The following is a 576716-nucleotide window of genomic DNA, read 5'->3' on the forward strand; positions in this document are numbered from 1 at the left end:
AAGGTAGAAGATAGAGCCTCTAGTGCCCAAGTCGATCTGTGGTTAGAAGATAGTTCTGAAAGTTACTAAGTCATGGGGCACTAGATTTCTGCTACTTTAAGAAAATACATTCATGGTGGGGAGTATTTTGCAATACAAAAGGATTTACTTAACACTGCTTGAAAAAGAATTAATTTTTGAAATTCTACTTAGAACTTTTCCAACGGCACAAGGCACATCAAGTGGGTAAATAAATGCACACACCTGCAAAAAAAAAAAAAAAAATATATATATATATAGTGCAATGGCACCCCACTCCAGTACTCTTGCCTGGAAAATCCCATGGATGGAGGAGCCTGGTGGGCTGCAGTCCATGGGGTCTCTAAGAGTCGGACACAACTGAGCGACTTCACTTTCACTTTTTACTTTCATGCATTGGAGAAGGAAATGGCAACCCACTCCAGTGTTCTTGCCTGGAGAATCCCAGGGACGGGGGAGCCTGGTGGGCTGCCGTCTATGGGGTCGCACAGAGTCAGACACGACTGAAGCGACATAGCAGCAGCAGCAGCAGTGAAGCCTATACCTTACCTGAGATATCTTACCCCATTTCTAAATTATTATTGCTTGGTCTGCTTTGAAATTCCTCTTGCCTCCCTAAGCCAAAAAAAAAAAAAGGACAAATATTTTAATGAGAGGGAAGAGCAAATGCAGTCTCCAAAGATGGCTAACTTACAGTCCTGCAGTGATTTGGAAAGGAAAGTCTGGCTACAAACACTGTTGTTTGCTGGCAGAATTTGCAATTGGCTAGGGCCAAGGACAGTGTTTAATGATGACTCAGTTGTATGGTCTAGAGGGATGGGGGAAGACCAGCTAGTCATCCTTCTGACTAAAAGGATTCATATCTGTTTTCTTCACACTGAGGTTCTGCAGCCCCAGAACTGCTGCAACCTGGGAGCGGGTGTCCGAGGGAAAACCGGAGATCCTCAGAAATGCACCTTCAAATTTATCTGGACCCTCAACCCAAACAACCCAACTCCCTCCTTCTCTCCCCGTTCCCTAGCTCAAGGCCACGATTTGGGCAGAGGAGTCCAAGGCCAGGGTCTAAACCGGGGGCCTAGCTGGATGACCTTCGCCAGGCCCTGGAGTCTCCCTTAGGAAGTCCTCGGGGCCCTGCCCGGGTTCTGTAGGGGCCGCCGATGCACTCAGCCCCTAGGTGTTCGGGACGGCCTTTGGGAAGCATCCCGCTGCCCGCTGCGGACCATTAGTCCGTCAGCCCGGACACCCTCCCCGCTTCCCTGGATAGCAGCCCCGATCCCTCCCGCTCGGGTCGCCCCACCCAGGCCGCCAGCGCCACGCCCACCGGGGTCCAGCGCGGGGCAGGGATGCCCTCGCTCAGCCTCGCCGCCGCCGGTCTCGCTCGGGGCTCCCCCGGCCACCAGCCCCGCTCGGGTCCCCTCCCCCGGCCGCCGCAGGCCTCGGCCCCGCCGCCCCTCCCGGGCGCCGCCCGCCGCGGCCGCCTCTGCAGCTGGCCCCGTGGCCGGCCCGCGTCCGCCGCCGCGCGCTGATTGGCTGGCCGGGGCCGGCGGCGGCGCTGAGTGGCCGGGCAGATTCGCTGGGTCAGGGCTGCAGAGGCGCCTGGCGCACCGGCGGGAGCGGAGCCGCGGCGCGCGCTCGCCGGGACGCCGGCCGCCCGCCCGCCAACCCGAGCGAGCGGCCCGGGGCGCCGAGGGGGCCCGCGCCCCACCGGGCGCCGCCGCCGCCCTGGCCGCCATGTGCTCCCAGCTCTGGTTCCTGACGGACCGGCGCATCCGCGAGGACTACCCGCAGGTGCAGATCCTGCGCGCCCTCCGGCAGCGCTGCTCCGAGCAGGACGTGCGCTTCCGGGCGGTGCTCATGGACCAGATCGCCGTCACCATCGTCGGCGGCAACCTCGGTGAGCTAGGTGGGCCCGGGAGGGTGGGGTGGCGCTCCGGGGTCCCCGAGAGCCAGCGGGTGGCCCCGCGCATCGGGCCTCCCCCGGCCAAGTCTCCTTTGGGTCACCCAAACCTGCCGCTCTCCCCCGAGAGACCTCTTTGGTTTAGAGAAATTCCCTAATCTTGGAAGCTTTTTTGACCACCAGCATCTGCCCTGAGGGCAAGATTTGAGAACGAGGTTTAATTCACTTAGGAGACTTAGTCTGGAAGGAACTTGAATTCACCTGAAGTCGCCTGGAGGTCCGAGGAAAATGAAGCTAACCCCAAATTAGCAAATTCTGCTCGCTTCAGTACCCTGCCAGTTTAGATTTATAAGAGCCAACACTAAATTTACAAAATTGCCATTAAGATGAATGTTTTTAAAAGTTTTCCTAGAGTGTCCAAGCATCAGCAGTGCACTGCATAGACTATTATTTCCAAGCTAGAAACTTGCAGATGGGGAGATATCTGAGAAAGATTAGAATTACCTCTCGAGTATAAAGTAGGAGAGGAGACCTTTGATGGGTTTTCTTTAAACTGATCTTCCTCTCTGAAAGTATTAAATTCTGATTCCAGAAAAGTCAAGATTTCAGGTAGAGACCATTCTGGCTGCATTGATTTCTCCACTACTGTGTTCGAGAGATTTGGGGAGTAGGGAATGGGAGAGGGGCGGTAAGACATGGTTATCAGCTGTGACCATGACCTCAAAAGGTTGTGTGTTTTTAGATATTCTTAATTATCCTAATATAAACAGTTTCTGGCTTAAGAATCCTGGTTTAGGAACCTTCCCCTGGCTTACAGTGTTTGAGTCTCTGCAGCCTCCAGAATGGTGGTATCCACAGGGGTCCAGGACTCAAGGAGCTTTGGGCCCACTGAGAGTGTTTCTTGGAATATCATTTATATTGTTTCAACCATGCCTGGTTAAATAAACTCATAATTTGTTACTTTTCTTTGGCAGGGGAAAGGGGTCCCAACTTCTGAACAGGCTACATACATATGAGATTTTGAATATGACCTGTTTCTAAGTGGACCATATCTGTTCCAGATGTTTCATCCATAAATTAATCAAAAACCTTCATAAGTAGTATCAGATTGAATAGTCTGTTGGAGAAATATACTCCAAACATTGGGTGTCATATACATTTAGTCTAAAAGAGTGGCTGTCAACCATAAAGGGCTCCCTCTCTCTAGTCTTGATTTGCTAAAAATTCTCACAGTTAGTTAATGCTGAGCTGGATTGCTAGACGAGGAATCAGCAGGATTGGATTATTACAGTTTTGCTGCTAACAAGTATCTTGGCTTTGCCTTGACCAGGTCTCTTTATGTCTTTGAATCTCAGCTTTCTCATTTATAAAGCTAAGGGTTAGGGTTCCTCCAGCCATATCTGTCAGTACTGTACTTAAATGGAATGATCTGTCGTATTTTACTGATCTAGATCTAGTATATACATCTTTCCACCCCCAAGAGTTTGCTCTTTTTAAATTTTTTTTTCCAGCCTGTAAAGATGCCTTTTTTGAGATACGGGCACATCATCCTACATCATTTTCCTTTTTATAGACCCATCATGCATTCCGTGAAAGAGTAGGGGAATGCTCTCTGTTTTGTATCTAAAACCCCATTTTAAACAGTCATAGGAAAATAGAAAATTAAATTCTAATGCTGCAGGAAACATTTCCACTCTTTTGTTTAGTGTCTTAAAATTTTGCTGAAATTCATGTGTGAATGTATCTCAATCTATTCAGAAGCCAGTAGTTACTTCTTTCTAAACTACAAGAAGATCTACATAGTTATTTGCCTACTCGATCAAGAAAATGAACACAGTTACTTTTTGAAGCAGTTTTAACTTTTTGCTAATTCAGTGATTGCCCCACACAAGTCACAACACATAAAACAAACCTATTAGATCACTGTTTCTGCTGTCCAAAGCAGTCAGAAGACTTATTCGGTGCGTGGTACGTGGGGGGATTAATTAAAGCACAAGTGAGTTCCATGAGAAGACTGGGCTCCTTTGCTTTGTTCAATGCTGTAACAGTGTCTAAATAGCGCCTCTCACGTACTAGGCACTCAATAAATGTGTTTAAATGAATTAAAATATGCAGTCTATTTCCCAGTTTCTTCTAGAGTCAGTTATAGAAAACTGTTGGTAATTTGTTAAGCCAAAGTATTCCTCTGAAATAAACTCTAGAAATTACTGGCTTTGAAATCCAGAAATAGTTACAATGGTACTGATGTCCTTTCCTATTTGAGAATTATTGTGGGAGCTGGGAATGAGTTTGGGATCATCCATTCTGACCCCTTCATTTTATAAATGAAAAGCCTAATGATCAGAGAGATGGAGTGACGGTTAACAACCTACTCTAATTCCCAGCCAGTGATGATGGAATAAGTGTATCCTTGGACATCTGCAACCTATAGTATTGCCAAAAAGTTTGGGGTTTTCTGTAAGATGTTATAGAAGAACTCAAATGAACTTTTTGGCCAGCCCAATACCTTTCTCAGTAGATATGAAATTGAACAGAATTACATTACATTGAGGCTAGACCGTGATGTTGCAGAGTAATGTGATAGTTTAGGAAGTTAAAGTGTCACCTTTACTCAGGCTTCATATCTTTGCTCCTTTCCATTCTTTCTTTAGATTCATGTGGGAGTAGATGAAGGGGTCATTTTGAGACAAGAACGGGCAGTGACTCCGCCAGTTCCTTAAATTCATTGCCCATCTTCCCTCCATGGAGGCTAGTGGGAACCCAAATCCAGAGATAAGAATTTCAGGTTATATATGAAGTAGAATTCAGACAAGAGGGTCAAAGTTTTGGATTTAAACACTGCAATTATTTTAAACAGAATAATACAAGTAAACTGAAGAAATGCTGCAAATGCAAGGTTCTATGGTTATTTAACCCAGTGGTCTGAACTACTGAGCATAGATTCGGGTGGGGAGACTACTGGGAGGAGTGAATGACCTTCAGGTGACTGAAGCAATCCTGTAGAAAACACTTTCCGTTCACCTTCCTGCTGGATGTAGCATTATGAGAATCTGTGCATCGCCATGTCCTTCTTAGAAACCACAAGTTCTTCATTCATTCAACACATTTTTGTTAATTATTCTCAATCGTGAGGATACAGTGGTGGTGAATAATGCACAAAAATGCACGTAGGAATATTCAAAATGAAACACATGGAGCATTTATCATATGCCATAGGCCAAGTTTCTTTTTACATATTAATCTGATAATTATGTGCCCAGTCAGGGTGTCTGGGCATATGGTGCTGGCTGGCAGTTGGGGACCAACACTGAGTAATTCTGGGCTCAGCACTTTCTGTTTCCTTGCCTCCACTCCATCCCATGCATCAGCTGTACTGACTTCACCTTGCCCCGTGCACTGAAATTGCTTCTGCCTGAGATGCTCATCTGGTCCAGCTCCCTGCCCCTTGGGGAGCTCCTATTCACCCTTTATATGCATCTCAAGTCTTTCTTTTCTCTAAAGTCTGTCTTGACTCCTTACCTGGTCCCCAAGCATCTTTCTCTTCCATCTGCTGCCGAGTAAGATAGCATTCATTGTATTTTATTGTAATTTACGTATTTACAAAGTTCATCTTCTCTCACCCCCCAAAATGACTGGATATTGCTCAAATGTATGCTCCAGAACAGGTACGTAGTAGACCTTCAGTTGACATTTGTTAAAGGCTAATGCAGCTATGTGAGAGGCTAATGCAGGTATGTGAGACTTGTGCTGTAATTAGGTGCTGTGTCTGAGATTTCATGACTGGATGCATAACTGTTTTCGTGATGAGGATGTTTATTTATTTGAGGGCAGAGTCATTGGTGCAGATCAAGTGTTTTGACCACCCACAGGTCTTTACAATTAACTGTCTCAAGAAGCAAGTATAGCCCCAAACTCAGGAACAGATACCAAGACAGAAGAGATGAGTCTGACCTGGAAATGAGGATGTGTTACAGTTTGGCTCCTAGGAGCAGGATGATTCAGCATTCTTCCCTTACTTTCAGAGTTAAAACCTTGGTGGCTATATGGCAGTTTCTAGGTCAGGTTCTTTACATTAAGTTGTTCTGCGAGACTCTCACATGGTTCTTTGTAGGAATCAGGTGTGTACGATTTAAAATGTTTGGGTGGGGAGAAATCTTAATTAAATTTGAATGAGAAAATGGTCTTTTGTCAGCCTTCCAAAAGAGGACAGGGGCCTTGTAGAGAAAGGATGGATTCCCATTACTGTGCAAGAAGACACTAGCAAGAAAGCATACCAGGCTCAACTTTGTGCACAAAGGTTGATCTTTAACCTTAGTCCATGCTAAAGGCCTGTGCCTGACACCCTGTAATCCGAATAAACCAGCATCCAGCACTAGTGGAAAGATCAGGGAGTGGGTGGAAGCACCGACCATATAATGTTTCCAGACTGACGTGAGTGCTGAATGGATATGCTCTACCCCGTGGGTCCACATTTATTACTGTGGGCTGACCTCCAGGACTGAGGATGGGTTGAAGTGTGGTTTATGTTGATGTTCCTAACAGCTATTTTTAGGGACAGCTCATGAACTGTGTTGGAAAACATTCTAGAACTAATAGATGGGGGTCCTTAGTGGATCTCAGAGCCCTACTTTATAGGTTTCTGAATCACTTGTTGTTACTACCATACCCTCCACCAAATTGGTTAAGCTTGCCTGGTAGAAGGGATACAGCCATCATCAGAGAGATCCAGGTCATCTGCATCCATCCATCCCCCTTGTCATTCCTCTTCTTAGTAGAGTCCACTGACATCCAGGTACATTACTGCTAGGCTTATCCCCACTCCACCAACTTCTCCAGTAGATAGGTAGGCCACAGTACCTATTTCCCAGAGAGACTTGACCTTATTTGAATTTTATATTGTTTTGTTACAAAACTACAACAGAATCCAAAATTCTCAATCTAATTCTACTCGATCCTTCACTATTAAAAAGTAACTCAAGATTTCGTTGTGAGGAAGGGATACAGTTAAGTTACTATGCATTGAAGAATAAACAGGAATAATGGTTCCTCGTTCCTATAACTCTGGTATTGTAATTGTTGTTGCTATTGTTTAGTTGCTAAGTTGTATCCAACTGTTTGCTACCCCATAAATTGCAGCGCTCCGGGCTTCCCCATCCTTCACTATCTCCCAGAGTTTGCTCAAACTCATGTTCATTGAGTCAGTAATGCTATCCAACCATCTCATCATCTGCCGCCCCCTTCTCCTCCTAATAGTTTAATATAATTTATGTGTCAGTTAATCTTCACAACAATCCTATTCATTTCTTTACTTCATTCCACAAATATCAATTGGGTGCCCACTCTGTGCCAGGCCAGGTGCTGTGCTAGGTGCTGGAGACACAATGGAGAGTAAGAACAGACACAGTCTCCCTCATTATTAGGATTTTGTTCATTCATTTGCTTTATAAATATCTGTTGACTGCCTACTATGTGTGGAGTATTGATCTAGGCATCAGAAGAAAACAGACAGAAATCCCTGCCTCTCGAGGAGATTACATTCTAGATGGGGAAATAGAATACAAAGGAGGTAAAATATATTAGCATATGGTGAAAAGAGCTAAGGAGGAAAAAAGGAAGGAAGGAAGAAGGAAGAAAAAGTAGTGCATTTCTGGGGGCGAGAGAAGGGATTGTAGTTTTAGACAGGGTGGCTGGAGTGGTCTTCACCCAGAGCATGAGGTTCAAGTAAAAGACCTGAAGGAGATAAAGACACAAGCTGTTTGGGATATCTGGGCATAGGGTGGTTCAGGGAGAGGGAACAGCGAGGAAACCAGTGTGGCCAGAGCAGAATGAGTAAGAATGAGCATTAGGAGAGGAGGTCAGAGAGGTGAGGGTGGGAGGGGACCCTGTATATAGGGCCTTGTGAGTCACTGATGCACTTTCTGTCTTACCCTGGAATGAGCTGGGAATCCGCTGAAGACTTTTGAGCAGAGGGGTGATGTGACCTGCCCTACGTGCACAGGACCACACTGGCCGTAGTGCTGAGAATAGACTGATGGCAGCAAGGGCAGAGGTAGAGAGATCCCCTAGGAGGATGTTGCTGCAACTCAGGTGAGAGATGGAGGATGCTGATTGTTGGACTAGAATGATTTCAGGGGAGGAGGGGAAAAGAGACTGGATTTTGGATATGTTTTGAAGACAGAGTTGTCAGGATTTGCCTACTGGATCAGACATTGGACATGTAAGAAAGACTAATCAAGGAGGCCTTCAAAGTTCCAATGTTTGTCCTAAACAGCTGTGAGAATCAGGTTTACTATATTCATATGCAAAGGGTGCGAGGGGAGTAGGTTTGGGTAGGTGGTGAGGATCAGGACTGCCTAAGGTGCCCATTAGACATCCAAATGGAAATGGTAAGTAGGCAGTTTGTCATATCAGTTGCAATTCAGGGGAAAGTCCTGGCCTGAGGATATAAAAAGTAGAATCATCTCCATACAGGTCTCCCAGGAGTGACTACAGACAGAAAAGAGATCCAGGGACTGAGCTCTGGGACACTTCACTGTTCACTGGTTGGGGAGAAGGAGAAAGCATGCTTAGTCACTCAGTCGTGTCCAACTCTTACAACCCCATGGACTGTAGCCCACCAGCTTCCTCTGTCCATGGAGTTTTTTCCAGGCAAGAATACTGGAGTGGGTTGCCATTTCCTCCTCCAGAGGATCTCCCATACTCAGGGATCCCACTTCTCCTGCATTGCAGGTGTATTCTTTACTGCCGAGCCATTGGGGACGCTCTGGGGAGAGGGAGAGGAACCAGCAAAGAATCCTAGGTAAAAGAAGTAAACCCTGGAGAGTGTGGTGTGCTGGAAGCTGAGTGGAGAAAATATTTAAAGAAGGAAGACATGATGAGACTATTTCAGCTGTGGTTGGTAAATCAAGTTAGATGAGGACTGAGAAGTGACCATTGGATTTAAACTATGGGCTTAGCATTAGTGACTCTGATAAGAGCAGTTTCAATGAAGCAATGGAACACAGTGAATACACGCACTGTCTTAGGAGTTTTATTATAATGGAAAGGTGAAGAATGGATTGATAACTTGTATGGACTGAATTGTGTTCTCCCAAAACTCATATGCTGAAGCCCTAACTTCTGATGTGATGGTATCTGGAGGTAGAGCCTTTGAGTCATGAGATTTAGATGAGATCATGAGGGTGGGGTCTTCATGATCCAATTAATGCCTTTATAACAAGAGTTGAGAGAACTTGATCTTTCTCTCTGTCTCTTTCTCCTTGCCGTGTGAGGATACAGCAAGAAGGCAGTATCAGACCCCAATATCAGACTTCCAGTGTCCATAACTGTGCAAGATAAATGTCTGTTGTTTAAGCCACCCAGGCTATGATATTTTGTAATAGCAGCTTGAGCTAAGATATTGCTCAAAGATGAATTTGAGAGGCTTTTATTAAAGAAGAGAGAAATAACACCATATTTTATGTTAGTGTGAATGATCTGATAGAGGGAAATGGGAGATTTAGGAGAAGGAGATTAATTGCTGGAGCATTGCCTTAAATGCCTGAGAGGGGTTGGGATCGAATGCATATTTCAAGAAGTTGGCTTAAGCTAGGAACAAGGACACTTCAGCCGCTGTATAATAGAGAAGGTAACCTATTGGCAAAGGAACAGCTAGGTGAGTAGATGTGATAGTGGAAACTTACAGAGAAGTTCTTTTCTGATTGCTTCAGAATCATTGAAATAGGAAGAGTCAGAATGAGAAGGAGGTAGGAAGAAGTAAAGATTTGAGGCAAGAAGACAAAGTGTGAAATAGTTGTTTGGGGTTGAGGGAGAGTGAGTGGACTAGGGAAACAATGCTTACCAGGCAGCGGTAGGGATGCCCTTGAGACCAGCCAACAGATTTGTGTATTTTTTCTCCAGCCATGCTGCATTGCATAGAAGAACACATGAAGTACGCAGAGTGGGGTCAGGGTTACTGGGATTGTGGTTTAGCCAAGCAAGAAATGGGTGCAAGGACATGAGGGTAATATGTGTGGTGCTTCACTATGGAATTTAAATAGTGTAAGGGCGGAAGTGAGGGCATGAAGCGGGTGAAGGGCAGTAAAAAGATGGGGGACCCGTGCATGGTAGTTCCAGATGGTATCAAACTGTGGCTGGAGTTGGGGTACGAGAGAGTGAGCTGGAAATATAGGGCGCAGTGGTTGGAGATGGGAGTTCTGATCACTGCATAAAGTCTGGAATGTAACTGGGAGTGGTGGCTGGGCTGGGGTGATGGACAGGATCCTTGGAGGAAAGGAAGTCAAAAGATGGAGAGACCTGGGCATCGGAAGAATTCTTTTTTTAAAATTTTAATTAATTGACTTCTTTCTTTGGCTACGCTGGGTCTTAGTTGCAACACATGGGATCTTTGCTCTTCCCTGCGGCATGCAGGATCTTTAGCTGCAGCATGCGGACTCTTAGTTGCGGCATGTGGGATCTAGTTCCCTGCTGCTGCTAAGTCGCTTCAGTCGTGTCCAACTCTGTGCAACCCCATAGACGGCAGCCCACCAGGCTCCCCCGTCCTTGGGATTCTGCAGGCAAGAACACTGGAGTGGGTTGCCATTTCCTTCTCCAAAGCATGAAAGTGAAAAGTGAAAGTGAAGTCGCTCAGTTGTGTCCGACTCTTAGCGACCCCATGGACAGCAGCCTACCAGGCTCCTCCGTCCATGGGATTTCCCAGGCAAGAGTACTGGAGTGGGTTGCCATTGCCTTCTCCACCAGGTATCAAACCCAGGTCCCCTGCATTGGGATATTGAAGTCACCAGTATCTATGACAGTGCAAGAGAGTCAGTGAATCTGGAGCTAAAGCTTCAAGGACAGGGGAGTGACTGGGAGCCTTAGAAGACCTGCACAAGTAGGGAGATGTGGTGTGGTTGGACGAGAGTCAGACTGGGTGTCTTAGGAGGAGAGAAGGGGGATGGTCAAGCCACAGTGAGAAGCAAGGAGCACGTCTCTCCTACCTCCAGGCCCAGTGACCCCCGGCGTGAGAGAGAGAAAACCACCACAGCTTGGGAGGGAGTAAGAAGCAGTGCCACTGGGGAGAGGCAGGGGTCAATTAGACTCAAAAAAGAAGAGGAAAGGAACACTCACTGAAAAGGTCGAGGATAGGGGATTTGCTGCCCATTGAGTCCCATTGACTGAGTCCCCTAGGACACAGGGGAGGCGGAGGTGGGAGTAGAAAAGGCAGTGTCAGAACTGGGGTGGGTGTGGCTCAGAGTCCAGGGACAGGGCCTTGGAGACTGGAGTCTTGAGAGACTGACGTGAAAGGGGGGAAGGGCTTGATGAGGGTTGTCTTTGTGGTTGCAGGAAAGATTGTGTTGGTGAGGTGAGGGAGAGAGGAAGGTTTTCAAGTTGTTCTCTTTTACAGAAGAGCAAACTGAGACCCAGGGACATTTTTTGTCTTGCCAAGCTGTTCAATGACAGCACAAGTTAAATCAAGTCTCTGACGTGGAGGCCAGGACTTTATCCACTTTGTCATAATTGCCTTTCATCTCTTGTGGCCTCAACTTCTTGAAAGGCCTTTGCAAATAGCCCTGGGATATTCCTGAACTCAGTGTGTATGGGTTGTCATGCCTTTGCAACAAGAGGTAGACATAAAGCTTTTATTAGTTACACATGTTTCTTCTGAGCCAGAAGCACTGTGAGTCGACATCTCCTGTCTGAAACTTGCCCTGATTTTCTTAGAAATAATCACCTAGCTGTCCCCTCCTCCTTTGCTGTCACTGTACCCTGATATATATACCTGCGAGAGCACTTCTAATATTGTGTTAGAATCTCCCCAGCCCCTGCCCAAACCAGACTGATAACTCTTCTTAATACCCAGGTGCTCTGTAGAACCTCACTGACATTAATTACAGTTGTCTGTCTTCTTTCTTCTTAAATCTCACGCACACACCTCCGCCCCTGTGCCCAGCCCTTAAGACGGTGCCTGGATGCATGTTCCTTCACTGTCAGAGGCTCTCCCATGGTGCTTTGCTCTTACATTTGATGGCACCCCTACCCCCCCGCCCCGCCCCATCCTGCATCTAACCATCAGTAGTACCTGAATCTCTGCCTGACAGCTTTCTCTGCTTACAGGAGGTCACTTTGTCCACACGTGTATGGTAAGCCAGAAGGGCCAGGGAATTAACACCACACCCCTGGATCCGCTCTCAGCCAGACTTAGAATACATATAAAATTATAAATCACTAGCTCCCTTGCCCCTTGGGTGTGGTAACCAAGGAGTGTGCACTAAACCATTTCTTATTGTTGCCCAGCAGGATTAAGCTCTGGGTGCCAAGGTCATCACTCACTTCCTAAGACACCTTTTATTTGCAGCATTGTCTTCTCCTCTCCCCTCCCAGTGTTTCCTGAAATTACCACCCTGATGATAAACCTCCTGTACTTCAGTCCTTGTCTCCAGGAGTCCTGCTGGGGAAACCCAACTCTTACACTGGGTTTGGCCCAAAGTAGGTGCTCAATAAATCTTCACTGAAGGACTATGTGAAATGATAAATGTGTGTTGAGTGACTGAATGATGTCAGTATCTTTCTCCATAAAGAGACAATAAACTCCTGGTAGGCAGAGACCACCTGGCTCATCTTTGTATTTCTGTGTCTGACTCATTGCAACAGTTCAATAAAGGTTGAACTGAATTAAATGACCTCAAAATAGCATCTGGCGGAAAGAGAAGGTGGCCTCATAATGACTGTGAGTCTTAATGGGGTGGAGGTGCAATTTTCTTTGAAGCATTGTAACAAAGACCTTTAAAAGGAAAGGAAGAGCGGCATAGTAAGAATAAAAATAACTTCCGTATGAGGAAATGCTGGGGGGTAGGGTAGAAAAAGACCGGAGAAAATGTGGAGAATGATTGGGATGAGCCAGATCATGTTTGGGATGACACATATTCCTCCTCACACGACATGGTAGTGCGCAGCACTTGATGGATTATTATCCACTTAATTGATAGTGTTGATTCCTTTCTCAGCTTTACCGCCAACCATGGCTAGTAGTAAACCTGATCCTACTCACATGTAGTGGTTCTAAAAACTCCCGTAAGTGAGGTCCTTTGCTGGCTTTCCTGCTGTGGTGTTCTGCGCTTTTTCTTATTTCTGCCACTTGCTTTGTACATGAAGTGTTTTTTTCCTAGCATTCAAGAAGCCAGTTTAGGGTTTTTTGTTGTTGTTGTTAATCAATTATTTATTTTTTGTCCGTGCTGGCTCTTCGTCGTCGCGTGGGCTTTTCTCTAGTTGTGGCGAGCAGGGGTCACTGCTCGTTGCAGTTGTGCGGTCTTGTGGTGGCTTCTCTTGTTTCAGAGCAGGGACTCTAGGGCACACGGGCTTCAGTAGTTGTGGCTCTGGGGCTCTACAGCACAGACTTCAATAGTTGTGGCACACAGGCTTAGTTCCTCCACAGCATGTAGGATCTTCCCAGATCAGGGATCAAACCCACGTCTCCTGCATTAGCAGGCAGATTCTTGAAGACTGAGCCACCGGGGAAGCCCTGCCAGTTTAGTTCTGAAGCTTGCATTTTTGTTGTGAAGCCAGGGATGTACATGTGTGTATATGAATGAGTGCTCTGTGCCCACACATCTAAAGGGTGGTGACCCACTGGGCATCAGGTCTGTGTAAATGCAAAGACTTTTGATAATCAGTCCAGTACAAGGGTTCATATACAAGATGTCATTTTTTTAAATTAAAGCATAGTTGATTTACATTGTTCTGCCAATCGCTGCTGTACAGCAAAGTGACGGAGTTATACACTTATATACATTCTATTTTTATATTCCTTTCCATTATGGTTTTGAATATAGTTTCCTGTGGATACTCCCACTATCCATAGGATATTGAATATAGTTCCCTGTGCTGTACAGTAGGACCTTGTTCATTCATTCTAAATGTAATAGTTTGCATTTACCACCCCCAAACTCCAGGCCATCACTCTGCCTCAGCAACTACAAGTCTGTTCTGTTTTTTTTTTTAACGAAACATCTTTAATTTAAATACGATAATACATATGAAAGCTCTTAGCCAAGTCCCTCAAACACAAAATGTTAGGCAAATTCAGATCTGAATGATTCTACCTTTTATTATCCTTGACTCTTCCCTGTATTTGTATGAATGATTGAAAATGGGTTTTAATTTTTAGAACTCTGCTTTCCAATAATGACTTATTTCTAAAGCTATTTCTCTGTATTATTATGTGCATTTCTCTGCTGTTGTACATATAAATGCAAAAGTCTAGTTCTGTAGAATTAATTTAATCCAATATATAGGTTAGGAAGAAAAACAGGCTCAATTCTTTGGAAAAGTTACTCACTTTTCTATCTTGTTTTTAATACATTAAACATATCTCCAAATATAAATAATAGAGTCGAAAGGAAATCAGAACGTAATTACCCATGAAAATATATTATTCTTTTTGGAAGTAATATGGAGGAAATATTGTGGTTTCAAAAAGTTGATTTAAGCAAGGTTGGTTATTCATCATTGTACTAACTAGTTTGGGGTCGGATCATTCTCACAATCTTATGGACCTGTTCGGGGACAGAGTAATCATTTTAATTAAAAAAAAAAAAAAAATTGGTTCGAGGCTAAATAGTAAATTTCAAGCCCAGTCTAGGAGCCTGAGAGATCCCAAATATCCCAGAAGCAACTCAGCTTCTTTCCCTTCACCCTGATGTCCAGGTCAAGGTGATACCCAAGAGCACTAGGGCACTTAATCACATGAAATCGCTTGTTATTGAGGGAATGAGCCCCTCATGGTTCGGGCTTTCCTTCCATCCCTTGCCAGCAAAGCAGAAGCCTGCCCTCTCTGAGTTCCTGCATCAGCCTTTCATTCCCTTGGCGTAAGGCCCATAGATTGCAGTGGGAATGTTAATGATCCCAGGAAAGGTGACACATTAAGCTCCATCCTTTCCTGAGAGGAGATATTTATGGGAAGAGGGAGAGAGATTACTAAGTGGTTAAAGGCTCAAGAATTCACTGACAGGTTTGCCGAGCACAAAATGGCAACCCACTCCAGTGTTCTTGCCTGGAGAATCCCAGGGACGGGGGAGCCTGGTGGGCTGCCATCTATGGGGTCGCACAGAGTCGGACACGACAGACGTGACTTAGCAGCAGCCTTAAATCCAAGCTGTTCTTGGCCATGGCTGTGCGGAACTGCCGTTGCTGCTGATGGATGCCATCACAAGCTGCAGACTCTTGTCTCCTGCTTCTAGAAATGTTTAATTTGGACAAGGTGCCGTGACCTGCTGTGCTAAGTTGCTTCAGTCATGTCTGACTCTGTGCGACTCTCTGGACTGTAGCCTGCCAGGCTCCTCTGTGCATAGGATTCTCCAGGCAAGAATACTGGAATGAGTTGCCATGTCCTCCTCCAGGGGATCTTCCCTACGCAGGGATCAAACCCACGTCTCCTGCATTACAGGCAGATTCTTTACCACTGGCACCACACGGGAAGCCCAAGGTACAGACAGCAAAGAAAACGGGAGTGATCGGGGGCAGGTGACGTTGCCCCATAGCATGGATGCTGGAGCTGGGTCAGTGGGCAGAGAAAGAACTGGTTGTACTGATGTTTTCCCTAAATCCATCATGCTCCTCTCTGCACAGAGCTGGAGGCCAGCACAGTCAGAGGCCACATCTGTCTAACTGCTTGCAAGAGCCTTTTCAGCTCCACGTTAATCCATTCCATTCTTCGTTTATTAAAGGCTTCAGTTGGAATGAGCCAGGCCCAAAGATTTACCTTTGGAGAAGAGAGATGAAGTCCTGGTAAGACTTCTAGGTGTACGTGAATCTGCTTGTCGAGGCTGAGCTGTCTCTGTCCACGTGTGGTTGGTATTTCCAGAAATGACTGAATTCTTTTCTTCCCATTTAGAAGTTTAACTGTTTGTCTGTGGTCTCCTGTTAAGATTTAAAAGCCAGATGTTTCTGCTGCTTCTCATCTCTCTAGGTCACTTTTCTGTTGCAAAGCCATTTTTCTCATCAGGTGGTGCAAATCTCCATAAAGTGTCCTACCTTGCTCCGTAGAATGTCTGTGCAGTAAAAATGCCGGTGCCTTGCATATGCATAGCATTTCGTAGTTCTTAAAGCATTTTTGCATATATTACCTCATTATGTAATGTCGTTCTGGGCTGTCACTTTTCCCCTGACTGTTCTGTATTTCCTCACCTTTTTCACCAACTTGAATACTTTTCTTTCTTCTCCTACCAATTTTGAGGATATTACTCAGGGTTTGCTTTTTCCCCCCTTTCAGATTATTTTCCCCAGGGGCTATTAGTGGCAAAGGAAAAAGCACATATAAATGATACTGTTTTCTGATGGCAAAGTGAAGATAACCTGAATGCTCTTTAGACATCATCCCTGAGAATTACGTTCCAGTTCCTTGGGTTCACGCTGTCAACAGAAGTACTGAAAACAATTTAACTTAATGATTGCACTTACTCTCTTTGCTTTAAATTGGTGAAACATCTAGAATGGGAGGAAACTGTGCAAGTTAGATCCATGTAGTCGTTCTGTGGTTTGGGTTTTTCTGTTTGGTTGCTGTTGTTTTGTTTTGCTTAGAGTTTTTGTATTGATATAATTCATCCCTGTATAGAGAAATAGTAACTTCCTTGGTAACTTTTATTTTCTTGAAATTAATATGGTTGTGCACTTTTTATCACTTACGAAATCAAAGGTGCTTTAGGTTAAAGTCTATAACATGGTTCTCGAACTGTGTTTAAAAGGTTTTCTGTGGAGCATGTTAGAGACTCCTTTAAGGTTCACTAAGGCAGACCAAGTAATTCCCTGAACTCACTTCTCATTGCCCTCTCCAGTCCACTTCCTGTCTCTGTCATTGTATCCCCAAATGCTGAGTGCACTGGAGATGCCCAGTTAACTACTAAGAGTAATACAAACCATAGGCTAGCAGGGTTGAAAGAGATCAAGCAGGTTGCTGTGACATTCCTTCTGTGCCATCCTTGAATGACCTAATGAGCCTCAGCCCATTCCATCCTAAGACAGCAGAAAAGTATCCCTTTTGTTGAGCCCATATCTATCTCTATGTAGCTTCTATACAATTAAACAAACATGGAGTGCCTACCACGCACCAGATACTGTTCTAGGGGCTGGGGTCACAGCAGTGAGCAGTCAGACAAAATAATGCTCTTATGGATAGCTCCTCAGCTCTATCTCCTGAGGTCACAGAAGACAAGCCAAGTAATTCTTCTTCATGGAACCCTACAGATAATTGAAGACTGCACTCCTGTTCCTCTGAGTCCTCATCACAAGCTAATACTCCCAGTTCATCCAGTATCATGCAGGTTTAAGTCCTTTGGCTATACAGATCAATTGTTTTGTGATGCATTCTAGTGTTTCTTAATATTAAATTGACTTTTAGTAGATTGATTATTTTTTAAGTTTTTTGTTATAAAGGTAATATACAGTTGGAGGCATTTTGGAAAATATGGATAATTATAGGAAATCATCTATTACCATTACCACTGTTAAAATGTTGATATACCTTTTCTCACTTATATCGATAATTTTGTATTGTTTCTTTTTCACTTAACATTGACATTTTACATTCATTATATTCATAATATTCCAGATGACTTTTAAAGATGAAATCATGAGAGTAGTAAAAATACCTTAAGTGTCTTATACTGCATTCCCTATCATTGTCTCCAGCCTCCTAAGCCACCAAGTTTTAGGGAATACTATTAATAGTGCTATATGGAAGGAGGTACTGCACTATATTATCTCCTGTGGATTTTTCTGACTTGGGTTATTCTCGGTATACTGCCCTCCTCCCCTGCCCCCATTCACTGTTTTGAATTTCCTCAGTGTTCATTTGCTTAGAGTATAAGATGGACAATAGCCTCTCATTACAACAGGATATTCAAGTGCCACTTTCAAGGCTCTTCTTTCTGCTAACTTCAGTCTTGAGGCATCTGTTGGAACCAGTGCTTCTGGTGGGATTAGATGACAGCCAGCACACAGCTCACTTCTTCCTTTGATTGCAGGCCTGCAGCTGAACCAGAAGGCGCTCACCACTTTCCCAGACGTGGTGCTTGTCCGCGTGCCCACGCCCTCCGTGCAGTCGGACAGTGACATCACCGTCCTGCGACACCTGGAGAAGCTGGGTTGCCGCTTAGTCAACCGCCCACAGAGCATTCTAAACTGCATCAACAAATTCTGGACATTCCAGGAGCTGGCTGGGCATGGGGTCCCCATGCCAGACACCTTCTCCTATGGTGAGTGTCCTTAAAATAGAATTGAGCCTTGTTTTTCCAAATTGCCCACATCTCTTATGTTCTCTCTCCCCAGAAGCCCTCTAGTAGCTCTTGTTGGCTTTCAAGGTGAATCTGTTCATCTTAGTTGAGTCAATACCTTGAGTCTGTATCATAGTCATTCCCTCTGTCTGAAATGTCTTTGCTCCTTTTTCTCTGGAATTCGTTCATTAAATATGTAGCTGGGACACGCAGTGTGCCAAGCACCACACTAGGCACTCTGCTTTAGCAGTAAGCAGGAGAGTCCTGCTCTCAAGGCATTTGCAGTTCATCAGGGGCAGAGGACAGCAAGTAAGCAGGCAGTTTCAGGGCAGTGTAGTAAGTGCCAGGATAAGAGTTAGTGCAAGATGGTATGGGTTTGTAGGAGAGCTCCTAATTTAGTTTAGGATATTGAAGACTTCCCAAAAGAGATAAAGCTGACATTATTGAGCTAAAGCAAGGTGGGTAAGGGAGCAGTCTAAGAAGCAAGCAGAATATAGAAAGATCTAAAGGTAAGTGAGAACATGACCGATTGGTGTTATTTTGAGTAATTTGTAGAATATCAGGGAACTAGAGTTGAGGTATATGGCTAGAAAGATAAGAAGTTGCCATCTACAGTATATGAAAGAGGTTGGGGTAATCCTGAGACTAACAGGAAGTTATTGGAGGGCTTTAAGCAAGGAAATGGCCTGATGAGAGGTCAGAATGTCAGTTTGGCTACACTGCAGAGAAGGAATTAGACCAGAGGTAAAGGAGAGACAGGATATATAGTGGTGAAAGTGAAAGTCGCTCAGCCGTGTCTGACTCTTTGCGACCCCATATAGTCCATGGAATTCTCCAAGCCAGAATACTGGAGTGGGTAGCCTTTCCCTTCTCCAGGGGATCTTCCTGACCCAGGAATCAAACCAAGGTCTCCTGCATTGCAGGCAGATTCTTTGCCAACTGAGCTATTAGGGAGGCCGTGTACAGTGGTAGGCTTTATAAATGATGCAGCTGAGCAATGATGGCCGAAACTATAAGGTGGTTAGAGTAGGTATGAAGTGAACAGATTCAAGATTTAAGGAGACAAATATGAGGACATGATGATTGTTTGGGTGTTAGCACAGTGGAGAGGAATCAAGAGTGACTCTGGTGTCTGGTTTGGGCCACCAGATGAGAAAGCAAAAACTCAATGAGTGTTCCAGGGAAGAAGAGAAACAGACGGGTGGGTAGGGCAAGGCATTATTGGGAGAGATTATTTGGGTTTAGGACACATTCTATATGAGGTTTCTACAGTAAGCGAGTAAAAGTATTCAGTAGGCACCAGATAAATGAATCTGGAGCTCCTGAGAGAGGTGTCGACTACGGAAGTAGATGTGGAAACTTCCATTACGTTCAGTGAAATCACAAGAGTGGAGAATATGCAGAATGAAGAGAGGCCTGAGCTGCATGAAATGGTTCAATGGTAAATTTTGTTATGTCTATTTTATCATAATAAAATAATAATTAATAAAAGAGAGTTTGGGAGAGAATCCTTTAGGGAATAGGAAAAGGAAGAAGAACTTATGCAAGAAGCCAAGTGAGAGCAACTGGAAAGGTGAGAAGAGAAAGAAGAAAGGCGACAGACGCCAATGGGAAGAACATGCCACAGAGAGTGGTATAACGAAAAGTCGTGCTTGATTCTAAAAAGACACATGACATAAGCACAGAGACGTGTGTTGGATGTAGCACAGGGCGTTCAATGACTACAGCTTCACTTTAGCATTGGAAAGAAAAACCATCCTGTCGGGGATGAGGAAGTGAGTGGGGTGTGAGGAAATGGAAGCCCTTTGATAGTTTGATCAGAGGGATCAGTTCAGTTCAGTAACTCAGCAGTGTCTGACTCTTTGCGACCCCATGGACTGCAGCACGCCAGGCCTCCCTGTCTATCACCAACTCCGGGAGTTTACTCAAACTCACGTTCATTGAGTTGGTGATGCCATCCAACCATCCCATCCTCTGTCATCCCCTTCCCCTCCCACCTTCAATCTTTCCCAGCATCAGGATCTTTTCAAATGAGTCAGCTGTTCGCATCAGGTGGTCAAAATTGGAGTTTCAGCTTCAACATCAGTCCTTCCATTGAACACTCAGGACTGATCTCCTTTAGAATGGACTGGTTGGATCTCCTTGCAGTCCAAGGGACTCTCAAGAGTCTTCTCCAACACCACAGTTCAAAAGCATCAGTTCTTCAGCACTCAGCTTTATTTATAGTCCAACTCTCACATCCAAACATGACCACTAGAAAAACCATAGCCTTGACTAGACGGACCTTTGTTGCCAAAGTAATGTCTCTGCTTTTTAATGTGTTGTCTAGGCTGGTTATAACTTTACTGCCAAGGAGTAAGTGTCTTTCAATTTCATGGCTTCAGGCACCGTCTGCAGTGATTTTGGAGCCCCCCAAAATAAAATCTCTCGCTGTTTTCCCATCTACTTGCCATGAAGTGATGAGACTGCAGGGCACGATCTTAAGTTTTCTGAATGTTGAGCTTTAAGCCAACCTTTTCACTCTCCACTTTCACTTTCATCAAGAGGCTCTTTCGTTCTTCTTCACTTTCTGCCATAAGGGTGGTGTCATCTGCATATCTGAAGTTATTGATATTTCTCCCACAATCTTGATTCAGTTTGTGCTTCATCCAGCCCAGTGTTTCTCATTATATACTCTGCATATAAATTAAATAAGCAGGGTAAAAATATACAGCCTTTTCCTATTTGGAACCAGTCTGTTGTTCCAAGTCCAGTTATAACTGTTGCTTCCTGACCTGCATACAGATTTCTCAAGAGGCAGCTCAGGTGGTCTGGTATTCCCATCTCTTTCAGAATTTTCCACAGTTCATTGTGATCCACACAGTCAAAGGCTTTGGCATAGTCAATAAAGCAGAAATAGATGTTTTTCTGGAACTCTCTTGCTTTTTCGATGACCCAGAAAATGTTGGCAATTTGATCTCTGGTTCCTCTGCCTTTTCTAAAACCAGCTTGCTCACGGTTCACGTATTGCTGAAGCCTGGCTTGGAGAATTTTGAGCATTACGTTACTAGCGTGTGAGATGAGTGCAATTGTGCGGTAGTTTGAGCATTCTTTGGCATTGCCTTTCTTTGGGATTGGAATGAAAACTGACCTTTTCCAGTCCTGTGGCCACTGCTGAGTTTCTGAGTTTTCCAAATTTGCTGGCATATTGAGTGCAGCACTTTCACAGCATCATCTTTCAGAATTTGAAATAGCTCAACTGGAATTCCATCACCTCCACTAGCTTTGTTTGTAGTGATGCTTTCTAAGGCCCACTTGACTTCGCATTTCAGGATGTCTGGCTCTAGGTGAGTGATCACACCATCATGATTATCTGGGTCGTGAAGATCTTTTTTGTACAGTTCTTCTGTGTATTCTTGCCACCTCTTCTTAATATCTTCTGCTTCTGTTAGGTCCATACCATTTCTGTGCTTTATTGAGCCCATCTTTGCATGAAATGTTCCCTTGGTGTCTCTAATTTCCTCGAAGAGATCTCTAGTCTTTCCCATTCTATTGTTTTTCTCTATTTCTTTGCACTGATCGCTGAGGAAGGCTTTCTTATCTCTGCATGCTGTTGTTTGGAACTCTGCATTCAAATGGGTATATCTTTCCTTTCCTTCTTTGCTTTTCGCTTCTCTTCTTTTCACAGCTATTTGTAAGGCCTCCTCAGACAGCCATTTTGCTTTTTTGCATTTCTTTTTCTTGAGGATGGTCTTGATCCCTGTCTCCTGTACAATGTCATGAACCTCCGTCCATAGTTCATCAGGCATTCTGTCTATCAGATCTGGTCCCTTAAATCTATTTCTCACTTCCACTGTATAATCGTAAGGGATTTGATTTAGGTCTTACCTGAATGGTCTGGCGGTTTTCCCTACTGTGTTCAAGGTTGTAACTAAGGGATGATTCAGGGTCAAGGAATGGGTTTTATTTGTTTAAGATGGGAGACGACTGAGCGTGTTTAAAATACTGCTGCCATTCTGAACTGAGAGGTTGAAGATACAGCAGAGGGAGGACACTTAATATTGCAAAATCCCTGAGGAGGCGAGAGGGAAAGGAGTCTGAGGCCCAGGTACAGGAATGGCCTCAGATAAGAAAAACCCCTCTTGGGACTTGGCTGGCACTCCAGTGATTAAGACTCCATACTTCCAATGCAAGGGGTGCAGGTGCAGTGCCTGGTTGGGGAACTAAGAGTCCACATACCATCAGCCATAAATAAATAAATAAAGGGCCTTCCTTGCATTGTATTCTAGGGAAGGACAAAAAGATCGTTAGAGAGGAGTTACCTTTATCAGTGGGTATCAGGAAGCTAGGAGTTCTCTTCTTATAAAATGTTTTCATGTGATGATGCCCCTGTTTTATCTGCACTGCCTCTGTATGCTGCTTTTCATTTTTAAAAATCATTAGCACTTTTGTGACAGGTCTTATTAGTATTTCAGAGTATTTTGTTTTGCAAAAAATTTGATGAACTATAACACCTGTGGTAGGAAGAATAATGGTCCCCTAAAGATACAAAGGGGCTTCCCTGGCGGCTCAGTGGTGAAGAATCTGCCTGTAATGCAGAGACGTGGGTTTGATCCCTGGGTAGGGAAGATCCCCTGGAGAAGGACATGGCAACCCACTCCAGTACTCTTGCCTGGGAAATCCCATGGACAGAGGAGCCTGGTGGGCTACAGTCCATGGGGTCACAAAAGAGTCAGACACAAGTTAGCAACTAAACAACAACAACAAAGATGCAAAGTGTAGGAAATCAAGGAAGCTTATAAAACAATTTAGAAGGATTTTAATACATATTAATATTCACAGTTTTTTTTATTTTTTTTAATATATATATTCACAGTTTTTAAATGAAGGCTTAAAGGAGTATAGTGGAGCCAATTCAGTCATGCCTTAACCTTGGATGAGACAAATCCCAGACTTGGTTTCTTTGGATAATGGTTTTCTACCTCTGTACAACAATCTACTGAAAACTCGGCAGCTTAGACAACACCCATTTACCAACTCACAGTTTTGGAAGGTCTGAAGTCTAGCTATGGCATAGCCGGGTTCTATACTCAGGTCTCACTAGGCTGAAATCAAGGTGCAGCTGGGCTGAGATCTCATCTGAGGTCTGGGATTTTCCAGGCTCACTGGTTGGCATTTAGTTCCTTGTAGTTGTAGGACTGAGGTCCCCTCTTTCTGCTGGTTGTTAATTTAGGGCCATTCTCAGCTCCTAGAGGCTGCCCGCCTGGCCCTGTCACATGGACTTCTCTCCAGCATGGCAGTTCACTCCCCCAAGGCCAGCAGGAGAGTTTCTCTGCTGCTTCACCTTCTTTTACAGGGCTCACCTGATTAGGACAGGGCCCACCAAGAATATCTCCCTTTTAATTAATTCGAGTCAACTGATTATTAGCCTGATCACAGGAATGCTGTCCCAGCATAGTCACAGGCCCCTCCTACACTTAGGAGGGGGATTATCCAGGGCATGTACACCAGCAGGTAGGAATCTCGGGGGCCTCCTTAGAGGTCTGCCTACCCCAGCCATGATAAGGGAAAAAAATCCCTGCCCTGCCCATGGGCTTGTCATGAGGATGACATGGACTGGAGCACGTGAAGCCTCTGCCAGGTAGAAGCCCCTGATAATGCCACTTACCTTCTCTCTCTGCTCCCACCTTTTGGATGACAGGTACAAATACATAGTCTGTCGGACGGAATGGGTTCAAATTGCCTTAATCAGAGAATTAAGGCCTCTAAAGAATTCCCACAGACCCCCCCGCCCCTCACCAACAGCCTCACCTTCCCTGACTTTCGCTTTTCTTGACAGGTGGACATGAAGACTTTTCGAAAATGATCGATGAAGCCGAGCCGCTGGGCTACCCCGTGGTGGTGAAGAGCACGCGCGGACACCGGGGTCAGTGCCCTCTGCCCCGGCTTCTGGTTGGGCGGCAGCTCTGCGGACGAGACCCTCGCCCCCGCGCTGCAGAAGGGCTGCTCAGAGAGACGGAGCTCCCCCTGGCGGAGCTTGTGGTGTAGTCCTTAGCTCTGTCCCCTTCTCGCTGTTCCCACTGTTGTAGCTTTGTCCACACCCTTCCCGGCCCTTCCCTAGACTCTCGCAGTAGACTCCTGACTTGGTTCTGACTGGTTTCCTGAACTCCACTGCCAGTGCATCCGCTCGTCTTTGTGGGAAACAGTTTCTCTGGAACATAGATCTCTTCTTGTCACCCCTTTGCTGAAAAACCTTCCCAAGAGCTTGTGTTGCCTGTTAGACACAGTTCCTATTCCTCACCTTGGAGGGTGTCCACATACCTTGGCAGCCTTCTCTGGCTACCTGAACACTCCACAATCCATTCTAGCCTAGACTGTCTCCTGCTCTCTTAAAAAATCTTTGTTCTCTTCCCTTTTCTGGGGATGCTGCCTTCCTCTGTGCTCTAGTGAGCTTCTGCCTGGGTGTTAAAGCCAGCTTCACGTCATTTCTTCTCCCTCCACAACCCTGGTCTCTTTCCCTCTCTTCCAAAGTTGATCACTCTTCCCTTCATGTTGCCGAAGCACTTCATCCTTGCCTCCAGCATAGTACTACGCTTTACTACAGGGATAGATTTCTGTGCCTTTTCCCCTTTCCTACTGCAGCTGCTCAGAGGTGGGAACTTGGTCCTGCCCATCTCTGTCCCCAGGACCTCCTACAGTGCTCAGGACACAGTAGTTGAAGAGGATGTGTGCAGCCAGAAGTAGTTCCCCTCCCCTGTGGTATGTGAGCGGGTACCTTCTGATGATACCCAGATGGCATCCTTTACTGCTCAGGGCATCTGGAGTGACAGGAGGTACCCTGGGTGGACATGGAATGAGCAGTTCCCATGAACCTGACACCCAGCCTGCTCTTGGTCTTCGCTGTGTAGAGGGTAGAGACGTTGCATTGCAGGCGATGACCACTGTGCCATGCAGGCCCTAGCGCCTGGTTCAGCCTCATGGAGGGAGGGGCCCGCTCTGCCCTGAGGCAGGGAAGGCTTCAGTGGAAGGAAAGGAGACTTCATTTGGAATCTGGAATTTGAACTGGGTAAGCAGCATGCAGAAGCCGGCGTGGGCAGAGCAACCTGGGAAAGGAGTTGAGAAGTAAGAGAAATGAGTTGGGATGGTGAGGTGGGGCTCTGAATACTGTTCAGATATACTGCAGTGCAAAAATGCAGTGTCGCAACTTGTTTTTTTATTGTGGTGAAATATACGTGAAATAAAATTCAGCTGATATTTATTGAGTGCCCACAAAGTGCTAGGGGGATACAGAAAGGAGCAGAACAAAACTTCCTGCCCTCAAGGAGCTCACACTGTAGAAAGGTAAGACAGATGATAAGTAAACTAAATAGCAGATGTAGTACTTATAGATGTTTTAAAAAGAGATAATTCATAAAACAAAAAACGTACCATTTTATGTTGTACAATTATGAGGATTTTAGTAGTTTTACTCTTCTGTACAACCATTGTGTAAATAAATGTTAGTCACTCAGTCATGCCCGATTCTTTGCAACCCCATGGACTGTAGACTGCCAGGCTCCTCCTCTGTCCATGGAATTCTCCAGACAAGAATAGTAGAGCAGGTAGCCAGTTCCTTTGCCAGGGGATCTTCCTGACCAAGAGCTCGAACCCAGGTCCTCTGCATTGCAGGCAGATTCTTTACTGTCTGAGCCACCAGGGTAGCCCCCACTATCTAATTCCACAATATTTTCATCACCTCCAGAAGAAACCCTGTATTTGTCAAAGATCAATCCCAGTGGTCCCTCCCCTGGTCCCTTGCAACACTAATCTACTTTCTGTTTCTATGGATTTGCCTCTTGGATGTTTCCTATCAATGGAACTGTACAATATGTGGCCTTTTGTGTCTGGTTTCTTTTAGTGTAATGTTTGTGAGGATCATCCATGCTGGAGAATGGATCAGGTTTTTATCCCTTTTTATGACTCAGTAATATTTTATATGGATATGCCACATTTTGTTTATCTGTTATCCATTGATGGGCATTTGGGTTGTTCTGCTTTGCGGCTATTATGAATAATGCTGATGTGAACATTGGTGCACATATGTGTGAATATATGTTTTCATTTCTCTTGGGTGTATATGTACACCTAAGAAGGGAATTGCGGGGTCATATGGCCACTCTGTGTTTAACATTAGGGAAACCACCAATGCTTCCCTACAGTGGTGTTCCACAACAGTTATGCCGTTTTATATCCCTACCAGCAATGTATGAGAGTTCTACTTTCACCACATACTAAGTAAAACTTTTATATTAGGTATATTAATTGGCCTAGGCAAGTGATGTTAAATGGTCACCATACCTCCACAATAAAAACAAGTCACAAAGCAAAAAGAACAAAAATGCATGTTTGCCAAGCATTAGTAATATATAGGTCTGTTTTACAGATTTATTTTTAAATTTTTAAAATCTTTTTTTAATTGAGGTATGATTGATGTGAAACATTATATTAGTTTCAGGTGTACATCATAGTGATTCAATATTTGTATGTATTGCAAAATGATCACAGTAAGTTAATATCCGTCATAGGTACAGAATTTTTTTCCTTATTGTAAAAATGTCTAAGATTTACTCTCTCAGCAACTTTTAAATGTCTAATTTGTTTTTATTATAGCCATCCTAGTGGGTGTTTATGGGATTGTACTATAATTTTGATTTGTATTTCCCTAATGACTAATGTTGAACATCTTTTCAGGTTATTGCCCATTTGTATATCTTCTTTGGAGAGATGACTTTTCAAATTCTTTGCCCATTTTCAGTTGGTTTACTGATCTTTGTATTACATTTTTTAGAGCTCTTGCTGTATTGCGGTTACTACACTCTTACCAGATACATAATTTGAGCATGATTTCTTCCTACTCTGTAGGTTGTCTTTTTGCTTTTTTTTTGATAGCATCCTTTGATGTACAAAAGGTTTTGATTTTGATGAAGTCCAATTTTTTCTTTTGATTACTTGTGCTTTTGATGTCATTTTGTGCTTGCCTAATCCAAGGTCATACAGATTTACACCTATTTTTCTTTCTAAGAGTTTTACAGTTTTAGCCCTTACATTTGGAGTGTTTGATCCATTTTGAATTAATTTTTGTATATGGTGTGATGGAGTCAAATTTCATTCATTTGCCTGTGAATATCCAGTTTTCCGGGTATTATTGTTGAAGAGACTGTTGATTCCCCACTGAATGCTCTGGGAACTCTTGTCAAAAATCCACCATCTGTATGGGGGGTTTATTCTGGGTTCTCAGTTCTGTCTCATTGATCTATATGTCTATCCTTATGCCACACTGTTGTGTGTGCATGTATGTAACAGTCACACAGTCATGTCTGACTCTCTGTGACCTTGTGGAAGGTATGTAGCCCAGCAGGCTCCTCTATCCATGAGATTCTCCAGGCATGGAGTGGGTTGCCATACTGGAGTGGGTTGCCATTCCCTTCTCAAGGAGATCTTCCCGGCCCAGGGATCGAACCCGGATCTCCCGCATTGCAGGCCTATTCTTTTACCATCTGAGCCCCCAGTAGAAAATTTTGAAATTGGGAAGTTCAAGTCCTCCAACTTTGTCCTTCTTTTTCAAGATTGTGTTGGCTATTCAGTTCAGTTCAGTCACGCAGTCATGTCTGGCTCTTTGCGACCCCATGAACCGCAGCACACCAGGCCTCCCTGTCCATCACCAACTCCCGGAGTCCACCCAAACCCGTCCCATAAATTTACATATAAATTTTAGGACCAGTATATCAATTTCTGAAGTAAAAGGAAGCTGGAGTTTTGGTGGGGATTACATTGAATCTGTAGGCCAATTTGAGGAGTATTTCCATCTTAACAATATTGTCTTCTGTTTTTTGAACATGGAATGTCTTTCCACTTATTTCAGTCTTTAATTACTTTCAAAAATGTTTTGTACTTTTCTGTGAATAAGTCTTGAACCTGTTTGGCTAAATGTATTCCTTTTGATACTATTGTAAGCGGAATGGTGTTCTTAATTTCATTTTCAGGTTGGTTGTAACACGCAGCATCTGAGCGACAGTGGATAGGGAGTGAGCAAAGTTGCAGCAGCTGTTAGGCTCTGGTATATGGAAATAAATCTCAAGAAGGCGATGGACTCATGCAAGATGTGCCCTTCAGAAAGTTACTAATCTTGTGGGGCCTAATGTTCCTTTTCTGTCAAACAAAAATAGCTATACTTGTCCTAATGCCTTCACAGAGCTAGCATGAAATATGAAAGATATAATTTTAAAAAATCAAGTATTTGGCGCACAGTAGATGATTAAATAACCTTAGTACTCTTCCCCCACACCACCCTAGTTTTTTCCCTCCTTGCTTTAAAACTGTAGCTCCTTAATTAACTGCAGACTAAGCCCCATATTGGAAGCTCTGTGCCAGGAACCAAGGAACCTGTTTTTAGCCCTCATTTCTGCTGAAAATCCTCCTATCACTGAATCCCAGCCATCTGCTGCCAGACGCCAGATCTCCTGGTGCCAAATGTCCAATGACCACGCCGTGTTTTGGAGGTTACTTCTTGATCTTATTCGCCACTGGGGACTGATACCCATCCCTCTTTTTTTTTTTTTTTTTTTGAGACTTCAGAAATGTCCCACTCTTTCTAAGGTAGTAACAAATCTTAGGAAGACCATCTCTTTGTTCCATATTTGCTAACAAGGTTCAGGGTATAGTATGTTCATGTCAGATTTGTAGGGGAAACCCTTCAGGCCCCCCTGCTCAGATCTGTTAGCTAATGTGCAAATGGAAAGGCAGATGTCAAGCAATTCAAAAGCGTAAGTGATTCAGGCAGAAAATAAAGAATTTGGAATCAAGTAGGAATGCTTTCCCCAGACATCAGTAGAAGTATGGGTCATTCCTTTTAGAATGAAATGGATATAGCCAAATAATACATTTCTTATGTTTGAAAGTTCAGGACATCTGGCAGTGGCTACTTCTTGAACTCCCATAGTATTCAGCACTGACCTCTCCTAATGCCATATCAGGCTGTGTCGTTATCTTTCATGGTCTCTCTCCATCTCAACTGGGAATTTCTCTAAAGTATGTTCAGTTAATTATGTTCCATAAACATTGATTGACACAGTAAGTTTGGGGGATTTAAACAAAAGTGAGTGAGGCATGGACTCTGACAGATCAGCATCCTCCAGTTTTGGAACCGAATTAACTAGATTCTTAAGATTTTATTTTGGCCTCTTCTGTGTGTTTCTGGGATACATTTTGATTTCATTTTGGGAAAAAAAAAAAAAAACATTGTGAACAGAGAGGGAGGTGAGCAAAACCCAGGGAAAATAAAATTTGATGGCCATTTGAGAAGACACAAGAGTCAACTCAGAGAAGTTGAAGGGGCCAGAGTGAGGCAGGTTGGGAAAGAATGGTTGACTCTGGACCGGGAGGTGGGATGGCAAGGACCGTGCTCAGAGGCGTGTCTAACTCCTTTTTTTGCTGTTTGTCTTTCTTCTTAAAGGAAAAGGTGTTTTTCTTGCAAGAGATAAACACCACCTCTCAGACATCTGCCACCTGATCCGCCACGACGTGCCCTACCTGTTCCAGAAGTACGTGAAGGAGTCCCACGGAAAAGATATCCGGGTGGTGGTGGTCGGCGGCCAGGTGATAGGCTCCATGCTTCGCTGCTCCACAGATGGACGGATGCAGAGCAACTGCTCTCTTGGTGAGGCACTGAAGCTCAGAGTGGGACTTTGGTCAGGGGGAAGCCACCGGGGCTTTTCATCAGGATGTTTTTGTTGTTCAGTTGCTCAGTCCACCTGTCTGTGACCCCGTGGACTGCAGCGTGCCAGGCTTCCCTGTCCTTCACCATCTCAGGATGTTTGCACCCAGTCCAGGTGTCTTGATCCCTCCTATCTGGTCAGACCCTCTGCGAGGTGCCAGGATCACAGAGAGGAATTAGAAGCAAGCCTTTTCCCTTAGCAGGAAGCAGTCCAGGTGGGGGACAGGTGGGTATACGGGCTGTGACGGAGGTCAAACCAGGAAATGTCAGGACACTGCGATGTGAACCCTATGTCATAGGCGTTAAGACCTGGTAGTCCCCATTATACAAGGGAGTGACGGGAGGGCTGGTGTTTGAGAAAAACTGACGTCTGGAAAGAGGATGGATTGAAAGCGTAGGAGGGAGGCAGCGGAGCTGAGTTTGGAAACTGCGACAACAGCTCAGGCCAGAAGTAAGGAAAGTCTAAAACTAAGGCGGTGGGGGTACTCCTTGGGGTTCCAGTGGCTCAGACTCTGCACTTTCACTGCTGAGGGCATGAGTTCAATCCCTGGTCTGGGACTCCCTCGAGCAGTGTGGTATGGCCAAAAACAAAAAAAAGAAAGAAAGTGAGAAGTAAACCAAGGTAATGGCAGGAGACAGAGCATATGCTTTTACCTTGCATTGATAATTGACATTGTATTTCTTTTTTTTTTTCTTTAATTGTGTTTTTCTTCTATATTTGATGTTATTAGAAAGCTGCAGTTTGTTTGGGTCAAATGCATAACCCCATCCCATTAACCTTTTGATAAGGCTTGTGTTCTCTTGTGGTGAATGGAGATGGTTCCAAGGGCATGGAAATTCTTATGTTCGTTACAGAAAGCTATTGTCAACTATTGTCATGAGTGGAATTTGTTGGTATTGTGAAAAAATACCTAGTTGTTATTTTCCAAATCACCAGATGAGTGTATCAAGTCTGGTGACTAATGAAGAGGCCGAAACACGAATCCAGTCCTTCAGCTGGAGTGTGGTTGAGCGGTCTCCCAGAGTGGGCTCCAGGGTAGTTGCTGATAGCGTAAGGATTAATGAGAGTCCTTGCCCTCAGGAAGTTTATAGTCCAGTAAAGAAGAAGACGTACGAACAGGTCATCGTAAGATACAGTGACTGAAGTGCTGTGAAAGAAGCAAGTGCTAGGCTGAGGTTGACACTGTACCTAGTACATTATCTCATTTAGTGTTCATGACACTCCTGTGTCTTGCCGCAGTGTCAAACCTTATGTATTATCAGTTTGTCTTTCACAGAATTCATTCTTTAACTGGAAAATACACAGCTTTGTAATTTATCCATATTGCACTTTTTTTTTTTTTGATGAACTGTTTTAAAGCTGTTTAAAACCTTTTCCTCATACAATGTAGTAAGTGGTGGAGAGGCAGAGTTAAGGTTTAAGTCATCAGTTTATGAGAATGCAAGCGTTGCGTTTTTGTCATTTTTTCTAACCACTTGATTTATTTGGTGTGGCTCTGCTGGGTCTCGGTTGCTTTGCACGGGCTTTGTCTGGTTGTGGTGAGTGGGCGCTCCTCCTCCTCACAGTGCGCAGGCGTCTCGCTGCAGTGGCTTCTCTTGTTGCAGAGTACGGGCTCTAGAGTGCCAGCTTCAGTTTAGTTGCCCTGAGGCACGTGAGATCTTCCTGGACCAGGGATCTAACCTGTGCCCCCTGAATTGGCAGGCGGATTCTTATCCTACTGGACCACGAAGGAAGTCCCAAGTGTTATCTTTGCAGGAAGACTAAAGGGAGACAATTAAATCTGAGGTCTTAGCTTTTTAACAAGTACGAGTAAGTAGATTCTATCTTGGTATGGGATTTTTGTCTCACAAGCCTCTCTCAGAAAACAATAAGTTAATTTTGTTTCTTCTAGTTTCTTCTAATGCATCCTCAATGTAGAAAAGTTAGGAAATATGGCAGAGTCAAATGAAAAAAGATGTTTATCAATTAATCCCACCATCTAGAGACAACCACTGTTAACATTTTGGTGGTCTTGTTTCTGACAGTGGGTTTTGGGGTTTTTTTTGCATAATCATGGTCATGCTGCACAGCCTTTATACCTTTTAAGTGTGAATATTTTCCCATGTGATCTCAAACTCACCATCATTTTTAGTAATGGTTGTAAACTATGCTCCTTTCTTCTGCTGTGAGCTACTTAGATGATAATATTTTATTTACTCATCAACAAATATCAAATGACTACTGTATACCAGTATTTTGATTTTCCAGTATTTTGAATAATTGTGCCGTCAGCATATTTGTGCATAAAGCTTTTTTCCCTATTATATAAGGTTATTCCCTTCATGGTGTGACGACTAGGTCAGAGAATATAAACATTTTTTTAAACTCTAAAAAAGAGTATTGCTTTCATATTACTCTCTCAAAGAGTGTCCTGATTTCCATGCAGACCTTTTGTGAGTGATAAAAATGCCCATTTCGCTGCCTCTCGCCAGCATACCCCCCTTCCTTTGAAAGGTCATTTGAGACCTTTGAAAGGTCAGTTGGTGTCTGTATTGTTGCCAAAATTTGGCCTCTGTACGCTGGGACCGGATTAAATCTCGGAGACAGAGTTTTGGGAGAAGTAGAAATTCTACAGGTAACTCAGTTGGTAAAGATCCACCTGCAATGCAGGAGACCCTGGTTTGATTCCTGGGTCAGGAAGTTCCCCTGGGAAACGGATAGGCTACCCACTCCAGTATTCTTGGACTTTCCCTGGTGGGCCAGATGGTAAAGAATCCTCCTGCAATGCAGGAGAGGATCCCCTGGAGGAGGGCATGGCAACCCACTCCAGTATTCTTGTCTGGAGCACACTATGGACAGAGGAGCCTGGTGGGCTATAGTCCATAGGGTTGCAAAGAGTCAGACACAACTGAGCAACTCAGCACAGCACAGCACCAAAAGAAACAGCTTTATTGCTTTGCCAGGCAAAAGGGGCCACAGTGGGCTAATGCCCACAGGACTGTGTGTCCCAGCCTGGAGGGGGTAGTGAGGAGTCTCATAGTATTCAGGGAGCTGAGCATGATCAGCTCATGGACATTCTTCTTATTGATCAGTGATGAGATAATGGGGACTCAGCATCATCAACCTTCTGGTTCCTACTGGTCTGGGGTCTACATGCTGGGGTGGACAGCATATAGTTAACTTCTTCAATCTGGTGAGGGTTTCAGCATTTGCAAAACAGCTCAAAGGACATGGCTCAGAATATTATCTATAGTCCTTGAGGGAAAGCTAAAGTCCTTGCTTTGTTTAATGGCTAAAGTATTATTATTTTGTCTTGCTGGACTGTTTTCCTTTCTTTCTGCATGTTCCCACTTCTCTGATTAAATTTATTCTTTGACTAAGGTTTTTCTACAGACAAAAGGCAAGCGGAGAGCATGGGTGAGGGTCCATTCTGGGAAGCCCCGTAGGGTCCTGCTCGGCCACAGTGTCACCGTCACATCACTGTGGTTTCCCCACAGGTGGCGTGGGCGTCATGTGCCCGCTGACGGAACAAGGCAAGCAGCTGGCTATCCAGGTGTCTAACATCCTGGGCATGGACTTCTGTGGCATCGATCTTCTCATCATGGACGATGGCTCCTTCGTGGTGTGTGAGGCAAATGCCAACGTGGGCTTCCTAGCCTTCGACCAGGCATGCAACTTAGACGTGGGCGGGATCATTGCAGACTACACCATGTCCTTGCTGCCCAACAGGCAGACCGGGAAGATGGCCGTCCTCCCAGGCTTGGCTAGCCCCAGGGAGAAGAAAGAGCCAGATGGCTGTGCTTCAGCTCAGGGAGTTGCAGAGAGCGTCTATGCCATCAACAGCGGGTCTACCTCCAGCGAGAGTGAGCCTGAACTGGGAGAGATCCGGGCTTCCTCAGCCAGCACAGCGGGGGCCCCGGCCCCCATGCTGCCTGACCCCAGCTACAACATTAACACCAGGATTGCTTCAGAATTAAAACTTAAGTGAATTCCTGCTTTTTGGCAGCACTGAAACCAAATCCTACTGCTTCCCTAGTAGTTTTGAGCGAATAAAATCTGGACTAGTGTGATTTCATTTGCACAGAAACTAGAAATCCCATCTGGGCACTCGGCATTCTTTCTAATGATGATTTAAGCAAATGGCCTAGCTTTGTGGTTTTTAGAAACACTAATATAAAAACCCTCACCGAGAACAACATCCCGACTGATTGATTTGAGACCGATGTCTGCCGCGAGCACTTGGATGTTACGGCTGACTTGGGGCACTAACTCTGTGCTGTGCTTTGGCTTTTAGCAGTGGAGCCCATTAAGTTGGAACTGCTTCTGGAGATACTGTACAAAAGAGCAACCACCCGACAGAGGCACGTGCAGAAGAGGTGGAATGTGACTGCAGTTGTGTGCTCTTTATTAAGAGTGTGTGTGTGTGTGTGTGCGCGCGCCTGTGTGTGTGTGAGAGATGCTCAGAGAATACACAGTCCCAGTGCTGTAAAAGAATCAGTCTCTGCTCCCCATCAATCGCCGTCTTGACCATATTTCTCTGACACTCAGGATATGGTGTTTCAAAGGGAGCTTCCTCATTAGCATCTTCAATGAAGCACTTTGTAGAAAGTGAGATTGAGCGTCCTTTGACTTCAGTGGTTGGCAGACATCCTGCTCTGTAACTGGAGCTTTCTACAAACTGCCAAGTATATAGACCCTGCTTCAACTACCGCCAGCCCCAGCAGCCCCTTGCACCTTTGCTGCCTTTGGCCTCAGCTGGAAATGCATTTCAGTGAGCTAGTGGCCACACACTTCCTTCCTTCAGCGTGCACTAGAACACCACGGACTTCTTTTCAGTGGGCTCCTGTTCACTTGACATCAGAAGCCAGTGGGTTTTTAATCCTAGAGAGCTACTGAAAAATAATCATTCCCCCTTCCTCTGCTGAAACTTTGTGTACTTAGCTATAGGAGATTTTCTCATACGAGTTGGTGTTGTGGGCCTGTTGGGTAGATAGAGCCATTGGAAACACACTCCAGTCCCATTGACATACTAGTCTTACCCAGGTTCCAGAGACCTGTCTTTACTCACTTTTCCACACTGGGGAGACTCAGGTATCAAGGATAACTCATTGCACATCTTATGGGGGGATGGTGAAGGGAAGTAGATAATGTTGACATGACACCAAGTACTTTCCATTTTAGCTCTTCTAGCAGAGATGATGACCCTTCCCTTGGGAGAAATCACAGAGATGGAGTTTTCCATTTCTGCTCGTATGAAGTATGACAGAAATGAACACGGCTACCTTTTTAACCAAATAAACTAGAACATATGCACTCAAGAGTCACCCTGTTCGTACTTACTTCCTTGGAAGACCTTACTCTTGAGCTGCAATGTTCCATGTGCCAAGACCACATAGACTTCCTGTTCGGAATTATCTCTGAAGCCATGCAAGAAAAGAGGCCTCACCACCTTATAGTCAGACCTCATTTTTTACATCACTCCTCCCCAGAGGTTATCCCAGGCTCCATCAGTCATTTTCTTAGACTTATCTTCTAATGCTCTTTGGCTGTTAAATCCTTCCTCAAAAAAGAAATCTACCCTTAAAGGACAAACACCAACAACATTAAGGAAGCGTACAGGTGGATGGCTCCAAGGAGGGTTCTAGAAATGTTCTGAGTAAGGCCAGCTTCCCTCGACTAACCACACATCTTCCCAAGGTGACTAGTTTGAAGGCAGCAACACCCATTTGGGTGTATGAATTCCTGAACTTCTGTAATGTAAAATGTGTGTCAAGTCAAACTAGTCCGTTTTCTTTCACAACACATTTAAATAGAAACTGGCTTTGAAAATAACTGTGGCTAAAATCAGATCTCACTAAGTAACAGTTGTACAACTGAAAACTGGAGATGTCGCCCTGCACAGTAGTAGTTTAAATACAGTCAAACAAGGTGCATGCCACTGAGCTGCGACTCCAGTCATGTGTCCGTACAGTTGAAAAATGATAATCCTTCACCTTTAGTATAGGTTAAGACATGTACCTTATCTTTACCACTCAGGGTGGGTTTAGCAGAATGGTTCTCGGTCTGTTCTCGTTGGAATTGGCCAGATGCTTTCTATGTAAACCTTTGAACCAAGTGACGACCTTCTGGAAGCTGCATCCACCCCTTCCCACAGTTTAGTGTAAGCTCAGTCTCTCCATTTTAACTAAGGGGATGATAGTGGGCCCCATCCTGAGCAGAGCAGCTAGAGGATGCTTCCAGAGTTGTCAAGAGGGGCCTGTTTTCCAGCTGCCAGTGACATCTGTAGTCATTGGCATCATTGCTCGGAACCCAGCCCTGTCTAGAAGCAGAGAAAGCTGGGGCACAGCTGGGTCGTAGCCTTGCTCCAGGATTTCCCACTCTGGCTGTGGGCCCTGTGAGCCTCAGCCAGATGGCTGGGTCGACCTCGTCACAGCTGCCCACAGGGCCTGCTGGAGGGAACATGGGGCACAGAGCCAACTCCTCATTCTGATTCTCCCCTTCAACAGCTGATAACCCTATACAATCAAGTTGACTCTGACCTCGATTTTTCCATTCTTCTGATAGGGGATATGCCTATTTTATTTACCTCTTGAGGGCGGTGTGCTTTGAGGTTGAAGTGAGTTAATTAATGAGACTGCATTATATGGGTGGTGGTAGAGAGATGCCTATAGCATCTGGTTTTTAACAGTTTCCTATCACCCCTCCTCTGGGAGGAGTTAAGGAAAGAGACCATAAATTCTTGGCTTTAGCACACTAAACAGTGGTGGGGGGGCTGAAAATGGATGCAGCTTCTCAGAGGTCTTAGGACCTGAAAGGAGTAATGTATTCAGCCTTCTGGATGTATCGTATATAACCTGAAACTCTTGACTGCTATATCAACTAACAGTCTTCCTTATGTAACATAAATTGCGGTGTCTGTATACAGTTTCCCCATTATCTGGTAGTAGCATCTTGAAACTGGTCAAAACTTGAATGCCAATAGCTCAGTCACTCAGAATATATATGATTCTGCACTTGGGAAAAATGTCTTCATGCTGTTTGTCTGATTGCTGAGGGGTATGGGTATCCCCCCTCGAAGGTGGATTTGGGGCTTTAGGTCTTGAGGGTCTGGTCAACAATGTAAGTGGATTATAAGCCATTAGTGTCACAATTGCAGACTCAGTGCCTGCAACTCAAAGGGGATTCCATGACCACTGGGGAAGGGATGAGGAAGAAGGGGAGAGGATGAGGAAGAAAGAGAAGGAGAAAGGTCTGGAATAGTTTTGTGACATTTTGGTGGAAGTGGTAAGTTGGGATCATCTGAAATTCTAGTGGGAAAAGGAAGAAATGGCTCTTTGGTGAGTTTGAATGAAAGAATCATGAATATGCGTTGATTAGAGGTAGGGATCTAACCTACTTGTTAGATTAGAAACTATTCTGTGTAAAGAAAATGAGATACATGGATTCCCATCTACCTTGGCAGAAGTAGGAGAGACACATCCCTTTTTTTTTTTTCTTTTTTTTTTAATTTTATTTTATTTTTAAACTTTACAATATTGTATTAGTTTTGCCAAATATCGAAATGAATCCGCCACAGGTATACCCGCATTCCCCATCCTGAACCCACTGGTGCACTGGGACACATCCCTTTTTTAAGTCCTGATGAAGGCTGGTCTTGAGAACACTCTTAATGTAAATCAGAGGAAGATTGAAGCAGCTAGCTTCAATCACTCAGGTAAGAGCTGACCCTCCTGGAAGTGAATGACCAAGAAAGCCACGTGCAGGCGATCACAGAACCATGTCAGAGCGTGAGTCCAAAGTCAGCAAAATGGTCTAACACTTCTTTTGCGCCCGAGGCTGAGCAGGCTTCTCTCTGCTGTTAGTTTATGCTGATGTTTTGGCAAGAGCCCTGACAGCAGCCCTCCTGTCACTGTCCCTGCAGTTAGCGTTCCCAGACCTGCTGCTGTAGCCTAGTATTAATAGAAAACCTGGGGCTGGTTATGGCTGCTTCTGAAACTCCAGCTCAGACTGTGGCTTAAAATGTTGTACCCAGAAGACCACCCAGTTCAGGAGTATGTTGTCTTAATCCTTTCTTAAAACTGCATTGCATTTTCTTTCCAAGTCTATGGCTACACTGCAGCCCGCCCTTCTGAAACACACAGCTGAGTTTGAAAACCTTGTCCCTTCAAGCATTTCCACTTCCTTCTCCAGGTGCAGTTCCCACACTGACCTGTGGCATGGTCCCAAACCTTGTGCTGGCACTCCAACCTTATTGGGAAGCCTTGCTCTGTCATTTCATATTCACTGGGGCTCGGAGGTGAAACTAAGGTCACCCACCGAGCCAGATTTGAGGCCACAGAAGAGCAGGACTTTGGAACCAGTTCAGTCTTATTCCATAGATGGAAATCTGAATCCTAGAGACCGTGTTCACTTAGCTGGTCAGCAGCAAGGCTGGGACCCAGGCAGTCTGGTTCCCCACTGGTTTGGCATACTGCCAGGGGTGTCTCTGTTCTTCCATGGCACTCAATATTTTCTGCCATCCTGGAGCCAACCTGTACCCATCCCCCTTCTGCTGAGCCTCTGCTCTGGATCAACATGGTGTGAAGGATTCGGTTCCTGGATGTGACTTTCAGGTAAGAGCTGCAGAGGTGTATATGAGATTTCCAGGTGCATGCTGGCTTATCACCTGTGCTTTCGACCAGCCAAGAGATCTTACCCCATCAGTGGTAGGATGTGAGAGAAGGCCCCTGCCAAGCTGACTGAAGGCTTCCTTGGCCCCAGTTTGATTCATGTTCCCTCACTGCAGAATGTCTTGGATTTCCAGAGGCCTTAGTGCCACCCCCCATGGATGCCAAGGGCATAAAGGCCCCAAGCTTCTCCCATCAGGCATACCTGAGGGGGAATCCTGATCGATAAACATGTTAGTTGCAACCAGCTGCAAAGTCAAAGGTTTCCTTCCACTCACAGGTCCACAGACATCCCCCTTACAACCAGCCACTAGGAGAGATTCTTGCCTGCTGTAGCCCATGTGTCAGCTGAGGACACCCTGCTCCTTGAGATCCAGAGAAGTCTGCTGACTGGGCCTTTGGAACTCCGTGATTTCTAAGGGACTTACATCTTGGGCAGTCACTGCTGACTCCAGACTTCTGCTTCCTCATTTAAGCGGCAGTGGTGTCTCATCTCTGCACTGCCTCAGCTGAGACGTGCTCAGTTCTCACCCCTACTTCCACGCACACCAAATTTCAAATGAGTCAGCATGGGCGTGGGTTCCTGTGTGTGTTTTGGTGATGTGGGAGGAAATGGGAGCCTTTACAGCAATGCAGACATGGAGCCCCCATTCATAAAACACTCATTTGATATCCTACAGAAGAATCCACTCACCTTCCACCCCACATAATATCTGTCTCCTTTCTAGGTCGCTTCAGTCGTGTCCGACTCTTTGTGATGCTATGGACCGTAGCCCATTAGGCTCCCCCGTCCATGAGATTCTCCAGGCAAGAATACTGGAGTGGGTTGCCATTCCTTCCGGGGAATCTTCCCAACCCAGGGATAGAACCCACACCTCTTACATCTTCTGCATTGGCAGGAAGGTTCTTTACAACTAGCGCCACCTGGGAAGCCCTTCTTGGGACCAACCAAATTCATTTATGTTTTCATGGATGGCAGCAGAGTCATTCCTTTTTTTATTTGATTTTTTAAAATTTGATTCCTGCCAACACCCCTACCTTCAAGATTTCACTTTCAACCATGGGTGGCTTATTAGAGGCATCTTCCTGAACAAAGATCACTCCCTCCTCAAGAGGAACTCAAATGCTGTCTCTTAGGGTGATACACTGATCATTCCCACTACCCTAGCCAGGCATGACAACCACCATAATCACCCTTAGCTGTCAGGCTCATCATGCTTTTTGGAAGCCAACACAGATGGATGTAAATGGTGCTGGTTTGAGTTACCCAGGTTCAAATCCTGGCTTGATAACTTATGGCTTATGTGACCTCAGGAAAGCCACTTAATCTTGCTTAACCTTTGCATCGTCACCTGTAAATATGGTAGATAAACAGTCTTGAATGTGAAGCTCTTAACCACAGATCTGGCTTTCAGCAGTTTTCCTCTTCTTGCTTCCTTCACTGTCAGCAATCACAAACAGCTCCCGCTTGTGATCATGGCTCAGTGCCAAGGGATAAAAGCTGGCAGACGGCAGCTTTACAGCTGGGAAAAGAGATGCAGGGGAGGGAGGGCACAGGGCTGGTGGCTGCTCAAGCGTGCTGTGGTTCAGGCTTAATGACTGAAAGGTCCCATCTATCCCTGAGATTCTGTGATGCTCTAGTGTGAGATATAGAGGGTGTATCTGGCTTAGAAAAATCCTAGAGGAAAGGCTGCCACAGACAACTGGGAGGCTGGAGAGCAGAGAAGCAGCGTGACCTTGGATGATTTAGCACCTGGCTTCTTTGGCCCTTCCTGTATTCGGTTTACTGGCTTTGCATCAAATGGAAGGAGGAGATGCCAGGGATTTGAATTAAATCTCTCAAACAGAGGCTGAGGGGAGTCAGAAGGCTGGGGGAGGGGGGTGAACTGTGTAGGGAACTCTGAGAGTCCGACAGCACCATCTGGACTTGGCAGGGATGACAGCCTTGAGAGCAGATGGAACTAGCCAGTAAAGCACTAAAGTTCTGCTGCCCTAGGCCTGGCCCCCATCGGACCCCCAGGATCGCCTGTTTAGAAGGAACACTGATTCTACTATCTGGAGAGAGCATGGTCTCTTAGTCTAGAACTAAGAAAGGTCTTCATGGTGGCAGGACCAGGCAGGTGGCTGATTTGTTTAGTTCTACCCAGGGGTCCCCAGAGTACCTGTGGTGTGCTGTACCAGATTGGACCAGCCCATGAGAGCGGATTGTTACCTTTTCAGGAATTTTGTGAGCTGGTTGTTAAAGGCAGCCATCATGCAAGCCTGCCAGGCTCCTCTGTCCATGGGATTCTCCAGGCAAGAATACTGGAGTGGGTTGCAATGCTCTTCTCCAGGGAATCTTCCCAACCCAGGGATCAAACCCAGGTCTCCCACATTGCTGGTGGATTCTTTACCAGCTAAGCTACCAGGGAAGCCCAAATTAAATATATATTATATAAACCTACAATTAAAGTATATTTAAAACATAGGTAAAAAATAATCAAAACTCATCACTGCATAATTATTTTACTACCTTTTACTATTGTCTGTGCCCCTGAGGTTATTGATATCTATTGTGTTTGTATAGTGGAAATGCCACAGAATGGTGTGCAGCTGAGCATCTATACCCAACTGCACTGTTCAGTGACATCACATTGGTAATCTGAAATCAACCATGGTGGGGATATCCGCCTGCACAGAGATGGGCAAACACAATATATCGTTTTCCCCCCTGGGGAGATAAAACTGGTGTTTATCAGCATACCAGTGCCAGTGGGTAACCAAGAAAGAAACTGATATACTGAAGAATTGAAACATCTTGGTTCCACGGAGGTAGCATGTGTGATGGATTCCTCAGAAGCCAGTGTCATAATGTGCAGAACTGACTTGCAGAAAAACACTTGAAAACACAGCTTCTCTGCTTGTTCTATTTTTCTGTTTTTTCACACATGAGAAATCTGTTTGGTTTGCTCCTGAACTTAGGAGTTTTTGAGGCTCTGTCTCACCTGTGGGCTATACTTCAGCTAAGTTCCCCCCAGAAAAGTGAATGTAGTTTTTCTTGCCTAACTAGCAAACGGAAGATGTACCACAAAGAATATATCTCCAGATTTCCCTGGTGGTCCAGAGGTTAAGGATCCGCTTTCCAAGGCAGGGGACGGATGAGTTTTGATCCCTTGTCAGGGAGCTTAGATCCCACATGCCTTGGAGCAACTAAGCCTATGCATCACCGCAACTACTGAGCCATGTGCTGCAACCAGACTCCATGTGCCGCAATGAAAAATCCTGAACAATGCAATGAAGATCCTGCGGGGTGCAACTAAGACCCAATGCAGCCAAATAAATAAAAATAAATATATTTAAAAAAAGAATATATCTTAACTAGTCACCCAAAGAGCTTGTTTCCAAGTGGTTTGAACAGTAATAACAATGTTAACTTCTCCCACAGGGAAGAAATCATTTCTAAATGACTGTTTTGCTGGTTTCGATTTTGATTAAAATTATTGCCATGGAACAGAATGCTTTGTTTGCCTTTGTCCCCAAATCTCTGTCCCTTTTGGTGGTTCTTTTTCAGTAAAAGTCACATGCTGAATCTACATTTTACTATTTTCATATCATAAAATGAGGAAAAGGCTTCATAGAAACTTTGTCCTATTCACTTGCACGCCAGCTGCATTCTGAAAAACCGTAATTTTCCTTTCAAACGCAGAGTGCTGTCTGAATTGTAATGTTGCCAACTCTCAACTGTCAAGATGATGGAGGAAAATACTAATGCAGATGGTATGAGCTTGTCGTGGGCCTGCTCAGCATACTCTCCTGGACTGACTTTAGAATGAATGCAAATAGCAAGTGAGAGCTGATAGCCATTGGGAATGGCTGTGTGGTGCAGGAAGGGTCCCAGGGCACTGGAAGGATCTGGGTACCCACCGCAAGAGCCTTTAGAACTTGTTTGCATGACATTTCCAAAGACTTCCTGGGAGAAACAATGATCAGAGCTTCAGGAACTAACTCCAGGCAGCCCCAGGCCTGAGGACCTTGAACGAAGGCTGTTCCCCAACTGGTGAGGGTCAGGGAGCCCCACCCCACACTGCCTAGGAAGAGAGGCACAGGGATAACGCTTCACTGTGGCAGCCAGGCTGCTGCTCTGCTGTGCCACCCACATTGTCCTTCAACCAAACACTGGGAAACGTGACCCGAACTTCTTTTTTATTTTATATGAAATTCTTCAAATGACATAAAAGTAGAGAGGCTGGTTTAATGAATCCCTCTAGTTTTAAATAATCAAAATTTTCTATTTTTACCTATTTCTTTTCTTAAGCATTTAAAAACAGTTCCCACGCACCATATCTTTTCTCCCCTGCATACTTCAGCAAGCATCTCATTTTTAAGACAGATTTCCAGCACTTCCCTGATGGTCCAGTGGTTAAGGATCTTCCTTCCGATGCAGGGGACACGGGACAGGGCCCCTAAGCCCACTCACTGCACCTACCAAGCCCACGCACAGCAACTAGAGAGCCCACGCGCCGAGTCAACAGAAATTTCCTCAGGATGCAACGAAGATCTCGTGTGCAGCAGCTAAGACCCGACACAGCCAAATGAATATATTTTTTTAAAGTCTATTCCACTGGCTATCTATTTTACATATGGTAACATATATATTTCCATGCTACTCTCTCAATAGCCAGTTGGAATTTGCTACATGTCACAGGGAGCTCAAACCAGTGCTCTGTGACAACCTAGAGGGGTGGGATGGGGTGGAACCTGGGAGGGGGATTTAAGAGGGAGGGAACACATGTATACCTATGGCTGATTCATGCTGATGTATGGCAGAAATCAGCACGTATTGTAAAGCAATTATCCTCCAATTAAAACATTTTAAAATGTCTATTCCACTTAAAAAAAAAAAGAGCGAGATTCCCTTATGCCTATACCACATACAACAAAATTAACAGTAATTCCTTGATTCTAATACCCAGTGCATAGAAACTTCCCCAAGTTGTCTCAGAAGAACTGGATTTACTGCATTGTGGACCAGTGTGCTCGATGGGGCCTGAGGTCCCTGGGAAGGGTGGCACCTGCTTTCCCACCATCCCTTCTGTGGCTCTGGCAGAAACCACGCTGAAGAGGCTCCAGCAGAGAGGTCTTTAGGCTGGCTGCAGACACCTGCCCCTGGTGTTTTAGCTTGGGATTTCCTCTCCCCGAGGAAAAGAGCCAGTGGGACTTCCCCTCCTGGTGTCCGATGGTCCGTTGTCATCCCCTGAGACTGTTCCTGCTTTGTGCTGCTGACACCCACCTGGCTGTCAGGCTGGTTCCCGTTTCACTGCTTTCCCTGCAGCTGTGTTTTTCACTGCAGGAGTTTCCTCAATCAGGGAACAGGCTTCCCCCAAGGATTACCGCTCTTCCCCTGGCCTCAAATCTACGGTACTCTCAGTGAATCACGGTTCTTTAGAGCTCCCAAGAGGCCTTGGCTTCTTCATTTGTTAGAAATTTTGGCTGAATCCCTTCTAAGTCAGACAAGATTTGAGTAGCAGGACCTTGTGTCACATCTAAAGGCCTAAAGAGACAGCAACCGGATGCACTGCGCTCAGGGATGCTCTTTTGCTCTAAAGCGAGGGTCCTAAACTCCGGGATCTAATGCCTGATGGTCTGAGGTGGAGCTGATATAATAATGATAGAAATAAAGTGCACAATTAATGTGTAATGCACTTGAATCATCTCAAAGCCACTCCACCCCCTCTTGTCTGTGGAAAAATTGCTATCCGTGAAAATGGTCCCTAGTGCCAGAAAGGCTGGGGATCACAGCTCTAAAGAGCATCATTATGACAATGGGTGATATCGGAATTAAAGTCTGTATTTCATTCTTTGACAGTATCCTACTAATGATTAATTTCCCAATTTCAATGATTGTACTAACGAGAATATGTAAGAGAGTGTCCTGGTGTTTAGAAGATCCATATTAAGTATTGAGGGATAAAGGAGCATCATGTCTGCAACTCACTTTCAAACAATTCAGAAAATAACGTGTATTTATGGAGATAAAATGATAAGGCAAATATGGTAAAATGTTAATGTCTGGGGAATCTGAGTGAAAGACATATGGGAATCCTTTGAATGAATACTCTGGATAAATCTGAAATTATGTCAGCCTCTTCTCCGTTAAACATTCTGTTTCAGGGCATTTCCTGAGGCTCTTGTCCTTCTTTCTCTTCTCTTCCCTGGGTTGTCTCCTTCATTTTCAGAGTATTAATTACCATCTACATGATGCTCTTGATCTCTCAAACCCAGGCTTCTCTTCCTAATGTCAGATGGCATGTCCAGTTTCCTGCCTTTTCATCGCCCCTCAGTGTTTCATAAGTATCTTTAAACTCACCATGACCCAGTCTGAATTCACATTCTTCTCTCCCTCCCACAAACCTGCTCCTTTTCCAGGCCTCCTCAAGTGAGGGCACAATGCTGACCACATGTTCAGACCAGAGGAAAGGGAAACACCCCAGCAGTCATTCATGGCTGCTCTCCTGCCCCAACATCCAGTGTTTGTTTCTTGTGTAAAATTTGACTTTCAAGGCCTGAATAGTCTTTGCTCGTTGAAAACTTTTCTTCCTTATTCTTGAAGATGTTCTAGGATTGTTTCTTGTTTGCAAGCAAGGGACAACATTTATAATATATAATCTAGGTTTTGTATCCTGATCTCAATAGTAAGATTGCTTACATGCTTTTCAAATCTGCTGTTTATTTAAATATTTATTAATTATTGAAACTGTCTGTATACGCATATATATTAAATAAAATATTTATCTCCATCTCATCATCATCCATCTGATGAATATCAGGAAAGATGTACTTTTTCTAGCAAACAAAATGATGACATTGTTTGTCATTCAAGTAATGCTTCATTATCTTTTCTGAAGCACCTACTTTGCCAGATGTGTGTTCTGTGTGACCTCTTGTTCCTGAGATATATTATGCCTCATAGAGCAGTTGTGAATACAGAAACCTCACTTGCATGGCATACATCTATAGTAGGACCTACTGGTGGCAGAGCACTGTGGTGTGCTAAAGTTGTGCAATGATAAAATATTGGTGAGTGGGTACTCAGAGCAGCTACTCAGTGTCAATCTTTGTTACATAAAGGTTCGTAGACAAAATGACATAATTTGTAACAGTGCATATGTACTTGCTAGTAGAGAACATTTATCCAGCCCTTTCAGAAATGATCCCTCAGCTCCACACCTGCAAATTCTATTGAAGAGGCTTAGGGAAGGTTATCTGGTGGCAAGATAAGAGATAATCTTATTTCCCAAGTGCCGGGAGCCGGCATATTGCATATTGAGTGCAGCACTTTCCACAGCATCATCTTTCAGGATCTGGAATAGCTCAACTGGAATTCTATCACTGCCGGTAGCCAGTGTGAGGAACTCCGCCCATGACAAAGGTCATGAGGAAGGAGGCTCGGCATTCGCAAAGGCGGGATCGAGCTTCAGGAGTCCCCCTGGAAATTCTCGAGCATATACCCCCAAAACCAGAGTCTGCCTACTTTCTGCTTTGTGCTTTCACCTACACCTCTGACTTTACGGGGGGCTGTCCCCCACTACCTCTCTGAAAAAAGAGTTAGCTTACAGCTCCAGTTAATAATTCCTGGGTGTGACGGTGTTTAACTTACAAACTCCTTTGGAAATCGTCTAGCCTGCCTGAATAGGTTTTTCCGGCCACATGTGATTGTTCAGAGCCTCCCAACTGTGAGAGGCAGGAGATGTTCTAAACTGTCTAAACACAGATTCTTTTGAGTAGTTAAAAGATTGATTAGAAATTGTATTGGTGAAGGGATTTTCACTTGTTGGGCCAATGTTTGCTGCTAAGTTTCCATATCCCTTACCTGCTGTGTCCCTGGCAGTGTATTGATTAATATAATTGGTGTAAGTAGTAGCTTTAATGTTTGTAACCTGGGACCCTTGAGTTAATTCTTTTTCTTGTTATAGCCCACCACACCTTTGCTCTGTAGGAATGCAACTTTATCTAATGCTTTTTTTTGGAGGGTGGCTCCTGACCAATCACCTTTAGAGAAAAATAAGTTTTCTGAAGAAAGGGTCTTAAAATGTTAACAGGCCTCCGGCCAGAAGATGATGCAAATCACCTAAGCTTTTGCATGTGATAAGTTTGCAGGAAGAAAGCCTGGTTTGCTGCAAGACTCTACCCCTTCCCCATTATCCTCTATGCATAACTTAAGGTATAAAAACTACTTTGAAAAAATAAAGTGCGGGCCTTGTTCACATGAAACTTGGTCTCACCATGTCGTTCTTTTCTCTTACCTTCTGGCTGAATTATTCAGCCTCTTTTCTCCACTAAATTTCCTCACTGAGCTATCCTCATTCTATTAGCCGGGGCTGGTCTTTATATCCTTAATTAACATTTACAGTTGTTTGGATCTGCCTGCTAATGCAGAAGATGCTGTGATACCTTTTGGGGTTCAATTTTAGTTTCCTGGTGCAGTGGGAAGATCCCTGCTAATTGAGATGCAGGAACTGGGTTCAATCCCTGGGTTGGGAAGATCCCTTTGAGTAGGAACTGGGAACGCACTCCAGTATTCCTGCCTGGAGAATCACATGAATAGAGGAACCTGGTGGGCTACAATCCATGGGATCGCAAAGAATCGAACACAACTGATCATTTATGCATGCACACAAATCACATTTCATAGAGAGCTTCAGAACTAGACTATGTCCTGCATCACTGTATCATGTATGAAAGTGAAATACATTTTCATTGAAGAGTCAAAAAAGAGGGCAAAATAAAACACTTTTGAATCAGTGAAAGAAACAAAATTTGAGAGTTTTCTATCAGCAAACTCTTTATTATTTACAAAATAATAATAATAATTGTGATTTGTGGGTTCAAGATACACATGAAATAAGTAAAAGTAGTGATACATAAGTTGGGGAAAGAAAATGCAGTTTAAAGGTTTTAAAGTTCTTGTATGGTTCAGGATGAGGGTAAACAACCTGAATAACTTTAGACTTTGATAAATTAGGGATGAACATTTGAGTTTCTGGAGTAATCACTTAAAGAATAGAAACACAGTGTATAACCTGCAAACTAGCAGATGGAGATGGGGGAAGGTAGAAAATGGAATGAGAAAAAATACATTATCAGTCTAAAAGAAAGAAGAAGGAAAATAGAACATGCAATACAAATAGAAGACACAGAATAATAGATTTAAATCCAAAAACTTTAGCACAGAAATAAAATGTAAATTGACTAAATGATAGTTTTTAAAACTACAGATATAAAAATATCTAACCATACTATTTGTATGAGAGGTACATACAGAATGTAAGGTTACAGATTGCTTGAAAGTAAAAGGTTTTAAGAAGAAATAGTGTTAGTCAGGGTTTAGTTGGGAAAACGGTAGTTTCCTTAAGCATTTTGAGTAAAGAGACTAATTTTATGTAGGGAATTAGAATCTTACATGATCTTTGAAATGGTTGGATAATCAGGAAGCCAAGGTCAGAAAGGTTCTTTTATAGGAAATCTGCTTTCAGGAAAGCAACAGTGGGTGATTCTCAGGAAGATTAAGGGCTCCTCCTTCTCATCTTGCTTCCAAATATTGTGCAAATTGCCCCTCATTGGCTGAATTTATTCTAGATTCATCAAAGGAAAGAGATAATGGGAACTGTAGTTCCATGCTTCCCCTCTGAAGCAGAGGTAAATGCTTAAGCAGAGGTAAATGATAACACCTAGTTAATAACAAGCTATCCAGCCCCAAAGGAAATAGGCATAGTTATATCAGTATCTGGAGAAGGAAATGGCAACCCACTCCAGTGTTCTTGCCTGGAGAATCCCAGGGACGGGAAGCCTGGTGGGCTGCCGTCTATGGGGTTGCACAGAGTCGGACACGACTGAAGCAACTTAGCAGCAGCAGCAGCATGTCAGTATCAGACCAAAGTATTCTGAAAGAGGCACTCCCCAGGTCAGTAGATGCCCAATATGATACTGGAGATCAGTGGAGAAATAACTCCAGAAAGAATGAAGAAACAGAGGCAAAGCAAAAACAACACCCAGTTGTGGATGTGACTGGTGATAGAAGCAAGGTCCTATGTTATAAAGAGCATTATTACATAGGAACCTGGAATGTTAGGTCCATGAATCTAGGCAAATTGGAAGTGGTCAAACAGGAGATGGCAAGAGTAAACGTCGACATTTTAGGAATCAGCGAACAAAATGGACTGGAATGAGTGAATTTAACTCAGATGACCATCATATCTACTACTGTGGGCAAGAATCCCTTAGAAGAAATGGAGTAGCCATCACAGAAAACAAAAGAGTCTGAAATGCAGTACTTGGATGCAATCTCAAAAATGACAGAATGATCTCTGTTCGGTTCCAAGACAAACCATTCAATATCATAGACTTGGTAATCCAAGTCTATGCCCCAACTAGTAATGCTGAAGAAGCCAAAGCTGAACGGTTCTATGAAGACCTTCAAGACCTTTTAGAACTAACATCCAAAAAAGATGTCCTTTTCATTATAGGGGACTGGAATGCAAAAGTAGGAAGTCAAGAAACACCTGGAGTAACAGGCACATTTGGCCTTGGAGTACAGAATGAAGCAGAGCAAAGGCTAATAGAGTTTTGCCAAGAGAATGCACTGGTCATAGCAAACACCCTCTTCCAACAACACAAGAGAAGACTACACATGGACATCACCAGATGGCCAACACCGAAATCAGATTGATTATATTCTTTGCAGCCAAAGATGGAGAAGCTCTATACAGTCAGCAGAAACAAGACTGGGAGCTGACTGTGGCTCAGATCTTGAACTCCTTATTGCTAAATTCAGATTTAAATTCAAGAAAGTGGAGAAAAACACTGGACCATTCAGGTATGACCTAAATCAAATCCCTTACGATTATACAGTGGAAATGAGAAATAGATTTAAGGGACTAGATCTGATAGACAGAGTGCCTGATGAACTATGGATGGAGGTTCATGACATTGTACAGGAGGCAGTGATCAAGACCATCCCCAAGAAAAAGAAATGCAAAAAAGCAAAATGGCTGTCTGGGGAGGCCTTACAAATAGCGGTGAAAAGAAGAGAAGTGAAAAGCAAAGAAGAAAAGGAAAGATATACCCATCTGAATGCAGAGTTCCAAAGAAAAGCAAGGAGAGATAAGAAAGCCTTCCTCAGCGATCAATACAAAGAAATAGAGGAAAACAACAGAATGGGAAAGACTAGAGATCTCTTCAAAAAAATTAGAGATACCAAGGGAAAATTTCATGCAAACATGGGCTCGATAAAGGACAGAAATGGTATGGACCTAACAGAAGCAGAAGATATTAAGAAGAGGTGGCAAGAATACACAGAAGAACTGTACAAAAAAGAGCTTCACGACCAAGATAATCATGATGCTGTGATCACTCACCTAGAGCCAGACATCCTGGAATGTGAATGGAGAAATTTGGAGAACTCAGCAGTGGCCACAGGACTGGAAAATGTCAGTTTTCATTCCAATCCCAAAGAAAGGCAATGCCAAAGAATGCTCAAACTACTGCACAATTGCACTCACCTCACATACTAATAAAGTAATGCTCAAAATTCTCCAAGCCAGGCTTCAGCAATACGTGAACCGTGAACTTCCTGATGTTCAAGTTGGTTTTAGAAAAGGCAGAGGAACCAGAGATCAAATTGCCAACATTTCCTGGATCATCAAAAAAGCAACAGAGTTCCAGAAAAACATCTATTTCTGCTTTATTGACTATGCCAAAGCCTTTGACTGCATGGATCACAATGAACTGTGGAAAATTCTGAAAGAGATGGGAATACCAGACCACCTGATCTGCCTCTTGAGAAATCTATATGCAGGTCAGGAAGCAACAGTTAGAACTGGACATGGAACAACAGACTGGTTCCAAATAGGAAAAGGAGTATGTCAAGGCTGTATATTGTCACCCTGCTTATTTAACTTATATGCAGAGTACATCATGAGAAATGCTGGGCTGGATGAAGTACAAGCTGGGATCAAGATTGCTAGGAGAAATATCAATAACCTCAGATATGTAGATGACATCACCTTTATGGCAGAAAGTGAAGAACTAAGCCTCTTGATGAAAGTGAAAGAGGAGAGTGAAAAGGTTGGCTTAAAGCTCAGCATTCAGAACACTAAGATCATGGCATCTGGTCCCATCACTTCATGGCAAATAGATGGGGAAACAGTAGAAACAGTGGCTGACTTTATATTTTTGGGCTCCGGAATCACTGCAGATGGTGACTGCAGCCATGAAATTAAAAGACGCTTACTCCTTGGAAGGAAACTTATGACCAACCTAGACAGCATATTAAAAAACAGAGACATTACCTTGCCAACAAAGGTCTGGATGGTCATGGCTATGGTTTTCCCAGTAGTCGTGTATGGATGCGAGAGTTGGACTATAAAGAAAGCTGAGTGCTGAAGAATTGATGCTTTTGAACTGTGGTGTTGGAGAAGACTCTTGAGAGTTCCTTGGACTGCAAGGAGATCCAACCAGTCCATCCTAAAGGAGATCAGTCCTGAGTGTTCATTGGAAGGACTGATATTGAAGTCAAAACTCCAATACTTTGGCCACCTGATGTGAAGAACTGACTCATTTGAAAAGACCCTGATGTTGGGAAAGATTGAAAGCAGGGGAAGGGGACGACAGAGGATGAGATGGTTGGATGGTATCACCGATTCAATGGACATGAGTTTGAGTAAACTCTGGGTGTTGGTGATGGACAGGGAGGCCTGGCGTGCTGCAGTCTATTGGTCACAAGAGTTGGACATGACTGAGCAACTGAACTGAAAGTCAAAAACATTCCTGGAGATAAAGAGAATCACTCCAAAATACAAAAAATAAGGATTCAATTCACCAGGAAAATATTTGAATTTGTATTTGCCTAATAATCAAGTCCAAAAATATGTAATGCAAAAATTGATAGAACTGCAGGAAAATCATATTGGAGGGATTTTATATACCTCTCTCAGAAATAAATTAAAAATTCATCAATAAGATACAGAGTTTGAAAATGTGGGGAAAAAAATTGATTTAATGGACATATATAGGGCCCAATAACTCCATTCTTTACTAGCACACACAAAACAATTACAAATACATATTAACTATACCCTGGGCCATGAAAGAAAACTTCAAATAATTTCTTACAGTCAAAATTGTACACAGAATATTTTATGATCTCAATAAAATTAAGTTGGAAAACAACAAAGAGGTAATTAAAGTCACCATCTTTTAGAAATTAAGAATCATACTTCTAAATGGCTCATGAGTCATAAAAAATTAAGATCTATTTAGAGCAAATGATAGTAAAAATACTTTTAATAATATGTGGGATCAATGAAAGCAGTATTTAGAGATAAAATTATAGCTTTAAACGCAAATCTTAGAAAAGCAAAAAGACTGAAAATAAATTACTAGACATGATGCAAAAAAGCAGAACATTATGGGCCATAACCAAAAGGAAAATCAGTCAACAGGAACAGTAAATTGAAGCAATAATTTTATTAATATATGCAGTGGAGAAGGATTCTTGAAGAAGAATTCAGGTGTGGAAAGAACAGAAAACAGGGAGGAGGGGAAAGAGGCCAGTGACTATCGTAAAGAAGAGAGCTCGAGTTTAACGAAAGGGATGTTGAAGGACTTCTTTAGAATAAGGACTTTCTAATATTTTCCTTTAAATTATCTGCTGAAGAGCTGTTCATCCTTCTCCTCACTCCCCCAAACTTCATTAAAGATCTCTTTGGAAGCGCTGGCTCATATTTGAGGTGAGAATCAAGAAGGAGTTGCGTCCCTAAAGAGATGAAAAAAAGAGCTACAAGACAAGATGTGGGAGGTGTGAAGGTAACTGAAGGTAAAAATGAAAGCAAGAGACAGGTAGAGAAGTAAGGCCTCTGGGACTTCGCAGTCTTTGAGAATCCTAAGTACACCCCAAGGGGATTTTACAGATCCGAAGGGGCAAGGTAGCCAGCGGACTTATTTTTATTCATATTATATGTGTCTGGGTGAATTAATTTCAGTGAGGAATATAAAACTCTCTGATAGGTCCTTTTTTTGGGGGGGGATAGTTAAATTTTTACTGAAGTATCGTTGATTTATAATATTGTGTTAATTTCAGACATACAGCAAAGTGATTCATTTACACAACCATATGTGAGGGAAAATGAGCCATTTCAGGTTGTGTTTATCACCTGGGGAGATGATACAATATACATTTAAAAATTAGGAAACAGAGTGTACGTAAGACTGATCTCTATCAGATATATTTTTATGTCTAGAAAAAATATCCAAAATGTTAGCTATGGCATCTCTGAGGAGTTCTGAGTGGTTTCTATTTCTTCTTTATATATAACTGTCCGTCATAAGTATGAACACTCCGTAAGTATGTATTTTTTTAAAGTTATGTTGAGGTAACATTTTTTTCTTTTTAAAAAGTTTTTTTAATTGGAGGATAATTTCTTTGCAACATTGTGTTGGATTGATTCCATACAGCAACACGAATCAGCCATAGGTATACATATGTCCCCTCCCTCTTTAGCCTCCCTCACATCTCCCACCCCCATTCCACCCATCAGAGCTCCCTGTGACATCCAGCAAATTCCCACTGTTTTACGTACGGTAATGTATATGTTTCCATGCTACTCTCTCAACTTGTCCCACCCTCTCCTTCCACCGCTGTGTCCATAAGTCTGTTCTCTGTATCTGCATCTCTATTGCTGCCCTACAAATAGATTCATTGGTACCATTATTTTAGATTCCATAAATATGCATTAATACATGATACCTGTTTTTCTGACCTACTTCACTCTGTGTAACAAGCCCTAGGTTCTTTCACCTCATTAGGACAGACTCAAATGTGTTCTTTTCTTGTGGCTGAGTAATATTCCATTGTATATATGTACCACGGCTTCTTTATTCACTCATCTTAAAGCGGACATCTAGGTTGCTTCCAGGTCCTAACTATTGTAAATAGTGCAGCAGCGAACAGTGGGATACATGCATCTCTTTCAGTCATGGTTTCCTCAGAGTATATGACCAGCAGTGGGATTGTTGAGTCACATGGTAGTTCTAGTCCTAATTTTTAAAGGAATCTCCATATTGTTTTCCATAGTGGCCATATTGGTCCTTCTTTTTTCTAATTTATTTTATTTTTGGCTGCCCTGAGTCTTCATTGCTGCACATGGGCTTTCTCTAATTGCGGCGAGTGGGGGCTACTCTCTGGCTGCAGTGCACAGTCTTATTGCAGTGGCTTCTCTTGTTGCAGAACGTAGTCTCTAAGGTGGACGGGCTCAGTGGTTGCAGCTCGAAAGCTCTAGAGTGCAGGCTCAGTAATTGGGACACATGGACCTAGTTGCCCTGTAGCATGGGGAATCTTCCCAGACTAGAGATCAAACCACTGTCCACTGCATTGCAAGGTGGGTTCTTAACCACTGGGCCACCAGCTAAGTCCTTTGACAGGTCCTTGATTTGCATATCCTCTCCCTGGTTTAGATCTATCCAGAAAGCCAAGAGCTAATGGGCAGGCTCCTTGGTGAGTCTGGAGCAAAAATGACTGTGCTAAATGACCAGAGTCCTCAATGGGACAAGCTGATAGTCAGGGCCATACCTGGGCCATCTTAGAATGTAAGGATGAGGTTGAGTGTGTGGGGGCAGTGAGTGTGTGGGGGCAGGGGGTCACAGAGCTAGTATGTGAGGAAGCTAGGATTTGAACCAGGCATGTCTGCTCCAGTGCCTGCACTCAGTCCCCGACATCACAGGAGACCTTCCAGAGTACTTCTGCCCTAGAAAGTAGAGATGACTCGCATCCACTTCAAATAACTCTCTGAGGAAAGAGACACCAGCTTGAAAGGGTAATTTAACCCATCTATACTGGAGCTCCTTGAAAGGCCCCATGGGCCTTATCTGCCCAAGACCTACAATTTAGGTCTGCATTTTGCAATTTCCTTTCTATGTGTCACACATCCTTTTTGTTCCTCCATTCCTCCTTTACTGCCTGCTTTTCCATTAAGTGGATCTTTTCTAGTGTGCCACTTTAATTTCTTTGTTGATTTTAACTGTTTTTAGAGTAATCTTCTTAGTGATTGCTCTAGGAATCATAATGGGCATTTTAATCACAATCTACCTCAAATTAATGCTAACTTAATTACAGCAGAATAGAGGAACTTTACTCCAATATAGCTCTAATCCCTACCCCTTTCTTTGGCAAAGAGCTATGAAGCATGAATCACTGGGAGACCTCTGAGAAATAGGATAAACTATTTGCAGTTTAATTATGAATACCTTGTTAGTGAACTGACAGCACATTATTCAAAGTTGTACAAAGTCATAATAAACAAGAGTTTTACTGATCTCTGTGCCAAAAGCTCTACATTCCCCCAACATATGCTGTGTAACAATAAAAACACAGCTACGAATGCAGTCCCAGGGGAATGGGGTGGGTACTTCAGCAATTTATAGCACCTCACTGCCCCTATGCAAGGCTGAAATGTATGAGATGCTCAATCATCCCTGATTGAGCACAGCTCATGGGTCACTAAGTAATGGGTTGAGCTTCCTCAACTGAGATGAGATTTAGTAAGTCTTGAATGGTGTTTTGTTCCTGGACACTCAGCTTCTGTTTTTTGGCTAGATGGAGGGCTCTCAAGGCATATTCCTCTGCCTGAAAGAGAATTGCAGAGACAAAAGGAAATTGTCACAGAAAAGTATTATATTGGAAGCCCCATCTCTGCTCAGCCCCAGAAACACGGGCAAGGATCCTTCAACTTCTCACACCACCCACTGAGCTCTTTGTGAAAACTTGTGAACACATGAACTAGGTCTTCCTAGCTAGCCTCACGTGTGGGATGAGGGTGAGAGAGGTCAGGGAACAGGACAATCTGGATGCTGAATTTCTGAGTTTATAGTGGACAAAGTCTCTTTTCTCCATCTCAGGGCCCTTTGAACCAACACTGAGAGGCATAGAGGTGAGAGGTGCCACCAGTAAATTGCCATCTGGGGAGTCCGGGTGGCCCAGAGTCTTGATTTAGACAGAAGTTTCACAGGACATCTTGAGACAGACTCTGGCTCATCTTTCCTTCCTTGCTACCTTCCCTTCTTTCCTCCCTCTCTGCCTTCCTTTCCCCTTTCCCTCCTTTCTTTCAATAAACATTTATTGAATGGCTACTGTGTTTCAGAGACTGTGACTATAGGCAGAAATTCCTAACCTTGTGAAATTTACTATATAGCAGGAGAGACAGGCAATAAACAAGACAAATAAGTAGAATATGATGGTGTCTTAAATAGTGATTCATGCTAAGAGGAAAAACTAAAGCAGGCAGGAGGACAGAAAGCATTAGCGATGGCAATGCTGCTACTGCTGCTGCTGCTAAGTCGCTTCAGTCGTGTCCAATGGGGGTTGTCATTTCAGACAGAGGACAGGGAAAGCCTTATTCAAGAGCAGATAGCTGATTCCAGACCTGAAGGAAGCAAGGTACCAATCTGAGTAGACAGAGGTGGCCCTTTCTTCTAAGAACCTCTTGCAGATCTAACATCCTTAAAATACCTTGGAGGAATGACTTCTTTGAGTAGAAAATGGGACCCTGAAATGCAGAGGTTTTGTCCACAGTAAACCTGGAAATGCAATGAAAATGCTTCTCTGTGCCCTGACCCCGCTCACCTCCATCCCACAGGGGGTGGCTGTCCCTCCTTCATGCTCCTGAAGCGCCCCAGGCTTTGTTATCTCTGTTGTAACCCTCTGATCCGGAACTCCTCCAGGCCCTGGTGTACAGTAGGTGCTTAGTAAAAGTTTGCAGACAATTGGAAAGAATGAAGGAAGGAAGGCAGGAAGGGAACAGGGGAAGGACATCTTAACTTTTCCCATGTCACCTGCACAAAATTGCCTCCTCCAACCAACCCTCTCTCCTCTTTCCTCTTGCCTGCTTTGTTTTTCTTTGTACAGCTTTTCTCTCTGAAACTATATTACACATTTATGTGTTTGTTTATTGTGACTTCCCCTCCTCCAGAAGAGCATAAGTCCCATGGAAATAGGCAACTTGGCTGGTGGTTCACCACTGTACCCTCAGTCTCCAGAACCATCCTTTGCACATGGCAGAAGTTCAATAAATTGTTGAATGAGTGGATCAATCAATAAATCAAGAAACCTGCGATTTGCCACTTACTCTATAAGAAATTTGGCAAATAACGGACCCATTCTGTGCCTCAGTTCCTTACCTGTAAAGTGGGGATGATAAAAGACTTACTTTGTAAGGTTGATATGAGAATGACATGTGATACTTCATGTAAAGTACTTAGGCTAGTGACTGGCTTGTAATAAGAACTCAAAAATGATTACCTTTGGAATTGTTTCTGCCTGGATCCCTCCAGCAGCAGGGAACTCACTATCACTGTGTAGTTAGAGTGACTGCTCCATTTCCCCAAGAACTCCCCAGAGCCCTTCTTTCCTGCAGGCCTCCCAGCACTGCCCAGCCTCAGTTTACCTCTGTGACCCTAGGGTGGTCCCCTTGAAGGAAGAAGGCAATCCTGTTTTCATTGTGCAGTTGGACTTAACACAGGGGAAATGTCATGAGTGTCTGAACTTTTTTGGAGTAAGGGCTTACTCTGAGGACAAAAGCTAGTGCAGCTGGACAAAACAGCTGAATCCAACCAGAGGAATTTCTCCCTCTGTTTTAGACTTGCTGCTTTTCTAGGGGAACTTGCCTTTGAAGAATTCATCATCAGGAAGTAAAGCATGAACAGAATTTTGAGAACAAAGATCGTTTTTTGGGGGGCTTTGTTAGATGTAGATTCTCGAATGTTCAAGATTGAAGTCAGGATCTGAATAGCTTCTGCTTCCTGGGCTTCATCTGCAATGGAAAGAAAGGGAGAAAAGAGGAAGCAGGCCCTGGGGCAGCGGTGTCTACCCTCAGGGATAAGCACTGAGCAGTTAGGGCACTCGGCCTTCAGGCAGTTCACCAACTTTGTCCAATGTGCCATCATCAGAGTAAACTGAAAGAAAAAAAAAAAGTTCATTCCTACAGGTCCCTGAGTTGCTTAGCTTGCTTTCTTTCAGAGTCCTAGATTTCTCAGGCCCCCAATACAGGGAATTTGTCCTGGTGTGATTCCTTGGGTTCAATTCAGTTTCCACTCTACATCAAGAGGAGGGAGACAGGCTTCTGGCAGCCACAGAATCTTAATTCTTCTTCCCCAAATCCAAAGATGCTTAAGCAACAACCTTTCCACTTTCCCCATGTGAAGCTAAGCTAAGAGAAAAAGACAGAAAATACATACACTATAATGTTAAAGTTGACACTCTTTGGATAGCTATGATTTTCAAGTTTTATGCTTTAACATGAACCACTTTTATAATGAGAGAAAAGTCAATAAAGTTATGAATTTTTTGAAGCTTAGCTCAAAAGTTCTCCTCCAAGAAGTCTTCCTTTTTCAAAACCATCCAACTGTCCTCATTTCTTCATTCTGGGACTCACCTTGTAATATAATTTGTACTTGTTGAAGTTATCTTTTCTTTCACATAGTTCCTGTCTCACTCACTACACTGTTTGTCTCTTTTGAGCAGAAACTAGATCCTGCATCAATTTTTATGATCTCAGAAGGAACGGTGCTGTGTTCAGTCCTCAGCTCTTTGCTGAGCTGAGGATACAGAGATGACTCAGAATCCACCATGCCACGGAGACGCTCACAGTCCAGTAAAGGAAGAGGATGAGGCTCCAGAACAAATGAGCCATTGGACTTCTGTGTGGACACTCATGTGTCCTGGGAGGATAACACATAAAAAAAAATGGATGCTGTGCAAAAATCTCCGGGGGTTCTAGCAGGGTTTTCTTTCCTTCCAAATCTGTCCCTCATTAACCCCACTGGAAAGACTGTGTGTGATGCTGTGGTGCTGTGATGTGTTAAGTCACTCCAGTTGTATCTGACTCTGTGCGACCCTATGGACTGTAGCCCACCAGGCTCCTCTGTCCATGGGATTCTCCAGGCAAGAATACTGGAGTGGGTTGCCATGCGTTCCTCCAGGGGATCTTCCTGACTCAGGAATCAAACCCACGTCCCCTGAATTGGCAGGCAGGTCCTTTACCACTAATGCCACCTGGGGAGCCCATGGGTGCTGCTGCTGCTGCTAAGTCGCTTCAGTCGTGTCCGACTCTGTGCGACCCCAGAGACGGCAGCCCACCGGTAATGCTAGCGACCTGAATTTTTCACAACATTGGCCAAATCTCTTTGATTCCTCTGTCTCAGTTTGCCCATCTGCAAAATAGGGAAGATGGCACGGATGCAGCCCACGACAGGGACAGCTGCTCTCCCTCTGAGGGGCAAAGTCTATGGATCAGAAGAAATGAAGTCACTGCTCTGTTTCCCAGGAAGAATTGCCACTTACCCAAGCCAGTGTCAGTCTCAAATCGTTTGCCCAGTAGATCTATTTGTTGGATGCGAGCCTGTGAGAGGACTTGATAGTGATCGTTCAAATATTTGTTCCAGATCTCAGAGACCTGTTGGGAAAGGAGATGGTAATCAGACAAGCAGGCTGGACTTTAGCCATTGAACCAGCCATTTGAGAGGGCAGAACCTCTGGCCAGGCTTTCTGACCATCTACAGACTCCCCATTTCATTGTGCCTGGAGGCAGGGGGAGCCCTAGGAGCCCAAAGGTGCTTGCCCAAGGTAAGTGTGACAAATGCTGGGCTGCGAAGGGCACATGGCAGGTTGATCTGGGGACAGCCCTGGTGGGGTCTAATTATAACAGCTGCCATGTATGTATGAATACCAAGAGGAGAAAGAGGATGGGATGAACTGGGAGATTAGGATTGACATATACACTACTATGGTGGTTCGCCTGAGCATGCACTCACACATGTTTAAAATAGATAACTAATGAGAACCTGCTATACAGCAGAGGCAACTCTACTCAGTGCTCTGTGGTGACCTAAATGGGAAGTGGCAGCTCTTCCTAGGAAGCAGAGCAGCGACTTCACCTCTTCTGATCCATAGACTTTGCCCCTCAGAGGGAGAGCAGCTGTCCCTGTCATGGGGCGCATCCATGCCATCTTCCCTATTTTGCAGATGTGCAAACTGAGACAAAGAAATCAAAGAGATTTGGCCAGTGTTGTGAAAAATTCAGGTCCCTAGCATCACCCATGAAGGCGATGGCATCCCACTCCAGTACTCTTGCCTGGAAAATCCCATGGACAGAGGAGCCTGGTAGGCTGCAGTCCATGGGGTCGCACAAAGTCGGACACGATTGAAGCGACTTAGCAGCAGCAGCAGCAGCATCCATGGGCTTCCCAGGTGGCGCTAATGGTAAAGAACCCGCCTGCCAATTCAGGAGACATGGTTTTGATTTCTGAGTCAGGGAGATCCCCTGGAGGATGGTGGTTTAGGTGGTGAAGAAATCCGCCTGCCAATGCAGGAGCTGCAGGAGACCCGGGTTCAATCCTTGGGTTGCAAAGATACCCTGGAGGCGGAAAGGGCAACCCACCCCAGTATTCTTGCTGGGATAATCCCATGGATAGAGAAGACTGGTGGGCTATAGTTCATGGCGTTGCAAAGAGTCAGACATGACTCAACACCTGAGCACACATGACTCAACCCACTCACACATGTGTAAAATAGATAACTAATGAGAACCTATGCATAGCAGAAGGAATTCTACTCAACGCGCTGTGGTGACTTAAATGGGCAGGAAATCCAAAAAAAGGGGATATATGTATACATATAGCTGATTCACTTTGCTGTACAACAGAAACGAACATAATATTGTAAACCAACTATACTCCAATAAAAATTAATTTACAAAATAAGGTTTAAATATATTCTTTAAAAAAATGACTGCCATATGTTGAGCACATACAACTTCCTTTACATCCTCCCAACATCCCAACTGAAGTCTTATTCTTATTACTTCCAATTCATAGATAATTAAACTGAGGCTCAGAAAAGTTAAGATCACACTTGACTCTTGGTAAGAGCTGCTATGTGGCACAGCCAAGGTTTAAATTCAAGTCTGCCTGATTCCAGAGCTCTTTTTTTTTTCAGCTACATCACAATGCCTCGTCCTCAGAAGTGGGTGTAAAATATGAATAAACAGTCACTGCATGAGAGCCTCGGAGAAGGCGATGGCACCCCACTCCAGTACTTTTGCCTGGAGAATCCCAGGGATGGAGGAGCCTGGTGGGCTGCCGTCTGTGGGGTCGCACAGAGTTGGACACGACTGAAGCGACTTAGCAGCAGCAGCATGAGAGCCTATACCACATGCAAAAATGGTTATTTGCTAAGTAAGGTGTATATGAACATAACCAACATTTTAATATATTGGAAACAGTTTTAAATCTTTCACAGGTAAAGATGGACATTTTAAAGTGCTTTCCTGTTCTTTGATCCCTTCACAGGACCTTCCCACAATCAATTTTGCTTAAAAACCTAATCTCCTCTATCCCACACTTCAACATGACCACCTTAGCTTGCTGCTAGGGATATGACAGTATGTGTGTGTGTGTGTTAGTTGCTCAGTCGTGTCTGACTCTTTGCAGCCCCACGGACTGTAGCCTGCCAGGCTTCTCTGTCCATGGGATTCTCCAGGAATACTGGAGTGGATTGCCATTCCCTTCTCCAGAGGATCTTCCCGACCCAGGGATCAAGCCCTGGTCTCCTGCATTGCAGGCAGATTCTTTACCATTTGAGCTACAGGGAAACCCTATGACAGAGTATATGGCAGTCTGTTTGGAGGGGTTTTGTTCTTATTGACCCATAATTTGTTATTTGCTCACTGCTCTATGAATGCTAAGGACTAAACTATTCCGGTAGAGGAGAAACAAAGAAAGAGAAGTGGAATATATCATGTATTAAGCTATGTGACCTTGGGCCAGTCACTTCATTCTGTCTGTGTCTCGAATTTCTCATGAATGGTCTGACACCAGGTTCAAGATATAAGGCCTAAGTATCAAGGCTTAGCTCCCGTATTCCCAACTCACCTTGGTGTACAATGTGTCTGCCAGGTCCAACTTTTTAAGGCCATTGAAGATATTAGCCAGGTGGAAGTAGCCGCCTGAGGCCCTGATGTGCTCTGTTCCAAATGCACAACTGGCAAAATAAATCTATAGCAGAAGGAAGAAAGAGAGTGCTTGAGTTTTCTTTGTAAATCATATGTCTGATAAAGGACGTGTATCCAGAGTCTATAGAGAATTTTTACAACGCCTCATTTAAAAATGGGCAAAGGATCTGAACAGACATGTCACCAAAAAGATATACCAATGACTAATAAGTACGTGAAATAATGCTCAGTGTGATTAGTCACTGAGGAAATGCAAAATAAAACCCACAATGAGCTACATCTTTACACACACAATAACGGCTCTAATTAAAAAGACAGAAAATAACATATACTGGCAAAGATATGGCAAAAATGGAATCCTCTTGTCCATTGCTGGTGGGAATATAAAATGATGAGGCCTCTGTGGAGGACAGTTTGCCAGTCCTCAAAAAATTAAACATAGTTTAATCACCATAGTTTATTGACCCAGCAATTCTATTCTTAGGCATATATCCAACAGAAATAAAAACATTCCCTGATAGCTCAGTTGGTAAAGAATCCGCCTGCAATGCAGGAGACCCCAATTTGATTCCTGGGTCAAGAGATCCACTGGAGAAGGGATAGGCTACCCACTCCAGTATTCTTGGGCTTCCCTTGTGGCTCAGCTGGTAAAGAATCCATCTGCAATGTGGGAGACCTGGGCTTGATCCCTGGGTTGGGAAGATCCCCTGGAGAAGGGAAAGGCTACCCACTCCAGTATTTTGGCCTGGAGAATTCCAGGGACTGTATAGTCCATGAGGTTGCAAAGAGTCATACACAACTGAGCGACTTTCACTTTCTTCACACAAAGACTTATATACAAATGCTCATAATCAGTATTATTTATAATAGGCAAAAGATGGAAACAACCCCAATGTCCATCAACTGGTGAAGGGTAACTGTGGTATATCTACATGAGAGTCAACTATAAGATAAATGAAGTATTGATATATACACAACAACATGGGTGAAGCTCAAAATAATTATGCTAAGTGAAAGAAGTTAGATGCAAAAGATCACATATCATTGTTTATATTAAATGTGTATGCTGCTGCTGCTGCTGCTGCTAAGTCGCTTCAGTCGTGTCTGACTCTGTGCGACCCCAGAGACGGGTAAATGTGTATATTAAAAGGTAAATCTAGAGGGATAGGAAGGGGCATGAGAAATGGTTGCAAATGGACATGAGGGCTCTCTTTAGGGTGAACACTGGATTCTGTTGATGGTTACACAACTTTGTAAGTTTATTAAGAAATCATTGAATTGTACACTTAATTGTACATACCATTGAATTTTATGGTATGTATCAATAATTTGGTTTTTTTTTTTAAACTTAGGCTGAGGAATCTGAGCTTGATCTAATGCTAGCTGTGTGGTCCAGCTCAAGACAGAATGTGCTTCTGCTTGATTTGTTGGAGGTTGTAGAGTATAGAGAGGAAACACAAATGAAGAAGTGCATGAGTCAAGCTCCTAGGTGGAAGTAGATGGTACCCTTACAAGTATTCCCTGAGGACGGTTTAATAAAAGGTTTACCTCCAGAGACGTGGAAGGGGTAAGGAACCAATGAGAGTTAGTCAAGCACTGGGGACTGTTCTATTGAGACTGTTACAGTAAGAGACTGGTACAGTCCAAACTCCTGAGAAAACCAGGGGAGAAAGCAGGGCTACCAGAGCCAGAGAGAGAGCTGCAGATGAAGGCTACCTGACGGGAGCTGTGGCTACGAGGAGCACTTCCCTTGCCAGAAGTGCGCTGGTGCAGAAAGGCAGCAGAGAGTAAATACCTCACCCTCTGTCTCCTCAGAACCTCCTCTGCCATGCCTCTCACTCCCCAGATGCAACTGAGGCCAGAGAGCAGTGAAGTCCAGGTTCTACAGTCCATAAAGGTCAGCCTTCCAGGGCTGAGTAGAGCAAAGAATGGATCTGGGGTAAGGGGATATGCAGAATAACCAACATAGCAAGGTTTCCAGCAAATTTAGGGACATCGTTCAGTGGCACGCAACCAGAGGGAAGGCTGCCCAATGGAGAGGCTCAAGAAAGACTCAGCCTTCATTGAGACTGCAGTCTCACCCCAACCTCATCCAGATTTCAGGCTCAGGAACTCCTCTCTGGTAATATTGTCCCATGTGCTGTGCTGTGCTGTGCTAAGTTGCTTCAGTCATGTCCAACTCTTTGTGACCCTATGGACTGTAGTTCACCACACTCCTGTGTCTATGGGATTCTCCAGGCAAGAATACTAGAATGGCTTGCCACGCCCTCCTCCAGGGGATCTTCCTGACCCAGGGATTGAATTCGTGTCTCTTACATCTCCTGCATTGGCAGGTGGGTTCTTTACCACTAGTGCCACCGGGGAAGTCCCAGTATGGTCCAATATTGAAATCCTAATAGAAACCTTTGGAAGAACAGCTCAATCATCACCCTCTAAACCGTCTAAACCGTACAGAGTTCTATAGTTTACAAATCACTTTCACACAACGTCAGGTCATTTAAATGTAATTACCACACTCTGAAGAAAAGATGTTGATGTTACTTATAAAAATAATAGCCAAAGTACTGCACAAAGTACTGCAAAAATAATAGCCAAAAATAATAAGACAGCCAAATGCCCTGCTGTCTTATTCATCTCTGCAATTTCTTTGTGTTTGGACCCAATGAGGCAGAGACTAGTTTATGGTTTCTGTCTTATAGGTGATGAATGACGTGAAATAATTTATCCAAGTCTATGTGCCTGGTGAAAAGACACCACTAGAACGAGAAGGAAAGCCCATAAAGCATCTTAATCAGGATGCTCTTCTGCCTCCCTTCATCATCCTCAGGGCAACTGAGGGTTGGGAAGTGATGTGATGTGGGCAAGGATGTACAGACAAAAAGTGGAAAGTTCTGAACTCAGGTTGTTAGAATTGCGTTCTTGCTAATAGTCCACCAAACAAATAGTTGTAAACAGAAAGTTTCAGAGAAACGCTCAGTAAAAAGAAAACAGCAATAAACAACAACCAAACAGAGGTGTTCGCAGATACATTCAGGTGTCGTAATTTAGCTTGTTTACATCATTGGCCAGATGATAGCGGGCTTCCTCGTAGTTTTCCTTAGCCATGTAGAGAAGTCCCAGGTTCCGATGCAGTAAGGAATGGATGGCATAACTACATTCGGTTGATTTGAGGACTGTCCACTGAGCTTGGGATAGATATTCCTCAGCCTGGACGACCCGGCCCAGACCTGCCCAAAAGAAATAAAGATTGTAATTCATATCCTGGCCAGAGAACACATGTTGAAAGATGAGTCATCACCCATTCACTCATTTACTCATTGACTTAAAATACTGATTGACACAAAAAAACCTGTACCTGAATGTTTTTAGCAGCCGATTCATAATAGCCAAAATATAGAATTTAAATGTCCACCAACTGGTGCGTAAATATACAAAATATGGTCTTTCCATATTTGTGAGTGGCATATCATTCAGGCACAAAAGGAATGAAGCACTGATACATACTACAACACAGATGAACCTTGAAAATACTGTACTGAGTGAAAGAAGTCAGAGACAAAAAGCCACATATTGTACGATTCCATTAATGTGAAATTTATAGAATAGGTAAATCCACAGAGACAGAAAGTGGATTAGTAACTGGCCAGGGACTGTACTCCAATATTTTGGCCACCAGATGTGAAGAGCCACCTCATTGGAAAAGACCCTGATGCTGGGAAAGATTGAAGGCAGGAGGAGAAGGGGACGACAGAGGATGAGATGATTGGATGGCATCACCCACTCAATGGACGTGAGTGTGAGAAAACTCCAGGAGATAGTGAAGGACAGGGAAGCCTGGCATGCTGCAGTTCATGGGGTCGCAGAGGGTAGGACATGACTGAGCAACTGAACAGCAAAAACAGGGACTGTAGGCATGGGGACTGAGGTGTGACTGCCGATGGTATTGGGTTTCATTTTGGGGTAACAAAAATGTTCCTGCATTAGATGTGATAATGGTTGCACAATCTTGTGAATATACTAAAGCTACAGAATGGTACTTTAGAAGGGTGAATTTTATGGTACATGGACTATATCTCAATTTTAAAATATATGTATATTCATATTCAATACCTTCCATGTGCCTTGTGTGAAGTGATAGGAATTCAAGGATGAAATTTTACAGGGAATGAATGAGTGACATGGAAACAAGAATATTCATTGTTGTTGTTGTTCAGTCGCTCAGTCGTGTCCAACTCTTTGTGACCCCATGGACTGCAGCATGCAAGGCTTCCCTGTCCTTTACCATCTTTCAGAGTTTGCTCAAACTCATGTCCAGTGAGTCAGTGATGCCATCCAACCATCTTCTCCTCTGTTGTCCCCTTCTCCTCCTGCCTTCAGTCTTTCCCAGCATCAGGGTCTTTTCTAATGAGTCAGCTCTTCACATCAGGTGGCCAAAGTTTTGGAGCTTCAGCTTCAGCATCAGTCCTTCCAATGAATATTCAGGACTGATTTCCTTTAGGATTGACTGGTTTGATCTCCTTGCAGTCCAAGGGACTCTCGAGAGTCTTCTCCAACACCACACACAGTTCAAAAGCAAAAATTCTTCAATGCTCAGCCTTCTTTATGGTCCAACTCTCACATTCATACATGACTACTGGAAAAACCATAGCTTTGACCAAGCAGACCTTTGTTGGCAAGGCAATGCCTCTGCTTTTTAATATGCTGTCTAGGTTGGTCACAGCTTTTCTTCCAAGGAGCAAGCATCTTCTAATTTCATGGCTGCAGTCACCATCTGAAGTGATTTTGGAGCCCAGGAAAATAAAGTCTGCCACTGTTTCCATTGTTCCCCTACGTATTTGCCATGAAGTGATGGGACCAGATGCCATGATCTTAGTGTTTTAAATGTTGAGTTTTAAGCCAGCTTTTTCACTCTCTTCTTTCACCTTTGTCAAGAGGCTCTTTAGTTCTTCGCTTTCTGCCATAAGGGTGGTGTCATCTGCATATATGAGGTTATTTCTCCCAGAAATCTTTATTCTAGCTTGTGTTTCATCTAGCCTGGCATTTCACATGATGTACTCTGCTTATAAGTTAAATAAGCAGGGTGCCATAATCTAGCCTTGACATACTATTTTCCCAATTTGGAATCAGTCCATTGTTCCATGACCAGTTCTAACTGTTGCTTCTTGACCTGCATACAAGTTTCTTAGGAGGCAGGTAAGGTGGTCTGGTATTCCCATCTTTTTTAAGAATTTTGCACAGTTCTTTCTGATCCACACAGTCAAATGCTTTAGCATAATGAAGCAGAAATAGATGTTTTTCTGGAATTCTCTTGGTTTTTCTATGATCCAATGGGTGTTGGCAGTTTGATTTCTGGTTCCTCTGCCTTTTCTAAATCCAGCTTGAACTTCTGGAAGTTCTTGTTCACGTACTGTTGAAGCCTCGCTTGGAGAATTTTGAGCATTACTTTGCTAGTTGTGAGATGAGTGAAATTTTGTGGTAGTTTGAACATTCTTTGGCATTGCCTTTCTTTGGGGTTAGAATGAAAACTGACCTTTTCCAGTCCTGTAGCCACTGCTGAGTTTTCCAAATTTGCTGACATACTGAGTGCATCACTTTAACAGCATCATTTTTTAGGATTTGAAATAGCTCAGCTGGAATTCCATCACCACTACTAGCTTTGCTCATAGTGTAAATAAGTACACTATTATATTTGTAATATATACTAGTATATTCATAATATCTGTAGTATATTCCTAATATAGTATAAATGCAATCATAGTAACATTATAAGGTTTTCAAGTAGAACAAAATTGTTTAGTCACTAAGTTGTGTCTGACTCTTTTTTGACCCCATGGACTATAGCCCACCAGTCTCCTAGGTCCATGAAATTTCCCAGGCAAGAATACCATAGTGGGTTGCCATTTCCTTCTCCAGAGGATCTTTCCAACCCAGCGATCAAACACATATCTCTTGCATCCCCTGCATTGGCAGATGGATTCTTTACCACTGAGCCACCAGGGAAGTGTTTAATTCTATGGGTAGGGTAGAGGGGGACAATGGAGTGGAGAGAGGCATGGTCAGCGCTTTGGACTGAATGTTTGTGTCTCCTCAAAATTCATATATTGGAGCTCTAATCCCCAGTGAGATGGTAATTGGAAGTTGAGCCTCTGGGAGTTAATTTGATTATGAGGGTAGAGCCCTCATAAATGGGATTAGTGCGCTTACAAGAAGAGACATGAGAGAGATGATCTCGCTTTTGGCCTTGTGAAGATACACCAAGAGAAGGCAGCTGTCAGCAAGTTAGGAATTGGATTCTTACCAGATGCCAGCTCTGCTGGCACCTTGATCTTGAACTTGTAGCCTCTAGAACCGTGAGAAATAAATGTTTGTTTAAGTCATCCAGTCTATGGTATTTTTTATACCAACCAAGCTAAGATAGAAAAGTCTAAGCTAGGCTTGGAAGATGATTATGTTTTCCAGATAAAGAAAAGAGGGCATCCCAGGCAGAATGAACACATACGCAAAGCCTAGAGATATGAAGTAGTATGCTGTGTTTAGAGAATTATACGTTTTTCTGTGAAGCCAGAGCACAGAGTATAAGGGATCAAGTGGCAGGGAATGAGAGTAAAGAGGCAGGCAGGGCACAGATCATGGAGGGCTTAGTAAGTCATGCCAAGGAGCTTGCTGCATGTGGATAAAAATTAGAGAAATTTCAGAAAGGGAGAAAGAACTGGATTTAGATTTAGAAGAATCCTCTGGAACTGTGTGGAGGAGAGATCAGAGGGGAAGAGGAAGAGTAAAACACTCATCCAAAGACTTTTGAAATAGTTCCAGCAAGTACTTGAAGCCAGAACTAAGGCAGTGAATAAGGATGGAGAAAATAAAAAAAGACATTTAGGACCTAGAATGATTTTGGTGGTTAACCATGTCACATGGTTAAGTGAAAGTCACCTTTATTTCTGATAGTCAGATATTCTCGACACCTAAACCTTTTTGTTTAGCTGTAAAGATATATAACAGTTTCCTGCCTACCTGCTTGCCTCCTAGGGAGATTGTGAGAACCGAACAGAAAACTACTCTGAGGGCATCTGCAGAGCAGGAGGCACGACCTCACATGGAATGAAGTATTCCATGTGCTGAAAGCTGCAGGAGAAATGGTATCAGTGAAGGGTCGGAAGATGAGGACCCAGACCCCCCCAAAGTCAACCTTCTGTTCTTGGCACTTCCTCCCAGGCATACTTCATATGTAAGCACTACTTTATTCTAGTCGTAATCATACAGGACTGAATTATTGGAGGAGAGGTGAGGAAGAAGCAGTCAACAAGAAGCAGCAAGTAATTTTGCCTGAGTGATGCTCACACTAAAATTGGAAAACATTAGAATCGAGAAGTCTTGGCCCAGGATCCTGGCTCATGTTAATTAAATAGGCAAGTCACATTTTCCAACTGGATTTTGTCTAAAAATTAAGAGCTTTAGACTGAGGCTTTCTCAAATTTAAAGAAGCAAATGACTCCTGGCTAAGATGTTTGCATACATATGTACTCAGTCATTAAGTCATGCCCGACTCTTTGGGACCCCATGGACTATAGCTCGCCAGGCTCCCCTGTCCATGGGACTTTCCAGGCAAGAATACTGGAGTGGCTTGCCATTTCCTCCGCCTGGGGATCTTCTCAGCCCAGGGATTGAACCTGTGTCTCCTGCAGTGGCAGGCAGATTCTTCACTGAGCCACCTGGGAAATCTAGCTAAGATGTTTAAGCTCAGGAAAAAATTGGTAGACGGTATTGATATCTATTGAAAATTTAAATTTTTCATGTCCAGTTCTCATTTATGGAGATATTGCTGGAAAAAGAAGGCCCCTAGGCCAAGCTGAACCACATTTAAACAAGGATCAGTACCAAAGGAAAAAGGGTATGTGTGAGAAAAAAAAAAGGACAAGGCTGCAAATTCAGAGAGCAGGATATAATGAGGTGAGCAGATCAAGCTGTGACAAGCAGGTCGGAATTAAGACTGTGACCCATGAGTGGGTGAGCTCAGGCATGCCCTCCTCCATACAGTGCTTACCTAGAGAGGTGCAGGGATAGAGTGGAGGTAACAGAGACATCAGGAAGGGAGACTATCCTACAGGGCAATTTGCAGAGCATACACAGTAGAGAGAGAAAGGATGGCCAGTTAAGGAACAGTGGTACTTGTCTCAAGGGGGAGTCAGCAGGCTTACATTGGGTTGTGGAGATCCGAGATATATTATGTGGAAGATTTTGCAGGACTTGGTGCTGAAAGTAAAGAAGCCCAGAATAAAAGTCACGAATAATTCAAAGGTGTGGCTGGGAAGCGCCCAGGGGAAGAAAAAGGAATCAGCATTTAATGAGGGCCTGCCTTACACTATGCCTTCCACTAGCCTTCCACCAGGCGAGGCCACCTGCATCTGTGATTACATCTGCAAACAACCCTGCAAAAGAAATATCAGAGGAGGAAACTGCATGCCTTCAGTTAATCTAAGTTCATCAGATCTGTCCAGTGTCTACCAGTCTGCCAGATGCTCATTGCATGCTGCAGTCCTGACCTTAAGGAGTTTACCGTCCAGTGAAATCATTACACAATAAAGAAACAAAAAGTGAAGCGCTAGGAAGGAAATGAACAGCTGTTGCTGCTGCTGCTAAGTCGCTTCAGTAGTGTACAGTTATCAAAAAAGGCAGGGAGTGGAGAAGGAAATGGCAACCCACTCCAGTATTCTTGCCTGGAGAATCCCATGGACGGAGGAGCCTGGTGGGCTACAGTCCACAGGGTCGCAAAGAGTCGGACACGACTGAGCGACTTCACTTTCACTTTCCCTTTAAGATTCTGGTGATCCACCTCGGTTGCTGAGTGTATCACCAGTCGATTCCTCTTTATTGCTGCCTAGCTTTCCACTGTATGGATGTGCCACAGTTTGATGCGCATTTACCCACCGAGGGACAGCTGGGTGGTTTCCAGTTTTTGCCTGTTATGAATAAAGTGGCTGTGGACATTCATGTACAAAAAAAAAAAAAAAGGCAGGGAGAAACCTACTTTGGATGATTACAGGAGACATCTCTGAGAAGGTGGTGTTTAAGCAGATGCCTGAAGGTTGAACGGAATCAGCCATGTAAGAGGGAGAAACAAGCATTCCAGGCAATGTGTAAGAGAGCCCTAAGGTAAGAAAAAGCTCGATGACTGGGATCCCACAACTATTGAGGAGGTGAAATTTAAACCTAGGTTCTCCCAGTTCCAAAGTGCTGACTAGAGTGAGAGAAGATGAATAAAGTGGCTCCTCTTTGAAGTATTACTGAAAATGTCATTTTCCAGAGGGTTAAAATTCCAAAGCTTTACTTAAAAAAAGACAAATGCCTATAATTTTTCCACTCCAGTCTGGAGGAATCTCTAAGATGGGAGAGGCATGTAGGGGGTGGGGGGCACATGATTTATTTAGACTTTCAAAAAGGTTGGCAAGGTTACAAATCAGTAATGGTGGGAGTTATAATGAAACCTTCCATCTAGACAGCACTTTCCTGCTTGCAAAGCACTTTCATGTTCATGACACACAAATTCATTTAATCCTCAAAACAGTCCTGTGAAGACGACTCAGGTTCAACAAATGCTTACATAGTTCCCATTTAGGTGTCAGGTCCTGTGAGAGGGTTTCTGAGTGCCTTCTCTACACTAAGTACTGTTCTGGATGTAAAGACACTATGATGAGTAAGAATATGCTGCTGCTGCTAAGTTGCTTCAGTTGTGTCCAACTCTGTGCCACCCCATAGACGGCAGCCCACCAGGCTCCGCCGTCCCTGGGATTCTCCAGGCAAGAACACTGGAGTGGGTTGCCATTTCCTTCTCCAATGCATGAAAGTGAAAAGTGAAAGTGAAAGTCGCTCAGTCGTGTCCAACTCTTCGCGACCCCATGGACTGCAGCCTACCAGGCTCCTCGGTCCATGTGATTTTCCAGGCAAGAGTACTGGAGTGGGGTGCCATTGCCTTCTCTGGAGTAAGAATATACACAGCCCCAGTTCTCCCTGAACTTATGGTCGATCACAGGAGAGGGACTTGAATTAAATAAGCTCATCAACAATGTTGTTCGTGTTTAATTGCTAAGTCGTGTCAGATTCTCTTGCAACCCCATACACTGTAGCCCGCCAGGTTTCTCTCTCCATGGGATTTCCCAGGCAAGAAAAATGGGATGGGCCACCATTTCCTTCTCCAGGGGATCTTTCCAACCCAGGGATCAACCTCGCATCTCCTGCATTGGCAGGCAGATTCTTTACCGCTGAGCTACCATGGAAGCCCCATCAACAAATGTATAATTATTATCAAGGTAAGTGCCCAGAAAAAAGAAAGATGTTTCTAACTGCATACACAAAAAAAGAGAATCGACTCAGTCTAGGAGCTTGGGAAAGGGTTCTAGACGGGAGTGGTGACTCAAGCTGAGCCTGAAGGATGAATAGGAGTTAGTCAGGTGAGGGGGAGGGGAGGAGAAGTGGGGAGAGTAGCTAGAGAAGAACCTTCCAGAACAAGGAAGCATCGCAGTGCCAACGAGAGAAGGCCAACACAGCCGAAAGGGAGAGAGAAGATGAGAGGTGAGGTGAGAGAATTCATAAAGGCTGGACCAAGCATGGGCTGATAGGTTGCTTTAGGAACTTGGTCTTTACTTATTGGAGTGAGTTGGTCACATTTTGTTTAGAGACCAGATTAGAGGGAGGCCAGGGAAGATTGCAGAGGCCAGTTGGCAGGGAGTAATTCAGATGAGAGATGATAGGATTTAGGCTAGGGTGACCTCTCCAACATTCCATAGCTAGTCAGTGTCAGAGATAAACAGAGCCTAAGCTGTACTTCCTTGTCCAGCGGTCTTCCACTACTTATGGAGGAGGGACAGGCCAGAATGGGGAGTCGGACCAAAGCAGGGTAAAAAGGGTATTTTTGCAGCTAAGTGGCCTGGGATGAAGAGTCAGAGTGCAAACCAGTGAGGAGGGGGTCCATGCAGAAGAGGCATCCCAGAATAAGGAGTCAGAGCCCACAAAAGGAGAGGAGGGCATCTGAAGGGGAAAGAATAGGATTAGAAATGGGAGGTTAACTCATACAGGGTAACAGATTAAACATATAGATACGTCAGTGAAAATGGAAGCCAACATTCTCACCATCAGAGAGGAGAACTACAAATATAAAATGGGAGAAAATGAGATTGAACCCTGTGGATTTAAATGTAGTCCTAGGGACCCAAGATCATGTATAGAAACAGACGTAGAGAGAGAGAGATAAAGAGATTTAGAAATAATGTGTATATACATATACACATTCAGTTCAGTTCAGTCGCTCAGTCGTGTCCGACTCTTTGCAACCGCATGAACCACAGCACACCAGGCCTCCCTGTCTATCACCAGCTCCCGGAGTTTACCCAAACTCATGTGCATCAAGTCAGTGATGCCATCCAGCCATCTCATCCTCTGTCGTCCCCTTCTTCTCCTACCCCCAATCCCTCCCAGCATCAGGGTGTTTTCTAATGAGTCAACTCTTCGCATGAGGTGGTCAAATTATTGGAGTTTCAGCTCCAGCATCAGTCCTTCTAGTGAACACCCAGGATTGATCTCCTTTAGGATGGACTGGTTGGATCTCCTTGCAGTCCAAGGGACTCGCAAGAGTCCTCTCCAACACCACAGTTTAAAAGCATCAATTCATATACACATTATCATACATATATTTCCTAATTCTGTCCACTGAGAAGCCTGGGAATAGCCATACCTCACTAGCAATGAGTATGTCTAGTGCACAATTCGTGGCTTCTAAATTCCATTTTCCACTAAAAGAAATCAGGGCTCCTTGCAGATAGGTTCCAGAAAGCAGGAAAAGTGATCAAAGAACAATGGGGAGGGAATTCCCTGGCAGTTCAGTGGTTCAGTGCTAATGGGGGACTTCTCTGATGGCTCAGATGGTAAAGAATCTGCCTGCAATGCAGGAGACCCTGATTCAGTTCCTGGGTCAGGAAGATCCCCTGGAGAAAGGCATGGCAACCCACTCCAATACTCTTGCCTGAAAAACCCTATGATAAAGGAGCCGGGTGAGCTACAGTCCATGGGTTGCAAAGAATCGGACACTGCTGAGCAACTAACACTTTCACTTTGACTTTTCAGTGCTAATGGATTCTATGCTTTCTCTGCTGAGGGCACAGGTTCTATCTCTGGTCAGGGAACTAAGATCCTGCAAGCCTCACAGCCACACACACGCACGCACACAACCTCCCAAAAAAACAAACAAGAAAGAAAGAAAGAGAACAACGGGGATGTGTCAAGGAAACACAGAAGCCAGTGTGATGGGCTGCCACTTGCCAAATCAAGGACAGTTTGAACATCAAATTAAAGATACTAATGGATTGTAACCCATTAAATAAAATAGGAAAACAAAGGTCCATGGTGATATAAATATTCACTGAAAGTTTGCTGAGGAATGGGATATTTATATAGTTTCAAATACCTCTCTATAACTTATCGATTGCAAAGAGAGGAAAGATTAACTTTACAGAGAAGCCTGACAGATACCACCTTAATAAAGTAACTTGAACATCATCAATAATGGAACAAACTAAAAACATGTGCCAACTTCTAGGATGAGATGAGAAGAATACAGCGTCACTTCTGTGATATTCCTGCCAAAGACATATCACCTGAGTCCAGTCATGGAGAAATGTCAGAAAAACTCAAATTGAAGGACATATTATAAAATAATTGGCCTTTAATCTTTAAAAGTGTCAACATGGTAAACATCAAGGAAAGCTTGAGAAACTATTCCAGAATGAAGGAGACTAAAGAGCCGAGGCAACAAAATGAGACTGTGATTCTGGGCTCTGTCCTTTTGCTATAAAAATGTGATTGAGACAACTGGAAAAAGCTGAATGGGGTCTGCTTAGTAGACAATCGTCAATAATGACTTTACTGTGGTTATGAAGGAGACATCTTTGTAGGAAATGCACACTGAAGTAGTCAAGGCATAGGGCGTCAGGTACGCAGCTTACTCTCAGATAGCCTAGGGGGAAAGTCCTTTATAGTATTTCCAACTGTTTTACTTTTTTAAAAGTTTAAAAAAAAAAAATAATAATGGCTGCTGAGATATACAAAACAGTAGTACAGTATTAAAGGCAAAAGGAGAAGAGGGCAGCAGAGGATGAGATGGTTAGATAGCATCACCAACTCAGTGGACATGAAGCTGAGCAAACTTGGGGAGATAGTGGAGGACAGAGGAGCCCGGCATGCCACAGTCCATGAGGTCACAAAGAATCGGAAACAAGACTTAGCGACTGAACAACCAAACAGTACCTAAAATGCTGTAGATGCTCAAAAATGTTCATCCCCCTTGAAAACGCTAATTCCCCTCTTGTAGTAACCGCCCTGTGTGCTGTCTGCTAAGTCTGTGCTCGCTGCTCTCAGAATTGCCTCTCCTGTCAGTAGGAGCAGGTTCCTAATTTTGTCTGAACTGTGTGACTCCAACACAAAGGTAGATACAGATGGATACCACACTCGAGCTGAGTCAACACGATTCTTTTTTTCAGGAATTTAACATTGGAAATTAGATGCTGATTAGTTTCTGTTACCCACCTTGAACCTGGAGGATGTGTAAATTCAATGTAAATTCAGCTACATATGATATTTTGAGGTAGCTGTCTTCTGCGTAAGCAGAGGGTAGAAAAAGCTTGTCTGTAGAGATGGAAAATAAAGTAGAATGCAGAGACAAACAGAGACAAGACCCAAGAGAGAGAAACAACACTAACCTTGGCTTCTTATAGCATTCAGAGTTTAGTATCTCACAAAGCCTCCCTTCCTTTAGGACACTTAGTGTCCTAATAAATTTCCTCCTTTTGCTAAGGCCAGCTAGCATGGATATGAGTCAGTTATAACCAAAAGTCCATGACATCTCCTTCCCCACCTTGTGCCAAACTTTACAGCAATCCCGTTCTTCCACAAAATGTGTCTTGGTGCCATTGCCAGAGCTGGACATTTTGGCCATTAATATGACCCAATATGGACTTACCTGGTGGCTCAGCAGTAAAGAATCCGCCTACAATGCAGGAGATTGCCTGCAATGCAGAAGATGTGGATTTGATCTCTGGGTTGGGAAGATTCTCTGGAAAAGGAAATGGCAACCCACCCCAGTATTCTTGCCTGGAAAATCCCATGGACAGAGGAGACTACAGTTCTGTAGTCTCTGTAGCCCACAGGTGGGCTTCAGTTCATGGGGTCGCAAGAGTTGGGCAGGACTTATTTACTAAACCACCACCATCATGACTCAATATAGCACTTCTTACTGGTTCCAGGGGGTGTCTAGTCAGCATCACTTACCAAGACTGGCTTCAGCCAACAGCAAGTAAGCAGGCACTAGCTCAACTGAACTCAGGCCGTGCACATTCATGCGAAAGCGAAGAGAGTGCAAAGCTGCCGGGACAGCATCTTCATGTTTTCCTTCAAAGATATATTTCTGGGCAACGGTGTAACAGAGTTCAATCAAATGCTTCTGTGGAAGAAAAAATGAGGCTATCTGAGACATCTAAGGGTAAAAGGTAATGGTGGCTATAGGTATCCCTGGAGATAAGGGCAACACCTAACAACCTGGTCAAGAGCCCATAGTGAGCCTGACCACATTGAGGTGGACTTGAGACCCAAAATAGGTGATTAGAAAGGAAAACTCTGGACTGTGAGTTCCTGTGACGATCCAAGGTCCAGGGACAAGGATCTTTTCATCATAGGTCAGTACTTGGCATAAATGAGTGCTCAATATAAAATTATTAAATGAATATTATTATGTTCTTAATAAAATTTTAGTTTAGCAAAACTGAAATGTTTCGGGACAGTTTAAAACTTTCTGCCTTTCTGAGTTAATTTTGAGACAAACATATTTTTCCTTCTGTAATTATCCTGCTTAGCTAATATTAGAAATAACTTTGACTCTTCATCATTCTAAAGCCGCTCTCAAGGTGTCACTATACTAAAATCAATGAATCTTTTGAGATTTATGGCTTATAAAGCATTATTTTTTCAGAATAACTGAGATGCTATCAATGCCATAATAATAATTTTCTCAATCTCCTTTATTTATTAACTAGTATATTCATACATCATTTCTTGACCTTCTACTATGTGCCTAGGCTCTTATCACATACTTAGCATGTTAGGGAGCTATGGCTGAATTTTGTAACCCCAAAATTCATAAGATTTATAAAGATTTTTGTTGTTGTTGATGTGGACCATTTTTATAGCCTTTATTGAATGTTACAATATTGCTTCTGTTTTACATTTTGGTTTTTTGGCCATGAGGCATGCAGGAACTTAGTTCCCTGACCAGGGATGGAACATGTACCTCCTGTACTGAGAGGCAAAGTCTTAACAACTGGACCACCAGAGAAGTCCCCAAAATTCATATGATGAAGCCTTATGAATGGGCCTGCATTTGGAGATAGGGCTTTTTAAAGAGGCAATCAAATTAAAATGAGGTAATGGGGTATCACCTAATCCAATCTAGTGGTGGCTTTATTAGGGGAGGAAATTTGGACCCCAGGGATGTGTGCACACAGAGGAAAGACCACAGGAGGACACAGCAAGAAGGCGGCCATCTGCAAGCCAAGGGGAGAGGCCTCAGAAGAAATCAACCCTGCTGACAACCTACCGTTGGTCTTGGACTTCCAGCCTCCAGAACTGTGAGAAAATAAATTTCTGTTGTTCAAGGCCCCCATCTGTGGTACTTGGTTATGGCAGCAGCTCTAGGAAACTAATACTGCAGTGATTCAGCAAATTTGTGGAGAACTGACTGAACGGAACTGAGGGCATAAAGACATAAAACCACACCTCTGCCTTCAGAGGTTGCAGTTCAGTGGCCTTGCACAGTCCCTCCTTTCACTGGGGCCGCTGTGCTGCACCCCTGACTTAAACCTGCAGCGTCCCACAGGCCCTACCTGCCGCTGCTGCAGCTGCTGCAGGCCATGCTGCCGTTCTTCCTCCGAGTTGTAGAAGGGCATGGAGGTGCGCAGGGGAATCAGGAGCTGACATATCTTCTCGTGGATGCTGCCCCAATCAGCTCTTTGATGAACCACACCACTGACAAAGGAAACACGACTTCGTTATCTCTACCTTGGGCTTGACCGCACATTCTCCTGACCCTACTGCTGGCCAGGCCCTAGGGACTAGAAGAGTAAGCTCAACACAGACCAGGCAGGGAGCCTAAAGCCATTTCTGACAAAACTTGCTCTTCCTTCACATGGTGACTGGGTGGTGTAAAGACCAGGGGTGTGTGGGAGGAGTGGGGAGGATATTTCTGCAGGCCGTTAGGTGGTGATGCTGTCTCTGCCTATTCTGCTTTTGTTCTTCATTAGTAACAACAAAGACAACGTTAACACTGTAATGGTCTAAGGTCATTTTCAAAATATCTGAACGCTGAAGCTGATGAATGTAAGGAACTTTTCTTGGGGAAAGGCGCGAGCCTCTCACGAGGCTCTCGGAGACACTTTCCTTACAGCTGGGGCGTGGCTGGGAAGAGCACCATTTGCGTCTTCTGTGCTGGGGCTGGGCGGGGGGGCAGGGGGCGGGCATTCGCATGGAACACACTGTGAATCTCCTCCAATCCTAGCGGCGCAACAGGTGGTCTCACAAGTAACTGTTCAACTTTTTGCAAACAAACAAACAAAAAAAAAAACATTATTTTTTTAAAGGTAAGGAAGCATGGGTATGGAGAGTAAGTAGCTACTCTAGGCCCGTATTCCAAAGCCAGTATGTTTTAGCTCTCCAGAGAAAAGCATTGTGGCAGTTTAGTTTATGGCTTTTCTGACTGTTTTATGTGCATATTTAATATTTTTTAAACACTTAATTGGACAGCACAAATATAGAACGTTTGCATCACTACAGAAACATTCTATTGGACAGCACTTTGACAGAGTCCACTCCCATTCCTTTTATTTTTTTAAATGGCCACATCATGCAGCCTGCAGGATCTAAATTCCCCAACCAAGGAAAGCGCCACTGGAGCACCAGAGCCCAGGGAAGGGACAGGGAAAGTAACAAACCACTGGACCACTAGGAAATTCCCTCCCATTCCTTACACAATTTCCTCTATGAACGACTCCTGTTGCAGTGAAAAGGAAAAAAAGGAATGAGTTTTTCTTTCACTTTCCTGAGAATGAAGAAGAAAAAGAGAACAGTGAGCAGGCCTGAACATTCTTAGTTTTTATGGCAATTGTTGCTAATCTGTAACTGTTTGCTTTTCTGGCCCCTAACTCTGCAGGTGACTGCAGCTATGAAATCCATGAAATTAAGAAGCTTGCTCCTTGGAAGAAAAGCTATGACAAACGTAGACAGCATGTTAAAAATAGACAGTGTTTGTCATCACTTTGCTGACAAAGGTCTTACATCATCAAAGCTATGGTTTTTCCAGTAGTCACATGTACAGATGTGAGAGAGTTGTATGAGAACCATAAAGAAAGCTAAGCACTGAAGAACTGATGTCGTTGAACTATGGTGTTGGAGAAGACTCCTGAGAGTCCCTTGGGCTGCAAGGAGATCAAACCAGTCAATCCTAAAGGAAATCAACCCTGAATATTCATTGGAAGGACTGATGCTGAAGCTGAAGCTCCAATACTTTGGGCACCTGATGCAAAGAGTTGACTCATTAGAAATGACCCTGATGCTGGGAAAGACTGAGGGCAGGAGAAGAGGGTGACAGAGGATGAGATGATTCGATGGCATCACCAACTCAATAGCCTTGAGTTTGAGCAAACTCCGGGAGATAGTGAAGGGCAGGGAAACCTGGCATGCCACAGTCCGTGGGGTCAGAGTCAGACATGACTGAGCAACTGAACACCACCACCACCACCATATACAAAATAGACTCAAAATGGATGTAAGATCAGAAACCAAAAAGCTCCTAGAGGAAAACAGGCAGAATACTCTCTAACATAAATTGTAGCAATATTTTTCTTTGGATCTGTTTCCTAAAGCAAAGGAAATATAAGCAAAAATAAACAAATGAGACCTAATGATACTTACAAGCTTTTGCATAGTAAAGGAAACCATTGACAAAATTAAAATACAACCTAATGAAGAGAAGAAAATATTTGCAAATTATGTGACCAATAGGGGATCCCAACCCAGGGATCGAACCCAGGTCTCCTGCATTGCGTGCAGACGCTTTACCATCTGAGCCACCAGGGAAGCCCAATAAGGGGTTAATATCCATCATATATAAATAACTCAAACAATTTAACATCAAAAAATAACCCAGTTTAAAAATAGGCAGAAGAACTGAGTAAATATATTTCCAAAGAGGACATCAGTTCAGTTCAGTTCATTTGCTCAGTCGTGTCCGACTCTTTGCAACCCCATGAATTGCAGCACGCCAGGCCTCCCTGTCCATCACCAACTCCCAGAGTTCACTCAAACTCATGTCCATCGAGTTGGTGATGTCATCCAGCCATCTCATCCTCTGTCGTCCCCTTCTCCTCCTGCCCCCAATCCCTCCCAGAATCAGAGTCTTTTCCAATGAGTCAACTCTTCGCATGAGGTGGCCAAAGTACTGGAGTTTCAGCTTTAGCATCATTCCTTCCAAAGAACACCCAGAACTGATCTCCTTTAGAATGGACTGGTTGGATCTCCTTGCAGTCCAAGGGACTCTCAAGAGTCTTCTCCAACACCACAGTTCAAAAGCATCAATTCTTTGGCGCTCAGCCTTCTTCACAGTCCAACTCTCACAGCCATACATGACTACTGGAAAAACCATAGCCTTGACCTTTGTGGGCAAAGTAATGTCTCTGCTTTTGAATGTGCTATCTAGGTTGGTCATAACTTTCCTTCCAAGGAGTAAGCGTCTTTTAATTTCATGGCTGGAATCACCATCTGCAGTGATTTTGGAGCCCCCAAAATAAAATCTGACACTGTTTCCACTGTTTCCCCATCTATTTGCCATGAAGTGATGGGACCAGATGCCATGATCTTAGTTTTCTGAATGTTGAGCTTTAAGTCTAGTCAAAGCTATGGTTAAAGAGGACATGCAGATGGCCAATAGGCAGGTGAAAAGATACTCAATATTGTTAATCATTCAGTTCAGTTCAGTCGCTCAGTCGTGTCCAACTCTTTGCAACCCCATGGACTGTAGCACACCAGGCCTCCCTGTCCATCACCAACTCCTGGACTTTACTCAAAATCATGTCCATTGAGTTGGTGATGCCATCCAACCACCTTACCCTCTGTCACCCCCTTCTCCTCCTGCCTTCAATCTTTCCCAGCATCAGGGTCTTTTCCAATGAGTCAATTCTTCGCATTAGGTAGCCAAAGTATCAGAGTTTTAGCTTCAGCATCAGTCCTTCCAATGAATATTCAGGACTGATTTCCTTTAGGATGGACTGGTTGGATCTCCTTGCAAGCCAAAGGACTCTCAAGAGTCTTCTCCAACATCACAGTTCAAAAGCATCAATTTTTCAGCTCTCAGCTTTCTTTATAGTCCAACTCTTACATCCATACATGACTATTGGAAAAACCATAGCTTTGACTAGACAGACCTTAGTTAAATGTGAATCAAAACAGCAGTGAGATATCACCTCACACCTGTTCTAATGGCTATCATCAAAAAAGAACACAAATAACTAATGTTGGCAAGTATGTGTAGAAAGGGAAACTTATACACTGTTAGTATAAATGTAAATTGGTATAGCCACTGTGGAAAATGGTATGGAAAATTCAAAAAACTAAAAAGTAGAGTTACTATATTACCCAGCAATTCCACTGCTGGGTATATACCCAGAAACATTCATTTGAAAAGATACACGCATACACACACACACACACACACTTCCCAGGCGGTGATAGTGGTAAAGAACCCACTTGCTAATCAATGCAGGATACGTAAAGAGACATGGGTTTGACCCTTGGGTTGAGAAGAGCCCCTGGAGGAGGTCATGGTAACCCACTCCAGTATTCCTGCCTGGAGAATCCCATGGACAGGAGCCTGGCAGGTATACACACACACAGACACAGACACAGACACAGACACACACAGACACACACACACACACACACACACACACTGGGATACTACTTAGTTAAAAAGAATGATATTTTGCCAATTGTAGCAATATGGATGGATTTGGAAGGTATTATGCTAAGTGAAATAAGTCAGAAAAAGACAAATACTGTAAGATGTCAATTATATGTGGAATCTAAAACATACAAAACTAGTGAATATAACAAAAAAGAAGCAGTGTCACAGATATAGAGAACAAACTAGTGGTTACTGTTAGGGAGAGGGGAGGGGGAACAATATAGGAGTATGTAGTTAAGATGAACAAACTATTATGTATAAAATATGGTGCAAGGATATATTGTACAGCACAGGGAATATAGCCAATATTTATAAATGGAGTATAACCTTTAACAATTGTGAAACACTATATTATACAATGGAACATACGTATTATTGTATATCAACTGTATTTCGATTAAAAAAAACTGAAAAAAAAAAAAAGAAAAGAAAATCTATTGACCATAGATGTATGTGGGCTTCCCAGGTGGCGCTAGTGGTAAAGAATTTGCCTCCCAATTCAGGAGACATACGAGACCCAGGTTCTTTCCTAGGGTTGGGAAGATCCCCTGCAGGAGGGCATGGCAAGCCACTCCAGTATTCTTGCCTGGATAATTCTGTGGACAGAGGAGCCTGGTGGGCTACAATCCATAGGGTCACAAAGAGTTGGACATGACTGAAGTGACTTAACATGCATAGATGTATGTGCTTATTTCTGGACTCTCAATTATATTCCATCAATCTATATGTCTATCCTTATGCCAGTATCACACTGTATTTCTGTAGCTTTGCAGTAAATATTGAAATTAAGAAGTATGAGTTTTCCAACTTTGCTCTTTTTTGAGATTATTTTAGCTATTTTATGTCCCTTTCGTTTTCATATACATTTTAGGATCAGAGTGTCCTTTAAGGCAAAAATGATGGTTAGAAATTTTAGGGATTGCATTGAATCTGTGGTGGTGGTGGTGGTAGTGGTGATTTAGTCGCTAAGCTGTGTCTGATCTTGCAACGCCATAGACTGTAGCTCACCAGGCTCCTTTGTCCATGGGATTTCCCAGGCAAGAATGCTGGAGAGGGTTGCCAGGTCCTTCTCCAGGGGATAATCCCCACCCAGGGATGGAAGCTGGGTCTCCTGCATTGCAGGTGGATTCTTTATCGACTGAGTCACCAGGGAAACTATTTCATATTAAGTCTTCCTGTCTATGAATATGAAATATATTTCCATTTATTTAGGTTTTGCTTAGTTTTATTCAACAATATTTTGGTTTTTTTTTTTCCAGTGTATGTCTTTTACTTCTATGATTAAATTTATTCCTTTATTTAAAGTGCTATTGTAAGTGGAACCATTGTCTTAATTTCATTTTCAGATTGTGCCTTGCTTGTGTACAGAAATATAGCTGATTTTTGCACACTGATTTTATATCCTATAATCTTGCTTTTTTGTGTGAGGGGTTTCTCTATATAAAGATCATACTTTTACTCCTTTGTTTCCAAGCTGGATACTTTTTATTTCATTGTCTTCCCCAATTGCCCCAGCTAGAACCTCTAGTTCAATGTGGGAAAGAAGTAATGAAACTGACATCTTGCCTCATTTCTGATTTTAGAGGGAACACTTACTGTCTTTGACTATTAAGTATGATGTTACTGTTGTGTTTCGCTACGGTTCTCTTATGGATACTCTTTACCCAGTTACAAAAGTTCATTTCTATTCCCATTTTTTTAGTGAAAGTTACTCAGTCATGTCCAACTCTTTGCGACCCCATGGATATAGTACATGGAATTCTCCAGGCCATAATACCAGAGTGGATAGCCTTTCCCCTCTCCAGGGGATCTTCCCAAACCAGGGATTAAACCCAGGTCTCCCACATTGCAGGCAAATTCTTTACCAGCTGAGCCGCATGGGAAGCCCAAGAATACTGCAGTGGGTAGCCTATCCCGTCTCCAGCAGATCTTCCCAACCCAGGAATTTTGTTAAGTGTTTTTATCATAAAGGGAGTTGGATTTTACCAAATGTTTTTTCTGTATCTATTGAGATGATTGTGTGATTTTTGTCCTTTATTCGATTAAGATGATGATGTATATTGATTGATACTTTTATGTTGAACAAACTTTGAATTCCCAGGAGAAATTCTGCTTGGTCATGAGATATAATTCTTTTTATATTCTGCTGGATTTGGTCTGCTAGTATTTTGGAAAGGACTTCTGTATTTGTATCATAAGCGGTATTGGTCTGTGGTTTTGATGTTTTTCTCTGGTTTTGGTGTTAGGATAACACTGGCCTCATAAAACTAGTTGGAAACTATTCCCTCCTCTTCTAATTTTTTCAGAAGCACCAGGCTCCTCTGTCCACAGAATTATCCAGGCAAGAATACTGGAGTGGCTTGCCATGCCCTCCTGCAGGGGATCTTCCCAACCCTAGGAAAGAACCTGTGTCTCGTATGTCTCCTGAATTGGGAGGCAAATTCTTTACCACTAGCGCCACCTGGGAAGCCCACATACATCTATGGTCGATAGAAGAATTGTTAACACTTCTTTAAATATTTGATAGAATTCACCAGTGAAATTGTTCTGGGCTTACTTTGTGAAAAGCTTTTCTTTTTAATTACTTAGCTAAATTTCTTTAATTATAGATCTACTCAGTATTCTATTTCTTCTTGAGTCAGTTTCAATAGTTTGTGTCTTATTAGGAATATATTTCATCTAGGTTTTCAAATTTGTTGGCATACAATTGTATGTAGTATTCTCTTATAACTCCTTTTATTTCTGCAAAGTTCGTAGCAACGTCTCCACTTTAATTTTCCAATTTTAGTAATTTGATTCTTCTTTTCTTGGTCAGTCTAGCTAAAGTTTTGTCAATTTCAACCATTTTAAACAACTTGTGGTTTTGTTAATTCTGTTTATTGTTTCCTATTTTCTATTTCGCTCAGATGGTAAAGAGTCAGCCTACAGTGTGGGAGACCCAGGTTCGAACCCTGGGTTGGGAAGATCCCCTGGAGAAGGAAATAGCAACCCACTCTAGTATTCTTGCCTGGAAAATCCCATGGATGGAGGAGGCTGGCAGGCTACAGTGCAAAGAGTTGGACACAACTGAGCGATTTCACTTCACTACTTTCTATTTCATTTATCTTTGCTGTAATCTGCACTATTTCCCTCCTTCTGCTAGTTTTGGGTTGATTTTGCTCTTCTTTCTCTTAGTTCTTAAAATGTAAGACTAGGTTATTGATTTGCGATCTTCCTTCTTTTTTAGAGTATTTGTTTACAGCTATGAATTTCCTTCTAGGTACTGCTTTTACTGTATCCCTTCAGTTTTAGCATGTTGTGTTTTTGTTCTCATTTCATTTCAAAGCCTTTTTTAATTTCTCATGTGGTTTCTTCTTTGACCCACTGGTTGTTTGAGTGTATTATTTCTACGTATTCAAATATTTCTCAAATTTCCTTCTGTTATTGACTAATTTCATTCCATTGTGGTTGAAGAACATATTTTGCATATTTTCAATCCTTCTAAATTTACTGAGATTCTTGTATGTATTTGGTCTACCCTGGAGAATGTTCCACATGCATTTGAGAAGAATACATATTCTGTATTCTGTAAATGTCTGTTAGGTCTAGCTGGTTTATATTGTTGTCCAAGTCATATTTCTTTGCTGATGTTTTGTTTAGTTTTTCTATTCATTATTGAAAGGGGAGTTTTTCACTTCTATTGCCTATTACATACTTTTATTTAAAGGTGAGAAAGTTGGCTGTTTGATTCCATTTACACATACTCCAAAATAGGTAACAATAACTGAGGACAGGGATTAGCAAAGCTTTTCTTGGGGCCAGATAGTCAATTTTGGGCTTTGAGAGCCATGTGGTCTCTGTTGCAACTACTCAACTCATTGTTGCATAAAAGCAGTCACAGACAATAATTGCTGCGCTCAAACACTCTCTTGCTTTCCTTTCTTCTGGGACAAAGAAGTGAATAAAGTATTTGCTTTATAAACTGTGACGGCTCTCACACAAGTGACAAAAAGCATTTTAAAGGGTTTTTTGATAGAGAATCACTGTAAACAAATGAATAAAAGCACGTAACAGTCAGAATAAAGAAATAGGTGAGTTCCACAGGGTTTTTATTAAATAGGGGCTTAGTGAGTAATTGTGTGAGCAATGGAAATATTAACTGACTTAACTGCCTGAACTTTTGTTCCACTAAGCACATTTGCATATCTTGCCTTTCTAAAGAAAGGGAGCATATTTTATATATTTATGAGCTTTCTGCTTATTCATCTGTATCATCCCTAACAGTTGTCACAGGGCCATGCATAAAGAAGGATTGGAAAAGTATGCATTCAAATCAGGGATCACAAGCAAATAGCTTGTGGGTTAGACGTGTTTTGTTTGGCCATTCCCATGTTTTTTAAACTGAAGTGGAAGACTGTTAAGCAGGGCCTGAATTCTCCAGTTCACCACAGATCCTACTATTGAATACCACTTGACTGTTATCTCTTCCTACACAGTGAGAGCATTTTTATTTGTGCCCCATTTGTTAAATGAAAGGAAAAATTATTGCAAATTACTCTTATCTCAACGCTACAACTTACTAACCTATACTGCTAAAGCCTCTTTTACCTGTAATGTTGCTGTGTACTTTATAAAATTGCCTTCTCTTAAAAACGCCTATTTCCTGGGAACATTCTCACAGTCCCACACAGAATGATATGCACAAGATTACACAGAATGTAATAAATAAATGAATTTATAGGAAAAGAACATAAGAAAATTCACTAAAATGTGAAGCTATTAATTATCTGGATTGTGAGGTTATGAATTATTTTTCATGTTTATATTTTGTATTGTATTATATATTGTATTCAGTAATTTCAAGTTTTCTGCACTGAGCATGAATTACATCTGCAATCAAAAAATTCTTTTGCAAAAAAATTAACTTCCACAAATTCAAGTTGACTTCCCTTCCTGATCTTTAAATTTGGAGTAAGGAAAAACAATATCTATTGAGTGCCAACTTGATCTCAGGCATGGCGCTAGATGCTTTACATTCAATCGTAAAAACCCTATAAGGGAGAATTAAAGGCCCTCATTTTTGAGAGAGAGAACGACTATCACAGTTTTATTTTCTGGAAAATCATGACCTCTCTAGGACACAAGGATATAGATATCTGGAGAAAAGTTAGGGGGAGAGGAGAAGACCTCAAAAATAATTAAAGGGAGTGAAAGCAGTGAAAGAAAATAATGGAGGATAAGGGCATAGGAAATAATAATTTATTCATGGATTCATCAAATATTTAGTTTCAACCATTTCAAGATATTTTGCTGGAGACCATAGGGTATACACAGATGGGTCTGAAACAGATCAAAGATAACATATGAGAGTCCATCTACATATTAAACATAACACTTCTGCATTAATGGCACGGCATCCTGTATTAATGGAGCATGATAAAATTGAGCTAACAGGCTTGCCAACAACTAAAATGAGTCAGGGAAATAAGAGTCATCTGAAAGATTACAAAGTAACTACAAAGTGAGTTGAGAGGAAGGAGGAATTACTTCTGGGCTTGAGGGATGAAGAGGACAACAGAAGAGGTGGATGCTTGTATCAGGCAAAGGAGTCTTCCCTCTCTCCAGAATGCCAGTCCTGCACTTAGAAGTGTTTACTCAGGACTTCCCTGGAGGTCCAGTGGTTAAGTCTCCATGCTTCCAGTGCAGGGTACAAGGGTTCAAAGTCTGGTTGGGGAACTAAGATCCCATAAACCACACAGCAAAAACAAAAACAAAGACATTAAACAAGTGAGACAAAAATATAAAAGTATTGAAAAAGTGAAGGAAAAATGTGAGAGAGAAAATGAGATAGAATTTAGTTTGGGTTTAGCAGAAATACCTCTTTGAAGAAATAACATTTCTGAGAAGAGAAAGATGAAAGAGAGTTAGGAAGAGCTGTGACTGTAGAGAAAAATTCCCAACAGAGGCAACAGGCTGGGCAAAGAAACTGAGGGAGGAAAGGAGTTGGCAAATTGGAACTGAAAGAAAGCCTCTGTAACTGCATCCAGGAAAAGAAGGGTGAGTGTGGCGGGAAATGAAAGTAGAGAGGCAGCCAGGGCTTTGTAGTTTCTGCTACAAATTCTGAATTGTATTCTGTATGCAATAAAGAAACAACAGTGGAGACGGAGATGCCGCCCCTGCGCTCAGGGAGCATACAGCTCAGTGAGGGGCACAGGCCACTAAACAAATGATTTAAATCTGTCATAAATGTGAGGATAGGGGACATGACGAGTGCTGTGAAAGCACTGAGGAGGGACACTGGATTCAGTCCAAGAGGTGTGTGCACTCTCCACCCGGACCACTGCAATTGAGAAGCTATGTAGCCTTTAGCGTCTACTTTCCAGTCTAGCTTCACGTTGATACCTGTCATCTTTCCGTAATACAAATGAGAGCATGTGAAAACCATCCATGACCCCCCCGAGGATAAATTCCAAACTCCTTGGTCTCGTATCACTGTTTGGCCCTAACTTTTATCTTCTTGGTATAAACTTCTACTATTACCTATCACAATGATTTTCAAACTTTTGAAAAATCAACCTATAGTAGGAAATACATTTCACTAGTACAAACACATATCCACATAAAACACTAAAACACGAGTCTGAAGAAACAATTCAAGTAGGATTACTCTGATACTTTCTAGGTTTGTTTCCCCTTAAAATGCTGGTTGTGATTTATTCATGACCTGCAAATGGGGCCTGGACAGCAAGGTGACAGCTGTGACTGCTCTCTCCACCACTACCTTCTCAACCCACCTCTGAACAAAGTCTGTTCTCTCACTCTTTACCAAAGCAGTTCTGGATGCAAGAAGTGCCTTTCCTTTCCTTCTCCACTTCTCATTCACCTAGCAACTTCCTTCTGATCTTTCAAGACTTTGCCCAAATAGTACTTCTTCAGAGGAGCCTTTGCAGATACCACCCCAGTCTTCATGCTTCCATCCTTAGAGGTCCCAGGGAATAGTACTCCCGGAGTGACAGCACTTGTCATAGAGAGTTATGTTATAACTTACTTTTTTAAACAGGTTAGCCTGCTCTGGACCAGGTTTCTGAACGTCAGCAACCTCACTGTCTTATCTCAGGCCCCAAACAGGGTCCGATCTGAAGCAAAGGTCAGGGGATGTTATGCTGAAGTAAATGAAAACTAATATCATACCCTTCCCATACCGTCGCGATCCTGGCTGTGCACCGACAAACTAGCTTTCTATCTGTTCTTCAAACACAGCAAGGTCATCCTTCCCTCGGAGCCTCACTTCGCCACTGTTCCCCGAGCGTTTCTCCGGCGGGCTGTTCCTACTCAATCATATTCAGGTCCATAGTCTACCCTCAGAGAGGCTGTTTGCCTAACCTCCCAGCACATTTCCTTTGTCTTTAAGGCATTTCGTTGTTGTTATGGCCGACTCTTTTACAACCACATGGACTGTAGCTCGCCAGGCTCCTCTCTCCGTAGAATTTCCTAGGCAAGAATACTGGACTACTCTCTGGAATTGTTTTGTTTGGTCTGTTGGTTTATTTATCTAGCTTTCTCATGACAATATTACTTTTTTGGGAGACGTGGTCTCCCGACTTTCTCCCCAGACTTCAGCACCTAGAACAGTGCAAGGCGCACAGCAGGCGCCCCACAAAACATCTGGTGACGAACGAGCGAGTGCAAGAGGAAGCAAACGCAGACACTTGAAGTCTTAGGGACCTGTCTTGAAGCCTCCTAGACTCTAGAACCTAGAGGGTTCCCTGAGAGGGAGAGGATTGAGGCGCCCAGGGGCCATGTTTCAGGGCCTACCAGTAATAAGTGACTGTGCAGGCCCCGCACACCCGCTCGGCCGGGGCGTCGCACACCTCACAGCAGAGCCGGCGCCCCTTGGGCACCGCCAGAGGGTAGATCACGTTCATGCCGCGGCAGACGGTGTTGTCAGTCTCCAGGACGGTTGCCCGGCGAAGACACACCGGACAGCGGCGTCACGTGACCGACACGGCGCAGCCTCATCCCCCGCATTTGGAGGGTAAGGGGAGGGACGTGTGGCTCGTCTGACAACTTGGGAGTGCGTTTGTAGGTTGTTTTTTTTTTTTTTTAATGAAGGAGGAAAAAAACCAAACAAACAAGCTATCCCTCCACCTCTCCCCCTCCCGCATCTCTCTAAACCCAAAGGTTAAACAACCGGGCAATCATATTTTTAGATGCGGTCCTAGTCTAGCAGGGTCTGTACGGTAGCCGATAAGGATCAAACACGGCCGACCGGACCGTCACGCAGGCTAGGAAACTAAACAAGGGGGTGTGCCTCTCAGCCGAGAACTCAAGTGTCAAACTCGCAGGGTGCAGGGCGGAACCAGCACGTATTTCCAGACAAGCGGAAACCCTGCGCTGACGTCCAGCGCTCCGTAGCCAACCGGCCAGTTACTATTGCGGCTGCGCGCGGGCCAGGTAAGGGGCCAGGGGGCGTGGCGCCGAAGGGCCTAGAGTTTGCGCAGACGCGGAGGCGCTTGGGGCTGATGGCGGCTGTGGACCTGGTTGCCGAGTTTCCCCAGCCGGCCGGTGCTGCGCGCTGGGCAGAGGTTATGGCTCGCTTCGCCGCCCGGTTGGGCGCGCAGGGCCGACGCGTGGTGTTGGTCACTTCCGGCGGCACCAAGGTCCCTCTGGAAGCCCGGCCTGTGCGCTTCTTGGACAACTTCAGCAGTGGGCGGCGCGGTGCTAGCTCGGCCGAAGCCTTCTTGGCCGCGGGCTACGGGGTCCTGTTCCTGTACCGCGCGCGCTCTGCCTTCCCCTTTGCCCACCGCTTCCCGCCCCAGACCTGGCTGTCTGTTCTGCGGCCCTCCAGCCAAGCGCCTTCGGGCTTGCTGAGCCTGGAGGCGGAGGAAAAAGCACTCCCGGGCTTCGCCGCAGCTCTGCGGAGCTACCAGGAAGCTGAGGCTGCCGGCACCTTTCTGGCCATAGAGTTCACCACTTTGGCAGACTATTTGCATTTGCTGCAGGCTGCAGCCCAGGCTCTCAACCCACTAGGTGCGTGCCTTTAGGAGTTCATCGGATGCCAGGAGGCAGAGTCTTTCCCCCTAGACACATAGTCCCTTACTATATACCCAGGGCTCTCACAACGGAGGACCCTGAGTTGAAAAGGAGCTGACTCCGTACCCTTCTCTGATTTATTACACTCTGTGCTTCTTTTTTCAGGTTCTTCTGCGATGTTTTACCTGGCTGCGGCCGTGTCAGATTTCTATGTTCCTGCCTCTGAAATGCCTGAACACAAGATCCAGTCATCTGGGGGCCCACTGCAGGTGATGGGCGCTTCTCTTCCAGAGATCTGATTCCCTATAACCAATCTTGGGTTAATTTCCTTTTGATCTGGAGATGGCCTTTCTGCATTCCGTATGTGCTAGGCACTAGGGATACAGAGATGAATAAGACACCGCCCTCCCTCAAGAACCTCACAATCTGTTGAGGTTGCTGGACACAGACATAATTACAGTACAGAGTGATAAATGCTCTAGTAGAGGTACGTACAAAGTGAAGTCAGAGCATGGGGTGAGTGAATCTTGGGGAAAGTCAAGGCTTTCTGGAGGAAATGGCTTGAACTGGGTTTTAAAAGATGAGCAGAAGGTGTACCAGACCAAGGGAAGATCATTCCAGATAGAGTACACAATTGGAGCTCAAAGATGGGCATTGTGTTGTGAACTGACATTGTCTGGTAAAGCTGGAGAGTGGTGAGGGTGGAGGGCAGACTGAAGGGACAGCTTCCTTCATAGAAAATTTTGTGTTCCTTAAGGAGCTTGAATTTAATCCTATGGAGCCAAGGGAAACCTAAGAGAATGAGATAAAGTTTTTGTTTGTGAAGAACATTCTGGCATCATTGTGAAAAGTGAATTAGCGTGGTGGGGGCAGATTAGATGGTTATTGTTGCAGCTTAAGGAGAAGGTATGGGGAGGGTAGTGGTGTGGTGAAGATGCTGAAATCATCTGGCTTCTTGGAACCTGAGGGAACTCAAGTCTTTTATTGGGTAATACAAGTAGGATTTAAATAGGAGAAACTACCTGTGGAGCACTTGCTGATTCTGTGGGACAGTTCATTTTTTCATTTCTTCAGTAAATGTTTATTGAGTACTTACTATATGCCAGGCACTATTGTAGGAGATAAGGCAGTGAAAAGGAACATATTGTGCCCTGGCTTTGCTTATACTCTGCAGAGGAAACAGTCAGATGCATACTATATTGCTGCTAAGTCGCTTCAGTCATGTCCGACTCTGTGCGAACCCGTAAACAGCAGCCCACCAGGCTCCCCCGTCCCTGGGATTCTCCAGGCAAGAACACTGGAGTGGGTTGCCATTTCCTTCTCCAATGCATGAAAGTGAAAGGTGAAAGTGAAGTCACTCAGTCGTGTCTGACTCTTAGTGACCCCATGGACTGCAGCCCACCAGGCTCCTCTGTCCATGGGATTTTCCAGGCAAGAGTACTGGAGTGGGGTGCCATTGCCTTCTCCGGCATACTATATTAGGTAGTGATAAATTCTAAGGAGGAAAGTAAAATGGGGAATGGGTATGTGATCCCTGTCACTCTTGCTAACTCTTCGAGGGAAAATTCTGATTATTAGCTTAGTGATTTCACACTTTTTAAATTCTGGGAACCTTACTTTATCCTGTAATTCTTAGTTCTGTCTTGTACTTGAAAGTACACAAAACAACTCAGCATTCCCCTTAGAAGGGACTGAGAATGATACTATGGTGTTGATGAATAAAAATAAAATCAATTCTGTTTCCTCAGTGCTAAGGTGTTACAAATGACAGTTTTTAATAGAATCAAATAGCCAGACCACCAGTGGAAGAAATATTTTAGGCTGAGAGATTTAAAAGCTCAACCTTGAGCTTCTGCCAGAGTACCATTTGTATAAACAGATTATTTGTATTTGTTTATTTGAGGGTTTGGTTTAAAAAATATAAGGGAATGTTTGAGAAAATGTAATGCTATTTTTTCAGAGTGTTATTTATGGTAATGAGGGTTGCAAGGCAGGGCTATTTCATAAGATGTGCTTTGCCCCAGAATATGCATGAAGCTTTGAAATCAGGCATCCTTATGAACCCTACAAAGGGAGGACTTTTAAGTAAGCATTTAATACACTTTAAAAAGTTTGGCAGTGAGAAATCCTACTTAAATTGACATGGCCAAACATCTGAGCCCCTGCTTCCTTAATTTCCTTTGAGATTGACCTGGCTGGTAGGTAGTAACCTTGTTTGCTTAATAAGATTCTCTTTTTCCAATACAGATAACAATGAAGATGGTGCCAAAAATGCTTTCTCCTTTGGTTAAAGACTGGGCTCCCAAAGCATTTATAATTTCCTTTAAGTTGGAGACTGATCCCTCCATCATAATTGATCGTGCACGGAATGCTTTAGAAGTTTATCGACATCAAGTGGTGGTGGCTAATATCCTTGATTCACGACGATCTTCTGTGGTTATTATAACCAAAGACTCAGAAACCAAGTTACTGTTATCAGAGGAAGAAGTAGAAAAAGGCATAGAGATAGAAGAGAAGATAGTGGATGATCTTCAGTCTCGACATACTGCTTTTATACATGACAAAAACTGAGGTAAAAAGCCTTTATTTATAGGATCAAAAATTGTTCAGTGGACCAGGGCTCTTATAGGTGGTGAGAAGTAGAATAAATCCTTTGCTTTCATAAAGACAGAAAATGAAGGGGAAAAGCAGTGAGTGGTGGGCAGACTAATGTTGCTCGGTGTCTGTCTTTTAAAGGCCTTTCAGTACTCTCTAAAAATGAAAGCAAAGGCAAATCTGTTATGACCGAGCCACCTGACACACTCACCTGAATGTTATTTGATTTTGAGAACGACTCTAGCTGTTTCTCAGCTTAAAAAAAAGCTTACTGGGTATCATATTCCTCAAAATACACATGTGGGGCCTGAATATCAGCCTTCTTCACACTATAAAAAGGATGATGGATGCCTGAATGGCCATGCTTATTTTGTTGATACCTACTGTGTGGTAGGCCCTCAGGATTTTGTAGCTTCAAAGGTGAATTGTTGTTCAGTCGCTAAGTCGTGTCCAGCTCTGTGACCCCATGGACTACAGCACGCCAGGCTCCCCTGTTCTTCACTATCTTCCAGAGTTAGCTCAAAAAGATGAATAAACATGTCTAGTTTGGGAAATGGGTATATAAAAATTAGTACAATAAATAAAGTGCCCCAAAGTCAATACAATGATGTTGGTTTTTTTTTTTTAAATTTGGTAAAAATGGGTGTAGGAGAGAAGGATACCTCCCCAAAGATAGATTAGCTGTAGATGGATGATTATCCCCCCACATTTACTTCTTGCTGCTTGTCCTAGACTCACTTCATATTTGAGTTAAGAATTTACCTTTCAAATACTTTATAACTGCTATTGTGGGAAAGTTAAGCTGGAGGCCAGGCAGGACCCAGTTGGTGACCACTGCCCTGAAGGAGGTAAAGAGTATGGGTTTTGGAGTTGTCTTAGCCAGATTTCACCCTTCCAGCTGTGCCACCTATTCACTTTGTAAACTTAGATACCTGACTTAATCTCAAGTTTCCTCATCTATAAAATGGTGATAATTTCTCTGCAAAGTAACACCATTTGTTGTGGGGATTAAATAAATGGAGAAGGTAAAGCATGAGTCTGGCATTTGACACATAATTTGCTCAATAAATGGCAGTGTTACTGCTGGTGCCTTGCTTGATTCCTAAATCCTTGAGAAGTTTTCAAAGCTCTCACTGTCCTGGGCTTTGGGTTGGGAGTGCAAAGTAAGTAGACCAGAGAAGTACCCTCAGTGATCCACAGGATGGTCCAGAATGCAGTGTGAAAAACTGTCATTAAGAACTAGGTATAAAAAAGTTCTTGACATAAATGAGTTAAAATGCAATTCATGGAGTGTGTTGGGAAGAGTAGTCCAATGTATCTGTCTGATAATAGAAGTATAATAAACTTTGAGATTTGCACATAAATGCCAAGATATACCTAAACATGTTATCAAATCAGGAAATGTGACTTCATTAAATCAGGAAACAGGAAAAGTAACTGCAGCAATCAGGACTTCTCTGGAAGCAGCAATCCCATTGAACAAAAATTTTAAATTACTTTCTGATCCAAATAACAAAATCTAAAAAGCAACATACTGTAGCCAGTGGCTGCAGTACTAAAGGAGCATGAAGTAAAAGATTGACTTCTTCCCTTCTCTATATCTGTAGGTTCATGTAGATAATGGCTGTCATTATCTTTGAATGTATAATGAGGATAAATGGAGCTAGAACTAATTGTAATGTTTGTTTTTATTAATATCATAATTATTACTCCCCTTGGGAACCATTTTCTATTGTGTTTTGTTAATGCTTAAAAACAGCCTCCATTACCCTAAATGGAATTTAGAATGTTTTCCAGTTCAGTTTCATTTGCATTCAGAGCATGTAAAAATTCCAAGAGGTGGTTTTTTTAGTCAGCAAATGGAAGTGTGTGAAAAAAGCAAGAAAACTAAGAATGAGGGAGTTCCCTGGTGGTTCAGTGGTTACGATTTGGTGTTTTCACTGCCATGGCCCAGGTTCAGCCCCAAGCCAGGGCCCAGCCCCAAACAAAAAACAGAATAAAAAGGAACATAAGTCAATTAGAGCAAATAAGAAGGATCCTGAGTCTAAATTGGAGGACTAAATGGCGTATCCCTAAGGAGAAAAGGACGCTTGAACTGTTAGGAGTGGGTTGAGGGAGATGGTGGTGAGCATTTTAGATCAGAGGGATAAAAAAACACTTGCAAGGGCTCTGGTACCAGAGGGAGAGTTTAGGAAGTGTAAGGGATAAGATCTGTCCAGATAATGCATGTAGAACTGGCAAAGCTTTGGAAAGGAGCCTGTGAGAAACTAGAATAAGGTTAAGAAATGTTAAGCGTATATTCGGGATACCAGAAAAGCATGGGCCCCAAAACATGAGTAAAATCGGGTTTAGGTAAACTAACTAGAATCTTGCGATAAGAGCATTTAAATGAAGAGCATATAAACTGGTCCTTTGTTAAATGTTGTGTCTTTTAGATATTTTTATTTTGCCTTACATAGGTGGAGAATACGGTTCGCGAAAACCGAGTTTTCAGTGCTTAGGACTTCTAAAGTTGTAGTCAAGTTCGGTTTCGTCATTTTTACAATAATAAGCGGGTTCCACAAGTGTTGTGATTTGTCTTAGGTGCCCCACCCAGGTAATGAGTGACAAGTCCTGACCTAAAATTCAGAACCCCTAACCTAGCTCCCCCCAGCCCCCGCCTTTTAAGAATGAAATTACTTCTAGAAATTTTAATCCAAGTTTGTTAGACTGGGGCTCTAGATAAAGTTTGGCAGGAAGCTGAGAACTATTAATGCCCTGTGACAGAACTTGATGTTGCAAATAGGCGCCACGATGTTACCATGGTTACTGCAGAGCCGTTGGGAAGAGCCGTGCCTTCGTTACTGCGGGCCTAACCCAGAGGCCAATGGTCTGCGCCATAGCAATGGTCTCCGGCAGGAAGCGCAGCTCCTGAGCCAATGGCGCGCGTCGTTTCTATGGTTGCCGCCGGAAGGACGGCCAGGCGTCTCCGCGGCGAGCGCGGTTGCTATGATGCCCGGGACTGAGCAGGCACCTGCAGCTCGCACCCTGGCGGCCCCCGAACCCTCGCCGCGCTTTCCAAGAGACAATTTCCGGCTTGGTTCCTGAGGTTCCCGCCGCAGCCCCAAGGAAGAAAGCAGCTATTCGCTCTTTTTCAGCATTCCAGGCCTTTCCTGGCAGGGCCCAAAACGACAGAAGAGCCTCACCTGGCTTGGCCTTTCTAGCCGCGGGCTGGAGGGATTCGGCCTGAGAATAGATCGGTCGGTTTCCCGGGACCCACCCGTCAGAGGCCCTTAGAATTAGGCTGCTGCTTTTCTTTAAAGGGAGTTTAGAACACTCAAGCTGTTTAAGTGGGCGTTCCTTTGCTCACTTTCCAGGCGAAGACTCAGCCCTACTCAGAGACTGCGCGTGAAGGTAGAGGCCATGACAAAGTCCACCGAGCTACGGCATCCTCTGAGTGTCGGCCTGTGAACAAAGAACTGCTGTTTCCTCCTTTTTGCCGTTTGTTCGCCATGCAGAACTTTAATTCCTGATGAAGCTCTGGAGGCCCTTTGTATCCTCAACATCAGACGTCATCAAGTCAGTTACCTTCTGCCTTTCAAGCTACAACCTCATCCACTTCTCTCATTACCCTGAGCGCCAGTTTTCTCATCCTGATCATTGTACCGCCATTCTCACCCTTTCTTGTCCACACTGCACATTCCTGAATGTTCATTCGTCTCCATCACCTCTGTTATCTCTACACCCCCTCCTTTTTTCCTGCTACAATGCTTTGGGTAACTAAGCATTTCACAATCTCCAGCCCTGGAATCATTTGGAAGATTTTCTTTGTGTCTCTGTACTACGGCAATCTTTCTGTCTTGAGTAAACTTGAGACGAAAACGGAAAAGCATACATTGGTAAATACAAACAGTAAATGTCTACAAGTCTGTTGTGTTTTGAAAATGGAGAAGAAAAATATCCAAATGTACTTTTGGACTTATCTTAGTCTTATTTAGAGAAAGATGTTTCTTGTTAAGTGTATACTGTTTTAGGCATTCATTTTAGTGACACATTCACGTATGTGAAAAGATCATTCAGAATGATCATCTAACAACTTCAAGTCCGTATAAACTCAACACCATGACAGGATAGAATTTTCAGGAAAGGAGATGCTTGAAACAATTCTTGTGCCTGCTCTTCATGATGGTTCTTAATCAGAAAACAATTCTTGTGATATAAGATAAGAAACAAAAACAGGAGGAATGATTGAAAATAAATATTTTTTGCAAGGGGGCATGCTTAAAAGCCCTCAAAAGCTTGGAAGAGAGGCTGTAAAAGTAGAATATGATTTCTTTAGATCCAGGGCAATTGTAATTGAGCTTGGAAAACTTTAATTTGTCTTAAAGTATGTGTTTCTTGTTGAGTTTTACTGTTTTATATATATAAAGTTATTTTGAAGATATGCAAAGTGTACATTTTAAATGGGTATTTGTGGGGATAGAATGCTTTAGATATTTTTCTCAGACTGATTTCATCAGTTGTTTGTAATAGTCATGCTCAAAGCCAAGTTAAGTGTCCACATACTCAGAAATTCAGTTTTCTCTTCTATAATAGATTGGAGAAGAAAAATGAGTTCTGTGGCTTTTTAAAATTTTTCATATTAATGAGAGCTGAATAAATTTTAACTCTTGGTAGTAAGGGTTGTTAGATGCTAAATATTAAGGAGTTTTCCCCTTCCAGTATATATTTATTAAACAAACATCATTATGGCAATGTTAACATAAAATTCAAAAAACTGTCCTCTTACCCCTAGCCTAGTGCTACTAAACCTTGGATGGGGCAGCAGGGGGAGGATTTTGCTCCCTAAGAAACATGGCAATGGATGGAGACAGTTTTAGTTGTCACAACTGGTGATATGTAACTGGCATCTAGTTAGTAGAAGCCAGAGATTCTGCTCTCCATTCTTCTGTCCACAGAACAAGAAAGAATTTCTGTCCCCCCACAAGAAAGAGTTGGCCAGCCCTGGATGGCTGGCTGAGTCTGACCGCAGTGCTGAGGTTGGCACATCAATAGTTCATTGTTCTGTTCTGTGTCAGTCCTTGCTCATGTGCGTATGTTTGTTACATAGTTACAGTGGACATTTGCTTCTCTGTTTCACTTAATTTTGTATTTTAAGTGTTTAAACATTGCTACATTGTTCTCAACTTTTTAAAAAGTGTTTTTCTCCTTATTTTATTTGCAAATTGAAAAGAAAAAAACCTGTATAATGGATACTGTATTTAAGACATATTTGTATGTTTTAAATGATATTTGTGTAGGAGGAAGAAAGAAGGGCTAGGATGAATAACCTAAGTGGATTTCTCAGTTTTCATGGCCATACTCTTTACTGTGTTCCCTTATGTCACTCAAAGACCATGGGTCTCAGGCTCATCCTTTGTTCAGCGCCAGGACATATGCGGTAGCACGAGGTATGGTTCTGGACCCTGCCCTGTAGTTGGAGGCACCTACTGCAGCGCTGAGAACAAGTCGAAATGACTGCACTCACTCTTTTGTCCTCTTCCCATTTAAAATTCTTGGCCTCTGTCTCAGTTTGCTCTTACCACCTCATTCTTTACACCTAGTTTTTAGACCTAGGTGTTTTTACCCAAAACACCACAGGATGTGCTTCTTTCCAGACCGTGACTTTTTAAGATACTGAATGAGCATGTGTTCAGTATCTCCTTTTAAAGAATAGTATGCATATATACTTTGTTATGTGGGCAAGTTTAGGCACGGTTTAGATGTCAGAGCATTTAGAATTCAAAGAATGAATTTATATTACCTCAAGATCTGCTTTTTTATAAGTTTCAAATTACTCAACCATTGGGGCTCAGTAAATCCATCGGGAACATGTTAGTTCTGGGATGTCCGAGCAGAACAGGCAAAAGGACCCAGGATTCCAGACAGAGGGACCCAAATATTCAGAGTCATGGAGTAAGCAGCATGATGAGGATCAGTCCATACACTGGCATGAAGGGCTGTCAAGGTGTGGCAGAAGATAAGAGAGAGACATGCAGGGCTCATGTTGTGAAGACTCCCGAGCCAAGCTGAGGATCCAGACTCTTCCTGAAAGCAATGGGAATGTTAAGCAGCAAGTGGTTTGCATTTACAAGGGTTGGTCTGAGAGCTTCATAGAGTACAGACTGGATGGGGGCCAGCCAGGCAGCAAGAAAATCAGTTAAGGACACTGTTACACTAAGTTGGGCAAATGATGAGGTGAGGCTAAACTAAGAGAGGATTAATTAGAAAATGATTGACGAGATGGAATCCACAAATGCAAGGACTGGTTGTGGGATGAATAAGGATAGGCCAAAGATGACTCCCAGATTTCTGACTTGGGAAACTATATTGATAGTGATTTCATTAACTGGGATACAGATGGAAGACCAAGTGTTAAGAAAGATGAGTAGATTTTTCAAACTGAGTTGTACACTAGAGAGTTGGATGTGCATTTGGTCTTAACTAGTAGATTCATTTTGTATTGCCGCCTTGCCTACATCCTCTGCCCTGGAACTTGTACTTTTCTGCCAATCCTTGCTTAAAGGATAGGCTTGGTGGCTGTATTTTTATCCCTACTTCCCACCTGTCCTAGCCACAGCTGACTGAACAAGGAATATTGTACAACTAACTTAAGCGAGAGGGGAGCAATTCATGGGGTGAGCAACAAATAATTGTCTCTCATAAATTTGAACTAAAAGGGATAGATAAAAGAAATGACTTAATCTGAAAAATTACATAGGTTTAGGACTCAGATAACTGTTTTTAGCTTTGCTGTTGAGAACACAGAGAAAGTCCATCCATGTGGAAAATCAAGTAAATGGGAGCAGGTTCATAGGGAAACACAGGCGAAAGACCTTATGGGTCAGGATAGACTAGCAATGACTGTCTAGTTCCATGTCCGTTTTCCATGTAACTAGGTTAATGGCAGCCCACTCCAGTATTCTTGCCTGGAGAATCCCATGGACAGAGGAGCCTGGAAGGCTACAGTCCATGGGGTCGCAAGAGTCGGACACGACTTTGCGACTAAACCACCAACCAAACCAGGTTTCAGTTCAGTTCAGTTGCTCAGTCGTGTCTGACTCTTTGCGACCCCATAGACTGCAGCATGCCAGGCTTTCCTGTCCATCACCAGCTCCCAGAGCTTGCTCAAATTCACGTTCATTGAGTCGGTGATGCCATCCAACCATCTCATCCTTGGTCGTTCCCTTCTCCTGCTGCCTTTAATCTTTCCCAGCCTCAGGGTCTTTTCCAATGAGTCAGTTCTTCACATCAGGTAGCCAAAGCATTGGAGCTTCAGCTTCAGCATCAGTCCTTCCAATGAATATTCAGGACTGATTTCCTTTAGGATTGACTGTTTTGATCTCCTTGTTTGCAGCATATGCCCTTGTATCTTATTCTTCCAACAACCCTCCTGAGTAGTTAGGATTGGTCAGCTGTAAAGGCCAGAAAACTCACAATAATAATGGCTTGAAAAATAAAAGTCAAGAAGCAAGCACCCCAGAACTGATAGGGCAGCATTTTGAAATTGCCAAAGGTTCAGGTTTCTACTCTCATGATAGTATATCATCCGTGGCCTGTGGCTTCCACATCATGGTGTCCAGGATGGATGCTCAAGCTTCAAACTATCTTTGTCTGCATTCCAGCCAGTAGAAAGGAAGAGGATGAGGCCATCCTTTTCCTTAAAGGACATTTCCTAAACTAGGTGGCACACAATTCCATTTACATCCTATTGGTCAGAACTTAGTTACATGGGTGTACCTAGCAGAAGGCAGGCATCCTTGTGACCAGTCCAAAAAAAAAATCTTATTTCTGCAGGAAAAAAGAAGAATACACAATCATCAATCAATTAAAAATAAATAGATATTTTAAAATATATATATATATATATATAGAAGGAAAACTGGCAATTTCTGCTACATTTACTTATTTATATTTGTTCTAACTTCAGTTTTTTGTTTCTTGCCAATTTTTCTAGCTAGACCTGGAGCTTAGCAGAGATGGATTATTGTTTAATTTTCCTAATAACCCAATGAGATTGGCATTACTATTATATCCATTCTCTTTGGGGGCAATCAAAGTTTAAAGAAGTTAGATGACTTGTGTTAGTCACACAATTAGAAAGTGATGGAGCCAGGATTTGAACCAAGTCATGTCACACTCCTATCATCACCATGATAGTAAGAAGGGTGGAGAGCCAAAGGCAGGGTCCTTAGGGATGGTAGCGTTTGACGTGTCTGTTGAAGAGCCCAGGAAGAACATGGGAAAGGAAAGGCCAGGGAGGTAAGAGTGAAAACAGGAAAAAGTGACATCACAGAACAGAAAGGAGTGGACAGATACCACTCCTAAAAAGAGCAGAGACATGTCCAGTTGAATTTGGCATTTTGAGGGTTGTTGCCGAATGAGAGTATGAGTACAGTAGTGAGAAGCCAAATTCTGTGACTTGAGGAGAGTAAGATAGATTAGAAAGAGGACAGTAACTCGAGAGGGGGATATGGTAGGATCAAAGGAGAGTTATTTTGTATCTTTATTTTTACCATCAAAGACATCTTAACCTAAGGACATGACATCAGTTGAGAGGGAGATAGTGAGCCAACAGAAAAGAAAAAAGAAGCAATCCAAGATGGGATCTGGAACACGGGTAAACACTGGAACTCTTCCTCTGAGAAGGGAAAGGGAGCAGGATCTCTAAAAATGGTGGCTAGTGTATTGGTAGTCATAGAAGAAGCTGACAGTCTTATGATGGCCTTAGTTTTTACTAATGCTGTGGGAGACATGGTCATCTACCAACAGAGGGGAGAGGTGGAAGTTCTGAATATTTACTGAGTGAAATGGTAGCAGAAACTAGCCAAGTGCATGGAATGACCTATGCAAGTAGAGAAGCTTGGCTCAGGTGGCAGACCATGGATTTGTCATGGCTCCAGTTTGCATACTTGTTCATTTTTCTCTCCCAGCACTCAGAAAACTAAAATAGGTAGAGACAAGTCAAATGGTCAAACTTTCCCCAGTTTGGATTTGCAGGGAAGATGGGACAAGGGATTAGATAACTGGAAACATTGATGAGAGATTGATTGAGATGAACCACAGTAGGGTCCAGACTCCAGAGAAGGCAATGGCAAGCCGCTCCAGTACCCTTGCCTAGAAAATCTCATGGACGGAGAAGCCTGGTAGGCTGCAGTCCATGGGGTCGCAAAGAGTCGGACACGACTGAAGTGACTTAGCAGCAGCAGCAGGGTCCAGGCTTGAGGGGGAAATAAGTGAAGCCAAAGAGTATCTGGTAGTTTGAGACTGGATGTAATGGTCCAGGGACTGGAGGTTTCAACTGTCATTGTAGAATAGTTTAAGAGAGCAACAACTTCACACCCATTTCTATGGCTATTTTTTAATATATTTATGGCAGTTCCCCAAAAAGTTAATATACATAGATTTATATATCCAAAAATTCCATTCCTAGGAAGATGCCCAAAACAACTAGAGCAGGGACTTAGATACTTGTTACACCAGTGTTTCATAGCAGTGTTATTCACAATAGTCAAAAGGTGGAAACAACTCAAATGCCCATCAACAGATGAGTGGATAACCAAAATACATACAGGGAAATGTTATTCAGCCTTAAAAAGGAAGGAAATTCTGATCCATGGTATGAAGAGGGTGAAACCTGAAGACATGCTAAGTGAAATAAGCCAGAAACAAAAGGACAAATGTATGATTCCACTCATATGAGGTACCTGGAATAGGCACATTTATAGAGACAGAAATTAGAGAGTAGGAAATGGGGTCTCGTTGTTTAATGGATACAGAGCGTATGTTTGGGATAATGAAAATTCTGAAAATGGATAGCAGTGATGATTGCACAGCACTGTGAATGTTCTTAGTGCCAATGAATTCTACACTTAAGTATAATTACAATGGTAAATTTTAAGTTTCGTATATTTACTATACACACACAAAAGAGCGGAAGGTGGTAGAGTGGGACATTTGGAATTTAGAATTGTGGGATTTCAACAGTAGTTTAGGTTATGACAAGAGCTCAGTGGAAGCCAAGGGCTTAGATGACTAAGTAGAATGGAGCTTAAAGGTCTCTGGCTTTGGAAGGGTGCTCAGTCTAGGAGCTTGGATGAGTCATACACTTGGCTATTGACTTGCATCCTATACCTCCCTCCTGACCAGACACGCTTCCTTTTCCTGTATCACTGCTTACCCTCCGATACCCCAATTTCCCAGAAGCCAGGAATGCAAAGGTATTCTCAATATCCCCCATCCACTTCTCCTTTCAACTTCCTCCAGCTTAAGACTGCCCCACTCTACCCCACAACATGGTAGGGTGATGGAGCGTGTGCTATTCTCTAGGGGCAAGCAACTCACAGTGTAGGACATGTAAGAATTCAAACATTTGTCTTCTTATTGTTCATAATCTCACCAATTTATCACAGTTATGTTTTAACATTTGGATGTATTTGCTTCCATTCTTATGTGTCGGATTTTTACATAGTTGTAATAATACCTTTATGTTCTACTTTTTATTATAACAGAAGCATTTTTCTATATTGCCAAATGTAGTGTCTTAGGTCCTCTAATACTCAGAACTAAAACCACAAGGAACTGAATAGTGCTCAGATACCTTGTAGGGAGGAGGATATGAATGGGGACCAGATGATGGGAGTAGGGTGAGGAGGAGCACAAGAAGACTTTTAGCTATAAGTCATGGGGAAGATGTGTGGGGGCACTAAAATTCAGATCTGGATCCTTTTTCTCCTCTAATGTATCAGATGATAATTAACATTTTATATATCATCCACAAAAGCTGTTGATGTGAAAAGAATGAAACTCTGGAAAACTTATCAAGAAAAGATAAAAATAATCAAAATATAGTTTGGCTGTTAAAAAAGCAAAACTGATCATGATTATGTAGACTAACTTTAGTTCAATAACAATTATGCTTATTCCTATAATCTGGGTCACATTAACTTAGTTAAAAGTTATTAATATAATCATACCAGCAAGCCTTATTCACAATTGTTGTTCAGTCTCTTAGTCATGTCCAACTTTTTGCACCCCATAGACTGTAGCACACCAGGCTTCCCTGTCCTTCACCATGTCCCGGAGCTTGCTTAAACTCATGTCCATTGAGCTGGTGATGCCATCCAACCATCTCATCCCCTGTGGTCCCCTTCTCTTCGTGCCTTCAGTCTTTCCCAGCATCAGGGTCTTTTCTAACCAGTCAGCTCTTATCAGGTGGCCAAAGTATTGGAGCTACAGCTTCAGCATCAGTCCTTCGTGAATATTCAGGATTGATTTCCTTTAGGACTGACTGGTTTGATCTTCCTGTAGTCCAAGGACTCTCAAGAGTCTTCTCCAACACCACAGTTCAGAAGCATCAATTTTTTGACGCTCATTCTTCATGGTCCAACTCTCACATTCATACATGGTTACTGGAAAAATGATAGCTTTGACTATATGGACCTTTGTTGGCAAAGTAGTGTCTCTTCTTTTTAATATGCTGTCTAGGTTTGTCATAGTTTTTCTTCCAAGGAGCAAGTGTCTTAATTTCATAGCTGTCATCACCGTCCACAGTGATTTTGGAGCCCATGAAAATAAAGTCTGTCACTGTTTCCATTGTTTCTCTATTTGCCATGAAGTGATGGGACCGGATGCCATGATCTTAGTTTTTTGAATGTTGAGTTTTAAGCTAGCTTTTTCACTCTCCTCTTTCACCTTCATCAAGAGGCTCTTTAGTTCCTCTTCACTTTGTCTGCCATAAAGGTGGTATCATCTGCATATCTGAGATTATTCATATTTCTCCTGTCAATCTTGATTCTAGCCTATGCTTTATCCAGCCCAGCATTTCACATGATGTACTCTAATATAACTTAAATAAGCAGGGTAAGAATATACAGCCTTAATGTACTCCTTTCCCAATTTGGAACCTGTCCATTGTTCCATGTCCAGTTCTAACTGTTGCTTCTTGACCTGCATACAGGTTTCTCAGAGGCAGGTCAGGTGATCTGGTATTCCCATCTGTTTAAGAATTTTCCACAGTTTGTTTTGATCCATATAGTCAAAGTCTTTAGCATAGTCAATGAAGCAGGAGTAGATGTTTATCTGGAATTCTCTTGCTTTTTCTATGATTCAGCTGATGTTGGGACTTTGATCTCTGGTTTTTCTGCCTTTTCTAAATCCAGCTTGAACATCTGGAAGTTCTTGGTTCACATATTGTTGAAGCCTAGCTTGAAGAATTTTGAGCATTACTTTGCTAGCATGTGAGATGAGTACAGTTGTGCAGTAGTTTGAACATTGTTTGGCATTGCCTTTCTTTAGGTTTGGAATGAAAACTGACTTTTTCCAGTCCTATAGCCACTGCTGAGTTTTCCAAATTTGCTGGCATATTGAATGCAGCACTTTCACAGCATCATTTTTTAGGATTTGAGATAGCTCACCTGGAATTCCATCACCTCCTCTGCCTTTGTTCATAGTGATGCTTTAGTGATTCTCATAACACATATATCATTCCATCAATCAGCAGACATTTATCTCTTCCACACCATGTAGTGCAAGCTGTTATGTAGCATGACTACTTTCAAGTTAAAAAAATTAAAGACAGTATCAATGGCAGGCTTAGATCAAGTTTTAGAAGCAAGCTAAATGATTTAGAAGTCAACAGAAGTTATAAGACACTTTCTAGGAGCAAAATAATTCCTTGATAGTAGAGAATTAATGGCTTTCTAGCTCCCAGAGGCATCCTTTTATTTCTAAATACTTAATAGACAAAAACTACTTTGGGATTTATAACATTGCGAGGGGCCTTGGGGAGATTTTCAGATTATTAAATTACAAACTTCAGAACTGGGCAGGCAGAAAGCTTGTATTTTTTAATACATGCTTTTCTTATTTTAGAGGATATAATAGAACTCTTCAAAGCTTTAATTTTTTGTACTTTAACTATTTCATGTATGTGCACATTATAACTTGATAACATAACCGTTAATTAATAGGGAGACTAAGCTATACTTTGTAAGGAGTCTAACTCTAGGCATATAAACATAACAGATTTCTTGCATGCTCAGTTGTGTGTTTGTACATACATACATATGCTTATGTCTTTTATCAAGGGGAAATTTCAATTAGAAGATTTGCTTCACCATCCTGAGAAAGAAGGAATTGAACTGCCTGCCTCGACAGAACAACAACTCTTATTTTGTCTGGTGCTTGTTACAGCAAAGACAGGCTGATGACTGCTTCCAGAGATCTAGAAGAGCTGGCAATGAAGCACATGGAAGAAATTAAAGACGTAAGAACTAATATCATAATTTTGAGATAGCCATGGTTTTGGGATGTCCCTGGTGGTTCAGTGATTAAGACTCTGTTGCTCCACTGTAGGAGGCAAGGGTTCTATCCCTGGTTGGGGAAGTTCCGTGCAATGGGGCCAGAAAGGAAAAAAGAAACTGTGGTTTTGTTCATCATCCTTCCATTATGTTAACATATTAAAAAGCGATATTTGAATATCACTGTGTAGTTTGCAAAGCATTCATGTGTACACTTTTTTTTTCATGAAATATATCCGCAATCTGTATTGATTTCCAATAGAATACATGTATAGGACATTGCCCAGAGAGGACTAGTTGAATATCCAAATAGGTCTGCTGAAGGTGGCTTTCATTATCTTAGGAAATTCATCCTTATCTCAATAACCAACCCTCTAGCTGACTCTCTGGCTAGTAGGCTTAGAGACGTGACTAGTCAGCCTAGAGGGAATGGATCTGCTTCTCAAAGGTAGCCTTGTATTGACCAAACTCACAGAAAAGTTTGTAGAAAAATCGAACCAGTTTTTTAAATAGAAGTAAGAAATATAACTACCAAAGGAACTAGACTCATATATCATGTGGCTGATGCATTTTTCTTCTATAGACACACTACATAGGAAGCCAAATTTTAATCAAATGTTTACTTGCTGAACAAATGAAATGATTCTGATTTTTTAGAGCACCAGCTAAGATAACCATATTTCTACAGTCAGACTATCATCATCAGTTCAGTTCAGTTCAGTTGCTCAGTCTTGTCCGACTCTTTGCGACCCCATGAATTGCAGCGTACCAGGCCTCCCTGTCCATCACCAACTCCCGCAGTTCACCCAAACTCATGTCTGTCGAGTCGGTGATGTCATCAAGCCATCTCATCCTCTGTCATACCCTTCTCCTCCTGCCCCCAATCCCTCCCAGCATCAGGGTCTTTTCCAATGAGTCAACTCTTCGCATGAGGTGGCCAAAGTACTGGAGTTTCATCTTCAGCATCAGTCCTTCCAAAGAACACCCAGGACTGATCTCCTTTAGGATGGACTGGTTGGATCTCCTTGCAGTCCAAGGGACTCTCAAGAGTCTTCTCTAACACCACACTTCAAAAGCATCAATTCTTCGGCACTCAGCCTTCTTCACAGTCCAACTCTCCCATCCATACATGACTACTGGAAAAACCATAGCCTTGACTAGACAGAACTTTGTTGGCAAAGTAATGTCTCTGCTTTTAAATATGCTTTCTAGGGTGGTCATAACTTTCCTTCCAAGGGGTAAGCATCTTTTAATTTCATGGCTGCAGTCACCATCTGCAGTGATTTTGGAGCCCCCAAAAATAAAGTCTGCCACTGTTTCCCATCTATCATACCTGCCCTTATTTCTGGACCTGTTATATCCTAGAACCTCAGTACCAAGCCAGTAGAGGAGCATGTAATGACACCTTTTGACACTTTAATCACTCTTTTTGATGTGTCCAGTACTGATAAACCTACATTCTTACATATAAGATACTTTATTTTTTTTACTCCAGGTACTTACATTTCCTTTAATAAAGTTGTTTCCAACTTCTCAAAATATAAAATAAAAACTCCAGTATAAGAACAAAATTGTATTTCTCTTTCTGGAAATACAAAGATAATAAAAAATAAGTAAAACAACTATCTTTAATGCTTTGCTGATCCAACATTGTCTTGCCTTGAAGGAATGGCTATTTACAGTGTATCTTTAAGTATTAAGTTCAATAGCAGTTAAACATCACTGTGATTTGATTAACAAGGGACATTTCATTGATTGCCTAATGTTTGGCTTTATATCCTGTTTGCTACCTAGGCAGACATCTTCTTTAGTTTTATAAAGTGCCATTTTGCTGTTTGATATTTCTTGAAAACCACACAAAAGAAAGAAAGGGAAAAAGAAAAAACTTTACTAAAGCAAATGAGCCACCTCAAGAAACATTTTTGACAAAGTCCTTGAGTGTACAACCAGCCTCTTCTGTTTGCCCAGTTAAGCTACTTTATTTAAATGAGCTAATAAATTCTCTCAGGTCACTTGCAGATCACTCTGTTGTGTTCTGACAGCTCAGCTCAGCTAACCTGTTGATTTTTAGAGGGCAGTCTGATTCCCAAACTCTTAAAGAAGAGTGCCATTAGCAGAGTAGACCATAAACTTTAACATTAGGCAGGTAAGGGTGAAAAATTGCCTCTGGCCCTGCCTCTCTTGTGTTACCTTGAGCAAGTTACTTCTTTGAGCATAAAATTTCTCATCTGTAGTTTGGGGCTGAAAATAGCTCCTTAAAAAGGATTTGTGAGGTTTACACACAATGTGTATCAAACATTTCACATATGTTCTAGGCACCCACCAAGTATTTGATAAGAGTGTTATTACTAGAAATAGATAGTATTGTTCCTGCCATTTTAAAGAGAAGGAAACTGAATCTTACCAGGAAATGATAAAGTTGGGCTGCAGTTCTGTGTTCTTTCTACTATACCACTCAGCTTTTTGTTCATATTCTGAGTAGTTGTCCCCAGAAGGCTTCAACACAATTCAGCAAAATGCAGTTCTTTGGTAGTCTGCTTCTCAGCAATTTGGTTTAGTAAGAGTGTGAAATCTGGCTCCTGCCTTTCTGTCTTGCTTAACAATGCAACTCCCTCAGCCTCTCTCAGCCTCCTCACTCACCTATAAAGGAGAAGATAACAGTGTCATAGGATTGTGGTGAAAACTCGGTATTTGATGTCCTTGAACAGAGTACCTGGAGCATGTAGTTTGCTTTCAGTCTATTATTATTAGCCACACAGAAGTACCTTTTGTGAAGCTGCCCTGTTAATCAGAAACTATTTTTAAAGAATACCCAATAGTTTATTTTAATAAAGCTCCTATTAACATTTCATCATTTTTTAACCCAATTTTAATTTAAATTAATAGTTAATTAAAATAAGCAATTATTATGAATGAAAAAAATTTCAGACATCGTAATCATGAGTTTTGCTTAAGAGTATAAATAATTATTGTGTAGCTATTTCTCTGTTCCTGAGTATCATGACAGTATTTCCTAAACCATAGTTAAGGAGACTTAATTTGAAACGTGAGTTGTTCATGAAAAAAAAATCAGAAATTGTGATTTTCCCAGAAATTTGTAGTGATGTGTCATCCTATCTGTGGGGAAACAGCGTCTGATAATGTAACAACAGGAAGTTTAGGGAGAGACATCAAATACTGAGGCCATGCTTAAGCAAAGTTGAGTTTTCTTTTATTTCTCAGATTATAAACATTAATAGTACGGTGATCTCTTAATGACTCTTTCACTTAATAGTTTGGTAAGAAAATGTATTATTTTCTTCTTAGGTGGAAAACTATGCAAACCATGTCTGTGACTTACCAGAGGAAAAAGAAGCATTTTCTCATAGTTATGAAAAGGAAAACAAACAGCCTAGACATGAATTTAAAGAGCTCCAACTCAAACCAGGTAATTTTTCCTTTTGTTAAAAAATGTAAATTTTTTCTTTAATAAGTAGAGTTTGACAATTATAGAAAATTTGGAAAATGTATAAAAACAGAAAGAAGGAAAAAAATTACTACATACCCTCCACCTCAAGAAAAGTATTGGTAATGCTTCAGGTTTATTTTCTGCCTCTCTCTTTAAGGTATGTATTCTGAAATGTGTGTGAGAGAGTGCAGGATGCTTATTTTCTTTAATGTCAGTTATACCACTTACCGCACTAGGTCATCATGACCTGTGTCAGCTCTTCCGGGGCAGAGGTCACGTCCTAGTCTCCCTGGTTTCTGTGTTCTCGACACCCCCAACCTTGTAAAGTACCTAGCATGTTAAGGGCTCAGGAAATGTTTATTAAGTACTCCAAAGCTACAAAGGAAGATACAGACAGGACCCCTTTAAAATATTGTATTTTTTTTTAACTCCATAAGTTAGCTTTTATTATGATAGTCAGTGTTTATTTAGATTTCATTTCAGTTCAGTCACTGAGTCGTGTCCTATTCTTTGTGACCCCATGGACTGCAGCATGCCATGGGGTCATTTTACGCCAGTAAATATTTATATTTACCACACATTTATTATTTTCTTTGCTTAGCATTTTTCTTTCATTTCAGATATCCTATTTGGAATCATTTCCCAGTTTTTCATTTTAGAACTTTCTTTCACAAGGGTCCGTGATGGACAGTTTTCTGTATTTTAAATCTCAGGTGCAGAGTAAATTGAGCTAATCGTAAGATGTAATTCATTTGTACTTCACTCTAGTTTCAATTTTTCCCCCCTTTTTTGTTTTCCATTGGATAACTGAGTTTTATTCTGCTGGCTCAAAAGCTTGCATTCTAGTTGTGTTCATATTCTGATTGCATTTTAGGAATTTTAAATTTTTCCTGGCATTTTTAGTTTTTCTCAGCTGCAAGGTTGTTAAGGGCTCTAATCTGCCTTGCTGTAAGAAGCAAAAGCTCCTCTGTGGCCTGTTACTAGCATAAATTAATTAGCTCGTGAAGGATTGGGAAATAGGGGAGTAATGTCACTACCATGGGAGTTATATGTGGAAGTTCACGTATCATTTTCCCCAGCATATTAATGATTTGTATTCCCCCAGGATATTAATGATTTGGGTTCACCAACAAGCCATGTAGTTTATACCTAAAGCCTATTCATCCCACTTTGCTCTTCTGGGCTCTTTGGCCACATATTTTGCCTTGAAAGTGCTTATTGCAAAGATATTCCTAATCCTTTGCATTTTGCCTTTATTTTACCCTGCAGGCTCAGCTCTTTCTTTATCTCATCTTTACAGCAAACCTGATTTTTAAAAAGAAGACAGAGTCCTATATTTGCTCTGTATATGTGTATGTGTGCTCAGTTGTAGTCTGACTCTTTGCTATTCTACAGACTGCAGCTGTCGGGCTCCTCTATCCATGAAATTTTCCAGGCAAGAATACTGAAGTGGGAAGCCATTTCCTACTCTAGGGGATCTTCCCAACCCAGGGGTAGAACCCATGACTCCTGCATTGGCAGGCGGATTCTTTACCACTAGTGCCCCCTGGGAATTCCCTATACTTGTTGTGTGGTTCAGTTGTTCAGTCATGTCCAACTCTTTACTACCCCATGGACTGCAGCCCGCCAGACTTCCCTGTCCTTCAGTGTCTCCTGGAGTTTGCTCAAACTCATAGCCACTGAGTCAATGATGCCATCCAACCATTTCATCCTCTGTCACCCTCTTCTCCTCCTGCCTTCAGTCTTTCCTAGCATCAGGGTCTTTTCTACTGAATTGACTCTTCACATCAAGTGGCTAAAGCATTGGAACTTCAGCTTCAGCATCAGTCCTTCCAATGAATATTCAGGATTGATTTCCTTTAGGATTGACTGGTTTGATCTCCTTGCTGTCCAAGGGACTCTCAAGAGTCTTCTCTGGCACCACAGTTCAAAAAAATCAGTTCTTTGGCACTCAGCCTTGTTTATGATCCAACTTTCACATCTGTACATGACTACTAGAAAAACCATAGTTTTGGCTATGCCCTTGTTGACAAAGTGATGTGTCTGCTTTTTAATATAATGTCTAGGTTTGTCATAGTTTTTCTTCCAAGGAGCAAGCGCCTTATAATTTCATGGCTACAATCACCGTCTGCAGTGATTTTGGAGCCCAGGAAAATAAAGTCTGCCACTGTTTCCCCATCAATCTGCTATGAAGTGATGGGACCAGGTGCCATGATCTTAGTATTTTGAATGTTGAGTTTTAAGCCAGCTTTTTCACTCTCCTCTCTCACCTTCATCAAGAGGCTCTTTAGTTCCTCTTTACTTTTGCCATTAGGGTGGTGTCATCTGCATATCTGAGATTATTGATATTTCTCCTGACAATCTTGATTCCAGGTTGTGCTTCATCCAGCCAAGCATTTCACATTATGTACTCTGCATATAAGTTAAATAAGCAGGGTGCCAATATACATCTTTGACGTACTCCTTTCCCAATTTGGAACTAGTCCATTGTTCTATGTCCAGTTCTAACTGTTGCTTCTTGACCTGTATACAGGTTTTTCAGAGACAGGTAAGGTGGTTTGGTATTCCCATCTGTTTAAGAACTTTCCACAGTTTGTTGTGATCCACCAAGTCAGAGGCTTTAGCATAGTCAATGAAGCAGAAGTAGATGTTTTTCTGGAATTCTCTTGCTTTTTCTATGATCCAACAGATGTTGGCAATTTGATCTCTGGTTCCTCTGCCTTTCCTCAATCCAGATTGTACATCTGGAAGTTCTTGGTTCATGTACTGTTGAAGCCTAGCTTGAAGGATTTTGAGCGTTACCTTGCTAGCATGTGAAATGAGTGCAATTTTGCAGTAGTTTGAACATTCTTTGACATTGCCTTTCTTTGGGATTGGAATGAAAACTGACCTTTTCCATTCCTTTGACCACTGCTGAGTTTTCCAAATTTGCTGGCATATTGAGTGCAACACCCTAACAGCATCATTTTTTAGGATTGGAAACAGCTCGTTTGGCATTCTATCACCACCACTAGCTTTGTCTGTAGTAGTGCTTCCTAAGGCCCACTTGACTTCAGATTCCAGAATGTCTGGCTCTAGGTGAGTGATCACACCATCGTGGTTATCTGGGTCATTAATACCTTTGTATAGTTCTTTTGTGTATTCTTGCCACCTCCTCTTAATATCTTCTGTTTCTGTTAAGTCCATACCATTTTTGTCCTTTATTGTGCCTATCTTTGCATGAAATGTTCCCTAGGTATCTCTAGTTTTCTTGAAGAGGTCTCTAATCTTTCCCATTCTATTTTCCTCTATTTCTTTACATTGTTTACTTATATTTGCTATAGTATTCCCTTAATTTTTTTAGGAATTTGACACATCTCTTTAATGAACCAATATAATTAGGATTCTCAGTGTTTTTTTATAGCATTAATTATGCAATGATAAAAGTTTTGAGTGCTCCAAGCCAACATTTTTCCATAAGCTACATTATTTTTAGTGAGCATTTTTGTGAAATACAGATCTGCTTGTTTATTTTAGGAACACATATGTCAATCACATCAGAAATGCATCTGTGATTAAAGGATGTCTTTTGAAGGTAGAGCAAACATGATTTGATAATGGGTTTTTTGGAACCCTATACCAAGGTCTTCCCTTGGGGTTTCCCTTGTAGCTCAGTTGGTAAAGAATGTGCCTGCAATGCAGGAGACCTGGGTTCAATCCCTGGGTTGGGAAGATCCCCTGGAGAAGGAAATGGCAACCCACTCCAGTATTCTTGCCTGGAGAATTCCCATGAACAGAGAAGCCTGACAGGCAACTAAGCACAGCACAGCACATACCAAGGTCACAGATTTCATGTTGGGTGGGAGAAAAAGAGAGAAATTACTGGTGACCCCAAGCTCTTTGGCCTGAGCAGTTGGAATACTAGAGATCCTAACTACTCAGATGGGGTAGATGTGGGTGGTCCTATTTAGGGAAGACAGTAGAGAGTTTGCTCTTGGACATCTGCATTTGGATGTGAGTATTAAACATCTGAGTGGAAAAGTCAAACAGGCAGTTTTGTTTATGTCTGGAATGCATTATGAACTAGAGATGTAAATTTGGGAGTCATCAGATATAGCAGATACTTAAAGCCTTAGGATGGTAGGAGATACCCTAGGGAGTAAAAAGAAGAAGTTTCAGAGCTGGGCCCTGGTGTGTTCCAGTGTTCAGAGGTTAGAAAGGTAAGAAGTCAGCAAAGGAGTCTGAGAAGGAGTGGCATGAAAGCTAAGAGGAAACTAGCAGAGTGTGGTGCCCAAGGAGAGAAATGAGGAAGGTGTTTTCAGAAAAGGAAATGAGCAATTGGGCCAAATACCATTAATAGGATATATGGAATGAGGACAGGAGATTGACCACTGGATCTGGACACATGGAGCTCACTGTGATTTTGAGGAGAGCTGTTTCTGTGGAGCAGTGGATACAAAAGCCAATGAGTGAATTCAGGAAAGAATGGTAGGAGAGGGAGAGGACATGGCTATGGTTGATCCTTTCTTGAAGTTGTACAGCAAAGAGGAATGAAGAAATGGTGGAGGAGCTGGAGGGCGACATGAGTGTGAAGCAAAGTTTTTGTGGTTTTCATCACTTTTTTTTTTTTTAACTTTCTGTTTTTTAATTTTTCAGCCATGCTGTGTGCAGCATGCAGGATCTCCGTTTCCCACCCAGGGATCGAACCCACGCCCCCTGCATGGAAGCATGGAGTCCTAACCACTGGACCATTAGGGACGTCCCTATCACTGCTGTTTTTAATGGGAGATATTATACCATGTTTCTAAGATGAAAGCTCCATGAGACAGCAGAGATAAGAGTCAACCTCAGGAGCTTGTGTTTTTGAGAGGAGAAGGAATGAGATCCAGTGCATAAGGGGAGGGGCTGGCCTTAGGAACAAGGGTGGCTTGTTTAATCTCGCAAGAAGGAAGAGTACCAGAGAGCTGGCAGATTTGGTAAGGGGAGCTCGTGGAAGTTCTTTTCAGAGTACTTTTCTTTTCTCAGTGAAATAAGAAGTCAGTTATTCAGCTGAGAGTGAGGATGGTAAGGAGGTATTAGAGATTTGATGAGAGAGAAAGATGAAATAATTGTCTAGGTCTCTAAAAAATGAGAGAGAAAGACAAGCAGGGGAATGCAGGAGGATTGCTGAGCAGCAGTAGGGGCCCACTTGAGGTTGGTTAATAGTCGTGAGTCTGAAATGAAACCAATCAGCACTGTGTAGTTTTCTTTACCTACATTCAGCTTCTGGAGTGCACTGGTGAAGTGTTGGCCTTAAACAAGTTGAAGTTTTGTCACCAAGTATAATGGAAGGAAAGGAGGCAAGAGAATTGTGAATATTTTCAGGGGAGTGATTGTAATGATGGGCTGTAGAATCTAAGCTGGGTAAGAGAAGAAATGAGAATAGGGATGGAATAAGGAATGCTGAAAAGTCTTCATAGTCAATGGATGCTAGTTTCCAGTATGGTCAAAAATTGTTGAAATTGAGCTCCTAGTACAAAGGGTTGGGAGGGATGATTGGAGAATAGAATGTTTGAAACTGAGGCTAAGGAGAGGCTATAGAAACTATACAGGCTAATGTCAGGGTCTAGGATATTACTACGGAGTAGGTGACTGAGATGGGATAGAGGACTAGATTTCTGGAAGTTAGCTGGTAAAGGAACTGAAAGGACAGGCTCCTGGAATATAATCATTTACCTGAAAATTGAAATCATCAAAAATTTTGGCAGGATTAGCTGAGTGACTGTGGACAAGTTTCTTAGTGCCTGAGCCCTCATCTCTTAAAAGTGATAATATGACTCCTACCTCACTGGATTAAATAAGATAAATTTATCTCAAATACTTAGTATAATACCAGCCACATTAGCAAACACTAGCTGAAACAACAGTACACTTTAAAAGTTCAGTTCAGTTCAGTTCAGTCGCTCAGTCGTGTCCAACTCTTTGCGACCCATGAACCACAGCACACCAGGCCTCCCTGTCCATCACCAACTCCCACAGTTCACCAAAACCCATGTCCATTGAGTCAGTGATGCCATCCAACCATCTCATCCTCTGTTGTCCCCTTCTCCTCCTGCCCTCAATCTTTGCCAGCATCAGGGTCTTTTCCAGTGAGTTAGCTCTTGGCATCAGGTGGCCAAAGTATTGGAGTTTGAGCTTCAACATCAGTCCTTCCAATGAACACCCAGGACTTATCTCCTTTAGGATGATGTAAGGACAATTTTAAACTTACACAGGTAGTAAGAATATCTAGAATACCAACCTAGACAGCATATTAAAAGGCAGAGATATTAGTAGTCACTTATGGATACGAGAGTTGGACTATAAAGAAAGCTGAGTGCCAAAGAATTGATGCTTTTGAATTATGGTGTTGGAGAAGACTCTTGAGAGTCCCTTGTACTGCAAGAAGATCCAACCAGTCAATCCTAAAGGAAATCAGTCCTGAATATTCTTTGGAAGGACTGATGCTGAAGCTGAAACTCCAATACTTTGGCCACCTGATACAAAGAACTGATTCATGAAGAAGACCCTGATGCTGGGAAAGATTGAAGGTAGGAGGAGAAGGGGACAACAGAGGATGAGATGGTTGGATGGTATCACCGACTCAATGGACATGAGTTTGAGCAAGCTCCGGGTGATGGACAGGGAAGCCTGGCCTGCTGCAGTCCATGGGGTCGCAAAGAGTCTGAAACAACTGAGCGACTGAACTGAATTGAAGAATATCTACTGCTTTTGAGAACCTTTTCCCACTACTTTTTAGTTATTTGCCTGCATTTCTTGTAACAGTATTGTTTCTGTTATTTGTTTCTAACAGAAATGCAAACAAAGGAGGTTGAAATGTATCAAGAAGGCTTGTCTACAGTGGCTCTGAGCAGCCCATGTGAACAGACTACACACTTAATCATGGAAAGAAGTATACTCTTGAGGAAACTGGAACTTGGGAACCCCAAGCCAGAACCACAAAGATGTCTGAGCCATAACCTGAAGAAAGACTTTCCCCAGGTATTCCAAAATTGACTACAGAATTGAATAAGAAGCAGGCTAGTTGAAAAATGCGTGTGTTTATTTAACCTTTCATACATTAAAATATCAGGAAGCCAATTTTGATAGTGCTTAAGAATATAGACTTTAGGTTTGAATGGACCTGCTCTGCCCCTTCTGAGCAGTATGTCCTTGAATAACTTACTTAATTTTTGTGAGCCTCAGTGTCATAGTCTGTAAAATCTGGAAGCAACTCACCTACTCCACAAGATGATCATGAAAACGAAATGAAATTGCTTAATATATGTATAGCTCTAGAATGAAACCCCACATGTTAATTAGAATTATTGTTATTGAGAACCTCCTGTGTGCCAGGCTTTGTGCTAGTAGATGTAGGAACAAGGTCAAATTAAACATGATCTTAGACTTGAAAGGAAAGAAAAATGAAAGAAATAAATGAAGCTAATGAAGGAAAGAAATAAACTAGTAGTTATAATTCAGTGTGGAACGTTCTTTAGTAAACTGAGGCACAGAAGGCTAGGAGAACCTGGGGGAGAGGCTCAGTCAGGATGGATAGAAAAGGCTTCCAGAAGAGGTGGTATTGAGTAGCATTTTGAAAGCTGAGTAGGTGTGAGCTGGATGAAGAAGAAGGGAAAGGCATTTCTGGCAGAGGAGACAGTGTATAACACATACTGGTTCATGTGAGGCAATGCTGAGAAACGCACCCGGAGATATTTTCAGAAACCACTTCATGGTGAGACTCATATGCTAAGCTAGAGAGTTTGGACTCAGCACCCAGCAGTGTTCCTGGAGCATACTAGAGGCATAAAAATATTTCAAATTGATTAATAACTGACTGCTGTAAATGGTCTGGCGAGTCACTAAATGATTTTAAGAGAAGAGTGACATGCACACATGCACAGCATGATCTGATTCGTGTTTTAGAAAAATCACTGTGGCCATCGTGGAGAGATGGATTGGAAAGGGGCCAGATTGGAAGCTGGGGTTTCAGGAGATGTTAAATAATAATTAATTAAAGAATGAGAACCAAAAACAAGACTCAAAGTGTAAATGAAGAAGGGAAGATGAACTAAGGAGTTATGAAGGAGATGGAATCTATAAAACAAATTGAAGGTGAAGTCTTAGATGATTTTAAAGCTAAGATCATAGTTTACTTAGATCACTACTAAGTCATAGTTTTACAACTCATGGACAGAAAGAATTAAAACAGATACTATGAAGGATTTTGTTATTATAAAATGTAATTCATAACATTTCTGTCACATTCTGATTTATATTTTGTTTAAGCTAATGTTGTCATTTGCCTGAGCATAAAGTAATCAGTAGAGTCACTTTTTTGTAGAAATTGACAAGCTGATTCTAAAATGGATAAGGAAGGCAAAGGAACTAGAATAGCCCAAACAACTTTGAAAAAGAAGAACAAGTTGGAAGATACACTCTTCCCACTTTCAAGACTTACCATAAAGCTGTAGTAATCAAGAATGTGTGGTATTGGTGTAAAGGTAGATATATAGATCAATGGAACAAAATAAAGACCCACACCTGTAGGGTAAATTGATTTTCAAAACAAATGGGAAGGTAATTTAATGGGGAAAAGATGTGCTTTTCCACAAACAGTGCTGGAACAATTGGATAGGCATATGCAAAAAACAAACAGAAAAAACTCCCTCAACTCCATTGAGTCCCCTTCCCCACTGGTAAAGGAGGGAATCCCTACCCTAAATACTATGAGATAGTCAAACACATGATACCCAGCTTTGGACAGAGATGTGGTTCATAGTTAATCACAAAGACTTACAGCCCAGTGGAGGACACTGCCTGTCAGGCAAGGCCACAGGGGGTTGTATTCAGGAACGGAGTGAACTCACAGGACCCGTGGGAGACAGAGTTTGTGGTAACAGTAGGAGAGGTGCCCCTTTGTTCCTGTGGGAGGATATGACTGGCTTGTTTAAAAAATTTCATGGGTTGGCAGCGGAATGACAGTCGTTAAATGGCTGAGGGCCAGGTAGACTATAGCTGTTCTGGCTGATAGGGGAATTAGCTGGGTAGGGAATCTTTCCTGTCAGATGGGGGTATGTCTGGCAAAAGCAGGGGAATTCATGGATAGGCTTTTGGTGCACTGTGAGGTACAAGGGTGTGAAGGTAACACATGAAATTTAAGGCTTTATAATACCTTTATCCTATCCATATACAAGAATTAAGACGGTTCATAGATCATGTAGGAGATAAAATCTACAGAAGAAAATTTTAGTGACCTTGGGTTTGGAAAGATTTTTATCAGACAGGAAGAGCACAGGGTATGAAATTGGATTTTATCAAAATTCAGAATGTCGCTCTTCAAAAGACAGAAATAAAAGAGGAAGGCACAGACTGGGAGATAATTTTTTTTTTTAAATGTGTCCAACAAAATCTTTCTATCTAAATATATAAATAACTCTTATAACTCAATAATAATAACACATACAACCCAACTGAAAAATGGGCAAAAAATTTAAAAGCAACTGTACCAGAGAAGATATACAAATAGTAAATAAGCACATAAAATAATGCTTAAATTCATTTACTATTAGGAAAACACAAAAATCACAGTGAGTCACCACTATCAATTTATCAATATCAATGAATGCCCAGAATTAAAGACTAACCATATCAAGTATTGTTGACAATGTGAAGCAACTATAATCCTCATATTCTACTGATGTGAATATAAAATGATACTACCACTTTGAAAATTACTTAACATTGCCTTAAAAAATTAAACATGCAACTGTTACATTCCACTTCTAGGAATATACCAAGAGAAATGAAAGCATGTGGCCGTGTAAAGACTTACACATGTCACGGCAGCCTTCATTGTATAATCAACTCAAATGTTCATCAGCAGGTAAATGTATAGACCTATAGAATGAAATATTACTTTATAATAAAAAAGAAAAAATACAAAACAGATATATCTCAATTATCTGAGTGAAATAAGCCAGACCAAAAAGAGTACATAGTCTATGGTTCCATTTGTTTAAAGCAGTAGGAAATGCAAACTGGTATATAGTAACAGAAACACATCAGTGGTTGTCTGAGGACAGTGTTGGGAAAGAATAAATTTAAGGAAGCATATGAAACTTTTGCCTGTGGTGGATATTTTCATTATCTTGATTGTGGTGTTGGTTTCATGAATGTATACATGTAACAAAAAATTGTACACTGTAAATATGTTCAGTTTGTTGTATATTGATTATACCTTTAAAAAACTTTAAAAAAATTTTTTGCAAAGATCTTATTATTATGAACTGTAGCCTGTAAAAATTTCATTGCCTCCCTAGTTATATTTTACATACACTAATGTTGGAGAAGGAAATGGCAACCCACTCCAGTACTCTTGCCTGGAAAATCCCATGGATGGAGGAGCCTGGTAGGCTACAGTTCATGGGATCACAAAGAGTTGGACACGACTGAGTGACTTCACTTTCAATGTTGAACTAACCTGTGCATAAAGTAGATGAGAGAATCATACCTACCAAAATGGGACCACATATGATGACTTGAAACCCCAAGAAGTTTTGCAAGGCCTGATCTACATATGAACTACATTTTATTTAACATTAGTTTTTATTTTTTTATTGGCTTTTTAACTTAATATAGGCACATAGTAAAAAAGGATTCAAGCACTATAAAATAGAATGAAAAATGAGTTATCTTCTCACCTCAAATCCTCAGTTCCATACTGTTAAGCAACCACTGCCAACAATTTTTTAATCTATCTTTCCAAAAAAATTTCCATTCTCTTAAAATTCAAATTATATTCCATTATGCCTATTGTTTTCAGTTTCTGTAATAGCATGTAGAGATTTTCCTTTGTCTTTTTGATAACATATATCCTTTAAATGGCTTAAAGCTCAACATTCAGAAAACTAAGATCATGGCATCTGGTCCCATCACTTCATGGGAAATACATGGAGAAACAGTGGAAACAGTGTCAGACTTTCTTTTTTTGGGCTCCAAAATCACTGCAGATGGTGATTGCAGCCATGAAATTAAAAGTTGCTTACTCCTTGGAAGGAAAGTTATGACCAACCTAGATGGCATATTCAAAAGCAGAGACATTACTTTGCCAACAAAAGCCCGTCTCATCAAGGCTATGGTTTTTCCAGTGGTCATGTATGGATGTGAGAGTTGGACTGTGAACAAAGCTGAGCGCCGAAGAATTGATGCTTTTGAACTGTGGTGTTGGAGAAGACTCTTGAGAGTCCCTTGGACTGCAAGGAGATCCAACCAGTCCATCCTAAAGGAGATCAGTCCTGGGTGTTCTTTGGAAGGACTGATGCTAAAGATGAAACTCCAGTACTTTGGCCACCTCATGCGAAGAGTTGACTCATTGGAAAAGACTCTGATGCTGGGAGGGATTGGGGACAGGAGGAGAAGGGGACAACAAAGGATGAGATGGCTGTATGGGATCACTGACTTGCTGAACATGAGTTTGAGTGAACTCCGTGAGTTGGTGACGGATAGGGAGGCCTGGCGTGCTGCAATTCATGGGGTTGCAGAGTCGGACATGAATGAGCGACTCAACTGAACTGAACTGATCCTTTAAATGGATATATCAGAATTTGTTTAACCACTTTATTGTTGCATGGGGCAGAGGACCAAGAGATGACTTTTAATGCCAGGAATAATCAAAGTTTTTTTTTTTTTTAATATTTTACTGTGGAATATGACAGAATATGTGCAGAAAAAAGATAACACTGTAAAAATACAGTTTGACAAATAGTTACTGAATAAACACCTATGTAAGCACTGGTCCTGTTAGGAATACAACATTGCCAACTGCCTCAGTTCAGTTCAGTTTAGTCGCTCAGTCGTGTCCGACTCTTTGCGACCCCATGAATCGGAGCATGCCAGGCCTCCCTGTCCATTACCAACTCTCGCAGTTCACCCAAACTCATGTCCATTGAGTCGGTGATGCCATCCAACCACCTTATCCTCAATCGTCCCCTTCTCCTCCTGCCCCCAATCCCTCCCAGCATCAGGGTCTTTTCCAATGAGTCAACTCTTCTCATGAGGTGGCCAAAGTATTGGAGTTTCATCTTTAGCATCAGTCCTTCCAAAGAACACCCAGGACTGATCTCCTTTAGGATGGACTGGTTAGATCTCCTTGCAGTCCAAGGGACTCTCAAGAGTCTTCTCCAACACCACAGTTCAAAAGCATCAATTCTTCGGCACTCAGCTTTCCTCACAGTCCAACTCTCACATCCATACATGACCACTGGAAAAACCATAGCCTTGGCTATACGGACCTTTGTTAGCAAAGTAATGTCTGCTTTTGAATATGCTGTCTAGGTTGGTCATAACTTTCCTTCCAAGGAGTAAGTGTCTTTTAATTTCATGGCTGCAATCACCATCTGCAGTGATCTTGGAGCCCAAAAAAAGAAAGTCTGACACTGTTTCCACTGTTTCCCCATCTATTTCCCATGAAGTGATGGGACCAGATGCCATGATCTTTGTTTTCTGAATGTTGAGCTTTAAGCCAACTTTTTCACTCTCCTCTTTCACTTTCATCAAGAGGCTTTTTAGTTCCTCTTCACTTTCTGCCATTGGAGAAGGTGATGGCACCCCCACTCCAGTACTCTTGCCTGGAAAATCCCATGGACGGAGGAGCCTTGTAGGCTGTAGTCCATGGGGTCGCGAAGAGTCGGACACGACTGAGTGACTTCACTTTCACTTTTCACTTTCATGCATTGGAGAAGGAAATGGCAACCCACTCCAGTGTTCTTGCCTAGAGAATCCCAGGAGCCTGGTGGGCTGCTGTCTATGGAGTCACACAGAGTCGGACACGGCTGATGTGACTTAGCAGCAGCAGCACTTTCTGCCATAAGGGTGGTGTCATCTGCATATCTGAATATCTGGAAGTTCACGGTTCATGAATTGCTGGCCAACTGCCTAGAACCTTTCTTATCTGATCACAACCCCTTTCTCTCCACAAAGATGTGCATCCCTAAATAATATATATAGTAGTTTTGTCTATTTATAGTCAAAATACTATTTGTCTATAGTAGTTTTTGTCTATTTTGAATATTATATACAGGGAATCAACTTTGGGAAGTGCTTTTTGGGAAAACATTATGTTTATATTATTTATTTTTAGTTAGCTTGTCATTGCTATATATTATTCCATCATGTGAATATACAGCATGAGACTATCCACTCTATGCTAATTTGGGTTATTTCCAATTTATTGTCTATTTTGAACATATTTTAATTTTATCAGTTATGCTGCTGTGAACATTCTTTTGTGTGTGCATTCATTTATATAGGGTATACAGCTAAGAGTAGATTTAGGAAATTATAGAGTATGTGGATCTTCAGCTTTACTAGATAATGTCAAACTTTCTTCTTAAAGTAGTGGTACCAGTTTATTCTGGCACTAGTACTGTATGAGAATGCCTTTGCTTCTCATCAACCCCTGATGTCTTCAGACTTTTAAATTTTTGCTAAACTACTGGGTGCATAATGATATCCCATATTGGTTTTAATTAGCATTTCCCTGATTACAAGTGAATTTAGTGTAATTATTTGTCACTTGAATTTCCTATTTTGTTAGTGTTTATTCAGGTCTCTTGTCCATTAAAAAATTGAGTTGTCTGTCTTGTTATTTACATGTATTGTCTATGTTCTGGTTTCAAGTCTTTTTATTGATTGTGTGTGTCACAAATGCTTTTTCCCTACTCTGTGACTTGTCCTTTTAATATTCTTAAAAGTGTCTTTTAATGAACAGAAGTTCTTAAATTTAAGATTGTTCAATTTATCAATCATCTGTTTTATAGTTAGTGTTTTTCTGTCCTGTTTAAGAAATTCTTTCCTTCTGGGGTTTTGATTTTTGGTTGCATTGACTCTATAAGTCTGTTGGAGAGGAATTGGCTATCGTAAAATACTGATGTTATCTGTGATCATAGACTATCTCTCCATTTGCTTTTTAATGTATATAAGTAAAGTTTTATCACTTTTTTCACAAAATCTTGCACATTTTTTGTTACATTTATTGCTAGTTACTTCATATTTTTGGATGCTGTTAGTAATGAATGCTGTATGTTTTTTGAGAATTTAATTTTCTGATTATCTATTGCTAGTATTAAAAGTATAATTATTTTTATATATTGACTATATTTAGCAATATTGCTGAAATTTCCCATTCATTTTAATAATTTATTTGAAGATTTTGTACTTTTTCCCCCTTATAGTCATATCTGAGAATAATGATACTTTTGTTTCTTCCTTTCCCATCTTTATTCCTTTAAATTTCTTTACTTACTATACTGACTTCGATCTTTAGTATTATCTTGAGTAGCAGAGATACTTGTCTTGTTAATAATATCAGAGAGAAAGTATTCAGCTATTCACTAGTATGATGTTTGATTAAGAGTTGCTGTTTTTTCAAAAAGTTGTCTGATTTTTGCAAAAGAGAGAGGTTAGATTTGTATTATTCATATTTTCTTTTACAGTTCTACAATTCCATCACAGTATTTTTTTAAAATAAGTCAGGAGTTTGAGGTATATTAGAAAAGAAAATAAGTTATGTGGACTGTAAATGTTTTAAATTTGTAAGATTCTATAAATAAACCTATATTCTGTAAAAAAAAAAAAAGTTGCTTTTTTTTAAAGATAGACTTTATTGAGTTAAGAAAGTTCTCTTTTATTCCTGATTTGTTCAGAGCTTCTATTAGGAATTAATGTTGAGTTTAGAAAATGTTGAGTTTTTTCTATAGCTATTGAAATGATGAAGTCATTTAGAACTTTTACCTGTTAATGTGAGAATTTCATTGATTAAATTTTATAATGTTAAACCTATCTTGTATTCCTGGGATAAATCCAACTCCTTCATGATATGTTATCCTTTCTAAATGGTATAGATTCAGTTTGATAAACTTTGCTTTAAATTTTTGCATCTATGTTTATGAGTGAGGTGGCCCTGTGATTTTTCTTTTTGTGTTACCTGTGTCAGGTTTTAATATCAAGATCCATCTAGGCAGTGTTAGCCAGCCTATTTTTTCATTATTGCTTCTATAATGAGACTTTTTAAATAATTTTTTCTATCACTGTCCCATGAAATCTTGATGGCACTGATATAAAGTAATTCTATATATGTACCATAGACATCTGTACTTTGTACTTAAAAGGGTAAGATTTCCCTGCTTAGGAATCAGTCTGAACTCCCGTGGGGGCAGTATTATCTCACTGAGAATGCATGGTCTAGCCTCATAAAATTGACTGGATTGTGCTCCCTCTTTCTCTACTTGATTATATTTTTTTTAATTTAAATGACATTTTTAAACTTCCCTGGTGGTTCAGACGGTAAAGCATCTGCCTACAATGCGGGAGACCTGGGTTCGATCCCTGGGTCAGGAAGATCCTCTGGAGAAGGAAATGGCAACCCACTCCAGTACTCTTGCCTGGAAAATCCCATGGATGGAAGAGCCTGGTAGGCTACAGTCCGTGGGGTCGCAAAGAGCTGGACATGACTGAGCAACTTCACCTTACCTCACCTTTTGTTCATGAAGCCAATTGATATAATATTCATTTACCTCATTTAGGAGAAACTTGAACAAACCCACCAGCCTCTGCAAAAGGAACATCAGAGACATCAAGAACCTGTGCATCAGTCTAAAAAAAGTCTGAATGAGGTAAGAAAAAATTTACTATCTTTTGCTTAATAATAATAGGTAATTACAAGTTAGCTTTTACCTTGGAAGTATTTTGTTTGAATACATTAAAATGTATAAATCCATGCTGTAAAAGATATCAGTTGTGCATAAGAGTATTATGAACACATCATAGAAATTTGGGAAGAAAAAATAAATTATTTAACACAATAGCTGATTTTTATTGAATGTATCAAAATGTAAGCAATCAATATGTGTTATGTCCTTTGAAAAATCACCTTGGGACAGTACACACTTCTTTCCAAATATATTTGAAGCTTCTTTTTGCGGGGAGGTCCTTTAAAATGTGTTGCACATTATTTTAAGTATAAGTAATTCTCTTTGTGGAAATTATTTTTGATCTAGGGAAATGTTATTAAGAGTTAAATCTAGTGAATAAAGTATATATAGAGAATTTAACAATGGGGAAAAACCCAAGATAAATATATGTGGATGAAACCATGGTATTATTTTCAATAGCAAAAATGGAAAACTACCAAAGTGTTGAAATGATTACATAAATTATGTTGCACTCACTGGAACATTATATAGCCTCTAAAAATTATCATTACAAAATCTATACAGCAATATAAAAAAATATTCCTTGTATAATGTTAAATGAAAAAGTCAGACAGAAATGTGTACATAGATTGAGATTATGACTATGTTAAAAATGTATGTAAATGAAAAATCCTGCAAGGAACTACACCAGTAAGCTGAAGTAGTTTTGTTATGTGGATGGTATTAATGTTTGGTTGTTTTCTTACTTTTTAGGAAAATTTGTATAATGAAATTATAATCTTATATGAAATACATATCTTAGGGATCAAAAGCAAAATATAATTAAGATTGAATTTCTTACTTAGCTTTTAAAATGCTTTAAAAAGAGTTGTAGGAAAGGAGCTCTAAACATGAATTGAGCCCTAATTGTTCCAACTTTGAAATGAAATAAAATTTAATGTAAAGGCATTTTACAAGCTGTATTTAATTACCATATAAATGAGGACTATTTTCCCTCTTTTTTGCCAAAGATTATTTTTATGATTAAATTTCTAGTTTTTGAAATAATTATATAACCATAATCTCTTAAGTATTTTGGGTTCGAAGGTGAAATTGTATAAAAACAATAAAATATCACCAATTTTATATGGTTCAACCTAATAAAAGAAATGCACATAAATAATCTACTCTTCTTTATTGGCTCTCAAACACTTATAGGGCAATATCCTGAGTATATTTACTTTTCGGTGTACTACTAACAGCAGTTTTATTTCAGTCCCATAATGAAGATCCAGAAAAAGATAAAACACCACAAAACTGCAGAGAGAGAGATTTGGAGGACGTAGCACGGCAGTTAGAGGTGGCCCACGAAGAGATCCGAAGGCTCACTGATGAACTGCGAGGGAAGGAGAAGGTACAGCGCAAACTCGGTAAGCTGTGCTGACGGTGAACGTCTCTGACCATGTGGTAAATGTAATGGTCCTGCTAAGGGTAAGACACAAGTACACTGAGAAAAAAATCTAAGATAAACACATAAAAGTCTGATATATAGTCTCATTTTCTACAGTGTCCAGAAGTTTTTGTCGAAGCATATCATAACTACCAAGAGGTGTACAACTCCAATACACCACCCAGTGCAAGAAATTTCCAGTGCTCCAGAAGCCCTGTCTCTTCTCCCTATGTCTACTTACTCTCTCCTCCCGCAAAGTCATGACTAGTCCTAACTTTTAAGGCTATTTCTGCGTTTTAACTGCAGGGAGTATACATTCTTTAGCTTGTTTCTTTTGTTCAATATTATATTTGTGAGATTCATCCGTATTGTTCCATGTAACAATACTTTGTTCACTTTTGCTGTTTGTACTCTAGTGTTTCATTGAATAAACATACTCCACTTATTTTATTTATCCCTTCTACTGTTGATAGACATTTATGTTGTCTCCAGTTGGTCTCTTATGAACAGTGCTGCTCTAAGTATTCTTGTCTTTATCTATATATTTCTGATCATGATATACCTCAGTAGAATTATTAGATCAGATGGTTAAGGATTTGTTCTGTGTTGGTAAATTACTGCCATGTTGTCTTCCAAATAGTTGTACTAATTTAAGCTCTGCTCAGTTGTGTATGAGTTGTTAGTTACTTCACATTCTCTGTCAGTGCTTGGTATTGTCAGTCTTACTAATTTTACCTTTTCTGGTGAGTTATGTAGTAGTATTTAACTGTGGCTTTACTTAACATTTCCCTGACAGTTAACATTGTTGAAAATCCTTTCATATGATTGTTGTTGTTGCTTACTTAGGTATCAATTCAGTTTGGTTCAATTGCTCAGTCATGTCCGATTCTTTGTGACCCCATGGACTGCAGCATGCCAGGCCTCCCTGTCCATCACCAACTCCCGGAGCCTACTCAAACTCATGTCCATTGAGTCGGTGATGCCATCCAACCGTCTCATCCTCTGTCATCCCCTTCTCCTCCCACCTTCAATCTTTCCCAGCATTAGGGTCTTTTCCAATGAGTCAGTTCTTTACATCAGAGTATTGGAGTTTCAACCTCAGCATCAGTCCTTCCTATGAGTATTCAGGACTGATTTCATTTAGAATGGACTAGTTGGATCTCCTTGCAGTCCAAGGGACTCTCAAGAGTCTTCTCCAACACCACAGTTCAAAAGCATCAATTCTTCGGCACTCAGCTTTCTTTATAGTCCAGCTCTCACATCCATACATGACTACTGGAAAAACCATACTTTGACTAGATGGACCTTTGTCGTCAAAGTAGTGTCTCTGCTTTTTAATACACACTGTCTAGGTTTGTCATAGTTTTTCTTCCAAGGAGCAAGCGTCTTTTAATTTCATGGCTACAGTCACCATCTGCAGTGATTTTGGAGCCCAAGAAAATAATGTTTGTTACTGTTTCCATTGTTGCCCCAACTTCTTGCCATGAAGTGATGGGGCCACATACCATGATCTTTGTTTTTTGAATGTTGAGTTTTAAGCCAACTTTTTCACTCTCCTCTTTCACCTCCAACAAGAGGCTCTTTAGTTCCTCTTCGCTTTCTTCCATGAGGGTGGTATTATCTGCATATCTGAGGTTATTGATATTTCTCCCGGCAATCTTAATTCCAGCTTGTGCTTCATCCAGCCAGGCATTTCACATTATGTTCTCTGCATATAAGTTAAATAAGCAGAGTGCCAATATACGTCTTTGACATACTCCTTTCCCAATTCGGAACCAGTCCATTGTTCCATATTTAGTTCTAACTGTTGCTTCTTGACCTACATACAGGTTTCTCAGAGGCAGGTAAGGTGGTTTGGTATTCCCAGCTATTTAAGAATTTTCTGCATTTTAATGTGATCCACATAGTCAAAGGCTTTCGCATAGTCAATGAAGCAGAAGTAGATGTTTTCAGAAATTACCTTGCTTTTTCTGTGATCCAGCAGATGTTGGCAGTTTGATCTCTGGTTCCTCTGCCTTTCCTCAATCCAGCTTGAACATCTGGAAGTTCTCAGTTCATGTACTATTGAAGCCTAGCTTGGAGAATTTTGAGCATTACTTTGCTAGGATGTGATATGAGTGCAATTGTGTGGTAGTTTGAACATTCTATGGCATTGCCTTTCTTTGGAATTGGAATGAAAACTGACCTTTTCCAGTCCTATTGCCACTGCTGAGTTTTCCAAATTTGCTGGCATATTGAGTGCTGCACTTTCACAGCATCATCTTTCAGGATTTGAAATAGCTCTGCTGGAATTCCATCACCTCCACTAGCTTTGTTTATAGTCATGCTTCCTAAGGCCCACTTGACTTCACATTCCAGGATGTCTGGCTCTAGGTGAGTGATCACACCATAGTGGTTATCTGGATCATGAAGATATTTTTTGTATAGTTCTTCTGTGTATTCTTGCCACCTCTTTTTAATATCTTCTGCTCTTGTTAGGTCCATAGCATTTTGTCCTTCATCGTGCCCATCTTTGCATGAAATGTTCCCTTGGTATCTCTAATTTCCTTGAAGAGGTCTGTAGTCTTTCCCATTCTATTGTTTTCCTGTATATCTTTGCATTGATCACTTAGGAAGGCTTTCTTATCTCTCCTTGCTATTGTTTGGAACTCTGCATTCAGATGGGTATGTCTTTCCTTTTCTCTTTTGCCTTTCATTTCTCTTTTCTCAGCTATTTGTAAGGCATCCTCAGACAACCATCTTGCCTTTTGGCTTTGCTTTTTCCTGGGGATGGTTTTAATCACCATCTCCTATACAATGTTACAAACCTCTGTCCATAGTTCTTCGGGCCCTCTATCTATCAGATCTAATCCCTTGAATCTATTTGTCTCTTCCACTGTTTAATCATAAGGGATTTGATTTAGGTCATACCTGAATTGTCTAGTGGTTTTCCCTGCTTTCTTCAATTTAAGTCTGAAATTTACAATAAGGAGTTCATGATCTGAGCCACAGTCCCTGGTCTTGTTTTTGCTGACTGTATAGATTTTCTCCATCTTTGGCTGCAGTGAATAGAATCAATCTGATTTCGGTATTGACCATCTGGTGATGTCCATGTATAGTCTCTCTTGTGTTGCTGGAAGAGGGTGTTTGGTTTGCTATGACCATTGCGTTCTCTTGGCAAAACTGTTAGCCTTTGCCCTGCTTTATTCTGTACTCCAAGGCCAAACTTGCCTGTTTTACTCCAGGTATCTCTTGACTTTCCACAATAAACTGTGGAAAATTCTGAAAGAGATGGGAATACCAGACCACCTGATCTGCCTCTTGAGAAATCTGTATGCAGGTCAGGAAGCAACAGTTAGAACTGGACATGGAACAACAGACTGGTTTCAAATAGGAAAAGAAGTACGTCAAGGCTGTATATTGTCACCCTGTTTATTTAACTTATATGCAGAGTACATCATGAGAAACGCTGGACTGGAAGAAGCACAAGCTGGAATCAAGATTGCCGGGAGAAATATCAATACCCTCAGATATGCAGATGACACCACCATTATGGCAGAAAGTGAAGAGGAACTAAAAAGCCTCTTGATGAAGGTGAAAGTGGAGAGTGAAAAAGTTGGCTTAAAGCTCAACATTCAGAAAACGAAGATCATGGCATCTGGTTCCATCACTTCATGGGAAATAGATGGGTAAACAGTGGAAACAGTGTCAGACTTTATTTTTCTGGGCTCCAAAATCACTGCAGATGGTGATTTCAGCCATGAAATTAAAAGGCGCTTACTGCTTGGAAGGACAGTTATGACCAACCTAGATAGCATATTCAAAAGCAGAGACATGACTTTGCCAACAAAGGTTCATCTAGTCAAGGCTGTGGTTTTTCCTGTGGTCATGTATGGATGTGAGAGTTGGACTGTGAAGAAGGCTGAGCGCCAAAGAATTGATGCTTTTGAACTGTGGTGTTGGAGAAGACTCTTGAGAATCCCTTGGACTGCAAGGAGATCCAACCAGTCCATTCTGAAGGAGATCAGCCCTGGGATTTCTTTGGAAGGAATGATGCTAAAGCTGAAACTCCAGTACTTTGGCCACCTCACGCAAAGAGTTGACTCATTGGAAAAGACTCTGATGCTGGGAGGGATTGGGTGCAAGAGGAGAAGGGGACTACAGAGGATGAGATGGCTGGATGGCATCACTGACTGGATGGACGTGAGTCTGAGTGAACTCCGGGAGTTGGTGAGGGACAGGGAGGCCTGGCGTGCTGGGGTCGCAAAGAGTCAGACACGACTGAGCGACTGATCTGATCTGATCTGATCTCTTGACTTCCAACTTTTGCATTCCAGTCCCCTATGATGAAAAGGACATCTTTTTTGGTGTTAATTTTAGAACGTCTTCATAGAACCGTTCAGCTTCTTTGGCATTTGTGGTTGGAACATAGACTTGGATTGCTGTGATACTGAATGGTTTGCCTTGGAAATGAACAGAGATTATTCTGTCATTTTTGAGGTTGCACCCAAGTACTGCATTTCGGACTCTTTGGTTGACTATGAGGGCTACTCCATTTCTTCTAAGGGATTCTTGCCCAAAGTAGTAGATATATTGGTCATCTGAATTAAATTCACCCATTCCAGTCCATTTTAGTTCACTGATTCCTAAAATGTCGATGTTCACTCTTGCCATCTCCTATTTGACCACTTCCAATTTACCTTGATTCATGGACCTAACATTCCAGGTTCCTATGCAATATTGCTCTTTACAGCATCAGACTTTTCTTCCATCACCAGTCACATCCACAGCTGGGTGGTGTTTTCGCTTTGGCTCTGTCTCTTCATTCTTTCTGGAGTTATTTCTCCATTCTTCTCCAGTAGCATATTGGTCACCTACTGACCTGGGGAGTTCCTCTTTCAGTATCATATCATTTTGCCTTTTCATACTGTTCACGGGGTTCTCAAAGCGAGAATACTGAAGTGTTTTGCCATTCCTTTCTCCGTGGACCACATTTTGTCAGAAGTCTCCACCATGACCTGTCCGTCTTGGGTGGCCCTACATATAGCATGGCTCATAGTTTCATTGAGTTAGACAAGGCTGTGATCCAAGTGATCAGTTTGGTTAGTTTTCTGTAACTGTGGCTTCCATTCTGTCCGCCCTCTGATGGATAAGGATAAGAGGCTTGTGGAAGCTTCCTGAATGGAGTGACTGGCTGGAGGGGAATCTGGGTCTTGCTCTGATGGGCAGGGCTTTGCCTACACAAATATTAACTCAAAATGGACCACAGAGCTAAATGCAAGAGTTAAAACTATAAATGTTTAGAAGAAAACATAGAGTGAATTTTTATGATCTGGGCATAGGCAATTATATGTTAGATATAACCAAAAGCAAAAGTGATAAAATAAAACCTAATAAATTGTACTTAATTGAAATTAAAATTTCTGTACTTCAAAAGATACCAATAGGAAAGTAAAAAGACAAACCGTGGACTGAGAGAAATGTTTGCAAATCATGTGTTTGATGCAGAACTCATATCCAGACTATATGAAGAATTCTTACTTATATATATTCTTTTATGTTGGAAAAGGCAATGGCAACCCACTCCAGTGTTCTTGCCTGGAGAATCCCAGGGACAATGAAGCCTGGTGGGAAGCCTGGTGGGCTGCCGTCTATGGGGTCACACAGAGTCGGACATGATTGAAGCTACTTAGCAGCAGCAGCAGCAGCAGCATTCTTTTATGTTATTATAAAAAGACAGTCCAACTTTAAAATGAACAACTTGAGTAGACATTTCTTTAGAGAAGGCATGTGAATGGCCAAAAAGCACATGAAGAGATGCTCAAAATCATTGATCACTAGGGAAGTGCAAATTAAATCTACAATGAGATCCCATTCCACACCCACTAGAATGGCTATAATAAAAAAGATAATGTCAAGTGTTGGCAAGGATGTGAAGAAATTGGAACATTGTTGATGGGAATATAAAATGGTGCAGACACTTTGGAAAACAATTTGGCATTTTCTCAAGGTGTTAAGTGTAAAATTATCATGTTACCCAAGAGAAATGAAGATATATGTCCACTAAAAAGCTTGTATGAGAAATTAACACAACATTATAAGTCAACTATACTTCAATAAAATACATTTAAAAAAAAGTTGTATGTGAATGTTCAAAGCACTATTATCTACAGTACTAGCCAAAACATAGAAACAACTTAAACATCTATCATTGGTGAGTGGATAAACAAAATGTATATCCATCCTGCACAGAAAATAGTTAAAATAGAAGACTTGACCCTGCTGTCCTTAGAAACTCCTGTTTGTCAGGTTAGCCCTTGGCTAGCATCTGAGATGGAGAAGGCAATGGCACCCCACTCCAGGACTCTTGCCTGGAAAATCCCATGGATGGAGGGGCCTGGTAGGCTGCAGTCCATGGGGTCACTAAGAGTCAGACACGACTGAGCGACTTCACTTTCACTTTTCGCTTTCATGCATTGGAGAAGGAAATGGCAACCCACTCTAGTATTCTTGCCTGGAGAACCCCTGGGATGGGAGCCTGGTGGGCTGCCATCTATGGGGTTGCACAGGGTTGGACACAGCTGAAGTGACTTAGCAGCAGCATCTGAAAACTTGTATTTGGAGAAGGTTCCCTCCCTCCCCCAATTTATAACAGTGGCTCACTGTGCCTGACCTGTTTGTACAATGTGGTTTATGCTAAAAACCTGCTTTCCTTCTGAGAGTCTGAAATTCTGGTATGTTCTGGGCAGAAAAGTGAAATCGCTCAGTCGTGTCTGACTCTTTGCAACCCCATAGACTGTAGCCTTCCAGGCTCCTCTGTCCATGGGATTTTCCAGGCAATAGTACTGGAGTGGGTTGCCATTTCCTTCTCCAGGGAATCATCCCAACCCAGGGCTCAAACCCGGGTCCCCCGCATTGTAGGCAGACGCTTTACTGTCTGAGCCACCAGAAGGTGGTGTCTATGTAAGTAGCACCCAATAAAAACTTTGGCTGCTGAGTCTGTAATGAATATTCTTGGCAGACTTTTCATGTGAATTGTCAAATTCATTGCTGGAGAAATTAAGCCCATCCTGTATGACTGCTGAGAGATGACTCTTGGAAACTTGTGCCTGGTTTCCTCTGGACTTTGCCTCATGTACCTTTTCTATGTGATTGGGAATGATCTCTTGTAAGATTCATGTTGGTCTCTTACTTCTGGGAGATTCCTCAACTTGCCATTATAGGAGGCCTATCAGCTGTAGCATTGGTGATGAGTAGACCACAGGAGGCAAAGTGATAAAACCTGGGTTAGAGAACGCAAATTCAATAGACTCCTGTGCCCCATATACTTTCTGTATGCCATTCTGCAATCCTCATACAGTTCTTGAATAGTACCAAAAGTTATTTCTGAAATTTTTCTATTTTGCTATTTCTAGGAACAACTGGTGAAATTCTAAGTATTATTAATTTCAGACATTAATTTTAAGTATTTATGCATGTAATTTCTTTTTACTAAATTTGTAATACCATGCTTAAAAACTTTTAGCTATTCCTTTTGTTTACAGTGGTCCAAACTCTTTAGCATAGAATCTGGTTAGGGAAACAGGGAAAGATTACATGATCAGACAATATCAGGGATAGGAAGAAACCTAAGATGTAGTAGGAATAGTAAGAGGGGACTTTGGGAAAGCTTCCTGGAGGAGGTGACATTTATGCAGAAACTCAGAGGACAGCCATCAGAAAGTATTCCAGAGGGTCACTTGAAATTTGATTGCTAATCATTTGCTCCTTACACAATTATCAGATCAGATCAGATCAGATCAGTCGCTCAGTCGTGTCCGACTCTTTGCGACCCCATGAATCGCAGCACGCCAGGCCTCTCTGTCCATCACCAACTCCCGGAGTTCACTCAGACTCACGTCCATCGAGTCAGTGATGCCATCCAGCCATCTCATCCTCTGTCGTCCCCTTCTCCTCTTGCACCCAATCCCTCCCAGCATCAGAGTCTTTTCCAATGAGTCAACTCTTCGCATGAGGTGGCCAAAGTACTGGAGTTTCAGCTTTAGCATCAGTCCTTCCAGAGAAATCCCAGGGCTGATCTCCTTCAGAATGGACTGGTTGGATCTCCTTGCAGTCCAAGGGATTCTCAAGAGTCTTCTCCAACACCACAGTTCAAAAGCATCAATTCTTCGGCGCTCAGCCTTCTTCACAGTCCAACTCTCACATCCATACATGACCACAGGAAAAACCATAGCCTTGACTAGATGAACCTTTGTTGGCAAAGTCATGTCTCTGCTTTTGAATATGCTATCTAGGTTGGTCATAACTTTCCTTCCAAGCAGTAAGCGTCTTTTAATTTCATGGCTGAAATCACCATCTGCAGTGATTTTGGAGCCCAGAAAAATAAAGTCTGACACTGTTTCCACTGTTTACCCATCTATTTCCCATGAAGTGATGGAACCAGATGCCACGATCTTCGTTTTCTGAATGTTGAGCTTTAAGCCAACTTTTTCACTCTCCACTTTCACCTTCATCAAGAGGCTTTTTAGTTCCTCTTCACTTTCTGCCATAAGGGTGGTGTCATCTGCATATCTGAGGTTATTGATATTTCTCCCGGCAATCTTGATTCCAGCTTGTGTTTCTTCCAGTCCAGCATTTCTCATGATGTACTCTGCATATAAGTTAAATAAACAGGGTGACAATATACAGCCTTGACATACTCCTTTTCCTATTTGGAACCAGTCTGTTGTTCCATGTCCAGTTCTAACTGTTGCTTCCTGACCTGCATACAGGTTTCTCAAGAGGCAGGTCAGGTGGTCTGGTAGTCCCATCTCTTTCAGAATTTTCCACAGTTTCTTGTGATCCACACAGTCAAAGGCTTTGGCATAGTCAATAAAGCAGAAATAGATGTTTTTCTGGAACTCTCTTGCTTTTCCCATGATCCAGCGGATGTTGGCAATTTGATCTCTGGTTCCTCTGCCTTTTCTAAAACCAGCTTGAACATCAGGAAGTTCACAGTTCACATATTGCTGAAGCCTGGCTTGGAGAATTTTGAGCATTACTTTACTAGCGTGTGAGATGAGTGCAATTGTGCAGTAGTTTGAGCATTCTTTGGCATTACCTTTCTTTGGAATTCTAATGAAAACTGACCTTTTCCAGTCCTGTGGCCACTGCTGAGTTTTCCAAATTTGCTGGCATATTGAGTGTAGCACTTTCACAGCATCATCTTTCAGGATTTGGAATAGCTCAACTGGAATTCCATCAACTCCACTAGCTTTGTTCATAGTGATGCTTTTAAGGCCCACTTGACTTCACATTCCAGGATGTCTGGCTCTAGATGAGTGATCACACCATCGTGATTATCTGGGTCGTGAAGATCTTTTTTGTACAGTTCTTCTGTGTATTCTTGCTACCTCTTCTTAGTATCTTCTGCTTCTGTTATGTCCATACCATTTCTGTCCTTTATCGAGCCCATCTTTGCACGAAATGTTCCTTTGGTATCTCTGATTTTCTTGAAGAGGTCTCTAGTCTTTCCCATTCTGTTGTTTTCCTCTATTTCTTTGCATTGATCGCTGAAGAAGTCTTTCTTATCTCTTCTTGCTATTCTTTGGAACTCTGCATTCAGATGTTTATATCTTCCCTTTTCTCCTTTTCTTTTTGCTTCTCTTCTTTTCACAGCTATTTGTAAGGCCTCCCCAGACAGCCATTTTGCTTTTTTGCATTTCTTTTCCATGGGAATGGTCTTGATCCCTGTCTCCTGTACAATGTCACGAACCTCATTCCATAGCTCATCAGGCACTCTGTCTATCAGATCTAGGCCGTTAAATCTATTTCTCACTTCCACTGTATAATCATAAGGGATTTGATTAGGTCATACCTGAATGATCTAGTGGTTTTCCCTACTTTCTTCAATTTAAGTCTGAATTTGGCAATAAGGAGTTCATGGTCTGAGCCACATTCAGCTCCTGGTCTTGTTTTGCTGACTGATTGCTCTTTTTTTCTTTTAGCTTCTGCACTTGAGAAGGCTCAACTAGAAATTGAGAAATTGAAAGAAAATTTGATAAAGCTGAAAGAAAATGGTGAGTAATTTTAACAGATATTATAATATTTGATAATAAAACAAACAATAATATAATTTATGTTAAGTAATAGTATTAAACAAAATTTAATAATCAATGATATTACTACTAGTTCTATTATTACTATCTCTACCGTCCTATTATGCTTACTATCACTTGTTGCTTACTAACATATACTCTATCGGGCATTTTGCATGCATTATCTCTAATCCTAATATCAATGCCAAGTTGTAGTATTATTCTAACCATTTCATAGATAAAATAACTGAGTTGTGGCAAGGTTAAATGAATTATCCAGTAAGCTACATTAAGTATTAGAGCTAAATGTCTGACTACAAAACCTTTGGTTAACACAAACAATACGTGTTTTACTGGGACCACTGAGGTTGCTGCTACTAAGTCGCTTCAGTCGTGTCCGACTCTGTGCGACCCCACAGACAGCAGCCCACCAGGCTCCCCCGTCCCTGGGATTCTCCAGGCAAGAACACTGGAGTGGGTTGCCATTTCCTTCTCCAATGCATGAAAGTGAAAAGTGAAAGTGAAGTCGCTCAGTCGTGTCTGACTCTTAGCAACCCCATGGACTGTATACAGCCTACCAGGCCCCTCCATCCATGGGATTTTCCAGGCAAGAGTACTGGAGTAGGGTGCCATTGCCTTCTCTGACCACTGAGGTTAAGACACTGTATAATGCATTTAACAACACCTCTATGGGGTCGCACAGAGTCGGACACGACTGAAGCGACTTAGCAGCAGCAGCAGCAGCACCCTCACTTGGCTATGTATAAATGACACTAGCTATAGTGAAATAGAATGAAATTTGAGTATTATAATGATAATAGCTACAAAAATAATTTAAAATATGTCTACTGGTTTTAAATAATTATAAAACTAGGTTTATTTACCCTGTGATGTTATAATCTATAGTAAGTAACATGTATTTGGTCTTCACCTAATAAAGGTGTCTTTTATCATGACATGAAGACTTTTGGAAAGTCCCTAGGTAACCAAAGGATAGGCTTCCCTGGTGGCTCAGTGGTAAAGAATCCACCTGCAGGAGATGTGGGTTCAGTCCCTAGGTCGGGAAGATCCCTTGGAGGAGGAAATGGCAACCCACTCCAGTATTCTTGCCTGGGAAATCCCACAGACAGAGGAGCCTCGTGAGCTACAGTCCATGTGGTCACAAAGAGTCGGACACAACTGAGTGACTGAACACACACACCCACACACACACACACACACGTTAACAACATTATTTCAGGTCAGGGTAGTTAAGGGTTGGATGAGAATATCTGCTCTGAACCTAACTGTATAGGTTGATTTTTAAAATGTAATTTTATTTATTTATTTATTATTGACTGTGCTGGGTCTGTGTTACCTCACGAGCTTTTCTCTAGTTATGGAGAGCAGGGGCTCCTCTCTATTTGCAGTGCGTGGGCTTCTGTTTGTAGTAGCTTCTCCTTGTAGAGCATGGGCTTTAGAGTACCTGAGGTTCAGTAGTTGCAGCTCCCAGGCACTAGCGCACAGGCTCAATAGTCATGGTGCTCGGGCCTAGTTGCTCTGTGGCATGTGGGATTTTCCTGGATCACAGATAGAATTCATGTCTGTTGCATTGGCAGGCGTATTCTTTACCGGTGAGCCACCAGGGAAGCCCTAGCTTGATGTTTTAAAAAACAAAAAGCCTATATTCCATTTGTGATAAGCAGAACAGTACTAATTTTAGTGACCTATGTAAAACTGTATTTTGAAGATTTGTGAAAATTAAAAATACTGGTAATATATACTATAGAGAAATAGACAATGCCATTGTGAAAGTATAGCTTTGTACAATCTTTCTGAAGAATAATTTGGCAGGCTCTGTCAAATTTTTTAAATGCGCATGTCTTCTGATCCAGCTATGTCATTTCTTTCTAGGGATTTATTTTTGGGGAAATAATGTCATAAGGACTTAGAGATTGATGAACAAGGAAAATCCTTATATAATTGTTTACAAGAATAAGCATTGGCAGCAAACCTAAATCTTCATCAGTAGGGGGAAAGTGACATTGAAATGGCAATTTGGACAGTGGCTTACTATGCAGAACAAGATGAGGTACTGCATTAACAAATCATGGTATGTTAATAAGATGGACTCAAAAGGAACAAATTATCAACAAAATACAGGTGAATCCCCCCAGTACTGTATATATTGAGTGAAAGTAGCCTGAAACAAACATGTGTATTGTAAGATTTAATTTATATGAAAACCAAGAATGAGCAAAACTGTTAATAGTCTCTGTGATAGAAAGTGGCTGTAGGGTTGGGTGGGAGTGGAGAACCGACTGAAAAGGATTTGAGGATATATTATGGTTTGATGAAAATGTTCTGTATCTTTTGGAAGGCAAATTCACAAGTATATAAAATTTTCAAAATTCATTAAACTGAGCACTTAGGATATGTTTGCTATATGGTGTATAAATTATACCTCAATTAAAAAATAGTTCCACATAAGATGACACTAGGTATACTATCCTGTAAAGATGTCCCTGATGTATTCACAGGCGGTAAATTTGCAGACGGTGTTGTGGAGCACTGTTCGAATTTTTTTAAACTGCATATGCAAAGGTTAGAACAAATCTTGCCTTCCATATATGTATATGGATTGTGAATTACTTTTTTTTTCTTTTTGGCATGTTTTCAGCATTTTTCAAGTTAAAAATTCACATGCTAAGGAGAAAAGGGGGATAGCAAGGGAAACAAAAAAATTAAGAAAGAAAAAATCAATACAAGTTAAAAACCAAACAGGCAAGGAAGAAGGAAGACAAAGGAAACTTTATAGCAGAAAAAGAAAAATAGGAGAAACATAAGTGAAAAAAAGAAACAGCTGCTGATCCAAGAAAATTACTAGCAACAAGTTTATACTATTGAAACTTTGATGAGTGCTACAAAGAGCAGATCTCAACATGAGGTGCTGAGGTGAGAGTGGCCTACAGGCAGAGGAGAAAGATGATTTGGGTGAATTAATCTGATTTCACTTGGCCAGTCTGTTCACTGCTCCTAGCTCAGTGCATCAGCTGTCTGTGGGGTCCTACCGTTAACAAGTGCAGGAGAAGTACCAAGGAACACAAGAGGTGTGTAAGAGAGACTTCCCAGGTGGTGCTTGAGGTAAAGAACCCACCTGCCGATGCAGGAGATGTAAAAGCTGCAGGTTCAATCCCTGGGCTGGGAAGATCCCCTGGAGGAGGGCATGGCAACCCACTTCAGTACTCTTGTCTGGAGAATCCCATGAACAGAGGAGCCTAGTGGGCTACAGTCCATAGGGTCACAAAGAGTTGGACATGACTGAAGCGACTGAGCATACACGCATGTAAGAGAGATGGGACCACAGGAGCCTAGGAAGATGATTTTCTTGGTCATTTGGGTTTTAGAAGGCCGGTTCAATTGTTTTAAAATTCCGGTTCCTGGAAGAACCTCTATTGCTGGAAACACTGCTCTGAAAAAGTCCAACTCACTAGACCGGCATGAGAATTGACAAAACATTCTGTTCTGTTTCGTGAGTTGGTACAACATTCTAGGGCTGGACTTGAGAGTCTAGCAGCTCTTCTTTGCGGAGAATCACATGTGCAGAGACATGGTAGAACTGACAAGAAGAGCAGGAAATAGCACTTCCTCCATTTTTAGACTTAATGCCCCCAAATTAAAACTTCAATCCATGGACTTCTTTGGTTGTCCAGTAATTAAGAATCTACCTGCCCATATAGGGGACACAGGCTGGATCCCTGTCCAGGAGGATCGCACATGCCATGGGGCATCTAAGCCCGTGTGCCACAACTACTGAGGCTCTGCTTCACAAGAGAAGCCACTGCACTGAGAAGCCTGCACACCTCAGCGAAGAGTAGCACCCGCTCTCAGCAGCTAGAGAAATACCACGCACAGCATCGAAGACTAGTGCAGCAGAAAATAAATAAATTAATTGGAAAAAACTTCAGTCCAATTGAATCAATTGCATTTTCTTTGTTTTAGACTCAGTTGACCTACGGAAAGCAAAAGAACATAATCAGAGACTGGATGAGGAAATTCTGGCTCTAAGAAATCGGGTTCGATCACTTGACTCAGAAAAAAAAGTACTTGGAGAAGAGGTAAGTTGTTTAATTAAATTTGTTCCTAGAGTTAATTTAAATGTGTATAAACTAACAGCAGTTAGAGCCGCCTAGATGGATAATACATCATCCATTGGTCATTAGTGAAGTCTGATTCTGGTGGCTATAACATGGCAGGTAGATGCTATACTTTGACCTGGACGCTTTGTATCAGTGTTTCTGCTTCATACATTTTAACCACATATGCTGAACAGTAATGTTATTGCTATTGTGCTTCAATAGGATCTTTTCTTTTTAATAAGGATTTAGATAATAGTTTATGCTTTTTACATTTACCAAAGTTTGAGTTTGTTAATACTAAACACTTAGTTGTATTATGTTTTTGAATCATTTTTAATATGCACTTCCAGGTTCTAGATATACTATGCTGCTGCTGCTGCTGCTAAGTTGCTTCAGTCGTGTCCGACTGTGCGACCCCATAGACAGCAGCCCACCAGGCTCCCCCGTCCCTGGGATTCTCCAGGCAAGAATACTGGAGTGGGTTGCCATTTCCTTCTCCAATGTGTGAAAGTGAAAAGTGAAAGTGAAGTCGCTCAGTCGTGTCTGACTCCTAGCGACCCCATGGACTGTAGCCTACCAGGCCCCGCCGTCTATGGGGTTTTCCAGGCAAGAGTACTGGAGTGTTATGTCACTTCAATTTTAGTTCTATTCATTTCACAGTCATCTCTCTGGTATGTAATACAATGCCTGGCACACACTCTAAGTGCTCAAGAAATTTTGTTGCAAGAATGAGTAGTTATTCATTAGGATGGCTATTATCAAAACAATAAAAAATAACAAATGTCGATGAGGATGTTGAGAAATTAGAACCCTTTGTATATCGTTGTTAAGAATGTAAAATGGTTCAGACACACTCGAAAATGGTATGTACTCCCTTTAAAAAGTAAACATAGAGTTACCAGCAGTTCTGCTTCTGGTTATATACCCAAAAGAATTGAAAGCAGGCACTTGAAGAGATTTATTCACTCATATTCATAGCCAAAAAGTTGAAGCAACTCAAGTATCCATTGACAGATGAATGGATAAACAAAGTATGGTGTGTGTGTGTGTGTGTGTGTGTGTGTGTGTGTGTGTAATAGGGCCTTAAAAAGAAAAGATATTTTAACATATGTTACAGCATAGGTGAAACTTGAAGCCACTATACTACTTAAACAAGTCACATAAAGACAAACAGTGCATAGTTCCATTTATATGAGGTACCTAAAGTGGTCAAAAATCACAGAGATAGAAAGTAGAATAGTGGTTTCTGGGGGGCTGTGGGGAAGGGCAGGATGAGGAGTTATTGCTTAATGATTAGAGTTTCAGTTTTGCAAGATGAGAAGAATTCTGGAGATGGATGGCGGTGATGGTTACATAATAATGTGAATGTGCTTAGTGGTTCTCAACTATATACTTAAAAACGGTTAAAATGGTAAATTTTGTGTTATGTATATTTTATCATAATTTTAAAATGCAATCATAAGAATAAATAAACACTGTTCAAGTTGTCTAAATCTCTATAAATTTGTACATATAATACTGATAAAATATATTCAATGTATTTTAAACATGTTTGTATATGTTTTACATATATATACATATATTTGGACTTCCCTGGTGTCTCAGATGGTAAAGCATCTGCCTATAGTGCGGGAGACCTGGGTTCGATCCCTGGGTCAGGAAGATCCTCTGGAGAAGGAAATGGCAACCCACTCCAGTACTCTTGCCTGGAAAATCCCATGGACGGAGGGGTGTAGTAGGCTACAGTCCATGGGGTCACAAAGAGTCGGACACAACTGAGTGACTTCACTTCACATATATATTTATATATGTTTGCTCAGTCGTGTCTGTGTCTTTCTCAGCCCCATGGACTGTAGCCTATCAGGCTCCTCTGTCCATAGAATTCTCTAGGCAAGAATACTAGAGTGGGTAGCCATTCCCTTCTCCAGGGGATCTTCCCAACGCAGGGATTGAACCTGGGTCTCCTACATTACAGGCAGATTCTTTACCATCTGAGCTACCAGGGAAACCAGCCCCCCACACACACAGAAAATATATATATATACACGCACAAAGAGTTGGAGATGACTGGGCGACTGAACAACAACACACGTACATACATGTGAGATAAAGTTAAGGAAGGGTATATCTGAAACATTGTTACTTCTGGAAAGGGAAATGAAATTGTGGCACAAAGTTATGTGAAGGAAAAGATCACTTTTTAGTCTATATACCTATATATTGTTTAAATTTTTCGCACAGAGAATGTATTCATGTATAACCTATCTATTTTTTAAATAAAGCAACCCCCTCCCACTTTGTATTTAAAATGCTTTTGTATTTCAGGTTGAACAACTTAAAAGACGAACTTGTGAAGCTCAAGAGAATAAGCATCTTGGAAACCACTCTCCTGGAAAACCTGTGGGTACTGAACAGAAAGTAGAGGTAGTAAAGTTCTGTTATTTCTGACTTCTCATTTTGAAGTGAGCTGCATTTTACAGCTGGGCGCTGAGCACGTGCTACTCTTTTCTTGCCCGCCTTTTCCTATTGCCTTGCCAGAGTGTGGAGAAAGAAATTTGAGTATAGAGGATAGGATATGTTTCTATTCACTTCCTCCCCACAGGGAATGATTAATATGAAAAATATAATGGGTTTTGTTAAAGAAAAAAGAGTCTTACAAAAATATAACCAATATGGGCATTTTTAATCGTCAAAATGAAGTTGCTTTATAGCCTCAACCAGTGGTGAGGAGTGGGGAGTGGGAGCCACATATCAGAGAAAACTAAAATATGGTTTAGGCTCCAGTGTGTACAGCTTCCAGTCTTTTCAGCACAGTCAGCCTCTGAAGTGGTGGGCAAAATGACCAAACCCAAGGCAGATTGTAGCAAGAGCCAGTGTGTCATACAGAGGGTGGTTTCAGACTTTCCGCTCAAAGAGAGGTGGTTTTGCTGCAGCCTTTGCTCTTGTACACCTAAGACGAGTAACGTTGCTTGTTGCTGAGCGATCTCCTTCACTGGAGCTTGTCTTTTTTACTGTAACTCCCTGGGCCCTACACCCCCCACCTCCTCAGTATCAAGGAAATTATAGCCACTGGATTTCTTGATGCCCTACCCAAGGAGCCAATGTTCTTCTTGTCTTCCAAAACTCTTTCCTAGGCAATAATGCATTTTGTAGGAAGGAAGGAAAGGAGAAAAGGTAGGAAGGAAAGAAGGTGGAGGAAGAAAAGAATGAAGGAAGGAGGGTGCTGGAGGGAGGAAAGAAAATGAGGAAGGAAGGGAAGAAGGAATTTCCAGGCAAGATTTCAGGAGTCTTTACCAGAATTTCTCCCAGGCAACCCAGAATGGTGGCACTCTGATTTAAAGTTGATTTAATTAACTTCTTATTTATCCTTCTTTATGAATAAAGGTATACATATGTTCATTCATATAGAAGGATTTTGAATATTTATTCAGATTTCCTCCTTTCCTTCCTTTTCTTTTTTTCTTTCTGTTTTTACTAAAATGCCTCTGGAGATCCTTCCATATCATACAGAGAGATCTCCCTCATTGTTTAGAGCAGCTAGCATTCTGTTGTGTGGATGTACTATAATTTATTTAACCAGTCTCCTGTTGATGGGCACTCGAGTTATTTCTAGTCCTTTGCATATTTATACAGGTGTTTCTGTAGGATAGAGTCACAAAAATGGGATTATAAGGGTGGAGAGTAGATGCATCAGTCATTTTGGTCAGTGTTGCCAGATACTGCCCAGTGGAAATTGCATCATTTTCCTTTTCCCTCAGCAGTGTATGAGAAAGATAGTTTCCCAAAGATTCACTAACTGAATATATTGTCAAATATTTGCATTTAGTAAACATGCAAATGTTTATGAAATCTTTACCAAATGCAAATGACAATGGGTATCTCAGTGTAGTTTTCATTTCAGTCATCTAATGGTAGTGAGATTGAGCATTTTTCAAATGTTTAAAACTTATTTGTTGCTTTTATAAAGTTAATTTCACTAAATATTTAATACAGTATAAAATACGTATTTTAAGAGTTGCGTTCAATGTGCTTTGATAAAGGCATACACCTGTAAACTGCAACCATTGCAATCAAGAAAATAACATATTCGTTAACCTAAAACCTTCCCTCACCTTTTGCTATCAGTGCCTCCCACTCTACCACTTTCTATGACCATACCATTTCTAGAATTTTAAATAAATAGAACCATCTAGTATATACTCTGTGTTTGGCTTCTTTCACTTATTAATATAATAATGCTTTTGAGATTTATCCATGTTGTTTCTTGTATCAGTAGTTCATTTTTAAACTGCTGAGTAATATTCCTGTATGTATAGATATACTATCCATTGTTTATCTAGCCACTGGTTAATAGATAATCAGGTTGTTTTCAGCTATTATGAAACAGCTGCTAGTATTCACATACCAGTCTGTTTTTTCCCTCTTAGATAAATACCTAGCAGTGGAATTACTGAATCACAGAGCAAGTGCATGTTTAATTTTATAAGAAACTGTCAGACTCTCTTCCACTTTGTGGTGAATAATGCTGGTATGAACATCCATGTACACATTTTTGTGTGAACAAGTTTTCATTTTTCTTCAGTATGTACATAGGAGTGGAAATGCTGCGTCCTATATTAACTCTATATTTAATTTTTTGTAGAACTGCCAGACTATTTTCCAAAGCAGTTGTACCATCTAACATTCCCATCAGCAGTGTATAAGTGCTCCAGTTTCTCCATGTCTTACCAACACTCGTTACATTTTGTCTCTTTTATTATAGCCATCTTAATGGGTATGAAGTAATATCTCAGTATAGTTTTGATTTGCATTTCCTGATTGACTATTGATACTGAGTGTATTTTCTTATGCTTATTGGCCATTTCTTGAGCTCATCATTACCTTGCACAGGTCCACATTTCTATCTGGTACCATACTTCTTCAGCCCAAAGAACATTGATTAACATTTCTTCTAGTGCAGATATAGTGATAAACTTTCTGATTTTGTTTTCTTTACAGTAGTAAAGTACATATAACAGAAAATTCACTTCGTTAATGATTTTTAAGTGTACAGTTCAGTGATATTAAGCACCTTCATATTGTTTTTCACCCTTCACCACCATCCACCTCTAGAACTTTCTTCATCTTGCAAACCTGAAGCTCTATACCCATTAAACAATAACCCCTTTTTTTGCCCAAAGTTTGCACTTTCTTTCATCTCAGAGGATTTGTTAACAAAATAAGCCACTCGTTATATACAAATAAATAATACAGATATATGTTAGAGAATTATCTAGCTTACTTTCAACATATTAACAGAGAAGAGAAATAGAAAGAGCAGAGAATACATCAACAAAGTGGGTTTTGACCAACATCCAGACTTAAACAGCGCTGGAAAGTCCCGTGTCACAGCACATCTGGAGTCCCAGTTGGGAAAGGGTCCCAGGCAGCATGTTGGCTCCGTGTGTGAGACTTGAGAGACTGCAGTTCAGGGTTCCCACTTATAATCCCAGGACGGATGCAAACTGATATCGTCATCAATCTGTGACCAAATTGCAAGCCTGGTTTCCTGTTAATGCTGTTTGTTTTGTTTTGTAAAACTTGAAATGTTGCTAAGCCTGGGGTGAGATGGTTGGATGGCTTCACTGACTCGATGGACATGAATTTGAGTAGTCTCCAAGAGTTAGTGATGGACAGGGAAGCCTGGCGTGCTACAGTCCATGGGGTCTCAAAAAGTTGGACATGACTGAGCGACTGAACTGAACTGAACTGAAGCCTGGGGCTTGGTTAGCCAGGACCCCTTCAGGGGCTCAACAATCTCAAGATTCTTCCCCCATCTTATCTACGGTGCTGCAAGTTTTGCTCTCACAGCAGGCAGTCATTCCCAGTCAGGGCAGTGTCCAGGCAGGTTAGAAGCAAGGTCAGAGGCCTTTGTCTCTGAAGCCTAAACAAGACTATTTATTTAAATTCCCTAACACTCCTCATTCTGCCCTTCCCTCCCAGCCCTGGCAACCACCATTCTACTTTCTTTCTCTATGGTTTTGACTACTCTGAGTACCTCATTTAAGTGGAATCATACAGTGTTTTTTTGTGACTTTCTTATTTCAGTTAGCATGAGGTCTTCAAATTTCATCAGTGTCATAACATATATAATTTTAATATGATGTATTAATCTTTTAAATCATATTTAAAAAAGTGGTGTTTCAAGCCATTGTTAAAATACTACTAGCTTTTATAATTGTGCCTATATTTACCTCTACTGAGATCTTTATTTTTTCATATGGCTTTGAGTGACTGTCTAGTATCCTTTGATTTCACTCTATATGAGTCCCTTTGGGATTTCTCATAGGGCAGGTCTAGTGGTAGCAAAGTCTCTCAACTTTTGTCAATCTGTGAATGTCTTCATTTCTTCCCCACTCTTGAAAAGACAGTTTTGCTGGATATGGGATTCTTAGTTGACAGGTTTTCTTCTTTCAACATTTTGAATGTATCAGCCCACTGCCTTCTGGTCACTAAAGCTTCTAATGAGAAATCTGCTGATAATCTCATTGAGGATCCATTGTATATGACGAGTCACTTCTGTCTTGCTGTGCTTTCAAGATTATTTCTGTCTTTGTCTTTTAGTAGTTTGATTCTACTGTGTCTCAGTGTGGGTCTCTTTGAGTTTATCCTTCTTGCAGCTCACTGAACTTGTTGGATATTTATATTTAAGTCTTTAATCAAATCATCATTTTCTTTTGTTTTTAATGGTGACCATGTTTGTGGCCCATCCCTTGTTCTGTCATTCATAAATCAACCTGAAGGAGGCTGCTCTAGGAAGCAACACCAAGATGAACTTAGAATTACAAGAGTTGTTCTTCACAGGGGTGATACCTGTGAAGGATAAAAGGAAAGAGTAGACATGGGCAGGCAAAACCTTCAGGTCATAATATAGTTCTCACATCTGTTCAAGAAAAGAGAAAAAGAAGGAAAATCGGTTAAGAAGAGCCTCAGACAATATTGCAGCCCTGAGAAGTCTAACCCAGGCCAACAGGCGGCTTTGGCACAGTAATAACCTGTAGAAGTTCCACACTGGCCAGAAATGGCCAGGCTTTATTATTCTCACTATGCTCAGTCATTCACTGGAGGCTGCCTAGAAAGAACATGGCATGTTCTTTCTTGAAGTGAGATATGATACCATGTGGCCCTCTGTATCGTAGAATTCTTGACAATAGAGAAGACCCTTATAGAATATTTGGTTAATCTACCTTCCTCTATGATAGACGTTTTCTATGACATTCTGGATAAATGAGAATCTATCTTATTTTTAAAGATGTTCCAAAAAGAAGATCATGCAGTTTTTCTCCCTAAAGTATTAGAAAATTTTTTCTGTCTAATCTCAATTGTCTAGGCTATGATAGAAACCAGTTTTCTTTTCCTTCTCATTAAGGCTTGAAATATGTGTGGGTTCCTAAAATAATAAAGCTTTATATTGACTCTCAGTGATCCTGTCACCTACTTCATCCCAGATAGAGCCAGCTGGAAAGGGGCACTGAGGAACACTGTAAGTAAATGCTTCTTCTCTATAAAGTAGAAGGTCTCTAAAATTAGAGAAGTTACTTAAGAAATAAGTAGTCAATTATACTTAAATGATTTTTAAAGCCATTTCCTGAGGAAAGAGGATGTAACTATAAATAGGTTTTTGCTTTCAAAGTTCTCTCTTAATCTTTCATGAAGAAAAAAACCTCAAGCTTCCTTGATTATGTTTAGTAGCTGGATAGTGGTGATATCAATAAGTATTAAGTCAAGGGTGTTAGCAGGGGAATGAAGTGAACTGAGTACTGTAATCAGTAGGTAGAGAATAGCAGCACTTCTCCTTGAGCTCATTTCCAGATTTTGACCTAGTGCCATGCTTTCCTTGTCATGGATCTTCAGCTTTCAGACAGGTCTTGGGAAAGTGAAAGTTACTCAGTCGTGTCTGACTCTTTGCAACCCCATGAACTGTAGCCTGCCAGGCTCCTCTGTCTATGGAATTCTCCAGGCAAGAGTACTGTTGTGGCTAGCCTTTCCCTTCTCCAGGGGATCTTCTCAGCCTAGGGACTGAACTCAGGTCTCCCACATTACAGGTGGATTCTTTACTGTCTGAGCCAGCAGGGAAGCCCAAGAATACTGGAGCGGGTAGCCTATCACTTCTCCAGGGAATCTTCCCAACCCAGGAATCAAACTGGGTTCTCTTGCATTGCAGGCAGATCCTTTACCAGCTGAGCTGCCAGGGAAGATGCCAGGTACTCAGTGTCTCATGCAATTATCCTGACCTATAGTTACTTTATTTTCTGTGTCCTACAAAAAAGTAAGTAAAAGGATAGAAACTAATATTTGAGTACCTATAATGTTTCAGTAACTTTACTGGGAGTTGGGGCGGGGGGGTTGACATAATTCGCTTAAGGTTAGCAGGCCTTTGGAGAGCTTAGGTATTGTTCACCTTGCTTTACAGGTGAGGAAACCAAGATCACAGATGCACAAATGTAGAAGTCAGGATTTCAGATTTCCACTGACTTCAAAGCTCTTTTTTTTGCCAGTATAATTTCCAAACTGTGTTTTAGAGATTCTTGCTGTTCATAGGTCCAAATCTTTAGGTGTTCTACCTCCACATCAGCCAGAGACACCTCCGTTTGTGGGTACTCTGCAGTTTCTCCATAAGAATTCTTCTGAAGATAAAAGGAAGCGAGAAGCCCTGTAACTTCAAAAGGTTAAGTAATTTAGAAAACCACTCCCTTAAGTCAAACAGACTCCTCCATATATGACTGTGTTCTTTATCCATTTTTACATGCAGACAGATTTACCATTAAATAGGCTGTCTTAGTGCTACCAGTATGCATGTTCTCAAAGACACTGCTTAGTTGCAGCATGTGAACTCTTACTTGCAGTATGTGGGATCTAGTTCCCCGACCAGGGACTAAACCTGGCCCCCTGCATTGGGAGCATGAAGTCTTAGCCGCTGGACCACCAGGGAAGTCCCAGAAGATGCTTAAAATGGAAGATATACTAAGTATCTGGCAGGAATAAAAAGTAGTCATGATGTATTTATCATCGGTCACATGTGTGATCTTGTTTTACTAACATAACCTTATATAATCCTTATAACAGCCCTTCCCGTCGTGATTAGGTATGTTCTGTTTCATACTTGAGTAGAGGAACTTGATAACTTAAGAGGCACAACCAGGAATTGATCCAGGTCTGTCTGGCCTTAGAGACCATTTTCTACATCATACCAACTCTCTTGAGTATTCATAGAGGGAGCATATGATAATGCACGGGGTCTACAGCACACCCAGCGCGGAGCACGTCCCTGTCTGGAGGTGATGACCCGGCAGCATTTTATTCTCTGCAGCGCCTGCATCCGCCATCTCCTTTGATTGTGCCCATGAGAGAGGAGAGCATGGCACAAGCACGTGCTGGGGGTGGAGGGTAGGGGACAGCAGTCATTCTTGTCCATACGGTGCCTGGGAGGCACAATTTGGCTCAGAGTGTTAGATAGCCCCCACCCTTCAGATAGTAGAACACTGCAAGTGGAAGATTCTGAGCTGTTATGTGTTCTCCAGAGTTGTTGGCAGTTACCCCGTGCCAGTGAGGCGATCCCCTAGAAGTCTGTTCATTCACCTCTTTGCTTACTGCTGGCTGACAGGTGAGGTAGGCTCCCTTCAGTTGTCTAGAGATCACTATGTCCATTGCTTATTTCCCACAGTATTGTGACCCCTTTCCTGTGTTTTTCTGCTTTAAACTTTGATCATCAGTCTCATGAAATACATAAATCACCTAAATGTATGGCTGTCTTTAGTATGCCACAAACTATGGTAAATTTCAAGTATATATCCTTTTGAAAATCTCTCTCTTGGAAGTTATAGCATTTAAGTACATGGCATTCTTGTATAGAGAAAACACAAAAGAAATGGGCAGAGCACTCATTTTTAAGAGTTGAAAACATTTTCTGCACCTGGCACTCGGTCATCTCAGGAGGTGCATGGGCAGGGCTAAGTAGACTCCAGAGTGTTAAGTGCATCAGTATGTCATGTGTGGATGTGCAGAAACGTTAATCAGTGCATATGGCAGCTGATGAACAGGGAGAAGCTGACCTGGGGATAAAATATTTTCTTCCCTGTATCCTTGTGCATTTCTGCTAGGAAGTCAACATGATTCTTTAGTAGGTCTTTTGTCCATACTGCTAGGTAGGAGGATACGTAAAAGCTACACTTAGGTTTCAGCATCGTTTTTCCAGTGGCATTCCCCATTTTTCCCAACTCATCAATGTGAAATTTCTATTACTATTTCTATTTTATTGATATTTAACATGAGGAAGATAAATTATTGATAACCAACTTTACTGAATTAATGGATTTATTTTTTTTTAATCTGTAGATTAAGTTAATACAGTCTTTGCAGTAAGTTATGAACCTGGGAATATAAGCAAACTCCAGAATATTTTCCCCCAAATTTGATTAGATAAAAATCAATTACTTCCTTTCTTCAGCCTAGCAAAGGAATATTTTTATCTCTGAATTAAAAAGTTCAAGTTGAAGTTTCTGTTGAAACCTAATTCTGAATAGCAGTAATAAGTAATATCAATGTTGGTGTCTCCTGTTTCTAAATTACATCTGCTGCTGCTGCTAAGTCGCTTCAGTCGTGTCTGACTCTGTGCCAGCCCACCAGGCTCCCCCATCCCTGGGATTCTCCAGGCAAGAACACTGGAGTGGGTTGCCATTTCCTTCCCCAATGCATGAGAGTGAAAAATGAAAGTAAAGTTGCTCAGTCATGTCCGACTCTTAGCGACCCCATGGACTGCAGCCCACCAGGCCCCTCCGTCCATGGGATTTTCCAGGCAAGAGTCCTGGAGTGGGGTGCCGTTGCCTTCTCCGAAATTACATCTGCTGCTGCTAAGTCACTTCAGTCGTGTCCGACTCTGTGCGACCCCATAGACGGCAGCCCGCCAGGCTCCCCCATCCCTGGGATTCTCCAGGCAAGAATACTGGAGTGGGTTGCCATTTCCTTCTCCAGAAATTACATCTAAATACTCATAAACCTCCTTTGCATTTAATTTTATTACTGGGCCAATCAGCACTAACAAGGAATAATTAGGGAGTTTGAGAAGGTCACGTACACACTGCTAAACTCAAAATGGATGACCAGCAAGGACCTGTTGTATAGCACATGGAACTCTGCTCAATGTTATGTGACATCCTGGATGGGAGAAGGGTTAGGGAGAAAATGGATACACATATATGTATGGCTGAGTCCCTTCACTGCTCACTTGAAACTACCACAACATTGTTAATTGGCTATACCCCAATACAAAATAAGACATTTAAAGTTTGATGAAAAATAAAAGTTAAAAAAAATAAGGTAAATTATCAACTTGATTAATTGAGAATCATCAGGATTCTGTAGTATGTTTTTCTAATAGTGCTTGTTCCCTTTGGTTAAGTTGCCAAACAGAGCAAGGACTGAAATATATCTTAAAGCAACTCTCCAAAGGATCCAAGACCAGATAAAAGATGGAATTGCTGGTATAGGAGGTTTCAAGGCTGTAGCCTCCGGAAGAGATTCTTAAGAAATGTAGCTTATCTTTTCAGCATTTTTTAAAAATAGCAAATATATGTTTGTACTTTAGCTGACGGTTTATTTGGATTAAGATTTCCCTCTTGGAGCCTGAATTATCAGATAGAAAGACAGATGAGAAACCAGCATGAAAGGTCAAGAGACAGTGAAAGTACAAGATTTGAATGAAGTAAGAAATTAAAAGATGATTTTCAGTTACATTTTGTAATACAGATGAGGCAGACTGTATAAGGATGCTTAAGAATTACTGAAAATAGATGACGTGCTGGTTGCTCAGTTGTGCCTGACCCTGCAACGCCATGGACTGCAGCCCTGGTGGACTCCTCTGTCCCTGGGATTTTCCAGGCAAGGATACTGCAGTGGTCTGCCATTTCCTTCTCCAGGAGATCTTCCCCACCCAGGGATCAAACCCTGGTCTCCTTCACTGCAGACAGATTCTTTACCAACTGAACTACGAGAGAAGTCCCCAGAATAGGCAAAAAGAATGGTAAATTTACATCCTATGATCGTGATCAGTGGTTATAGAAAACCTTCCAGGATTAGTCATTCAGGAAGGAGCCCTTTAAAACTGTATTTAGAATAAACTAGTATATTGAAATTGTAAGGATGACGCCTGCTCTTATGGCTATAATGTACATAGGACAAGTCTTAGTTCCATTTTACAGCTGAGAAAAAGAGGCTTAGAGAGAAAAACCCATCTTATGAGCTATGGTACCATGATCTAGTTTTGCCAGGTTCGTCTCTCCCCATATGACTTTATAATTGAGTTAGGCAGAAAAGTATTATCAAAATTTATAGGATACATGACTATTGTATTGAATACATAGAATTAATTATCTAAAATACTTTTTGCAGATATTGAAAATGAGCCAAGAAAAAATTGAAATATTTGAAAGTGAGTTGTCAGAAGAGAGAAAAACAAAAACGCAGTTGACATCTAATCTTAATACAGAGCAGAGAGCTTTGGAAGTTGAAAGTGAGGTATTTTGCCATTTAGGATGTTATTTTTCTCTTTTTGCATTTGCAGTTAAGGGATTTCATATTATTTATTTTTATTTTAAAATAAATTATAGCTATAGAATATTACTTATATTAGGAATAATAGGGTGACTGTTTCTCCAGGCTGAGTTCCAGCACTAGCCAAAGAGTCCTTTAAGTAGAAGGGATTTGATTATTATGATGATTGTAGAGTCCTGGGCTTGTCTCTCCTTTTTACTGCTGGTAATACCATCTTGGAAAGGTCCATCAGGAGACATACCAGCCTATATTTGGAAGAGAGACCTGGAAGTGAGTTCATCAAGTCTAGATCATTAATTCAGAGGATGGTGACAATCAGTTTGCAGGGTGGGTGAGAGCTGGCACAGTGCCCTAAATCTCATGCTAATGACCGATAGGAATTTTCCACGGAGTGAGGTAGGACACTGATAGCACTTGCCCTCTCACTATGGTTTTGGATGGCCACTCCCTACCTTCTCTCCTCATCAGCACTTTCCTCCCTTTCTGATCTCAAGCCTTTGGGAATAGTAACAAGTATTGCATGCTTTGTGCTAGGTTGCTTCAGTCATGTCTGATTCTTTGCGACCCTATGGACTGTAGCTTGCCAGGCTCCTCTGTCCATGGGATTTTCCAGCAAGAATACTGGAATGGATTGCCATGCCCTTCTCCAGGGGATCTTTCCAACCCAGGGATCAAACCTGTTTCTCTTATGTCTCCTGCATTGGCAGGCAGGTTCTTTACCACTAGCGCCACCTGGGAAGCACCACAAAGTAAATTTTATGTTATCTGCTCCCGTTATAGGGAGCTACACCACAGCCTGGCTCTCAGGCCCTGTCATCCACCAATCAAACGCTACATATTCTATGTCATCAATACAGAAACTTAATAAAAATCTACATCTAACTAAAGTGTTTTCTCTCATGAATATGGAAAAAAAATCAGAGGGTTAGAGGAATCCCTAGTTAAGTCACTGAATATGCATGAAGTAAGACAGCATAATTTGTCATGAAGAGCAGTGTTTGAAATCAGTTTGAATCCCAGCTTTATCACTTCCTGGCTATGTGAATAACAAGATCATTTACATTCTCTGAGCCTCAGTTTCAATAACCCTACCTCATGGGGTTGTCATAAGGTTAAGGGTAAACAACATAGCACCTGACCTATAAAAAAGTAACTGTAAAAGAATACAGTTTAAGGCAGGTAATATAACTAATGCAGGAATTGCTGAAGAATTTATCTCTACACACCTTAAAGTGTATAAAGTGGGGATAAATAGAAGCCCAGTCTTTGAACCTATCAATGATAGATATTAAGAATGCTAATGGCGTGTGACCCTTCATAGCCACGACTGGTCCAGGACTGCTTTCCGCTGCCTGGGCACCTAGTGCAGAGCTGGGGCCTTAGACTTGGCCTCCTAGAGGCCCTGTGGAGCCCAGTTCCCTGATGCCTGTGGAGAAGAGCTCTTTAACAAGACCAACAAACACCACTTCTTACACAGTCCGGCCCTGTTAGGGTTGTCCCCGTATAGAAACCGCCTCTGGGCTGGTTGCTGCTAGCTTCTGGAACTACCTAATTCTGTACCAGCTTGTACTGCCAAGCTCTGAGTAGAGACCCCAGTACCCAGACATAGGCCCCCTATGAGAAGGAGCATTAGGCTCTTTCTTGGGCTCGCTTGCCTTGGCTCTTTGAGCTTCCTCGTGTTAAATTTCTGGGTGGTTTTTGCTTTTGTTTTTTTAGCAGGAAGATTAAAAGAGAAAGACAAATTTAGAAAAAGAATGCTTAATTTTTGACTTAAGGAATCTTTTCTTTAACTATAATAGAGAAAGGAATTTGTCTGCCAGAGGATAAATTAAAATATTTAAAGCAAAAAAGTTGTCAGAATCTTTTCAAAGATTCCTTTTTAGCAGTAGTATACATTTTCTATGGAAAGCCATGTTTTGTTCTACTAAATATTGTCATTTCTTAAATCAGGAATTGCAAAAATCAAAGTCCGAACTTACATGCCTTTATCGTGAAATTCAAAGTCTTCCAAGTGCAGCAAAAGACAGAGACCATTTTTTAATAGCATATGACATGCTACAAAGAGAGAATTCTGAATTAGAAACAAAGGTGAGATTGAATTATTAAGTATTTAAATGTTCTATGTATGACATGTCTTTTATGAAGATGACATAAAAGGTAACTAACTTCAGTAAGAGATGACTTGGAAATCGGAGTTTCTTTTATTATTATAGAACAAATTGCCACATAGTGTGGATTATAAGTCAAGCTGTATTTCAGGGTAAATATTCGGACTTCAGCCAGGACTTTACTCTTTATTCATAGGATTAACCTATGAATTTGTTAGTTTACAGAAGCTTCCCAATGGCTTAGTTTTTAGAGCACATGCTGTATGGTATTTAGTTGCTCAGTCGTGTCCGACTCTTTGTGATCCCATGGACTGTAGTCCACCAGGCTTCTCTGTCCGTGGAATTCTCCAGGCAAGAATACTAGAGTGGGTTGCTATGCCCTCCTCCAGGGGATCATCTAACCCAGGGATCAAACCCAGGTCTCCTGCATTGCAGGCGGATTCTTTACTGTCTGAGCCACCAGGGAAGCCATAACATAATGTAAAAGGTGAACTTAAAAACAGAACTGTCATATAACCCAGAAATCCTGCTTCTGGATAAATATGCAAGAGAAAGACTTAAACAGATATTTGTATACACATGTTGAAAGCAGCATTATTTACAATAGCTAAAATGTGGAAGCAACCCAAGTATCCATCTGTGAATGAATGATTAAGCAAAACATGGTATATACATATAATGAAATATTATTCAGCCTTAAAAAGAAGGAAATTCTGCAGTATGCTACAACGTGGATGAACCTTGAGGGCATTAAGCTAAGTGAAATAAGCCAGTCAGAAAAAGACTGATAACTATTTGATTTCACTTACATGAGGTACTTAGAGTAGTCAAAAATCATGAAGACAGAAAGTAGAATGGTGGTTACCAGGATCTGTGGGGAGGTAAGAATTGGAGAGTTGTTGTTTAATAAATACAGAGTTTGTTTTACAAGATGAAAAGAGTTATGGGGTTGGATGGTGGCAATGGTTGCACAACAATGTCGATATATTTAATACTACTGAAGTGTACACTTAAAAATGGTTAAGATTGTAAATTTTATGTTTTATATATTTTATCACAATAAAAAAAAGCAAAAACAAACAGATGTTTACTAAAATGTCTTCAACTTTAAAAACTTAAAGCATCTTTTCTTGCTCAACATCACTCATTATCAGAGAAATGCAAATCAAAACCACAATGAGGTACCATTTCATGCCAGTCAGAATGGCTGCTATCCAAAAGTCTACAAGCAAAAAATGCTGGAGAAGGTGTGGAGAAAAGGGAACCCTCTTACACTGTTGGTGGGAATGCAAACTAGTACAGCCACTATGGAGAACAGTGTGGAGATTCCTTTAAAAACTGGAAATAGAACTGCCTTATGATCCAGCAATCCCACTGCTGGGCATACACACCGAGGAAACCAGAAGGGAAAGAGACACGTGTATCCCAATGTTCATCGCAGCACTGTTTATAATAGCCAGGACATGGAAGCAACCTAGATGTCCATCAGCAGATGAATGGATAAGAAAGCAGTGGTACATATACACAATGGAGTATTACTCAGCCATTAAAAAGAATACATTTGAATCAGTTCTAATGAGGTGGATGAAACTGGAGCCTATTATACAGAGTGAAGTAAGGCAGAAAGGAAAACACCAATACAGTATACTAACACATATATATGGAATTTAGAAAGATGGTAACGATAACCCTGTATGTGAGACAGCAAAAGAGACACAGATGTATAGAACAGTCTTTTGGACTCTGTGGGAGAGGGCAAGAGTGGGATGATTTGGGAGAATGGCAGTGAAACACATATAATATCATATGTGAAATGAAAAAAAAAAAGAAAACCGCCAGCAGTTTAAAAAATAAATAAATTTAGACAGTCTAAAAAAAAAAAAATTTAAAGCATCTTTTCCAATTATACTAAACTTAGAATTAGGAAAATGGTGTAATGTCCTAACTCTAGTAAATTCCCCAAATATAAAAATGGCACTGCCAGATTAGGGGCAGTGCAACACTAAACGGAGAGGTTGCCAGCTGTGTAATTTCCAGAGTCCTACCTATTAGGTTGTCACCAACTCCTGGCTAAAAATTCCCACCCTCAGTTACTCTCTTATGTTGATTAAAATGGTAGGAAGGACTAAAGGCTTGAACACAATGGTTAAAATATGTTGATTTATATTTTAATACAACACGTGAGGTAGATGACTAAATCAAGGCCTAATTTATCCTATCTGAAGTTGTTACTCTGAAATCACAGAGTAAGTTGCTGAGGAACTGGGGCACAGATCAAATAATATGTGACCTAGGGAGAGAAAGGTCCAGCCAATAGGGTAATGTGTTGGCACAGCCTACATCTCAGCTTTGTTTGTGGGACCTTGTCAGCAAGATGCATTTTCATCACAGTATACAACTGAAGGATCTTGTTTCTCAAAATATCATCAGAAAACTTAACATAGTTTTAGCCAGTGGTTTACCCAGTCGTTCTCTGAACCCCCGGGTTTCACTTTCGTGGTTTCACATACTCGGATTCAATAACGAAGGATCCTCCGTTGGTTGAAGTGTCATATGGAAGCCGGTTCAGGCCTCAGTGTCTCAGAGAGCAGGCGCCCTCTCAGCTCTTCCTCTGGAGATTCCGTATTTAGCTCGATCCTTCCCACTCCTTTGCAAGTTTCCCAGATCTTGAGACTCAAGTCTTTGAATAACAAGAGAAACGTTTCATCTTTAACGTAGATGTTTTATCAATGGTGCTGTATAGAAGGAGAAGTTTTGAAACTACTGTAAAAATAAGACCAATAACTGGAAGCAGGAGGCTTAAATCCAAACCCTGACTCCAGGGAACTCCTGACTCCAAGGAACATTAATTGACAGGAGCTCATCAAATGCCTCCATACCTACACTGAAACCAAGCACCGCACAAGGGCCAACAAGTTCCAGGGCAAGACATACCAAGCAAATTCTCCAGCAACAAAGGAACACAGCCCTGAGCTTCAAGATACAGGCTGCCCAAAGTCACCCCAAAACCATAGACATCTCATAACTCATTACTGGACACTTCATTGCACTCCAGAGAGAAGAAATACAGCTCCACCCACCAGAAAACCTACACAAGCTTCCCTAACGAGGAAACCTTGACAAGCCACCTGTACAAACCCACACACAGCGAGGAAACTCCACAATAAAGAGAACTCCGCAAACTGCCAGAATACAGAAAGGACACCCCAAAATCAGCAATTTAAACAAGATGAAGAGACAGAGGAATACCCAGCAGGTAAAGGAACAGGATAAATGCCCACTAAACCAAACAAAAGAGGAAGAGATAGGGAATCTACCTGATAAAGAATTCCAAATAATGATAGTGAAATTGATCCTAAATCTTGAAATCAAAATGGAATCACAGATAAATAGCCTGGAGACAAGGCTTGAGAAGATGCAAGAAAGGTTTAACAAGGACCTAGAAGAAATAAAAAGGAGTCAATATATAATGAATAATGCAATAAATGAAAGTAAAAACACTCTGAAAGCAACAAATAGTAAAATAACAGAGGCAGAAGATAGGATTAGTGAATTAGAAGATAGAATGGCAGAAATAAATGAATCAGAGAGGATAAAAGAAAAACGAATTAAAAGAAATGAGGACAATCTTAGAGACCTCCAGGACAATATTAAACGCTACAACATTCGAATCATAGGTGTCCCAGAAGAAGGAGACAAAAAGAAAGACCATGAGAAAATACTTGAGGAGATAATAGTTGAAAACTTCCCTGAAATGGGGAAGGAAATAATCACCCAAGTCCAAGAAACCCAGAGAGTCCCAAACAGGATAAACCCAAGGCGAAACACCCCAAGACGCATATTAATCAAATTAACAAAGATCAAACACAAAGAACAAATATTAAAAGCAGCAAGGGAAAAACAACAAATAACACACAAGGAGATTCCCATAAGGATAACAGCTGATCTTTCAATAGAAGCTCTTCAAGCCAGGAGGGAATGGCAAGACATACTTAAAATGATGAAAGAAAATAACCTACAGCCCAGATTATTGTACCCAGCAAGGATCTCATTCAAGTATGAAGGAGAAATCAAAAGCTTTTCAGAGAAGCAAAAGCTGAGAGAATTCTGCACCACCAAACCAGCTCTCCAACAAATACTAAAGGATATTCTCTAGACAGGAAACACAAAAACGGTGTATAAATTTGAACCCAAAACAATAAAGTAAATGGCAACAGGATCATACTTATCAATAATTACCTTAAACGTAAATGGGCTGAATGCCCCAACCAAAAGACAAAGACTGGCTAATGGATACAAAAACAAGACCCCTACATATGTTGTCTACAAGAGTCCCACCTCAAAACAGGGGACACATACAGACTGAAAGTGAAGGGCTGGAAAAAGATTTTCCATGCAAATAGGGACCAAAAGAAAGCAGGAGTAGCAATACTCATATCAGATAAAATAGACTTTAAAACAAAGGCTGTGAAAAGAGACAAAGATGGTCACTACATAATGATCAAAGGATCAATCCAAGAAGAAGATATAACAATTATAAATATATATGCACCCAACACGGGAGCACCACAATATGTAAGACAAATGCTAACAAGTATGAAAGGAGAAATTAACAATAACACAATAATAGTGGGAGACTTTAATACCCTACTCACACCTATGGATAGATCAACTAAACAGAAAATTAACAAGGAAACACAAACTTTAAACGATACAATAGACCAGTTAGACCTAATTGATATCTATAGGACATTTCATCCCAAAACAATGAATTTCACCTTTTTCTCAGGCGCACATGGAAGCTTCTCCAGGATAGATCACATCCTGGGCCATAAATCTAGCCTTGGTAAATTCAAAAAAATAGAAATCATTCCAAGCATCTTTTCTGACCACAATGCAGTAAGATTAGATCTCAATTACAGGAGAAAAACTATTAAAAACTCCAACGTATGGAGCCTGAATAACACGCTGCTGAATAACCAACAAATCACAGAAGAAATCAAAAAAGAAATCAAAATTTGCATAGAAACGAATGAAAATGAAAACACAACAACCCAAAACCTGTGGGACACTGTAAAAGCAGTGCTAAGGGGAAAGTTCATAGCAATACAGGCATACCTCAAGAAACAAGAAAAAAGTCAAATACATAACCTAACTCTACACCTAAAGCAACTAGAAAAGGAAGAAATGAAGAACCCCAGGGTTAGTAGAAGGAAAGAAATCTTAAAAATTAGGGCAGAAATAAATGCAAAAGAAACAAAAGAGACCATAGCAAAAATCAACAAAGCCAAAAGCTGGTTCTTTGAAAGGATAAATAAAATTGACAAACCATTAGCCAGACTCATCAAGAAACAAAGGGAGAAAAATCAAATCAATAAAATTAGAAATGAAAATGGAGAGATCACAACAGACAACACAGAAATACAAAGGATCATAAGAGACTACTATCAACAATTATATGCCAATAAAATGGACAACGTGGAAGAAATGGACAAATTCTTAGAAAAGTACAATTTTCCAAAACTGGACCAGGAAGAAATAGAAAATCTTACCAGACCCATCACAAGCACGGAAATTGAAACTGTAATCAGAAATCTTCCAGCAAACAAAAGCCCAGGTCCAGACGGCTTCACAGCTGAATTCTACCAAAAATTTAGAGAAGAGCTAACACCTATCCTGCTCAAACTCTTCCAGAAAATTGCAGAGGAAGGTAAACTTCCAAACTCATTCTATGAGGCCACCATCACCCTAATACCAAAACCTGACAAAGATCCTACAAAAAAAGAAAACTACAGGCCAATATCACTGATGAACATAGATGCAAAAATCCTTAACAAAATTCTAGGAATCAGAATCCAACAACACATTACAAAGATCATACACCATGACCAAGTGGGCTTTATCCCAGGGATGCAAGGATTCTTCAATATCTGCAAATCAATCAATGTAATACACCACATTAACAAATTGAAAAATAAAAACCATATGATTATCTCAATAGATGCAGAGAAAGCCTTTGACAAAATTCAACATCCATTTATGATAAAAACTCTCCAGAAAGCAGGAATAGAAGGAACATACCTCAACATAATAAAAGCTATATATGACAAACCCACAGCAAACATTATCCTCAATGGCGAAAAATTGAAAGCATTCCCTCTAAAGTCAGGGACAAGACAAGGGTGCCCACTTTCACCATTACTATTCAACATAGTTTTGGAAGTTTTGGCCACAGCAATCAGAGCAGAAAAAGAAATAAAAGGAATCCAAATTGGAAAAGAAGAAGTAAAACTCTTACTATTTGCAGATGACATGATCCTCTACATAGAAAACCCTAAAGACTCCACCAGAAAATTACTAGAACTAATCAATGATTATAGTAAAGTTGCAGGATATAAAATCAACACACAGAAATCCCTTGCATTCCTATACACTAATAATGAGAAAACAGAAAGAGAAATTAAGGAAACAATTCCATTCACCATTGCAACGGAAAGAATAAAATACTTAGGAATATATCTACCTAGAGAAACTAAAGACCTATACATAGAAAACTATAAAACACTGGTGAAAGAAATCAAAGAGGACACTAATAGATGGAGAAATATACCATGTTCATGGATTGGAAGAATCAATATAGTGAAAATGAGTATACTACCCAAAGCAATTTATAGATTCAATGCAATCCCTATCAAGCTACCAACGGTATTCTTCACAGAACTAGAACAAATAATTTCACAATTTGTATGGAAATACAAAAAACCTCGAATAGCCAAAGCTATCTTGAGAAAGAAGAATGGAACTGGAGGAATCAACCTACCTGACTTCAGGCTCTACTACAAAGCCACAGTCATCAAGACAGTATGGTACTGGCACAAAGACAGAAATATAGATCAATGGAACAAAATAGAAAGCCTGGAGATAAATCCACGCACATATGGACACCTTATCTTTGACAAAGGAGGCAAGAATATACAATGGATTAAAGACAATCTCTTTAACAAGTGGTGCTGGGAAATCTGGTCAACCACTTGTAAAAGAATGAAACTAGAACACTTTTCTAACACCATACACAAAAATAAACTCAAAATGGATTAAAGATCTAAACGTAAGACCAGAAACTATAACACTCCTAGAGGAGAACATAGGCAAAACACTCTCTGATATACATCACAGCAGGATCCTCTATGACCCACCTCCCAGAATATTGGAAATAAAAGCAATGTATGAAACGAGTTGCCAGTCCAGGTTCGATGCACGATACTGGATGCTTGGGGCTAGTGCACTGGCACGACCCAGAGGGATGGTATGGGGAGGGAGGAGGGAGGAGGGTTCAGGATGGGGAACACATGTATACCTGTGGCGGTTTCATTTTGATATTTGGCAAAACTAATACAATTTGTAAAGTTTAAAAATAAAATTAAAAAAAAAAACAAACCTGAACCTTTTAAAAAAAAAAAAAACTTAACATAAAGAATGAAAGGAAGTGAGAAGAATATAATATAAAGCCAGAGATCCAGATCACTATCCTGATAATGGGACTCTCTCTCCCTCTCATTTAAAAAAACTTTTTATTTTGAAATAATTTCAGATTTACAGAAAAGTTGCAAAATAGTATAAGGATTCTCCATAGTCTTTGACCTCTCCAAATGTTAACATGGTACCTATTTGGTTTTATCAATCTCTCTTGCTCTTGCTCTACACACATACATACACACTTTTTTCCTGAACCCTGGGAGTGAGTTGGATACCTAATACTCCTTTAACCCCAAATGTTTCCATGTGTTTGCTAAAAATAGTGACATCTTTTTGTCACAGTACAAGTCTCAAAATCAGGAAATTAATATAGTACTATAATCTACAGCTCTTATTCAAATTTCACCAATTGTCCCACTCAATAGCAAAAGATATTTTTTTCCCTAGTCCAAGGTCCAATTCAGGACCATACATTGCATTTAACTGTCATATCTCTAAAGTTCCTTGAATCTGCAACAGTTCCTCATTCTTTCTTGTTCATGGTTTTACTCTCTTTGAAGAGTACAAATCATTTGTTTTCAAGAATGTCCCTCAATTTGGGCTTTTCTCATGTTTCCTCACAATAAAATTTAGATTACATAATTTTGGCAAGAATACTGCAGAAGTGATGCTGTATCCTTCTCAGTGCATTGTATCAGAACAAAAAAGGGTATCCTTTTGTTCTATTTACTTTGGGTAAGGTACTATCTGTCGGATTTCTCCACTATAAATTTATTACAACTGCCTTTGCAATTAATAATTACCTGTGGGGAGGCACTTTGAGACTATGGGTATTCTATTTCCCATCAAACTTATACTCATTAAAAGTTTCAGTTTTGAACCTTTGATTCTTTGATTATTTTCTAGTTTCTCTTTATAACGTAGAGTGCTTTAGACTTAAAGATAGTCTTGCTGCTGCTGCTGCTACTAAGTCGCTTCAGTCATGTCCGACTCTGTGCAACCCCATAGACGGCAGCCCACCAGGCTCCCCCGTCCCTGAGATTCTCCAGGCAAGAACACTGGAGTGGGTTGCCATTTCCTTCTCCAATGCATGAAAGTGAAAAGTGAAAGTGAAGTTGCTCAGTTGTGTCCAACTCTTAGGGACCCCATAGACGGCAGCCCACCAGGCTCCCCCATCCATGGGATTTTCCAGGAAAGAATACTGGAGTGGGTTGCCATTGCCTTCTCCGAGTCTTGCTAAGAGTGACTAAAAATTGTATTTTATGTATTTATTGAAGCCCTTGTTTTATAGGCTGTTGAGGCTGTTGTTTTATTTGGGCCACAGCATTTTAGAGCCAGAAGAGGGTGGATTCACGTAGGCCGCCTTCCTCAGTTTACAGATAGGGACACCAGACTCGGAATAATGAACAGGTACCAAGTTGCCTGGTGTTTCTCAGCGTGATCTCTGTCCTCACTCCTCTAGAGCCTTAAGCAGAAAGTGGAACAAACAACTGAATGCTTTATGGTACTTCGACATGGCTGGTTGTGAGATTGAGCTATGTCACCAGGATAAAATTTCGGTAAGGAGGAGCCTGTGGAACAGTTACTCCTGTTCCACAGCATCTGTGCCATGAAGGGTCCTGTGGACTTAACTGTCTTCATGATAAAGAGCAAAGCTGACCACTTATAATATCCAGTGACTTGGTCATTTGAGAATCCAGAATACCTAGAAAGTGCTTAGTGTCAAGGTCGCCTTCCACTTTAGAAACCATCAGCAATTCTCACTTTGCTAGAATGACAAGTCTAAATTCTGTTCGACTTTCTTTACTTCTTTTTTTTAATTTAAATTTATTTATTTTAGTTGGAGGCTAATTACTTTACAATATTGTATTGGTTTTGCCATACATCAACATAAATCCACCACAGGGGTACATGTGTACCCCTTCCTGAATCCCCCTCCCTCTTCCCTCCCCGTACCATCCCTCTGGGTCATCCCAGTGCACCAGCCCCAAGCATCCTGTATCCTGCACTAAGTCTGGACTGGTGATTCATTTCTTATATGATATACGTGTTTCAATGCCATTCTCCCAAATCTTCCCACCCTCTCCCTCTCCCACAGAGTCCAAAAGACTGTTCTATACATCTGTGTCTCTTTTGCTCTCTAACATACAGGGTTATCGTTACCGTCTTTCTAAATTCCATATATATGTGTTAGTATACTGTATTGGTGTTTTCCTTTCTGGCTTACTTCACTCTGTATAATAGGCTCCAGTTTCATCCACCTCATTAGAACTGATTCAAATGTATTCTTTTTAATGGCTGAGTAATACTCCATTGTGTATATGTACCACTGCTTTCTTATCCATTCATCTGCTGATGGACATCGAGGTTGCTTCCATGTCCTGGCTATTATAAACAGTGTTTTTGCAATGAACTTTGGGGGTACACGTGTCTCTTTCAATTCTGGTTTCCTCAGTGTGTATGCCCCAGCAGTGGGATTGCTGGGTCATAAGGCAGTTCTATTTCCAGTTTTTAAAGGAATCTCCACACTGTTCTCCATAGTGGCTGTACTAGTTTGCATTCCCACCAACAGTGTAAGAGGGTTCCCTTTTCTCCACACCCTCTCCAGCATTTATTGCTTGTAGACTTTTGGATAGCAGCCATTCTGACTGGCGTGAAATGGTACCTCATTGTACCATTTTGATTTGCATTTCTCTGATAATGAGTGATGTGGAGCATCTTTTCATGTGTTTGTTAGCCATCTATGTGTCTTCTTTGGAGAAATGTCTATTTAGTTCTTTTAATTGGGTCATTTATTTTTCTGGAGTTGAGCTGTAGGAGTTGCTTGTATATTTTTGAGATTAGTTGTTTGTCAGTTGCTTCATTTGCTATTATTTTCTCCCATTCTGAAGGCTGTCTTTTCACCTTGCTTAGAGTTTCCTTTGTTGTGCAGAAGCTTTTAAGTTTAATTAGGTCCCGTTTGTTTATTTTTGCTTTTATTTCCAATATTCTGAGAGGTGGGTCATAGAGGATCCTGCTGTGATTTATGTCAGAGAGTGTTTTGCCTATGTTCTCCTCTAGCGGTTTTATAGTTTCTGGTCTTATGTTTAGATCTTCAATCCATTTTGAGTTTATTTTTGTGTATGGTGTTAGAAAGTGTTCTAGTTTCATTCTTTTGCAAGTGGTTGACCAGTTTTCCCAGCACCACTTGTTAAAAAGATTGTCTTTTCTCCATTGTATATTCTTGCCTCCTTTGTCAAAGATAAGGTGTCCATATGTGCGTGGATTTATCTCTGGGCTTTCTCTTTTGTTCCATTGATCTATATTTCTGTCTTTGTGCCAGTACCATACTGTCTTGATGACTGTGGCTTTGTAGTACAGCCTGAAGTCAGGCAGGTTGATTCCTCCAGTTCCATTCTTCTTTCTCAAGATTGCTTTGGCTATTCAAGGTTTTTTGTATTTCCATACAAATTGTGAAATTATTTGTTCTAGCTCTGTGAAAAAAACCATTGGTAGCTTGATAGGGATTGCATCGAATCTATAGATTGCTTTGGGTAGTATACTCATTTTCACTATATTGATTCTTCCAATCCATGAACATGGTATATTTCTCCATCTATTAGTGTCCTCTTTGATTTCTTTCACCAGTGTTTTATAGTTTTATATATATATATTTACTTTTTAAGAAACTAACATTGACTATTTGTAATGTTTAAGTTTTTACAATGACTATAAAAATCAGTGATTTAAATAGCATCTTGGAGTCTGTCTTCCTGTTCACAAAAGTTACACAAGTTTGTTAAGAAAATTACTGTCTTTCAGGTCTCTTCATCATCTGATCCCTCCCCTCAGTCTTGTCTTACTTCCTCAGCTCCTCACCTTGTAGCCTCTACTCCAGGAAGACCATCCTCCTCACTTGAGCAAAAATACTCCCTGCTCAGTTACACACTATGCCTTTGACCATATTGATTATGCTTGAAATAGTCTCTTCTATTACTCTCTTCTAAATGCTTGGTATAGTCTCTTCTTCACCTGTCTGTATCTTCCCACCTCCTAATTCCCAGTGTAAGAGCAAATTTCTCCCCTGGAGAGGTTATAATCCATATGAGATTATATATATAGCTTTATGGGATTATAACCCATATCACACACTGTGGTCTTTCTTCAGAAAATTGAAAAGGCCAAGAAGATAAAAAAGATTCAATAAAGTAACTTAAATTGATCTTTAGATTGTGTTCTTAGAATCAAACATATTAATAATAACTATAAAAACTTTGCATTTTCAGAGAGGCTCAGAATGGGAGTCAGACAGGTTGTTGTCTCTCTTCATGCAATACTTGAATGGAGATTCATCTTCCATTCTTGAAACTATCCCCCATCCACCCTTTCTGCTGCCTTCTGGAGGCATTTTTTCATTTTACATGAAAATATGCATTTGAGGAAAGGAATCTGTTTGTCAAAAAACAAAACAAAGCAACAAAACCTGGCCAAGTATTTTGCCAAACTACACAGCAGAGCAATGACTCTCAAAGCATCCACTAGAATCAGAATTGTCTGGGAGACTTATTTGAAGTGCATGTTCCCATTTCCCAGCCCATACCACTGACCTGAATCTCAGGAGTGGGGTGTCGATGTGAGACCGCATTTTTTTTAACTCCTTAGGTTATGCTCTTATTAGCTAAAATCTGAGAATCACTACAATAGTCTGGGAATCCTTACACGTTCAAGTGTTTCCAAACAAGTAAAATCTGATTGGAAGACTTCTGTGCTCTGTCATGTATAGCTAATATTATTTCTAATGTTTTCTTGCAACAGTATATTATTGCTTTTCAATAAATGAAGTACACTGTAAACTTGAGAACAGAAATATGTGATAATAATGCAAAAGCTCTAATAGGGTAACACATCTTTTTGCTTGTTAAAAGAGCACAACCCTAAACAGCACTCTAGGAAGCTAATCCCAGAGACCCAAAATACCCTCTTTTCTAAAAACCGTGGACTTAATGCACTCCTATGCCTATGGTAAAAATGAGTTAGATTAGGTAACAACTGCAAAGTGTTAAATTGGAATAAGACTTCAATTTGGATGCAGTTTATGTTATTTAAGCTAATAATCATTTAAGCATGTAATGAAATCAACATACTTTTTTACAGTCACATATAAGAGTATACAAAATAGAATATTTGTCTTTTTACTTAACAGGTCTTGAAGCTTTTACAAGAATTTGAGCAATTAAATCATTTTACTGTAGGTAAAAAAACTGCAGCTGCTAATTTAACTTCAAGTGAAAATACCTGTAAAGATCTTATGCCTAAACTACCAATTTTGGGAATAGAAATTCAAAGCCTGAAGGAAGAAAAAGAGGAACTCTGGTAAATGGAGAAAAATCTCATGTCACCTTAATTATTTGGGGGGTATAATTATATAATTTTGATATTCATTTTCAAATGATGTGCATGGAAAAATCAGTTCAAAAAAATTCCCAAAGCTTGGCTTTTGATATGTTATTACAATCTCAAACTTTTGTTCCTTCTTTTAAAAATAAATATATGCTTTTTTGGAAAATCTGGAAAGCATGGAAAAGTATAAGGAAATTATAATTTCCACTATGGAAAAATGTTAATGTCCTAATTCTTTCTTTCTTGTCTTTTTTCCCATACATATACATGTATATGGGGCTTCCCTATATTCTTTCAGACTATAAAGGATCTCCTGCAATGCAGGAGACCCAGGTTCAATCCCTGGACTGGGAAGATCCCCAGGAGAAGGGAATGGCAACCCACATGAGTATTCTTGCCTGGAGAATTCCATGGATAGAGGAGCCTGGTGGGCTACAGTCCATGGGATCACCAAAAATCAGACATGACTGGGCAACTAACACTAACTAATACAAATATATGTAAAAAATATGTATTTTTTACATATTAAGACCATACTTTTCAGAGAGGTTTGTTTTTTGCTAGTTTTATTTAACATTATATCTGATAATTGTTTTGAGAATTTTTTTCTTTTTTTTTCACTGTTGTTAATCTTGCCCTGTAACTGTTGTGTTCCTACTTTTCCAGCCAACGTATCTTTTATTTTTGGTTGCGCAGTTCAGTTCAGTCACTCAGTTGTGTCCGACTCTTTGCGACCCCATGGACTGCAGCATGCCAGGCTTCCCTGTCCATCACCAGCTCCTAGAGCCTACTTAAACTCATTTCCATCGTGTTGGTGATGCCATCCAACCATCTCTCATCCTCTGTTGTCCCCTTCTCCTCCTGCCTTCAATCTTTCCCAGCATCACGTCTTTTCCAGTGAGTCAGTTCTTTGCATCAGGTGGCCAGAGTATCAGAGTTTCAGCTTCAGCATCAGTTCTTCGAATGACTATTCAGGACTGATTTCCTTTAGGATTGACTGATTTGGATCTCCCTGTAGTCCAAGGGACTCTCAAGAGTCTTCTCCAACACCACAGTTCAAAAGCATCAATTCTTCGGTACTCAGCTTTCTTTATAGTTCAACTCTCACATCCATACATGACTACTGGAAAAACCATAGCTTTGACTAGACCAGACCTCTATTGGTAAAATAACGTCTCTGCTTTTTTAATATACTGTCTAGGTTTGTCATAGCTTTTTTTCCAAGGAGAAAACGTCTTTTAATTTCATGTATGCAGTCACCATCTGCAATGATTTTGGAGCCCAAAAATATAAAGTCTCTCACTGTTTCCATTGTTTCCCCATGTATTTGCCATGAAGTGATGGGACCAGATGCCATGATCTTAGTCTTCTGAATGTTGAGTTTTAAGCCAACTTTTTTACTCTCTTCTTTCACTTTCATCAAGAAGCTCTTTAGTTCTTCTTCACTTTCTGCCACATTAATCTGTTTCCCAACCAGGGATGGAACCCAGGTCCCCTGCAGTGGAAGTACAGAGTCTTAACCACTGGACTGCTAGGGAAGTCCCATCAGAAGTATCTTGCACAGAAACTTTTGAGATTTAGACAAATGCATTACTATGTTTTGGCACAAATGCTATAGATGAAATCAAATTTTGTCTAGACAAAAGCCTAGAATTAGATCATCAAAAGGAAAAATAGATGACATTTTAACTTATATATCATACTAAAGGATACTTTGTCAGTGAGTTGAGAAAATATGGCCTATATATAGCCAAATTTGTCTTTATTCTAAAATAGAAGGGACTGTTTTGCCAGTTTCAGGCCCCTGAATTTTATGTCCTCTTAAAAACTGGTTTTAAGTCTATAGTGAGCTCTAAGATTCAAAATCATGAGCCTTAGTTGCAGAAGCAGAATGAGATACTAGGGAGGTGTTGGAGAGCAGGTATCATAGTGATCACAGGAGCAAAGAGCCAAGAAGCCAGATCACGATGTGTAGGTCTGTTGTAGGAGTAAGAAAAAGAAAGTCTAGTTCTGAGTACTAAAATAGTGTATTACAAGACTTTTGGGGGATATAGGCCTAGTAATTCTATTAGATGAATTGAGAGGAAAGACCAGTTAATCTAGATATTAGCCACAGATGCTGCTGCTGCTGCTAAGTCACTTCAGTCATGTCCAACTCTGTGCGACCCCATAGACAGCAGCCCACCAGGCTCCTCTGTCCCTGGGATTCTCCAGGCAAGAATACTGGAGTGGGTTGCCATTTCCTTCTCCAATGCATGCATGCATACTAAGTCGCTTCAGTTGTGTCTGACTCTGTGAAACCCTGTGGACCAGCAGCCCACCAGGCTCCTCTGTCCCTGGGATTCTCCAGGCAAGAACACTGGAGTGGGTTGCCATTTCCTTCTCCAGCCACAGATTAAGAGATAATTTAGAATGAATAAGTAACAATAGAGATGAAATAGCCAATCTGAATGCTTTTCAGAGAATAATTTGATAACGGTAATCAAAGCTGATGAAAATCCACCCAGCTGATTTGGGATAATCAGCAGAGATACTTGCCATAGGGAACAAGGCTGTGGCCTTAATTCATTTGGAGGTGGAGAACCTTGCCATGGAAAAGACACTGGACTTCTCTTTAAACAACTTCTTACAGCCACTTGTTTACACAGCTAGGTCGAAACTGCTCGCCATTGCTAGGATGGTAAGAAGTCCACTTATCTGCCGTATGTTTTCTTCTCTCCTCTTCTCATAATGTTTCCCTGTTTGCTTGTCTTCTGTGCCTCACTTCACAGCCCCCACTTATCTCAGATCCTTACACAATCACATTCAACAATAAATTGCTTATCTATCATGTGCCAGATACTGTAGGTAGATGCTGAGGCTACAAAGTAAGATAGACATGGGTCCTATCGTTAGAGGAGTTATGGTGCATATTGCCTGATGGGGGAAAATAAATCATTAAACAAGGAGGTCTTGGATGGGAGCACAAAGGAGGGGCTCTGGCCTAGTTAATGAAACAGAAAATATTCTTAAAGGGAACTGATAAATTGAGTCCTGAAGTATGAGTAATCAAGGGCAAAGCAAAAAGTTGGGAGAATAATTTCAGGGAAGATATGACATCTGCAAGAAAAAGCTTGGTTTGTTTGAGGAACTAAAAGTGACATCAGTGGTGCTGTAGCATAGAGTATGTAGAAAGGAAATGAGGAAGGAGATGCTGAGAATGAAGAGGAAGTCAGGGGTCTGATCTTGAGGGTATATGAATGCCTACCCTAGGGAATTTGGACAATGGGAAACTCCTGCAGGATTTAGTAACATAGCAGAGACATAGATAGATTTGTGCTTTAGAAAAATCACTCTCCCTGCTGTGTGGAAAGTAGATGGTTGGTACCAGAATGAAAGTAGCAAGACCAATTAGGAGGCTGTTACTGAAATGATGTTTGTGAGGATAGAGAAAAGTAGATGAAATTGAGAGGAGGCAGAATCAATGAAACTTGGGGATTAATGAGTATAGGAAGTAAGGAAGAAGGTACTCTAGGCAGAAGTTTGAGTATGAGAACAGATTAAGGACAATTTCATTTTCTGGTTTGATGGAATCATTCACATAATTTTGAGAGAGCGTCTTTGGAACAACCATGTGTGGATTTGCAACAAATAGTTTGACTTATGGGTTTGGAGGTCTGGGCTGGAGATAAATGTGAGGATCATCAATAGGTAGATGGTAATACAAGTCATATGATGGATATATTCCCATATGTTGCTTGATGAAAACACTCAAAGGCAGAAACGTAAGGAAAACCTCTCTATATGGATAAAAGGAGTACTTCCAACAGCTGAGACAAAACAGCTAGAGAAGTAGAAGAAAAGTCAAAAGCGTGTGTGTTACAGAAGCTAGATTAAAGAGTGTTTCAAGAAAGAAGTAGTCAGGAGTATCATATGCTACCAATGAGTCAAACAAAATAAGGGATAAAAAGTGACTGCTAAATTTAACAACCTGAAGGTGACTGGAGACTTTAATAAGAGCAGTTCCGATGAAGGGCAGAAAACACATTGCTTCCTAGATAACATGCCATGGGATGGTGAATGGGAGTGAGTTGAGAAGGGCATATGAGATGAGCAAATGGTGACTGTAGATAACACTTTCCAAAAAGTCTGGTTTCAAAAAGAAGAGAATGTGGAACCGAGTTAAAAGGAAATTCATGTATGTTTGAATACTGGTGAGGAAGTCTCCAAAAGGGCAGGTTTAGGACTCAGAAAATGGCTGGCATTAGTCAGGAGATCAACCTTGTCCACTGTAACAGGAGAAAGAAAGGGAGGATGAACAGAGATCCAAATGGTTTTTTTTTGGCTGCTCTGGGTTTTGGTGCCATGCGCAGCTTTGCCATGGCTTCTCTTGTTGCAGAGCACCGGCTCTTTAGTAGTTATGGCCCATGGGCTTAGTTGCCCCATGGCATCCCAGACCAGGGATTGAACATGTGTCCCCTGCATTAGCAGACAGATTCTTAACCACTGGACCATCAGGGAAGTCCCAAATGGGTTTATAACTTGAGAGGAAATCAAAGGACTTGTTCAGTGGTTTCTATGTGCTCTGAAGTAGGAAGCAAAGTTATCTGCTAAAAGTGAGAGAGAAAGAGAAAGAGCAGTGTTTGCAAGAGAATGAAAAAAGTTTGAAATAATCACTGTGGAAAATGGAAAAGAAAACTGACTGGGGAGAGCAGTTGGTATGGAGAGCCCAATCAAGGCCTGAGACCCCACCTTTATGTTTATTAACATTTAGTATAGACATGAGAAGATGGTTGAGTTTATCCAGGGTTGAGGTTTTGCCACATGAGTGGAGTGGAAGGACGATGGGGCAAGAGAATTGAATATTTTACTTAGACAGTGATTAAAATAAGGAACTCTGTAGACTCTGTGTTGAATAAAGAAGCAAAGTAAAGGGAACTGGGCAAGTAATTTAAGGTACTTATGATTGTATTGAGTACAAATTATGTAAAAAGGAGAAACTGGAATCCAAATATCTAATTTTAGTATTTCAGAAGTAGAGCAGTTATTGATGATACAACTCATGGTGTCCTTATACAAGTAGTTGGCAAAGTGGGAGAGAGGAGACAGTCATTAGAGATAAGGAGACTGAGGAACTGAGATGTCAAGACATTGGTGGGTGATCTCTATGGACCTTGGAATCTTCCAGGATGATGGCAGGACTTGGGATGAAGAAGATGCCAGAAAGCCATGAACCCAAATCTTCAACTGAAGAGAAGTAGGGAGTGTCACAGCACACCTAGCATGGTCCCATGTACACAGAAGCTGCTCAGTAAGCCCAACTGATTGATTCTTATAGTATATCTCCTCCACTAGATTTTAAGCTCCATTTAAGGTAATGGACTGTGTCTTGTTTTTCTACTGTTCTACCAGGCTTCCCTTGTGGCTCAGCTGGTAAAGAATCCGCCCACAATGCAGGAGACCTGGGTTTAATCCCTGAGTTGGGAAGATCCCCTGGAAAAGGAAAAGGCTACCCACTCCAGTATTCTGGCCTGGAGAAGTCCATGGACTGTATAGTCCATGGGGTCACAAAGAGTCAAGACATGATTGAACGACTTTTACTTTTCACTTTCATTAGACTTTAGTTCATTTTAACTGTACCCTGTCCTTTTAGGTTATCAAAATTCTTTCACATTTTATTTCATAAAATCCCAGCAATCTTATGAGTAAGGCAAGAAACTGAGACTCTGAGAGATTTTGCCGTACCAAACATTGCACAAGTGGTAGGTGGAAGATTTAGGACTAGAACTCATGACTCATACTATTATAGTCTCTTTCTTCAATCTCTATTCTCGTTCAAGACTGCCATGTATCAGGGCTACTAGAAAAGGAACAGGATAAGGATGCTGCCTAGGCACCTCCTACCAGGTGAAGAGCGAAGCCAATTACAAAGTTATAGAATGGTGTAAAAGTAACAGGGGATTGGTTGCAGTCAGAACTCAGTAAATAAATATTAAGAGCTGTGTTAGAGGGGAGGAGAAATTTGAGAGTCATGGTGGGTTTTCTAGTCCCTAGGCTGTAGGTGTACTGACTGCAGGGCATGTTCTCAGTTCCATGTCATTTTTGACTGGTAGTCTGCTTTTACCCATGCAACTTTTACATCATTATTATCATCATATAAAAATAATACAGTATACATAGTAGTATTTGGATAAAGCTTTTTTCTTGTTTGTTTGTTTTTTCATTTTGTTTTTTGGCCACATGGAATGTGGGATCTTGATCTTAGTTCCCCAACCAAGGATTGAGCCCCTGCTTACCTGCAGGGGAAGCACAGAGTCAACCACTGGGCCTCCAGGGAAGTTCCTGTATTACTCTTAAAAACCTGTTCAGTTTTCTTTTCATTTCCAAGTCATATTTTCTCTTATACCTTTTAAAAAGATAAAGCGTTTTCTTTTTTGGAGAGCATTTATTTTAATGAATCTTTGTCTTAATATATTAAGATTACTTGAAATTAAATTCCCCTATTCTTGGGTATTGCAGTTCTCCTTAATTAATTCATATGAATACAGTTCATTTATCCAGACTATTAATAAAGATGTAAAATGGCATTATCCCAGGATTGTCCCTGGGAAAGAACTGCTCATCATTTCCTCCAAGTCAGAGAAGACTCACTGACTGCTGTGCTCTGAACAAGGGTTTACAGGCACATCTTATGGACCTACCTAAGAGGAGGACCATCTAAACTTTATGGAAATATGATGAAGGCAGCTTCTCTTCTCCTGTGACTGCATGGCCACAATGCAATTATAGAAGGAAACCATATTAGGTCTGGCTAAATTTACTCTTTATTATTCACTCCTCTAAATATGAGAAGTCAAGCACCTTCATAAATAGTAAATGGGCAGTTTATAGATAATTTTTCATTTTTAAACTAAACTTTTGAGACAATTGTGTATCCACATGCAGTTGTAAAAAATAATAGCAATCCCCATTTATGCTTTACCAGTTTCCCCCAATGGTAACCTCTTGCAAAACTGTAGTACAGTATCATAATCTGGATATTGACATTGACACAGTCAAGATACAGAGCATTTCCATCACTCCAAGGATACCTCGTGTTGTCCTTTTACAGCCACCCCCACTTCCCTCCTACTTCACCCCTTCCTTAACTCCTGGCCCTGTTCTGTTCTAATTCTAACTAGTCTATTCTCCATTTCTGTAAGTTTTTCTTTTCAAGGATGTTATATAAATGTAACTATATAATAAGTAGTATTTTAGGGTTGACTTTTTTCACTCAACATAATTCTCTAGAGATTCATCTAGGTTATTGCATATATCGATAGTTGGATACTTTCATTGCTGAGTAGTATATCCTTGGTATGGCTATACCACAGATTTTTTTTAAAGCTTTCATCCATTGAAGGACACCTGCGTTATTTCCAGTTCTGGCTATTATGAATAAAGCTGCTATAAATATTCAAGTTTTATGGGAACATATTATTTTTTCCTCTGGGATAAATCCCCACCAATGCAATTTTGGGTAACCCAGGTACTCACATATTTAGTTTTAATTAAACTTTTTAAAATAAATTGCCAAGCTTTTTCCAGAATGACTGTATCATTTTACATTCCCACTAGGTGTGTGTAAGTGACCCAGTTTCTCTGTATCCTCACTAGCATTTGGTGTTATCACTTTTAAATTTTAGCCATTCTAATAGGCGTATAGTAATAACCCATTGTAGTTTTAATTTGCATTTTCCTAATGTGTAACATCTTTTTGTGTATATCTGTGTATCCTCTTTAGTGAAGACTCCTTTGATATGTTTTCCCTATTTTCTAACTGGATTTGTTTTGTTAATGTTAAATTTTAAGAGTTCTTTTTAAATTCTAGATTCTAGTTTTTTTGTTGGTTATGTGACTTGCAAATATTTTTCCCAGTCTATGCCCTGTCTTTTCATCCTCTTAACAAGGTTTTTCCCAGAGCAAAAAAAATTTAATTTTGATGAGGTATCAAATTTCCCTTTTACAGATCATACTTTTGGTGTTAAATCTAAGAATTCTTTGCCTCACCTTAAATCTTGAATATTTTCTCCTATGTTTTATAGTTTGTGTTTAAGCTCATGATCTATTTTGAATTAATTTCTGTATAAGGTATGAGACTTAGATGGGATTCTTTTTTTTTGCCTATAGATATTCAATTACTTTAGCCTCATTTCTTGAAAATACTGTCTTCCATTGAATTGCTTTCACTCTTTGACAAAAATGAGTTAGGCATGATTGCGAGCTTCTGTTTCTGGTTTCTCTATTCTATTCCATTGATCTGTGTGTCTGTTCCTCCACTAATACCACACAATTTTGATTACTATAGCTATATAACAAACTTTGAAATTGGATAGACTAATTACATTTATTCCTTTTCAAAATCCTTTAACTATCTAATTCCTTTGCCTTTTCATATAATTAATGCTGGAATAATCTTATCTGTAACTGTAAAAAATCTTGTTGGAATTTTGATACAAATTGTTTTAAACCTGCATATCAATTTAGGGAGAATTCACATCTTTCCTATGAAGAATCCTCCAATCCGTGGACATAGTATGTCCTACATTTCTGTTTAGTGAAGTGAAGTCTCTCAGTCGTGTCCAACTCTTTGCGACCCTGTGGACTGTAACCTACCAGGCTCCTCCGTCCGTGGGATTCTCCAGGCAAGAACACTGGAGTGGGTTGCCATTTCCTTCTCGAGGGGATCTTCCCGATCCAGGGGTTGAACCCGGGTCTCCCGCCTTGCAGGCAGATGCTTTAACCTCTGAGCCACCAGGATTTAGATATATTCTTTTATTTTTTTTTCATCAGTTTATTATGGTTTTCATCAGACAAGACTCATACATGTTCTGTGTATATATACCTAAGTATTTCACTTTTCTGACCAATTGTAAATGGTACTTGAAATTTCAGTGTTTATGTGTTCATTGCTAATACACAGAAATAACAATTATTTATGTTACATTCTGGGACCTTGCTGAACTTGCTTATTTGATCTACGTTTTTTTTTTGTTTGTTTTAAAGATTCCTTGGAATTTCCCACATAGACAATTATGTTATCTGAAAATCATGACATTTCAGATTATTTCATCTTTTCTGATCTGTATGCCTTTTATTTCCTTTTTAGCCAACTTACATTAACTAGGACTTTCAGCAGTATGTTGAATAAAAGTAGTTAATATGAATATCTCTGTCTTGTTTCCAGTCTTATCCGGAAGGCATTTGGTTTTCACCATTAGTATAATGTTAGCTGTTGGATTTTGGTCAAATTAAAGAAGTTACTACTTCGGTTTCTTTAAGATTTTATCATAAATTACTACATTTTATCAAATGCTTTTTCAGCGTCAACTGATATAGCTGATTTTCTATCTAGTTCTATCACTTTTTGCAAAAGGATTGTTAAAATCTCCAACTGTAATTGTGATTTGTTTATTTCTCCTTTTAGTTATTCAGTTTTTACTTTTGTAGCTTTGTTGTTTGGTACATACACATTTTAGGATTGCTATGTCTTCTTCGTGGACTAACCCTTTTATCAGTAAGTAATGTCCTTCTCTCCTTTTAATTTTCTTATTTCTGAAATCCATTTTATCTGATGTAAATATAGATTCTCTTGTTTTCTTTTTATTAACATTTGCATGGTATATCTTTTTCATCCTTTTGCCTTCAACCTGCTTTTATTACTATATTTGAGATGAGTTTTTGTAAACAGCATATAGTTAGGTCTTATTTTTTAATCCACTCTGCTAGTCTGTTTTAATTGGTGTGGTTAGGCTATTTACATGTAATATAATTATTGATCTATTAGAACTTAAGTTTGCTATTTTTTCATTTTTGGTTCTCTATTTGTTCTCTCTATTGTTTGTATCGATTTTCTGTTTTCTGCCTTCCTATGAGTTATTTGAACACTTTTTAATAATTCCACTTTGATTTTTATAGTGTTCTTGAGTGTACTTCTTTTCATAGCTTTACATTGGTTGCTCTGGGTACTGTTTTACACACATACATACATACACACAGTTTGACCAATTTGAATGAAATGTAGAAACTTTACCTCCTTTTATGTCCCTTTCAATTTAGTTCAGTTCAGTCACTCAGTCATGTCCGACTCTTTGTGACCCCGTGAATCGCAGCACGCCAGGCCTCCCTGTCCATCACAAACTCCCGGAGTTCACTCAGACTCACGTCCATCAAGTCAGTGATGCCATCCAGCCATCTCATCCTCTGTCGTCCCCTTCTCCTCCTGCCCCTCCCAGCATCAGAGTCTTTTCCAATGAGTCAACTCTTCGCATGAGGTGGCCAAAGTACTGGAGTTTCAGCTTTAGCATCATTCCTTCCAAAGAAATCCCAGGGCTGATCTCCTTCAGAATGGACTGGTTGGATCTCCTTGCAGTCCAAGGGACTCTCAAGAGTCTTCTCCAACACCACAGTTCAAAAGCATCAATTCTTCGGTACTCAGCTTTCTTCACAGTCCAACTCTCACATCCATACATGACTACAGGAAAAACCATAGCCTTGACTAGATGGACCTTTGTTGGCAAAGTCATGTCTCTGCTTTTGAATATGCTATCTAGGTTGGTCATAACTTTCCTTCCAAGGAGTAAGTGTCCTTTAATTTCATGGCTGCAGTCACCATCTGCAGTGATTTTGGAGCCCAGAAAAATAAAGTCTGACACTGTTTCCACTGTTTCCCCATCTATTTCCCATGAAGTGATGGGACCAGATGCCATGATCTTAGTTTTCTGAATGTTGAGTTTTAAGCCAACATTTTCACTTTCCTCTTTCACCTTCATCAAGAGGCTTTTTAGTTCCTCTTCACTTTCTGCCATAAGGGTGGTGTCATCTGCATATCTGAGGTTATTGATATTTCTCCCAGAAATCTTGATTCCAGCTTGGGCTTCTTCCAGCCCAGCATTTCTCATGATGTACTCTGCATGGAAATTAAATAAGCAGGGTGACAATATACAGCCTTGACGTACTCCTTTTCCTATTTGGAACCAGTCTGTTGTTCCATGTCCAGTTTTAACTGTTGCTTCCTGACCTGCATACAAATTTCTGAAGAGGTAGGTCAGGTGGTCTGGTATTCCCATCTCTTTCAGTTTTCCACAGTTTATTGTGATCCACACAGTCAAAGGCTTTGGCATTTACCTTTCCCTATTTATAATTGTCTTAAAATTTTTCTCTACACACATTTAGAACCGCATCAGACAGTGCTATAAGTTTTGTTTCATCCATTATACAGAATTTAGGAAACTCAAAAGTGGAAAAAGTGAAAGTGAAAGTTGCTCAGTCATGTCCGACTCTTTGTGACCTCATGGACTGTATGTAGCCCACCAAGCTCCTCTGTCCACGGAATTCTCCAGGCAAGAATACTGGAGTTGGTTGCCATGCCCTTCTCCAGGGGATCTTCCCAACTCAGGAATCAAACCTGGGTCTCCTGCACTGCAGCCAGATTCTTTAGCATCTGAGCCACCAGAGAAGCCCAACAAAAGGAGATGGAAAATGTATTTATCCAGATTTTTACTCTTTCTATACTTCCTTCCTTACTGATGTCCCAGTGTGCCTTCTTTAATCATTTCCTATGTATATATAGAGTTTCCTTTAGTCATTCTTTTATAGTACTTCTGCTAGTGGCAGATTCTTTTGATTTTTCTTCATCTGAGAACATCTTGATTTGCTTTTCATTCCTGAAGAATATTTTCACTGGGTATAGAATTCTAGGTCAGCACTTCTTTTCTCTTTCAGCATTTGAAAAATGTTATGCAAATTCCTTCTTGATCTCTCTGATTTCTGATGAGAAGCCTGCTGTCATTTGAATTGTCTTTCCCTATTGATAAAGTAGTGTTTCTCTCCTGTTCCTTTCAAGTTTTGATTGTCTTTGTTTTTCAGAAATTTGACTTTGATGTATTTTGGTATGGATTTCTTTAGGTTTATCTTGTTTGGAGCTCACTCAGCTTTTGAATCTCTGTGCTTATGTCTGGGGGAGTTTGTAACCATTATTTCTTTATGTACTTTTTCAGCCCTACCTATTCTCCTCTCTTTCCAAGATCCAATAACAAAAGCATTTGATCTTTTGCTATAGTCTCACAGTTCCCAGAGGAACTCTTTTTTTCCTTCCCCCCCCCGCCCCACCCCACCCCGCAAGTCTGTTTTCTCTCTGTTTTTCAGATTGGGTAATTTGTATTGTTCTGTTTTCAAGCTCACTGATTCTTTTCTCTGCCCCCTCCATTTTGCTATAGATTCTATCCAATAAGTTTTTAATTTTTGGTTATTGTATTTTTAAATTTTAAATTTCCATTGTTTTTTCCTATATCTTCTATTTATTTTTTTAAACATTTATCATTTCTTTATTATTATTATTTTTTACTTTACAATATTGTATTGGTTTTGCCATACATCAACATAAATCCACCACAGGGGTACACGTGTTCCCCTTCCTGAACCCCACCTCCCTCCCCGTACCATCCCTCTGGGTCATCCCAGTGCACCAGCCCCAAGCATCGTATATCCTGCATCGAACCTGGACTGCCGATTTGTTTCTTATATGATATTATACATGTTTCAATGCCATTCTCCCAAATCATCCCACCCTCTCCCTCTCCCACAGAGTCCAAAAGACTGTTCTATACATCTGTGTCTCTTTTGCTCTCTCACATACAGGGTTATCGTTACCATCTTTCTAAATTCCATATATATGCATTGCTGCTAAGTCACCTCAGTCATGTCCGACTCTGTATGACCCCATAGACTGCAGCACACCAGCCTCCCCCGTCCCTGGGATTCTCCAGGCAAGAACAATGGAATGGGCTGCCATTTCCTTCTCCAATGCATGAAAGTGAAAAGTCAAAGTGAAGTCGCTCAGTCGTGCCGACTCTTTGCGACCCCATGGACTGCAGCCTACCAGGCTCCCCCGTCCATGGGATTTTCCAGGCAAGAGTACTGGAGTGGGGTGCCATTGCCTTCTCCGATATATGTGTTAGTATACTGTATTGGTATTTTTCTTTCTGGCTTACTTCACTCTGTATAATAGGCTCCAGTTTCATCTACCTCATTAGAACTAATTCAAATGTATTCTTTTTAATGGCTGAGTAATACTCCATTGTGTATATGTACCACTGCTTTCTTATCCATTCATCTGCTGATGGACATCGAGGTTGCTTCCATGTCCTGGCTATTATAAACAGTGTTGCAATGAACATTGGGGTACATGTGTCTCTTTCAATTCTGGTTTCCTCAGTGTGTATGCCCAGCAGTGGGATTGCTGGGTCATAAGGTAGTTCTATTTCCAGTTTTTTAAGGAATCTCCACACTGTTCTCCATAGTGGCTGTACTAGTTTGCATTCCCACCAACAGTGTAAGAGGGTTCCCTTTTCTCCACATCCTCTCCAGCATTTATTGTTTGTAGACTTTTGGATTGCAGCCATTCTGACTGGCGTGAAATGGTACCTCATTGTGGTTTTGATTTGCATTTCTCTGATAATGAGTGATGTGGAGCATCTTTTCATGTGTTTGTTAGCCATCTGTATGTCTTCTTTGGAGAAATGTCTATTTAGTTCTTTGGCCCATTTTTTGATTGGGTCGTTTATTTTTCTGGAATTGAGCTGTAGGAGTTGCTTGTATATTTTTGAGATTAGTTGTTTGTCAGTTGCTTCATTTGCTATTATTTTCTCCCATTCTGAAGGCTATCTTTTCACCTTGCTTAGAGTTTCCTTTGTTGTGCAGAAGCTTTTAATTTTAATTAGGTCCCATTTGTTTATTTTTGCTTTTATTTCCAGTATTCTGGGAGGTGGGTCATAGAGGATCCTGCTGTGATTTATGTCGGAGAGTGTTTTGCCTATGTTCTCCTCTAGCAGTTTTATAGTTTCTGGTCTTACGTTTAGATCTTTAATCCATTTTGAGTTTATTTTTGTGTATGGTGTTAGAAAGTGTTCTAGTTTCATTCTTTTACAAGTGGTTGACCAGTTTTCCCAGCACCACTTGTTAAAGAGATTGTCTTTTCTCCATTGTATATTCTTGCCTCCTTTGTCAAAGATAAGGTGTCCATAGGTGGGTCAGTTTATCTCTGGGCTTTCTCTTTTGTTCCATTGATCTATATTTCTGTCTTTGTGCCAGTACCATACTGTCTTGATGACTGTGGCTTTGTAGTACAGCCTGAAGTCAGGCAGGTTGATTCCTCCAGTTCCATTCTTCTTTCTCAAGATTGCTTTGGCTATTCGAGGTTTTTTGTATTTCCATACAAATTGTGAAATTATTTGTTCTAGCTCTGTGAAAAAAACCATTGGTAGCTTGATAGGGATTGCATCGAATCTATAGATTGCTTTGGGTAGTATACTCATTTTCACTATATTGATTCTTCCAATCCATGAACATGGTGTATTTCTCCATCTATTAGTGTCATCTTTGATTTCCTTCACCAGTGTTTTATAGTTTTCTATATATAGGTCTTTGGTTTCTTTAGGTAGATATATTCCTAAATATTTTATTCTTTTCATTGCAATGGTGAATTGAATTGTTTCCTGAATTTCTCTATTTTCTCATTATTAGTGTATAGGAATGCAAGGGATTTCTGTGTGTTGATTTTATATCCTGCAACTTTACTATATTCTTTGATTAGCTCTAGTAATTTTCTGGTGGAGTCTTTAGGATTTTCTATGTAGAGGATCATGTCATCTGCAAACAGTGAGAGTTTTACTTCTTCTTTTCCAATTTGGATTCCTTTTATTTCTTTTTCTGCTCTGATTGCTGTGGCCAAAACTTAAAACTCTGTTGAACAGTAGTGGTGAGAGTGAGCACCCTTGTCTTGTTCCTGACTTTAGGGGAAATGCTTTCAATTTTTCGCCATTGAGGATAATGTTTGCTGTGGGTTTGTCATATATAGCTTTTATTATGTTGAGGTATGTTCCTTCTATTCCTGCTTTCTGGAGAGTTTTTATCATAAATGGATGTTGAATTTTGTCAAAGGCTTTCTCTACATCTATTGAGATAATCATATGGCTTTTATTTTTCAATTTGTTAATGTGGTGTATTACATTGATTGATTTGCAGATATTGAAGAATCCTTGCATCCCTGGGATAAAGCCCACTTGGTCATGGTGTATGATCTTTGTAATGTGTTGTTGGATTCTGATTCCTAGAATTTTGTTAAGGATTTTTGCATCTATGTTCATCAGTGATATTGGCCTGTAATTTCCTTTTTTTGTGGCATCTTTGTCAGGTGTTGGTATTAGGGTGATGGTGGCCTCATAGAATGAGTTTGGAAGTTTACCTTCCTCTGCAATTTTCTGGAAGAGTTTGAGCAGGATAGGTGTTAGCTCTTCTCTAAATTTTTGGTAGAATTCAGCTGTGAAGCCATCTGGACCTGGGTTTTTGTTTGCTGGAAGATTTCTGATTACAGTTTCAATTTCCGTGCTTGTGATGGGTCTGTTAAGATTTTCTATTTCTTCCTGGTTCAGTTTTGGAAAGTTGTACTTTTTAAGAATTTGTCCATTTCTTCCACGTTGTCCATTGTATTGGCATGTAATTGCTGATAGTAGTCTCTTATGATCCTTTGTATTTCTGTGTTGTCTGTTGTGATCTCTCCATTTTCATTTCTAATTTTATTGATTTGATTTTTCTCCCTTTGTTTCTTGATGAGTCTGGCTAATGGTTTGTCAATTTTATTTATCCTTTCAAAGAACCAGCTTTTGGCTTTGTTGATTTTTGCTATGGTCTCTTTTGTTTCTTTTGCATTTATTTCTGCCCTAATTTTTAAGATTTCTTTCCTTCTACTAACCCTGGGGTTCTTCATTTCTTCCTTTTCTAGTTGCTTTAGGTGTAGAGTTAGGTTATGTATTTGACTTTTTTCTTGTTTCTTGAGGTATGCCTGTATTGCTATGAACTTTCCCCTTAGCACTGCTTTTACAGTGTCCCACAGGTTTTGGGTTGTTGTGTTTTCATTTTCATTCGTTTCTATGCAAATTTTGATTTCTTTTTTGATTTCTTCTGTGATTTGTTGGTTATTCAGCAGCGTGTTGTTCATCCTCCATATGTGGGAATTTTTAATAGTTTTTCTCCTGTAATTGAGATCTAATCTTACTGCATTGTGGTCAGAAAAGATCTTTGGAATGATTTCTATTTTTTTGAATTTACCAAGGCTAGATTTATGGCCCAGGATGTGATCTATCCTGGAGAAGGTTCCATGTGCACTTGAGAAAAAGGTGAAATTCATTGTTTTGGGGTGAAATGTCCTGTAGATATCAATTAGGTCTAACTGGTCTATTGTATCATTTAAAGTTTGTGTTTCCTTGTTACTTTTCTGTTTAGTTTATCTATCCATAGGTGTGAGTGGGTTATTAAAGTCTCCCACTATTATTGTGTTATTGTTAGTTTCCCCTTTCATACTAGTTAGCATTTGTCTTACATATTGTGGTGCTCCTATGTTGGGTGCATATATATTTATAATTGTTATATCTTCTTCTTGGATTGATCCTTTGATAATTATGTAGTGTCCTTCTTTGTCTCTTTTCACAGCCTTTGTTTTAAAGTCTATTTTATCTAATATGAGTATTGCTACTCCTGCTTTCTTTTGGTCTCTATTTGCATGGAATATCTTTTTCCAGACCTTCACTTTCATTCTGTATGTGTCCCCTGTTTTGAGGTGGGTCTCTTGTAGACAACATATATAGGGGTCTTGTTTTTGTATCCATTCAGCTAGTCTTTGTCTTTTGGTTGGGGCATTCAACCCATTTACGTTTAAGGTGATTATTGATAAGTATGATCCCATTGCCATTTCCTTTATTGTTTTGGGTTCGAGTTTATACACCCTTTTTTGTGTTTCCTGTCTAGAGAATCTCCTTTAGCATTTGTTGGAGAGCTGGTTTGGTGGTGCTTAATTCTCTCAGCTTTTGCTTCTCTGTAAAGCTTTTGATTTTTCCTTCATATTTGAATAAGATCCTTGCTGGGTACAGTAATCTGGGCTGTAGGTTATTTTCTTTCATCACTTTAAGTATGTCTTGCCATTCCCTCCTGGCCTGAAGAGTTTCTATTGAAAGATCAGCTGTTATCCTTATGGGAATCTCCTTGTGTGTTATTTGTTGTTTTTCCCTTGCTGCTTTTAATATTTGTTCTTTGTGTTTGATCTTTGTTAATTTGATTAATATGTGTCTTGGGGTGTTTCGCCTTGGGTTTATCCTGTTTGCGACTCTCTGGGTTTCTTGGACTTGGCTGATTATTTCCTTCCCCATTTTAGGGAAGTTTTCAACTATTATCTCCTCAAGTATTTTCTCATGGTCTTTCTTTTTGTCTTCTTCTTCTGGGACTCCTATGATTCGAATGTTGGGGCATTTAATATTGTCCTGGAGGTCTCTAAGATTGTCCTCATTTCTCTTAATTCGTTTTTCTCTTTTCCTCTCTGATTCATTTATTTCTACCATTCTATCTTCTAGTTCACTAATCCTATCTTCTGCCTCCATTATTCTACTATTTGTTGCTTCCAGAGTGTTTTTGATCTCATTTATTGCATTATTCATTATATATTGACTCTTTTTTATTTCTTCTAGGTCCTTGTTAAACCTTTCTTGCATCTTCTCAAGCCTTGTCTCCAGGCTATTTATCTGTGATTCCATTTTGATTTCAAGATTTTGGATCATTTTCACTATCATTATTCGGAATTCTTTATCAGGTAGATTCCCTATCTCTTCCTCTTTTGTTTGGTTTGGTGGGCATTTATCCTGTTCCTTTACCTGCTGGGTATTCCTCTGTCTCTTCATCTTGTTTATATTGCTGAGTTTGGGGTGGCCTTTCTGTATTCTGGCAGTTTGTGGAGTTCTCTTTATTGTGGAGTTTCCTCACTGTGGGTGGGGTTGTACGTGTGGCTTGTCAAGGTTTTTTGGTTAGGAAATTTGTGTCAGTGTTCTGGTGGGTGGAGCTGGATTTCTTCTCTCTGGAGTGCAATGAAGTGTCCAGTAATGAGTTATGAGATGTCAGTGGGTTTGGAGTAACTTTGGGCAGCCTGTACATTGAAGCTCAGGGCTGTGTTCCTGTGTTGCTGAAGAATTTGCGTGGTATGTCTTGCTCTGGAACTTGTTGGCCCTTGGGTGATACTTGGTTTCAGTGTAGGTATGGAGGCGTTTGATGAGCTCCTTTTGATTAATGTTCCCTGGAGTCAGGAGTTCTCTGGTGTTCTCAGGATTTGGACTTAAGCCTCCTGCTTCTGGTTTTCAGTCTTATTTTTACGGTAGTCTCAAGACGTCTCCTTCTATACAGCATCGTTGATAAAACATCTAGGTTAAGGATGAAAAGTTTCTCTACAGTGAGAGACACCCAGAGAGGTTCACAGAGTTACATGGAGAAGAGAAGAGGGAGGAGGGAGTTAGAGGTGACCCAAATGAGATGAGGTGGAATCAAAAGAGGAGAGAGCAAGCTAGCCACTAATCACTTCCTTATGTGCGCTCCACAGTCTGGACCGCTCAGAGATTTTCACAGAGTTATACAGAAAAGAGAAGAGGGAGGAAGGAGACAGAGGTGGCCAGGAGGATAAAAGGGGGGAATCAAAAGGAGAGAGACAGATCCAGCCAGTTCCCTAAGTGTTCTCCACTATCTGGAACACACAGAGATTTACAGAGTTGGGTAGAGAAGAGAAGGGGGAGGGAGGAGACAAAGGCAACCTGGTGGAGAAAAAGGAGAGTCCGAAGCGGGAGAGAGCAGCCAAGCCAGTAATCTCGCTCCCTAGTGAAAATGGGTACTGAAGATTGGATTCTTAAAGGTACAAAATTGATAACAAATACCAAAAAGCAAAGATTAAAAATCTAGAATAGAGGTTGGATTTTCAAAAATACAATATTAAAAGAAGAAAAAAAAACAAAGTCACAAAAATTATGTTAAAAAAATATGTATATATATATGAAGTTTGATTTAAAAAAATAGGGTCTTTTTTTTGCAAAGTAATAGTAGGTTATAAAAATGAAAATTAAAGGAGTAATAGAAGACTAAAAATTTTAAAAATTAGAGTAAAGAATGATCATAAAAATAGTAAAAATATATCTAGGACTTTCTCTGGTGTTGTTGTGGGCAGTGTGGGGTCAGTTCATTTTCAGATAGTTCCTTGGTCCAGCTTATATTTCTCAAGGTCTATAGGCCCCTTCCTATGTAGTCGGTACTAACTACAGGGTTTTAACCTATTGCATCTGTCACTTCCAAGGCAGTTTCCTCTGTTCTAGCTTCTTCTGTTTGCTGGTCTCTTCAGTGTCTGATTTCTGCCCTGACACAAGGGGGTGGTGGTGGACACTTTTTTTAGGCTCACTTGTTCAGTCGCGCTGTGGGGAGGGAGGGACGCTGCAAACAAATAGCACTGGCATGTGCTCGCAGTTCCTCAGCCACACTGGGCCTGCCCCCGCTCACGGCATGTGTGCCCTCCCTGCCCACACTGCTCAGGCTCTAGGTTGCTCCACTGGGAACCGTCCGAGGCCGGCCCTGGGCTGCCTGCACCTCCCAGGTCTAAGCCGCTCAGGTTCAGGCACTCGGGTAGTCCTCAGAGGCGCAGACTCAGTCGGGCCTGCATTTTGTGCCCTTCCCAGGTCCTAGCAGCTGAGGTGATGAGGTGTTTGGCGAGTGCCGCTGGGACTTATCGCCTCCCCTGTCCCTGCCACTAGGTTTTCTGGGTGTACAACCGGCGCACCTTCGCAGGCGGATGTCCAGAACCCCAAGAAGTCTTAGTTAGCAAAGAAGCCTGCTTGCAGTTTGGTAGATAATGTCTTTCTGGGGCTGCGATTGCCCCCTTCCAGCTCTGGCTGCCTGTCACCGGAGGGGGATGGTCTACAGCCGGCTATCTCTGTTCAGTACTTTGTTCTGTGCAGGGGCCTGGCGGTGTCTTAGATTAGGGCTTCGTGAGTGGTAGCTATCCCACAGTCTGGTTTGCTAGCCCAAGTTAGTTCCCTCAGATGGTATGGGGAGGGAGGAGGGAGGAGGGTTCGGGATGGGGAACACATGTATACCTGTGGCGGATTCATTTTGATATTTGGCAAAACTAATACAATTATGTAAAGTTTAAAAATAAAATAAAATTAGAAAAAAAAAAAAAAGTTAGTTCCCTCAGATTGCCCTCGGGGCATTCAGGCTCGGTCCTTACTCTAAGCAATGCAGCCTACCCAGCCCCTGATTGCTAGTGGCGGGTACAGGTGTCTGCGCTGCTTCTCCGCTGGGGGAGTTACCGTTGGGCTTGTAATCTGTGGCTTTTGATTATTTATTTTTCCTCCCTGTTATGTTGCTCTCTGTGCTTCCAAGGCTTGCCACAGACTCGGCAGTGAGAGAGAGTGTTTCCTGGTTTGGAAACTTCTCTCTTTTTTAAGACTCCCTTCCCGGGACGGAGCTCCATCCCTTCCTCTTTTTGTCTCTTTTTTTGTCTTTTATATTTTTTCCTACCCCCTTTCGAAGACACTGGGCTGCTTTTCTGGGTGCCTGATGTCCTCTGCCGGCATTCAGAAGTTGTTTTGTGGAATTTACTCAGCGTTTAAATGTTCTTTTGATAAATTTGTGGGGGAGAAAGTGGTCTCCCCTTCCTATTCCTCTGCCATCTTAGGACCGCCCCCTATATCTTCTATTTCTTTACTGAGACTTTCTAGTTCTTTTCAGACTTTCTACCTTTTCATTTGTTTCAAATTTTCATAATTGCTCTTTGAATTACTTTATGAGGTCTGATTTAAAATATTTTTAAATAATCCTGACATCCTGGTTTGTCATCTATTGTTGCCTTTTCTCATTCAAGTTGAGATTTCTGGTTCTTGCTATGATGAATAATTTTAGAATGAAATCTGAATATTTTGGGTATTATGTTATAAAACTCTACACCTTGTTTTATTTAATCTTCTGTTTAGCTGGCTTCTTATGATTCCACTCTGGGGCAGGTGACATAGAGGAGTATATTGTCTCATTACTACCCCAGGTTACAGTAGAAGTCTCGGTTCCCCCCTCAGCCTCTGTGAACACCCAAGGAAAGAAGGACTCCTCATTACTGCTGGTAATGATAGGAGTTACTACTCCTCAGTAGGCCTCTACTTGTACTGCACTGACTGTGACGGAAGGGATGTCTTATTAATGCTCTCTACTTGGCCCCCATGATATCATGAGCAGGGCAGTGGTGAAAGTCCTGACCCTCTACTAGGCCTCCTCTGAAACTACCCCAATAGAGAGAAAGGTACCTCCTTACTTCCAGGTAGGGGTGGAAGTCCATATTCCCCTGTCTAGTACTACCTGGAAGATGGAAACCCCTGCTTCCCACTGGCCTCTGACACTATCCCCAGCAGAGGAGTTGAGGTACCTTCTTATATCTGGTGAAGGTGGAAATTTGGTCTCCCATCTTGACCTTTGCTGACATGAGTGAGGTAGAACCAGAGTTTTTTTCTATGACATTTGGCTGGGGAAAAGTGGATAATGTCCAAAAGTTTTCTTTCTTGCTTGGTTGTCCATTTCCTGGTCCTCTGTACAGAGTAAAAACCCTTTCATCTACACTTCTTGGTGTTGTCTGGGTTGCCAGCTTCTTCAGCACTAAGTCGCGAACATACACGGCTACAATATGCATACCCAGGAAACTCATAGACGTGTCATTCTTCAAGTCCTGAGTTCCCAGCTGATTTTACTTCTTCCTACTTTTCAGAGTCTTCTTATATTTGTTTTATATATAATGTCCAGAGTTTTTAGTTGTACTTGTTGGGAAAAATAGGGAAAAGTATGTCCTCTTTATCTTCCTGAATGCAGAAGTCAGTTTTTCCATTTTTTAAAAATATTAGGTATATGTTTGCATTTTCCCAGTCTGAAGACTTCCTTTGAGAGTAGGAAAAGGAAAAGAGTTTATGGAGGATGGAAGGAATCATTATTTTATCAGAAATTTATTTTTAAAACATTCTACTCTTTATCTCATGTTTTTTATCATTTGAATATATTCAGTTCAGTTCAGTCACTCAGTCATGTCCAACTCTTCGTGACCCCATGAATTGCAGCACACCAGGCCTCCCTGTCCATCACCAACTCCCGGAGTTTACTCAAACTCATGTCCATTGAGTTGGTGATGCCATACAGCCATCTCATTCTCTGTCGTCCCCTTCTCCTCCTGCCCCCAATCCCTCCCAGCATCACGGTCTTTTCCAATGAGTCAACTCTTTGCATGAGGTGGCCAAAGTACTGGAGTTTCAGTTTTAGCATCATTCTTTCCAAAGAATACCCAGGACTGATCTCCTTTAGAATGGACTGGTTGGATCTCCTTGCAGTCCAAGGGACTCTCAAGAGTTTTCTCCAACACCACAGTTCAAAAGCATCAATTCTTCAGCTCTCAGCTTTCTTCACAGTCCAACTCTCACATCCATACATGACCATTGGAAAAACCATAGCCTTGACTAGACGGGCCTTTGTTGGCAAAGTAACGTCTCTGCTTTTTAAAGGAATTTTAAAAGGAAAAAAAACTCAATAGATAAAATTTTTCCTGTGTTCTTTTCCAGTTTTTTTCTGTATATACCTTTCCCATATGTATGATGTTTACACACAATATATATATATATTATTCATTGTTCCACAACTTTATTAAGTATTTAATGTTGATGAATAGTCTGCATACCACTTTCAAGTTGGTTTATCTTTAATCATCTTAGCCATTTCTGTGTCTCCACTTAATCACTGTTTTAAATACTGTGGTTATGAGCATTATTATATATTCAGCTTTTTTCTTCTTGCCAACTATTTTATACCAGTAAATTCACTGGTATGCTATTATTCAGTCAAAAGATCTGAACATTTTTATGGTTCTTGATGTACTGCCAAATTGCCTTCTTAGAGAATTTGAGCACCAACTATAACTTGTGAAGCATCTTGTGCTAGACCCCAAGGTACCGGAAACAAATTTAAGGTTAATGGAATAAAAACAAAATGGACTTGTTTGTGTTCACTTTTCATTCACGCTGTCTAACCATGGAAGGTATGTTCCCTCCCTTGGCTTCAGTGGCTCACAGCCTTTTGGTTTTCCTCCCCCTACTCTGGCTTCTGAGCTTGCTCTTCAGGCCCCTTTCCTCTGCTTGTTCCTCACAAGGCTTTAGGCTTCTGACTAGATTGATCCTCTTCCTCTTACTTTCCCCCTTCTCCCTGGCTCATTAATCCCAAGGTTTCTGCTCACATTCCTCTGTATCTGTATCTTCACCCCAGGCATCTCTCCAGTGTATACCTACATTCTGTCTTCTTGGGCTACCATCCACTTGCTCATTTGTTCCCGTCAGAAATCCAGGTGTCACTCATTGCTCCCTTTTCTCCCTCACCTGCCACACCCAATAAATGACTGATTTTATCAATACTGTCTTCTGAATATCTCTATAGGATCCATTTTGCCTTTTCATGCCCACCATCCTATTCTAGTCACTGTTGGTTAGTAAGCAGATCATAACAATCTCTCAACTGACTTTTCTGACACACAGATTCCAAATAATCTTCCTAAGGCACACTCTCTCTTTTGCCTCTGGGCTTTTACCTATCTTATTTATGAAGTCTTCCAACATCCCCCATCTTCAACATATACACACACAGGCAAGTATGCACACATCCCTACCTTTACATCTGCCTAGCTTGTGCCAACTCATCCATCAGGCCTCCAATTACTTATTACTAGCTTAATATAATCACTTGTTAACTTATCCTTATTTCTCACTAAATTGTAAGCTCCTTAAGGACAGGATTTTGTCCTGTTGTAACCCTAATGCTTGCCAAAGTGTCTGGTGCTTATTGAGTGATTAAAAAAAAAATCTTTATAAGCTATATCTGCCCAATGCCATACTAAAAGTTGAAAAAGTGAAAAATTCAGTAAACTGCTTATTTGTCTACACTTGTAGACAAAAACCTGGAGAAGGCAATGGCACCCCACTCCAGTACTCTTGCCTGGAAAATCCCATGGACAGAGGAGCCTGGTAGGCTGCAGTCCATGGGGTCGCTAAGAGTCAGACACGACTGAGCGACTTCACTTTCACTTTTCACTTTCATGCATTGGAGAAGGAAATGGCAACCCACTACAGTGTTCTTGCTTGGAGAATCCCAGGGACGGGGGAGCCTTGTGGGCTGCCGTCTATGGGGTCGCACAGAGTCGGACACGACTGAAGCGACTTAGCAGCAGCAGCAGCAGTAAACAAAAACCTATGATGGGTCATTTCCCTGCATATGAGTAAAAAAACATATGACTGATTTGTTTTTAAAGTTTATTTCCAAGCATAAGACAACTGCTCCGCTGTAGAATTCTGGTAAAAAAATCTTGCCTGCAGCACTTTCTTCACTGGTACATATTTTTCCTCCATATTCTGCTACTATAAGGAGCATTTTGATAGTTTTTCTTATTATTATATTTATGCTAAGTCCCGAACTAGGAGAAAATAAGCAGAAGGAAATTCCAGAGAAGGCAGTAAAGGAGGGCACTTTTCCAAGAGAGGGACGGAAGGAGGAAGACTCACAGCAGAACCAAGAAACGAGAGGTGAAGAACAGCAGTTGACCTTGCAGCCTGAGGAAGTTATGAGGCTCAGAGAAGAGCTGAGCCTTATGAATCAGAGCCTCCTTCAGTCTCAGAGCTCTGGGGATACCACAAAAGACAGTAGTTTCCAGGTAGGTATGATAAACATGAGGCCTGACTGGCTCCATTTCCTCTGATCAGCTGTGGATAGAGGTTTAATTTTTAATATCACTGTTAGCATATATCTGTTGAGCAATATCATAACCATGCCCCGAATGTTAATAAATAGCAATCAAAATCTCAGCTGATCCCATTCGTTGATGCGTTTTATTATAAAGGATTCTTAGGCTCAGGAATTCTCGGTAGGAAAGAATGCTGATTGATTGTCATTGTCGGCACTGGGCGGGTGGAATAGGGGACAGCAGGATTTCTGCCACATTTTGTGTTCCTGGTACGTAGCTTGATATACAAAATACATTGTTTTGGTGGGGAAAAGGCCACAGACTTGGAATTCTTTAAAATATGGCTATAGCTATTTAAAGGGGAGAATGAAAAAGCTGGCTTAAAACTCAGCGTTCAGAAAACTAAGATCATGGCATCTGGTCCCATTACTTCATGGCAAATAGATGGGGAAACAATGATAACAGTTACAGACTATTTCTCAGGCTCCAAATTCACTGTGGACGATGACTGCAGCCCTGAAATCAGATGCTTGCTCCTTGGAAGAAAAGCTATGACAAACCTAGACAGTGTATTAAAAAAGCAGAGACATCACTTTGCCAACAAAGGTCCATATAGTCAAAGCTTTGGTTTTTCCAGTAGTCATACACGGATGTGAGAGTTGGACCATAAAGAAGGCTGAGTGCCAAAGAATTGATGCTTTCGAACTGTGGTGCTAGAGAAGACTCTTGAAAGTCCCTTGAACATCAAGGAGACAAAACCAGTCAATCCTAAAGGAAACCAACCCTGAATATTCATTGGAAAGACTGATGCTGAAGCTGAAGTTCCAATAATTGGCTGCCTGATATGAAGAGCCAACTCATTGGAAAAGACCTTATGCTGGAAAAGATTGAGAGCAGGAGGAGAAGAGGGTGACAGAGGATGAGATGGTTGGATGGCATCACTGACTCCATGGACATGAATTTGAGCAGACTCTGGGAGATAGTGAAGGACAGGGAAGCCTGGCATGCTGCAGTCCATGGGGTTGCAAAGAGTCGGACATGACTGAGCAGCTGAACAATAAACAATTGCTATTTATTAGCAATCAGCTTGCAGGAGAAATAAAAGGAGTAACTATATCTCAATTCTTTTACCTCAGTTCTACTGATTCCCTCTTGTACAAATTAAGATTTCCCTACACACACCTTTGTAGGAATTCTTTTGAGATCCACAGAGGGAGAATCTCAAAAGTAAACCAACTCATAAGTAAAGCAACTTCAAAAAAACTGATAATATACATTTGAGGAGTGATTCAATATACATTTAGAAAACAAGAAAGAAAGAAAGTGAAAGTAGGAAAGTGAAGTCGCTCAGTCATGTCCGATTCTTTGCGACTGCATGGACTGTAGCCTGCCAGGCTTCTCCATCCATGGGATTTCCCAGGCAAGAATACTGGAGTGGGTTGCCATTTCCTTTTCCAGGAGATCTTCCTACCCCAGGGTTGAACCCGGGTCTCCCGCATTGTAGGCAGACACTTTACTGTCTGAGCCACCAGGGAAGTCCAAGAAAACAAGGAAGAGTATTAATAAAAGAAGTCAAAAATATACTTGAAAAGAGCTTTGGCTATAGAGTGAAAAATAATCAAGTCATAGTAAACAAGGAAAATGTGTACCTGAAAAGGAGATTCAGATGCATTTGAATGAGAAGGAAGTTGCTGGATTTGTTCAGAAGACCAAAAGGAAGTATGACATCACATAGTCAAAAAGAGGTTGAATTTTCATACTCAGACAATCCTTTTTTGGGGCAGTGGGCCAGTGTAGGAGGCTTGAGCGGAGGCTGAACACTGTAGTCATAAAGATGATTAAAGTTTACTTATGGGCTTAAAATGATCAGTGAACTTTTAGAATAATAAAATCTAGAGTATGAGAACTAACACCTTGGTTAATTCATTCAGTTCAGTTCAGTTGTGTCTGACTCTTTGCGACCCATGGACTGCAGCACATCAGGCTTCCCTGTCCATCACCAACTCCCAGAGCTTGCTCAAACTCATGTCCATTGAGTAGGTGAGGCCATCCAACCATCTAATCCTCTGTCACCCCCTTCTCCTCCCACCTTCAGTCTTTCCCAGCATCAGGGTCTTTTCCAAGGAGTCAGTTTTTCGCATCAAGTGACCAAAAAGAATTGGAGTTTCAGCTTCAGCATCAGTCCTTCCAATGAATATTCAGGACTGATTTTCTTTAGGATTGACTGCTTGGATCTCCTTGCAGTCCAAAGGACTCTCAAGAGTTCTCCAACACCACAGCTCAAAAGCATCAATCCTTCAGCACTCAGCCTTCTTTATGGTCCAACTCTCACATCCATACATGACTACTGGAAAAGCCATAGCTTTAACTAGATGCGCCTTTGTTGGTAAAGTAATGTCTCTGCTTTTTAATATGCTGAATATGTTTGTCATAGCTTTTCTTCCAAGGAGCAAGTGTCTTTTAATTTCATGGCTGCAGTCACCATCTGCAGTGATTTTGTGGTCCCCTCAAAATAAAGTCTGTCACTGTTTCCATTGTTTCCCCATCTATTTGCCATGAAGCTTAATTTATTAATTTACTCTAATTTACCCTTTCCCATTACTTGAAGAATCTTTTCTCAATACTTGGTGGGTGTGTGTGTGGAAAAAAACTATTAAATATATAAAAATTCTATGAGAAATCTGGGAAAATAGCCTTTTTGTGAATGAACAAATCTATATACCGTATAACCACAGAAACAGTAATTTTCTTTCATAACAGTGAATCTGGATTATTAAAAGAAATGTAAGTTATTCTTATTCATTTATTCAACCAGTATTAACTGAGTATCTGTGATGTGCCAGGCCCCGTGTTAAGGTACACACAACAGTAAATGAGGTAGATATGGGCCTCATGGGGAAAAAAAATAACATATTTGTGTTTTAAAATTCACATTTCCCAAAACATTCACACACATAATATTTTATTTACTTCTTTAAGCAAGCAAGGAAGAAAACACATTTTAAAAAATGTATTTGTTTTTTATTATTTTTGTTTGTTTGCCTGCACTGATCTTCATTGCAGCATGCAGCCTCTCTAGTTGCAATATGTGGAATCTTAGTTCCCTAACCAGGGATCGAACCCGGGCCCCCTGTATTGGGAGCATGGAGTCTTATCCACTGATACTGGTAAAGTCCCAGAAAATACATTTTAGTTGGATTTTTGTCTACAGTGCACTGTGCAGTGATAATTTCAGAACCTCTTTCTGTGTGTATAGCTCTCTGATGGTCTGATAGCTATAGATCATCCTGCTTTTCAGTCCTTGTGTGTGTCTGTGTGTGCGTAGTTTTTAGATTTCACTGATGTTGCAAGATTATGGTGCTGGTACTTTGCTACTCTCCATGTGTGCTGCATCCTATTAATCTCATAATGTGCACATTTAGGTAGCTGTAAGCACCTAAACTTTAAAGAATGCTTATAAATGGCAAATGCATAGTAAAAAAAATTGTGAGAGTTTCTACTATGAGTAAGTATGTGAGCTACATTGCTCATGTCTTTTGTGACATCATTTGTGGCTGCTGATGACCTTTAGGGCTTAATTTCTGTTGTTCAACAGTATTCCAGGTGAGGTTGCAATAGCTGAGTTCTAGATATTACTTTCCCACTATTTTTGAAACACATTTGAACCACTGTTAACTGTCTTAATTTTGTAGATTTAATATGTAGTTTCACATTTTTCACTATGCCCTAGGCACTGTACTTAATACCCTGTGTATATTAAGCAATACAATGAGGCAGGATATTATTGTTGCCACTTTATAGATGAAGAAACTGAGGCTTTAGAGAGGTTAAATAATTGGCCTAGTATGACACTTTGTGGTGAAACTTGGGTCTGTCTCTGTTACAGCCTGGCCTTTTAACTATTTTGTCATCTGCTTCCTCTTGCTGACAGACTCATAGAAAGCGCATAGTTCTCACGTCAAGCTAATTTTCTAAAGAAGGCTGGGAAGCTGGCTCCCAAAAGCCTTCCCAAGGTGTCTGTCTTAGATTGAAAATGAAAATGTTAGTCACTCAGTCATGTCTGACTCTTCGATCCCATGGACTGTAGCCTGTCAGGCTCCTCTGTCCATGGAATTTTTCAGGCAAGAATATTGGAGTGAAAAAAAAAAAAAAGAATACTGGAGTGGTTAGCCATTCCCTTTTCCAGGGTATCTTCCTGAACCAAGGTTCAAACCCGGGTCTCCTGCATTGCAGGCAGATTCTTTACCATCTGAGCCATCAAGGAAACCCCTCTCTTAGATTATTGTGGTAAATTTATCTGGAATTGACCCTTAGGCTTGCCCTCTCCAAAACTTTAATGTAATAGCTCCCCTAGAATAGATCTGAGTCATGGGGATACATTTACATAAAACCAAATCTTCTAGACTACTGGATAAAATTAGAATGTCCATCAGTTATTCTTCTGTAACAATGAATAAATATCAGTTGAACATGTTTAGATAACAGTGCATTTATCCATAGAAAGCTAACTAGAATCTTAGACACTTGCAGCTCCAACACAAACAAGTTGGATCCAGATTGCCTTTTTGACTAACCCAAGACCAGAACTGAAAGGCTAACAGGACTTGGGGAATTCACTGCAGCAATTCTGTTATAGCAAGATAAACTAGAATAATGATGTGACCTTTTCAGAAAGTCTTGAACAGGAAGCACACTGGACCAGGACTCAGGAAACAGATTGTATCTTATCTATTGAGCTGAATAAGGTTGAATTTTTTATCTACTCAGCACGCCTATATGTGCCTACCTTTTAGAAAATCTAAATAATTCCTCCTTTGGTCACGAGTTTTATTGTGCCAGAGAGGCCTGGCAGGAGAGTGTGTTGTTGAAAAGTAACTGAAGGAGAATCATGAAGTAAAAGGAAAGCGATGAGGAAGTCTAGGAATTTAGTATTTCTTGCTAAATGTCATCTTCCCCTTTACCAACAGACACTACACACACGCACACATGTGCACACACACAGCTTCCACACACACATTCACACTCCTTCATAAATTGATGGTTTGAACTCCCTGTATTTTTTTAATTTTTATTTATTTATTTATTTTTGACTGTGTTGGGTCTTCGTTGCTGTGAGGGCTTTTCTCTAGTTGTGGCAAGTAGGGGAATCACTCTAGTTGTGGTGTGTGGGTTGCTCATTGCATTGGCTTCTCTTGTTGAGGAACATGGGTTCTAGGGTGTGTGGGCTTCAGTAGGTGTGGCTCCTGGGCTCTAGAGCGCAGGCTCGATAGCTGTGGTGCACAGGCTTAGTTGCTCCAGGCATGTGGGATCTTCTCAAATCAGAGGTCGAACCTGTGTCTCCTGCAGTGGCAGGCGGATTCTTTACTTCTGAGCCACCAGGGAAGCCCTGTACTCCCTGTTTAAAGCATGTTTTGCTCTAAAACTGTCCACACTTCTGTTCCCCTTCATTAATGTGAAAAATAATAAAGTTAATTTCTATGCTTAATTGCTTTTGATCACGTAACTTCTTCAATATTTTCACTCTAGTATGAGTTAAATTATATGAACTTGTACAACTGGCCATACATGTAAAAAGAGTAATTGGTTAGAGTGAAGCTAACTCCAAAAACATTTACGTGTGACTAATCACATTCTGACAGCTGGAACCCATGTTTTACCAACATTCTTTCAAATTGTCCATATTTCCCTGGTAAAACGTTTCTTTTAGTATCCATCATCTGGGGAAAAACGGAAATACTGGCAGCAGGAGGAGGTACAACAACTTCACCAGAATTTGCGCCGGCTCCAGACTCTATGCAGCTCCGCAGAAAAAGAGCTTCGATATGAGCGAGGAAAGAACTCGGACTTAAAGCAACATAATAGCTTACTTCAGGAAGAAAGCCTTAAGGTAATTCCAGTGGGGGTATCCTTCATTTAAGGGTCTCAACTGCTCACCTGACCCCAGGAATGAAGGAATCTAACTTCTGCAACTTGGTAATTCATGATTGAGTCCCCAGATGGGTAGACAGCGTCAGCGATCTGGTAGCTGCATCCTTCAACTTCTCTTTACCAAGTAGGTGCACACTTCAGTTGTTTCTCTACTGCTAAAAGGTCGTATGTGCTGTAAATGTGAAAAACTTTGAAGTTTTTTGAAATCATTACCTAGGACATTTAGCACTTAATAATTTCGATGACCTGAACCAAATCTCTAGTAGCAATTCCCTGGTTCTCTCTCTGGACATATTTATTCCTAGTAGGTGCATTCATTTTTTAAAAGATTATTTTTGTATGGACCATTTAAAATGTCTTTATTGAATTCGTTACAGTATTGTTTCTATTTTATGTTTTGGTTTTTTGACCCCAAGGCATGTAGGATCTTAGCTCCTCGACCAGAGATCGAACCTGTACTCCCCGCGTTGGAAGGCAAAGTCTTAACCACTGGACCTGCAGGGAAGTCCCTAGGTGCATTCATTATTACTGGTTGAATCAAAAATCAACTGCCCCAAGGTACAAACCATGAGAAAGCAAAATTGTTCTTCTTGACGTGAGTGTATCAAAAAGTTAGAGGAACATCCCCCAAACTCGCTTCTTTTACAATAATCTGTATAGAACTACGACCCACAGATTCATCTAAATGTTATGAACTACAAAATGTTCAGACTAAACCACCATGTAAAATGTCATTTTTGTAATTATGTAATTATGTAATGTAATTATGGTTCAATTCTGTAAACATATATTAGGGACCTAGTTTCTATAAGCCCCTATTTAAGATTCTGGAGTTCAACATTCAACAAATATTTATTGAGCATCAGTCTTAACACAAGGCAGGCCATCTCGTCAATACTGAGGATTTAATGATAGGCAAAATGGACACAATTCTTATCCCCTGGTGCAGGGGTCAGCAAACTTTGGCCTATAGGTAAACTCCATAGGCAGGATTTGACTTGCCTTTATTTCTGTGAATAAAGTTTTATTGGCACACAGCCATACCTGTTCTTTCACATATTACTGATGGCTGCCTTTGCACTACAACAGCGGATATGAGTAGTTCTGACAAGAGACCATGTGGCCCACAGAGGCTAAAACATTTACTGTCTGGTCCTTTATATGAAAAGCTTGCCACCCTGGTATGGCAGGATCAATGACCTTATTTAAAAAGTGACATAAAAATGGATTAAGAAAGGTCCCTACTTTTTAGGAGCTCACAGTCTAGTAGGGGAGATATAGAGGAAAACAAATAGTCATTTATCTCAAACTTCTAGGAAAGCCCTTCTAGAGAAGTCCAGAATTCCAGGATTCTTTGGATACACTTCTTCTCTACCCTCTGCATTCACAGTTTTTTGAATATTAAATATCATATTCTCTCAAGCCTTTGTAGTTTTAAATTAAATTTCAAACCTTTCTCACATTTCAAGACACCTTTTACCTTTCCCTTCAAACACCTCTCTTAGATCATTTTAATTGTCCACTCTGACTACATCTTTGTCAAGGTACAATGACCAGAACAACAGATCATAACATCTTAAATATGGTTGGCACTCTATAAATATCAGTATTTGTTGATTAATGAACAAGTCCTTCAAGGATGGGTAAATGATAACTTGATAAAAGCAGAAGGTATTTTTTGTTGTTTTGAATCTCGTTCATGGTAGGATAAAATTTTGGCCATTTCATTGATGAGACTTCGGTCTTTGGGCTGATGCCTTAGGTCAGGCACCTAAGCAGAGTTATATGCAATAGCCAGCTACCTTATAATGACAGCTTGTCCACTTTATCTATTATAAACCTCCCAGTCCTGAAGGGTCAGCATTTTATAGATGGGAAAATTGTTCAAGGTGACAAAGCTGACAAATTGCGGAGTCAGAATTTAGTACCAGGCCTATTTCTGTCTTTCCCTCTCTTCAATTTGGGGCACTTTGAAAACTCAGCTTTGCAAACTTAGAACTTTAAAAATCCACTGAGAGATGTTTGAACTCTGGGCCTCTGGCTAATATTAGGCATACTTATAAGACTGGCTAAGGAACCAGAATGCAAATGTGTTGCTTTTAAACCATTTTATTGGGAAATGTACCACTCAGAAGGCTTCCCCAGTGGCTCAGAAATAAAGAATCTGCCTGCAATGCAGGAGACATGGGTTCGATCCCTGGGTCAGGAAGAGCCCCTGGAGAAGGGAATGGCAACCCACTCCAGTATTCTTGCCAGGAGAGTTCTATGGACAGAGGAGACTGGCGGGCTATAGTCCACGGGGTCGCAAAGGGTCGGACATGACTGAAGCAACTGAGCACACACACACACATACCACTCAGAAAGTACGGTTCAGTTTATGTTTTTAAAAGAACACTGGCTGCAGTGCGGATAACAGATGAGAAGGGACTAAAAATGGAGGTGGTGCAACCAGTGCTGTTGCCATGGTCCAGGCTGGAGATGATGATCTAGCAGAGGTGGTGACGCAAATGGCGAAAATGGACACGAGATGTGTTGTAGGCGTAGAGTGATAGCACGTGCTGAATAGACTTACGACGGCGGAAAAGGAAGCCTCAAGGGTGACTCTCAGGTCAGTAGCCCGAACAAAAGTGTGGGTGGTGGCATCCCTTGCTGAAATCAGGAAGACTAAGAGAAGGACAGTTTTGGCGATATGGACAGAATCCAGGTGTTCCATTTTGGCATATATTGGCATAAACGTGGTATTTTTAAATCATGAGAATGAATCTAGAGAGGGAATGCGTCACTTTCAAGGCAGGCCTAGAACAACCCACTAATATTTAGAAGTTGAGTTCACTCGAATAGTCTAAGAAGAAACCAAGAAGCAACAGCAGTGGTGAATGAAAACCAGGAGAGGTGGGTATCACAGACTAGGAGAGGAGAACTTTCTGAGATGGAGGGAGGAACTGCTACTAACAGGTCAGTTGCCCAAGGGACTTAAATTCTGGCAGTGGGAAAGGCAGTACTGCCCCTGGCAAAAATAGCTTCATGAAGTAGTGGGATTGAAAGCCAGTAGACTGGGGGAGGAAAAAAAGGATGGAAACTATTTAGACCACGCATGTACAGAAACTCTTAGGAAAATTCCTTTGTCAAGCTGCCAGCAGCTCCAGAGAGGTAACCAGCCACATGACACTGGTATTTGTCAGCTCTTGAGAGAGACTACATTTCTTTGAAAGCTGCTTATTCTGGCTCACATCCACATTCATCCCATGCTTATTTTTGTCACTTGTCCTTATTACCCACCTCTAGATCAAAATTGAACTCAAGCAGACCCAGGAAAAGTTATCAGACAGCTCAAAGATGTGCTGTTCACTTATGGCTGACTGGAAGCACTGTCAGCAGAAAATCAGGGAACTGGAGCTGGAAGTACTTAAACAGGCTCAGAGCATTAAATCACAGAACAACCTGCAGGAAATGCTGGCTCAGGAGAAATCTAAAGTTGCTGATGCAGAAGACAAGGTAATTATCCTCACACTTAATAAATATCATGCCCTGGATACTGCTACTGAAATTCTGTTTCCCTGAGGATTTTAAGAAATAGATACAGGGCAAACGATAAAATTCTAGGATTGTTTTACTCTCCTATGCTTTCCTCTTTTGATGTCACCTGTTCCTACAGTTCCAGTAAATCTGAGATTAAATAACTTTCATTATATACTTTCAAATTTTAAAGGATTTAGTCTCCTGTCATTTGGATTGTCTATTTGATTTTTAGTTTGTAATTTTTGGAGGGATAGGTGTTAAGAAATGAATCCTTTTGAAATGTTGCCCCTGCATTTTAGCCTGCTGAACCCCAGGTGGCAGTAGTGTGTAACATGCGCACATTTTCTTCGTGGGTTTGTCTGAGAGTCAAATCTTATGTAAAAAATAAATCATTTCATCAAACCACATAAATGTAAAGCAAACATCAAAATTAGATGATAGCAATCTGTCTTAAACTCAAAAACTCAATGTTGAGCTAAAGAAGCCAGCACAAAAGAGTTCATACTATGTAATTTCATTTATATGAGGTTTAAGAATAGACAAAACTAAGCTATGGTGATGGAGAAGGCAATGGCACCCCACTCCAGTACTCTTGCCTGGGAAATCCCATGGATGGAGGAGCCTAGTAGGCTACAGTCCATGGGGTCGCGAAGAGTCAGACATGACTGAGCGACATCACTTTCACTTTTCTCTTTCATGCATTGGAAAAGGAAATGGCAACCCACTCCAGTGTTCTTGCCTGGAGAATCCCAGTATGGGGGAGCCTGATGGGCTGCCGTCCATGGGGTTGCACAGAGTCGGACACAACTGAAGCAACTTAGCAGCAGCAGCAGCATCAAGCTATGGTGATAGAATAGTGGATATCCTTATGAGGGGGACATGAGGGAATTGTCTATGGTGCTGGAAGTATTTTTTATCTTGGTCTGGAAGTGGTGGTTATGTAAGTAAAACGTCACTGAGTATGTGCAAGTTGTGGGCATATTGTCATATGTATGTTATTATTCCATTAAAAAAGTAACTGGCAAAATTGATAAAGATCAGTAAAATTTTAAAATTTAGACAATATAAATATTGGTACTGGATTTTGTGCAACAGGATCGCATATTCTGACTGCAGTTGGAAGAGTAAACTAGTATAGACACTTCAGAAAGCAATTTGGCATTAGTATCTAGTTAAGTTAAAGATGTATATATACCATACAACCAACCCAACACTTCTACTACTAGGCATAAAAACTAGGGAAATTCTACTGCATTCTGCTGCACACGTGTATCAGGATGCAAGATGCATGCTCAGTCACTTCAGTCATGTTCGACTCTTTGCAATTCCATGGACTGTAGTAGCCCTCTTGGTTCTTCTGTCCATGGGATTTTCCAGGCAAAAATACTGGAGTGGGTTACCATTTCCTCCTCCAGGGGATCTTCCTGACCCAGGGATCGAACCCAAGTCTCCTGTGTCTCCTGCATTGCAGGCAGATTCTTTACCATGGAGTCACCTGGGAAGCCCCAGTATTTGTTTATATAAACATAAATCAATTTCTAGAGGGGTGGACAAGAAACTAATACCAGTGATTACCTGTTTGGTGGAGGAAAACTGGAAAGAAGACAATATAAGAATGGAAAGGAGATTTTGTAGCTTAGTTTACCCACACACACTAAATTATGTGAACGTACTGTGTATTGCAACAATTAAGTAATTTAATTTTAAAATTAAAATAAATCTTGTCACACTCTTCAGATGAGATTTTTATGTTAGTACTACTGTTTGCTATCTATATGGTATTTCCCTAATTGGAAAATAAGTCACACTTAAAGTTTTATGTGTAAACTCTTTTCATTTAAGATTTTGGATCTGCAGCAGAAATTAGAACATGCTCATAAAGTCAATCTGACAGACACTTGTATTTTGGAGAAGACGCAATTAGAGGAAAGGATAAAAGAAGCAATAGAAAATGAAGCTAAAATAAAGCAACAATATCAGGAAGAACAACAGAAGAGGTAAGAGGAGCCAAGATGTCACTTTTCTGTGGGTAACCACTCCCAAGTTTACGAGCAGTGTCAGTTTACCGCTGCGTTTCCTCTGCGTCCCCACTGAAGTAAACTCAGTTACAAAACCGCATGTGTACATGTGTGGGTACGTGCCAAGTGGCGACCCTCGGGACCATAGCCTGCCAGGCTCCTCTGTCCATGGGATTCTCTAGGCAAGAATACTGGAGTGGGTTGCCATGCCCTCCTCCAGGGCATCTTCCCAACCCAGGGATTGAACCAGTATCTCTTACATCTCCTGCTTTGGTAGGTGGGTTCTTTACCACTAGCACCATCTGGGAAGCCCCACATCTATACGTGGTGATATATATGTATGTGTGTGTATGTGTGTGTGTATAAATATACATATATATATATATACATATACATACATAATATATGTATATATCACTATATTCTGATTGTTTATTTTCTTGCTTGCCTTTCATACTAGAGTGTGGAATTTTCAAGGGCAGGCATTATGTCTTGTTCTGGAACATGCTTGGCGCACCAGTAAATCTTCTTGAATGAACGGATGGCCTATGAAATATGATCCCCTGGGATCTGCTTTTCTAATTCTTAACACGATTGGCACAAAAATGCAGACTAGAATGCGGTTGCTGTTTTGTATTTATCAGCTGATTTTCTCTAAAGAAGATCCAAGTACTTTATAGGCATCTTAATCATTAACGAGCTGATAGTAGTTAGCAGCTGTCATGTTTTTTTCTAGAAGAGTTTTGATTATTATTAGGATTCTTACTAAAATGATCTTATATACCCTAAACTTCAAGTCATGGGCATATTGTCATATGTATGTTACTACTCCATAAAAAATGTAGCTGGCAAAATTGATAAAGATTAGTAAAATTTTAAAATTTAGACAGTATAAATATTGGCACTTCGGTGGCACTCAGAACATGTGTCTTAAGAAACTACTTAGTAGTTTTAACTACTGAAAAGATATATAGCCATTCCCATAAATTGTTAAGCCTCAGAAGCTTTACTTTCAGCTCTAATTGAAACCTCTAGTATAGGACTTCCCTGGAGGTACAATAGTTAAGACTCCATGTTTCCACTGCAGGGGTTGCAGGTTCGATCTCTGGTCTGGGAACGAAGATCCCACATGCTGCGCCTCAGCACAGTCAGAAAAGAAAAGAAACCCCTAGCGTAGAGCCCAACACTCAGTAGGTGCTTAGCAAATATGTTGATCTGAATGTTTGAGTAAATAGTGAATTCACTCAGGTCTCACTGCCGCTTCTACCAAGATGACACCCTTCTCCTGTTTTAATACAGCTAGTTCCTGAATAAACTACAGTAAGTATACCTTTTAAAGCACTGCTCACAAAGTTAGAGAAAGCCCTAGGGCAGACATACAATGAGGCAAAACAAAAATAATGAATGGCAAACCAACTTCTAAAGGACAAATAGCACTAGGAGCTCCAGGTTCAAGAGAGCCCGAGGGAGCTGTCACCAGGTGCGTGCTCCCTCGCTCAGCCACGTCTGACTCTTCGAGACCCTGTGAACCGCAGCCCGCCCAGCTCCTCTGCCCGTAGAACTTTCCAGGCAAGAATACTGGCGTGGGTTGCCATTTCCTACTCCAGGGAATCTTCTTGACCCAGGGATTGAACCTTCCTCTCTTGGGTCTCCTGCATTGGTAAATGGATTTTTTTTTACTGCTATGCCACCTGGGAAGCCCTGTAAAACACATATAGTTTACAGTAATTTTAAAATTTCTCTTTGACACATACTGCTTAAATAAAAATATGTTTAATATCCAAATATTGTGCTTTTCCATCTGTTCTTCTGTTATGGATTTATGGTTTCATAATATTACATGGTTGTATAGCATTTTGTTACACAGCTATATCATAATTTGTATAAAATATTTTTAAACTTTTTGCTGATATAAAATATTTTGTAATTAATATCCTGACACATGGGGCTTCCCTGGTGGCTCAACAGTAAAGGATCCACCTGCCAGTGCAGGAGATGTGAGTTAGATCCCTGGGTCAGGAAGATCTCATGGAGAAATGGCAGCCCACTCCAGTCTTGCCTGGGAAATCCCTTTGACGGAGGAGTGGGCTACAGTCCACGGGGTCACAAAGAGTCAGACACATCTCAGTGACTTCACCACCACCACCACCATGCTGACACATAAGACTTTGCAACTATAACGAAGTATGAGAAGGGTTATACTAAAGGAGATTTAGTATGCTCAGGTAACACATAGCAGGGACACCTAATTTGGTCCAGGAAGCTCAAGAAAGCCTTCCTCAAAGAAAACTATGCAAGTTGAAAATAAAGTAGTTGTTATGGGAAAGCTAAGTAGAAAATACCAGGTAAAGGAAGACCTGGAAGAGGAGGCTAGGGACAAGGTTGGAGTTGCAGGGGATTAATAAATGTGGAGGATGACTTGTTTTGGGAAGTGAAAAATCTTCATTTTGCCTGGAACAAAATGTTTGGGGGGTAGAGGAAGTGGCAAGAAAATGGAGCTAGAAAGGTAAGTTAGCTCACAAGTCATATTAAAGAATTTGGGGGAATTCCCTGGTGGTCCAATGGTTAGAACTCCATGCTTTCACTGCCAAGGAACCCAGGTTCAATCCCTGGTTGGAGAACTCAGTTCAGTTCAGTTCAATTGCTCAGTCGTGTCCGATTCTTTGTGACCCCATGAATCGCATCACGCCAGGCCTCCCTGTCCATCACCAACTCCCGGAGTTCACCCAAACTCATGTCCATTGAGTTGGTGATGCCATCCAGCCATCTCATCCTCTGTCGTCCCCTTCTCCTCCTGCCCCCAATCCCTCCCAGCATCAGAGTCTTTTCCAATGAGTCAACTCTTCGCATGAGGTGGCCAAAGTATTGGAGTTTCAGCTTCAGCATCATTCCTCCAAAGAAATCCCAGGGCTGATCTCCTTCACAATGGACTGGTTGGATCTCCTTGCAGTCCAAGGGATTCTCAAGAGTCTTCTCCAACACCACAGTTCAAAAGCATCAATTCTTCAGCACTCAGCTTTCCTTGTAGTCCAACTCTCGCATCCATACACGACTACTGGGAAAACCATAGCCATGACTATCCAGACCTTTGTTGGCAAGGTAATGTCTCTGTTTTTAATATGCTGTCTAGGTTGGTCATAACTTTCCTTCCAAGGAGTAAGCGTCTTTTAATTTCATGGCTGCAGTCACCATCTGCAGTGATTTTGGAGCCCAAAAAAATAAAGTCTGACACTGTTTCCACTGTTTCCCCATCTATTTCCCATGAAGTGATGGGACCAGATGCCATGATCTTCGTTTTCTGAATGTTGAGCTTTAAGCCCACTTTTTCACTCTCCACTTTGACTTTCATCAAGAGGCTTTTTAGTTCCTCTTCACTTTCTGCCATAAGGGTGGTGTCATCTGCATATCTGAGGTTATTGATATTTCTCCCGGCAATCTTGATTCCAGCTTGTGCTTCTTCCAGCCTAACGTTTCTCATGATGTACTCTGCATAGAAGTTAAATAAGCAGGGTGACAGTATACAGCCTTGACAGACTCCTTTTCCTATTTGGAACCAGTCTGTTGTTCCATGTCCAGTTCTAACTGTTGCTTCCTGACCTGCATACAGGTTTCTCAAGAGGCAGGTCAGGTGGTCTGGGATTCCCATCTCTTTCAGAATTTTCCACAGTTTCTTGTGATCCAGACAGTCAAAGGCTTAGGCATAGTCAATAAAGCAGAAATAGATGTTTTTCTGGAACTCTCTTGCTTTTTCCATGATCCAGTGGATGTTGGCAATTTGATCTCTGGTTCCTCTGCCTTTTCTAAAACCAGCTTGAACATCAGGAAGTTCACAGTTCACGTATTGCTGAAGCCTGGCTTGGAGAATTTTGAGCATTACTTTACTAGCGTGTGAGATGAGTGCACTTAGATCCCACAAGTCCAAAAAAGAATTTGGACTTTTTCTTAAGAGTAAAGGAGAACGTTACAGCAGTGTTAACACATGTGCATTAGTATCAAGTGTTTGTAACTGATAGCCCTTTATTAAAGCAAGGAGATGAAGGGATTCCACTCATAAAATAGTGTGGACAAGCAGAAGGACTATAGAATTCAGAATTAGAGCCCTACTTCCATCTTGCTGTAGCTGTGCAACCTGGAGCAAGTTAATTAAGCCTCTCAGTGCCACAGCTTCCTCGGTGGTGGTGTTGTTCAGTCACTAAGTTGTGTCCTACTCTTTGTGACCCCATGGAGTGCAGCATACCAGGCCTCCCTGTCGTTCACTATCTTCTGGAGTTTGCCCAAGTTCATGTCCATTGAGTTGGTGATGCTATCCAGCCTTCTCATCCTGTGCCGCCCTCTTCTCCTTTTTGCCTTCAGTCTCTCCTAGCATCAGGGTCTTTTCCAATGAGTTGGTTGGCGAGTTCCCTTCCTCTGTGAAATAAGGACAATTATTTCTTCTTAGGGTAGTTTTTGAAAAAGAGAAAACTAAGAAAAGCTTCCATCACAAAGGAGATTGCTTTGATGTTGGCCCATTATGGACCGCTACTTTATCTCACTGAACAAAAAAATTCCCCTATGCCCAGTCTAACAATTTTAGGTCAAAGAGTTTCTTTTGCAAAGCTTTGCAATTCAAAGTGTGATTTAATGTACATTAATTGCCTTAAGGAAACTCCTAGACCAGAATTTGAATGAGCTACAGACGCAAGTGAAAATCTTACAGGAAAAAGAGAGTCTATTGGAAATGACCAGTGTTCAGCAACAAATCAAACTTCAGCAACAAAAGGCCCAACTTGAAGAACTGGAAAATGAAAAAAGAAAATCTGATGAGGTAAGAAGACAAATACGTATGCTTCTGTTTTCCTGTTCCCTTAGACCTAATAAGTAATAGTTAATAAGAGCTAATAATTCTTGAATGCCTAGCACTTTACCCATTAAGTTTAGTTAGGATTCAGACAGGGAAGCAGAATCTACTCTAGATATTTCAAGCAAGAAGGAATTTAACACAGGGAATAACATGCTTACGAAACTGTTGGAAGGGAGAGGTAGGGGTGAGTAGGTCAGCAAGAACTGTTGCTAGCTTTCAGTAAATCCAGAAGTTCAGAAACCACAGGGAAACCAACCCTTGTAGGAGATTAGCAGGAACTCTCCCAAAGCCCTTTCAAAAGTTTCCCTCTTTCATCTACCTGATAGTGTTACCAGAAACTGGATTTGCCTCTTGGTGGGTGTCAAGCCAAGAGACACAGCCAAGTCAATAGATCAGGAGAAGAAAGGATTTATTTGCAGCAAGTGAAAACACCAGGGATCTTTCCCAAAGCAGTGTCTCCTCAAACAGCAAAATTGGGGAAGTTTTAAGCTAAGGATACATGGGTATTTATGAAGGAGCTTGAGCAAAGGAGAATTCAGCATAGAATTGGGGCAAAGGTCCAGAGTCCAGGCTTTAGTTGATAGAAGTCATGAGGGTCAACATCATCCTTCTGTCCTCCACCTAAGCGGGGCCTTAGTTCCTGCTGAACTCAAAGACATGGATCAGATTGCTATGTATTTCCCTTGAGGAGGAACTAGGGCTAATTTTACCACTGAACTATTGTTTCTTGACTGCTTTTGCTTTTTCTTGCACTTCTTCACTTCCCTTAAAATCATTAACTACTGAGACCTGTTCAGGGACAAGCATTGTGGCCAGGTTTAGATCACAAAATGGAGTAAGCCAAAACTGTCTTCTCTTATGTCAAGAAATGATGCCTGGTTCTTTCTCTGGAGACTCCCTACCCTGTCTGCTTACAGTAGCACAAGAGGAGCATGGTGGCTCTTCTGTGCTTTCCCCCACGCTTTCCAAACTGTGTGCACGTGCCTCTGATTTGCAGAAACCAAACTGAAACCCTGCTGTCAATGGAGTTTGGGAAATGTCATTTTCAGACTTGCAATCTTGCAGCACAGGGGAGAGCTTAGAAAAGTAAGGGTCCTGGTGAGCAGTGTCACAGTTTACTTTGTATAAGCAGCTTCCATCCAAACCCTTTCACCCATATTCAACTTTATAAACTACAAGAATAGTATGCTTCCACTGAGTAGAATGCGCTGTCACTCATGCAAATGAAGGTGAAACAGCACAACTCGGATTGGGGCTTGAACCCGTTGTCTTCATTGAGATCACACACGTGTTCTCAGGACTTAATGAAACTCAGGTTCTTCTGTCTTGTCTCAGAAAGAATTCAGTGAGAGACAAAGTGATAGGTAAGAAGTGGATTTACTTAGATACACATTCCATAGGTAGACTGTGGTCTGACTTAAAAGGCCAGAGTGGCTCTGAAAGAAAGACACTCTACAGGCAGAGTATGGACCATCTCAGAAGGCAAGAAGGCCAGAACTATGGCATAGTTAGTTTCTATGGACTGAGTAATTGCATTGTAGGGGACTGGAATGCAAAAGTAGGAAGTCAAGAAACACCTGGAGTAAAAGGCAAATTTGGCCATGGAATACAGAATGAAGCAGGGCAAAGCCTAATAGAGTTTTGCCAAGAAAATGCACTGGTCATAGCAAACACCCTCTTTCAACAACACAAGAAAAGACTCTACACATGGACATCACCAGATGGCCAACACCGAAATCAGATTGATTATGTTCTTTGCAGCCAAAGATGGAGAAGCCCTATACAGTCAGAAAAAACAAGACCAGGAGCTGACTGTGGCTCAGATCATGAACTCCTTATTACCGATTTCAGACTTAAATTGAAGAAAGTAGGGAAAATCACTAGACCATTCAGGTATGACCTAAATCAAATCCCTTATGATTATACAGTGGAAGTGAGAAATAGATTTAAAGGCCTAGATCTGATAGATAGAGTGCCTGATGAACTATGGAATGAGGTTCGTGACATTGTACAGGAGACAGGGATCAAGACCATCCCCATGGAAAAGAAATGCAAAAAAGCGAAATGGCTGTCTGGGAAGGCCTTACAAATAGCTGTGAAAAGAAGAGAAGCGAAAAGCAAAGGAGAAAAGGAAAGACATAAGCATCTGAATGCAGAGTTCCAAAGAATGGCAAGAAGAGATAGGAAAGCCTTCCTCAGTGATCAATGCAAAGAAATAGAGGAAAACAACAGAATGGGAAAGACTAGAGATCTCTTCAAGAAAATTAGAGATACCAAGGGAACACTTCATGCAAAGATGGGCTCGATAAAGGACAGAAATGGTATGGACCTAACAGAAGCAGAAGATATTAAGAAGAGGTGGCAAGAATACGTACAAAAAAGATCTTCACGACCCAGATAATCACAATGGTGTGATCACTGACCTAGAGCCAGACATCCTGGAATGTGAAGTCCAGTGGGCCTTAAAAAGCATCACTACAAACAAAGCTAGTGGACGTGATGGAATTCCAGTTGAGCTATTTCAAATCCTGAAAGATGATGCTGTGAAAGTGCTGCACTCAATATGCCAGCAAATTTGGAAAACTCAGCAGTGGCCACAGAACTGGAAAAGGTCAGTTTTCATTCCAATCCCAAAGAAAGGCAGTGCCAAAGAATGCTCAAACTACCGCACAATTGCACTCATCTCACACGCTAGTAAAGTAATGCTCAAAATTCTCCAAGCCAGGCTTCAGCAATACGTGAACCGTGAACTTCCTGATGTTCAAGCTGGTTTTAGAAAAGGCAGAGGAACCAGAGATCAAATTGCCAACATCCGCTGGATCATGGAAAAAGCAAGAGAGTTCCAGAAAAACATCTATTTCTGCTTTATTGACTATGCCAAAGCCTTTGACTGTGTGGATCACAAGAAACTGTGGAAAATTCTGAAAGAGATGGGAATCCCAGACCACCTGATCCGCCTCTTGAGAAATCTGTATGCAGGTCAGGAAGCAACAGTTAGAACTGGACATGGAACAACAGACTGGTTCCAAATAGGAAAAGGAGCACATCAAGGCTGTATATTGTCACCCTGCTTATTTAACTTATATGCAGAGTACATCATGAGAAATGCTGGACTGGAAGAAGCACAAGCTGGAATCAAGATTGCCGGGAGAAATATCAATAACCTCAGATATGCAGATGACACCACCCTTATGGCAGAAAGTGAAGAGGAACTAAAAAGCCTCTTGATGAAAGTCAAAGTGGAGAGTGAAAAAGTGGGCTTAAAGCTCAACATTCAGAAAACGAAGATCATGGCATCCAGTCCCATCACTTCATGGGAAATAGATGGGGAAACAGTGGAAACAGTGTCAGACTTTATTTTTTTGGGCTCCAAAATCACTGCAGATAGTGATTGCAGCCATGAAATTAAAAGACGCTTACTCCTTGGAAGGAAAGTTATGTCCAACCTAGACAGCATATTCAAAAGCAGAGACATGACTTTGCCAACAAAGGTCCGTCTAGTCAAGGCTATGGTTTTTCCAGTGGTCATGTATGGATGTGAGAGTTGGACTGTGAAGAAGGCTGAGTGCCGAAGAATTGATGCTTTTGAACTGTGGTGTTGGAGAAGACTCTTGAGAGTCCCTTGGACTGCAAGGAGATCCAACCAGTCCATTGTGAAGGAGATCAGCCCTGGGATTTCTTTGGAAGGAATGATGCTGAAGCTGAAACTCCAGTACTTTGGCCACCTCATGAGAAGAGCTGACTCATTGGAAAAGACTCTGATGCTGGGAGGGATTGAGGGCAGGAGGAGAAGGGGACGACAGAGGATGAGATGGCTGGATGGCATCACTGACTCAATGGACTTGAGTCTGAGTGAACTCCGGGAGTTTGTGATGGACAGGGAGGCCTGGCATGCTGCGATTCATGGGGTTGCAAAGAGTCAGACATGACTGAGTGACTGAACTGAATTGAATGATGGGAAGATGAGTCCAACCATTTTGGAGAAGGGGCATAATTGGGCCATACCCACTGACCCCTTTTTGCCTTTTATGGTTGGCCTTGGAATGGTCTGGCACCTGTGGGTGTATCACTTACCTAATTACAGTGAGCATATAATGAGGCTCAAGGCCTAGTGGAAATTAAATCTTCTGCCATCTTGACCCTAATCGTTTCAACCAGTTTTTTCATATCTTCAACAGTTATGTCATTCTTTTAAAGGTTGTGCCCTGCTTCCTGTTTCATTGATACACTTAACTTCTGAAAGTCCCAGTAGTATCCGTGGTCATTTTTGGATAATGTAGTTGCTACTTCTTCAGTCTCAATCCACATGGATGTACTAACTTTAAAAACTTAATTATAAATTAACTACCAATAATACAATAAATTAACTACCAATAAACATGTTTTGGGATATAGGTTTGAAAAGCCATTCCCATTCCAGCTCTTGGTTTCTTTCCCATATTCTGGCTCCGAAAGAGACCACAGCATATTTCAATCACTGGTTGAAGGTTTAGACATCATCTTATAGGACAACACAGGACCTCAGAAGATGTTGTCACCTGGTCGGCATCATACCTACATCTTCCATAGGTCTTTCCACTGTTTTGCAGTTTTTGAGTCTTTTTTTCCCCGGATAGTAGGATATATGATGAGAGCAATGACTGAGACTTTGTTTCACTTCTCTTACCTTAAAATGATTTTCTTGTTCAGGAACTATGCTGAGTAGTAGTATATCATGACAGGAAATAAAGAATTTAGAAAGCCCACAGATGGTAGTCCTGGCAAAAGCACTGTGGACAGAGAAAGAAAATCCCTGTCTAAAATGAGTGTCCCTTTCACTGAGGACAAATTGTTGTTCTCTCCGTGGTGGAAGAGGTCCAGTATAATAAACCTACTATCCGTTGACTGTCTCCACCACCCCCTCCCTCCCCACAGTGGATGGTCCCATATCAATAGCTCAACACTGATCTTTGCTTTTGGCAAGTTGAGTAGATTAGCCTTGGTAACCCCTTGTCCACTTTGTACATGAGCCGAAATGAGTGAGCACATAAAGGATAGAAAAAGAGGCTAAGTGACATCTACAGAATGTACTGGTTTTTTTCCACTTGATTACTGAGGGCCACCTCTTCTGTAGAAGCCCTCTGCTGTGGAAAAGCACATGAGGCACAATATGTTCACACTCTAGGCTTGTGCTGTCTAATATTGTGTCAACTAGCCACCGTGGCTATCTAAATTTAAATTAAAAATTTAGTTCCTGAGACATACTAGGCACGTTTCATGTGCTCAGTAGCTGCATACAGCTAGTGACCACCCTGCTGGAGAGTGCAGGCACGGAACATTTCCACCAGTAGGACACATTTCATCAATCTTCCAATATTATTCTTTCCAAATCCCTGATCATCTGGCCAAACTATTAGAAACTTTCTGTGAGTTAGCATCGGTCCCTGCCTCTGGACGCCTCTCTTTCCAGGCAAAGTGAACACAGACTTTGCCCACTGAGATTTCCCTTCCCACTGGTCTGAAGGACCACCCCTCAGTTGGGGCTATCATACCACAGCAGCCCTATTTCAACTGGTTGCCATATTTTGTACAGAATCATAAGTACATCAGGCCCAAATTACTCTTTCTTGGCCAACTGGTAATACATAACTCCCCTTGAGGCCATAGGTTTGGGTTGAGAGAGGTGGTGATACAATAGAAGTAAGTATCACCTGCTCATGCAGCTTGCTCAGTATTTTCCATAGCATATCTGTTTGAGGACAGAGTACTACTGCCCATGCCCAACTCAATGCTCAGTAGATAATAGAACACCTCGTTTCAGGAAGGGCAGCTCAGGTTACTCGACCCTTTCTTTCTTGTGGCCAACCATGAGAGGTGATTGAGAGGAGAGATGACTGTCCTCCCAAATCCTAAGATTAAACTAAAGCTTTCCAGAGGCTCTGTGTTGTTTCCTCATCTGCCACAGAAACTTGGGGCATATTTGGGTCTGCTGGATCATAAAGCCCAAATGGCAGAGCAGTTTGCACCACAGCCTGGCACAGCGCGGCTCTTTGTCTTGCTTTGGGCACCACTAAAACCTGACAGCCTTGGTGGTTGCTTGATAAATGGGCTGAAGGAACAAAGGTGGTATAAGCTGACTCTAGACTCAGAAGAGGCTTTCTAAGAACCTGGCCTCTTCTATCATCAATAGCCCTCATGCCTCAGGTTGGAAAGCCAGCAAGGAGAATCTGCTCTTCCATATTGTCTAGGCTGACTGCACACTCAAGAACTGGGAAATTCACAAACTGAGGAGCTTCACAGACCCACTAGATCCGTTGTGAAACCTATATTGAGCCAATGAGTCTCTGCAAACACACTCTAAGACACTCTGTGTGTTCAAACTCCCATTTCCCCCCTTACTTCCTCAAGTCCCCACTCTGAATTCTGAACCTCAGTTGCATTTTGGGTTCCATGGTGCTAGTGCTGACTCAGAACCACTGGACTGTATGTAGTTCCCCCCAAATCTACATAATCCCCTTTCTCTAATTCCCTGTCACCTGGGTAAAAGGCCGCAGATCCCTTTGGGAAAGGCTCAGGAGAAGATCACATGCTTGTGGCAGTGTCACACACCAGGTTCTTCCTGAAGAAAACCTGGCTAAAGGACCCTGGGTCTGAACTGGCTCAGGTCTGAGGACTGAGTAAGAGGCCATTACTCTCTGTTGTTGTCATTCAAATTAGACCTCTGTTCACCAGACCCAGGTGTTTATTTATTTAAAAATACAACGCAAGTAAAACTTTAATAGGCTGTTCGTGTATTTTAGTTCTGTAATCACTGTGATCAGTTAACTACAACCAGTGATTGCTATGAGTCTAGCCATTTGGTTTTATCTCCGGCCCTATTGTCTCATCACAGTACTAATGCCCACCTTGTATTGGGGATTAAGCATTGTGCTTGACTTTTGACACTCTGCAGTAGCACCACCCCCCATCATAAAATCAGGGCTCAATTCCAATGTTTGCATCTCTCACCATCATCCTCACAGGAGAGCGTTATGGAGCATTTCAAGGAATCTGGTGCTCACCAGTGTATTTGGCAAAGCCTTTGTGAAAGGAATGTCCTCTGAGTCACATGAGGATCATGATGAGTTGGGTGAGCAGGTTACCTATGGTAAATCTACTCCAAACTTCCTATCTACTTAAGACTCTAGATTCTTTCCTCTTAATATGGCGTTTGAATATCATTTAACCCTGGTCACTGTAGAGTCCAACTTTCAGTCCACCAACCAAGCAAACTATTAAAGTCACTTTAGATATTTAAATTAACACATTAAACCTTGAATCTCTGTAAGTGTATCCATCAGGTCAGTAAATACAGCCTATTCAACATTATATTCCTTTCTCCCTAGTATAAACACCCTTGGAATACAGTCCTATGTATATTCCTCAGGTTTCTGCCAATTTAACATCATAAAATCTTTCTACTCTTTCAGTATGTCAGTCCTCCTAGGTCAGTGACTATACTCAACTTCTTTTCCCCATGATGTGCTGGGACCTGACTCTCACTGTGGGATTCGAGGCAGAGACAAGCAGTGGCAGTGGGATAGGGGTGGCTCTGAAGAACAGCGGGTATCATTGCACAGGTAGATGCCCCAGGCGGAGTCAGCAGAGTCCTGGAGACAAGGGTGCTTAATCTCCTGAGACAGTAGGACTGCTTATGCTGATAAGAGGGGCTCAGGAGGGTTTTGAGGCCCAGGGTACTCAAGGTTATTGGGATCCTGTCAGATGTTCTTGTTCCCAGTTCTCAGATTTCCATGTTTTCCAAATAAAACTCTATTTTTCATATAAGAGATCTAGCAAGGCTATGAAGTCAACTTGTGCTTGCAGTTCTGCAACCTACTTGATGAAATTTGGATTTGGATTTTGGATATATTGACCTGCTGCCTACATGAAGGAAGTGCCCTGGGTTTCTGAGTGTGCCTTGTTCCAGTAATCAAACCCTGCATTGGCCATTTTCTCCTCTAGGGCTCATTAACTTGGTCAGATGTAGCTAAGCACCCCACACATCTTAGGGTTGTCAGACTTTTTATATAGGCTTACACAACTGCAGGACTCACAAGTCAGGAAAAGGAGCTACGAGCTTTCAGAAATTCTGGAGGCACAAAAATCACAGGAAGCTACTATGGTTTCTGTAAGCCTTTTTTAGTAGAAAGGCTTTGCCCATTTACATTCTCTCAAACATCACACCTTTCTTCACCAGTGTATTCTCATTTTTTAAAATGTTTTTCAGCATCTCAAGAGCAACCAGAAATTGTCAAACAAGCTGTCTGTGTTGCAGCAGGAGAAGAAAGCTCTATGTGAAGAAAATGAGCACCTTTTGAAGCAGTTTGATCTCCATGTGAGGTAAACAAAAATAAGTTCCCCTTAGAAGAAGACTGTGTAGAGTAAAGCTCATTCTTAGAGAGCCAGCTCCCGAGATCAGCAGGGGATGCTCGCCGAGGTGACTTTTCACCAACACCATTGTCCTTCCTTCCCAGAAGTTCTACCTACCGGGCTTTTTCTAGGGTGGTATGGGGCCTTATTTCTTCTCAAGAACTGGAGGGGAAAGGCAATTGCTATTTCTTGAGCTCTAGTGGTATCTAACATCTTGCTTTTCCCCAAATACATCCCTCTGACTTGCCTTCAGGCTTTTCCCCCTCACACGCTGTCCTCAGTCTGAACCATGCTCTTCCATTTCAACTCTTCCTTCTCAGACAAGCCTTCCTTGACGCCTTCAGCCTGGGCTGGATGAGGTGCTCACTCTCTGTGTCCCTATAGCCTTTTGTACGTGACTATCTATGATTCTTGAAGAACTCACCATGTTGTTCTGAAATAATGTGATTCACACCTATCTTCCTCACCAGACTATAGGTTTTAAAGGACATGGGCCACAGTCTTATGCATCTTTCTACCCACAGTCCCTGGTATATAGAAGGTGCTCAATAAAAATTTGTGTTCCCAGGCTTCCTGCTCTTTCTTCCATTCCCTGATCATCATCCCACCAGATTCTTCCCACTCTACTCCTCTCTCAAGTCTAGCATGGTAGTTCAGAGTATGGACTCTGGACCATATTGCCTGGGTACAATTCCTGGTTCTACTAGGAACTAGCTGTGTGACCTTGGACAAGTTACTAACCTCTCTGTGCCTGAGATATCTCATCTTTAAAATGAGCAAAATAAAAAAAAATAAAATAAAATGAGCAAAATAGCCATTACTTTCACATAAAGTTGTTGGGAGAATTAAATGATGAATAAATAAATGTAATAGAACAGTGTCTAGCACAAAGCTGATATTCAGTTCAGTTCAGTCACTCAGTTCTGTCCAACTCTTTGCAACCCCATGAACTGCAGCATACCAGGCCTCCCTGTCCATCACCAACTCCCAGAGTCCACCCAAACCCATGTCCATCGAGTTGATGATGCCATCCAACCATCTCATCCTCTGTCGACCCCTTCTCCTGCCCTCAATCTTTCCCAGCATCAGAGTCTTTTCCAATGAGTCAACTCTTCGCATGAGGTGGCCAAAGTATTGGAGTTTCAGCTTTAGCATCAGTCCTTCCAAAGAAATCCCAGGGCTGATTTCCTTCAGAATGGAATGGTTGGATCTCCTTGCAGTCCAAGGGACTCTCAAGAGTCTTCTCCAGCACCACAGTTCAAGAGCATCAATTCTTCGGCGCTCAGCTTTCTTCACAGTCCAACTCTCACATCCATACATGACCACTGGAAGAACCATAGCCTTGACTAGACGGACCTTTGTGGGCCAAGTAATGTCTCTGCTTTTTAATATGCTATCTAGGTTGGTCATAACTTTCCTTCCAAGGAGTAAGCGTCTTTTAATTTCATGGCTGCAATCACCACCTCAGTGATTTTGGAGCCCAGAAAAATAAAGTCTGACACTGTGTCCACTGTTTCATCTATCTGCCATGAATTGATGGGACCAGATGCCATGATCTTAGTTTTCTGAATGTTGAACTTTAAGCCAACTTTTTACTCTCCTCTTTCACTTTCATCAAGAGGCTGTTTAGTTCTTCTTCACTTTCTGCCATAAGGGTAGTGTCATCTGCATATCTGAGCTTATTGATATTTCTTTGGGCAATCTTGATTCCAGCTTGTGCTTCATCCAGCCCAGCGTGTCTCATGATGTACTCTGCATAGAAGTTAAATAAGCAGGGTGACAATATACAGCCTTGATGTACTCCTTTCCCAATTTGGAACCAGTCTGTTGTTCCATGTCCAGTTCTAACTGTTGCTTCCTGACCTGCATACAGGTTTCTCAAGAGGCAGGTCAGGTGGTCTGGGATTCCCATCTCTTTCAGAATTTTCCACAGTTTCTTGTGATCCACACAGTCAAAGGTTTAGGCATAGTCAATAAAGCAGAAATAGATGTTTTTCTGGAACTCTCTTGCTTTTTCCATGATCCAGCAGATGTTGGCAATTTGATCTCTGGTTCCTCTGCCTTTTGTAAAACCAGCTTAAACATCTGGAAGTTCATGGTTCATGTACTGCTGTTATTATATCTACTTATTTTCAGTTTTCCTCTATGACCCACCTCTCTGCTTCTAGCTCTGCACCCCTCATTCTATTGTTTCTTTAAGTTGAAGTTTCTTATTCTCTTATGTTCTCACTTCCTATGTTGATGGTAGTAATAATGATTTGAAAACCACTTTCTGCTGTATAGTGGAAAAATCTTCAGTCATTCATATTGAGTATCTTGCTTTATCATATCATGGAGAAATATAGAAACATGGAAAGGAATGTGTGTGGCTCAGCTCATATTAAAATAACAAATCTAAGACTAGAACTCAGCCCTCTGCTAACCTGCACAGTGCTCTTCCCACTTTGTATCTGCCATTAGAGGGAGGGGAGGGCATCCACAGAGCCCATGGTGTCTCACAGCAGTGGGTCCAGAAAGGCCAGGCAGGAGTTCAAGGCCTCGCTCTGTCAGGACCAAGATGCACCTTCCTATCTTGGATCAGGAACCACCAGCATGTGCACTGACCACCTCAGAGCCAGGGATCCCAAAATGGATTCTCAGTGGAGATGTTTTACATTCTGCTGATCATGTAAGCACATTCCTGCTCTTTAACCAGCCTCGGAAGCACAGCCTTCTCAGGGTCTCAGTCAGATCCGGTATTAATCATTAATCTCACTGTTATCAATAAACAATGCTGATAGTTGGTGCAAACTGCCATGAAACTCCAGACCTGTGGTTGCAAAGCAACACTGTTTTAATTGGTATATTTCATTCCTGGACCACTGGTCAGTGCCAAGCAAGAACTTTCACAAAACAGTTCAGGCCTGATTCTAGGCCTGCTGGATTCAACCCTCTAACATAGCCCTGATTTAGTTAAGAATTACCCACTGGTCCTGCAATTGATATTTTTATGCAAAATAACTTAAAACCGCTTTTGTACATATATTTTTCATTTTAAAAAATTATTTTTACAAATTTCTAGGTGTAGAATTACTAATCCAAAAACTGGAGCTATGGATCTCAAAATGTATTATCAAACATTCAGAAGCATCCTACCAAAATTTTCTGCCATATTGTATGAGAGTAGAAATTTCACTACATCTGAATTTGCATTGGGTGCTACTTTTGTGGGGGGAGGGCTCTGATGAAATTTTTCCCAATGCTCTTTCTTTTAACTGAAGTATAATTTACATATACACAGATTTTTAAATGTACAATTTGATGACTTTTGACAAATGTATATGCCCACTAAGCACAACCCCAATCAAGATACAGAAGATTTCCTTTATCCCTGACAGTTTGTTCCTTTTTTACTGTCAGTCTATATCTCCTGTTCCCTCACCTCCTCCCAGGAATCTACTCTTCTGATTTCTGTCTCTACTAGAATGGAATTATACTACATGTAATCTTTTGTGCCCAACTTCTTTTGCTCAGCTTATTCCATTAATTTTTCTTTTGGAATAATTCCATTCCATTGTTTTTAATGATCAGTTATAGTCATAAATTACTTGTTATTTTATTTTGAATTTCTTTGATGCCTAGTGAGTCTGAATAGTTTTCCATATTATTAGTCCATAGCCTTTAGAACAGTGAATCCTAACCCTAGCTGCACATATGTGGGCCCCAACATAGATTAATTAAATCAGAATCTGTGAGGATAGAGCTTAGGGATCAATATTTTTCTAAAATCATCCCCATGTGATTCTGATGGGCACCTAGGGAAACTACAGCTTTAAGAAAGAAAATGGAAGGAATTGTCAAAATTCTAGGTTCATTTTTTTTTCATTCCCCTGATCCTACTCCTGACCTTTACAAACAATGCTTAATTTTTTCCCCCATATTTTCCCAGCTAGTCTTCCAGAGGAACAAATTCCTTGCCATTTTGAAATAAAAATGAAGGAAAGACCATCTGGTTTTACTTAAACATAAGCCAAAGTTGTCCTGAAATTTTAGAACATGAGTATTGTGCTGTCTTATCATGCATGCAGTTAACCAAGCCAACCATAAACTTAGAAAATCCACATGTTCTTTGGCAAGTTGGCCAGCAGGACTTCTGACCAAACTGGTAGGTGTGCCAAATAGCCAGCTAGCTATTTGGGAAGGTTCTAAGCTCTCATCAGCCTCACTGCATCCATGTACTTTTCATACCATGTAGTACTTCATGGGGAATAGATGGGAAAACAGTGGAAACAGTGTCAGACTTTATTTTTGTGGGCTCCAAAATCACTGCAGATGGTGACTGCAGCCATGAAATTAAAAGACACTTACTCCTTGGAAGGGAAGTTATGACCAACCTAGATGGCATATTGAAAAGCAGAGACATTACTTTGCCAACAAAGGTCCATCTAGTCAAGGCTATGGTTTTTCCACTGGTCATGTATGGATGTGAGAGTTGGACTGTGAAGAAGGCTGAGCGCCGAAGAATTGATGCTTTTGAACTGTGGTGTTGGAGAAGACTCTTGAGAGCCCCTTGGACTGCAAGGAGATCCAACCAGTCCATTCTGAAGGAGATCAGTCCTGGGTGTTCATTGGAAGGACTTATGCTAAAGCTGAAACTCCAGTACTTTGGCCACCTCATGCGAAGAGTTGACTCATTGGAAAAGACTCTGATGCTGGGAGGGCTTGGCGGCAGGAGGAGAAGGGGACGACAGAGGATGAGATGGCTGGATGGCATCATCGACTCGATGGACATGAATTTGGGTGAACTCTGGGAGTTGGTGATGGACAGGGAGGCCTGGCGTGCTGCAATTCATGGTGTCACAAAGAGCCGGACACGACTGAGCAACTGAACTGACTGACTGAACTGAGTACTACTGAAAGAAGCCTGAATATCTAGCAATAGGAGCTAGTTAGGTCAAGTATTGCACATTCAGTTGATGGAATTTATACAGCTGTAAAAGATGGTGGCCATGAACATTAGAAGCAATATGGGAAAATGCTTGTGATACAATAAATGAAAAGAGCATAAAATAATTTTAACAGTGTTTAAACAGAAGATACTTATGAAAAGAGTGGAAGGAAATACAACAATATCATAAAATAGATCATATGGGAGTTGGATTTCTTCCCAAAATTTTCTATAATTTATCATTTAAAAAATAAATAAATTTTTATTTTTATTAAAATTTTTAGGCCGAGGCGCCGCACCTGTTGGCGGAGACAGCTGCGCGTCGAGGCCCGAGTGGCCCGGCCCAGCCCGCGGCGGCTCCGCGTTAGTCAGTCATGCGGCGGCCGCCCAGAGCCGCCACGGGGGCGGCGGGGCTCGGGGCTCGGGGCTCGGGGGTCCGGCTGAGCCGGCCGCGGATAGCGAGCCTACCGCGAAGGCGACGGAGGCAGACGCGGGGCGACCCTGGCGGCAGCGGCGGCGGGGGAAGCGGGAGCCGCCTGGGATGTTCAGTCATGAAACGGGTCCGCACGGAGCAGATCAGATGGCCGTGTCCTGCTACCTCAAACGCCGGCAGAACAGGGATGCGGACGGCCCGCTGAAGCAAGGCCTGCGGCTGTCGCAGAGCACTGAGGAGATGGCTGCCAGCCTCACAGTCCGATCAGAATCTGGTTGTGCCAACATAGTGTCCGCAGCCCCTTGCCAGGCAGAGCCCCAACAATATGAAGTACAGTTCGGACGGCTGTGGAATTTTCTCACCGATTCTGACTCCCAGCACAGCCATGAAGTGATGCCTCTCCTCTACCCTCTCTTTGTCTACCTCCATCTCACCCTGATCCAGAACAGTCCGAAGAGCACAGCGGAAAGCTTTTACAGCCACTTCCATGGAATGTTTCTGCAGAACGCCAGCCGGAAGGATGTTATGGAGCAGCTCTAGACCACTCAGATCGTCCAGGACATCCTGTCTAACTTCCGGCTGCGAGCCTTCCTGGACAACAAATACGTGGTTCGTCTGCAGGAAGACAGCTACAACTACCTTCTCCGCTACCTCCAGAGTGACAACAACACCGCGCTGTGCAGGATCCTCGCCTGGCACATCCATCTGGACGTGCAGCCCGCCAAGAGGATGGACTATCAGCTCTACGCCAGTGGTGGCTTCTCCCGCGGCAAGGGCAGCGGCCTGGAGCCCACCGACATGCCAGCGCCCATCCTGCAGAATAAGGCCGCCCTGGAGCTCCTGCAGAAGAGCATCAAGCGTGTCAAGGACGGCCCCCCCTCCCTCACCACCATCTACTTCTACGCCTTCTACAACACGGAGCAGCTGCTGAACACTGCAGAGGTCTCCCCGAACAGCAAGCTGCTCGCAGCAGGCTTTGACAACTCCTGTATAAAACTGTGGAGTCTGTGTTCCGAGAAGTTAAAGTCCAAACCCCATCAAGTAGATGTGTCCCGCATCCACTTGGCTTGTGATTTCCTAGAGGAGGAGGATGACGAGGATGACAACGCAGGCACAGAGATGAAGGTCCTGCGGGGACACTGCGGGCCAGTGTACAGCACCAGGTTCCTCGCGGACAGCTCGGGGCTGCTCTCCTGCTCTGAAGACATGTCCATCAGGTACTGGGACCTGGGCAGCTTCACCAACACCGTGCTGTACCAGGGCCACGCCTACCCCGTGTGGGACCTGGACATCAGCCCGCACAGCCTGTACTTCGCCAGCGGGTCGCACGACCGCACAGCCCGGCTGTGGTCATTTGATCGGACGTACCCACTGCGAATCTTCGCCGGGCACCTGGCAGACGTGGACTGCGTCAAGTTCCACCCCAATTCAAACTACTTAGCCACGGGCTCAACCGACAAGACGGTGCGGCTGTGGAGCACTCAGCAGGGGAACTCAGTGAGGCTCTTCACGGGCCACCGCGGCCCTGTGCTCTCCCTGGCTTTTTCCCCCAACAGTAAGTACCTGGCATCAGCAGGCGAGGACCAGCGGCTGAAGCTATGGGACTTGGCGTCTGGGACCCTCTACAAAGAGCTGCGGGGCCACACGGACAGCATCACCAGCCTCACCTTCAGCTCAGACAGCAGCCTGATCGCGTCAGCGTCCATGGACAACTCTGTGCGTGTCTGGGACATCAGAAGCGCACACTGTAGCACACCCGCCGACGGCTCATCTAGCGAGCTCCTGGGCGTCTATACCAGCCAGATAAGCAAAGTGCTGAGCGTGCAGTTCATGGCCTGCAACCTCCTGCTGGTGACTGGAATCCCACAAGAAAATCAGGAACATTGATTTGGATCTTTGATATGACAGACTGGGGCGTGCCAAGGGCTCCAGACGGTTTTACTCCTGGCACTGGCTGTGATACTTGGAATTTTGAGGTTCAGGGAATTCAGAGAACTTGGTCGCACTTGTATTGGGAACTTGTATTGGGAGAAAGGGAAAATTCCTAGGTGACAGTTGGATCACTCCAGCTGACAGGTTTCTAGAAGTGGGTGGGCAGATTTGACTGAGAAAGTCTTGGGCTTTTGCAGCAAGGGTGGGAAAGAAAGATTCTTTTTGTGGCTGCACTTCTGTTAACAATTCTCTCCCCCGAAAGAACAGATTGTGGTAAAGAAATGAAAGTAATTAGAAGTGAAAAGTCAAAAGAAAATTAAAAAATGTTGAATTTCCAAATGATTCCGAGGTCTGGCTTTTCCAGCATCTTTTCCTCCTGAGATCATCCCTCCCACCTGCTTTGCAATAGCAGTTTAAAGAACAGTCTATGAAACACATCTTAAGTACGAACACACGCATCGAAAACTATGCTCTGAGGATGAAGCGACTTCTAATTTGTGGGAAAAGGATTAAATATTTCTGTTTTCTGAAAAGAGTTATTTTGTATTTTGTTTTCTATTAAAATGTGTTTAGTTTCCCCCAAAAAATAAAATAAAATAAAAATTTTAACAGTCCAAATGGCAGAATAAGAGAGACAAGCAGCTGTCTGGCATGGAAGCTGCAGATGTGAGTTTTAATAGCCCACGGCAGAATGTGTGAAAGAAATTCTAGAAATCCATGTTGCATTTCAAATGATGTCAAAACATCAGAGGAACTGTGAATAGCTGGGAAACTCAGAGACCAACAGGTGTACCATTAGTGTTTAAACCTCTGAAGCTATGGACTAGGGTATGCTGAAACCCAGTGATAGCTTTTGACAAACTCGTCCCAGAATAAGGGAAAATGAGAATATTTGTGAGATGAAAATATCTTCCTATAAAGAACCTGAGTCAATCCACAAGAATATACACTTCCTTTTATATAGTAGGTGCTACAAGGGCCACAGAACTGAACAAGCCTAAAGCAGTTTTATAAACCTCAGTATCTAGAGTAACTCTATTGAGTTGCTGTAGCAGAGACATTGAATAAGAATGTCTTTAGAAACGGAGGGGTTTCTCTCTTACCTAAAAGTACAGGGAGCTCAATGTTTCCAAAGTCTAGACTCCTTTCTTGTTGTCGCTCCAGCATCTTTAGCACTTATCCTCATAGTCCAAGGCAGTTCATTATTATATTCACATTTTATCCAACAAGAAGGGAGAAAGAAGGGAAAGCAAGGGCATTCTGTTTTCCTTTAAGGCACATTACTTCCACTCTAGCTACTGGCTGGAACTTACTCACATGGCCTCATCTAGCTGCCTCATCTAACTACAAAAAAAACTACATTTTCTTGTAGCTCATGTTTGAGCAACCAAGTGCCAAGCTAAAACCAGGGGGTCTATAATGATAGAAGGAGAAGGTGTACTGGGGACCATCCCCACAGTCAGTCACTGCCACCTAAACTGACAAGCTGGTGACAAGAGCCAGTGTGCATGTCTCTGACCTCCAGGAATGCAAACTTCTCTGCTTGGTATCTGGCCAACAGCTGGATTAATCTTCTAAGGGAAAAATATGCAAAATGATTCTTTTATTTACAATCAACAGTTAGGGAGAGAGGGGCACTATTTTGGAAAATGGAAGATCTTGCAAAACACACTTGCTGCTGCTACTGCTAAGTCGCTTCAGTCGTGTCCGACTCTGTGCGACCCCATAGATGGCAGCCCACCAGGCCCCCCTGTCCCTGGGATTCTCCAGGCAAGAACACTGGAGTGGGTTGCCATTTCCTAACTTAACCAGAGCAGAAGACTCTCTTGGAGTCACTAGACTAAATTACCATCTAAATAAGTCTCCTTTGCTCTTCCCCTGCCATCCAGCTCCTAATTCTAAAAAAAAGTGTTAGTCGCTCAGTTGTGTCTGACTCTTTGCAATCCCATGGACTGTAGCCCGCCAGGCTCCTCTGTCCATGGAATTCCCCAAGCAAGAATAATGGAGTGGGTAGCCATTCCCTTCTCCAGGGGATCTTCCCAACCCAGGGATCGAACCTGGGTCTCCAACATTGCAAGCAGATTTTTTTTTTACCATCTGAGCCACCAGGGAAGCCCTTATAATAGGTTATTAAGATGTAATTCACATATTGTACAATTCACTCATTGAAAGTGTACAATTCAGAGGCTTTTGTAATCCATCACTGCAATCAATTTTAGAACATTTAATTACCTAAAGAAATCCTTTAGGTATACCCTCCATTCCTGGTTTCCCTCCTTACTCCCAGCCCCAGGCAACCACTAATGTACTTTCTTTCACTCTATATTTGTCACTTCTGGACATTTCATATGAATGGAATTGTATAATATGTGGTCCTTTGTGACTGGCTTCATTCACCTAGCATAGTGCCTTCAAAGTTCATTCATGTTGTAGCATGTATTTGTACTTCATTTCTTTTTATAGCTATATAATGTTCCATTATACAGATACTCCATATTGTGTTTATTTATTCATCAGTTAATGGAAATTTAGGTTGTTTTCACCTTTTGACTGTTACGAATAGCGCTACTATGAACATTCATGTACAAGTTTTTGTGTGGGTGTATGTTTTCATTTCTCTTAGGTATATACCTAGGAATGGAATTGCTAGGTCATGTGATTCTCTATGTTTAACCATTTGAGAAACTGCTAGACTTTTTCCATTTGACAGTCCAACCAGCAGTAGATGAGTATTCCAATTTCTCCACATCCTTGCCAGTACTTTAAAAAATATATGTATGCATTTATTTATTTGGCTGTACCAGGTCTTGGTTGCATCATGTGGGATCTTTGAGCTTTGTTGCAGTATGCAAACTCTTAGCTGTAGTATGTGGGATCTAGTTCCCTGACCAGGGACCCAACCTGGAGCCCCTACATAGCAGAGTCTTAGCCACTGGACCACCAGGGAAGTCCTGCCAGAACTTCATTACCTTTTATTTTTTATTTTAGCCATTCTCCTGTGTGAAGAGGTATCTCATTATTTTTATTTGCATTTTCTTTATACTAATAATGTTGAACATCTTTTTATGTATTTATTGGTGGTAAGTTAAATTTATGTCAGAATCAGAATAAAAGTCTTGAGCAGAGATCTAGGTAGAATTAGCATTTAGAAGTCTAAACTCAAGACAAGAGAAACCCAGTTACCTGGAAAATCGACAAGACAGAGTGGGTTCTATCACTGCTCAAGGGTATAGCCCAGAACCAGAAAATTTTAAAGTAATGACTAGCTCGGTAGAGTAGGATTCAAAATTTTTAGATGTCGGGGATCAGAAGTCAAGGAGTTACCTGTGTTGAGGGTGACTGAATCTGGTGTCATGGGGGAGGTTCTACTTGGTCCATTTCCTCCACTTGGGTGAGAAGTCCTATGGATGTGAGGCAGGACGAGTCTTCATCTCTGGACCCACCCTGACAAAGCCAGAAGAGGAACCCCAAGAAAGGTGCTAATCGAGGAGGCAAAGTAAGTTTTCACTGTGTTCAGGTGCACCTATACTTAAATTTCCTTTTGTAGAAACTATAATCAGAAACATCAGTACTACAAAGTCAAGCTGCACATAATCAAGGATCGTTTAGTTGATGAAGTACAACTCCGAGATGAGAAAATCAAACAACTTGAAAATGAAGTTGGAGCCCTGCGGCAGCAAATAGAAAAGGTGAGGGGGAAGGTGGAGCACTCACTGGTCCTGCTGGTGTTGGGCATCTGGAGGAAGCCCACTTGATTGTTAATGTGTTTGTGGCTTCTTCATAGCCCAGGTTTCCATTTCTTTTCTTTGCACCCTTTTTCAGTTTGAGTAATTGTTTAAGCCCTGCCCAAAAGTATGTAAGACTCATAGTGATGCTAGGTCAAACTGGGCACTGAAAATACTCTGCACTGCTGCTTAGGGCTAGCATCCTGCCTTCAAATGAAAGTGCCTTTTCTTTTATATATATATATATATAATTAAAAATTTTAATTTATTTTTAATGGGAGGATAATTGCTTTTACAATATTGTGTTGGTTTCTGCTATATATCAACGTGAATCAGTCATAGGTGTATATATATATATGCTCCCTCCCTCTTGAACCTCCTCCCACCTTGCACTTGATCCCACCCCTCTAGGTTGTCACAGAGCACTGGTTTGAGTTCCCTGCATCATCCAGCAAATTCCCACTGGCTATCTGTTTTAAATATGGTAGTGTATGTGTTAATCACCCTTTAGCTGAGACTTCCAAACCAGCCTCCACAACTCATTCCTGCTTTATGCAGCCCTCATTTTGGCTCAACATTTCTGTCCATTTTAAATGGCGATGAAAACAGGTGACCCCTATTCTTCTATCTTAGTAGCACCTTCAGGCTGCTTTCTAAATCTCTCTGGTTTCTTTGTCTTGTCGCCCCTGTGACTTTTTGGTGTTGGCAGAAAGTAAATGGAATGGATGAACGGGACCCAATGCAGAATGGCCTTGAGAGCAATAAACTACATCAATTCAAAAGGGAGAGCAACTGATTTGGCCAGAAATGTTTCCCTTCTAGAGATCCCCAACCCATTTCAGAATTTTGAAAACATTGTCCTCAGTCCTAAATTACTCCTTTCTACACCCACCAAATTTTTATCATATCACCACTATGTGCCAAGGATACCAAAACAATTGATGTAAATTCAGTCATTCATGGGCTATTATAGGACTCCACAAGAAGAATCCCTCAATGACTGCAATAAAACATGTGAGGATTATAAGAGATGGGTCACCAATGTTGTGTTTTTAATTTTTTTTTAATCCTCCTGTTACTTGAGAATGGAAAACAAGTTAGATTTTGCAGTACCCTCCTATTTTGGCACTAACTCACCAAACTTTTGAAGACTCAGATCCAGGTTAGGAAGGCAATGCAGAAAGTATAACAGAAGAAAGTAGCAGCTCTTATTCACGGGCCCACTGGAAATACCACCAGCCTATTCTGCACTACCCATTCTTCCTGGTGGTGCCTGCCTTCCACTTCCAAGCTTACATGGCAAAACTAGCCTCCTGCTTTCAGCAGGCATGTTTCCTGACTGTACTGTGTTGAAGAGTATACCCCCCAAATTCATGGCCACCCGGAACCCAAGAATGTGACCTAATTTGGAAGTTTGCAGGTATAAATAGTCAAGATGAGGTCATACTAGATTAGCATAAACCCCAAATCCAATACAACTAGTATCATTGTATGAAGAGGAAAAGACACACACAGGGGAGAAAGGCCATGTGATGATGAGGCACAGATTGGAGCAATGAAGCCACAAACCAAGGAGCCCCAAGGACTGGTAGCATTCATCAGTGAGGAGGGAGACATGGGACAGACTCTTCCCTCAGTGCCCCCAGAACTAACCCAGTCAACAACTTGATTTTAGACTTGTAGGAATTAAAACAACAAATTCCTGTTGTTTTAAGCTGCCCAGTTTGTGGTAATCTGTTACAGCAGCCCTGGAGGACCAGAACATCTACCCAAAGAGTCACAGGTCTCCATGAAATTTACTGGAGGCTGCAAGTAACCAGAGGCGAGGAAATAGTGGTTGGGGTTGGCCTTGGACAGGCTTGGATGCAAAGGCTGGCCCTGCTACTTAATAGTTCTGTGCCCTTCCCCGAGGCCCTTTGCATCATTTTCTTATGAAAATGTGAATCCCTACCTCAAAAGGCTTCTGTGAGGATTAAAATACAAAGTGCCTAAAGTGGGACCTCCTGGCACATACAAATCTTCATAGATGTTACTTTCTTCTCAGTGTAAAATCTCTTGGTGGTGATGGCTTAGTCGCTAAGTCAGGTCCAACTTTTGTGACCCCATGGACTATAGCCCATCAGCCCTCTGTCCATGGAATTTTTTCCAGGAAAGAATACTGGAGTGGGTTGCCATTCCCTTCTCCAGGGGATCTTCCCGGCCCAGGAATCAAACCCCGGACTCCTGCATCGCAGGCAGATTCTTTACTGACTGAGGTATGATAAAATCTCTTAGAAGCATGTTAATCAGTAGATGTACCACAGAGGTACAAACCTAGAGCTCTTGACTTTATTTATTTTAGGGCCTGTGAACCAGAGCCCCAAGCTACAAATCCTGGACTCACTTTCTAAGCACAAAATCTCCAGAAAATAATGCCACTTGCGGGGGGGGGGGGGGGTGCTTCATTCCTTCAGCCTTCTCTTATTCAGTGAGCCAGTTGAGAGCTCTGACTGTGTGACCACCCAAACCAGGTTTCCACAAATATTTTATCCTATTATTACAGCAGGTGTCCTGATTCCAAAAAATACAGTATTTCCGATGGACAGGGTGTCAGTAGCCAGTCCCACTCAATTTCCTTTCTAATCCAGTTATAACTGCAGAGGTTATTATTTGTCGGGTGGGTGCTTCTACTCTCAATCCTTACCATGCTGCTGCTGCTGCTAAGTCACTTCAGTCATGTCCGACTCTGTGCAACCCCATAGACGGCAGCCCACCAGGCTGCCCTGTCCCTGGGATTCTCCGGGCAAGAACACTGGAGTGGGTTGCCATTTCCTTCTCCAATGCATGAAAGTGAAAAGTGAAAGTGAAGTCACTCAGTCGTGTCCGACCCTTAGCAACCCCATGGACTACAGCCCACCAGGCTCCTCCGTCCATGGGATTTTCCAGGCAAGAGTACTGGAGTGGAGTACCATTGCCTTCTCCGAATCCTTACCATAAATGTATTTAAATAGTGACAGGTGAGACTGTTGTTAGACACGGAAGGGTCCTGGATGAAGGACTTTAAAATATGGAAGAGCTTCAGAACATTCTGTAATCTCCTTCCTTACAATTCCTTAATAATAGACTAACAGATGGACAGCCTTCCTTCTTCCCTCCCTCCTTTCTTTCCTCTCTCTCTCTTCCTTCCCTTCTATTCTGAATTATAATTGACATAATATTATATTATGTTTACAGCATTATTACATTATTTAGTTATACAACACAATGATTCAATATTTGTATATATGCCCATCAAAATAAGTCTAATTAACAGCCATCACCACCCATAGTTACAAATGTTTTTTCTTGTGATGAGAACTTTTAAGATCTCCTGTCTTAGCAACTTTGTCATATGCAATACAGTATTACTAGCTGTAGTCACACGCTGTACATTACATCCTTATAACTTATTAGTAACTGGAAGTTTATACCTTTGACTACCTTCATGCATTTTGCCCACCCCTCTCCGCCTCTTGTTGTTCAGTTGCTCACTCATGTCAGACCTTTGCCACCCCATGGACTTCACTTCTGGCAGCCAACAATCCAATCTGTTCTCTGTATCTATGAGTCTGGTTTTTTGCTGTTGTTTGAGTTTTTTTAGATACCACATATGTGGACAGTCTTTTCTGAATGATCTATATTATTAATAGTACCTTATTAAAAGAAAGAAATTTTCCCCTCCTAACAATGTGCTTCATCTGCCAGAGGTCCTTACTCTCCTCCCACTCCCATTCATGCTCATCCCACGAAGGAAGGTGGGAACAAACACAAATAGGAGAAGGAACTCACCTATTACCACTAACAGGTCCTTGGTGAAGGGAGAAAAGCAGTTCTACACTTGTGAGCTTCTGAACTCCTCACCAACTGTGATATTTACTAATAACTGCTGACTCAATGTAAGGATGTTAGTGTTTTTTCACAAAATGTAATCCTGTACTGTTTTAGCTATAACTTCACTGGCTATTGCTTTCAGGGAAGATGCTGGTAAAAAACGAAACATGTCAAGCTAGAAATCATTTCAGCATCATCACTGCAAGAGTACTTGCAATACCTGGCTGACATGCCAAGCAACTGAAACCCTGACGCTGGTTTTCAAGTGAGGTGGCTAGATTCCCATCTTCCTTCACCTTAAAAAGACTGTAACTACAAAGCAGATGGAAATGTGTTATATGGAAATCTTTCTCAATAGGAGCTTCAGAGAATTTTGTTGTATTTGTTAGTGACTTGATACCTATAGAATTAGAATACAGATGAGAGCATTGGGACCTTAATGGAAGTTGAGTGTTCAGACATTAAAAAATATTAACCCAAAAGAATGAATAAATGTCAAAACAAATATGTAGCATAAAGTAACCAAGATAAATAGGAGAATGATCTAACTGACAATGTCAGCAAACAGGTAAAGACAGACTAAGAAGACAGGAGAAAAAGATGTTTGCAAGATAATTTGCTGTTGAGTTTAGACACAGGCTGATGCTCTTAAATGTGTAATTCTTTCTCCTGCTGGGGTAATTATGAGGACTTATTATCCCTAGGAGAAGGCATTCCAGGACCAGATCACCACCCAAAATGATATCCTGCTCCTAGAAAAAAGGAAACTTCTGGAGAAGGTCACAGAACAAGACTTATTGATTGACAGCAACAAATGGAGACTATTTTCTGTCCAAAACAGGTAGGTCCCTGCCCCAGTGGCCTGTGAGCTCCACAAAGAGGATATTTCTCCTTCACAAAGGAGGTGAAGTGGTGGTCCTTTGAGTTTGCAGACTTGTCCCATAACTGTTTCTCTGCCATTCGGCTATTTTTAGCAGTTCATACAAGTGGCAGAAGTTTTGAAATTAAAGAGAAAAGTATCATGGAGAAGGTGAGCTGGGCATTCAGATAGGCTCTTTCATGGCAGGATTGCCTCCCAAGGACGCAGCTGTGTTCATGCTGGTCCATCCCGTTGTATGTGTGTTGACACTCATGTTTATGTTTTGGCATCTATGGGATCAAGGTAGACTGAGAGAGAATAAGGCTGGCATCTCAGCTCTATGACTTTCTGGTTTTATCTTTTTACATAAGTTACTTTCCCCATTCTGAGCCTCAGTTTCCTTACCTGCAAAATAGGCTTCATAACAGGATCTATTTCATGGTCATGGGCTCATTGTGAGGATTAAAGGAACTAATACATGAAAAGTTTTAAGTGTTTACTGTGTAGATGGGCTTCCCAGTTGGCACTAGTGGTAAAGAACTTACCTGCCAATGCAGGAGATATAAGAGATGCTGGTTCGATCCCTGGGTTGGGAAGATCCCCTGGAGCAGGGCATAACAACCCACTCCAGTATTCTTGTCTGGAGAGTCCCATGGACAGAGAAGCCTGGAGGGCTATGGTCCATAGGATTGCAAAGAGTTGCACATGACTGAAGCGCCTTAGCATGCAGGTGCTGTATAGATGGTTCGCGGTGCCTACATCCATGTAAGCACTTGGTAAAATGGCTGCTGCTGCTACTAATACTGCTGCTACTATTGTTTTTACTTCTACTACTACTACTGAAACAAAAACGTGGGGTGACTGAGATCAGAACCAGATGCAGGCCGTGTGGCTACAACGTTAGGAGGCATGCAGAGTCCCACCCCTAAATGGGATCACATCATTTCTTAGGTTTCTCAAGGGCTGGAACTGTGCCTTTCGTATTCTTGCATAGAGTGTGTCTCTATTCTCTATTTAATGACTGTGTATAAGCCAGAAGCTTACTCATTTTCACTTGGTTTTGGAATATGGTGGGAATTATTCTGGCAAAGTTGGTTATAAAATCTGGCAGTGGTCGAAGACCCAGAGCTAGTGGGAAGTGGAAGAGAGTTTTTAGGGTGATCCAGAAATGTTAAGTTACACTTCTGATCTGTGCCATTCTTAGAGTACTTTTCCTGGATGAAGAAAATAAGCAGCTACAGAAAAACAGTCTCCGGCTCACACAGGAGGTTTATTTCCTAGAGCATATCATAAAGAGCATCCAGATGCACAGACAGGAGGTAAGGCTGCTGTCTTCTCTCTTCCCTTCACCTTCTGCATGAAGCTGCAGTCTGAAATTGGCCTTGGTGGACTATGGCAGAGGTTCACTGGCTGCACCGGGGAGCAGACCCTGAGACAGCTTTTGGCCAACTTGCTCTTCGTTGGGTCAGGTTTTGTTCGACAGGCTCCTCCGATGTGATCCCCAAACACTTCGTGTGTGCCTCCCAGCTTCTTCCTTAACACACTGCACTGTCATCGCCTTTTCACTTCTGTCATCTCAGCAGTGACATCCTGGAGGACAAGGGTTACATCTCATATGCCATTGTGCTCCATAGATATTTGAGAATGAAAGTATGTTAAATGTCCTCACACAGATGCCTCCTTCTCAGCTACCCTGTTTGCCTTGTATGATTCTATCCCATTTTGAGAGATGAGCCCATCTGAGGCTCAGAAAGGTAAAGTGAACCTAGTCTGGTCTGGCAAGGAGTCAAGTCTAAGGAGAACATCTTAGTCAGAGAAATGCAATTATGTTACAAAAGTCCTGGCAGGCAAGTAGCCAAGTCCAGTGAGATGCAGCAAATGGTCTACATTCAGATGAGATCCAGGGTCTGGCTGCTGAGTGAGTCAGCCAGAGGGACTTCAGTAAGCAGAGCTGTATTCTGAATCCAGGATGGAGCCTGCTTGCTTTCTTCCCTGGCTTATATCATCTGGTAGGCCTTTCTTCCCTTATGATTATACAGTGGAAGTGAAAAATAGATTTAAGGGCCTAGATCTGATAGAGTGCCTGATGAACTATGGAATGAGGTTTGTGACATTGTACAGGAGACAGGAATCAAGACCATCCCCATGGAAAAGAAATGCAAAAAAGCAAAATGGCTGTCTGGGGAGGCCTTACAAATAGCTGTCAAAAGAAGAGAAGCGAAAAGCAAAGGAGAAAAGGAAAGATATAAGCATCTGAATGCAGAGTTCCAAAGAATAGCAAGGAGACATAAGAAAGCCTTCCTCAGCGATCAATGCAAAGAAATAGAGGAAAACAACAGAATGGGAAAGACTAGAGATCTCTTCAAGAAAATTAGAGATTCCAAGGGGACATTTCATGCAAAGATGGGCTCGATAAAGGACAGAAATGGTATGGACCTAACAGAAGCAGAAGATATTAAGAAGAGGTAGCAAGAATACACAGAAGAACTGTACAAAAAAGATCTTCACGACCCAGATAATCAGTGGTGTGATCACTGACCTAGAGCCAGACATCCTGGAATGTGAAGTCAAGTGGGCCTTAGAAAGCATCACTACGAACAAAGCTAGTGGAAGTGATGGAATTCCAGTTGAGCTATTTCAAATCCTGAAAGATGATGCTGTGAAAGTGCTGCACTCAATATGCCAGCAAATTTGGAAAACACAGCAGTGGCCAAGGACTGGAAAAGGTCAGTTTTCATTCTAATCCCAAAGAAAGGCAATGCCAAAGAATGCTCAAACTACCGCACAATTGCACTCATCTCACATACTAGTAAAGTAATGCTCAAAATTCTCCAAGCCAGGCTTCAGCAATACGTGAACCGTGAACTTCCTGATGTTCAAGCTGGTTTTAGAAAAGGCAGAGGAACCAGAGATCAAATTGCCAACATCCGCTGGATCATGGAAAAAGCAAGAGAGTTCCAGAAAAACATCTATTTCTGCTTTATTGACTATGCCAAAGCCTTTGACTGTGTGGATCACAAGAAACTGTGGAAAATTCTGAAAGAGATGGGAATCCCAGACCACCTGACCTGCCTCTTGAGAAACCTGTATGCAGGTCAGGAAGCAACAGTTAGAACTGGACATGGAACAAAAGACTGGTTCCAAATAGGAAAAGGAGTACGTCAAGGCTGTATATTGTCACCCTGCTTATTTAACTTCTATGCAGAGTACATCATGAGAAATGCTGGACTGGAAGAAGCACAAGCTGGAATCAAGATTGCCGGGAGAAATATCAATAACCTCAGACATGCAGATGACACCACCCTTATGGCAGAAAGTGAAGAGGAACTCAAAAGCCTCTTGATGAAGGTCAAAGTGGAGAGTGAAAAGTTGGCTTAAAGCTCAACATTCAGAAAACAAAGATCATGGCATCTGGTCCCATCACTTCATGGGAAATAGATGGGGAAACAGTGGAAACAGTGTCAGACTTTATTTTTCTGGGCTCCAAAATCACTGCAGATGGTGACTGCAGCCATGAAATTAAAAGATGCTTACTCCTTGGAAGGAAAGTAATGACCAACCTAGATAGCATATTCAAAAGCAGAGACATTACTTTGCCAACAAAGGTCTGTCTAGTCAAGGCTTTGGTTTTTCCAGTGGTCATGTATGGATGTGAGAGTTGGACTGTGAAGAAGGCTGAGCGCCGAAGAATTGATGCTTTTGAGCTGTGGTGTTGGAGAAGACTCTTGAGAGCCCCTTGGACTGCAAGGAGATCCAACCAGTCCATTGTGAAGGAGATCAGCCCTGGGATTTCTTTGGAGGGAATGATGCTGAAGCTGACACTCCAGTACTTTGGCCACCTTGTGTGAAGAGTTGACTCATTGGAAAAGACTCTGATGCTGGGAGGGATTGAGGGTAGGAGGAGAAGGGGACGACAGAGGATGAGATGGCTGGAGGGCATCACTGACTCGATGGACGTGAGTCTGAGTGAACTCCGGGAGTTGGTGATGGACAGGGAGGCCTGGCGTGCTGTGATTCATGGGGTCACGAAGAGTTGGACACGACTGAGCGACTGAACTGAACTGAACTGAGGCCTTTCTTCCCAGGATACTTCACAGTAGACCCTGCTTATTGGATTAGGGCCCATGGACAGACATGTCTCATCTCCCCTCTCCCATCTTCCCAGCCTTTGTCTTGTAAGTCCTGTAGTTCTTAGTCTGTAGCCAAAGAGGTCTCTAGAAAATACATGTAGTCTGAGCAGATGACTCAACACTGTGCAAGAACTTCCTGCAGTCTTCAGGGTAAAACTCCCAGTTTCTGACATGGTCTTTTATACTCTGTGACCACGTCTCTGGTCTGTTTTGGTCTATATTTTTCTAAGAAAGAATATTCAGTTCTTCAAGTCATGGCAGACTTCCCTGGTGGCACAGTGGATAAAACCTGCCTGCCAGTGCAGGGGACCCAGGTTCGATCCCTGGTCCAGGAAGATTCCATATGCCTTGGAGCAGCTTAAGCCCATGCGCCACAACTAAGCCTCTGCTCTAGAGGCCAAAAGCTGCAACTACTGAAGCCTAGAGGCTGTTCTCCGCAACAAGAGAAGCCACTGCAGTGAGAAGCCCATTCACTACAACGAAAAGAAGCCCTCGCTTGCCACCACTAGAGAGAGCCCGCACAAAAACCAATGAAGACCCAGTGCAGCCAAAAGTAAACAAATAAATAAAAATTTTAAAGGTCATGGAGCTCAAAACAGGTAACCTTTTTTATGTTATAAAGGGATAGAAAATGTTTACCAGAGTATTAAGTAAAAGCTAACATAGGTAAATATAATGGAATGATTACATCAGCTAATATGAGGTTATCCATGTAGAAAAGTAGATATAAAAAGCAGGCTAGCAGTTATATGTAATTTTTTTCTGTATTTTCCAAGTCTCCTATTAATGTGTTTTCATAATTTAAAAAAAGAAAATAAAAGCAGGCTAGCAGTGAAAAGCACTAATACAGAAAGTCTGGCATTTATTATTTTAAAAATCATTTTATTTATTGAGGTAACATTGGTTTCTTCCTTCATATCTCAGTTGGTGATGAATCTGTCTGCAATGCAGGATATCTAGGTTCAATTCCTCAGTCAGGAAGATCTGGAGAAGGAAATGGCAACCCACTACAGTATTCTTGCCTGGAGATCCCATGCACAGAGGAGCCTGGTAGACTACAGTCCATGGGGTCGCAAGAGTTGGACATGACTTAGCAACTAAAGTTACCTGCCCTAACATTGTTTTCTAACATTATATAGGTTTCATGTATATAACAATTATACCTTGACTTCTGTATACACTACAGCATGCTCACCACCACAAATTTATAGTTTCTATTCCTCACCATACAGTAGAAGACTTCTGCCCATTTCACTCTCACCCACTTTCCCCTCTGGTGACCGCTGCTCTGTTCTCTGTATCTATCTGTGTATTTTTGTCTGCTTACTATTCCACATATGAGTTAAATGAATTAAGGTAGGTTTAGTCACCAAGTCGTGTTGTACTCTTGAGACCCCATGGACTGTAGCCTGCCAGGCTTCTCTGTCCATGGGATTCTCCAGGCAAGAATACTGAAGTGGGTGGCCATTTCCTTCTCTAGGGGATTTTCCTGACCCAGGAGTTGAACCCAGGTCTCCTGCATTGCAGGCAGATTCTTTAACAACTGAGCTGCGAGCGAAGAAACCAAATGAGTTAAATCATATGGTATTTGTCTTTCTCTCTTATTTCACTTAGCATAATACCTTGTTGTCCACCCACATTGTTACAAATGGCAAGATTTCATCTTTATATATTTATAGTCTTCTTTATCCACTATTCATGCATTGAAGGGCACTTAGGGTGTTTCCATATCTTGACTGTTGTAAATAATGCCATAGCTTTTCTTTCTTAAAAAAACACCTTTATTAATATGTATATAGGCTGCCCTGGGTCTTCAGTACTGTGCAAGGGCTTTCTCTAGTTGCAGTGAGCGGGGGCTACTCTGTAGTTGTGATGCAGACTTCTTATTGCAGTGGCTTCTCTTGTGGAAGAGCAGGGGCTCCGGAGTGTGGGCTTCAGTAGTTGGCACATAAGCTCAGTAGCTGTGGTGCACAGGCTTAGTTGCCCCACAGCATACAGAGTCTTCCTGATCAGGGACTGAATCTGTGTCCTCTGCATTAGCAGCAGATTCTTACCCACTGGACCACCAGGGAAGTCCACATATACTTTTCAAATTACTGTTGTCATATTCTTCAGAGAAATACCCAGAAGTGGGACTGGAACATGTGGTAGCTCTTAATTTTTTCAGGACTCTCCATACTGTTTTTCACGGTGGCTGTACCAATTTACAATCCCACCAACAGTGTATGAGGGTTTGCTTTTCTCCACATCCTTGCCAGCACTTGTTATTTCTTGCCTTTTTGATAACATCCATTTTAACAGGCATGAGGTAATATCTCATTGTGGGTTTGATTTGCATTTCCCTAGTAATTAAGTGTTGTTCAACATCTTTTCATGTGCCTGTTGGCTATCTGTATGTCTTCCTGGACAAAAATGTTTATTTAGCTTTTCTGCCCATTTTTTAAATCCAGTTGTTTGGTTTTTTGTTGTTAAAAGTATGAGATGTATAACTGTCAAATATTCCATAAATATTAGGGATTTTATCCCCCCAATTTTGATGATATAAATGACATAAAACATTTAAGTTTAAAGTATACAATATAATGATTTATTATATGTATTTATTACAAAATGATCACCACTGTAAGATTAGTTAACATCCATCACCTCATATAGGTACAATTTTTTTCCCTCACGACGAGAACTTTTACGTTCTACTCTCTTAGCAACTTTCAATATATACAATGCAGTACTGTAGGCATCGTATCTTACATTACATCCCAAGAACTTATTTCTCTTACAAGAGGAAGTTCATACCACCGATCACATTCACCTAATTCCCCCATCCCTGACAACCACAAATCTGGTCTCTTATTTCAAGACGGTTGTTTTTTTTTTTTAAACTCCAAGCATATGTAAGATCATACAGTATTTGTCTTTCTGACTTATTTTACTCAGCATGATGACCTCAAGTTCTATTCATGTTGTCACAAATGGCAGGATTTCCTTATTTAAAAATTTTCATTTTGCTGAATAGTATTATATTGTACACATATTCTTTATCCATGCATCCATCATGGACACCTAAGTTGTCCATATTTGGGCTGTTGTAACTAAAGCTCCTCTAAACATGGAATATAGGTATCTCTTTGGGACAGTGATTTCACTTGTGCCAGGTACATACCCAGAAGTGAGACAGCTGGTTCGTATAGTAGTTCTCTTTTTAATTTTTTTTAGGAACCTCCATACTGTCTTCCACAGTGGCTGTACCAATTTACATTCCCACCAACAGTCCAGAAGCGTTCCCTTTTTCCCATATTTTCTCCAGCATTTGTTATCTCTTGTCTTTTTGGTGATAGCTAGTCTAATGGGTAGGAGGGGATTACACTTTTAACCAGAAATATGTATAAAAAATACATATCACCAATGGTCTATGATTATAATTTAATACTCATCCTTTCTTTTAAGGAAACAACAATTTGTGACATCCCTGAATCTGAAGTATTGAATAAAATCATGTGTTTACCAGACTCCAGGTTAGTAAAATCAAGACCATCATTTGCATGCCTGAGTGTCACGGCTGCCTAGCTAGTTCTAGTTGCTGGCCTGAGAAAGCATAGTATTTAGAGGTAATTTTCTCTATATTTAGTATCTAAATCTTCTTGTAACTCCTCCCCTTGCTACCTCTTCACCTTCACACTTGACAGAATCCTGACTTAATCCAGACTTAAGGCAGAAAAGAGTCCATTTTATGTGGTCCTCACATAAGGCCCTTCTTAGTTTTTCAGGAACAGGTTTGGTAGAGTCAGCTGGAAGTCTTCAAGTGACTGAACAGAGGTTAGAAGAAACTGGCAAACCCCCAAGTCCCTCGAGTCCCTTTCGTGTTCACAGAATTCTAAAGCTGGATACATAAACGTGGCTTCCCCAAAAGAAACATATCTCATTCAAGAATAAGACGAAGTCAGATCTAGAAAATCATTGGTGTCTAAAATAGACTGATCGAAGCTGCTAACCTGAAGCCTGGGCATGAAGGCGCAACATGACGTGAAGAGTTCGGGCAGATCCTCACTGGACGTCAACCAGGAATCTTCAAAACTGTTGACAAATTCATTAAACCTGTTCTAAAATGGATTTCTCATGTTTTTTTGGTATCCTCAAATGCCTTGTATTGATCAATGTCATGACATAAATTCACTGGTTTAATAAGGCTGTTGTTCAGCAGAGCACATACACGGCTAATTCAGCATTCTATCTATTTTTATTATCTTGGGTATTATTTTTTAATTGAAAAGAAAATGTAATCACCTTAAAGCAAATATTTGAGAAAGAAAAAAAACCTATAAGGCCCACATTTTTAACACAACTACTTTCATTTATCCTTTTCTGGTTCTTATTCAAATGTATATATTTTAAATGATTATACTGTATATTCATTTTCATAGTATGATTTTAAATTTAATATATCATAAAACATTTCCCCATATTTCAGCAGTCTTCATAATTATTCTTTTAGTAACCATATGATATCCTATCATGTCCTACAAACTCTCCTGTTGTTTGACATTTGTTTCTACTTTTTTACTATTTAAGATTATTGCTGTGATGAAAGTCTTTGTAAATGTGGCTCTTTTCTTGAGTTATCCAGAAAACACATTTACAAGATGGGCATGATTGGGTTAAAGGATATAAATGATATATAGTTTTGATACATCACTTGTTAAACTGTTTTAAAAAAGACTGCGTCCACATATTCTTTCTATTAGTTTAACTCTTCAAGCCTCAATTTCTTGATCCATAAAATGGGAGCAATAGTGGTTCCTATCCTATAGAGTTGTGAGGACCAAATAAAATGAACCATGTATGCAGCACTTAGTCACAGCTTAATAAATACTTAGACATCATTATTTATTTTCAATAGCAGTTTCGGTGTACTAGTTTTTCTGTAACCTCATCAACATAGGATATTATCAATATAAAAAATTATTCTAAATAGTTGGTATAAAACTATACTAAAAGATGATTTCTGCTGCTCCTTCTCCTCCTCCCCTTTTCCCTCCATTTTCTCCTCCTCTTTCTTCTATACCTTCATAAGGGAGACCATATCCAGAGGGAAAGTAAACAAAAGTTATTTTAAAAGACCTGTTAAGTTGAGACACACTGAATTTTTAATATGTAACCCTTGCTTCCTCAGACCAAAAGGGGGGTCACAGGATACAGGAAATAATAGCTGTGATATTAAATCCAAGCTTTACCCAATTCATTCAATTCATTGAATCTATTTATTGAATCCCTACTATGTGCTATTCAATAGTGGGCACACCTGTGAAGACAGATGAGTAAAGTGTCACTTTTTGTTGGCAAACCCAAGTCCCTGTGCCTGCAGAACAGTGAGAACAAACAAATAGAAAAATTAGAATTTGGAGGAGAGAAAGTTTTATTGCATGGGCCATGCAAGAACAGGTGGTTCCTGCTGGAAAGACCCAAACTTTCCATTAGTTTTCAGAGAATAGTTTTTAAAGGCATCATTTGGGGGTGATAACTGTAGGGCGTATGACTTTCTTCTGATTGGCTGGTGGTAAGGTAACAGGGTGACGTTCCAGGAATCTCAATCATCAACCTTCTAGTTCCCACCAGTCTGGCTTCTCAGAAGGTAGTTACCATCCTCCACCTGGGTGAGGGCTTTAGTTCCTGCAGCACTCAAAGATCTGTATCAGATCATTACATATATCCCATGAGGAGGGACTAAGGCTCTGTTTTATCACTGAAATACAATTTTTTTTTTACATTTAATTGTAGTTGATTAACAATGTTGTTAGTTTCAGATGTACAACAAAGTGAACTAAATTTTATTTATTTATCGCTGTGCAGCAGACAGGATCTTAATTCCCTGACCAGAGAGCAAACCCATGTGTGTGCTGGAAGCATAGTCTTAACCACTGGCCCACCAGGGAAGTCCCTGAACTACAATTCTGTGACTGCTTTTCCTTTGTTTTTGCATTCCCTCATGTCCCTTGTTAGGAACTGTCTGGATCTGCTCTTTGCAACAAGATCCAGGAGGCTCAAGTCTTTCTACAAACAATGCATCAGGTACATAAGAAAGGGTTTTATACACAGTCGTGTCCATCAAGGGCCTGCTGTCTCAATCCCTTTTTCTTTGGTACTCAACAACCTTGAGGGAAACAGGTGGACAAGAAAGGGAACGTTTTAGATAGGTTATTCATAAGCTTTGCAAAGGAACCCGGTTTTTAGGAAGGACCCAGCTTCACTTTCATGGAGTTAAACAAGTGGGAAGCAGCTGGTGAGTCGGGGAAACCATATAATTTTGGATGGTGAATGGCATGAAGAAAATCAGTTATCTATCCAAAAGAGTGGCAGAGGGCTACTTTAGATTGGATGCAGTGTTCCTGACTGATGACCTGAGCTGAGACTTGACCTAAAAGATCACTCCCACCCTCATGAAGATTTAGAAGAATATTAAAGTCAGTTAACAGGCCCTAAATGGAATCCGAGTCTCCGTGACCTAGAAGAACAGGCTAGAATCCCAGGTAGGTGGCCAGATAATGTAATGTAGGTCTTTTATGTAAGGAACTGGATTTTATTCTAAATAAGGGAAGCCGGGAGTGATTTATAAGCAGATTCATTTAAAAGCTCTAGCTGTTCTGCAGTAAGTGACTTGGAGATGATGAAAGGGGAAGCTTGTGGGAGAACTGGAATTAAAACACTAGTGCCTGACTTCAAGAAAGTGCTGAATATACTGAACAAGCCTTATACGCCAGGCTGTTCTAAGCGCTGAGGATAAACACGGTTTTTGCTTCCGGGCCTCCAGACTAGTTAAAGGGGGTAAGAAGCCGCACATATGACAGTTCAGACGGTCTTGGTTGCATAGGCTGATAAAGATCCTGAAGACTGCCTAGTCCAAGCCCCGTAGCCTGAGCGAGAATAATCTGTACTGCACTTACTGTATCCAAGTAAATGAGAGGCCCGTGGGCCTCGAGCAAAAAAACGCCGAAGATGTCCTCCGGACTCAGCGCTCAAGGAGACTCAGGTGAGGTAATAACTTGCGAGTTGTCAAAACGGAAGGAAGCCCCGGCCACCCACGCAGCGCCCAGTTTGGCGTCAAAGGCTGAGAGCTTCCGGGGGGGGGCCCTGCCGCCCCCGGCTCTTCCTGCGCCTGCACCGGAAATAAACGCCTCCCGGCCGAGCAGGGGCATACGATCGCCGGAACCCCGCGCTCCCGACTTCTGCTTCCGGGTCAGAGGCATGGCGGTGGCAAATTCAAGCCCTGTCAATCCCGTGGTATTCTTTGATGTCAGCATTGGCGGCCAGGTGAGGTCTTGGCAGCCAGTCAGCCCGATGCCAAAGGGAACGTGCACGCGGTATGGCAGGCAGATCACCTCCTCAGGTGTAGCAAACTCGGGAAGCCAAAAAGTGAAATCGAACCAGCACTTACCGACCTGCGGGGCGGGGGTGAGGGAGTAGGAAAAGGAGGAGTCTTGCGCATCCTAGCGCCCCGCTGGTGGAGGGACCGGGTGGAACGGAAGAGTAGGCTATGGAGGCGGAGGTGGGAGAGACCAAGCGGCATGGGGGCCCGAGGGTTCCCTGTTCGGTGAAGCCTTCACGGGCTTGGACTGGGCTTTCTGAACGTCTCTCGCCGGTTGCAGGAAGTTGGTCGTATGAAGATTGAGCTCTTTGCAGACGTTGTGCCTAAGACGGCGGAGAATTTTAGGTAAGAAGATGTTCTTTGCTGGATAAACCAAACGAGAAGCTGGGCCTGTCTGTGGAATCTTCTGCCTACCTCTATCCGTTCATTCACCGTCCTTGATATCTGACTTCTCTGGGTATCGCTCTGAATAGTCTTGACCGTCCCCTTTTCAGTTTATGTTAATCTGTATGCCTGGACGTCTAACCAGCCGGTTGGTGGGCTGGCTAGCGCCGGCGTCTCCCCTTCCCGCCGAGGTTAGGGGCGCTCGGAGTTGTGATGCCATGGCGACTGAGTCGTTCACTCTTTTCCTTTCAGGCAGTTCTGCACAGGAGAATTCAGGTCAGTCTCTGACGTGGTTACTTATCTGCTTGATCCTGAGGGCTGTCCTGAGGCTGCAGTGAGGGTATTGGGGAATCACCGACAGGCCTTGAATGATTGCTGGTGACAGTAATAGAAGGTATTACTATGGGTCTGTCGTCAGTTCATTTGCCTTCTTCGTCTCTCTTCTCCCGACCATCTCTAGAAGAGTGTCTCTGGATCGACTGTATGGTAAACTTGAAAGGCCTGTGTTTACCTGTTACCATTTCAAGTCTCTTTCTTTTTGCTTATAGAAAAGATGGGGTTCCGATAGGATACAAGGGGAGCACCTTCCACAGGTAAGGCCTTTGGCAAGCCATCCTGGGGGACTTTTAAAATTACTATTAGTATGGTTTAGAATTACTTCCTTGGGGGATTAGTCTCTTCAGAGGAAAACAAAACCATAGCATAATTCTTAGTTCTTGAGAAGGGATGTTTTTGTGAACTCAACCGTTGATTTAAGGACTTACTAAAACCAAAGTGATAAACATTATATTTTGAAATTAATGTTATTCCAAACCACAGAATCTTCTCCTAGGATCCTTTGTTCTCTGTTTCAGGGTCATAAAAGATTTCATGATTCAGGGTGGAGATTTTGTTAATGTAAGTATTGTTCCTTTCCTATTAAGGACCTATAAGTTTTGTTTTTGTTGTTATTGAAGCTGCTCCTCAGGGACCTGAGAACAATAGCCAAGTTTGCTGGGGGAGGAGGTGAGAATGGGAATATCCTGTGATGGCTGCTACTCATTGCATCACTAGATGGTATATCAGCACTTTGATTAAGTCAGTTCAGTTCAGTTCAGTCTAGTCGCTCAGTCGTGTCCGACTCTTTGCAACCCCATGAATCGCAGCATGCCAGGCGTCCCTGTCCATCACCAACTCCCGGAGTTCACCCAAACTCATGTCCATCGAGTCAGTGATGCCATCCAGCCATCTCATCCTCTGTCGTCCCCTTCTCCTGCCCCCAATCCCTCCCAGCATCAGAGTCTTTTCCATTGAGTCAACTCTTCCCATGAGGTGGCCAAAGTACTGGAGTTTCAGCTTCAGCATCATTCCCTCCAAAGAAATCCCAGGGCTGATCTCCTTCAGAATGGACTGACTTCCAAATCTCAGTCTTTTAGGGCTGGGAACTGACTTTCCCAGCATACCTATAGGTGATCCATGACAGACCCAAATTAATTGGTCACATGGAATTTAGCTAGAAATCAGTTACAGTTATTTTTTCTAAATGGGGGCAAGTCCCTTTCCAGTGAGCTAAATGCTTATGCCCTTATTTCCCATTCACTTTTGGTATCCCAGTGCCTGGAAAGGTGAGTTGTTATTTTTTTAATCAAGTTCATTAGTGGGCAAGGAATCAGAGTTCTGGAAGGATATTTTCCCTATTCACTAGGAGAACCCATTGAATTAATCCTTCATTGCTAAGCATGATTTTTCTTGAAATGAGATTGTATGCATCCCCATTTCAAGCCTCCTTCGCTTCCCCCAACCTTGCAGGTTTCTGAATAAACCACATTTATGCTTTCTTAAACCTAAACGTTTATCCTTATCCACCCATTTCTGTGCATGATCTGTCTTATTAATATCATTTGGTTAGTCATGTTGCTGTTTTCTTGGATCTGGGAGACATTCTTTATCCTTTACATGTATATTTAGTTTGACTCCTAGGAGTTTTTTAAGATTTCTATCTTTCCTACCCAGATAAGTTTACAAAGTAGCAGATTTGGGGCTGAATCAGAAACAGATATGCTTTGTTTCATCTGTATGATGTTGTAAACTGGGAGATTTTACCGGAAAGTTCTGGAGTTTTGTTTTCTCTGTTATAGCTAAAAAGTAGGGGTGCACTTGGCCTGTGTTTCTCATGCAGCAACAATTGGTTGAGTCAAGTAACAGCTCCCTTTAGACGGGTTCAGTTCAGTTCAGTCGCTCAGTCGTGTCCGACTCTTTGTGACCCCATGAATTACAGCACACCAGGCCTCCCTGTCCATCACCAACTCCCAGAGTTCACTCAAACTCATGTCCATTCAGTCGATGATGCCATCTCATCCTCTGTCGTGCCCTTCTCCTCCTGCCCCCAATCCCTCCCAGCATCAGAGTCTTTTCCAGTGAGTCAACTCTTTGCATGAGGTGGCCAAAGTACTGGAGTTTCAGCTTTAGCGTCATGCCTTCCAAAGAACAGCCAGGACTGATCTTTAGAATGAACTGGTTGGACCTCCTTGCAGTCCAAGGGACTCCCAAGAGTCTTCTCCAACACCACAGTTCAAGAGCATCAATTCTTCGGCACTCAGCTTTCTTCACAGTCCAGCTCTCACGTCCATAAATGACTACTGGAAAAACCATAGCCTTGACTAGACAGACCTTTGTTGGCAAAGTAATGTCTCTGCTTTTGAATATGCTATCTAGGTTGGTCATAACTTTGCTTCCAAGGAGTAAGCGTCTTTTAATTCCATGGCTGCAATCACCAGACGGGTATGTCCTTATTATTTCACCAGTTCCCACCACTGGCTTCCCTTCTTTATGTCACCTACTCCTACAGGCATTTAAGTTTGCAACCCCTGGCCACAACTGATTGGAGTAGGGCTTGGGGTGACCATATCCTTTTTTATTGGCAGGTAAGAAGGGCTAATATGCTATTCTCTGCGTTCTTTTCTTTTCTTCCCAAAGGTTTCTATACTGCTATATTGTCTTAGCAGGGATAGGACCAACTTCTTATGGGTCATTGCCAGGCACATGTGATCACTTACTAATTGCTCTAGAGTTAGCAGTTAGTCAGCCAGAAGTCTGTCAGAGAGAAGAAACTACTCAGAGCCACCCTTAGGGCAGAAAAAATAGAATGAGCAAGAGGTAGAAGCGGAATTTGAGACCTTCTAAAGTTCGACTAAGAATATTTGCTTGTTTGTTTTAATAATGTGTTTTAGAATTTAAAAAGTAATGTTTTTTTTTTTCTGGTTGTGAAACAAAAATACAAAAATGAAAATAAATCGTCTCAAGGAATATACTCTTGGCAATTGCCCATCTTATTGTTGCGAAGATTTGTGTGTCAGATATAACTTTTAACAGATTTCAACTTTTAAAAATTTGTGCTCAGTCATTGTGTTTTCCCTTGTCACTATCTTCTTCCAAAACATTCTTGCTAATAACTCCTTACTGTTCCCTTAGGAAAAGACAGTGAATTTATTTGATCAGTCCACTATCATGGAAGATTTAAGTTGCTTTCTGTTTTTTGTCCTGCAAATTAATTTGGTCATTTTCCCTACTCTGGCTTCTGGAGCACAGTAGATAGTGTGATTATAGTAAATGATGTATTAACTGATCTTTTCTCTAGGTATTTTTTTTTAAATTGGAAAGGAACATGTTTTCTCTTCCTTCTATATGTATGTGTGTATTTATGTGTAGTTAAAGAAATCCCATGGACAGAGGAGCTGGCAGGCTACATCCATAGGGTCACAAGAGTCAGACATGACTTAGTGATGAAACAACAATAACGACAAAGATAGAATAGCTCACATTTACGCAGAGCTGTGTGGATTGCAAAAAGTTTTTCTCATAGACGCTATTATTGCATCTTTTTGGCAATGTTGTAAGGAGTAGGTGATATCATTTTCACTTGATAGTTGAGGAAACTGGGGCTCAAAGATAAGTGACTTCCCCAGCTCATAAATGATAGATCTGGAACTCAAAGCCCATCTTTCCACTATACAGAGCTTGGTTGTACCAATAACTTTTAATCAAACAGTTTGAGAGTTTTTTCCCTTCCCTGACTTACATTAATCCCCTTTAATGGTCTTTGCTCCAGTAAGGGCCCCTTGATTCTGCACTCAGTCAGCGTTTTCACATCCCATCATGTACCCAATATTCTTTTTGTTTACTAACTGGCTGGAAGAGATTGGTCTTTGGTAGTCTCTCAATATTAACTTTAACCCCTGGGGTTCTGTTTAAGGTACTACAGCAAAGCCTTGGTCAGGTTGCTTTATTATCCTGACTGAAGTTCACTCACCTGAAAAATGGGGAGGATGATAATGCATGTTCCATGGAGTTGTTGAAAGAGCAGAGGGATAACACAAACAGGGTTATGACAAGGTGTTTAGTGGAAGCCAAAGGAGGAAATAGGTCTAGGAACTGGAGAGTCACAGAACCAAGCAGTCCTTCCTTTCTGTTTCTCGAGCTTTCTACACGTGTATTGCAGTGTCTTTTTCTTCTCCAGCCCACCTTGCCGAAGATAGTCACCTGCAACTTCCAGGTTTGCACGGCACAGATTCAGTCTCCAGAGAGTAGATATTCTATTTCCTGCTTCCCATAGAAGGAACTCTGATTGGCCCTACATTCTCCCCTCAAATTCCCCTCACCTCGACTTTAGCCAGAAGGATGGTATCTTGTCATACAGACTAGACTTCCAAGAGCCCACCCACCTGCATAGTTGAGAGGAGAGGGGAAGTAGTCAGTTAAATGGATTCTCATACACGACTGCAGGCAAGAGAGTCTTTGGAAAGGGCACTGATTACATACGTAATCACTGTTTCCTATCCTCTGCTTTGCTTGTGTCTTATCCCACCTTTCTAGAGGCCCAGCTGTGTGACCTTTTTTTTTTCCCCCTCAGTGAGGTGCCATAGCCAAGTTGTGGGCTGCACGTGCCTTGGATGGGGCTTGTTTTGATTACAGGAGAGGGTTAAAGAGGTGTGGCTCCCAAAGTGACCTGCAGGAGTAAGAAGACTTTAAAGCATGGAGGCTTCGGGTGCAGCAGCTGTTTCCTATGAGCTCTGAGAGCCGGCACTCGCAAGTCATTAACACTTCCCTTCTCTCTGCTCAGGGAGATGGTACCGGAGTTGCCAGTATCTACCGGGGGCCATTTGCAGATGAAAATTTTAAGCTTAGACACTCAGCTCCAGGCCTTCTTTCCATGGTAAGTGAGGACCAGTCAATGTTTGGGGCTAGGTTTACAGCCAGCTGAATTCTGGGTCCCTCTGAGGCGTGGCACAGTCTCTTGGGATAGAAGGAAATGCTTTCCTTCCCTTGCCTGACCCAGGACTCAGCTCTGCCTGCCCACCTCTTTCCTCAGTCTGGTTTGATTTTTTGGCCTGGACCCACTAGCCGGCCAGGGAACCAAATGCAAACTCTGCTGTGTGTTTTCTTACTTTGTGTGAGCCAGGACGTGTGGCTGGGCACCCAGCCTTGCTGCTTAGAATGCAGCCGGCTGAGCTGTCAAGACCCAGTGCTCACACACCCGTCACGCCACTCGCCCCTGACTCTCCCTCACACTGCCTGCTGGCCGGTCCCCCTGTTCAGGTCACACACCACTCCTTCTCCCTACTCCCAGGACCCTGCCTGCCCATTTACAACCCCACTCAAACATCTTGCTCCTCTCTCCGTCCCCCTGCCCACCTGCTTTAGCCCCCCAGCTACACATCCCTGCTTATTCCCCCTTCACTTCTCCTTACTTACCCCTCACCCCTCATTTGCCCTTACCCCTCTCACCCTGCTTCCTTCTCACTGTCCAACCCTCTCCCTCCCTCTTGTCATCACCTATTTCCCTCTGTCAGTTCCCCAACCCTCACTCCCCCAGACCCACTGTTTACAAGCACATTCTCTGTCTGCTTCCCCATTCTTCCACTCATCCACTCAGGCATCCGTCAAGTAAAAATTGTTGACATCCACTGTTGTAGGCCTCGTGGTAAGGCCTGAGGATACAGATCCGACCCCTGCCCTCTAAGGGGGAAGCACACATGCTGAGTGATGAGTCCAGTGTATAATTCATGCCATCAGGGTACTAAGGGGAGGTCACCTCAGTGTATGTAAGGGTACTATGAGGGCCCCAAAGAATGAGAGTAATTGCTGCAAAGATCCAGAGAAGTTCTCTACCAGGTAAAACAGCCTAGACAGAAGATGTGTGACCCTGAAATAGTAGGGTGGCATGGGCAAGGGCCAGAAAGTGAGGAAGGTGATGAGAACATAGGTTGTGGATGGGACAGGGAATGAACTAGTAGAGACCACTGGAGAGGCAGGTGGGTCTAGCTCCTGAAAGGCTCTAAATGCCAGAATAAGGATGAGGTTATGTGGATTTGATTTCATGGAATGTGGAAAGCCATACACTTTTTTGGCAGGACTGGTCGACTTTGTGTTTTAAAACGAAGATCCTGGCTGCAGTGTTTGAGTGGCAGATAGGAATGAAGAGGCTGGGGCAGAGAAGCCAGTTAGGAGGCTGCCATGACACTTGGGTGAGCCTGGCGTAACAGACAGTGTACAAACCTCCTTTTAGAAAAGTCAGGCTGGGCAAGCATGGTACCGTGCCAAAGGGGCTTAGGTGGGCTTGGGTTGTCGTCATGAGGATTGGAACCCCTCTAGGTGTGTGCCGCTCTGTTAGCATCTGGGGAGGGGTCAGAAAAAAGTGGAAAGAAACTTTGCTTTCTGCTGCCTTCAGGCTGACACTGGTTAAGCTGTGTTGTCACCATCCTGTAGCACAGTTGTTTTAATTGTAGCAGTTGTAGCACAATTGCTTCCATTCTCCACTAAATCATGATGAGTTCCTCAAGAGCAGAGACTGAGTCGCATTGATCTCCTAGCCTGACTACCTGATACAGAAAGGTGCTGAGCAGATACTGATGAATGACTGAAAGATACGCAGAATAAAGGCTAATGTTGAGCATATTCTCAGCAACAACTTTGTTTGCATTAATTCATTTTAATCCTCAGCATCCCTTTGAGATAGTGCAAATGAGGAAACAGCGGCATAGAGAGGTTATGCAGCTAAACTAGATCACAGCCAGTAGTGGGGCTGGGATTCAAGATAGATCATCTGGCTCTAGAGCTTGTTCTCTGAACCAGTAAGCTATTCTGCCTGGAAGACTGGCTAAATGACTGACAAAAAACACATGTCGTACGACTGTTTTCCTACCTGCCTACTAATAAATGTTTATACATTGAGCAGCAAGGTAGATAGATTGGAAAAATAAGAGGAGGGGGGGGAGAAGAGAAGAACGAAGGAAGAAGTGGGACCACTGAGGAGTCTGCCCTCATTCCAGAGTTAGGTCTGTTCTCACTGGCTCAGGCAGTCCTTGCTAATGTGAGATGTTCCTACATACGTGAACAAAAACCAAAAATAGTCTCTCATCTCACATGGGGAATTTCTAAAATATGAAGTGAAATCCCTTCTAGACAAAGTCTTTAATGTATTTCATACACATTTTCATTCCTTCAATGTTAAACACAGACTCAACTAACTTAAATCCATTAAACATCCACTGAAGGCTAGTGACCTGATGGTGTCCATTGTTGTTTCCATAGCATTACTTTTATGAGACCTGTGCCTTGAATAGTACTGGTGCTTTCAGTTTTCCTTTTTCTACTCAGTTTTTTCCAAAACAAGGGAAGTATGCAGTGAAATATTCACATAGTTACACAGGCACCTGGTAAGCCAGTGCTGCTGAAACATGACATGGGTTTGCTGATTGCTTTGTGTTGTCATTATATAATGTATTGTGAAGTGTAATGATACAAAAACAATTTCAAGAGAGGAAAAGGGAAGGGATATGGCTGGAGAATTTCAGATCCTCAATTTTAAAAACTAATTTTTCCTATAAAATTCAGCAATAAAGGATTTGGGGTGTAGCTGTAAAAAGCACGTCATTAATTAAACAGAATCTTTTTTCTAGCATGGCAACTTTTTTCACCTAAATTTTTTTATTACCATTATTTCGGGAAAGTACAGAGCCATTCAGACAAAACAGTTTATGGCCCAAGTGACGGGCTTTTTGTGAGCTGGTAGCTAATTCGTGAAGTGTGATCCAGTTATTGCCAGTACTGGCCTAAATACAGCAAATCAGATTCCATTAGCAATTTTTTCCATTATAAAATTCACACTGTAGGAGACATGTGTAGTTATTGAAGGGTCTAGCTCTTTGAGGGCAGAAATTGTGTATTCTGTTCCTCTCTGTGTCCTTGGGTCCTAGGTCAGACCCTGGCTCACAGTCGATGCTCAGTCAGATTTGCTGAGAGAGCGCAGAGGAGTCAGGGCTATAGTCTCTTTTAGGGAGTTTGGCCCTTCAGCTAACACGGCCAGGAAAACTCACGATGTGTCTGTTTGGTTTCCATCAGGCAAACAGTGGTCCCAGCACAAATGGCTGCCAGTTTTTCATCACCTGCTCTAAGTGTGATTGGCTAGATGGGAAGCACGTGGTGTTCGGTGAGTCCTGTTCCTGTCCTAGTCCAGGTCCCCTCACCCAGCGTGGAGCTTCTAAAGGAGCTGGTCCCCCAACTCTTGTGCTCGACGGGTGTAACTGCCCTGGAAGTCAGGAAGGTGGAAGCTGTGGTGGGTGGGGAGGATATGTGGTTAGAGGGGATGACGAGAGGGCCATATGATGTAGTGAGTAGCCACCTGGGCAATGTGACTGTGTAGGTATGGGTGTGTCTGCGGGGGATGGCAGCATTAAGAAATACCGCATGGGCAGCATGGTGCAGTGGGGCTTTGCAATTGTTTCGACCTAGATATGAGCCCTAACTCTGCTCCTTACTACCTGTGACCTTGGGAAACATTTCATTTCCACTGAATATTAATTTTGTAATGTTAGTCTGAGGTTCAAATAAGATAATGGCTGAGAATGGGCCTTGCGGGGCTGGAAAATACTATGCAAATGAGAGTACTCAAGTCCAGCTCATACTCTTCCCACAGGAAAAATCATTGATGGACTTTTGGTGATGAGAAAGATTGAGGTGAGTCCTGTGGTGCTGATCTCCTCTGTCTCAGCCATTCTGGCCTCGTACTATCTGACTAGTATTGAGGAGCTGGAGAACTTGTTTGGCCAGTCTTCACGGGGAGGAGAGACCGTGTGCCTCCCAAGGGTTCTGGGCCCTAAGTTAGCCTCTCTTGTGCGAACTGAGCTTTGGCCTCTGCTGACTCTTTCACCTACTTGATGCAATCCTCCTCAGCATTGTATTCAAGGTTCTTCATGACTGAGTCCCTGCCTCCCTCTCCATGATTTCTTTTGCCCCTTCTGCCGCTGCCACTTCCGTGTTCTAGTCACATCAGGCTACTAGCCCGCCCCTAAATATGTATACACATCCCGCCTCTTGCTCCTTCCTGCCCCAGTCTTTGCTCATGCTGTGTCCTCTACTCTGTCTTATAACTTATTACATTTTTATATGTCATGAGTTTGATGGGTGGAGTTTTTTTTATTTTTTATTTTTGAGATTATACATTTTCTCTTTGATCTGTATTATATTCCTGTCAGATCAGCCTGTGAGCCGTCAGTCCTTAGCACAGGGGCTGGCAGGCATGGGTAAGTGTGTGGTGAGGGGTGTCAGAGTGGAGGAATCACCACTGTGCTTTCTCTCCTAGAATGTTCCCACAGGCCCTAACAATAAACCCAAGCTGCCTGTGGTGATCTCACAGTGTGGGGAGATGTAGTCCAGAGGGAGACTGAATCAGGTAAGTGTGTCTTTCCTGATCAGGAGTCAGGATCCCAGAGAGGGCAGCACGGTCTGGTGGAAAGAACTTTAGACCTGAAGATGCGGGATTGAGCGCATTTTCTCTCTGTGTGACCTGAGAGAAGTCGATTCCCTTCCCTGAGCCTGTTTTCTCATCTGTCCGATGATGATAATGCCTGTCTCCCAGGGTCACTGTAAGGATCAAAAGAGAAAGGTTGAGTGGGACACTTCATTTTTCTAACACATTATAGTTTACAAACTATCAACCTGAAAACCATCAGACACTTTGTGACAGCACTGTTAGACACTCATTTCATTCAGTAGTCCCACTTAGAAAGACCTGGCTGCAGTCCTGGGTGATTGGGAGCAGCCTGGGCAGCCAGAAGACTCTCTTGTCAAGCTTCTCATCAGAACTGATGCTGCAGTCCCAGGTCATGACTTTGTGTTTGCCAGACTCAGAGGTGAATGTGACACATTTCTCAGCCCACAAAGACTCACTTCCTACCTAGGCTTGCTACTCACCGCCCACTCTGTGCTAGACATTGGACATGGAGAGTGGGAGAAAAAGTGAACGATGCCTCCACCTTTTAGGAGCTTATGGGGAATAAAAACACATTCTCAGAAGTGATCACTAGTAATATGAGTGATGTTGTTAAGTGTTAGTATGAGTTCAAGAAAGAAATTGAGCACGTCCAGCTAGGTAAAGGATGGTAGTGCTTTGCCTTTCTTTCCTTTTTTTTTCTTTAAATTTTCAAACCTGCAGGATAATTGGAAGAATAGTACATTGAAACCTATATACTTTTCCCCTAAATTTGCCAATATTGAACATCTTTTTTGTAGCATTTTGCTTTGGCTTTTGTCTCTTTGTCTTCTTCTTTCCTTTCTTTCCCTTACTTCATTTCTTTCCCATCTGGAAGTTGGAGGACTTCTTGACACCTTACCCCTAAATACTTCAGCAAGTGACTCCTAAAAATAAGAACATTGTGCATAACCACAATAATATTGTCTGATATACAAGTTCAAACTTCCCCAGTTATCCACAAAGTAACTTTTCTAGCTCTTAAAGAAATCCCATCAGGATTCACATATTTCATTTGGTTATTTATTTTTAGTTAGGAAAGCAACATAATTCACCTGAAAATTTTCACACAGAACAGCTAAAGCCCCCCTCTCCTTGACAGTTTGCCCCCCACCCCCATCTGCATCCCCATCCCACTGCTCTCAGAGGTAACTGCTGTATCAGTCTAATGTATGTCCATGGGGCCTTTTCTTTGCCAATCTAATTTGGGGAGGTTTTGTTTTTTCCTAAATGGCATCATACTATTGAGTTGGCCAAAAAGTTTGTTCAGGTATGTCCATAAGATGTTACAGAAAAACCATACGAACTTTTGGGCCAACCCAATATTTGTTCATCGTTTTATTTCCATTTGACACATGTCTGGAAGACTTTTCCTATACCATTCATGTAAAAGTATGTAGTACTTAAAACTGATATGCTCTATGTTTGTAGCATATATCTGAATAATTACAAAGTTTATAATTATACAATTTGACTTGAATCAAGTGTACATTTCTGCACCTTAGTTATTTTTTATGTTGTGGCCATTTTGTCCTGAATATGTTAAAAAAAAAATTGGCAGTGGGTTGCTTATCTTAACTTTGGTGATATCCTTTGTTAAAGAGAAGTTCTTCATTTTGATGAGATCAGAATTTTTAATCTTTTCCCTTGTGTTGTGTTTTAATCTTGTTTAAGAAGGTCCTTACTCCCTCAGTCATAATGCCTAATGTTTCTGTAGTTTTTCTTACAAAAGTATCTAGAATTTATTTTTCTGGATTCTGCCATTTTTTTCAAATGCAGATCTAGTCAAATACTAGAGCATCTTAACGACTATGCATACCTCCATCTGCGACTTACTTTGTGTTCACAACATCTGGCACTTAAAGGCATTCAGTTAACATTTATTACATGAGTTAAAGAGAAGGAGAATGTCAGGCATTTTAGGCATGGATCTGGTGTGAGCAAATGCCAGGGCAGGAATGCGCAAGTGTGTGCTGAAAGCTCATGTGGACCCTTGTCCAGCAAATGCTCCCTTCTCAGGCCCAGTTGACACGCTGAACTGTCTTTTCTGCTGCTACTGGGGGCCCCAGGCTCAACCTGCTATCCCCATGCCCTCACTGCGATTCATCCCCCCTCCCCCTCTTTTCTGGGCTGAACTAAAGTTGAACTCACTGGTCCTTTTCCTTCTAAAGACTGACCACTGATCACCACTGGAGGACAGAAGATCATTAAAAACAGTAAAGTTTTGAAATCCTTTTATGTTTGCAGCCTTTTCTCTACATTTTTCTGAGTCCCTTACAAAAAGTTACTGGAAATCTATGTTAGGAGTTTGTCTTCTGAAGGTGGCAATCATCAACCCTCCTCTCCTCACCTGCTGTGAATGAACGTCATGTAAACCTTTGCCTCTACAAAAGCCCTTCTTTTCAGCCTACAACCCCAAGCAGAACAAATCCCATGGGTGCCCTTTGATGCTCCAGAGGTCCTCTACAGCCATACTGTCCAGGAGGCATTCCTTTCTGCTATGGTGGAAATGTTTTGCATCTGTGCTGTCCATTATGGTTGCTTCCAGCTACATGTGACCGTTAAACACCGAAAATGTGCCTGCTGTGACTGAGGGACTCAATTTTTATTTTTATTTAACTTTAATTAAATTTAAAGAGCCACATGTGATACCTTCAACTTAGTCTTCTAACCTTGACTTGCTCAAAATTAAATCTTTCTTAGCTTATATTTAGAGACAATAGAGTAAAAGCAATTGTATCATTTAGTGAATATTTCTGGTGCTCAAATTCTGAGCTAAGAACCTTACTTTAATTATCTCATCTAACTTTACCAAGTTGAAAACTCGTAGGTTTCAAAGTGTAGGGAATCTAAGTGGTAGTCTGACCTTAAGGCATTGCACAGATAGGGTCCTCACTTTGGGTTTCTGAGTAATGGATTTGGGAGAAAGTGGGGAAAAGAGGTGAGTAATTCCCCCAGGAGTATGGTATCCTTCCATCGTGTTTCTCTCCAGCTGTAAAGTTACAAATATCTCTTAATTTCTAAAGGAGTATTTCAGATCCCTCAGGTAGTGTCTGGGTGGAATAATGTTTCACCGCCAGTATAGATGATGTTTTTAAATCCTCCTACCCCACTCCAGTACTCTTGCCTGGAAAATCCCATGAACGGAGGAGCCTGGTAGGCTACAGTCCATGGGGTCGCTAAGAGTCGGCACGACTGAGTGACTTCACTTTCACTTTTCACTTTCGTGCATTGGAGAAGGAAATGGTAACCCACTCCAGTGTTCTTGCCTGGAGAATCCCAGGGACGGGGGAGCCTGGTGGGCTGCCGTCTATGGGGTCACACAGAGTCGGACACGACTGAAGCGACTTAGCAGCAGCAGCAGGCAGTATTTCTCAAACTTTAGTGCACATATGAGTCATTGGGAGGTCTTGTTACCATGCTGGTTCTGACTCAGTCAGTCTGGATGGGACCTGAGGTTTTGCATTTCTGACCAGCTCTCAGTTGATGCTGACACTGAGTAGCAAGGCCACAGGGAAATGACAGCCTGTCTTTTAATTGAGAACTCACCATGTTCCAATCAGAAAAGACACAGAAGGAGATAATCTTTTGATGGTATCAGTCCAGCAGGAATCTACTGCCTTCAAATCAAGAATTCACTTATCAGGCATTTGAGGCCTTGTGCCTAGGCGCTAGAAATAGAGGAATGTAGGAAGGAGACACCTGTCTTCACAGGTGAAGTCACTCAATCAGCTGTACCTCCTATGAAGTCCTTCCTTTCACAACTTCTTTTGTGCTTTATCTTAGATCCTGACCTTGGTTGTAGTGAAAATGAAGTTTTCTATTAATATACAACTCTAGATGCAGAAACCTAGGTTTTATCTCAGTGGGTCCTTTGAAAGCTTTTTATTATGAATTTGTTTGAAAGTGAAAGTTGCTCAGTCATGTCCAGGTCTTTGCGACTCTATGGACTAAACAGTCCTTGGAATTCTCCAGGCCAGAATACTGGAGTGGGTAGCCTTTCCCTTCTCTAGGGGATCTTCCCAACCCAGGGATCAAACCCAGGTCTCCCTCATTGTGGGCAGATTCTTTACCAGCTGAGCCACAAGAGAAGCCGAAGAATACTAGAATGGGCAGCCTATCCCTTCTCCAGCGGATCTTCCCAACCCAGGAATAGAACTGGGGTCTCCTGCATTGCAGGTGGATTCATTACCAACTGAGCCATCAGGGAAGCCTGAGTCTTATCTTCAGGGGAATTTGGGGAACAATGAATTTAAAGAAAGATCTCTACTGCTTGACAGCACCAGATCTGGGGATCACAGAGAGACTAGCAGGGCTGTCAGCGCACAGCCACTCTTTTCCAGGAGACTCTCAGGCTTTCAAAACAGGATTTTCCTGCTGTAGAGTGCACTGGGTTCTTGGCTACTTACAGCCACATGGCGGAGGTGTCGGGGTGGTGGAACCTCTGTTTTGAAAGCCGGAGAGTCTCTTGGGAAAGAGTGGCTGTGCTCTGCTAGTCTCTCTGTGATCCCCAGATCTGATGCTGTCAAGCAGTAGAGATCTTTCTTTAAATTCATTGTTCCCCAAATTCCCCTGAAGATAAGAATCACATAGGAGCATTTGTTAAGACTACCAATTCCCAATCACCCTCCCCTACCCCTCAAGAGTTTGAGTGAATTTGAGGTAGGATCCAGGATGCTATGTTTGTTACAAGCATCTCAGAGGCTTCTTACCAGAGAAATGTGGGTAACCCTGCTTTAGGTGGTGCTGGATGAATGTTTTTTTAGTATTGTCTCTTAGGAGAAAATATAATTAGCACAGCACATAATTTTACACTATCATAGCTTACAATGAGGTATTACTCAAGTTCAGATAGTCAGTAGGTTAAAAATTAATTGCACGTGTGGATGGTGGCTATAATAAGAGATGTGAAGCTGCTGTTGTAATGACTGAGTTTAAGTCCTCCTAGGCAGTATTTCTCAAACTTAAGTCCACATCCCAACCTGGGATTTCCTGTAGATGTGATACATTCCTGTAGAGGAAGATGCTGAAAGACACCTTGGTTAGACACCTTGGCTAACTTTCATTCATTTCACAACTAAGAACTAATTAATTAAGATAGGCTCCATGCTGCAGATGAGGCTACAAACTTGGAAAGCCCAGTTCTTGCCTTCAAGGAACTCAGTCTCTTAGGGAAACTGAAAATTACAGTACAATAAAGCACCGGACTAGAGATTTTAAGATGAAGGAAAATGAATACTCGTGTCTGCCTGGAGTGTTTAGGAAGACTGCAGGAGAGATGTTTCAGCTGAGTACAAGAATGGAACTTGTCAGGTAGCTAAAATGGGAGAGCATTCCAGGCACAGGGAATAGCATGAGCAAAGGTACAAACCGCAGGAAACAGCAGGAAGTGTTAGGGAGACTACAAGTAATTCAGTACAGCCAAAGCAAGGTGTGAAAAGCAAATAGAGGCGAGGCTACAGGAGGCCAGGACAGACCTAAGAACCGGCGCAGGCTGATGTATTCATACGTTAACTCCACGGTGGGGCTGAGCTTTAGGCAGTATGTACAACTCCCTCCAGCCCCCTCCCACCCCAGGGTGAGAGTCCACCATGCTTCTGAGATACCAAACGGTGGCCTGACTGTCCAAAAAGAACCAGGCCAGGGGGAGCCACTCAAGGTTTTTGAGCAGAAGAACACCCTTACTGACTTTCTTTATTCAGAAGTGTGGAGGACAGGCTGGAGGCCAGTGAGATGCCCCTGCAGCAGTCTGGACAGAGAGGTTCCACGGAAATACGGGTCTAGGGAGCAGGGCAGCAGATATCTGCATACCTGCTGGGTGTGTAACACTGTTCCCTGCCCTGAAAGTCAGAAGCCCTGCCAACTGTACAGGGCAGGGAGGAGAGAATGGCTCTATTCCAGTCCCTCCAGTACAAAGGCAAAGCTCCCGCCCTGAAACCCAGCATGTATACAGAGTGATACATCATGTCCATGGAATACTATATAGCCTTAAAAAGAAAAAAATACATCTGTATGTGTTGGCAGATTTCTAAGATACATTAAAGGACAAAGTCAAGATATAGTACATTAATAAACATGCTATTTAGAATTACTCTTTCAGAAATTACTGGAGTGATGGATTGCTGACTGGTAGTAATGGTTACCTCTGCAGAGTAGAGATAACTGAAGACTTTCTTTTCAGTTTATGTATATGCTTGAATTTTCTACATTGGGCATGTATTTTACAATATAAAATTCAGATACACAGAAATACATACTGTGTATCTGCAGTTTTAACTAATCCTAGTTCCTCCAGTCCTTCCCAGGAGCGTGTGGCTAACATCAGTTTATGAATCATTCCCTGGTCCCTTCCTGGGTGTACCCACCGTACTTGGTTCACGTCTCTATTCCCACATTTAACACAGTGTATCATGAATGTGTTGGTCTGGTTTTCTCTAGACTCAGAATTCCTTGAAGCAGGGACCATGCCTACTCACAAAGTGCCTGGGCAGGGATTAGAGCTTAGGTTCCAGTTCAGTTCAGCTCAGTCGCTCAGTAGTGTCTGACTCTTTGCAACCCCATGAATCGCAGCACGCCAGGCCTCCCTGTCCCATCACCAACTCCCAGAGTTCACTCAGACTCATGTCCATCGAGTCAGTGATGCCATCCAGCCATCTCATCCTCTGTCGTCCCCTTTTCCTCCTGCCCCCAATCCCTCCCAGCATCAGACTCTTTTCCAATGAGTCAGCTCTTCGCATGAGGTGGCCAAAGTACTGGAGTTTCAGCTTTAGCATCATTCCTTCCAAAGAAATCCCAGGGCTGATCTCCTTCACAATGGACTGGTTGGATCTCCTTGCAGTCCAGGGGACGCTCAAGAGTCTTCTCCAACACCACAGTTCAAAAGCATCAATTCTTCGGCGCTCAGCCTTCTTCACAGTCCAACTCTCACATCCATACATGACCACAGGAAAAACCATAGCCTTGACTAGACGAACCTTTGTTGGCAAAGTAATGTCTCTGCTTTTGAATATGCTATCTAGGTTGGACATAACTTTCCTTCCAAGGAGTAAGCGTGTTTTAATTTCATGGCTGCAGTCACCATCTGCAGTGATTTTAGAGCCCAGAAAAATAAAGTCTGACACTGTTTCCACTGTTTCCTCATCTATTTCCCATGAAGTGATGGGACCAGATGCCATGATCTTCATTTTCTGAATGTTGAGCTTTAAGCCCACTTTTTCACTCTCCACTTTCACTTTCATCAAGAGGCTTTTTAGTTCCTCTTCACTTTCTGCCATAAGGGTGGTGTCATCTGCATACCTGAGGTTATTGATATTTCTCCTGGCAATCTTGATTCCAGCTTGTGTTTCTTCCAGTCCAGCGTTTCTCATGATGTACTCTGCATATAAGTTAAATAAACAGGGTGACAATATACAGCCTTGACGTACTCCTTTTCCTATTTGGAACCAGTTTGTTGTTCCTTGTCCAGTTCTAACTGTTGCTTCCTGACCTGCATACAGGTTTCTCAAGAGGCAGGTCAGGTGGTCTGGGATTCCCATCTCTTTCAGAATTTTCCACAGTTTCTTGTGATCCACACAGTCAAAGGCTTTGGCATAATAAAGCAGAAATAGATGTTTTTCTGGAACTCTCTTGCTTTTTCCATGATCCAGCAGATGTTGGCAATTTGATCTCTGGTTCCTCTACCCTTCTAAAACCAGCTTGAACATCAGGAAGTTCACGGTTCACATATTGCTGAAGCCTGGCTTGGAGAATTTTGAGCATTACTTTACTAGCGTGTGAGATGAGTGTAATTGTGCGGTAGTTTGAGCATTCTTTGGCATTGCCTTTCTTTGGGATTGGAATGAAAACTGACCTTTTCCAGTCCTGTGGCCACTGCTGAGTTTTCCAAATTTGCTGGCATATTGAGTGCAGCACTTTCACAGCATCATCTTTCAGGATTTGGAATAGCTCAACTGGAATTCCATCACCTCCACTAGCTTTGTTCGTAGTGATGCTTTCTAAGGCCCACTTGACTTCACATTCCAGGATGTCTGGCTCTAGGTCAGTGAGGTCCCAGAGCACCATGCAACTTGTACATTCGTACATTTTTGTACATTCTCCTTGAGGACCCGGGATTAGACTTCTGTCTGAGCCTGTGCTATGATGCCAGGACCCACTGTGCTCTGGAGGAGGGGGAATGTTAGCCATGTTTGGGGGTAGGGGTACACTCAGTGGTAACTGAGTGTACTCACCCCATTCTTTTAGTACAGCCAACTCCAAGGCCATAAACAGAGGGTGTGGACTTTCGTTTCTCTATAGCCCTGAGCCCAAAACCTTCAAGGAAAAGGGATTGCTCTTTGTCTAGAGCTCCAGAGAGCCATCAAGGTCTGGCCGAAAGCACACAGACTTTGTAGCCAAGTAGACCAGGAAGCCCCATCACTATCAGGCCATTAAACCCCTGGGAACCCTAGTTTTCCCCTTTGCTTAATTATAATATATACTGCACAGAATTGTGAGGGGTAAATAATAAATGAGATAGTGTATTGTCTGTAAATACTATTAATAGCTTCTTCCTTGGTTCTTACGTAATATCCCTCTCCACTCTGCTGTAGGGCACCAAAGGTCTGGCCTGTGGCAAGAAGCAGAGCGGTTCTGCTCTTTGGGGAAAGGAGGGTTTGGGGTGCAGAGGAGAGCTGCGAGTGTTTTCTCTCGTGGCCGATCCCCTCTGAGCTGCTTCTCTCTTCCATCCCTCGCAGACCCTCCACCTCTGCCACTGGAGGCCTTCCCTTGCTCGATGTGATACTCTTGAGTAAGATAACCTGGACTGGCCCCTGTGTTGGCTTCCATGCTGGCTGCTGCCCCATTTGATCAAGAAAGAGACCTTGGAAGCATCACAGATTCAAAACCCAGAATTTTATGTTTAAGTTTTCAACTGTAAATAAAGTTTTGGTTTTTTTTTTCCTTTGTATGTTGTGTTCTTCTTAAATGGTTCTAATGATACCCTACCTCCTCATGCCTTAGCTCCAGCTAGGAGAACTGGCTCTCCCCAGAGACCAGCATTGCCCAGAGGCAGGCTTTTGCTATGCAGAGTTGATGCCTCAGATTTATAAGCAGTTGTAGCAGCCCCCTCTTAGGTTAAAGCTAATCAGACAAGACAAAGCTCCAGGGCCTTCTAGCACTATTTCTTCCAAAGATGTTTCCAATAGGTTCCATTTGGTTAGTTCTAGAGCCTGTAGGTGAAAGGTCACTAGCTTGGGATATTTGGGGATGGAAGACCATTTGGTAGAATGTGGCTTAATCATGATGAAATGGGAATAATTTAGTTAAAAATCTTGGTTTGAATCTGAAGTCACTTTTTAAACAGCTGAGGTCTTGAGACCTTCCCCTCTCAGAACCTTGGTTTCCTCATCTGCAAAATGGGGATAATATTACTATTTTGTAGTACTGTTGAAAGGGTCAAACAAGAGAATGAATATAAGAGTAACTTGTAAACAGTAGCACGCGTTGGAAAATATGTTTTGAAAGGAAATAGCCCAACATAAAAAGATCCCGTTGAGTATCATGTTCAAGAGATGAAGGGAACTCCCTGGTATTCCTTTCATGAGGCAATGTGTGTGTTATCCCATTCCTACGTTCTCTTGGCTCATGGCAGGGATGACTCATAACTGCTAGCAGCAGGCTACTGTAGCTAGCAGAGTAGCAGAGAGCTAAAGTCTCTGACACAACAGGACCAGCTTAAAAGTGCCATTTCACTGTACTGGGGGTCAAGGAAGATGGTGAGATGATCAAGGGCCTCTGTTGTATGGATATTTGCAACTCTGTCTGGCTAAGTAAACAGGATTCAGGGAACACAGGAAAGAAGGGGCTGTGTAGGAGAAATCTTGAAGTAACTAAATGGAGTAGAATTATAGACAGGAGGGAGAGTGAGCAGCTGGGATCCTGAGTTGACAGCCCTGATGGGACATCGAATTAAATTACACTTGGCACCTATATTCTATGCCAGTGTCTGTCCTGGGCACTGGAGCTGTGAAAATGAATAAGATGTGACCCGTGCTTGTGACAGGGACTAGGCAGTTTGGATTCAGTGCAGTGTTAGAATGTGAACCCTTATGAAGGCAGGAAATTTGGTCTTGTCTTTTTTTACTGCTGTCTCCAGCACTAGAAGAGGTAAGCACCCAGTAGCCAGTAAGTGCTTAATAAATAATTGTCATGAATGGTAGTGGTATGTTTAAGGTGCTATGGAAGCAGGCGGAGAGATCGGGGGTGAAAGGAAGAGGCAACATTTGAGGTAAGTATTGGCAAAAAGCAAAGGAGAAAAGGAAAGATATAAACATCTGAATGCAGAGTTCCAAAGAATAGCAAGAAGAGATAAGAAAGCCTTCTTCAGCGATCAATGCAAAGAAATAGAGGAAAACAACAGAATGGGAAGGACTAGAGATCTCTTCAAGAAAATCAGAGATACCAAAGGAACATTTCATGCAAAGATGGGCTCGATAAAGGACACAAATGGTATGGACCTAACAGAAGCAGAAGATATTAAGAAGAGGTAGCAAGAATACACAGAAGAACTGTACAAAAAAGATGTTCACAACCCAGATAATCACAACGGTGTGATCACTGACCTAGAGCCAGACATCCTGGAATGTGAAGTCAAGTGGGCCTTAGAAAGCATCACTACGAACAAAGCTAGTGGAGGTGATGGAATTCCAGTTGAGCTATTCCAAATCCTGAAAGATGATGCTGTGAAAGTGCTGCACTCCATATGCCAACAAATTTGGAAAACTCAGCAGTGGCCAAGGACTGGAAAAGGTCAGTTTTCATTCCAATCCCAAAGAAGGGCAATGCCAAAGAATGCTCAAACTACCGCACAATTACACTCATCTCACACGCTAGTAAAGTAATGCTCAAAATTCTCCAAGCCAGGCTTCAGCAATATGTGAACCGTGAACTTCCTGATGTTCAAGCTGGTTTTAGAAGGGTAGAGGAACCAGAGATCAAATTGCCAACATCTGCTGGATCATGGAAAAAGCAAGAGAGTTCCAGAAAAACATCTATTTCTGCTTTATTGACTATGCCAAAGCCTTTGACTGTGTGGATCACAATAAACTGTGGAAAATTCTGAAAGAGATGGGAATCCCAGACCACCTGACCTGCCTCTTGAGAAATCTGTATGCAGGTCAGGAAGCAACAGTTAGAACTGGACATGGAACAACAGACTGGTTCCAAATAGGAAAAGGAGTACGTCAAGGCTGTATATTGTCACCCTGTTTATTTAACTTATATGCAGAGTACATCATGTGAAATGCTGGACTGGAAGAAACACAAGCTGGAATCAAGATTGCCGGGAGAAATATCAATAACCTCAGGTATGCAGATGACACCACCCTTATGGCAGAAAGTGAAGAGGAACTAAAAAGCCTCTTGATGAAAGTGAAAGTGGAGAGTGAAAAAGTGGGCTTAAAGCTCAACATTCAGAAAACGAAGATCATGGCATCCGGTCCCATCACTTCATGGGAAATAGATGAGGAAACAGTGGAAACAGTGTCAGACTTTATTTTTGGGGGCTCCAAAATCACTGCAGATGGTGACTGCAGCCATGAAATTAAAAGACGCTTACTCCTTGGAAGGAAAGTTATGACCAACCTAGACAGCATATTCAAAAGCAGAGACATTACTTTGCCAACAAAGGTTCGTCTAGTCAAGCTATGGTTTTTCCTGTGGTCATGTATGGATGTGAGAGTTGGACTATGAAGAAGGCTGAGCGCCAAAGAATTGATGCTTTTGAACTGTGGTGTTGGAGAAGACTCTGGAGAGTCCCTTGGACTGCAAGGAGATCCAACCAGTCCATTCTAAAGGGGATCAGCCCTGGGTGTTCTTTGGAAGGAGTGATGCTGAAGCTGAAACTCCAGTACTTTGGCCACCTCATGCAAAGAGTTGACTCATTGGAAAAGACCCTGGTGCTGGGAGGGATTGGGGGCAAGAAGAGAAGGGGATGACAGAGGATGAGATGGCTGGATGGCATCACTGACTCGATGGAGGTGAGTCTGAATGAACTCTGGGAGTTGGTGATGGGACAGGGAGGCCTAGCGTGCTGCGATCATGGGGTTGCAAAGAGTCGGACACGACTGAGCGACTGATCTGATCTCAGTCGTGTCCGGCAGATTGGTTGGAATTAGCCTGGAGATAATGGTGGGGAGGGCCTTCTAGGAAAAGGGAACTATATTCTTGGGCCAGAGTCTATACGAGATGGGGACCCAGTTAAAGTTTTGCAGAGGAGATTCTTGGAATGAACCCACTGGCTTTCACATCACTTAAAGGTACACACCAAAGCTGTGGTCACCTGGGCTCTCAGGGTGACAGGGGGACTCTGGTGTAGAGAACTCTCACCTTGAAACAGGAGATGAATTTTGACATGAACTTTCTCCTCAGTGCTTCAGTACCATCTGCAGTGGTAGATGTAGCTACAAGGAAAACTAGTTTCGTATTTCTTAAATCCTTCATCTATCTTCATGTGCATTGAGCATGAAGAGAGAGCTTAGTAAAGTAATTGGATGAGTAAGTAATGATACTTCTAAGTAACACTTTAAAGACAAATGTTACAGAATTTATTGTTCTGCTTGAGAAGCCATCCCTTCGAAGCAGTTACATAGGGAAGGTCCCTCACTTATTCTCAAAGGTGCTGCTGCTATTATTCTAAGTGTCTTTATAACTCCACTTTGCAAAAAAGCTCTCAAGCCTCTAGGGCACACTTTTAAATGTCCTCAGTGTTGGCAGAATTGCCTTTGAGGAAACATTTTCTTTTTAACAGTCAAAAGTCACCTGGAGCTGGAACAGATGAATAGCAGCTCTGGGGCTGCAAACCTTTTCTCTTGGATTACTGGCACTGCTGCCTAGATAACCTCTGCTGCCATTACCTCCTTCTCCGATCCATTTTCTACATCACACCGTATTTAATACATTAAGATACCATGTGTCAGGGACTATGCCAGATGCCTCAGGAACTGGTAGTCCTATAGGGAAGATGTAAGGAGTGCAGTACAGTGTGTGAGGAGAGGAAGGGTCTCCTAATCTAGTAACACCTGAGGCAAGATGCAGAGGATGAAGAATTAAGCAGACAAAGGAGAAAGGAAGAACAGAGGGAACAGAATGCAGTAATTCAAAGGAAGCAGTTGTAAAAGGGTCACCTGGAAGGTTGGACAGGGGATGTGAAAGAAGATTGGAAGCTAAGTCTAGAGGTCATGCAAGGTCCTGCCAACCACATTAAGGAATCTGGACAATTCTGTGGGTCACTGAAAGATTTTAAGTAAGACAGTGTCATGATCAGATGGCGGTTTCAAACACGATGTTGGCGTGGGGACTATTAGAGTAAGAAAAAATGATAACTGCGGTGCTCTAAGCCAGAGTTTGGCAGGCCAGGTATTTTCTATTTTTCAGTGGTTCATGAGCTAAGGATGATTTTTAAATGTTTAAATAGTTGGGGGAGAAGGGTTTAAACAGTTGGAAAATGTAAATATTTTGTGACGAAAAACTGCACGAGATTCAAATTTCCGTAAGTTACTTTTGGGGGGAACACAGATGCACTTGTTTACTGATTGCCTATGGTTACTTTCAGGCTCTATGAAGTTGAGTGGTTGAGATGGAATCATCTGACCCCTAGAGAAAAAGTGTGCTTACCTAGCTCAGTAGTAAAGAACCTGCCTGCCAATGCTGGAGACATGAGTTCGATACCTGGGTTGGAAAGATCTCCTGGAGAAGGAAATGGCAACCCACTCCAGTATTGTTGCCTGGGAGATCCCACAGACAGAGCAATATGGTGGGCTGCAATCCATACAGGTTACAGAGAGTCGGACAGGACTTAGCAACTAAACAACCACCCCTGCAATGAGCACTAGATGATGATGGCCTACATTAGAGTAGCAGCAGTAGGAATAAGGACTGGATTGGCATTTAGAGATTTTCTATGACTGATTCAGGGAGGCGTTTAGGAGGTGGAATTGACAGCCTAAATGATACCGATGGGGTAAGGACTACCACACTAGCCTTCTAGGCGGCTTCCCTACTTCCAAGGTAACAACCCATTCTCTGCTCCCTAGCAATACCAAAAAAAAAAAAAAAATTCCAGTCCCTATTTCAACTCTAAAATTACCCTTCTCACTATTGCCCTCAAGTTTCAGATAAAATGTTCCTAATTTAACCCTGCCTTCCTGTATAACCCAGCGTCTTCATTCTGGTCCTGTGTAAACTACTTTACTTCCATTTTCCCCAGACCCCATCTCTTCCCTCTGTGCCTTTGCATAAACCTCCATGTGCTTGAAGTCGGCTACCTTCTTCCCACGGCCACTCCCAAAACGCTTTGTGCATTAGCAGCGCTGGGGTGTTTGGTATGTCGCATTTTGAATTTGTGCCTTCATCCCTAGGCTGAGTTTAAGAAGGCTGCAACTGGCGAACTTGTCCATCCCCAGGAGATAGCAGACGCCTAATAAAGAACGAAGGTGAAGGGCTTCATCTACATTATGTGGCAGCCTCAATTATGGCTGTTGTAAGAATAAAATGCCTAGCTTGCGCAATAAAGTTGAAATTAAATCTTTTTTGTGGCCAATACAAAAAGACGTGAATACTTAACCAGACAGTCCTGTGCTTGGAAGGCAGGTCCCCATGGAGTACACCCCCGCCCTCCGCCCTCAATATTTTTAACAGGGGCTTCCTAATAGCTAGCATGATCCCCCCCGCAGAGTGACTGGTTCGCCGTAAACCGACGCTCTTTGAATCCAGTCGTTTAAGTATGTTCCAGAAACTCTCGGCTCTGCCGCGAGTACACGGCCATTGTAGAAAAGACGGCTCTATCTGCAGTAATGGTCTGAGGTCACAGGGACCATATTTGGAGCAGGGCGGGAGGGAGGCCTTCTCCACATGCAGCTACGGTGTCGTCGGGCCCCGTTCCAAGCCCCCAGGTCAGGCCGGGTAATCCCGGCGCAGGCATCTGGCCGTACCTTTCCTTCGGCCAGGACACAACCCTGGACTTGGAGCCGGCCCACCCCGGCTGCAGCCTCGTGAAAGTCACGTCCCCTCTTGCCCGTCCTCTCGGGTTCTCTATGGTTCTCGTGGTGACTCTACTCTAATTCTAGTTCCGGTCTCTATGGCGGCAGCAGAGGCAGGAACGGTTGTAGGTCGGCCGAATTAGCCGCCTAAAGGCCAATGAGAGTGGAGGAGTGAAAGAGTATTAGCCAATAGAAACTAGGAGTTGTGGTCAGGTGGTGAGATTGACAACACTACTGACCATTGAACGATGCTTAGGGCGGGTCGCTCGCAGGGCTTATCCCGCCCGTCCCGCCATTCTCGCTAGTTCGATCGGTAGCGGGAGCGGAGAGCGGACCCCAGAGAGCCCTGAGCAGCCCCACCGCCGCCGCCGGCCTAGTTACCATCACACCCCGGGAGGAGCCGCAGCTGCCGCAGCCGGCCCCAGTCACCATCACCGCAACTATGAGCAGCGAGGCCGAGACCCAGCAGCCGCCCGCCGCCCCCCCCGCCGCCCCCGCCCTCAGCGCTGCCGACACCAAGCCCGGCACGACGGGCAGCGGCGCAGGGAGCGGCGGCCCGGGCGGCCTCACATCGGCGGCGCCTGCCGGCGGGGACAAGAAGGTCATCGGTGAGGACCGGACGTGGACGGGGGTGGGGCAAGGAGGGAAGTCTGGCGGCGGAACCGTTACCCGAAGCGGGGCGAGCCGGCGGGCGCGCGGCCGGCGGGGACCGACTCGGCGGCGCGCGGCCGCCCCTCCCCCAGGCCCCCCCACTCGCGCCCTCGCGGACGCTGGCCCGCCCGGTCCGCGTGCCCGGCAAGCGCGCGCTCGCGCCGCCTCCCGCGCCCCCTGCGGACCCCGCGCGGCCGCGCGCCCCTCCCCCTGTGCGGCCGCGCGCCGCCGACCGCGTGTGCGGCGGGGTCCCTCCCCTCCGTGCCCGCCAGCCGCGTGCGCCCGGGCCCGCACGCCGTTGTTCCGTCCCCCACCCGCTCCCTTCCGCGTGTACCCTGAGGGCGCGGCGCGCCGCCTACGCAGGCCGGAGTGGGCCGGGCAGCTTCCCCCTTCTCACGTGCTCGCCGCCGCCCGCGGTCCCCGCGCACACCCAGCTCGGGCTCGCGGCCCGGGCCTGCCCCGGGGCCTCTGCTGCGGTGGTTCACCCACGTGGACCGCGCGGATGGCCGGCGGTCCCTGGGGAAAAAGGCTGTCAGGTGGCCGTGGGTCGCTGCCAGGGAATGCGTGAGCCACCGGATGCTGAAGCGTGGCGGTTTTGAAAAAGGACGTCTAGTAATTGTGGGTTTTTTTCCTTTCTCCTTCAGCAACGAAGGTTTTGGGAACAGTAAAATGGTTCAATGTAAGAAACGGATATGGTTTCATCAACAGGTGAGGTGACCGCCGCTGAAGCCCTGGCCTGCCTCTTGCATCTCTCCTCCATCTGTAGGCTTTACGAACTTGGGGTTGTTGGCGCTTGTGTAGGTTGCCACCCCTGGTTGTAGTGCTAGTGGGGTTTTGTTTTCTTTAGTGAACGAAAGGATTAGGAGACCTAGAGATGTCTTTGTTTTGTAGCTAAATGTTGATCTCTAGCTAACTTGAAAGATACAAAGCGATTTAAAAGGCAGAGTGAGTGAGCCATCTCTTACCAGTTAGGGCGAACTGAGAAAGGTAAGATCTGGTGTGATTCTGTTAGGCTTAGACCCCTCGCATTTTTATTCATTCTTTTCTGTTACTGAAATTGGTATTAGAAAATGTGTGCCGCTGTTTATTATGTAGGTTATTTACAACTTGTTAACCTTTGGAGGTAACATGATTTGACAATGCAAGTATGTCATTTTGACTAAGGTCTTATTGCCTTATTCCTCCTACTTCCTTGTCTCCCACCTGCCCCCGCCCCCAGTCGTACCTGTTAAAGCTTTGGTTGTAGCTTACAGTGACCTTAGTCCACGATTACATTATTCTTTGTATTTGAAGGCAGAGCTGCAAAGTGCATCTTTAGGATTAATCCTTTGAGTTGTTTGTAGCAGTAGGATGGTGACTGCAGTTCACTCAGTGCTCTTCGTGGTCCCTGTCAGCCGGGCATCTTTTCCAAGATGGCTGCCCAGGCTGGCAGTGCAGTTACAGGGTGTAGAGCACTGCATGCGAACAGCAGTGTTGGCCTTACAGGTATGATGCAGTCATCTTAGCATTTTCTTACACTCCTATTACACTGGATGTTTGAAAGAACTTCAAGAGTAAGAAGTAATACCAAATGTTTCTGAAATGGACACTACTGAGGGAAACCAAGTGGGCAAGATCAAAACTAGACACACAATTGGCTGGCAAAAACCCATTAGTTACTTAAACACTCAGAGAGCAAAAGAGATTGTAAGCATTTGACAGTCTGTTTTCCACTTTTGCAGCTGAGGGGAAACATTTTATTTCTTCCAAAATCTTTAGGGATTTTCCATCTGTTCTTACACTGCCTTGGGACAGGCCAAGGCTACATTTTCTCATCAGCTTTTTGATAATGGGTTACTAGTGAGGAAGGCAGGGACTGCTTTGATGCCAGTGTTTGACCACTTTTTAGGTGATCTCTGAATTTGTTAGTATTTCAGTCTTAATCTGATTCTCCTTTCTAGCCTCACCCTTAAACCAGTGGTTTTCGAATTTGTGTGCTTACCTTGAAAGGGTAAAGTGCACATTCCTGAGTTCTTTATTCTGAGCTTTAGATTCATTGGGTCTGGAGTACATTTTTTAAGGAGAATTCCAGGTGATTATAGCTTGTGAACCTCAGTTTGAGAAACACAGCTTTTGACCTTTGACCCAGTGTGGTGATAGGCTATCACAGGTGTGCCTATTAGGAGTGATCTATAATTTGCAGCCTTTTAAGCAATTTGTGTGTTTTAAAGATTGTAGCATATATGTGCCTTCTGTTCTGCTGCATTTGTTAAATGGATCTAGATTATATTTGTAAGTGAACAATTGATAATCCAAGATAAAAGCAGTTCTTCGGGTTCTAAGTTAATTCTGTGAGATAGCATTCCTTTATTCGTCTAACTTGTAATCAACTCTTTTGATCATCAGATAGGGCAAGTTAAATGTAAGTTGGCTTTTAATGATCCTTCGTTTGGATTATCTTAACCACAGTGTTTTGTCAAACTAACTGGTTCAAATAAATGTGCTTCTCATTTCTAAACTGGTCATCTCAATGATTCAGAGACTTCTGAACAAGGCACTATAAAACCTAACAGAAGTTAAGTCCAGGAGAGGTTTACCTTGCATAAGGGAAAATGTATAGCAAGTGGTTCAGGGCTGTAGGCACCTGGCTTTCCTGAGAGAGAGAGAGAGAGAGAGAGTGTGTGTGTGTGTGTGAGATGTGTGCTGTTTTTGAGGATACAGTGTATGGGATGATTGGTATAGCTCTAATTTTAACCTTGGGATTCTATGAATTATGTATTTTAGGTTCTTAAGTTTTTGCAATTTGTTAAAAATACACTTTTAATGTAAAAGTCCCACTTAAAGGAATGTACTTTATTATTATAAACTTTTTTCAGTCTGTTATTGCTTGTGATAATTGTTAAAGCCTTGTTAGAATTATTCTTTTAAGGATTGTATTGTATCAAAGGTGCCAAATAAATAAGACTGTTAATTTTAACACAGCAAATTTTTTGGCTTTGTTTTCTTGGGCTATGTAGTATAGGAATTCATTGTTGTTATTTTGTGTTCTGTGACTACGAAAGATAATTGGATTATGTGACTAGAGGGGTTTATTAACCCCCAGAATTATTTTTCATTTTATAATGAAAAACTTCACTCAAGACTATTTAAGATAGCATTAGAAGGGTGGCATGGGGTCACTTTTCATTGTTTGATTACTCTGATTTTGAATCTAGAAACTGTTTCCTCTTTTGCTTCCAGGTGTTGAGGATTAATCCATGCTCACCAAATTTAAGAAAGATTGACATGGATCAGTAACAACTTATTTTCCAGTTGGACATGCATCTTTTAGTGACCAAAATAGAAATATTTTTCTGTTATCCAGAGTAGTTAAAATGCTAAATTAATTGTAAGGGGTGGCCAAGAAAGTTGGAGCAAAGAGAATCAAATACAGAAGAGATCACAAACTGGTAATGTGCCTAATCTGTGAGTTTTTAAAGAGCTACTATTTTAGTTTGGGGGCCTTTAGTTCCAAGTAAATGAAAATCAGCTCGCCTTGAGTGTTACCACCTGTAATTGGGGTATGCATTCTCTTTTACCACATCTTTTAGGCTTAGTTTTCTCCTGTTGTTGACTTCCTTTCCTGCCTGGCCTCTGTTAATGCATTTGTGTTTATTACTTATTACCCAAGGTCTAGTAAAGGCTCAGCTGTCCCTCCCTAGAAAAATACTATATTGTGGCTCTCAGGTTTGGTCTCCCTTTAGGGGCCCTCCCTATTGGGGATTTCATGTGTATATAACTGATTCTTGATTACAGTGGTGGTAAGAGTAGCTAATGTTTATCAAATATTTATGCCAGGAACTATAGTAAATGCTTAAAGTCAACTAATGGATTTAATCCTCGACATTTCAGGTATAGGTGCTATTGCATGGCACAGAGAGGTTGAGTAATCTTGCTCCAAGAAGTGTGACTAGTAAGTAGCAGAGCTGGGATTTGGATTTATTTTCTCACATTGGAGTTTGTGTGCCCTAACTGCTGTTATGCTGTCTGCCTAGTCTTCAATTTGTTTGTTTCCATATGGTTACAGATTGGGGGTGGAGGTGGTATTCTTGGTCATTTGAAAGGTTCTTAAGTGATATCTAGCTTGTCACTAGGGCTCCTGTATGCTGCTAGTTCCCCATAGAAAAGCTTTCTACTTCTCACTGCCTTTTTCATGTAGTTAGGGATTGCCGTAATATAGTTCTAGTTTAGTATGCAGATTATCTACCTAATACTGGGAGGCAATTAAGGAATTATAGGAGAGAGTACTAGGCTTTATCTTTAAATTCATTCTGTTTTTATATGATCTTTGAATCAGGAACCAGTTTTGCCTTTTAAATGTTGTTTAAAAGAAAGGAAAATATACAGCAGTCTGTGACCCGACAAAGCCTGTTTTAAATATTTACTTGGCTGCACTGGGTCTTACGTTTCATGTGGAAATCTAGTTCCTTGACCAGGAATTGAACCCAGGCCCCCTTGCATTGGGAATGTTGAGTCTCGGCCACTGGACCACCAGGGAAGTCCCACAAAGCCTGTTAATTTTAAAAGTTTGTAGACCTGTAGAAAGATGATTGCCAAGCCTCTTAGGCTATTAAAGTCAAACTGATCATAGCTTGATCACATGGGAAGAGCCAAATCACATGTAGTGTGTAACATAAATGAGTAAATGCTGGGGCACTAGAGAAAACTTGAAGATTTGATGGTGTGCTATGTGACTGAGCGATTTCACTTTGACTTCAAGGGGGCTGGAGGCGTTAAAAGCCATTTGAGTGGTCCCCCAAGTCTGATGTGTCATTGGCAGTCTTTTCAAAAACAGACTGTAGTTCCTAAGACAGTGGCTTGTATGCACAGCGCTCTAGGATTGATTCATGTGCTGGTTGTTAGGCACTGATTGTGAGTTGGCCAGAAGTCATTTCACCAAGTTGTTGAGAGTTGAAGCTTTTGTTTTTATAACTATAGGATTATAAGTTAATTTATGCTCTTGGGCATATTAAATTATTAATGGCTTGGTGTGCTGGCCTTCAGATAATGCCATAAGAGCATTTATTGACAATATGGTATGTCTCCTTTCGGGCAGTATTGTGGATTGGCACCTAGTAAAAAGAATGTTTCCTAAAATTTGTAGTTGGCTACATGCTTTTTTACCTTCATTGCACTACATTAGGGACTTTGAAGAGCCTTTCATTTTCTTTAGATCCCTACAGGACTTCCTTTTTCTTTGGCATTCTCTTAACTCAAAATGACATCCCCTTTTCTTCAGTCTCTTGCTATCTATGTGATTTCTTTTTCCTTGATGTCACTACTGTGTTATATGCTGAATAAGAATAAAATTATATCAGTTTTAGATAGGTGAGAAAGCTGTGTTTTCATTTAAAATTTTTTTTCAGTAGTGAATAATGTTTTGTGAACACGAAGAAGTAGAGTAGAAGAATACAATACACATTCTCCTTGACTGCTGGAGAATGGAAGGACCAGTGTGTGATACATGGAATGACGCTGTTGAAATATTGTAAATCTGTGCTGTCCAATACAGTAGTAGATACACGCGTCTGTTGGGCATTTGAGAAACTGGATGTAAAATACTTAAATAGTTAATGTTGACCATAATATTGAAATGATCAAATTCGTTTTACTTGTGTTTGTTTTTTTTTTTTTTAAGGCCTCTAGGAAACAAACTTAGATATTTGACTTCACAAATAAGGCAGCTTGCCCAAGATTATGTAGTTAATAATGGGAATAGCCAGGATTCCAACCTTGGCTCCAATGATTTTGGTAAGGAGCTCTTAACCTTTTTGTTCTATATCCCATCTTGCCACTCTGTCCTCCTTCTTTGATTGATAGGCCTTCAGTTCAGTTCAGTTGCTCAGTCATGTCCGCCTTTTTGTGACCCCTTGAATCTCAGCATGCCAGGCGTCCCTGTCCATCACCAGCTCCCAGAGTTCACTCAAACTCATGTCCATTGAGTCGGTGATGCCATCCAGCCATCTCATCCTTTGTCGTCCCCTCCTGCCCCCACTCCCTCCCAGCATCAGGGTCTTTTCCAGTGAGTCATCTCTTCACATGAGGTGGCCAAAGTACTGGAGTTTCAGCTTTAGCATCAGTCCTTCCAATGAAGGACTGACACCCAGGACTGATCTCCTTTAGAATGGACTGGTTGGATCTCTTTGCGGTCCAAGGGACTCTCAAGAGTCTTCTCCAACCACAGTTCAAAAGCATCAATTCTTCGGCGTTCAGCTTTCTTCACAGTCCAACTCTCACATCCATTCATGGCTGCAGTCACCATCTGCAGTGATTTTGGAGCCCAAAAAAATAAAGTCTAACACTGTTTTCACTGTTTCCCCATCTATTTCCCATGAAGTGATAGGACCAGATGCCATGATCTTAGTTTTCTGAACGTTGAGCTTTAAGCCAACTTTTTCACTCTTTCACTTGTTATCAAGAGGCTTTTTAGTTCCTCTTTACTTTCTGCCATAAGTGGTGTCATCTGCACCACTTATTGAGAAATATTGATATTTCTCCCGGCAATCTTGATTCCAGCTTGTGTTTCTTCCAGTCCAGCGTTTTTCATGATGTGCTCTGCATAGAAGTTAAATAAGCAGAGTGACAATATACAGCCTTGACGTACTCCTTTTCCTATTTGGAACCAGTCTGTTGTTCCATGTCCAGTTCTAACTGTTGCTTCCTGACCTGCATACAGATTTCTCAAGAGGCAGGTCAGGTGGTCTGGGATTCCCATCTCTTTCAGGATTTTCCACAGTTTCTTGTGATCCACACAGTCAAATAGATGTTTTTCTGGAACTCTCTTGCTTTTTCCATGATCCAGCAGATGTTGGCAATTTGATCTCTGGTTCCTCTGCCTTTTCTAAAACCAGCTTGAACATCAGGAAGTTCACGGTTCACATATTGCTGAAGCCTGGCTTGGAGAATTTTGAGCATTACTTTACTAGTATGTGAGATGAGTGCAATTGTGTGGTAGTTTGAGCATTCTTTGGTATTGCCTTTTTTAGGGATTGGAATGAAAACTGACCTTTTCCAGTCCTGTGGCCACTGCTGAGTTTTCCAAATTTGCTGGCATATTGAGTGCAGCACTTTCACAGCATCATCTTTCAGGATTTGAAATAGCTCCACTGGAATTCATCACCTCCACTAGCTTTGTTTGTAGTGATGTTTCCTAAGGCCCACTTGACTTCACATTCCAGGATGTCTGGCTCTAGATGAGTGATCACACCATCGTGATTATCTGGGTTGTGAAGATCTTTTTTGTATAGTTGTTATCTTCTGCTTCTGTTAACATACTATAGTATGCAACTGTGTTTGGTAATTCAGCTGCTGTATTAGACTGAGTGTTGGCGGCCTTCTAGATAGAAATTCTTGAGAGTAGACCATGTCTTATTTTTATTTCTGGTGCTTAGCACAATGCCCAGTTAGCTAGCACAAGTAAATACCCAACGTTATTAAAGAACTGAATGAGGCCTTTGGGTTTGCTCTTCTTTCATTGTCAGTCCTGTGGCTACGGTAGATCAGAGGAAGACCTAATAAGGTGGAATAATATGAAAGAATAGACTTTGGAAAAAAGTTAAAAGTGGCAGTAATTGGGAATCAACAAACCCACACAGAACAGAACTGGTTTTATGTGGCTTGTGAGCAAAGAATGGTGTTTGCATTTTCCATGTGCTGAGGGTGGTGAGGGGGCAATATGTAGCAGACCCTGGGCCAGTTACACAGAATATAACTATTGCAGGTGAGGGTGTGTAGGGATACTCCAGCCGGCTTGTTACTTATTACTGTTCTCTCCCAAAATTAGAGAAACCGTATCCTGTAATCTACCTCTAAAGCAGAAATAAGTAAAGATTTCCAAACAGGTCCTTTTTGAGTTCTCAGCATGATAAAGACCAGGACCTGTAGAGTCACATTCTACCACTGTAAGCAGATGACCGCATACTTCATTTTCCTAATTTGTAGAATGCGTGGTAATATAAATAAAAGCACCCACCTTGGTATTGTGAAGATTGGTATGGTAAAATGCTTGGCAAAGTATCTGAAACTTAAACCCTCACAGTATAAGCTGTTACGTATCTAAGCTTTTCCCGTGTGTAACAAGTTGCAAAACTAGATCAGCTGACTAGATAAGTATTTGGTGAATGTTTAGAAATTCCTCTTACAACCCTAAAGTAAAATTCATAGACAACTGCTTTTCTTTTTATTGTGGTGTGTATTTTCAGTCTGTAAATACCTATTTGCAGCTACATTAGAAAAAATGATATATTGGCTACCCAGATAGATGGGCAGCAGCGTTGATAGTAATGAAAAATCCTCTCTCCAAAATTTCCCCCCCCCCTTTTTTTTACGGAAATTTTAATGCATGTTAAAAGCATAAAGTACTTTTTTTTTTTTTCCCCCCAAAACTCTAGTAAGAAATTTACTTACATGGAAGTCCAGTACCAAATATCCTTTACCTTAGTCATCTAGCAAGTCTTATATCCTTTACTCCCATTAATGAAAGTAATGTCCCCCTGTCTTTGGAACACCCTTAGAGCTTGAAATTCAGTCATGCTGCATTTGAAAACTAGTGGTGGCTGTGGAATTGTGTGATGTATGTGGACCTGTTGGACAGATGGATAATCCAACTGGCTGTTAATTCCTAAGTGTTCCTAATATTCAATGGGGCTTCCCTGATGACTCAGTGGTAAAGAATCTACCTGCCATTGCAGGAGTCTCTGGTTTGATCCCTGGATTGGGAAGATCCCCTGGAGAAGGAAATGACAACCCACTCCAGTTCTCTTGCTTGGGAAATCCCATGGACAGAGGAGCCTGGCAGGCTACAGTCCATGGGGTTGCAGAGTCAGGCACGACTTAGTGACTAAACAATACTTAACTAGTTTATGAGGTCAATTTTCACTCACCCTGCCTTGGGTTGGGGGGGGGGTGTGTTTGAAGATTTTAAATTAATCCTATTTCTGTGAATGTCCTTGTGTTATGATAATCCCATGCTATATGGATTTTTTGGTGCATAAACACTAGAATATTGAGTCCTTTCTCAACTCTGACCTACTGACAAATAGGTGGGTGAGTCAGTAAAGGTCTAGAAATGTTGCTCCTCCAGTGGTTCTTTTTACTAATAGTATCATCACATTAATTCCCAATCTCTAGAAAGTCAAATCATTCACCACTGCCCCCTCACTTCTAACATCTATTCATTCACAGTTTTTCCCCTATTAAGTTAAGAACGGTATCTCAAATCTACTCCCTCACCCACACAGCCACAAAAGCTGGGTCGTATTCTCCAGTCACTTTAAACTCAACTTGAATTTGCTAGTTGTTGGTTTTACTCATGTCCATGACTTCTCCACTGGGAACATCTTTCTCATTTTCTTTAATACTCAGGGCAAATGTTGCTTCCTTTAACACTTGTGAAGCCCTGAAGCAATATTTCAACCATATTTGCTTAACAACAGACTAAAGATTGGTGTGGGTTTTCCAGGTAGTTCTGTGGTAAAGAATCTGCCTGCAGTGCCGGAGACCTAGGTTCAATCCCTGGATGGGGAAGATCCCCTGGAGAAGGACATGGCAACCCACTCCAGGAGTCTTGCCTGGGAAATCCCATGGACAGAGGAGCCTGGTGGGCTACAGTCCGTGGGGGTCACAAAAGAGACAACTAAACAATAACGAAGATTGGGGTAAAAATGATGTCTTACAATGAAGTAAAAGAGGGTTGTGTGCTAGTGAAAAGTTGCGTTCATCTTCACTTCCTTGGTTTTCTGGCACAAACAGTGCTTGCCATGTGAATGATGTCGGTATTGGTAGTGTTCATATTTGTACTTCACTGTAATCTGTCGCTTTATTGTAATCAGTATTTTTACCAGCACTTTCTGTTCATGGCAAAGTTGACCAGAAAATACATGGTTCCCATGTACCCCAGGCCTTCAGATTGTATCCATGACCACCTCTGCTGTACTGTACCAAGTGATACATTTGTTTAAATTGATAAATCTACATTTGACCCCGTTATTTATTGCTCAAAGTCCGTAGTTTATATTTAGGGCTCACTCCTGGTATTGTACATTCTGAGGTCATCCTTTTGACCCTCAGTGAAAGTTGAGAATTCAGAATAGTAAAGATGAAGTAGGAAGGAAGCTAGTAATTGATGAGAGTATGTTCATGATCTCTTCTCCTTTACTTAAGTTAGTAACCATGCTCTTAGAGGTACGAATGGCTTGTGCTGGAATACCTTTAGTGTTTAGTAGAATGAGAAGTGACAGTATATGTTGCTAGTCACTTCTGTCCTCTTAATGGCTTTGTAAGTCACACTTTTTGTCTTTTTCCTTTTTTAATGCTTCTGAGGTAGGTGGTAAGACAGTTGTTAGTAAAACCATTGTGATTTACTGGTTGTGTTTTGTTTTGATTCTTAATTTCCTTCCTAATGGCTGGTTGGCAGCCAGGAAAGTCTCTAGAAAGGGGAGGGGAAGGCTCAAAGGATCGAGCGCATTCTTAATTTTTGGCAACATGCAATGTAGTGTTCAGTTTTCTAACTTGTTCTACTTGGTTCTGTCTTGTAGGAATGACACCAAGGAAGATGTATTTGTACACCAGGTGAGTGCTCCTGTGGCTGTTTACACTTCTGGCTCAAAACTTGTGAGAAGAAAAGGGTGTATGTCTTCTAAACTGTTGTTCCTTGTAAAACAGGTATATTAAGTCCACTTAGCAAACAATTAAGTCCCCACAGGAAGAGGGGTAGTACAGCTTAAAAACGTGTACATTCAAACATTGTGTTGGCAGTTCACTTAAGTAAAATAGGCCTTTCATGTTGGTATTTTGTTTTGTTAATAGCTGTAGCTTTTTAAAATGTTGAATTTACTTGATTCCTTACACTAAATTTTCAAACCTAATTTCAGACAAATGGAAAACCTCCATTAATCTAAATTCGAACTTACTGTTGCTGTCCATAACACACTCAAATGCTGTTAGAATTACCTCTCACAGATGACAGTAATGATGGGGGAAATAGGCCAGAGCTGCAAAATACATTGATTTGAGACAAATGTTGAAAAACTGGACATTGTTGCATAGATCCTTCTGTTTGTTCTAAAGTACTTTGAATGGGTAAGATACATTTTTATGTTTGGAGAATTTTTACCAGCTTGGAAAATTTAGAAATCCTTGCTACTTTAAGGTTAAGTGAAAGGGTGGTATGGCAAGGTTGGGAATTACTTATTAAATAGTTTTTAGATTAGCCTCAGTGTTTGAGAGGAAAAGACTGACAGGATAGGTGCTACATGCCAGACTTTCCTCCACAAGTACTATTTAAGGAAAGTATTTGGGAAAACTTTAAACATTAAGAAGTTTATTGTTTAAGCCGCTGCCAAATGAACAATAGTACTTCGACCTTAAGTATATCGTAGGCTTCACTGGACTTAATTTTCTTCATAGGAATGCAATGGGTAGGATACTTCTATGAATTCTGCCGGGGGCAGGGGGTGGATTTGTTTTGTTTTGTTTTTTTACTAAGACTCTTGAAATATTATTGACTTGTATTGAAAATCGTTCTTTAAGATCTTTTTAACCACTGTACTGTGATGTAGACATCAAAAGACAAAGTCAGTCTCCACACGCGTGCCTTTATTCAGGCAGGTGTGAGCTTGGCTGGCAGCATACTTCCTTGGAAAGGCTGCCTCAAGTTGGTGGTGTGTAGCTCTCTGCATTGACCTGTAGACCACTCAGTGACAATTGAGGGGGAAACCAGATCAGTTTCTAGGTACATCCAAAAGCCTGTTCAGTAATCCCAGGGTCAAACATTAAGTATGGAAACATTTAAATTGTAAACAAATACAGGACTGCTCAGGCAAAATATTGCATTAAAACAAATGTTTGTTTTATAAAATAGAGTACCAATATTTAATCTGTTTCTTACTTCCTTCTGCATATTAGAAGGAATTTGCAGACTTGGGTACAAGAGACAGACAGCAAGGCTTGCCATGCCAGTCTTGCTGCCTTTGGGCAACAGTGAAGGGTCTGGGAATGTGCAGGAGAGAATTGATACTGACCAAATTAAGAGCTTGGGATTTTAATTAACCCATATTTCTGCTATCCCCTATGACTGCAGATAATTGAGAGTTACATGAAAGGTATGAAAACTTTGTGACAGTTTAGATGACAGATGAGATCAATTATTTGGCTGAACACATGTCACCCACTTGTACCAACCCACAAGTTGTCACCAATATGCTTTCCTCTTTATTTTGGAGGTGGTTTCAACATTTAGTTGTTTCTTAGGACTTTGGCTGCTCAGGTCTTGGTGGTGGTACAAGGAGACTGCAGTTCTGGGCAACTTGAGCTTAATTGGCTTCAGATTTGTTGGTTGTCCTGCCTCCTCTGGAGTGGAAATGCATGGGTGATCCCGTAATGGATACCGCTGTGATATAGTAGAATGAACATGGGATTTGGAGTTCCGAGACCTGGATTTAGAAAAGTCCATACTCTGCCACTTACTTTGTGACCTTGGGCAAGTCCCCTGACTTTTAAAGCCTGTTTTATTACCTTAAAAGAGGAATGAATAATGATGCCTCACATCTTCATAATGTGATTGAGTGGGTAATGCATGAAAGTACTTTATGAAAGTATTACAAATGTGAGATGTTATTCTTCCCCTTTAGTTTTGTTTATACAAGTCTGGAGAATGAGTAACAATGAGAGATATAATGTATTCTGGAAAGGTAATAACCAACAGAATATTAAAAAGTGTCATAGTTAATTCATGGGAATTGCATTTCCATCGAAGTATTCCCACAATCAGGTTGGAAAGGATTTTGGTTGACATTTGTAACAGAGTTTGATCTGGTAACACAGGGACAAAGTTGGTTTGGTCAACTTTGACGCATGCAAAACTAAACTCGCCTGTCATCTAAACTGGCCCTATGTGGGGCTAGCTTCTACTATTAAGTGCAGTCTTTGGGGATAGATGGATATCCTCATTTTGTTCAAAGCTACATATAATGCTTTTGCAAAAAGCATTTTAAAATACATGTTTATAGTTGTGTTTGTCTTGCGTGTTAAATTACTTGTTTTAGTTTGGAAAATAGTGATAAAATGCTGGGGCCTTGTAAGATTGGAGTATTTTGGTTGAGGTTGGGGGTTAGCACTGGTCCTTGTTTTCCTAAATTTATTGATGGTTTGGTCTTATTTAAAGCTAATTTTATGTGTATATCCAAGTTAAAATAATATTGACTCTGGTACATTTTAAATGAAAAAGCACATTATTCTCCCCTGTTAATCTATTTTTGGAATGTGATATTACTAGACTGCCATAAAGAAGAATAACCCCAGGAAGTACCTTCGCAGTGTAGGAGATGGAGAGACTGTGGAGTTTGATGTTGTTGAAGGAGAAAAGGTGAGGATGCTTTTTGTGTAAAGGTTTGACTTCAGTATGGAAATATTTTGGAGATCTCATCCATTAGGATGGTGGCTCTAAGGTGCATGGATGGGTCAGGTGACCACTTGAACACAGGTGCACCAACCCTAATGTGCTGGCTGCAGATAGAGGGCTACCTCTTCAGAACATCAAGGAACTAGTGTTTAATCATTTCAGTGCACCCCTGGCCACAGAGATCCTTTTGTATTTTTTGTGTAAGTTTTGTTGCATGTACTTAATTCCGTTGTCACGATCACTGTATGATGGCTTTTGTAGGGTGCGGAGGCAGCAAATGTTACAGGCCCTGGTGGAGTTCCAGTGCAAGGCAGTAAATACGCAGCAGACCGTAACCATTACAGACGTTATCCACGTCGCAGGGGTCCTCCACGCAATTACCAGCAGAACTACCAGAATAGTGAGAGTGGGGAAAAGAATGAGGGATCGGAGAGCGCTCCCGAAGGCCAGGCCCAACAGCGCCGGCCCTACCGCAGGCGGAGGTTCCCACCTTACTACATGCGGAGACCCTATGGGCGTCGACCACAGTACTCCAACCCTCCTGTGCAGGGAGAAGTGATGGAGGTAAACGTGCTTTTATTTACTTTTAACTGCTGCTGTGTTCAGACTTGTGTCTGGTTGGGTTTTTACACTAATGTAAATTGAGTAAAATTTGGCTTGGTTTCCGTTCCCTTTTCAGGGTGCTGACAACCAGGGTGCAGGAGAACAAGGTAGACCAGTGAGACAGAATATGTATCGGGGCTACAGACCACGATTCCGCAGGTACAGTTTGCATTTAAGATTGTTTCAGGCATGTATTACAACTCAGCAGCAGCATGCTTCTTCTGCAGGCTTTTTCAGTCATTTGTCTGTTAACACTTCACATTTTCTTTCATCAGATGCCTAAGAGGTGAACCTGAAGTCAGTTATCTTTGAGAATGTGTTCTTTGCATCTTTGCTGGCACTGGTTAAAAACAGCTTTATAGATGTGGTCTACTTTTTGCAGTTGGTTTTGTTGTTGTTTTACTCTAATGAGGGTATGGAATTTCTCATTTCTGTCCTTTCACAGGTAAGAGAATAGTAGTTTAAACTGCATTGTATTATAACTTTAAGACCTGATTCATTGGGAGGGAGAAAAGTAAAGGTAAGCATACCTTTTTAACAGAAGGTGTTTAATTATTAGAGGAATTAGGGTAGAGCTTCATAGGCCAGACAGGTTTAATGCATATATGTAGTAAAAGGTCTTTAGATATTGAGTCTCCAGATGTGATCCCTAAAACTAACAGGTAGTAGCATACTATTCTAAACCTAGACATAGATACCTTATTGAAATACTGCAATCAATTACAATATCAGCTCTTAAATAGTGATAAATGTTTATCTGTGATAGTGATAAACAACCTAAAATAGGCTTTCATGCTCTGTCCCTTTAAATCCCAAGGGCAATATACTTGGTCTACTTTTTGTTACGTTGTAGAACTTTTCCAACTTTCTACCTAGTTTCCTTGGTGTGTTTAAAAATAGCACATGAATTTTTGTTGAGTGCTTCAGTTTTAGTGGTCTCATTTGAATATATTTATTATAATCTATCGATGAATGCAGGGCTTTCCAAACTAGTCAGGAATTTTTTGAGTAGTAAATGACACATGCTATTTACAATCCAGGGGGTGAAATGATTGATGCAGATCCAAGAGCAAATTGTGAGAAATCTGAGATCAGTGTAGCAGGAGTTTTGCTGAAAGGAAGACAGATGGGGTGGCAGTAAAGGGAAAGGAATCATTAAGAAAGGATTTTTTTTTTTTTTTTTGAGAAATAAGAGCTTATTTGTAGGCTAAAAAATTCAATTAAAAAAAAAAAAAAGGATACTTGTCAGGGAATTACCTGCTGCAGCTATCTTCAGTTAGGATTAGGTTTGGTCCATGTAATGGGATGTCTTTTGCTGGGAACCGTGAATGTTGCATGTGTAAAAAGTCAGTTTTGGGGCACCAGTGTGTTGGTGAAATCAAAAGGAAAGGGGTGAGAGGTTTGGGACAAATATGTGAAATTATCTGTAGAAGAGAAATGGGGGAAATCAAATAACAGTGATCACAAATTTAAAGTGGGTCCACCAAACATGCTTATGTTTTTGCAGCCATTTTGAGCAGCAGCCTCAGATTAAGCAGTTAGATTTGTTCAGCATTTGTCTACTCAAAGATACTGGGTTTGGGTTTGATGGTAATCTTTAGTGGTAGACGTTATACTTGGAGAGAAAGGAGAGAAGAGGATTAAGGAAGAGTTAAGGTCACAAAGAGTCGGACACGACTGAGCAACTAAACTGAACTGAAGGGACAGAATGATTGATAGGATTGTTGGATTACAGGTCCTAGTGGACATAAGAGTGGGAGAACAAGACTCCTGGAATACACCAGGAAAATAAGTAAAGGTGACTAGAGAGTGGAATGCTTGAAACTGAGAGAACCGAAGTAGCAAACAAGAATTGCATGGGAGGTAAAGTGGCCACTTCATGCGAAGAGTTGACTCATTGGAAAAGACTCTGATGCTGGGAGGGATTGGGGGCAGGAGGAGAAGGGGACGACAGAGGATGAGATGGCTGGATGGCATCACTGACTCGATGGACGTGAGTCTGAGCGAACTCCGGGAGTTGGTGATGGACAGGGAGGGCTGGCGTGCTGCGATTCATGGGGTCGCAAAGAGTCGGACACGACTGAGCAACTGAACTGAATCTAAAAGCCAATGTTACATGGAACTGTCGTGATAATTACAATAGGAAAAGGGTAGTAAAATGGAACATGACATTAAGATTTGAAAGGTAGGGTTTTAGAATTCAAAAAGGCTACAGGGGAGTGCCACTGGAAGGCTACAGGGCAGGGCCAGGGCAGTTTTGCCAGACTGGTTCCCCAAAATGTGGGAAAACCGTTCCAGGAGAAGAGGTGTGGTGGGGGCTGCGGGGGGCGGGGGAAGTTGGGAGGGGAAGGTGGAAGATTGGAGGGGTTAGAGGTGAAAAATGGAATCTTAAATAGTTAGAGCTGGGATGGCCTACACAGGTGTAAAAGGTATGCTGATAATCTTGGTGTTTAAAGTGTGTGACTCTGGTCTTTAGTGTATTCACAAAGTTATCATGTGTCCCCTCCAAAAGAAAAAAAAAGGCTTGTATTCATTAACAGTCACTCTCCATTCCCCTCTACCCCAGCCCCTGGCTACTGCTTTCCTTATCTCTGTATTTGCCTAGTTTGGACATTTTTGTGTCTGGCTTTGACCTCATGTATTTTAGTCATTCATGCCTTTATCATTAGTACTTGATTTCTTTTTATGACCAAATCAGGTTCCGTTGTATGGATATTCCATTTGTTCTTCGTTAACTTGGTTGATGGGCATTTGGGTTATTTTCACATCTTGTTGTGAATGTTAAAATGATGCATAATGGATATTGTTTTGGATACAGATCTAGAAGTAGAACTGCTAGGTCATTTAGTCTCCAAACCGTTTTCCAAAGCTGCTGCACCATTTTATAGTCACACCAGCCAGCAGTGTATTGAGGGATTTCTCCATCCCTTCCCCAGTATGATTGTTTTCAGCCTTGGGATTATGGCTCTCCTGGTGTGTATGAAGTGGTTTTGATTTGCCTTTCCCAAACTAATGGTTGCTGTGTACTTTGATTTGTATGAAGATAATACCTTTTCTCTGGTTTTGATTTCGCCTTTTTTTTTTTTTTTTAAACAAATGTTCATCTATAAAGGTTAGCACTTGTTTCCAAACCTGGTTACTTTAATACCCGTGTTTTTAAATAGCATCAGGGTGTTGATGGTGTTGTACAGCTTGAGTCTTTCCATGGCTAACTTTGGAATAGGTTATACTATGGGTATTTTGAGTAATATGAGCGTGTTGTTATTCAATCACTAAGTCGTGTCCAAGTCTTTGTGGCCTCGTGGACTGCAGCACTCCAGGCTCCCCAACCTTCACTTAATTATCTATGAATATATTGGGTATATATATGGATATATTGGGTAATATGAGACTATTAACATCAGTTTTAAATGGTCATCTTAGTTTACACTTCCAAATCCTTTTACCGAGTCGTCATATTCAATTTGTGCAGTAAAAACCAAGTTTACTCTTTCAGTTTTGATAAACTGCCTGCACACCACTTGATAACAGAAGTAGATGTGTTGACCTGGTGACTTGATGAAAGAAAGCAGGTTTTATCATTGCAAGCTTCCACAATGTTCGTTCCAGGGGCCCTCCTCGCCAAAGACAGCCCAGAGAGGACGGCAATGAAGAAGATAAGGAAAACCAAGGAGATGAGACCCAAGGTCAGCAGCCACCTCAACGTCGGTACCGCCGCAACTTCAATTACCGACGCAGACGCCCAGAAAACCCTAAACCACAAGATGGCAAAGAGACAAAAGCAGCCGATCCACCAGCTGAGAATTCGTCCGCTCCCGAGGCTGAGCAGGGCGGGGCTGAGTAAATGCCGGCTTACCATCTCTACCATCATCCGGGTAAGTGAGCCTTGATGGCCTTCTGGCCTCTGGGCAGTCATGAGTGATGTCCATTAATGAGAGAGAGGAAAACCCAGTTCATCAGGTAAGGTAAGCCACTTAAACTTACGGTGTCTTCTACCCAAACTAATCTTAAGATGACTCAAATGTCATTTTGTTAGTCGACTGTATGTCAGAGCCATACTCTGGCCTAGCTTTACATTGTATCTTTTGTATTAGGGCCTTTTTGTCAACTTTCTTGGATGATTTTACTAGTAAGCTGGAGAAGGAAATGGCAACCCACTCCAGTATTCTTGCCTGGAAAATTCTATGGACAGAGGAGCTTGGTGGGCTGTAGTCTTGGGGGTCGTTAAGAGTCGGACATGACTGAGCGCACACACAAACAGCAGTGCGCTGAGGAAAGTCTTGCTAACCTTACCCTAACAAGTAATTACATTGTGATATTCTTCATTTTCAAAAATAAGTGGGATAGCTACTCGGATTAAAAACGTAGGTGGTGATGACCAGTATGGTCTGTTTGAGGAATGTGGTGGCTTTTGGCATTACATCATCAATTCTAAAATTAAGAGGATTCCCTTTTTACTTGATTCTAGGAGACCTGTATTGTCTCTGTTTGACTCTAGAATTATCATTTTCAGCCAGTGAGACTTTTTCCCCCTATTTTGAGTGTCAAAAGGTTATTCAGAACCTACGAGTAACCATTCTTATTATATAGCAATGCCCACTCCTGTTATGAACTGCTGTGTAAAGGTAAACCAGTATGAGATGTGTTAATACCTTCCCTACCTAGCTAATTTGAGCTGGAACGATTTGATATACTATAAGATTGGAGTGAACTATAGAAGGTAATTAAAAATCTTGTTTTTTCTCTCTTACAGTTTAGTCATCCAACAAGAAGAAATGAATATGAAATTCCAGCAATAAGAAATGAACAAAAGATTGGAGCTGAAGACCTTAAGTGCTTGCTTTTTGCCTGTTGACCAGATAACTAGAACTATCTGCATTATCTATGCAGCATGGGGTTTTTATTATTTTTACCTAAAGACGTCTCTTTTTGGTAATGACAAACGTGTTTTTTAAAAAAAAAAAAAAAAACCTGTTTTTTCTCAATACACCTTTAAAGGTTTTTAAATTGTTTCATATCTGGTCAAGTTGAGATTTTTAAGAACCTCATTTTTAATTTGTAATAAAAGTTTACAGCTTGATTTTTTCAAAAAAAAAAAGTCAACAAACTGCAAGCACCTGTTAATAAAGGTCTTAAATAATTGTCTTTGTTGTATATTTCTGCCTTGCTTCATTTTAGTTTATAAGGACTTAGCTGGTTATTAGCTTAAATCTCTGCAGATAGGTGATACTTAGTGGTATTTACTCAAGGAAATGTTGTTAAAATGTGTAATCATTTGTTGAGTAGCATACCTGTACTGAAAATTAGAATTTGCTACGATAATCTGGCCATTTTCCTTTCAGTTCAGTTCAGTTCAGTCGCTCAGTCGTGTCCAACTCTTTGCGACCCCATGAATCGCAGCACACCAGGCCTCCCTGTCCATCACCAACTCCCGGAGTTCACTCAGACTCACGAGTGAGTCCATCGAGTGGTGTCGAGTGACATCGAGTCCACCGACTCCCATCGAGTCAGTGGTGCCATCCGGCCATCTCATCCTCTGTCGTCCCCTTCTCTTCCTGTCCCTCAATCCCTCCCAGCATCAGAGTCTTTTCCAATGAGTCACCTCTTCGCATGAGGTGGCCAAAGTACTGGACTTTCAGCTTTCGCATCATTTCCTTCCAAAGAGTGAGTTCCTTTTACTGGGAGGCAGACGGCATGTTCTAGTGGAGACTAACAGGACTGTGAGTTATTTCAGCCTGCAGATTGAAGGACACACACCTTAGTTAGCAGATGTCTGCCACAGAGACTGCTATACTCAGTAAACACAGCTCAGCTCCTTTACTTGGGTACTAGAGATGGTAACCACAAATGATGGAATGCTTGTGGGAAGGCTGCTTAGAGAATATGGAGGTCAGTGACATTCATTTTGTCCTCAGCACCCTTGTTCAGCATTTGTATGTTTTATAGTGTCTTATTACTTTCCTTTATGGAATAATTTAATGACTGCTATCTAGAGACATTCTGGATCGTTCTGGCCAGTTTTCGAGACCTTGGGAATATACAGTTGGCTAGAGAGGTGTATCTGGGAGTCATGCAGTGCTGTATGCCTGTTCAGAATGGGCTTGGCATTCACAGAACCAAGAGTTGCATTGCAGTGATAGTTTTAGTTCAGGGGACTGGTGAATAAAGTGGGAAAAAATAGGCAAGTAGCTGGGCTAGTATCAGTTAACACCTTGAAATGCCTTTTCTGAAATTGAGACCAACTCTTTGGATGGTATGGACAATTGAGCACTGCTCATGGTATGTAAAATGTAGTGTTTTTTTTAACAGTTGCATGCATTAGGATATATGTTGTGGGAAGCGATTTCAACATTGCTTATATAATCCAATAATGTAAGAATGTGATTCTGAAAACCATGGCAAGGAAGAAAGCTTTTTGTGATGTAGTCTTGCTGCCAGTGTTGCAAACAGAACACTGTTTTTCTCTCGTGTATTTTTCTCGCGTCACCCAGCACATCATGAATTCACTATGTACGAGGACTAAATAGCCTAGAGAGGGGTGGTGGCAGCAGTGCCCTGCTGCAGCGATTTCCTCTGACAGCTCTACCCTAGCTGCTTACCCTCCAGTCTGGTTTTCCCACTGTAACAGTTTGAATACCTCATATTCCTGAAGACCTGTGTGGCTGGAGCACAGAAGGTGGTAAGGAACTGAGTGCCAACTCAGTCAAATCAAGTTTGTTATCTGTTTTGTTCCTCTAAAATTAATTTAGGATGCTTTTGGTTTCTGTTGAAGCTTGTACTGGATAGCCTAGGCAGTCAGGTAATACTTAAGGAATGGGTGATAGTGGTCACAAACCAGAAGAGCTTGTAGTCAAGAATGGATAGTTGGTAAAGAGCTACAATGTATTTCGTATAATAAATACAGTAGTATCAAGGAAATGTGTGTAGAACTAAGTAACATTTTCCAAAAATCTGGGAGGAAGCAAAACTATTGAAAGACATTAAAGCAGAATGAAGATTTACATGTTCATGGATATTGAGAATGATGTTAATCCATCTATTCAAATTCAATTTTTTTTTTTAATGACATTTTTGGGTTTTAGAAAAGATTAGAGGTTAGAGGAGAGAAAAAGATGTAAAATAGTTGTCTTGGAGAATAGGAAAATAAGTATACCAAGGAAGTAGAACTGCCAGCAGGTGGAGGATTGGGTTTCACCCGAGCTTGGCCAGCTGAATCCAACAGAAGGCAAAAGAGTAAAGGTACAGAAAGCAAATGCAGAGGGCTTCCCTGGTGGCTCAGTGGTGAAGAATCTGCCTGCCAGTGCAGGAAGTGGGTTCATTCCCTGGTCTGGGAGGATCCCACTTGCTGCAGGGCAACTACAGCTACGAAGCTCACATGCTGCAATGACTGACGCCTGAACGCTCTAGAGCCTGTGCTCTGTAACAGGATAAGCCACCTCAGTGAGACGCCCATGCACGCACAACTAGAGAAAAGCCAACACAGCAACAAAGACCAGCAGAGCCAAGTAAGTTTTTTTTTAAGTGAGTGCAAAGTTAAAGCTGATGCTATCCCCCTCAGCATCCACTTCCCCCATCCCCAAATCTAGGAGGTGTATCCTTATTAGTAAAAGCCAATGAGAGCACACAGCTTGCTTTGGTGACTGGAATGAGTCTGTGAGTTGACATGGTTCCAAAGCGATCTGGTGGAGTAACAGTTTAAGGAAGCTGGAAGAACGAGATGCTGGCCTTAAACCAACAAGCGTGGAGACCTGGAGCACTGGTGGTGACAGTTCAGGTTATGATCGTGTGTGGAAGACAGTACCAGAGGTAAAGGGGTCAAAAATAGACCATGGTGTTCACAGGGATCCTGAGTGTTGAAATTCCCTCAGGTGTTGATAGAAGTAGGTGTGGTGAAGGCCCTGGAATGTCAGGGAGTGCTGCTGGAAAGTGAGCTGAGCTTGAAGGCATGGGCTTCAAGGAAGTTTGAATTTAAAAGTGGCAACGGTGTAATTGAATTAGCCCGCTATCAGGCACCACAGTACTCTGGGTTTAGAAAAAGAAAGCCACTACTAAAAGCTCAAAGAGAGTGTCCTCAGCACAAGTCTACTGAGAGATAGGCTAAGAACATTCAGGAAAGCAGCTGGTGACAAAATCCACAGGGCAGGGCACAGCAGGGGTTTGAGAAGTGATACTGAGTCAGTAGAGGAGAGCTGATAGAAATGTAAGGTAGTGGCACTGAATGGGAATTGAGCATCTGGCAGAGGTAAACAGGCAAGTAGAGTTCATGACAGGCTCATCACTGAGGTTCTGTATGGCACCAAGGCTGGTAAGGCTGCTTTTTGGCTGTGGAAGGATCATTTGTTAGGAATTCTACCTCTCCCTGCTCTGAATGGCGCCTCATATTGGAGAGCCTGCTTAGATCCCTTCAGTCTGGCTGGCTGTCTTTAAAAGCTGTAAATGATAAAAAGTCAACTTGTATAAATACCTATCCAAGTGATGTTTATCACCTCTTACTGGCTTGGGGCAGCCAGCTATACAGCCCTTCTGTCTGGGCTGAGAAGCTGGTGATGTGTTTGTATACTATCTTTTTGGCTGGCTGTAGCTTGTGGGATCTTGGTTCCCTGAGCAGGGATCAAGCTTGAGCCCTCAGCCATGAAAATGTGGAGTCCTAACCACTGGACTGCCAAAGGATTCCAACGAATGATTTTTAAATAGGATAGTTATCATTTTAAGTTACTCTGGGACAGAAAAAGGGGGCATTGTTGTAGAAGCCCAGATAAAATGAGACCATAGATAAGGCAGTAGGAAAAGGTCAAATTTGAGATATTCTCAGAAATGGGGTTGCCAGTTTGAGGGGACTAGCTGAATGTGGAATGAGGAAGAGGGAAGCATCTGGCGTGATTGTAGAATGGTGATGAAGATAGAGCTACTTGCTAGAACGGGCTGCACAAATGGGAGGGTCTGTTTGCAGTGTCTGGGGCATCCATAGGGAAGGTGTGGGAAGCAGATGTGAAGCTAAGGAGTGGGGTGTTGACTGCCCCATCAGGTGGCTATTGAAAGCTGTGATTGTGGAGAATAGAGTGGAGGCCCGAAGATGTGAGGAATCCAGGAAGGGGAGCATCACGGAATCGTGGAGAACCAAGAAGTGGTTCAGTGGGCATCAAAGCCAAACAGTCCAAGAAGTGGGGGGTGGGGGCTGAGAAGCGTCCCTTGGGCTCAGCGGCAAGGAGACGAAGGGTGAGAGCAGGCTTGTGGAAGTGTGAGGGTGTCCCCAGACTGAGCAGGTGAGTGGTGGTAAGGGCTGCTGCATGCTCAACCTTCCGCATCTCAGTAACAGTCCGTCCTTACAGGTTCCAGCCAAAAGCCTCAAGTCTCTCCTGACTTCTCACTTAGAACACTCCACATCCAACGAGTCTGCAAATCCTGTTGGTTCTGCCTTTGATATAGCCAGCCTCGGACCACTTCTCACCACCTCTGTCCACATGGGTCCAGGCCTCTTGTCTCTCACTTGGATTGTTGTTATCTGCTAGATGAGCTCTCTGCTACCAAATTCCTGCCCCACCTGTCTCCAGCCAGTCCTCTTAAAAACTGTCAGACTCTGGGTCACTTCTCTGCTCAAAACCGTTCAGAAGCTCCCAGTCTCACTTTTGGACAAAAGTCAACACGGTGGGCCCCACTCCCACTTGAACTGCCTTCCCCCTGGTTTACACCAGCCTCACAGTTCTCTTCCTTGAATGTGTCAGCATATTCCAACTCAAGACTTTTTTACTTCTTGACAGGAAGACTCTTTGCTCCAGGAACTAAACGGCTTTCTCCCTCTGTTATTTCAGGGAAAGATTAGGAAGGCTTTCCCTGACCACTCTGTTTAAAATAGCAGCCCGTCTGTGCCCACATCTGACCTCCCAGCCCTGCTTGACTTTTCTCCATAGTGCATATCATCATAGGCAAATCAATAGTGCGTATTCTCTTTGCCAGGAAGTAAAGGGCAGAGATTCTTGTTTGTGTTTTGTGTTTGCTTTTTCCCTGATATATCCAAAGATCTACAAGGGTACAGAGTAAAAAGCTCAGTAACTGTCATTACGTTGGGAAGAAGTGGGATGACGGAAATGAGGGCTGCCGCTGGAAGGGCAAGATAAGCTAGTAATGTCAGACCGTATAATTTATGTGTTAGCCAAATAGATGCTCTTGAGAGTGACAGGGATTTGATTGCCAATTACACCGGGATGAAAAGACTGCCCGGGAGTTCTGGTCACTCCAGAGACAGCAAATTTGAAGGAAGGGTTTTTTAGGACGAGGAAACGCTTATGTGGGGTTGGGGGAGAAGAGACCAAACAAGAAGAGCTTTGTGATTCTGTGGTGCAACCAAATGCCTCATTTACCCTATGCATAAAATTCAGTTTTCATAGATCATTTTGAGACACCAGGATGGAAAGGTGATTTGCAGTCAGAAAACCTGAGTTCCAATGAACCTGAGTCCTGCCAATGAAAGTAGAGGTAAATAGTATCTACTTCCCAAGTTTCTTGCGAAGATTAACTAAGAATACCTTATGTTTTGTTGTTCAGCTGCTAGTGAAGTGAGGTCGCTCAGTCGTGTCCAACTCTGCGACCCAATGGACTGTAACCTACCAGACTTCTCTGTCCATGGGATTTTCCAGGGAAGAATGCGGGAGTGGGTTGCCGTTTCCTTCTCCAGGAGATCTTCCCCACCCAGGGATTGAACCCAGGTTTCCCACATTGTAGGCAGATGCTTTATCATCTGAGCCACCAGGGAAGTCCTGTTCAGCTGCTAAGTCATGCCCTATTCTTTGCAACCCCATGGACTTCAGCATGCCGGGCTCCTCTATCCTCCACTACCTCCCAGGGTTTGGTCAAATTCATGTCCATTGAGTCAGTGATGCTATCTAACCATCTCATCTTGTCCACCCCCTTCTCTTTTTGCCTTCAGTCTTTGCTAGCATCAGGATCTTTTCCAGTGTGTTGGCTTTTGTCACCAGGTGGCCAAAGTATTGGAGCATCAGTTATTGCTCAGTAAATGTAGGCTGTTATTATAATAATTTTAAGTATCAACTTAGGAACTCTGAACACTGTAAACTGAAATTGTGGTGGCCCGAGTATGACTTGAAAATCTCTTAACTGCAGTCAGTATAACTGACCCAAGATTCTTTGCTCTGAAATCTGCCACCATGTTTGCCTTGAGGCTGTGCTTTCTAAGTGCTCCCAAGCCAATCAATGAGTAAGCTCAGCAGAGTTTCTAACACAGTCCTGTTCCTGAAAGCTGTTGAACTCCTCTGACAGCTAACTGACTTAGACTCCATGGTAGTCTATGATTCTTCAACCCAGTATTCCTTCACTTAGGCTTGATGACTCCCTCAGCCCCCTACCCATTTTTTAAAGGTGTTTCCATAGTAAACGTCTTGCATTTTAATACTATTGTGGGGAGGGTGGGGGTCTACTGCTTGGAGAACCCAGACTAATACAAGCATCACAGAAAAGTAAGAAGATGAGAAAGGATTCTGGGAAGATGACCGAGTATGAAGCACCAGGAATCTGTCCCCGTCATCTCAACAAGTACACTGGTAGAATTGGTCTGATGTAACTGTGTTGAAGGCTTGCAACATTCAGGGAAGACATGGTAAACTGAGATTAATTGGGGATTTTGGCTCTTCATTCAGCAGTGACTACCCAGCTCAGCCCTAAAGCATGCAGTTGTTCCTGGAGCACCTTGTACATACCTTGCAGCAGCCAAAGACAGCAATAAAGACCCTGTCCCCTAAATACTGGGATTGTTCTGATTATAGTCAATCAGCTGTTTCTGATCAAGGAGATGCAAACACAAAGATAGCAGTTATTGTTGCACCTACCCTCATTGTTGCAAGCCTCTCCCCTGCAGCTGAAGGGACTTTCAGGGAATATAAAAAGCTGGTGCCTCCCCCTTCTTCATTTTAGTCTAAAGGACAATCAAAAGCACCCACGTACGAGGGTCGGAGGGAGATAGTCACTTCACATGCCAAAATGGTGGGGGTGGTGGGGGGAGACAGCTCAGAAATGACCTGAAGATACCTTGAATTTATACTTTAAGCTGATCCTTGGTATAGATACAACCTAGAGTAAAAGAAAATAAAAATACAGCAAACCCTGGAGAAGAGAGAAATGTGATTTCCAGGGTTATTATTAGTTTCAATGTCAAGTTTTTAATGACAAAAACAAATCATAAGGCATATGAAGAGGAAAATATGGCTCAATCAAAGGAAAGAAAACCAACAGAAATTATCCCTGAGAAAGACCTGGTAGCAGACCTATTAGACAGCTTTTAGAACAAATGTTTGAAGATACAGGACTAAAGATGAAAAAACAGTGTATAAATAGAAGTGATGCTAGTGGTAAAGAACCGGCCTGCCAATGCAGGAGACTTAAGAGACATAGGTTCAACCTCTGGGTCAGGAAGATCCCCTGTAGAAGGAAATGGCAACTGACTCCAGTCTTATTGCCTGGAGAATCCCATGGAGAGAGGAGCCTGACTATATTCTCTAGTTGACCTCCACAGTCCCATCCTCAGTTCAGTCGCTCAGTAGTGTCCGACTCTTTGCGACTCCATGAATCGCAGCACGCCAGGCCTCTCTGTCCCTCACCAGCTCCCGGAGTTCACTCAGACTCATGTCCATCGAGTCAGTGATGCCATCCAGCCATCTCATCCTCTGTCATCCCCTTCTCTTCTTGCCCCCAATCCCTCCCAGCATCAGAGTCTTTTCCAATGAGTCAACTCTTCACATGAGGTGGCCAAAGTACTGGAGTTTCAGCTTTAGCATCATTCCTTCCAAAGAAATCCCAGGGCTGATCTCCTTCACAATGGACTGATTGGATCTCCTTGCAGTCCAAGGGACTCTCAAGAGTCTTCTCCAACACCACAGTTCAAAAGCATCAATTCTTCGGCACTCAGCTTTCTTCACAGTCCCAATTCTCACATCCACACATGACCACTGGAAAAACCATAGCCTTGACTAGACAGACTTGTTGGCAAAGTAATGTCTCTGCTTTTGAATATGCTATCTAGGTTGGTCATAACTTTCCTTCCAAGGAGTAAGCGTCTTTTAATTTCATGGCTGCAGTCACCATCTGCAGTGATTTTGGAGCCCAAAAAATAAAGTCTGACACTTTCCACTGTTTCCCCATCTATTTCCCATGAAGTGATGGGACCAGATGCCATGATCTTCATTTTCTGAATGTTGAGCTTTAAGCCAACTTTTTCACTCTCCTCTTTCACTTTCATCAAGAGGCTTTTTAGTTCCTCTTCACTTTCTACCATAAGGGTGGCGTCATCTGCATATCTGAGGTTATTGATATTTCTCCCGGCAATCTTGATTCCAGGAGACTATCATTTTACTAGTTGCTGGCAACTGAAATAAAGCAAAATTTCCACCAAAAAAAAAAAAAAAAAAACACTAGGCAAAATATATAATTTTTTAAGCTTTAAGAGATTAAACTACAAACTACTAGTCTAGGTCCAGGAGAGGATGAAAGGGTAGAAAAGTAAGTGATTTTCAGGGCTTCCTTTCCCCTGGATATGTTTGAAAATCTAGACAAGACAACAGAGCCTGGGTGCTTATCTGGAAGCTTAAGTTTGCTGGCCTGGAAGAGGCAGTTGTAACTGCTAGAGGGCCCACTGAGCATGTGAACCCTTGTGTATTACCCCATGCTTTAAGTTGAGGACTTTGAATGGTTACCATGGTAGTAAATTAACCAACCCTCACATAGATTGCCACCTGACTTGGAGTCATATGGCGGCCCAGAGATCTCAAGCCCTAGGCTTCAATAAAGGTAATCCTGAGTTGCTGGTTCCACTACCCCCCTACCCCAGGCACCCAGCTAAAGCAATTGAAAATAATATAATCCTAGGCTTTGAATTATTTCTATAAATGTTTTACAAATGCCAAATCAAGCATACATTCAAAGATGATTAAGTCTACAGGGGACAAGTCATCACAAACAAAGACTAGCAGACGGTGGAAAAAGCCCCACAGGCATCCCAGAGGCCAGAAATATTAGACACAGAATGTAAAGCACCTGTATTTACTGCTTCATTAGATAAAAGACACTCGAAAATTTTAGGACGTGTTATGGGCTGAATTGGGACTCTCTCCAACCCAAATTCATATATTTAAATCCTAACCCCCAGTACTTTTCCAATGTGACTCTAGAACATGAAAGAAAGTGAAAGTGAAGTCGCTCAGTCATGTCCAACTCTTTGCGACCCCGTGGACTGTAGCCTACCTGGCTTCTCAGTCCATGGGATTCTCCAGGCAAGAATACTGGAGTGGGTTACCATTTCCTTCTCCAGGGGATCTTCCCGACCCAGGGATCGAGCCCGGGTCATCCGCATTGGAGGCAGATGCTTTAACCTCTGAGCCACCAGGGAAGCTCCCTATTTGAACATAGAGTCTTTAAAGAGATGAGGTTAAATGAGATCATGGACTGTGAGGCTTAATCCAATATACCTGGTGTCCTTATAAGAAGAGATTAAGACATAGGCACAAGGAAGGACCAGGGCACCAGAAGAGGACAGGCTTCTACCACGTAAAGACAGAGTGTGCAGAGAGAAACTAACTCTGCCTACACCTACACCTTAAACTTTCAGCCTGCAAGAATGTGGGGAAATAAACTTCTGTTGTCTAAGCCACCCAACATACATTATTCTGTTATAGCAACCCTGGCAAACTAATAAAGGAGGGGACCAGAAACTGTATAAATTGACAGCAGATTTTTTAAAATTAGCCAGATGGAAATCTGAGACTATAAAAACACAATACACCAAAGAAATCAATACACAGGTTCAGAAGCTAGTTAAATGCTGAAGATAAAAAGGGAATTCTCTGGCGGTCTAGTGACTAGGACTCCACGCTTTCACTGTTGAGGGCCTGGGTTCAATCCTGGTCAGAGAATGAAAATCCCACAAGCCATGCAGTACAGTCAAAAAATAAAAATAAATATTAGAGATAGTTGAAGGAAATCATTTCTAATGAAATACAGAGAATAAACAATGTGGAAAACAGGAGAAAAGCTAAGAGAGAATATAGTAAGAAAATCAACCAGTCTGTAATTGTAGCCACAGAAGAAAGAAAAAAAGGAAAAAATTGAAGAGATGATGACTGAGACTCAATCAGAAATGACTGGAGTGGGGAGAGGGGCACCAAAAGAGTCAATAATCCCAAAGAAGTTAAACAAAAAGAAATCCACATCTAAACACATCAAAAATGATAGCACAATTTTTTTTTTAAATGGCAAAAGAATATATTAGGGAGCCAGGGAGAAAAAAAGATTACTTTCGGAGAAGTGACATTTAAGCTGATATTTCTCAACAGAAACAATGGATGCCAGAAAATAGTAAAATGATAGTCTTAGAGTAGAAAAGTATCTTCAGTGACCTGAAAGAAAATAATTGCCAACCTAGGATTCCATACACAGTAGGATATGAAGGTAAAAAAAAAAAAAAAAAAAAGACATTTAGAGATAATAATGAAGAACACTCACAAGCAGCAGATGGGCATTAACAAGCAGAAGATAATGATCCTATTTGAAATATTAGGAGATACAAAAGGAATGAAAAGCAAAGTAAGAAGTAAGTCCTAAACCAAGGTTGCCTACCTCTGAGCTGGGGTAGAAGCAAAAACTGCCTGACACTAGAGAGAAATCGGAAACTTGTTATTAAGATCCTGAATTGCTACAAAACAGAAATCTGCTTCCTGATGGGAGGGCAGGAAACTCCCACCCAAGACATCACAAGTCATCACAAGGCAGGGGTCAGATGCTCAGGTGCACAGGGCCCATCTATGACTAAGTCTGGAACAGAACTGAGAAAACCTCTGCCACCAACATGAGCCTTGTGTCATAAGGCGAGCAATGGCAAGCTGTTTCTGGGGAGGGAACAAGAGCATGGAGAGAGATTTCCTTTGGTGCCAGCATGCAGAAAGTGTTGAATGCCAAGGCTCAGTAACAGTAAGAAAAACTCCGGATTCCAGGTCTCAAACTAAGCACCAGGTATCAGCAGAAGTGAAGAATTGCTTAGATGTGCTCATCAAATGATGACACAGTGGAGGAAAACGTCTTGATCTTAAAGACAAGTCCGTAGAAATTATACAAACCAAAACATGGGGAAAACAGACCACTGAAGAGCTGTGACACAATATCCAGCATGTGACTGAAGTAGCTGCTGAAGATAGGAAAAATGTAGCAGAAGAAACATTTGAAAAAATAATGGCTGCAAATTTTCCAAAGTCAATGAAAGTTAATACATCACAGATCCAGGAAGCTCAGAAAACATGAAGCAAAATGAACACAAAGGGAAAAATACATCTAGGCACATCATAGTCAGATTTAAGAAAACTGAAGACAGAGAAAATCTGACAAACAGCCAGAGAGAAACAAAGGAACTACAATATGAACTACAGCAGACTTTTGATTTAAAAACTATGTAAGCTAGAAAACACTAGCACAAGATCTACAAAGTGCTGAAAAAGGATGAAGGAGTCAACCTAGAATTCTATACTCAGCAAAAACATCTTTCAAAAATGAAGGTGAAAGATTCTGTTTTCGTCATAGGTGAGTTCAAAGCTTCCATCTCTATCTTGGGAGTCACCTACACTTGTCTTGTTTCATTACTGGTGGTATTAACTCATCACTTGATTAAGATATGTCCACTGTGCTTATCATTGCAAAATTAAGTGTTTTGTACTTCTTAGTTAATAAGTTACATGTACTGCCATTTTACTGTAAAGCTTTTCCCCCACTTAATTATTCATATCTCTAGGAACTAGTGGATTCTTATTTTTATTCACAGAGTTAAAATCCATTACTGTCACTATGTATTTTGATGATCAAATTGTTCCAGATAAAATCAGAGGGAACCCTTTAATCCGGCTCCTGAATCCTTTAGACACTTCTCCATCGTTCCTTGAGCACATTCTTACTTTCTGGAGCAAGATGCTCCAAGCTTATTTTGTACTTTCCTTGAATCTCCCTGGGGTTCTGCGTGGTATTCAGAAATCAAGACATGAGCTTGCCCTTGGGGGTCATTGCTTCTTGGCCTGTCTAGGGGATGTACAGTCAGCCCTCAGTTCTCATGGGAGATTGGTTCCAGAACCACACCCATCCACCCCCTCCCCTGCCGACCACAATCATACCAAAATCCCTGAATGCTCAAGTCCTTTATATAAAATACTGTAGTACAGTGGGCTCTCCATATTTCCAGTTCCATGTCCGTGGTTACAGAAGGCTCTGTGTATGTATATTACACACATGTACGTATACAACTGTACCTATTTCTACATTTATCTACATATATCAAAAGTTGTATGTTCATCCGCATACCTCCAACTCTGATCCAACACCTCAAGAGTTATTCTAGTCTTCCCCCTTTCCAACTCTGTAAATCCATTCTCTCACAGTGAGGAGACTGGCTCCAATTACCTCCTGTGTATATACTTATTGGGGCTTCCCAGGTGATTCAGTGGTAAAGAATCCTCCTGCAATGCAGGGGATGAGGGTTTGGTCCCTGGGTCAGGAAGATCCCCTGGAGAAGGAAATGGCAACCCACTCCAGTATTTTTGCCTGGGAAATCCCACGGACAGAGGAGCCTGGCAGGCTACAGGCTGTGGGGTCACAAGTCAGAGATGAATGAGCGACTGCTGCTGCTGCTGCTGCTGCTAAGTCACTTCATTCGTGTCCGACTCTGTGCGACCCCATAGATGGCAGCCCACTAGGCTCCTCTGCCCCCGGGATTCTCCAGGCAAGAATACTGGAGTGGGTAAACAATGACAAATTTACTTATTTGTTCAATCCCTTTATATGTAACCAATCTCCAAACCCGCCAACCAAGGGCTCTTCAGCTTTGTGGCAACCACATGGGCTACCAACACAGAGAGTGAGCAGCAGGGCTTCAGGTTTGACTCTGACTCCATAGCGTTGTGTCAGTCCTCTGATGCTCTCAAGAATTGTTTAACCTTTCCTTAATAATTTTTTTCTTTTTAAAAAAATTTTACTGAAGTACAGTTGATTTATAGTTGATGTACAGTACCCTGGAGAAGGAACTAATAATACCCACTCCTGTATTGTGGCCTGGAGAATTCCAAGGACGGTATAGTCAATGGGGTCTCAAAGAGTCGGACACGACTGAGCAACTTTCACTCACTCTCGGTTGATTTACAACGTAATGTTAATTTCTGCTGTTCGGCAAAGTGATTGTTTCCTCCACATTTCTAGTTTTTTTTAAACAAGAATATATAGTATCCAGAATAAAATTGCCTGCAATATTCTCATAAATTGAACTAAGTATTAGTTTTTGTGCTCTCTGAGGAGAGGTGGTCAGGAAGCACTTCTCTGGGTGTTGCCCATTCTTATGTCCAGTTTGGCCTGGATCAGGTTTAGTTGTGCTCCCCACAATCTTCCCAACTCTAGACAAAATCTTAAATTGAACCACTTTCATTATATCCAGTTATTCAATGGTAGCTCAGTTGAAATTCTCATCCAGAAAAGGAGAAGCCACACACAGCTCTCACTAGCCTACACCTGCCTTTCCGAAATGCTCCAGAATCACCCAGAGATCTCCTGAAAATGCTGAATCTGTTTCTCCTAGTCTGGAGTGGAGCCTGAAATTCTGCACTTGTAACAAGGTTTTGGGTGATGTGATGCTTGTGGCCAGAAGACTCTGCTTTGAGTGACAAGAGTCTTCATCACCTTTATTCCAATGGAAAGTATAAAAATTACAAACCAGCAAAACTCAGATGTATTTTTAACCTTTTGATTTTTTTTTTCATTTTCAAATGCACAGAAAAGAACAGAGTGAACCCCTAAGTACCACTGGCATTTACCAGTCTTATTTTATAATCCCCTGCCTCTGACTTTTCTATTCCTAGAGTTTTTTAAAGAAAACCCAACCATTACATTGTTTCAGTGTGCACTTCTGACAGACAAGGCTTAAAAATGATAACCAGTGTCATTATCACATAAAATGAATAATATATAACACAAAGTTAACCATAATTCCTTGACATCATCTAATACTCAGTTCCTATCTATACTCTCAGATGCAGGCAATAGATGAGATCTGGTCAGATACTCCAGCACCTGGTTCACACCCCTTAGCTGAACATCTGTTACCATGGTACTCAGGATTTCCTTCGAGGCTGAGGGTACAGATATATCCCTCCCCAAACCATCTTTTATGGCCTGCCAATTTCATTCTTAGCTTCTCTGGTGGCTCAGACGGTCAAGAATCTGCCTGCCATGCAGGAGACCTGGGTTTGATCTCTGAGTCAGGAAGATCCCCTGGAAAAGGGAATGGCAACCCACTCCAGTAATTCTTGGCTGGAGAATTCTATGGACGGAAGAACCTGGAGGGCTTCAGTCCATGGGGTTGCAAAGAGTCAGACACAACTGAGCAACTAACACTTAATTTCATCCTTGAAAGAACTCTGCTAGTAAAATAATAACAGCAACCTACCTGGGTCTCCTCTCAGTCCTCTAGCCTTGCGGCTGGGGTAGGAAACAGGAGGCCTGGACAGTGGACCCTGTCACAGGTTGGCAGACTGTGATGTGAAGGTGACTGTGATGTAAACATTTGAAAGAGAAGAGGCCTGGGAGGATCAGGCTTCCCAAGCTCTTCTAGCTGCAAACTCCGAACTCTTCCCAGGCATCCACCCATTGCCAGGACCCACTGGGTTGTGAGCGGTCGTCTGACTCTCCACCTGTCCAGTCTTTGGCTCTGGGCACAAAAGACTTCCCTTTACAAAGGATCACACTGAATTTTGCTCCTGCCCGGCTGTAGGGCCACCGGCTGGCCTGGTGCTTGTCTCCCTCACAGCCCATCCCTGAAGCAGCCAGCACACTCTATCCCAACATTTTCCTACCAAGTCCCAAGCCTCTGGTGGTCCCTGAACCACAAGAGATAACACATGGCTGTGTGTGACAGAAGTCACACTCAAAACCGTTTCAGTGGAAAGGGTTTTATTTATTCACTGGGAGAGTGTGGTGTTCTCACGGAACGGCCTGGTCTCAGGAAAGGCAGAGGGAGAGGGGCTTCCTTTCGTCTTTCTCGCCTCTTGTTTTACCTGCCTTTCGAGACTGCCTCAGAGGGGCAAGAAATGTGGCTGTCACAGCCCCGAGCTTCACAGAAGCTCTGAGGCCTCACAGAAGTGCCCTCAGTGTGCTGACCTTTGGTGCCCAGGTCCGCCACATGGCCACCTCAAGTCCATTAGGTTGGGATGCCTAGAGGCGGCGGGGAGGGCTGGACATCAGCTCCCCAGGTGACTTGAATGTCCGAGCAGAGCCAAGAACCCCTACGTTACAGTGTCAGGCACCCAGAGAGACTCTGCCATAGCTCTCGTTCACCTCTCACCTCGTTCGAGAGGCAGGGCTCTAGTGAACCCATTTAGCCGCAGCCACCCACCCCTTCTAGCCCCTCAGGCGCACCCCTGTAGGCGCAGCTGCTGCCACGCCTGGCCGCCCGTGGACAATCCCACAGCAGCTCTGCCGTCTGCTTCTCCCCTCCCTTCTGCTGGAGCCGGATGGTCATCTCGTCTGACTTCACCTCTCAGGGGCATGTCAGGGGGAGACGGTTGAGCTGTGTCCTTGGGATCTTGACTGGGTAGGAGATGTCACTGGATGGGTGGTGGAGAAAGCCAGAAGAGAACTGGCTAAGGAGGGCAGGAGAAGGTAAGGGACAGTTCTTTCCGAGAGCTGTGGTCAGCTCATTCTGGTTGGGAGAGACAGAGGGCAGAGGCCAGAGAGAGACCCAGGGTCCCGGGAGGACGTCTAGGGTGGGCAACACCTGAGCATGAGGGCAAGGGCTCATTTTCCCTACATTCCTTTGAGGACGTCTCTTGCGTCTATTGGAAAAGGAAATGGCAACCCATTCCAGTGTTCCTGCCTGAAAAATCCTATGACAGAGGAGCCTGGCGGCCTACAGTCCAAGGGGTACCAAAGAGTGGGACACGACTGAGCGACTAAGCCGTGCACACAGTTGCTTCTATACTAAGGAGGTGATAACTGTACTTCCAAGACCCAAAGCCCTTCCAGCTCTGCCCACAGCCCTGTGTGAGGCCACAGCTCCAGCCACTGCCTCAAGCAGCCTCAGGCTGCCCCTCCCTACTCTGGTTCCAGGGCAGAAACAGTGGGGTCTCAGCAGACTGGAGAGGAAGAGGGGTGTGGGTGTGGGAGAGGTGGCAGCACTGGGCTGGGAGCAGAGTTTCCGCCACTCCTGCAAGACCCTACCGTCCTTCCCTCAGGCACTTCTCCAGGCAGCCAACTCCTGGAGGGCTCTCGGTGGGCTCTCACCCAGCTCTGACCCTGAGCTGCAAGTGAGAGGGCCTCCCTGGGATCACCCCCTTTCCCAGGAGGCCTCCAGGACAGCCAGAGCAGCAGGGCTGCGTCTCTGACCAAGGAGGTGCTGGTGCCAACCTAAGGACGGTCAGGGAGGATCCTGCTCAGCTCGCATGTGCTGTGTAACGCTTACTGGACCTGTCTCCCCGTCTTTGTGCCCAAGGAGCCCAGGGTCCAGCTCTGCCGTACCAGAGACGGATCAAATGACACCACACTCGGAGCTGGATGTTCACTTTTCTTTCCAAAAAAAATATCAAGCCCATAGTCTAGGTGTGGCAAGGCGGGGCAGAGCCAGGCTGGGGACCTGGACATTACACACCCAGGGGGCCCTTGGTGGAGGCGGGCAATTTAACAACTGGTCTGAAAGTCAAAAGAGAGGAGAGCTAGTTAGTGGGGTGAGCAGAGGGCAGCGGGGCTGGGGCAGGGGCTGTGGGGTTCAGGCCCAGACCCAGGGACTGGCAAGTGCAATTCACAGCAGCCCTGCGGCGGGAGCCCATTTCTGGGGCAGGGGTGACATGGCCTCGCTCAGCCATCTGTGTGAGTGTCCACGCAGCTCCAGGCATACTGGAAGACCTGAATTCAGAGGCAGCAGGGCCACGCCTCCTGGTCTCTCTGAACCCACTTCCTTGTGTGTGTAATCGGGGACAAGTGTCATCCTGACGTTACTTCCTTCCTGGGGTTGTGAGAAGCCCCGTGGGCCAGGGGGACAATGGGCTCTGGCCACCTCCAGGGCGTCTTTATTGCTGCGTCCTCCAGGCCCAGCACAGAGTAGTCACTCACTCAACCAGCGGATGAGTGAATAAGTGGCCATGAAAGGAACTGCAGCTGGCTGGGGTGTGGACAGGTCCCTGCTTGTACCTGGCCCTGGCCCTGGCCCCAGCAGCACAGGAGGGCTGAGGCCTGCCTCCTGCCTCTCTCTGAATGTCTGGGTCTAAGTCTCAGAACGCAGACTGGGTGCCTAGGTTGGGGACAAGCTGCTCAGAGCCCTAACCGACCTGGGGGACCCCCCGAGCCCTCCTGGCCCCACCCGGGGTGCCGCACAGGCCGGCGGGTGCTGGGCAGGCTCAGACGTACTCTCGGGCAGCCGTGGAGGGGCCTGGCCGGTAGGGCTGCGGGCTGTTGTTGGCTCGTTCCGGCTCCGGACACGTGCAGCAGAGGAAGGAGCCGCCCAGCAGGGCCAGGCCTGCGGCTGCCCAGCCCACAAACAGGGCTGGGCCGAACTCGTACCTGCGAGGGGTGGAGGACGCCATCAGGTGTGACTGTGCCTACCCCCCGCCCCGCCCCGACCTCCCCCGGGGGCCTCCCAGCCTCTGCCTGGCAGAGCGGAGGGTGGGCAGGGCATGGGGAGCGGAGGCTGGGGCCTCACAAGCCTCCTTGGGCTCTCTGGGGAAGCTGGGGTGAACCCACATCTGAGGAAGTTGGGATGAACGCACATCCTTTCTTCAGCCCCTGTCGCAGCACATCAACACCACAGACCCAGAGTGACCCAGGCCCAGGCTGGTCTGCTCCGTGCAACCTCGGGCCTCTTTCCTCCTCTGGCCAGTGCAAGGTGGGGTGTGTGTGGCTGGGGAGGGGGGCTGGGGGGGAGGGGGAGCGGGGGTCAGGGAGGGGAGGAACGGAGCAGTCCAGCCACCTCTCTTGGTCATGGTCTGGCCCACGGAACTCGCCACTGGGCTCTCACTGCCCTCTGGGGAAGGCCAGACTCCTCCGCCTTTTCCATCTGGCACTCCAGCCTCTCCACCCCTAGACTAGGTGGGACAGCCCGGCGTCCCCTCTGCAGCCACCTTTGTTTCCGAGGCGCCCCCTGCTGGAGTGTCCCCTACCTGCGTCCCCTCTGCCTCCCGGACCCAGTGTAGATACCACCTCCTCCAGCAGCTTTCCCTGACCGCTTTGCTCGCCACCTGGCACTGACTCTCACATGGTGGCTGATCAGTTCCTTGCTTGTCTGGCTCCCTGGGGAGCACCTTAAGGGCAGACAGCACCGGATTCATCTATGTCCCCAGGGCCCAGCACAGGGCCTGCGATTCGGGCAACCTTGAGGAATGCTGAAGGAACAGGCTGAGTGTCAGCCTGGCGTCTCTGAGCTGGGCTACCTCTTGCTTCGCAGGTTTTTGTGGTTACAGCTGCCAGCCTCGGGGATTGAACCTCATCCTGAAGTCTCCTTTTCCTCCCCTCTCCATATTGCTGCCTCCTCCAGGGAGCCCTCCAGACTGCAATGACCCAGCCATCTCTCCTCATCCTCCACCCCAGGCCTCAAGGTCTGTTGGGATATCTGGGGTTGAGACTGTCCCATTCTCTGCTCCTGGCAGAGCTGAGAGGTAAGGGGAGGGGCCAGTCCCTTCACAGAGCCCCTTATTTGGCCCCCACACCTTGACCTTACAAGTCCTGACCATTTTAGCCTCTAAGTATCTCTGCCCCTCAGCCCTAAGCCCTCTGCTCTAGACCTCTACAACAGAACCTTACTGGCCTTGCCCACTCCCCATCATTCTCACACCACAGCCAGAGGGATTGTCCTGCCTTCCACCCCTAGAGGGGGGAAACACAGCTTCCTATGGCTGCAAGGGCCTCTGCCATCTTCCCTTAAGACTTTTCCAACCTCATCTCTTTGGCTCAAAGTCATTGTGCCTCCTACAGAAATAAGAACCCAGGCACTGTGCTAGGTCCCTTACCTGCACCATCTCACAGAACCCTCACAACCACACTAAGCTGTGTCCCTGGTCCTAGTTGCATGTTCCAGGGCAGGAAATCAGACACGGAAAGATTAAGGAACTTGCCAGTCAGACAGACAGCCTGTGTGGAGCTGGGATTTAAATCAAGAGCCAGGGCATTACCCCTTGGGGTGGCTTCCATAGGCCTCCCGCCCCGTTGGAGGGCCCAGCCACATGCTGTCTGCTCCCCACGCCAAAGAACTTCTCAGAGACAGCTCCTGGGGCCTGTCCCTTGTTTCCCCTCCAGGCACCCTGCTGGACGAAGGCCAGTGGCCTCAGAGAAGGTGGAGCGAGAGGCCCAGCCATGGCTCAAGTCATGTCCTGGCACTCACCTGGCATTGACAGGTGTGCTGGGGTTGAAGAACTCCTGGGTCACCAGGGTGGCATACCATGAGACGGCCGTCAAAGTGCAGAGGCCTAAGGACAGGGGAGGGAGGTCTCAGCTCTGCTCCGGCCCCCAGATGACCAGCCAGCATGGGGCTACTTGCTACGGTCAAGATGGTGGGGGAGGAGCTGGGCACTTACCCGCCAGGAGGAAGAGGGCACCCCCAGCGATGGCGACACGGCCCTTGGCGATGGGGTTGCTGTCTCCGACCCGGGTGCACTTCATGCCGACGACACTGAGGACCATGGCCACGAAGCCCAGGAGCACAGCCACCACCATCAGGGCTCGTGCTGACTGGATGTGACCTGGGTGGAGCGGGAGGGACTGAGCCGGGGGTGGGAGAAGTAGGCGGGTGGGAGGAGCCCAAGATGGGGGTGCCTGGAGCTGAAGTTGGAGGTGCTACTTGCGTAGGTGTGAGGGGATGGGGAGGGTGAGAGCAGGGTGTGGAGCTGAGCCACACCAGTGAACTCCACCACTCACTCTCGCTTGCGGGGTCCTTGGGATAGTGTGTGGTGACGGGGGGCATGAGTTCTCCCATCTGCTGCTTTCTGACCAGGCGACCCCTTGGGGCCTGGCACAGCCCTCGCAGGCAGTGGGGTTGGGAGGCAGCTTCTCCTGGGGCCTTTCAGATCCGGCAGAAGGAGGAGTTGAGGGATCTGACTCTGGTCACTTTTCCCTCTGCCCCTTGAGTCACCCATGGTAGCTGGATGCCTGCTGCTGGGGTCAGTCCCGGGCCCAGGGGCAGCTCAGGGGATCTGGGTCCCTGATGGAGGCCAGATGACCTGTCTGGTCCGCCGTGGCGGGGGCCATGTGACAGTAGCCTGGCTCAGGCCTGTGGGGCCCTGGGCAGAGGGCGGGGGGTGGGCTCCCAGCTGGGGTAGAGCTATATAGTGCTGTCTGTTCATGAGCCAACTTGTCAGACTCAGCCGCACACCTCAGGAGGAGGAGAACTGCCTGCCTACTCAGGTGCCTGTGTGTGGACGTGCGTGTACATGCACACGCTTGTGTGTGTGTGTTAGTCATGTCTGACTCTGAGACCCCATGGACTGCAGCATGCAGGCTTCCCTGTCCCTCACCATCTCCGGGAGTTTGCTCAAGTTCACGTCCCTTGAATCGGTGTGTGTGTGTGTAGGTGCACCCTAGTGCCCGCACACTTGTCTACGTGGCAGGACTGACAAGTAGATATGTGCACACGTGTGTCTGCACAGAGTGTGGGGAGAAACAGAGGGAGGGGTCTTGACCGAGCCCCTCTGAGTGCCGGCAGTCATCTCCTCCGACCCTCCCAGAGTCCTGCCAGAGTCCTAGTCCTCCCCTTTCCAGATGAGGACATAGAGGGTCAGGGACTCCTTCAAGGCTGCAGTGGCAGAGCCGGCATGTGGACCCACAGTTGCTAGAACTTAGAACCCCTGTTCCCGGACAGGGGACAGGCTGACCTGGCTCTTCACCAGTGCACGGGCTCAGGGGCTGGCGAGTGCAGCCCAGGGCAGATGGCAGACTGTGGGAAAGCCTGCTCCGGGCCCCCCACCCCCACTTCCCGCCTCCCCATCCCAGAGGGCATGAGGCCTACCTTCCAGGGCGAGCAGCGAGTCATAAAGCTTGCACTGCACCTGACCGGTGCTCTGGGAGGCGCAGGACATCCAGAGCCCTTCGTAGAGGCCCACAGCGGTGATGATAGCGTCTCCCGCGTAGGAGGACTGCTTCCACTGCGGCAGGGCTGTGCTGGCGATGATGCCCACCCAGCCACCCATAGCCAGGAAGTAGCCCAGGAGCTGAAGGCCGGAGTTGGCCATGGCCAAGGGAGGGGACTGGGGGTTCCAGGGCTCAGGGCTGGGCCAGGATCCCTGGGGGGGCCGAGATCATGGCCAGGTGACAGGAGCAGCAGGGTGGGAGGGTGGGGTGCAGCAAGTGGTCAGAGGCTGAAGAGGAGAGGCGGCAGCCCTGCAGTGGCAGCAGCAAAGGCAGCAGATCCAGGCTCTAGAATGCAGGGGGAGGCCCAAGCTGGAAAGGCCAGGGGCCCGCCCACAGTAGCCGCCTAAGCCAGGGCAAGGTCCCCAGCAAAGCTCCTCCTGCCCAGCCCCCTGGGGTGGGGGGTGGGGTGGGGCGTGGCCAAGGTGGGTTCCCCTCCCCAGGGATAGAGAAAGGAGGGGCTGGGAGGAGTGACCCAGGCTGGCTCTCAGGGCCTTTTCCCTAGGGGAACCCCTTTAGAAGCTGATACAAGTGCCCTAAATTTCTCATTCCTACCCCAAGCATCAGCCCTGAGATGATGGATGTTGCCATCACACAGTTGATCTGACCCTTGGGGTTTTCTGTCCCTTGCCTGTAGGACGGAAAGAGAATTCCAATTTACAGGCGGTAAGACTAGGGTTAGACATCAAGGAGAACTTTTTGGAGCGGGTTCTGAGGTCAGCTATGGAGAGACTGGGCTGGGGAGGGGATGTTGGGGAGAGAGGTCCTGGGTCCCTGGGACCATGTGTATCAAAAGAGGGGAGGGCCAGACTCACTCAAACAGGGGGTCTATTTGAGATCTGAGGTCGGGGGCAGAAGAGAGACCTCATGAAGGCTGGGACAGAGCTGGCTGCCAGCCAGCCAGGAGCCTGGCAGGGAGGTGGGAGATATCACCAACCTTTGGCATCAGCCTGAAGGAGGGCAGACTGCTCAGGCTGCTAATCCCTTTGCTGGCTGGCTTAACACTCCTGCTGGGGCCTGAGGCACCAGGCCCTGGCCCCTAGCTCTAGAACAGCCTGGTGGGGAGCAGTGGCCTCTGCACATTCCTGGGGTTCAGGTTGCCCCCTCTGAGAGGCCCCCTCTCCTCCTTTCTCCAGTCCCAGCTCAGCCCTCTGGAGCAAGGGAATGTTTAACTCTCGTCGACCTCATTAGCAATCCCCTCACGTTCAGTTCGGCTCCCCAGGCGTGGGTGCCGAGGAATGTCACAATCCTGTTCCTGCTCCCGCCAGCCCCCACCCTCGCCCCCGCACCCGCTCCTACCCAAGCGTCCCACTCGCCTCGCCTTTCCCCATGCTGCGCTGGGGGAAGGCAGGGTCCTGCCGCTGACCCTGGGCTCCAGGCACCCTCCACCCAGAACCCCTCCGCAGGGGCAGCCCCGCCCGCTCCCTCGCATTCTTCACGTGGCTATGCAAACGAGAGGGTGCCAGGCTCTGCAGACAATGCTGCCCTGTGAGCCCGCCGGGGCGTGGGCCCTGTTATGGCCCGCGGCCCCGCGCCTGCCAGCTGGGGGCGGTGGGAGCTGCTGGGCCTGTGGTTCCCGATACTGTTCCCCCCACCCCCTCATCTCCCACCGCGGTCCTCAGATCTGGAAAGTCCCGAGCCACGTGGATCTGGCTGTCCTGGGGCCGCCTGTGAGTCCCCCAAAGCTAGCCGGGCCTAGAGCCATGGTACAGTCAGTCCCTAATTCTGATCCCTCCACCACAGACAGCGAGAGAAGGATGTAGAGGAGCAAGGGACTCCTGGCGCCCAGAGTGGAAACTCCGGGCAAGGGTTTCTAGGCCTTATCCCTCTATTCGTAGACAACCCCTCACACGATGGGCGCCCCTTCACGGATAAGGAACCGAGACTGAGAGAGGTGACCTACCCCAAGCTAGGAAGCCGGGGTCAGGGTGCTTTCCTATCAGATCTGTCTAGTCCACACTCCACCTTTCTTGCAGCACCAGGAGGAACGGGCCTGAGCTGGCTGGCTGGCTGTGGAGGCTGTGTCCTCACCTCTAAATCATGGAATTAGATTCATGAAATCTAATTAGCTTCATGGAATCACCCAGAGAGCTGCCCAGTGTTTGAGAGAGTGCGGACTGCCTGCATGGGGCTGCCACTCAGCAGTTATTCATTCCTGAAGGACTGACTGCCCTCTCCCGGCTGGGCTTGGCTTCTCCCAGCCTTTGTTGTTAGGTTGCTAAGCCATGTCCAGCTCTTTGTGACCCTATGGATTGTAGTCCTCCAAGCTTCTCTGTCCATGGGATTTTCCAGGCAAGAATACTGGAGTGGGTTGACATTTCCTCCCCTGGGGAATCTTCCAGACCCAGGGATGGAACCTGTGTCTACTGTGTCTGCTGCAAGGCAGGTGGATTCTTCATGGCTGAGCCACCAGGGAAGCCCTCTTCCAGCCTGATGCAGGGATTCCTCTGTAAGGAGGATCCAGGAGTCATTCTGATCCCGAGTAGCACCTGAGTCAGGTCTCTGAGCCTTAGGATCCTCAAGGCCACACAGTCCGGGAGATCAGGGACTACACGGCCCTCCACTGACAAATGAAAAGCTGAGAATCAGAGACAGGAAGCGAGATGCTTAGGGTCACCCAGCTGCACTCAGGAACTGCTCGCTCCTCCTGGCTAGGCCCCCCACCCAAAGCCCTCCCCACACTGGACCAGACCCACTTTATGATCCACAATGATGCTCACATCTCCCTTGGAAACTCTTATCCCTTCTGTTACTTGTGGTCTTGAGTCTGTTCTACCAAAACATTCTCTCCTATCCCAAAGGCCTTCCCTCACCCATGTCCCAAAGCCCTTTGGAATCCAGATCCTGCTTCTGGAGTTGAGTTCCCTAACCAGGCGCAGCTTCTCCACCAAGGGCTTCTGCCACTCCCATGGCCCCCTGCAGTCCAGCAACTCCCAGGCATGTGGGGAAAGCAACAAGGCTCAGGAACCCACCCCAGCCTCCATTAAGAGCTAACTAGAAACTTCCCTGGGGTATCACACTTCACTGTTTAAAAAGTGCTTTCACTTAAATTACAAGAAACTTAGGGGTCCTAGCTTTATCTCTGCCACTGAAAAGCTGTGTGATGCTAGGCAAGTCCCTTAGCTTCTCTGGTTCTTGTCCTCAACCTGAAGAATAGAGACAATAGCATTCATCTGTCTGGGTCATGAGGGAGTTTAGAAGGATCAAAATGGGTGAGAAGTGCTTCTGGAAAACATAATACGCCTGAAGAATTGTGGCTAATGAGGGCTCTGCCCCCTCCAAGGCGATCTCCCCCTCGTGCCCTCTCACCCTGGGTGCAGGTTGGCTGCCTTCTCACCCTGTGTGGCTGAAGACCCACTGCCCCTTCCTGCCTGGCAGTGCCTGGCGGGGCGGGTGCTTAGTAGGTAGATCTGTGCTGACCACTGACTGATGGGTGTGGAGATGACATTTCTGCCTCCCTCCCAGTGGAACACAGGAGCACCTCCCCCGGTCCTTTCCCCCTGCCAGTTAAGAGGGTCTGACTCAGTTGGTTGCCGTCCAGCACATTCTCTGCAGCCACCATCTGAAACGCTGGCGGCTCAGGTGGTGGTGCTGGCCAAACTCCCCCCAGCTTGGAGTCTAACTTTCCCGTGGAATCCCAGGCTCAAAATGGAGAGGACTTGCCCTAGGCGGCACAGCTAGAAAGCAGTGCCGCCAGCAGCGTGGCCACCCCAGTGTGACCCAGCAGCGTGGCCACCCCAGTGTGACCCAGCAGGGTGGCCACCTCAGTGTCTCGCCCACTCCGGCAGGGTCAGGTGCTCTGATCTGGGATCCTTCATGTTCTTTGCATATTTCCTTTCACAGCACTTGGCTCATCGTTCCTTTGCCTCCTTCCCAAGGACTAAGAGATCTGCTGGCCCTACCACCAGCCTCATTTCTGTGTCCCACAACTAACTCAGGGCAAATAGATGGGGGAAAAGTGGAAACAGTGACAGACTTTATTTTCTTGGGCTCCAAAATCACTGTGGACAGTAACTGCAGCCACAAAATCAAAAAGATGCTTTCTCCTTGAGAGAAAAGCTATGACAAACCTAGGCAGTGTATTAAAAAGCAGAGACAATGCTTTGCCGACAAAGGTCCATCTAGTCAAAGCTATAGCTTTTCCAGTAGTCATGTATGGGTGTGAGAATTGGACCATGAAGAAGGCTGAGCACTGAAGAACCGATGTTTTAAACTGTGGTGCTGGGGAAGACTCCTGAGAGTCCCTTGGACAGCAAGGAGATCAAACCAGTCAATCCTAAAGGAAATCAACCCTGAATATTCATTGGAAGAACTGATACTGAAGCTCCAATCCTTTGGCCACCTGATGTGAAGAACTGACTCACTGAAAAGACCCTGATTCTGGGAAAGACTGAAGGCAGGAGGAGAAGGGGGTGGTGACAGAGGATGAGATGGTTGGATGGCACCGCTGACTCAATGAACATGAGTTTGAGCGAGCTCCAAATAGTGAAGGACAGGGGAGCCTGGCGTGCTGCAGTCCATGGGGTTGCAAAGAGTCGGACATGACTTAGCAACTGAACAACAACTAAACCAGGGTGAGGGTGTCTGGCAGTGCCCTCTTCTCCTCTCCAAACAGTCCTGAGCAATGGCTCTCTTTGGCACCCCTGCTGAGAGCTCTGCCAGCTGCCCAGAGTGTCGAGACAGACGTCTTCCATGTCCAGATCTTCCCTGAGTTTGCTGAGTTGCCTCGATCCCCTCTCATGCTCCTGTGGCTGCTCTCCCTTTACTTCAAGCAGCCTTCCCCAGTGCTGATCCACTTGTGCGCATGTGTCACACACACAGGCCAAGCAATCTTAGCTTGGACCCTGCCATCACCTCCTGCTGCTGGCAGGACTCACCCACCGAACCATATGCACTTATTCCAGTTCTGTTGCCGCTGAAAACATCTGGCCTTTCATGCGCTACACTGAGACAGTCTGCTGTCTCTATGGTTTAGCATACTTTGAAATTGTGAAGTTCATCTGCCTTGAAGTGAAAACTCCTGGAAGACCACAATCAGGCTGATTAGTCTTCTGTAATGTTGAGTATCTCCTGTGTGTCAAGCGTCATGCCAGGCTCTCTATGAATATTCCCTCATTGATACTCTCAGCCATCCCAGGAGGTAAGGGCTATAATCTCATGTTATAGCCCTTGAGTGTGTGAGGAAACACACTCAAGAGATCACACAGCCGGAAGTGGTGGGAAGTGAAAGTCTTGTCCAGCTCAGCATGTGGATGAAGTTGCAGTTCTTTCCATTAGCGTGGTCCTTTCCTCATTAGGCAAGGGGGTCATCCAAACAGGACACAGACCACCAATGACTAAAGGAATAGTGACTGTCCCTACAGGATGGTTCCCATAAGCAGACCGTCTCCCAACTTGAAAAACAACTGTTCCTTCATATCTCCCTCCAGCTCCTCCTGCCCCCGAGTAAATTCCTGAGAAGAGTGGTCTGCGCCTGCCAGCACCACTCATTCTCCTCCCCTTCTCACTTGAAAGACGACTGAAACATCTCTTGCTAAAGTTCTCACTGATCTCCACGTCCATCCCCAAATTCAAAAGCGGGTTCCCGGTTCTTAGCTTGTTCAACCTCTCAGCAGCTTTAGACACTGCTCACCCCCTCCTTCCTGAAACACTCTCATCAGCTTCCAGGACCAGACGTCTTGGCTCCCTGCTCATGGCTGGTCCTCGTGTCCTCTGTTGCACCCCACTGCCCTCCAGCTGCCTGCAGCCCGGCCCAGTCTTCTGACTCCTCTTCTGTCTACACTGACCTCAGTTTCCTGGCTTTGAACACCCACCATGTGCCGATGGCAACCTCCAAAATGTCAACTCCTACCTCCACCTCTCCCTGAACTCCAGATTCAGGAATCTTCTCCTTAACAGGCTCTTTAAACTTGAGCAAAACACACAAAACACATTTCAATGCCCATAACCCTCTTGTCTGCAGTCTGCCCAACATGGGAAAAAAGGTGGCTCCACTTCCGCAACTGTTCAGGCTAAATCCTTGTTGTTCCTTCTTATGCCAGCCAACCCATCAGTGACTCCTGTCGGCTCTACTTTAAAAAATTTTAAGAATATTTATCTACTTGGCTGTGCCAGGTTTTAGCTGTGGCACGTGGGATCTTAGTTCCCTGTTCAGGGATCAAACTCGGGTCCCCTACAAAGTTGGGAATGCAGGGTCTTAGCCACTGGACCCCCAGGGAAGTCCCTTTTGGTTCTACTTTGAAGAGATCCAGAACCTGACCTTTTCCACTGCCAACGCCCGATCCACACCGCCTCCATCTCTCCCCAGGGTCAATGCAGCAGCCTTTGCTCTGCTCTCCTTGTCTCCATACTTGCTCTTGGAGCCCATTTTCCATGTACATTCTTCACTGAGGCCTTTAAAATGTAAGTCAGACGCCCCCAACCCCTGCTCAAAATCCTCCAAGGGCTCCTGTCCCACTGAGTCAAGCCCAGGTGCTCCCTATGGCCCCCGGGACCCTGACCTCACTGGCTGCTCTCCTTGCCCACTCTGTGCCACCAGGTTGGCCTCCTTGTTGCTGGTCCCCACTTAGGGCCTAACCTGCTTTCTTATCTACCTCAAAGGCTCTCTCACACACACACACACTTATGTGTTTGTTACCTGTCTCCTTACTAAAGTACAAGCTCTACAAGGGCAGGGACTTGTTTTGTTTGCTTCCATGTTCCCAGCACCAGACACATAGCTGGTGCTCAATAAATAAACGTGGGTTAAATGAATAAATGGGCTCTCAGACTGCAGGTTCCCAACTCACGACCCCCCTGCCTCTCAAGCCCAGGATGGGAGATGAGCCTGAGGCCAGAGGAGCTGAAGCGGTAGGTCTGTCACTGTCTCCTAGAGGTGTGCGTTGTCCTGCACATGGAGACCCTGAGGTCTGAGGACCCAGAGGCCAGACAGCAGAGCAGGATGCATGTGGCCGACACGGGGGCACCACGCCAGGGCACTGCTGACCGATGCTGGCTGCCAGAGAAGGATTAAAGATAATCCTTGCCATCCACCCAGAGCGTTCCAGTTTACAAAATGCTGTCACATCCGATACCGCCTCTGGGCCACACAACTGCCCGGGAGGTGGACAGACCAGGGATTATGGTCCCCCTCATACATATGACAACCCCGAGGTCCCCAAGGTTAAGTGTCTGGCCTGAGGCTGCACAGGAAGTGGCCAAGCCAGGTGTGGCACCAGGCCTCCTCACAGCGGGCCTGCCACTGTGTCCTGCCCAGAACAATTTTCATCAAGTGAGACCTCTAGGGCCAATGGGCATATTTCCACTCTGAAAAAACCACCAGGTAAAAAAAACCACGAATCATTTATTCTTTGGTTGTCTACACAGGCACTTAAATACTGTATTGCTGTCACGTGGCTGCCTGTGTGGGCCCCCAGAGTGGCTCTGGGCCTGCATCCTGAGCCCTCAGTCAGGCCCAGAGGGGAGAGGGCCATCTCGCCATGTCCACTCCAAGAGCAGCAGCACCATGCGGACGGCCGTGAGCAGAGCCCCCTCAGCTGGGCGGCAGGCCTGGGTTCCCACTGCTCCTTGCCCGGGGCTGGCCAGTCCAGGCTGCAGGACAGAGTCCCTCGTGTGGGTCTGATCACCATCCACGGGAGTTGTCAGAGCTCATCCTTGTGCCCTGACTCACTGCTGGAGACGGGCTCCTGTAGGGGCTCGGGGGTCCCCTCCTGGGCTTCTTGGGGCTGCTCGTGGGGGAGGTCCATCTCTTCTGGGCTAAAGAGCATCTTTACCAGGTCGTCCGCCTGCACTCGGTCCTGCAAGGACAAAGCCCTGGCTGTTCAGGGAGGCCTCTGGACCAGGTACTCACCATCACCCAGGTGCTACTTCCTGGAGAACAAGAAGGTTCTTCCTCTGCGGCCTCCGAGCTCATCCTCTTCCTAACAGGTCGTGGGCACAGGTAGCAGAGGTGATACCCAGTGAGGGACCAAGAACCAGGGTCACTCCCCCATCCTGTCCCCCCGGTCCCCCACCTGGAGCCCTACTGACAAGGAAGGAAGGGCCAGGGACCACGGTGACACAGTGCCAGAGCGAAGAGTCTCTCTGGACTCCCAAGCCCAGCGTTTCTTTCCCGTCTAAGCATCGGCAGTGGGACTGGGGAAGGAGGAAGCAGAACAGGGGTCCTGCCGGGAACAGGTCACGGCAGCACCAGCTGCTCTCACCCTCTCGCTGTGTCGAGCATCCAAAGTGAACCAGAGGGCGATGGCACAGCGCTGCCCTCTGGTGACGGCCTTTACTCCATGCGGGTTTTCCGTGCCGGAAGAGAATCCCACGGCCCTTCCGCACTGGGGCTGCACCTCTGCCTAAAGGGGACAGCGAGGCGGGTGCGCAGGTCAGAGACTGAAACCTGCCTTCAGAAGGGACATGAGGTCATTCAGGTCGGGCTGGGGGGATGGCTCCTCTGCCTGCCTGCCCAAAGCCCAGCGCTAAAGAGAAAAGGTGACAGGTCAGAAGCCTCCTGGTTTGGGGAGGGGAGTGCTGGCTACCAGGAAGGCCAGCCGGCCATTCTGCCCACTGCACCTTGAGGGTTTCTGTCTCCCAAGGACGGGCGCACTCACCGTCACGGTCTTGGCATCTAGTTCAGTGAAATAAAAGTTTCCTCCATCGAAGTCTTCGTTCAGATAAAGAATGGCACTGGGAAAGGCAGAGAGCATCTCGACACCAACTTCCTCCTCCCGCCCCCGAGAAAACCCGCAGCTCCAGTGCTGTCACCTCCAAGTGCTCCCAGCCAGCAGCTGGAGGGGGGCCTTTCATAGGAAGAAAGCTTTCCAGAACCTTCTCTGAAGCCTCACGAACAGGACTCCTGACCTTCCCGCCTCCCCACCCTCAGCCCTGAGCACACACCATGCCCTTCTCTGGGCTGTTTCTGCACCACATCCTCCTCTCTCCATTCTGTTCTCCCACTACACTGTAACCATTCCCATACTGTCTGATTTCCAACCCAGAGGGTCCTGGACTCTGGGAAAAGCTGGTCCCAAGCGTGCATGTGTTGGAGGAGGGAGCAAGGCACGGGGCCCTGGGGACCTGAGGACCACTGGCACCTGAAGTCCCGGAAAGTGTAGGCAGGGGGCTCCTTGATGCACACGAGGGCCTCGGCGTTCAGGATGCAGTTGTCCACGTGGACGGGGTGGCTACCGTCCTTCCTCTCAGCCTGTGCCTCTGCGGCCAAGGGGACACACATTAGCACTGGGGCTCTCAGGGGACGGCCATGCAGCTCTCCTGCTGGCCTGGGGGGTGCGTTTGGGTCACTGCCGACCAGCTTCCCTCCTCTGGTTTGATCCACACCTTCGAGTCTTTTGACACAGCAGCAAGATCAACCTTAAATCCTCAACATTGGTGGGATAAAGACAAGGCCTCATCCAGCCCTCCCCTGCCTGACCACTGGCTTCCTCCTGGCCAGGCCCCAGGGCACCCCTACCTGGAGACCATAACACAGTTGCAAGCCTGGCATATTCCTTTGGTGCGCCCAGATTATGGTAGGATTCCAGACATTCTGAGGGACAGTAAAGCCCTAACCTCTGCCACCATCAGCGGAACGTCCGCACCGGGGCCACTGAAGGCTCTGGCAGGACAGACCCGGCTGTGGGTCATATGTAAGTCCTGGACACTGGCTGTACCTCACCCCTCCGCAGGGACGCAAAAGGGAATGTTGACAGAGGGAGAGTGAACGATGAGTGACCTCCAGTCTGCCCTAACTTATAAAATAAGGAGTTCTCTCACAAATTTGGTATTTAAAAATTAGTGGCAGAAAACTTAAAACACAGCTCATGATTCATCTAGACACCTGTATGCCCAACCCTGATGCTGAGAACCACTGACTTAGAGGATGAAAAGTGCTCTTGAAGCTTGTTGTTTAGTCTCTAAGTCATGTCCAACTAGCAGCGCTCTGTGATTCGGCCTCTGAGGCCCTCGCCGGCCTCACTTGGCTGCCCCGCCTCCCCACCTCCCCGACCTTCCTCTCCAGAAATGGCAACTTTCTCAGCTCCCCCAGCTGCTGGTTGGTCAGTGCTTCCACTCCTTTGTACATGGCTGCTGTTCCCTCTGGCTTAAACATCCTCCCATCGCCCCATGTACTCCACAACCCCTATTCATGCCGTGTAACCGCCGTCACCGCCTCTGGGAAGCCCTCTTGACTGCCCAGGGAGACTGACTCTAACTCCTTCCGCAGCGCGCACTGCGTTCCCCAGCAGGATAAAAGGGCCCGTGCCTGCTCTTCTCCTCGTCCAGTGCCTGGGGCGGGGTCTGCCGGGCGGGCGGGGGCTGCGGGGTGAGGGAGGCCCACCTTCGATGGCGGTGCGGCACACCAGGTGGGAGTAGGAGAAGTAGAGCGGGGTATCCAGGCGGAAGTACGACTCCATGACGCGGCGCACCTTCTCCGTCACGTTGTAGTACAGGTGGGCGCTCTGCAGAGGAACCTTCCCTTCCTGCCCCAGCTGCCGACGAGAGCAGGGTCAGCCTGGGTCAGGGGCCCTGGGCGCCCCTCCTTCTGGAGGCCGACAGAGACCAGGGAGGCACCTGGCCCCACTTCTCGGTGCTCGTGAAGGCGCAGTCCCTCTGCTTCCCGCACGTGACCCTCTGCCGTCGCCCGCTCCCCTCCCCTTCACATTTCTCTTTATAAATAACTCATGCATCCTGCTCAGAAGTAGAGCCATTCTGGGACTTCCCTGGTGGTCCAGTGGCTAAGACTCTGTGCTCCCAACGCAGGGAGCCCAGGTTTGATCTCTGGTCAGGGAACTAGATCCCACATGCTGCAACTAAGGGCTCAGGTACCACAGCTACAGATCCCGCGTGCTGCGACTAAGGCCCAGTGCCACCAAGAAATAAAAGTAAATATTTTTAGAAAGTGTAGCTGTTCTTCAGAAAGCACTCTCAAACTTGGGGTATTAGTCTTACTCGCTTGCCTCAGTTTTATTACACTAAGAGCCACGGTTCAAAAGTCAGCCTCACCCAGCGTGGTTTATCCTGCCTCCATGGCAGCTGGAATGCTGACAGGCAGATACTTTCCCCCTTCCCGCCACCTTCTCCAACTCCCCCTCAGAGCCTGGGCACCCCCTCCCTCCTCTCCACACCTAGAACAGAGTACTGACCCTACCTTGAGGGCCTTGAAGACGGTGACACCGTAGAACTTCTCGCTGGGGGTGTGTGGGGAGGTCTGACCCCGGTAGCCATCTCCTGAAGTTGCTGCTGCCTAGGAGGCCCCCAGAACAGGTAGAGTTAGCCAGGCAGCTGAGAGCCCGGGAAGAGGTGGTCAACTGCCCAGAGCAAGGGGCAGGCAACCGCCCAGACCTAAGAGGCACCTAGTTGGGGGATGCTGGGCCCTTAGGGAGGCAGTGTGGTCACCGGGCTCCCTCACATTGGTCAGTCTCTGCAGCTCCTGGCACTCCTCGTCAGAGATGACGCCATCCATCACCACCCGCTGGGAACCATTCAGGACTTTGGAGTTCATGGTGAGTCTGATGCCGTCATACAGCAGGGGGCCACCTGCAAAGCAGTGACAAGACTAGCTAAATCCAGCAGCGGTTCAGACACTCTCCATCAGATACTACCCTCCTGTAAGGAATAGAAATTACAGTTGATTCCTGTTTACCAGAGAAACCTTCCATTTGGTCACTTCCAAAGGTGGGCTGAACCAGAGGACGGAACTTAGGACAGGAGGTCCAAGCACTGGTCCGCAGCTGCTGGCTCGTGGGCCTTCACACATTGTTGGGGAAACATCATAGACATTCCTATAACATGAGCTCAAGACCAGAAAGAACTGGGTTTGACTCCTGGATCCTCCACTTACTAGCTGTCTGACCTTGGCAAGTTATTTAACCTCCCTGAGCCTTATCTCATCTGCAAAATAATATCTTAAAGGCCAGTCCTTCTCTCTTCAGTTTCTCCTGGTATATCATAAGCTTAATATAAAGAATAATAAGACAACTTAAGAAGTTTAGCACAATACTCGGCTTGGAGTAAATGCTTAAAAGTTTACCCATCACCAGTGGCACACTGTAAAGTGATTATCCTTCAATTAGGAAAAAAAAAAAAAGTTTAGCCACCACCATATCATCTATTTAAAAATGAGGATCTTACAATCTGCCCAAACCCACCTCTCAGGCAATTATGAGAATCAAGACAAATAACAGAGTAGAGTGAAAGCTCTCTGAAAATAAACGAATGACAGACAAATTATTTAATGTGCTAATCTTTTTAAATTAACCACTGTTAATTGAAGCAACCATAAAGGCCAGTCTTTTCTCTCTTCAGTTTCTCCTGGTATCCCTTTGTGCTGGGGACATCCCAGACACCAAATCAACTCTATTTATTCCAGCCTCAGCATGTGCCAGGCACTGGTGCTAGAAGAGGTGAGGGATTAACACCTGAAGACAGAACCTGTTCCAATAATCACACAATAAGCCGCACAAAGCAGGTCTTGTGAAAGCACAGAGTGCCTTGAAAATTCAACAGAAAGAGGGAGGGGAGGGAATTCCCTGGTGGTCCAGTGACTGAGACTCTGTGCTCCTAATGCAGGGGGCCCTGGGTTCGATCCCTGGTCAGGGAACTAGATCCCACATGTTGCAACTAAAGATCCTGCTGCCACAACCAAGACCCAGCGCAAACAAATAAATAATAGGCAGGGGCTCCTGACTGGCCTGGAGTTTAAGAAAGACTCTGTGGGGTGTATCTGAGATGCCGCACGGGCAGGGATGGTAGAAAGTGTGCAGGAGGACGGAGAGACCTGAACAGGGACTTGTGGGCAGAGAGAGGCTCAAGGATGAGGAAAGGTGTAAACAAGGCAAGAGTGGAGCCTACAGTTAAAGGGGAGATGAGGGGGATGGTGTCAGGAGCCCCGGTGTTTGGAGACTGCTCTTGCCCCCCAGTGGGAAGGGGCCTACAGTTAAAGGGGAGATGAGGGGATGGTGTCAGGAGCCCCGGTGTTTGGAGACTGCTCTTGCCCCCCAGTGGAAGGGGCAAGGACAGCCTGGAAGAGGAAAGAAGGGTGCCGACGGGGGGCTGGGAACGCGTCACTGGCCCGAGGCAGTGGGACATGAAAAGGGTTGGGGAGATAGAAAGAGAGCGGAGTCCCACTCGGTAGGCCTCGCCAGTGGACTGGAGGCGACAGGCAAGGGGGCATCAAAGGACACCTCAAGACTCTGAAGCTTGGTTACAGAACGATTAATGGCAGTTGGGAGGAAACGGTTTGGGGGCAAGGACACGAGTTTTCTCCTCTAAATACTTACCAAAGTGAACTAGTGTCCCTGTGACACAGGCGTCTTATTTCTTAACCAAAGGCCAATTCTCAGTTATCTTTGCAAGCAGAAGTCCCGTGGGTGAGTAAGGAAGGGTGACCCTGACTGTGACCCGTGCCAGCTCAGCTTCCGAGGCTGCCCTCTCATGGGAGCTGCCCAGCTGACATGGGGACCCTGTCCCTTCTGCCCCCACGATGGCCAAGGTTGCCCCGAGCCCATCCTCTCACCTTCCCGGGTCAGCCTGCTCACGTCCAGTGACTCCTTGGTCTTCTCCTCCACGAGGGTCTCGATCTCCTTCATAAGGTTCCCGATTTCCTGGGAGATGCGGGCAGCTGTTTCCCGTTCTGACCTGTGAGCACAGCCGCTCTGAGCCCTGCATCCCGGGGCCCACCCAGGCTCCCACCCCGGCTCCCCAGACTGGACCTGCCCACCCCTTGCCAGGAGTTCACATCTGCCTGGGCTCGGGAAGCCTCAAGTGCTTCATCACACCGATCCACTCATGCAGTTTCTTCAAGGGCCTCACTTCTGTTTCTCTTGCAGTCTCTTAGGAATCACCTCCACTGGAGTCCATGAATCCTAAAAGCAGAGCAGGAGGAAATGAACAGTGCCAGAGGCCTGGTGAATCCTCTAGGTCTTGATGAGTGGGCCAGGGCCTACAGGAAGTCCACCTCCTCACCAGACCCCTTCCAGGAGACAAAGGGAGATGTCTTTGGGACCAAGTCACCTATATCTAGCTAGCCAGAATTCCCCCTTGTCTCTTGTCCACCAGTCTTCTCCCGGAGTCACCTGGTGTACAGCTCACCCCACTCCTTGCCCACCACTCACCCCCGCACCCTGGCTCACCGGATCAACAAAGGGAATTCCAAAAACGTCATAGGCGAAGAAAAGCAGTTCCTTCTCCAGCAGGCTCCGCTGGCGGTACTCCTGGGCACTCTGAGGGCACACAGCGGGAGGCACGCTCTGGAACTCAGCCCTGCCGCTAGCTCTCGGCCCCCCACCCCCCTGCCCTCCACCCCGCATCTACACTTCTGCTCCCAGTGTGACCCGAGGCTTCCTCTCCCACCACCACTCGTGTGTCCGTCCCCCAGTTTGGGACAAAAGCCTCACTTTTGTGCTCGAGGGTTCCTCTTGCCTGGCACAAGCAGCATGTCTGAGGTGGCAGAGCCAGGCTTCCCTTGAAGAGAAAACGCCCCCTTCCTTCCTCTGCCATTACCCTCTGAGACAGAAAACCTGAGGATTCTCAGGAACAATTAGTCTTCAAAGAAGGAAAACGCCTTCTCAACTTTTACAGGAGTTTGGTACTCAGGGAAAAACAAACAAACAACTTAAAAACTAGGTGTTAGGTGACTCCTGTGTTATTCATTCAATCTTTGCGGCCACCTTGAGGTTGATCCAACTATCCCCATTTTACAGATGGGGACACTGAGGTACGGAGGGACAATGCTGTGTCCTGTTGTGGCGTGACACAACAGGAAACAGCAGAGCAGGGACCCACGTCCAAGGCTGGGTCTCTCTAATCCTAAAGTCCGTGTGCTTTATCCTGTGTCATGTGTCTCCCCTCAGACTTGGAGCAGACGGTTTCCCTCCCCGGAGCCAGGCAGCTGCAGAAGGAGCAACGGGGCCCAGCACCCGGCCCTTCCACTGGTGGGCTAACCCGGGGTAGGGAAACTAAGCACCTTCCGGATCCCATCTTTCCCTAGGTGCCCTGCTAGTCTCCTAGCAGCAGAAGGAGGAAGGAAAAGAGAAAGAAGACGGTGTCAGTTGAAACAAAAGGTGAGGGCAATAAGGAAAACTTTAAAGGCGTCAATGAGGCCTACCTATATCACCTCTTATATTTACTCAAGAGGAAGATGGACATTTTTGAGGGAGTTCATCTTTTACATTTTTTAAGGGATAAAATTATTTTAAAAAATATGTATTTATGTGGATCTTAGTGTCGGGTCTTAGTTGTGACACTCAGGATCTTCACTGTGCATGCGAGATCTTTTTATTTTTTTATGGAAGATCTTTAGTTGCAGCATGTGAACTCTCAGTCATGGCATGTGGGATCTAGTTCCCTGAGCAGGGATGGAACCTGGGCCCCCTGCATTACGTGGAGTCTTAACCACTGAATCACCAGCGAAGCCCTTCCTGAGGAGTTGAAATGATTGGCCTCCCTCACCAAGTGCTGGACACAAAGCTGCTGCTGCTAAGTCGCTTCAGTCGTGTCCGACTCTGTGCGACCCCACAGACGGCAGCCCACCAGGCTCCCCCATCCCTGGGATTCTCTAGGCAAGAATACTGGAGTGGGTTGCCATTTCCTTCTCCAATGCACGAAAGTGAAAAGTCAAAGTGAAGTCGCTCAGTCATGTCCGACTCTTAGCGACCCCATGGACTGCAGCCTAACAGGCTCCTCCGTCCATGGGATTTTCCAGGCATGTGTTAACTCCTTTAACCCTCTGCAGCAGCCCTATGAGGCTGCAAGCCCTACTTCTACCACTTACTCCTTCAACACTGATTTTCCAAGTGGCAGCTTTGTGTCAGAACTATGCTGGCACTGGGATAAAGCAGGGGAGCAGAGATTCTCGTCACCATAGGCAGTGACAGGCCACCGTGCAGGTTAACTCATTTCTTGGAGCCTAAATGTCCTCATCTCTAAAAAAGAGAGAACAGCGCCCACCTCACAGGGCACCTGTGATGACAGAATGAGAAGATGGGTGTGAACACCCAGCTCAACGAGATGATGGGTGTAAAGATCCAGCTCAGTTTTTGGCCTGGGATGGGGATCAACAGATGTGAGTTACCTTCTTACCAGAAGGGTGGTTCTAGTTAGAAATGGTAGACTGACCACTCATTTTCTCTTTCTGCCCAAGACTCACTAATATGGCCATTAAGGGTAAGGGTGAGGGGGATCTTAACTGAGCAAAGAGGCCGGGAGAAGTGCCATCTCAAAGCCAGGTGGTCACCATCTAGCAGCCAAAGAGGACAATGACAAGGGTAAACAGTCTCCACATGGGAGGGGATGGCAAGAGGAGGACTCCTTCTATTGGAGATGCTCAGGACGCCAGATCTAGGAAGGAAGAACCTTGGTTTTTAACTTCAGGGTAGGTTGGTGATGCCACCTCACTGGACTTTTATGAGAATCAAGTGAAAGAAAAGCTACAAAAGATTTTTGTAAACTATAAAATGCCACACACATTTAAAGGGTGCTTATTTTCAACAGGAAAGTGCCACAACAACCAGAATGGGAAGTGTGTTACTACCACATCATCTCCCTGCTTCTCCCAGTGAACAGAGGAAAAGTTAGCCCCCCTGGGCTGGAGTGCAGGCAGGAAGGGAGGCTGTGAGTCCCTTCCACCCTGCCACCTGTACACTCTGGAGCCCTGTGGCCAGCAACACACACAGGTCTCCCAGACTGGGAATTTTGGGTGTGTGCTCTATTGCTCAGTCTGTAAGTCATGTCCTACTCTTTGCAACCCCAAATATTTTAGCCTGCCAGGCTCCTCTGCCCATGGAATTTTCCAGGCAAGAATACTGGAGTGGGTCCCAGACTGAAACAGGGTACCTAATTAGACATGGAGAGAAGGGAGGAGTGAAAACCACCCCCCAACCCAGGCTGCCAGTTCCACCTCCCTCCTCCACCTGGTTGGCTCCCCTGCCTCCCTCAGGGCTTGGCAGCTCTCTTGGTGCCACATGGCCCCCAGCACGTCCCATTCTGAACCCTGCACCATAATAGCTCATCAGGCTGCTTCAAACCCTTCCAGGACTCACCACTCCCTGCCGCATAGAGTCCAAGGTCCTAGAGAGGCACTCAAGAACCTTCAGAATCTGATCCTCCCAGGCCCCGTTGCCTGCAGCTCCCTGGCACCATCCTCCATTTGCATGGGATAGTTGGGTAGGTGTTGTACATGCTGCTCTCCATCCAAACAGCCCTTCCCTGTCTCATTCACCTACTGTAGGCTTTAAAAACCGAATGTCACCACCACTGCCTCTTGCAAAGCCCTCCCTGACTCTCCAAGCACTCCCTTCTCTCCCATGCATCCACTCTAGCTTGCTGGCACCTCTTTTATTATATTCACTGCAGTATCCTACAAATGCCATATTGTATACCTTTCCAAGGTGGTTTCAGATGGCACTCAAAAAGACATGAAGGTAAAACATACACAGCTAAACCCACAGAGAGCTGATAGATATAAATAGAAATGTTCAGGTCTTTCCTCCAACCCCTGACTTACAGGCCCATGCCTGGGGGTTGGGGGTGGGGGAATAATCTCCATGAACAGTTATGTTAAATTTTTTTCTTTACCTAAAATTATTATCATGGAGACAATATCATATTGGTGCATAGTAATCTACTCATGCAATTTACGAGTTATCTTGTATGTCACTGAATGAATGTACCAAGACTGATTCAACGAGTCTCCAAATTGATGGCATTGAGCTTGTTTCTAGTTATTTTGCTTTCAGCAGCAGTGTTCTGATGCACAGCTGTGCACACTACCTTTGCACAAATGTGCAGTACAGCTGCGGGGTGAATCCCAGGCCGCTGAATCATTGGTTAAACAGCCCAGGGGTGGACCTGTTTTCTTATCCCTTTCATTTGTCCAAGAGATGTGATGCATTAACAACTGAGGGGCTTCTAGAACAATCGTAGCTATTAATCTTTGTTGTTGTTGCTGACAAAGTGAAAAGTTCGTCCAAAGTTATAGCCAATTTTACAGGCTGGGGTTTGGGTGAGGCCAGCAGGACACAAATGATTAAGGGCCACAGTGATAAGCCCCCTGGTTTCAGGAGGTAACTGAGGTTAGAAGTGAGAAAACCCTCCAACTGCTACTCATGTACCATTGTCCAGACCCCTGTGATGCTACCTGTCCACACAACATGTTGTACAGTGCCTGTTGGCTTACTCTCTCTCTTTTTTTTGACTGCACCTTGAGGCTTGTGGGATCTTGGTTCCCTGACCAGGGACTGAACCCTGGCCAACAGCAGTGAAAGTGCTGAGTCTTAACCACTGGATTGTCAGGGAAGTCCCAGCTCACTATCTCATTTGACCTTCATACTCATCCTGTGTTGAAGACAGAGCAAGAACCACAGTCCTATTTTATAGCAGAAGAGACAGACTCAGAAGAGCAAAGCAGCATGACTAAGATCCCACACGATGTGCCAAAAATCACATGGCTAGTAAGTGGAGGAGTCAGGACTTGAGCCTAGATTAGTGACTTCAAATCCACCTCATTGTTCTGAGCTCAAGAAGGAGAGGATCTAGGGCCTGTGCGTGGCATATGCACAAATAAGAAGGTTCACAGTGCCAAACTTCATTAAGTTAAAACAGAGAACTTTTCGTGTGTGTGTGTGTGGTTTTTTTTTAGGCTATTTTATTATTTATTTTTTGGTGATGCCCTGAGGCATGTGATCTTAGTTCCCTGACCAGGGATCGAACCTGCATCTGCTTCAGTGGAAGTGTGGAGTCTTAACCACTGGACATCTAGGAAAATCCTCTCTTTTCATGTTTTTAATACAAAAATAATACTCATTCAGTGCAGGGAATTTAGAAAATACAAATGAGCAAAATAAAAAAAAAATCACCTGTCATTCCTGAAATAGCCACTGTTAAATGAACAGCACAATGTACAGTCCTCCCAACAGTGCAGGGATGGGGGGTGCTTTCACTTCAGTACTTCTCATTTTAGTCTTTGTATCACATAGATTTTCCTTCCAGTTTTGGAAGGATATGGGATTAATGCTGAAACAGGGACAGATCAGACAATGGCAGAAAGAGGGGACAGGAAGGAAAATGGAGGCAGAAAAGTGGTGAGTGAAAAAAAAAAAAGTTAACATGAAGTAGAAAATGATTAATCTTGGCCAAACAGTATCAAGTCTTAAAGTAGGGATGCTAAAAAAGGCAAAGAACGTGGCTGTTCTGCAGTTCTGCTTTTCTTTGCCAACTCAGAGAACAGACTTCTGGGCCCAGATTGTGCTAATGAAGGCTCCGGCTTATTCCCTATGCTTCCCAGGCATTCACGCCTGCCTGGGAACCCTGCCTCACCCTGCCCAAGCAGCAGCTGGCTCCCCCTTCTCTATCCCACTCTGCTCTCTGGTCTGGGTTCAGCTGGCAGCTGCCGTAAGTAACGCAAGTCTCTCACCTCACGGGGGCCAATGGATCTGGCTTGCTCTTCTCCAAGCATGGCTGTATAGTAGGCCAGATTCTGGCTCATCACCTCATCATTGGGGAAGAAGAGGAGATAGGTCTTGGCACATTCAATGGCCTGTGTGTAATTCCCAACTGCAAAGGGGAAAAAATGGGTGAAAAGAAAGCATCTCATTTTGGGTACCACCAACCACCTAGAGTTCAGTCTCAGCACAGCTCCAGGTGATAATGACACAGCCAGGAGGCACCAGCTACACAACACAACTGCCTGATTAGGGGAGAGAAATGACAGAATCCACATAGAATATGTATTTGATTTTAAGGTGCTCAGTGTCCTCAGGTAATTCAAACATTGGCCTTAATAGTCCCATTCATTAGACCAATATCAGGAATATTCCCACCTTCCTATCTTTTTTCCCCTATGGACTTTCAGAAGAGAAGGGAAGACTGTAATAGCAGATTATCTCTTTTATTGATATGTGTTTGTTTCCTCAACTATAAAAGCATATATTCTTGAATATGCTATAAAGCTTACTTTAGCACACAGTAGGAACTCAGTAAAGACCTGCTGACTTGTTTTTCTGGATATTGACATGCCCCTCTCACTACTCCAGAGCATCAGTGCTGTTATGAAGGAGAAGGGCTGGGAAATGTCCTGTGAGCTGGTTTAAATGGAAATACATCCTTGCCTTTACTATAACTTAAAGTGAAAAAAGTGAAAGCGTTAGTCACTCAGTTATGTTCAACTATTTTCAACCCCATGGACTGTAACCCACCAGGCTCCTTTGTCCATGGAATTCCCCAGGTAAGAATACTGGAGTAGGTAGCCATCCCTTCTCCAGGGAATATTCCCAACCCAGGGACTGAACCTGGGTCTCCTGCATTGTAGGCAGATTCTTTACCATCTGAGCCACCAGGGAAGCCCTTGCTATAACTTAACTCAAGTGCAAAATCAGATTATAAATGTTATAGAGGAGACCAGTGAGGTCCTAGAGTCTCCCTCTCCCAGCTTCTTGGGCTGCTGATACTGGCTTCCCAGGAGGTGGCCTGTAACAAGGCACCCAGGGATCACCTGGCACAGTGCCTCCCAGAGCCACAGAGAGAAGCCAAACAGGCCAAAGAAGCACAGTGGCCACAATCCCTGCCTTCCTTGCTTTAGGCTTAGTTAAAAGCAGCTGAGAAAGAGGGAAGTAGACCTTACTGTTATAGTAGGCAAACTGCAGATAATTATAATGAGATGGCAGGAAGTCTTCAAAGGGCTTCTCTCGACTTGGGTGGGAAGCAAGCTCCGTGACACAGTTCTGCTTACAGCTGAGGACCTGGATGTAATGATCTGAAAGGAATAGAAGAGAGGGAGAACTGTAAGGTCAACTTCAGGATTCCAATTCTGGTTAAGATGAACAAATCAAGAGGAAGCAGTTTTCAGTCGGATTCCCAGCTCTAGGAGATTCAGGAATGAGGCCTAAGATGCCCTGTCATGTTGCCGCGCTGAGAGCCCAGCGGGCCCGATAGGGAGCGGGGTTCCAGCCGCACCTGTAATGGCCTGGAAGAGGTCGGCATTGTACTCCAGGTAGTTGTAGCCGTCGTAGTCATAGGGCCCTTCGCAGAGCGCGCGGCACTCCTCGTCCGCCACGAAGTACTCCCGCAGCGCCGCCTCCAGGTGGGGCACGGCTTCCTGCGGCTGCTCCTCGGAGTAGAGGCGCACTCCCAGCCGAAATTCGTGCTACTGGGAGGAAGGGGTACTCAGATGCCGGGCAGGCGGCAGACGGCTCTCCCTTCTATCCCGCGGCCACCTCGGCGGGCGTTCCCCTAGCCCTCGCAGGTTACCGACGGAAAGGGTGGCTGCTGTATAATGAAGGCCTTCTACAAAGGGTCTTTCCTTGTTTCTTTTGAAATTTAGAAGCATTTGCTTCCCTGGCGGCTCAGGCGATAAAGCGTCTGCCTGTAATGCGGGAGAGCCAGGTTCGATCCCTGGGTCGGGAAGATCCCCTGGAGAAGGAAATGGCAATCCACTCCAGTATTCCTGCCTGGAGAATTCTGTGGATTGAGGAGCCTGGTAGGCTACAGTTCACAGGGTCGCAAAGAGTCGGACATGACTGAGCAAATTCACTTCACTTCAAACTCAATCTAGATGAAAGCTAAATGGGAATTCATTGTCATTTTCTTAAAAATTTTTTTTTATTTATTTGGCTGTGTGGGGGTCTTAGTTGCCGCACGTGGGATCTTTAAGTTGCAGCAGGCAAACTCAGCTGCAGCGTGTGGAATCTAATTCCCTGACCAGGGATCAAACCTGGGGCCCCTGCACTGGGAGCTCAGAGTCACAGTCACTGGACCGCCAGGGAAGTCTCTCATTGTCACCTTCCTGCACTTTTTCTTGGTAGGGCTGAAAGTTTTCAAAATAAAATTTAATTTAAAACATTGAACTCTTAGAGGTTAGAATGTGGTTTGAGGTGATGAAAGCAATCTTTCTGGCAGTAAGGACTGCTGATTACAGACTCTGCTTCTGCTCTCTGTGGGACACAGCTCCCTTCTTGTGGACAGTAACCATTTTCATTTGTTACAGAATCACTAAAAACAAACAAACAAACACAAAACCTAAACTGTGTAGAGTTGTATAAAGTACTATATGTACACATTTTACTTTTAAAAGCTATTCTGATATTGTCTCTAATATGCCTATTTCTATTAATAAACTAGAACATAAGCCCTTTATAAAAATACTATGCCATTGGACAGTAGCCTGCCAGGCTCCTTGGTCCATGGAATTCTTCAGGCCAGAATACTGGAGTGGGTAGCCGTTCCCTTCTTTAGGGGATCTTCCCAACCCAGGGATCAAACCCAGGATTGGGTTCTACATTATATGAGGATTCTCTACTGTCTGAGCCACCAGCTGCTAAAGAGGTAAGAACACTGAGGACTATGGTACTACCCACTGTTGTGAAAAGCAAAAATCTATACAACCAAAAATATTCGATAAGTAAATGAATACAATTGATGAATAAGATGGATTACCATGCAGCTATTAAAAATTGTTTTCAAAGAAAATTTGAAGACATGAGAAAAAGTACATGATAAAATGTTAATTCAAAAGGATGATTAAAAGTATATACACAATATGACACCAAATTAGGTTTAAAAATTAGATTTGTTGCTATTGTTCAGTCACTAAGTTTTGTCCAACTCTTTTGCTACCCCATGGACTGTAGCCCACCAGGCTTCTCTGTCCATGAGATTTCCCAGGAAAGAATACTGGAGTGGGTCGCCATTTCCTTCTCCAGGAATTTTCCTGACCCAGTGATCGAACCCTTTGTCTTCTGCATTGGTAGTTGGATTTTTTACCACTAAGCACATCAGGGAAGCCCATAAAAATTAGGCACTAAAGACTTTAAAAATAGACCAAAATATCAACCACTGGTTTTCTGAATGTAGCACTGTTACAGATAATTAATTCCTGTTTTTTTTTATGTATTTGCATTTTTCTAATGTTGTACAATGAACATACATAACTTTTGTAATCTGAAAACAACCCTAGTGAATGTCACTATAATAAAGAGTGAGATGGGGAGGGAGGTGAGAGGGAGGGTCAGGATGGGGAACACATGTACACCCATGGCTGATTCATGTGAATGTATGGCAAAACCAACACAATATTGTAAAGTAATTAGCCTTCAATTAAAATTAAAAAAAAATAAAATTCAAAAAAAAAGAATGAGAGAAGAGGATAACATTTTTTGTTTTTTTTTCACCATATGGGGTTTGGCCTCAAGATCCTTGAAGTCAGCCTCCTTCACCCCAGACATGGTCTGGTAATAATCCAGGTTCTGTCGCATCTCCATGTGCTCAGGGTTGCCCACGAAGAAGGTATGGGCTGCTGCTACAGCTTTCTCCAACTTGTTTATCTAAGGATGAAGAATAAAAAGATAATTGTCACATGCAAACCCTGAAGTCTGGTGTCCAAATATGCAGTTCACAGTAAACAGGAAATCCCTGCCTTCCTGAGCCTTCCACTCAGTGTGCCCGAGCCCCTCCCAAGCCCAGAAAACACACCTATCGCAAGAAACTACATACCAGAGATTAGAAGCACGGGGCCCTGAACAGATTTCCAGCTATTTCTCAAATCAGGATTAGGGATTCCTCAAATTACAGGAGGTTGTGCTTCAAAAGTATAAACATTCTATTCTAAAACAAAGGTGTTATTGTAGGGGGAATGCTATGGAAGACTGACTGCCTGAGATAATACAGTCTCGAGATTCAGATGTAGGGACTGAGCTGGCAAAGTCCAAGAACTCAAGGATTTAGGGGTAGGGGAGAAAGCGCAGTTAACAATTAGACCATGCCTAAGAATTTGCCTAGAAAAAAAAAAAAGCAGCTTTTTTTTTTTTTTGCCTTTGTGCTTTTGACTCATTCAAGGAAAAGGTGGGTGGCAAAAAGTCTTAAGGTCCTATACAAAATCCAGACATGACATCTTCTGACTTCTCAAAGCCAAGGGCTCATGAGGTTAAAACTAGTGACTTTATAGAAATATGAGAGGAGAAGAAATGTGCTACAGGCCACAGTAACGCGTAGAGCAATGGACTCCAGCATTCCAAAATTATACAGCTTCATATATAGAATCCAGAAGAAATCGCTGATGATATAATGATTAACAACATGGGTTGTGGTATCAGACTGGTAACAATGGTAGGTTTAATTATTCTCTTGCTGGGGTTTTAGACAAGTTAAAGTTTATTCTCTAAACTCATTCCCTGGACTCTGCTAGTGGTCCAGTGGTTAAGAATCTGCCTGGCAATGCAGGGGACAGGGGTTCAATCCCTGGTCTGGGAAGATGCCACACGCTGCAGGTAATTAAGCTTGTGCACCACAACTACCGAAGCCTGCGTGCCCTAGAGCCTGTGCTCTGCAACAGAAGTGAGAAGCCCGAGCACCACAACTAGAGCGCAGCCCCCAACTCATTGTAATTAGAGAAAAGCCCCCGAAAAGCAATGAAGACCCAGCACAGCCAAAAATGAATGAATATATAGATACATCCCCTAATCTCACAGGATTGCAGGGAAAGTTAAATGAGAGGATATATATGCAGCTTTTAACACATGGCACTGGGCACATATTAAATGCTTAATAAATGTCAGCTCAATGAATGTAAATCCTCAGTTCAGTTCAGTCGCTCAGTCGTCTCCAACTCTGTGACCCCATGGACTCCAGCACGCCAGGCTTCCCTGTCCATCACCAACTCCTGGAGCTTGCTCAAATTTATGTCCATTGAATCGGTGATGCCATCCAACCATCTCATCCTCTGTTGTCCCCTTCTCCTCCTGCCTTCAACCTTTCCCAGCATCAGGGTCTTTTCCACTGTGTCAGTTCTTCCCAGCACATGACTAATATGCCAAGAAAAAATTTTTTCTTTTCTGACTTTAGTACTAGTAAATGCACACTAGACAAGGAGTCAGCCCTGGCTGTGACCCCCAAATAGCTAGGTGACCCAAGGTCAACAATCCCCATCTCTGTCCCTAAGTATCCCTAACTGTAAAATCAGAAATTCTCTCAAAGTGAAAGTGAAGTCGCTCAGTCATGTCCAACTCTTTGTGACCTCATGGACTGTAGCCTGCACCAGGATTCTCCATCCATGGGATTATCCAGGCAAGAGTACTGGAGTGGGTTGCCATTTCCTTCTCCAGAAATTCTCTCAAGTCTGTCTCTTTTATGGACTGACTCTTTTGTATCTTTCAGCATTACTCTTGCCTTTCTCCATTCTCCTCCATCTCTACACTCTTCACCTCCAGCTTTTTACCCTCTGAGCGCAAGGCACTTGATTTCTCCCTCTCGTGTGGACAACTGCAGTCATCTCTTAATGGTTCACTCTGCCACCACTTTCTCCTTCTCCCAGGGCTTATCCCACATGGTTTCCAGAATCAGCATCCTACAACCTAGTTCTGATGATGGGTCCATGAAGTCTGCAGAATTCTCTTCCCACTCTGGCCCTACTCTGTCGGAAATGGCTATCCTTCCTCTCCTCCGGCAATAGTTGGGATCAGCTTCAAATGTCACCTCTTCTTTCAAGTCCAACTTCTCTGACACACAGTTAGATTCTTCCTCTGTTGTGTTTCCACAGCAGGATATAGATACTCTTTTAGTAGCCCTTACTACTAAAATGACTCTTACACTGCAAAGCGGGGTAAAACAAAAAAATACAAAGTCAAGCACATTACCTGTTCAAAAACTGGAATGTAGTAAGTGTTTAGTAAATGTTTGTCAAAGAATTTTTTAAAGTGTTGTCAAGTGACATAACCAAAGACACAGCCCAATTATTTTGGGGTCAAATCCGGTACTCCTCTGAGAAACTAGGAGGCATGGAGCAGAACTGTGTAAGCAGAATGCTTGTGCAGAGGTGGAAATCTGAGGCCCCCAAGACTTTGTAAGTCTCTAAGTTGAACTGAAGGTCTGTTAAACTATGGATATAATAGACAAGCCCACACAGCTCCTCCTTCCATTTCCCCCCAATAAAATGGGGCTACTAATAGCATCTACTTTACAGGATATTGCCAGGATCTGGGTAAATGAACTAACAAACACAGTATTTAATAATGCCTGGAAGTCTGTTTTGGCTATCATTATCATAAATCAGAAACGCTCCAAATCTGGGTGTACACTTGGACTTAAGGCACTCTGGAATTTCTAAAAATGCTCATTTTCTTTGGAAACCTGACACACTAGCCAGAGGGTCCCTCACAGGGAGGGGCCAGACAGCCCCTACTGGCGACGTGGCAACCTCACGTCCTGAAAGAAGGCTGCTGCACTCAGGCGGCAGGAAGAGCATCACTGAAAAGCAAACCGGAAGGAAGATATTGTAGAAAGGTCTTAGCTTCTCACTGGGTAACTTACAATGAAATCAGGATTTACAGCTGACGCTGTAGTTCCCTATAAGCGGCTTCCCGAGTAACACAAGACCAAGTTTTGCTTGGCATGTGCCTTAACCCCAGGCTGGACTTTTGGGGTCACCATCTGCCTATGCGAACCCGGAGAGGCTGGTCTCCTGGCAGGGTCCCTACTCTCCCTGGATCCAGGAAAAGTTTCTCGTCCAAGAGGCCACTTTCCCTCTCCGCGGACACGTCCCTCGCCCCTCTTCCCCGAACCAACCACGCCCAGAAGGACCCCCAGCCGCCCGGGGCTCGGGCAGGTCTGCACCTTGAAGTAGGCGACCTGCAGGTAGTTGTAGGGGCTCCGCTTGCGGAACTCCAACTCCAGCTCCTCGCTGAGCGAGTGGGCGGTCGACGGCCCGAGGCAGCGGCGCAGGCAAGCGGCGCGGCGCAGCAAGCCTCCGAAGAACCGCAGGTCGTGCAGGGCGGAGGCACCTGAAGCCTGCGCCAAACTTGGGGGCGAGTCTGGGTCCACTTCCCATGGGAGGTCGGCGGCACACCGAGTGCGGCAGCGCAGACGGAGGGCGCGCAGGGCGGCCCGCGAGCGGAGCGCCCGCTCCATGCTCAGAACCACACCGGCCCAGTCCCCGCGAGCATAGGCCGCCGTCCCCTCCGCGAACAGCAGATCAGGCGCCGTCAGGTCCCATCCCGCCTCGGACTCGGCCTCAGCCTGGGAGGCAGTGGCGGCGACGGCCAGCAATGTGGTCAGCAGCCTTAAAGCGCGTGCCGCCATGGCCGCTCAGACCTAACGGGACCCTTGGTCACCGGCCGGGGAGGTTGGAGTCCCACCTCCGCGAAGCCCCGCCCTCGAGGGAAGCCCCGCCCTAGACGAAGCCCCGCCTCCCAAACCCTGCGGCGTCTGCCAGGAGGCACCATCTCTTCTGCCTTCCCCCAGCCTTGACTCCGCCCCTCAGCGGAACCCTGAGCGTCAGCAGGAGCCCCGCCTCCGGACTCCTGGCAGTTCCGACGCCTAGTGGTCAGAAGACGCGGAAGCTCCGCCCACGGGCTTTTTTGCGTTTGTTCTGCAGTCTCGCGCCGCCTGGGTAGTGAGAAGAACAAAGTCCTGTCATGGAAGATACAGCAACGCCCGGGGGGACCCAGGGAGTCACAGAAAACCAAGGAGTTCTGTCGGCGGCAGGTCGGGGAGGTAGGCGGGAGTCAGATGGGGAAAAGAAGCCCTTCCGGAGCAGCTAGTCTGCCGGGCTCCACGGGAGGCCGAGGGCGGGCGCTCACGGCCTCTGTTCCTGGGTGTGTGTCGCAGGAGCCCTGGTGGAGCTCACCCCGAATCCCGGCGGCCTGGCCCTGGTGAGCCCCTACCACACCCACCGGGCCGGGGACCCTTTAGACCTCGTGGCGCTCGCAGAGCAGGTGCAGAAGGTGAGGAGGCGGGGCTGGGATAGTGAATGACTATCTTCTTGCATATTTGGTCCTCCCAGCCACTTAGTGTGGAGTAGTGGGGTTTTTTGACTCCATATTACACTCGGGGAATACATGTTCATGGCCAGTTGGTGGCCTGACTCCAGCTGATCTTCTGAGACCAAACACACCTTCAGTTGCAGCTTGAGTGCCCATAATCTCTGAGAAATGGAATATTTCATGCTGTATGAGTAAATAAGGATGTCACAGTCAGTCAGTTCAGTCGCTCAGTCGTGTCCGACTCTGCGACCCCATGAATCGCAGCACGCCAGGCCTCCCTGTCCATCACCAACTCCCGGAGTTCACTGAGACTCACGTCCATCAAGTCAGTGATGCCATCCAGCCATCTCATCCTCTGTCGTCCCCTTCTCCTCCTGCCCCCAATCCCTCCCAGCATCAGTCTTTTCCAATGAGTCAACTCTTCGCATGAGGTGGCCAAAGTACTGGAGTATCAGCTTTAGCATCATTCCTTCCAAAGAAATCCCAGGGCTGATCTCCTTCAGAATGGACTGGTTGGATCTCCTTGCAGTCCAAGGAACTCTCAAGAGTCTTCTCCAACACCACAGTTCAAAAGCATCAATTCTTCAGCGCTCAGCCTTCTTCACAGTCCAACTCTCACATCCATACATGACCACAGGAAAAACCATAGCCTTGACTAGACAGTCCTTAGCAATTGCTGCCTTCACAGGTAGTGAGCCCTGAGGGAACTCAGGAAGGAGAGAATATCTCCCATCTAGCAGTCATCTATCAGACTGTAGCCACTGCTTATAGTGAGCACTGAGGAAGCTTAGGATGAAAACAGGATGCTGCCTCAGATAGCTGAGGTGCATATCAAAGGAATGATTTCAGTGAGTCCAGACTCTTTTATCTTCACATATATAGAAAAGCGCTTAATTCTTTAGTTTGGATTACCTGGTTTTCTTTAATTAGTAATAGTCTTTTGATGTTCAGACTACCTGCCCTTTGTTGCAAAACTTATGTATAACTGGCTCCTCCCCTTTCTTCCTGGAAACAGTTCTCCCAGGGTCACTGGGAATTTGAACACATGAATTTTTAATCCCAGTTTTGATATTAACTTGCACTGTGACTTGAGGTAAATTACTTTTCTCTGGACCTCAGCTTCTTTATCTGTAAAATGCAGGGTGTGAACTAGGAGAACTGTTAAGTCTGAAATTCTTGAAAATCCAGGTTTCCTCTAATCATTCTTCCCAAGACTTCCAGTTGTAGAACCCTCTTTGAGATGTACAGATACAGGACATTGCTACTTTAAAATTTATGATATCCCCTCATCCTGGTGTATATGATCACATTTGGCCTTGGTTATATTCAAAGGCCTTCATTTTGCTCAAAAAAATTTAATAATGTGCTCAAATTCCATTACATGTATGTCTCGGTATCTCAGTTTTGTTTTCAAATGCTTAGGAAATCTCCTTTGATATATTATGTGCTTTCTCTTTCCTAGAGAGGTGAAAAGTAAAATCTGACTTTTATGGATTATGAAAACATTATGTGGGCTTCCCTGATAGCTCAGTTGATAAAGAATCTGCCTGCAATGCAGGAGACTCCAGTTCGCTTCCTGGGTCGGGAAGATCCCCTGGAGAAGGGAAAGGCTGCCCACTGCAGTATTCCAGCCTGGAGAATTCCATGGACTGTATAGTCCACGGGGTCGCAAAGAGTTGGACAGTTCACCTTCACTTTATGTGTCTGTTGAATCAAATCACTTATTGGCAGGGAGGCTCCCAGAGTCACATCTTAGGCAAACATTTTTGGTGGGTTACTGAGTGACATGTTTATTACAAGGACGTGGAAAAGAAAGAAGGAAGACAGTTTTTGTCCTTTAGTCTGTAATCTAGTGAAATACAGAGTATGCATTATTGTGCTACCTTCATTTTTCCATTTTCTTTGAGAAACTGAAGAAAAAGCACTCTGAAGATAAACAGAATCAAGAGTATTTCAGTTTGTGAACTGAAATGTACTTTGTAGCAGGACTGACTTCTTACATGCAATTTAGGTATTCGTGGGTGTTCGAAAGTGCAAGAAGCCTGGTATTAAGGCACGGAATTTAGAATCAGACTGATCTGTGTTGAGATTTGTGGATGTGTGTGTGTGCTCAGTTGTTTTTGTGACCTTTTGGATTGCAGCCTGCCGGGCTCCTCTCCATGAGATTATCCTGGCAAGAATAGTGTCGTATTTGGCCATTTCCTTCTCCAGGACATCTTCCCAACCTAGGGAGCCTCTCCTCCATCTCCTGCATTGGCGGGCGGATTCTATACCGCTGAGCCATCAGGGAAGCCTTCAAACCTTGGACAGGCTACTTCACCTGTCTGAGTCTAATCCTAAAATGAGAAAGTGAAGTTATCAGCTCCAGCTTCATAAGGTATTACGAGAATTAAATGAGATAATATGCAAAGGGCCTCAGAGTGATTAGGGCCAGAGTTTGTGCTTAGTGGTTAGAGGTAGTCTTTCTCTTATGTCTCTTTTAATTAGGTTCTTTTGTGTACAAAGAACAGATTTGTTGCCACCTTAAGAAAAAAGATTTATTTCAAGGCCACTCTTAACCAGAACTATCCTAGCTCAGGGACCACCTACTCTCTGCTTGGCCATGAGGTGCCTCACTGTCCCTGGAACAAAGTGCAAGTTCTTGTATCAGGGGTCATAAAGCCTTATGTGATCTGATGCCTGCACCCTTTTTTACATCTCCCCTCACTAACTACTCAAGCTGCATTGGCCTCAGAAATGCCTGGAAGCTGCTTCTCTGATTTTTTTGCATGGCTAGCCCTTTCCTTCAGACCCAAGTCAAATGTCACAACCTCAGTGAGACTTTCTTATCTATTAGTGCAGTTGATAAACTATTTTAAATTTTAATGTGATCTCAAAAAAAAAGTTTTAATGTGATCTTAATTAATTTAAATTTTAAAACCTGGTAATTGAATTAATGACTGGAAACAAGTATATTTGGAACAATTTGAGTATGTGAATTGACTCTTCCAACTATAAACTTTATGAAGTCTCAATACAGATCAAGTTTTTCCAATGAAAATATAGCATCCAAATTGATAGGTGCTGTGAATATAAAATATACACTTAATATGAAATGTAAAATATCTCTTAACAATTTTTATTTGATTACATGTTGAAATGATAAATTTTCTGATCAGTCACTCAGTCATGTCAGACTCTTTGCGACCGATGGACTGCAGCATGCCAGGCTTCTCTGTCCATCACCAACTCCCGGAGTTTGTTCAAACTCATGTCCATCGAGTCGGTGATGCCATCCAGCCATCTCATCCTCTGTCATCCCCTTCTCTTCCTGCCTGCAATCTTTCCCAGCATCAGGGTCTTTGTTCCAGTGAGTCAGTTCTTTGCATCAAGTGGCCAAAGTATTGGAGTTTCAGCTTTAGCATCAGTCCTTTCAATGAATATTCAGGACTTTAGGATTGACTGGTTTGATCTTCTTGCAGTCCAAGGGACTCTCAAGAGTCTTCTTCAACACCACAGTTCAAAAGCATCAATTCTTCAGTGCTCAATTTTTTGATATATTGGGTTAAATAAACTATATTAGTAGTTTTTTGGGGTTTTTTGGCTGTGCCATGTGGCTTATGGAATCTTAGTTCCCCAACCAGGGATTGAACCCAGGCCACCACAATGAAAGTGCCAAGTCCTAACCACTGGACTGCCAGGTAATTCACTATATTATTACAATTAATTTTACTTATTTATTTTTACTTTTAACACAGCTACTAGAAAACTTACAATTTCACATATGACTTGTTTCTATCCTCAAGGATAGTTGCATTAGACTGTAGTCTTAACAAAGGCCGTGGCCTCTTTCTCATGTTTGCCAGTGTGTCCAGCGCAGTGCCTAGCGTGGTGTCTGACCCATGGTAGTTGCTCAGTGTGTGTCTGTGAAACAGATAAAGGCTTGACTCAGCCTACTCAGTTGTTTTCTCTTCACTCAGAACACGACTGATACCTGACCTTGATCATAAGCTTCCTCAACTAACCAGCAAATTCTCTTAATATTTCTTAGTTCAAGTTTAACCTCTTACTTTCTTTTCCTTAACAGTTGTATACCACTAAAAGTTAATCAGTGTTTTGTTTTTTTTGAAACTCTTCTGGTGGTCCAGTGGTTAGGACTCTGCTTTCATTGCTGGGACCTTGATTCAGTCTCTGGTTGGACAGAGCCAAAAAAAAAAAAAAGTTAATCAGCTTTTTGTGAAAAAAAATCTGGAAGTTTTTTGACAAATTTCTGATGTGTGGATGATAATCCTTCCCAGTACTTGAATTGGTTACATATGTGTCTCCTAGCTTTGAAAGTTATTTTCTTTAAAGCAATTTCCAGTGCCTTCAGTTGAATTTCCTAGGACATGACAATCTTCTGTGTATATGATAATTGTTCCAGGTGTACATCATAGTGGTGGTGGTTTAGTCGCTAAGTCGTGTCCGACCCTTGCGACCCCATGGACTGTAGCCTGCCAGGCTCCTGTGTCCATGGGATTCTCCAGGCGAGAATACTGGAGTGGGTTGCCATTTCCTTCTCCAGGGGATCTTTCTGACCCAGGAATCAAATCCGGGTCTCCTGCCTTTTAGGCAGATTCTTTACCCACTGAGCTTCCAGTCTTTTAAAAATACATTTTAAGTGACAGGAATGCAAATATAAGTTAAATATAATTAAGTGTGATGTAAATAACTCAACTGAATAATGGTCAGTTTAACAGATACCTTCTAATAGCATTGAAACATGTATATTATCATATGTGAAACAGATCGCCAGTCCAGGTTCGTTGCATGAGACAGGGTGCTCAGGGCTGGTGTGCTGGGACGATCGTGAGGGATGGGATGAGGAGGGAGGTGGGAGGGGGGTTCAGGATGGGGAACACATGTATGCCCATGGCTGATTCATGTCAATGTTTGGCAAAAACCACTACAATATTGTAAAGTATTTAGCCTCCAATTAAAGTAAATTTAAAAAAAAGATACCTTCTATATATAGTCAGGTTTCTATATCGCAGGCCATAAGAGACATAGCACAAGTGTCTTCAGGTTTTCATTGTAAGATCCATCCCTGATTTCAGAAATGTTTAAATGTGAGAAAACAGATGGAGATCTGAGGAATAAGTGGGGTTAGTCAGGCAAAAGAGCAAGAGGGGAAATGTATTGGATGGAGGAGAGGCCATATGCAAAATTACTTGGAAGCAAAAGAGATTGGGGCATGTTGGAAGACTGAAAATTTTGAGTGTGACCAGAATCTAGAGTGAACAAGATAGATAGCTTGGGAGATAGAAAAAGAGCACTTATTTCCATGTTATGGGGTCATGGGGTCATGGCAGCGTTGACTTCTCCTGGGCAGTGCCTTCTGAGCTAGGCCTTGGGGTGAGTGGGTGTTCACGGGGGAATGGTGAAAATGGGAAGGGTATGAAAGGCATAAGCCAACATGTTGACATAATTTCACATTGGGCTCTAAATAGGAGCATCGTAAAGTCTTACCCTTTTCTGACCCACAGTTCAGTTTTTTCTCACCCTTAGGCTAATGAATTCATCAGAGCAAATGCCACCAACAAACTGACTGTCATAGCTGAGCAAATCGAACATTTGCAAGAACAAGCCAGAAAGGTAAGTAGTAGCTTTTTGGTAAGCTTTCATTTTCTTCATTTAGTCCACAGGATTGACTGAACTTGCTCATAATCAGTGTAACTTAACTTGTTTCGGTACCTCCTAGAAATATAGAAGTGTTGAGCAAAATAGGATAAGCCCAAGAGGTTAAGTATAAGGTTTTTCACTGGGCGAAAGCTCAGTGAGGTAAAAAGCATCTAAAGGGGAAAATTTGTTTTCAGTTATAAAAGAAATGTACTTACCACTAAAAAACTGGGAAGAAATTTAAAAACCACCCAAAGCCAGTAGTACTTGACATTTTGAAATATAAGTTTTCCAAAGGCATTTTTATAGCATAGTCGCATAATGTAGTCTAATTTTTCTCTTCAGTGTCATCTGGATCTCAGTCATGATTCACTGATGTGAGGGAGCAAGACCCTCAGCATGGAACAGGTTCCAGCTTTCGGGTGGGATGCTCACTGAGTATGAGTGCTGTTTGCTCTCATATCCGATTGGCTCTGTCTCTGTGGATTTCAGGTTTTGGAAGATGCTCGTAGGGATGCTGACTTGCACCATGTGGCTTGTAATATGGTGAAAAAGCCGGGCAGCATCTACTACCTTTATAAACGGGAGAGTGGCCAGCAGTATTTCTCCATTATTTCTCCAGAGGTAAGAACATTTAATTGTTGCTACAGAAACCTACTCCTGTCTTTAAGAAATTCTTGGTGTATTGTGTGTGTGTGTGCGCACGTATGTGTTATGTGTGAGAAAATGTAGGCATAGGAGTTGGTAAGTGATTTTCTAGAAAACTAGAGGTGGCATGAGCCCAGAGGTGACTGAAAAATATATGCACTTAAATTATTTCACAATCATTATCTCTGTTCAGGGAGGTACCTGATGTGTAATGCAGTGCCTGTCAAGGATGATTCTGACTGGTCTGAAGTGAAAAGCCAAAAAAAGAAAATTGTGGTATAATTAGGAAATGGACTCAACTTCTGTACCTCCCGCCCTGATCGGAACGGCCTCCTTTGCCTTCTCTAGGAATGGGGGACGAGTCGTCCACATGACTTCCTTGGTGCCTACAAGCTACAGCACGACCTGTCCTGGACTCCGTATGAGGACATTGAGAAGCAGGATGCTAAAATCAGTGTCATGAGCAAGTTGCTAAGCCAGCCAGTGGCTCTGCCTCCAAGCACTGAATCCAACTTCCCGGGGTTCAGGTCCACTGAGAGTGGACTCTGACACAGGCTGTCAGGACATGGACCTCTCACCTCCTTGTTGCCCCAACTTCTGCCCTGGTGGGAGGTAGCAAGAGAGACGAAAGCATGTGGGTGAATCATGAACTTCTTTGAAGGCGATCCTGTGTGAATGGAAACGCTGTTGTTATTACTTTATGTGGGATGGTAGAATCATATCAGTCTCTCCTGGGATCCTCTCTGGGTCACATGTACCCAACCAGTCAGTTTCAGAGGACCATCCAGTGTACTTTGCTTCTCCTTTATCTCCATCTATTCTCTCACGGGTTAGAGCATTAAAGAAGGAAAGTTCTCTTCCTGCAAAAAAGGCTGGCGAGTCATTTTCCAGAAACACTGTTAACAGTCTTTTGTAACTAGAAGTGTTTAAGATTGGGCTTGAGGCTATTTAATAGTTTGTGTAACTCTAGCTTCAAATTCATCTGGGAAGCAGAATATTGGGTACTGGAGGATGATAAACGGCCTGGCTTGGCTAGCGATAGTGTGTAATTCCGGTGTGTGTGTGTGTGTGTGCACTAAGTTGCAACAGTCGTGTCTGACTCTGCCGCCCCATGGACTGTTGCTGCTGCTGCTGCTAAGTCGCGTCAGTCGTGTCCGACTCTGTGCGACCCCGTAGACGGAAGCCCAGCAGGCTCCCCCGTCCCTGGGATTCTCCAGTCAAGAACACTGGAGTGGGTTGCCATTTCCTTCTCCAATACTTGAAAGTGAAAAGTGAAAGTGAAGCAATTGATAAGGTCTGGCTTACTTCACCCTACTCCCTACATTGACCACTAGGTGGTGCCATTGTGATTTCCTGGTTAAGCTGGTTACCAAGTTCAGAGAAAGGAGCATTGTGAAGTTATTTTGGAGGTAGCATCTCCTAGAGGAACTAATACCCAGTGATTATATACAGTAACCATTTTTCATTTACCCATCCATCCACCCATCCATAAGTAAATAATACTTAGTTACTAAGTATTAAGTGCCTTCTAGCTTCAAGATTCTGGAGAATGACACAGCTGAGTAAGACAGGCCCCTGTTTCCAGGAAGCTCACAGTCTAGTTGGGGAGAAAGTAACTCAGCCATCACAACATAGTATAAAAAGGGCTATGATGGAAGTACACATGGAATGTCATGGCGCACCAAGGAGAGCTACCTAACTCAGCTTAGAGAACCTAAGAAGACTTGGAGGAGCTGACACCTGCTTGGGAACTGAGAAACAAGAGTTAGAGCTTATCTGGAGGGTACCAACTGTCCTCTCTATGGAAAGGCTGTCTTTCGGGGTAGGGGGAGGGTTCATTTTTGGATAGAATTTATTTGTGAATAAACAAAGGAATATCCACTTAACAAGCCACATCAACCAAAATAATCCTGCCAATCACGGGTGGACTGAGACATCTCCTGACCAGAACAGTTTTACTTCTAACAGCTAGGAGATAGGTAGATGAATAGGATGATAAACAATTCTAGATAAAAAAAATTGCACGTGAGGGACGTTGACAAGAAGTAATATAACATTTGGGGAATTGGAGCTAGTTTAAAGTGAAGAGTATTGGCTGAGGGGTATGAGAAAAGAGCTAATTGAAGGATTGGGGATAGGGAGTTGATAAAATTGACCTTTTTAGAAATCTCATTTTGACAACAGAGGATGAGTGGAGGCAAAACCTCTGTGAGCCTTCATCCCAGTCCAGGCAAGAGATATTGGAGGTCTGGATTAAGATGGTGATGGAATGAGAAGTGCTGTATTTTATCAATCGTAAGATGTACTTTTCTTCCTCCACATTTAATCTCTTGAGACCTGGATGCTTCTAGAAGTCAGTGGTAGGTCATTGTTTAAGTGGCAGCATTTTTTTTTCTTTCTTATAGCTACATGAAATAATCGTGTGTCTTAACAATGGATGTCATCTTAGGCTTGATGAAGTGTGGCATTTAAAAAGTACAGTAGATCACCATCTTGTTAACTGGTACCGTGTGGCAAAAAGAATGGAAGGAAAGAATCTTAGATAATGCTTGCATTTCTTGCTTGAGTGTGTGGATGGTAGGAATCCACTCCCTGATAATTTTCCAAAATAATTAGCAATCTGTATTTGCCTCAATAATCCACCCAGCTGGCCCTACTTAGGTTCACCGAGTATGAGTAACAACTGACTGTGCCTCCCATTCTCCTGTGAGGGCTCTAGAAGGAGGGAAAGGAGGCCTGACTGTGTCCTTGGCTTCTAAGTTATCAGTCCACAAGCACTGAGATCACTGGTGGTAGAGATTCAGAGATGATAAATACTGTTTGGTGAGCTCTTTTTCTGCCAGGCATAGCCATTGTCTGATTTAATCTTTATATAATCACCATCTATAAGGTATTATACGACTTCTCTGGTGGCTCAGAGGTTAAAGCGTCTGTCGGCAATGCGGGAAACCCTGGGTTCGATCCCTGGGTCAGGAAGATCCCCTGGAGAAGGAAATGGCAACCCACTCCAGTATTCCTGCCTGGAGAATCCCATGGACGGAGGAGCCTGGTGGGCTACAGTCCATGGGGTCGCAGAGTCGGACACGACTGAGCGCCTTCACTCACTCATAAGGTATTATATAGTGTTCCTATTTTACAGAGCTGGGTCATCTCAGAGATAAGCACCTGACCTGTGATTATACAGGTACAAAGTGCTAGAGGTCAGGTTCTAACATTCCTGTTTAGTTCCCATCTATAAGCTGTTCTGGCTGATTAAGACAGTCCTAGAAGATTTCTTCATAGAAGTGTGAAGAAATAAATACAGAAGTGACAGAGTAACGTGTGTAGGGGATACTATGGAAGTAGTTCACTTGAGTAGTGATGAACATGCAGAGGGCATATATCAAAGTCTGAGGAAATTAAGTAACTTAGCTAAGGTCACACAACTTAAGAATAATTGAGCCCACACTTCTAGTATGAAAGCCCATGTGCAGAACCCCCACACACAAGATGAGGTGCATCTTCCCTAAAGAACCTGGAGCTTGGGAGGAAGGAGACTGAATGCTTGGAGTAACTGGACTTCTGTAGTCCAAGCAGCATTCGATTCGTGGACTACTCCCTTTTTAAAAGCTTTGTTCTTCATTTTGATTTGGAACATTACCATCTTCCACTTTACCCCCTGCATCTTTCTTGTCTCATGACACTAATAGTTCGGACAGCTCTGAGGCTGAGTCCTTGGTCCTCTTTTCTTTCTCTGCTAGGTGATCTAATCATTTCCCTTGGCTTTAAACGCCACCCACATGCTGCTGACTCACATGTGTGTCTCCTATCCTGATCTCTCCCTGAGTTTCATGCAGACTTAATTTATCCAACAGTCTCACTTGATGTCATTACAAACCTAACGTGTCCAAAATGGAAGTCTTGAGTTACACCCCAAGGCCGTTTTGTCACCGGTCCTTCTGTTTCCATCAGCACCTGTGTCACACTGCTGTTGAGACCCAAAACCCAAGTCATCCTGTTCTTCCCACACCAGTCAGCAAGTCTCAGCTCTGTCTTCAAAATATATCCCACTCTGACTGCTGCTCAGCGCCTCCACCCCTACCCTCTTGGTCCAAGCTGCCAGCATCTCTGGCCTGGATGGATGCAGTAACCTCCTCAAGTGCCTTCTGCCTCTGTTCTCACCCTCCTTCAGTCCATTTCCACAGAGGCTGTTGTCATCATCCTTTAAAAGCATATCAGGTTATAATACTTCTATAAAAAACGACCTCCACGTTTCTCTTTACACTTAGAATAAAGTCCAGACTCTTGCCGCCTCAATTTGGACTAGCCAGAAGCACATGTTCCCCCATTCCTGTTCTCTACTTCTGTGAGATCCAGAATGAGAGGAAGGGAGAAACTTCTGCCAGTTCGAGAGGAGGGTTTTTATTAGATCTCCCTACTTCCTCTCCCCCTTCTGAAGGAAGCCTTGGGGATGTCCGGGGTAACAGATGCATGATCATGTCCTTAGAATGATGATGATGATGGTTGAGCTTCTGTCCTGTGCTGAGCATTATTTAATATGTTTATTATTTGTATTTTTATTTAATATAAATTATAAGCTTATTGTCACAGCAATCCCATTTTACAGATAAGGAAATAGGTTCAGGAAACCAAAGTAACTTGTTCAGATGTACACCTCTGTTAATGCTAGAGCTGGGATGTAAATCTGGTTAAAAGTCAAGGCCAGTATTATGATCATTATGTGACAGTTTTTATTTTGCCACTTTAATGGTTCATGTTGCCTGGGAAAATGAAGAGAAATATAAATGACAGAAAGAAGCTGACCTGACACTTGGGCTTAGACTTGTAGCACAGCTTTACTTGCCTCCATCCTGGATCTCCAGTTTAGTTTCTCAAATACCTTAGGTGTGACTTTAGTGTTAAACTGTTCAATTCTTAGAACCACTAACTAGTAATGGTAAAATTGACTAATGCCCATTTCCTCTTCTGGAGAATGGGAATGCTAATACTAACATTAGAGGCATTTGAAAAAACCCAGTAAGATGACTATAATGTCTGTAAAGCATTGAGAACAGTGCCCAGTGGCTAGCAGCCACTCAGGACAGGCTAGATCCTATTCTTCTCTTCCCTCTCCAGGCTGCCAGGTGAGGCAAGGGGTCACCTGACCTGACTCCACCCCTTCTCTCGCATATTCTGTGTGGCCCTGGAAGCTCTTGCTGCAGTGACTTAGCAACAGGGTAGAGAATGTGGGGCAGTATTAGAAGTAGTGCTTGGGATCCTCTGGAACACTAACAGGTGTCTGTGGCACATACTCGTCCAGTTACGGAACCTGGATACCTCAGAGGGGCTCTTTCCTCCTCCCTCTCACTCTTCTGCTGTCTTGGCATTCCCTCTCGCAGGGGCTCCTGGTCAGGCTACTTCTTGGTCCTGTCTGCTGCTGTCTAACAAGATGTCTTTGCTCCAGCACCACAGCCCCAGCTCATAAGGTGTTTAAGAGAGCCTTCCTCCACAATGGCTGCCAGGATAATCTTTCTAAATCAACTTGACCTTGTCATTTCCCTACTTAAAATGTACAATTTTTCAGGACTGAGTGTAGATTACTCGGCTTGTCATTGATCCAACAAATACTGAGGCTGGGGGCGGGAGGGTACTGTATGCCTAGCATTCATACAGGCTCAAAGATACAGCAGTGATCCAAGCAGAGCCGAAGCCCTGCCCACGAGGAGGGGCCTTATATTCCAGGGGCCCTTCACAGGCTGGACCCCCAGCGTCTCTTTACAGCTTTACCTACCCCCAGCTCCCCGCCTACCTCCCATGCACCGTGCACACGCTCGTCTCTTCACCTGCTGAGCCTTTGCACATTCGTCGTGTTACACTAGTCCACTCCTCCCAGATCCCTCCATTCCACCACCCGCCTACCCGTGCTGCCGCTTCAAGACCTCGGGCTCCCCTGCAAAATGAGGCCCCTCTTCATGCCAACTAAAGCCCTGTTGCCCCTCCCCTGCCTCTTGGGGATTGTGAGCTAAGAGCCAGGGGTGAGAGGCTTAGGTCGGCAGCTCCCGCTTGCCTTGGCTGGCCCCTCCACCGCACAGGAAGCGGGGGGAGGAGTGTGGGCCCCCACCCCACGTAAGAATGTCTGGTCCCCAGGTAAGCATCCGCAGCAGCACGTGCCTCCTCCACGTGCTGTCAGCGGTGGGGGCGGGGAGCAGGGGTGGCAGGAGTGGGGAAAGAGCTGTCCTGACGTGTTGGCGCCCAGCCCCGGCTTGGTCTCTTCTGTGTTTTCACCTGGGCATCTTCGCCGTTGCTGCCATCCCGCAGGGCGCGAGGAATAGCGGAGAGGGAGGGACGAGGAGGAGCACGCTGATGTCTTCAGCTTGGACGGACCACCGTCAGGAGGAGGCCGGTTCTCTGTTGGGCTGTTGGCCTCTAGGGTAGCGGGTGGAGTGGGGTGGCCGCGGGGAGGCAGGTCGTTTCTCACACAAGTGGCTGTGCCCGTGGCTCACTGCCTGCCCGCGGGAAGTGTCACCCGGAGCGTTCTCGCACCAATGCTGCCGGGTTCCTGCGCACGGAACCCACCCCGCTGTCCTTGCTTTTCCCTAGAAAGCCCCGAGTCATACGCAACCCTCCCTACTCCTTTCAGGAGCAGCCGCAGCGTCTGCCGTTCCGGCTCGCTCACCTCGTTCTCCTCACCAGTTTCATGGCTGATTTCCTTTTCTTCAGCCTCTCCCCTTGAGACCACCCTCCACTCGCAACCCACATCTGAGCAAGACACCCTCCTACACCCTCTTACTAAATAAACATTACTGCCTAGTCACAGCGGCAATGCAAGATCACACCAGCTATCACAATGGTGTCCTCCCTGCCGGCTCTGCCTCCAGGCGCCCCTCTCCTTGGGATCCAGCCTCACTGTGCTTTCCTTCTTGCAATTTCCTTTGCCAAGAAGCTGCCCTCGCCACCGCCCCGCCCTCCCGCTACCACCCACCCCTTTTGTTTATGCTTATAGAGTCGTAAATATCCTGTTGGTGGAGCCTTCCCCTGCCCCCCTCACAGACTTAGTCTTCCTGAACACACTCAGCAACCGGACAAACCTTTGTCCAATAATATTCGTCACACCGCCATCACTGTCCCTGCACACATCTGCCTCCCCGACCAGATTCCCAGCCTCCTGAGGGTGCTCTGTGTGCCCGGAACATGCAGGCCGGGCGCAGGGCAAATCAGCAAACACATTTTAAAGTGAATAATGGAAGATCATAAGCATCAGGTAGATGCTTGGGTGTGTTGAAGAGGCTGGATTGTTCGTTTGAGAAGGCTTCTCATGGGACAGACTGGACAGGCTTTGAGGGACTGAGTGCAGGGAGAGGATCCCAGGCAAGCACCAGAGTGCTCTATTAATTTAACAATCACCGAACAACTTCTGTTGTCAGGCCTCATGCTGGGCACCGGGGATCTCGGTCGGCACTCAAGTTCCTTTCCCTGTACTAGAGAAGGAAGACTACATAGGCGGTGCCAATACAGAGTGCCAACTGTCACACGGTGAGCAAGGAGATGTGGCAGTGCAGAGGAGGAGCACCTCAAGACTTGAGGGCGCGCCAGGCTTCCCAAAGAGGACCACCACCCAACCCGAGACCAGAAGGGGGCAGAGAAGGGCTCGAGGGGTGATGCAGAAAGGACTTGCATATCAGATGAAGGAGCTGAGCTCCATCCTGAGGGTGCTGGGAGCCACTGATGACCTCCAAGCAGCTGGGGAGCGACACAAGCTAGTCCTGCCGGCCACTGCTGGGCAAGGCCTCGGCTCTGATCCCTCCTCTGAGCCCCCTGACAGGCAGGACCCCTCCTCTATGCTCCCTCAGCAGCCTTGTGACCTCTTCCTTTCTGTGCAGGGTTGAAGCCTCTGCCAGACCAGGTTTTTGAGAGACAAGACCAGGTTTTAATCTTTTTTGTCCCAAGACAAAATGTTTGCTGAATGAATGGACTGTTCTTTTTTTTCTCTAAATTTCACCAGCCCTTACTCTCAGGTCCATATCCTTTCATACCTGGAGCCTATACATTATGCTGCAGATGGCTTTTAATTGGGAAAAAGGAGGCCCAATTCCAATCCCGGCTCCGCCATTTACTGGGACAAATTGTTTAACTGTCCTGAAACCTCAGTTTCTCCACCTGTAAGATGAGTTATCACCATGAACAGTCTGTAAGTCTCCACATGCATGCATGAGTCTTCTTTTCCTGAATAGACTGTAAGTTGTATGGTCCAGGCAGGTACCAAGGACTTTCCTCAGCACCTGGCTTGATCTGAGCTTACAACAAATACAAAAATGATCAGTCCTGTTGGTTGGTAGACAGCAGAGTACACAGGAAAGAACCCTTAAGGTGAAGTTGGAAGTCTTGTTCTGCCAGTTCTAGTGTGACCTTGAATGAGGTTCTTCTCCTCTCTGAGTCTTTGCTTTACCTGGCAGACCTCACAGGGCCATTGGAAACGGCAGAAATGAACATGCTTTGTGAATGAACAAGATAATCTGGTAGACAATTAATTGAACATTAATTAAACGGTGAAGCAGTATAGATGAGGTATGTCTCATAACTGTTGGACATACCCCAGGTATCTCTGCAGAGAGGCAGAGATGCTAGGATGCTAATCTTCCAGGCAACAGTAGGCTAGACTGGAATAGAGGTGTTTGGTCTTGCCAGCTGAGCCCTGAGACTCAGGACAGACCAGGAGGGAAGGGTTGACAGGGAGGGAACATAACTCTAGTCCTTTGCTCCCCTTCCCATCCCAGATTTGTCTGGCTAGCATTGCTTCCTGTCTTACATTTTAAGGGAATCTGGCATGACAAGGTCTCAGGAGTCCCAGTGGCTTTGGGATTATTATAGCTACTGATACCCCTTGGTGAATAAAGCTGGCCTATGGGAGCAGTTAGTTCTGCTGTGCTGCCTGATAAACTTTTAGCTCTAAACTCCAAGTCTGGCCCCCTCTCACCCTATGCATCTTGGCAGCAGTATTTATGGGAAAGGACCATGACTTGTCTTAGCTCTTGCCAAGACCAGAAATGCCTGGGGCTGTACAGAGGGGCTATATGGAAGCAGAGTCTCAGCTTCCTCACCTCGAAAATGAGTGGGGAATAAATGAGAAAACAGACGTGGAAACACCTTGGAACTTGTATATTTTACTCAAGTGCAGGATTCTGTATGTGGGCAGTGTGTTTACAACCGGCGGGGCCTCCCTGTTTCAGAGAGCACTGGGGCTCTTTCTCTAAAAGCAAGGTTCACAATGCAGTTTATGTGTAAGGAGTGCACGTATTTGGTCTCAGAGTGAACACAGACACAGCAGGACTGTGAAAATGGCCAGGGCCAGCTGACCCCTGCTGCCAAAGGAGGCTGGGGGAGAGAGGAGGACGGGCAGGGGCTGCTTCTGCGTGGAAAGGCTGTAGCTGCCCCACTGGGAGGAGCTCCCTCATCACTCCCTGCCCCAAAGACCTCCTCCTGCTGAGATCACGCCCCTAGTAAGAAGCACCAGATTTAGAATCAAACAGGTGGAATTGATTCTACTCACCTAATATGTGACTGTGAGCAAGTATGTCCATTTCTCAGGACCTCAGTTTCCTCAACCGTGAAATGGGGAAAATTATAGTAGCATCTCCCCAGGTTGTCAGGATCGGGAGAGAGAATGTGGTAAGTGTCCTGTGAACTATCCAGCGCTGTCTGTCTTCATTTCGTGTTTCTCATCTCTTCCGCTGTTGGTACCCGGCCTGCTGCTGGGGGCTGTCTGAACTAGGACCCTGGGGCACCTCAGCCACACCCTCTCCTTCTAAGGGAGAGAGTGTGGCTGGAGGGGCAAAGGAGCCTGGATCTGCAGCAGGCCCTTTGTGCTTCCCTCCCATCAGGCAGCCTCTCGCCTCCTGGGCCACTCCTAGGGGTGACGGGTTACCTCTTGCCAGTGTTTTGATTCCTGTGGGCTCACTCTAGAGTATTAAAAGTAGCTTTGTCTTCCCCTGTAGCTCAGTCGATAAAGAATCTTCCTGCAGTGCAGGAGACCCGGGTTCGATCCCTGAGTTGGGAAGATCCCCTGGAGAAGGAAATGGCAACCCACTCCAGTATCCTTGCCTGGAAAATGGGCTGCGGTCTATGGGGTCACAAAAAGTCGGGCACAACTGAGTAACTAACACTTAACACTTACTTACTTTGTAATGTAAAAATAAAGGAGGCTCATTTATGTTAAAGGTCTTTATGACAAGGGGCTCATCTCTCAGATTGGGGAATGGCCCATACCCCTTGGACCCTGGGCCATGGGGGTGCCAGGAGGGTTACTGTATGGGCTGGAGAGAGGTCTGTGCTGTAGGGCAAGAGGTGTCAGAGAAGGGTGGAGGCTGTGGTCATGATTCATAGCTATGGTTCATTCATTTTGCTATTGAACGTTCACAGGCATTCATCTTCAGCACCTTTGTCTCACCTCCTGGGTCTCCTCCATTAACCTGTAGTCTCCTTCATTCCAGCCAGTGAAATGATGTTGGGAGGGTGCAGTTCTGGGGTGAGGTCTAGGGGAGCAGGAGGTATCTGGTCCCTGGGGAGCTTCTTTTGGGACTCTCTGACCTTGGCAACCCCATTACCCTCTCTCCTGGGCCCCAGGTGAGTGCAGCAGTTTCTTCCTGACCAAAGAGCAGAGCCATCCCCAGATGAATGAATTTACCTGGAAGGATGTTGTCAATGCCTTGTCCCTGGCCAACATGTCCCTGGGGCTCTTCTCCATCTTCTGCAGCTTCTGCAAGTATGTTTGGGAGCCCAGCAAGCTCTTTGCCAAGAGCTGGAACCAATGGCATGAGGGAGGGAGGGATTTGTCTAGAGAACAAAGCACTGAGACATACAGATTGACTCGGGGCAGGAGAAAGTGCAGTGGGTTAGGAGTCAAGGGGCAAAGATCCTAGCCTCAGTTCTAACCACCAGCCTAATATGTGACCTTGGCTAGGTCATATCTTGAACCTCAGTTTCTCCCATCTTTTTTTTTTTTTTGCAGCATGTAGGGTTTTAGTTCTCCAACCAAGGATGAAGCCCATGTTCCTTGCATTGGGAGCACATAGTCTTAACCACTGCACTGCCAGGGAAGTCCCTCTCCATCTGTAAAACAAGGAACTATGATCTCTATAGATCTTTCCAGATATGGCAATCTAGAATGGTTTCTATAAGAAAATCAAGAGACTCCATTCCTGTAGCCTTTGCACAATCCTTGGGTAGGCAGGTACCATTAATATTTTTTTGATTCTTAAATTACAGCATATGACCTGGCAGAATAGTTAAAGTTAACCCTGTTCTGGAAAGTCTGAGACATGAGTATGGGTCCCCTCAAAAATTGTCAGCAAATTATATTTCTATGAATTGAATTGTATTTCAATGCCTTTGTGAAATCAGAGCTTTAAAGATAATCTCTTCATGGAGACTTCCCTGGTGGTCTAGTGGCTAAGACTCCGAGTTCCCAGTGCAGGGGGTCTGGGTTCGATCCCTGAGCAGGGAACTAGATCCTGCATGCTGCAACTGAAGATCCCACATAAATATCCCACATGCCACAACTAAGACCCAGCACAGTCAAATAAATAAATATTTTAAAAAATGTAAGTTCTTTATCGGCTTCCCAGGTGGCTCAGTGGTAAAGAATCCACCTGCCAATGCAGGAGATGCAGGAAATGTGGGTTCGATCCTTGGGTCAGGAAAATTCCTTCCTGGAGAAGGAAATGGCAACCCACTCCAGTATTCTTGCCTGGAAAATCCCATGGACAGAGGAGCCTGGTGGGCTATAGTCAATGGGGGTTGCAGAGAGTCAGACACAACTGAGCGACTGAGTGCACACACACATACACACACAAGTCCTTTATAATATAAGCAACGTCCTCTTAATCTATTTGATTCTTTATAACCATTAGCAAGTAACTTCTCTGGATCTGTTTCTCATCCATAAAATAAGATGGTTTTACCTAAGGATGTTTAAGTTCCCTTCCAGTTTGAAAATTCTCTAAATCTAGGTTTGGGGGTCTCATAGATTGGGACATACCTGCAGCAGAAAATCTCTATCTTCTTAGTTGAACCTAATCTTCTGGGAATGTAGTATTTAAGGCCATGATGGTGGGCCCAATTCCCTTTAAACACATAGTGAAGTGAAAGTTGCTCAGTCGTATCTGAGTCTTTGTGACCCTATGGACTGTTTACTCCATGGAATTCTCCAGGCCTGAATACTGGAGTGGGTAGCTTTTTCCTTCTTTAGGGGATCTTCCCAACCCTGGAATCGAACCCAGGTCTCCCACATTACAGGGGGATTCTTTACCTGCTCAGCCACCAGGGAAGCCCCCCTAGACACATAAATATGGGTCTAAACAAAGGAAATTCTAAGGTTGTTTAGGGACAGCTGAGGTCTAGGGTCAGGCTCTCTGTTTGCTTTTGCTGGGCCACCCAAGCATTGCAGTCAGTGCGTCAACTTGGGTGTGGCCTCCTAGGGCAAGTTGGCCTGAGATTGTTATAGCTGCTTTCATAGGGGGTCTGGGAGCATGTGCTGGAGAGAAACACAGAATCCCTGAAGGTGGGATTTCCCTGGTGGTCCAGTGGTTAAGAATCCACCTTCCAATGCAAGGGATGTGGGTTTGATCCCTGGTCTGGGAACTAAGATCCCCCATGCCGTGGGGCAACTAGGCTGATGTGCCGCGACTAGAGAAGTCAGCTCCCCACAGCTACTGAGCCTGCGTGTCACTGTGTGCCACTAGAGAAAGCCTGCGCTGCAGCGGACATCCAGCACAGCCAAAGAGAAGGAATCCCCGGAGGTAGGGTGTGAAAGATACCTTGGCAATCATTTGGAGTGTCAAAAACACATGAGATGAAAACTGATAGAACTGCCAGCAGAATTTTATGGATCTGTTACCATAACTGGGTATTTAGCAGGCAGAAAATCAGAAGGATAGAGCTGACTAGTACCCTTGACCCACTGGATCTAATTGATATTTTATATAATATTTGATTCAACAATAGCAGAATATATGTTATTCTCAAGCTCACTCAGATAGACCACATTCTGGTCTGTAAGACATACTTTAACAAATTTGAAAGAATATAAATCATACGAAGTATGCTCTTAGACCATATGGAGTTAAACCATAAGTAAGAGAAAGATAACTAGAAAATTCCAAAGTACATGGAGGTTAAACAACTCATTTCTAAATAATACATAGACAAAAAAAGTCTCAAGAGAAATTTAAAAATATTTTGAACTAATTGAAAGTGAAAATACAACTTATCAAAATGTGTGAGATGCAGTGAATGCAGTACTTAGAGGGAAATTTATACATTGTACGCATATATTAGAAAAGAAATCTGCTCTTCCAAAGTCTATGTCAAGAGAACTAGAAAACAAGCCACAGACTGGGAGAAAATATTTACAGAGGATACATCTGATAAAGAACTATAGTCTAAAATATACAAAGCTTAAAATTCAACAATAAAAAAATAATTCAATTTGAAAAGGGCCCAAGAATTTAACAGACACCTCACCAAAGAAGATATACAGATGGCATTTAAGCACATGAAAAGATACTCATCAAATGTCATCATGGAAATGCAAATTAAATAACAATGAGATATCACTACACATATATTAAAATGACTAGAATCCAGAACACTGACAATAACAAATGCTTCTGAAGATGTGGAGCAACAGGAGCACTTACTCATTGCTGATGGGAACGCAAAATGGTACAGCCCCTCTGGAAGACAGTTTGGTGGCTTCTTACAAAACTAAGCATACTCCTAGCATGAGTCAGTGTGTCAGTGTTAGCTGCTCAGTCATGTCTAACTTGTTGCAACCCCATGGACTGTAGCCCGCCAGGCTCCTCTGTCCACGGAATTCTCCAGGCAAGAATACTGGAGTGGGTAGCCATTCCCTTTTTCAGATTTCCTGACCCAGGGATTGAATCCAGGTCTCCTGCATTCCAGGCGGATTCTTTATCCTCTGAGCCACGAGGGAAGCCCAACTTCTACCGTACAATCAAGCAAATGAATTGACAACTATGTTCAAAACCTGTACTTAGATGATCATGCTATTTTACTCATAATTGCCAAAACTTGAAAATAACAAAGGTATCCTTCAGTAGATAAATGAATGAATAAATTGTGGTACATCCAGACAATGGACTATCACTCTCCGTGTTAACAAATGAGCTATTAAGCCCTAAGAAGACATGGAGGAACATTAAATGCATATAATCAAATGAAAGAGGCCAATCTAAAAAGGTTACATATTATATGACCTCTACTACATGACATTCTGGAAAAGGATATATGAAGGAAATATGTCTCCAAAAATATGGAGACAGTAAAAAGATCATAGTTGTCAGGAGAGTTGGGGAGAACATAAATAGGTAGAGCACAAAGGACTTTTAGGACAGTGAAAATATTCTGCATGATGTTATAATGATGGATATATGCCATTATACTTTTGCCCAAAACCATAGAATGTAACATCAAGAATGAACCCTAAGGTAAATTATGGACTTTGAATGATTGCAATGTGTCAGTGTAGGGTCACTTTTGGTATATATCAAGGCCAGAATGTATCATTCTGTTGAATGATATTGATAATGGGAGAGGCTATGCATATGTGAGAACAAGGGTAATGGATCTCTGCATTACTCTCAATTTTGTTGTAAACCTAAAATTTCCCTAAAAAATAAAGTCTTTGAAAAAACTGAGAAGAAGGAGGATCTAAAATCAATTACGTAGGCTTCCATCTTAGGAAACTAGAAAAAAAAAAGAGCAAATTAAATCCATAGTAAGCAGAAGGAAAGAAATAATAAAAATTAGAATAGAAATCAATGAAATTGAAAACAAGAAGTCAATCAAAGAAATTGAAAACAAATAAAGAAAATCAATGAAACCAAAATCTAGTTCTTTGAAAAGATCAATATAATTGATAAACCTCTAGCCAGGCTATCCAAGAAAAAGAGAAGATACAAATTATGAATATCAGAAATGAAAAATGAGCAATCATTACATGGACATTAAAAGTATAATAAAGGAATATTGTGAACAACTCTGTGTCCACAGACTTGATAGCCTAAGATGAAACAGATCAACTCCTTCAAAGATACAAAACTCACATTGGAGAAATAGATAATCTAAATAGGCTTGTATCTGTTAAAGAAATCATTTGAAACAAACCTTTCATTTTACAGATGGAGGAACAGAGGCCACAGTGAGATGGTTGTGTAGGCTGGGCTAGGACCTAGGATCTCCCTTGCCATCGAATACGCCTGGAATTTAGAATTGGAAGGGACCCTATTTCTTAATGATTACCTATAGAGGGCAGCCCTTTAAGAACGTGGGTTGAGAATACGAGTATGAAAGGGATGTAAGTCTGTGTGTGTGTGGTGTGTAAGGCAGCACAGATCAGAAAGGATGTGAGTTAGGGAGCATGTAGGAGTGTGTATATGTGTGCTGGCTAGCGTAGGAAGCACATTGGTTTAGCTGGGGCTGGGTAGGGGTGGAGTCTCTTTGATACTGCGAGAGAGCTGACCTGTTTGGCCTGCGGGCCTGCACTTTAGGAAATGCTCCTGTGCCTCCTGGATGGTTTTGGTCAGCTTTCTATTAGACATGGCTATCGGGTCAGTGACCAGACACCTGAACATCTGCTCCGGATCCGGTGAGTCCAGGCCTCAGATTCATCATCCCTGACCCCGGTCAGCTCCCCTGTCCTGTGATATCCAGCGGGCTTCCGGCAGTCACCACCCCTGTTGAGTCCCTCTGAGTGTAACAGAAGCAGCCCTAGAACAGGAGTCTGTGAGCCCCGCAGCCTATATCTAGCTACTCTGCTGGTTCACTTGTGGGTCTCTGGCTGTCCTTCTCCTGGCCTTCACTTGGTTTATCTGCCCTGTCTCCCTCTCAGGGCGGATCTGGGAGTGGGAGCCATGGTTGTGGTAATGGAGGTGTGGAGAAATGAAAAATACCTCAAGCAGAGAAACTCACTTAAAATATAATAAAATATTCCCAAGTAAGATTTTGCTTGAAAAAAAAAAGGGTTCCATGTCATTAATTTGTTTCCAATTGTGGTCCAACCCTTGCATGTTGAAGAGCAGGAAAACTAAGACCTAGACAGAGAAAGACTTGCCTAAGGCCACATGGTCAGTTTGAGGCAGAGCCAGAAGGAGACCCCATTCTCTGATCAGCAGACCACCGCAGGAAGCAGCGTTGCCTTCCGGCCCCTCAGGGACCTGACAGCAGGATGCTGTCACCACTCCAGCTCCCCCAGCAGAGGGGACTAAGATACAGACATGAGAGCAGAAGTTCTTCTAACTTTGGCCTTCTGGAGCAGGAACTGAACTGAATGACTTCGCGGTCTTCACCACTTTTGGCCTGGCCTCAGCCCTGCTTCTAGGCGTGGATGGACCTCTGAATGGGTTACTAGCCATCATGTATGTGTTAGCTGTTTCATTCCGCCTCTGTTTTTATTCGACAGGTGAGTGGAAACCAGACTTATGGCTGAGGGTAGGAAACTGGAGGGGAGAAGCTGTTGGATGTCAGAAACCCAGGAGCAGTAATTGACTCCTCTCCTTCCCTCTATGGGCACCCTCTTCCTTCCTTCTCTCCTGCTGCAGGCTCACTGGAGGTTTCAGGCTGCCTTGCCTGAGCCCTGGTCTAGGGGGCGGGAACCCTTGGTTCTTGAACCAGCTGTGCTTTTTTCTTGTTGTGTGACCTTTGGATGGAGCACATGGCTTCACATACCCTAAAACTAGAGGTCATACTCCAGTTTCCCAAAACAGATGGGAAAACTGAACTCCAGGGAGGGTAATTGCCTTGCCTAAGGTAACAATGCAAGGGATTGCAGAGGCAGACAGAAAGATCTCAAAGGCCTCTTCTACAGAGGCTTCCTAGGGGCCAGAGCACAGGCCTGGTCCTAGCTGCCTGCTTTACCTTGCGGATCCAGCGCAAAACCCACACGTCAACTCTGAATAACTAAGTTCTTTACAGCTGGCCGCTGCCCTAAGAGTGAAGGAATTTGGAATATGGGGTAGGGAAGACCCAAAGAGAGAAGGGCTTCCTCCTGTGGACGCTTTGGAGCAGTGGGAAGCAGCTAACCCCATCTTTTCTTTCCCTGCAGGCATTCCTTTCACATACAAGGGTCTACCCTGCCCCTATGCTTCCTGTGTTTTGGCTTCCACCTCCCTCCTGACCAAAGGCAACACGTTCATTCTGTCTTGCATGGCCTCACTCATGATTCTGTTCATGATGGACCAGAGCTACTACCCACATGACGAAATCCTGGAGTCTGAGAGCTGGAAAAAAATAGTCTATCTGGGAGGTAAGTGAAATATATTGCTCTTAATGTCACTAGTGATCATTTGTTATCATTGCTGCTCATTGCCACCCTGTTTCTCACCCCGCATTCCCTCTCTCTCTCTTGCCCTGCTCTGTTTTTCTCCACTGAACTTGTAATATCATCCCCTGAAGTGTATTTACGTGTTTGTTGTCTATATACACCAAACCTGCCCCCCTCCACCCAGAGGCCTTTTTTTATTTGTGCCATAATCCCTAGTACTTAGGATTGTGCCAGTCACGTAGTAGATACTCAAGTAAATATTTGTTGGATGTTCTTAAGTTCAATAGGAATTTAGGAACACCTACCATAAATCAGATACTAAGAATCAAATTGGTAAACCAGACAAATACTTCCTTCCAATGGGGGAGTCAGACACCAAATGAATCATGGCAGAAATAACTAAAAATATATAGTTTTGATGTGTTGTGACACTGTAGCATGTTCTCAGAGGGCATCAGAGGATGACCTAATTTAGATGGGAATGCCTAGAGGGAACGAAACCTGGGTGAAATTGGTCAAAAGGTAAAAACTCCAGTTACAAGATAAGTAAGTTCTGTGCATGTAATAATGTACATCATGGTGTCTACAATACTGTACTGTCTATTTGAAAGTTGCTAAGATAGTAGATCTTAAAAGTTCTCATCACAAGAAAAAAAAATTGTAACTTTGTGAGGTGATGGATACTAACTAAATGTATTATGGTTATCATGTTGCAATATACAAAAATATCAAAGTTGTTGATATACCTTGGACTAATACCAAGTTATATGTCAGTGATATCTCAATAAAACTGGAAAAAATTAAAAACACATGAAAACTACAAGATGATTTGCCAAGCAGTGGGAGGGGTGGTTCGGAAAATGAAGTAGAGCTTTGTGAGTGCTCTGAGGCAAGGGGGTGGTTCAGAAAATGAAGTAAAGCTTTGTGAGTGCTCCGAGGCAAGGAGCCACCAGGTGCCTTTGAGCAGCAGCGTGCTGGACTTCTGAGAGAGGGCTGGCGACAGACAGAGGCCAGTGAAGCGAGCAAGCTGTGTGGGATTGGGGATTGGATCCTGGAGGCAAAGGAGAAGTCTCTGAAGGGGTTTCTGAGCAGCAGTTTTACACGTTTGCTTTGACTGTAATGTGGAGAATAGATTGTAGGAGACTCAGAATGGAAGTAGGAAAACCAGCTTTTTGTCACATGAAAGGTGATAGTGGGGGTAAAGATGAAGAGATGCGACATGAGTGTTGGAAATATTGTACAGCTGATATCGAGGAAGCGGTTCTGGGCTATAGCAATTGAGTAAAGGGTGCCAGGCCCTGAGGCCCTGGTCACACTGGGGCCCTGGAATATGTCTCCCTAAGATTTCCCTGATTTATGGTCTTCTTCAAGGAACATCGATTTTTCTTCTTTTAAAATGCACTCATGTGAACAGGATGACATATATGCTTAGTTTATATGTGGGTCCACTTGGTTTGAAGCGGTGGCTCAGATGATAAAGAATTTGCCTGCAATACAGGAGACCCAGGTTCAATCCTTGAGTCTGGAGGAGGTCATGGGAACCATTCCAGTATTCTTGCCTGGAGAATCCCATGGATAGAAAAACCTGGCAGGCTGCAGTCCATGGGGACGCAGAGTCAGACATGACTGGGTGACTAACACTTTCACTTTCACTTGATTTGAAGGGTTCTGGGTTCCATCCTGACTCTCCCCTTTAAGTTCACACCCTTTCTTCTGTAGCATTAGCACCCACAGCTCTGTCCAAGTTCTAAGTGCTGGCTCCTCCTGTGTCCCAGTTGGCAGAGGCACAATGAGGGGAGAAGATACCTGGTTTGGAGCTAAACAGACCTGAGTTCAAGTTCTAACTTCAGCACATATTAGTTGCCTGAATTTGAGCCTGCTTTCATCTATAAGACGAAGCTGATAATCCCTACCTTGCAAGATTCTTGAGATTAAATGAGGTAATGTATATAAATCCTCCGGCACAGTGTGTCCTATAAATGGAAATTTCTTAGCCCCCTTCTTCCCTCCACTCACCCTTCTCTTATCTCATTGCAGCAGTGTTTCCTGCAGTGTTCTTTATAGACACCATTGATCCCCTCTTCTCAAAATTGATGGCACATTGACAGCCTTCCATGGATTATCTGTGCTGTGTGGGTAAAGGGGGAGACTGAACCTCAAAACCTGACACCGGTTGATACTGAAGCCCTTCTGGATAGATTTCAAAATGCCTGCTGTGGATATTGGAGCACAGCCAGTCATCTTTTTAGACCAAGTTCCCTTCTCCCCGCAAGAGCTCTGTACATCTGAGGAGCTGCTCTATGGCTACTGAGACCTTTTTCCAGGACAACTTTGGTTTAAAATATTATCTCATTAACTCAACAATCAATGACTGTTCTCTGGATGTAGTATTCCAATATTCTAATACCTTTCTGTAACTGCTTCTTATCCTTAGACGTGGTTTTTTTCAGGTCCCATGTTCTGATTTCTCTTGAGGAATATATGCTGGTTCCTCCCGTGGAAATGCCATAGACTATACACTCCCTCCCTCCATCTGAGCTTTCTGAAGCAGTTTGTGTCTAGTTTTTAACATCCAGGCAGACGAGGGATTGAATCAGGACCTTGTCCAAATTATATACCCTTTGTTTCCTTATCTGAAAAAGAGACTTAATCCTAAATCACAGGGTAATTCTGAAATGCGCATAAAGTACTTTTTGTAACCTACCTAGCAGACTGTCTAGTGCAAAGTGTGTGTGCTTGTGCTCTATTATGTACAATTCTTTGTGACGCTATGGACTGTAGCCCACTGGGCTCCTCTGTCCATGGGATTTCCAAGGCAAGAATACTGGAGTGGGTTGCCATTTCCTCCTTCAGGGGATCTTCCTGACCCAGGGATCGAACGTATGTTTCCTGCTTTGGTAGACAGATTCTTTATCATTGAGCCACCTGTGAAGCCTCTAGTGCAAAGTAGATCTCCACAAATGTTGGTGCCCTTTGGTGGTAAATCTGAGATTGAAATTGTGTTGTGGGAGTGGAGCGGGGGAGCTCCCTTAAGACCACCCCTGGGTCAGTGCTTCTCTAGGAGGACTCACAGGGTTCTGCAGAGAGTCACACATATAGCTCAGATTTGTTATAGCAAAAGGATAAAGCAAAATCAGTCAAGGGAAACTTGAAAGGAACCAAGTCTGGAGGGAACCAGGTGCAAGCTTCCAGGCATCCTCTCCCTGTGGAGTCACACAGGACACAATTCTCCAGCACTGAATTATGACACTGCTTGTGAAGGTCTGTCTTCTAGGAGGCTCTTTAGAGACTCAGTGCTGAAGGCATTTACAGGGCTGGACACATAGGTCCCCTCTGCCTGGCAGTGGTTTAGTTGCTCAGTTGTGTGCACCTCTTGTGACCCCATAAACTGTAGCTCTCCAGGCTCCTATGTCCATGGGATTTCCTAAGCAAGAATACTGGAGTGGGTTGCCATTCCTTCTCCAGGGGATCTTGCCAACCCAGGGATTGAACTTGAGTCTCCTGCATTGGCAGGCAGATTCTTTACCACTGAGCCCCTAGGGAAGCCCCTCCCCTCTGCCTAGCATGTACCAAAATTCCAGACTTACACAGAAGGAAATCAATGTTCTGCATTAACTACCTCGCTTGTATAACCAGTTGCTCTCATCAGTTTTTATCAGTGTAGGAAGCTTTATTATTCAAGATTCTAGGCTCTTGGCCCACCTTGCAAGCAGGATTTTCTAAGGATAGCAGTCTTAGGCCTGCTATGTTAACTCTTTTCCACATGTGTATAATACTGTATTGACCCCTATCACATGTTAAACTTGAAACAATATGAATATACTTTTTTTTCCTTTTCTTTTTCTAACAAGAGATCCAGGCAACTCAAATGTATTCTTGGCTAAGACTGATTTCTGATCTGAGTTTGACAACACAGAATCTGAGATGGCATTGTTGTTGTTCAGTTGCTCAGTCATGTCTGACTCCGTGACCCCATGGACTGCAGCACGCCAGGTTTCCCTGTCCTTCGCTATCTCCTGGAGTTTGCTCAAACTCACCCATTGAGTTGGTGATTCTGTCCAACCATCTTATCCACTGTCGCCCCCTTCTCCTCCTGCCCTCAATCTTTCCCAGCATCACAGTCTATTCCAATGAGTTGCTCTTCACATAAGGTGGCCAAAGTATGGGAACTTCAGCTTCAGCATCAGTCCTTCCAATGAATATTCAATAGTCAGAGCTTCCTCGGTGGCTCAGATAGTAGACAATCTGCCTGCAATGCAGGGGACCTGGGTTTGATCCCTGGGTCGGGAAGATCCCCTGGAGAAGGGAATAGCTACCCACTCCACTATTCTTGCCTGGAGAATTCCATGGACAGAGGAGCCTGGTGGGCTACAGTCCATGGGGTTGTAACAAGTCAAACACAATTGAGCAATTAACACTTTCAGAATTTTTGAGCAATTAACACTTTCACTTTCAGAATTCCAGAGAATAGCAAGGAGAGATAAGAAAGCCTTAAGTGACCAATGCAAAGAAATAGAGATTGCATTAGATTGTAATTATCTAGTTACACGAACTTCATAAAGGTAAGGCTCATGTGCCAATGGTTTTAGTGTGAGTAAAAATTGGAGGCTGGAAAGATGGGGATTGAACTTAGAGGGTGGAAAATACACATAAGACAGCTTCATAAAAATTGAGTGTTTGCCTTTTTCCTTCTTCCAGGTGTCATCATGCTGTTTTTGTGTCCATTCTCGATAGCTGCTTTTTACTGCCTGACGTGGTCACTCTCCTACATCTTCTTTCCAGATGCTCTGTGGGGCAAGGCAGCATGTCTTAGGCCATGGTACTGAAGATATTAAACAGCCCTACCCACTCCCACTGGCCTCTGTGGGGTTTCTGCCAGCATGGTGGGCCAAAGCTTGCCTTACCCTCATAAATCTGTCCTTGTGTCTGTGTTGTGCAGTGCTAGATACATGTGGCCTTGAACCAGAGCAACCCACAGTAGGGCCAGTGGCCTGTACTTCTTCCTCTTTATTCAGGATTCTGAATCCCTTGGTGACAATAGTTGTTTGTGTCATACAGAACAGATTTTTCTCCAAGCTAAACTTGGGCTGGGTTTGAGTTCTAGTTCTGTTACCAGCTATGTGACCTGGTGCACTAAGGTTTGTCCCCTGGAAATGAATGAAACCCTTCAGAATTGGTGTAGCCTCCACCTTGTCCTGCCTGAATGTAATGACTCCAGTGCTAAGGTGGGGCTTACTAATGGGTTTCTTACATTTATAGACTCTGGCTCTGTAGAGCAGAGCTGATAGCAGGGCAATCCTGTTGCCCCATTTATGTGTAGGATTTTGCAACTTAATATTTTCTATTTTCACAATTAAAACTTATGCCTTTTGCTTTGTTTAGATTAGACACATTGGCATCTTGAGGGCATCATCTGGCCTCCAGGATCTCATTATGTGTGTTTTTTTTTTTTCCCTAAGCTCTAAAAAATACTAAACTCAAGATATTCAAAGCACACTTCATATTCTAAAATCCAAATTGAATAGAAATAAAGAGAAGTGTACGGAACCCTAAAGTGGCATGTCACAGAGAACTCAGGCCCACTAAAAGTCACGCTCGCAGCACTGCCTCTGGACTCCCGCCTCCGGGTGGTGTGCTAGAGGATTATTGGCTCATTCTGCCCCTTCCTCGGCCAGCGCACCAGACCACCTTTACCTCAGGTCTAACTTATTGAAGTTTGCAGAACAATATACATTGCAAGTATGCACTAACTCTAAAGTTATATGAAAAAAGTCCAGTGAGGTCCACATTGCTCCGATTTGGCTCTAAAGGAAAAGACAGCACCCTCTTTTCTCCATGGCTTTCTGTTCATATCTGTTACAGCACTTACATTTTTTTTCGTGGATAGATGAATAGATATGTTTCTTAGATTTTTAAGTTCCTTCAGTTTACATATTCATGTTTCTGCTGCCTGCCACAGCGGTGCCCCACACTCAGAAACATATACTTTGTAGATGAATTGATTTGGTTGTGCATTCTAGTGAGTTCTGTACAAGTTTAGAATAATATAGTAGGAATCTTACAAATATACATGGGCTCAGACATTTCAGTGTGATGCCCTTTAATACTGAACCCTCATTTCACTGTTGCTATCCTTCACCAAAATATTTTAGGAATTCTAAGATGATAACTGTCTTCACATATGCTCTTAGAGGTCAGCACTTAGCACAGTGCCTAGATATAATAGGTGCTCAAAAAATACTTATTTTGCTCGAGCCAACCAAATTTAGTTCAAAAACCTAATAATATTTAATATTAGCCAATGATATCCTCTTTTTAAACCAAAACCAAATTAGCTATTGATTTTGGCCTCAAATGACTTCTGGCTATTTCTAGAACTTGAACTATGTTCCAAGGAAGAAGATGCAATTCTGAAAGAGGATTTCCATATCCATTCTGAGCCATAGCAGCAGAGCTGAAATAAATATGTAGACTTCCAGAGGAATACTTTGAAAGGGAAAATACACTTTGTACTTTGTTTATAACAATAATAATCATACTGCTGCTGCTGCTGCTACCAAGTCGCTTCAGTCGTGTCCGACTCTGTGCGACCCCATAGATGGCAGCCCACTAGGCTCCTCTGTCCCTGGGATTCTCCAGGCAAGAATACTGGAGTGGGTTGCCATTTCCTTCTCCAATGCATGAAAGTGAAAAGTGAAAGTGAAGTCGCTCAGTCGTGTCCGACTCATAGCGACCCCATGGACTGCAGCCTACCAGGCTCCTCTGTCCATGGGAATTTCCAGGCAAGAGTACTGGAGTGGGGTGCCATTGCCTTCTCCGAATAATCATACTACATCACCTCAAACAAAACTTTAGGTTAGCGATATGAGGATAGTTATAGATCAGTTGAGAGCTGACAAACTGTTAGACTCACTAAGGAAAAAAAAGAGGAGGTACCAATAAACTCAACAATGAAAAAGGAGAAATAACAATGGATATGACAGAAATACAAAAGATTAGATCAGCTATAAATCAACAAATTGGACAACCTAGACGGAAGGTCTTCCAAGAGTGAATCATGAAGAAATAGAAAATCCTAATAGATCGATCACTAGTAGAGACTGAAACAGTAATCAAAAACTTCCCCCAAACAAAAGTCCAGGCCCTGGCGGGGTTACAGGTGAATTCTACCACACATTCCAAGAAGACTTAATATCCTTCTCAAACTACTACAAATAACTGAAGAGGAAGGAATACTTCCTATTTTATAAGGCCCACGTCACCCTACACCAAAAGCAAACGGAGAAAACACACAAAAAAGGGAAATTACAGACACGTGTCACTACTGAATATAGACACAAAAATCCTCAAGAAAATATTGGCAAACCAAATACACAATATATTAAAAGGATTAAGTGGATTGTTAAGATTAAGGGATTCTAGGATGCACAAACCAATGTCCTACACCACATTAAAAAAAATTATGTATAAAAATCACATAATCATCTCACTCGATGCAGAAAAAGTGTTTGATAAGATTCAACACCTATTTATGATAAACTCTCAATAAAGTGGGTATAGAAGGAATGTACCTCTACATATTCAAGTCCACATATGCAAACACACAGCTAACATTATACTAAATGGTAAAAAACTGAAAGCTGAAACAAAAGCTTCATGAAACAATATCCTCACCACATTGATATTTTAAAATCTGTTCTGTTCTTTCTTTAAAAACTTAAAAAAAAAAATTTATTTGGCTGCACTGGGTCTTAGTTTTGGCATGCCGATGTTTAGTTGCAGCATGTGGGATCTACCGGCATCCCCTGCATTGCAAGGTGGATTCTTAACCACTGAACCACCAGGTAGGCCCCTATTATTTAATTAAAAAGATAACCTAGTCATAATTTATTAAACTGATTTGACAACCACCTACAGTTTGCAATACTAGAACACTTCTCTAGGATAAACTATATCCAGGGCTGTGACATGTTAATACAAGTAGTTCCCAACTAAGGATCAGAATCTTTCCAACCAACACTCATATATTAATTGGTTATTTGAAATTTGAAACATATCCCATGAAGTAAGGTAGCTGGGAAGTAATATTTACTGAGTAGTTATTACATACATTATCTTACTTATTTCTTGATGAATGATCTTGAGAGGAAGAAAATATTACACAGATGGGAGAAGAGTGAGGCTTAGAGAGGTTAATAACTTATCCAAAGTAGTAAGAACTATACTTGACCCCAAAACAGTGTTCTTTCTAGTATACTACATCATTTCCTTATGTTTATGATGACAGCTTACTCCAAACCCCCATTCCAACAAAACATAAAACTGAAAAATTTGCATTCAGTCCAAATTCAATAGGACACTATAGAACCTAATTACTACTTATGGGGATAATCTGTGTAAAGGTTATCCTTAACTAAGACTTAGGCTCTCAGAACACATTCTCCATAGGGACAGCAAGTTCCTTAACATCACGGTTTATTGCCAAAATAAGCATAGGAATGGGAACAGAATTCTCAGTGACTTCAGAGCAGTGGGGAGACAAAGAGGAGGCAGGAATTGCTGGAGATGTTCCCAGGACCACTAGGGAAAATACAGGTATTTCTAGCGCAGAGAGTAACAGAGGAGGCAGTGTTGGCTGTTGTACGCTCTGAGTAATCAGCCTCATTTCCATGCATATTCTGCTTCTATGCCCAATAAAATACAAAATGAAAAACCAAAAGCACTTCGCTCCCCTCCTCCCCTTGTTGGTACAAGCCTCTTGCTAGCTCTCCACATTCATAGGGTGACAGGAATCTTAGCTTCAAGGCTCTGAGTAGTGGCTCATCTGGGAGTAAAAGTCATATATTTACACCTGTATAGCTAAAGACTTAGGATCTACAGGGTCTGCAGAGCCCTAGCCTCAGGAAGAATGAATCTGGAAACAGTCATGTTCTTTCTGTCCTCTCACCTCTGTTCCCTTCCTGAAGGAAAAAGGCTCCCCTCTGCTCATGTCAACTTTTCCTACCTATTACATTCATTTTGACTACACTTTCTTATGACTAGGCACCCCTAAAGTATGAGCAAACAAACATTTTATTAGTATTTTATTTGTATTTTTGGAGAAGGTTTACAGTTTCAGAAGAAACACTGATTTTTTTTTCAAACAATAGAAAAAGTTAAAAAACAAAAGAATGTATTGTCTTAGAAGAATAGAAGAAGTCTCTTCAGCAAGTAATGGGCCAATTCAGATTGGAGGAACTAGTGAAGCAAGTTACATACAGGAAGTTCTGATTTATCCAGTTTCAGGAATAACACAAATCTCTTCTTGTCTAGCTGTATAAGGCTCCAAATGGGCCATCTCAGCTTAAAACTGGTAACACGCTCATAAACAAAGCTTCCAGGGTCCCATCTAGTGTGAACGCAGGGGTGGTTCACTCTCCGGGAGGCTGCATCTGTTTACAGAATTCATCAAACTGCTGCTGCTCCAGTTCTGTCATGACTCTGTTGAGGGCATAGATCTGAATGGGAAAAAAAGATATGTTAACAATGGAGGCAGCTGCTCAACCTGTCTTCAGACACCACAGGCTGTGTCATCTGAAAATGCCAGAACTGCATCAGTAATGCAGGGGCAGTGATAAAGCAACTGGAGAGGCAAACATTAGCTCCACCGGGGAATCAGGAAAGAAGCAGTGAGGCTTGACCTGGCCTTGAAAGGACTGGTAGGGGATTTCCCTGGTGGTCCAGTGGTTAAGAATCCACCTTCCAATGCAGAGGATGCAGTTCAATCCCTGGTTGGGAAGTTAAGATCCCACATGCGGGGCAACTAAGCCCATACACTGCAACTACTGAGCCTGTTCACTCCAGAGCCCATGCTCCGCAACAAGAGAAGTCACACAGCACTAGAGAAAAGCCTGCATACCTCAACGAAGAGCCCGCAAAGCCAAAAAAAAAAAGAGTTGGTGGGATTTCCCTATAGCTCAGATGGTAAAGAATCTGCCTGCCATGCAGGAGACCTGGGTTCGATCCCTGGGTCAGGAAGATCCCTTGGAGAAGGAAAAGGCAACCCACTCCAGTATTATTGCCTGGAGAATCCCCACGAACAAAGGAGCCTGGCGGGCTACAGCCCATGGGGTTGCAAAGAGTCAAGACACGACTAAGAGACTAACACACACAGGATTTAAACAGGTAGAGACTGGGGAAAGAACCCAAGTGACAGAACAATGGATTTTATGATTAAATGTAGAAGCACAGCATTAGTTCTAGAAACTTCAAGGATGCTAAATACGAAAGGTTGGGGAGCTAGAGAAAGAAAGAAAGGTATGTTAGGCTCTTAAATGCCATACCAAGTAATCTGGACTTCATCTGACCAACTCTGGAGAGATAAGTGTGCAGGGAAGAAACCTGATTATATCTGTGCTTTGAGAAAGAAAACTGAAGACCATGTGAAGGATGCAGTCAGGGAGGGGAGATCACAGGCACTTAGGAGACATCTGTTACAACAGTCCAGGTAGGAGGGAGTAGGAACGTGACCCAGGGCAGGCAGTGCAGGGAGAAGAAAACTGCAAGAGCCATTCCAAGGTGAAAGGCAGGCTATCTACCTTATTGCTTCACCCTGCAGTAATTCATCAGTCCATCAAAGAACCAGAAACAACATAAAACTTCCAAATTTGTATAGAGGAAAAGGGTTATGTTTGTGTGTAGGGGATAAAATTTGAATAATCAAAAAGAAGAGAAGGGAAAAAACCCTTAGAAGTGAGACAAATAAAAAATATAAAATAAGAGCAGAAATTAATGAAAAGGCAACCAAATGTACAACAGAGAGGATCACTGAAACTGTAAGATGGTTCTTTGAAAATTCTAAAGAAAACTGCAAACCTCTGAGACTTGCGACATAAAAGGGAGGCTGCACGAATATTATCAGAATTAAAAAGAAGTCATAATTACTGATACATGTGTGTTAGTTGCTCAGTCATATCCAGTTCTTTGCAACCCCATGAACTGTAGCCTGCCAGGTTCCTTTAACCGTGGAACTCTTCAGACAAGAATACTGGAGTGAGTAGCTATTGCCTTCTCCAGGGGATCCTCCCGACTCAGGGATCAAAGCTGGGTCTCCTGCATTGCAGGAACATTTTTCACCCCCAGGGAAGCCAGAGTAGAAATTAAAATTTACAAACTTTGTGTCAATAAGTTTGAAAACTTAAATGATACAAATTCCGAGGAAGAGTAAAATGATCAAAACTGACTAAACAGAAAGCTTGAATAATCCTACAATCTTTTTTCCCCCAATTTTTAAAAATTGTGGTAAGATTCTGTAACCTTCAAGGAAAATAGAACTTCACACAGTGATAAAAACACTTTTAAACAACTGCAATGATTCTCACAATGTATGGTTAAAATGGTCACAATTTATGTATGTTTAACAAACACAAATAAATTTGAATGGTTAAAAAAACATGCTCAATGAACAGGGCCAGTCATGGAATATGGTAGCATACATAAAGTTTAGAAACACGCAAAACTAGATGATACGCTGTTATGTTATACAGTATTATTTAGGAGTACACATAGAAACAGTAAATTAATACAGAACAGCAAGGGGGTGATTAGCATAAAATTAAGGACTGAGGGTACGGGTACTGCTCGTGGGAAGGTTGGAGACATGGCCAGAGAGGCCTGCCAATGTACGGTCATGTTCTATTTCTGTAGTTGGGTGGTAGGGTGTTTGTTTTATTCATCTTCTTCAAGAGTACAAAAACATTATATATATATTATCTATATGTATTATATATATTATTATGTATTAAGTGTATATTTATACTAAGCAGAGAAAGAAGACTTAAAATGGGTCAAGGGTCCAAGCCAAGGAATGAAAGACTTTCAAGAAAGAAAGGGTCATCAAAAGTTCTAAATGTTGCTTCAACTGCCAAATGGGCCTCTGTGTCCATTCTCCCCTCTCACTTCCTGGAATGTGGCATCTATGCAAAACTGAATGGAAACTGTGTTTCTGCCTCCCTACATGGGCTCCTGTCACATTCTTATCTCAGGAGGTTGCATTCCAGGCCAAACAGATGAACTAGCAGCTGTGGGGCAAAGCTGGAAGCAGGGAAGAATGTCAAGACCTGACCTGTTTGGACAGATGGCAGCGTGTGGGGTGGGCCAAAAAAAAAAAAAAAAAAAAGAGACCTGTTTAGATGGCAGCCCTGCCCCTCAGTCCATCACCACCTAGGGATTCTGGTCACCATACCTCACTTTAAATGATGATAATGCCTCCTACCTCACAAGGTCACGTATGTTATATCTCCCATCTTTATTCCAGGATGGATTTACAAAGGTCAAAGTGGGAGCAACCGTAATACACACCAGTATGAAGATTACATGTGGTCAGGCACGTGCCTGGCACATCTGAGGGGCTCAACAAGTGCCAGCTGCTACAACAGTGCAAGTCCAATATGACAGCTTAGCAAGTCAGCACAATTCAACTTAGACTGAGCACAATAAAAGCACAGACTCGTGGTAACCAGCATTGCCATTTTCGAGTGCCTTCTCTGGGGCAGGCACTACATGCTTCAGATACACCATTTCTACTTACAACAAATTCATGTGACTGATGTCATCAATCCTCATTTTACCAAGGAGGAAATGAAGAACCGAGGTTCAGAGAGGTTAAGTATCTTGCCCAAGTTGACCTGGGAAGAACTGGAACTTATGGAGGAGCTGGGATTTGAGGTCAGACAAGTAAGTGCAACCCATGAAAGCTCACCAACAGGGTGTCAATGAGTGCATGAACAATGTCCTCAATAACATCTACCACTGCAGTGTGCACAAAGCACAGTTTCCTAGCGCTGTTTCTTATAGCAGTTCTCCAACTTTCACCAAAGTGCAATGCAGTAAAATCATCTGGGGGCCTGCATCCAGGGGGGATGCAGAGGTGAAGTAAAGTGGGAACAATCTGTTGGAAGCCAGGTCCACAGCTCTCAGATAGTCTGACTTAATCCAAAGGCAGATTTCAGTTTATAGATTAACTTCAAACACACTATTAAGTTTACTCATTATGATAGCCTTCCTCACTGAATGCAAGCTCCACAAAGGCAGGGACTCCTCCATGCCCACAACAGTGCCTAGCATGTAGTCGCAGTTCAATATCATTAGTGACTGGATCAGATTAACAAAAATTTAAGGTCTGACACTATTAAGCACTGAAAAAGAAGTGAGGGATGAGAACCCTCTTATTCTGCTAATATGGGTACAAATTTGTATAATCTCTTTGAAAACAATTTGGCAACATCACTGCAGATGGTGACTGCAGCCATGAAATTAAAAGACGCTTACTCCTTGGAAGGAAAGTTATGACCAACCTAGATAGCATATTCAAAAGCAGAGATATTACTTTGCCAACAAAGGTCCGTCTAGTCAAGGCTTTGGTTTTTCCTGTGGTCATGCATGGATGTGAGAGTTGGACTGTGAAGAAAGCTGAGCGCCGAAGAATTGATGCTTTTGAACTGTGGTGTTGGAGAAGACTCTTGAGAGTCCCTTGGACTGCAAGGAGATCCAACCAGTCCATTCTGAAGGAGATCAGCCCTGGGTGTTCTTTGGAAGGAATGATGCTAAAGCTGAAACTCCAGTACTTTGGCCACCTCATGCAGAGAGTTGACTCATTGGAAAAGACTGTGATGCTGGGAGGGATTGGGGGCAGGAGAAGGGGACGACAGAGGATGAGATGGCTGGATGGCATCACCGACTCAATGGACGTCAGTCTGAGTGAACTCCGGGAGTTGGTGATGGACAGGGAGGCCTGGCGTGCTGCGATTCATGGGATCGCAAAGAGTCGGACACGACTGAGCAACTGAGCTGAACTGAACTGAATAACTGAATAAATTTGAAAAGTAGAAAAGTAATTCTACTTCTAGTTATATTCGCCCTATAGGAATTCCAGTACAGGAGTCAAAGGAAACATCTAAAGGGTTTTCACTACAGCACTGTTTGTAACAGCAAAAAAAACCCTTATAAATCATTTAAACATTCATCACTGGATGACAGGGTAAATATACTAAGTGGCCTCACAAAGTAGACTACTATAAACAGTGATGAGGAATAAACTAGATTCTTATATTAACATGAATAATCCTAAAAAACGTAATGCAAAATAAAATATATGCAGTTAGTTTAACGTAAGATTTTAAAACAAAAACTTTTATATTGTTCAAGAATATCTACTAATATAGTTGAGTGTAAAAGTATTAAAAAAATCATGGTTGTCCATAAAGAGGGGAAAAATGGCATAAGACAGGAAATGGAGAGAGGGGATTCCAAATTTACAGGTAATTTTTATTTATCTTAAAAAAGACTACATGCAAATATGACAAAATGTTAAACACTGCCAATCTCGGGTGCTGAGTACCCAGGTGTTTGTTATAATATTCTGTTTTTCTGTATTTTGAAATTTCAAAAAAAAAGAAACAAAAGAAATAGTGGGGAAAGACCAGAGTGAGCTTTTTCCTGATATTAAATACTAAAGTAAAACATTCATGTAAACAGTCAAATGGACTTTTAAGGGCAGACTGAACAGAGGAACACAGTGCTGAGTGTAGAGCTCAGGCCTCCACTTCTGATTTAGGAGCAGCTACTCTCCAGGCCAAATCCAGGCCATCCGTGCTAGGGTGTGTGACACGCGTTCTTGGACTCCCTTACAGGACCCTCCCTCACAGGGCCCTTCTCCTACTCCTCTCTCTTCCTTCCCTCAGGACCCCACCACAAAAGCTCCGCATCGGGGTCACCAGGAGACCACCTGGGACTGGTCGGGGTTGGGGTGGGGTTCCTGACACTTGGCATGTGACTCTGGTCTGCCACCTCACCTTCTGGTCCTCAGTGCTCTCCTCTGAACACCTAGGAGAACCCTGTTTTTGGCTGGAGGCAGGCGGAGCTCTCCTATACCATTCTCCGCTCTCCCTATTCCAGCATCACCTCCAGCAAACTACAGGTACAAGGGCCCTCCTCACTCTCACCTCTGCTCTCTGTCTCTGCTTCAGCTCCTGCTGGGCTGATTTCTGCTTGGCCTTCTCGATTCTGCTGACAGGCTCTTTAACTTTGGGCTTTTCTTTACGTGCAGGTGGATCCATGACTTGATTTCCGTATACTTCTTAGTAAGCTCTAACCTGGATGGTTCAGAGGAAGGCTGATCTAAAAACAAAGAACGAACGAATGAACGAACTCCCAGAAACTTAGGCCCTACCTCAGCTCCTTCCTGAGGCAGAGGGGCCCAGAGGAAAGAGCGCTGCATTGGAGGAATAAGACCCCTACTGCCACCACCTCACTGAGTGTCTCTAGGCGAATCTCACCCCCACTCCGAGCCTTAGTTTTCCCCATCTGCACAGGACAACGGTCCATTCCCTGGCCCCTCCCACCAGCTGCGGTATGAGCACGAAACGCCAAGAGCACAGTGAACGGTTTCCTACACTCGCGGGCTGCATCCAGCGTGGCACTGCAGGACACCACGGCCCAGAGGGACCGGCCAGCCGAAGCGTGGCGGCGGGGAGCCCGAGCATCACGCGGCCGCCAACCTCGGGACCCCACCTCTGTCCTCCCAGACGGTAACAGCTTGCCGGGCCCGCCCTCCGCCACTGCCCCGCCCGGGGCCCAAGCCCGGCCCCAGGGGAGCTCCCCTCCCGCCGCCACCGCCCTCTTCGGGTACAAAATGGCGGCGGGAGGCGGGCGGCGGGCGGCGCTCGGGACTCAGCGCCTTTCCTCCCCGGCCTCAGGACTCCGGCCCCGCAGCGGCGCGGACAAGGCCCCACGCGTGGACCCTCACCTTCCCCTACCTCCTGGCCTAGCTTCTGAGCCTGCCGCGCCTCGGATTGGGCGGGGCCTGGGGGCGGGGCAAGGAAACGAAGGGCGGACCGGCGGGCCTAGGCCCCGCCCACAGGCCAGTTTGCGCGGGCGCAGAAAGCTCAGGAGTTGGAGCTGGGGCTGGGGCCCGGGCCGGGGCTGGGGCCGGGTCGGGTGGGTGGGTACCTGTAGCTGAAACTTTTCCTGGGGGATTTTTCCTGGGACAGCTACTAGGCTTTGAAGGGAAAGATCTGAAACGGGGCTAGAATTGTAACTCGCTGAGGGATGGTGATTGCTGTCTTCTGGATTCGGAAACTTGTTAGGAAGATCAAATGAGACCCCGTTTACTAGAATGCTTTGAAGAAAGGAAATCCTGACAGAAGTGTAAGCAGCCAATATCAACGAAGAGAAACGCTCAAGTTCACTGAAAATCGATAATTTTAGTTACTTTTTTAAAAATTACATTTTTATAACTATATACAATAATTTGGGGCTTCGATGGTGGCTCAGCAGTAAAGAATCGGCCTGCAATGCGGGAGTTGCAGGTTCCATCTCTGGGTCAGGGAGATCCCCTGGAGAAGGAAATGGCAATCTACTACAGTATTCTTGCCCGGGAAATCCCAGGCATGTCCACTCCTGTCGTTCCTTCAAGGACTAGGCACGAATCGAAACAAAAAGGGGATTCTAAGCAGCAGTGATGTATAGCCTGATGGACACTCACAGACTTTCAGTTCAGTTCAGTTCAGTTCAGTCGCTCAGTCGTGTCCGACTCTTTGCGACTCCATGAATCGCAGCACGCCAGGCCTCTCTGTCCCTCACCAGCTCCCGGAGTTCACTCAAACTCACGTCCATCGAGTCGGTGATGCCATCCAGCCATCTCATCCTCTGTCGTCCCCTTCTCCTTCTGCCCCCAATCCCTCCCAGCATCAGAGTCTTTTCCAATGAGTCAACTCTTCGCATGAGGTGGCCAAAGTACTGGAGTTTCAGCTTTAGCATCATTCCTTCCAAAGAACACCCAGGACCAATCTCCTTTAGAATGGACTGCCTGGATCTCCTTGCAGTCCAAGGGACTCTCAAGAGTCTTCTCCAACATCACAGCTCAAAAGCATCAATTCTTCGGCGCCCAGCCTTCTTCACAGTCCAACTCTCACATCCATAGACGACCACTGGAAAAATCATAGCCTTGACTAAACGGACCTTTGTTGGCAAAGAAATGTCTCTGCTCTTCAATATGCTACCTAGGTTGGTCATAACTTTTCTTCCAAGGAGTAAGTGTCTTTTAATTTCATGGCTGCAGTCACCATCTGCAGTGATTTTGGAGCCCCCCAAAATAAAGTCTGACACTGTTTCCACTGTTTTCCCATTTGTTTCCCATGAAGTGATGGGATCAGATGCCATGATCTTCATTTTCTGAATGTTGAGCTTTAAGCCAACTTTTTCACTCTCCTCTTTCACTTTCATCAAGAGGCTTTTTAGTGCCTCTTCACTTTCTGCCATAAGAGTGGTATCATCTGCATATCTGAGGTTATTGCTATTTCTCCCGGCAATCTTGATTCCAGCTTGTGCTTCTTCCAGCCCAGCATTTCTCATGATGTACTCTGCATATAAGTTAAACAAGCAGGGTGACAATAGACAGCCTTGACGTACTCCTTTTCCTATTTGGAACCAGTCTGTTGTTCCATGTCCAGTTCTAACTGTTGCTTCCTGACCTGCATATAGGTTTCTCAAGAGGCAGGTCAGGTGGTCTGGTATTCCCATCTCTTTCAGAATTTTCCACAGTTTATTGTGATCCACACACTCAAAGGCTTTGGCATAGTCAATAAAGCAGAAATAGATGTTTTTCTGTCAAAATGTAAATTATCACAACCTTTTGAGAAGCCACTTTATCACTGCACAGCAAAAGCTTTGATAATGAGCATAACCCCTCAAAAGGACAAATAATGCTTGATTCTGTTTTTGTGAGATATCTAAAGTAGCCAAATTCTTAAAAAAGTAGAATGGTGATTGCCACAGACTGGGGTGGGGGAAAGGGAAACTGTTCAATGGGTATAGAATTTCAGCTTTCCAAGATGAAAAAGTCCTAGGGATCAGCTGCACTGCTGCTAAGTCACTTCAGTCGCATCCGACTCTGTTCGACCCCATAGATGGCAGCCCACCAGGCTCCCCCATCCCTGGGATTCTCCAGGCAAGAACACTGGAGTGGGTTGCCATTTCCTTCTCCGATGCATGAAAGTGAAAAGTGAAAGTGAAGTCTCTCAGTCGTGTCTGATTCCTAGCGACCCCATGGACTGCAGCCCACCAGGCTCCTCTGTCCATGGGATTTTCCAGGCAAGAGTACTGGAGTGGGGTGCCACTGCCTTCTCTACAACAGTGTGTAAATAGTTAATACCACAGCACTGCACACTTAAAAAATAGTTAAGATGATAAACCCACCTAAGGAGGTAAAGACCTGTCCTTGGAAAATTATAGAACAGTGATGAAAGAAATTGAAGACACAAACAAATGGAAAGATGAACCATGTTCATGGACTGGAAGAATTACTGTTATTAAAATGACCATACTGTCAAAGGCAATCTAGATTTAGTGCAATCCCTATCACAATACCAAGAGCATTTTTTACAGAACTAGAACAAGTAATTTTAAAATTTGCATGGATACAAAAAAGAGCCTGAATAGTGAAAACAATATTGAGAAAGGAGAACAGACCTGGAGGAATCATGCTCTCTGACTTTAGACTACACTACAAAGATGCAGTAATCAAAATAGTATGGTATAGGCACAAAAATAGACACATGTATCAGTGGAACAGTATACAGAGCCTAGAAATAAGCCCATGCACTTATGGTCAATTAATCTACAACAAAGGAGGTAAGAATATACAATGGAGAAAGGACAGTGTCTTCAACAATTTATGTTGGGAATACTGGACGGCTACATGTAAAACAATGAAATTATAATGCTCCCTAACACTATACACAAAAATAAACTCAAAATGGATTAAATGCCTAAATATAAGACCAAAATCTTTAAAACTCCTAGAAGAAAACATGAGCATAACAAGTTTGACATAAATCGTAACAATTTTTTTGATCTGTCTCCTAAAGCAAAGGAAATAAAAGTAACACACAAGTGGAAAATTATTAAAATCTTTTGCATAGCAAAGGAAACCATCAACAAAATGAAAAGACATAGGAGAAAATATTTGCAAATGACATTGTTCAATAAAGGGTTAATATACAAAATATATAAACATTTCATGTACTCAGTATAAAAAAAAAAAAAAACAATCCAGTTGAAAAATGGGCAGAATACCTGAATAGACATTTTCCCAAAGAACATACACAGATGACCAACAAGCACATGAAAAGATGCTCAACACTGTTAATCATCAGTTCAGTTCAATTCAGTTGCTCAGTCATTTCCGACTCTTTGAGACTCCACAGACTGTAGCACTCCAGGCTTCCCTGTCCATCACCAACTCCCAGAGTTTGTTCAAACTCATATCTGTTGAATTGGTGATGTCATCCAACCATCTCATCGTCTGTTGTCCCCTTCTCCTCCTGCCTTCAATCTTTCCCAGCATCAGGGTCTTTTCAAATGAGTCAGTTCTTTGCATCAGGTGGCCAAAGTATTGGAGCTTCAGCTTCAGCATCAGTCCTTCCAATGAATATTGAGGACTGATTTCCTTTAGGATGGACTGGTTGGATCTCCTTGCAGTCCAAGGGACTCTCAAGAGTCTTCAACACCACAGTTCGAAAGCATCAATCCTTCGGCGCTCAGCTTTCTTTATAGTCCAACTCTCCCATCCATACATGACTACTGGAAAAACCATAGTTTTGACTAGACGGACCTTTGTTGGCAAAGTAATGTCTCTGCTTTTTAATTTGCTGTTTAGGTGGGTCATAGATTTTCTTCCAAGGAGTAAGGGTCTTTTAATGTTATGGCTGCAGTCACCATCTGCAGTGATTTTGGAGCCCCCCAAAATAAAGTCTGTAACTGTTTCTATTGTTTCCCCACCTATTTGCCATGAAGTGATGGGACCAGATGCCATGATCTTAGTTTTCTGAATGTTGAGTTTTAAGCCAGCTTTTTCACTCTCCTCTTTCATTTTCATCAAGTGCAAATTAAAACGGCAATGAGATAGCATCTCACATCTGTCAGAATGCCTATCATCAAAAAGACACAAATGTTATTGAGGATGTAGACCAAAAGGAACTCTTGTACACTGTTTGTGGAAATGTAACTTGGTGCAATCACTGTGGAAAACAATATGGAAATTTCTCAAAAAACTAAAAATAAAACTACCACCTGACCCAGCAATTCCACTCCTGGATATACATATTCAAAGAAAATGAAAACACTAATTAAAAAGATACATGCACCCCAATGTTCATAGTGTCATTGTCTACAATTGCCAATTTGGATTTGGACACAACCTAAGTGTTCATCAACAGATGAACGGATGTAGAATGGATATGGAAGGTGTGGTATGTATATACAGTGGAATACTACTCAATCCAAAAAAAAAAAGAATGAAATTTTGCCATTTGCAACAACATGGATGGACTTGGAGGTATTATGCTAAAAGTAGGATAAGTCAGACAGAGAAAGACAAATACTGTATGATATCACTTATATGTGGAATCTAAAAAATAAAAGTATAGTGACCATAACTAAAAAGGATCAGACTCACAAGTATTGAAAACAAACTAGTGGTAATCAGTGGGAAGATGGGGAGGGGGCAAGAAGAGGTAAGGGATTAAGAGGTACAAATTATAAATAAGCTACATGGATATATTGTACAACACAGGGAATATAGCTAGTATGCTGTAGAAATTATAAATGGAATATAACCTTTACACATTGTGAATCACCGTATTTTTCACCTGTAACATGTAATATTCTATATCAACTCTTCTTCAATTTAAAATTTTTTAAAAAGATTTAAGATGGTAGGTTTTATGTTATGTGGGTTTTTTAAATCACAACAAAAAAAATAAGCACAACCTTTGACTCAACAACTGCACTTTTAAGTTATCCTAACTAAATAATCAGAGTGGGTGCTATTCCTAAGAGTAAAAAACCAAAACAACCAAAATATTTACGAATAGAGATTGATTAAGTAAATCACAGGATAACTAAAATGGGATTCTATGCACCCATTATAGTGACATAGAAGAACATTTTTAAAATGTTTTTAGTATATTAAATATGACAAGTATATTAAATATAAATTTAGTATATTAAATATACAACATAGTCACAATATTTGTTTTATCATTTCATTTCATGAAAAAGAGGCTGGATAGAAACACATCAAATTGCATATTCAAATTACTTTGAGTGGAGATTATTTTATCTTCTCTGTGCTTTTCTGTATTTTCCAAATTTTTTTCAGTGAACATTTAAACTTCAGCAAGATTTATATTTTTTTACACTTTTATCACATTGTACAGTTTATAAAATTCGTATAAATTCTGGATTAGATTATAGCTGGAGACAGGGCAGGGACCTTTGGAAGGCTTTATAAAGCCAATGGAAACAGATTAGATATATAGAGTATTAAGTAGTGGAAAAGCTAAACTGGAAGGTTGGAGAAACAGTGGACCACTGATAAAAAGTGAAGGTATGATGAGTTGGCTTGGGAAGGGATGAGGAAGAGGATAAATTAGAGGGGTGTGTGTGTGTGTGAGAGAGAGAGAGAGAGGGTGGGGGAGAGAGAGAAATACAGAGAGAGAGAGAGCTAGTTTAAACTTACAGACGGCAATAGGCACAGGGCTCCAGAGAGTCATAGGTGTGGAGGTACTGGTTTGGGATTCTTCATCAGGAAGGTGAAGGCTGGAGCCAGGAGGGAGTGAAAGTCCCCTCTCTGTTCTTCATCCATGAATTTATAATTTCTCTCTCCCTCTCTGTCTCTGGACTGTCAACAAAGTCTTGGCTAGTCTTTCAATTCCCTGGTTGCTTGAGTCAGTGTTTACATGAATATAACTGTAGAATATTTTTACAGTGTATATTGTACTAATATTTCATTCACTTTATTAAGCAACATTTTTTTTTTTTACCCTGGAGTCAAAAATTGTCTGTTTTTTTTCCTTTGTGTAATTATCTATGCATCTACTGATAATCATTCCATAAACTCTCCATCAGGACTGTAAAATGTCTTTTAATCTGGTCACACAAAAATCCAATATATTTCAACTGTTTTTTTCCCTTGGAGAAAAAAACATTCCTTAGGCGTATCCTCTTCGCACTCCAAGCTGTACTCTTAGCTTTGCTGTCCCACTGTAGTTCTGAGAGTTCCCCTAACCACATTTGGGGACTTCCATCTCCTCTTCTTGCCAAAGCCCCTGTCTCCTGGATCTTCCTGTTTGTGGTTTATTCTCTCACTTTGGAGGAGTTCATTCCCCAGTAATTTCCCCAGGACAGTTTCATAGGAGGTAAATTTTTGAAATCTTGCTTGTCTAAAAATGGCTTTATTTTGCTCTCACACTTGATTGACAGTTTAGCGTGGTACAGATTGGAAATCATTTTATCTCAGAATTTTAAAGGCATTGATCCATTGTTGTCTAGCTTTTCATGTGGCTAGACTCTGAGAAGGCTTCCCATGTGGCACTAGTAGTAAGGAACGCACTTGCCAATGCAGAAGATGTAAGAGATGCTGGTTTGATCCCCGTGTCGGGAAGATCCCCTGGAGGAAGGCATGGCAACCCACTCCAGTATTCTTGCCTGGAGAATCCCATGGACAGAGGGGCCTGGTGGGCTAGAGTCCATAGGGTTGCAAAGAGTCAGACATGACTGAAGCACCTTTGCACGCATGCAGACTCTTGAGAAGTCTGATTTATTCTGATTTCGGTTACTTCCTATGTAATTTTTGTTTGTTGTTTCTGGAAGCTTTTAGGACATGTATTTTCCCTTCTTGATCTTTTGAACCTTTATCATGATAAGTAATAATAATGTAAGTCTTTTTCATGCATTACAGTAGGTATTCGGTGGCCCCTTTCAATCAGGAAACATATAGTCTTCAATTCTGGGAAATTTTCATTGTGTTAGATTTCCTTGTTTTTTTCCATCATTTTTTCTCTTACTTTCTATCTCCTGGCTTTGCTTATTCTAACTCTATAAGAGATTTTTCTGAACTTTACCCTCTAGTTTTTCTGTTGAATTTGCTCATTTTTTGCTATAAAATTTTAATTTCCAATGTTCTTCCTGGTTCCTTGGCTTTCTTTTGGTAGCCTCTTGCTTTTGTGTTATTGATTCAGGATCTTATTTCATGCTTCTGAGGATATCAGTTGTTGTTTTCTCCCATTTTCTCCCACTTCTTAGACTGCCTCTGTTTATTATTGTCGTTAGCTTTCCTGGTAGCTCAGACGGTAAAGTGTCTGCCTAAAATGCGGGAGACTCGGGTTCGATTCCTGAGTCGGGAAGATCCCCTGGCGAAAGAAATGGCAACCCACTCCAGTATTCTTACATGGAAAATCCCATGGACTGAGGAGCCTCGAAGGCTACAGTCCATGGGGTCACAGAGTCGGACACGAGTGAGCGACTTCACTTTCTTTCACTTTCACTTTCAAGTTGCAGACTTTTCTCAGATAATAATAATAGCTGCCATTTACTGGGTGTAAGGGCTTCCTTCGTGGCTCAGACAGCGAAGAATGTGCCTGAAATGCAGGAGACCTGGATTCCATCCCTGGGTCAGGAAGATCCCCTGGAGAAGGAAATGGCAACCCACTTCAAAATTCTTGCCTGGAGAATTTCATGGACAGGGGAATCTGGGGAGCTACTGTCCATGTGGTCACAAAGAGTTGGACATGATTGAGCAACTAACAGGCTTCCCTGATAGCTCAGACCTTAAAGAATCTGCCAGCAATGGGGGAGAAGTAGGTTCGATCCCTGGGTCGGGAAGATCCCCTGGAGAAGGAAACGGCAACCCACTCCAGTATTCTTGCCTGGAAAATCCCTCGGACAGAGGAGCCTTGCGGGCTACCGTTGATGGCGTAGAAAAGAGTCCGACACAGCTGAGCGGCTAACACTTTCATTGGGTGTAAAGCACAGTTCTAAGTATTTTACATGTTTTAACTAATTTAATCTTTACACCCAATTAAGGCGTTACCATTCTTATCCTCAATTTACCAATAAGATACAAACTACTGTGGATAGTTCACCAGGCTCCTCAGTCCTTGGGATTCTCCAGGCAAGAATACTGGATTGGGTTGCCATTTCCTTCTCCGGGGCATCTTCCTGGCCCAAGGATCCAACTCGTATCTCTTTTGTCTCTTGAATCTCCTGCGTTGACAGGCATGTTCTTTACCATTAGTGCCACCTTGGAAGTCCTGTAAAATAAATAAGCTACAGTATATATTGTACAGCACAAGGAATATAGCCAATATTTTATAATAACTATAAATGGAGTATAACCTTTTAAAAAAGAGTGATTGGTTTATTTACTATTCTGGTATATGAGGCTGTGGTAAAATTTTAAAAAGTTGATTTTCCTGAAAAAATTACAAAGAAATGTAAAAAATTTTACTGGTAAGGAGAATTCCCTGGCAGTCCAGTGGTTAGAGCCCTGAGCCTTCACTGCTGGGGGTGTGGGTGCCATCCCTGGCTGGGAAACTAAGATCCCACCTACTGTGTGATGAGGCCAGAACAAGAAGTTTACTAGTAGGGAAACAGTAGGTTACAACTCTCACCCAGGTCACACAGCTCAGAAGTGAACCTGAATGTAATCAAACTTGCAGCTTTCCAGTTTAGGAAATCTGAGAAATAGAGAAATACATTAAATGTTACCACAGGAATATAATTGGCCAAATCCACAATGTGTCCCTTTGTATAAGACAATTCACCAACAATCAAGTGTGTAAGGAAAGCTTTTGAAAGAAGGGCAGAGGAATCATTATGGAATAAAGACACTTAAGAAATTTAATCACAAAATACAATGTGTGTTCCTTGTTTGGATCCAAGTTTGAACAAGCCATTATAAAAAGACATGTTTGACATCATTGAAAGCATATGAACAGAGACTGGACACCAGATAATATTAAGGGATTGCTTGTGCTTCTTCCAGCCCAGCGTTTCTCATGATGTACTCTGCATAGAAGTTAAATAAGCAGGGTGACAATATACAGCCTTGATGTACTCCTTTTCCTGTTTGGAACCAGTCTGTTGTTCCATGTCCAGTTCTAACTGTTGCTTCCTGACCTGCATATAGGTTTCTCAAGAGGCAGGTCAGGTGGTCTGATATTCCCATGTCTTTCAGAATTTTCCACAGTTTATTGTGATCCACACAGTCAAAGGCTTTGGCATAGTCAATAAAGCAGATGTTTTTCTGGAAATCTCTTGATTTTTCCATGATCCAGCGGATGTTGGCAATTTGATCGCTGGTTCCTCTGCCTTTTCCAAAACCAGCTTATATGCAGAGTACATCATTATAAGCTGGGCTTCTAATCATCATTCCAGCTGGGCTGGAAGAAGTACAAGCTGGAATCAAGATTGCTGGGAGAAATATCAATAACCTCAGATATGCAGATGACACCACCCTTATGGCAGAAAGTGAAGAGGAACTAAAAAGCCTCTTGATGAAAGTGAAAGAGGAGAGTGAAAAAGTTGGCTCAAAACTCAACATTCAGAAAACGAAGATCATGGCATCCGGTCCCACCACTTCATGGGAAATAGATGGGGAAACAGTGGAAACAGTGTCAGACTTTATTTTTGGGGGCTCCAAAATCACTGCAGATGGTGACTGCAGCCATGAAATTAAAAGACGCTTATTCCTTGGAAGGAAAGTTATGACCAACCTAGATAACATATTCAGAAGCAGAGACATTACTTTGCCAACAAAGGTCCATCTAGTCAAGGCTATGGTTTTTCCAGTAGTCATGTATGGATGGGAGAGTTGGACTATAAAGAAAGCTGAGCGCTGAGGGATTGATGGTTTTGAACTGTGGTGTTGAAGACTCTTGAGAGTCCCTTGGACTGCAAGGAGATCCAACCAGTCCATTCTAAAGGAGATTGGTCCTGGGTGTTCTTTGGAAGGAATGATGCTAAAGCTGAAACTCCAGTACTTTGGCCACCTCATGCGAAGAGTTGACTCATTGGAAGAGACTCTGATGCTGAGAGGGATTGGGGGCAGGAGGAGAAGGGGACGACAGAGGATGAGATGGCTGGATGGCATCACCGACTTGATGGACGTGAGTTTGAGTGAACTCCAGGAGTTGGTGATGGACAGGGAGGCCTGGTGTGCTGTGATTCATGGGGTCGCAAAGAGTTGGACACGACTGAGCGACTGAACTGAACTGATTGTCAATTTTGATAGGTCTATACCTATGGCATGAAGGGTGTAGTTGTGTGTGTGTGTGTGTTAAAAATTACTGAGAACTCCCAAGAGCTTCAGTTTCTGTGGGTTATGTTTTTGAAACTACCATATTAGAAATTAAAACAGAGATACTTAAATTACAATTATTGCTTCATTTGAAAACAAAAATAATAAACACATTACATGTTAACATGCACAACATGTTTTATGAAAAACAATTATTTTCTGAAACAAAAAAGTTAGTGAGAAAGATGAGCTTGTTTTCTGTTTCTGTAAATCTTTTTATGTGTCTGGCTTAATAGAAGTCAGCTGTATCCTCATGCAAGCTACTGCATTCAATCAGGAAGTTCATGTAGTTAACCCTTGAACAACGATGGTTTGAATTGCCCAGGTCCACTTATATGTGGATATTTTTCTTTTTCTTTAAAAATTTTTTTTTAAATTGAAGTAGTTGATTTCAGAGTTGTATTTGTTTCTAGTATATAGCAGAATGATTCAGTTATATATATATATATATATTTATTATTTTTAATACTTTTTCTACTATGATTTCTTACAGCATATTGACTCTGGCCCCTGTGCTATACAGTAGGTCCTTGTTGTTTATCTATTTTATGTATAGTATGTTGTATCTGCTAATTCCAAACTCCTTCTTTATTCCTTCCTTCCCCCTTTCCCTTTGTTAACCATAACTTTGCTCTCTCTGTCTGTGATCCAGTTTCTGTTTGGTAAATAAGTTCATTTGTGCCATATTTTAGATTCCACATATAATATCATAATGGCATTTGTCTTTCTCCTTCTGACTCACTTCATCTAGTATGATAATCTATAGGTCCGTCCATGTTGCTGCAAATAGCATTATGTCATTCATTTTAATAGGTGAGAGGAGCCTAGTGGGCTGCCGTCTATGGGGTCGCACAGAGCCGGGCACGACTGAAGCGACTTAGCAGCAGCAGCAGTATTCCATTGTGTGTGTTCATCTACTTTATCCATTCAGCTGTTGATGGACATTTAGGTTGCTTCTATGTCTTGGCTATTGTAGATAGTGCTGCTTCGAACACTGAGGTGCATATATCTTTTTGAATTACAGTTTTCTCTGGATATGTGCCCAGGAGTGGGATTGCTGGATCATATGGCAACTTTATTTTTCACCTTTTTAAGGAAACTCCAGGCTGTTTTTCATAGTGGCTACATCAATTTACATTCCCACCAACAGTATAGGAGGGTTCTCTGGAAAAGGAGTATTTCAATCACCTCAGATAATTGTGGATTTTTCTTCTTTGATGCTAGAAGAAACTTGACAAGTTACCACTTGTCTTAAAAGTTATTGCCGCTTAGAATCTAAAACTATACCAGTGAACTGTTCCTATCTTTCCTCGCCTATTTATTGAGATATAATTGTGTAAGTTTATAATAGTGTATAAGTTTGAGATGTACAATAGGTTGATTTGACACACTTACAGATTGCAATCTGATTACCATCATAAAGGCAGTTACCACCACCAGCACATCACATGATTACCATTTCTTTTTTGTGGTGAGAGCATTTAAGATCTACTCTTTTGTTGTTCAGTCACTAAGTCCTGTCTGACTCTTTGAGACCCCAAGGACTGTAGCATTCCAGGCCTCCCTGACCTTCACTATCTCCCTGAATTTGCTCAGACTCATGTTCATTGAGTCAGTGATGCCATCCAACCATCTCATTCTCTATCACCCCCTTCTCCTCCTGCCCTCAACCTTTCCCAGCATCAGAGTCTTTTCCAATGAGTTGGCTCTTCGCATCAAGTGGCCAAAGTATTGGAGCTGCAGCTTCAGCATCAGTCCTTCCAGTGAATATTCAGGGTTCGTTTCCTTTAGGGCTATCTGGTTTGATCTACTCTTTTAGCAACTTTCAAATATATTATATACCAATGAACTTTTCATACTGTTACAGTAAAATACACTAGATTATCTTGAATTTTGGTGGATCTTTTACTCATGCATGGTTGTCAACACATGTATTAGTCAATTTGAGTTTACTGGTTCACTGAATTGTGCAGATCTTTCAAATGTTGACACATTTCATATTCATTAAGGTCACTACCAATCTCATCAGGAAAATCTTCCTTTAGTGGGAAACCATTAGGCTCACAGTAGCAGATAAAAGTTTTCCAAACTTATAATTTCCAACCAAAATACCAAATCTCTTTGGCAACAAACACTGTCAGTTGTTTTCCTTGAAGTGACAGGTGCCCTTTGCTCCTTTTAGAGAAAACAACTGCCGAGTCCCCAAGTCTGGATAATCATAGTTTGTCTGTTGGTTATACTTTTTGGTAGGAATGAAGTTCATGAGTAAAGAGCTAGTTCAGCTCACAAGTCATCATTGCTGTGCTTTTCCTGGAGAAAGTCATTGTATCTTGATACGCAGCAGAACTGCTTACGTCTACTTCCATTTTGACACACTGAATATTTAAAAGATACGTGCTCAGTGGTTGCACTTCAATAAAATCAGCAACTTCTACTGCAGTTTGGTGCCACTTCCTCAATTGTACTAAGATGCCGTCAGTTTTACCCATCATTGATTTTGCAGGTTCAGGGAAAACGTCAACACCTTGAAAAAGACAAATGATGGCTCAGTGAACATGATCACACAGGGGTCCCTTGAAAGGATCTCAGGGACTCTCAGAATTCATGGATCCACATTGAGAACTGCTGTCCCAGAGAAATTGTTGCAAATATAAACTGGGTAACATAGGTCAAGAATGTTCATAGCAGCACTGTTTGTAAAAGCAAAAGCCCAGAAATAAGCCTCACTGTTATCGATGAGGAAATGGGCAGACTGTTGGTATACTCATATTAAATACAATGACCTACCACACAGCGGGGCTTCCCAGGTGACTCAGTGGCTAAGGAATCCTCCTGCCATCCAGGAGACACAAGAGACTTGGGGTCAATCCCTGGGTTGGGAAGATCCCCTGGAGAAAGAAACGGCAACCTAGTCCAGTATTCTTGCCTGGAAAATTCCACGAACAGAAGAGCCTGGCAGGTTACAGTCCATGGGATTGCAAAGAATCAGACACGACTGACCACACACACACACCCCCCCACACACACACCACAGTGTTGGATGAATATATTAAAGCTCTATCAATCAGTAGGGATAGATTTCACTCTCTTAATTTGTACTCCACAAAATCAGAGTGCAAGATAAATTCTTCAGTGCAAGAGTGTATTTAGGTGATGATCCCAGGAATCAGAAATGGTGAGTGAGAAGAAAAGGAAGACAAACCAATAAAATGTGCATTACTGAGTTACTGATGATGGTGGGGATTGTCCTTATTCCTGCTGGGAACTCCCTGAGGAATCGTGTAGAATACAGCTTAGAATTGTTCCTCTGGAGATGTGGGGCTGGACCATTTTCCACTGACTTCCATCCCTGACAGTCCAAGCCCCTTTGACCCCCTGGGGCATTAACTTTCCTGAACTCTTAAGCTACGCACAGGCTGAACAGCCTTCTCAACTTTGTAAAGACTCCCAGTTCGGTAGGAAAAGAACTGCTATGGGCTGTGAGGTGGAATGCTGGCAGCTTGCCTGCAAGTCTCACTCAGCTACCCTGAAACTGAGTGGGCTGAGGGGACATGGTGTGAGCAATCATAGGTGCTGCTAGACTCAGAAACTAATGTGGAGTGAAAAAAAGGAAATCACAGGAACTCATGTGCAATGTGCTCCATCTTTGTAAAGTTCAAAAATACGTAACGGTATATAATGCGTGGGTAAGAACACCATTATGTATATTATGAACATAAAATTATGGATATTCTGGGAGCAAGATGGGCAGGAAAGGGCTTATCACATATTGAGGGACAGTCAGCAGGTTTGTCAGAAAGCACATGTCAGAGTGCAGTTGGAGATAAAAGTAGCGAGTTAAAGAAGGTGGCTAATTGGTGGGTGTCTGAAACCAGTCTTCAATTTGACTCTGATTTGGAAAGTAAAGAGGAGCAAGCTTTTCAGCATGGGTGTGATAGGAGCAAAACGTGTCAAAGCAATCAGCATGCCATTAGCTTGAATGGGAGAAGGAGCTGAGGGGCAGAGGTTCTGTTCCTTACCTGGCGGTGCTGGGGAGGCTTCCTTGCTTTTAGGAACCTTCTCTTTGCTCTGTTCCTTTATCAGGGGCAGACAGGCAGGGCGTGGCTTGTTGGTGCTTAGGAACAGCTGGAAGAGAGACTGTGTGGCAGAGGGAGCTCTGGCTGAGAGCTTCAGGCCTTAGAATAAAAGAAAAACTTGCCAGGCCCACCTCCGGAGTCCTTCCTGCTGCTCCTGCCTGATGCCTGGTCTCCCTGAACGGGCAGAGGATGTTCCCAGCTTAGAGACTCCAGTGCTGCCAGTGAGGGACAAAGGGCCCCCAGTGCCAAAGGTGGTGAGTCCTCCTCCCTCTCCCCTCTCTGCATTCTTTTCAGTTCTGTGACTTTCTTGGGATCCTCAGGTTCATTGGAGAAACTATCTCCTTTCTCCATATTCGCAAGAACATTTTAGAGGATGAAATGAGGAACAAAAAAGGGGGCAAGTGACCAGGGGACCCAATGGGTTTTGTCAAAAGACTCTCCTTTAGTTATTACTGTCATCGTTGTCAAATATGACAGCTAACACTTAGCCCTTACTCTAAGCCAGGTTCTGGCTGTGTGCTTTCAGACTGAACATCTGTATATATGCAGGGTCTTCTAAAGCTGCTTGGACTTATCAGGGGAGCTTTGGTTGCATATTTTTTTCTGATTTAGAAGTTTTTGAAATTAAACTGTTTCAAACTTAAGGGTGAATGAATTCTTGTGGGGAAAAATATTTCCAACATGTGTAATAGAAAAAAAATTGTTATTCTATGAAGAATTATATTGTTTAAAGAAACCATTTAAGAGACAAATGTCCGAATATAAAAATGGACAAAGTATAAAGACAGGTAACTGACAAAGTTCAAATGACAAAGGAATAATCAAAGAAGTGCAAGTTAAAATGACACATCATTATTTTTAATAAGATACCATTTTCTTACTCATTAAAATGACAAAGAATAAAAAAACTAAAACCCAGTGATGGCAAGATTGTGGAAAAACAATTTCATACACTTTGGTAAATTGCTATGACCTCTCTGGAGGGCAATTTGGCAGTGCAAATTAAAAGTCTCATCATTTTAAAGATGGGAAACTCAAGGCCTAAGAGTTTGTGATTTCCTTAAAGTTACAAAGTCACATAGTTAGAGGCCAAACTAAGACTAGGACTAAGTCTTATAACCCGACCTTTAATCCACAGCCAGTTGTAGCAAAGCTTATAATAGAAATGCACTGGGGAAAACCTGAATATTCTATATTATTTTAAAAGTTATTTTTAAATTATTATACTGTTTTTTAAATTCTTGCATATACATGATGGAATACTGAAATTATTAAAAGAATATTTGATGGCAGGGAAAAACTACATAATGTAGTTCTTGGTAAAAATGCTGGGTATGAAAACAGCATATACAGTATATGCTGTGCTTAGTCGCTCAGTCGTGTCTGACTCTTTACAATCCCATGGACTGTAGCCCACCAGGCTCCTCTGTCCATGGAATTCTCCAGGCAACAATACTGGAATGGGTTGCCATTCCCTCCTCCAGAGGATATAGTCCTACTTTAAAAGTTATACACTTACACAGAAAAAATATTTAAAGAACTATATTATCTTTAGGTAAAGGAATTACAGATCATTTCACACGTTTTGGTCACTTTTTTCCTTTGTAATTTTCAGATTTTCTAAAATAACTAGGATAGAGAAAGTAATAAATTTTATTTGATAAAAAATGTAAAACAGCTGAAATATCATGGGGCTATGCTAGAGGTGAGCTGGAGCTGGCTGACCATGGGTGCCTGTCAGGGCAGGGACCACCCATTTCCAGAAGGCAGTGTGAAGGGTTCCCAGAGCCTGAATGAATTTGAGGCCAAAGGCAAGGGAACTATAGATGGTCAAAAAGCAGATGAAAAGATGTTTAACATCAGTAATTGTGAGAGAAATGCAAATCAAAACTATAGTGAGGCTTCACCTCACACTGGTCAGAATGGCCATTGTCCAAAATTTTTTCTACAAACAATACATGCTGGAAAAGATGTGGAGGGAAAGGAACCCTCTTACACTGCTGGTGGGTAAATTGATAAAGCCACCTGGAGAACAGTAAGGAGGTTCCTTAAAAAACTAAAAATAGAACTACCATATGACCCAGCAATCCCAATCCTGGGCATATACATGAAGGAAACCATAATTTAAAAAGATACATACACCCCCGTGTTCACTGCAGTAGTATTTACAGTAGCCAGGATATGGAAGCAACTTAAATATCCATCAACAAAGAAATGGATACAGATGTACATATACACACTGGACTATTACTCGTCATTAAAAAGAATGAAATAATGCCATTTGCAGCAGCATGGATGGAACTGGAGATTGTCATGCTGAGTGAAGTAAGTCAGACAGAGAAAGACAAATATCATATGATATTGCTTACATGTAGAATCTTTAAAAAATGGGGGCGGGTACAAATAAATTTATTTACAAAATAGAAATAGAGTCACAGATGTAGAAAACAAACTTGCAGTTACCAGAGAGTAAGGATGGGGGAGAGGTAGATTGGAATTGATTATACACACTGTGCGTGTGTGCTCATTCACTTCAGTCATGGCCGACTCTTTGTGACCTCATGGACTATAGCCCGCCAGGCTCCTCTGTCCATGGGATTCTCTAGGCAAGGACACTGGCGTAGGTTACCATTTCCTCCTCCAGGAGATCTTCCCAACCCAGGGATCAAACCTGGGTCTCCTGCATTGCAGGTAGGTTCTTGACCGTCTGAGCCATCAGGAAGCCCATATACACACTACAGTATATAAAATAGACAACTAATAAGGACCTATAGTATAACATGGGGAACTCTACTCGATATTCTATAATGGCCTATGGGGAAAAGAATCTTAAAAAGAGTGGACATATGTATATGTGTACCTGATTCACTTTGCTGTATACCTGAAAATAACACAACATCATAGATCAGCTATACTCTAATAAAAATGTTTTTAAAGACTAGGGGAGATAGTAAGAAGAGAGGACTTTAAGTTCCTTAGAGTAGGATGGATACAAGAAAAAATTAAAATCACATGAATAGCAATGGAAAAATACTCTTTTACATATAGCAATTTTTGACTGGTGTCCTATAGGTGACTTACAGCAAAGGTAACATCTAGACAGCTGATGATGGCAAACTCTTCCTCACCATCTGTTTACCCTTTTATATTTTCAGTCTTTTTCTTCTGCCTTGTCTCCCCTCTACCATCTTCTAGTTTCCAGTTCCCATCTGGCTTGGAAACTTCCATTGAATAACATGGTTTTCCTTTACCATTGCTCTGCCCACTGAAGGCTCTCTCAAAAAGAGAATTTGAATAATGCCCCTTTTAACTCAGTAATTTTGTTATCTGAAGTATCAACTTTCCAAATTAGGATATTTCTAATGGAGAACTGGGGTCGCAGGGAGTCGGACATGACTGAGCAACTGAACTGAACTGAACTGAATGGAGAACTGAAAGTTAGACATCCTTGATATGTTGTTTTTCCTTTTAGGAAGCAAGATTATAGCATAATGGAGCTGGGGAAAGGGATTTAAAGCTTCATCTAGTCAAAATTCTTTAATTAAATACATTTCCTTTATGCTAAATTTAGTTTCATGTTACACATTTGTTCATCAATATATCATACTTTATTAATAAGTTGGGAAATAGAGATGAGAAAAAATTGCCCATATTTCCAACACCTTAATGATTAATAACTACTCATATTTTATAGGCCTTTCTTTTTTTGCTTTTGACACATCATTATCTTACATTTGAAGCATGGGCTTGATGAACTGTAATTAACTTAGTCATTTCCTTATTGATGTACTTATAGATGGTCCCGTTTTTCACTATTATACAAATACTACTGGCATCATGTAAACTTCTGTATTTCAGATTCTTTCCTTAGGGTAGATTTCCAGAACATTTCTTACTGGATCAAAAGCCAAATACATTTCCTTATCTCTTGTTACTTCCCAATTGACAGTGTACTCAGCAAATGTAAGTGAATCTCCCAATTTAAGATGAAAAATCAGGGCCTAAGAGTTTAAGTGACTTGCTCCAAATTCACACAGATAGAGAGCCCAAACCAAGACTGAAAGCAAGCATCTGGCTCTAGTCCTCAATTCACTAGGGACATAAGCCTTTCTTTTATCTCTTGGTTTTATTTAACCTTAGATGTTTGGGAATGTTGTCAAGTAGCTTACTCTCTGCTCTTCTCATATGAGATTATGAGGAATAACATTCACACCTTCAATAAAAATGCTCAAGTCTCATGTCACGTGAGTCACATTCTACCCAATGACAGCAAAATACACATGAGACATTTACCAAAATAGACCATATACTACCCATAAAATAAGTAAATACATTTCAAAGGGTTGAAGCCACATGAAGTATGTTTTCTGGCCCCAACAGGATTAAACTAGAAATCAATAAGAGAGGTGTGTCTTCTTCCTGACTGGTCTCCGTGGTTCCCGCCTGAGAACTGCTGATAGCAATATGTCTTCAGGAAATGCCAAAACTGGGCACCGTGCCCCTCAGTTCAAAGCAATAGTTGTTGTGCCAGATGGTCAATTCAAAGATATCAGCCTGTCTGACTATAGAGAAAATGTGCTGTGTCCTCCTTTTACCCTCTTGACTTCACCTTTGTGTACCCCATGGAGATCATTGCTTTCAGTGATACGGCAGAAGAATTGAAGAAACTCAATTGCCCGTCTTTCTTGGTGGTGCAGTGGTTAAGAATCTGCCTGCCAAAGAAGGGGACACGGGTTCGATCCCTGGTCTGGGAAGATTCCATGTGCTGCAGGGAAACAAAGTCCATATGCTACAACTACTGGGCTCTCATGCCACAGCTACCGAAGCCTGTGCACCCCAGAGCCTGCGCTCCTCAGCAAGAGAAGCGTCTGTAACGAGAAGCCTCGGGACCACAACAGAAAACAGCCCCTTCTCGCTGCAACTAGCAAAAGCCCTCGGGAAGCAATGAAGACCCAGTGCAGCCTAAAATAAATAAATTTTAAAAAAAGAGAGACTCAACTGCCAAGTGATGGATGTCTCTGTGGATTTTCACTTCTTGTCATCTGGCGTGGATTAATGCACCCAGGAAACAAGGAGGACTGGGGCCCGTGAACATTCCCTTGATATCAGACCCTAAGGGCACCATTGCTCAGGACTATGGGGTCTTAAGGGCTGATGAAGGCATCTCATTCAGACTCTTTACTACTGACGATAAAGGTATCCTTTGAAAGATCACCACCAACGACCTTCCTGTTGGCCACTCTGTGGATGAGACATTGAGACTAGGTCAGGACTTTCAGTTTATTGACACATGTGGAAAAGTGTGCCCAGCTGGCTGGAAGCCTGGCAGTAATACCGTCAAGTCTGATGTCCAGAAGAGCAAAGAATATTTCTCCAGGTAGAACTGAGCCCTGGGCCATTTTAGGGCCAAGCTGCAGTAGAGGGCCTTGAGAACAAAACCTCCTTTGTCCTACTGCCATGCTTCAAACCAAGACCTTACACTCATTCTAGATGTGGTATGGGACAGGACAGGCCTTTCCTGCAGGAGCTGGGGAGGCAAGCCTCTCTTCCTCTGGACGGAATGACCTGAGCTGTGTTATGGGGCAGGCCAACTGATGTGTTCAGTAGTAGGGTGCATAGTAGTAGGGTATCACTTCTAATCTTTTGTAGTTTCTATGAAACGTGAGCTAAAGGGAAAAAAGAAACTCACAGAAAGTCATCTCAAAAAATTTCAAATATTTGGAAACTAGATAACACATTTAATTCAAAGAAGAAATTAAAAGGAAATTAGAACATTTTTCCTTTTTTACTTCTTGAAATGAGCACTGTCTTTATTCACAATTTCACAAAGACAGAGACTGAGGCTTAGAAGTTCTGCTTAAACAATGGGTTGGTAAGTGGTGACTCAGGCTCAGAGCCCTACTGTCTCACTGTCACCCTAAAATGCCTCTCTCCACCTGGTTCTTCCGTGTATCCTGGGTCCATGGATGCCTGAATTTAATCAGAAGTATGGAATGTATTCTGACTGTAACAAAAATGAAAACCACTGCATATCAAGATTTGGTGGATGTCACTAAAGCAATTCCTAAGGAGAAATTTGTGACTAAATGACTAATGACTATATTAGGAAAGATGAGTAATATAGTCATCTGTATTGTACTAAGTGACAACATTAGGAAAGAAGATCACAGATCATGGACCTAAGCAACAAGGAAAGAAGAACAAATTAAATCCGGAGTAAGCAGAAGAAAGGAATTAATAAAGATCTGAGCAAAAATGAATACAATAAGAAACAGAAAAACATTAGAGAAAATAGATGAAACCAAAAGATGATTCGTTGAGATCAATAAAATTGATGAACCTCTAGTCAGACTGATCAAGAAAAAAGAGACACAAATCACCAATAGCAAGAATGAGAGAGGTGCCTCCTGGACTGTGTGTTCCTTTGCCCAAAGTGAACTCTATTTCTCCTCCTTTTTCTCCTTTTCTTCCTGGTCATCCTCCTACTGCTTCTTTTAATAGATTTATTTCCTGATAATCACAGTTATACACATTCAAGGTAGATAATTTAGAAAATACACAGAGAAAACCGTAAAGATCATCTTTGTTCTCCTCTCCCACTCTTAGAAATAACCACTGCTTAATGTCTGCATTCTTGACTTTTCTCTAAGCATCTTCTCCCTAAATTGTATCAGACGATGCATAATTTTTGTAAAAATATTTATTTATTTGGCTGCATCGGGTTTTAGCTGTGGTGCACGGACTCTCTAGCTGTGGCGCGTAGGCTCAGTTGCTCAGCTGCGGTTGGGTTCTTAATTCCCTGACCAGGAATAGAACCTGTGTCCCCGGCATTGCAAGGTGGACTCTTAACCACTGGACTACCAGGGAAGTCCCTATGCATAGTTGTTATACGCATGCATCACAATTTTAAAGCAAAAACTAACAATAGAACCCTAAACCAGTATGCTGTTTGCCATGAGATAAACAGAACTGGAAATGTGTTCAAATCTTGAGTCCATCTTCAGTTTCACAACCTTGCTTTGACCGTCCTACCCACTCCAAGCTCCATTTTGCCATTTCCCAAGACCTGCAGGGACCCAGCCTTGTGACTTTTTGGAAAAGATTTGAAATCTTGAAGAGAATGTAAGAGATAGATTCTCTCTTCTTTGAGGGTTTGCATTTGCACTTCAACCCCAGGGGTGGCATGAAAGATTTGTTTCCTGACCAAGGAATTTCTTGATGGCAGACATGAAACTGAGAGACACTTGCTCCTTGGAAGGAAAGCTATGACAAACCTAGACAGTGTATTAAAAAGCAGAGACATCACTTTGCCGACAAAGGTCCATGTAGTCAAAGCTATGGTTTTTTCAGTAGTTATGTACAGATGTGAGAGTTGGACCATAAAGAAGGCTGAGCACTGAAGAGCTGATGCTTTCAAACTGAGGTGCTGGAGAAGACTCTTGAGACTCCCTTGGACAGCAAAGAGATCAAACCATCCATCCTAAAGGAAATCAACCCTGAATATTCACTGGAAGGGCTGATGCTGAAGCTAAAGCTCCAATATTTTGGCCACGTGATGCAAAGAGCTAACTCATTGGAAAAGACCCTGATGCTGAGAAAGACTGGGGGCAGGAGGAGAAGGGGGAGACAGAGGATGAGATGGTTGAATGGTATCACCAACTCAATGGACATGAGTTTGAGCAAACTCTGGGAGATAGTGAAGGACAGGGGAACCTGGAGTGCTGTAGTCCATGGGGTCGCAAAGAGTTGGACATGACTTAGCGACTGAAAAACAACAACAAGGAATTTCAGACAATAGCAAGTGCAGATGGTGACCCACGATTGGTCTCCTTCAGTTTAGTAATAATAACAACGGGTATTGGTGACAGGTGCTCTACATGCATCATTTCCTTGAACCCTCACATTGGCAAGTGAAGAAGGTCCCCCCTTTGTACATTAAGAACTTCCCTGGCAGTCCAGAGGTTAAGACTCAGGGCTTACATTGCAGGGGGCATGGGTTTGATTCCTGGTTAGGGAACAAAGAAATTCCCCATGGCAGCACAGCACTATCAAAAAAAAAAAAAGACAACTTTCCCAGGGACACAGAACTAGTGCATAGGTGGAGCTATGCCTTGAGCCCAGGTCTTTCTAACTCCAGATGCCGAAATTGTAGAATTAGTGCCTTCATGATGAAATGAAGGGACCTCACTGCCTTGGTTTCTTGTTTTCCAACAGTCAGACTTGAAAAGCTGTCAGGGAAGTGCTTCAGGCTACATCATGGGCCCATGATCGGCTTGCAACAGGCACTTTCCAAGCCTGACCTGGGACACTAAACGCAAAAACACTCAGTCCTTACCACGTTTATCTGGCTAGTTCTGGATATAAGTTCTCATTCTTCCAGACTCCTCCCTGTGCTCTCTAACTCATAGTTGGTGTCTCACCCTCCTGTCCCCACTAAAGGCATTTATAGACTAAACCATGGTGCCAGCCTCTGTGTTGCCATCCTCCTTCAGTCTTCATAATAATCTTGCCAGGAGGCACAGTAAGTATACCCATTTCAAAGATGGAGAAACTGAGTCCCAGAGACTCAGCTTACATGGAGCTAAGCAGCAGAGCTGGGATTAGACACCTTGTTTCTGTGACACCAGAGCATACTCTATGCAACCTCCATCTCCGCCTCATCTGCTGGGTGGTACCTTTTCTCACATCAAGCTCACTGACTCCTTTTGATGTCTCCCTGTGTTTGTCCTCCTAGTTTGGATGAAGATGCCAAGTTACTCAGGCTCCTGGCTCTCCAGATGCTTCATCACACTGGTCTTCCTCCAGCTGCCTTTGCACATGTCAGGTAAGAGTTTCTGAACCTCTTTCCCTGCCTGGGACATTGGGCAAAGGTGTCCAACAGAGTCAGGGACAGCACTCTGGGGAATGTGTACTGCACCATCTGCAGCATGGCCCTCGGCCAAGAGAAGACCGTAGCCATGGTCATAGGAGATAAATGCAGGGTAGGAAAAAAGCTTGAAGTCCCTGGTGGTTCCAGAGAAAACTCCTATGCTAGTTGAAACTTAAGAAAGCAATTTTGGGGTTTTTAAAATACTGTCAATAACAAATGTTTATTGTGGACAATTTGAAAAAATACAGAACATTTTAAAGAAAACCCTAAATGACCTGCTGCTGCTGTTGCTAAGTCGCTTCAGTCATGTCCGACTCTGTGCGACCCCATAGACGGCAGGCAGCCCACGAGGCTCCTCTGTCTGTGGGATTCTCCAGGCAAGAACACTGGAGTGGGTTGCCACTTCCTTCTCCAATGCATGAAAGTGAAAAGTGAAAGTGAAGTTGCTCAGTCGTGTCCGACTCTTAGTGACCCCATAGACTGCAGCCTACCAGGCTCCTCCGCCCATGGGATTTTCCAGGCAAGAGTACTGGAGTGGGTTGCCATTGCCTTCTCTGCTAAATGACCTAGAACCTCATAAATTGGAAAGAACAACTGCTAACATTTGGGGGCATTTCTTTTTTTTTAACCATTAAAAAACCTGAAACATAGTTAATTTACAATGTTGTGTTAGTTTCAGATGTATAGCAAAGTGATTCAGTTTTATATAGATCTATATATATAGACATACATATGTCTACACACTATATATGTCTATACATACGTATATAGTGGAGGGATTTCTTTGAAGACTTTCTTGTATGTCTGTATCTCTGTGTGTTTATGTGTTTACGTGTATGTATTCTTCTGCTCAGGTTTATTTTTCCCTCCATTTACAATGCCATGAACATTGTTCACCCATGTCCTTAAGTCATTCTCTGCAGCATGGTTTTTAAGGGCTGCATAGTATTTCATTGTGTGGTTATAGCATAATACAATTATTCAGATCTCCATTTCTAGACATCTGAAGGTTTCCATTTTTTCCTTATATTATAATAAATGGTGCAATGCACATCTTAGCATGTATTTTGGGAAGTGATCCTGATTGTTTTCTTAGAATGTGTTTCTGGAAGTAGAATTAATGGGTCAAAAGGGTATGACTCTTTTAAAGACTCTTGAAACATGGAGCCCTGTGGCAGAGCAGAGGGGTTTTAGAGCCAAGAAAGACTGTGGTCTTGGGTCCCAGATGGGGAGGAGTCATGGACCTCTGCCAATCTCTTTTGTCTTTTCTCTCTCTCCCCCGCTTCTCTTACTACTGTCACTGTCTCTCACTAAGAGCTAAGTACCTGATCTCATTAAATCTCCCAAGAACCCAATGCAATAGAGTTGGCAGGCCAGGCTTGGTGAGCCTCAGTCTCTGGCCTGGGGTCACGCAGTGCTGAGCGAAAGACTCGCATCCAGCTTATGCTCTTCGCCGCTTGTCAAAGAGCCTCTTCTGCTGTTATTTCCTTCTCCACTTTGTCTCTCCTTTCTCCTTTCTCTCCTGCTTAGACATTTGGCTTGCTGCCGTAGCTCTATTGAAATTGGTTTGCCCTGGCCAATAGGGCTCAGGGAAAAGGGTTTACTGACGGCTGTTCTATCCTGGAGTGAGGATTTGAAGGGGAAGCAGGTGGGTGCTCACAAGATGATAGGGGATTCCTGAGGGCACACCTCCAGTTCTGCAAAGTCTCTGGGTAGTTTTTCCATATAGGGTAGGGTGAGATTGTGGTTTAGGTGCTGAGTTTTTTTTTTTTTTTTTTGTCTTGTCTAACACCTTTTATTCTTTTTAAATTAAATTTATTTGACCATGCTGCACAACATGTGGGATCTTAGCTCCCAAATAAGGAATTGAACCCATGCCCCCTGCATTGGAAACAAAGAGTCTTATCCACTGGACCACGAGGGAAGTCCCTAGATGCTGAGTTTTTTTTAAAATTTACTTTATTATTGGCTGTGCTGTGTCTTCCTTGCTGCCCATCAGCTTTCTGTAGCTGTGGTGAGCAGAGGCTGCTCTCTAGTTTTGGTGCTCGGGCTTTTCATTGTGGCAGCTTCTGTTGTTGCAAAGCACAGGCTGTAGAGTGCCCAGGCTTCAGTAGTTCCTGAGTATTGGCTCAGTAGTTGTGATGCACGGGCTTAGTTGTCCTATGGCCTGTGGAATCTTCCTGGAACAGGGATCGAACCTGTGTCCTCTGCATTGGCAGGAGGATTCTTAACCACTGGACCACCAGGGAAGTCCAAATTGCTGAGTTTGACTCATTGTCTTCAGGCAGGGTCATTGAAACCAATCCTGAGAGATAAACATCTCACTTTAAAGTCATCCCTTGATCATCTGGGCTTTGAGTTGCTGAGAGAAGCAGAACCCCTCACCATCTTGGCTTAAGGTGTCTCTTGAGGTGACAAAGGCTGTGGGATGTGCCTGAGACACCTGCCATTCAAAGTGGGGCCCTTGGCATGGGAGAAGCTCTGAGTGGGTGGTCACAGGTGGTTTCTGTTTCAGCCGAATCTCCAGGGAGCTTCTCGCCATCAGCCGTGGCTCTTACTGTGATCCTACCTGTTCTGGGGATTTTCATCATGGTGGGCATTTACATCATCTGGAAGCAAAGAAGGTCAAAAGGTAAATGAGTGGTAAGGGAGCCCAGACTGGCAGGAAATAGTACTGCAGACTCTCTAGGGAAAGGCTGGGAGGATGCCGACACAGATTCAACAGTTATCGGTAGGTTGTCTGGGAGAAAACTGGTAAAGCCATGCTCTCGGAGTCCACATTGCAGAGCGGATCAATAGGAAGCTCCTGGGCAGGGCTGTGAATTCTCATCTTTAGAGAAATTAGCACATAACACATCATGCCAATCTTCTAATTAATTAAGAACTCCAGTTGTATCCATTGGATGAAACCCTTAATAGGGTTGCATTTCATGGCTCTCAGGGTTGCAAAGGACTTTGAAAAATCACATAATCCAACACTCCTTTCTGCATCTGATGGTTTGAAGACCCTCTAATCCTTTCTAATGGTCAGACACTCATAGTGACAGGGAGCAAAATCCTGCTCAGGCCGCCTGTGGACAGCTCTGCTTGTTAGAAAAGCTGCTGCTGCTGCTGCTAAGTCACATCAGTCGTGTCCGACTCTGTGCGACCCCATAGATGGCAGCCCACCAGGCTCCTCCGTCCCTGGGATTCTCCAGGCAAGAACACTGGAGTGAGTGTTAGAAAAGGGCCTTCCTTAAAAAAAAGGAAAAGACCCTTCCTTAAGCTCACATCTCTCTCTTTCCCTTCCAGAGAGGCTTCTCTATGAACATGCGATGGAGGTAGGTAAGTGTCCTGGGCTGGGTGGAGATGTTTCTCCGTTTGTTCATTTTGTGTCCCTGGGACCCACTAATCTAAATTCTGGACCTGCAGATCCCGGCATCTGCTGTCCTTGCTGGTGACAGTAGTGGGGTGGGGGATCAGCACCTGTCATTTCCACTTTCTGATGACTCTTTTTTGTAATCTCTTGCCTTCCAATGTGTTTGGTAATTTTGTCTGTGAACCCATGGCTTGATCTGATTCTGGAAGAGTCATGTAGGTCTAAGACAGGGGACATGTTTATTCATTCAACAAATAATTGATAATTCTCTACTAAGTGGTTCAGACTATACCAGATGCTTGTGACACGATGGTGAGTGAAAGTGGGCACAGTCTTTGCCTTCTTGAAAGCTTTGATCCCGTCGGGGAGGTACACCTGGCTTTAATAGTGAGACAGATGCCACAGATGGAAGTTCTGAAGGCTGGAGAGACGGTGACTGGGTGAAACTAACCAGACTTCAGGGATAGAATAGGACTTTCCAAAGGAAGTGATGTTTGGCCTGGAGGATGGACTGCCATGGGGGAAGGGAGCACAGAAAGCCACCCACAGCAGAAGAGCTTGAGAAAGAGACATGGTGCCTGAGTGAGGGGAAGGTGGCAGCAGATGCTGCTGCAGAGTGAGCCAGGGACCAGCGTGTGAGGCCCTGGGGATCCCATGAAGGTCTTCATCTTTCTCCTTGGAGCAGTGGTGAAGCTGTGAGTGGGATATCCCGACCAGAACTATGCTTCCAGAAAGCTCTCTCTGGCTGCTGTGTTGAAAGGAGACCAGAGGGAGGAGACAGAACGTGAGGGCAATTTGGGCCACTCTTTCTGGCATCCTGATGGGAGGTGTTGAGGGCCTGGATCAGGGAGGAGGAGGTGGAGGTAGAGGAGGATATGTTCAAGAGCCCTAAACTCAGTAAGAAGCAGGGATCCTCAAGAAAATGGCATAGAATCTCATTTCCTTTTACTTTCCTTCCTCTAGAAAATCTTCTCTCAGACCATGCAAAAGAAAAAGGTAATTATATGTATAGCATAAAGGGCAGGGAACAGATAGCATATTTTTTCTCCTTCTGCATAAATGCTGACAGTCGCTTGTTAAACATACAATATACATGTGTGTATGTGCATACACACGCACACACTCCCCACACATATCTCCTCTGTTCGTATTATTGGACTTTGCTTTCCAGTATCAAGGGTTGGTAGCTATGGGTGAGGGGACGCCTGTGGTCAGAGTTCATTGGTCCATTCATTGGCTTTTCCACCAATCACCTAAAAAGAAGATCTATATACTATGTAAAAATATATTAAAATGGTATATGGGGGACTTCCCTCGCGGTCCAGTGGTTAAGAATCTGCACTTCCAATGCAGGAGGCACAGATGTGATCCTTGGTTGGGGAACTAAGACCTTGCAGGCTGTGTGGTACAGGTCCCAATTTTTTTTTTTTTAAACAAGGTATTACAGGGTGTACGAGAATCTCAAGGATCCATACAAATTTTGCATCGACAGAGGTGGTGCGATACAGTGGGAGGATCATAGGCGCTGGAGTCAGCAGCAGCTGGTTCAAATCTGCCACATACAGGCCTGGGTTAAGTCACTTTACTACTCTGAGGTTTGATTTCCTCATCTGTAAAATTGTGATAATAAATCCTCTCACCTGATTGTTTTCAGTATTATCAAAGACAACTTAAAAAAAAACACCCTCCTGTTACAATTCCTGAAACCTTTCTCTTATTACCATTTTGTCTTCATTAATTAAATGATTGCTCTGGGCCACTGAGGGTAAAAGATAGAACCCTGGATTCAAAAAGCAGGTGGGACTCTGCCCTTTGAAAGTCTATCTGGGAAGACAAATCATTGTCTTCTAGCTCAGAAATGGCTCCACATGCAATGATTTCGGCATCTCCTCCCTTCCCCCATCTCATCTCCTCCGGGCTGGTTAAAGTGTGGGATGCAGCCTCAAGGATGCAATGACCGTGCAATGACCATCCTGTCCTAGAAGGGAAGGGACAGTGTGGGGTAGTATGAAAGCCTCCATCTAGGAGTCAGACAGACTTGCGTGTGAATCCTGCCTCCTCGGCCACTTACTAGCTGGATAATCTGGACAAATTTCCATGTCCCTCTGAGCCTCAGGCCACCACTCTGTAAAATGGGAATAATCATTATATGCACCTCACATTGTTGAGAGGATTCAAGACCTACGTCATAAGAACAGGACACAATGAATGGAGGCTGTTGGTAGTGAGCATGATAAAATACTGTCTTGTTGGGAGGCTGTATCATATTCAGCTTCACTGCCCCAATGCCCAGCACCTAATGCATGCCCAGCCCTTAGCACAAGGCTGACAGTAAACTCAGATGAATAACTTCAGCTCTGTGGTGGGGCCAGTGCTGAGTGGAAACGTGGACGGGTGACCCTTCCAGAGAAGCTGAAGGTACTCCCCCAAAGCACAGAAGCATATGCACATGTCCCAGACCTCCTGGGGTCACAGTTCTTCAGGGAGGGCTACTGTAGAGAATAAAAGAACATGTCAGTAAGTGGACAGTGGGTCTTCAGCTGGTTTTACACCATAGATATTACGGCGTGTTCAGTCATGTCTGACTCTCTGTAACTCCAGGGACTCTGTCCAAGGAATTCTCCAGGGAAGAATACTGGAGTGGGTAGCCATTCCCTTCTCTGGGGGATCTTCCTGATCCATGGATCAAACCCAGGTCTCCTGCATTCCAGGCAGATTCTTTACCATCTGAGCCACCAGGGAAGCCCAACAGTTATAAAAGAGCAGCAAGGCATACACTTATGGACACTAGTTAAAAACATATGGAAAAATTCATACAGACAGCGGAAACGAAACCAGACAGACAAAGGGAAGGGAAGAGGAACCACAGTCAGGGTAGTCCAGGTCATCTGGAAAGTGGAACGGGCACTAGTGAATTTCCACATCTGCCCTTAGGGAGATGTGACTGGACTGGGGGCTGATGGGATCATCATCATTTTTTCCACCGGGGGGGGCGGTGCGGGGGTGGCATGATGAGCCCTCCTGCTCACTTGTGCTTCTTTCTCTGTTTTCTAGGACGACTCCATAAAGCCCTCAGTAAGTTCTGCTTCTCATCTGTGCTCCAAACCTTCTGCAGACATCTTTGTTTTAGGATGAGAGTCCCAGATTCACCTCCTGGGGCAGAAGAGAAGGGGCAAGGGTACTTAAAGCATATGGGTTGGGAACTTTTTGGCTTCATAAAGGCCTCTTTTTTTTTTTTTCTCAAATATTCCCTGCTCCTGTTTCCTGCACAATTGTTATCTGGTCTCTAAAAAGGACATGTTTTAGCAAGAAGAGAGGTACCTCCTCCAGGTGAAGTCATCAGGAAGACACTGCTATCACTCAGGCATGACATTCGGTTAGGTGGAATCCGAGGTAGATGGATCCTCATTCAACTGAATATACGGAGCAGTGCTTCTCTACCCTTTCATGTATGAGAACCTCGTTATAACAACAACTACCCCAAATCCTCAAACACGTGACGTATCTATATGATTTCACACTGAGAAAATATGCATTAGCAAATCTAATGGAAATTCAATACCAGTTTTAAATGAATCTATATTTTATTTTTCTCCCACAACATTGTATACATTTACGTGAGATGCGTTGTACGTTCAGTCTGCAGGTCATTTTGGCTCCCATAGGAACTTGCTGACCCTCTGCATTATCGCTGGGGACCCAGGCTGGGAGTCATTGCGGTTGAAACACTGTCATGGGGAAGGATCTGCTCTAGGAGTGTGGTTGGGATGGGACTGGAGCATCACAGGCATGTAGAAGCCCTCATTCTGATTTGTCAAATTGTTTTTATTCTCTAGAGAAACTCCGGAGAGAACTGAGTAAGTAACCCTGCTCTTATAACTGCCATAACATCTTCTTTCCTGCTGATTCTGCTTCCAATGAAAACTCATTCTCTGTGTTTCTTCTTTTGTAGAGTTAAAAAGAGCTGCAGCAAACTCAGGTGAGATGCACTTTCCCCATCCAGCCCCCACTCATCCTTCCACCATTCCCCACCCCCGCCCTGTATCAGAAAGTCTCCATTTATTTCTCCGTCACTCTAACAATGCCTTTTTTTCTGTCTTTCAGGCTGGAGAAGGGCCCGGCTGCACTTTGGTAAGGTACACCAGTCAGATGGATCCACAGTTGAGAGCCCATGACTCTGTTCCTTTAGGAGGCAGACTGTAATTTTAACAAATTTTAAATCTAATCTGTTTATCTGTAATTCAAATTTTGACAATCTTTTATTTTGGAAGGATCAAATTTAGATTTAGAAAGTCTCCTTTCTTTTAAAAACACTGATAAATATTTGGTTTACTCTTCTTAAGGGTATTCTATGATTTTTGAGATTTTTCTTAAGTTCATTGGTTATTTGTATTTTACCTCTGTGACTTGTCTGCTCCTGTCCTATTCTGGCTACTTTTCAATTTGTGGGGACTTCTTGCCGTATTAACCCTTGGTCGTATTTTTCACACAGTATGTTTCTGAGTTTTTCTTTCGCATGTTAATGTCCTCTTTTGAAGCATGAGTGTTTTATTTTCCTGTGGTCAAGTCTATTCGTCTTTTCCTGTAGTCTCTCCTGTGCTTTCAGGTTGAGCACTCCTTCCTTTCCCACTACTGGACAGCTAGTCAGTGCTCCTGTCTCTTTCTGCGCATCTGCCACATCCTTCTTTCTCTGAAGATCCGTTTCCTTGGTGAGTGGTGCTTCTCAGAGAAGAGAGTGAGTTGGGCAGCAGCCGCAGCAATGTAGACTACAAAAAGGTTTCATAGTTTTATTTGAAAAGATTTGCACATCTCTTCAATTTTTTTCACAGATCACATTTTTTGTTGCTGTTTGAATGAGACCTGTTATTTTCACTGCTCTTCTGCCCTTCCTGCGTTTTCCAAGATGCTCATCCCCCTTCCGTTCAGAAGGTTTTTGTTTAGGCAGGATCAATAGAATCCATGAGTCGGCCCATTGAGAAAACACCGGGTCACCTCTATTGACATTCTGGGAACTCACAAACCCTTTTCACTCTCCCAGTCTGATTCATTCCCACTGCTTGACCGAGTGTGCATTTTGTGGATTTAACTCTCCAAAATGAGCCTGTTTTTTGACTTGGGGAAGGAAGGAGATTCATTGTCACCCTCCTAATCCATAATTTGAAGGAAGTTATCTCTCTACATTAACATTTTAAGATGATTATTATAAGCAATGATTTTAGTTAAGAAAATGAGCATCACACACTCATTATCTAGTGCATTAGCTCATCAAATCTGCACAACAACTCTCCAACATTGGTGCTGCTATTATTCCCACTTTACAGATGAAGGTTTAGAGATGAATAACAAGCCCAGTATCACATAACTAGTGTAAGACATAGCTGGGGCTCCAATATGCTATCACGCTACTGGGTCTAACATCAAAACTTGTTTATTTTCATATGTGAGAGTCCTTTGGACCAGCAAAGACAAAGGCAATATTTCTTAAGGATTAAGACAGCTTCACAGACAGATGAAAAACTTTGCCCTCTTTTACTTAATCCACTAGTAGATCTAGAAGACTGGACAACGTATTGTTTTTTAGTTCCAGGACATGTGGGGATGAGGGCACCATGGTTGCAGACCTAGAGATGATTATTCCCTCCACAGCTACTCAGAGGTCGCTGGAGACTTAGCTTCCTAAACCTCATCTCTCTGTGACTCTCTGCAGTGACTGTGACCCTGGACCCAGATACAGCGCATCCCAAACTCATCCTGTCTGAGGACCGCAAGTGTGTGAAGCTTGGAGACACAAGGCAGCCCGTGCCCGACAATCCCGAGCGATTTGACTTCGTTGTCAGCGTCCTGGGCTCCGAGTACTTCATAGCTGGCTGTCACTACTGGGAGGTGTCTGTGGCAGACAAGACCAAATGGGCCCTGGGGGTGTGTAGTGAGTCAGTGAGCAGGAAGGGGAAGGTCACCGCCTCGCCCGCCAACGGACACTGGCTCCTGCGACAGAATCACGGGAATGAGTACGAGGCCCTCACATCCCCGCAGACCTCCTTCCGCCTGAAAGAGCCCATGAGGTGCGTGGGGATTTTCCTGGACTATGAAGCAGGAGTCATCTCCTTCTACAACGTGACCAACCAGTCCCACATCTTTACTTTCACCCACAGTTTCTCCGGCCCCCTCCGCCCTTTCTTTGAACCTTGCCTTCATGATGGAGGGAAAAACACGGCACCTCTAATTATCTGTTCTGAACTCCAGAAACCAGAGGAATCAACTGTCCCCAACACAGAAGAAAAAGGCCAGGCTAATGGAGATGTGGCCCTGCAAGTGGACCCTTTCTTGCTCCCTGCTCAGGCATCAGAGCTCATCCCACTCAGAGATATGATCCTGTCCTGGTCTTCTGACCTTGGCCCAGCCCTTCAGGGGCTCAAGGTTCCTTCTTTTTAGGGATGGGCCTCGTCACCTGATTCTCAGACTCTCTAGCCCAGTGCCCTGGACTTCAGTCTTCTGGTCCAGTGATTCTGGACCATCTCCTCTCCTTTCACCCAACCCAAACCCCTTTATGGTTTCTCTTGCACCACCTTTCTCCCAGGGCTCAGTTTTAGAATTTCTGGGAACTTGAAGTTTCTATTGCCCTGGAAGAATTCTTGAAAACCAAATGAACAATCAGATTAGGTTTAGGTGATGGTGTAGAATGTGTGTCACTGAGATATAGGGACTCTGTACTCAAGGGGCTTCTTAAAAGCCTTCATCCTGCCTCATCCTGCACTCAGGCTTGTAGTTATGAAGTTAGGATGCCCAGTCCTGACTTATCACATCAAGAATTGCTTTTCTCCTTTTCTCAGTTCAGGCCTCTAACCAAACTTTTTTTGGATCACATACTGTTTCTTCTTTCTTCTGGAATATAGAGCAGAGGGCCAGAGGGATTTAAAAAAAGAAAGTCATTGTTTTCTATTTCCTTGATGCTATCTACAACATACTTTGGTGACAAGCAGAACTAATATGTGGGTGTGTTAAGTAACTCAGTTGTGTCCGACTCTTTGTGACCCTATAGACTGCAGACTCTTCCGTCCATGGGGATTCTCCAGGCAAGAATACTGGAGTGGGTTGCCATGACGTCCTCCAGGAAATCTTCCCAATCCAGAGATGGAACCTAGGTCACCCACATTGCAGGCAGATTCTTTACCATTTGAGCCACCAGAGAATGTTTTCAAAGCTAACTTGGTGATAGCCAGGTATGGGGACTTTAAACGTGGTAGCCGTAACCTTAATTTTGAAAAACCTAAGGATCACCATCAGGCAGATAGGAAGCAAGGCTTCATACAGAGTAGCCCAGCTGTGTGTGGCCTTGAAAAAGCAGCTGTGAGTGAGGCCCTGTGTTTCACTGATCCTTTTGAATCCCCTCTGAGATTCAGAGAGGAATTTTTTGTTTGCTTTTGTACAGTCCTTAAATAAAAGCTTGGTATTTGGCATGCTCTTATTTTCATTGGGAATGAGAAGTTGTGGGGAAAGGCTTTGGGCTGATAAGCAAAAGGCACATTACAAGACTGCTTTTGAAGAGCCTTGATTCCACCCATGAGAGTTTAACCACAGTTAAAAATAAAGCCACAGTTTTATTTCTGAGTCTGCCTTCTCAGTATTTCATTTATATCCATTTATAAAGTCGTAGTGTATGTGGGCAATTTATATTTCACTCATCCATATTTAGTTTCAACCATAATTTGTGACTATCCCAGTCTTAAAACTGATTCACATTGTTCACACTGGTTGCACCCAAGAAAACTTACCAACAGGAAAGAGAACTGACATTTGTGGTGGTAGAAGTATTACATATGTTAACTTATTTAATTCTTACAGTAATTCAGCCAGGGATTTTATAAGGGAAGGAAATAATGCAAGGTGGTAGAACTGGGTTTATAAATCTAGTGTATCTGTCTCTGAAGACAATACTCTTTTTTCTCTTTGCACTGAAATACCTTGAAGATGTGAGAGGATTGTGGAATTTTAGTCTACATATTTGATTCAGTTCAGTTCAGTTCAGTCGCTCAGTCGTGTCCGACTCTTTGCGACCCCATAAACTGCAGCACGCCAGGCCTCCCTGTCCATCACCAACTCCCGGAGTTCACTCAGACTCATGTCCATTGAGTCGGTGATGCCATCCAGCCATCTCATCCTCTGTCGTCCCCTTCTCCTCCTGCCCCCAATCCCTCCCAGCATCAGAGTCTTTTCCAATGAGTCAACTCTTTGCATGAGGTGGCCAAAGTACTGGAGTTTCAGCTTTAGCATCATTTCTTCCAAAGAACACCCAGGGCTGATCTCCTTTAGAATGGACTGGTTGGCTCTCCTTGCAGTCCAAGGGACTCTCAAGAGTCTTCTCCAACACCACAGTTCAAAAGCATCAATTCTTTGGCGCTCAGCTTTCTTCACAGTCCAACTCTCACATCCATACATGACCACTAGAAAAACCATGGCCTTGACTAGACGGACCTTTGTTGGCAAAGTAATGTCTCTGCTTTTGAATATGCTATCTAGGTTGGTCATAACTTTCCTTCCAAGGAGTAAGCGTCTTTTAATTTCATGGCTGCAATCACCATCTGCAGTGATTAGATTTTTAAAAAATTAAACCTGAAAGAAAAAAGTCTTAATCCTGGATAGTGGTCTTGTTGTGTTTGAATTGATGAACAAAAGTCAAGTTTAACTAAGTAGCACTCAGAAAAATCCCTGTGCAGGGACTTTGGGAAACTGGAGGTGGTTCCTTGGCCAGGGAATGTTTAGCTTCTCCGACAAAGGTACTGGATTAGTAGGTATGGGATTAGTTGATCTTTCAACTCCCTTTCAGGGGGAGGCATAAATTAGGAGTATGGAATTAACAGATATAAACTAGTATCCATAAAATAGATAAGCAACATGTATTTACTGTAACGCACAGGCAATTACACACAATATCTTGAAATAACCTATCATGGAATATAATCTGTAAACAACAACTACCCCTTATCACTATGCTATACACCGGAAACTAACACATTATTGTAAATCAACTATACGTCATAATAAATAGACGCCTTTCCAGTTCCCAAATCCTTTGACTTTAAAAACCTCCAGTGGGGCGCGGGATTCTGGATTCGGGGGATGTCTACAGGACTACCAAGGGTGTCAAATTTAGAGTGAAGAAGAAATTCTGAATTCGTGACCCCTAGGAGATCATGTCGGAGAAGGCAATGGCACCCCACTCCAGTACTCTTGCCTGGAGAGTCCCATGGACGGAGGAGCCTGGTGGGCTGCAGTCCATGGGGTCGCGAAGAGTCGGACACGACTGAGCGACTTTACTTTCACTTTTCACTTCTATGCATTGGAGAAGGAAATGGCAACCCACTCCAGTGCTCTTGCCTGGAGAATCCCAGGGACGGGGGAGCCTGGTGGGCTGCCGTCTATGGGGTCGCACAGAGTCGGACACAACTGAAGTGACTTAGCAGCAGCAGGAGATCATGTAGGTTAGCGCTACATAGCCTACTACTTCCCACACTGGTGGCCCACACTTTGGGCTTTTAACGCCGGAGCGCAGCAGGAAGCCCTCGACTTTAGAGGGAATCCAGTCTCCACTACTAAATTCTAAACTTCTCAAATTTCTTCTCCGAGCCTATTATCTTCCACAGGACTACAACTCCCAGCAGGCCACTCCCAGGAGTCTAGCGTTGTGGCAGCCAGTAGAAAGGAAAGGGAATCCTCAGGAACCAATCCTGAAGAGGTAGGGCGGATCCTTTCCGGGTTCCGGTTCCGGCTCCGCCCCCCGGCTCAGAGAGGCGGTACTGTTCCTGACCGCGAGACGCTGGAGCTAGGTGGGTTGGGGTCGGGCCCGAGGTTGCTGTGGGGAGGTGCTAGTGGTTTCGCGGGGAACTCTCAGCTTAGTCCCTTTCCTCTCACTGGGCAGCTGGGGCTGTGGCTTTGTTCCTCGGACCCACTGGGGAACAAACGGGGCCCTGTGGTCCCTCGTCCCAACTCCTGGAGCCCCTTCCCCCGGCCTGCATGGCCAGCGTCTGGCTCCAAGCCCCTGCCTTCCCGCCCTTCTGTTCGCCTTTGAGTACCCAGTTCCGCTGCCACTGACCATGTCTTTGGGGTGAGCTTCTCCTTCTCCCTCACCCCTCCGGCCCCACGCCCGCCCGGCAGCTCTGAACTTGGCTCCTGTAGACCGCTCCAACCTCAGACTCCGCCCGGCTGCACACAACCCAGCTTCTTGAGTCGGGTTCCCAACCCTAACCAGTCTCTCCTCGGACCCTCTGACTGTTTTGGTCCTCTTCTCTCTCTGACTCCTTATCCACCACCCCCACCTCCCCGTTCAGTTCGCAGTTCTTTCACACATTTCCCCTGATATTTCCAAGCTCCCCTCTTTCCTTCCTCCCTGCAAGTCTTGACATGACCCTAAAGGCTCCTCAGACCACTTTCCAGCTTTGTCCCTTCCATCTAACCCAGGCCCTTGGCCTTCAGCATCTCTAATCACAAGCCCCATCTTCTTGGCTCTGACTTGTTAGATCTGGCTCCTTTTGCACACCGTCTCAGTCCCTTCCACCTGTGGTCCTCCCTGTACCTCTGAACCTCCTGGGAAGACAAACCCCATGAGTCCCTTTCTCCCCAAATCTCTGAAATGTGATATGGAAATGCTTCTTTACCTGGCACTGCCTTCTTAGTAGATGGTGGGTTCCCCATCTGTGTCAGTTCCAGTCTTGCTCACCCATCCTGCAAGTCCTGACTCAAAGACTACCTTTTCCATGAAGCTGCTTATCCCTGAACTCTTCAGGGAGATATGCTTGTGTCATCAGAACTCCCATGGGACTGTATTTATTACTGGTGTAGCGCTTAAAAGCACTGGCTTTGGAGCGATGGGCATGGCTCCCAGTTCTGCCACTCATTTGGTGTGTGCCCTTGGGCGAATTACAAGTTTCCTGCTTCGCCTAGAACTTAACCTTCTACACTTGTATGACAGTTTCTGGAGTTGGTGGCCCATGACGCTGCACTGTACCATAAAGTCTTTTAGGGTGGTGACTCTAGTCTTAAATCTTCTTATTCAACTCAGCATTCAGCTCTGGGAAGAGTCAGGGCTTGGTATATTGTGGATTCTCAGTATAGTGGGATTGGTTATGAGTGGAGGCCGTGTAGCTCATTGCATAGAGAGAGATATTGGAGCCCTAGGTGGGATGGGCAGGAGTAGGAGGTAAATTAAGATCATATCCATTCACTCATACTTAAAAAATTTTGAGCACCAGGCCTTGTGCTGGAGACATTACTAAAATGACCAGTCCCTGCCCACAAATTGCTAATAAACTAATACTGGGAACAAACATGTAAACAGATAATTGCAAAATACCGTAAAAGCCAGTACAAGATTCTGTGAGTGCATAAAGGAGGAAGTGGGCAGGAATTAAGAGATTGCTAAGGAATCATGGGTGAGAATAGACACAGGTAAGCATGAAATGGGTTGTGGAGACAGACCTGGTCTTCACTCAGTTTATTCAGTAAATATTTATTAAGGATCTACTGTGTATGACTGCCACTGCTCTAGGAGTTTGGTTTACATTAATGAATAAGGCAAAGAACCTGGCCCTAATGGGACTTATGTTTTGCAAGGGGAGGCTTATACTAAATAATAGACACAAAGAACAGATCATTAGAAGGTGAGAAATGCTATGGGGCAAGGGGGAACTGAGTGTGGGGGAAGGGGTTATAATTTTTATTTTTAACTTTTCGTTTTGGAGGGGTTGTAATTTTTTAAAGGGATGGTCAGAAGATAGTGACTAAGTATCAAGGAATAGTTTCTGGTTTTTTTTTTTTTTTTTGCAGTTTTGAAAGTGAAGCAGCCTTTTTTTTTTTTTTTTAAAAACATTACTTACCTAGATTATTGAAAAAAGAAACACTCTTAACAGAGATTGGTAGATTATAGTTTGCTTTCTTTTGTTTGAAATAAAGTTTTGTTAGGATACAGCCACACCCAAGCATTTACGGATTTTCTACGCCTGCTTTTATGATACAATGGCAGAGTTGAGTAGTTGCAACAGAGATCCTATGACCCCAAATATTTACTAAATATATACTCCCTGGTCCTTTACAGAAAAAGTTTACTGACCATCCCCCCACCCCACTCCTTAAAGGTTTAATGTACTGTCCATATTTCACATTTTAGATTATATATACTGTACCATTTTTTAAATTGAATTTTTAACAAGATCATATAAGGAATCTTTTTCATTCTTGCCTTCTTTACAGGGCTAGCATATAGTGTCTTCAGCAGTTAATCGCAGCTGTCATGTACTGAATGACTAGTACATGCCACACTTCACACTGAGCATATGATAGGCATTTCCTCTAACAGTCCTGCTGTGTCAGTTGGTCTCACAGTTTCAGTGATACAGGAGTTGAGGCTCAGAGTGGTTGAGTAATTTGCAGAGTTGTAAAGACAGTATATGTCACCGTTGAGATCCAGCCCTAAATGTAGTTGGTGTCCCTTCCATTATTGTTGGTTGTTGTTTTCCACAAAGGATGCAGAATTACCAATCTTTCATTCCCTGTTGTCAGTGTCCCGTCATAGCCCGGGCTTGCCTCCCACATCCCCTTGTTCATGTCACTCTGCGGTATTTCCACCAGTCCACTCTGCCTTTTGAAATGCCATTATTTCCTCAAGGTTCCAAGGAAATACCACTCTCCTCTTGTCAGTATTTCTCTCCCTCACTTGCCGTCCATGTCTGTAGGAACTCTAAAGGAGTCTGTGCGGCTTAGCGAGTATCTACCGACATATGCACAAATAGGCCCCGTGCTGGGGACTGTGTGGGGGGCAGTGGGGCAGAGGGGGCAGTGTGTGCATGTGAGACTGTGTGGTGTGAGTGTGTAGCTGCGTGTGTGTATGGTGTGTGGTGGTGTAGCCATGTATATGGTTCTTTGTATGGGAGGGCTGTGTATGGTGTGTGTGATTGGTACGTGTGTGGCTGTGTAGGTGTGATTGCATGATATGCACGTGTGTTGTAAGAGTGACTGTGTGTGTATGGTGAGTATGACTGTGTGTGTGGTGTGAGACTGTGTGTGTAGGCACTGTTCTGTGGGGTGTGTGAGTGGAAGTGGGCACTGCCTAGGCAGAACAGACACAGTCCAGGCTCTGCAGTGGATCTTGGAGGACCCAGATGTTACCCTTTATTTGTTAGACTATGGTGAGATGTGGCGAAGGGAAGGGTGGCAGAACACTTCAGAGGATTCAGAGCTCGGCCTTGTGAGTGAGTAGGAGAGCCTCAGGAATTAGAGGTTCTGTTATTTTCAGTTTGAAAGCAGGCAGATAGAGGGATACTTGTAAGGAAGATTTTTCCAGATAAGATTAAACAGAATGGGAATTTCAGTTAACTTAGGCAGAAAAATCAAACTCACCCCCTAATGGAAGGTCCTGTACTTGCAGGTGAATTAGAGTCTAGACTCATGGTTTAGTGTGGTAGTAAGATAAGTGGCATTATGCAAATTTCACAGATAACATCTTTTGGGGGTGGACAAAGCTGGGGGCCTTCCTTTTGCTGTGGTGGGTAACTTTACATATCTGTGGAGGTTTGTCACTTGGAAGTTAGTAAAGGCATTCTTCCAAGTATTCCAGTTAATGGAATGAAATGGTTCTTTCTGTAGGGATCGTGTACCGGGACAGAATCAACCCAGGATAGAAGATTCGCTGGGGGCTGGCCTGACCCATGGAATAAAGGTGTTGGCCATTTGTGTTCATTCTCAGGGTTCAGAGATGGGCAGTGAGAAGGAGCAGAGCCCAGAACAGCACCTGCCCGAGGAAGGGGAACGGGGTAATAAGCCCTGGAGAGTGGATGACTCCAAGGTACCGGATGGGGAAAAAGAGCCTGGGCAAGCAAGCCCGTCGGAGGCGCCACAAGGGCCCCGTCCAGAAGAGCCCACGCAGGAAGTCGCTGTCTCTGCTGCAGAGCCGGAGGACCTCTCTGCTCATCGGAGGCCCGAGGTGGATGAGAAGCCCTTTGTATGTGTCCAGTGTGGCAAAACCTTCAACAACACCTCCAACCTGAGGACGCACCAGCGCATCCACACGGGCGAGAAGCCTTACCAGTGTTCCGAGTGCGGTAAGAGCTTCTCCAGAAGCTCCAACCGGATCCGGCACGAGCGCATCCACCTGGAGGAGAAGCACTACAAGTGCCCCAACTGCGAGCAGAGCTTCCGGCGGCACGCGGACCTCACCACGCACCAGCAGGACCACCTGGGCCGGCGGCCCTTCCGCTGCGACCTCTGTGGCAAGAGCTTCGGCCAGAGCTCGGCGCTGGCGGTGCACTACCGGACCCACCTGGAGCCCGCGCCCTACATCTGCTGCGAGTGCGGGAAGAGCTTCAGCAACAGCTCCAGCTTCGGCGTGCACCACCGCACCCACACGGGCGAGCGGCCCTACGAGTGCACCGAGTGCGGGCGGACCTTCAGCGACATCTCCAACTTCGGGGCGCACCAGCGGACCCACAGGGGCGAGAAGCCCTACCGGTGCACCGCGTGCGGGAAGCATTTCTCCCGCAGCTCCAATCTCATCCGCCACCAGAAAACACACCGGGGAGAGCAGGCCGGGAGAGAGTCCAGCTGAAGAGGCCGAGGGAGCGCGGACAGAGCAAGGGGCCCCAGCCTAGCGTAGAAAGACCTTTAGGATCCGCTGCTGCTCCCTTGACCTCAAGCCCTTCTCCCACTTTGGAGACGGGTTTTCTGCTGCCTCTGAAGCCAGGATCTCCAGGAAGTCAGAGAAGGGACTCTGAGTAAAAATCTTTACATTTTTCCAGGCCAGTTTCTTGTGGTAGATAGTCAGAGGACTCCATCTTAGTTTCAACTCCTTGGGGTGAAAGAGAAATAGGGTAGGTTTAGTACTTGCTTATATCATTAGGGTGACCTTCTCCTGGCCTTTAAGGAAGTGCCTGTGAGATAAGCATCGCTGTCTGGACGGTCTCTGTATTGTGTATGGACGGTCTCTGTATTGTGTATGGACTGCTTGAGCTTAGGGCGCACTGCAGGGGTCCACTAATTCCACCCACTGTGCCTCAGCTGGACAGGGAGGAAGTGGCTTCCCAGGCCTGGAGAAGAGGTCTCAGGTCCTACTTTAGGAATGAAAGGGAAACCCTCAAGGAACCTTGATCCAGGGACCTTCACATTCCCTCATGTTTGTGACTTGTCACCCCCAGCCCAGCGTGCATCTGTTTCTCCAGGATTAGCAGTAAAACCCTTTAATGAAAAGGACCTGTGTACTTATTTGGGGGCATCAAAGAGGTGGAGAGATGGTCACACGGCCACCAGTCTGGAAGGGAGCTGAATTTCAAGAAAGAACAGGTGACTGCTCTGAAAAGCAAAAGGAAGCAGCCGACTGAGGTCTGTGAGGAGGAAGGGGAGAGAGAGGGAAGTAATACTAATTGAGCATCTACTGTGTGCCCTCGATGCTACAGGTCACATTCCCATTCTTTATTTAGTTTTGCAGCAGCCTGCAAGAGAGTATGTGGAGGAGACAAGTGAGGAAAGGTGAAATCGCTTGCTGTGAAGTCACATGGGTATGTTGATAGAGCCAGGGTTCAGACCTGGGTCTCCCTTGTTTCTGAGCTGAGGCTCTTTGACTACATTCACCTTGTTGGCTTCTGAAGGAGGAGCCACTTAGGGAGCTGGCCTGGGACCAGGTGATTTCCTGGAAGTGGGAGCTGGCGCGTGGCCTCTTGAGACAGTCCTGGACCCTTTGCTCTGGGACGTCAGTGCCAAGCATGAGAACCTTTTCAGCTTTAGATTGATAATTGATTGACACTATTCTGTGCCTAGGAAATATGACAGGAACTTGGAATAGGGGCTGAGGGGTGGGACAAGATGAACCTAGAGAGAGTCTTTGCCCTTAGCAGCAGTTTAGTTCCTAAGGTTGGGACAGCTTGGTAGAGGTCAGGCCTGGCTTCCTGCCCTTCTGAAGGCCTGTCTCCATGTGGCAAGTTTTCAGTGTTTTCTGCATTAAAGTTTATAGAGTTCACCCAGATTTCCTCCAACAAATAGAAAAGACCACCCTCCCCCAACCCCGCCTCTGGCCACTCTGGGGTTCTGTTCTTCCAGGGTGAGAGGCCCTCATCTGTCACCAGCTGGCAGAATGACTGGCACAGCTGATGACCTGACCTACTGCAAAGGGATCCTGCCACCCACCCAGGAAGGGATGTGCCTTTATTTTTTCTAACCATAAAACATGACTTCCAAACAATTCCCTGATATTTGTAGGGTCCTTTTCAGTTTACAAAGGACTTTTATTTCATATACATTTTCCTGCTCCTTGAAAATCTTCATACAAAGTATTTTAAACATATAGTCACCCAACTTGTATGTATATCTTGCTCCCTAATAATAGAAGTTGCCAGGGACTTCCTGGCTGTACAGTGGCTTAAGACTGCTTCCATTGCAGGGGCTGCGGGTTTGACCCTGGCTGGGGAGCCAAAATCTCACATGCTGCGTGGCCAAAAATAAAACTTAAGAAGTTGCCATCTAACACCTACTGAGTGCCAGTTATTTCTGATTTGCATGACTAATCTGCAAAGTAGCAATATCCCCATTTTGAAGATAAGGAAATTCTGAGGGGTTAAATGACCTGACTTAATGGCTGAGCTGGGATTCCAGTTAGGCCAGCTCTTCGTTTTTGCTCATTACCAAGCTAGGTCTGCTGGTGGTCTTTCAGTCTGGGGAGCTTGGTAACATTAACCTTCCAGACCCAGAGCCTTAGTGACAACTGCTGTGACTTGGAGTCTTGCCAGTAAGACCTAGGACCTGCTTTGAGCTTGCTGGCCCGTTTCATTTCCCCTTTTCTGACAATTGCATAGGCTATGTTTTTGGTCTTGGTCCAGGCTATTGAGTTCTGATTAGTCCATTTATTCACTCTGATTTCTTTTTTTGCTAACTTCCTTTTCTTCATTCCTTTTTCCTCCTCCCTTTCCCTTCCCCTTCTTTCCTCCCTCCCCACTCTTCCTCTCTCTTCCTCCTAGTTACTAGGAATACTGACAGTGAAGATATGGCTTCTGTATTCTCTAGTGTGGGGTGGCTGCTAGGTTTCAACAGCAGGCAAACCTGGAAGGGTGGGGCTCCTATCAACTCCTGGCACTTGATCCTGGTGTGGTGACCACCCACGGCCTCCCTGCCCCTGGACTTCCCATCAGCCTGCATGCAATTCAGTTCCATCCACCAACATTTATGAAGCAGCTATTACGCGTCAGGAAGCAGGGAATTCTCCCTGCCTCACCTAAGGGGGTCCTAACTGGATGCCTGAGAGGGTCTGCAGCAGGGAAGGGATGTTGTGGGTAGGTGTGGAGAAGGGAAAAGCTGAGCACGCATAGCCTACGTGCAGGCCCTCTCTCCTCAGCACTGGAGAACCTTAACCCCTGAACTCTCTATGATAGGAAAGATCTAAGGGACATCAACACAGCCATAGACAGAGCTCCTGGTTCCTGACTTCTGTTGGGATAGACAGTCACCCCTGGTCTCCTTATGCTCTGAAAGTTCTGGGTTCCTTCTGCTATGAGATCCCAGATGAAAGCAGAGGCCCACATGTAACTTGCCACCTACCATCCAGTACTCCTTGGAATCCAGGCATTTTCCCAGGCTCTAGTCCACAGAGAGACGTCATCCCATTAGGATTTGGGTAACAATACTTCTTTCCCATTCAGTCTCACAAAAACCATAATGCAGGCAAATTACAGGATTGCTTTTGATGGAGCCCAGAAGAGAGGCCTGGAACCAGCCCTACACAGGTTTGGGTACTGGGAAATGGTGATTGTAACAGCATTTACTACTGATCCTAATTTTAAGTCTTCATAGTTCTGCGAGGTAATTACTGTTTCCATTTTGCCGACAACGAAATCGAGGTTCAGTTAGATTAAGTAATTTGCCCATTTAAGGTCATGGGGCCCCTAGGTGGCTCACCTGGGATTTTAACCAACCCAGACCCGATAGTAAGGCCTTCTTAATGACATGGTAATTGAGCCTTGCTCCCTGGACCCCCACTCCCTGTCAGGTCCCACTACTCCTTAGAGTGGTCCTATCCCACCCAGAAGGATGTTCTTTCACATCTCTATCATGGTTATTTGGCTTGGCCTAGGAATTGATGTTCCTAGAGAAGATGGGGTGTACTGAGCCAAAGCCAGGCTGCTGAGGGTAAGGTCTGAACAAGAACAGGGATCAGCTGGAGCCCTGTGAGGCTCCTCCTTGTTCTCCCTCCCCCACAGGGTGTCTTCTGGGCGGTACAACATCTTGCTCTAGTCCCCATGGTGATTTGGGACCCTGGGACAACCAGGGCTTGCTCTTCTTCTTCATTGGACACTGAAGCTGACTTTCTCTTTCCCCTGCTCTGGGACACTGCCCCGGGCCTCAGCTTACTGCCCTGAGGCTCCCACCCTGGGTTTAATTTTCACCAACCCTAATGTGAGACAGCAGACCAGGGTACAACCTTCAGAGCTCCTTCACCTGCAGAAGCAGGCCAGTGATGGGAGAGGGAGGAGCCTCCAGAAAGAGGTGAGAAATAACTACCACTTTACCCTTCAGAGTTCTTGCCTGAGACTCATGTCACAAAAGACAGATGAACAGGAGAAAAACAAGCTTATTCATGGGTATATCTCACAAACCTGAGAGACACCCCGGGAAAATGAGTGAACTCACCTAGCTGGTCTAACGTGTTCAGGTGTGCCCAACTCTGCCACCCCAGGTAGCCCACCAGGCTCCTATGTCTGGGATTTCCCAGGCAAGAATACTGGAGTGGGTTGTCATTTCCTTTTCCAGGGTATCTTCCCAACCCAGGGATCGAATTCACATCTCCTGCGTTCTTTACCACTGAGCCACCTGGGAAGCCCTACGTGGCCTAAACCAGCAGTTTAAATACCATGTTTAGCCAAAGACGAAATAAAGGTGAGGGTGAGGAAGCCAGCCAGTTAGGGGAGGAGGTTGCCAGGAAGAGCAGGGTAAACAGGGTAAGGCTTGTTATGCAGATTAAGTCTCTGCCTTCCCCATCAGTAAGATTCTCTTACTATCTAGTTGTTTTCTCCTAGTGCAGTGAGGGAGACACCCTCACAAATAAGAGATTTCCTTTATAAGTGTAAATTTCCCTTTCAAAAAAAGTAATTCCTACTCTGTTTTTCTGAGTCATTCCTTCTGACTGTGGGTGACTGGCGCTTATACCCAGAGTTCCGAGGCAGGATGATAGGTGTCATTCACAGTCATGCCCAGGGGTCTGCGGGAGCAGCCCCGGGGAGGGCCCTAACCTGGCCCGTACTGGACATTGGTCCCCAGGAGTGAATAGGACAGTCCTTCCTGCTAGGAACTCAGAGGAAGGGAAACTCCCTTCTGAACAAGGTGCTGGGGGAACACAGGCAGGATGCCTAAACTCTTCACAGGAGGAGAGAAGGCTGAGAGGATTGAATCTGGTCTTGGAGAATGAGTAAGTGTTTACTAGTTAAAGAAGAGGAAGGCTATTTCTGATGGAAGGGAAGCTTTAGTGTTTTAGGGAACAGTGAAACATTTGGGGTAGTGAAGGTTGTCCTGAGTAAGAAGATGAGGTTGGTAAGGTAGTTAGGGACTGGGTCCTGAAGGGTGTTGGATGCCAGGAAAAGGAATTTCAGGTTGTGGAGAGTAGAGAATTTTAAAGCCAAGAGATAACATGATGACATTCATGCCTGAGGTTCCTGTGGTCTGTGCAATCCTCTGTGTCAACAAAAAATTAATCAGGCGATCTAAGAAAGAAATAGAAAATTTTATTTGAGCCGTACTGAGGATTATGACTCAGGAACAGCCTCTCAGAAAGCTCCGAGAACTGTTGCACCCATTAGAGGTCAAAGCAAAGTTATATAAATGAGACAGAGGTTGTACATTAAGTGTTATTGACAGTTTACACAATCCAGATCTGTGTGTACAAAACAAGCAGTGGGCCATGGGTCATCATGGCCCCTTCCAAGATGAAGAAGGAAGATTATCTCCCAGGAAGTTATAACCCTTGATGAAATTAAGAAGAGACGTCTCTGAATGAGGTCTGGTAGTGCAGGTGCATAATACACAGTAAAGAGGGAAGGAGGAGGAGAAAACAATTTTATTTAAAATTTTCTTGTCTTACCATAAAATGTAAATTTTATTTCATCCCTTGTTTATCCCCATTTGCTTAATCACAGAACTAAGCACCTTCATGAGTTCCCTAGGACGTTCTGTCATATCAGGCATTTGTACAGCTAGAATCCCTTCGAGAGACTTGGAATCTTGGGGAGGGGTCTCATCAGGGAGTGGGCCTAACTTGCTCTTCTTTCCTCCCATCGCTATCCTTACTCCTCCTCTCTCAGATTGCTGTGGAAACTCCAGGTCGTTTTACTCTGTTATAAAAAAGCTGTCCAGCTCTCCTTGCTGCTGCTGCTGCTGCTAAGTCGCTTCAGTCATGTCCGACTCTGTGCAACCCCATAGACAGCAGTCCACCAGGCTCTGCCGTCCCTGGGATTCTCCAGGCAAGAACACTGGAGTGGGTTGCAATTTCCTTCTCCAATGCATGAAAGTGAAAGGTGAAAGTGAAGTCACTCAGTCGTGTCTGACTCTTAGCGACCCCATGGACTGCAGCCCACCAGGCTCCTCCATCCATGGGATTTTCTAGGCAAGAGTACTGGAGTGGGGTGCCATTGCCTTCTCCGGTCCAGCTCTCCTTAGCTTCCGATAATAATTTGTATATGCAAACACATCAAGGGGCTCAGCAGAACAAAGGCCTCACCGCTTAACAGTGGTACAGTTCAGCTCAGTTATGTCCAACTCTTGGTGACAGTGGTACACCCATCCCCAAAAAGCAGTTGTAAAAAAAATCTAAATGACAAATATCCTGGAAGATTTGCAAAGCATGTGAACATATTAAAGGTTCAAGACACTCATGTAAGCACAAGTGTTTTCCACTTCTTTCTGAGACCCCCATTAAAAGGACAGAGTGGGCATATAAACATCTAACAGAAAGAGGATGGCAGGCAGACGGGGTGGCAGGTGAAGCGACGTCAACGCCTTTCTAGAAGCGGATGACAACACATTCGTGATTCAGCAGAGTGGAGGAAGCCATGGCCCAGAAGGTAGGTGATGGACGTGACAGCCAGTCTTCCTGACAAGACCCCACAGAGGCTCTGAGTTCATAACCAGCAAATACTGGGGACAGACATGAAAAGTGGACCTAAAAATGAGGGAGCTGGTAGGAGGTCTTTCTGTGCAGAAGCTTATACCAGTCACCCCCCTACCCCTCCACCTTCAAAGAGGAGAGTGATTGGCACTTACCTCCAGACGAGCAACACACCACACACACACAGCCAAACCAAGAAGAATCATTCTGTGGGAATCCAGTAAGTCCCTAGGGGAAATCTAGGGTGTTTAATGCAGTGTTGACATCTCAGAATAAAACTTTTGTTATTCTGACATTTATAAGCCCCCCACCCTTCTCCGCCAGGAATCACCCAAACACTCACCCTGTAGTAATTCCTGACAGAAAACCCTACTGCCGGAAGTCCTTCATGGTCCCGCTCAGGGAAGCAGACATGGCAGCAGAGGAAACACAGCAACAGAGAAACCAACACAATTACTGAGACCGTTGGTCCATTACTCCATAAATACACAGCCAGCAGCACCAGAATGATAAAGACAGTTAAAAGCGAGAGACAACACAAGCCGAGTAGGTGACTCCAGACAACAGAAAGCTATAATGGCACAGTAGAATCATTTTAAAAAAATTGATTATAGTTAATTTATAATACTATATTGGTTTCAGGTATACAACATAGTGATTTGGAATTTTTATAGCTAATACTCCATTTAAAATGATCACATTGGTTATATTCTCCATGCTGTACAATATATCCTTGTACTTCATTTTATACATAGTACTTAGTAACTTAGTCCCCAACCCTATCTTGTCCCTCTCTCCCCCTGACTGGTGACCACTAGTCTGCTATTTCTGTGAATCTGCTTCTGTTTGGTTATATTCATTCATTTTACTTCTTAAATTTCATATATAAGAGGTAACATAAAGTATCTGATTTATTTCACTAAGCATAATGCCTCCAGGTCCATCCATGTTATTGCAAATAGCAAAATTGCATTCTTTTCATGGCTGAGTAATATTCCATTGTATGTATGTATGTGTGTGTGTGTATATATATGCGTGTACACCACATCTTCTTTATTCATTCATCTGTTGAGGGACACTTGGCTTGTTTCCATATCTTGGCCATTGTAAATAATGCTGCTATGAGCATTGAGATGCATTTATCTTTTTGAATTAGTATTTTTGTCTTTTTATGGCTATATATCCAGGATGGAATTGCTGCGTCATACTGGAATCAAGATTGCCGGGAGAAATATCAATAACCTCAGATATGCAGATGACACCACCGTTATGGCAGAAAGTGAAGAGGAACTCAAAAGCCTCTTGATGAAGGTGAAAGTGGAGAGTGAAAAAGTTAGCTTAAAGCTCAACATTCAGAAAACGAAGATCATGGCATCTGGTCCCACTACTTCATGGGAAATAGATGGGGAAACAGTGGAAACAGTGTCAGACTTTATTTTTCTGGGCTCCAAAATCACTGCAGATGGTGATTGCAGCCATGAAATTAAAAGACGCTTACTCCTTGGAAGGAAAGTTATGACCAACCTAGATAGCATATTTGAAAGCAGAGACATTACTTTGCCAACAAAGGTTCGTCTAGTCAAGGCTATGGTTTTTCCTGTGGTCATGTATGGATGTGAGAGTTGGACTGTGAAGAAGGCTGAGTGCCAAAGAATTGATGCTTTTGAACTGTGGTGTTGGAGAAGACTCTTGAGAGTCCCTTGGACTGCAAGGAGATCCAACCAGTCCATTCTGAAGGAGATCAGCCCTGGGATTTCTTTGGAAGGAATGATGCTAAAGCTGAAGCTCCAGTATTTTGGCCACCTCATGCGAAGAGTTGACTCATTGGAAAAGACTCTGATGCTGGAGGGATTGGGGGCAGGAGGAGAAGGGGATGACAGAGGATGAGATGGCTAGATGGCATCACTGACTCGATGGATGTGAGTCTGGGTGAACTCTGGGAGTTGGTGATGGACAGGGAGGCCTGGCGTGCTTCGATTTATGGGGTCGCAAAGAGTCGGATATGACTGAGCGACTGATCTGATCTGATGGTAGTTCTATTTTTAGTTTTTTGAGAAACCTTATTGTTTGCCATCGTGGCAGCACTAATTACATTCCCAGCAACAGTGTACAAGTTTCCTTATTCTCCACATTCTCACCAATGTTTGTTATCTGTGGTCTTGTTGATGATAGCCATTCTGACAGGTATGAAGTGATATCTTGTGGTTTTAATTTCTTTGATGAGATGTGTTGAACATCTTTCATATGCCTATTTCATCTGCATACCTTCTTTGGAAAAGTGTGTAAGTCTTCTGAGCATTTTGAAATTGAGTTGTTTATTGTTTTGATGTGGAGTTGTATGAACTGTTTATATATTTTGGATATTAACCCCTTTTTGGATGTTTTCTCCCATTCATTAGGTTGACTTTTCATTTTGTTGAGGTTTCCTTTGCTGTGCACAAGCTTTTAAGTTTAATTAGGTCCCATTTGTTTATTTTTTATTTCATTTCCTTTGCCTTAGGAGATCCCCCAAAATACTGCTGTGACTTCTGCTTATGCTTTCTTCTAGGAGTTTTTGGTTTCTGGTTATACATTTAGGTCTTTAATTTATTTTGAGTTTACTTTTCCAAATAAGAAAATGTGCTAATTTCATTCTTTTACATGTTACTGTCCAGTTTTCCCAGCACCACTTATTGAAGAGAGTGCCTTTCCTGTATTGTATATCTTCACTTCCTTTGTTAGAACTTAATTGACCATAAAGGCGTGGGCTTATTTCTGGGCTCTCTGACACAATAGAATCTTTTAAAAACTCTAGAGATATCCTCAGGGAGATCTGGCAAGATACTACCTCTATAGAACAAGAAGGTTGCTAGTGGAAAGAGACCAACTGGAAAATCGGAAACAGCTTTTGGATATTAAAATTGTGTGCTAAGTTGCTTCAGTCGTGTCTGACTGTTTGCACCCCATGGACTGTAGCCTGCCAGGCTTCTGTGTCCAAGGGATTCTCCAGGCAGATACTGGAGTGGATTTCCATTTTCTCCTCCAGGGGATCTTCCCAACTTGAGATCAAACCTGCGTCTCTTATGTCTCCTGCACTGGCAGGAGTTCTTTACCACTAGCGCCACCTGGGAAGCCCTTATGGATATTAAGCATATGATAGATAAAATAAGATATTCAAGAAACCACTTGGAAGATAACATCGAGAAAAGCCCCTAAAATGTAAGGCAAAAATACAGAGATAGGGAAAGAGGAAATAAGTGACACAGTGACACTTCGTATGATGAAGACTGCTGACTGTTCTCCAAAATCTGTCCATCTATTTTATTTGGAGCACTTAACTAGTATTTCCCAGTCTCCTTTGCCATTACGGATAATCCTCTCATTTAAGTTCTTGCCGATGGAAAATGAGCAGAAATGATACATGACCTTCCTCAGCCAAGGCACTCAGGAAAGCAGGCGTGCCTTCACATCATTTTCTTTCCCCTTTTCACCAGCTGTAACCTGCAGGAACCCAACTTTGATGGTTGCAGACTGTACAATGTCCTAGTGTGGATTTGCCAGATAAAACACAGGACACCAAGTTAAATTTTAATTTCAGATAAACAATGAATCATTTTTAGTTGGATACACATTTCACAGCTGTTAATGAGACAGAAACACATTTTTTTTTTTTTGGTACTTCAAACCACTGTGTTGTTTGGTCTCTTTATTACAGCACCCTAATCTTTCATCTTGATATTTACAGGTGAGTTTCTGCTATAATAAAACTGTGGCTCATCATACTATGTACGATGTCTTACTCTTGCCATTGGTCATTTCTCCTCCACATTTTAGCATCTCTAAAGTTAAAATACATCCAATAATTGATGCTGTTTTAGATAAAATACCATATTATAAGAAAGAGAGGAGGCCATGATCTCAGCAAGATAGTGGAATAGGAAGTCCCAGGCATCAGTCTTAAACCGAGATGCCAACTTAACAATGTATGGACCAAAATACCTTTTTTGAGAACTCCAGAAACCCAGAAGCAAGCACAGCTCAACTTGGGTTGTTTTTCTGGGGTTGGGATGAGAGTGGGAAGAAGAGTGGAATATGCGTGCAATGTTCTGGCTTTTCAGAGGGTTGCCTAGTTTCTGTTTCCCTTGATTTGCGATACTGATGGGGAGCCAAAATACTTGGGATGCCACTGAGCACAACATACTTTGTGATCCTGCTAGGTGAGGTGGCTTCAGTTCAGTCGCTCAGTCGTGTCTGACTCTGCGACCCCATGGACTGCAGCACGCCGGGCCTCCCTGTCCATCACCAACTCCCAGAGCTTACTCAAACTCATGTCCATTGAGTCGGTGATGCCATCCAACCGTCTCATCCTCTGTCGTCCCCTTCTCTTCCCACCTTCAGTCTTTCCCAGCATTAGGGTCTTTTCCAATGAGTCAGTTCTTCACATTAGGTGGGCAAAGTATTGGAGTTTCAGCTTCAGCATCAGTCTTTCCAATGAACACCCAGGACTGATCTCCTTTAGGATGGACTGGTTTGATCTCCTTGCAGTCCAAGGGACTCTCAAGAGTCTTCTCCAACACCACAGTTCAAAAGCATCAATTCTTCGGCACTCAGCTTTCTTCACAGTCCCAATTCTCACATCCATACATGACTACTGGAAAAAACATAGCCTTGACTAGATGAACCTTTGTTGGCAAAGTAATGTCTCTACTTTTTAATATGTTGTTGAGGTTGGTCATAACTTTTCATCCAAGGAGCAAGCGTCTTAATTTCATGGCTGCAGTCACCATCTGCCGTGATCGTAGAACCAGAGAACTTTCAGTACCACAGATAGACACCAGAGGGAGCAAGAGATTGCAAAAAAGAAAACTGGAAAAGAAACCAGTATGTGCCTGTGTGCTAAGTCGCTTTAAGTTGTGTCCGACTCTTTGCAACCCTATGGACTGCAGCCTGCCAGGCTCCTCTGTATATGGGATTCTTCAGGCAAGAATACTGGATTGGCTTGCCATGGCCTTCTCCAGGGGATTTTCCTGACTCAGGGATCAACATACTTTGTGATCCTGCTTGGTGAGGTGGCTTACTGCTGTAGCACCAGTAAACGTTCAATGGCCACAGACAGACACCAGAGGGAGCAAGAGATTATGAAAAAGAAACAAGTTGCTGCTGCTGCTGCTAAGTTGCTTCAGTCGTGTCCGACTCTGTGCGACCCCATTGACGGAAGCCCACCAGGCTCCCCCATCCCTGGGATTCTCCAGGCAAGAACACTGGAGTGGGATGCCATTTCCTTCTCCAATGCATGAAAGTGAAAAGTGAAAGGAAAGTCGCTCAGTCATGTCCGACTCTTAGCGACCCCATGGACTACAGCCTACCAGGCTCCTCCATCCATGGGATTTTCCAGGCAAGAGTACTGGAGTGGGTGCCATTGCCTTCTCCGAAAGAAACAAGCAGCCCTCTCTAATTGGAAACTTTGCTACACAAGCTCGGAGAAGTTGTATCCACCAAAAATGTTTTCAGAGATCCCCAGAATCTCTAGTGAGGCTAACTATTCAAGGACTTCCCCTGAATGAAGCCAGTCCATTAAAACAATCAGGAATATGATGCATGAACAAAAGGAGGATATCAACAAAGAGAAACTATTAAAAAAAAAAAAAAAGAACCAAATTCTGGAGCTACAGAATGCAATTAAGTGAACTAAAATCTTTTTAGAGGGGTTCAATAGCACACTTGACCAAACAGAAGAAAGAATCAGCAAACTCAAAGAAGGTCATTTGAAATTATTTAGTGTCAGAGGAACAACAACAAAAAAGAAAAGTGAAGAAAAGCTAAGGGACTTATGGGATAACAGAGTAAACCAGTATATGCATTATGGGTGTTCCAGAAAGAGAAAAGAGAGAGAAAAGGACAGAGAGCATGTTTGAAGAAATAATGGTCAAAAATCTCCCCAAACTGAGAAATATTTGTGTTAATTCTTCTTTAAATACTCGGTAGAATTTTCCTATGAAGCCATCTGGTCTTGGACCTTTTGTTGTTGGAAGCATTTTGATTACAGATTTAATCTCTTTAGTAGTTATTGCTCTGTTCAGATTTTCTGTTTCTTTGTGATTAATCTTTGATATATTGTATGTTTCCAAGAATTTATCTGTTTCTTTTAGGTCATCCAATTTTCTGGCACATAATTTTTCACAGAAGTCTCTTATGAGTCTTCTTATTTCTGCGGCATAAGAAAGGTAGATAGATAAGATATAAAAGGCATCCACTGGAATGGAAGCAGTAAATTTTTCTTACATGTAGAAAACCCTGAAGACTTCATGAAAAAACTGTTAGAACTAATAAATTGAGTACAGTTGTAGAATAAAAAATCAGCATATAAAAATCAGTTGCATTTCTAACAACATTCCTGTATATTAATAATGAATTAGCCGAAAAGAAAATTAAGAAAACAATCCCGTTTACAATAGCATCGAAAAGAATGAAATATGTAGGAATAAACTTAACCAAGGAGGCAAGAGACACACACTGAAAACAACAAAATATCGCTGAAAGAAACTGGCTGCCAATAAATGGAAAGGCATGCCATGTTCATCTTGGGGAAGATAGTGTTTTAAAGATGTCTAAACTACCCAAAGTATAAGTTTGGGTCCCTTAGCCTTTCTTCACTTTTCAATGCTATCCCCATCAATATCCTGACATTATTAACAGAAATAGAAAAAAAAAATCCTAAAATTCACGTGGAACCACAAAAGACCTCCCCCAAGGTTTCTTAAAGCAACCTTAAGAAAGAAGAACAAAGCTGGAGGCGTTACACTTTCTGATTCAAAATATATTAATATTATGAAGCTACAGTAATCAAATAGTAAGGTATCAGTATAAAGACAGACACATGGAACAATGAACAGAATAAAGAGCCTAGAAGGAAACGGACACAGTCACCTGATCTTTCACAAGACAGCCAATAATACCCACAGCAAACATCATTTTCAATGGTGAAAAGCTGGTAACATTCCCTCTAAGATCAGGAACAAGACAAGGATGCCCACATTCACCACTTTTATTCTACAGAGTTTTGGAAGTCTTAGTCACAGCAATCAGAGGTGAAAATAAAAGGAATCCAAATTTAAAAGGAAGATGTAAAATTGTTACTCTTTGCAGATGACATGATACTGTATGTAGAAAATCCTAAATGCAACTAGAGTAAGTGAAGTAAGTATCATACTAAGTGAAGTCAGTGAGAAAGGGAAAGACAAATACCATATGACATCACTTATATGGGGAATCTAAAATGTGGCACAAATGAAACTACCTACAAGACAGAAACAGACTCACGGACGTGGAGAACAGACTTGTGGTGGCCAGTGGGTGGGGGAGGAGAGGGACGGACGGGGATTTGGGGGTTGGTAGCTGCCGTCTTTGGGGTCGCACGGCTGAAGCGACTTAGCAGCAGCAGCAGCAGCAGAGGCAAACTATTACATTTAGAATGGATAAATCACAAGGTCCTAATGTATAGCACAAGGAACTATATTCAGTAACCTGTGATACACCATATGGAAGAGAATATAAAAAAGGGTGTATGTACAACTAAGTCACTGTGCTGTACAGCAGAGATTGGCACAGCACTGTAAATCAACTACACTTCTATTAAAAACAATCCTAAAGACATCATCAGAAAACTACTAAAACTCATCAATGAATTCAGTAAAGTCGTCAAATACAAAATTAATATACAGAAATCTGTTGCATTTCTATACACTAACAATATCAGAAAGAGAAATTAAGGAAACGATTCCATTTACAATTGTATCAAAAAGAATAAAATGCCAAGGAATAAACCTACCTAAGTGGGCAAAAGACTACTCCCTAAACTATAAGGTACTGATGGAAGAAACTGAAGGCAACAGAAATAGATTGGAGGATATATACTGTGTTCTTGGACTGGAATAATCAATATTATTAAAATGCAATCACATGCAGTCATATCCAAGGCAATCTACAGATTCAATGCAATCCTATCAAATAACTGGGTTGGCCAAAAAGTTCATTTGGGTTTTCCATAACATCTAGTTATGTGAAAAATGCCATTGGTATTGGGTTAGCCAAAAAGTTCATTCAGGTTTTTCCAAACTAATACCAATGGCACTTTTCACATAACTAAAACAAATAATTTAAAATCTATACAGAAATACAAAAGATCCCAGATAGCCAAAATAATCTTGAGAAAAAAGAATAGAGCTGGAGGAATCACTCTCCATGACTTGCACTCATGTAACAATGTATGGCAAACATGTGAACTAACAATGTGAACGGACATGAGAACGTTTGTCCTCTTTGAAGACATTTGCCTCTTTGAAAGTTTGCAACTTGAAGGTTTGTATGTAGGAGACTTACTCTGATGGAAATAAAAGCAAAAATAGATGGGACATAATTAAACAATACATTTTGCACAGCAAAGAAAACCTAAACAAAAGGATACCTACGCAGCAGGAGGAAATATTTGCAAATGATGTATCAGACAAGGGATTAACTTCCAAAATATATAGACAGCTTATACAGCTCAATATCAAAAAAACAAACAATTCAATAAAAAAATGGGCAGAAGACCTAAATAGGAATGTTTCATTTTTCCAAAGAAAACATAAACATGGCCAATGGGCAATGAAAAGACTCAACATTGCTAATTACTAGAGAAATGCAAATCAAAGCTACATCATTGTAGCTCTGTCACCTCAGTTCAGTTCAGTTCAGTCGCTCAGTCGTGTCCGACTCTTTGTGACCCCATGAATAGCAGCATGCCAGGCCTCCCTGTCCATCACAAACCCCCGGAGTTCACTCAGACTCATGTCCATCGAGTCAGTGATGCCATCCAGCCATCTCATCCTCTGTCATTCCCTTCTCCTCCTGCCCCCAATCCCTCCCAGCATCAGAGTCTTTTCCAATGAGTCAACTCTTCACATGAGGTGGCCAAAATACTGGAGTTACAGCTTTAGCATCATTCCTTCCAAAGAAATCCCAGGGCTGATCTCCTTCACAATTGACTGGTTGGATCTCCTTGCAGTCCAAGGGACTCTCAAGAGTCTTCTCCAACACCACAGTTCAAAAGCATCAATTCTTTGGCACTCAGCCTTCTTCACAGTCCAACTCTCACATCCATACATGACCACACGAAAAACAACAGCCTTGACTACATGAACCTTTGTTGACAAAGTAATGTCTCTGCTTTTGAATATGCTATCTAGGTTGGTCATAACTTTCCTTCCAAGGAGTAAGCATCTTTTAATTTCATGGCTGCAGTCATCATCTGCAGTGATTTTGGGGCCCCCAAAAATAAAGTCTGACACTGTTTCCACTGTTTCTCCATCTATTTCCCATGAAGTGATGGGACCAGATGCCATGATCTTCGTTTTCTGAATGTTGAGCTTTAAGCCAACTTCTTCACTCTCCACTTTCATCAAGAGGCTTTTGAGTTCCTCTTCACTTTCTGCCATAAGGGTGGTGTCATCTGCATATCTGAGGTTATTGATATTTCTCCCGGCAATCTTGATTCCAGCTTGTGTTTCTTCCAGCCCAGCGTTTCTCATGATGTACTCTGCATATAAGTTAAATAAGCAGGGTGACAATATACAGCCTTGATGTACTCCTTTTCCTATTTGGAACCAGTCTGTTGTTCCATGTCCAGTTCTAACTGTTGCTTCCTGACCTGCATACAGGTTTCTCAAGAGGCAGGTCAGGTGGTCTGATATTCCCATGTCTTTCAGAATTTTCCACAGTTTATTGTGATCCACACAGTCAAAGGCTTTGGCAGTCAATACAGCAGAAATAGATGTTTTTCTGGAACTCTCTTGCTTTTTCCATGATCCAGCAGGTGTTGGCAATTTGATCTCTGGTTCCTCTGCCTTTTCTAAAAACAGCTTAAACATCTGGAAGTTCACGATTCACGTATTGCTGAAGCCTGGCTTGGAGAATTTTGAGCATTACTTTACTAGCATGTGAGATAAGTGCAATTGTGCGGTAGTTTGAACATTCTTTGGCATTGCCTTTCTTTGGGATTGGAATGAAAACTGACCTTTTCCAGTCCTGTGGCCACTGCCGAGTTTTCCAAATTTGCTGGCATATTGAGTGCAGCACTTTCACAGCATCATCTTTCAGGATTTGAAATAGTTCAACTGGAATTCCATCACCTCCACTAGCTTTGTTCATAGTGATGCTTTCTAAGGCCCACTTGACTTTACATTCCAGGATGTCTGGCTCTAGATGAGTGATCACACCATTGTGATTATCTGGGTCGTGAAGATCTTTTTTGTACAGTTCTTCTGTGTATTCTTGCCATCTCTTCTTAATATCTTCTGCTTCTGTTAGGTCCATACCATTTCTGTCCTTTATTGTGCCCATCTTTGCATGAAGTGTTCCCTTGGTATCTCTAATTTTCTTGAAGAGATCTCTAGTTTTTCCCATTCTGTTCTTTTCCTCTATTTCTTTGCATTGATCACTGAGGAAGGCTTTCTTATCTCTTCTTGCTATTCTTTGGAACTTGCATTCAGATGCTTGTATCTTTCCTTTTCGCTTCTCTTCTTTTCACAGCTATTTGTAAGGCCTCCCCAGACAGCCATTTTGCTTTTTTGCATTTCTTTTCCATGGGGATGGTCTTGATCTCTGTCTCCTGTACATTGTCACGAACCTCATTCCATAGTTCATCAGGCACTCTATCTATCAGATCTAGGCCCTTATATCTATTTCTCACTTCCACTGTATAATCATAAGGGATTTGATTTAGGTCATACCTGAATGGTCTAGTGGTTTTCCCTACTTTCTTCAATTTCAGTCTGAATTTGGTAATAAGGAGTTCATGATCTGAGCCACAGTCAGCTCCTGGTCTTGTTTTTGTTGACTGTATAGAGCTTCTTCATCTTTGGCTGCAAAGAATATAATCAATCTGATTTCGGTGTTGACCATCTGGTGATGTCCATGTGTAGAGTCTTCTCTTGTGTTGTTGCAAGAGGGTGTTTGCTATGACCAGTGCATTTTCTTGGCAAAACCCTATTAGTCTTTGCCCTGCTTCATTCCATATTCCAAGGCCAAATTTGCCTGTTACTCCAGGTGTTTCTTGACTTCCTACTTTTGCATTCCAGTCCCCTATAATGAAAAGGACATCTTTTTTGGGTGTTAGTTCTAAAAGGTCTTGTAGGTCTTCACAGAACTGTTCAACTTCAGCTTCTTCAGCATTACTGGTTGGGGCATAGACTTGGATTACTGTGATATTGAATGGTTTGCCTTGGAAACAAACAGATATCATTTTGTCGTTTTTGAGATTGCATCCAAGTACTGCATTTCAGACTCTTTTGTTGACCATGATGGCTACTCCATTTCTTCTGAGGGATTCCTGCCCACAGTAGTAGATATAATGGTCATCTGAGTTAAATTCACCCATTCCAGTCCATTTTAGTTGGCTGACTCCTAGAATGTCAATGTTTACTCTTTCCATCTCTTGTTTGACCACTTTCAATTTGCCTTGATTCATGGACCTGACATTCCAGGTTCCTATGCAATATTGCTCTTTACAGCATCAGACCTTGCTTCTATCACCAGTCACATCCACAGCTGGGTTGTTTTCTTCTTTGGCTCCATCCCTTCATTCTTTCTGGAGTTATTTCTCCACTGATCTCCAGTAGCATATTGGGCACCTACTGACCTGGGGAGTTCCTCTTTCAGTATCCTATCATTTTGCCTTTTCATACTGTTCATGGGGTTCTCAAGGCAAGAATACTGAAGTGGTTTGCCATTCCCTTCTCCAGTGAACCACATTCTGTCAGATCTCTCCACCATGACCCGCCCATCTTGGGTTGCCCCACAGGCATGGCTTAGTTTCATTGAGTTAGACAAGGCTGTGGTCCTAGTGTGATTAGATTGACTAGTTTTCTGTGAGTATGATTTCAGTGTGTCTGCCCTCTGATGCCCTCTTGCAACACCTACCATCTTACTTGGGTTTCTCTTACCTTGGGTGTGGGGTATCTCTTCACGGCTGCTCCAGCAAAGCGCAACCGCTGCTCCTTACCTTGGACGAGGGGTATCTCCTCACCGCCGCCCTTCCTGACCTTCAACGTGGGATAGCTCCTCTAGGCCCTCCTGCGCTTGCACAGCCACCACTCCTTAGACATGGGGTACCCAAGTCCGATGTCAGGCGCGGCGGCCGGGAGGAGCTACCCCGCGTCCGAGGTCAGGGGCGGCAGCCGGGAGGACCAACCCCACGTCTATCACCTCATACCAGTCCAAATGGCCACCATCAAAAAGGCTACAAGTAATAAATGTTGAAGAGAATATGGAGAAAAGGAAAGCGTCCTTCAGTGTTGGTGGGAATGTAAATTGTGCAGTCACTATGGAGAACAGTATGCTAAGTCGCTTCAGTCGTGTCTGACTCTGTGCGACTCCATAGATGGCAGCCTACCAGGCTCCCCTGTCCCTGGGATTCTCCAGGCAAGAATACTGAAGTGGGTTGCAATTTTCTTCTCCAATGCATGAAGGTGAAAAGTGAAAGTGAAGTCGCTCAGTCCTGTCTGACTCTGAGCAACCCCATGGACTGCAGCCTACTGGGCTCCTCTGTCCATGGGATTTTCCAGGCAAGAGTACTGGAGTGGGGTGCCATCACCTTCTCCGATGGAGAAGAGTATGGAGGTTCCTTAAAAAGCTAAAAATAGAGTTATCATATGACCTGGCAATCCTACTCCTGGGTATATATCTGGGAAGGACAAAAACTCTAATTTGAAGAGATACATGCATCCCAATGCTCATAGCAGTACTATTATTATACACTTGGTGTATTATTATATACCAAGACATGGAAGCAACCTAATGTCCACAACAGATGAATGGATAGAGAAGATGTGATATATATATACATGATGGAATATCACTCAGCCATAAAAAATGAAATAATGCCATTACAGTAACATCAATGGACCTAGAGATTATCACACTAAGTGAAATGTCAGACAAATATCGTATGATATCACTTATATGTGGAATCTAAAAAAATGATACAAATGAACTTATTTATAAAACAGAAATAGACTCACAGACATTGATGAAAAAGGCATGGTTACCAAAGGGGAAAGGGCAGGAGGAGGGAGGGGTGAATGAGGAGTTTGAGATTAATGCTATACCTACTATATATAAGAGAGATATACAAGGTCCTACCGTATTGCAGAGGGAACTATGTTCAATATCTTGTAATAACCTATAATGGGAAAAATCTGAAAAAGAATATGATATAAATACATATATGGATCACTTTGCTGTACACCGGAAACTAACAACATTGTAAGTCAACTCTACGTCAATAATAATAATAAAAAGAGAGAGAGCCAAGAATACACAGGGGCAAGGATAGTTTCCTCAACAGATGATTTTGGAAAACTGGGTATCCACATATAAAAATAATGAAATTGAACTCTTATGAATTGAAGATTCAAATATAACACCTGATACTATAAAACTCCTAAAATAAAAAATATGGGAAAAGTTTCTTGGCATAAGTCTTGGTAATTTCTTGGATATGACACAAAATCATAGGTAACAAAAGCAAAAATAGACAACTGTAACCACATAAAACTAAAAAGCTTCGGGACAGTAAAGGACACAATTAACAAAATAAAAGGTAACCTACCTCTTACTGGTAGGAAGAAAATATTGCGAACATTATACTTAAGGGGTTAATATCCACAATATATAAATAAGAAAGCCCTACAATCCAATTAAAAAAATAAAAATTTGATTAAAAAATGGGTAAGACTTGAATAGATACTTCTACAAAGATGACATCCAAGTGGCCAACAGGTATATGAAAAGGTGCTCAAGAGCACAAATCATCAGGCAAATGCAAATCAAACCATAACGAAACATTACCTCACATGTTAAAACGGCCACTATAAACAAGAAAACAAGTGTTGATGAGATACAGAGAAATTGGACTCTTGTACACTGCTGGCAGAAATATAAATTTGTGCAGGCGCCATGGAAAGTACGATGGAGATTCCTCAAAAAACTGAAAATTGAACTACCATATGATTAACAATCCCATCTCTGGGCGTATGTCTAAAATAATTGAAAGAATGATCTCAAAGAGACTCTACACTTCCATGTTCATTGCAGCATTATTGATAATAACCAAGATGCAGAAACCACTTATAAATATACATTAGACTACAGAAAGAAAATGCAATATATAATACAATGACTATTGATCACCCTTAAAAAAGAAGAAAATGTTGCCATGTGCAATAATATGGATGAACCTTGAAGACATGCTAGGTGAAATAAATCAGTCACAGTAGGACAAATATTGCATAACTCCACTTATCTAAAATAGCCACGCTCATAGAAACAGAGAGTAGAATGGTGGTTGCTAGGTGCAAGGGAAATGGGAGGTATTGTTCAGTGAGTATAAAGTTTCAGTCCTGCAAGATGAACAAGTTCTAAAGACAACAAGTGCCCGTAGTAACAATAGTACAACCTAGCGTTACCTGTAAAACACAGTGCTTAAAGAAACAACAGTTTGTACACTTAAAATTTAAGAGGGTAAAGCTCACATTAAATGTTCTTACCACAATAAAAAATGCATAAATAATATTTAAGAACACAGAAAGAAAGTAAAGGAATTTAAAAGATATCCCAGGCAATTACTTATCAAAAGTAAGTCAGTGTGTAGCTACCCTAATATGAGAAATCAGACTCTAAGGGAAAATGTGTTACTAGGGTTAAAAAGGGTCACATAATGATGAATTGTAACTCATCGGTAACGTATAATGATCCTGAAGCTATAAGAATCTAGTAAAACCTCAGAAGTTGGGTGTAACCTTGTTACTCCTGGGTGGAAGCTCTAAGAATTAGCATGCGCTTTGCCACATGCTTGTTGCCTTCACCATGACAATCAGAACTGTCCAGATGGTAGCTTCTCCATCAGCCTGGGACCCAGAGTGAGGAAAATGAAAATATGACACGCAATTCACGATGCACATGGAGCATGAGTTAGGAAACAAACCTTTACTGTGCTTTGTGTTTCTTCTGTTGTTGTTTTTGGCTGCATTGGGTATCTGTCGCTGCCTGTGGGTTTTCTCTAGTTGCAGCAGGTGGAGACTACGCTCTGGCTGTCGTGCGTAGGCTTCTCACTGTGCTGGCTTCTCTCGTGGAGTACGGGCCCTCGGGTGCGCAGGCTTCAGAAGTTGCCACTTGAGGGCTCTAGCTGTGAGAGAGAGCTTGCGGGCTCTCTTGTTGTTCAGTCGCTGAGTTGTGTTCGACTCTTTGTGACCCCATGGACTGCGGCGTGCCAGGCTTCCCTATCCTTCACTATCTCCCAGAGCTTGCTCAAACATATGTGCATCGAGTCAGTGATGCCATCCAACCATCTCATCCTCTGCCACACACCCCCCTCCTCCTGCCCTCAGTCTTTCCCAGCATCAGGGTCTTTTCCAATGAGTCAGCTTTTCTCATCAGGTGGCCAAAACAGTGTGGTGCATGGGCTTAGTTGCTCCATGGCATGTAGAATCTTCCTGTATCAGGGACTGAACATTGGCATGTGGATTCTTAACCACTGGACCACCAGGGAAGTCCCTGGGCTATTTGTTTTTGACAGCTTTATTGAGGAATAGTCAACATGCAATGGCGCTGCAGCTAAGACCTGGAACAATCAAATAAATAAAAATAAATATTAAAAAAGGAAATATTAAAAAATGCAATGAATTACACATAGAAATTTGTATGCAGGTCAGGAAGCAACAGTTAGAACTGGACATGGAACAACAGACTGGTTCCAAATAGGAAAAGGAGTACGTCAAGGCTGTATATTGTCACCCTGTTTATTTAACTTCTATGCAGAGTACATCATGAGAAACGCTGGACTGGAAGAAGCACAAGCTGGAATCAAGATTGCCGGGAGAAATATCAATAACCTCAGATATGCAGATGACACCACCCTTATGGCAGAAAGTGAAGAGGAACTAAAAAGCCTCTTGATGAAAGTGAAAGCGGAGAGTGAAAAAGTTGGCTTAAAGCTCAACATTCAGAAAACGAAGATCATGGCATCCGGTCCCACTACTTCATGGGAAATAGATGGGGAAACAGTGGAAACTGTCAGACTTTATTCTTCTGGGGTCCAAAATCACTGCAGATGGTGACTGCAGCCATGAAATTAAAAGACGCTTACTCCTTGGAAGGAAAGTTATGACCAACCTAGATAGCATATTCAAAAGCAGAGGCATTACTTTGCCCACAAAGCTTCATCTAGTCAAGGCTATGGTTTTTTCTGTGGTCATGTATGGATGTGAGAGTTGGACTGTGAAGAAAGCTGAGCGCCGAAGAATTGATGCTTTTGAAGTGTGGTGTTGGAGAAGACTCTTGAGAGTCCCTTGGACTGCAAGGAGATCCAACCAGTCCATTCTGAAGGAGATTAGCCCTGGGATTTCTTTGGAAGGAATGATGCTAAAGCTGAAACTCTAGTACTTTGGCCACCTCATTCGAAGAGTTGACTCATTGGAAAAGACTCTGATGCTGGGAGGGATTGGGGGCAGGAGGAGAAGGGGACGACAGAGGATGAGATGGCTGGATGGCATCACTGACTCGATGGACGTGAGTCTGAGTGAACTCCGGGAGTTTGTGATGGACAGGGAGGCCTGGCGTGCTGCGATTCATGGGGTCGCAAAGAGTCAGACACGACTGAGCGACTGATCTGATCTGATCTGAAGTCTACAGTTTGTTAAATTTTGACACAGATGTGCACCTGTAAAGCCATGACCACAATCGAGATACTGAATGCATACATCATCCCCAAATTTCTTCATGTCCCGTGTGATCCTCCCTCTCATCTTCTCCCTCTACTTGTTCCAGGTGACCACTGGATTTGCTTTGGTCATTGTAGATCACTTGCATTTTTCTGGAATTTTATATATGTGGAATTACATAGTATGTACTCTTGTTTTGTTTGCCTTTCACTTGGCATAATTATTTTGAAATTCACATATGATGAAGAGTTCATAAATAGTTCATCTATTCTTATTGTTGAGTTGTATCCCATCATATAGCTGTACATTTATATATTTATCCATTCACCTCAGTTCAGTTCAGTCACCCAGTCATGTCTAACTCTTTGAGACCCCATGGACTGCAGCACAACAGGCCTCCCTGTCCATCACCAACTCCCAGAGCTTACTCATGTCCATTGAGTCGCTGATGCCATCCAACCATCTCATCCTCTGTCATCCCTTTCTCCTCCTGCCTTCAATCTTTCCCAGCATCAGGGTCTTTTCAAATGAGTCAGTTCTTCACATCAAGTGGCCAAAGTTTGGAGTTTCAGCTTCAGCATCAGTCCTTCCAATGAATATTCAGGACTGATTTCCTTTAGGATGGACTGGTTGGATCTCCTTGCAGTCCAAGGGACTCTCAAGAGTCTTCTCCAACACCACACTTCAAAAGCATCAATTCTTCGGTGCTCAGCTTTCTTTATGGTCCAACTCTCACATCCATACATGACCACTAGAAAAACCATAGCTTTGACTAGACAAACCTTTGTTGGCAAAGTAATGTCTCTGCTTTTTAATTTGCTGTCTAGGTTGGTCATAGCTTTTCTTCCAAGGAGCAAGTGTCTTTTAATTTCATGGCTGCAGTCACCATCTGCAGTGATTTTGGAGCCGCAAAAGATAAAGTCTGTCACTGTTTCCACTGTTTCCCCATCTATTTGCCATGAAGTAATGGGATCAGATGCCATGATCTTAGTTTTCTGGATGTTGAGTTTTAAGCCAACTTTTTCACTCTCACTTTCATCAAGAGGCTCTTTAGTTCTTCTTCGCTTTCTGCCATAAGGGTCCATTCACCTATTAATGGACATTTTGATTGTTTCCAGTTTTTGCCTATTACAGATGAAGCTACTATGAACATTCCTGTAGAATTCTTTGTGTAGACACATGCTTTTCATTTCTCCCTAAGAATGGCTGGATTAGATGATAGACATATATTTATTTACCTTTTGAAGAAACTGCTGAACTGTTTTACAAAGTGTACTATTGTGGTTTTAATTTTCATTTCCACAATAACTAATAATATTGAAAATCTTTTTATGAGCTTATTTGTCACCCATTTATCATCTTTGGTGAAGTGTCTCTTCAAATATTTGCCCATTTTTCATTGGGATTTTTGTTTTCTTTTTCAACCCCAAACTTCTAACCTTTGGAAGACACTGTTAAGAGAATAAAAACACCAGTGAGGGTGGGTTGTATGACCATAAATGGTAGAACAAGGGAGATCTTTGTGGTAATAAAATAGTTTTGTATCTTCATAGTGGTGTGGTTACACAAATATGCACATATTATAAATAATACATAACACAGTATCAATGTTATATTCCTGGTTTTGATAGTATATCATAATTATATATACAGCAGCTGCTGCTGCTAAGTTGCTTCAGTCGTGTCTGACTCTGTGCAATCCCACAGATGGCAGCCCACCAGGCTCCCCATCCCTGGGATTCTCCAGGCAAGAACACTGTATAATGCACTATATAATAACTATATAATATATAATGCTAGATAATAGAAAATATATATATTAGTTTCTGCCCCTGGTTCCTGGCACAGAGCTCCTAAAACCTTTGCTATTTCCTAAGAGATAAGAGCACTTGGAACATCTTTTGTTTCAGTATTTGGCCTTTGACACTATCCCTGATACAGGGTGCTAAGTCCCTTGGAATTTCCTAGGTGATAGGAGCGTCTTTTGTTTTAATGAAGTGACTCCGGGGGGACTCCTGGATAGCTGTTAGGTAGGGGCTGGTCATCAGAAGGACCAAGCCATGATTAGAAGCTTGGAATCCTCCCTTCCACTCGCATAACTCCTCCCCATCAAAGAGGTTGAAAATGGAGTTAATAACTGATCATCCCCACCTGAGGAAGCCTCCATAAAAATCTCAGCAGAAGGGGTCTGTGGAGCTTCCAGGTTGGTGAACATGTCCACATTCTGGGAGGGTGATGCAACCCGACTCCACAGGGTCAGAAGCTCCTGTAATTGGGACCCTCCCAGACCTCACCTCTGTATCTATCCGCTCATCTGGCTATTCATTTATGTCATTCATCATATCTTTTCCTAAACTGTTAAACATCCGTCAGTGTTTCCTGAGTTCTATCAGCTGTTCTAGCAAATAACTGAAGGGAGAGGAGCTCATGGGAACCAAGTTGGACAGAAGTTGCGGCTAATCTGGGGTCCTGCTATTTGCTATTGGCCTGTAATTGTGTGTGTGTGTGTGGGGGGAAGCATCATGGGACTGAGCCCTTAACCTGTGGGATCTGATATTTTCTCCGGGAAGATTGTATTAAAACGGAGTTAGGTTGTAGGACACTAGCTGATGTTGCAGAGAACTGCTTGTGAGGAACCTCCTTACTCCAACATTTGGTGTCGGAAGTGTTGTGAGTGTGAGAGCGTGTGTGACGGTGGTGTGAGAGTAAAGGAGAAACACAGGAAGACTGGGTTTTTCTAACTCAATAACCATTTGGGGAAACGGGGTGAAGGGTATAGGGGGCCTCTGTACTATTTTTGCAACTATCTGTGAATCCAAAATTATTTTTAAAAAATCCCACAGACATTGTAAAATAAATGGTGCTTCAACAACTGATCATATGTTAGGGAGAAAATAAAATTGGATCCCTATCTTACAATATACATAAAAGTCAATTCCTAGAATATGAAAGGCCTTAATCTGAATAGAAAATTATTAGAGAAGAAATATGGAAATTGTCTTTGTGACTGCAAGACAGGAAAATATTTCCTAATGTTCAAAAAAAAAAACCTGATGTTCAAAAGAAAAAATGTTCAAAAGGAAGAAAATCAATAAACTTGACTACATTTACATTAAGCATTTAGATTCACATAAAGTGAAAAGCTAAGCTACAAACTGAAAGAACAAGGGCAACACATAAAACTGAGTAAGATTTAATATCTAGACTATATAAATTACGTCTATCGTCAATAAGAAAAGACAACTCAATCAGTAAAATGGACAAAGAAATGAATGGTATCTTCACTTAGGAGAAAGTTTAATTTGCTGTCTAGGTTGGTCATAGCTTTTCTTCAGGCAGCAAGTGTCTTTTTTAATTTCATGGCTGCAGTCACCATCTGCAGTGATTTTGGGCCATAAAAGATAAAGTCTGTCACTGTTTTCACTGTTTCCCCATCTATTTGCCATGAAGTAATGGGATCAGATGCCATGATCTTAGTTTTCTGGATGTTGAGTTTTAAGCCAACTTTTTCACTCTCACTTTCATCAAGAGGCTCTTTAGTTCTTCTTCGCTTTCTGCCATAAGGGTCCATTCACCTATTAATGGACATTTTGATTGTTTTCAGTTTTTGCCTATTACAGATGAAGCTACTATGAACATTCCTGTAGAATTCTTTGTGTAGACACATGCTTTTCATTTCTCCTAAGAATGGCTGGATTAGATGATAGACATATATTTATTTACCTTTTGAAGAAACTGCTGAACTGTTTTACAAAGTGTACTATTGTGGTTTTAATTTTCATTTTCCACAATAACTAATAATATTGAAAATCTTTTATGAGCTTATTTGTCACCCATTTATCATCTTTGGTGAAGTGTCTCTTCAAATATTTGCCCATTTTTCATTGGGATTTTTGTTTTCTTTTCAACCCCAAACTTCTAACCTTTGGAAGACACTGTTAAGAGAATAAAAACACCAGTGAGGGTGGGTTGTATGATGACCATAAATGGTAGAACAAGGGAGATCTTTGTGGTAATAAAATAGTTTTGTATCTTCATAGTGGTGTGGTTACACAAATATGCACATATTATAAATAATACATAACACAGTATCAATGTTATATTCCTGGTTTTGATAGTATATCATAATTATATATACAGCAGCTGCTGCTGCTAAGTTGCTTCAGTCGTGTCTGACTCTGTGCAATCCCACAGATGGCAGCCCACCAGGCTCCCCATCCTGGGATTCTCCAGGCAAGAACACTGTATAATGCACTATATAATAACTATATAATATATAATGCTAGATAATAGAAAATATATATATTAGTTTCTGCCCCTGGTTCCTGGCACAGAGCTCCTAAAACCTTTGCTATTTCCTAAGAGATAAGAGCACTTGGAACATCTTTTGTTTCAGTATTTGGCCTTTGACACTATCCCTGATACAGGGTGCTAAGTCCCTTGGAATTTCCTAGGTGATAGGAGCGTCTTTTGTTTTAATGAAGTGACTCCGGGGGGACTCCTGGATAGCTGTTAGGTAGGGGCTGGTCATCAGAAGGACCAAGCCATGATTAGAAGCTTGGAATCCTCCCTTCCACTCGGCATAACTCCTCCCCCATCAAAGAGGTTGAAAATGGAGTTAATAACTGATCATCCCCACCTGAGGAAGCCTCCATAAAAATCTCAGCAGAAGGGGTCTGTGGAGCTTCCAGGTTGGTGAACATGTCCACATTCTGGGAGGGTGATGCAACCCGACTCCACAGGGTCAGAAGCTCCTGTAATTGGGACCCTCCCAGACCTCACCCTCTGTATCTATCCGCTCATCTGGCTATTCATTTATGTCATTCATCATATCTTTTCCTAAACTGTTAAACATCCGTCAGTGTTTCCCTGAGTTCTATCAGCTGTTCTAGCAAATAACTGAAGGGAGAGGAGCTCATGGGAACCAAGTTGGACAGAAGTTGCGGCTAATCTGGGGTCCTGCTATTTGCTATTGGCCTGTAATTGTGTGTGTGTGTGTGGGGGGAAGCATCATGGGACTGAGCCCTTAACCTGTGGGATCTGATATTTTCTCCGGGAAGATTGTATTAAAACGGAGTTAGGTTGTAGGACACTAGCTGATGTTGCAGAGAACTGCTTGTGAGGAACCTCCTTACTCCAACATTTGGTGTCGGAAGTGTTGTGAGTGTGAGAGCGTGTGTGACGGTGGTGTGAGAGTAAAGGAGAAACACAGGAAGACTGGGTTTTTCTAACTCAATAACCATTTGGAAACGGGTGAAGGGTATAGGGGGCCTCTCTACTACTTTTTTGCAACTATCTGTGAATCCAAAATTATTTTTAAAAAATCCCACAGACATTGTAAAATAAATGGTGCTTCAACAACTGATCATATGTTAGGGAGAAAATAAAATTGGATCCCTATCTTACAATATACATAAAAGTCAATTCCTAGAATATGAAAGGCCTTAATCTGAATAGAAAATTATTAGAGAAGAAATATGGAAATTGTCTTTGTGACTGCAAGACAGGAAAATATTTCCTAATGTTCAAAAAGAAAAAACCTGATGTTCAAAAGAAAAAATGTTCAAAAGGAAGAAAATCAATAAACTTGACTACATTTACATTAAGCATTTAGATTCACATAAAGTGAAAAGCTAAGCTACAAACTGAAAGAACAAGGGCAACACATAAAACTGAGTAAGATTTAATATCTAGACTATATAAATTACGTCTATACGTCAATAAGGAAAGACAACTCAATCAGTAAAATGGACAAAGAAATGAATGGTATCTTCACTTAGGAGAAAGCATAAATAATCCATAAACATATGAAAAAACTTTCTGGTTCATTTGAAATCAGTTCAGTTCAGTTCAGTTCACTCAGTCGTGTCCGACTCTTTGCAACCCCATGAATCACAGCACGCCAGGCCTCCCTGTCCATCACCAACTCCCAGAGTTCACTCAGACTCATGTCCATCCAGTCGGTGATGCCATTCAGCCATCTCATCCTCTGTCGTCCCCTTCTTCTCCTGCCCCCAATCCCTCCCAGCATCAGAGTCTTTTCCACTGAGTCAACTCTTCACATGAGGTGGCCAAAGTACTGGAGCTTCAGCTTTAGCATCATTCCTTCCAAAGAAATCCCAAGGCTGATCTCCTTCACAATGGACTGGTTGGATCTCCTTGCAGTCCAAGGGACTCTCAAGAGTCTTCTCCAACACCACAGTTCAAAAGCATCAATTCTTCGGTGCTCAGCTTTCTTCACAGTCCAACTCTCACATCCATACATAACCACTGGCCTTGACTAGACGGACCTTTGTGGGCAAAGTAATGTCTCTGCTTTTGAATATGCTATCTAGGTTGGTCATAACTTTCCTTCTAAGGAGTAAGCGTCTTTTAATTTCATGGCTGCAGTCACCATCTGCAGTGATTTTGGAGCCCCCAAAAATAAAGTCTGACACTGTTTCCACTATTTCCCCATCTATTTCCCATGACGTGATGGGACCAGATGCCATGATCTTCGTTTTCTGAATGTTGAGCTTTAAGCCAACTCTCCTCTTTCACTTTCATCAAGAGGCTTTTTAGTTCCTCTTCACTTTCTGCCATAAGGGTGGTGTCATCTGCATATCTGAGATTATTGATATTTCTCCCGGCAATCTTGATTCTGTGCAATCTGTGCTTCTTCCAAGCCCAGCGTTTTGTAAGTTGAAATCATAATAAAATCCAATTACACAGCCACTAAATGCAAAAGTTAGATAATACCAAATGTTAGCTAGAATATGGAGTAATGGGAACTTTTACGTATTGCTGATAATGGTGTAAACTGGAGAAGTTCCCTAAGGAAACAGTACGTTATTACCTTAATAAGCTGAACCATGCATATCCTCTGCAAGTTAGGAATTCTACTATGAGGTATATTTCCTAGAGAAACTCTTGCAGCTTGGCACCAAGAGACACGTACAGGAATGTTGATAGCTGCATTGCCTATAATAACAAAACTGATGGCTTCATAGTTTTAAAATTTTTCTATGTTATTTCATGAGGCTGTATTTGATTTTCACCACTCTATTGTATGAATATTATTGTATTAGGGAACACCACAACTTATTTAACTACTCTCTTCATTAAAAGCACTAAAGCCAGACGGTTTTACTGGTGAATCTTTACTAAGCTTTCAAAGGAACAGATAATTCTTATCTTGTATTTGTTATTCCATGTGAAATCATCCAGCTTATTGGGAGAAATTATCCAACTCATTTTTAAGAGGTCAATATAATACTGATACTAAGACCACTTAAGGGCAACCTCATTTGTGAACATGAGTGTGAAATTTTTAATAAAATATTAAAATTTAAATCCAGCAATAAATTTCAAAATAATGTATTAGAATCAGAGTACAGCATAATCTAGAAATATAAGGATTTTTGAAAATTAGGGACTATCAGTGCTTTTGACTCCCTAACCTAGTCCCATGAGTCTGTAGGCAATAAATGGCACAAGCAAGGAGAACAATCCAAGCCGTAGGTCACTACAGTTACTGTGATCCAGCCCAAATTATACGGAGGATGACAAAGTGAATGTCTGGGGTTCATTCATACAGCAAGGCTAATGATTCCAACATACAGATAAAACAGATGTGCAACTGCATGATTTGTTAGCTTAAACAGACTAGTTTCAAGTTGACAGGAAAAACACCTGCCTTATGGATCCAGAACCCAGAAGCTCTCCTGAGTGTAAAGGCTCAAGATTATGTTTTCTTTCAGGACCTCCTGTGTTTATCTTCTATACAAATCCCCTGTAGGTGCCTCCCCAGATCTTCCCCCAAGGTAGAGTTAACACCTCTAACTTATTCCATCTCCTCTAATAACATCGCCACTTATTTCATTTGCAGCTGGTATTGTTGCCTTAGAAGATTACTCTTCTATAGCCATCATGTAATGAGCAGATTCAGGTAGGGATCATCAATGGATGCTAAAACCATTGGGCAAAAGACTGCTGCAGAGCAGAATATTTACAAAGTATCATTCCAGAAGTTACTTGGTTAACTACAAAGAGGAAAAGGTACCTTTAAAATGGAATTCTGATGGATATCACCTGAAACAAATGATCAAACTTACCATCACCTTTTGATGGGCTATAAGGCACACAACATCACACATATAGTATTTTTGCCAAAAAATGTTTAACCTAAATCTAATTGTGGGAGGAAGGTGACCAAATCCAAACTGTGAGACATTCTAAAAGAACTTCCCTGGACTCTTCAAAAACAGTAGATTCATGGAAGACCATGCATGTCTGTGTGTACTGTTCTTGATTAAAGATAAAGATTAAAGAATATGCAAAAGGCTTGACAACCAAATGCACCGTTGGATCTTTCACTGGATCCTAGATCAAATAAGAAAAAAAGTTCTAAAGGAAACTAGTGGTAATGATGAAATTTTACTGTTATTGTATATTAAATATATTAATGTTAAATTCCTTGGATGCGATAATGGTTTTGCAGATATTTAGAAGAATGTTCCGTAAAAAGCTATATGCTGAAGTATTCAGGCATAAAGTCTCTTCATGTCCGGAAGTTTCAAATGGCTCAGTAAAAAAAAGAAAAAAAAATACACAGATGTATCTTAGATAAATAAAGTGGGGCCAAATGTTAATAATTGATGAATCTAGGTAATGGATCAACTATTAATTCATTATATTAATACCATAATTCACCTTTTCTGGGGATTATTTTTCAAAATAAAAATTTGGGGTAAAAGCAAAAAGAAAACATAAAAAAAAAGGCACCTACTACAGTTGGAAAAAGGCAAGGGCCGCAAGGGAGAAAGGATGTGCAGTGCTAAATTACAGAAATTTGAATCTTACTTGGTTAATCATCCACTGTGTTCTTAAAACCTTCACTTTTGTGGTCACAAAAGTGGAAACATTCCATACTTGTTGTTTTTCTCCTCTCCCCTCATAAGCTCTGACTCATATGAATAGCTTCTCCTGAATTTACTTAGTGAATTTATTACTTCTGAGTTAAACTTGCCTTTCCCACCTCTTATATAAAAAATTCCCCTCTTCAGTTCCCCTTGTTAATCAATGTTGTCCTTTCAAAAAGTGGATTCACCTTAATAGCTTCAGCTCAGTTCAGTTGCTCAGTCTTTTCCGACTCTTTGCGACCCCGTGAATCACAGCATGCCAGGCCTCCCTGTCCATCACCAGCTCCTGGAGTTTACCCAATCTTATGTCCATCGAGTCAGTGATGCCATCCAGCCATCTCAACCTCTGTTGTCCCCTTCTCCTCCTGCCCCCAGTCCCTCCCAGCATCAGGGTCTTTTCCAATGAGTCAACTCTTCCCATGAGGTGGCCAAAGTATTGGAGTTTCAGCTTCAGCAACACTCCTTCCAAAGAACACCCAGGGCTGATCTCCTTTAGAATGGACTGGTTGGATCTCCTTGCAGTCCAAGGGACTCTCAAGAGTCTTCTCCAACACCACAGTTCAAAAGCATCAATTCTTCGGTGCTCAGCCTTCTTCACAGTCCAACTCTCACATCCATACATGACCACTGGAAAAACCATAGCCTGACTACACAGACCTTTGTGGGCAAAGTAATGTCTCTGCTCTTCAATATGCTATCTAGGTTGGTCATAACTTTCCTTCCAAGGAGTAAGCGTCTTTTAATTTCATGGCTGCAGTCACCATCTGCAGTGATTTTGGAGCCCCAAAAAATAAAAGTCTGACACTGTTTCCACTGTTTCCCCATCTATTTCCCATGAAGTGATGGGACCAGATGCCATGATCTTCATTTTCTGAATGTTGAGCTTTAAGCCCACTTTTTCACTCTCCACTTTCACGTTCATCAAGAGGCTTTTTAGTTCCTCTTCACTTTCTGCCATAAGGGTGGTGTCATCTGCATATCTGAGGTTATTGATATTTCTCCCGGCAATCTTGATTCCAGCTTGTGCTTCTTCCAGCCCAGTGTTTCTCAAGATGTACCCTGCATAGAAGTTAAATAAGCAGGGTGACAATATACAGCTTTGATGTACTCCTTTTCCTATTTGGAACCAGTCTGTTGTTCCATGTCCAGTTCTAACTGTTGCTTCCTGACCTGCATATAGGTTTCTCAAGAGGCAGGTCAGGTGGTCTGGTATTCCCATCTCTTTCAGAATTTTCCACAGTTTATTGTGATCCACACAGTCAAAGGCTTTGGAGTAGTCAATAAAGCAGAAATAGATGTTTTTCTGGAACTCTCTTGCTTTTTCCATGATCCAGCGGATGTTGGCAATTTGATCTCTGGTTCCTCTGCCTTTTCTAAAAACAGCTTGAACATCAGGAAGTTTACAGTTCACGTATTGCTGAAGCCTGGCTTGGAGAATTTTGAGCATTACTCTACTAGTATGTGAGATGAGTGCAATTGTGTGGTAGTTTGAGCATTCTTTGGCATTGCCTTTCTTTGGGATTGGAATGAAAACTGACCTTTTCCAGTCCTGTGGCCACTGCTGAATTTTCCAAATTTGCTGGCATATTGAGTGCAGCACTTTCACAGCATCATCTTTTAGGATTTGAAATAGCTCAACTGGAATTCCATCACCTCCACTAGCTTTGTTCATAGTGATGCTTTCTAAGGCTCACTTGACTTCACATTCCAGGATGTCTGGCTCTAGATGAGTGATCACACCATCGTGATTATCTGGGTCATGAAGATTTTTTTGTACAGTTCTTCTGTATATTCTTGCCATCTCTTCTTAATATCTTCTGCTTCTGTTAGGTCCATACCATTTCTGTCCTTTATCGAGCCCATCTTTGCATGAAATGTTCTTGGTATCTCTAATTTTCTTGGAGAGATCTCTAGTCTTTCCCATTCTGTTGTTTTCCTCTATTTCTTTGCATTGATTGTTGAGGAAGGCTTTCTTATGTCTCCTTGCTATTCTTTGGAACTCTGCATTCAGATGCTTATATCTTTCCTTTGCTCCTTTGCTTTTCACTTCTCTTCTTTTCACAGCTATTTGTAAGGCCTCCCCAGACAGCCATTTCGCTTTTTTGCATTTCTTTTCCATGGGGATGGTCTTGATCCTTGTCTCTTGTACAATGTCACAAACCTCTGTCCATAGTTCATCAGGTACTCTGTCTATCAGATCTAGTCCCTTAAATCTATTTCTCACTTCCACTGTATAATCATAAGGGATTTGATTTAGGTCATACTTGAATGGTTTAGTGGTTTCCCCTACTTTCTTCAATTTCAGTCTGAATTTGGTAATAAGGAGTTCATGATCTGAGCCAAGTCAGCTCCCGGTCTTGTTTTTGCTGACTGTATAGAGCTTCTCCATCTTTGGCTGCAAAGAATATAATCAATCTGATTTCGGTGTTGACCATCTGGTGATGTCCATGTATACAGTCTTCTCTTGTGTTGTTGGAAGAGGGTGTTTGCTATGATCAGTGTGTTTTCTGAGCAAAACTCTATTAGTCTTTGCCCTGCTTCATTCCATATTCCAAGGCCAAATTTGCCTGTGACTCCAGGTGTTTCTTGACTTCCTACTTTTGCATTCCAGTCCCCTATAATGAAAAGGACATCTTTTTTGGGTCTTAGTTCTAAACGGTCTTGTAGGTCTTCATAGAACCATTCAACTTCAGCTTCTTCAGCATTACTGCTTAGGGCATAGGCTTGGATTACCATGATATTGAATGGTTTGCCTTGGAAACGAACAGAGATCATTCTGTTGTTTTTGAGATTGCATCCAAGTACTGCATTTCAGACTCTTTTGTTGACCATGATGGCTACTCCATTTCTTCTGAGGGATTCCTGCCCACAGTAGTAGGTATAATGGTCATCTGAGTTAAATTCACCCATTCCAGTCTATTTTAGTTGGCTGATTCCTAGAATGTCAACGTTCACTCCTGTCATGTCCTGTTTGACCACTTCCAATTTGCCTTGATTCATGGACCTGACATTCCAGGTTCCTATGCAATATTGCTCTTTACAGCATTGGACCTTGCTTCTATCACCAGTCACATCCACAACTGGGTATTGTTTTTGCTTTGGCTCCATCCCTTCATTCTTTCTGGAGTTATTTCTCCACTGATCTCCAGTAGCATATTGGGCACCTACTGACCTGGGGAGTTCCTCTTTCAGTATCCTATAATTTTGCCTTTTCCTACTGTTCATGGGGTTCTCAAAGCAAGAATACTGAAGCGGTTTGCCATTCCCTTCTCCAGTGGACCACATGGACTATACAGTCCATGGAATTCTCCAGGCCAGAATACTGGAGTGGGTAGCTGTTCCCTTCTCCAGGGGATCTTCCCAACCCAGGGATCGAACCCAGGCCTCCTGCATTGCAGGTGGATTCTTTACCAGCTGAGCCACCAGGGAAGCCCTTAATAGCTTAAGGGAGGAAAATTATATGATTGTTACCCTCCATGCAAGGAAAGCATGCAATAAACTTCCGTGCCTTCTCAAAAGTAAGAAACTAACTTCCGTAATGTGAGAAACAGCATTACAGCACAACCTCTATCAAACCTCATATGTTTAAGTACGAGTATCCTTATGGACTTCAGAGGCATTTCCTTTAACACTGGTAATGAAGGAGACCAATAAGATGGGGGGGGTACCTCTATCACCACTAATGCATGGTGTTGGAGGCCCTGACCGATATAATAAGACCAGAAAATGAAGGAGTAACTATAAGGACTGGAAAGTGAGAGATATATTTGCAGATTATATGATTATTTGAATAAAAATAATGATACGAATAGCAAACATGCATCGAGCACTTAATATATGCAGAAGCTGTTCAGTAAGCATTACATGTATAAATGCCACTTCATCCTATTTTAAAACAACCCTAGGAGATAGGTATAACTATTATCCCCATCACTGCAGATGGTGACTGCAGCCATGAAATTAAAAGACGCTTACTCCTTGGAAGGAAAGTTATGACCAACCTAGATAGCATATTCAAAAGCAGAGACATTACTTTGCTCACAAAGGTTCATCTAGTCAAGGCTATGGTTTTTCCTGTGGTCATGTATGGATGTGAGAGTTGGACTGTGAAGAAGGCTGAGCGCCGAAGAATTGATGCTTTTGAACTGTGGTGTTGGAGAAGACTCTTGAGAGTCCCTTGGACTGCAAGGAGATCCAACCAGTCCATTCTGAAGGAGATCAGCCCTGGGTGTTCTTTGGAAGGACTGATGCTGAAGCTGAAACTCCAGTACTTTGGCCACCTCATGCAAAGAGTTGACTCATTGGAAAAGACCCTGATGCTGGGAGGGATTGGGGGCAAGAGGAGAAGGGGACGACAGAGGATGAGCTGGCTGGATGGCATCACTGACTTGATGGACGTGAGTCTCAGTGAACTCCAGGAGTTGGTGATGGACAGGGAGGCCTGGCATGCTGCGATTCATGGGGTCGCAAAGAGTCGGACATGACTGAGTGACTGATCTGATCTGATTATCCCCATTTTACAGATAGTGATACTAAGGCATAAGAAGGTAAGAAATTTGCTCAAGGTCAACCTAAGCAGTCTAATTTTAGAGCTTTAAGTTTTAACCACTCTTTGATAGCTTTACTGTGATCAACACAACTTGCGACAGACAGAGGTATTCAAGAGCCAATGTGACAAAATTAACATATAGTCTTCCAGTCTTTATAGCTGGAAGAGAAGGTGCAACAGTGATTTTCACCGTTGGCTGCATATTAGAATCATTCCGAGAGCTTTGAAAAATCCTAATGCCCAGGCTGCACCCAGAGCAATTACAACTGAATCTTGAAAGAATGGTGAAGTCTCAGGAGTTTTAAGGAACAGTTGCACTAACATGTCTTAAGAGAACTCAAGAATCCACTCAAATTGTGGTGTAAATGTCCTTTCTTGCACCCTTGCACCTTTCACCTTGGGTGAAGCTGCATACTCCAAGCAGATGAATTACAGAGGGGTGTAATTTGAATCCAGGAGAAGGACAGGGACTCGAAGTGCCCCGCTGTAGTGGAGACTATAAAAAGGGCTCACTGTATCCAAATGTGGCTCAGGTGGAGTCATCCTGGAAGCAGGTGAAGCTTAGGTTGTGGCCCCTAGGGTCAAATCTCTGACCGATAATGACCTTATTGGGCTAATAAATTGTCAACCCAATAGCATTGACTTCTTTAAGGTATCAACCTCAGGCAGATCCTAAGAAAGTAACTATATCATGGCCTGGATTGTTGAGCCAGTCACCTCAATGTTGCCCCACTAGATGGTAACTCTATCATGATTGTGAATTGTTGACTCAGTAATCTGAACTCCCTAGAGATGTTAGAACTTCTCTCTTGGTAAGTAAGTGGCTTTTCAAGTCTGAAAAGGTTTAGAATTAAATTTAGACATGATAAATAAATCAAACCCATCATATAAATACTTCTGTGTTTAAAATAATTTTGAGTATCTGGTACTTAAAATGTAATTTTGAAATAATGTGACATATTGAAAAATCGGAGAGGTTAACCTAATTTGATAGATTAGATTTATTAAATGTAAGGGAATTTAATTGTTTGTAAATAATATTATTAAAAAAATTTTTTTGACCACTCCACATGGCTTGTGGAATCTTAGTTCCCTGATCAGGGATTGAACCTGGGCCCTTGGCAGTGAGAGTACAGAGTCCTAACCACTAGACAACCAGGGAGCTCCCATGTAAATAATGTTAGAATACTAGACTATTTAAAGAGCCTCTTGATGAAAGTGAAAGTGGAGAGTGAAAAAGTGGGCTTAAAGCTCAACATTCAGAAAACGAAGATCATGGCATCCGGCCCCACCACTTCATGGGAAATAGATGGGGAAACAGTGGAAACAGTGTCAGACTTTATTTTTTGGGGCTCCAAAATCACTGCAGATGGTGACTGCAGCCATGAAATTAAAAGACGCTTACTCCTTGGAAGGAAAGTTATGACCAACCTAGATAGCATATTGAAGAGCAGAGACATTACTTTGCCCACAAAGGTCCGTGTAGTCAAGGCTATGGTTTTTCCAGTGGTCATGTATGGATGCGAGAGTTGGACTATGAAGAAAGCTGAGTGCCGAAGAATTGATGCTTTTGAACTGTGGTGTTGGAGAAGACTCTTGAGAGTCCCTTGGACTGCAAGGAGATCCAACCAGTCCATTCTGAAGGAGATCAGCCCTGGGATTACTTTGGAAGGAATGATGCTAAAGCTGAAACTCCAGTACTTTGGCCACCTCATGGGAAGAGTTGATTCATTGGAAAAGACTCTGATGCTGAGAGGGATTGGGGGCAGGAGGAGAAGGGGACGACAGAGGACGAGCTGGCTGTATGGCATCATTGACTCGATGGACATGAGTCTGAATGAACTCCAGGAGTTGGTGATGGACAGGAAGGCTTGGCGTGCTGCGATTCATGGGGTTGCAAAGAGTCGGACATGACTGAGCGACTGAACTGAACTGAACAAATTTTTGTTAAGTACTTGGGAAAAATTTGCTTATTAGAAATGAAACTTGATTAAGCATGCATATGATAGGTATAAAATGAAAAGAGAATATATGAAATTTATATTTGGTTTACAATACTTAATGAAATTACATTTTATAAATTTTAAAATGGGATTAATTGTTTAACAGAGTTTATATTGTTCTGCCTGAGTACTCTGAACAATAAGATCCTCTTAGGTCTAATCATTAGTTTTATATAAATATAATCAATTTATAAGTAGAATAATACATTTATAAGTTGAACTTTCAAGTGTTCAACAAAACCAAAGTTTTGAGTTTATAGATGAAAAATTTAATATTGATTTAAATTCAAGATGCTGTAGTCTTTTGTGGCTCACAAAATCTGCCCTTAGACATGGAAAAAAACATATCAACACTATTATTATCTGCATTTAAGTGATGGAGAAATGGAAGCTCAGAAAGGTTAAGAAACAAGGGATCAACTCCATGCATGTGTGTCTTTAAAAACCTGTGCTCTTAACCAGTATGCATGTGGTTTCCTGATGGACCAACCTCCTAAAAAATCAAGTGACTTCAGAATAATTAAATGTTTTGAAGTGACTTAATCAATGTCTGCTTATGTGCATTTTAGGTCGACTTCACAACTAAGAGTCAGATCAAGGAAAGAGACTTACTGGCTCATATGACAGAAAATTCTGGCTTCAGGCAGGGCTGCTACAGACTCAAACCCTGCTTCTCTCTGTCCATCTGTCTGTGTTGGCTCCTTTCAGACACAGGCTTTCTTTTTCCTCGTTGTGCAAGATGACTGGCACTCTACCTCTGGGCTCATGGATAACTAGAAAATGTGGCTGCCTCTCTTCCAATGTTCCCACAAAGGAACCAGGGCATCTCACTGACTCCGATTAGCTCATAACTATTCTGGAAATAATTACTGTGACTGAAGAAATGTGATGGTTTAACTGACTATGCCTGAGGTCTCAGGTTGACCACAAGAGTTGGAGGTGGAGTCAGATCCACCACAAATATGTGGGCTAAGAGTAGGGAAGAGGCAGTCCTCCTCAAGAAGGCTGAATGGATGACAGGCAGCAAAAACAGATGTCCACGATGGCATCTTCTTAGTTAAGTACCTCACTATAGCATTCAGAGGTACTGCTGACATAGACTCTTCCTTTCAACCAGGAATCATGATACAACAGTATAACTAAAGTGGGCATCCTTTATTCTGCCCGTTATTTCAGTTTTCGGGCAGGGATCTCTGTCTTGCCTTTCTTCAGTGATTGACATAAAAGCTGTCCAGGGACTCATCTAAATGAATGAAACCCAGATTACAGAAGCCTGTGTTTGTTACCCCAGCAAAGAAATAAGGAAGATGGTAACATGTTTTTATGGTATTGTGGGGTAGCTTCCATGGTGGGTCAGATAGTGTAAGGAGGTAAGTAAAATTCACCAGACACTTATGATAACTTCTTTGTGTTAGGCTGATCCCTGCTGGGGACAGTGTTCCAGTGGCCCTCAAGGAGCAACCAGTCTAGAGGAAGAGACACATGGAAGGTGTTGGTTACTGTGATTTGGTTTTGGCCCAGATCCAGATTAGAATGGGCCACCACAGAGCCCTTGGTAATGGGCTGGGGTTATCATGTGTAACGTTGGTTGGGTTTAGGGTTTTTAGTTTCCATTTATTTGAGCCCCTCTATTAAGTTCCTGCTATCCAAGGCCTGGCACTTGGGGGTAGGGAGGTCAGAAATCTCCCAGAATAGGCCCAGATCCTGGCTTAGGGTTAAAACGAGCACTTCAGAGTGTGAAGAACCTAGCCACAAATGGACCCAGATACCCACAAAACCACAGACATGGGGGCCAAACTGGGCAAAGCAGAGACCATGCTTCCAGACGCCCATGGGAATGGAGCACTGTCCCAGAGATGGCATGTCTAAAGATATGGAAACGGTACTGCCTAGTTCCAGAGGGAGGGTGTGCAGGGTGCCTGAGCTTGAGACTCTGTGAAATGCAGTTGGTCACACTTTTCACCTTGGCTGTTCAGAGGAAGGACATCTTTGCTAGACTGCACCCATTCCGAAAGCCTGACTGTGGTCTTTCAGAAGCCAAGGCTTGTTTAGGAAGTGTGGGAAAACAGGAGCAGAGCTGGAGAAGGAGTCATTAGACCCTATGAGAGTGTAGCTCATTCCTTTGCCCTCTTACTTTCCTGGAGGGAGAGGCTAGTGATAAAAGGCCCACCATGATACTCATTTCTCAGTGTCTGTGGGTCTGAAACAAACACAGAGGGTTTCTTGAGAAGAGGGAGCAGCCTGTCCTCCAGGTCAAACGGAAACCCTGCTGTGGCTACACATGGGCCCAGGACAGCTACCCGACACTCATCACTCAAGAGCTGCCAGACACTCCCCTTGGTCCAGATGCCCCAGGCGGGGGGCGGAAGAGACCTGGATAGGGAGCTGGCACCCTGCTGGCAAAACAGAGGCAGAGTTAGAAAACAAAACAAGGGAAGCAGGGGAATACTAATCTGGACCCTCCAGAAAAGTGGTCTTCAGACTTGGTATGCATACCCCTGGTGGTTCACAAAAACTTTCCATGAGGATGTGAGCATATTTAGTTTAAAGGGAATCAGTGTAAAGATCCTCAGCTTCCAAGTGTACTCTTTACAAAAATTGATCTAACAGGAGTTATGTTAGCAAGATGGTATAATTGGAAGCCCATTCTTTCTTCCCCAACAGAGACACTGACTTAAAAACAGTATTCAGTTGAAAAAGCCTTTATGAGAATTCTAGAAACCAGTTAAGAAGTCACAGTACCCAGGCAAACTAAAAGCCAAGAACAGCTGCATTGAAACAGATAAGAGGAACCATTTCATTTCATTCACAATAGCCCTTCTCCCAAGCTGGCACGGCTTAGGACACTCAGGAGCAGAATAGAAATCATGGAGTGGGTGCTCTCAGACCACAGTGGAATTAAACTAGAAATCAATAACAGAAAAATAGGTAGACAATCCCCAAATACATGGAAATTAAAGTATTAAATAAACTTTAAATAACGCAAAACTTCTAATGTGGGCCAAAGAAGAAATATCAAGAAAAACTTAAAAAATATTTTGAAGTAAGTGAAAAACACAACTAATCACAATTTGTGAGATGTAGCAAAAGCAATGCTTTGATGGCATTGAAAACAGGAAAGATCTAAACTCAATAGTCTAAGCTCCACCTTTGGAAATTAGAAAAGGAAGAGAAAATTAAATCCAAAGTAAGCAGAAAAATTAGAGCATGAATTCGAAAACGGGATATCAACAGAAAAAAATTAACAGAGCCAAAAGCTGGTTCTTTGAAAAGATGAATAAAATTGATTAACCTCTAGCTAGTAATAAATAATGATAACTAATAAAATAGAAGACATAAACTACTGATATCAGAAGTGAAAATAGGGACATCTGATCCCATGGACATTAAAGGATAATAAAGGAATATCATGAGCAACTCTATGCCCACAAATTAACAGATGAAATGGACCAATTCTGTGAAGGACATAAGCTATCAAAACTCATGTAAGAAAAAACAGACAATGTGAGTAGGTTTATAGTTATTAAAGAATTCGATCAATATTTAATAGCTTCCCCAAACAGAAAGCATTAGATCCAGATGGCTTCACTGGTGAAGTCTATCAAATATTTAAGGAAGAAATTATATCAATTTTCTACAATTTCTTCCAGAAGATAGAGTCAAGAAAGACTATTTCCTAACTCATTCTATGATGTCATCATTAGACTAATACCAAAACTATACAAAGGCCTTACAAACAGAGAAAACTACTAAAAAATATCTCATGAACACAGATGCGAAAATTCTCAAGAAAATATTAGTAAATAGAATCCAACGATGTATAAAAAGAATTACAGAGGGATGATTCTGGGAAGATGGCAGAATAGGAAGCACCTGGGATCTGCATCCCCACAAAAACAACAATCAAACTGGCAGAATCTGTCTGATGTAACTTTATATTGGGGAGATCTGGAGTCTACTGAAGGCTTGCAACTTCCTTGGGAAGGCTTAGGTGATAACTAGTTAATTTCAGTCAGTTTCAGCTCTCGTACAGCAGCAGGTTCTCATCCTCCACTCTAGCCTCATGGCAGGCAACACACACATTTCTTGAGTAACCTACACTCAGCGAGTGGGAGCCACGGTGATCAAAAAGGACACTGTCCTCCAAATACTGGGGATCTGTGCTCTGATTGCTGCTGCTTCTTCTCATTTTTATTATAGTTGACTTACAGTGTTGTGTTAGTTTCAAGTATACAGCAAAGTGAATCAGTTATACACATCTATCTATCTCGATATATATCCACTCTTTGTTAGATGCTTTTCCCATACAGGTCATTACACAGTACTGAGTAGAGTTCCCTGTGTTATACAGTAGGTCCTGCTCTATATCACTAGTGCGTATATGTCAATTCCAATCTCCCAACATATCCCTCCTCCTCCTTTACCCCCAGTAACCATAAATTTGTTTTCTATGCCTGTGACTCTATTTCTGTTTTGTGGATAAAATCATTTGTATCATTTTTTTTTTTTTTTAGATTCCACCTATAGCAATGTCTCAGAGAAGGCAATGGCACCCCACTCCAGTACTCTTGCTTGGAAAATCCCATGGACAGAGAAGCCTGGTGGGCTGCAGTCCATGGGATCTCGAAGAGTCGGAAGCGACTGAGCAACTTCACTTTCACTTTTCACTCTCATGCATTGGAGAAGGAGATGGCAACCCACTCCAGTGTTCTTGCCTGGAGAATCCCAGGGACGGGGGAGCCTGGTGGGCTGCCGTCTATGGGGTAGCACAGAGTCGGACACAACTGAAGCAACTTAGCAGCAGCATAGCAATGTCATGATATTTGTCTTTGTCTGACTTACTTCATTCAGTATGACAATCTTTAGGGCCATCCATGTTGCTGCAAATGGCATTTGATTGCAGTTTCTGCTCACAGAGGTGCAAAGAGGAGGGCAGCTTTTGTTGCTTCTTCCCTTACTGTTACAAGCCATTCTCCCTCTGGCTCAAATGACTCCCAGGGGATTTAAAGGACCGGTACTCTTTTTCACACCATTGTTATTTCTCTCCTTTTGGGGCCAAAACATTAAAGACTAGGACACTCAAAAACAACTGCATATATGGGGAAAATTAGAATGTGACTGCACATACCCAGGGAAAGATGAAGGCCCAGAAAAGATCTGAGGAGACCTTAGATTTACATCTCAGGCTGACGTCTGGTAGAGAGACAGCCTATAACAATAAAACAAACAAAGAAAGGACCAAGTCCCGGGAAGGGGGAGAATATGATTTCCAAAGTTAATACATTATTAGATTCAAATGTTTGGTTTTCAACAACAACAACAAATCACAAAACATACAAAGAAACAGGAAACTATGGCCCATTTAAATAAAGTAAATAAATAAACTAACAGAAACTATCCTTGAAAAAAGTCTGATGACAACTCTACCAGAAAACCCTTACAACAACTGTTTTAAAGATGCTTAAAGGAAGATGTGGAGAAAGTCAAGGAAATAATGTTTGAACAAAACAGAAATATCAGTAAAGGGAGCAAAAACCTAGAAAGAAGCCAAAAAGAAATTCTGGAGCTAGAAGGTACAATAACTGAAATGAAAAATTCACTAGAGGATTCAAAGGCAGATTGGAGCAGGTGGAAATAACCAGTGAACTTGAAGATAGGACAATATAAATTATTAAGTCTGAGGAACAGAAAGAAAAAAGATGAAAGAAAAGTGAACAGAGCTTAAGGAACCTGTGAGACAACATCAAGCAGACAACCTCAAGTATGCATTGTGAGAGTCCCGGAATGAGAAAAGAGAGAGAAAGGGGCAGAAAGAAGTATCTGAAGAATGTTAGAGAACTTTCCAAATTTGATGAAAAATATGAATATAAACATCTAGGAAGCTTGATGAATTTCAGGTAAGATGGACTCAAAGAGACTCATGTTGAGATACAAAAGCAGTGGGACAGAAGCACATTATTATACACAAGGGATCCTCAATAAGGTTTTTGACATATTTCTCATGAAAAACTTTGGAGGCCAGAAGGCAGTGGGCCAACATATTCAAAGAGTTCAAGGAAAAATATTGTGAACCAGAACCTTATAGCTGGCAAACCTATCCGTCAAAAGTGAGGGGGAAATCAAGATATTCTCCAACAAACAAAAGCTGAAGGAATTTGTGATCTGTAGACTTGACCTACCAGAAAGTCTCCAGGGAGTCCTGCAACATGAAATGAAACATTAGACAGTAACTTGGAGCACAACACACGGGCAATTACAAAATCCAGCATTACTGTAACAATGGTTTGTAACTGCATATGTAGTTATCAACATGATTTGAGAGACTAACATATTTAAAGGAGGAAAAAAGCCATCTCTTAGTCTAAAAGCTAGTACTGTTCTAACTCTGGTTTGTAACTCCAAATTTTGTTTTTGACATCATTTGAGAGACTAATGAACTTAGTTTATGGCTTTTTCAGTGGTCATATATGGATGTGGGAGTTGGACTATAAAGAAAGCTGAGCACCGAAGAATTGATGCTTTTGAACTGTGGTGTTGGAGAAGACTCTTGAGAGTCCCTTGGACTGCAAGGAGATCCAACCAGTCCATCCTAAAGGAGATCAGTCCTGGGTGTTCACTGGAAGGACTGATGTTGAAGCTCAAACTCCAATACTTTGGCCACCTGATGCAAAGAACTGATTGACTTGAAAAGACCTTGATGCTGGGAAAGATTGAGGGCAGGAGGAAAAGGGGACGGCAGAGGATGAGATGGTTGGATGGTATCACCGACTCAATGGACATGGGTTTGGGTGAACTCCGGGAGTTGGTGATGGACAGGGAGGCCTGGCGTGCTGCAGTTCATGGGGTCACAAAGAGTCCGACATGACTGAGTGACTGAACTGAACTGAATGAACTTAAAAGAACTATCAATTTATGTTTGGGGGCACAATTCTATAATTCTGTGGCATCAGAACACAAAAGGGGTGGGGATGGCTATATAAAGGAGCAGACTTTTTGTATCTTATTGAAATTAAGCTGTAATAAATTCAAATTAGAATGTTATAAGTTTAAGATGTTAAATGTAGTTCCCATGATAATCACAAATCCCATGATAATCACAAAGGAATATAAACAAAGAAAAATGAGAAAGGGATGCAAATGTTTTTCTACAAAAAATCAAGTAAACAAAAAAGAAGACAGTAACACAGGAACTGAGGGATAAAAAAGCTATGGGGGCATATAGTAAACAAATAGTACAATGATAAAAGTGAGTCCTTCCTTACCAGGAATTGGGCTTCCCTCATAGCTCAGTTGGTAAAGAATCGGCCTGCAATGCAGGAGACCCCAGTTCGATTCCTGGGTTGGGAAGATTCGCTGGAGAAGGGACAGGCTACCCACTCCAGTATTCTTGGGCTTTCCTTGTGGCTCAGCTGGTAAAGAATCCACCTGCAGTGCAGGAGACCTGGGTTCGATCCCTGGGTTGGGAAGATCCCCTGGAGAAGGGAAAGGCTACCCACTCCAGTATTCTGGCCTGGAGATCTCCATGGACTATATAGTACATGGAGTCACAAAGAGTCGGACATGACTGAGTGACTTTCACTTTCACCAGGAATTACTTTAAATGTAAATGGATTAAGTTCTTTAATAAAAAAACAGATTGGCAGAATGGATAGAAAACACATTATTCAATAAATGTTACCTACAAAAGATTCATTTAGATGCAAGGACACAAATAGATTGAAAGTGAAGGATGGAAAAAGATATTCCAAGGAAATAGTAACCAAAAGAGAGCAAAGGTAGCTATCCTAATATCAGACAAAATAGACTATTAGTCAAAAAAGGTTACAGCTAACTAGGGGTTTTAGCAGAGTTTCAGTTCAGTTCAGTCGCTCAGTCCTGTACAATTCTTTGTGACCCCATGGACTGCAACATGCCAGGCCACCCTGTCCATCACCAACTGCTGGAGCTTGCTCAAACTTATGTCCATCAAGTCTGTGATGCCATCCAACTATCTCATCCTCTGTTGTCCCCTTTCTTCCTGCCTTCAATCTTTCCCAGCATCAGGGTCTTTTCCAATGAGTCAGTTCTTCGCATCAGGTGGCTAAAGTATTGGAGCTTCAGCTTCAGCCTCAGTCCTTCCAATGAATATTCAGGACTGATTTCCTTTAGGATGGACTGGTTGGATCTCCTTGCAGTCCAAGGGACTCTCAAGAGTCTTCTCCAACACCACAGAGGTAGGGTATATGAAAAAGCAGGCCAGAGAGTACAGAGTTTTAAATGGTAGGCAAGGAGGTCCAACCAGTCCATCCTAAAGGAGATCAGTCCTGGGTGTTCATTGGAAGGGCTGATGTTGAAGCTGAAACTCCAATACTTTGGCCACCTGATGCAAAGAGCTGACTCATTGGAAAAGACTCTGATGCTGGGAAAGATTGAGGGCAGGAGGAAAAGGGGACAACGGAGGATGAGATGGTTGGATGTCATCACCGACTCAATGGACATAAGTTTGGGTAAACTCTGGGAGTTGGTGATGGACAGGGAGGCCTGGCATGGTGCGGTCCATGGGGTCACAAAGAGTCGGACACGACTAAGCGACTGAACTGAACTGAGGTATTCTTTCTGCAGTATGCAGTCACTAAGGTCATCCACCAGGGAGGGGCTTTAATCTCAGACCTGAGTGTGAAGAATGAAATGGGAAGAGCACCGACAAAGTGAATTTGGTTGAGATATTTCAGTTTACTCAGAGAACAATACACCTTTTCCCATAAATGTCCTGATATAAAATATTCCTAATAGGGCCTGCCTCTGAAGATATGTCTCAGAGTTAGACATGATTTTTGAAAGTATATGATGAAAGGCTAAAGTTTGCCTAAGTTCCAGAACCTATTGGTCCAAAATAAAAGAAAAAACAAATTTATAGATTTTGACCAAGTTGCTTTGAATCTAATTGGTTTTTAAGAGAACCAGCATAGTTTGGCTGTGTGACAATATAATAATCATAAAACTAATACAACACTATAAATCAACCATACCTCCATTTACAAAAAGAATTAAAAACAAATAAAGTGAAAAAGTCACTTAGTCGTGTCTGACTCTTTGAGACCCCATGGACTATACAGTCCATGGAATTCTCCAGGCCAGAATACTGGAGTGGGTAGCCTTTCCCTTCTCCAGGGGATCTTCCCAACCCAGAAATTGAAACCAGGTCTCCCACATTGCAAGCAGATTCTTTACCAGCTGAGCCACAAGGAAAGCAAAAACAGATAAACAACAAAAAATTATAGTAACCACTGAATGAGCGCTTGCTATGAGCCAGGTACCATAAGTCTTTCCTCTTTCAATACTCACAGCAACCCAATGACAAAGATTCGCTTATTATCCTCATTTCATAGATAAGGAAACCAAGTCTAAGATCGGCCTGAGTCGATACACAGCATCGCTTGGATTACATCACATCTTTACCCACTGCAGTTCATGTACCTAAGCACTTGTGCTTGGCAGGAGCATACAGCACTACCCCCAAGGATGATGACGTGACAAAAAAGAACTGCTTGACTTCTCTATGTTTGATTTGTTCAGCAATAAGTGTAAATAATAACTGCCTCTTTATCAGGCAGAGTAATGGGAGATAAGACTGGTTTTCCCTCTTGGTTTGATTGCAAAGAAGGCAGCTAGGCCATGTCAGTTCATAGCTGTGAATGGAAATTAGAGGCCACTTACAGAGTGTGGTTTATGTTGGTGGCCCAACTGAAGTTGCCTCATCTATACAATGGGTATAATAATAATAGTACCTACCTCCTAGGGTGTTGCTAAGGATCTAGTGTACTAATATATGTCATAGATTTAGGACAGTGCTTGACAAATAGCACTCACTATCTAAATATTAGCCATTGTTGGTATTAAAAATAGAAACTTGGCTACCAGGGATCCCTGTGGCCATAAATATAAATAACCACCAAGCAGAGATAGGGGAGAAGTCCCCTCTCACCCTGGCTTTTTCTCAGTAGGCATTTAGTCAGGATGATTGGCTAGCTATAATCTTGGCCAATGGTAAGCAGAGCTCAAAGAATATGACAAGGATGGAGAAATAAAGTTATCAGAAAATAATAATAGCTCCTAATCTTTACCATTTCTATAATCAAGCATCACATTAACAGTATCCCAACTTGGGGAAACGGAGAAGGCAATAGCACCCCACTCCAGTACTCTTGCTTGGAAAATCCCATGGGTGGAGCAGCCTGGTAGGCTGCAGGCAATGGGGTCGCTAGGCGTTGGACACGACTGAGTGACTTCACTTTCACGCATTGGAGAAGGAAATGGCAACCCACTCCAGTGTCCTTGCCTGGAGAATCCCAGGGACAGGGAAGCCTGGTGGGCTGCCGTCTATGGGGTCGCACAGAGTCGGGCACAACTGAAGCAACTTAGTAGCAGCAGCAGCAACTTGGGGAAAAAAAAAAAAGAGTATCCCAACTTGGTCTTGCCTAATACTCACAGTTCAGTTAGGGTAGGTTTTAGTAACTTTTCCTTGTCAATTTCTACTTCTACCTCTGTGAAAAGACAATTGGAAATGATGGGAGAGGTGGGGGGTGGGGGGTGGGGTGGGGTTCCTGCAGGGTTCCTGGCTGCACTGCTTTTCTACACTCCCAGGCAGTAAGTGCCTTTTCCAAGGACATCAATGCAAGCCTGAATAAGAAAAATAATTTCTTCCTCCTAAGCCATGGCACATCAGCTGTAGAAAAATACCAGTATGGGAAGCAGTCTTCGGAAGAGCCTCAATGAGCTCATACTGTCTAGACACATTACCCCCCAACTTGCCCTTCAAGGTCTACTTCAGTTTGATAAAGCTGTAAATTCAACACTGGCACAAAAGGTCAGAGTCAAGTTTCAGGCCTATGTATGTTTGGCTACCTTCCCTGAGGAGTTACTGAGATTTCAAACATCTGAGACATTATCTGCAGGACTGAAGGGCTCTCTAAATACACACAGATTCTGCAATAATGTGTAGACTTTTGAATTGAATGATGTTGAATTCAGAGAGGTGACAGAATTTATTAAATTGGATAAAGTGAAAATTGTAGCCTGTAATGGTAAAAACACTGGCTCCAGTACTACAGAATGAATAGGGATAAATGGCTTTTTAATGACATCCTGTTACCATTCATGGCTTTTTGAAGAAAAGCATAGAAAACATTTTAAAAAATGTATCCTAGCATTGAGGAAATGACTATACTGTGCCGTACTATCAGATAATTCCAGTAGAAAGAAGCTTATCACTCTGTACCCTCTTATATTACCTTTATTATATAGCACGAAGAAGTAGAATTTTTGTTAAAATGACAAATCAAACATTGTTGCCTTCCTAAGACCATTCTTTAATAAATTCATTTTAAAACTCAAAAAAAAAAAAAAGAAGAAGGGATGAGGATTCCTGCCTGGGCAATATGACACATCATAATTACATCACAGGTTTGTAGAAATAGATTATAGGCCCCCCAAATACTTTGAGTTCACTCCTTTAAAATTAGATTTTAAACCCTAGGCCACAAGAATCAATGGTACTCTGAGAAACTCTGAGTGAAGCCTGTTGACACAAGTGCATTTGAAAGTTCAAACACCAACAGATTTGTACTCTCTGTTTAGAAAGAAAGGAGGGAGGAGGAAAAATATCTACCTCCCAGTTTTTATAAAGTTTAGGTTAAATTTATACTTATTTTTTTGCTGTTGCTATTTTTTAATTGCTTTATTAACTTCACATTTTTCCATGCAAATGGTGAAACTCTACTGTTGACAGAAACTTAATCTCCAATTATAAGCTGGTAACACAGAACCCACCTGACACTTAGAAATTACATAAGGTTCACAGCCAATGTATCAGTAAAGGTGTATCAGGAAAATGCAAGGAAAAAGAGGACAATAGTGGGAATCACATTATTAATCTCATGGAACATGGCAGGAGTCAAGGCATAAGGCAAAATTCCTCATGGTGGTCAGGGTGATTAGAGAGCTTCCCCATAAGAATACGCAGACAATTCCTCAGCTGCAGCTGCCTTAGTTTTCTCATCTCTGCTATGAATATTTCCATATCATCTCTATCTCCATCATCACTGGGTATGGTCTGTTGGAAATTAGGGGCAAGATGGCAAGCCTGTCCTCCTCTATTATTTCCTGCTGGCTGGTGGCCCTAGCCCCTGCCCAAAGGAGAGTCTTCCTCGTCAGTCTGCACGGGCTGTTCCATTCCTTTGTTTTCCTGGGCCTGTCCTCATTGTCTCCTGCTCCTCTGATTCTCACCACAAGTGCGCTGCCACACCACTTAATCCTGCAGACCTGATCCTCTGCCCCTGGCCTGATGTCAGCCCACCGTGCACAGAGCAGTAGGGAGTTGGTACCCAGGTAGGAGTCTGTGCTTATTTTTTATATTTATTTCTATCTTGGAGAGCTAAGATAAATTAATTGAAATTTCTAACACTTGTTACTGGAAATGCCAATGAATTTTCTGTAAGAGTCAGAGGTTTGTTTTCATAATTATCTTTATGGGTTGTTTTCACCTTACAACTATATTTTTGTTATAGAAAACTAAATGTGTTACAATGTAGGTCCTCTCCAAAGTTGTAAAGTAGGTCATAGGAAGATGGATTTGCTCACTAACCCTATGATAACTAACCAGCTGAGCATAACTGCATATTATAATGCATGCAAACAAAATATCAAAACTGGGAGGTTTCTTCTTATATTAAAAAAAACCCCAAAACGAAACCCAAAGTCCCCAAGTGACATATGAGGCCCCACAGGGTCTAGTGTCCTGCCACCTCTTCGCCCTTATCTCCCCGTTGCCCTGGTCCAGCTGTCCTGACCTCCCTGCTGGTGCTTTAACACATCAGACATGGTCCTGCCTTTGTACCTTTGGACTTGCTGTTCTATTGGCTTAGAAAAGCCTCTCCCCCAAATTAAGGGTCTGATTTGCTCCCTTACTTCATTCAAGTTTGTTATCACTTCTTACTTCATTCAAATTTATTATCACTTATCACTCCTTCAGGGTGACCTTCAAATTATCTCATCTAAAATTGACCCACCCACCCCATGCTCACATCTATCATCTTCTATTCTTCGGTTTGCCTTTTCTTCCCCATAACACAAATCACCATCTGATACTTTTTTATATACCTGTGGATTGTTGATTGCTGGTTTTCCCTACCAGCATGTAAGCTCCATGAAAGCAAATCTTGGTTTTGTTTACTGCTGTATCCCCAGCACTAGAACAATGCCCGGTGCCCAGCAGGTACTCAGTAAATGAATGAAGTGAAACCAATCAAAAGATCTGGGTTCCATGACAGGAAAGAGCTTGCTCTGGGAACTCTGCACCAGGTAGTTTAGGAGCTGCAGATCATAGAGCCAGACATGACCTTGAAATCCCTGGGGATTCACAGAAACCTTGGGGTGAGTACCAGACTTTATGAAAGGAGGGGAAGGGGAAATATGGAGTAACTCTAATGGACATCTGTCTCATACATACATCGTCTTATTTCATCTTAGTATCACAACAGATGAGGAAACTGAAGATCAGAAAGGTGAGGTGACTTACCCAAAGATTTTCAGCTAAGTAGCAGGGCTGGAATCTGAAATCAGCTCTATCTGACTCTAGAAACCATGTCCTTTCCAAGACACCACACAAATGAGGAGAAAGTTTGGAAGAGTACTTGTTCAGTTAAGTAACTGTTGAAGGAATGAAAAAATGCTTCATAGAGAAAGTGATTGTTCATTTGGTCTTTTTTGAGATCAAACAAACTTATGGAGAGACCAAAAGCAGACCAAGAGAAAGAAGAAGCTTGGACAGAACGTTTTAAGATCAGGCAGTGAGGTGAGGGGCTGTCCAGGGAACACTGGGTATCTCAGCGTAGCTTGGTCTTAAAGTGTTGAAGGAGCATTTGGGAAGATCAGGTCTCCAAAGACCTGAATGTGAAAGATCTTGACAGCTTGGTTATGGAATTTGAGCTTTACCACAAGACAATAGGGAGCATTAAGCTGTAATGTGGTCAGACACTGCTCTAGAAAGTCACTCTGGGGTGCTGGGGACAGGGTTGAAAAAGCATCTTTTGTAATAGTCCCTGTGAAGGGTTATTGCCAAAGAAATCAATTCTCTCAATCCATGAGAAGTTGAGGTTAAAACCAGCCCCCACCTACACATTCACACAATAGCCACTAGTTGGCAGCAATGTTCCAAGAAATCAGTGAGCCAGCCCCTGCAAATAGCAGCTTCCTCAGCCAACTCCTTGGGCTGTCCTGGGTGGAACACAGTTAAGTGGGGGATCAGTCTTTGTGGAGGGAACCCCAAAGGTACATAGGGGAAGGAGTATGTGGAGGTCAGAGGACAGAGTGATCAATGCCTGAAGGATGGTTGCGGTGGGGCGGGGGTAGGGGGTGGGGGCTGGAGGCTGGAGGCAGTGGAGAGAGAGGAGGCGACATCTGAGAGCTAGAAACACTGCAAACGGCCTTGAGTTCCCAGGCTAAGAAAGCTGAATGTTACCCTGAGGGAAATGGGAGCCCAGGAAGGGTTTTAAGTAGAAGAGAAACATGCCGAGATTTGCCTTTTAGAAAGATCACAAAGATTGCTATGTGGAGAATGAAGGGAAAGAGACAGAAAGTAAAGAGAGCAGTGAGGAGGTGCCGCAGTGACCTCTGTAGAGAAAAGTGGTCTGAACCAGGGCCAGCAATGGCAGTGGACAGAACAGGTCAGCTTTGTAAGAGACTTACATAAAAACCATAGAATGAGAAAGAGGGCATCAAAATGTAGTTTTCACAGAAAAGAATGAATATTCTCTCCCTATTATTAAGAACACATTATGAATTGTTGGATTTTCTCCCTAAAACTGCTTTGGGAGAACTCAGATCGTGGAACGTCTAAATTCACTCAGCAATCCTGATCAGTCTGTGGTGGGAACTGGCAACAAAGGAATGATTTAGCAGTTGCCTCCCCAGTCTGGGGGAATAAGTCAACTCCTGTACAGCGTGGAGGGGGCTTTGCTAAAAGAAATACAGGACGCTGTGGGGTCCAGTGGGGGAACCTGATACAGGGATCCAGGGAGAATAGACTTTTGAGCCTGAGATATCAGATAAAGGTTCTCACAAAACTGTAAGCTAAGCACTGGAAAAGAAGGCAGTTTGGGAGGAGCCCCGTTACCTATTTACCCCTTTTCGTCACAAGGCGTCACCTCTTGTGCTATAAGGTATCCCAGGTGAGCTACATTCCTCAGGATGCCAGCGCTAACCCAGCCACGGTCGCCAGCTCTTAGAGCAAACGCACCTCCCTGAATACATAGGACCATAGAGTCCCTAACATGGTCCTGGACCACCGCCCGGAGCAGCCAGGCTGTGATTGGAGGGAGCCTGGGGCCCTACCCTCACCAGCCCAACATTGCTGTTCTGATTGGTGAAGACACTGCGTAGCCCCGCCCTCCCCGCGTAGACAATGGAGGCTAACCACGTGGGTGCGCGAGTGCCCAGCCGGCCCTGAAGCACCAGTGTTAGGGGTCTATGGGGAAGATGAAAGATCACCCTGGCACCAAATCTTCTACACTCGCGATGGATTGCGGCCTCTAGAGAACAGGCGTCAAGGGACCGGAAACTGTGCCTCCTTAAGAATTGTGGACCCAGGCTGGGGCGGGCCGGGACTCCAGGCGCCTGCGTGCACCTCGCAGTTTGGGAAATGGTGGCATCCAGCACTTTGGTGCAAGCCTTGTGAAGGGCGGGAACCCGGGAGTGGATTCATGGACCTTTTCAAACCAAGGTCTGGAGCCCTGGGCTGTGGCGGGGCTAGAGTGTTTCCGGGCTCTGCCCTATTTCGGCGCCATCTGCTTTGCATCCCTAAGTTGTGGCCGCTTGTGCCTCTTCGGCCCTAACCCCACCCCTAGTCCGTTTCCTTCCATCCAGTGGGACAGCCAGTGTCACCATAGGTTTTTAAGAGCCCTGAGTGCACACCTGGCAGCAGGGGTCTCTGACTCTGCACTAACCCTCGTAGGGCCCCTGCGAACTAACTCCTTTCAACAGAAGACTTTTGAGGACACGAGTATGTGATAAGTCCTCCTTCATGGCACCTGGCCCCTGCCCTTCATCGGTTCACCACCCTGCCCCCCTGCTCAGACAAAGCACACCCCTTCTCTAAACTTCCCTCTTTGTGAGATGATGCCTAACTCTTCAGATTCTTTATACCTAATGATAATACAGATAGGCACTGCCAACTAGTATGCACTTTCTTTCCCTTCTTGCCCTCTCCTTACAACCCCTCTTCATGCCAAGCAGATTTTACAGTTTCACCTGTGTGCAGTTATGAAAGCTTCCACAGCTATAGCCCCCCCCCAACCCCACCCCCCCCCACAAGATTTTGTCAGATGAACCTCTAGGGACAAATATCTTTGGTGCTTCTATTTCATCAACTGGAGACCCAGAAGAATCAAATTGACTTCTTTCTGTGAAATTGAGGCTAGTGGAAGAAATAGGAACTTGTGATAAAGATATAGTGCCACAGGAGAGAAACAAAGTGCTCTTGAAATTCGGGGATTGGGAGAAGGGCATGAGAAATCATTCCAGAGTGTGCAGTAGCCTATAAGCTGTATCATACAGGGCATTCTGAATTAAATAGATGGAAAAAGGCAGCTTAACAGCTCACTTGGCCCATGCAGTGAACATGGTTCATTGAAGGGGATGGGAGTTTGAGGGGAGGACTGAGGTATAGAGTAGGGGGTGTGCAGTATAATTTCTTTTTTTTTTTTTTGGCCACACCATGTGCCTAGCAGGATCTTAGTTCCCCTGACCGAGGACTGAACCTGGGCCCCAACAGTGAAAGCATCAGGGAATTCCTGCAGTATAACTTAAAAGCAGGGGTTTTAGCATATTTGCTGTGAAACTTCAGGCACGTTAACCTCTTTGAGCCTGTCAAACGTACAGAGATAGTACCTACCTCACTTTCAAGATAATGCATATCAAGGCCTGAGCATCAAGGTCAGCACATAGCTGTCATTCTTTTGAATACCAGCTATCATTTGTGAAGAAAAATGGGAATGCCGCAAATGCCACAATTGTTAGGTAATCTCTAGGTAAAGAGATCAAACAGATTTTTAAGCAGTAGAGGTGTTGACCAATGGTGCTTGGAAATAACTGGATCTTGGAGTCAGAAAGTCTGAAGCTGTTCTAAGAGTGGCTTCTCTCCCATTCCCATCCAAATCTGCCTACCCCCAATCCACACGCATTTCAAAACCACGTTTCTAAAAACCAGCCATTTATATCTGCTTAGGTAAGTTACAGAGGGAGTAAGGTGGTATATTTACAAGTTGGTTTGTCCAGATATACTATAACTTAGTGTCTGTATTTAATATTGACAACCAAAAAATATATATAAATATCTTCCAACTATACACAGCAGGGCAGGAGTGTCCAGGTCTTCTTGAATAGTGAGTTCTCGGTTTCCCATGGCCCTCCTCCTCTCATGGTGATCATCTGGCCCTCAGTGCAAAGGAGACTAGCACCTGGCAGCCCAGTATGGCCCTTCCCCTCTCCTCCCTGCACTCCAGTGCTCCCAACTGGTCTCAGGCAAGGAAAGGTTAATTTGAGTGGTTGGATAGGAAGAGACGGGAATAGGCAAAACCTAATGGAGCCTGACCCCTAGGTTTGGGAGACCCAGGCCCATAGAAGGGGTGGCCATAGCCACCTCTTGGGGTAGAAGACTCATAGTTTGCAGTTCGATTAGTGTGTCCTTAGGTCATAGGTCCGGCCCTACAGATTAGCTTGGCAAAGAAGGCAAGTGTCTAGGCAGGGCTTGGTCCCCACCCTCAGGCACTGAGCCATTTAGGGTGAAGCCAGGGATGTGGGTGAAGGAGACTCTGGCTGATAAAAAAATAATAACAAAATCAGTAATAAAAAATTATAAAACCTGTTGCTTGTCTGAATAGATCTGAGCAACAGTCTTTTGTTAAAATCCTGGAGCCGTTAGTGTCCTGAATATTCTTCTGGACATCACTGCTGGCTGAAGGAAGGAGGCCCCAGGCCCGGCTCTGCTGAGATCTATCAGTTTGAGAGTCTCATCCAGCTGCCTGTGCTCTGAGAGATCCTTGGGCCACTGGGAGCAGACCGGGCTGGTGGTGTGGGACACCTCACACTTGGGAATCAGCTCCCAGGGGGTGGAACAGCTCCTCAGGTGTCTTGTCACTTTGACTTGCTCCTCCCTGCCGGAAGCCAGAAGCAATCTCATCGAAGGTCCGGCCTTTTGTCTCGGGAACTTTGAAGTAGGTGAAGATGAAGAACAGAACCAGGAGCACGGTGAAGATGATGAAGACGTAGGGTCCGCACAGTTGCTGAAAGACACATAGAAACACTTGGTTGGAGACCTGCCCCTACATCCTACCCTTAGGATGGACGGTCACTTTACCTTTGGGTCCTTGATCTGAGAAAGGGAACACCCACCTACAACCCAGGAGCACTACAACCCAGGACTCTGCTGCACCTGGCATGTGATAGAAGCAGATTCTGATGGCAGAACAGAATAGACAATTCAAAGCTAAGGGAAGAACCCTGGAGTGGAGGTCAGGGTTCTGAGCCCATAACCTGGCCTTCTGAGCCTGTTCCCTTCCCAGTGTGATTCCAGTAAGGACAGCAGGGACAGCATTTTGCACAGCACTATGGGGTCCTGTGTGCAGGAGAGAAACGCTGAGGTGTGGGGACTCTGGGGCTCTCACCTCCACATACTGGAAGCACATGCCCACAATGAAATTCGAAGTCCAGTTGGAGAAGCCAGCGACGGCAATGGCAGCAGGGCGAGGGCCCTGGCTGAAGAGTTCAGCCACGATGAACCATGGGATGGGGCCTGGGCCCACTTCAAAAAAGGCCACAAAGCCAAAGATGGCCACAATGCTCAGGTAGGACATCCAGGGCAGCCGCTCCTGAGGAGGATGAGAGGGGAGGAAAGTTAGGCTGGGCTGTGCTGGGTCCTCAGAGGAAACCAACTCCAGGGGCAGCCCAGGGCAGGCAGGAGGCCTCGGGCTGGCCCTGGATTTCCTGTGTGACTTAGGCACCCAGGGCCAGCTCTCAGTGTTCTCATCTGAACAAAACAGCTGAAGCCCCGCATGGTGGTTGTCGGCTTGCATCTGCCTCCAGGAACGTCACGTAGCTGCACACAGGAGGTGCTAAGAAGAGGGCCCTGTGGTCCCCTGGCTCTGGCTGTGGAGTAGTCTGCTTATGGCTGGAAGATGTGGAAGAACATTCCTGGGGGTGGCTGTCAGAGGCTTGTAAGGTACCCAGCTCAGGACCAGCATTGGGCAGGCATGAAGTTCCACAGAGAGCCATTCTCGAGGAGACCACAGTAGAAGAGTTATATGGTTTTGTTCCAGATCCCAGATCCTCTGCTTATCACCTGTGGCATGCTGGGCCTCTCAGTCATCAACGTACTCTCTAAGCCTTGGTGCAGCTGTAAAATGAGTGTCCTGGTGTTTTCCTTGCCCAAACACTGGATAAGTGAGTGGTGTGTGAAGTGCCTGGGATAAGGTTATCATAGAGGTTATAGTCACAGGCTTGGGGCCAGCAGGCCTGAGGTTGATTCCTGGCTTTATCTGCTGCATTACTGACCTCACTGGGAAAGGGGGTGGGGGGATGTTTCCTCACTGGAGAAGTGGAAATATTGACTGAACTACTCCTGTGCATTCTGAGGACTAAGTGAGATAAGGCATGTTTCCACGCCTCTGTGGTAAGGAGACCATTGCTTTCTAGGGCTGTTTACAAGAAGAATTGAGGCTGTGGAGGAAAACTTTGCAGAGCAGCTCCAGGGGCGAGGGAACTGGTGGGGCTGGAGGTGTGGTGGTGAGAAAGCATCAGGCAGGGAGGAGCTGGTTCAAGACCAGGTAAGAGTGGAAAAAGACAGCCCAAGGAAGCCGAAGGTCCGGCCCAAGCCCGGGGCTGTGGGTGGGGCAGAACGAGGGGGAGGGCAGCCCCACTTGGGGTCCGGATGCCATTGGCCAGCTTGGGGCTGAGATGAGCACCTTGGGATGCCCACGTGAGCTCCCCCTTTCCCCCTCCTCTCTCCCTCCCCCCTCCCGCCCCCCCCCCCACCCCCAGAGCATGGCAACTCACCAGCAGCGCCAGCGCGATGGTCATGAGCACTGCACAGCCTGCCATGCCGGCCAGGCCTATGAGGTGCAGGGTCCGCCGGCCGGCTCGTTCCACCACAAATAGCTGTGGGCAGAGAATGTGTCAGTGCCTGATACCCCTCTGAACACACCTTTTCCTCCAGGCGGGTCCCCCCAAGTGCTGGGAAAGCCACAGGACACTGCAGAGATGGAGTGGCAGATGGATCACCTCTTCCCTGGGGCAGGGTTTGGGGACTACATAGGATCCCAAGGGGTGAGAGCTGCCCTCGAGAGCCAGATAGCTGAGCATTCTGGCTGTGGCCTTGGGCCAGCCGTTGCACTTCTCTGAACATCAGTGTCAACTGTTTGATCCCAGTAATGAACTTGACAAGTTGTTGAAGATGAAATGAGAGAGCACTTAGGGAGCACGTGATGCCTCCCTGGCTCGCAGTAAAGACTGCTGTTCAGTCACAAGGCCCGGAGGCCCTGAGACCGACCACAAGCTGGACCCCAGCTGCTGGCTGGCTATAGGTAACAACGTGGAAGACTCACCGACACGACAGTGAAGGCTGTGTTGACGATGCCAGAGCCGATGGTGGCATACACGGGCTGCTGCACCCCTGCCTTCTCGAAGATGCTTGTGGAGTAATAGAAAACCTATGGGACACAGAGGTAGTCGGGGCTCAGCTGGGTGCCATGGCTCTTCCCCGGCCTCTGTCCCAATGGGTGCAGAACACACGGTCAGTAAAGCATGAAGAGGACACTGCCCCAGGGCCCTTCTGAGTTTGCGTTCTAAAGGAGAGCTGCTCCTCTGGCAGGGGTCCGTCTGCTGTTTCAGGTGTGGGATCTGTCCACAGCACGCCTTGGGCCCCAGGGATTGGCGGGGGGGGGGCACAGGAGAGGGTGGGTATGGGGCACTCACAGCGTTGATGCCCGACAGCTGCTGGGACAGCTGCAGCACCACGGCAATGAGGATGGGCTGACGGTAGGCGGCTGAGCGGAACAGCTCCAGGATGGTGACCTTCTTCTCCCGCATCATCTGCCGGCTCTCCTCCTTCATCTCCTGCAGGTCGCGGGTCACGTCCGCGGTCCCACGCAGCTTCTTCAGCACTGAGGGGGCCGGAGGGAAAGCAGGGATGGCTCAGCGCGGGGAGGAGGCGGGGGCCGGGGGCGGGGAGGGGCAGGGCCCGCCGTACCGCTCTTGGCCCGGTTCTCCTCGTTGCGGTTAATGAGCAGGAAGCGGGGGCTCTCGGGGCAGAAGGGCAGCAGGATGCACTGCAACAGGGCTGGGATGAAGATGACGCTCAGCAGCAGGGGCCACAGTTCCTGGTTGCCCATGATGGAGTCCAGGCCGAACACCTGGGGGAGGCAGGGTGGAGCAGCGGCTGTGAGCCATCGGCTCAGGGCTCGCTCCTGCCCCGCTCCGCCCACGGGCCTTTCCCTGCTTTAGAAAGAGGGCTCTAGTTCTGAGTCTAGTTGTGCCACTAATGTGAGGCTTAACTTCTCTGAGCGGCTTCCCTCATAGCTCAGTTGGTAAAGATCCGCCTGCAATGCAGAAGACCCCGGTTCGATTCCTGGGTTGAGAAGATCCACTGGAGAAGGGATAGGCTACCCACTCTAGTATTCTTGGGCTTCCCCTGTGGCTCAGCTGGTAAAGAATCCACCCGCAATGCGGGAGACCTGGGTTCGATCCTGGGTTGGGAAGATCCCCAGAAGGGAAAGGCTACCCACTCCAGTATTCCGGCCTGGAGAATTCCATGAACTGCATAGTCAGTCCATGGGGTCACAAAGAGTCGGACCCAACTGAGCAACTTTCACTTAACATCTCTAAACCTTGGTTTCCTCATCTGTGACAAGGAAGAAGCAGGACCTGCTTAACAGCATTGGTTGGGGGTGGGGGTGCCTGGGGTGGGAGTGCCTGGTGGGATAAGATAGCAGGATGGCAAATGTGTCTGGCAGGGGGCAGGGGGACTGCTACTCTGCCACAAGATGATTTGGGGATGGAGAAGGGAGAGCCCTGAGAGAGGGGAGTGTGTACGTATATACAGGTATTAGGGCCCGGAGGTGTGAGAGAGACGGCATGTTGAGAAACCAGTAGGCTGCCCTGTGCTTGGGTCCCCAGGGTGAGAAGAAAGGATGCAAGGCTGACTGGGCAGGGATGAGAAGGGCCAAGGCAACTGGACTTGCTCTCCCACCAGGAATGGGGAAGCGGGGAGGGTGATGAACGTGGTGTGTTCTTGGGACCTGTACCCCGGATGTGTCCACGAGGCTGTGCTCTGCAGGGCTGGAAGGCTGGGCGAGTTGAATCTGGACACACACCCGGGGGACGGAGCCATGGGTGGGTGCTTACCTGGGCGATGAGGATGCCGATGACGATGCCTAGCTGGTGCAGAGTGCCCAGGGCCCCTCGAAGCTCCGTGGGGGATACCTCCCCCACGTACATGGGCACAAAGCCAGTGGTCAGGCCGCAGTACACACCGATGATGAAGCGACCCAGGATCAGCATCTCAAAGGACTTGCCCAGTTTTGAGAAGCCCATGAGCACAGCGGACACGAAGGCCAGCAGGTTCATCATCAGCATTGAATTCCGCCTGGGGGGTGCAGGTGAGGAGTGGAGGAGGTCACAGGTCAGGCAAGTCCCTGGAGACCCCTGGAAACCCCAGGGGCTGGGTCACAGATAATTCCCTAGGACAGGCAGGGAGGGCCCCCTCACCCCCTGACTCCAAGCTGGGACTCCCTGGGCAGGGCCAGAACCCCTTCTGCTCACCGGCCGAAACGGTTAACAAAAAGGCCCACGGAGAAGGAACCAATCATGCCTCCCACCGAGAAGATGGCCACGGACAGGGACCAGAGCGTGGTCAGCGTGGCGGGCGGGATGGGCTCCCCATAGCGCTGGACCCACGTCTGGTTGTAGAACTCTTCAATCACCTGCAGGAGAAGCAGCAGCCTGGTGGGCGAGGCCAGGACCCAGTCGTCCTCTTCTCTCACACTCCTCCTCAAAGAGGACCACTTTACCCCAGGATGCTGGAGGGGGTCCAGCCCCTGGTCCCTCCCCTTCTGTGGGCTTCAGTCCCCCCACCCCCACCTCCTCATGAGAAACAAGGGGCTGGACTCTGTCTGCGAGGGAGAGTGGTGCCAGCTCTCACACCTCCCCCAGGTGCAGGTTCCAGGGCCCTGTGATTTCTGGTGCTCAACAGGACTTTCTGGGGATGATGGAAGTGACCAGCACTGGGAGTTCAGGCAGTGCAGAGGGGCTCAGAGACAGTGCTTCCGCCTGCATGCCCCCTTTTCCTTCAAGGCGCCTAAGGCCACTGGCCACTCTGGCTCTCTCCCCAACCCCTCTTGCTGGGGAGGAAATACAGCTGAACAGAGGCCCTGGGAGGAAGGGAAGAGCAGGCTCACTTTGCACTCAGGGCCTGGTGTGAGCAACTTGCACCCAAATGCTCGTGACACCAAGCTGCTGCTTTCTATCCACCAAGCCCAGCCCCCCCGCCCCCCCCGGCTGGCCTGGGAGATCCCCCTTGAAGGACCCACGGCCTTGTCCTCCCTCCCAGCTGGGAGGTTAGGGGAAAACCTACAGACAAGGAAGCAGTTCCAGGAACTGGAGACACCTGTCCTAGAGCAGGCTTGCCCGCTAGCCCTGCCCCCACCAAGGGGAGGGCCTGGCCGCCCAGGCCCAGGACAGTGGCAGGTGGGCAGCGCCGGTTCTGCCTGCGCACACTCAGTCTACTCTCAGGTGGCGCAGATATGTGCCCAGGGCCTCAGGACGGGCCAGATCCACCCAGCCACGTATGGAGCTGGGCACAGGGCCAGTGTACGCAGAAACAACTTCCTGTGTACCCATGCCATCACACACTCACACACACTCGTGCTCACATAATCTGAGTATCTCCGGCTTCAGCAAGTCACAAACCTGCACGCCCCTGCGGCCCTCACCACCTGCAGCTCAAACTCAACTCCACACCAGCCCATCCCAGGCGCACCCCTCGCCACCTCAAGTTTGGGTACACTGGGCAGTATGCAGTCTCTCACACAGTACGATTCCCATCGACACTGCTCTTTGACTGTCCCTAACCTTCCCAAGCCCCACGGTCCCAGGAATGCCCAGTCAGTGATCTATTCGTCTGCCCAGGGAAGCTGGACTCAACCAAGTTCAGACTCAGCTCTACCCCTCATCTCCAGGGCAAGTATCTGTATCTCGAATGACGACATTAGCAATACCCACTTCATAGCGCTGTGGGGAACTAATGAAACGCACTTGCAGTGCTCACACGGTGCTTGGGACCACCGCTGAGCTGAGGAGCCCGCCACGTTTCGGTTCTGACTCAAGGGTAGCGCAGGCCACCAACAGGCTGGTGGAGCCTGCCCATGGGTCAAAATCACGGCTCCTGGTGGTATGTCTGCCTTTGGCCTCTGCGCCATTTTCTCACCTTCCGTGGTTACTCCCCCTGAGGGCCCGCCCTGCCTTACCACGCTGAAACCTTTTGAAATCCAGCTCAGAGGGTTCCAGGAGTCTGTCCTCCCTGAGGGCAGGGACCCCAGCGGATTCTCCCCAGGGCCTGTCCCAGGGCTCACGCAGGATGAAGGAAGCCATGAAAGGGCTTAGGCTCTCCTCCTAGCAGCCCTTACTTCTACCAGGGGCACAGAAAGCAGATTTCAACCAAACAAACACAAAGTGCTTGTGTTCTTCAAGGGACAAACCCAACCCCAGAGGAGGACTGCTTGGGCACAGCAGTGCTCCATTTATCAGGCTCTGCAGAGAGCAAGCTGTCCTGGATAAGGGAACTGCCCAGATAAGTGACCCTCACCCCTCGGGGGCCCATTGTCTGGGTGGAAATCTCTCTCCCTCCTGTCCCTTACCCTCTGCTGCCCTGAGCAACTGGACATACAAGCAGGGCTCGAGGGCACTCCTGACCTTGCGGCTCTGCAGGGCCAAGGTGAGATGTTTGCAGGTGGCATTTAATTTTTGCATTCTGTAGTTTACCCCCACCCTCTGTGGTTCAGATGCTTATCTCACAGAGCTCTCCACACATCCGTTTTAAAATCTGCCAAGCCAGTTAATGAAGCTCGTTGGAATTGTGTGTAAAGAGTCAATATGTATAGTATTTAAGTACTGAGTGCTTACTGTCTAAATGGGTTTAAGGGCATGAGGCTGAGGTCTTTAACCTTCTCCTTGGGGTTTGGCTGGAGATGTTGAGGACCCATATGTAAGTGAGGTGTCGCCAGAGCCTCCCCAGTTACATCTCCTGAATGTGGTGACAAGTCAGAGGGACCAAATCCTGTCCTGGGCTCGCTCTTTCTTGGCTCTTGAGCCCCTTGCTGCTTTGACCACTGTATGGGGTTGAGGGAGGCTGAGCAGCCAGCCCCCTCCACCCTGGCCCCAGGTTCATCCTCTTCACCCCCAGCAGTACCTCCTGGCCGAGTGGAGGCTGCCTAGCAGGTTCTTGCCTCTGGAACTGGTGCTTGAGATTTGTGGGAAGAAGCCAAGTGAGGTTTTCCTTTCCTGCGTGTGGTGTATAGGCTCTCTGTCCTCCCCTGCTGGGGGTCCATGCCCTATGTGGGGGGTGAAGCTGACCCTTGGCTCAGGAAAGGCAGAGGATCCCTCAAGAACAGAAGAACCCTACACGGGGAGAAGTTCTAGGGTCACCTCTCCCACCCAGCCACTGCCCTCAGCATCATCCAGCAATGGCTGGGTGGCCCTCAGGGAAGAAGAGCCTCCTTAGTGTTAATCGCTCAGTTCTATCTGACTCTGTGCAACCCCATGGACTGTAGCCTACCAGGCTCCTCTGTCCATGGAATTCTCCAGGCAAGAATACTGGAGAGGGTTGCCATTTCCTTCTCCAGGGGATCTTTCCCAACCCAGGGATTGAACCTGGGTCTCCTGCATTGCAGGCAGATTCTTTCCTGTCTGAACACCTCCTTACTGCTTTCTTTAACTGGGTCCCACAGACCCAGTCTCCACATTGAGGCTCCTGGCAGCCTCCTCAGCCCTGGCTCACATGTACATCTTCTGAATGCTCCAGCCTGGTTATGAGTGGTTATGAGTCAGGGAGATACCCTTGGTCCTGCCACTGCCCTGCCTCCCACTCAGCAGGTCCCATCCCTCAAATTCACCTCCTAACCTGTCCTCCTCTCTACCCACGCAGCACCTGTCCTAGGTCTCACCTGGATTCCGCTCCTGACTCCTCCCACCCACTGAAGCCAGATTCCGATTCCCACCATTACTCCCAGACTTGGCAGTCAAGCCCTGGATGTCAAGTGGACCAGGCTCAGCCCTCCTTGTCTCTGCTCCCCGTCCCAGCTTGTTCCCAGTCCTTTCCCGCTATGTGCTGAGAAGAAAGGGCGGGTCCTGGTCGGCCCTGGTGCCAGACTCTCTGTCCAGGCATCCCCTTATTGGAGCCAGAGGGCAGGGCTCACTCGGCGATACTGTTGGGGCCAGCTTGGAGAAGCAGGATGCCCTGGGCAGCTGCCATCCCTTTCCAGTAACAAGCTTTTCCTCATTCCAGCCCTTCTCCTAGGGGTTAGGGTGGGAAGAGGTTTGTATCACGTCTGACACCCCCGTCCCTTCCATGCCTGAGTAACTGTGGGTGAAGGACCACACATCTGCCCGTCTAGAGCGGAAGTTCTGACTTCCTCTGTGTCAGGGCAGTGTCTGTAGTGAGGCTCTGGGCGTGAGGCAGAACCCACTGTCTGGCACTTGCAGTAAGCTGTTTCATGTGTCACTGTTGTCTCAAGGAGAGAAACCACCTCCTTGAGAGGAGCATTAGGGACAGAATTTTCCATTTTTAAATTGCTGAAAAACAAAGCATTATCCTAAGGAACGTATAGTACGAGAAAGAACTAGGCACTTGCCTTGGGGAGTAAAGCTCTATCTTCAGACCTTGCTGTCAGCCCCAGGCCGAGGGACCCAGCAGGTCTGCAGAGCCCCAGGGCACAGACTTCATCTGGGGGTGGGCTGGGCGGGTGGTGAGGAGAGCTTTCAGATAAGATTACTCATGTTTACAGGTAGTGAGTCCCCTGTCAGCAGGGAGCATACAAGTCAAAATTTGGATCAGGGATTGGCATAAACAACTCATATAAAAGGCTAGATAGAAAATATTAGGGTCTGCTGACCACATATGGCCTCTCCTCTGTTGCTTATTTTTCTTCCCTTTCTCTTCAAACTTCTAAACATGGGAAAAATCATTCTTAGCTCACAGGCCCTACAAAAACAGGGTGCTGGCTGGATTTGGTCCCCCTGCCAACCTGTGTTCTAGAATTCCAGACTACTGCCAAGAGAAGGGGTGTATGTTTTGGAACTTCTGGCTGGTCTCAACTTCTTCCCTGGAGAGGCCTGGTCTTCTAGATTATCTGGAAAGGGAAATCAATGCTCTCTCAACCCTTTCTTCTCTCTTTTAGACGTACTGTCAGGATGAGGGGGGTTAAATAGCCACTCAGTCTTTGAGCTCCAGTTAGAAGGAAGAAAGGACCGGCTTGTCCAGTTCAGTCCCTATTTCCTATTCCTTCCCCACCTCTCCCCCACATCTGGGGCTGCCCCCACCCCTCAGCCCAGAGGGAATGTCTCCACAGCCAGCTCAGCCATGCTCCAGGGTCAGCTGGGAGTTCAGAGACAGATGCTCCAGATGGGGCTGGACAGATAGCTTCTGGGTCCCCCAGGGCCTCTCCCTGGGGCCTGGGGAAGAGGCCCAGGCAGCCAGATGGAGCTAGAAGCTGGGCTCCACCCCCAGAGCAGATGACTGGACCACCCAGGTTGCTTTTCTGGAAGAGTCCTGACCTGGCTTCTCTCCAAGTCTTCGCTCTGACCTCCTCACGGGTCCATGGCCTCTAGGGTCTCCCCTGCAAACACATCTTCATCTCCCCTGCTCACAGCTCACACCCTCAGGATGAAGTGTCTCTTCCCACCCCATGTGGCCACACCCCCACGTGGCAGTGCCATCTGAGCACCCCACACCTCTGCACCTTCACCTCGCCTCTCTTTTGCCTTCTGCCTGGTTAAGTGTTGGGCACTTTCCCTCCTCTGGAGAGCCTTCACAATCACCTCCTCATTACTGCAGTGGTTCCCAAACAGGGGCAACTTGGTCCCCCTCCGCCCTGGGAGGGGGTGATGTTTGGAGGCATTTTGGGTTGTCACCCTGGTGGGGACAGAGGCCAGGGATGCTGCTAACCATCCTACGATGCATGGCACAGCCCCTGTAATGCCAAAGAACGATCTGGCCCCAAATGTCTACGGTATTGAGAAAAACCCTGGTCCAAGGGCTGGTACCCTCTCCCTCCCCCTTGTCTGCTTCAACCGTCTGTCTGCATTTCCATTGCTGCCCTGGACAGCTAACTAGGACAGGTAACCGTGAGGCCCTGTGTGCTCCCTCTACACTAAATTTCGACATGGGCGCGGCCTGACTTATCTGGGTCCCAGCGCAGGGCTAGAGGTTGAAAGCACTGTCACTAATTGAAAAATAAGCCATGAATCTGAGGGACTTGAGAGATGACGGAGCTGTGACAGGCTGTCATGGTGTAAGAGGCTGTGCAGCTGTGTGTGGGAAACGGAGACGTCTGTGCGTGACTAAGCTTGACTCGGCCTGAAGTCGGAGCAGGGAGGAGCAGCTGGGTAGCAGTTGTTGGCATGTAAGAGTGTTTAGGCGTCTGTAAGTGCAACTGCCTTTTCTTCTACGGGTGGTCAAGAACACAGGCTGGAGCCAGGCTTCCTGGATTTAAATCCCAGCTTTATCGCCAGCTGTGTGTCCTTGGTTTAATTGCTTAACATCTCTGTTCCTCCGTTTCTTATAAAACAGGGATTACTGTGTCTACCTAATGGAGTTAATGTAAGTAACAATTAAATCACTATTTCTAATGCATTTGGAACAACAGCTGGCGCATGGTAAGTGAGCTGTAAGCTGTGAGAGTCTGTGTAAGTGGAGACGCGTGGAGGGGAGAGGGGCCCAGAGCTCTTTGGATCCAGGAGGAGATGCTGCCTGGGGCCTGGGCTGGGAAGCCCGTCTTGCCTCCAAGTACTTTCACTCACCAAGCTGGGCTGTCCTGGGCAGACCTCGCCTGCTCTCTAGACCAAGTTCCTCCTTTGGCAAACAAGGAACGTTGAGCCAACGGCCCGTCAGGCCCCTTCCAGCCCAAACGGTCTGGTTTCTGAGGGTGCCTCAGACTGCCTGACACTGTCCCCTGGCCAGGAACTCAAGGTTCCTCAATGGCCTTTAGTCATCCCTGTTGGCAGCTCGGCCATGTGGGGAGGCGAGGCGGTCCTCTCCACCCAGTGCGGTGGTCAGGATGCCCTTGCTCGTTTGTTTGCTCTCTGTGTGGCTGCGCTCCCCTCCACCCCAGGAGAGACAGGAGGCCTGGAGTCCATCTGTAGCTCAGCCTCTCACTCCCTGGGTGCCTTCAACTTAGCCTCCAGGCCTCCTTTATGAGCAGGAAGATAACCTTGGCCCTACCCACCGTGTGGGTCTTCTGTGGGGGAGATAATTTATGAGAAGGTGCTTTGTAAACATTTAAGATAATGTTATGATTAATTAACCACTTCCAGGAGGAAGCCCTCTGGGGCCTCTTTTATGGGGGAGACCGAGCTCCTGGTAATTAACAGCAGCACTGGCATTCTCGGCTCTGGTGGGGCAAGGTCTCCTCTGCTGAGCAGGCCACCCCAGCCAGCGCAGCAGTTTCCCAAGAGAAGCGCTTCTACGAGTGGCCGGCCTTGTGGCATGGGCTGTCAGCGGGACACCACGCCACCGCATCTCTGCACAGGCCTGCGATTCCGCCCATCTGTCCCCTGGGGCTGGTTTGCCCTCCAAGGTCTAGCACAGCTGCCAACTCCTTCGCTAAGCCCTTCTTGTCTCTCCCGTCGGCCCTACCCCCAGCATTAGTCATTCCTTTCTCTCTGTTCCCATAGCACCGAGGAGCCCTCCACTATTAATACTCTCGCTGTTCCCAAGGAGTCTCCCCTCCCCACCCTACCCCCGCCCTCTGGATGGTTCTGGAGGGCAGGACAGGGCTCAGCTCTGACTGTGTGTCAGGCAGCTTCCTGAGGGCTGGGAGGTCTCTGCTGTGTTCACAGCTCATCCTGCCTCAAGTCTAGAACGCTGCTGGTTCGTCCCTGTGGAATGAAGGTGTTGGCAGAAGCACTGTGCCATCCTAGAATGATGGCTTTGGCGCCTCCCGAGGCAGGACCGTTGCCTCTGAGCCCCGCTGTCATCTCTCACTCTGGTGTCATCCTCTCCCCCCTCTTCACTTGTTAAGTTTATCACATTTGCTCCTGGTTGAGAAAATCTATGGCCAGGCTTATGAGAAGTTGTTTGTAAGGCGCACGAGTAAACAGGCAGAATGCCCAAGAGCACGCCCCCTGGAAACACCACGCAGGTCTCTCGCCTGGGTCCCCAGAGGTTGGCTGTCCAAGTAACCTTTGGACAGGTGCCCGCAAATGCTCCCGTGAACATTTACAACTGGACCTCTGTGCTTCCCATTAGGCTTCCAGATTCCCCGCCCACCTGCCACTGAAATTCTCACCTTTCACCGGTAGCTGATTAGATGGGAGGCCCCGAGAACTGGAGGATGTCACTCTGGGTTTGTCCACGCCTGTGCCCTTGGAAGTGTCTTAGTCCCTTCAGGCCAAGTGCAACCCCCACAGCCTCTGCTCCACCACTGCCTGCCTCCTTAAGGACCCCCTACCCCCCGCCCCAGCTTCACCCTCTCCTCTGCCGGTTCCTGACAACCCCTTTAAAAATGAAGTTTTTGTATTAAAAAAGAAAAAAATCCTAGCCCCACAACCCCTCTGGCGACCACTCCTTTCCTCCTCCTCCACCAGTCCCTGGGAAGGGCTGTCTCTGCTCTTCCCACCTCCCTTCTCCCTCTTCAGCCCACCGCAGGGGGCTTCTACCCATGGGACTCCGCTCCATCAGCCTTGGCAATGCAAGGTCACCATCGGGTCTTCTACATTCAGCCACACTGGGCTGCTATGCCTGGGTCAGCCTCTGGAGCTCGACAGCATTCCCTCAGTTGTCCACATCCGAGTGCCTGTTCTTACCGACGGGTACTGCTCTAGGGACTGTGGACCCTCGTCCTCAGGCGCTTCCATTCTTTCTCTGGCTCAGGAGGACCTTGTCTCCCAGCTTAGAGGGGCCTGCTCTCTTCCTCCTCCTTCCCAGGACCTTCTAGCAGTGGGGGTGTGATCCAGGGCTTGACCTTCACTTCTCTTTTTCACTCACAGTCTTTCCAGGAGATCCTTCTCTACCACTAGTTGGATACCAGTGACCCAGCTGTTGGCTTTCTTCCCCTGGCTACCCTCCGAAGAAACAGACCCCTGTGTCCAAGTGTTTGTATGCTGTGTCACCAAACCTCAGTTCCTGCGTGTCCCACAGCCCTACCTTCTCTTTCTCCAGCCCCAATGTCAGTCAAAACTAGAAGCCAGTTTTAAACCCCACTCTCTCATCCTCAGGCTGAACCGATGACCAGCTCCTACTCAGTGTTTGTTTTTCTAACCCTCTTACAACAGCTGCCTTCTCACTGTTGCCTCGTCTCCAGTCTCACATTCTCAGACCCAGCCCACTGCACCAGACGCCTGAATCATTTCCCTAAAATGCAAATCTGACCCCCTCTGTCCTCTTCAATGGGACCCTATTGTTCCCACCCTGAAGGCCTTCCTCCCCAGCTCGGCCTCCGCGCTGGTGCCCGCGTGCCCATTCTCACTGTGCCCTGCCCTGCCGGGGGCTGGAGACTCTGCATATGAAACTGCCGACCACAAGGGCCCTCTGTGGTCTGCTTCTGGCTCACCTCGTCAGCCTCCCATCCTTCTGCCTCCTCCCATTCTACCCTAGTGACACACAGACTTTCTCTCCTCTGGGTACTTTCTTCCCACCTTTGTGGGCCCCTGCTTACTACAACCCTGTTCCGTTTCTGGAAAACTCCTCTATCCCGCTGCCAGAGTCCTAATTCTGTCATTCCGTGTAACTCCCTGTGTGATCACAGTCAAGTGATCACTCCTGACATAGTGTCATCACTTAACCCAGTACTGCTCATCTCTGACTGTACACGAGAACCAGCTGGGGAGCTTTAAAACTTTGATGCCCAGACAGCATCCCAGACCAGTGAGATCAGACGGTTAGTGTCAGGGGACTCCGGTGTGCAGTCAAGTGGAGAACTCAACCTCCCTCTTAAGACAGTACACACTTTGTATCTGAAAGGATTCCCAAAGGGAGCCGACTCTGGGGCACACACCTCAGCATTCTGCTCAGAGCACTTAGCAAAAGCAGGGTTGGGACTGTTCCAAGCATGGGCCCGAGGTTGCCCATGGAAAAGCCCCATCACTTCCACTGCAGCTGAGCATGACTCAGCAGGCCCAGACTTCCTGGTGACCTGCTCCCCAGCTTTGGGCGTGGCTCCCACTGCCACCCTCCGCCTCTTTGGAGGAGGCCCCACTCTGACTCCTGATTGCCACCCCACTCCCCCAAACAGGCCCGGATCCTCGGAAGCCAGCCACACTCACTTTCTGGCCTCACCCGTCTGGACGTGAACGTGTTCATAGGACTTGTCCACTCTCACTTTGTCCTGCCCAGGGAAGGTGTGGACTTTTAAACTGACAAGGTGGTTGGTCAGGAAGACGGCCAGAGATTGTGTAAACAAGAAAGTTTGGCTTCTGACTCCACATCCCCTAGCTATGTGACCTTGAGCCCAATGGTCATTTCGTCTCCCCTGAGCCGTGATTTTCAGGTCTATAAAGTGGAAATCACAGCCCGATGTTATGAATGTACACAGCAGGCCTGATATAGAGGAGGGCCTTGTCACAGTCTCCTCTCCTGCCCCCTTCCTCTCCCCTCCTTCCTAAAGCAGTGGGCTGGCTAGGCTGGAGGTGCTCACTGGGGTCCCTCCCTGTCCGGACACTCAGGTGAACAAGTGAGAACAGATCTGGGTGTGTTGTGGGGAGAAGGGAGTAAACAGATATGTACCCCACCCTGGTTTCTAGGACAAGAAGCCATTTTTGCTTTGCCTGGCCCTGGGGCCTGCAAAGAGACAGGCGGTTTCAGCCTAGAGTGGGCTCCCTTACAAGGGAGCGTGCCACGTGTGCATGAGTGAGGGCACGGGTTCAGGGACCACCTGGCGAGGAGGTCACCGAGGCAGACTGATGTTGCTTCCTGGCTCCATCTCTTACTAGCTGGTGATGCCGGGCAGGCTCTGGCCATTCCCCACACCTGCAGGGTAGGAGTGGGAGTGGCTACCTGCCTGCCTGCCTTACAGTGCGGTGTGAGCAGCAGGTGAGAGAATCACTAAGGCAGCCTCTGTAACCCAAGGGCCACGTGAATGCAGCACTACACGGAGCATGGCTGTGTTAGGTGGGAGGTTGGTCGAGATGATCTATAAAGATCCCGCAACTCTGTGGGCCTTAAGATTCCAAGGCCAAAGCTACGAGTCTGTAACCCGTTAAGGGTCAGAATACTCGCTGGTGATGTCTCCAACATCCAAGAGGCAGGGTGAGCGTGCATGTGGGTGGGGTGTGGCGAGGGTGCACAGCAGAGCCTGCTGGTGCTGAGAAGCTAAGGGCGGGACAGCACTCACCTTCTGGGGGGCGTTGATGACTCCAGTGTTGTAGCCAAACTGCAGGGAGCCGAGCACTGCCCCTCCCACGGCCAGCATGAGGCGGCCTGTCAGCTTCTACAGAGGAAAAAAAAAACCCACACTGTTACAGGCATGTTGGGGCCCAGGTTACTAGAGGGCAGGGCTTGGCTGGCAGGTTCCCATTCAGATATCTTGCCTGATTCCTGGCACCACACCAGCCCTTCTCCCAAGAAACTTGGCCACTTCCTGACCTCAGGTGCCCAAACCAGCCCTGCCAACTTCTAGACACGGGGCTGGCTAGACTCATTCCTGGGGAGAGGGGAATTAGGGTCTTCTCTCTCTCTGTAGTCAGGGCCTGGCATTCACCTCATTGCCCTGGTGAATCCTGGGGTTGAGGTGGCCCCAGATTCTGATTAAGAGGTCCAGGAACCACTGCAAGGGGGTGCCGAATGATGTGGGAAGAGCAGCATAGATGGGTGGGGGAAGTACCCTGGATTTGGGGATGAGGATGCAGGTTTCCAATTCCAGCCCACTGACTTCCTTGCGCTGTGAATTCCACCAGGTAGATCCCTGTCCCTACTCCTCCAGGGCCCTTTTTGCTGCAAACCCTTGCCTCTAGTCACAGGGCAGATACCAAGGTGGAGACCAGTTCCAACTCACTCAGCGGGTTGCAGAGAACCAGGCTGAAGCTCAGGACAACCATCCCGAGACCACGAGCTTCCCGGGTTGTTTGGACACAGATGACATACCAGCCCGGAATGTGTTGCTAAAGTAACACAAGGTGAGTAAGAGCGCTGGGTCAAGGTGTTTCCAATGGGCAAAGGGCTGGGGCAGAAAAAGGGTGGGGGTTTGTGTCTCGCGGAAGTCAAGGGCAGGAAGGCGGCAGGCAGGGAGGAGGCCAGCCGGCAGGAGGGCCTGGGTGAGTGAGGTGCCTTGCTAGAGAAAGGGAGAGAACTTTTTTTTACCCCTTGTAAAATGAAGAAGCCAGTTAAGGCAGGCTCTTAACTAACCGAAAGAACGGAGCCTGGGGGTGGGACGCCAAAGAAACAACGGGTATTCACCAGGTGCATCACACACCAAACTTGGCACTGGAGGGGAGGAGTGGAGGCACAGGTCTGGAGCCACACCTACCTGTGGAGGGGAGAGCCTCAGCTCGGCCACGGCCTTGCTATGGGCCTCGGCCTCCCCCGCCAGAACACAGAAGCAGCCCTGACTTCAAGATCCTCACAGATATTGCTGGGTTTAGGTGTTAATTAGACAAGTTCCTAGTATGGTCTTTTCATTCTCTAGAAACCGTCAGACCAACGATTGCAAAAGCCAAGGTTCTCACGTCAGAGGCTGAAAAAGAGGAAGGAGGTTTCGGCCAGCCGGAGTTCAGAGCCCATTTCTTGTTGAGGCGGCAGGGGAGAAGCTGGGTCCTTCCTTCCCACGGCCCCTTTCTGGCCAAACTCTGGTCACTCATCCTAGACGGTGGGGCTTTCCTCCTGGCAGGCTGCACTCCTTTTCAATCCGGCCCCTCACAGCCCACCCTAGCACTCCCAGAGCCTCCTCGCAACTGCCTAGGGAGTCTTCAGACCCTGGACTGTCGGTTCCAAGTGGGTGGTGAACACCAGACAGACCTCCTCTGGGAAGGGGCCCGGCTGAGCCCAACTCCCAGAGTGACCAATGGGACTAAGTAAGAGGAAGATATCCCAAGGACAGGAGGGCTTGACAGTGGCTATTGAACCCCACACATGGGAGCTTTCTGCCTGTGAGTCACAGGCGTCAGCTTGGGGCTGGCCTTGGGGTTGGCCATCATCTGATACTAATGGTATTCAAGATATGTATTTTCCTGGTACACACAAGAATAAACAGGAACTAGCAATGCAAACCTATGATTTGAAGAAATGTGGCATGGCTATTAAATAGGGTACCTACAAAAGAAAGCTCTTTAGGTAGAGATTTGGGATATTCCTCTTGTTATAATTAAGTAAGAAGCAAGGCTTCAGAACGGTGTGTTGTATGGTATGCTACCTTTTGTGTGGAGGAAAAAAAGGCCGGGGTTGGGGAGAATATACATACCTCTTTACTTAAAAGAATGTACAAGAAAGGTAGCAGTGTACCTTGGGGATCTGGGTGGCAGAGGCAGGGTAGAAGGAACATTTTCATTTTCCATCCTTTTGTACATTTTGTCATTTTGTAGCACATGAATGTATCACCTATTCAAAAATATTTTTTACAAGTCTTGTGGTTTCATATTATTTAGAACACAGCAATTGAAACAAACCTAAGTGAAAAATGATACAGATGATATGCAGATCTGGTAAAAATCGAGCCCTTGCCTGAATGACACCCCAGGAGGGGCTCTGTGGGGGATCAGTACTATTACTACAGGCCCTGTCTCAGTCTGGCTCTGATGTGCCAGGGGTCTCTGGGCCTCTGAAGTCAGTCTTGGGGGCCCCACTGAGCAGCTGTGGCTCTGGGAGTGGGGGCTGCCACCTGTCAAGGTCAAACTCTGCTTTAGAAAACCTGCCCACCCAACAACGGGGTTATATGCACTCTACCCAGGCAGGCTGTTGCATCAGGACCTACTAAAAGGCTCAGTGATTCGTGCTCCCAGCCCTTTCCTGACATCAAGGAAAAGCATTAGGTCCATTGGGAAGGGGGAAACTGGTATGATCTGAGCTTCATCCAGGGCACTACGGGAGCCCTGCAGGGACAAACTTCTAGTTTCACCTGGGATGATCAATCAAAGGTGGGTTCCTGGGAGGTGACACTGGAGTTGGGCCGTGAAGGACATGCAGGGAGTCTGCCAAGGGGAGAAGCGGTGGCAAGACTGCATTCCAGGTAGACAGGACAGTATGTGCAGGGGGAAGTGGGGGGGCCCGGCACAGTTGGATTCAGTTCAGTGTGGCTGGATGCTTGATGCAGGGGAGGAGCATGGCCCTGCTCCTGGGTAGGCACACAGTGCCCATCTCTGCCCCTGCTGCTCCCACCATGCCCAGCATGATCACTACTGGACTAGGAACCAGGAGACCCAGGCTGAAAGGCAGAGTGCTGTTTCCCTTCACCTTGACATTGGTCTTTGTGGTAGCTTTGACTCTGGGTCTCAGTTTCCTCACATGGGAAATGGGGTAAGAGTGCCTTCCCTAAAGGCTTGCTGTTGAGTTCTGGGTCAATGCCCATCATGGAGCCGGCAGAGTTCACTTGACAGGTGTCTGCTGAATCAGGGAGGGATGGGAAGCCATCTGCCTCCACCAGCCCTGTGGCTGGAACAGAAAGGCAGAGATGCAGTCCATTCATTCAGCGTGTATTTATTTAGGTGCCAAGCTGATGGACTAGTTGATGAGAAGGGTTCCAAGTTCCACAGCTCATGGCTTTCTCATGGAAGCCTTTTATAGAGGTGGAGGAGCAACGCAGAGCCCAGAATCTGAGAGCCCTGGCCACCTATGACCACCTCTGGGGATGGGGCTACCTTCTAGAACACCCCTTGCCATTCCAGACCTTTGCCCTTGCTGTGTCCTCTATAGTCTCCAGCTTCTGCTCCAAGCAGTTGGGGAATACCCAACTGCTGTTCCCCCACGACACTGGGAACTGAATGGGACCTAGAGTGCCCAGAGTAGGATGCAGAGCTGAATGTTTGTACAAAGGTAACCGGTCACTTTTGAAATGTTTTGGGCAAAACTGGCTCTGTGAGTATTTATTCCCCCCCAGCACAGCATTCATCCTAACAGATTCCAACTTGATCATGTAGCAAACCCCTGATGAGGACTGGAACATCAGCTCTGAGGGGTGGAAAAAGCCTAATAGTAGCTCTCCAGCCTCCACCCCACCCCACCCCACAGGGAGGTAAAGGCCTCTGAGTTCAAACCCTGATTCTCTGAGGGGTGCCCCAGGCAAATGCCTGGGCTCAGGGCCCTGCACAGAGGCGGCTCTCACGCCCCCATCCCTCGCCATCCCCACCCCAATTCTGGGGGTCCTGAGGCCCACTGAGAGCTCTCCTCCCAGGAAGCCACCCATGAGGTGCCTGCCAGCTTTGGGACCTCTCCTCCCACACACGGAGATGCCGGGGGGCCTGGCCAGGTCACATAATTTGCCGAACATCATGCGTGGCCTTTTGACCTGCACCTGTGGGCCGGGCCTTTCCCTGGCACATGCTCCAGCCCTGGGCTCTCCTGGTCAGTACTGGCAGAGGGAGGGCATGTGGCCACGCCATTGAGGTAGGTCATTCCCTGTGGGAGGAGGGTCTGTGGGGAGGGTCCCAGAGTCGGGATGAGCCACGGGTGGCTCATATCCCTTCCTCCTCCCACAGCTCCCACATCGGGTGCACTAGAGCAAGGAACAATGACTGTATGGCCCTCAGTTCTAAGGAGGGTGGGGCAGGGGCTTATTGGATCCATGACAGCTCCTTTTTAATTTATTTTGTGTACATTTCTTTTCTAAGATTTCATTTGAACAAAATTCTGGTCAATACAAAAAGAAGCCCAAGAAATTGCAGAATTGCTGTAATGCTCTCCCATGATAGATGGGGAGCCTAAGGCCAGAAGGTAGGGGCCAGGATACTCAGCAAACAGAAGCCAGTCCTGGGACTTGAGTTCTTTGGATTCCTGGACAGAAATTTTACTCTTTGAACTCTTCCAGCCTTCCAGGTCTTTTTAAGAAGAAGTGTGATAACCCTGGGAAGCATGACCTTCAGGTGACCTGAGGCATTTATTTACTCCTCTCCAAACCCTTTTCTTCAAACCTTCCAGGGATGTCAGGGCTTCTGCACGGCTGAGCCACCCCTGCACACCGCGGTGGCCCTAGAGGCAAGAAGGTGCTCATCAATCTTTAAAGCAGAGAGTAGAGGAGGGAGCTGCCGCTTTTATCAGCACCGGCAGCACCAGCCAGGCCCCAGGCAGCGTGCCAGGGCTGCTTCCACATCCTGATTTAACCACCACCACCAGGCTATGGGGGAGAGATTGCTCTCGCTTCACAGAGGAGAGCACTGGAGGCTCAGAGAGGGAAAAATGGATGGCCAGAAGGCCTTTGGCTGCTGCAAAGCCTCATTTCGAGGGGTCTCTGCTGCCAAATCCTTCCTGCTCACGTCCTCCCTCTGCTTCCGGGTACTGGTGCCCGAAAGGAAACAAGGTTTCTACCTGGTGCTTCCTTCCTATGTAGGTCACATTTCATCCCAGCAACTTGCTGTGCCTTGCCCTGTCTGAGCCAGGACAGCCCAGACCCACACTCAGAAACCTCTTGGCCACTTGGGTTGATTTTGCTCTAAGCCCAGGTTAGTCAACTACGGCCCGTGGTCATGGTCAAATCCAGCCTGCCAGCTAAGAATGGGTTTTACGTTTTTAAGTGGCTGGGGGTGGGGGGCGGGGAGAGAAGACCAAAAGTTTGCAATACATGAAAATTATATTAAATTCAAATTTCAGGGGAGTTCTCTGGTGGTCCAGTGGTTAGGACTCAGCACTTTCACTGCTGTGCACCTGGGGTTCAATCCCTGGCCGGGGAACTAAGATTCTGCAAGCCACACGGTACAACCAAATAAAAAAAAAGGTTCAAATTTCAGTTACCATTAATAACATTTGATTGTAACACAGCCATACTTGTTTGTGAAGACTGTATTGTTTATGGCTCCTTTTGTGCCACAACAGCAGACCATGCGGCCCACAGAACTGACAATATTTACTTACTATTTGGCCCATTACAGAAAAAATTTGCCAATCTCTACTTTAAGTCCCAGGTGCTCTGAATGGCTGTGTGCAAACCCAACATATGATAGCTGCACAGGATTTTTCAAAACCTTCCAGGCAAAACCAAATCACCTTTCAAAAAGATGTTAAGTGCAAACAAACAACTGACTCCTTGAGCCAGCACCTGGGCATGTAGAGAAGCCAACACCCCAGAGAGGGACCTGTTCAGTGGGGAGGTGTGCCCCTATTTGACTATGAAAAGATTAACTTGATAAGACTATGGGAATATGCAACCCCAACACTCTCAGCTGACAAGGTTAAGTCCCAGCTCCCCTACTTGTATGACCTTGAAAAAGTTCCTTCTCCTAAGATCTCCTGTTCTTCATAAAAGAGGCTTCCTAAGAATAAGAAGTTATATTACTAAGGAAAGGCAGTACTTGAGGGCAGGTCCCCCACACCGTTCTGGTCAATGGAGATTCAGCAACAAACTAAACTGAATCCCTGCTTCATGGAAATTGATATTTTAGATGGGGCAGCAGTGGGTGGAGTGGAAGGCAGAATATAAATACCTAAAATATATCAGGTAGTGAGTGGCATAAAGAAAGAAAATGATGGGGACAATCACTTAATTCTTAATTAGGCAGGACATCTTATAGTGGAATATTATGCAGCTGTTGGAAAGAATAAAACACACCTATAGGTACTTGATATGAAAAGAGTGCCAGGGAAGAAAGAAAAGTAGTAAGCAAGTATAGAACGAACACTGTGTGTAAGGAAGGAGGAGATAATCACTTTATATCACGGCAAGTGCTGAAATGTGCAGAGACAAACACCATAGGTATTGGTGGGTGAACAGGATGGAATGCACGGGGCTACACTGAACTATGTACTAGTGAACTAGTGATCAAGTACACTAAATTCCATTTATAGGCACATATATACACATGCACAAAAAGAGGTCTGGGAGGGGTAAATACCCAATGATTACAACTGGGAGAAGATGTTCACTCTTACTTTGCATGCTTCTCTATACTTGGCTCCATTACTTCTGTAACTTAAAAAAAACTTGCAACCTGACCTAGAGAGGTAGGTATTATTTCTGTTGTTGTTTAGTCGCCAAATTGTGTTCAATTCTTTGAGACCCCACGAATTGTAGCCCACCAGGCTCCTCTGTCCATGGGATTTCCCAGGCAAGAATATGGCAGTGGGTTGCCATATCCTTCTCCAGGGGATCTTCCTGACCCAGGGATTGAATGTATGAGTCCTGGATTGGCAGGCAGATTCTTTACCACTGAGCCAGTTACAGTTGGGGAAAAAAGCTCCAGCAGGAGGTATGGCTGGCCTGGGGTGAAATGGTAGAGCTGTTTCCAGTGGAGCCCTTTCCTCCTCACTCCCCAGTGAGCTCTGGGCTAGGTGATTTGGGCAGATGTCCTGTCCAGCATAGGCCTCAGTAGCCAAAGGTTCTCTAAGCTGGGGTCTGGCAAGAGCTCTCTCCCCTTCCAGGGTGCCAAGGCCCTAGGGAAGCAAAAACCAGCAAAGTGTTGGTGCTGAAGTCTTAGAAAGGGTCAACTGTCCTCAGTCTACCAGAGTTCAAGGTGTGGGAGCCCTGCTCAGTTACGGCAAAACCCCAATGTCTACGCATTACCCACTGCCTCCCTGGCCTGGAGGTTGGACAGTAGAGCCTTAGGCTCCACTCCACTCCTCCCATGGATGAGGCGGATAACAGCTGGAGGTTTGTTGTGGTGGCCAGGCCTAGACACAGCCTCTCTGAGCACAGGAGTCCAACCAGGAGGCTTCTCAGCCTCCACTATCCTGGGGACGCTGAGTGACTTTGTTACCTCTCTGCCCAGGAATGAGGTGGGGGAAGGGTGAGGTTGCAGGTCCCAAGCGAATGCTGCACAGTTCTCCTTTGTCCTAGGCCTCCCCAGCTCTGCCAGCTAGGGTCAGGTGGGTTGGGAGTTGGGGGAGAACTGGATGACTGTATCCCTGGAGCTGGAGCAGAGCTCTAGGCCCTGACATCCTGTGATCAGGAGGCGCTGGGTAAAGCTGAGCTCCTTGAAGTCACAAGCTGATTATGGGAGGATTTGGGGTTGACCCAGCTCCAGGCCAGTTAGGGTTGGTCCCGAAACGGCTCAGCATGGGACAAGGATCATCATAGAGATGTTTACAATGTCTGCACACCCAAACTGGACGTGCAAAGGGTCCTTCCATTTAAAATAGCCACCACCCTGGTTTAGGGCACTGGACCAGTCTCACCACAAGCACCATGGGGAGTGAACCTCCATTTTATGGGGAGGAAACCCAAGGCTGAGGAGAGTCACATCCCCAAGGTCATAGTGTTGTGAGGATGTCTTGCTTCCTTTCACAGAAGGCTTTCAGCTGTCAAATTATATCTAACCCAACTATTAGACTGCACCCAGAAAGAGCCTGGAAAGTCCTGGAGTCTGAGAAGTCCTGCTCATTTGGGGTGAACAGAGGGTGACACAGAAAAGATGGGTGTGGAAGAGGAAGTATTTAAAAAAAAAATTAGCGAAGAACATCTCAAATTTTTGGACAGCTGTATCTTGGTTAAGCTTCTTTCCTTCTCTGGCCTCCGTTCTCATCTGTCAAATAGAGGGTTGGGCCATGCACTGGAAGGTCCCTGCTGGGGACTTTCCTTTATCTTCTTGGGCCATCCTAGAAAGGCTGGCAGTGTGTTTTGTGGTGAGAGGCTAGTTTACGACCTTGGAAAAGTCATTTTCCACTGAACCATGATGTCATCATGTCTTGGTATCACCCTCACAGGGAAGGCAGGGCAGCCCCATCAGTGGACCCATCTCGGGGCTTGGCACTCTCACCCATGTTCTGCTCTGCAAACCAGCTTCCTGACAAACCCCAAGTGGAGAAGAACTGGCCAGTTGGAACTTTAAGGATTTGCCTGAACAAGTGATACAGCCCTGGTATGCTGGGGCTCTCCAAAGGCTCCAATTGCCAGAATGCCAGACTTCTGGACAGAGGCTGCAACCTAGGTAACCCCAGGTCACCTAGGGCCCAGGTAAGTGCAATGCATCATGGGAGTCCAGAGAAGCAAGGGATATTTATGGAGCATCCATGGGGACAGACAGACACATTTATTTCTGAGTTCTTGCAGACACTCTAATGATGAAAATGACATCATTCTGTGGACGCGGTAATTGAGCTAAAGCTGGAATTCAAAACCACAAATGCAGGACTTCAAAAGCCTATGCTCTTTGTACCTCTGAAGGGTTGAGGAACCCCGCAGATTTCTCATTTCTCCTTTGTATGGAGGGTGGAGTCGGCAGAGGTCCTGGCGTGTGATTAGGGTGCCAGGAAGGACTAGTTGAGGGGTCTTCACAAAGGGTTGGGCGAGACATCTGGGGGCAGGACTCACCCTTGTCTGCTGCCCAGTAGAGAGTGTGAGCAAACTCCCGGCTGGAACAAGAGGGTCTTCAACTTGTCTCCTCCCTACTTTTCACTCAGGTAAACATTACAATGAGCCACAGAGAAGTACCACAAAGTGCAGGGAAGTCAGATGAGTCAGTTCCCAGTTCTAAGGAGATGAGGAGGAACATAGCAAAGCGAACTTCAGAATCAGACACCCCTGGATTTAAGACCTTGGGCGAGAGATATATATATAACCTCTCCAGGCCTCAGTTTAACCTCCTGCACAAAAGGACTGGGTGTGCTGATTGAGTCAGCAAATCCAAAGGGAAGGGCTCTTTTCTAGAATGTATACAGGATGGTCTGTAGAAGGTTTAGCAAAAAAAAAAAAGATTTTTTTTTTTACTATAATTGCTATCTGTATTTGCTTTTTGAAATTTCTACTTTATGTACTCATATAATCAATTATTATAACAGTGCACGTATATGAATTTATGTGTGCATGCTCAGTCGCCTCTGACTCTTTGTGACCCCACGGTCTATAGCCCGCCAAGATCCTCTGTCCATGGGATTTCCCAGGCAAGAATAAATGCAGATAAACCACTGGAAAGGAGGCACTCCAAAATTATTTATTGATGGAGCAGGTAATCAAGAGTTTGGAGGGTACTGCATGAAAAACACCCATCTGCTACAGCATTTAGAACTGGCTGGCACATGGGCAGCCCTGGAAGTCAGGCAAACTCTCTCCCCTCCATTAAAAATTCAAGAAAGGCTCATGGTGAAAAGGGACAGTGTAGACTGAAAGCCCTTTCTGATTAGCTGGGGTTCAAATCCAGTTCAGCCATTTACTAGCTATTTGACTTCAGGAAAGTTACTTCTCTTCTCTGAACTCCCTCCCTGAACCATATGGAGGGTCAGTGATACTGAAAAGCATTTGAGCCCAGAGCCTAGTAAACTATTAAGCAGCTGTTGAATTTCTCCTCCACTTTTTTCTCCACTCAGAATATTCACTTATCCACTCAACAAATAAACACCCAGGTCCGGCATCATATACTGAACAGACATTTCTTTCCCTTGAAGGAGTGAAAAAGTTATCCTTCTCTTACAGACAGTGAAACTGAAGCCCAGAGAGGTTAAGTGACCTGCTAGAGCCCTGAGCTAACACAGCAAGCAAGTATTTAAACTTTGCAGTGGTAAGTTCTTACCATTAGCTAAAAGAGCTTCTCATTTTATTTGTATTTTGTTATACCCCAGCATAACGGCTCACCTATGACTGTCGGGAAATGTGTTCTGGGTCTCCCTTCAGGCCAGGGCGGGCTGGTGAAGCAAGTTGTCTGGAGTCCTCAGGCACAAAGGAGCCTTTTCCGCTGAGGGTATAGCTTGGCCACACTGTCACGCACCTCTCTGCCCAGTCAAAACCTTGCTCAGTTCCACCGGACACCTCCACCGCCCACAGGAAGGGTAGTGCGCAATTCAGTGCTAACCCATACCAGGTGAAAAAACGTACACCCTCGCGCCTTCCCTGCCGAGTTTCAAAAAAGAAAAGTGACTTGAAATATTCTATAGAAGGGGGAAGGAGGGAGGAAAGAAATAAAGCCCTACACAAAAGGTGGGGCCCAGGAAATGTTGGAAAGGAGTCATTCTGGGAAAGTCACAAAGAGAAAAAAAGAGATCGTATCGAGGCAGTTTGCTCCCGCGGGAAGAGTCCTCATCTATTCACTGTCCGTGTCCCCCAGATCCCTGGCGCGAGCTCCTTGCACTCAAGCCCGGGGCCCCTTCCCGAACCCCTGTCCCCCCCGGGATCGCGGCGGCGGCCCCTGGTGTACACTCTCCACGCGGCCCTCATCAGCCCCGCCTGAACAGGGAAACGTGCCACCTCGGAGCACATCACCCCACTTGGCTACAGCTCTGGGGCCTGCCCTACGCGGAAAGAAGGGCCTCGTACGCGGGTTTTTCGCCTCAGCCCTGCAGCCAGACATCCTGGGGTTAAAGCCCGGGCCTTAACAGACTGCCTTCCACCTCGGAGCCCCAGAGGGCTGGCGCGGGGACCACGCGGGGAGGCGAAAAACGCCCCAAACCAGGCCGCGCGCCCAGTGTGGCGCCCGGGAAATGAGAGCAGCGGTTCCCAGCCCGCCGAGCGGGGGCGGGTCCCTCCTCCTCCGCGCTCAAGGGCCGGGGCCCGACCGGGGGCTCGGCCGGCTCAGCCAATGGGTGCCGCGCTCGGACCCCTCCCCCGCCCCGGGAGGAGCCGGCGCGGGGCCGCAGCCGGGGAGGATCGTGAGCGACGTGCCGCGCCCGGCCCTGGGTCCCCGGGCCCCGCCGGGCCGCGTGGACCTCGCGGCTCCCCGGAAGGAAGCCAATTACTCAGTGGGGGCGCCACCTACGCACGCGGCGCCCTGGCGCCCGCCAGATCCCGAGCCCATCCTTGTCACCGTCCCCCGGCCCGGCAGGGCGCTGCGCTGCCGGCCGGGGGAGAGGCCCAGGCCGGCGGAGCGATCAGCGGAGGTCCGCGCCTTTGTTCCCGGCAGGGAGGGCCCGCGGGCGCGCGGACTCACCTTGCTGGTGGGCTCCATGGCCGCGCTGCTCTGGAGGCTTTCGCGGCACCGGGTGCGCGGGCAGGCTGCGCTCTGTGGGTCCCGCTTCGGCTTCGGTCTCGAGACTCCGTCTGCGACTCTCTTGGCCTCCCTCTGCCTAGCGAGCTAGTTGCTGAGACCTGCGGCCCACTGTCTGAATTCTCGCTTTGGTTACCTTTGAGCACTCCGACTGTCGCCTTTATAGGACCCCAGCCATTGGCTAGCGAAGCTGGGGGGCGGGGCGGAGGGGGTGGGTAGAGCCTGGGGGCGGGGACTGGGGCACGTCCGGGGCGGGGCTCCGCGAGGAGGGGGCCCCGGTCGCGGTCCAGGCGAGTGAGGGGTTGGGGAAGGAGGGCCCCCGCTGGGTACCTTGTTCTGGCTGCGGATCTCCACTTCTCCCTGAGTCCTGAGAATTCTCTGGCTGTGTGACTCTCTGCAAGTGTGCGCACCTCTCTGGGCTTCAGGGCCAGAAGCAAAATGGAGGAGCTCGTACCGGCTGTGAGACCAAACTCGGAGCCGCACACGGTAGCGCGTGAGAGTGAGGACTGGAGTCCTCACTTCGCCAAGGGATAACTTCGGGAAACTAGCTGTAATGATTGTACCACCTCATAGGTTTGTTATGAAGATTAAGTGAGTTAATATTTGAAAAGTGTTTAGAGCAGCCTCTGTTATGTGGTAAGTGGTATTTAAGCATTTGTTAGACTACGGGAGGTCTCGCTCCGTGATTTTCTCCCTTACCCTCTCCAACCCCACATTCCTGTTTGTAAACCAAGCCTGGCTTTAGCACAGGCTGGGCCCTCTGCCTGAAAATCTGTGCCCACCTCTTCTTAGGACTTTAATATCACCTCCTCTGTGAAGCTTTTCTCTACTCCTGAGAGTACATGTGACTCTATGGTGACAGGTAAGTGTGAAAAATATGAATGATAAGAACATAGAAGAACTTGGATTTGAACCAACTCCGCTGCAGACCAGCCCTGGTATGATCCTAGGCAAGGTGCTAGCCTATGAGGCTCTGCTTTCTTCTGGTTAACCGGGAATGAACATGCCCACCAACTTCAGGTGCTAACATGAGAGATACAATGTCGAGATCAGCCTATGAAGTACTTAGCGCATGTTGACTTGCATGTAAGGCCTCCTTTAGTGGCAATGGTATTTTTTCACCTTATTTCATCTGATTTCACCTTATTTCTTCTTCTGGAGTCGTGTCTTACTTGAGACACAGCGAAGGGAAAGACCCCTAGTCCAAAGGTCTGGACAAGGTCTGGACAAAATCCTGAGGTTAACCTGAAGGTCCCTTTCTCTATGGAAGGGGTCAGGAGGGGCTATTTTCTGTTGGGAAGGAGGAGCCTGGGCATGACCCTTGGAGCCCTCTGTCTGGCCTGTGGGTCCATTGCTGGCCAAGGGAGGGGGCTCCCTGTCTGGGCAAGAAGCCCTGGCAGGGAAGGCAGGCCCCTTCTTGGTGCACTTCTGCCCATGGCTCCTATTTCTATGGTCTCCCAGTTGCTCAGCCTGGAAAGCTTGGGGCCACTTCTCTCTTCATCTGGTGCCCAAGCCCCTAAGTCCCGTCGATTTCACTTTTCTGTACCACCTCGTCCTCCTTCTCTTCTGCTGCCTGCAGGGCCTCCAGCACCTCTGGCCCTCGTCGTCTAGTGCTGACCCTCATTCTTCTGTTTGTATGTCCCTTGTTGCCATAGAGGCGGCAGGGTCCAGCCTGGCTAGCAAGGCTTTCAGGGCATTCGTTTACAGGCTTAGCCTCACCCCTCACACTTGCACTTGCCACATCTGTACCTTTGTTCAGATTGTTTCCTCTGCCTGACTCCCTCCACTCCCACCTCATCAAGCCAAAGTGCTTCTGATGGCAAAAAGCAGCTCTAGAAGGGGCCCCTTCCAGGAGGCGTGCCTGAGTCCTCCACGAGGGAGTTGTTCTCCCTTTTACCTTTTGATGTTTCTTAATGTGCTGCTGTGCTTTCTCTCTTTTTCCAAGCTGAGCACTTTGAGGATGGCTTCTATAGCTGAGACACAGAGGTGAAGGAAGAAGGCAGAAATGAATGAACACATGAGCAGTTAGTCTGCTTGTTTCTTGCCAACACAAGTGTTCCCTGAAATACCTTTTGGGTTTTGCCACTTCCCTGTTCCAAGTCTCTCCATTGCTCCCTGTTGCCGAATCATTCAGTCGACTGTGTATACCTCTTCCCAGCTGTGGCTATGCCCCACCTAGCTCACGGGGTACCCTCACTATCAAGCTCTCTTTCCTTCTCCAGGCCAGCCCTGTCTGTGCTTGCTGCTTCTCCAGGGACAGAGGCAACCAAGCCTGTTGCTAACCTTACGGATTCCCCAGACTGGAGAGAATGAAGAGGGGAGGTGCACAGCAACAATACTGAGTTGGGTGTGCATGGTTAAGAATGTGTATTGGAGCAGATCTTGTACTACAAAGGAAGGAGAGGGAGTAGAGAGAGCTTCAGGATAGGGAGAAGGCAGGCTGAGCAGGGTTTAGTAGGCTAAATATGAGTTCAGCAAGTGGGTCAGAGGGAAGGCAATTTTTGGCAAGGGGAAGATCACCTGCAAAGACAGGAGACAGAGAGTAACTGTGGAGGGGAAGAAAGAGTCTCTTGACCACATGCCTGGTGTTGGAGTCCTGGATTCGGTTTCCTGAGTCCCAGTTCTGCTGTTTCCCTGCCAAACATAGCTGAACAAATCCCTTCTCTCTCTAACCTCAAGACCTACATCTGTAAAATGGGCATAACAGTCCCCTCCTGAGTTGGCCAGAGGAAAAACAGATTATGTACAAACGTTTATGCGAATAATGTACGACTTCCCTGTAGCTCAAATGATAAAGAATCTGCCTGCGAGGCAGGAGACCAGGGTTTGATCCCTGGGTTGGGAAGTTTCTCTGGAGAAGGAAATGGCAATCCACTCCAATATTCTTCCCTGGAGAATTCCATGGAGAGAGAAGCCTGGCGGGCTACAGTTCATGGGGTCGCAAAGAGTTGGACACGACTGAGTGACTAACACACACACACACAATTTGTGATGTCAGAAATTCAGTCAAACTGCCTTGCAATGGTCAGGGTGGAACTTGAAGACAGAGAAGAGTAGCTAGAAAAACAGCTTTGCCTTCACCTTACCCCATCATACTTGCCCCAATAGACCCCTATCATTTGCTTGAAATTCCATTTCTAAATATTCTCATTGTAAAAGCTTTATGATCCCTAGAAGGTACTGTGTAGAGGTAAACTCATCAGACACTATTGACACTGGCCAGATATTAGATTCGCTGGTTGACTAGTTTAGTTTTTGGATGGCTGAGTCCTCTGCGACCAAATTTAACTCCAGCCAGGGAGGGAACATCAGAGAGAGCCTAAGGAAGTGAGCCTGGAAGGTTGGGTTGCCTGGGGAGACAGAGCAAATGCCCATCACCAGGTCATGGAGGTGCAGCTTACGGCAGAGGGAGCCAGGCTAAGTAGCCCCTGTGGCGGGAGTGCAGAGGGTTGGGAGCGAGAAGGGGATGAAGTTCGAGGAATCTGAGTGGGAGAAGAAGCTGAAGAGGCGGGGTCAAATGCTAGGTATAGGAGTTAGGGCTTTATTCAGTGGGCAATGGGGAGCCATCGAGGGTTTTTGAGCAGGGAAGGACCTGAGGAAGTCTCGGCCCTTTCTCAAGGCTACCCTACTCCAAAGATTTAAAGGGGAGTGTAAGGAGGCGGTGAAGCCCTAAGGCTCCAATTGGAAGGACCAAGTAACCCCTCCCAAGCTACTTTCACACTGGCAGCTTTGTTCGCAGGAGGCTGCATTTAGCCTTGGAAGGAACTCGAACTTTTGGATTCCAGGCAGTTCTAGTCCTAGCCAGACGGAGGAGAAAAGCTCCCCGGGACTGGCGGGGCGGCCTGGTGCGTGCCTGCGAGCACGCTAGCACGCTCCGGGTCCACAGCCGCTCTGACCGCTGTGCGGGGGCGGTCTTAGCAACTCCGGAGTCAGGAGTGAGTAAGGCTGCCCGGGGAAAGACAATTTTTTTTTTTTTTTTGCCTTTAAAGGCAAGCGTCCTTGGCGGCCAGGAGAAAAGGCTTTGCTGAGTCAGCTGCCGCTGACGCAAGTGGGTCCGACAGGGGCTGAGACGGGAGAGCCCCCAATCCGCGGGATGTCCTGCAACCCCGATCCTCCCAGGCTGCAGGTAAACACTGTGTTGGACTCCTGGAAGGCCCGATGCGCCAGGCAGGACAGTCTGGTGTGTTTACTACTTTCATTCTGACTTGCGCACCTGTTCACACCGCCTGCTCACAGAGTACTTTTCAGCTCCTCCTTCTTTATCCTTTCACCTGCCTCTCCCCAGCCCTCTACTCTCAACAGGGCCACCACCTGCTCGCCAATGCTGAGGGATATTGAGGGGACACTTCCCCCGTTGTTTCCCGCACCAGGCTTGTCTGTCCAGGTGCCTCCAAGACAGCCGTTTGAATACCCCGCAGGTCCCTAGCCACAGGTAACTAGCCTTCACCATGATTAAGTCTAAAATCATCACCCTCTCCCATCTCTCCTGGTCCCCACCGCAGAGACGTTTCCTCTATCCACCAAATAGCCCAAGCCAGAGATCTGACATCTTCCTCGATACTTCTTTCTCCCTCCTCCTCAATACCCAGTCAACCCTGTGGACTCTACCCTTCCAAAACAGGCACTGGACTCCATCCCCTTCTTTCATCCCACTGGCCCAGCTATAGCTCTGCTTGTTCGTCCTCCCACCTGCCGCCTCTCTGGTCTCTCAAACACTCAGCCAGCACATCATCATTTCCCTTTTTAAGCATCTTTCCCTGGCATGCAAGAATGTGGCTACAGCTTACAGATGTGAAAGAAGCCAAATGCAAAGGCGTGCGATTTCATGCATGCAAAGCTCAAAAACAGGCAAAAGTTATCTATGGATTAGAAGTCTGGATAATAGTTACCCTTGAAGGGATGGTAGTGACCATGGGCGGGGCTGGGTCTATGGTGAGGCAAATGAGGCAGGATCAGATATTACAGATATTTCCCTTTGCCCTAAGCTTTCATGTGACTCATCACGGCATTGTTACTAATCCTGTCTTTACCTAACATTTTGATACTCTGTCATCATGAATTTTTTTTGCATTAGTTTTGCTTTTTAAAAAATATTGCATTAAAACGTTATTTGTCTTGATGACTGAGCTTTTTGGCACCCCCTTACATTTTACTCAGGAGGTGAGCGTCTCTCTTGCCCTGGTCCTGACCCTGCCAGTGGAGTTTTGCAATGAGTGCTGGTTCCATGTGTGTGTTCAGTTTGTGACAACTCATCAGGTTGGACAGTTCCAATTTTTATAATTTTTACATTATGCTTCAATTAAAAAAATTTTTTTTAACTTAAAAAAACCTTTCCGTGATTCCAAGGAAATGATTATTTTCTGCTTCTTCCAGCATCCCCAGGACCCAAGATGGTACCTGACACACTCTGGGATGTGATACATAGTTGTTGAATGAATGAATACAATATTCTTCCAGTTAATTTAATCCCAACAAGAATTCAGTGAAAGGAGTCTTTTTTTCACTCCATTTTCTAAAGGAGAAAACTGAGATTTAAGGGAAGTGAAATGATTTGCTCAAGTTGACATAGGTAGTAGTGTGAGTTCTACCGCCTCGATTAAAAAAAAATCAACAAAAACTCCGACCTGTAGCACCTGCTCAGGCACCTGATCCAGCACTGGCACAAGTGGTGCACCAGCCTGGCTTTTATCCCTCAGATTACAATTCTTTGAGCCGTATCTCTCTGCAGATGATCTCCTTGGGATAGGGGCTCAGGCATACCTGTCTTCTCTCTGTCCAGCTAGTACTTAGGACAGGGAAGAGGCTCTGAATATTTAATAAGTGAACAAAGCAAAGAATGAATGAGTGAGGAGACGGACAGTGATAGGCAGTGAGTGGAGCACAGGTTGGGGAGGAAGATCTGCTAGCTGTGTGTCTTTGGGCTTGTTACTCAGTCTTTCTCAGCACCAGTTGCCCCAACTGTAAAAATGGGAATAATATCAGTACTTATCTCAAAAATGTAATGAAAATATGAAGTGAGGAAATGATCGTTGGGGTGACTGGTATATAACACATGGAAAATGTAATTGCAGTAGTATTCTTTCCAGTGGTTCACATTCTCAAAGTCTGGTTTACTGCAGGGTGTCAGGGATCTACCTCTTTCGATTTCCATGTATTACTTTCTTGGAGGTCTCTGGAGTTGGAAGGAGGGGGCCTGATATGGTTCCCCAGGAGCTTTCCTCCTTGAGCCCACAGAGAAGACCAGTGCTGAAATTGTCCAGAAGTCTGGTAGCCCAACTCCATCCTGCTGGTGGTGTCATCTGTGATGAGTTGCTTCTTTGTGAGCCTCACTTTCCTCTCTGTAAAATGGGACTCAGAGTAATCTTTACCTTGTGGGGCTCTGGGGAGGATTCCCCAGAGTCTCTAAGTCTAGCCCACAGTACATGTTCCTTTAAGGTTGGCACCCTGGGGAAGAGCCAGGAGACTGGAGGCTCTTAGAGACTGTGGGAACTCTAAGGACTGATGGGAAAAACAAATACATAGCCTGGCTGGGCTCTGTTTTGGTCTTAGAACCTTATTACTCCCGGTGAAATAATACCATTTATGCTGGTGCAACTTTTTAACTGTGCCAAACACCTTCTCGCATGTCATTCCTCGGGTCCTCCTCACACCTCATGAGGAGGTCAAGACCAGATTTATTCATGTACCCATGGCACAGGTGAATAGACTGAGGCATACCAAGGTTAAAGCCATTTGCTTGAAATTACACCAAAGGAGGAATTGGGTAGCAAATGGAAGGTGTGAGACCTGGACCTCTTAACCACCACCATGCAGCAATTTGGAGTCAAAAGAAAGCAGAGAGCTCACCTCCTGAGTGAGCAGCTATGGCCCGACCGACGTATGGCTGTGCCCGCTTCCCCCACCCCCAGCCCCACCTGGATGCCACCTGGCAGTCACACGTACATTCATCACCGAGGAGCTGGCTGACTCATCCTATTATACCGGAGCTGACTCACACTTTAGAAGATGGAAAGTGAGAACCTGAAAACCTGGAGAAGCTCTCCCTTCCTCATTAGGCTTTAAATTAATGTCCCAAACCCATGGCAGTTTAGCTCTTAAGAAAGAGAAAGCACTGTGGTCTGCCTGGAGGCGGACATCCCTGAACTCAGAGGGCAGTGGTTCACGCCACTCTGGGAGGTTACAGGCTTGCTGGGTGACTTCAGGCAAGTCATTGTCCTTTTCTAAGCCTCAGTCTTATTGGTTTCATAATGAAGGGGTTGCAACAGGTGACTTCCAAGGCTCTTCTAGCTCTGGGTTGACAAGCCTTATCATGAGAAGTGGTGTGTGTCAATAGTTTGCTGCGTGCCAGGGGCAGAGCTGAGTGACTGATGTAAAATTGTCACTTTTAACCCTCATCACAAGTCCTAGAAATACTGCCTCTATCCCACTTCATAAAGGAGGAAACCAAGGCACAGTTTCAGGGGAATTTGCCTCAGGTCAAGCAAGTAAGCCAATAGCAGATCTGAGAATTTAACCCCGTCTGTCCACAGAACGCACATAAGTGGGTTTATTCTTACTCCTTTTATCCTGCTAGAGCTCGGTTTCTTCATTTAAAAAATTGTGGCAAAGTATACATAACACGAAATCTACCATTTTAACCATTTTTAAGCATACAGTAATTCAGTGGCATTAGATCCATTCACACTGTTGTGTAACCATCACCACCATCCATCTATGAAACTTTTTCATCTTTCCAAGCTCAAATTCCTTACTCATTAAGCAATAACTCTCCACTGTCCATCTCCCCAGCCCTCTAGCAAACACCATTCTACTTTCTGTCACTATGAATTTGACTACTCTAGGTACCTAATATAAGCTTTAACAACAAAACTATGACAGCAAAGGTCAAATAATCCTTCAGTTGTGGGCAATTGGTTTTGAATTGGATTTTAAGTTCCAGTTCTTCCATTCAACAGCTGTATATCCGCAGGCAGATTGCTTAACCTCTCTGCCTCTTCATTTCCACATCCCTATAAGTGGCCTACTGAGTCCAGCCCTGTAGGGCTGTTGGCAGGCTCACAGAAGACAATGGATAGGGAGAAGTTTAGAAAGTCTAATGCCACTTCCGCAGCTTGTTATATATGCCCTCTTCCTGGAGTGCTGGGATGGGTTTAGATCAGTAGATGTGAGAGCTGGAGAGATTTTAGAGTTGTGCTGTTCAACCCTTTTACAGATGAGAAGACTGAAGCCTGGAGAGGTGGATATGACTTGCCTAAAGCCGCCTATGGAACTTTATACATCCACGTGCATCTATGTCCCATGCGCACATGCCCTGCATATGGAAGGTGCCCAACAGATGTTAGCTGCTGAGGCTGGAAGGTGGGGGCCGTGGTCTCAAAAGGAGACCCTGACTGCTTGGCTACGGAGCCCTCCCCTCGAGCAGTTGGCATTCCAGTCTGTATCCCCCAACTTGTAAAGTGGCTTATAGAAGGTGCTGGGGCAATAGTCTTCTATCTTGTCTATTCTTTTTATTGGTTTCCAGAGACCTGGTCTTGTGGCTGAGAGTCTCATCTTCCTTATTTCCTTAGAGTAATGATTGCTAGGAATTTTTTGGTTGCCAGAGTCAATATATTTAAGGCAACTTCAGCTAATAAAGGAGACTTTATTAAGGGATACAGAGGTGTCCCACAAACAGTGGTGGGGTGCAGTCAGATGCTGACTAAGCTTGGGACTCAGAGTACACTGCTGCCAGGATGGTCGGCATCCCTCCTTATTGCTTTATTTCTCTTTCTCTTCACAGACAGGCATGTCTTGTTCCACGTGGCAGAATATGACCACCACACAGTGCCAGGATTTACCTGGGACCATTTCAAGATCTTTCTGTGTTGTTGGGTGTTGTCCTTATAGACACGCCTGAACCGGCTAAGTCTGCTCCTGCCCCTAAAAAGGGCTCTAAAAAAGCTGTGACCAAGGCCCAGAAGAAGGACGGCAAGAAGCACAAGCGCAGCCGCAGGGGGAGCTACTCCGTGTACGTGTACAAGGTGCTGAAGCAGGTCCATCCGGACACCGGCTTCTCGTCCATGGCCATGGGAATCATGAACTCCTTCCTCAACGACATTTTCCAGTGCATCGCTGGCGAGACATCGCGCCTGGCGCATTACAACAAGCCCTCGACTATCACATCCAGGGAGATCCAGACCGCCGTGCGCTTGCTGCTACCTGGGGAGCTGGCCAAGCATGCCGTGTCCAAGGGCACTAAGGCTGTCACCAAGTATACCAGCTCCAAGTAAAGATAATATGCCTAGCCGCTGTTAACGGAGAAGGCAATGGCACCCCACTCCAGTACTCTTGCCTGGAAAATCCCATGGACGGAAGGCCTGGTGGGCTGTAGTCCATGGGGTTGCTAAGAGTCGGACACGACTGAGCGACTTCACTTTCACTTTCACTATTTCAAGGCTGGCTCAACTCTCTCCTGGTCTTGATTCTAAGTTTCTAGACAAGGAAAGTAGACTGGGCCAGTTTGGATGAGGTGTTTGTCCTGGGTCCTGTTGGCTATGGTTAGGTGATGGTGTCATAGGGAATGTACGAGGCTGGCAGGACTCAGATCTGTGTGAGGATGGGGCAGAGGAAGGGTGTGTGACTCCCTAATGGAGTCACACAGGCAAACACATGCATCTGTTAGAAATGCTGTGAAACAGGGATATATGTTCATTGACATGGAAAGACAGTCAAGATATTTTTGAATGGAAAAAGTGGGTTACAAAACAGTATGTGTATCACAGTTTAAAAAGTAAATATGCATATGTAATGTGACTGACTTTCCTACAGAGATGATAAATGTTCATTGAAATTATGGGTAGTAGAATTAGGGGTAATTTTTCATTTCTTCTTCTGTAATATCTGTGTTTTTCTGATTTTTCTCTCATGAATGAGTATCAGTTGAGTAATAATAAAATGATCATTCTTACCACACTTGGCTGCAGTGTGTGTTAACTAAGACATTTATTCGCTTATTTAATAAATATTTATTAAGCACCTAGTACGTGACAATGCTTGTGAAAGTTGCACAGTGACCGGCCAGCAGTAGAGGCTCAGTAGTTGGGGCCCCCAAGGCTTTCAAAGTTTCAACAATAGTCTGGGTGCTCAGACACAGGTGCTTCTGTGCTAATGATCTGTACACATTTTGAAAATCTAGGAAATGGAAGGCAGGGTGTTTCAGCTATCTGCTGCTATAGAATTAGCACTCCAAAACACAGGGGCATAAAACAGCAATGATGTGTTCTCTCTCTTGATATAGGGGGTTGGGCGCTTCTGGTCCCCATGATCAGCCGAGGTTACTTATGCAGTTGCGTTCAGTGGGGTCCTTGGCTAGGGCCATTCTTTGCACACAGTGTTGCATCCTCCTCTGTATCCAGCAGGATAACCTGGCTTCCTTTACAGTGTGATGGCTGGAGCCAAGAAGGAGCATTTTGAAAGAGCAAGTCCAGGTGTAGAAAATTTTACCATGACTGCTCATATCAGTGCAAATCATTCTGGATATGACTTGCTTTGTCTCTAAATCTGTAATGAGCATTTTCTCTATGAGTAAATATTCTCCCCAGCGTGATTTTTAATGACTCACTGATAGCCCATCATTGATTTAACCAATCCCCAACTGATGAATATTTAGTTGCTTTCATTTTGGGAGCAGTTATAAACATCTCTGTGAAGGTCGACTTTGTACCAAAAACTAGGTACAAATCCTTGGAGGAAGGGGATTACAGGGTCAAAAGAGGGGGGGATTTTTCAAGTTTTGCCAAACTGCCCTTCAAAAACGTAGTACATGTTGCATTTCCATTGACTTTAAAGTAACCAGTCTCTTCACCATCCTCTGGTCAGTCCTGGGTGTGGTTTATCTTTCTAATCTCCGTCAGCTAGATGGGTGAGAAATGGTATCTCATCATTGTCTTCAAAGTGAAAATTAAAAGTAAGTTGCCCAGAGCCAGATCCTTAGGAAGAGTTCTTATCTTTCTCTGGGAAGCAGCACTAATAAATCCGCAGGCTCGAAGGCAGTGCCACGAGGTGTGTCTCTGCCTGCTGACTCAGGCTGTAAAAAGGAACACAAGGCTGACAGCTGAGCTCCCGACTGTGGAGGTGAGTTTGCTGCGTCCTCATGGGGCAGAGCACTTGCAACAAGCCTGCTGCTTTCCCTTCCTGTGTCTGCAGGGTTTCCGGTGCACACAGGGCACATGCCCCACCCGCTGCACCTGCCTAGCCCATCTTGACTCTGACCCTGTCCACTCTGACCCGCTCTGGAGGACCTGAAGCTGAGACCTGGGACCTGGCCAGCTATGACTAAGGAGGGTTGTAAGGAAAGGTGTATAAAGAGATCAGTCCTTGGCCTGGAGCATCCAGAGCCTTACCTCCTGGCCTCAAAAATTCATGAACTGAGGGACACCTTCCTGTGTGGAAACAGGGGTCCTGGACTCTAAGGCGGCCCTGCTTCTTACTAGCTGTGGAGCAAGTAATAGGGCTTCTGAGCCTCAGTTTCTTCATCTAGAACATGAGGGTAATAGAGCTTTAAAGATTATAATTTACTTCCTCTATGTCTGATCCTTGTAACTCTCATGGAACCCTCAAGGGTTATTATGTATATTATGTATTATGCCCACTTTGCAGTATTATGAGTATTATTAAATAAATATAAATGAGTATTCTGCCCACTTTGCAGATGTGAGTGGGGCAGAGAGGAAAGAAATAACTTGCCCAAGATCATGCAGCAAATAAGTGGCAGAGTTGGAAATGAGCTCAAGCCAGCCTGAAAACAAAGCCCATATCAGCAACTTTTATAGATTTTGTAAACGACTGGAGGAAAAACATGCATGTGAAAGAGTTTTGCAACATGTGTCCAGAATAGCTACAATCACAACCTGCAGTGGCCCTCTAGATGGTTTGAGTCCTTCTCAGTGGGTGGGATGGCTATGCTGGAGACCTACCTGAGAGAGCCAAGTTTCCCACCAGAAAGGTGCCTGATTGTACAGCTCCCTGTCGGCTTTAGTCTGCTTTCTCCACGGAGGGAGGCAGGGCCCTTCATTTTATAACTGCTATTATTTACTTATGGAGTATTACTCTGCAAAGTATGTTTTATGTATATGCTTTGGTTGTGACCCTGTTTGTTACGTGGGCTGCGGGGACATTAGGTGGGCAGGTAACAGCCAGCCAGGGCGGCAGAGTTGGGTTCCAGGCAGACTGAGGATCCCATCCTCCTGACCAGGCCCTGGGAGTGAGATGCTCAGGCCTGGACCACCAGAGTTTACAATGCCTTTTACCCCGTGATCATCAGAGTCTCCTTTTAGCCCTGCCATTATCTACCCGACAGATGGAGAAACTGAGGCCCAGGGAGAGGAGGATGCTTACTCCCCACACCTGCCTCAGCCTTCCCCAGCTGGAATGTGGAGGGGGAAGTGACGGGGAAAAGCTTGCTAGCAGCACTGGACTTGTGCCTGCCAGCTGAGCTGTGGCCTTTGCAAGGGCTGGGTGTTCCTTCCAGGGAACTCGAGGTGGGGCAGGCTGGCTAGAAATGAGATCAGAGGGCAGATTGGGCCGGGAAGAGGAGAGGGCAGGTCTCAAGGGATGGAAGGTTGTGGAAAGAGGAAGGGAGCCTGGAAAACGCCAAGAATAGGGTTGATCTGGGGATGGCTTAGCAGAGTTTAAACTGGGGCCACATGGGAGTGTGGAGCTCTGGGATCAGAGGCTACTGGGTGCAAATTATGACTGTGCAGGAGGCGCTAGTGGTAAATAACCCACCTGCTAATGCAGGAGATGCTTAAGCATCACGGATTTGATCCCTGGGTTGGGAAGATCCCCTGGAGGAAGATACGGCAACCCACTCTGGTATTCTTGCCTGGAGAATCTCATGGACAGAGCTACAGTCCGTGGGGTCGCAAAGAGTTGGACATGACTGAAGCAACTTGGTAGCACTTATGAGAATGGTGTGTTTGGGCAAATAGTTTCCTGAGCGCCAGTGTCCTCATTTGTAAAAGGGTTGGAGCATTTCCTGGGTTAGATCCTGGTTCCACCAGGGCAAGTGAATTCACCTCTCTGGGCCTCTGTTCCCCGATCTGTAAGAGGGGCCTGATAATAATGGTAGCTGCTCACCCAGTTGTTGTGAAACTTCAAAGGTCTAGCAGCATATGTAGAAGGCGCCAAGCATTTCACAAAATCAGTTTCTGCTGCCATCGTCATTGTCATCATCTACCTCAAAGGATTCCTGGGAGGCTGCATCAAGGCTATGGATGCAAACTGTTTTCCAGGGGCATTGCTGGATACAACGTCCCTCAGTATCCACAGGGGATTGGTTCCAGGATCCCTGTGGATTTCAAAATCGGAGGATGCTCAAGTACCTTATATAAACTGGCATAGTATTTGCATATGACTTACACACGTCTTCCCAGAGGTAGTAAATCATCTCTACATTACTTATAATACCTAATACAATGTAAATGCTATGCAAATAGTTGCTAGCATGTGGCAAATTCAGACTTTGCTTTTTGGAACTTTCTGCCATTTTTTTTTTCCCTGAAATACATTGGTTGAGCCATGGATGTGTAACCCATGGATTGGAGGGTTGACTATAATTACGGGGCAGAGTGACAGTGCTCTGATGGTGTGGGTGGTGCTGTGAGACTCAGGAAGAAGATGAAAGTTCTGCCTGGCTGGAAAATAGGTGTGGAACGCTTCCTGGGAGAAGTGGCATTTTCTGAACCTTGAAGGAAGGATGTGTAGAAGTTCTCAGGTGGAGGAAGGGAAATGCAGAGAGATGAACTTGAGTGAAAGCTTGGTGGTGAGAGAACCTGAGTATGCCTGGGAAGGTGAAGCCTTTCCATTAGGCTGCATGTCTAGGGTGGAGGGCAAGGCATGAGGCTGCCCTGGGGGGAGAGGAGGTGCCAGGTGCAGGATGCCGTGCCTGGAGTTTAAACTCACACTAGTAGCTGGGAAGTTCCTATACCTGTCTACCTGGCAGAATCACCTGAGATGTTTTAAAAGCACAGAATCCAGAATTCCCTGGCTGCCCAGTGGCTAGGGCTCTATACTTTCACTGCCAAAGGGCCAGGTTCAATCACTGTTTGGGGAACTAAGATCCTGCAAGTCTTGAGGCATGGCCTAACAAGCAAACAAACAAAAACCAAACAAACAGACTCCTGGTCCCACCAGGCAATATTCTAAATGGTAGGTTTCAGGTGGGACTCAGGAATCTATACTGTTTAAAGCTCCTCAGGAAATTCTAATGCCCACCCAGTTATGGGAATCCCAGCCAAGGGAAAGGGGTGTCTCCAAGCATGTAAAGGCACTATTGGAATGCTAGATTTGAGCAGAGAAATTGAGAGGATTGGGGTGTGTGTGTGTGCAAGCGACCCCTGACTTTGATCCCCAGCCTCCCACCCCTTTCCAAGGACATCCATGCTCTGATAGTCACATTTGCAACCAGAGATGGACCTTGGAGATACCACTGCCCCATTGCCCTCTGGCTTCAGGAAAGACAACCTTCTTTCTCTCTGTCCATTCATTTATCTGTCCATCCATCCATCCGTTCAACACAGTGTTTGAGCTTCCCACCCTACAATTGCACTCATCTCACACGCTAGTAAAGTAATGCTTAAAATTCTCCAAGCCAGGCTTCAGCAATACATGAACCGTGAACTTCCAGATGTTTAAGCTGGTTTTAGAAAAGGCAGAGGAACCAGAGATCAAATTGCTAACATCCGCTGGATCATGGAAAAAGCAAGAGAGTTCCAGAGAAACATCTATTTCTGCTTTATTGACTATGCCAAAGACTTTGTGTGGATCACAACAAACTGGAAAATTCTGAAAGAGATGGGAGTACCAGACCACCTGACCTGCCTCTTGAGAAACCTATATGCAGGTCAGGAAGCAACAGTTAGAACTGGATATGGAACAACAGACTGGTTCCAAATAGGAAAAGGAGTACATCAAGGCTGTATATTGTCACCCTGCTTATTTAACTTCTATGCAGAGTACATCATGAGAAATGCTGGGCTGGAAGAAGCACAAGCTGGAATCAAGATTTCCGGGAGAAATATCCATAACCTCAGATATGCAGATGACACCACCCTTATGGCAGAAAGTGAAGAGGAACTAAAGAGCCTCTTGATGAAAGTAAAAGAGGAGAGTGAAAAAGTTGGCTTAAAGCTCAACATTCAGAAAACAAAGATCATGGCATCTGGTCCCATCACTTCATGGGAAATAGATGGGGAAACAGTGTCAGACTTTATTTTTCTGGGCTCCAAAATCACTGCAGATGGTGATTGCAGCCATGAAATTAAAAGACGCTTACTCCTTGGAAGGAAAGTTATGACCAACCTAGATAGCATATTAAAAAGCAGAGACATTACTTGGCCCACAAAGGTCCGTCTAGTCAAGGCTATGGTTTTTCCAGTGGTCATGTATGAATGTGAGAGTTGGACTATAAAGAAAGCTGAGTGCCGAAGAATTGATGCTTTTGAACTGTGGTGTTGGAGAAGACTCTTGAGAGTCCCTTGGACTGCAAGGAGATCCAGCCAGTCCATGCTAAAGGAGATCAGTCCTGGGTGTTCATTGGAAGGACTAATGTTGAAGCTGAAACTGCAATACTTTGGCCACCTGATGTGAAGAGCTGACTCATTGGAAAAGACCCTGATCCTGGGAAAGATTGAGGGCAGGAGGAGAAGGGGATGACAGAGGAAATGGTTGGGTGGCATCACCGACTCAATGGACATGGATTTGCATGGACTCCGGGAGTTGGCGATGGACAGGGAGGCCTGGCATGCTGCGGTTCATGGGGTCGCAAAGAGTCAGACACGACCGAGAGACTAACCTGAACTGAACTGAACTGAACCCTACCATTTGCCAGGCATAATGCTGGGTCCTGGAGATATAGGGGGAATAAAGTGGACACTCTGTGTCCTCCTAGAGAACTTTCCATCTGTCCTGACTCCCTCAGCTGACTGAGCTTAGAGAGCATTGGGAATGTGGCTAACTACAAGAGAGCTTGGACAGGGGACCCACCCATGGGCTCCGACAGAAACAGCAATTGTTCCATCTTCCAAATCCCACAGCTTCCTGGTTCCCTCTGTCCCACAGGGCCAGTCTCCTCTCCCATGTGGCTCAGACCTTGCTTGCCCAACTCCCAGCCATCCCTGGGTGCCCCCTGCTAGGAGGGTCCTGGTGCCCAGGAGAGGGGCAATCTATGTGATGTCCCCCTGCGCCCCACCCTGCTGCCCACAAAGAAGGCAACAGCCTTGGGTAAGGCCTGAGCATTTCCTCACAGTGGCAGCAGAAATAACAAACAGGAGGAAATTACAGGGATTCCCGGGATTTCAGAGCTCACAGCTACCCATACAGGATGGACCCATGCAGAGAGATGAATTTAGAACGGTGTTGGTGTTGCCACAACTTCCCTGGCTTCATGCTTTGGTTCTGTTCTTTTGTTTCATCACTCTCCCTTGCTCACTCCATCCCACCCACACCATCACCAGGGTGGGTGCTGCGGATGTCACTGCCACTCACTGCCATCCATTCATTCCTTCCCTCATTCATTCAGCATGTGCATACCAGGTGCCAGACAATAAGGGTGAAGCTGTTGGCAAAACAGGGCTTCCTATAGAACTCCCAGTGGTTGGCGAAGTAAACACAGTGAAACAGCTCTAATACAATGCGATTATGGCCATTGTGGAGTTGTGTGCAGGGTGTTGTGAACTCAGGGGGGAACCAGAGTAGGACTGAAGCTTGAATGAGTAGGAACTTAAGGAAAATGTGCCAGGCAGTGAGAACAAGTGTAAAGAAGGTGTGAAAAGATGTTCGCAATGGCTCTAGCACAGAGAAGCGTCAAGGGGCAGACAGAGTGGAGGGCCCTGAATGCTGGGCTAAGGAATTAGAACTTTCTGTGATAGGTAATGGGGAGCTATTGGAAAATTGTGAGCAGGAGAGGGACATGGTCAGATTTGCCTCTGAGTACGTGGTGTGGAAGCTGGTTTGGGGGAATGGGCTGGTGTCAGAGAGGCCAGGCAGAACATCCAGTGAAGAGGACCAGATGTAGTCCAGGGAGGAGTAGCCAAGGCCTAACCTAGGGCAAGAGCATGTGGCTCAGCAGGTGTGAGCATCTTTGGGTAGAAGAACTGAGGTGGGCACAGGGCAGATGGGCTGCAGAGCTGGCTCCACTCAGGGCAGCTGGGCATTTCCAGGACTCAAGGTCAAAGAGAAGCTGAGGCAGGCAGGAACTTCAGGAGCTCCTGGGTTTTGATCTTGAGCAGGCTGAAGTTCAGCAGATGCAACTAGGGTGTGTCTAGAGACTTAGGAGGTCCATGGCAGGACCCCAGTCCACACAGAGGAGTCAGGGCCAGTCCAGCCCTAGAGAAGAGTTCCCATGAGCCAGGCTGGGTGTTAGATGGTCCCCTGGCCCAAAAGGGAGAAGAAGCTATGGGCAAGCAAAAGAGGACAACTGGCTCCGGCACCTTCACATTCTGGAAACCTCCTTTCTCTGGCTATCTGTAAAGATGGGTTATGGGGGCACTTGGGGCTGTTTTCTTGCCCACCCCCTCACATGAGGCTCCCCTCAGGCTCCTTGTCACACCATGTGGCACAAGGGATCTTAGTTCCTCAACCAGATATGCAACCCATACCCACTGTGGTGGAAACATGGAGCCCAGACCACTGGACTGCCAGGGAAGGCTCAGCGAGCTCCCTCCTCATCTTGATTCCAGTTACCCTCTATCTACTCCTGACCTGGAAACGCGAAGTCCTCAACGGTCTGTCCTGCCTCTTTTTCCAAGGTCCTTTGAGGATGAATTCTGGCTTGGCTTCACCCGTTCATGTGCCTTTGGGAGTGCACCCACCTCGCCAGCCCCTGTCCGGATACACTCACAGGACGATGATCTCAGGGTAATTGGCAGGAAGCATTCACTCCCACAGCCTACTGAGCTAATTAGTCACTCATATTATAGACATTTACCTAAGCACCCACAGGGTGCCAGTCCCCAAAATGAATCAGATTCAGTCTTTGTCCTGGAGGGTTCAAAGTCCAATGCGGACAAACACATTCAATGCAACAGCACCTATTATAACACAAACACAACTCAATAGGACTCAGCTCAACACAACACACTTCAGACCTCAGGTCTGTGTTCCAGATCTCTTGGGCAAGATCTGGAACAAAACTCACCTCACAGACAAAAGGGTTGTGGGGGACAAAAGGTGCTTGTGGTAATGCTAGCAGTAGAGGGCAGAGAGGTAAGAAGGCTCCATGGTCAGAATACCTGGCTTCAGTCCTGCCACTGTGGTCCAGGACTGATGACTTAACTCTGTGCTTCAGTTTCCACATCTGCAAAATGGAGACCACAGCCTTTGACTGTGTGGATCACAACAAACTGTGGAAAATTCTGAAAGAGATGGGAATACCAGACCACCTGACCTGCCTCTTGAGAAATCTGTATGCAGGTCAGGAAGCAACAGTTAGAACTGGATATGGAACAACAGACTGGTTCCAAATAGGAAAAGGAGTTCGTCAAGGCTGTATATTGTCACCCTGCTTATTTAACTTCTATGCAGAGTACATCATGAGAAACGCTGAACTGGAAGAAACACAAGCTGGAATCAAGATTTCCGGGAGAAATATCCATAACCTCAGATATGCAGATGACACCACCCTTATGGCAGAAAGTGAAGAGGAACTAAAAAGCCTCTTGATGAAAGTGAAAGAGGAGAGTGAAAAAGTTGGCTTCAAGCTCAACATTCAGAAAACAAAGATCATGGCATCCAGTCCCATCACTTCATGGGAAATAGATGGGGAAACAGTGGAAACAGTGTCAGACTTTATTTTTGGGGGTTCCAAAATCACTGCAGATGGTGACTGCAGCCATGAAATTAAAAGACACTTACTCCTTGGAAGGAAAGTAATGACCAACCTAGATAGCATATTCAAAAGCAGAGACATTACTTTGCCCACAAAGGTCCATCTAGTCAAGGCTATGGTTTTTCCTGTGGTCATGTATGGATGTGAGAGTTGGACTGTGAAGAAGGCTGAGCGCCAAAGAATTGATGCTTTTGAACTGTGATGTTGGAGAAGACTCTTGAGAGTCCCTTGGACTGCAAGGAGATCCAACCAGTCCATTCTGAAGGAGATCAGCCCTGGAATTTCCTTGGAAGGAATGATGCTAAAGCTGAAACTCCAGTACTTTGGCCACCTTGTGGGAAGAGTTGACTCATTGGAAAAGACTCTGATGCTGGGAGGGATTGGGGACAAGAGGAGAAGGGGATGACAGAGGATGAGATGGCTGGATGGCATCACTGACTCGTTGGACATGAGTCTGAGTGAACTCCGGGTGTTGGTGATGGACAGGGAGGCCTGGCGTGCTGCGATTCATGGGGTTGCAAAGAGTCGGACATGACTGAGTGACTGAACTGAACTGAACTGAACTGAATGTGTATCTCATAGGGTTTGAGGGTTAATTGAGATAATACGGATTAAGTGCCTGGCACACTGTCTGGAGAAGACTCTTAAGAGTCCCTTGTACTGCAAGGAAACCAAACCAGTCAATCCTAAAGGATAATGATTGGAATAACTTGAATAATGATCGGAAGGGCTCATGCTGAAGCTGAAACTCTACTACTTTGGCCACCTGATGCAAAGAGCCGACTCATTGGAAAAGACCCTGATGCTGGGAAAGATCGAAGGCAGGAGGAGAAAGAGACGACAGAGAATGAGATGGTAGGATGGCATCACCAATTCAATGAACATGAATTTGAGCAAAGAAGGACAGGGAAGCCTGGAGTGCTGTAGTCCATGGGATCGCAAAGAGTCAGACACGTCTGAGTGACAGAACAACAGCATGGTAGCCGTGGCTGTGGTGGTAAGTAGCTGTTGCCTTAGAATTGTAAACTGTATTGTATTAGATTCTTGGAGTCATAGAACCATAGGATCTTACAACCTTAGAAACAGAGCCTAAAGAAAACATCCTGGTAGTGGTGGTGGTGTTTAGTTGCTAAGTCCCCTCCAACTGTTTTAAAATCCCATGGACTGTAGCCCTCCAGGCTCCTCTGTCCACGTGATTTCCCAGGCCAGAATACTGGAGTGGGTTGCCACTTCCTTCTCCAGGGATCTGTCAGACCCAGGAATCAAATCCAGGTCTCCTGCATTGCAGGTGGATTCTTTACTGCTGAGCCACCAGGAAAGTTCCTGAATATTATCTGGGCCGGTCTCCTTGTTTCTTTAGATGGAGGTGAAATTTCCTTTAATGTCTCCGGCCAGGGCCGTCACATTCAGTTGTTGAGGTTGTGCACTCTGTGCTTCTAGAGAGAGCTGTCCACATAAACTTTGATAGGAACGGAGTCCCCTAGATGACTACCCCACCACACAGAGAGGCCCCACCTTCTCTAGAGAAGCCTGCTAACCTCCAGGGGTTCACACTCACCCCTGTTATCTCTGCCTCCAGCAAAGCATGCTGGCTTTGTCCCGGACAACACTGACTGGAATGTGATGAGACCCAGAATTTTATTTAGGTTTCTTATGAAAAATAAAATCACTCCTCCCAAGTACAGAGGATTTGGAATCTTCCACATTGTGTGGAGCTCAGCCCATTGGCATCTAGAGAGTACTATGGGTTTTGTGCTTCCCCACCCACCTGACATCTCTCCCCCCCACCCTCTCTCCCTCCCTTGCTTCCTTTCAGCTCATTCCTCAGAAGTCCAGGCTCTCTATGGGGTCTCTCCTCAAAGCCCTTATTAAATCATTTCCCCTGAAACATAGTTCCTTCACTTCCCAAGAAGAATCCTGGGCCATGTGTTAAGTAATAATTTTTGTATACCTTATTACATTTAGTACCGCTTATGAAACCAGAGACTCAAAGAACATTAAAAGCTAATAATCTTAGAAGATTCTTGGAATAATCTAGTGTAAGGATGGTAAATTCTAAGAATCATGGAGAATTTTAGAACCCCCCACTTCTTACAATTGGAAGGAAAGCCATAGAGGATCATGGAGTCCACACCTTATTCAATGCAGCATCTCCTCCTTAACTGACTGGCTGGTAGCTGTTCAGACTGCTCTGCCACCTCTATTAGAACACAGCGCTCACACTCTGGACCAGGTGGCCCATTCCATTGTTAGATTACGACATCAACTGTCTGTAGAAATGCTTGCAGTAAGGAGGTCCTTAACTAACTTTCTTCTCTACCTGTGATAACACAGGTGGACTCCAGCCCAAGGTGTGCTGAGTTTTGAGAGCAATGATGATTGAGAAGACCAAGGTGCAGTAAACTAGCTCGACCGGGGAGCTGGGACCTGAGTGATCCATGACAGTCACGGTGAGCTCAGCTGTGACCGGTGCAGGGCTGCAGCCAGAGAATGACATAGTGGTGATGACTATCATGTATTGATGAGTGGTATTTTCATTTATTTCAAAATATTTTAAAGTTTTGCTTAAGATTTCTTGTTTGACCCATGTGTTGTTTAGAAGCGTTGTTTAATATCCAAGTAATTTGGGATTTTCCAGCTACCTTTCTGTTATTGATGCTAGTTTAATCCCATTGTTGTCTGAGAGTGGATCTTAAATGACTTCTATTGCTCTACATTTGTGGTGGTGTGTTTCATGGGGGCAGGGTGTGGACTATCTTGGTGAATGCTCCATGTGAGTTTTGGGAGGATGTGTTCTACTCTGGATGAAGTGGTTGATAGATACCAATTATATTCAGCTGATTGATGATGTTTTGCAGTTCAGTTTTGTCCTTACTGGTGCTCTGCGTATTGGATGCATCCATTTCTGATGGAGGTGTGCTGAGTCGTCATTTGTAATAGCGGAGTTATCTATCCCTCTTTGCAGTTCTTTCAGTTTTTGCCTCGTGTATTTTGATGCCCTGTTGTTATTAAGTATGTACACATTAAAGATTATTATGTTTTCCTGGAGAATGGACTCCTTTATCAAATGTAATGCCCCTCTTCATCCCTGATAACTTTTCCTGCTCTAAAATCACCTCTGGCTGAAATCAATATAACTGCTCAAGCTTGCTTTTGATTCATGTGAGCATGGAATATCTTTCTCTAACCTTTACTTTTTATTTATACATATCTTTATATTTAAAGTGGGTTTCTTGAAGGCAGCGTGTAGTTGGGTCTTCTTTTTTGATCTACTCTCACAATCTGTCTTTCAACTGATATATTTAGACTTTTAATATTAAGGTTATTATTGATATAGTTGGATTAATATCTACCATATTTGTTACTTTTTTTTATTTCCTGTCTTTTGTTCCTATTTTTGCCTTCCGCTCTTTTTCTGCCGTTTCCTTTCTTAGCATATCGATTATAATTTTTAAAAATATTCTTAGTGGTTGCCCTAGAGCTTGCAATATACATTTACAATTAATCCAAGACTACTTTCACATAACGCTTTTCAGTACTGCAAGTACCTCATAACAGCAAATATTCCTAATTCTTCCTTACCATCCCTTGTATCATTGCTGTCACTCATTTCACTTATACATGTTATTACCATCAAATACATTGTTGCTGTTTTTATTTTGAAACTGTTATCTGTTAAGATCAATTAAAAAGAAACAAATTTACATTTAATTAAATGTTCACTTATTCCTTCTCTGATACTCTTCCTTTTTTAATGCAGGTCCGAATTTCTGACCTGTATCATTTTCCTTTTCTCTGAAGTTCTTTTAACATTTTTTGCAGGGCAGGTCTACCGGCAACAAAGACTGAGTGTGTTTGTTTGTCTAAGAAAGTCATTATTTCTCCTTTACTTTGAAGGAAATTTCACAGGATACAGATTCTAGTGTGTGGGTTTTTTCCCCCAGCCCTCTGTTTCACCTCATTCTCTGCTTCCTTGCCTGGTTTCTGAGGAGAATTTGGGTGTAATTCTTATCTTTGCTCCCCCACAGATAAGGTGTTGTTTTCCTTTGGCTTCTTTCAAGATTTTTTTCTTTCTTTTTGATTTTCTGTAGTTTGATACAATAGGTGCAGGCTTTTTGGAGGGGGCAGGGGGCGGGGTGGGGGGCGAGTTATTGGGCTTGGTGTTCTCTGAGCTTTCTGGATCTGTGGTTTGGTGTATGACATTAATTTGGGAAAATTCTCAATCCTTATTCCTTCAATTATGGCTTCTTTTTCTTTCTCTTCTTCTCCCTCAGGTATTCCTAGTACATGTATGTTACACTTTTTGTAGTTGTCTCTTAGTTCTTGGCTATTCTGCCCCATTTTTTCCCAGTCTCTTTTCATTTTGCCTTTCAGTTTTTAAAGTTTCTATGGAAATATTCTCAGGCTCAGAGATTCTTTCCTCAGCTATGCTGAGTCTACTAATGAGCTCATCAAAGGCATTCTTCATTTTCGTTATAGTGGTTTTGATTCTAGCATTACTTTTTTGGTTCTTAGGAATTCCAACTCTGCAGATATTGCACATGTTTTTTTTTTTTTTTTTTGGCCTGTGGCTTTCAGGATCTCAGTTCCTAACCAGGGATTGAACCTGGGCCATGGCAGTGAAAGTGCCAAATCTTAACCACTAGGTCACCAGGGAAATCCAGTAAGTATTTTTTGGATATGATCTCATTTAATCTTTACCTCAACACTGTGAAGTAATACCATTATTTGATTCTGTAGAAGCCGTTATTGTGGTTTAGCAAGAGTACGTGACTCCCTTAAGTTCACTAGAAAGTATGATTTGAACTTGGGTATGTCTGATTACAAAGCCAGTATGTATCTGGTTCCCTTCCCCCCATGTCATCTTCCATAACTAAGCAGATTCCAGATAGGGCTTCAGGACCAGAGGCAGACACAAGTCAGAACTGGACACAGGAGCCCAAGCCAAAGTGGAGTAGGAGACCCAGAGGTTAAGAAAGTTCTCAGGGCTCGTTCCTAGCAGAAAACACATCAGGTCTCTAGAGGCAAATGCTAAACCCCGATTCTGTCCCTTCCAGCTCTGGGACCTTAGGGGAGTCACTTTACCTCCTCCAGCCACACATTCTTACTAAGCAGCCCCGGATCAGGAAAATGGCAGCTGCTCTAAAAAGGAAGTTCTTCCTGTTGTTGCTAGGTAGTAGTTAATGTTACCAGCTGGGAGGCTGCAGGTGCCAATCCCTTCCTGCCCTGGCCAGGTGAGGCCAGTAACCAGAGAAGAGGTCAGAGTTGCCAGAGACTACAGTTGGGATGGTGAGAGGAAGGGAAGGCACTGGAGTTCTCAGGGAGGAATCATTCTGTTGACAGAGTACAATGAGATACCCCAGCTCGACTTCCCATGGGGCATGCTGGTTACCTCCTCTTTCTGGCTAACTGCTCTGGTTGGTCCCCAGGGCCCAAGGGCTGGTGAGCACAGAAGGATTAGCCCTTCCCTGGGGCCAGCTGTGTCACCTGGGCTAAGGAAGGAAAAACCTCCTAGATCCAGCTCAGAGCTGACCCTGACCAATTCCAGTGCCAACTCTGACGACAGGAATTTCCACTTCTGGTTAAGATGGAGTAACGGAGACTAGATTTATCCTCCCATCTGAAATAATAACAACAAAACACACACAGAAAGGTGACACTCAAGACACTGCCCATCAGGTGATGACAAACAGAGATCACTGAGAGGATGGAAGAAAAATAAGGTGAGTTCTATGACGGACTCAACATAATGCTTGGAGAAAGTTCCCAAGCCATGACACAGGTATAGGCTAATTCAGGCAGAGCCTGGCAGTGTCTTCAATTAAGGAGACATAGCTGGGAATCTGGGGGAAGCCAAAGAGGCTAGAGTTTGTAAGAAGAGAGATGCAGAGTAGGAGCTCTGGAAATCTGCAGAGAGTACCCCTCCACTGTTCAACTGAGTGTTAATCAACTAGATATTACCTGAGACTGGGGAGAGAACCACTCATAAGGATAAGAGGGAATAGTGCTCGGAGCTCACACAAGCCTGGGAAATAGAGCCTGTTCCTCATAGCCTGATAGCCTGGGTGGAAAGTCTCATAATTCTAAGGACATCCATTTTAGAGTACTAAGAAGGGTCTTCGGAGAAGGCAATGGCACCCCACTCCAGTACTCTTGCCTGGAGAGTCCCATGGACAGAGGAGCCTGGTGGGCTGCAGTCCATGGGGTCGCTAAGAGTCGGACACGACTGAGCGACTTCCCTTTCACTTTTCACTTTCATGCATTGGAGAAGGAAATGGCAACCTACTCCAGTGTTCTTGCCTGGAGAATCCCAGGGACAGGGGAGCCTGGTGGGCTGCCATCTATGGGGTCACACAGAGTCGGATACGACTGAAGCAACTTAGCAGCAGCAGCAGCAGCAAGAAGGGTCTTGGCTGAGTACTGGGGACAAAGTAACCCTAACAAAACACATTTCTGGTCTATTTCCAAGTAACATACCGAACTATTACCAAAACACATTTCCAAACTATTTCCAAGTAACATAATTACTTCTAAGAACCAAACTCAAGATTATTTATAGAGATACAAAAATATACAGAATCCCAAAAGGCAAAAGTCTAGCATCCAATCAATAACTACTAGGCATGCAAAGAAGCAGGAAAACACCACCCATAATGAACAGATAATCATTAGATTGATACTGACCCAGAATGACACTGATGGTAGAATTACTAGAGAATAACACCAAAGTAGCTATTACAGATGTATTTCATGTTAACCAGAAGAAAGGTTAACTACGTAGAGACATGCATTAACTTAAAAAAACAAAAACAAAAATGTAGCACTTCTAATTTTAAATCTAACAATTTTTAATTTTAAAAAAGATCCAAATAAAACTCCTATAGGATAGAAACTACAATGTCAGAGATATGAAATACAGTGGAAGGAAATAATGGCATATTAGTCATTGCAGAAGAGCGGATTGGTAAACTTGAAGACATAGTTATAGAAACTAGGCAAAGTGAGACACAGAGAAAAAATACTTAAAACCCAAGATTTTAGCAAACTGTGGGACAACTTCAGCAGCCAAATAGCTAGTTTAAATAAAGTTAAAAAAAAAAAAAAGAAAGCAAATAATATCGAAGGGAAGAAGTACAACTGTTTATAGACAATAAGATTGCCTGTGTAAAAATCCTATGAATCTACAAAAAAAAAAAAAAAGGCACTAAAACTAATAAGTGAGTTTAGCTAGAATGTAGGCTACAATATTAACATATGAAAATCAGTTATTTTTCTACATACTAGCAACAAGTAGTCTGAAATAGAAATTTTAAAAATTGCAATGGAATCAAAATATGAGAATATTTAGGGATAAACCTGACAAAATATATTAAGATCTATATGCTAAAAATGATAAATTATTGCTGAGATAAATTAGTACCATCCATAAAAAAATTGATCAATTTGACTTTATCAAAATTAAAACTTACCACTCTTAGAAAGACACGGTTAAGAAAATGAAAAGATAACCCACAGACTGGGAGAACAAGACTACATATCTGGCAAGAGACTTGTTTGCAGAATATATAAAGAACTCTCACAAATTAACACCAAGAAAACAAAAATTAAAAGATGGGCAAAGATTTGTACTGACATTTCACCAAAGAAAATATGTGGTTGCTAATAAATACCTGAAAAGAAACTCAGTATCATAGTCACTAGGCAAATGCAAATTAAAGTACAATATGATACCACTCCAAAGCCTTTGACTGTGTGGATCACAATAAACTGTGGAAAATTCTGAAAGACATGGGAATACCAGACCACCTGACCTGCCTCTTAAGAAATTTCTATACAGGTCAGGAAGCAACAGTTAGAACTGGACATGGAACAACAGACTGGTTCCAAATAGGAAAAGGAGTACGTCAAGGCTGTCTATTGTCACCCTGTTTATTTAACTTATATGCAGAGTACATCATGAGAAACGCTGGGCTGGAAGAAACACAAGCTGGAATCAAGATTGCCGGGAGAAATATCAATAACCTCAGATATGCAGATGACACCACCCTTATGGCAGAAAGTGAAGAGGAACTAAAAAGCCTCTTGATGAAAGTGAAAGTGGAGAGTGAAAAAGTTGGCTTCAAGCTCAACATTCAGAAAACAAAGATCATGGCATCTGGTTCCATCACTTCATGGGAAATAGATGGGGAAACAGTGGAAACAGTGTCAGACTTTATTTTTGGGAGCTCCAAAATCACTGCAGATGGTGACTGCAGCCATGAAATTAAAAGACGCTTACTCCTTGGAAGGAAAGTAATGACCAACCTAGATAGCATGTTCAAAAGCAGAGACATTACTTTGCCCACAAAGGTTCGTCTAGTCAAGGCTATGGTTTTTCCTGTGGTCATGTATGGATGTGAGAGTTGGACCGTGAAGAAGGCTGAGCACTGAAGAATTGATGCTTTTGAACTGTGGTGTTGGAGAAGACTCTTGAGAGTCCCTTGGACTGCAAGGAGATCCAACCAGTCCATTCTAAAGAAGATCAGCCCTGGGTGTTCTTTGGAAGGAATGATGCTAAAGCTGAAACTCCAGTACTTTGGCCACCTCATGCGAAGAGTTGACTCATTGGAAAAGACTCTGATGCTGGGAGGGATTGGGGGCAAGAGGAGGAGGGGACAACAGAGGATGAGATGGCTGGATGGCATCACTGACTCAATGGACTTGAGTCTGAGTGAACTCCGGGAGTTGGTGATGGACAGGGAGGCCTGGCGTGCTGCGATTCATGGGGTCGCAAAGAGTCGGACAGGACTGAGCAACTGATCTGATCTGACAGATCTTTTAGAATGACTAGAATTAAAAAGACTGACCTATTGGCAGGGCAGGAATAAAGATGCAGACGTAGAGAACAGAATTGTAGACAGGGGAGGCGGAGGGAGGAGAGGTTGGGACGAACTGAGAGAGTAGCTCTGACATATATGTACTACCATGTATGAACACATAGCAAGTGGGAATCTCTTAAGAGCACAGGGAGCTCATGTCAGTGCTCTGTGATGACCTAGAGGGGTGGGATGGAGGGGGCTGAATATATGTATCCTCCCAAGAATGGGGGGGAACATATGTATACTTATAGCTGATCTACACTGTTGTTCAGTAGAAACTAATACAACATTGTAAGGCAGTTATGCGCCAATTAAAAAATAAATTAAAAAAGACTGACCATACCAAGTGTTGGTGAGGATGCAGAGCAACTGGAACACTCTGTGTTGTTGGTGGGAGCATAGAATGATTTAACCACTTTGGAAAAACAGTTTCTTTAAAAGTTAAAATCACACCTACCATATAATCCAGCCATTCTTCTTTCAGTTATTTACTCAAGAGAAATGCAAGCGTTGCAAAAACTTGCACATGAATACTCGTGACAGCCCTATTTGTAACAGGCCCAGACTGAAAACAATCCTTGTCACAGGGCCAAGGAAGTAGGGCTTGGCTTGTGGACTGTTTAGTGGAAGGTTTAAACAAGGGCCTTGCGGGATCAGTGACTCTTGGGTGTAAATCATGACTGTGCATCTTAAGAAAATGGTGAACTGCAGCAAATTATTTCCCCAAGTGTCAGTGCCCTTCTCTGTGAAAGGGCTGGAGCGTTTCCTGAGTTAGACCCTCTACCACTTACCTCTCAGGGCCTCAGTTTCCTCATTTGTAACATGGATCTGATGATAATAGTACCTACCTCACCTGTCTGTTGTGAGGATTTAAGAGTCTAGCAGCATATGAGGAAGGATTGTAGCAGACTTTTCACCTAATCTGTCTTTGGATCGTCATCACCATGACCTTTCAAAGAATTCTTAGAAAGTTTAAACAAGGCTGCTGATGCCAACTGTCTGGCAGAGGCTTTATTAGAGCCATCTTCCCTTGGTATCAGCAGCAGATTGGGTCCAGAACCCTTGAGGCTACCAAATCAGAGGATGCTCAAGTCTCTTATGTATTATAAAATAGCATGGTGTTTGCAGATTACCTATTTGCACATCCTCCTGTATACCTTAAATCATCTCTGGATTACTTATAATGCCTAATACAATGTGAATGTATGTAAATAGTTGCCAGCATATGACAAATCCAAGTTTTGCCTTTTGGACTTTTCTGGAGTTTTTAATTTTCCAGTATTTTTGATCCGTGGTTGGTTGAGTTGTGGATGCAGAGTCCGTGTATTGGAAGGCTAACTGTAATTACAGGGCACAATGACAGATGCTGTGATATATAGGTCATGGTGGTGCTGGGAGACTCAAGAAGACAGCGAAATTTCTGACTGGCTAGGGGGTGGGTGTGGAAGGCTTGAGGTAAGGGGAAATGGTCTTCTCTGGGTCTCCAAGGACTGGTAGAAGTCCCCTGGGTAGAAAAGGGGGAAGGTGGAGAGGTGAACTTGAGTGAAAGCTTGGTGGTAAGACAGATTGAGCATGTCTGGGACCCTCTTCATTAGGCTGCGTGTCTTAGGTGAGAGGCTACGCATGAATGCCTTGTTTGAGGTTTAAACTCATTCCAGTAGGTGGGAAGTTCCTGGGCCTGTTTACATGGAAGAATTATCTGAGAGATTAAAAAAAAAAAATACAGATTCCTGGTCCCAACAGGCAATATTCTGAGTGATAGGTTTCAGGTGGAACCCAGGAATCTATGCTGTTTAAAGCTCCCCAGGAGATTCTGATGCTCACTGAGGTATGGGAACTCCTGCTGTTGGGACAGCGTGTCTCTAAGCAGGGAAAGGTCCTAGCAGAATACTGGATTTGAGCAGAGAGCTTGAGAAGATGGAAAGAAGGTGTAAGAGACCCCTGACCCTGACCCCCAGCCTCCCACCTCACTCCAAGGAAACTTCACATTTACTGCCAGGAGCTTTCTTATAGAGATATATACTTACATTATAACTCAGCAATTCTACTCACAGGTATTTCCCTAAGACATGTTAAAGCAAACTGGTGCATGAGAGCTCTATTTGTAATAACTAAAACTTGGAGATAATCCTTGTGTTCATCAAGTGACTGGATAAATTCACTGTGATACATCTGTGTAACCGGGTACTTCTCAGCAATGAAGAAGAAGGAGCTGTTCATACATGCAATGACACGGATGGATCTCAAAACAAGCTGCATGAAAGAAGTTAGACCCAAAAAAAACACACAAAAAACAGAGCACGTAAGGTATGTGATTCAATTTATATAAAATTCTAGGAAATGCCAACTAATCTCCAGTGACAGAAAGCAGATGGGGGGGTTCCCTGGGATAGGGGTGGTGGAGGGAAGAGAGGGCACTTTTAGGGGGTGCCAGATAGGTTCATTATCTTGGTGGTGGTGGTGATGGTTTCAAGTGTGCATATATGTGTTAAAGCTTGTCAAATTGTATAATTTGAACATGCTTTATTGTACGCCAATTATACATCAATGACGCTGTTTAAAAAAATCTGATGGCAGTTCTGAGTAGTCACGGAGAGTCTGGTCTTTATACAGCATCCCTCTCCCCATGTCTTCATTGTAACTCCAAGTGCACATTGGATGGTTACTATGAAGTACAAGGTACTGTGGCTAAACACTATACAGAATTTTAAAAATGTTGATTTATTTTTGATTGTACTGGGTCTTCTTTGCTGCACAGGCTTTTCTCTAGTTGCAGTGAGGGGGGCTACTCTTTGCGGAGGCGTCTCTTGTTGCAGAGCACAGGCTGTAGGGCACGTGGGCTTCAGCAGTCGCAGCTCCCGGGCTCCAGAGCACAGGGTCAACAGTTGTGGTGTGTGGGCTTCGTTGCTCTGCAGCACATGGGATCTTCCTGCATCAGGGATCGAAGACACATCTCCTGCATTGGCAGGTGGATTCTTATCAGTGAGTCACCAGGGAAGCCCCTATATGGAATTTTTAATTTAATCCTCCCAATAGTCTTGTGAAGCGATGCTACTATCAGTAACTCTGTTTTACATATGAGCAAACTGAAACTCAGAGCGGTTAAACTAATTCTCCAAGCAAGTGTCATCTGACTGAGTCCGAGCCCCAGCATTTATTTACTCCTAATCTAATTCAAAGTCTGTTCTGCTTGGTTCTTATACAAACATTTGATATTTGTGCAAAACAAAATTTAAACATTTAAGTTACTTTCAGTCAAGCAAAGTTGAAAGTTGCTCAGTTGTGTTCTGACCCCATAAACTATACAGCCCATGGAATTCTCCAGGCCAGAATACTGGAGTGGGTAGCTGTTCCCTTCTCCAGGGGACCTTCCCAACCCAGGGACTGAACCCAGGTCTCTTGCCTCGCAGGTGGATTCTTTACCAGCTGAGCCACAAGGGAAGCCCGCTTTCAGTCAACCCCTGTGCAGTTTTTATTATCCTCAGGTGGCGCTAGTGGTAAAGAACCTGCTTGCCAATGCAGGAGATGTAAGAGATGTGGATTTGATCCCTGGGTCAGGAAGATCTCCTGGAGAGGGGCGTGACAACCCACTCCAGTATTCTTGCCCAGAGAATCCCCATGGACAGAGGAGGCTCCTCTGTCCACGGGTTCGCAAAGAGCTGGACACAACTGAAGTGAGGCTTCAGTTGTGAAGTGAAGTGAAGCTGGACACACACAGGAGGCTTTTAGCAGAATGATGGTGGGTGGTAGAAGATTTTTTGACTGACACTGCAGAGGTGAGTGCAGAAAGACTCTTCCTCATTCTTAGTGATATTATTTGAGTCACCTAAAGCCAACTAACAGATCTGTTTTGTTTAAACCAGTTTTCATTCATTCATTTATGTGACTCACTTATACTTGACGCTATGTGTTAGACACAGTTTTAGGAGCAACATCAATTAGATTTTCCATGAGCATAATCCTCAATTTAATCTTAACCTAATCCTTAGTCATAGATTAGAACTCTGATCCCTTTTCTAGTGACAAGCTTTTAGTGTCAAGAAACAAAGGACAAAGGGGCATTTGTATAATAAGAGTATGTAAGGTGCAGTAAGTGAAGTCCCATGACTGTTACAAAGACCCTATAGTATGGGCTTCTGGCGATCTACATGGAGGTGGGCCCCTAAAGATGAGGAATGCAGGCCCTCTCTCATTGAAGAACTCCCTGTCAGGTGGTAAATGTCCAAAATCTCAATGAACAAAAAGATCCTTAGTTGATTTATTCCCTGGACAAAAGATCTATGACCCCCTCTATGGATCTTTAATAAGTAATCTCCACTGGACAAATAACTATAACCAATACATATTTTACTGGAAAAAACAGTAAGCTTTTTCAGATGTACAATATAAGAGAACTACTTTCACATGTAAAAATTTTGATAAAGTGCTAAGCACACTCTCTTTTTCTTAGCTAAATTTCCCAAGTTGTCATTTTTCCCACCTCAGTATTACAAGGCTCCTCCTCCACTGCTGACCACAAGGCCAATCTGGGGAAGGTATTAAAAAGAAGCCTGTAGTTTAAAAAAAACAGTTTTTATTTAGATAAAGCTTATATAAATAAAAATCCCCCAGTTTCAAGTATAAAATATGATGTCTTGACAAATGTGTGTGGTTGTGTAACCCTTCCACAATCAAGATAGAAAAATGTTCCTGTGTCCCTTTGAAGTTACTTCTCTGTTCCTCTTCTCAGTCCCTGGCAACTACTAATCTATCACTGTAATTTTGAATTTCCTGGAACTTCTGATACATGGAATAATGCCATATGCATTCTTCCGTGTGTCTGGCTTCTTTAACCCAGCATAGTGATTTTGAGATTCATTCATATTCTTGTGTATATTAGTAGTTTGTTTCTGTTCATTGCTGAGTAAATTTCAATGTATGGGTGTAGTACAGATTGTTAACCTATTTACCACCTAATTGGCATTTAGGTTACTTTCAGGTTTTGGCTGTTAGGAATAAAGTTACTATCAACATTCACTTGTAAGTCTAGGTAAATACTTCTCTTGGTAAGTAGCTCTTGGGTAAATACCTAAAAATGGGAGTCCTGGGTTGTAAGGTAAGTGTATATTTATCTTTACTTGCAACTGCCAAAATGTTTTCCAAAGTTGTGTCATTTTATGTCTCCACCGGCAGTGTATGAGGCTTCCAGTTGCTCCACATCCTTGCCAATGTTGGTATGGTCAAGTTTTAAAAAAGTTCATTCATTCTAATGGATGTGTAATGGTATTTCATTGTGCTCTAAGTTTGCATTTTTCTCTAATGACTCATATCTTTTTGTGTACTTCTCAGCCATTCATACAGCTTCTTTGGCAAGGTATTGTTCAAATCTTTCAGCCATTAAAAAATTGGTCGTCTTCTTATGTGGAGTTGTAAGAGTTCTTTGCATATTCTGGATAAGAGACCTTTATCAGAAATAAATTTTGCAAATACTTTCACCCATCTGTGACTTGCCTTTTGCCTTTTTAATGGTGTCTTTCAAAGAGTCAAAGTTGGTTTTTTGGGTAAAGTTTAATTTATGCATTTAAAAAATTCTCTGGTTCCTGACTTTTGTGCCTTATTTAACAAATCTTTCCTTAGCCCAAGGTTTCTCAATTTCAATACTGTTGTTATTTTGGGCCAGAAAATGTTTTGTTGTAGGAGGCTATCCTGTGTGTTGTAGAATGTTTAGCAGCATTCCTGGCCTTTACCCATTAACTCAGTAGCATCGCCCATCCAGTTGTGACAATTAAAAATGTCTCTAGACATTGCCAAGTGTCCCCTAGGGGTAAATTGCCCCAAGTTAAGAAACAGTGGCATAAACTAAGATAAAACATTTCCTACATTTCTCCTACATTTCCTACATTTTTTCTAGAATCCTACATTTCCTACATTCTCCTACATTTCTTCTAGAAACTTCATATGACTTATGTGACATATTTTGAGTTAATTTTTGCATTTGACGTGATGGTTGATATTCATTTTGTTGAATGTGGATACTTCATTGTTTTAGCCCCATTTGTTGAAAAGACTATCCTTTCCCCATTGAATTCCCTTGTTGTTTTTGTTCAGTTGCTGAATTGTGTCTGACTCTTTGCAACTCCATGGACTGTAGCTGCCAGGCTCCTCTGTCTTCCACTGTCTTCCAGAGTTTGCTCAGATTCATGTTCATTGAGTTGGTGATGCTATCTAACCATCTCATCCTCTGCTGCCCCCTTCTTCTTTTATCTTTAATCTTTCCCAGCATCAGAGTCTTTTCCAATGAGTTAGCTTTTTGTATCAAGTGGCCAAAGTTTTGGAGCTTCAGCATCAGTCCTTCCAAAGAGTATTCAGGGCTGATCTCCTTTAGGATTGACTGGTTTGATCTCCTTGCTGTCCAAGGAACTCTCAACAGTCTTCTCCAGCACCACAATTTGAAAGCATCAATTCTTTGGTAGTCAGCCTTCTTCATGGTCCAACTCTCACATCTGTACATGACTACTGCAAAAACCATAACTTTGACTATATGGATCTTTGTTGGCAAAGTGATGTCTCTGCTTTTTAAAACACTGTCCAGGTTTGTCATAGCTTTGCTTCCAAGGAGCAAGTGTCTTTTAATTTCATGGCTACAGTCACCATCTGCTGTGATTTTGGAGCCTTGGCCCTTTTATAAAAACACAACATATTGACTACATATGTGTGGATTTATTTCTGGACTCTGTTTCAGTCCATTGAGTTACATATCTATCCTTCATCCCATCAATGTCTATCCCTAGATCAAAGCGACTACTGTAGCTTTATATTAAGTCTTGAAATCAGGTAGCCTAATCCTCAAACTTTGTTCTTCCTTTACAAAATTAATTTGGTTATGTGAGGACCTTCCCATTTTCATATAAATTTGGCAATTAGCTTGTTAATTTCTATAAAAATATCCTGCTGGTGTTTTGATTGAGATTATAGTGACTCTATGGATCAATCTGAGAAGTGACATCTTAACAATATTCTTTTTCCATCCATGAACTTGCCTTATCTTTCCATTTAAAATTTTCTCTCAGCAATGTTTTATTGTTTCCAGTGTACTGATCATGGTGATTGTAAAAATACATCCACAGATTATTCGATGTACCTCCCTTTCAGAGGTGGAGATGACTTTCCCTCTCCTGGAGTATGGGCTAGACTTAGTGATTTGACTTGAACTACCGCACAATTGCACTCATCTCACATGCTAGTAAAGTAATGCTCAAAATTCTCCAAGCCAGGCTTCAGCAATATGTGAACCGTGAACTTCCTGATGTTCAAACTGGTTTTAGAAAAGGCAGAGGAACCAGAGATCAAATTGCCAACATCTGCTGGATCATGGAAAAAGCAAGAGAGTTCCAGAAAAACATCTATTTCTGCTTTATTGACTATGCCAAAGCCTTTGTGTGGATCACAATAAACTGTGGAAAATTCTGAAAGACATGGGAATACCAGACCACCTGATCCGCCTCTTGAGAAATCTGTATGCAGGTCAGGAAGCAATAGTTAGAACTGGACATGGAACAACAGACTGGTTCCAAATAGGAAAAGGAGTGCATCAAGGCTGTCTATTGTCACCCTGCTTATTTAACTTATATGCAGAGTACATCATGAGAAACGCTGGACTGGAAGAAACACAAGCTGGAATCAAGATTGCCGGGAGAAATATCAATAACCTCAGATATGCAGATGACACCACCCTTATGGCAGAAAATGAAGAGGAACTAAAAAGCCTCTTGATGAAAGTGAAAGTGGAGAGTGAAAAAGTTGGCTTCAAGCTCAACATTCAGAAAACGAAGATCATGGCATCCAGTCCCATCACTTCATGGGAAATAGATGGGGAAACAGTGGACAGTGTCAGACTTTAGTTTTTTGGGCTCCAAAATCACTGCAGATGGTGACTACAGCCATGAAATTAAAAGACGCTTACTCCTTGGAAGGAAAGTTATGACCAACCTAGATAGCATATTGAAAAGCAGAGACATTACTTTGCCCACAAAGGTTCGTCTAGTCAAGGCTATGGTTTTTTGTGTGGTCATGTATGGATGTGAGAGTTGGACTGTGAAGAAGGCTGAGTGCCAAAGAATTGATGCTTTTGAACTGTGGTGTTGGAGAAGACTCTTGAGAGTCCCTTGGACTGCAAGGAGATTCCAACCAGTCCATTGTGAAGGAGACCAGCCCTGGGATTTCTTTGGAAGGAATGGTGCTAAAGCTGAAACTCCAGTACTTTGGCCACCTCATGAGAAGAGTTGACTCATTGGAAAAGACTTTGATGCTGGGGAGGAATTGGGGGCAGAAGGAGAAGGGCATGAAGTGATGATGGCATCACTGACTCGATGGATGTGAGTCTGAGTGAACTCCGGGAGTTGGTAATGGACAGGGAGGCCTGGTGTGCTGCGATTCATGGGGTTGCCAAGAGTCGGACACGACTGAGCAACTGAACTGAACTGAACTGAAGAGGAGGAAGCAGAAGTGACAGTGTGGAACTTTGGTGAGAAGGTCTCTCTAACTGGGTTGCTCTTTCTCTCTTGGATTATTCATTCTGGAAGAAGCCATCTGTCGTGTTGTGAGCAATCCTATGGAGTGTTTCATGTGATGTAAAACGGAGGCTTCCTGCTAAAAGCCATATCAAGCCTTTAAAAAATAAAAATAAATAAAAGCCATATCAAGCCTTCAGATGACTGCAGCTCTGGCCAACATCTAGGTTGCAACCTCCTGAGAGACTCTTAGCCAGAATCATCCAGCAGCTAAACTGATCTCTGGAAACTGACATAGGAAAAGTTTACTGTTTTAAACCACTAAGTTTGGAGTAGTTTGCTATATAGCAATAGATAACTGGTGGCATGGTGGTAAAGAATCCCCCTGCCAATTCAGGAGACACTGAGATGAGGGTTTGATCCCCAGGCTGGGAAGATCCCCTGGAATAGGAAATAGCAACTCACTCTAGTATTCTTGCCTGGAAAATTCATTACAGAGGAGGCAGGAGGGCTACAGTCCATGGGGTCACAGAGTTGGACACCACTGAGCACTCATGCATATATGTCTTACTTCTGTCTTGATAAATGTATCACCTCGTCTTTAATGGTTTTTGATGTCATTTAAAAAGATGTTTTTAAAATTTCAGTTTCCAATTGCATATTGGTAGTGGATAGTAGTATAATTGAATTTAGAACATTAATATTATATCCTGTTTCCTTGTTGAACTCAGTCCTAGTAGCTTAGAAGTCTGTAGATTTGATAGGTTAAGAAAATAGCATGGTTGGGAATTCCCTGATGGGCCAGTGGTTAGGACTCTGCACTTTCACTGCCAAGTTCTTATTGTTCAGTTGCTTAGTTGTATCTGACTCTTTGTGACCCCATAGACTGCAGCATGTCAGGCTTCCCTGTCCTTCACTATCTCCTGGAGTTGGCTCAAACTCATATCCATTGAGTTGATGATTCCGTCCAACCATCTCATCCTCTGTTGCTCCCTTCTCCTCCTGCTTTCAATCTTTCCCAGCATCAGGGTCTTTTCCAATGAGACGACTCTTCACATCAGGTGGCCAGAGTGGAGCTTCACCTTTAGCATCAGTACTTCCAATAAATATTCAGCGTTGATTTCCTTTAGGATTGACTGATTTGATCTTCCTGCTGTCCAAGGGACTCTTAAGAGTCTTCTTCAGCACCAAATTTCAAAAGCATCAATTCTTCAGCACTCAAGCTTTCCTTATGGTACAACTCTCACATCCGTACATGACTACGTGAAAAACCATAGCTTTGACTATACTATACTGTACTATACTATACTCACTGCCAAGTGCCCAGGTTCATTCCCTGGATGGAGAACTAAGAACCAACAAGCTGTGTGGCTCAACCAAAGAAAGAAGAAAAACAAGCTAGCATGGTAGTCCTTAGTTCCTGGTTGGTGAGCATTTTTTCTTACTTTCCTGCAGAGCATTTTTAATAAATTTTGAGTGCTTACTAATTCCAAGTCTGGGGCCTTTCCCTGCAAATGCTTTAGGACATGTTAGGACCTCCAGCAGTAGGACTGCATAGACTTTTACTCTTATAGCTCAACATTAACACTACTTGACTACCATCCTAGTCTGCCTCACCTCATTCTGCTAGCTACTAACTCACTTCTTTTAATTTTTCTTTTCAGTCACTAGCTTGATCAGGCTTGGATCTCTGCTCTTCTCCATATTGTGAACTTCTTCATCTCTATTTTCTTATTATGTTTTCCAGTCAAGTGTGAAAATGTGGTGGCCTATCTCATCTTTTCCCTCCATGTCATTGATTGCCAGGCAGGTCCCCCTTTCTTCCAGCTGATTCTTCAGGTTGATTCTGTCCACAAGAGACAAAGTTCCATGGTCTAAATGCACCCATTTGGGCTGTGGGGGTTGGAGACAGAGCAGTCTCCCTGGAAAGGGGTGTGAATGGGTTGGCCTGTGATGGACACTTCTCATGCAGACCTCCAACCCCACACCTTGAATCCCTGTGTGACACTGCTTCTCATCCAATCCATAAGAGAAGCCAAACCTCATTTGTAGAATAGAACACATTTATGCTCAGCACTGGTTATCTTCCTCCTCCCTCCCAAGCCCTCCTACCCCTTTCTCTGCTCCTTCATAGGCAGACTGCACATACCCAGAAAAGTCATACGGTTTATCTGGCAGGTGAGAAAATTGTGGTCTGCAGAGCTCAGGTGACTTGCTCAAGTTCATCAGTTCAGTTCAGTCGCTCAGTCGTGTCCGACTCTTTGCGACCCCATGAATCTCAGCACGCCAGGCCTCCCTGTCCATCACCAACTCCCGGAGTTCACTCAGACTCACGTCCATTGAGTCAGTGATGCCATCCAGCCATCTCATCCTCTGTTGTCCCCTTCTCCTCCTGCTCCCAATCCCTCCCAGCATCAGAGTCTTTTCCAATGAGTCAACTATTCTCATGAGGTGGCCAAAGTACTGGAGTTTCAGCTTCACCATCAGTCCTTCCAAAGAACACCCAGGGCTGATCTCCTTCAGAATTGACTGGTTGGATCTCCTTGCAGTCCAAGGGACTCTCAAGAGTCTTCTCCAACACCACAGTTCAAAAGCATCAATTCTTCAGCACTCAGCCTTCTTCATAGTCCAACTCTCACATCCATACATGACCACAGGAAAAACCGTAGCCTTGACTAGTGGACCTTTGTGGGCAAAGTAATGTCTCTGCTTTTGAATATGCTATCTAGGTTGGTCATTACTTTCCTTCCAAGGAGTAAGCGTCTTTTAATTTCATGGCTGCAGTCACCATCTGCAGTGATTTTGGAGACCCCAAAAATAAAGTCTGACATTGTTTCCACTGTTTTCGCATCTATTTCCCATGAAGTGATGGGACCGGATGCCATGATCTTCGTTTTCTGAATGTTGAGCTTTAAGCCAACTTTTTCACTCTCCACTTTCATCAAGAGGCTTTTGAGTTCCTCTTCACTTTCTGCCATAAGGGTGGTGTCATCTGCATATCTGAGGTTATTGATATTTCTCCCAGCAATCTTGATTCCAGCTTGTGTTTCTTCCAGTCCAGCGTTTCTCATGATGTACTCTGCATATAAGTTAAATAAGCAGGGTGACAATAGACAGCCTTGACGCACTCCTTTTCCTATTTGGAACCAGTCTGTTGTTCCATGTGCAGTTCTAACTGCTGCTTCTTGACCTGCATACAGATTTCTCAAGAGGCAGGTCAGGTGGTCTGGTATTCCCATCTGTTTCAGAAATTTCCACAGTTCATAGAGAGGTCTAAACTTAAATATGGACCTCCTGATTTTCCCAAGTTGGTGTATTTTCCCTATTAACCTGTACTTGACCCCAGGAGGCAAAACACCTCCCATTCCCATTGGGGTCCAACGGGGCAGAGAGACTGGTGCTGATTCCAGCAGAGGCAGGTGGCGGCTCTGACTCAGCCTAGGTTGTGGGTGGCAGGAGTCTCATCCCACTTAGGACCCGGCTTTATGGCTTAGTGTGCAAGTGCCCGGGGGTCCAGGTCCAGATGTGGCTAGGAGGTGAGAGGTACAGAGGCAGGAGACTGGCTAAGTTGGAGCTAGAACCAATAAACCTATCCTAGTAGCAGCAGCAGTAACCTGTGGCTGCTGTAAGCAATTATCATAAGCTGGGTAGCTTGAAACAACCGAAATGTGCTCTCACAGTTTTGGAGACTAGAAGTCTGAAAGCAAGGTGTCAACAGGCTCCACTGCCACCGTGGCCACCCCCACCCCCTTCCTCACCCCAGATTCTGGGGAAGAATCTGCTCCTACCCTCTGGTTGCTGCAGGTGTTCCTTGCCTTGTGGCCACATGGCTCTTGAGGAGCTGCAGCCTGCTGGGGTGATGACACATACTAGTGACAATCCACAAGAATCCCTAGCCTGGGCAGGCTGAGAATTTTCCACCCAAATGCACTCATGGCCTCGGACATTCATTCATTTATCCACTGAATTCATCCACTCATTTGTTTTTTCATTCAGAAACCAGATAGTATTGAGGGCATCTGCATACCCAGCCCTGGCTGTTTAGGGGAAGGGCTTCCCTCCCTCTCTGAACACCAGTCCTGAGCCCTCGGCACCTGGACTGCAGTCTCGCGCCTGCCTGTGTGTACGTGACTGTTACTCATGGTCTAGACACCCGCAGGGCAGGGGCCTGGTCTCACTCCTCTCTAGTTGACAAAGGGGAGACTGTACAGGGCTAGTTGGCGCCTTGCTCAGAGTTTCTGTCTGCTGCTCCCAGGGTTCCTCCTCCAGGAATAGGGGCTCTAGGCCAGCTTGCAAGGGTGGGGGTGGAGATGTGTGTGAGCACAAGAGCCCCACTCCCTAGGTCTGATGATCAGCTCCAGAGCAGAAGGGCAGAACTGGAGGGGCCCCAATCACGGGGAACAGCTGGCTTCCCCACTGTAGTGATTAGAAAGCTGAGGCAGCCACTCCCTCGCCGCCCCTCCAACTGGCAGGGGCCCTAGTCTCTTAGCTCCCTGCTCTCCCGCGGCCTGCACACCTATCTTGGGTGGTCCCCTGGCCTGCTTTGATGAGGAATGCGAAGTCCCTCTGCACTGGGCTGGTCTGAGGGTGTGGTGGGGGAGGGCAGCCGCTCCCATCCAGAGGACTTTCCCTCTTTTGATTTCCAACAAGCCTGGCCCAATTCTCCTCCCCCACCTGTTTCAGAATTGCCCTACACGGAGGAACAAAGTGCTGCGGGGTGAGGGGCGGGGAAGTGAATAGGAAGGATAATCCCAAAGGATCAGTTAGGGTTCATTCTGCAGCCCTCCCTGACTGTCAGAATCTGTTGAGTGGCTCGTGGGGAGCCCGAACCCACACGTGCATGTGTGAAATCATGGGAACACGGGTCTGTGGAACAACACACCTGCGCATCCGCGTGCGCGTTTATCTGCGTGTTTGCGGGATTGTGAGCCCCCACGAGGGCATCCACTGGGCATGGGTACGTGCAGAGGCGGAGCTAAGGATGGCTAGAGAAGACTGTGGTCGCCCTCTAACTTCTACCGGCGCCTCCCGCTTCCTTTGATGTGGACTAGACAATCTTGGGTAAAGAGCCGTTTAGAGACAGGTCCATCTAGGTTGACTCCTAGATAAGACATTCTGGAGCGCAGACTTGTGTACTTGAGGGTTCTTGTACGTCAAATGCTCCCTTAGAGGGCCTGGGGCACAGTCCCCGGCCTCAGACCGGGGGTAGGAGTGAGGTCAGCCCAAGTGCAAAGGGGACCCTGGCATCGCTTCTCTCCGGCAAAACACCGGATGGAACCTTTTGTTAGTCCCCTCGCCCCCAGTCCCTGTGGAACTGGGGCAGCCCCTTCCTTTGTCTGGGCCCCAGACTTCCAGGCGGCCACACAGGGACCCCGCCTCCTTCTCGGGCCGAAGGGGCCCTGGGGAGGCGGCGGGAGGGGAAGCTGCGGGTGGAGGAGACCGTCCTGGCAATGACGGGGTGCCCTTGGGCTCCAGCCCACCCCGCCCCCGCTTCGTTTCTTGGGGCAACCCCCCCCCCCCCAACCCTGGCGGGAATGGAGGCGGGGGCAGTGCGGCAGGTAGCGGTGAGGCCACGCCCCTCTGCACTCCTCCTCTGTACCTGCCGGGACCCGCAGCCGCCGAGCTACGAGCGCTACGTGCTGCAGCCCGCTGGGGAGGGGCGGGGGGCGCCGGGCCCCCTCCACCTCCCCTTCTTCACCCCACCTCCTCCACCTCGCCGGCTTGGGGCCCCCAGGGCGTCTCTGGGTACCAGCTGCATTCCGCCCCTCCCCCGCGCGCCATTCTCCTGGAGCTCGCAGACCATCACCTGAGCCAGGCTTTGCCGGCCAGTCGGGGTTCCAGCCACCCTTCTGCACGCTGTGCCCGCCTCGTCTCCCCCTCCCAGCGCTTAGCCAACTCGCACCCCCCAGGCCCGACTCCAACGCTGCTTCTGGGAAGCCCGCGCAGACTCTCAGTGTTAGTCACTGTCCTCGGGGAGCCCCCAGAACCCTGATCCCTCCGGTCGAGGCTCGCCTGCTCTCAAGATCCAGGGTGGGGCCCAGCGCATTGCCCCGCACAGGCCTGACCGCCGTCCGTACAAGTGTCCTCCCGAGGGAGTGAGGGAGAGAAGCTGGAGGCGGGCAGGAAGGAGAATCGAGGTTTCCCGAGCCCAGCGTGGGCCCGTCCATGGCCAGAGCTGAGGTCCGAGCTTCCCTGTCAGCCCTGACCCCTGACCCTGGGGCCTCCTCCGTACCCTCCATTTACACGACCTGCTCAACCATGCCTCTGGTCTCCCAGTCTTTGTTCAAGCTGTTCCTTCTGTCTCCCTCAGCCACAGGTGCAAATCCGACCCTTCCAAGACCCATCTCTCCAGCAGAAGTACCTGATCCCTGGGGCTTTGTCGTAGGCGCACCCGACTATTGTGCCTGGTGCTGTGCACAGCATGTGGCATTTCCCCCTCCTGGTGACCCTGCAAGAGAGAGCGAGGGAACAGCCTGCAAGTGGCTGACCTGGGGTTTGAGCTTCGCGCTGGAAAGACATCAAACACCAAAAAACAACACGCCAAACATGCTTTCTCCCACCCCACACTGTTGCCTGGCACCCCCAGGCCTTCCCCTGGGGACAACTGTTTCTCTGAACCGCTCCCCTGGTCACCACCTTCTCCCCCTTTCAGACCTGAGCCGGGCAGGGCTGGGATGCTTGCTCTAGCGCTAGGTCAGTCTGGGTCCCTTGTGGTTTGGGGCCTTCTTGAGGAATTTCAGGGGTGAACGTGTAGGGTGTGGTGAGAGGGAGGTGGGAGCCGCAGGAATGTGGGGCTGGGGGGTGGGGGGAGGCAGCAAAAGGTGGTGGAGTTGCTTTCCCAGAGCCCTGGGAAAAGCATGGGCTAGTTTGAATGACAAAGGTTCCCCGGGGGGCAGAGGAAAACTCGCTCTGAGGATGGGAATGTGGGGAGAGGAGGGTCAGAAGGGCGGGGAGGAAGCTGCTCTTGGGGCCTCATCTGCAGCAGCCCTTTCAAGTCCTGCTAAACTGGTAACAATGAAAGGAACTGACCTGGGACACCAGAAGCAAAGGATGATTAACGTAATTTGCCGAGGAAATACAAAAACCTTATGAAAATGTTAGAAATCCCGAAGTACAAATGAAAAGGATTCCGGCTTTTCTTACGTATAGAATTGGTCAAGATAAAAAAAATAATGAAAACACCAGATGTCGGTAAAGCGTGGGGAAGTCAGTGCCTTTTTCTCCACTGAGGAAGTAAACTGTACTGTGTTTCTTCAGGAATTTTTGCACTTTTTTTTTTTTTTTTTGTATGTGTGTGTGTGCACGAAAGCTTTTTAAAAGGGTTATGCTTTGATTTAACCGTTCAACTAGCAGGATGTACCCTAAAATCAAAGATTTTTCATCCCAATCTTATTTATAACAGGGAAAAATGGGAAACTCAATGTTCAGTGACAGAGAATTGGGTAAATAGATGCTACATTCATAGATGGAAGGTTATGCAGAAATTAAATATGCTCTTGAAGGACATTAAAGATATGAGGAAACACTGGAGATGGGAAGTTATAAAACAGCATGACTCCAGTTTTATCCAATGTCTATATAAATATGCACAATATCTGTTTTTTTGGGGTGTGGACCATTTTAATGGTCTTTATTAAATTTGTTACAATATAGATTTTCTTTTATGTTTTGGATTTTTGGCTGTAAGATGTGGGATCTTAGCTCCCCGATCAGGAATTGAACCTGTACCCCTGCATTGGAAGGCGAAGGCTTAACCACTGTACCACCAGGGAAGTCCCAATACCTACTGTTGTTAGTGCTTAACCCTGTGCTAATAATTTCACTCAGTCTCTCAGTCAAGCATCACGCAACTGTGCAAGGGAGATTCTAATAACTGCAAGGGGAGAAAAAAACAGATTAAAAGGAAATTCACTAAAATGTTAACAGTGAAATAAGAGGGCATGCAGTTCTCCATTCAACTCCTGCACACCTGTCCTAAGAATTCACTTCCAAAGAGGGCATGTGTTTTTAATTTTCTTCTTTATACTGTCTCATCCTTTCCAAATTTTCTTCAATAAAAATATAAGAATAATAAAAACATTGGAAATTTTAAAATCACAAAGATCACGTGTTCAAAAACATCTTCAGAATCTCTTCTTTCGTGGATGGGTGGCAGTTTTTGTGTTCATTTACTGGGGCTGCTGTAACAAACATTGCCAACAGGGGCTTTAAAAAACAAACAAACCAAATTTGCTGTTTCACAGTTCTGGAGGCCAGAAGCCTGAAATCAAGGTGTTGGCTGCTTGATTTCTTCTCAGAGTTGTGAGGGCATGATCGGTTCCAGGTCTGTCTCTTGGTTTCTGGTAGCCTCTGGTGTTCTTTGTCTAGTGTCTCCCTGTATGACTTTACATCATCTTCTCTCTGGCAATGTCTGTCTCTGTCCAGATGTCCTGTTTTTATAAGGACACCAGTCAAGTTGAATTAGGGCCCATCCCAATGACCGCATTAAAGTTGATCACCTCTATAAAGAAACTGCCTCCAAATAAGGCCACATTTTAAGGTACAAGGGGTTAGGACTTGAACATATGAATTTGGGGATGGGGGGACACAATTCAACCTGTAACCCTTGAACTGATGTGTTCCCTCTGAGATCAGTGTGGCTGGGAGGTGGGGGTAGGGGGAGACTGTCCCTGGGAGGGAGAGTCTATGCACTTGGACATTCTGGGTCCCACTGAACTTGCCCTGTTGTGTGACCTTGGAAGGGTTATCACTGGGTTTCACTTTGCTCCCTTGTAGACTGTGGCTGGTGTTTTCTTACTTGACAGGGCCGTTGTGAATGGAGTGATAGATGAGGAGTGGCTTCCATGGGGCCTGGCACGTGGTCTTTCCAGGAAATGTCCTCTTTCTCCCTTCGCAGTGGAGGTAGCTGGGTGACCATGGGCCCAGGGACAGCCAGAGGGCTTGGTTCAAGTTCTAGTCCTTTCACTCACTAGCTGTGTGATCCCTGGGAACCTCAGCTTCCTCATTTGTGAGATGGAAAAAATGTCTATTCCTACTGACTTATTATACTTTGCTGATTCTGGGACTCGAGAACCTCTTCAGTTCAGTTCAGTCACTCAGTCGTGTCCGACTCTTCGCAACTCCATGAATCGCACCATGCCAGGCTTCTCTGTCCATCACCAACTCCCGAAGTTCACTCAGACTCACGTCCATCAAGTCAGTGATGCCATCCAGCCATCTCATCCTCTGTCATCCCCTTCTCCTCTTGCCCCCAATCCCTCCCAGCATCAGAGTCTTTTCCAGTGAGTCAACTCTTCGCATGAGGTGGCCAAATTACTGGAGTTTCAGCTTCAGCATCATTCCCTCCAAAGAAATCCCAGGGCTGATCTTCAGAATGGACTGGTTAGATCTCCTTGCAGTCCAAGGGACTCTCAAGAGTCTTCTCCAACACCACAGTTCAAAAGCATCAATTCTTCAGCGCTCAGCCTTCTTCACAGTCCAACTCTCACATCCATACATGACCACTGGAAAAACCATAGCCTTGACTAGACGAACCTTTGTGGGCAAAGGAATGTCTCTGCTTTTGAATATGCTATCTAGGGTGGTCATAACTTTCCTTCCAAGGAGTAAGCGTCTTTTAATTTCATGGCTGCAGTCACCATCTGCAGTGATTTTGGAGACCAAAAAAATAAAGTCTGACACTGTTTCCACTGTTTCCCCATCTATTTCCCATGAAGTGATGGGACTGGATGCCATGATCTTTGTTTTCTGAATGTTGAGCTTTAAGCCAACTTTTTCACTCTCTACTTTCACCTTCATCAAGAGGCTTTTGAGTTCCTCTTCACTTTCTGCCATAAGGGTGGTGTCATCTGCATATCTGAGGTTATGGATATTTCTCCCAGTAATCTTGATTCCAGCTTGTGTTTCTTCCAGTCCAGCGTTTCTCATGATGTACTCTGCATATAAGTTAAATAAGCAGGGTGACAATAGACAGCCTTGACGCACTCCTTTTCCTATTTGGAACCAGTCTGTTGTTCCATGTCCAGTTCTAACTGTTGCTTCCTGACCTGCATACAGATTTCTCAAGAGGCGGATCAGGTGGTCTGGTATTTCCATGTCTTTCAGAATTTTCCACAGTTTATTGTGATCCACACAGTCAAAGGCTTTGGCATAGTCAATAAAGCAGAAATAGATGTTTTTCTGGAACTCTCTTGCTTTTTCCATGATCCAGCAGATGTTGGCAATTTGATCTCTGGTTCCTCTGCCTTTTCTAAAACCAGCTTGAACATCAGGAAGTTCATAGTTCACGTATTGCTGAAGCCTGGCTTGGAGAATTTTGAGCATTACTTTACTAGCGTGTGAGATGAGTGCAATTGTGCGGTCATTTGAGCATTCTTTGGCATTGCCTTTCTTTGGGATTGGAATGAAAACTGACCTTTTCCAGTCCTGTGGCCACTGCTGAGTTTTCCAAATTTGCTGGCATATTGAGTGCAGCACTTTCACAGCATCATCTTTCAGGATTTGAAATAGCTCAACTGGAATTCCATCACCTCCACTAGCTTTGTTCAGAGTGATGCTTTCTAAGGCCCACTTGACCTCACATTCCAGGATGTCTGGCTCTAGGTCAGTGATCACACCATCGTGATTATCTGGGTCGTGCAGATCTTTTTTGTACAGTTCTTCTGTGTATTCTTGCCATCTCTTCTTAATATCTTCTGCTTCTGTTAGGTCCCTACCATTTCTGTCCTTTATTGAGCCCATCTTTGCATGAAGTGTCCCCTTGGTATCTCTAATTTTCTTGAAGAGATCACTAGTCTTTCCCATTCTGTTGTTTTCCTCTATTTCTTTGCATTGATCACTGAGGAAGGCTTTCTTATCTCTCCTTGCTATTCTTTGGAACTCTGCATTCAGATGCTTATATCTTTCCTTTTCTCCTTTGCTTTTTTTTTAAATTTTATTTTATTTTTAAACTTTACATAATTGTATTAGTTTTGCCAAATATCAAAATGAATCCGCCACAGGTATACATGTGTTCCCCATCCTGAACCCTCCTCCCTCCTCCCTCCCCATACCATCCCTCTGGGTCGTCCCATCTCCTTTGCTTTTTGCTTCTCTTCTTTTCACAGCTATTTGTAAGGCCTCCCCAGACAGCCATTTTGCTTTTTTGTATTTCTTTTCCATGGGGATGGTCTTGACCCCTGTCTCCTGTACAATGTCACAAACCTCATTCCACAGTTCATCAGGCACTCTATCTATCAGATCTAGGCCCTTGAATCTATTTGTCACTTCCACTGTATAATCATAAGGGATTTGATTTACTCCTTGGAAGGAAAGTTATGACCAACCTAGGTAGCATATTCAAAAGTAGAGACATTACTTTGCCCACAAAGGTTCGTCTAGTCAAGCCTATGGTTTTTCCTGTGGTCATGTATGGATGTGAGAGTTGGACTGTGAAGAAGGCTGAGCACCAAAGAATTGATGCTTTTGAACTGTGGTGTTGGAGAAGACTTTTGAGAGTCCCTTGGACTGCAAGGAGATCCAACCAGTCCGTTGTGAAGGAGATCAGCCCTGGGATTTCTTTGGAAGGAATGATGCTAAAGCTGAAGCTCCAGTACTTTGGCCACCTCATGCGAAGAGTTGACCCATTGGAAAAGACTCTGATGCTGGGAGGGATTGGGGGCAGGAGGAGAAGGGGATGACAGAGGATGAGATGGCTGGATGGCATCACTGACTCGATGGACGTGAGTCTGAGTGAACTTCAAGAGTTGTTGATGTTCAGGGAGGCCTGGCGTGCTGCGTTTCACAGGGTCACAAAGAGTTGGACACGACTGAGCGACTGAACTGAACTGAACTGAACGGAATTGTCTAGTGGTTTTCCCTACTTTCTTCAATTTAAATCTGAATTTGGTAATAAGGAGTTCATGATCTGAGCCACAGTCAGCTCCTGGTCTTGTTTTTGTTGACTGTATAGAGCTTCTCCATCTTTGGCTGCAAAGAATATAATCAATATGATTTCGGTGTTGACTATCTAGTGATGTCCATGTGTAGAGTCTTCTCTTGTGTTGGTGGAAGAGGGTGTTTGCTATGACCAGTGCATTTTCCTGTCAAAACTCTATTAGTCTTTGCCCTGCTTCATTGTGTATTCCAAGGCCAAATGCAGGAGGTGAATGAAGATTGGTGAAGATGAGGTTGAGAAAGCCAGTGCAGGTGAAGATATCATGGATGGCATGGCAACAGGAAACATCAACTTGTTGGGTCCCAATTAGATGTCATCTCCTTTAGGAAGTTTTCACTGAATCGCCACTCCATCCAGGCTCACACAGTCCCCTCAGCTACCCTCTCTCATGGCTTTATAACTGCCTCTCTAGAACTAGAGAAGCCTCCTTGAAGGAAGAGACCGTCACCAATCATACCTGTTCAAGTAGCAAATCTGAATGAAAATGGTGAAACTCAGTGCTGTCAGTGTTACAGAGATCCATGCACATACGTGGTAGTGATGTAATCAACATCATCTTTCTATTTGGCCATGCCTATTAAAAGCCAAACACAAATATATATTTTGGCCAATAAAAGCAGTTTGTAGAATATATTCCAAATGAATAATGGAAAGGGAAAGAAACTCTTCTTTGTAAAGATGTTTTGAGCTGACTATGCATCATGGGGAGGAGTGGCAATGGGTAAGTGACAATGCATTATGGGGAGGAGTGGAACAGTGAACAAGTGAACGGCAAACTATGGCAGATTGGTGGACTCTGTGGCCATCAGCACAGTCCAGCAAATCGTAACTGAGCATGAGCATGTGTCAGCTCCTGAGGCCTCCCCGGGCCACCTGGAAATCTCTGTCTTATCTGATGGGTAGACAGGCAGGGAAACAATTTTGTATAAGATGAGAAGTGTGATGAGAGGAGTGGGGGAAAGCGCACGTGGAAGGGTGACCCGTATGGGATGGAGGAGGGTCAGGAGAGCTTCTTACCAGAGCAGATACCTGAGCTGGCTTTGGCAGATGGTACTGGGAAGGAGGATTTTCCAGGCCATACAAATTTAACCTAGACAAAGGTGAGGAGCATTTGAAAAACATCAGATTGTAGGTGTGACTGGAGGGTGGAATATGTTCGTATTCTCCAGTCATTGAGGCTGGAGAATTTGGCAGGGGCAAAATCATAAAGTGCTTTGAATACTAATTTGTGCTTTACCCAGCAGAGGTGGGACGTGAGCAGAGATCTTTAAATGCCTGAGCAAGAACATCATCTTTATGGTTCAGGAAGCTCAGGCTGTAGCAGTTTGAAGGATGGATTGGGGAGGCCAAGAGGCAGGGAGATCTGGTGGGGGCCTGTGGTAGGTGGTAGGGTTAAGGCAAGACAGGGCGACAAAGCCTGGGGAGAGAAAGAGCAGGCAGGCTCACGAGGTATTTAGGAGGCAGAAGACACAGCACTTGGTGATTGGTTGGATGTTACGGACAGACAGATTTGTGGCTGGTGGTGCCAACTGCCAAGTAGGGAATATAGAAAGAGGAGTCAGTTTAGAGGGGAAAAAGGTAGATCCAGTTTTAGATCTGTAAAGGGTTGGAGGAAGACGAGGTACACTGGAAAGTCCCTTGAGAAAGATCCAAGAGGTAGGAAACTAGGAAGATCAGCCCAGGGAGGAGGGTGGAAAAAGGAGAGTACAGGCAAGTGTATAAAAGGGTGCCCACTTCTGGGCGGGCCTCAAGGATGTCTCTTCCTGTGTTCAGGTGGAGACTCCCCCAGACCCTCTCTGGGCCCCCTGCCTCCTCACCCAGGACCTCTGTGTGTCCTTTGGTAACCCCAAGTACCTATATGTCCTTCAGTAACCCCAAGGGCTTTCTGAGTCTTGGTTTCTTTCCTCACCCAAGGGGCATCATAATTCTGCCTGCCCTCCAGCAGTAGGCAGAGCTTCAGAAGAGAAAAAGCAGGAGAAAGTGTTTCATCAACCACCCAACCATCATCTCTGACTCAGTCCCTTTAAGTTTTAGGCTCTTCCAGAGGCTCAGTGGTTATGTTTTCTCTTGTCTTTGGTAGCTCCTTGGCTCAGCTTTCTTCTCCTCCAGCGATATGTCTGTTCTGACTTGTTCTATGACTGCTCTTGGTCTGTGATTGACCTATCTCTGGATTTACTGAGTCATCCACTTTAGCCCTGACGTATTGAAGGTGACCCTGCTCTGGGGCCTGCTCCTTGCTCTCCTCCTCGTCCTCTCTCTTTCCTGCATTTTCTTCTTTTGTTTTAAAGATTTATCTATCTTTTTTATTTTTTGCTGTTCTTTCTTGCTGCGCATGGGCTTTCTCTAGTTGGGGCGAGCTTTCTGTTGTGGTGCGTGGGCTTCCCATTGAGGTGACTTCTCTTGTTGCGGCGCTTGGATTCTAGGGAGCACCGGCTTCAGTAGTTGCAGCACCTGGGCTCAGAAGTTGAGGCTCACAGGCTCTAGAGCGCTGGATTAGTATTTGTGGCACATGGGCATAGTTGTCCTGTGGCACGTGGGATGTGGGGTTTTCCTGGACCAGGGATCGAACCCATATCCCCTGCACTGGCAGTCGAAATCTTAACCACTAGGCCACCAGGAACTCTCTCTTTCCTGTATCTTCAAGATCTTCCCTTTCTTAGTTACTCACCTGGCCCCCAAGAGACTCAAGTTTCTACTATATTTTAAAATAAGAACAAAAATTCCTCTTTTACTTACTCCCCCCTCCAGCTTCCTCTCTGTTTGTCCTTCACCAAATCTCTGTCAGTAATTATCTACATTTCTTTACCTCCCCACTGTCCTTTTTAAAAGATTTTTTTCCCCTCTTCTCTCCCTTTCCTCTTTGTCTCTTAATTCTTTGCAACCTGGCTTCCACTCCCACCCCTCTCCTGAAACTGCATAAAGATCACTGTGGAAGGTTGAATTCTGGCTCCTGACACGGTATGTCCAACTCCTAACCTTTGGAGCCTGTGAATGTGAACATACTTGGGATAAAAGGGTCTTTGCAGATACAGTTAAGTGAAGGCCCTCAAGAGATCAGCCTGGATTTAGGGTGGGCCCTACATACAGCAACAGGTATCTTTGCAAGAGAAGGTCAAGGGTAGTTATGAGACTGGGACATAGAAAGGAAGGCCATATGAGTGCAGAGACACAGAGGACTTACACACCCAGAAACCAAGAAACACCAAGGATTGCCAGCTGCTGTAAGAAGCAAGGAGAAAGGCATGAGGGGATTCTTGGGCAGAGGCTTAGAAGGAGCCAACCTGGAAGACACCTTAATATGTTAGACTTCTGGCCTCTAGAGCTGTGAGACAGTGCCCTGCTGTTGTTTTAAGCTCCCCAGTTGTGGCGATTTATAATAGTAGTCCCAGAAACCAATTCAGGACTTCCTTGGTGGTCCAGTGGTAAAGAATCCACCTGCCAATGCGAAGGACACGGGTTCGATCCCTGGTCTGAGAAGATCGCACATCTCTTGGGGCCACTAAGCCCATTCACTACTGAGCCCACTCTCTAGAGTCCGCTAACTGCAACTACTGAGTGCGTGCACGTAGAGCCTGTGCTCCGCAACAAGAGCAGCCATCACAATGAGAAGCCCGCTCACCACAACTGGAGAGTGGCCCCCACCTGCCTCAACTGGAGAAAGTCTTCACTCAGCAATGAAGACCCAGTGCTGGCAAAAATGTTAAAGAAGGAAACTCAGTTCAGTAATAACAATAGCCCCCAACCTTATGGAGTGCCTCTCCTGGGCCAGCATGGTTCTAAGTGCCTTCATGCATTACTTCATTGACTTTCCCCTCCCAGTGAAGTAAATGTACAGTAATAAAAGCAATATTAACATGTAACCAGATACTGAGGGTTTGCCATGGCTCTGGCATTTAAAAACTGAACCTTCCACCTGAGGAGTGTGTTTTATTACTTTTCTTTTTTATAGATGAGGAGCCTGCAGACCAAAAACTTACATAATTTGCCCAAGGTTACACAATAAGCATGTAGTGGAGCCAAGATTGCAACCCTGATGATTCCTGTGGGTACTCTTAACCACTTTGCTCCTCTTCTCAGGCCACTGGGGGAGAAGGAGCCAGGAAGGCTGAGGGGTAAACTGACTAAGAACTGGGTTTTGTATAGTCGGAGGGGTGTAAGGGCCAAGGGACTGGTGAGTTTGTGGAAAGATCTATGGGGGTGGCAGGGTCTGTGTGGCTTGGAGGAACAGAGAGACAGGGAAGAGGAGATTGGAGATCTTGATAACCTCATAGAGCAGATGCCTCTGAAGCAAGAGTGTGAGAAGCATCTGTGGTTACCCTGGGGACACTGGAATTTAAGATCCCTGAGCCTGGTGCAGTTCTGGGTGACGGTAAGGTCTAGTTGTGGCCATGGGAGTAAGTCATTGAACCAAACTGGGGCAGTGGAGGTAGGGGGTAGGGGGTTGGGGAGATTGTGAGTACACTCTGCTAGGTCAAGAAACCTGGAGGGCAAATTGCATTCCAAGGGACCTGAGAACGTGCTCAGGAATTCAAAGGGTAAGCAATCATTCTTTGTGCTTATCATGAAATCAGTGAAACCTGAGCTGGCTCTTGAAAAATAGATAGGGGATGACAGACGCAAAAGCAAGAAGGGCTTCTAGGTAACAGGCCCATAAAGAGGAGAGACATGGGAGAGTGAAGGCGTGGGCATTCAGTTTGTAGTTTAAGTTGGCTAGAGTTAAGGGTGCATAAAAGGGTGCGATGGGACTTGAGCTTTGAAAATGTCCTGATTTGGGTACCCTCCAAAGCTGATGCTGGACCAAGGATTTAGGTGTAAGTACTTTATTTGAGAGGATGTCCCCAGGAAGCATAGTGAAGTAGTGGAGGAGAAAGAAAAGGGAGGAAAACCAATAAAAGATGAGAATGTTACTATGGGAACTGGGGCTTAATACCACCGGGGAGCCCCCTGCAAGACTGTGTAGGACACACATCAGAAACGTCCCATAGGGAATTCCCTGACGGTTCAGTGGTTAGGACTCTGAACTTCCACGGCCGAGGGCACCGGCTCAATACCTGGTGGGGAACTAAGATCCTGTAAGCCACACAGTGAGGCCAAGTAGAAGGAGAAAAAGAAGAAATGTCTCACAGAGCGACAAGGAAGCTGGAGTATTTGTCCATCAAATCTGTTCAGTTTCACTGTCCTGCCCAGATGGGTGAACCCACCACAGAAAACTTTTGGACAAAGAAGTGTAGGTGCTTGGGGTAGGAACCACCAGTGTGTACAGGAACTCCTCCCCAAATCTGTAGGTGATGTTCAAGATGCACTAAAGGGATACAGGTGGTGGTGGTGGTGGGGGTGGGGGGGTCGGGGGGTTGTACCAGTAGTGCCTGTTGTAGAAAGGAAAGCTGAAAAGAGTTCACGGGAGCCTCGCAGTCCCTGTTAGAGATTTGCTGTTTACTTGTTAGGCAATAGCAAGCCAGGGGAATATTCTGAGCTTAGAGATCTGTTTCTGACAGCTCCTGCCAAGCCCCTGAATGTGCTGCAGGGGAGAGGCAGTGAACGGGACTTAAAGGATGCAGGGTGGAGGGTGTGTGAGAGGGCAGAGGGAAGGGGAAGATGGATGGAAGAAGGTGGGCTGCTGAAAGAGTGTTGCAGACTTTAAGTGGACAGAATTTGGCAGTGTCTATAGGACCAGAGTGGAGCTGGGAAAAGAGAGGAAGTTATCAAGAGGATGCTGTGTCTCAGATAGGAACAGTAACACCTCTAGAACACGTCTTGTTCAGGAAGCATCAAAAGAGGAACACTATGCTGAACACTCTAGAATCCTCTCTTGAGGTAGTCAGCTGGGTTCCACCTATATTTGGCATCCTTAAAATTTTTTAATTTTAGAAGTTCATTTGCTTTTTATTTAAAAAGATGAAAAAGTATTTTTGGCTGCGCAGAATCTTCACTGCTTTGCTCGGGCTTTCTCTAGTTGTGGTAAGTGGGGGCTGCTCTTCATTGCGGTACACGGGCTTCTCACTGCAGTGGCTTCTCCTGTTGTGGAGCACAGGCACTAGGGCATGTGGGCTTCAGTGGTTGCAGCTCATGGGTTCCATAGTTGCAGGTCGTGGGCTCTAGAGCACAGGCTCAGTAGTTGCCACTACAGGCTTAGTTGCTCTGAGGCCTGTGGAATATTCCTGGACCAGGGACTGAACCTGTGTCCCCTGCATTGGCAGATGGATTCTTATTGACTACACCATCAGGGAAGTCCCTAAAAGTCCATTTTTAAAGTAATTTCTATGTGCCATATATTAAAAAGCAGAGATATTACTTTGCCAACAAAGGTCCGTCTAGTCAAAGATATGGTTTTTCCAATAGTCATGTATGAATGTGAGAGTTGGACTATAAAGAAAGCTGAGTGCCAAAGAATTGATGCTTTTGTGGTGTTGGAGAAGTCTCTTGAAAGTCCCTTGGACTGCAAGGAGATCCAACCAGTCCATCCTAAAGGAAATCAGTCCTGAATATTCATTGGAAGGACTGATCCTGAAGCTGAAACTCCAATACTTTGGCCACCTGATGCAAAGAACTGACTCATTTGAGAAGACTCTGATGCTGGGAAAGATTGAAGGCAGGAAGAAAAGGGGACAACAGAGGATGAGATGGTTGGATGTTTCAGTAAACTCCGGGAGTTGGTGCTGGAGCTGGACAGGGAGGCCTGGCATGCTGCTGTCCATAGGGTCACAAAGAGTCAGACATGACTGAGTGACTGAACTGAACTGAACTGATACACTTGGTCTATACTGTCACTCTTCCCGCACAGACATCCTGGCAGATAGGTACTATTATCTCATTTAATAAACGGGGAAACAAAGACTTAGAGAAGCTGCATCATGGGCACATGCATGATATGTCCCTGTCACACATGTCACACAGCTAGTAAGTGGGGATCCATCTTTTTCCCTTTCTCTATACCTCGTCTACCTTCACATGACACTTGGCCTCAGGGAAATGAGTCAAATGATCAGCACTTTATGCTTCTAAATCATGTTTGCTCATGAGTGAGCCAGGTTGCAGAGAGAACTTTGAGAGTCTGAGACAGACAGCATTCCCTTTGGACAGATGGGAAGGCCAAGGTCCAGAGACATGAAGTGGCTTCTTGGTCACATAGCTAGTCTCTGCCTCTTAACCCAAATCACATTCTTGGACCTTTCCCATCCTGGATGCACAGGTCAGCAGGGAGGTCAGAGAGGGGAAGGAGAACCAGTGGAGTCTGACCAAGGACAGTGACGGGGAGAAGGAGAGGAGGGAGGGGGTGGAAGCGGACCTGGGACCAGGCACTCAAACACTATTATCATAAGCTTTTCTCTCCAATTTTTGTCTCAGCTTTCTTCGGTATTGGTTTCATTTTCAGGGGGTTCCCTTTGTGCTTAGCAGCCCACACAGAAAGATAATCTCTCCCCTAACACATCCAGCAAGGCGTCCAAGATAGACTTTCAGAGGCTCAGTTCGGTTATGTGCCCATCTCTGGACCAAGCCTATCACATGTAGGGTGATTGAACCTGCTAATGGGTCACATTTAGGTTATGTACCCAGCCTTGAAACTAAGAGGAGAGGTAAGCCCATCCAAACCCAAAAGGAAGTCAGACGCTATCTTTTTTTTGGACATGGAACAAAAAGAAATAACAGATATCTTCTATACTAGCCCCCTATCCATTTTTCAGGTAAAGAAACTGAGGCTCTGCAAAAAAAAAAAAAAAAAAAGTGCCTTGCCAAAGTTTATTCTACGTCTGGTATGGCAGAATTTGAACCCAGAATTTTCTCTGTATCTGTGTCCTCGATGTCAGTGGACAGAGTCTTTCTCATTCTTGGGTCTCCCCCTGCATTCCCCCTCCAGATCTTAGCCCATAACGGGTCCTCTATTCCAGTGGTGTTCAAAGTGTGGTCCGTGAACTGTGCTGGGTCTGCAAACTCTTTGTTACCAGTCCATTGTGAGTTAAGTAACAACATTCTGAGTCAGCATTTAGAAAAACTTTGCAACAATTTGACATCCAAGTGTGGTCATACAAAAAGATTGGTCTGAGATATGTTGTAAATAATTTGAGAAGTTTTGCTCTATCTGGTCATCTTTCTCTCTCTCTCTCTGTTGTTTGTTTGTTTGTTGTTTTTTGGTCATCTCTTTTTTAAAAAATATTTTGCATCCTCTTCCATTTAGAGGCTATGACAAGATACTGAGTATAGTTCCCTATGCTAAATAGTAGGTCCTTGTTGGTTATCTATTTTATATTATAATACGAATATAATATATAGTAGTGTGTATATTTTAATCCCCAATTCCTCATTTATCCCACTTTTCCCACCTCCACATTGGTAACCATAAGTTTTATGATACTTTTTGATGTCTATGAGTCTTTTTCTGTTTTGTAAATAGGTTCATTTGTATCTTTTTGTGGTTTCACCATTTAAGTGATGTAATATGATATTTTTCTTTCTCTGGCTTGCTTCATTTAGTATGATAATTTCTAGGTCCATCTGTGTTGCTGCAAATGGCATTATTTCATTCTTTTTATGGCTGAGTAATATTCCACTGTGTATACGTACCACATCATCTTTATCCATTCTTCTGTCAATGGGCATTTAGGTTGCTTCCATAGCTTGGCTTTTGCAAGTAGTGATGCTATGAACATTGGAGTGCATGTATCTTTGTTATCTTTTTTTAAACATTTTGTTTTGCATTGGGGTATAGCTGATTAACAAGTAATGTTATGATGGTTTCAGGCAAACAGTGAAGGCACTCAGCCACATGCACTCCCCCCCAAACTCCCCTCCCATCCAGGCTGCCGCATAACATCCAGGAGAGTTCCATGTGCCATACAGTAGCTCCTTGTTGGTTACATTTTAAATATGTCGGTGTGTACTGACACACAAACTCCCTATCCATCCCAAACTCCCCAACGATTGCTTCCCCTCACCCTTCCCCTTAGCAACCCTAAGTTCAGTTCTCTAAGTCTGAGAGTCTGTTTTGTAAGTAAGTTCATTTGTATCATTTCTTTCTAGATTCCACATGTAAGGGATATCATATGATATTTCTCCTTCTCTATCTTACTTCACTCAAGTTGATACTCTTTCCATGTTGCTGCAAATGGCATTATTTCATTCTTTTGAATGGCTGAGTAATATTCCACCGTGTATATGTACCACATTTTCTTTATCCCTCCCTCTGTCAATGGACATTTAGGTTGCTTCCATGTCTTGGCTATCTGAAATAGGCTATAGTGAACACTGAGGTGAGTGTATCTTTTTAAATTCTGATTTTCTCTGGATATATGCCCAGGAGTGAGATTGCTGGGTCATACAGTAGTTCTATTTTTTTGTTTTTTAAGAAACCTACATACTGTTCTCTATCATGGCTGCAGCAATTTACATTCTCACCAACAGTGTAGGATGGTTTTCTTTTCTCCACACCCTCTCTAGCATTTATAATCTGTAGACTTTTTGATGGACAGGGAGGCCTGGCGTGCTGAGATTCATGGGGTCGCAAAGAGTCGGACACGACTGAGCGACTGAACTGAACTGATTCTGACCAGTGTGAGGCAATATCTCATTGCAGTTTTGATTTTTATTTATCTAGTAGTTAGCAATGTTGAGCACCTTTTCATGTGCCTGTTGGCCATCTGCATATCTTCTTTGGGCTTCCCTGGTGGCTCGTGGTACAGAATCTGCCTGCCAATGCAGGAAATGAGAGTTCCATCCCTGGGTTGTGAAGATCCTGGGGGGGAAGGAAATGGCTACCCACTTCAGTACTCTTGCTTGGGAAATCCCATGGATGGAGGAGCATAGTGGAATACAGTCTGTGGGGTCACAAAAGAGTTGGACATGACTTAGTGATAAACATCAACAACAACATTGTCTTCTTTGGAGAAATGTCCTTGGTTATCTCTTGTATTAAGACACGAGCAAAGGAAACCATGGTGGCACTAGTGGGTCCTCCACAGGGAGGCCCCGGTAGGCTGACTGTCCATCCTACCACTCGGATGGTGGTTTTGTCATCTGCTGGCAAGGGAGTTCTTCCTAGGAGCCCCACCCTTACTGCAGGCTGCTGCAGCTGACGTGCCTCTCCCACCTACCAGAGGGCGGACAGGGATGGTCAAGCCCATGCAGCTCCACAGCCCAAGGCTCTTGGATCTACTCCAGAGCCTCATTCTTGCTTTCAAAAAAGATCCCTCTGGCTGCAGCTGGGAAGTGAAGTATGAGCACCGAAATGGATAGTGTTGCCTGTTGGGGGACCCTTGCTGTGGTGTGGAACTGAGGAAGGAATCTTGTACTAAGGTGGTGATGACAGAGACAGAGAGGAGAGCACAGAGGTAATCGAGGGTTAGGAGTGGACAGTACTTGGTGCGGTGTTGCCCACACGTGTCAAGAACATGACTAGGCTCCTGGCTTGCATGAGCACTTGAATGGTGCTACCAGAAGAGGAGCTGGTTTGAAGGAGTAAGCCCTTGAGTTTGGTTTTGGATAGGTTTATTTGAGGTATTTCTGAGATGTCTAAGAAGCAGTTACCATTTTTCACTGGATGTAGTGAGATGCAGCTCACAAGCACATTTATCAAGAGCATTTTCAGTGAGTGATGGAGCAAGAAGCTTGTCAAGGGGCACAAAGAGACTCGTGAGGGTGATGGAGAGGTTTATTATCTTCATTGTGGTGGTGGTTTCATGGGCGTAGACATGAAACTGATCAAGTTGTACACTTTCAATAAGTGCAGTGTATAGGACGTCAGTTATATCTCAGAAGCTGTCAGAAAAGGCGAGTGGAGTCAGGCTGTGAGACAAAATGCAGGCAGCTTCTTTGAGAAGCTCAGCAGGAAAGGCTGAGAGTGGTTGCTGGAGAAGACGTGAGGTTGAGGAGGTTGGCTTTTGTTTTGTTTAGCAGGTGATTTGGTCTTGTTTAAAGGCTAACAGGAAAGATGTGATGGAGAAGTAGAGTTAGGGAATTCCCTTGCGCTCCAATGGTTAGGACTCCATGTTTGCACCGCAAGGGGCACCGTTTTGATCCCTGATTGGGGAACTAAGATTCTTCAAGCCATGTGGTGTGGCCAAAAAAAAAAACAAAACACCCAAGAGGAAGATAGGATAATAAAAAACACAAGATTTGCAAAAGACAACACTCAGAATAGGAGAAAATATTTGCAATTGAAGCAACTGGCAAAGGATTTATCTCCAAAAATATACAAGCAGCTAATGCAGCTAAATATCAAAAAAACAAACAACCCAATTAAAAAAATGGGCAGGAGACCTAAATAGACATTTCTCTAAAGAAGACACACAGATGGCCAACAGACACAGGAAAAGATGCTTAACATCACTAATTATTAGAGATATGCCAATCAAAACTACAATGAGGTATCACCTCACACCATTCAGAATGGCCATCATCAAAAAATCTACAAACAACAAATGCTGGAGAGGGTGTGGCGAAATGGAGCCCTCTACACTGTTGTGGGAATGTAAAGTGATACACTATGGAGAATAGTTGTCGAGGTTCTTTAAAAACTAAAATATAACCATATATAAAATAGACAGCCAATGGGAATTTGCTGTATGACTCAGGGAACTGAAACAGGGGCTCTGTGACAATCTAGAAGGATGGGATGGGGAGGGGGATGGGAGGGAGATTCAAAAGGGAGGGACATGGGTGTACCTAAGGCTGATTCTTGTTGATATTTGACAGAAAGCAAAACTCTGTAAAGGAACTCTCCTTCAATTAAAAAATAAAGTGGCAAAAATCCCTAAAATTTAGAACTAACATACAGATACAGACAGTATGTTTTAATTGTGTCCGACTCTTTGCAACCTCATGGATTGTAGCTCATGAGGCTCCTCTGTCCATGGGATTTCCATATGACCCAGTAATTCCACTTCTGGGTATATATCCTGGGAAAATCATAATTCAAGCAGATACATACCCCAATGTTCACAGCAGCAGTATTTCCAAAAACCGAGACATTGAAGCAACCTAAATGTCCAGAGGGATGGATAAAGAAGCTGTGGTACATATATACAATGGACTATTACTCAGCCATAAAAAGAAATGAAATTGGGTCACTTGTAGAGAAGTGGATGAACCTAGAGTATGTCATACAGAGTGAAGTAAGTCAGAAAAAAAACCAAGTATCGTAAATTAATGCATAAATGTGGAATCTAGAAAAATGGTACAGATGATCATATTTGCAAAGCAGAAATAGAGACACAAATGTAAAGAACAAATGTGTGGATACCAAGAAGGAAAGGGAAGGGGTGGGAGGAATTGGAAGATTGGGATTAACACATATACACTATAAATACTATGTATGAAATAGGTAACTAACGAGAACATACTGTGTAGTGCAGGGACTCTACTTAATGCTCTTTGGTGACCTGAATGGGAAGGAAGTCCAAAAGGGAGTGGATGTATGTATATGTGTGGCTGATTCATTTTGCTGTACAGTAGAATCTAACACAACATTGTAAAGCAACTGTACTCCATTAAAAATTAATTAAAAAATACAAGATTCCTGAGAAGGGGAGAAGGCAGGGCACCAAAATCCAGGTGGAGAACTGGCCTTGCTGGTGCTAAGACACTTCAGTCGTGTCCAACTCTGTGCAACCCCATAGACGGCAGCCCACCAGGCTCCCCCGTCCCTGGGATTCTCCAGGCAAGAATACTGGAGTGGGTTGCCATTTCCTTCTCCAATGCATGAAAGTGAAAAGTGAAAGTGAAGTTGCTCAGTTGTGTCAGACTCCTAGCGACCCCATGAACTGCAGCCCACCAGCCTCCTCCATCCATGGGATTTTCCAGGCAAGAGTACTGGAGTGGGGTGCCATCGCCTTCTCCGAAATGGCCTTAGGTGAGAATATTAGTTCCTGTGTTGAAATAGAAGGGGAAAGGGAAGAGGATGGGTGTAGGGTTGTGTGTGCATGTATGTGTGTGTGTGTGAAGATAAGGGACAGTATTTTCTTTCTCTGTAAAGGAGAAGGTGGGGTTATTGCTGAGAATGAGGAAGCAAGTTTGAGGAGCATGATGAAAGCATGAAGCGGCCACTGGAGGGTGGATGGTTATGGGCAGTGTCCAAGGCCCATTTGAAGTGAACACCTAGAGTTAGGGGAAGCCCTCTGCCCTGTGGTATGCTGTTCTCAACAGTGTTTGGCTGCTAGGTACAGGAAGGAAACCACAGGAACAGAAGGGAGAGGTTTGCTCAACCAGTGAGATCTCAAGACCAACGGGCAAGAGAATTCCTAGCAACAACAAGCTGTTACTAAAATGCTGGATCACCATCTGAGCTGTAATAAAGGACATGACTCACATCTACTAGAATTTATGATCAAATAGATAAAAAGATAACACGTGTTGGTGAGGAAGTGGACAAAAGGGAACTCTTGTCCACTCTTGATGGAAATATAAATTGGCACATCCACTATGGAAAATAGTGTGGAGGTTTCTCAAAAAATTAAGAATAGATTGGCCATATGATCCAGCTATCTCATTGCTGGGTGTATATCCAAAGGGAATAAAAACAAGATCTTGGAGATTTCTTCACTCCTATGTTTGTGCAGCATTATTCACAATAACCAAGATATGGAAACAGGTAAGTGCCTGTCAATGGATGAATGGATAAAGAAAATGTGGTATACATACAATGGAATATGACTCAGCCATGAAAAAGAAGGAAATCCTGCCATTTGTGATGGCAATGGATGGTCTTTGAGGTCATCACGTTAAATGAAATAAGTCAGGAAAAGACAATGACTCCGCAGTATCACTTAAGTGTGTAATATAAAACAGAATAAAACAACAAAGTCAAAATATTAAAACAGTAGAAAAGTGCTTATGAGGGGCTAAGAGGAAGAGAAGAAGAAAGACATGAGGAAGAAGAGGGTGATGGATTGAAAGAAAATCGAGTGCCAGTGGCTACAGAAGCCAGTGATGAGCAGATGGAGGGGCCTGTGCAGTACATCATGTAGTGGAGGACTGGAGGTTGTGACCAGCTAGTGGGAGGTTTGAGTTGTGATATTTTAGAGCTGGAACCATTATGGTTGTGGCAGGTGGGGCTGCTGGAAGTGGTGAATGATACAGCAGGTGAACGAGTGAATACATGTATGTGGTTACCTGAGCCATTTTCTTTCTCCAGTTAGCCCAGCAGCCTGTCTTCTTTTTTTCATCCTTTGATTCAAAATATCCTGGCCCCAAACCCCTCAACTTCTTCAATCTTTCTTCATGTTTCAGCTCCCATTGTCCCTTCCACTAAGAAGTATTTCCTGATTCCTACTCCAGGAGCAATACTTGTGAAAATTAAACACCCTCTGAAGTAAAGAGACCCCCCTACACAACAATCTCCTCATCCGTATTCCTATTTGTTCCCCACTCTGGCTGAAACCCCATGGCAGGCACTAGTTCTTATTAACAATCATAAATGGCAGCTCACATCCACCTACTGCTTATGCATCATGCTCTGTGCTGGGCTGGACCATACATTTCCATACTTCATCCCCATTTCACAACAGTTTTTTGGGTGTGTGGTACTATCACACCCTCTTTATCAGATGAAGAAGTTAAGACTACAAGAGGGCAAGTGCCTTGCCCAGAGCTGAGTCACCACAAGTGATGGTTTTGCTCATCTTTGCATCTCTACTCCCAGAGCAGAGGGGGCTGATGTGTGTACCACCCAGGCATTCTGTCTGGTTCCTAACTCCTCACCCTGCCCAGGTTCAGCTGCCTAAGTCACAGCTGGCCCTCAGCACAGGGTCCATGTGCCCTCAGCTTGTACAGAAACAGAGAGCTAAGTATAGAAGGACTCTGCAATGAGTAGTCCAGCTGCCCTATTCATGCTGAGGCCCTGTTATGGATTGAATGTTTATGTTTCCACCCTACCCCAAATTCATATGTTGAAGCCCTAACCCCCAAGGTGATGGCATTTGAAGATGAGCCCCTTGGGAGGTCATTAGAGTTAGATGAGGCTATGAGGGTGGGGCCCTTCTGATGGAATTAGTGCCCTTGTGAGAGGAGACACAATAGTGAGAGTTCTCTCTCTCTCCATACACATGCACTGAGGAAAGACCATCTGAGAACACAGAGAGAAGGTCACCCTTTGCAAGTCAGGAAAAGAGGGCTCACCAGAAACCAAACTGGTTGGCACATTGATCTTGGACTTCTCAGCCTCCAGAGCTGTGCTGAATAAATGTCTACTGTGTAAGCCACTTAGTGGCATTTTGTGGTGGCAACTTGGGCAGACAGATACAGCCCCTCTTCTGTATCCTTTCAAAGTGCTCACACCTCCTTTCCCCTTGTGATGGGGAGCTTTCTATCCCCTGAGGCCGCCATCCATCTGCCTGTGGGTAAGTTCCTGCATCTTCAGGGAGGAAATCTACCCACCAAGGCATCCACAGAACAATCCCAGCTCTGTCTGTGGCCCGCTCGCAGAACAAGGCCACTCACTCTTCCCCAGTACCCCTTCAGATATCTGCAGGCAGAGGCCTCGACCATCCCAACCATTACAGGTTTCCATGGGGACGGAGGCCACATCTGTCCTGTTTTTTTGCTTGCCCTCAGCACCTTGTACACTGCTTGCCCCAGAGGAGAAGATTTTCACATATTTTCTAGTTGAATGATCGAAACTACTTTTTTCCAGGTCAAGCATTTCCAGTTCCTTTAGCTATACCTCCAAGAACTTGTTTTCAAGCCTTTTATCCATTCTCTTTCCCCACCATGCTTCCATGGTCATTTTTCAGAAACTGAAATTTTGTTTCTATTGAAGAATGAGGTGTTGATTCTTGTTTTTGTTCAGTTGCTAAGTTGTGTCTGACTCTTTGGGACCCTAAAGACTGCAGCACGCTAGTCTCCTTTGTTCTCCATTACCTCTTGGAGTTTGCTCAAATTCATGACTATTGAGTTGCTGATGCTATCTAACCATCGTATCCTCTGCTGCCCGCTTCTTCTTTTGCCTTCAATCTTTCCCAACATCAGGGAAAGATTTTCTAATGAGTCAGCTTTTCACATCAGATGGCCAAAGTATTGGAGCTTCATCTTCAGCATCAGTCCTTCCAATGAATATTCATGGTTGATTTCCTTTAGGATTGTCTGGTTTGATCTCCTTGCAGTCCAAGGGACTCTCAAGAGTCTTCTCCAGCACCACAATTTGAAAGCAATTCTTCAGCACTCAGCCTTCTTTATGGACCAACTCTCACATCCATACATGACTACTGGAAAAACCATAGCTTTGACTATATGGACCTTTGTTGGCAAAGTGATGTCTCTGCTTTTTAGTATGCTGTCTAGGTTTGTCATAGCTTTCCTTCCAAGGAGCGAGCATCTTTTAATTTTATGGCTGCAGTCACTATCTGCAGTGATTTTGGAGCCCCTCAAATTAAAATCCATCACTACTTCCACTTTTCCTCCTTTTATTTGCATGAAATAATGGGACTGGATGCCATAATCTTATTTTTTTAATGTTGAGTTTCAAGCCAGTTTTTTCACTCTCTTCTTTCACCCTCATCAAGAAGCTCTTTAGTTCTTCTACACTTTCTGCTATTAGAGTGGTATCATCTGTGCATCTGAGATTGTTGATATTTCTCCTGGCAATCTTGATTTCAGCTTGTGATTCCTCCAGGTTGATATTTCACATGATGTACTCTGCATAGAAGAGGAATAAGCAGGGTGAAAAAGTACAGCCTTACTGTATTCCTTTGTCATTTTGAACCTGTCCATTGTTCCATGTCTGGTTCTAACTGTTGCTTCCTGACCTGCATACAGATTTTTTAGGAGACAGGTAAAGTGGTCTGGTATTCCCATCTCTTTAAGAATTTTCCACAGTTCATTGTGATTCACACATTCAAAGGCTTTAGCATAGTCAATGAAGCAAAAGTTGATGTGTTCTGGAATTCTCTTGCTTTCTGTATGATCCATTGAATGTTGGCAATTTGATTGTTTCTCTGCCTTTTCTAAATCCTGCTTGTACATCTGGAAGTTCTCAGTTCATATACTACTAAAGCCTAGCTTGAAGGATTTTGAGCATAATCTTTCCAGCGTGTGAAATGAGCACAACTGATGATACTTTGAGCATTCTTTGGCATTGCTCTTCTTTGGGATTGGAATGAAAACTGACCTTTTCCAGTCACTGCTGCGTTTTCCAAATTTGCTGACATATTGAGTACAGCACTTTAACGGCATTATCTTTCAGGATTTTAAATAGCTCAGCTGGTTATTACAGCTTGACAAATTATCAAACATTTCTCTTACATCTTCCCTCTTTCAGTACTCCTCTACCTGCTTTAAGTTTTCATATTACACACTTCCCGAATGTTTAAAAAGCAAGGAGAAAGAAAAGAAGAGCTGACATTTGTTTATGTTCACTGGTGCTACCCCCAAGGTGCTCCACACTGTTCAGAGGAGTCTAACTTAGGATAGGAGGGCAGATGGGTGGCGTGCAGGAGTTTAGGACCAGAGCTCTGGAGCCCAGCAGAGTTGTATGTGTACATGTCTGACTCTTTGTGACCCCATGGACTCTATCCTGCCAGGCTTCTCTGTTCATAGAATTTTCTAGGCACAGATTCCAAATCTCAGCTCCACCACTCCAGCGCTATGTGATGGAGCAGGTAGTGACCTGTCTGAGCCTGGGATTCCTCATTGGTAAATACATCATCTACCTCCTGCCGCCACCTCAGAGGAAGAGTAAATGAGATCATTGATATCTGAGACAATACCCTTAGCAGGGTGCCAGAACTTGGTGTCCAGAATGCTGATGATGGTGAAGGAGGTGGGGGGAGGCTGTGGGTCCTGAAGTAGAACGGTGATGGCATCTCAGTGGGTAGGAGCTGGGTTCAAATCCCAGCTCATTCTCTGACTGGCTGGTCTCCTTGGATAAGCAGCTTTACTTCTCTGAGCCTCTCTGTCCTCATCTGCCAAGAGGGAGATGCAAGGTAATTGGGAGGACTCAATGGGTGGCTTGGAAGCCCCCAGCATGGTGACAGATCCTCAACATAGGTTTGTTCTTGGTCCTTGCCCATGTGGTATGAGCTCCCGTGTCTCCCTCTCAATGAGTCATTCAGGAGGGAGGTCTGATTCCCTTGAATAGACATGGAACTACATAACTGTGGAGGAAAAGTGCAGGTTTGCTGGGCTGTCACAAGGAAGGCCTCGTGTCCTTTATAGCACGAGGCTGGTCCCCACCTGTCTTCTGAGGCCTGTTACCTGGAGCCTCCCACCATCTTCCCCCTCATAATGATGTTCTGGACTGACTGAACTTACTGCTGAACAGAAGCACCTAGTATGTAAGTGAATATTTATTGAATGAATAAATGAATGTGATAGAATAAAACTTAGTCTTTTTTTTTTAACTAATAAGCCTAAGTCACTATTCACCTTGCATTTGTGATTATTTTTAAATTACAAAAGAAATGCCTGTTGCTTCTAGAAAAAAAGGTAGAAAATACAACTGATCAAAAAGGGAAAAATATGAATGGATAAGAAAGCTGTGGTACATATACACAATGGAGTATTACTCAGCCATTAAAAAGAATACATTTGAATCAGTTCTAATGAGGTGGATGAAACTGGAGCCTGTTATACAGAGTGAAGTAAGCCAGAAGGAAAAACATAAATACAGTATACTAACGCATATATATGGAATTTAGAAAGATGGTAACAATAACCCGGTGTACGAGACAGCAAAAGAGACACTGATGTATAGAACAGTCTTATGGACTCTGTGGGAGAGGGAGAGGGTGGGAAGATTTGGGAGAATGACATTGAAACATGTAAAATATCATGTAGGAAACGAGTTGCCAGTCCAGGTTCAATGCACGATACTGGATGCTTGGGGCTAGTGCACTGGGATGACCCAGAGGGATGGTATGGGGAGGGAGGAGGGAGGAGGGTTCAGGATGGGGAACACATGTATACCTGTGGCGGATTCATTTTGATATTTGGCAAAACTAATACAATTATGTAAAGTTTAAAAAAAAAAAAGGAATGGAAATAATAATCATGAAAAAAAAAAAAGGGGAAAAATAACAACCCCATGCAATCCTACTGGTCCAGCCGTACCTACTGGTGTTAATCACTGTATAGAGCCTTCCAGGCTTTTTTCTAAGCAATCGCATTCCAATATCAGTTGTTTTGGTAATTTCATATTTTGAGAACTGGCTTTTTTTTCTTTTCACCTTGGAATGTTGTGGATGTCTCTCCATGTCGTTGTGGATTCTTGTAAGAAAAATCTTTAGATTTTACTATTTGTGTAATATTGCACTGTGTGAATATTCCATGTGCTGTGCAGTGCTTAGTCACTCAGTTGTGTCTGACTCTTTGTGACCCCATGGACTGTAGCCCTCCAGGATCTTCTGTCCGTGGGGTTCTCCAGGCAAGAATACTGGAGTGGATTGCCATACCCTCCTTCAGGGGATCTTCCCAACCCAAAGACTGAACCCAGGTCTTCCGCATTGCAGGCGGATTTTTTACCGACTGAGCCTTCAGGGAAGCCCTATCATTTAAAAAGCAAACATTTAAAAATCCTTTCCAAACCTGAATTTCTAGCTCTGTCTCCTCAGTATTTGATCTGGTTTCTAGCAAAGCCAGAGGGCAATAGCATTGGTGGACGCCATGTGTCACTTTACACACAAGCCCCTCTTTGTCCCGCCCCACAGGTGCTGAGCAACAGGTGGTATGTATGGTAGCAGAGCAGGGCTGCTCTGACATCAGGCTGCCTGTGGATGCCCCCAGGATGCCCACAGGATGCCCTCAGGATGCCCAGCAGACACTCCTCAGTTTCCCCATCTGTAAAACGGGGACAAAAATACATTTTTATGAACTTGTCGGGAAGATGATTAATATATGAAAAGTGCCAAGCATGGAGAATGCCTGGCATGAAGTACGTAACCAACAAATGGTAGCTGTTATTCTTAATACAGTAAGGAAGTAATGCTTAGCTCCAACTGATAGATGAGGGATCACCTCACAAATAGCTGAAATGACTTGCTTATTAATACACTTCAAGATAATCTAAATTCTGGCTCCAAAATGAACTAGAATCCATTTAACATCTGTAAGATACCACGTACTACAGTGGGCATTTTGCATAATTTTGGATGATGTCACCTCGCTTCATTTATGATCCTGCAAATATGGCATATAGAATATCCTAAATCACACTATTGCATGGATATTGTTGTCCTTGTTTGGTGGAAGAGAACTTGAGACCCATAGAAGTTGAGGGACTTTCGCGAGTTTGCATAGTGAGCAAATAACAAGGCCGGGACTGGAACCTCCAGTGCTTCCCAGCCTTTCAAGCAAGTCTCGGAAGTGGCTTGCTCAAGGTGTTTTTACTCAGCCAGACTACTCCTCCAAATAGTCCTGTGGAATTTTCCAGGAATCTGGGCTGGAAGTGACCTCCCGGGTTGTCAGACACTTGAGGAAGATGACCAGGACAGCAATATCCTGACTGTCAGAAGATCACACTTGGGGGCCCAGAGGGGCGAGTAGGTGAAATGCAAGAATCCTAGGCTGGAGATCAGAAGTCTGTCTCTGCAACACCCGACCCTGCCCTGCCTGGCCCTTCCCTCTCCCTTTAGCCCAGCAGGAAGGGGGCAGGAAGGGGCTGCTGCTGTTTGCTTCAGGAAGAGCTCCCACAAAGAGACAGTGCCACACCTTTCCCTGGGCTCTCGTTTTCCCTCTACTCCAAATAGTGGAAGTAGGAGGAATAATCATGATCACAATAACACTTATTGAGTGTTTATTATTTATAATGTGCTTAGGGCTTTTCACACGTTCCACCTGCCGCCCGTCCCTGCAGCAGCCTCTAAGGAGCGGGGCTGTCATTGTTCTGTTGAACAGAGGAGGAAACTGAGGCTCAGAATGACCAAGTGGTTTGCTTAAGCGATGGGGCCATGGCTGGACCTCATTTCCGTCTGACTGTAGTGCCCTTGATCTTAGAGAGTATCCAGGACTGCAAAGTCAAACGTGGGTACTGGGGACACTGTGGCGAAGGGACGTGGGATGCCACAGCCTCACAAGTGCAGTTGGAGGAAAAAGGAATATGGAAGAAGCCCCTGAAAAGGGCTTCTGAGCTGTGGCTTGTCCCTGGTTTCCTGGATGACCTTAGGCAGATGGCTTAACCACTCCGGGTCTTGAGAGACCTCAGCCCGACAGGGGTGACACTAAGAGGCCCCATGGCCACCTCTCGGCTGTGTGTCAACGTCAGGAGAAGGAAAGCAGGCACAGGAGAACACCTCCAAGGATGGAGTGAGTGATCGGGCTCTGCCTGGGCCCCGCCTGGGCCCCGCTGCCGTCTCTGTGACCTCCACTCTGTGTGAAGAGGATTTATCTAAAGTTTACTTCTACCTGAAGTTAAGTTGTAACAAAAACAATGCTGGTTGGGAAAAAAAAGTACACATGAAATATTTCTTTAAAAAAAAAAGCACCTGGCTTTGGGTCAGAAGGTCTGTGTTTTGGCCTGGGCCTCATTACTGAGGGTGTGGAGTGAAGTCCAGTCTCCCCCAGCTGTAGCTGGGCCCCCAGATGCAGTGCCATCTCATCTCTGGCCTCTCTCGCCATCTGTGAAATGTGGGCATCTTTCATGTGGCATTTGACACGTGCGCCCTGGCATTCCCCTGGGATGCCTACCTCAGTTCTTGTCCTGATGGCCCTCTCAGTCCACCTTGCTGTCTGGGGAGGTGGAAGGGTCTTGGCCTCGGTGGGGAAGCAAGGGTTGGGGGCTCAGGTGGGCAGAAGAAGGGAGGGGGCACAGTGCCATGAGACGGACCGCCCCTGGCTTGGTCCCTGCGTCCCTCCTGAGTGGTGTGGGGGGCCTGGCCTGAGATCAGAGGTCCACCCGCGTCAGCCCCAGCCCTGCCCTCGCGTCAGGAGGCGCCTTCTCAGCGCAGAACAATGTGAGCTCTTTGAAGGGTTGGGCAGCAGGGGATGGGTGTTTCTCCAAACACAGGGCCTCCTTTGCAAAACAGGCTTTGATTCCCAGCCCCAGAGGCCCCAGGTGCCTGTTGGGCGGCAGGCGGGGCTGGGGGCTTTGTTTGGCAGGAAGAGGGGCCTTGGAAACTCAGGAACAAAGCCCGGGACAGAGCTGGCCAGGGCTGCAGACCGGGCTGGGTGGATAGGTCAGGGCTGGGATGCCAGTAGGGGAAGTGGTCCGTGTGTCTCAGACCAGCCCCCTTCAGCTTGGATCATACAGGGTGTTTCTGGCCTCCTCTCACAGGGGGTCCTGGCTCTCTCACGTATGCGGCAGGTGCTGTTGGAACTTCAGGTGTCATGGTGGTCCGCAGGCTCCTGAAATAACTGTTTAGGAAGGAGGTGGGTAAAATGTGAAGTCTGGGACAGAGAGTCCAAGAGGTGGGGAAGAAAAAGCTCTCACCCAGAGGCTAGTGGCCTGCACTCAAGGACCTAGGTCTTCTAGACCAGACACTATGCTGGGTATGTGACATGCAGGTGTCTCTGAGTTAATCCTCACTTTCTCAGTTGACAATAACCTCTAAAGCCCCACGGGATCTCTCTGAACCCCCCTCCTGTCACTCTCCGCTCCAGCTACCTTGGCTTCCTTTCAGTTCCAGAACACACCAGCATGTTCTGCCCTTAACATTTCCACATTGACAGGTCCCTCTGCCCAGAATGCTCTGGCGTGGCTGACCCCTCACTCCTTCATGTCGTGGTTCTCAGTGAGGCCTACCTCCCCTGACCACTCTGCAAGCTATACCTGCCAATTCCCAAACATTCACCTTCCTTCAGTTCAGTTCAGTCGCTCAGTCGTGTCCAACTCTTTGCGACCCCATGAATCGCAGCACGCCAGGCCTCCCTGTCCATCACCAACTCTCGGAGTTCACTCAGACTCACGTCCATTGAGTCAGTGATGCCATCCAGCCATCTCATCCTCTGTTGTCCCCTTCTCCTCCTGCCCCCAATCCCTCCCAGCATCAGAGTCTTTTCCAATGACTCAACTCTTCGCATGAGGTGGCCAAAGTACTGGAGTTTCAGCTTTAGCATCATTCCTTCCAAAGAAATCCCAGGGCTGATTTCCTTCAGAATGGACTGGTTGGATCTCCTTGCAGTCCAAGGGACTCTCAAGAGTCTTCTCCAACATCACAGTTCAAAAGCATCAATTCTTTGGCACTCAGCCTTCTTCACAGTCCAACTCTCACATCCAAACATGACCACAGGAAAAACCACAGCCTTGACTAGACGGACCTTTGTTGGCAAAGTAATGTCACTGCTTTTGAATATGCTATCTAGGTTGGTCATAACTTTCCTTCCAAGGAGTAAGCATCTTTTAATTTCATGGCTGCAGTCACCATCTGCAGTGATTTTGGAGCCCCCCAAAATAAAGTCTGACACTGTTTCCACTATTTCCCTATCTATTTCCCATGAAGTGATGGAACCGGATGCCATGATGTTCGTTTTCTGAATGTTGAGCTTTAAGCCAACTTTTTCACTCTCCACTTTCACTTTCATCAAGAGGCTTTTGAGTTCCTCTTCACTTTCTGCCATAAGGGTGGTGTCATCTGCATATCTGAGGTTATGGATATTTCTCCTGGCAATCTTGATTCCAGCTTGTGTTTCTTCCAGTCCAGCGTTTCTCATGATGTACTCTGCATAGAAGTTAAATAAACAGGGTGACAATATACAGCCTTGATGTACTCCTTTTCCTATTTGGAATCAGTTTGTTGTTCCATGTCCAGTTCTAACTGTTGCTTCCTGACCTGCATACAGATTTCTCAAGAGGCAGGTCAGGTGGTCTGGTATTCCCATCTCTTTCAGAATTTTCCACAGTTTATTGTGATCCACACAGTCAAAGGCTTTGGCATAGTCAATAAAGCAGAAATAGATGTTTTTATGGAATTCTCTTGCTTTTTCCATGATCCAGCAGATGTTGGCAATTTGATCTCTGGTTCCTCTGCCTTTTCTAAAACCAGCTTGAACATCAGGAAGTTCACAGTTCACGTATTGCTGAAGCCTGGCTTGGAGAATTTTGAGCATTACTTTACTAGCGTGTGAGATGAGTGCAATTGTGTGGTAGTTTGAGCATTCTTTGGCATTGCCTTTCTTTGGGATTGGAATGAAAACTGACCTTTTCCAGTCCTGTGGCCACTGCTGAGTTTTCCAAATTTGCTGGCATATTGAGTGCAGCGCTTTCACAGTATCAAATTTTAGGATTTGAAATAGCTCAACTGGAATTCCATCACCTCCACTAGCTTTGTTCGTAGTGATGCTTTCTAAGGCCCACTTGACTTCACATTCCAGGATGTCTGGCTCTAGGTGAGTGATCACACCATCGTGAATATCTGGGTCATGAAGATCTTTTTTGTACAGTTCTTCTGTGTATTCTTGCCACCTCTTCTTAATATCTTCTGCTTCCTTAGCCCGCTTTTCCCCTCTTAACATAATACTCAGTGACTTATTTATTGTCCCGGCTATTGGCTTTCTGTCTCTCAACTAGAATGTAGGCTCCGCTGCATCAGGCACCTCTGTCGGGTCGATCAACTTGTGTACCCTTGCTGCGCAGTCACTGAATCATGTCTGACTCTTCGCAATCCCATGGACTGCAGCACATCAGGCCTCCCTGTTGTTCACCATCTCCCGGAGTTGGTTCAAAATCGTGTCCCTTGACTCGGTGATGCCATCGAACCATCTTATCCTCTGTTACCTTCTTCTCCTCCTGTCTTCAGTATTTTTCAGCATCAGGGTCTTTTCCAGTGAGTCAGCTCTTCACATCAGGTGGCCAAAGTATTGGAGCTTCAGCTTCAGCATCAGTCCTTCCAGTGAATATTCAGGGTTGATTTCCTTTAGGGTTGACTAGTCTC

At 44.0% G+C, this 576716-nt stretch overlaps 14 protein-coding genes and 4 pseudogenes across 31 annotated transcripts; 12 read left to right on the top strand and 6 right to left on the bottom strand.

The window, feature by feature from the left end:
• Positions 1-1749: 1749 nt before the first annotated feature.
• Positions 1750-42028, top strand: RIMKLA (ribosomal modification protein rimK like family member A). The gene is made up of 5 exons (XM_005888969.2): positions 1750-1912; positions 17914-18144; positions 23981-24067; positions 29633-29836; positions 33371-42028. Exons 1-5 carry the CDS (start codon positions 1750-1752, stop codon positions 33859-33861), a joined length of 1176 nt encoding a protein of 391 aa, XP_005889031.1. The 3' UTR covers positions 33862-42028.
• An 11091-nt stretch (positions 42029-53119) lies between these two features.
• On the bottom strand, positions 53120-89594 carry ZMYND12 (zinc finger MYND-type containing 12). The gene is made up of 8 exons (XM_005888970.2): positions 89420-89594; positions 77496-77637; positions 75889-76060; positions 64633-64802; positions 61496-61618; positions 58908-59019; positions 57229-57378; positions 53120-55192 (listed from the first exon to the last, which is right to left on the bottom strand). The coding sequence occupies exons 1-8, from the start codon at positions 89527-89529 to the stop codon at positions 55071-55073; spliced, it is 1101 nt and encodes a 366-aa protein (XP_005889032.1). The 5' UTR covers positions 89530-89594; the 3' UTR covers positions 53120-55070.
• A 347-nt stretch (positions 89595-89941) lies between these two features.
• PPCS (phosphopantothenoylcysteine synthetase) lies at positions 89942-106674 on the top strand. Of its 7 annotated transcripts, XR_011463729.1 has the most exons (5): positions 90097-90634; positions 90803-90906; positions 92885-93209; positions 96589-96790; positions 106339-106674. XR_011463729.1 is itself a non-coding variant. In XM_070368272.1 (4 exons), exons 1-3 carry the CDS (start codon positions 90127-90129, stop codon positions 93206-93208), a joined length of 936 nt encoding a protein of 311 aa, XP_070224373.1. In that variant the 5' UTR covers positions 90097-90126; the 3' UTR covers position 93209; positions 106339-106471. The 7 variants fall into 7 exon arrangements, 6 of the variants coding, with proteins under 6 accessions (XP_070224375.1, XP_070224373.1, XP_070224372.1 ...); XM_070368272.1 differs by lacking the exon at positions 96589-96790 and having other exon boundaries at positions 106339-106471; XM_070368271.1 differs by lacking the exon at positions 106339-106674 and having other exon boundaries at positions 96589-106332.
• Positions 106496-244980, top strand: CCDC30 (coiled-coil domain containing 30). Its single transcript, XM_070368268.1, has 18 exons — positions 106496-106517; positions 109858-109978; positions 116811-116998; positions 125581-125670; positions 126965-127118; positions 137104-137175; positions 141175-141290; positions 143637-143735; positions 199195-199374; positions 202701-202910; positions 204777-204931; positions 209594-209756; positions 218038-218150; positions 229020-229161; positions 233751-233887; positions 235110-235224; positions 241483-241550; positions 241795-244980. The coding sequence occupies exons 1-18, from the start codon at positions 106500-106502 to the stop codon at positions 241925-241927; spliced, it is 2274 nt and encodes a 757-aa protein (XP_070224369.1). The 5' UTR covers positions 106496-106499; the 3' UTR covers positions 241928-244980.
• Positions 223553-226077, top strand: LOC102283220 (TAF5-like RNA polymerase II p300/CBP-associated factor-associated factor 65 kDa subunit 5L pseudogene; annotated as a pseudogene).
• A 235-nt stretch (positions 244981-245215) lies between the features above and the next one.
• PPIH (peptidylprolyl isomerase H) lies at positions 245216-270096 on the top strand. 4 transcript variants are annotated; one of them, XM_070368275.1, is made up of 10 exons: positions 245216-245340; positions 245676-245740; positions 246032-246055; positions 246328-246372; positions 246634-246676; positions 250878-250970; positions 254159-254246; positions 254733-254773; positions 255399-255488; positions 269960-270096. In XM_070368275.1, the coding sequence occupies exons 1-9, from the start codon at positions 245275-245277 to the stop codon at positions 255465-255467; spliced, it is 534 nt and encodes a 177-aa protein (XP_070224376.1). In that variant the 5' UTR covers positions 245216-245274; the 3' UTR covers positions 255468-255488; positions 269960-270096. The 4 variants fall into 4 exon arrangements, with proteins under 4 accessions (XP_070224376.1, XP_070224377.1, XP_005901435.1 ...); XM_005901373.2 differs by lacking the exon at positions 269960-270096 and adding an exon at positions 264299-264508 and having other exon boundaries at positions 245222-245340; XM_070368276.1 differs by lacking the exons at positions 246032-246055; positions 269960-270096 and adding an exon at positions 264299-264508.
• Positions 270097-270880: 784 nt separating this feature from the next.
• Positions 270881-290396, top strand: YBX1 (Y-box binding protein 1). Its single transcript, XM_070368269.1, has 8 exons — positions 270881-271188; positions 271876-271939; positions 281785-281818; positions 284523-284612; positions 284910-285212; positions 285328-285410; positions 288861-289126; positions 290005-290396. The coding sequence occupies exons 1-7, from the start codon at positions 271023-271025 to the stop codon at positions 289093-289095; spliced, it is 975 nt and encodes a 324-aa protein (XP_070224370.1). The 5' UTR covers positions 270881-271022; the 3' UTR covers positions 289096-289126; positions 290005-290396.
• Positions 290397-306432: 16036 nt separating this feature from the next.
• Positions 306433-312003, bottom strand: CLDN19 (claudin 19). Its single transcript, XM_005901370.3, has 5 exons — positions 311260-312003; positions 309833-309997; positions 309640-309724; positions 307674-307826; positions 306433-306959 (listed from the first exon to the last, which is right to left on the bottom strand). The coding sequence occupies exons 1-5, from the start codon at positions 311480-311482 to the stop codon at positions 306911-306913; spliced, it is 675 nt and encodes a 224-aa protein (XP_005901432.1). The 5' UTR covers positions 311483-312003; the 3' UTR covers positions 306433-306910.
• Positions 312004-318700: 6697 nt separating this feature from the next.
• P3H1 (prolyl 3-hydroxylase 1) lies at positions 318701-338479 on the bottom strand. The gene is made up of 15 exons (XM_005901369.3): positions 337959-338479; positions 334523-334675; positions 332310-332499; positions 331978-332109; positions 330772-330911; positions 325493-325582; positions 325173-325225; positions 324877-324998; positions 322771-322898; positions 322510-322605; positions 321700-321850; positions 320459-320576; positions 319976-320051; positions 319580-319720; positions 318701-319174 (listed from the first exon to the last, which is right to left on the bottom strand). The coding sequence occupies exons 1-15, from the start codon at positions 338421-338423 to the stop codon at positions 319019-319021; spliced, it is 2211 nt and encodes a 736-aa protein (XP_005901431.1). The 5' UTR covers positions 338424-338479; the 3' UTR covers positions 318701-319018.
• Positions 338480-338676: 197 nt separating this feature from the next.
• Positions 338677-346261, top strand: C3H1orf50 (chromosome 3 C1orf50 homolog). Of its 2 annotated transcripts, none has more exons than XM_005901368.3 (5): positions 338677-338828; positions 338952-339067; positions 344633-344719; positions 345236-345367; positions 345740-346261. In XM_005901368.3, exons 1-5 carry the CDS (start codon positions 338759-338761, stop codon positions 345938-345940), a joined length of 606 nt encoding a protein of 201 aa, XP_005901430.1. In that variant the 5' UTR covers positions 338677-338758; the 3' UTR covers positions 345941-346261. The 2 variants fall into 2 exon arrangements, with proteins under 2 accessions (XP_005901430.1, XP_014335477.1); XM_014479991.2 differs by having other exon boundaries at positions 338681-338837.
• A 136-nt stretch (positions 346262-346397) lies between these two features.
• Positions 346398-369540, top strand: TMEM269 (transmembrane protein 269). Of its 2 annotated transcripts, none has more exons than XR_011463730.1 (6): positions 346398-356129; positions 360937-361034; positions 361704-361847; positions 362490-362690; positions 364484-364648; positions 364746-366120. XR_011463730.1 is itself a non-coding variant. In XM_070368282.1 (6 exons), exons 2-6 carry the CDS (start codon positions 356038-356040, stop codon positions 367532-367534), a joined length of 663 nt encoding a protein of 220 aa, XP_070224383.1. In that variant the 5' UTR covers positions 346398-348503; positions 355991-356037; the 3' UTR covers positions 367535-369540. The 2 variants fall into 2 exon arrangements, 1 of the variants encoding a protein (XP_070224383.1); XM_070368282.1 differs by lacking the exons at positions 364484-364648; positions 364746-366120 and adding an exon at positions 367407-369540 and having other exon boundaries at positions 346398-348503; positions 355991-356129.
• A 2236-nt stretch (positions 369541-371776) lies between these two features.
• SVBP (small vasohibin binding protein) lies at positions 371777-378604 on the bottom strand. 5 transcript variants are annotated; one of them, XM_070368284.1, is made up of 3 exons: positions 378503-378604; positions 377690-377864; positions 371777-372205 (listed from the first exon to the last, which is right to left on the bottom strand). In XM_070368284.1, exons 2-3 carry the CDS (start codon positions 377801-377803, stop codon positions 372119-372121), a joined length of 201 nt encoding a protein of 66 aa, XP_070224385.1. In that variant the 5' UTR covers positions 377804-377864; positions 378503-378604; the 3' UTR covers positions 371777-372118. The 5 variants fall into 5 exon arrangements, with proteins under 5 accessions (XP_070224385.1, XP_070224386.1, XP_070224388.1 ...); XM_070368285.1 differs by having other exon boundaries at positions 378493-378565; XM_070368287.1 differs by having other exon boundaries at positions 377690-377839; positions 378503-378521.
• Positions 378144-412774, top strand: ERMAP (erythroblast membrane associated protein (Scianna blood group)). 2 transcript variants are annotated; one of them, XM_070368280.1, is made up of 10 exons: positions 378144-378274; positions 401698-401787; positions 404348-404464; positions 405124-405156; positions 406154-406186; positions 408245-408265; positions 409027-409047; positions 409143-409169; positions 409295-409321; positions 410898-412774. In XM_070368280.1, the coding sequence occupies exons 2-10, from the start codon at positions 401703-401705 to the stop codon at positions 411620-411622; spliced, it is 1089 nt and encodes a 362-aa protein (XP_070224381.1). In that variant the 5' UTR covers positions 378144-378274; positions 401698-401702; the 3' UTR covers positions 411623-412774. The 2 variants fall into 2 exon arrangements, with proteins under 2 accessions (XP_070224381.1, XP_070224382.1); XM_070368281.1 differs by lacking the exon at positions 378144-378274 and adding an exon at positions 393081-393217.
• Positions 397428-398344, top strand: LOC102279753 (peroxiredoxin-1-like; annotated as a pseudogene).
• Positions 412775-414879: 2105 nt separating the features above from the next.
• Positions 414880-422475, top strand: ZNF691 (zinc finger protein 691). 2 transcript variants are annotated; one of them, XM_014479994.2, is made up of 2 exons: positions 414880-415014; positions 418926-422475. In XM_014479994.2, the coding sequence occupies exon 2, from the start codon at positions 418935-418937 to the stop codon at positions 419781-419783; it is 849 nt and encodes a 282-aa protein (XP_014335480.1). In that variant the 5' UTR covers positions 414880-415014; positions 418926-418934; the 3' UTR covers positions 419784-422475. The 2 variants fall into 2 exon arrangements, with proteins under 2 accessions (XP_014335480.1, XP_005901428.1); XM_005901366.2 differs by having other exon boundaries at positions 414947-415014; positions 418826-422475.
• Positions 422476-469195: 46720 nt separating this feature from the next.
• On the top strand, positions 469196-469597 carry LOC102279191 (transcription initiation factor IIA subunit 2-like; annotated as a pseudogene).
• A 108-nt stretch (positions 469598-469705) lies between these two features.
• LOC138986232 (protein BEX3-like) lies at positions 469706-474774 on the bottom strand (annotated as a pseudogene).
• A 937-nt stretch (positions 474775-475711) lies between these two features.
• Positions 475712-503950, bottom strand: SLC2A1 (solute carrier family 2 member 1). The gene is made up of 10 exons (XM_005901364.3): positions 503728-503950; positions 492132-492227; positions 481351-481511; positions 480934-481174; positions 479780-479942; positions 479506-479693; positions 479136-479240; positions 478588-478689; positions 477201-477404; positions 475712-476819 (listed from the first exon to the last, which is right to left on the bottom strand). The coding sequence occupies exons 1-10, from the start codon at positions 503743-503745 to the stop codon at positions 476619-476621; spliced, it is 1479 nt and encodes a 492-aa protein (XP_005901426.1). The 5' UTR covers positions 503746-503950; the 3' UTR covers positions 475712-476618.
• Positions 503951-576716: the final 72766 nt, after the last annotated feature.

The sequence above is a fragment of the Bos mutus genome, chromosome 3 (assembly GCF_027580195.1).
Source record: "Bos mutus isolate GX-2022 chromosome 3, NWIPB_WYAK_1.1, whole genome shotgun sequence".
Taxonomy (NCBI): domain Eukaryota; kingdom Metazoa; phylum Chordata; class Mammalia; order Artiodactyla; family Bovidae; genus Bos; species Bos mutus.

What these genes read in the sequence shown, in the direction of transcription:
- RIMKLA (XM_005888969.2), top strand. Translation starts at nt 1,750, where the DNA reads ATGTGCTCCCAGCTCTGGTTCCTGACGGACCGGCGCATCCGCGAGGAC. An exon ending in CATCGTCGGCGGCAACCTCG is followed by an intron (nt 1,913 to 17,913) that starts GTGAGCTAGGTG and finishes CTTTGATTGCAG; the next exon opens with GCCTGCAGCTGAACCAGAAG. An exon ending in GAGCACGCGCGGACACCGGG is followed by an intron (nt 24,068 to 29,632) that starts GTCAGTGCCCTC and finishes TTCTTCTTAAAG; the next exon opens with GAAAAGGTGTTTTTCTTGCA.
- ZMYND12 (XM_005888970.2), bottom strand. Translation starts at nt 89,529, where the DNA reads ATGAACGTGATCTACCCTCTGGCGGTGCCCAAGGGGCGCCGGCTCTGC. An exon ending in GTTGGCTGAAGCCAGTCTTG is followed by an intron (nt 64,803 to 75,888) that starts GTAAGTGATGCT and finishes TCTTTTGGGCAG; the next exon opens with GTCTGGGCCGGGTCGTCCAG. An exon ending in CAGACACATTGTACACCAAG is followed by an intron (nt 59,020 to 61,495) that starts GTGAGTTGGGAA and finishes CTTTCCCAACAG; the next exon opens with GTCTCTGAGATCTGGAACAA.
- PPCS (XM_070368272.1), top strand. Translation starts at nt 90,127, where the DNA reads ATGGCGGCTGTGGACCTGGTTGCCGAGTTTCCCCAGCCGGCCGGTGCT. An exon ending in CCAGGCTCTCAACCCACTAG is followed by an intron (nt 90,635 to 90,802) that starts GTGCGTGCCTTT and finishes TTCTTTTTTCAG; the next exon opens with GTTCTTCTGCGATGTTTTAC. An exon ending in CATCTGGGGGCCCACTGCAG is followed by an intron (nt 90,907 to 92,884) that starts GTGATGGGCGCT and finishes TTTCCAATACAG; the next exon opens with ATAACAATGAAGATGGTGCC.
- CCDC30 (XM_070368268.1), top strand. An exon ending in GATAAAGCTGAAAGAAAATG is followed by an intron (nt 137,176 to 141,174) that starts GTGAGTAATTTT and finishes TCTTTGTTTTAG; the next exon opens with ACTCAGTTGACCTACGGAAA. An exon ending in AAAAAAGAAAATCTGATGAG is followed by an intron (nt 209,757 to 218,037) that starts GTAAGAAGACAA and finishes AATGTTTTTCAG; the next exon opens with CATCTCAAGAGCAACCAGAA.
- PPIH (XM_070368275.1), top strand. Translation starts at nt 245,275, where the DNA reads ATGGCGGTGGCAAATTCAAGCCCTGTCAATCCCGTGGTATTCTTTGAT. An exon ending in AAGACGGCGGAGAATTTTAG is followed by an intron (nt 245,741 to 246,031) that starts GTAAGAAGATGT and finishes TTTTCCTTTCAG; the next exon opens with GCAGTTCTGCACAGGAGAAT. An exon ending in TGGGAAGCACGTGGTGTTCG is followed by an intron (nt 254,247 to 254,732) that starts GTGAGTCCTGTT and finishes CTCTTCCCACAG; the next exon opens with GAAAAATCATTGATGGACTT.
- YBX1 (XM_070368269.1), top strand. Translation starts at nt 271,023, where the DNA reads ATGAGCAGCGAGGCCGAGACCCAGCAGCCGCCCGCCGCCCCCCCCGCC. An exon ending in GGATATGGTTTCATCAACAG is followed by an intron (nt 271,940 to 281,784) that starts GTGAGGTGACCG and finishes TCTGTCTTGTAG; the next exon opens with GAATGACACCAAGGAAGATG. An exon ending in ATGTTGTTGAAGGAGAAAAG is followed by an intron (nt 284,613 to 284,909) that starts GTGAGGATGCTT and finishes TGGCTTTTGTAG; the next exon opens with GGTGCGGAGGCAGCAAATGT.
- CLDN19 (XM_005901370.3), bottom strand. Translation starts at nt 311,482, where the DNA reads ATGGCCAACTCCGGCCTTCAGCTCCTGGGCTACTTCCTGGCTATGGGT. An exon ending in CTCGCTGCTCGCCCTGGAAG is followed by an intron (nt 309,998 to 311,259) that starts GTAGGCCTCATG and finishes CGCTCCACCCAG; the next exon opens with GTCACATCCAGTCAGCACGA. An exon ending in AGCACACCTGTCAATGCCAG is followed by an intron (nt 307,827 to 309,639) that starts GTGAGTGCCAGG and finishes CACCCCTCGCAG; the next exon opens with GTACGAGTTCGGCCCAGCCC.
- P3H1 (XM_005901369.3), bottom strand. Translation starts at nt 338,423, where the DNA reads ATGGCGGCACGCGCTTTAAGGCTGCTGACCACATTGCTGGCCGTCGCC. An exon ending in TAGATGCCAAGACCGTGACG is followed by an intron (nt 319,721 to 319,975) that starts GTGAGTGCGCCC and finishes TGTCCCCTTTAG; the next exon opens with GCAGAGGTGCAGCCCCAGTG. An exon ending in ATGCTCGACACAGCGAGAGG is followed by an intron (nt 319,175 to 319,579) that starts GTGAGAGCAGCT and finishes TTGTCCTTGCAG; the next exon opens with GACCGAGTGCAGGCGGACGA.
- C3H1orf50 (XM_014479991.2), top strand. Translation starts at nt 338,759, where the DNA reads ATGGAAGATACAGCAACGCCCGGGGGGACCCAGGGAGTCACAGAAAAC. An exon ending in TCGCAGAGCAGGTGCAGAAG is followed by an intron (nt 339,068 to 344,632) that starts GTGAGGAGGCGG and finishes TCTCACCCTTAG; the next exon opens with GCTAATGAATTCATCAGAGC. An exon ending in TCTCCATTATTTCTCCAGAG is followed by an intron (nt 345,368 to 345,739) that starts GTAAGAACATTT and finishes TGCCTTCTCTAG; the next exon opens with GAATGGGGGACGAGTCGTCC.
- TMEM269 (XM_070368282.1), top strand. Translation starts at nt 356,038, where the DNA reads ATGAATGAATTTACCTGGAAGGATGTTGTCAATGCCTTGTCCCTGGCC. An exon ending in GAACATCTGCTCCGGATCCG is followed by an intron (nt 361,035 to 361,703) that starts GTGAGTCCAGGC and finishes CTTCTGGAGCAG; the next exon opens with GAACTGAACTGAATGACTTC. An exon ending in AAAAATAGTCTATCTGGGAG is followed by an intron (nt 362,691 to 367,406) that starts GTAAGTGAAATA and finishes TCCTTCTTCCAG; the next exon opens with GTGTCATCATGCTGTTTTTG.
- SVBP (XM_070368284.1), bottom strand. Translation starts at nt 377,803, where the DNA reads ATGGATCCACCTGCACGTAAAGAAAAGCCCAAAGTTAAAGAGCCTGTC. An exon ending in AGCAGAGACAGAGAGCAGAG is followed by an intron (nt 372,206 to 377,689) that starts GTGAGAGTGAGG and finishes TTTCCCATTCAG; the next exon opens with ATCTATGCCCTCAACAGAGT.
- ERMAP (XM_070368280.1), top strand. Translation starts at nt 401,703, where the DNA reads ATGAAGATGCCAAGTTACTCAGGCTCCTGGCTCTCCAGATGCTTCATC. An exon ending in TGAACATGCGATGGAGGTAG is followed by an intron (nt 405,157 to 406,153) that starts GTAAGTGTCCTG and finishes TCCTTCCTCTAG; the next exon opens with AAAATCTTCTCTCAGACCAT. An exon ending in GAAACTCCGGAGAGAACTGA is followed by an intron (nt 409,048 to 409,142) that starts GTAAGTAACCCT and finishes CTTCTTTTGTAG; the next exon opens with AGTTAAAAAGAGCTGCAGCA.
- ZNF691 (XM_014479994.2), top strand. Translation starts at nt 418,935, where the DNA reads ATGGGCAGTGAGAAGGAGCAGAGCCCAGAACAGCACCTGCCCGAGGAA.
- SLC2A1 (XM_005901364.3), bottom strand. An exon ending in TCATCAACGCCCCCCAGAAG is followed by an intron (nt 481,512 to 492,131) that starts GTGAGTGCTGTC and finishes CTTCTCCTGCAG; the next exon opens with GTGATTGAAGAGTTCTACAA. An exon ending in TGTGCTTCCAGTATGTGGAG is followed by an intron (nt 476,820 to 477,200) that starts GTGAGAGCCCCA and finishes TGTGTCTTTCAG; the next exon opens with CAACTGTGCGGACCCTACGT.